Source organism: Miniopterus natalensis, chromosome 16 (genome assembly GCF_054644295.1).
Source record: "Miniopterus natalensis isolate mMinNat1 chromosome 16, mMinNat1.hap1, whole genome shotgun sequence".
In the NCBI taxonomy this organism is placed as follows: domain Eukaryota; kingdom Metazoa; phylum Chordata; class Mammalia; order Chiroptera; family Miniopteridae; genus Miniopterus; species Miniopterus natalensis.
The window spans coordinates 2,046,579-2,620,691 of NC_142096.1; the positions used below are offsets into that span (position 1 = coordinate 2,046,579).

General features: G+C 47.6%; 7 protein-coding genes and 1 long non-coding RNA gene across 14 annotated transcripts; 4 read left to right on the top strand and 4 right to left on the bottom strand.

The window, feature by feature from the left end:
- The first annotated feature begins 95,351 nt into the window (after positions 1-95,351).
- Positions 95,352-143,613, top strand: ST18 (ST18 C2H2C-type zinc finger transcription factor). Of its 4 annotated transcripts, XM_087825145.1 has the most exons (21): positions 95,352-95,406; positions 97,975-98,005; positions 104,143-104,339; positions 109,215-109,596; positions 109,684-110,006; positions 114,636-114,770; positions 116,307-116,397; positions 117,647-117,751; positions 118,342-118,535; positions 120,726-120,937; positions 128,418-128,663; positions 134,621-134,736; positions 135,508-135,570; positions 136,377-136,445; positions 137,306-137,368; positions 137,470-137,550; positions 138,254-138,475; positions 139,953-140,041; positions 140,507-140,610; positions 141,514-141,657; positions 143,473-143,613. In XM_087825145.1, the coding sequence occupies exons 1-21, from the start codon at positions 95,352-95,354 to the stop codon at positions 143,611-143,613; spliced, it is 3,063 nt and encodes a 1,020-aa protein (XP_087681271.1). The 4 variants fall into 4 exon arrangements, with proteins under 4 accessions (XP_087681271.1, XP_016054453.2, XP_087681272.1 ...); XM_016198967.2 differs by having other exon boundaries at positions 109,215-110,006; XM_087825146.1 differs by lacking the exon at positions 128,418-128,663 and having other exon boundaries at positions 109,215-110,006.
- A 19,974-nt stretch (positions 143,614-163,587) lies between these two features.
- SPIDR (scaffold protein involved in DNA repair) lies at positions 163,588-241,174 on the top strand. Its single transcript, XM_087825257.1, has 20 exons — positions 163,588-163,620; positions 165,128-165,283; positions 166,637-166,703; positions 168,568-168,645; positions 169,645-169,808; positions 183,367-183,617; positions 186,445-186,538; positions 197,942-198,162; positions 212,139-212,334; positions 214,014-214,258; positions 226,460-226,600; positions 229,716-229,803; positions 230,363-230,506; positions 230,595-230,654; positions 233,506-233,716; positions 234,362-234,514; positions 236,077-236,170; positions 237,387-237,501; positions 237,819-237,872; positions 240,703-241,174. The coding sequence occupies exons 1-20, from the start codon at positions 163,588-163,590 to the stop codon at positions 240,835-240,837; spliced, it is 2,700 nt and encodes an 899-aa protein (XP_087681383.1). The 3' UTR covers positions 240,838-241,174.
- A 1,259-nt stretch (positions 241,175-242,433) lies between these two features.
- CEBPD (CCAAT enhancer binding protein delta) lies at positions 242,434-243,237 on the bottom strand. Its single transcript, XM_087825258.1, has one exon. The coding sequence runs from the start codon at positions 243,235-243,237 to the stop codon at positions 242,446-242,448; it is 792 nt and encodes a 263-aa protein (XP_087681384.1). The 3' UTR covers positions 242,434-242,445.
- A 4,314-nt stretch (positions 243,238-247,551) lies between these two features.
- Positions 247,552-332,446, bottom strand: PRKDC (protein kinase, DNA-activated, catalytic subunit). The gene is made up of 86 exons (XM_087825259.1): positions 332,293-332,446; positions 330,292-330,368; positions 330,104-330,196; positions 329,350-329,424; positions 328,493-328,601; positions 327,979-328,091; positions 327,793-327,892; positions 326,663-326,718; positions 326,549-326,579; positions 325,830-325,987; positions 324,987-325,133; positions 324,310-324,474; positions 323,696-323,864; positions 323,307-323,356; positions 322,345-322,470; positions 320,731-320,883; positions 318,849-318,964; positions 318,348-318,507; positions 317,364-317,450; positions 316,836-316,955; positions 316,256-316,415; positions 314,888-314,994; positions 313,868-313,958; positions 312,910-313,073; positions 312,110-312,262; positions 310,971-311,078; positions 308,959-309,185; positions 308,072-308,166; positions 306,469-306,568; positions 305,217-305,350; positions 303,730-303,981; positions 303,028-303,251; positions 301,672-301,880; positions 301,124-301,256; positions 300,524-300,682; positions 299,547-299,750; positions 297,826-298,011; positions 297,409-297,513; positions 296,226-296,393; positions 294,427-294,554; positions 292,707-292,914; positions 290,848-291,026; positions 289,817-289,985; positions 289,538-289,603; positions 288,308-288,380; positions 287,125-287,273; positions 284,552-284,686; positions 283,943-284,062; positions 283,393-283,536; positions 281,529-281,680; positions 280,895-281,026; positions 280,231-280,342; positions 279,070-279,194; positions 278,845-278,994; positions 278,180-278,353; positions 277,308-277,406; positions 276,563-276,770; positions 276,036-276,225; positions 274,692-274,904; positions 274,310-274,422; positions 273,163-273,294; positions 272,080-272,259; positions 271,389-271,594; positions 270,188-270,326; positions 269,134-269,322; positions 268,211-268,435; positions 267,501-267,609; positions 265,170-265,281; positions 263,663-263,852; positions 262,692-262,866; positions 261,823-262,013; positions 261,010-261,190; positions 260,029-260,189; positions 258,123-258,334; positions 256,571-256,658; positions 256,323-256,466; positions 255,320-255,524; positions 254,067-254,134; positions 253,406-253,626; positions 252,790-252,882; positions 251,432-251,521; positions 251,148-251,219; positions 250,880-251,081; positions 249,756-249,944; positions 249,074-249,213; positions 247,552-248,654 (listed from the first exon to the last, which is right to left on the bottom strand). Exons 1-86 carry the CDS (start codon positions 332,444-332,446, stop codon positions 248,450-248,452), a joined length of 12,396 nt encoding a protein of 4,131 aa, XP_087681385.1. The 3' UTR covers positions 247,552-248,449.
- Positions 332,447-333,338: 892 nt separating this feature from the next.
- On the top strand, positions 333,339-344,497 carry MCM4 (minichromosome maintenance complex component 4). The gene is made up of 16 exons (XM_087825260.1): positions 333,339-333,444; positions 333,765-333,929; positions 334,375-334,538; positions 334,627-334,728; positions 334,976-335,071; positions 335,153-335,248; positions 336,010-336,148; positions 337,297-337,517; positions 338,080-338,200; positions 338,762-339,021; positions 339,559-339,924; positions 340,363-340,490; positions 341,316-341,523; positions 342,456-342,684; positions 342,837-342,970; positions 343,810-344,497. The coding sequence occupies exons 1-16, from the start codon at positions 333,375-333,377 to the stop codon at positions 343,900-343,902; spliced, it is 2,592 nt and encodes an 863-aa protein (XP_087681386.1). The 5' UTR covers positions 333,339-333,374; the 3' UTR covers positions 343,903-344,497.
- Positions 344,498-345,767: 1,270 nt separating this feature from the next.
- Positions 345,768-368,690, top strand: UBE2V2 (ubiquitin conjugating enzyme E2 V2). The gene is made up of 4 exons (XM_087825261.1): positions 345,768-345,798; positions 352,852-353,000; positions 357,231-357,356; positions 365,959-368,690. The coding sequence occupies exons 1-4, from the start codon at positions 345,783-345,785 to the stop codon at positions 366,103-366,105; spliced, it is 438 nt and encodes a 145-aa protein (XP_087681387.1). The 5' UTR covers positions 345,768-345,782; the 3' UTR covers positions 366,106-368,690.
- Positions 368,691-453,803: 85,113 nt separating this feature from the next.
- Positions 453,804-455,177, bottom strand: LOC107526497 (uncharacterized). The gene is made up of 2 exons (XR_001602186.2): positions 455,032-455,177; positions 453,804-454,068 (listed from the first exon to the last, which is right to left on the bottom strand). It is a non-coding gene; the product is annotated as an uncharacterized LOC107526497 (long non-coding RNA).
- Positions 455,178-535,641: 80,464 nt separating this feature from the next.
- Positions 535,642-544,589, bottom strand: CLXN (calaxin). Of its 4 annotated transcripts, none has more exons than XM_016198962.2 (7): positions 544,416-544,586; positions 542,063-542,221; positions 541,083-541,187; positions 539,838-539,989; positions 539,457-539,561; positions 539,102-539,187; positions 535,642-535,722 (listed from the first exon to the last, which is right to left on the bottom strand). In XM_016198962.2, exons 1-6 carry the CDS (start codon positions 544,471-544,473, stop codon positions 539,128-539,130), a joined length of 639 nt encoding a protein of 212 aa, XP_016054448.1. In that variant the 5' UTR covers positions 544,474-544,586; the 3' UTR covers positions 535,642-535,722; positions 539,102-539,127. The 4 variants fall into 4 exon arrangements, with proteins under 4 accessions (XP_016054448.1, XP_016054452.1, XP_016054447.1 ...); XM_016198961.2 differs by lacking the exon at positions 535,642-535,722 and adding an exon at positions 535,797-535,932; XM_016198964.2 differs by lacking the exon at positions 535,642-535,722 and adding an exon at positions 537,412-537,612 and having other exon boundaries at positions 544,416-544,587.
- Positions 544,590-574,113: the final 29,524 nt, after the last annotated feature.

Here is a 574,113-nt window from a genome sequence, read left to right on the forward strand (position 1 = left end):
GGCTCGTGGGAGCGACTGAGAACGTGCCCCAGTTCGCTGGGGTCGCTTTGAACTTCTTAAACGAGTGGCATGGGATCAGCCTAGGACCACAGCGCCTTTCGCTGTTTCTCTCATTACGTCGTCCCCGCATCTCCGTTAGGTAGACATAGGCTATTGCATCCACATGCATTTTTTTTTTTTTTTAAATATCTTTATTGATTCCAGAGAGGAAAGGAGGGGGAGAGAAACATCCATGATGAGAGGCATTGACCGGCTGCCTCCTGCTGGGGGTCGAACCCACAACCCGGGCCTGTGCCCTGACCGGGAGTTGAACTGCGACCTCCTGGTTCACAGGCTGAAGCTCAATCACTGAGCCGTGATGACCGGGCTACGGCCACATTTTTATAGGCGAGGAAACTGAAGAGCAAAACAGAGTTGGCAATATTTTCAGGGAAAAAATATTAAAAATTAAACTTTCAAAGATCATCGGGGGTGTTGACAGTAAGGTAAGAGAGTGAGGTACACAAAGTACAAAAACTAGGTTTTAACGTAAACCCAGAGGGAAGTTCTCACAGCACCAGGGCGTGGCTTTTAAACTCTGAGAGTGGCGACCGGGCAGGGAGATAAGAGCCCGTCTCACCGACGTCTGGGCGAGGCGAGGGTGGGAGTGAAGCCCGGCGTTTTATCACCGCTGCCCAGCTTGGCGAGAGGACGCACCGGCTCCCCACGCAGCAGGGGAAGGGCGCGGACGCCTCCTGGGAGCTGCCTCCGAGGCTGGAAAGAAAGAAGGAAACAGAAACACAAGGCGGCTCGTTAACGAGGCCACTGCTTCCAGGCCGCGGGCTTGGAACTTAGCTCTTAGCTGTTTCTCCGGGAGAACAAGGAGCTGGGTAAACAGAGAGACCAACTGCCGCTGCTGCGTTGCTCAAGCCTGAACGACCACATCGGTGGTCCTCGTGTGACGTTCAAACTGGGGAAAGGATGGTCAAGTGACCTCGGGGACGGCAGGGGGATTGGGCGTGTTCCGCGTGCGAGAGGAGAGAGGAGAGCTAAGTAGTGAACCCGAAGTCGAATTTCCATAGTCGATGAGCGAAGCTAACATGAATTCAAGCATATTGCTTGAAAATACGGGGTGTGTGTAAAGAAAGAGTTGACTAGAAGACAGTCAAGTGGCAGCATCTAGGAGGGGAAGGGTGGGTACAAGTCGCTTGAAAGGTGAAACCCTTTCTGACTCTCTACACTCCGTACATGGGTACTTTTGACATAAATAAAGATAATTTAAAATTTTTGAATAAAATAAGAGCGCTTAAATAGGCCGCTATTCAATGAAACAAGATATTAATCACGTTGATTAACAAACACACATAATTAATTTAACCAAAACAGAGTACGGTGTTAAGAAAACAGATTGAAGGCCTAAAAATACGGCCAAAGGACTGATAAAGACATTACAATAATCAGGAAGCAGGATAGCAATTTATTTAAAAAAAACACACACAAAACCCAAGTCAGCGACAGAGAAGGCATTCGAAACCATTCCTTTGAATGCAAAGGAAGAAGGGACGTGGGAGCGACCGGCCGGCCGAGTAAAATAAAAGTGGAGGGCAGGCCGTGCTGATGCAAAACGGGGGCGAAGCCACCCAGAAAAACGCAACGGGAGGAAAGGGTCCACAGCAAAGGGAGGACTGATGCGGACGCGAAGAAAGGTTACGCTGGCCTCAGGCTTCTTCGGAGCGCGGTGGGAGGGAAGGCAGGCGGGGGAGTTTCAGGGGAAAACCCAATTCAAGACTGAAAATACTTCGCCAAGTGGTTATTCGCATCGTGCCTGCAACCAATAAGCGGTTCGCCAACGTGCCCGCGCCGCTCAGCGCGTCCCCATCGCGGGCGCCGTGACCCTGAACACCCCGGCACCAGCACCACCTGCCCACCGGCGCCACCGCTTGCAGGAACCGCGCCGAGTTCCCCGCGCACGTGTTTCCCGGTGGCGACACAGCCCTTGAGGGACCCTCAGGGCCAGGCACAGAGCGTGGCCCGTGTAAGACCCCCAACAGTTTGCTCAGATCCTCAATAGCAGCAGGTAGGTGTCGGGGACATTTTAATTTCGCAGATGACGAAATAAGGGCTCAGAGAGGCTAATTAATTTTATGAGTTCCAACAGCCTTTGGTGGATCTGGAATTCAAACCACACGGACCTGCTGCCCCGCGCCTTCCCCCGCTCCCCGAACTCTCCGAACCCTGTGCCTTTGCGTCCCCCTTTCCTCCTTGTCGGGTCCTTTCTCCTCACGCGGCTCCTGGAAACCCTCCGGCCTTCCCGCGTCACGCCGCAGCTCCATCCCCCGCCCTGCGGCTTCCTCGTCCTGCCCGGTCCCATGGCCTCGTGGCCATCGCATTGCACGTCCCTTAGCTCACTACGAGTGTCTGCGTTCTGCTCACCTGTGCCTGCTCGAGTCCCTCGCTGGCATGTTTTGCAGTCCTTCCAACCTCTCACGTCTTGCTGGGCACAGCGATTTGCATTCTAGGCCACGGAGAAATATTTGCGGGATCAGGAGGCCGGGAGGAGGCTCAGACGGAGGGTGCGGCCGTAAGGCGGGGACCTGGCACCTGCTGGGAGAGAAAGGGAGCGGCAGGGCCCAGCTGGCCCCGGAGGGCACCGAAGGCAAACTTTGCGCAGTTCCCAATAGGCAGAAGGCCGGCCCTGGGCACACACGACATCTTTTATAAACAAAACTGTTTTATCCACGGCGAACCAGAGCGAGGAGGGAACAACAGGTGCTGGGGCTGAATAGCCGGGTGTCGGCCCATTTATGGGCCGGGAGCCAGTCCTAGGTCCCCCTTCCTCCTGCCCTATCAGGGGGCCTCTGTCTGGACGGAGTTTTCACTCTTCAGTGCGGCTGGCACCTGTGGCCTTTGGACCTGGTGTCTGTGACAGACGGGGCAGGCCGCGCCCCGCGCCGGTCGGTGGCTCGCTTTCCCGCACAGCGCGCCCGCCGCCTTCGCCGGGGCTGGGGCCCAGCGGGCACGTGCGCCGGGAAAGGCCCGGGCCGCGTCCGTGGTTCAGCTGCTGCCCTTGGAGTCCAGGGCTCCCAGTTGCGTCCACTTATTACCCGTCGTTTCTCTTTCCTGCCAGGCCGTTGTCCCTCAGAACGCAGGCGCCACGGCAAGCAGACGGCTGGGGGCGGGACATTTTCCTCCAGTGTCGGAATCGGGTACATTTCCACTGCTTTTTCAGTCTCTCTCTTTATAGCTTTTTGAAGATATTTTCTGGTTATTTATTTTTTAATCGTCACCCGAGGATATTTTTTCCTCTGTTTTTCAGGGAGAGTGGGAGGGGGCGGGGAGAGAGACGTCAAGACCCTTCAGTCCGCCGGCCGACGCTCTGACCACTGAGCCACCACGGCCAGGGCCAGGGTCACTTTTTGAGAAAGGCTTTCCCTGGCCGGCAAGTCTAGGTCTATCCCCCTTTTCTTTTCTCTCTTCGCCCCAACATCTTTCCTCCAAAACACTAATGACGGCAGTTAGTTATGTCCTAGTCCATTGTTCAGAGTCACCCCATCAACACCGCAGGGCTCAGGGTAGGAGGGGTCAGGGCAAAGCACCCAAAACTTTGTCAGTGACGCATTAAACAAGAAGAGTTGGATGCCTGGGGTTTGCGTGTCACGGGGAGGAAGGGGACTGGCGTGGGGGAAGCTGTGATGTTAGGTGTGGGCGGGGGTGGCTCGCAGCGCAGGCGGGCGCCGAGGGAGCTGGCCGACGGGCATCCAAGGTGTGTGGAGTCGCGTTGAGGTTTCCCAGCTGGCCCGGCTCAGCCGTGCGCAGGTTTCCTGTGTTCATCCAGCGTTTCTCGCAGATACTATCACACATAAGCAAAACGAAATTTGCCTTATGCGCCTTAGCTCGAGTTGCTCCCAAATATATCAGTCACGTTGGAACCGACTCATATCGTCAAAGCAGGTGTTGTAGCAAAGCAGACTGTACCTGTGACGATCCTGTTTATTTGAACTGTCTCATCTCTCTCCCCACGAGAGTGTTCCCCGCGCGAGGAACTGTCTCATCTCTCTCCCCACGAGAATGTTCCCCGCGCGAGGGCAGACCCGTGCTTCGTCAGGGTTGCACCTTCCAGAACCGCGCCTGGCAGGGGAGGGCCGACCGCTGCATGCCAGGCGGGCAGGGGGTGAGTGTCTTGTCAGCGTCGTCCAAGCTAATGAAAAACAGTCAGTTAGCTTTAGTCGCTAATAATGCCACTTTTCCTTAAAACTCTAGAAGGCATCTGTATTCACAAGGCTGTGTTTTTCTTTTTCAAGGATTATGTAAAATGTTTTAAGTTGTCAAAGCATCTACCTAAACATCTCTGGCAGGCAAGTCACTGTAATTATTTCTTTGCTTGTATCATGGTAACTTCTTGAAACATACTATTTTATTATTTTATTTTTTATCGCTGTTATAACACTAGCCTTGAGAAAAATCAGCCTTTTGTATATCCTTAATAAGTGGTGGAGCCCTGGCCTGTGTGGTTCAGTGGTTAGAGTGTCCGTGGGCACGTGGAAGGGTCTGGGGTTTGATTCCCAGTCGAGGGCAGGTACCTGGGTTGCAGGTTTGATTCCGGGCCTCTGTCGGGTGCATGCGGGAGGCAACCCATCGATGTCTCCCCCCCCCTTGCCTGTTTTCTTTCTAATATACTCACGGGAATGTGAAGGCTGCAGCCCGAGCGGGAGGCCCCCCTTGGCGCCGACCCTCCTTCCGAGTTTCAGAATACACAAGGCGACGCGCCTGCTCCTGGCTCAGGGGTCCAGCATGAGCGCGGGCGCCCCGCGGGGGCTTACGGGAGGCGGTACTTTGTGCTACCAGACGAGCGCGGAGGCAGGTGCACACCTGCCCCCTCCTCGGAAGCGGGCCCCTCAGTCACAGGATGTCCGTTTCCCAGGGTGTGTTCCCTTCCAGCCACCTCTCCTGATGGCTGCGTATTGTGACTCAGGGTCTGAGAATTTATAAGCTTTTCCTGCAGGCGTCTCATCCCTGCTCTGAAATTTCCTTGGAGGAAGTTCTCTTTCTTTTAAAAAAAAAAAATGTTTTATTGATTTCAGAGAGAGGAAGGGAGAGGGAGAGGGAGAGAGAAACATTAATGGTGAGAGAGAGTCATGGACCGGCTGCCTCCCGCACGCCCCCGACTGGGGACAGGCCCGCAGCCCCGGCCTGCGCCCTGACCGGGAACCGAACGGTGACCTCCTGGCTCCTAGGTGGACGCTCAGCCGCTGAGCCGCCGGCCGGGCAGGTTCCCTTCCTTCCTGTTCTCAGGACTAGGCAGTGACCGGACTTGTCGGATTGCTCCTGCTTTGCATGAAAATCCCCCCTTCTGCTTCTTTCCTTTCATCTCTGTTCCTCCTCTTAGTGTCTTTTGGACACGATGTTTTGTGTCTCAGTGATTCCAAGCAAACAAGCTGTTCTGCGATACAAAAAAAATAAAACTTAAAAAAAAAAATGCCTCGAAACAGTACAAAATGAATCACTTGCCTTCAAGATTAAGCTGAAATGTTTCCTTGAGCTTCGTGCTTCATGTCTGAACATCCCACCACTTACCTGGATGATAACAGAGCATTTTTGTTTGCTTTCTGCTGCTTTTTTGGGCAGTAAACCATATCTGTACAGAACCAGGGCCGCCGTTCAGTGAGGATGGAGCAGGAGGCCGCCCTCTGCCATCCAAACATGCCTCCAGCCCTATTTATTTATGAGGAGCTTTGTACTGGATACAGGCCCCCGGAACTGCCATCCAGCTTTGTGGGCGACATCACACGGCCCGGTAATCTGATAGAAGGCTTTAAACGCATGGGCGGCTCTGCCAGTGGTAGGTGCCAGAGTGTTTGGAGCTTTGAAAGAAAGAAACAACAAACAAACCCCAAATCAGAATCTCTAACCACGATGTAGTCGCAGCGGCCTAGGAAACATCCAGAGTTTGACCGGAGATGCCTGTTGCAGATGCATAACTTTTATTTTTTTGTATTTCTGTTTAAATGCAATGTGTAGCTTTCATCCTTATTTAGCATGCTCATCCTATATTTTTAAAAAATTTATATTTGTGATTTTTTTTTTTTTTCCCATGAAGAAGTCCGGATTAGTGAGTTCTTTTGGACACAACCCATTCGCATTGTTTGTAACGTGCTTCGAGTCTAGCGTTCCCGGTTTGGAAGGCAGTTAAGTAGGAGAAAGAATTACGGAAATGCTTACAGGCTGGCCTCAGATTGGAGGGTGCTAGTCCTGATTAGCAAGAACACATACTAATAACACTTGGTGCTTGATATTAATTGATTACGTTCCAGGATCTGGCGCAATCTGCCCAGCAGAGTCTGATAATTATTAACGGAAGGAGTTGTTATGGCTTAGTTATGAGCTGAGTCCAACTGCACATGACGCTGTGGCCGGTTTAGAACATGTCTAGGATGTTGCGTGGAAAGTAGGTGGCCTGACAGGCTGCTTTTCTAGAAACCAGTGAATTTGTAAATAGGTCTTTACTAGTTGTGAAGTGTTTGACACGTCCTGGGAGACAGATGATAAAAATCGAAATCCCTCCCTTCAGAAGTTTCTGTGTAATTCAGGAGGCAAAGCCACAAAGAACAAAGCAGTGAGAGGGGCCCCACACGTCAGCTCTCCGCCCCCGTGCCCCTGCCCGCGTCGGGGGACCCCGTCTGGAGTCGTCGGATGATTTCTGTCATTTCATAGGACCCATGGATAATGATATCGATTGAAAGTTTATTCCCTATTGAATGGTAAACCCCGAGAATCACGTTTATCTTATTTCCTCCTTTATGCCCCAGATTCTAACAGGCCTGTAGCAGGAAATCAGTTTTTGTTTTTTTTAAACAAATGAACCCAGGCCCTGGCATGTCCAGACTTGTCAGATTCGCCCGGCTGACTTTGGGTGGTACGTCATATAGGACGACATTTTCAGCTCCGAGATCGGGAACACCCCTACCGTCTTGCACAAACACAGGAAGAAAGGTCCAGGGAGCACTGGGGAGAGGAGGCGGGCGTGCTCTTGCTCTGCGGATCAGTGCGACGCCCGACGTCAGCCCCGAGTGCCATAGGGAACCGCTGACTGCGCCCCCGGGCGCCCGGGCTGATGATGGGCAAGCGGGTGCCCTGCCCTCCAGGAGCTTGGCATCTGGCGCAGGGAGACAACCCTCATTAATGGAATAATAAATGCCAAAGTCGCACAGTCTTGGAGGAGGTGATGAGGACCGTGGGGAAGAGAAAGAGTAGGTCGGTGAGGGAGTCGCGCGCCTTCGGGTGAATGAAAACTGGGCAGCGTCCAGTCGGAGCGCCGGAGTAGGGAGGGCGGGATCTGAACGCCGACTGAAGGCGGTGAGGGGCAGCCCAGCGGCTTTCCTGGAGACGGGAGCCTTAGGTAAAGAAAACAGCTGGAGCCAAAACCCGGTGCAGGGGTGTGAGCCCCGTGTGCTCAAGAAAGAAGCCCACTGTGTTGAGCTGCGCTCAGGGGTGGAGTGGTAGCTAAGAGCGAGGGCCCGAAAGGGAACCGCGACGGAGCGTGGTGCCTGGGGGTCCCCGCGGGAGCTCTGGCTCACCCTCCGGGGGGCACCGCGAGCCCTTGCGTTGTTGAGACCGTCGCGTTGTCGGCCGCAGGGGCAGGACGGGGGCAGAGATGACCTGCGATGGCTGTCGCCTCCTCGGGGGAGAGGTGGTGGCGTTGAACCCTGAGTGGTGGTGACAAAGGTGATATAAGTAGCGGAAGTTCTCGGAGTAGTCAAGGCCGGGCAGGCCGGGGCCTGGGGCGGTGGCCGTGGCTCCCCCTCGCCGCAGCTCCAGCCTCCCACCCTTTTTTCCCCTATCCCTGAGCGTGGTCACGCTGGTTCTTCATTTTACATGCTCTCGTACCCACCCGTGGAAATCCCTTTACCTGCTGCTGGGATTCCACGCCGGCCCTGGACACGGCAACCCCAGGTGTGCAGCCCAGGCGGGGCTTCTGTCTGCCCGCGGCGAGTGGCGATCACCGCGGCCTAGGAGGCCTGGAGTCCGCGGAGGCCTGAGGAGGTGAGTGCCCCTCTCCTGGCACGTGCTGGCCCGTGTTCCAGGGGAGGCAGAGAAGCCCTTCGGGCACCTCAGGCGGGTGTCTAGCCCCAGAAGCATTTCTCAGAGATAAGGGATGAATTTCGGCCCTTGAGCAGGGATGGTGATTATTTTTATGACTCTCTTCAATAGCCACACATTTAATGAAAAAGGCCGTTAATACCTCGTTCAGTTCTTGTTGTATGGCTGGAATCAACACATTTATATTTTCTATTTTTGGCCGAGTTCCTGTTTTTCACTCCCTTTTTATGACATTTTAAATGTTGAACTGGAGAGGCACAGAATTCCATATTGTTTGCCATATGTATTAATTATAGGGTTGGCATCTTTCATGGAGATGTATAAAAAACAGTGGCTTAAACAAGACAAAAGTGTATTGCTCTCTCATTTAACTTTCTGGGCATAAGCAGGTTGGTGTATCATCAAAATCCAGGCCCCTTGAATCTTTTTGTTCCGTGATGACCAAGGGTTTTGCTGCCATCAGTGTGGTCTCGGGTGGCTCCCCAGGTCATTTGCCTTGCCACAGTGCAGCTCGCAGGAAGGGAAATAAATGTAAAAGATGGAGCATCCCCTGCCCTCTAAGGGCATGAATCAGAAATACTGCACTCCACGCCTGTGCGGCTCCACTCCCATGCACCCCACTCCATGTACCCCACTCCATGTACCCCACTCCCATGCACCCCACTCCCATGCACCCCACTCCATGTACCCCACTCCATGTACCCCACTCCATGTACCCCACTCCCATGCACCCCACTCCCATGCACCCCACTCCATGTACCCCACTCCCATGCACCCCACTCCCATGCACCCCACTCCATGTACCCCACTCCCATGTACCCCACTCCCATGCACCCCGCTTCTGTGCTACTCCACTCCCATGCCACTCTGTTTGGCCAGAACTTAGTGACAGGATCACAGCTAAGTATAAGGGTCTTTAGTGTGAGTGACCATGTGCTTGGTTAACATTCAGAGGCCCTAATATAACAGAAAAAAGGGGCGGTTGATCTGAGGACAATTAGCAACCTTGGCCACATCATAGCAATAGAACTCACTTCGCTCAGACTCGGATGGATGCTAATATTAAACAGTGCATGTCTTTTACTATCTTTGCTGGAGATGGCTTTTGGTCACTAGAACTCATTTCCCCCTTTTTTTTTTTTTGGGAAATGAGTGTCCAGCCAAGGACTCCATTTACTCACCCTTTGTGCCGCGGGGTGGGGTTGAGTGGCTGTTTCTCGTAATGAAGTGTGAGAGGAGGAGGAGGGTGCCCTGCCCAGGCTCAGGCAGTGGGAGCGGTGGTGAGAACTCCAGCCTCGTTCTCCCTGGGTCATCTGAGTGCAGAGGCTCCTGACTCTAAGGCGTGGTGGCCGTGGTATGGAATCAGCCTGGATCTTTGAATTGCCGTGTGGCAGTGAGCTGTCCGTTGACAAAAAACCCTTCCTGACCGCCCGGCGTGGCTCCGTGGTTGAGCACCGGCCTATGAACCAGGAGGTCGCGGTTCGGTTCCCGGTCAGGGCACAGGCCCGGTTGTGGGCTCGATCCCCATGGGGGGCGTGTGGGAGGCAGCCGATCCATGACTCTCTCTCTCCCTTCCTCTCTCTGAAATCAAAAACGTATTTAAAGAACCAAAAAGGTCTTCCTTGGATTGTTACGTGAGTAGAAGCTGAGTGTTCAGCAGGATATGCTTTGGAGCCCTCTGGTTACTGTCGCTTGAGCCCACCCTCGTAACTAACACGCTCACGCTTTTCCGGCTCCCATGTCCTGTTGATTCCTGCCATCATTGTGCCGTGGAACCAAATGACTCACGAGAAACAAAAATTTTGATTCCCAAGCAGCTGGTGAACGTTTCCGGGTTGTAACATTTCTCCAAATTTTGTTGTTATTCACAAGTTCTCCATTTGTTTGTGAATTTTGTTCTCTGTCAAAACATTTAGGACTATTTTCCATCTTTTAGAAATTGAACAGCAGTTTTCCTGACACTGGTTTTCTGATGATAAATAGTTTTTTTCCCTTGTAATTTTGCAAGTTGGGATGCTAATGAAAAAAAAATTCAAAGTGTGCGCCGACAGGCAGGGATGCTATGTAGCATGTGCCATAGTATTTCCTGCAAGAGGCCGGCACTGGAACTTATTCGCAGAGAACAAAGGTCATGCACCTGGGAGGCCGGATTTAAATTCAGGGTGGAACATCTGATCGGAGCCTTGTCAAGTAAAGAGAGAGAGAAAAAAGGCAGCCTAGACCTTATCCTAACATTAAATCCCCAAGTGAAAACAGTGTCATAATTCTGCAGAAACACTAGCTCAGGTATCTTGCAAATAAGCTTTAGTAGGCTACTAATTTATACAAAGTCGATCAAAATATTTCTAAAGTCAGGAAAACATTTCAGTCATTCATGTCCCTGCTCCAGATCTGAGTCCTGAGATTAGGATCGAAGACTGGGAACATGGGAGCAATCAGTGGCTAATGGCTCATGCACCTTTTATATATATTTTAATATTTTTTTATTGATTTCAGAGAGAGGAAGGGAGAGGGAGAGAGAGAGAAACATCAATGAGAGAGTCATTGATCGGCTGCCTCCTGCACGCCTCCCATGGGAATCGAGCCCACAACCCGGGCCTGTGCCCTGACCGGGAATCGAACCGCGATCTCCTGGCTCATAGGTTGACGCTCAACCACTGAGCCATACAGGCCGGGCTAATACAGGGTTTTAAAAAGATCAGTTTCTGCTTATAAAAATCATTTGCTCTAAGGAAAGCTTCTGGTATAGATTATGTTTAGAATACTTTTAGTTATATAATTTTGGGGGAAATATTTTGCCGGGAGCACCTCTATTTCCTTTACTTCTATTTAGAGGCAGTTCCTAACTCTAACTCAATTCCTGGTGTTTATGGTAAGGAGATATATTTCCAGTTTGGGGTTGGCTTGCAGTGACTTCATGGAAGGAATTAAGCCGCATCACTCTGGTTCTTGCGCCAGCCTAAGGAAGCCACTTAGCTTTGTTGAAATTCAGATTTTATATCTGCAAAATATATGACACCGCTCAGTTAGACGTTGATAGATATGTACATCACACAAAACATTTTATAAATGTTGGGTGTTATTAGCTCGCGTTTGTTTTTCCATCGTATTTTTTTTGCATGTGTTTGAAAAAAAATGTCTGCAGGAACTTTCTGTGGGAGTAGATTATACTTGCAGGAACCTAACACTGCAGCTCTATGGGTGGAAGATGGCACCGGTTGTTCACGCCACTTGCTGACGATCACCTTCACCACCCCTGCGGCTGCCACGGTCCTGAGCAAGAAAAGATCATAAGCTCACTCACCAGCCATATGTCTGGTGATATCTCTCAACTTCGTAAAAAATACATGTTGGTGTCAGTAGATTTGGACATAATGATGACAGAACATTTGAAATGTCTTCATTTCCTCTGCATAAATCAATCTGTTATTTCTTTCGAATAGCGTCTGAAGTACTTATGCGCAAAATTAGCATCTCCAGGTTCCGCCCCGCAAGTGTGCCGACTGCACACGCCGGGTGGTCGCCAGCAGCCCTGGGGGGGGACTGCGAGGGCCGGAGATGCAGCAGGAAAGACGCTTATCCCCGGACTCGACTCCCGCTCCCCAGGGGCCAGAAGCCTTTCTCCTGGAGCTGGTCGTGTTAAATCTTCTTTGATTCCTCATATCAGTGCGTTTTTTCCAATATGGGCCAGTCTACTAGAGGGTGAAAGCACGAAAAGCGAAGGTTAGCAGGGAGATTAAATAAGAGAGGGTGTGTGCTGAGCCCGGGAGGCGACGAGGGGCCATCACCTAATCCCCAGTGAAACTGCCTCGGCCCTGACTTCACAAGCCCAGTGGAGAGTGTAAGCTGTGTAAAGCAGCCACTTAAAGACGGTCCGTGTGTCTGTGACGTCAGGACGGCGCCCACGGGGCTGTGAGGGCGTGAGAAGGAGTGAGGGCTCCACAGCCGGGCGGTGCTCTCTGATGCCACCCACCGCGCAGGTCAGGAGCATCCTGGAGAAAATGCCTGGCTTTCCCCTGTTCCCACTGAGCCACATGACCCTGCCCATGGTTTCTAGACTTCCTCACTTCCAGATACACGCTTAAAGCACCTAGAGTTAGCCCGGCTGGCGTGGCTCAGTGGTTGAGTGTCAACCCACATACCAAGAGGTCACGGTATGATTCCCGGTCAGGGCACGTGCCCGGGTTGCAGCCTCGATCCCCAGTTGGGGGCGTGCAGGAGGCAGCCGATCCATGACTCTCTCCCATCATCGATGTTTCTATCTCTCTCTCTCTCTCCCTTCCTCTCTCTGAAATCAATAAAAACATATAAAAAAATAAAGAAAGAACCTGGAATTAGGCCCCACCTTACTTTTATAAAACTGGGTCATGGTTGTCATAAAAGTTCTGAAATTATAAAAATACAAAAAACCTATACACACAAATAATATCCAACATAATAATATTCAGAATGAATAATAATATAACCCTAGGAAAACACACCCTTGAATTCTACTACGTGGGTGGGTTATAACCAGCTTGAGGCAGGAGAGCTCCTTACCTGTGTTTCTTACCTGGCTGAGACCCAGCACATACCATCTACTCAATAAATGTTGAATGTATGAATGAAAAGGGACTGCTAGCCGACATGTTATAAGTCGATTCTGGTAAAATTACCATAAGACACACTATTTTTCCAGTTTAACCATACAGAAATATAACAGCATACTTAAAACACGTAGCATGGAGGGCTCTATGGTGTGTATAATTCGAACAGAGCCCCTGATAGTAACCAATCTTACATGATTGCTTTGCTATTATTCATGAATGGACTGAGTACCAGACAAGAAAATCTAAAAAACTAAAATAGCCCTACCCAGTTTGGCTCAGTGGTTAGAGCGTCAGCCCGCAGATTGAAGCTTCCAGGGTTCGATTCCTGTCAAGGGCATGTGCCTGGGTTGCAGGCTCCATCACCACCCTGCTTGGGGCGTGTGCAGGAGGCAACCAGTCGACGTGTTTCTCTCCCATCGATGTTTCTCTCTCTCTCCCCGCCTTTCCACTCTCTCTAAAAAAAAAAATCAGTGGAAAAATATCCTCAGGTGAAGATTAACAACAACAAAAAAGACTAAAAGAAAGAGCTTGGAAGATACTTCCAACTCAAAGACGGGCTAGGACTAATTCACCAGAAAAATGTAAAACTGCTAAATGTTATAACATGAAATAGCCTCAAAATGTATGAAGCTAAAGATGGCAGAGAGTGAGGGTGACACAGACAAGTCTACAGAATCGACAGTCCTGTGGGAGGGTAAACACACCCACCTCTCCAGTACCCGACGGGGCCTGCGGGTGGGTCTCGGAAGAGGAGGGTGCCTGCTGCAGGGTGTGGGTCTTGGGTACCAAAGCCACCCAGTGCGGGCCTGAGTTTGCGGAGCAGTCCGTGCGCTGCGGGCTAGTCGTGCCGGGAGGAACAGCCCGAAACCTACCGAGCGCGTTAAGTCTGAGAAGCTTGTACCAAGGGCTGCTTAGGTTCCCAGCGAGGCAGGAGGAAGGTCACGGAAAAATTCAACTTGCAGAATCCCACGGGACCGTCTGTTACGTAATAACATCTAACAAGAATTGAATTCTTACTGCGTGTGCCAGGTATTCTATTAACTCATTTAATTCTCACAACGATCTTATGTTTACAGGTTGAGGTTTCACTGTGAGTATCTAAATGATAGGTGAGGAAACCTAGGCACACAGAAGGTAAATTTGCCCAATGCCACAAATTGATGAAAACAGCATTTGAATGGAGGCAGCCTGAGGCAGTGGCCACTCCTCTGGCTATGCTGCCCAGGACGGGTAGATGCCAGTTAGAGACAATATTTCTTGGTTTGATTTAATTTCTTGCAAACTTGCTCAATGACCCTGATTTTAAAAGTATTCCACTTTTAAAAATATGGTAGCTTACATTAAATAATATTTATGTGATATGCTTTTCATGCAAATATGGGGATATAATTCTTAAATATCTGAGAAATGACATCAAATTATTTGCAAAAGTGATCATCAGGGCAACTGTTGGCTGACTTGAGCTGATTGGGAATGTACCTCAAGTTCATACGACTCAATCAAATAGCATGAAATAAAAGCTGATTTTATAACCGTGCTTTTTGGGTGAATTAAAAGCTAAGTAATGTTTTTAAAATTCTGAACTAGAATGGTAAGAATATATATTATATCAATAACTTAAGCAACAGACTATCATATTTCAGAGGAAAGAGGGAAGGAGGTGGTGGAGGGTGGGAAGAGAGTAATCAAAGAAGTTATATGCATAACCCATGGACACAGACAATGATGGGGTGAAGGCCTGGGGAGGGGGTGGGAGCGAGGTGGAGGGGGTCATTTGGGGGAAAAAATGGGACACCTGTAATACTTTCAACAATGAAGATAAATTTTCTAATAAATTAACCAATCACACACACACACACACACACACACGCAAATAATAATAATTAACTTAAGATTGAAGCAAAACCTGGAGCAATATCACCTTCAGACATACTGGGTTTCATTCTGAAAGAAAAAAATTGAAGTGTGAAAGCAACAAATGCTTGGAATTAGAGAGATGAAATGGAGATCTGATCTTTAATCAGTTAAAACGATCGCTAGTAAATGAAATCTAGAAATAAAGTCCCATCTCTCAGCATGCTCCCAAATATCAGCTTGTTTTCATAATTAAATAATCTATTCATGAAGACGTTAACTCTTTCGTCTTCTCTGAGCCTCCTTGATATTTCTTAGCCCAGTTTAGCTGCATTGCAAAAGACAAAGATTTGAAATTAGGTGAAAAAAGTTTTAAAAAGGAATAGAAATATGCCAAGCAGTTCCCACTGCTTTATGAATTATAGAGAAGCCTAAAAAACATGAACAAAAGGAATTATTTAAATGTCATCCCATTTAAATGGTAAACGCTCCATGACATGTTTTTCGGTTTGTTGGCAGCGAGTGGACTGATTGACTCGGCCCCTTGTTTTCATGTCCCTTCTCTCCCTTCTCCCACTCCCAGTCTCCTTCCATGCCTTCCATATGTCTGGATCAATCTGTCGATTTTACTAATACTTTCCCAGCCCCCTTCAGGACTCCAGTGAATCATCTTAGCCTCTTTTGTATGATCAGAAATTAGGAATATTATTGATTATATGTTTTCTTTTTAATAAAGTTTTGATATATTTTTAAAAATATGTTTTTATTGATTTCAGAGGGAGGGAAGGAGGGAGAGAGAGAGAAACATCAATGATGAGAGAATCATCCATCGCCCCCGGCTGGGGATCGAGCCGGCAACCCGGGCACGAGCCCTGACCGGTACTGTGACCTCCTGGTTCATAGGTCGACGCTCAACCGCTGAGCCACACGAGCGGGGATATATTTTCTTTTTATATAAATATTTATCGGTCTACTTCTTGTTTCTACTTTGATTATTGAAGGTAGATTAATTTTAAGAGCAAATGACCAGGGACGATTGATTCTATGTCTAAAGAAAAGAAACTGCATAGAAATGTTGCCAGATAGGATTTCTGGGCAACTCTGCGAAAGCGAAATACACCGAGGCTGGGACTTGATAAAAACCATCCCAGCCTCATCTTCGATATGTGCCTTTTCAATTCAGGGAGTATTCGCTGGTAAGAGAAAACTCACAATGGAAAGCTTTACAGTTTTTCCTCTGAAATCCTCATGCACTTTAAGAAGATTGGAGAAAACACATTTCCGCAGCTTGGCAGCCGCTCAAATCTGTGTGCTCTAAGTTTAGAACCAAACTCAATCTGCCCCCCGCGCAAGTTCTGTTCGGTGCTGGCAAAACACCACCCGCTTGTTCCGAGCGAGAGGGGGCTTGTCAAGCTCGAAACTTGCTGTACATTAAATGCTCCTCAGCTCTCATATTATTCTCTGATGATGTAAAATGGGATTAAACACACATGGGTGACATTTTCTTTATAACACATGGATATAAGATAAGTAGAAAAATATTTAGAGTTTAGCAAAACTCAATAATGCTAAAAATTGCCTGCGTTTACTTGACTTTTCCAAGTGCTATGTAGGATTTCCTAACTCATGTCTCTTTCCCCATCATCATCTTATAATTTGAGGAAATGTGTGTTTAGGTATAATATATGTATTTTTTGCAGCAATTGAGATCCAAATATTGCAATATTGTGTTAAGATGCAAAAGCTGAAATGTGAAAAGATGTTCTGTAATCTATTTATATTTAATAATGTAGACTGAACTAACCACTCATGTAAATATTTAAAACATATATATACACACATATATATGCTCATAAAAAGCTCAACCTAAGTATTTATATAAATTTTCATTTTAAATTATTTTGCATAACAACTGTCTAAAATCTAATAAGAAGATCTATGTAGCTGTGGCTAAAATTTTTGTAGCTGTGAGTAAAATGTATTAAAAAGACTGAGAGTTTAAGATTTAGGGATGGAGGTATAAGCTTTAGCACATATTTACAAGTTATTCTCCGATATCTTTTCTTAGCTAAAGGAGGAGGAACTTAGACTTGTAGTATTTACATTTATTTCTTATACTCGTTTTATGTAAGTCAGTGATTCCAACAAGGAGTTTGAAAATGACTCGATTTTACGGTTAGTCATATTAATTTCACCTGGGCTTGGTTCTCTGCTTGTTGCTGTGTCCATTCTTGTCTTAAGTGACTGCAAGCCCAGCTGAGCATTCCAGGTTCTCTCAGAACCCTTCAGGGTGTTGGCTGTGTGCTTTTTTCAGTCTTAATGCGTATCAGCCAAAGAAACCATCAACAGAATGAAAAGGGAGCCCACTGTACAGGAGAACATATTTGCCAATAATACATCTGATAAGGGGTTAATATCCAAAATTTATAAAGAACTCATACAACTCAACACCAAGAAAACAAAAAATCCAATTAAACAATGGGCCAAGGACCTGAAAAGACACTTCTCCAAAGAGGACATACAGATAGATGGTCAACAGACACAGGAAAACATGCTCAGCATCACTGATCATCAGAGAGATGCAAATTAAAACCACAATGAGATGTCAGAATGGCTACTACGGTCAATAAATCAACAAACAAATGCTGGCGAGGGTGTGGAGAAAAGGGAACCCCGGTGCTCTGCTGGTGGGAATGCAGATGGTTCAGCCACTATGGAAAACTATGAGTTTCCTCAAGAAATTAAAAAGGAAACTGCCTTATGACCCAGCGATTCCGCTCCTGGGAGTATATCAGAAGAAACCGAAAACACTAATTCAAAAGAATATGTGCCCCCTACGATCCTTACAGCGTTATTTACAACAGCCAAGGTTTGGAAGCAGCCCAAGCGCCCATCAGTAGATGTTTGGATAAAATGCGGTGGCACATGCACACCATGGAATATTACTCGGCCATAAAAAAGAAGGAAACCTTACCCTTTGGGACAGCATGGGTGGACCTGGAGGGCATTATGCTAAGTGAAATCAATCGGTCAGAGAAAGACCAGGACCGTATGATTTCACTTATATGCAGAATGGGAAGAATAAAATAAACTGAGAAACAAAACCGAAACAGACTCACAGACACAGAGAACAGAACGACAGCTGTCATAGTGGAGCGGGGCTGGGGGCTGGGTGAAAAAGGTGGTGGGATTAAGCAAAGAACAAAAAAGACTCAAAGACACCCACAGCAGTACAGGGGTGACCAGAGGGAGGGCTGGTGGGGCAGGGAGAAGACGGTAAAGGGGAGGAAGTGGCGATGGAAGGAGACTGACCCGGGGTGGTGGACACACAATGCAATGCACAGTTGATGTGTGTAGAATCGTATGCGTGACACCTATATCATTTTATTAACCAGTGTCGCCCAAATAAATTAAACAAAAATTTAGAAAATAAATTATTTTAACAATCATCTACGACTTTAAAAAATGTTAAGAGTCTAATACTTCGTTACACAAACTCGGTGTTAGCTTTGGTGGAAAGCTAAGGTTTCTCTTATGATGGCTGGCTCTTTATTAATTGGCTCAGCTATTTAGAGTGCTTTGGGGGCAATTAAAATTGCACATAAAAGGAGTCTTAATAACTTTTTTGATAACAAAAGTTCTGACTAAATTAATTTCGTACCTTAGTATTAATGGCTGTGCTGCTATTATATGTCTATTAACGGTGATACAGTTATTATAATTACAGCTCTTGTAATAAGTGAGGGAATTATTTTACTGTTTAAACGTTACATTATTATGTGCATAAAACGGTAATTTTTTCTCTCCTTGAAAATATTAGCGTGTCCATACTGTGCGTTTATGTCAGGTAAGCAGAGAATACCTTCTCAATATACTATACTTCATTTAATGTAGCAAGAAATATGAAGACTTTCAAGTGAAAGTTAATTAACTACTTTAAATATACTTAAAAATATGTTGGGGATGTGGAGAGAGGATTTTAAAAGACATGTTTCTCCATCTGTCATTACGTAAGGTAACCTCGGTAGTGTAGGTAACTTCGCTTGCGGGACAGTGTCCACCTATCAGAAATGGCTGACTGATAGCCACCACCTAATCCTTTTATTACTCCTTTAGTTACAAATGTTTTTCTGTGAAAGGTCACAGCCACTGTGTCCCTCACGGTCAGCGACGGTTCCACCGTGCGTGTGGGATTTGGATGCGGGCCGTGGAGACGCTGCTCCTGGAGCTAATGATGGAACCTGTGCAGAGCCAGCCCGGGCCCTGCCGTCTGTTCTTAGGGGAGATTTTATAATCAGGCTTTAATGACGGCGGTGCCTGTGGCCGGCACATCCAAGGACATCCCTCCCAGCTCTGAGAGTAAAAGATGTGATCCCCTCGCATAAAGCGGGCGGGGAGAGGAGCGTGAGCCTGAACGGCGCACCTGGGAGCCGTTGGCGCGGCTCTGCGGCCGCAGCGGCTCCCGCCCCGGCGGGCGGTGACGGCCTGGCTCCTCTGCCCACGCAGGGCCTTCGCTTCCCCTTCGCTCCCGCCGCTGCCCTGGCTGAAGGGCTTGTCTTCCCCGGCCGGTGTGGCTCAGGGGTTGAGCGTCCACCCCTGAGCCAGGAGGTGTCGGTTTGATTCTGGTGGGGACACGTGCCCGGGTCGGGCTCGCTCTCATCGCTGACCTTTCTCTCTCTCTCCCTCTCCCTTCCTCTCTCTGAAATCAAAGGGCCACATTTTGCAGAAATTGTGTGATTTGGGCAGCAAGGGGACAGGTGAGAGAGGGAAGCAGGGCAGTGCTGGAGCAGCGGGTGCTGCTTGACAGTCGGCGGGAACGATTCATGTCTCCTGTTCACAGGCAGAAGCGGAGCCGTTGGCAAGGACAGACCTCAAGGGTATTAGACTACGCGGAATAAGTCAGGCGGAGGAAGGCAAGTACCGCAGGGTCTCACTTATACGCGGAATCTAGAGAACAAAATAAATGAACAAACAAAATAGAAACAGACTCTTAGGCACAGAGAAAAGACTGATGGTTGCCGGCGAGGAGGGCCGTGGGCACTGGGTGAAAAAGGCGAAGGGACTGAGAGTACAAATTGGCGGTTACAAAGGGTCGCAGGGTGTAAAGCACAGCATAGGGAACATAGTCAGTGATAGTGTCATAACTAAGCAGGGGGCCAGGCGAGAACTGAAAATATCAGGGGGACCACTTTGTAAAGTATAGGATCTTCTAACCACTGCGATGTACACCGGAAACTAATTCAAAATAATATTGAATGTAAACTGTAATTGAAAAATAAATTATTATTAAAGATGGAAAGCTAGGTTAAAACAAAAAGAAAAAAGAAAGAAAGCCTGTCCTGGTGATCTCAAAGGTCACAGACGTGATGAAAGAGGTGCATGTAGATCTGTCAACATAAAAATGTGGCCCTTGTCCACCCTGGTGACGTGGTCATAGAGCCACATCTCGTCTCTGCTTTTCCAGGATGGGGACCGTGCCCCCCATGGGCAAGCACCAAGAGAAAGAGTGAAGATTCCTCCCTTTATTCCTGTGAGGGAGAAATACATTCAAGCTTTAGAGCACTTCCAAAACACGCTGGTGGAATGTGCCAGGATCTGAAGAATTGTCATCCCGGGACTGATACAGTTCTTATGCTTTAGCCTCATGAAGAGTTTGAGAGAATTTCAATGTTGGAAAAATGTTCTAACTCTTTCTTAGCGTTGGTGGTCAGGGGCTACTTATGAAGTCATTTTTAACACCAGTTTTTGAGTTTTACGGAAGATTTTCAATATTAAATTGTCTCTACGTTGCGTGAGTAGCCGTAAGAAGGAATAAAACCTTAGATTTCAGGAGCTCTCCCGTCTCGTGTCTAAAATAACCAAACCCCATGCAACTTAACACTTCACAGCAAAAGTAATGCAGGGTTCAAGGCAAAGCAATGCAACGTGCAGAAATAACAGTGGTAAGACATTATTTGGCAAATTATCTAAAAGGTTTCTAATGCCAATATCAAAGGGTGAGAAAACTTAATAGGCGTGGGAAGAGAAGAGCAATTAAAGGTGTCAGAAGATCCACAAGAATGAGTAACATCCAAGAAACTAAAATAGAGCTGGAGAGGAGGCAGCCGAAGGAGGGCGAGATGACAGCCAGGAGCGCTGGCCGCGATCTGGCTGCGCGGACGGCCCTGCGCGGCCTGGCGCCGGGGGCAGGAGGCGACGGAGGAGTGAGCGGGGCCGCACCCAGGCCTCGGACCACCGAGCCCCAGCCCAGGCCGCCCTGCACTGAGCACCACTCAGGAGGGGAGCCAACAGGTAAATCTCCTTAGTAAACCTCAGTCCCTTGTGTGCAGGCGGGATTCTAATACGGCCCCCGCGCTGGCAGGCGCGGCTCGGTGGTGGAGCGTGGTCCCATGCGCCAGAAGGTCGCCGGTTCGATTCCCGGTCAGGGCACAGGCCCCGATTGCAGGCTCGATCCCCAGTGGGGGGCGTGCAGGAGGCAGCCGGTCAGTGATTCTCTCTCATCATGAACGTTTCTATCTCTCTCTCCCCTTCCTCTAAATAATAATAATGATATTAATATGGTCCCCACGTCTGTGTTCCCTGCTATCTGTGCCCTGCATGATCCCTGGGACCTTGGTGAGGATGGAGTTCACCGCGTGGTTGGGTTTTGTTATGTGGCACAGAGGACTTTGAGAAGGGAGTTGAGTGGGCCTGACCTGATCCCATGAGCCCTTTAAATTTGGGTGGAGAGAGCAGAGGAGGAAGTCATTCAGAGACTGGAAGCAGGAGAGGGTCCCATGGGGAGGAGATGTTCTGTTGTTGACCTTGAAGATGGTGGGAGCCTCAGCGTCAGGACTGAGAGTGGCCTCTCGCAGCTGAGAGTGTCCCTAGATGACAGCCAGCAAGAGAGCAGGGGCCCCCGGCCTACAACCACAGGAGCTGAATCCTGCCACAATTTGGATGCACCTGGAAGAGGCCCCCGGGCCCCAGCTGTGCTCAGATCCTGCCAAATCCTTGATTTCAGTCTTATGAGACTCTGAGCAGAGAACCCTGCCACTCTGAGCGTGAACTTCTGACATAAATAACTGAGAGTTAATAAACAGCATTGTTTTAAATTTGTAGTAATTTGTTATGTAGCTATAGAACACTAATACACTCTCTAAGGTAATTTTATAAAGAAATGATTCATTAATGGTACTCATGAAACCTTTTCTGAGTATTGCTGTGCTATGACTAATACATAAAATGTTTTAAATATAAATTATATAATTTTATTGTGCATTAGAAATCACCAGGAGATATGCCACTAAAAAAGAAAATTCCTTAAAATGATATAGCCATATTCCCTATATTATTTTTCACTTTCATTTTATTGTTGGTGTTATTACATATTTCCCAATCCCCCCACCCTTCGCCCGCCCCCACCCAGCCCCCACCACTCCTTCCCTCTGGTCAGCACCACACTGTTTTCTGGGTCTATGAGTTGTGCATAAATGTTCTTTGGCTCAATGAGTTTACCTTGAGAATGACATTTTCTTTTGGAAGACGCTGCGCAATTCATCCTGACGTTCTCTAGATACGGCACCGTATATGAGATGCGGAGTAAAGCTGTATGGCGATTTGACCTTAAAACTTGGGCCACAGAAGGAAAACCTGTTAGGCTATAGCTAGTTACACTTGATCACCTGGCTGTTGTCCAAAGACCAGTGCCGAGGGCATCGGGGTTTTGTCCGTCTGCAGCACCTGAGGCCGAGGTGCCCTGTGGTGCAAGCTAGCGAGGTCTTCACTGCGCATGGAGAAACTCTGGCATCTCTGGGAAGAGCTCACGCCATCAGAAATAAGGCTGACGGAGCAGCCTGAACAAACTGGTTCCCAGAGCACCTACGAATCAGCCTCCTGGGTTTCGCCTTGTGCTTGTCACACTGCTCATCAGAGGCTTCACCCTCCATGAGTATCTCAGACCCTAACTATCTAGGGAGTGAAGCTAAATGGATAAATAGCCCTTCTGGCTCTTTCGAGTGAGTAGCGGGTTTGTTTTCTTCTAAACCTGTGTTCAAAGCAGATTGGGCTCGTCCCTTCTTTCTAATTTTCCTGGGGGGGGAGAGACAGAAAGAGAACTTGCAGTTTCCAGGAGTAGACAGGCCTCATAATCATCAAGGAACATGGAACCGAAGCCAAAGCCTTTGCCAGACTCAAAGAAACAAATTGCTTGGGAAAAATCATCCCAGACTTACGGGCTGTTGCGGTGGCAGCTCTTGTTATTGTATTTCTCAGCCCCAGCTTTCTGTTTTCTTATGGCAAATGTCACACTGTTGACTTTCCGTCACGTAATGTCAAAAAGAAGGATCATTAAGCAACCTTTTGAAAAACAAACAGCTTTACTTGGTTTAGAAAGATCTGGAATAAAGGACTTTCTGAAACGACTCCCCCGTGTTTCGGTGGGGCGGGCCTGTAAAATGATAGGTCATTCTGAAAGCGCCGGTTGGCTCGTAAACTGGTCACAATGCCTTCTGGTCAGAATCGTAGAAAATGAAGGAATTTGAAAAGCAGGAAAAATATTTTATGCAGGACGGAGGATTGTGGCAGAGACTACGTAAGGGCGTAGCAGGCACCCCTCTGCCTCTCAGGGCTCAGAACCTCACCCAAGTTCACTATCCTCGAATGTCGGGTAACGTCCCAGTGCCTTTGTGTTTCCTTTCCCAGGAAATGTACATGTTTCATCGACACACCGGGGAGCAAGTTCCCTAGATCTGCCTCCTCTCCCCACCTCGCCCCCTTCACCCTGGGAACAGAGGACACACGTCCCAAGGCTCTTCCTAACTCTATTTTTTCAACTTAATGCTCATGTCATTGCTCTTATCCAGCTAATTACGCTCAACTTACCTTTCTTCCTGAATTCAGAGAATTCAGACCTGGCTCCTGAGGTGGCTCTGTGAATTTTGTTGTATTTTTTGCCCCAAATCATCCAAAAAGCAAGTGAAACCTTGATGAATTCTATCCACTGAATTTTTGTTTATTAGTGACTTGAGATAGGAGTTGACTAGATGAAGAGGGCTCGAGAAAGTATTCTCTGGGAGAGACGGACAGACAGTGGGACTGGAGACGGAGGTGGGGAGGGGGGCAAAATGGGAAATGGGGCAGGATTGATAACAGGGGCCAAACAGGCAGGACTTGGGAGAAGTGACTTATACATTTGCATGCTTTCCTTTGCAGTCAAAACGCACGTTTAAGAACTTATAAATCAGGTTAAATAATATTTTCCCTTTACATTTTAAAATCACATTATCCATGGGAACAAAGGAACATTAGAAAACAGAATTTGTCAAATGTGATGTTTCTTAGTGGAAATTTATTTATTTATATATTTATTAAGTCAGGGAATGAAGGAAGCCCATCAAGGTAAGCTAAATATTGTTAACAAAAGTGTGGAGGGAGGATTCGAATTATTTTAACTAAACTAGGTGTTCTGCAACGTCAAATACTTTGCAGATAATGTAAAAAAATAGAAATGTAAAGGTAACATAGACGTCTGTCTTTAGAGCCATCCCCGTACGTTTTTACTGCCCTACGAGAGAGAGCAAACGGCCTCTCTAGGAATATTTGAGTCACCGGGTAGCTGACAAGTGTTCCTCCTGGGTGGACTGATTCACTCTCCAAAAATAACTCCCTTTCACAGGCCCGGAGGCTCTTGGCTCTCTCGGGGGCCTCGGAGAATCTTGTCTCTTTGCCCTGATAAAAATGATAACTGATGCAATGATTAGTAATCAGTAAATCCAGGAGAAAGATATTCTGCTTCGTGAAGCCAAGTCTCAGTAGCGGGAGAATGACGCTTCCCCGGGACGGAGGGGCTCACGTGTGGGCTCAGTCGTTTTTGGTGAAAGTGAGCAGTTTCAAAGCTCATAGAAAATGAAGAAATAGAGGGTCCTTCCTCTTTTCCTTTCTGGAAGTTGTCTTTCTTGTCTTCAGCTTTCCGTTTCTTCCTCCCTCTAATTTCCTTTCCTTCCCTTTCCTTGGGCTTTATCTTTTCCTGTCACTTACCCTCTGCAGGAATCCCGTGGTTCTCGGCAGTCTTGTCTTTCAAATCATCTCCTCCGGTGTCTTTTCAACGGAAACTACAACCTATTCATTCAGCCCCGAGCGTCCCAGGTGAGAAGTGCCTGACTCACTGGCTAAATCTAGGCCCCCTGCTAAGCTGGGAGCTTTCTCCGAAGGTTCTCAGTGGGATTCTCTCAGCACTTTCTTTTCTATTTAACTTCTTTTTCCTGATGGAAAAAGCTATGCAAGTCTTGTTCTGCTGTGATGATTAGTTACACAGGAAAGTGCGGAAAACATTCCCTCGAGAAACAGTTAGGATTCCTTAGTTGGAGGGATTTCCTCTTTAATGCTTCAAATACGCATCTCATTTTACAGTGGGTCTGCCCTATGAGAACTATTTCTCTATAATACTTAATCCATTTTGATTACTGTGTAGGCCGCAGAGCATACCATTTAATATATCACATGTAAGAATGAGTGACTGTACTTTATAATAAAAAGCAGCTCATTTGGTTCTATTTGTCATGTATTTGTTACATATATATATATAAGCTTTTTAACCTAGAATGTGCGAGGAAGAACCCTCCCTTTTCTCCCCATCACCCACCCCCACGAAAGTACTTACTAAGCACTAGCTGCATACAGATTTGGCTACGGTGACTGTTATAAGTCATTGATACAACTATAAGCCAACTGCTCACCCACTCTCCATAAAATTATGACCCCAAGGTTGTGTTTCCCGGTGGCCATGCACCACAAGATGCACATTTGCCTCCCCAAGAAGGACCCATTAAACCATCTGGTCCGAGTGTCCGTAAACATAACAACGTGTTATCATTCATTCATTCACTCACTAAATGTACGATGTAGCTGTGATTTTTCAGCTGCTTAGCCAGGTTTTATACATGTAGATATAAATGTCCTGCCTAGAACTGTCAGACTTAGGCTTTCTCCCTCGCCGTTGCTCATGGCAGGCAGGGTGCGCATGTGTGAGCGTTTCGCTTCTTGTCTATGTGCGTGTGCGCACATGTCCGTGTGTAGAGGTCCACAGTGGCGAGGAAACGGCCTGTTAATGAATCAGTGTTGTATTCACATGGGACTTAGAGTGATCAGGAGGTATGTGTGTGTGATGTAGCACAAATATTACACACCATGATAAATAAGCCTGTAAGTACATTCTATAAATATAAGTAAACGCATACATTTATATATAAGTATATACAATATAAATAACCATATTTATATACATATATTTCAGAGCTTCGAGTGGATATAGGTTGAAATGATGTACAGTGAGCCCTCCATCCAAGGCTGAGGGCTCCTCAGATGGCCCGGCAGCCCAGAGGTTAATGGACGGGGCGGAGCAGGGAAAGTAAACAAAGTCAGTGAGTTGCGGGAAGCAGTTGCACAGCAACCGCAGCCAGGGAGACAGTTCAAGTACCAGCCAGTCAGGCCGGGAGGGTTCACCAGGAAGGGCCTGCTCCGACCCGCTCCCTCCCAAGGTCTCTCTTCCTCGGTCTCTGTGGCTCTTTTCTCTCTTTATCAGCTTCTCAATCGCTCGGCCTCGGCCTCTGCCTTTTTGCCTGTTTTCTCCACGTGCTCGCTAAGACGCCCCCACACCCTGGGTCGTAGAAGCCGACGAGGAAACCTTGGCCACTCATGGTCTTCAGCCCTTTGCCCGTTGCCTGGGCCCAGGGCTCATGCCAGGGCAAGTCGGGCTGCACACCTTTGCCCAGGCTTTACCTGCCAGGTGGGCACGGGCCAGCCCTGAGCGGGACAGCATGATCCGCGGAGGCTGCCTTGTATCAACACAAACTCTGACACAGCTATCAGGGCCCCTGACTTAGGGTACAGAATGGTACAGATGCCATGTGTTGTGACTGGGCCCAGCACTGGCTTTCCTTTCATCCCTCAGAATGAATTGTATATTACTCTTTGAAAAATGTACCAGATATCAGATTTCTGATTAGGTTTTTAATTTTATGGAAGAGATATGTTGGCCTGTAGCCTAGAAGACACATTTTATTTTATTTTACTTTATTATTTTATTTTATCTTATTTTATTTGTCTCTCAAAGCTGGACTGGCAGGGGATTTCTCAGTATTAATTAATTAACTCCAGTCTCTTTTGGCAAAATGCCTTGAAAGGGATGGTGTGTCCTGAGTGACCCTCGTGTGTCCTCTATGCCAGTGATCATTAAACTCACAAAATTGTCTCACCTGGTTCCTTAGGTCATTACATGAAGATAACAAGAATAATAAACTTGCATATTAACATAAAGGAAATATTTTAATCTACTAGACACATAAAGGAAATGATGTAAAATTCCTTCTGGGTCCTTGGGCAAATGCGTACTTTAAGATCATTTTTAATGTCTGCCATCTATGATTCAACAAGAGTCCTGAGATGAGCAGAGCTCTCTTACACTCAATCACTTACAAAACATGTAAACACATAAGACAAAGAGCCTTTGTAGCAGCCTGGGACATGCCACAGCACTACACAAACCTTCCCTAGTGAGGCAGCCCGCTGTTAGCTAGGACACCAGGCGGCTCATCCTTTTGTTTTTATTTTTAAAAAAAAATTTTAAGTATGTTTTTATTGATTTCAGAGAGAAGAAGAGAGAGGGAGAGAGAGATAGAAACATCAATGATGAGAGAATCGTCATTGATCGGCTGCCTCCTGCACGCCCCCTACTGGGGATTAAGCTCACATCCCTGGCAGGCGCCTGGACCAGGAATCTAACCGTGACCTCCAGGTTCACGGGTTGCCGCTCAACCACGGAGCCACGCGACGGGCTGGCTTCAACCCTTCTCATTTTCCTTAGAGAGTTCAGGGTTTCACAGACAGTGAACATTCCTAGAGAAGATCGTCTCCTGCTGTGAAAGCACATATTCAGATAAGCTGAAGGCTGTGTGATGTCTCCATGTGGCCTACACCCACAGGGAGTAAGGGCTCTATGAACACCTGTAACTCTGAAAGGCCAGGGTCAGCCATTTCTTACCATTCCCAATGAGCACACACACACACACACGCAGCACACACTTACACATAGAGACAAATACACAGAACAACACACATAAACATATAAACACACAGCGTTCCTCTAAAAACATTCTCTTAATTTTTAGTCATTGGAATACTCGTTGTGAGCGAAGAAAGCTAAAACAATACCAAAGAAAAAAAATGAAATAATTAGGGCATAACAGGTGCTGTTAAGGAAGCAACAATATGTGGGAAGGGAAAGTTCTGTTTTATGAAACAGTCAGATGACCAAGTTTCAGTGTGAATGACTAGAGCGCTTGGGGGAAGCCAAAACCACCAGAGAGACGTGGCACGTTCTTCACCCAGATGAAGGAAACCTCTCCTGTCCATCAGCAGTCGGTCTGGCACACTAGCATCCACATTCGGCCCGCCTCCCTAAAAATGCTGCTATATTTTATTTTATTTTTAATTTTTTAAATGTGTTTTTATTGATTTCAGAGAGAGGAAGGGAGAGGGAGAGAGAAACATCAATGATGAGAGAGTCATTGATCGGCTGCCTCCTGCAGGCCCCCAACTGGGGACCCACAACCCGGGCATGTGTCCTGACCCGGAATTGAACCATGACCTCCTGGTTCATAGGTTGACGCTCAACCGCTGAGCCACGCCAGCTGGGCAATGCTGCTATATTTTATTGGAAAAACTGAAATATAAGTTGTTTCTCAAAGGCTTGCATCTTTTTGATGATTTTGCTAGTTGATGTCATTCTTGGGACTATATGAAGTCACCTGCGCCAGGATATACGGCGCGATGGGCTGGAGGGCTCAGCGCTGGTGGGTGCATGCTTCAGGGAGCTACTCAGCCAGAGCTGGGGACAGGGAGAGCTAGTGTTCTAATTTAAAAATCGCGGGAGTTAGGTAAATTCTGGGCGCTGAATACCACATGCCACACTGTGGACATGAGCCATTGTGCATTTATTTTTCAATAGCAGTCAAGAGATGCCAGTTATTATTGTTATTGTCATTATTATTAATAGAGGGAGTGGGAGGTTATCTCGGGGAGAGAACCTCTATTGAGCACCTACTTTCTCTAAGCATCATAACCAGATGCTGAGGATGCTTGGTCTTATTAATGCCATTTTACAGAGAACAGGTTGTGTCGTTTGGTCAAGATCACACTTTTCATAAGTTCTCATTCTGTTCCTATTACTCTGGGTTGCCCAACATTAAATAGCTTAGATGATGGGAAATCATTGAGAATTAATTAGCATAGGTTTGTATGGGCTGTATGGCTTCCATGTACAATTCCAATTTAGTTATAAACCAAGAGTAGGGTAAATACTTAGAGATGGCTCTCCTTCCTGGGCCTGTTCTCTCACCTCGCTGAGGGTATAGGACACATGTTTGTTTTGTTTTCTTGAGCTAAGATGATTCTCACCTTCCTGAAAGAAAACATTACTCTTCTCACTTTTCAGATGGGATATGGGTACACACCTCCATTTCGGTTTTAAAACCAACTGCAAAAAACCAAGATCTTTGAACATGAATTAGTGATCACGGCCGAGTCTCCTACTGAGTTTCCCCACAGAGGCATTTCAGGGACCCAAATCACAGCTAAAACGGAGCTCCTTTGTGTGTGCTCTGCGAGACGGAGGTACTGCATTGAGGCAAGTGTTGGCCCAAGTTCATAACGAGAAACCTGGATACGGATGGGGCTCCGCTTTGATTGGATTCTGGAACTTCCTGCACTCAGCTGGGCGTAGTCCAGCAACTGGGTGGCACTGGCAGAGGGAGGCCTGCTTCTGCTACAATTACCGGTCAATTGCAAGTGATTATGATGGCATCGCATCTAAAACAATGTGGAGAAAATGCTGCCTGAAAAACACGAAGCAGTGGCGCTCCACAGCGAACGAGCAAGCCTCCGGGCACATCAAGGTAACAGGAGATTTGGGGCGTTTGAGTTGCTACTCTAAACCTCAGAGAGATGGCACTTAAAAAAAAAATCTCTGTGGCATACAGTCCCTTCCCCTTCTCCGGCGGGTAGAACAAAGCCCAGTAGGTTCCACCCGCACCGTCTCTCATGGTGGGTGGAGGTGACCGGGCAGAATTCAAGGAAGAGCAGGGCTGGCCAGTTTTGTCATATGAATCAACACAAGAGGTGGGAGGAACCGACAGCAAATGCCTCTGCACATCCACCCAAGGGAGGTGCCCCACTGGCATGGAAGAATGCAGATCCCCAGAAATGGCCTCCTGGGAAAACACTCTTGGGATGCTGATGAGTCAGTGCTGGGTCACCTTGACCAGTAATTGCTCTGATATTTGGGGATGGCAGAGTAGAGTCACTGTTTTTGCCTCCATGCCCTTCATTGCGTGTGTGTGATGTGGCCAGCGGAGGCTGGCATTGACTGTGGACCAGGCAGCCGTAACACAAAGCCCGCATGGAGGCGGCGGGGCTCCGTCCCCAGCAGCAGCCCTTGGTGAGGGATGGATGCGGCTTCCCCAGGAGCACTGCTTGGACTTGGCCTGGGTCAGTGGGCTCTCCGTGGGCTGTTGATTGACTGCTACCAGCCTCTGGGATGGTTTCCTCACTTCTGTGAAAACCGACATATTCATCCTTGGCAGTCACCATCTCAGGCGTTAAATCACAGACTTCCCGAGGTCTGACATGTGTAATGGGCTCGGTGGGGGATTTGCAATAATTCTTTTTTCAGTATTTATGAAATTGTGCAGCTCCCTATGGCTTCTGGGCCTTTCAGCTGCCTTTCAGATCTCCCTCCCATAAATTTCCCGTGATTATCACTTCCCAGCTTGAAATATACATCTTTATGTATTGTTTTTGGGACAAAGAGGCGCCATTGACATTGCCTTATGTTAACTGAATTTGTAAAATGTCGGTAGCCTCACCTGGCTAAATAAATAGATAGTTAGCTAATGGCAATTTTAATACAAAGTGAGCTTATGGCTCTGCATCTTTCATTATTGCAAATGGGAATCCTGTGGCTCTACTCGGCCACCTCCATGCACTAAACCAAAGGTCGCGCTAATGAATGTTTTCTGCGTGGTGGCACCTAGAGTTGCCAGAAAGTCTTGCTTTTACATTCTTTGCTCTGCCTGCAGCAAACCCCCTCGTTCCCGGTTCTCGCCGACTCCCCTTGTCCTTTCCCCGACCCACCGCTCTACCCTGAGTCCAGTTGCCACCACGTGGAAATGGGGACAGACAGGAAGATCGAGACTCACCGATCAAATGTCTGCCCCATTTTTGGAATTTATACGGCGCCGATAGAAATGTGAAGTTAGAAATACGTCCGTTGCATTTTGAGAAGTAGAAGGGGTTTTGGAAATTCTGTCTGTGCTTTGCATTTGTACACATATGACCCCAGGTAACTCAGGATGAGAGTCTGACGTCAGGCGAGGATTCAGCCTGAAAGTTTTACCACAAAGTGACCGAGCGTCCTTCACAGCCCTCTTGGGGGCGTGGGGGGGTTACCGATGCTCTCCTGACCCCCCGAAGAGCCGCATTCGAGAGAAGCTCGGGGTTTCTCGAGATTCCCGCAGGTGAGCGCCGCCTGGCCAGCTGCCGCTGAGCGTAATTAATGTACTTGGGAAGTTCAGCGGCCGGTGTGGACTTTTCTCTGGGGACCCTCGTCATCTTAAATGAGGATGGGTGACATTAGAAAAGGGAACAGCCACGCAGAATCCTGTCTGACAAGAGTCTGGGCAGCATTTTCTAACAAATGGTATCGAGAAACAGGGAAATTAGAGAACCATAGAGTTTAAGTCAAGATGCTGAAGACAAGAAAAGTCACTCTGAGCTTAACATACAAAGGGCGTTATTCTCTGTTCTCTTTTTATTGTTTTCTTTTTGAAAATTACATCACATTCATTAAATTAATTGCGCTGATTTATTAGTGTGGTGCAATAATGGTTATAACGACACACAGACACCTTGTTCTAATTAAGCGTTTAGGATGCATGACTGTCGTACTCACAGGTGCATGTCGTTCTTAGCTGGAGTGCACCAGAAATCAGCCGCTCTCGGGTCAGATCCAAGGCGGACCTATTCACTTCTGTTCTATTTTAAGCAGATCGGTATCTGGCACTTACAGGTTCTTTCATCGGGAAGGCAGAGCTAATTCTCTTTCAAACGATCTCCTCAGGACTTCTCTATTTCTGTCGTCGGTGCCATCATTTCCTCAGCGACCCAGGGTTGGGTCTACTTCCAATTAGTCGTTAAATGTTACAATGATTTACTGTATTCTTACTGTTCTTTATCATGTTCTTTCCATGGTCTTCACCCCCGCAACGGGCCCCTGCTATTGCCATCGTCTACGTTTCTCTGCCTCTCACTGCGTCTTCTCCTCAGTTTGTTCTGAACATTGCAGGCCGGTTAATACTTCATAAAGTGACGTTCAATCATGTACTGCTCCCTTTAACATCTCCACTAGTTCCCAATGGCTTAAAATCAAGTCCTGTGTCCTCAGACTGGCCTTCAAAACATGCACAAAAGTCACGTCCATCTTAATTTTTCAAACTCTTTTCTAGCCTAGATTGCTCTTCTGGGCTTTAAGTCCAGTTTTGTCGCAGATCAGTTTTCTTCCTTAGAACAAGCTGCATTATTTCTATAGTCTGTGCCATAAAAAAAAAGAGATGATGTAGCTTGTCTAAGTAAGAAAACTGCTATGTGTCAGAATTGCACTTAAAGTCCAGATCAAATGGAGTATCTGGTGGTTAAAGTAAGGGCAGGAGTCAAGACCTCCAGCTTCATGGCCTCTCCAGGCTTCATTTGAATATTTAAAAAAAAATCATCATTCTAGACACATTGCTGTGGCGTCTAGAGCCGAGCTCTTACCCTCCCATCCACAGAGTTACTGCATATGTCTCTGTTGATGAGCACTTATTTCTACGAATGCAAACAATATATTATTGCATCCTCGTAGCTCCCTTCTTGTGTAAGCTCTGAAGTTTTTTCTAGGCTGTGTCTCCAGCTGCTGGGTTGATAGGCCACTGGGCATGTATCTCATGAACTTTCACCAGGCGTCAGCAAATTGTTTCCAAAGATGCAGCAATTGACAGCGGCCTCTGAGCCCCTTTGTTTGGCACCCTCACAGTATTTGGTATTCTTGAAATCCTAAACTCTTAACAGGGTGGTGTCAGGAAGCAGGGCCTTTGGGAGATTATTAGGTTGTGAGGGTAGAGCCCTCTCGAATGGCATGGGTGCTCTTAGAAAAGGGACCTCAGAGAGCTCCCTCCCCACTCCCCCCCGTGAGGACACAGTGCGGACACCACTGTCCATTCCCCGGGAGGTGAGTCCTCACCAGAAACCCAATCTGCTGGGGCCTGGATCTTGCACATCCCAGCCTCTGGCATTGTGAGAGATGGACTTTTGTCTAAGCCACTTAGTCTATGGTATTTTGTTTTAACAGATTAAGACAAAGCAAAACACAAATATTATCCTAAATCTATCAATATGTATATAACTACTCATTTCACTTGTTTATGTTTTGATATGATAATATGATGAACATCATTTTGATGAGCTTCTCTCCTCCACCCCCATCTCTCTATATAACTATATCTTTTTGAGTAATATACAATACTTTATACCAGGTGAACTTCTAAAATTAGTATTTCTGTATGCGAAGATTTGGAAAACTCCATTTAACTGCTTAAATTAATAAAATTTATAATATATTTTAATTCTCAAATGTTAAGTTTCTGTTATCATTTTTTACTTTATAAGTGTATTTTTGTGTGTATGTATTTGCACACTGATTATTTCAGATTTACTTGGTTTGAAAAAAATCTTGTTGGCATTTTAATTAAAATTGCTTAAAATTTATACGATAATTTTATTTTAAATATGTAGATTGTTTCCATTTAGGGACATAGTATATTTCTTCATTTAACTTTATTGTGTATCCCTGAGATATTTCGTATCTTTATTTCTTTTTTATGCTAAACTGATTATTACTTCTAAATAATTTTAGGCTTACAGAAAAGGTGCATGAATAATACTAAGGACATTTTTTCTCCCAGAACTATTTTAGAGTAAGTTACCTACATAATTCCCCATCACCTCAAATACTTTAGTACTTCCTGCAAGTCAGGACATAATCGCAATATAGTGAATTACCACCCAAATCAGGCAATGAACTTGTTATTACTATCTGCCACACAATGGGGAAGACCATACTCAAGCACCGCCAATTGTCCCAATAATGTCTTTTGTAGGAAAATGAGTGTGTCCAGGATGAAGGGCTGTATTTAGCGATATATGTCTTTTCAGACTCCTTCACCTGGAATAGTTCCTAAGTCTTTTTTAACTTCCATGACCTTGACACTTTTAAATATTATAACCCGTTTTATAGAATGTCTGTCCACCTGAATTTCAGTTTCTTCTTGATTACATTCAGTTTATGAGTCTTTGGCAAGAGCAGCACAGAAGTGATGCTACATTCTTTTCATTGCGTCCTCAGAGGTGGCACATGGTTGCTGTTTGTCCCATTACTGATGTCCACTCTGATGTCTTGATTAAGGTGTATTGTGAGTTAAACTGTATTTCCAAAGAAGATATGCTGAGGTCTTAACTCCTGGTACTTATGAGTGTGACCTTATTCAGAAATAAGTTCTTTACAGATGCAATCAAGTTAAGCTGAGGTCCTGCTGGGTTAATATAGGCCCTACATCCAATTATTGGTGTGTGTTTTTAATCCTCACACGAGGATATAATTTTTTAATTGATTTTAGAGAGAGATGAAGGGGGGAGAGAGAGAAACATTGATGTGAGAGAGAAACATCGATTGGTTGCCTCCCCATCGCACCCAGACCAGGGATTGAACCTGCAACCTAGGTATGTGCCCTGACCAGTGATCGAACCCGCAACCTTTTGGTGTGTTGGATGATGCCCCAACCGACTGACCAACCTGACTAGGGCCAGTTATTGGTATTCTTATAAGAGGGAAGGAGGCCACATAATGACAGAAGCAGAGAATTAGAGTGACGTGTCTGTGAGCCCAGAAACAGCAGGAATTACCAGCCACCACGGGAATTGAGAAGCGGCAGGGAGTGACTCGCCTCTAAAGGGTTCAGAGGGAGCCTGGCCCCGCCAACACCTTGACTTTGGAAAACATGCTGAAAGATTCTCTTTCTAATTTATGCTTCAAGAGAGTTAAATAAACTAGAAATTATTGGATTTGAGGTGACTTGCTGGTAAGACATTAGCACACAAGGCCATTTTGAAGGGAAGAGACTCGTCTATCTCCACAGCAACTTTAACCATCCCTTCCATTGTCAGCAAGCTATGCAGGCATTCCCCCTCTTCCCGATTACATTTTAGTAATGCAATTCTGAAAATCTTGGTAATAAGTCTGAAATTAGTTAAAAATATTTATTATTTTAGCATTAAAAAAAGAAATAACATTTTAGTAATATGCATTTTCCTAGAAAATAATTTGTTTAATTGATATTTTAAAATTGATTTTCAAAGAGAGCTATAATGTTGCCTTTTGGGCGTGGCTCAGTGCTTGAGCATTGACCTATGAACAGGAGGCCATTCCCCATCAGGGCACATGCCCGGGTTGTGGGCTCCATACCCAATAAGGGGCGTGCAGGAGGCAGTCGATCGATGATTCTCTCTCATCATTGATGTTTCTCTCTCCCTCTCCCGTCCTCTCTCTGAAATGAATAAATACATAGTAAAAAAGAGAGAGAGCTCTAATGTTTGTATCCCTTTGTCTATGTTCCTTTTCGAATGTGTAGCTCTATTTCTCTCTCTTTCTCTCCCACATCTCTCTGTCCGGCAATTCCACCAGAGCTGTGTTTATTGCAGCACATTTCTCTGTGAAGGGCAGGGAGTGAATATATAGGCTTTCTGGGCCATACAGTCTCTGTCACAACTATTTAACTCCGCTCTTGTAGCATGAAAGTAGCCAGAAACAGGATGTAAATGAATGACGTGGCTGGATTCCAACAGACCTTTATTATAACACTGAAATTTGAATTTTATATAACTTTCATGTGTCATGAAATATTATTCTTTCTTTTCCCCCCAACTATTTAAAACTATAAAAACCATTTGAACTCGAATGTCATACAGAAACAGGTGGCGGGCAGGGTTTGGCCTGCAGTCCCTACTTGCCAACCTCTAGTCTCTTTCACAGATTTGAGCAAAAACAAACAGACAAACAAAAAAAACCACTTAAATTTGTTGATTATATCTATATTGAATCCTTTGTTCTCTAAGTTACTTAACATTTTCAGAATCTAGCCATTCCTGCCATCTACTTTTATTAATGTTGAATTTTCCCATCTTCTTGAACGTAATGCTGTTTTTATTGTCTCCATGAATATTCAAGTATACAACAATCTGTTTAATAATATAACAAGCAGCCATGTCCTCATCACCACATTTAATAAGTGAGAGATTCCAAATTGAGAAAAGCACTTCTGTGTTTGACAGCCTGGTGGACAAACTAACTTTCATAACTCCCCACTGGAAACCACTTTAAAAACCAAAAGAGCTGGGTTAATTGTGTTTTGAAATATATCACTGAGCTATATAAACAGAAGGAATCAACAGAAGGCTGAAAACAATTTAAAATCAGGAACCTCAGAGGGCTGATCAAAAAGTGTCAGAGGGCCCGCCTGGCGCGGCTCAGGGGTTGAGCACCGACCTTCAGCCTTGGCTCGTGTGCCGTCCAGCACCAGCTTCCCTCGGGTGGAGGGCGGTCTCCGTAGAGTCTAGGCCATACTTTCTTTACTGTACACACGTGTTTACATTAATTGAGGTGTGAGTTCTGTCCCATTTATCTCTCTGACTCATACACTATTATCTCACGATTAAAATTGTAGTAACGCTAAATGCCGTTCTACATGGAGCTCTTAGCATTTCCTCAAATTGCAGCTACGTTTTTCTTGGAATTTTCAATGACACCTTATTGATATTTTCTTTTCTAATTCATTCTTGGAAAGTTTTTATATTCTTTTTGTTTTATTTAATACTTACCTGCATACTTGTCTTGAGTCCTGCAGGTCTCTCTGAAGGACGTGAGGTGTTTACTTATAGCGCCGACACTGATTTCTTGCGGTTACTCAATAAACAGTTGCCTGATTTAATTCTTTTGAATTGGATCGTATGGATTGAATTCAGTTTAACACATATGATGGCAGTGCCTGCCACGTGCCAGGCTTTATTCTATGCCCCTCACTCGGTGGGGCAGAGCTGTCACTGCTGCGTTCCTGGGGGGAAGCGGGGGTGGGGAGTGGCCACCCAGCCAGCACCCGTCCGAGGGGGCAGAATTCAGGCCCGAGCAGCGGGCCCTGACCCCTCGCCCTGTGCTCCGGGGCGATGTGTGAAGCTCCTGCAGAGGCCGTGGCCCTGCATCGGGGGGATGGTAAGACGCCTCTGGACTGTGAGGAGCGAAAGCACTCTCGGCAGAAGAGACAGCTTCGCGATGTGGGAGAGGCCGAACCGTGTCGTTCGTGGGAATCAGCCAGACTTCGAAGGCAGATGTCTGTTGGGAAATCAAATAACTTTGGGGAGAAAATATGTTACCAACAGCCCACTGTCATTTTTTAAATAACTTTTGGTCCCTCCTTTATTGAATCTAAGCAACTTGAAATTCAGCTTCCCCCGAGCATTGTGCTATATATTTTTTTTTTACACACAATGTTAAAACAAAAAAGATGCCAAGCAGCAGAAGAATTTGCATGTTAAGTGTGGCTTGTGTTCTCCGGGAGGGGTTGTGTCAAGCTGGGGCTACGTTGCCTCAATTTTTTTTCTAATAAGGCATCTAGGAGATTGCCTGGCTGCTACCACTCATCCCATGCAGCTGCTCCCGGCTCTGTCTGTCCTGAGCTCCCTGAACCCCGCAGCAGTCGGGGGGATGAGGGCCGTGCTCGGGGCAGGCCCGGCTCCTACGAACGATGTTCCATCTCGCACGGCGCTGGAGCTTGTCTTCTTTAATTCAAAAGAAAAAGGAAACTTTTGGGGGAAAATTGTTTATCTTGAACTCAGAGAGAGGAGAGGAGAGGGAGCGAGAGAGAAACATCAATGATGAGAGTCATTGATCGGCTGCCTCCGGCAGGCCCCTTACTGGGGATCGAGCCTGCAGCCCGGGCATGTGCCCTGAGCGGGAATCGAACCCCGATCACCTGGATCCTGGGTCGGCTCAACCACTGAGCCACACCGGCCGGGTGGGGAAAAAAAATTCTTTCTGTTAGAGCCTCAAAATTGTCCCAAACCCCTTTACTTTTAAATGTTTGACCTTACTAAAGAGGTAGCCGTAACTGTTCTCTTTTTAAATGGTGGTAGTCGGAGAGATGTCAGAGAGAGAGAAAATGAAATTTTGTATCAGGCAAAAATCCTGCACAGGTATTTCAGAAGGATTCATAATTCTGTGACTGTATACAAATGATCCATTTTGTTAATCTGAATTTCTAGGGTCATTAAAATTTTTTTCTGTCTCCTCTGGAGTAGTTTATTACTTAGAGCGAGAGGTGGGGGGAAAGCCAGTTTAAAGCCAGGTAAGGGAAGAAAGCTGACAAAAACATAAATTAGAGGAAGAACTTAATTTAAAAAGTGTCAAAAAGGATAGATAGTCTTAGTTCAATAATAAAGCCTGGTTCCAGAGCCTTCTATCTTTAAATAAAGCATCCAAGCACTCTATTACCTGTATACAACCAATCTTTGATTTCCAATCTAAGTCTATTTTTGCTTCCCGTGATTAGCATACAAATGCGAAGGAAAGAAGAAGTGGTTACACGCGTGACGATTAGGACATGCCTTTGACTTGAATGTCAGTGGCTGTCAGGCTGGGGGTGATGGAGTGAACGGCTGCTCTGTGGGCTCCTTAGAGGTAAATCTTGTCCAAAAACGACTCCTATCCATCTCCTTCTATTTGCACTCTGTGTTCATCATAGAAACTGCAAGCGTATGAGCGTGTATTTGTTCTCAGAGGAGTAAAGCTCAGCCGCACACAGGCGCTCGCTGCTTTACGGGAGCAGGCGGTGAGCTGCGGTGCGAGCTCCGGGACACGCGTGCTCTCCACGCGGGAGCTTCCAGTCCAGGGATTTAGCCTAAAGATGCGGGGGTGCCGCCCTGTCAAGAATCATGTGCTGAAGACAAGAAATGAGAAGGGGAGATGTTCAGACAAGTATCACGTGGCCGCTGACTCAGTGCACAGGCGGGCCTGAGGCTGACGGCATCTTCTCTGAGTTTTATCTTTGAGGATGGTGTTGACAGGCCGACCTGTCCACGGGTTTCACGAAAATGGTACCTCATTTACTTTTTTTTTAAAGTTTTTAAAAAATATATGTTTTTTATTGCCCGGCCGGGCGTGGCTCAGCGGGTAAGCGTCGGCCTAGGATCCAGGCGATCAGGGTTCGATTCCTGGTCAGGGCACATGCCCGGTTGCGGGCTCGATCAGTGACTCTCTCCTCATTGATGTTTCTGTCTGTCTCTCTCCTTTCCTCTCTCTGAAATCAAGAGATATATTTAAAAAAATATGTATGTTTTTTATTGCTTTCAGAGAGAGAGAAACATTAATGATGAGAGAGAGTCATTGATGGGTGCCTCCTGCACGCCCACTCCTGGGGATGGAGCCTGGAACCTGGGCAGGTGCCCCGACCGGGAATCAAACTGTGACCTCCTGGTTCATGGGTCAGCGCTCAACCACTGAGCCACGCCGGCCGGGCTCTCACTCACTTTTGTATGAGCAGAGGGTAAGCCCGTGAAAGCTAAACTTTAAAACTCCCTAATACTATTGTTAGGGAGGGACCTATGCTGAGTCCCTGCCTACGAGAGTTTCCTCCGAGTCTCTGGAATCTTCTCTGCAGAGAGGGTCCCTGGTCTGGAGGGGCCCCGGCTGTTTCCCGGTGCCTGGGGCTGAATAGTGAGCTCCTCGGCGGACACCGGCCCCTGCATGAAGGGCCTTGCAGAAGTGGAGAGGCCCGACTGCACGTAGGTGCCTGCTGACGGATGGCCCCATTTACATCACAGGCAGTTATTATGCATGAAACTGCTCAAGCATCATTTGTTTCAGGGAGTTCAACGGGTCCATTTTTCAGTTCCGTTCGGATTCAGGGTCAGACAGGAATGAAGGATCTCAGGTTGGCTTCGTGTGGGGCCACTGCTCCTTGCCAGTTTACTTACAGCAAATTCGTTTAAAGAGTATCACACGTATAATATGTGAAAATACCCTTTTTTTTCCTCCCCCAAATGAGACAATCTTTTTTGTTGTTGTTGCTGTTTATTGATTTTTGGAGAGAGAGAGGAAGGGAGAGGGAGAGAGACAGAAACACCGATGAGAGAGAAACATCATCGATGGGCTGCCTCCTGGACGCCCCCTACTGGGGATCCGGCCTGCAACCCGGCCTGTGCCCTGACCGGGAATAATCGGACCGTGACCGCTTGGTTCCTGGGTGGACGGTCAACCACTGAGCCACGCCGGCCGGGCCCAAAGCCCTCGTTTTTAATTTAGCCTTTGAGCATGGAGCAGGTGAAAGGTGTGTTCACACTGAGCAAACGTGAAAGGACATATGTAACACTGAATACGTTCCGTGTGTTGCTCGTCGCTGCGGCATGTTGTTTGTATGACGTTGCCCTTGCTTGTCTCTTCGCCTTCACACAGTCGTCATGGCCGGCTCTGGTCCGGGCCCGCCGCGTGCAGGGGCAGAAGGAATTTCCCTTCTTCCCTCCTAGGTCCTTTGGCTGGTCTAATAATTAAATTGATATAAGACAGATAACCAGAAAAAAAACAAACAAATTTAATTACCTATGTACAGGAGCCCCATAAGGATGTGAAGACTTAAAGGGCAGCCATGTAATTGAGGATTTTATAACATCCTGCGCTAAGGAAAGGGTAGGGGTCTGGGGATAACACTGAGGGAAGGAAGGCCGTTTCTAGGAAGGGAGAGATGTTTGGAAAACAAACAGCGCCTTTTTATGCCGACAAGTTTCTTAGGTCAAAAGGTGTCTCTGGTAATAGCTCTCTAACTGGTACAGGCCCTTGTTAGGATGTAAATTTAAGCATCTGAAAGGAGGTAAAGAGCTTTTTTTTGAGTCTGGATTTTGACTGTCTTTCGTTCAAAATCATCCTTAAACCGAAAAAAGACGTATTTGGAGGTGGCGTGTTCTGCATCCCTTCAAGAACACAGCGTTAAGCTCTGTCTTCTGGCTCCGAATTTTATCTATTGCACTCTCCCTTATTGCCTTTTTAGTAACTCTCTAAGGGACCATGAAGTAAATGAAGAACTGAAACATTTCATATACGACATGGCAGAACTGAGGCTCCTGCTACCTCACAGAAGTGGCAGAACCACGCTGGGGAGGGGTGGGGCCTGTGCGGATGTAGAAATATCTACACACGGAATTCAAGGTCCAGGGGGAACGCGCATAGTTATTATGATTTATTAACTTCCAACCCCCTACAAATACAGCTGAAGCCATTAAGGAGGATATTTAATTGATAAGTTTCACGTGCTGATTTGTGTATAGGAAAGAGGCCAGAATAACTTCATTATTCACAGATCCCATATCTGAGATTTTCCTGCTTTATTCGAAGGGAGGAGACGGAGCTGATTGACAACCTAATTTCTAAGCATTAGTGTCTGGCTATTACAAAACCCAGGCTTTGTGTTTGTTTGCTCTGGGAAGAGGTTTTGTAGATGAGCCCCATCATTTCAAAACACTCAATTGTAAATCTGAATAAAAGTAAAAACAATTAAACTCAATAGACACACGCTGGAGTTAAATGCCTTTCCCGGTATCCCCAGTGACCGAGGGAGGCGACGCGGAGCCAAGACTTCTCCCCGAAGGACGGTGCGTCGGTGGCTTATGCCTTTCACGTTAATGACGGGCTCCAGCCCAGAGTGAGAGGATGCGGCTGGGCAGACACACACCTGAGGTTGCTTAAGGCATTAGGTGGATACACTTGTAAGAAATAATTTTTTCTGCTGTATCACATCTCCTAGCGGCCATTCCGTGCACACAGGATATATGTGATCCAACATTTCTCCGCCGAGCGAGACACCTACATGCACAAAACGGAACGGGTTCTACCCATCTTCGCCCTGTCCTAGGCTGTGGTGCCGTCCGGTCTCCAAACACCCGCGCCTCTCACACGAGTGCGTTCCGGTGTGTAAGTGACGCTGCTTTATTAAAACATAGGAATAGAACAGATACTTCTTAAGCAACGAGCAACGATAAACTTTTTTTTTTTTTTTTTCAGATTAATGCATAGAGTGCTTGAAGCGGTACCAGCGAGCATATTTCTAAATTTGCTAGTTAAATATTTTTCTGCGAGCAGAGTTAATATCTATTTCAATGATTTCCAGGAAATATTACCCGAGTTTATGTCTGTTTTCAGGCCCTGTATGAATACTATGTGAAAGAATGGAGAACATACCTGTTAATGAAACTGAAAACTGGGAAATAAAAAGGAGATGCAATGAAATAAGGGCCGTCTGTAAATCAAAAGATGAAAAACACAAGAATATACTTTGAACAAAAAGGAGCAGTTACAGATCTTTAAAAAAGAGAGAAGCTGGTTTATGGCTGTGATGGTGCATTTTTTACAGAGAATGATAATTCCTTGTTTCACTCTGTGAACAGACCACCCGGGGGCTTACTATTTCTTGAGACAGAATTCAATGACATTTGACTTCGGTGGCCAGAGTGGCAGGCCTTCTGAGAAGTGAGACATCCTAATTAAATTTGAGTATTATGGGCAAAGTTTTCCACGTCCTGAAGCCTATTTTATGTATATAATCATTACTAAGATGTAATGGAAAGACCCAGGCTTACATGTGAAGTTTTTCCCCAGAAGTTGACCTGGTTTTTGGCATCTGTAGGGAGGTGGCCTCCAAGATGCCTTCCGACCAGCCAGGGCTGGGCTTCCTTTCGTTCTCAGGGGAGACAGGCCGCCCCTGTTCAGCCTGTTTCACTGCAGTCGAGGGGCCAACAGGCGGGCTCCCTAACGGTGGCTCTGGCGCTCGTCTCGGACGACGGGGAAAGGCGCCGGGACCTCTCACCCACGGGCACGGCTCTGCCGCTGCGTGGGGAGCCGAGCTCTGGGCTGTAAAGGCCACACGCCCCCGTCCCTGCCGCCCACGGCGCCAGCTGCCTCACCTTCCTCCCTTTGGCCTGCTCCGTGAGAATTGTGTCTCAGGCTCTGCAGAATCTGCTCCGGCCAGTACTTTCGATGGCCTTTTGGCTGTTCTGAGAATTAATGATCATAATCTTTATTCTTCGAAACCTCCGTTGATATTAGTACCCCTAGTGGACAATGCTGAATGATAGTCGGTTTCTTTTAAAGATTTTTTCTCATCACGCCTTCTAGTGCCGGCCTCGCCTCTTCTCTCTTACTTCCGTCGACCTAAAGAGAAAAACAGCAACGGAGGAGCCAGTTGTTTCACCAGCAACATGGGTTTATGGGGGAGCCGCGAGAGAACTGCGGCCTGGGACTGCAAGTCAGGGGGGACCACGGGCAGTCGGAAGGACAGCGCAGAGGGCGGGCGTTTACAGGCACAAAGGAGGCGGAGGGGGCTGTTCCCAAGCATTCGGGGTGCTGGTGGCTTCTCGTCGGCTGGGCTGTAACCGGGAGCCCAGGCCTGAAGGAAGACAGCCAAAGAGGTTCAGGTGACAACTGCCGGCCGTAGAGGTGTTTTGCTGGCAAGAAGAAACCCTTCCTTCGCCTTCCTGTGGCACAACCTCTTGTTCTGGCCTGGGGGGCAGTGCCATGACCTCCTGTTCTGGCCTGGGGGGGCAGTGCCCTGCTCCCCGTCAGGGCTTCCCAACTCCATTTTTATTTTTTTTTTAAATCCTCACCTGAGGATATTTTTGCCATTACTTTTTAGAGAGAGCGGAAAGGAGGGAGGGGAAGAGAGAAAGAGAGAGACAGAGAGAAGCATGGATGTGAGAGAAAGACATTGATCGGTTGCCTCCTGCAAATGCCCCAACCAGACTCGGGACCAAAACCTTGACCAGGAATCAAACCCGTGACCCTTCGGTGCACAGGTGGACAGTCCAATCTCTGAGCCACACGGGCCAGAGCGTCCCTACTCTGTTTTAAATGAGGTTTCTTTTATTTACTTGTAAATAGATAAACAGATAAAAAACTCAAAAGAATAGTTGGATCCATATTGTTTCTGGTAGATGAACTAAGTCAAGGCTACCTGAGCAGATGGCCAGAGTTTTTTATTAAAAAAGACTCCTTTTAGCCCGGCCGGGTGTGGCTAGGATCCAAGCGATCGTGGTCCGATTCCTGGTCAGGGCACAGGCCCGGGCTGCGGGCTCCATCCCCAGTCGGGGGAGTGCAGGAGGCACCCGATCCATGACTCTGTCATCATTGATGTTTCTCTCTCTCTCTTGCTCCCTTCCTCTCTCTGAAATCAATAAAGACATATATATATATATTTTTTTTTAAAAAAAGATTCCATTTAGAGCCTTTAAAAAGGAGTAGAATGTTTTCCATTGTCTCTGAGAAGAGTGCTATGCTCTTTTCTTAAGGGGGCCCTTAAGTGGAACTATGAGGGGTCCTGTTTTCCAGCAGTTGTTCAAAACATCAGGGGTCATGGGCTCTTCCCCCTTTTGAACAGGATGGGTGATTTGCCAGAAATCTTCAACAAATACACACAGATACCAGAAAGCTAAACAGCCTCAGAAGGCCTAAGTTTAAAGGGGAAAGGTTTTGAAAAGATGTTGAGGGGTCATTGGATTCACCTGGTCAGCTGTTTGGTTGAATTGTCTCCCCTTTTGAGAGAAAGAAATGAGCAGGGCAAAGGAGCTCACAAGATCAGTTGGGGATTTTGCCCATAAGGAGGTGGCAGCTGCGAACGGTGACTGTAGGAAATCCTAATGGTTTCAGTGCTGCCGTATAGGGATCCATTCCCAAGCGGGAGAGTCGTTTCCCCGAGCCATTTGGGAAAAGCCACCATAGTTCCTTGGAGTCTGTAATTGGGAATGTAGATGACCGAAGACGTCTGGGGTGCTTGAGTTTGTGCAAAAATCCAGGAGGACGTTTGTTGTGTTGAGGGGCCTCCATTTATTGGAGTTGAAGATAAAGGATTTTCCTGGTCTTTCTTTTAGTAGCATCATCTAGGGTGCAGGCAAGCTAATTTGCTGAATTAACTAAATCTGGAGTAGACATGGCTTCTCATTCCATCCTGGTCCTTTTAAGTAGAAGGGAAAGATCCTGCTTCAGCCTGTTTAGAGTTAAAGGCTACCCCAGTGGATTCAACATAAATAGCAAGGCCAGAATTCTCCTTAAAACAATTTGGAGCTGGTGATAATAATTATACACAGGCTCACTAGGTGTCTGAGTACAAGTCTAAATCTTACTTCAACCAACAGGTTCGGAGAAAGCCCCCAGGGTTGCCTGGTGAAGCAGTTCAGCGGTTGCCTGATCTTGACAGATAGAGGGGGTTGCTATTCTATCTGTAGTTCTAGAGACTTTTCATGATCATCTCAATGAGCTGTTCCCATCCAGGGTTGGCCTTGGCCTTTGCCCACACGTGTGTGAACCAGCTGGTATAAATCTGAGAAAGCTGGCTGGCAAGTCTAGCTGACTATATTCAGTTCCTCGGCCAGTCTAGGAGGATCTTCGGTAACTAGGTGTGTCTCTGACTGTGGCTCTTAGTTCCGCCTTAGTCCAGGGGACATAGGAAATTGGGGGCTTAGCTCTAGGGTCCCCAGAGGGTCTAATTTTAAAGGAGCAGGTTCTAATGAGTTTGACTGAGGGAGAAGTCAGGAGAGGTTGAGAGAAGAAAGAAAGGTCAGGGCATTGAGGTGGGAGGTACAGAGGAGCCACGCAGCAGGGTGAGAGGAGGGGGCTGAACAGGCCTCCGATGCCTCTTCACTTTATTCAATACGATGAAATGAAACACAAGGAGAGAACGGAACTCGTTAATACACTAAACATTATCTAGACAATTTCACTGTAATCTTAGCATATAAAGTAATTATTTTAAAATGTTCAGCAGTCCTTGCAAAATGCTTTGTATTTTGTATAAATTGTATATATGTAGCCCTGGCTGGTGTTCTCAGTGGTTAGAGTGCGAGCCTGAGCACCGCACGGTCCGGGGTTCGATTCCCGATCAGGGGCATGTACCTGGGTTTTGGGGCATGTGCAGGAGGCTGCTAATCTATGGGTCTCTCTCTCTCTCACATCAATGTTTCTCTCTCTCTCTCCCTCCCTCTCTTCCACTCTCTCTCTCAAAAAGCCATGGAAAAAATATATCCTCAGGTGATGATTAAAAATAATAGTAAAAGAATTCACTTAAGAGAGTCGTGTCAATGGGTTGTAGAACTGCCGAACTCGTCTGAAGCATTGTGGAATAAAATGTTTGAGAAATAGACTATTCATAATTAAGATTTTTAATGAATTGCCTTGTTAATCCATAGACTGTATGCATGTTGCAACATTTTCTAGGCTTAATTAGTGCACTTGATGATTATGTTTATTTTCTGATGTACACACTGATTAAGCATTGTCCACACACTGGAGCTGGAAACAAGATCAGTCTGTAAAGTAGTACCTAGTCATCTAACAGGGGACTCGAAATGCAAATAGATCAACTTCTATAAAATTAAATTAGTTCTAATAGAACCCATTTTGCCCGAGCAGCTGGTGTCACGTTATAAACAGCGTTCTCTTGTTGTAAGAAATAAAGGGCTTCTGTGGACGGATCCTTATATCCTTTTAAGCTTCAGATGCTGAATGTGTGGGATGCTAGACATGAACTGCAACTCTTAGACCCAGGGAATCATGGAGTATTTTCATTTAACTCGTTCTATTGTGCGCTAGAAACGCGGCTCATTATGCCATTACGGGTTTGGGGGAGTGAGTGCCAGGTCTCAAAATGCTCTTCATCCAAACCTCCTGTTTTCAGTCACTTACAACTTTTGTGCACTTTCTTGTTACATTGAAATTCTCCAGATAGTCTTAGGGCCGAGATTCAAAATATTCATATAGTCAAAAAATTTTTGAATATTTTTCTGCCTTAATTTACAAATACTTTAGGCCCATTCTTTTTTACTCCTCTCCATTTGATGGCTAGATTTACAAAGTTCAGTTTAGCATTTAAGATGGTGATAGACTAAAAAAAATTTTAAGTTACTTGCAACACCATTAAGAAAGCATTCGTTCATTCATTTGTGCATCCCACAAACATTTTTTGAGTAGCTCCTGCTTTTCTATTTTACTATTGTTTTATTTTTCAATTACAGTTTACTTTCAATATTAGTTTGTATTGGTTTTAGGTATACAGCATAGTGGTTAGATAATCATATACTTTGCAAAGTATTTCCCCTGATATTTTCAGTACCACCTGGTACTATTACATGGTTATCGCAATATTATTGGCTACATTCCCTACGCTGTACTTTACATAACCGTGACTATTTTGAGTAGCTTCTGCTTGATGTCATACACTGTAGTCAGCATAGGATTTGTGTAAAAGATAGTTCCTATCCTCAGGGAGAGGATGACTTAATGGGAAATGTACGAGGAAGGAAGATAAATTACAAAATAGTAGGCTGAGTGTCATTTGGAGATATTCATAGTGCACTGGTGGAGAACAGAGAGCCTAAAAGGAAAATATTTTTGTAAACTGCATGAATAGTCATTTACATGACTTTTTAATGATTTGTTTCCTGCAAAAACTTTACATGTCACAAATCCATGAGCTTTGAGGGATCATAATACTGGGTATCAAACTATACTACAAAGCCACTGTAATCCAAACAGCCTGGCACTGGCACAAGAACAGGCAGATAGATCAATGGAACAGAACAGAGACCCCAGAAGTCTACCCAGGCCATTACGCTCAGTTACTATCTGACAAAGGAGGCAAGAACATACCATGGAGTAAAGACAGTCTCTTCAATAAATGGTGTTGGGAAAATTGGACAAGTACATGCCAAAAAATGAAACTAGACCACCAACTTACACCATACACAAAAGTAAACTCAAAATGGATAAAAGACTTAAGTGTAAGATGTGAAACCATAAAAATCCTAGAAGAAAAGGTAGGCAGCAAAATCTCAGGCATCTCTCGTAGCAGTATGTTCACTGATACATCTCCTAGGGCAAGAGAAACTAAGGAGAAAATAAACCAATGGGACTGCATCAAACTAAAAAGCTTCTGCACAGCAAAAGAAACCATCAACAAAATGAAAAGGGAACCCACTGTATGGGAGAACATATTTGCCAGTGATACATCTGATAAGGGGTTAATCTCCAAAATACAAAAAGAACTCATACAACTCAACAAAAAGAAGACAAACAATCCAATATAAATAACGGGCAAAGGACCTGAATAGACACTTCTCCAAAGAGGACAGACAGATGCCAAGAGACATTTGAAAAAATGCTCCACGTCGCTAATCATCAGAAAGATGCAGATTAAAACCACAATGAGATATCACCTCCCACCTGTCAGAATGGCTCCATCAACAAATCAACAAACAAGTGCCGGTGAGGGTGTGGAGAAAGGGGAACCTAGCGCACTGCTGGTGGGAATGCAGATGGTGCAGCCACCATGGAAAACGGTGTGGAGGTTCCTCAAAAACTTAAAAGTGGAGCTGCCGTTTGACCCAGTGATCCCACTTCTAGGAATGTGTCCTAAGAATCCTGAAACATCCATCGGATCAGGCAAAGACTCAGAGCACCCAGAGATCCACCGCTGCCTGCAGGCCAGTTGTCAGTCTCAGTTACTTAATGAGCCTCAGACTATAGAGCTTAGTGGGGTGTAAACTTCACAGGGTGGGGTGAGAGGGTTTCCAACGGGTGGGGCAATTGCTCTCCCCCACACCCCAGGCAAAAGCTGCATTGATCGGAAAGCTCTGCCCCAGAAAGTTAGCTTCTGCAGGACAGGGGAATGACTCAGCACAGGGATAGCTCAGCACGGGGGCCCCTGCGCTGTCCTCTCAGCTCTCTCCCCAGAGCCACCAACCTGGGACTCGCCCCACACCGTCCAGGCCACTCTGCCCTCCCTCCGCCCGGGCCCAAGGCGAGTGGCTGCACAGGGAACTTTGTGCTTTGGCTCTTTAAAGAGGTGCCTGCATTTCTAGCCGTCTCTCCCTGGCAGACAGAAACCCGGCTGCTTTTCAGGGCCAGATGTTTTGTGGGCACCTTTCCCAGTTTGGTGCTCTGGGCTGGGGAGCCCAGCTTGGGCTTTAGACCCCAGAGCCCTCAGTGGGGGCCCCCACAGCTGAGATCTCCCTCCAGACCTTCAGCTGCTGCCGGTGGGAGCCCAGCCAGGCCGCTGGTGTCTCCGGCCTTCCTACCCGTCTCCACGTGGCCTCCTCGGTACGTCCTTGGTGATGAGGGTGCCTCCAGCTGGTCTTCAGCTGGTCATTCAGGATGATTTTTCTACATTTTAGCTGTAATTCCAGTTTGGTCCTGGGAGAGTGTCGGTGCAGCTTCCACTTAATCCATCACCACCTTGGGATCCCCGATGCAGCATTTTTATTTCTGAGAATCTTTTCTGAATAAAAACCGTGAATAGGGGAAATACTCTCAAAAAGTGTTCGCCACAGCACAGTTTATAATGGAGAACCTCGGAAAAGCCTGTGTCGTACAACCGGGGGGGGGGGGGGTCGAGCACACATTGGATGACATTAAGATGGGTGACTCCATTCACCAAGATGGTTTTTACAAAGGCTTTAGAAAATTTAGAAGATGCTGTGATGCTCGGTGAAATTCGGGGGAGACAAAATTGTGTAAAGATATGTTTAAATGATATAAAAGAAGAAATAAATATTTTGTCGCCATGGGAAAAGTTCTGGAGGAAAATAAATTATTATTGTTCTTTCCTATTTGGGAACTTTTTCCAAATTTTCTCTAGGTGAACATTACATTTCTGAAAATACAGGTCAGCTACGATAGGCAAAAAGCGTGGTTTAATCATGATTAACAAGGTAAGTTTCTAGGAGCCTTCAGACTCCCTCGGTCTTCACCCCTGAACGGGTGAGAGTGAAGATTCCTGAAGGGAGGGCCAGCGTGAGAAAGCCCCAGATTTGGGGTCAGAGATTGAATCCATAATTCCGTAAACCTGGCCAAAACCAACTCCTGTCAAGTTCATCTGTAAAATGAAGGGCTTGTGCTAAGTGACTTCTAAGGGCCCTTAAACATCTCTCCCATTTTCTTTCCACGATCCCACCGTGAAATTGGCAGCGAAGAGAAAAGAGCTCCTCTCTTCTAACATGAAAAATACTGACGCTCCCGCTCCAGATGAAGGGCCACTCCAGGGAGTATCCACGCCGGGCCACAGTCCTCTCTAACGGGACCAGAGGCCCCTCGAAGACGGGGTCCCAGTGGCATCGACCGCACCCGCTCACACTGAACTCCACTAGCCCAGCTGCTTCGTGGCCCAAAGGGCAGCCTGTGTTTTCTCAGACACGCCCGTGGCAGAGATTCGGACGGTGCCTCTCTGTAGCTCTGATGTCCTGTTAGGCAACAGGAGGCCTTCGGGAGCTTGGGTCCCCGGCTGTGCTCACCTTAGGCCTTAGAGCAGGCCTTGGGTTAGGCCTGCCTTCACCGTTTTCCTGCAGAAAGTCCTCAGTCATTCTGAGTGACAATGCATTCGCCTGTTTACCTGAGCATCAGGGTTCTAGAGGTTCCCGGCGAGTAAACCCCCAGCTCACAGTCCAGTGGGGACCGCGGGTCATCTGTTCGGGTGCACAGCCCTGGTTAGGCTTCGGGTGTCCTCCAGAGTGCGGGCCTGTGTTTAACGGACAGAGTGCAGGGCTGCATCCCAGGAGGGAGCATCGGCAAGGCCAGCGTCGCCGACATGGGCCTAACTATTCTCTAATAGAAATACTATTTAGCCCTGGCCGGTGGGCCCGGTGGTTAGAGCGTTGGCCAGTCCACACGCCTGGGTTGCAGGTTTGATCTCCGGCCCGGTCGGGGAGCGTGCGGGAGGCAACCGGTCGATGTGCCTCTCGCATTGGCGTTTCTCTCTCTCTTCCTCCTCTCTCTCCTCCTCCCTCCCTTCCACTCTCTCTAAAAATCGATGGAAAAATATATCCTCAGGTGAAGATTAACAAAATAATAATAATATATTTAGTGATGTTGCTTGAAGGACGCTTACATAGTCTAAAAGGCATTCCCACCTTGAGTGCAGCTGCAGAACTGTCCAGTCTGGGCGCCAAGCCCTGTGCCTTGATGTCATCAGCCTCTCCTGAGGGACGGCATAAAAAGCCACTGTGTGTCCTTTGAGGATGTTGCTGAGCACACTGTCCATAGTGTTATGCAGGGTCTTCTTTTTTTAAAAAAATATGTTTTTATTGATTTCAGAGAGAGGAAAGGAGAGGGGGAGAGAGAGAGAAACATCCTTGATGAGAGAGCCACTGACCGGCTGCCTCCTGCCCGCCCCCAACCGGGGATCGAGCCCGCAACCCGGGCACGTGCCCCGACCGGGAATCGAACCGTAACCTGTTGGCTCATAGGTTGACGCTCAACCACTGAGCCACGCCGGCTGGGCCCCTGCTTCCTTTCAGTCTTACCCTTATCTCAGATGTCTATGCCCAGATGAATTAGCTGCCGAGATGAAAGGCGGGGACGAGACGGCAGTTGTGGGGATCCCAGAGAGGGCGCATCCAAGATAAGACCAGGGCCTGGCAGCCAGAGGCGGGTTCTGCTCTTTGCCGCTGAGCCTGGCAGCGGTGTGTCCCCTCGAGCTCCCAGGTGAAATGTGCTGAGGCGAGTTCGCTCCTTACAACTCGTATGCAGCAGGGGGAAGGTGTAACTCTGCTTTAAATCGGAGCCGCACGGTAATTATTCTGCCATTTTTTGTTAATTAATAATAGGTATATATTTCCTTTTACTCGATTACAGAGCTCCTAAGGACATGGATCTGCTAGTGCTCCATATCCTGAGGACACCATCGTCCCCGAATCCTTCCCGGGGGCAGGTTGGAATTTTATGGGCCTCCACCTCCAGCGAGCTTTCCTTTAACTCCCCCGGGGCTTATTCTCGAGTCACACCTGCTAGGTCGTCACCGATGCCTACGGTGTCCCAGGAGCTACCCTGGATCACGCAGGCCTCCCTGGTGACTCTCCGCTTTTCCGTGCCATCGAGACTGCCCTCGGCTCTCTTACCCCACCTTCTGCTGTGCCCACCTGCTCCCTCCAGCTCCGCACTGGCAGCCAAGCAGCTGAACAGCCCTGGAGAAGGGGGACTGCCTTGCGTGTCACTCTTCTGAAGCCCCCTTCCCTTTCCCAGTAATAGCGGCGTCCAGGAAGGGCCCAGCCCTCCCCCGCGGATTCGCTGCACACACCCTCCACTCGCGCAGTGGGCCTCACAGCCTTTCACTTCCCTAAGGGGATGCCCGTGGATTAGACATTCCAATATTGTAAAGACAATAATACTAACCAAAGCGACCTACGGATGCAACACGTCCCCCGTCAAAATCTCGGCTGGCTTCTTTGCAGAAATTGACAAACCGATCCCAAGTTTCCTATTGGGATTCGAGCGACCTGGAAGAGCCAAAACAACCTTGAGAAAGAACGAAGTTAGAGCACGCCCGCTGCCCACTGTCAAAACTTACTCCAAGTCCACAGAAATCAAGGTCGCGTGGCACAAGCAGGAAGAGAGGCACGTAGATTAATGCAGCAGAATTGAGAGCCCAGGAAGAAATCCCCACGTCTACGGTAAACTGATTTTCTATAAGGACCCCAAGGTAATTCAATGAGGGAAGAACATTTTTTCTCAATAAAGGCACTTGAACAACTGGATATTCATATGCAAGTGAATGCAGCTGGACCCTTGCTCATATCAAATACAAAAATTAACTCAAGGTGGATTAAGACCCAGATGTAAGAGCTAAAACTATAAAACTCTTAGAAGAAAACACAGATGGACTCTCTGTGAGCTGGAATCCGGCAGCTGCTTCTTAGATGTTGACAACAAAGCACAAGCAATGGAAGACACACGTGGACAAATCGGACGCCCTCCGAATTAAAAACCTTTGTGTTTTAAAGGACAAACCCAAGAAAGAAAAAAGACAAACAACACAGTGGGAGAAAAGTTTTGCAAATTATGTATCTGATAAGGGACTAGAATACACATATAAAGAATGCTTACAACTTAAGAATAAGTGACAGGTAACCCAATTTAAAAATGGGTAGAAGACCTGAATGGACAGTTCTCCAAGCAAGACATACAAATAACCAGTAAGCACGTGAAAATGCAAATCAAAACCAGGGGACGCTGCTTCACCTGCCCTAGGATGGCCGAAAGAAAAAAAGATAATAGCAAGTTTTGGCGAAAGTGTGGGGAAATTAGAACCCTCACACACTGCTGAAGGAGTTTAAAATGATGCAGTTGCTTTGGAAATCAACATGGAAAGTCCTCAAACAGTTAAACACAGGGCTACCGAATGACCAAGCAGTTCCACTCCTGGGTATTTACCCAAGAGAAGTAAAAACATATCTTCACACAAAAACTTGTATATTAATGTTTATAGCAGCATTATTCATAGATGTCCATCAGCTGATAAATGGGAAAATAGAATATGGAATATCAGAATAAGGAAATATCATTCAGTAGTAAAGAGACGTGTACTGAGCCTGGCCGGGAGTGGCTCAGTGGTTGAGCGTTGACCCCCCTGGGCCCGAAGGAGGGAGTTGGCCTGGAGGTCATGGTTTGATTCCTGGTCAGGGCACATGCCCCGGTTTCAGGCTCCATCCCCAGTAGGGGGCTTGCAGGAGGCAGCTGACGGATGACTGTCTCTCATCATTGATGTTTCTCTCTCTCTCCCTTCGTCTCTCTGAAATCAATAAAAAAAAATACTTTTAAAAAAGAGAGAGAGCCTGGCCGGGCATGGCTCAGCAGTTGAGCGTCGACCTAGGATCCAGGCGATCAGGGTTCGATTCCCGGTCAGGGCACATGCCCGGGTTGTGGGCTTGATCAATGACTCTCTCATCATTGATGTTTCTCTCTCTCTCTCCCTCTCCTTTCCTCTCTCTGAAATCAATAAAGATATATTTAAAAATAATAATAATAATAATAATAAATAAAAAAGAGAGAGAAATTCACTGACACATGCTACAACATGGATGAATCTTAAACCTTGAAAATATTATGCTAAGTGAAAGAGTAAGATGTTGTATGGTTATTATGAAATGTCCCCAATAGGCAAATTCATAGAGGCTGAAAGTCGATTAGTGGTGGCCTGGGCCCGAAGGAGGGAGTTGGCCTGGGGGAGGGGCGTGGGGGGGTCACTGAGGAGTGACCGCTAATGGTTATGGCATCTTTGGGAGGGAGTGATAAAAACGTTCTACGATTGTGGCAATGGCCATTCAACCCTACACTATAGTAAAAATCACTGAATTGTATATTTTGGGTAAATAATTTGGTCATTTATATTTTAGTAAAACTGTTACTTTTAAATTCCAAATATTAGCTTTATTTCAGTATTAATGTCGATTAAAGTCCCTGAAATTGGTGAGGTAACTGGCCCGTCAGTTAGAAATTCATATAGTTAGGACACTGTAACTGCGGCAACGGCATTTGCATCTCGTATGGATTTATTTGCATCCTGTACTGGTGTAGCTGATAGCTCAGTAAAGAGGCTCATTTAAAGAGCTGACTTTAAGTACTACACCCTCCCAGCGCGGGTGTTTTCAGATTGGACATTCACTGCTCCCAATTTCCCTCGCAGCGCAGTGTTACCTTTAAATAGCACGACGCTCTTTTGCACTGGGCAATTATTTTATTTACAAGGCATTGCAAAACACCGATGAATCGATAGCCCGCATGTTGAGAAGAAAGCGAGCCTGTACACCCTCTCACATGGGAAATGGCACTATTTTTTAAAGTGAGGTCGTAAAGCATTTAGTACTGTACCTGATTTTAGCAAGTAGAATACTCTGTTTAGATTAATTCAGACTTGGAGGCTAGAGGAATCCTACCCCTGAGCATGTGCTGCCAGGTCCTTGGAGGGAAGGTGCTAGGGAGGCAGGCTGGGGCCAACCAGAGAAAGGTGGGCAGGAGTCGGGGTGGGGAGTTAGGAAACCAGGAGTGGGGGGTCGGGGTGGGGGAGTTGGGGTGCCTCTCATAAAACTAATACACTGAGAGAACCATGGGGGGAAGGGTCTCAAACAATTTATTGAGGTCGTGCTGGAAGAAAAGACAGATCTTTTATCTCACCCGTCATTCTGAACAGAGCCCATCCCAGAGTCTGTGCTGAATGTTGAAAGGATATGAGAGGGTTTTAATTTTTTTTAAATTTGTTTTTATTGATTTTTAGAGAGGGAAAGGGAGAGGGAGAGAGAGAGAAACATCAATGATGAAAGTCATTGATCGGCTGCCTCCTGCACGCCCCCTAGTGGGGATCGAGCCCGCAACCCGGGCATGTGCCCCGACCGGGGATGGAACCAGGGGACCTCTTGGTTCCTGGGTTGATGCTCAACCACTGAGCCACACCAGCCGGGCGAGAAGGTTTCGATTTTTTTTAACAGCTCCCCTCTTCTAAGGCAATACGTTCTTATTAATGTCCCTCTGTCTCTCTTTTCTCTTATGGACACAGAGTCTAGTGTGCTCCTTTGAGATGACACTGCCATGGTGTTGTTTTAAAGCCATAAAAAATAAGTAGACTGAAGCTTTTAAGAAGGTTAATAAGTGGTTCAACTCTATAAACAAGCCAAAAATTAAATATTCTTTTTTTTTTATTGGTTAGCATGAAAATACTGCAAAGGGTGTTTTAGAATTAGTTTCCAGGAACAGATCTGGAGACAAGGTTTTTTGGTCCATTTTCCATCCATACTTGTTTCCCAGAAGCTCCCGCTCCTTTGACAGTCAGTCTTTTAAAAACGTAAAAAGAGGCGGCAGGTGAGCTCAGTGGTTAGAGCGTCAGCCCGAGGACCGAAGGGTCCTGGGTTCGATTCCGGCCAAGGGCACATACCTTGGTTGTCCTGCAGGAGGCGACCAATCAATGCCTCTCACATGGCTGTTTCTCTCTCCTGCTCCCTCCCTCCCTCCCTTCCATTCTCTCTGAAAAGCAATGGAAAAAATAAAAAATAAAAATTAAAAATGTAAAAACATAAAAATGGGGGCTTGTTGCCCATCCTTAAGAATTGTTTTTCCATGATTTATTTCATAGTCCTAGGAGTGAGAGCATATCGAATATCCGCTCGGTGTTAGGGATCAGAGTGGCCACGTGAGAAAATTCCCCCGAGAGCCCTGTGCCCTGGTGTCGGGCTGCGGCAGCCAGTGATGGAGACACAGGGCCGGGGCTCTGCGTGCGACTCCCAGGGAGTGGGGCGCCGGATACAGCTTCCCAAGCTCCGCCCAGAAGTGTGGTCGCCTTTGTCATTTTAATTGGCCCGTGTTTGTGAAGTGGGGCCTCTATTTACTTATAGCTCGGGGCTGGTGTTTACCAAGCCCGGTGGAGGCCAAGTGCCCGGCTCGGCGAGCTCCCCGCTGCATCTTGAGGCCCTTTCCTTTCAGAGTCTCTGCCTGTCTAATTCTCCAGCTTCTGGGGAGCACGCGCAGGAGGGGACGCGGCCTACAGGGAGGAATTACACCTAATTACTCAAATAATTGCTAGGCTGTTGCCTTCTTAGTCACTGAAAATAATTTCCAGGTCCCTGGCTTTTATAGATAGTCTTCCAGAGGCAGAAGGACACAGCCCCCTTTTTAACTCAACCCATTCACTCACAAAATCAGAACACTCGAGCCTGCAAAATTAATAAGCGCCACTTCCATTACATATATTTTAGGTTGTTGTTGCCGTGGCGATAAAGTCAGGGACATTGAATCTCCTCTGCTGAGCCTTTGTTATCACTCCTGGCCATCTGCTGCCGAGGAGTGATATTCCATCTCATTTGCATGATGACTGATATATGGGAGGTTTGGAAGGACATATGCCACCGCAATCATGTGATGAAAATTAAAGTGAAAGTTTTGGGCCCAGAGCCGAAAAAAAAATCTGTGTATGCGCAAGAGGCTGTTGATGTGCAAATGCGAGTTGCATGGAGAAGGTTGAATAGGGAGGTGTGACGTAAGGAGGGGACACAGCCCAGGTGCTTATCTCGAGCAGTCGGAGGCACTGCTTGTCATACCCTGGGAACTACCTTTCAAAGGAACGGCTCAGTGGCTCCGTCCAGCACACAGGGGAGGAGAGAGATCTAAGTTTTGGGAAGAAGCAAAAAAAGTAAGTTGGAAACTTTTGAACCCCCCGGGGCTTGCGCCGCTGTTCGAGTCGCTCGGGATTTCTGGTTAAGTTTTCGCGCCTTCTGTCATAACATTTTGTTCTGCGTCTGGGAAAGTGCGGCGTTGCCGAACGTGGAAGTTTGGAAGTGTGTCGACGGTCCTCCTGATGTGTGCTTTGGACTTCTGCTTCTGGTGCGGGCTGTGATGCGTGCGTGGTCATGATCTGAAATGCTATTTCTGTCTCTCTGTTTTGTTTGTGGAGATGGTTATTGTATCTGCTTTGAGAAGGATTTCAGGATAAAATGTCATGGTGCAATTGCATTTATGCTGCCTCGGTAACGTCTTTGTTCACATACAGATTTGAAATGGGCAGATTTGCAGCAGAGAACACTTGAGATGAGGTGAAACTTCGTACACTTTTCTTCTTTGTCACAAAGTAAAGTGGAAATAATTTCTGAAAATGCAAAAATTACCGGCGAGACCCCAAACCTGACATCTCGCTAGAACAGAGGAGATCTCTGGGGGCGGAGGGTTGTCAACACAATATCAGTTATTTATATAAATGACTAATCTATACCAGAAAGATGTGTCATATGTTATTTTTGAGAAGTAAAATTCTGGCCCTGGGCACACCTAGGGAAAGAGTTTGTGGCAAGTGGCAAAAAAAAAAAAAATTAAATTGAAAAGTACTGTAATTATAAGTGTTGTAATTGTAATCTTCTCTGTGAAGATTTAGAGAGTCGAATAAGGGCTGTCTCCTTAAAAATGACACAGTTCATCTTTGATAAATGCAGATGTCAGAAGATTCTTGAGCAAGTTAAAGAGGGATATTAGAAAAGACTGAGAACTGAGAAAGACCAAAGTTGAGCAACATTTTGCAGAAGGATGGATTCAATAAAACACTCCCAAAAGGCAGAGGAATTTTTCAAAGCCCTCGATAAGCAGCACTTTGCCTCATACCCCCTTCTTTCTAACCAGGCGTTTCTGGGACGCGCTGGCTCTGGTACACGTGGGGGTAATAGAGGAGGTCTCCTAAGTGGGGGTGCTGGGCTTTTACAAAGAACAAAGCAGCTATCAGGCAAAATATGTAAAATAACTTCTCCAACATTTATTATTTTTTTTTAAAGAACGTGCCTATTGTCAGGAAAAGTTTCACCAACTCTCATCTGATGCCATAACTAGCACTGCAAGATCCGATAAACTGGGAGAAAAGAAATGATTAAAAACCTCGAACATAATTGTGTACATTACCTTGATGTTAGGGGAAAAAAAATAAAGTTCCAGGGACTAATCAGATTCACAGTCTAAAATAAAACTGAAATTAGACGTTTCCTAACTTTTTTTTCCTTGCTAATCTCATCTGCATGTTACCTTACTTTTACGCGAGTAACTTAAGATTACCAGTTATCTCTTGTCTCCTTCTAAATATTCAATTACTCAGTGGTGATTGTTATGTGGTCTTCTTGGCTTACTCCAATATTAGATTAATATAGATTTCTTGTGCCAAATTAGCGGAAATCACTGTTGCACATAAGAGTGATTCACTCTTTTTTTTTTTTCCCTTTGGTTATATTTATATAATAGAAGCAGCAGCATGTTAGCTTAAAAGCTTTTATATTTTAAATCTGGATATACTGTACCTCGGAGAGCATCAGGTAGTTGTGTGTAAAACATTGCAAAGTACGTTGGAACTTTTATGAGGTTCTAAGTCAGTTATGTTTAAAGGGGTCCCCCCCATTTTTTCGAGGAGCATTACTATTCTGCTCTACAATTAACCAGCAGTGTGTGAAGTTTCCTGGCCCCTCAGGTTGACAACTGTAAGTGCAAATGAAGTAGAAGAGACGTGTTTGGCGCTGTCCATGGTAGTGTGCTCTCTAAAACGCTCACTGTTATAAAATGCATATCTACATAATCTGTGTAATTGACTTTATTACCATTTATAAAGGTCAGGATTAAATTCTTATTACGTAGATTAACCTTGTATATAGACAGCCGTCCTTTGCAGGTAATGTAACAATCTTACTCTTGTAAACTAGAGGACAAAACTTTAAATTTTCCATAACGTTAATGAATGTTCCTGGTTGCAGCTTTAAAGCATTTATGAGTAAATACACAAAAATCACAAGCTATTAAATGTATAATTCTTTAGGTTGACAATGTAAAAGCACAGTGCAAATAGTTTCCATGGTAGCAGGCCAATGTGAGCAAACACCAGAAAATGTAACTTGCATAACCATTGCTCTCGAAATTAATTCCTGTCCTTACGTGACCTGCCACGTCTGCTATGGAAATCCAAAATATCGTAATTGTTTGATACGAAATGCAGAAAAGAATCGTTAAATTGGAAGTTTGACATCATGAAATTCAAAATCCCAAGCGGTATATAAACATTAAAAGAAACTTTGGACTGCTAATCCTAGGAAATGAGTTTTATGGATTGAATTCAACAAGGCTTCCGAAATGGTTCCATCTGCTGCCTAGCAGCTGGTGAAAGGATAAATTTAATTCATTAATTCATTTGGAAAAAGGGATCCAAGTAGTAAAGACTCCGTTGCTCATGATGCATATAGGTGAAAACACAGACCGGAGTCTGGTCCCCTTGATCGTCCTGGGCAGCGAGCTGCGTTTTTGTCTTCCCCTTTCCAGCAAAGGTCTCAGTGATGGAGTCAATATGGTGTCGATTTTTATGACAATAACCAATCATTTCCAGTCATTTCAATAATTAAAAATAATCTCAGGGAAATTTGAACTAAGTCATGGCTTTTTAATCTAGGGAACTGTATGCTCTAGAAACTACGCCCCTGCTCATATTGTATTTGTGTATATGGGTGGCAGTGTGTGTATTTATGCTTTTCATATGTATATATGTGTGTGTGTGTGTGTATATATTCTGAATTCTGTATATCCTGCCTGAGCTATCTGGGCTCTCACAGCGAATCACATATATTCTGAGTCACGTCAATGAACTACTTACATGAAGTGATATTCTCCCATTGGTCGAGATATTCAAAATTATTTAGCATTCGAGATGCTAGACTTTAGATTCAAAATTCACATTTACTCCCCAAAGTTGCACGATTCCAAATGACGCTTGTTTTGTTTTCTCCCCTCTAATACTTCAAACCAGTTGCTCGGGCCTGTTTGCGCCCGCAGCCTGCGGAGTGACACGGGACGCAGTCTTCCCCCGGCCCCTCTGCTGTTAATCACTCTGACATAAGGACACGGGGGAAAGGTGGATGAGCGGGATCGCACGGGATTTTTAGTACTTTTACATAAAAACAGGGGAGGTTTGAAGCCCAGTGTGGGGATTGTTTAAAGATAACCAGTATCATAAGGTATTGGGAAAGTTACTGTGGAATTCCCTTTAACTTACAGCCACGTTGGTGGATTTCTAAATTTGCTAACATTTTAATGAGAGTGAGGTTGCCCTTAAACATGCAGAGGTCACTTTTTGGGCAAGGTCAAGGTCTCCCAGGTGCCAGCTGGTTGATTCATGGTACAGATAAGAGCGTCCCTGGGAGCCAGGCGGCCTCAGCAGCCAGCGTTCATTTTCAGCGATGATTTTTGGACAACGATTTCATGAATGGCTTCTGACTTCTCTCGCGCCGTGGCCCGTGGCTCAGGGGGGCGGGGGTGCTGGATTTGCTCTAAAGGTTCTGTCCGCACCCTGTGGGCTGGGTTAAGAACCAGGGTTTATGCATTTACTTGCACCGTCACATTGTTTACACAGCTTTGCTTTAGTTTTGATCTCTCTCTCTCTCTCTTTTTTTTTTTTTTGCCTTTGAGGCTCTTCCACAGTGTCAGCTGCTGACTGATAGTAGGAAACTGGCCTCGTGGTGGGAATGAAAGGGACCTAGCGGTTGGTAAACAGAGATAAGAAATAAATAGAGCGCAGGCGAGAGGAGATGGTTCTGCGGGGGCCCAGATTGCTGCCAGTCTGTTCAGGGGCGCTGCGGAGGCCGTCCCTCTCCCAGATTAAATTAGCGTGCGGGGTCTCCAGTGACCCGCTCCCCTTCCCCACACTCCTCAGCCACGCCGGGCAGCCTGGGCTGCAGAGCGTTCGTTTTACCCAGGGACGCGCCGGACAATGGAGCGCTCCCTGATACTTACGGACAGCTGTCGTCATTCACGCTGCTCTCAGCCTTTCATTTTTCATAGGAGTTAAAAGGGTTTTTACCTTGTAACGGAAAGGGGGCCCGCACGCAGCTCTGCCAGCTCCGAGGCAGCCGGGCAAGGCTGGGACGCGGGGGGGGGACTCCGGGGAGAGGGGAAACTGCTAAAAAAAAAAAAGGCAATTCTTATTTTGCTAATGTGATTAAACTAAGGCAGAAATTAAATTTCGGAAATGGGTTGCTTTCGAAGAGAAAACATCTTTGATTCGGAAAGTTTCCTGAAATTAAGGCCACCAGCACAAACTGGATAATCCGTCTCTGCCTGCCCTACCCTTGTTTGGGCTCAATCTGCACGCGTTTTATTACCTCTGAACAAGCCCCTGTAAACAGCCTGTAAGATACTCGGCCGGCCCATTTTTTTCTTTTCTTTTTCTTTCTTTCTTTCTTTTTTTTTTTTTTTTTTTTTAGTGATTTACTGCAAATATATTCAGCATTTGACTGATTAAATAGACCTTCGGCAACCTTGAGGGTCACTGTGTAGAGTATGTACATAGAAAATGCATCAGCCCATTGTACCCTGGCAGCTAATGAGATTGGTCGTTAAGTAAATGACACAAAGCCTACAAAAAAAGCTTAGCAGCTCACCAGAGTGTCACAGTGTCCCCGCACGCCACACAGCGACACAAACACCGGACCGACCTAGCCCACCCGGCTTCATCCTACGTCGCCGCCCCCCGAAGTCCCCGCAGAGCAGAACAAAGGCTGCCGGCGCCGGTAAGTGAGCGGAGCCCGGCCCGGGAGGGAGCGCAGCGGGCTCGGGCCGACCGCGGGCCAGGCGAGGGGCTCGGCGCCGGAACCGCCGCGTCCCCGCTCAGGGCTCGCTGCCCTTCCTGCCGTTTTGTTTTACCGGCTGCGTAAAAGTTTCTACATTTCAAAAGTGAGGCGTGCTCCGAAAGGCGGGTGAACTCGCCTGCGAGGGGCAGGCTGCTTGCTGGAGAGACGGGGCTTTCGGAGCCCCCCAGGGGTGTGCGGGTCTCAGAAACTTTCAGCCGCATGCGGCAACTTTGGTGCCACTTGGTCCGGCTGCTTGGAAAAGAAATGGGAAGCCTGGGGCGTGCGGCGTGCGGTCCAGTTTATTGGTGCCCGCGGACTCTTGTCCCATCTGCTGGTACATATGTAATATAATATAGAGGATGGCCATTTCCTTGATCAATCTCTTTAACAAATCTAATAACCGAACAGCCAGATAAACAAAATAAGGGCTCCTCTTTTCTCCCTGCGTTCTGTCTCTCCCGGATCTGCAAATAAAATCCCTGCAGCTCTGTCCTATTGAGTAGGATTGGTGGTCATGTGCTTGCTTTACTTGGGGGAAACCTCAGCTACGTGACACCGAGCGGCACTGGTTTACTATGTCCCTTGGAAAAACGCATCCGTCCTGAAGCGTAAGCCTGCAGGATGCTCCTAGAGAAATATGGCAACGGGAAGTTGCCAGAAAGTCTGTTGGCCTCACCGAAACGCCCGACTGCTCAGCCCTGTGCACTCAGAGGACGCGTAGTTCAGGAGAGGATGATATTGTTACAAGAGATGCAGGTAAACGAAATATTTTATCCTGAGAAACTGTCAGGGGATCGTCACGGGTCTGACAAACTCTGACAGTCTCACTGAAAATACGTGAAAAGTACTGTTAACGTAAGTGCGGTGCTTGGAAACAGACGGATGCGTCGTGTCGGTGTCGGGGTTCGGTTTTTAAAGACACTGTCACTTAACGTTAGGATGTCACGGCGTGGTCACCCGTCCATGGGTTAAAACTCCCCGTGTTGAAGAGGAATCAGTTGCTGACTTGCCTTCCTTGCACTGAGACGTGCCTGTTTACGTGAGATGCAGAATGTTGGGGTGCAGACCGAATCTCTGCTGTTGGCATGTGTGAGAGATTCGGGACAGAGGTGCCTGACGGGACCCGAGGGGTCAGAGGCCACCTGTCCTTTTTTTCTTTGCCTTAAAGTACTTTTCTCCTTCCGAATGTGTTTCCAACGTGCGTTTCATTTATGTATTTTGTTTAAGTCTGTGTGTGTATAGCATATAACACACATTACGTGTCACAAACGCTACTATTTTCATAGTAATCAGAATTGGAAGGAAACAGATTTTTGTAAAGAAAGTGGTATAAGAGTGTCTTGTTCGTTTCAAGGGACATATATCTAGGGAGCAGGTACTTCGATTGGACTAAATTCAGATTTTTTCCTAATGTGTCAAGTCATCATCACGCCTTCGATGGGGCAGGAATCCTGTGAGAAGCAGGCTCTCTGCCTGGCGCCAGTTGCTCCCCAACAGTTTTAGTTGAGGGCAGAGGGAGGCGCGTAGCCGTTCTCCCGGGCGTCCAGGTCACCGGGTCACCTGTCTGTACTGAGCGCTGGACGCGTGAATCCCACGTCTCAGAGTTTATTTCTCTCTAGTTACGGACGTTCATCATGTTAGTGTGGGAGTGAACTGTTCGGAAAGCACGCACTCATTTTGGGTGGCTGGAAACGCTTTACCCCTGCCCTCGCCAGTGTGGCACAGGGCGAGCCAACGGGGCTAAAATACGGCTAGACTGTGGATAGAGCCACGGAATCACTTTCACAGAAATGGGATTGTCATTCTTGGAAAAAATAGAGAGCTCTGTTGTAATAAAGACAAGAAGCACAGGTCACTACTTTTGGCTGATAGGAACTTGTTCCCACTAATGCTGGTCTTGAATTGGAGAGGTTTAAAAATTTTTTAAACTATGAAGATACAGTAGGAAAATGGTTTTACCCAGTGCATAACTTTCTGCTTTAAAGAAATTTGAGGGGCTTCGTTTTTGTCGACAGAAGGAAACTTCGCATTTCTGAACTTTTATTCCGATTCACTTATTTGACAAACGCGTGTGATTTTAGACAGCTCGGCTCAAAGGGTTGTATTAGGGGCTGTGGGTGCCATAGGTCCTCCTTGCCACCCCTGAGGATTCGTGGTCTTAGAAGAACTTGACGCGTTTCCTAGGTAATAAGGTAGTGACTGTCAGAGCCACACGAGTGACGTGAAGGGACCAGAGAACCTGCAGCACCCCCTTCTCACGTTCGTGCGTCTGAAGCCTGGTTCTTGCGTTTACTGTTGACTCTTCCGGCCTCAGTCTCCGGGTCTGTCAGATGGGGGCCAGGGGAGGTAAGTCTGGCCTTATGACCTTCCTGAAAATGAAATAAGATAACGGCCTGCAGCCCCTGGTGTACAGCAGTTGTTCAGAAAGTGTTGCTGTTGTTTTTAAACTTTCACCTGGCGTTTGAGACAGCAAGTGGCCGACAGTGTGTTTCCTGCGCCTGACGCGTTTGCTTCCACCGGAGTCTACAACTCTTTCTCCTGTTTTCACTTCCAGAGCCCTACATTTTGTGAGATTTCTTGAAGAACTGTAGAAATTCCACTTTGCGTGGCCGGGGGCTCATTTCAAGTCTAAGGTAACAAGTTAAAAGTCCTAGATGCACGTTCAGTATATGGGATCAAATTTACCTGTTTGATTTACGCAGAGTTTTATGATCAGAAATCTAAAGTGTTCAAATTTACGCGGAGTTTTATGATCAGAAATCTAAAGTGTTCATTAGAATTTTATTACATTTCAACTTACACTTTCCATAAGCAGAAATACTTAATTTCATCTAATTTCAGAATGGTTTATCTATAACTTAAGTATTTGATGATAGCAAAGGTCTTTATCTACTAAGATTATTTAAGTTTATTCCTTATTTTAAAAAAACACCTTAATTTTGCCCCTTTGGGATTTATTTCAAGCTCTGGCTTAGATTATTTTCTTTGATACTTTAGATTTGGTTAAAGAAACTTCCTCTTCAAGTAAAGTATTTTATTTGATCGCCTGTGTAAAGAAACTTGAACCTAGTTTTTTTGCTGAGTATTTTAAAATTTTACTCCGGCCAGTTCTAAGAGATACCTGAATTTCTTTACAAGTACTTGAATATTGTGTGTCAAGTGTTGCACCACGTTTATAAACTTTCAGGTGAGAATTGATTACATTCTTGATTTAACTCTTCTGATTTTTATTGGGGGAACATTTGTTCTATATCGTTTGGCCTGTACATTTCAGTTACAGCTTTGCAAGAGATTTGTTGCCGAGAAGACCTCCTGATCTCACAGTTTTTATATCCTCAGGTGAACTGCACTGGCCCACAAAACTGCCAATGCCTTCGAAGTCTTATGAGTAACTTATTTATACTATTAAGTAGCATCAATTACAAAAGTGTACTAGCTTTTTAGATCAGAACGTTTTAACTTATTTGATTAATATAGTATGAAAATGAAGATGCCAGAGATACCTGCACAAAATACATGTTCTCCAAATATTCCTACACATCTTATTTGCTGGTTTGTTGAAGTAAAATATACTTTCATTGCTATGCGCTTCCAATGAAGAGTGACACTTGGTGATTCCCTGAAAAACAATTACGTAAAAGATAAGTATGCAGCTTTTGAGTGGTACATTTTCTGCACCTTTTCCAAAATTTAAAAGTAACAGAGCCTGTTTAATTTAATTTTCTAAATGCTAAGGTTTATCGTCACGAAAGAAACATGGCTAAAGGTCGGCGTGTAAACCTCCCCCCATTCTTTTCATTAGGGGGCCCGTATATGTACCCAATTTCCAGAGTGAATTCTTGGCATGAGATGAAACTTAGTTCCCTCTGCTTGCCAGGGGATCCAGAACCAGATCAAAACAAACCGGTTAAATTTTTTAAATGGAATAAACAGTATTTTCATTGCTGAGACAGAGATGAAAGAGAGTGTGGAAACCAAAAATGAACAACTTTGTTACTGAAAACCTAGTTTGTGAGAGAACACCCTCAGCTGGAAAGACGCGCCCACTGTTTGCTTTTTCTGTTTCTACCGTATACTTGGTATAAATTAGGAGGAAGCCACACTCGCCTCTTCTAAATTTCCTTCTTTCAAATATCAGACAATGGTGGGGAATTATTTTTAACGTTTCTGTTCCGAAGGGTGAATGTGGGGCGAGCATGAGGTTATGCTCAAGAAGAAAATAAAATTGAGGCTGACGATATGACTGCTGCAGAGAGGGGCCGAAATGAGAGGGTCCGACCTATTGTGCCCAGAGCCCTTGGCCTTTCTGTGTGTGTGAAAGGGAGCAGTGTCTACCCAAAGGGTTAAAGAAAATGCATTCTGTTGCATCTGCTTACTAAATCCCTTACTTTAGTAGAAATTCAAATTTTGTAAAGATTATTCGTTTTATTGATGCATATAATTATAATCACAAGCCATCTGCTGATTTGGCAGGCCTGGTTAAAATTCTCTAACTCTCATAACCTTTCAAGTACAGTGCCCTTGGGACTCTATTTCACTTTTATATTTTGGAAAACACGTAGGGACAAATAAGGACGGTCATCTGCAGAATGTCAGAGCTCAGGAAGCGCAAGGATGGAGAGCGGGGTGGCTGTTGTGGTTGTTAATGGCCGGAGAAATGATTCTTTTCCATGTTTCTGACTTCCTGAGGATTAGTCTAGTTTCTATGATGTATTTGGGAATTTTTTTTTTCTCCTAGGGATTAAAGCTCTATCATTTTACTCCTGAAAGTCAGTTCTATGTCTAAACAAAACAAACAAATAAAAAAGCCCTTCCAAATGTCGCTTACATTAGTTTTTCACAGATAAATTGGATGTGTCCTCCTAGACTTTTTGAATGAGTAGAATACCCCACTGTTTTTATTTTTCTGAAACTCTCACACTCAGCTGAACAGCCTTCCAGCCGTGGGTTTCGGGCGGTGGAGGAGTGTGTGTTGTGATACAGACGTTTTGGTTTGAATAGTCAAACTCCCAAGGGTGGTGTTTTTTTGTGTGAAATTAGGTACTGACCGGATTTCCCACGGCAGGTATCTCCTCGTGGCCCTTCTCCGCTGCCACCAAACATCTGAAGTTTGGTGATGTTTCATACCCGATTTACTTACTTCCCTGGCAATGCTTCATCCGCAGTCAGCCTTGTCTACCTGGGGACCCCAGGGTCAGGTTGGCGGGTCAGAGCTGGTCTATGGGCCATCGCCCAGCAGACTGTGAGGAGGCCGAGGGGGCTCTGAGGAAGCCGCAGGATCCTAGGACTGGGCCTTGTCGGATGATGGAAACATGCGCGAATCCCTCTCTCTCTGTTTCCTTCACACACACACACACACACACACACACACACACACACACACACACGCAGGTCTTAAAATCTTTGTCCCAAGAATAATTTCTTAGAGTTTGGCAAATAACAAAAACGACTTCGGTATACACGCTGTGATACGTGTGACTGTAATAATCATCCGTAACATTTACCGTGTGCTGACGTTGTGCCAGGCACTGTGTTGCTTTTACATGGATTATATAAAGTAATACTCATAATATCTCCACTGAAGCCCCTTTTTTGCAGAGGAAGCAACAGGCTGAGAGACATTAAGGTGTTTTCCTTAGTTCACCAGCAGGGCGGAGGCTTGAACCCAAATCTAACTGTTCCCCAAACCCACACTTTTAATCTCTCCCTACACTACGTGGCCTCTTGGCACAAAATATAAGAGAAAGAAAAAAAAACAGTGTCCCAAGTACACCTGGGTTCTAGTCACAGGTGAATACCATGAAGTAGTTAAGTGATCCTGATGAGGTGACGTGGTGAGTTGCTCTATTCTCCTTATAGAAAACACCTGTCACATCCAGGGTTACACTGGGTAAGCCCTGGAGTCCTCCCTCCCCAAATTCTGAAGCTCTGTGAACTTTTTATGATTAAAACATCCCATGAATTTGAAAAATAATTCAGCGACAGCATACGCCTTTATTACACCTCTCGAAGGCATCGTAGTTAGCGTGCCAATGAACCTTGACATCAGAAGCAGGCATTCTGCCCTGGCCGCTGTGGCTCTGTGGTTAGGGGGTCGACCCATGGACGGAAGGGTCCTGGGTTCAGTTCCGGCCAAGGGCACGTATCTCCGTTGCAGGCTCGATCCCTGGCCCCGTAGGGGCGCGTGCAGGAGGCACCCAATGGATGTGTCTCCCTCCCATCGGTGTTTCTCCCCCCCCCCGCTTCCGCTCTCTCTGAAAAGCAATGGAAAAATATCCTCAGGTGAGGATTAAATAAATAGAAGCAGTCACCCTAAGAACAATCATATTCAAACTTAAACACTTGGCCAAACTAGCCCTGTGAACATAAACACAGATACTTAGGAACATCTGGTCATTGAATTCTCCCTCTGAGTGTTTTGGTGTAAAGCAGAAGTTTTTTCCAATAATAATAATTAATAATCATCATAATAATATAGCACTGACATAGGTCCAACTCTTCTGAGAACTTTACGTCTATGAGTTCTTTTATTTTTTTTTATTTTTTAAATATATCTTTATTGATTTCAGAGAGAGGAAAGGAGAGGGAGAGAGAGAGAGACAGAAACATCAATGATGAGAGAGTCATTGATCGAACCCACAACCAGGGCATGTGCCCTGACCGGGAATCGAACCCCGGTCGCCTGGATCCCAGGTCGACGCTCAACCGCTGAGCCACGCCCGGCCGGGCTGTGAGTTCTTTTAATTCTCACAACCACCACAACCAGAGCAGCAGATGAGAAGCCTGCAGGGCGAGGGGGCAGTGCCGCCTGTCGGATCCCCCACAGCTGCAGTGTCGGAGCCCTGCTGCCCCTCGGCACCGTGGCCTGGGGCAGTGTGCCCTGCCCACCGCACGCTTGGCCTCTGTGGGCTTGTGATTATTTCACTTTGCTTAAAAGAGTTTCTGGAAACACAGATCGCAGGTGAGGAAATGCTTAGACACGTTGTAGCACTTCCTTCCTTATTTTAGGTCTTAATTAGGCAGTTGTAATACTCACATAGTTTCCTTAAATTACTATAGATTAACCTGAAAACCTTTTAAAAAAAATATTTTGCAAGTACCATGTTGACAATATAAAACTAAGTAAAAAGAGTCAAGTTAATGAGGTCAGACCAAAATCCTTTAAAAGAAAACTGTACTTAAAATTACTTTATTCTCAGTGTCTAGCAGAGAAACTTTGAACGTATCGAGAAACACACAAGTGTTTGTCAAAAGGAAGAATCACTGTAGGAACGAAGAATTTCAGCCACAGTGGAACCCTTCCTGGGTTAACACCACATCAGGTTCACAGGAAATTAAGATGTTTTATTCCAGCTGGATATGATGTAAGATATGGTCGTGTTTTGTAGGCACTGAAGTTACCAACAGAGTGAAGTAAGAAAATGTAAATATCAGCTCTGGAAAACTGGAAAGAGGTTGTTTAGGTTCTGTACAGTGAGTGGACCAAGAAGCATTTATGTTCCTAGAAGGCCCCAGAAGTATAGAGAATGCATGTAGGACATGGCACCTTCCCCCAAGGACTTCATGAGCCAGGGCAGAGGCCCCAGGCCCTCCCAGCCTTGTCCACGTGATGGGGAGGCCTGTGCACCACCCAGGCCTGCGCAAAAAAGATAGGCTGTGGCCACGTGCACTTCCACTCCGCCACTCGGCCCGAACGTATGCAGAGCCACAGACTCTCACCAGGCGCAGTCAACTCTGTTTTTACTCTAGGTGAAAAAGTTATGGCCGAAAGGACAGAATGACCACCTTTCTTTAGAGGTAGCATCTGGAAAGACTTCAGAGAAGAGGCACTGAAAGATTCGTGGGTCCATTCATGTAACAAACTCGCTGAGAATCTCTCATGGTTGAGCACCTGTGTCAAGCAGTGAGGCTACAGGCACAAGTACTGTGTGATCTCACAGCAAAGCAGGTGACGCGGACAGACTGCCATTGGCAGTAGAGGGGGACTGTGCTGTGCGAAAGGCAGGCCCAGGACAATGATTTGAAAACTGGTCAAGACTCATAAGTGGCAGCCACCTGTCTTGGAGCGCAGGGTGGGTGGGTAACCGAGGCAGGCGATCCGGAGGGATGGGGTTATTTTAGAAGAAAAAGGTGATGCACATGCTGAATGCAAAACGCCCAGGCGATGCTGATGCTACAGCTGGTCGATGGATCTGAAACTCAAGAGTGAGATCTGGGTGGAAGGACGGACACTGGGTGTGTGGTTTCGAAGAAGACTCTGTGGAGCGAGAAAGGGAACAACATGAGGAAGCCCAGGGAGCACCGAGGTTGGATGGAGAGGCAGAGAAGGGGAACCAACAAAGAAGGGATTTGGAGAAGGCTGAGGAAAGTCAGGCGTGTCGGGGGGAAAAAATAAGAGACATAAAACGTTTCTCTAGGAAAGACTGAGCAATAGAGTTCACTGGTCAGAAAAGACACTGAAAACGCACCAGTAGGTTTACCAGATAGGAGGTGACAGATGATTTTAGCTGGAGAAAATTCAGTGGAATTGCAGGTGGGAGCAAAACGCCCAGGAGCTCCATCGGGAAGGTAGAGCAGAAAAAAATCTCTATGGGGAGTTCAAGAAGTTTGAAGACTAGAGATAGTGATATATGGAGAGGTGCTTATACACCAAAGGGGAGGAACCGCAAGAGATACAGAATTTGAGAAGTTTGAGGATGTGGAAGAAAAAGAAACGAAATGAGGTCTGAAGCAGATGTAATAGAGCCTGTGTTAGAACGAGGGGCCCTGCGGCTAAAACCAGAGCAAGGATGCAGGTAGAAACGCACCCGCGAGTGTAAAGGCGAGAGGCTTAAGGCCATTCCGAACTGAGAGCCTCAAATTTTTCTTTAAAATTAGGCTGCAAAATTCCATGTCAACTCCTTGTTGAAATGTTTTATTTTTTAAAAAACATATCTTTATTGATTTCAAAGAGAGGGAGGGAGAGGGAGAGAGAGAGATAGAAACATCCATGATGAGAGAGAGTCACTGATCGGCTGCCTCCTGCAAGCCCCCGACTGGGGATCGAGCCTCCAACCCGGGCCTGTGCCCTGACCGGGAATCGAACCCCGATCTCCAGGATCCTAGGTCGATGCTCAACCGCTGAGCCACGCCGGCCGGGCTGTGTTGAACTGTTTTGGACTGAAAGTGCCTTTAGCAGTGTTAGTTTTTATTAATTACTGCGTTTACATCATATTATTAAAAACAAAAGGTCCTACCTCGCTCCTGAATGTTATTTATAACTCACAGCGGCATAGAAACTGGGAGCACTAATGAGGACCAGGGGAGCGGGGCTCTTCTTGGGCTCGCACGCACCGGGAGGGTAGAGGGACGGGGGAGCGCCCTCCTTCCGGAGCCATATGGAGGGAGGCGTGCGGGGGGAGAGCGGGAGCTGGCTGCTGTCCACCGAGGACACATGTCAGAGAGTTGGGAGGGATGAGTTTGGATCCTGGCACGCAGCAGACACGTTTCTGCTCTTAGCCTCTCTTCCTTTTGTATTTTTCACTGTGTTATCCTGGAGACAGGATCCCAACTGTTAGCCTGCCTTTACTTTTGCCCCCTCCGCCCAGACGAGGCCACCTTCTCACTCCCCGATGGCCCCCAGGGCCCCCCGCTGAGTCCTCTGCTAACACTCCTCTGCTCAGAGCTGCCCAGGGCACCCATCCCACCCCAGATAAAAGGGCCCGGGCCCCGGCCAGTTTGGCTCAGTGGTCAGAGCGTCGGCCGCCCACGGACTGAAGGGTCCTGGGCTCCGTTCTGGTCAAAGGCAGGTACCTCGGTTGCAGGCTCAATCCCGGCCCCGGTGGAGGCAAAATCAATGTTTCTCTCACATCAATGTTCCTCTCTCTCCCTCCACTCTCTCTGAAAAGCAGTGGAAAAAAATATCCTCAGGTGAGGATTAAAAATATAAATTAAAAATAAAATGGCTCCACCTGTTTTGTGTTGTTTTTTGTTGTTTTTTTTTAAAAAAAAACACCCAGCTTTGCCCGGCCGGGTGTGGCTCAGTGGTTGAGCATCGACCTAGGATCCAGGAGGTCGGGGTTCGATTCCCGGTCAGGCACAGGCCCCGGGTTGCGGGCTTGATCCCCAGTGGAGATATATTTTTTTAAAAAAATAAAAATAAAAATAAAAAACCCCAGTTTTAATGGTGTATAATTTACAAAATGTACAATTTACTCACTTAAAGCCTACAGTTAGACAGTCTTTAGCAGATTCATAGTTACTCAGTCATCGCCACCGTGGTAGGATATTTTATTTCCCACAAAAGAAACTCTTATGCCCTTAACCACCGACTTCTAATCCCCCCTCTGCCCCAGGTTCTAGGAACCACTAATCTACTGTATGTTTCTGTAGATAAGCCTGTTGTGGAAATGCTACGTAAATGGAACCACACAATATGTGGTCTTTCATGGCTGGCTTCTTTTATTTATTATTTAGCATAATGTCTTTTACCTTAGTCCTTGATTCCTTTTTATTGCAGAATAATATTCCACTGACTGGTTAGACCACATTGTACTTACCCTCGTTAGTTGATGGACATTCCAGTAGTTTCCGCTCTTCGGCTGTTATGAATAATGCTACGAACATCCGTGTACAGTTTTTTGCATGTGTGGACCTGCATCTTCGTTTCTCTCGGGGGTGCCCCCAGGCGCTGAGTTGCGGGGCTCTTTGGAGCCCTACGTTGCGCCCCCTGGGGAGCTGCCAGCCTGCTTTCCGAGGCAGCCTCGCCGTTGGACGTTCCCCCCAACAGTGTGTAAGGTCCACTCTCTGCACCCCCACCAGCGCTTGCTCCTGCCTGCCTTTTCCCCACTCTAGCCACCCTCCTGGGTGTCAAGCGGTCTCTCGACGTGGCTTTGGTTGGTTTGCCTTTCCCTAGCGACTGATGATGTTAAGCAGCTTTTCACGCGCTTATTGGCCTTTCGCGTATCGTCTCTGGAGAAATGTCTACTCAAGCCCTTTGCCAGGTTTAGTTGGGTAACTTGTCTCTACTAGGGAGTTGCAATGGTTCTTTATATATTTTAGATACAAGGGCTCTGGTTGCAGCCTGGGCATGTGGCTCTTGTGCTCTTTCTTGAGTGAACAAAGACTATTCTTACCTCAAACTAAAATATACCCCCATCTCCCAGCCACCGTCATCTTTCCATAGTGCTGATCGCTGTTTTAAATTGCATCGCACGGTTACTGTTTTCTGGGTCTTTGGCTTGGCTCCCGCCCTGGAATGTCGTTTCTGTGTTGTCCATCCTTGCTCCTCCGTCACCTGTCTTGTACACTGAGACGCCGTTGAGATCAAACGCATGGACGTTGGAGCTAGAATCCAATTCGCCGCGTGGCTCCTCGTTAGCTGGGTGACCCTGGGCAAGTGCCTCTCCGTGTTTTAATCTCCTCGTTGGAAAGACGGGAATAATGAATAATCCGTGATTCACATAGTTGTTGTGCTGGTTGAGTTAATACATAACATATAGAAGTATTTATACTAGTATCTAGCGCAAAGAAATAATAAAGTTAAAATATTAACAAATGGTTTTGAATGAGTCCTTAGCAAAGTTTCCTGCTAACTCCATGTTTGCTTGAAGAAAATGAACCGTTTAATCACCCAGGATTTAATCAATCTCATCCACACGCGTCATTCCCATGACCACAAAGGGTTATAACTGGGTACTGCCTACCTGCGGGCTTCGCACCCGGCCTGACCTCTTTTGGGATCATAGAATTTTACAGAATTTGTACCGTGTGCAGTGTCTCTTACACATGACACCTGTGTCGCTCTCACAGCTCTAGGGTGAGGCTCCGTCACTGTCTTCCTTACAGACGAAGAACCTGAAGATGAGGGAGGGCAAATACTATTCTGAGGTCGCGGACCTGCTACATGTGAGAGTTGGGATTCACACGCAGGCTGGCGTTAGTCCGGAGACGGAGCCTGTCGTCTCTCTAAGCCTGATGCCTCGGGCCAGGGCTCACCGTCTTCCGTCATTAGCAAAGGATCTCCCAGGTCGTTTATCACTGTCTTCCCCCCACACACCGGATTTATGATTTTTATCCCATTTCAGTGTCTACCTTTTCTTAGCACATACTACTGATTTTCTAAAAATCCTGTCCAGTCTCCATCCAGACTCAATGCAGCACAGGAGTCCCTGTCCCTTGAGCTCCCACCCGATCTCTGTGCTTCATTCTGTGCTCTGCTCAGAGGGAGACACGTGGTCGTCAGTCTTCACACTGACGGTTTAGCCAGTTCTGCAGAGCGGGAGAAACACTGGCATCAGACGTGATTTTGAAAACTACTTCTCACCCACAGTGTGGCCTACGTTTGCTCAACCTAAAATGGGAATATTAATATCGACTTCCTTAGGTTGTTGTGAGACTTCAATAAGATAATATAACTATAAAATGCCCAGTCCAGTGCCTGAGTCAGCATTCATGCCCAATTTTTTTCTCTTTATTTTATTTTAATTTTTTTCCATCACCATTTATCCCCGCTGCACCCCCTCCACCTCCACCCGGCCCCCTACCCCCGCCATCACCACACTGTTGTCCATGAGCTTTTTCTCTGTTTTTTCTTTTTGCTCAATGATCCCCCCAGCCCTGTCTCCCCCCGCCCCAGAGCTGTCGGCCAGCTCTCCATCCATGAGCCTGTCTCTGTTTTGCTTAGTAGTTCAGCTTGCTCATTAGATTCCACCTATGAGTGAAATCAGATGGCACTTGTCTTTCTCTGGCTGGCTCGTTTCACTCAGCATAGTGCCCCCCGGGCCCACCCATGCTGCCCCCGGGGGTGAGCTTTCCTTCCTCTTATGGCCGAGTAGTATTCCACGGTGCAAATGCCCCGCAGCTGTTACCCACCCCTCTGCTGATGGGCACTCGGGCTGTTTCTAGACCTTGGCTATTGGAAATACGCTGCAATGAGCATAGGGGGGCATAGATTCTTTCAAATTAGTGGTTCGGGTTTTTTCAGATGAAAGACCCCGAACAGCAACAGCGATCTTGAGAAAGAAGAACAAACTTGGAGGACTCACCCTACGGGATATCAAAGCACACTGCAAGGCCGGAGCATCAAAGCCGCGTGGCGCGGGTGCAAAACCAGACGCGTAGATCAGTGGAACAGGACGAGCCCCGATCTGAGCCCCGCCTTTATAGTCCACATTTGACAAGGGAGGCAAAAACGGCAACGGGCTGGAGACAGTCTGTTCGGTAAAGCGTGCTGGGGAAATTGGACAGGTGGGCGCAGAAACAGGGAACTCGACCACCTCCTCAAGCGTAAACTCAGCACGGGTGAAAGGCTTACGTGTTAGACTCGAAACCTAAAAACCCTGGAAGGGACAGTGCACCGTCTCCGCGGCGGCAGACTCATCACAGTTCCCTGTGTTTTCACGGTCCGCAGACGCTCCGACAGTCAGCACGCTCACTGAGTCCCCCGTCCAGGAAAGGGAGGCAGAGGGGAGACGGCCTTGCCCCGCCGAACCTGCCGTCTGAAGCGGACGGTGGAGGTGTCGGCAGTTCTCCGAGGTGGGCCGTTGCTCCTATAGGAGCAGTGAGCATAGGATCCCATAGGCGTGGCTCCCTCTGGGACCGTGGAACTCGGATGTGGGGCAGGAGGGTTTCGCAAAATAAAAGGAAACCCGTCCAGGTGACTCTGAGGCAAAAATCCTCACTCCGTGAGCACTCTTGTACTTTACTTTGAAAACATTGTGCAAATCAGGTCTTTGAAAGAAAGAATCTGGAAGTTCTTCCAAGGCGTTTTCTTCTTGCGCACGTGTTTTGGGGGGAAAAGCTTAATGTAGCTAAAAAAAATATGTATTCTGTTACCTCTGACAGAAACCTAAGGTCAGACCCCCTCCGTCATCTGCTTACAGCTCATGAAATATTGTGATAGAGAAACCGACTGGCCAGCAAACATACCAGGCTGGAACTGGGTAAGCACGGGGCAGGCGCCTGGTGGGAACCGCACGACCGCCGGTTAATCACACGCGGCGACTGTAAAGCCAGGTGCTCAGACGAGCAAAGGCGCGTGCTCGGTCCCATGCGTCGTAACTCCTGAAATCACCCAGGGGGAGAGATCCGTCAGGGACCTCGACATTCGCACGAAGTCCCAGCCCACGAAGACAACGCGCGTTTCTCATCTAAATGTGTGTGGCGGCGAGTTCCTGACTCAGACCACGCTTTCTTCTTTTTTTTTTTTTTTTTTTTTAGAGAGAGAGAGAGAGAGAAAGATCGATGTGGGAGGGACACATCGACGGGCCGCCTCCCACACGCCCACACCGGGGCAGGGGACCGAGTCTGCAACCGGGGTACGAGCCCCTGGCCGAAATCGAACCCGGGACCCTTCAGTCCGCGGGCTGACGCTCTAGCCACTGCGCACGCTGTCCAGGGCTCTCTGGTCTCTGCAACGTCTGTACTATGAGAGTGACACACACGGCACTCGCTCCCCAGTGACCCAGGGCCCCCCTCGTCCCTGTCAACAGTGTCTCCGCTTCTCCAGCGCAGCGGGCGCTTGGTGAAGATTCCAGTCAATAAACTACGAGTTCGTTGAATGATACTGGTCTGCGCCAAAAGGGATGGCTACACAGATGCAAGCCAATCCCCTACGTGGGCGTTGTCTTCTTATATTCAGAGGACACGGGTGGTTTTAAAGTAGCTTTGTTCGTAAATATCGGCGGGGGAGCGCGGCCAAACGGAGCGGCGAGAGCTCAGAAGCGGCGTTTATTCCTGTAGAATCGCCCTCCTGTGCTTACTGATATTTCCTCCAGGAAGCCATGGTCTTCCAGCTCTACTGCAGCTGTTACTTTATTTTATTTTTTAAAAATATATCTTTATTGATTTCAGAGAGAGGAAGGGAGAGGGAGACAGAGAAACATCAACGATGAGAGTCATTGATCGGCTGCAGCCCACAACGCGGGCCTGGGCCCTGACCGGGAATCGAACCCCGATCGCCTGGATCCCAGGTGGACGCTCAGCCTCTGAGCCACGCCCGGCCGGGCTGCAGCCGCTATTTAATAAGTTCAGGCTTCAGGACAGTAAATGGTCCTCCTGCCCCGAGCAGACCAACGCAAGGGCCCCTAACTTCTGCTCAGGGGGGCGCCCGTTGTTTGGAAATGTTTCCGTCTGTAATTTATCTTATTGCCGGCTGGGTGCACGCTCCTCCTTCCGCATCGCAAAACGCCCTGGGAAGCGGGTTATCGCTGGGATAGGTACACGGACCGCAATGCAAATATCTCTTCAGGATTAGACTAAACGGCGTTTCATACTTCAAGAAGTTTTCGGGATAACGTTTCCTCCAAACAGCACCGGCGGCAAGAACACGCCCCACAGTGTGCGTGTAAGACACGCGCACCATTCAGGAGACGACCCGGGATTCGCGGGGCCCAGCGGCGCGCGTGCCTCCAGGAGCCGCGCGTCCTTGCTCGACGCTGACACTTGTTTTTATGATGTGATTTTCAGTCAGTTCCTGTGGGTGGTTTACCTGCCTTGGGCACGTGTGAGTTCCGTGCAGCCCGGGTTTGTAATGAAGGAGTGCGTCGCCGCTGGTTCGCTCTTGACGTCAGCGGCTTCGTCTGCGGGAGGGCTGAGCTCAGGAAACTGGAAAGTGCTTCGCAGAATGTACTCCGACGGCGGGCAGGACGTTCGCTTCTTACCTGCTCCTCTCTGTCATGAAGCATTAAAAACCAGCCGACCGAATAGCTGGAGAACCAATGGAGGCTCTGTTCCACGTGGACGTGGTTAGCCTCTGGGCACTGAGTTTTTTTTCAACGCACCGAATAGTAAATACCTAAGGCACCGATTCTCCAGGGTTGGTCCCCACACCGTCAGCACCTGCATCGTCTGAAAACCTGAAGAAAGGTACGTTCTCAGCCTCGTCGCACCAGTGGCCGGCGCCGTGACAAGCCCCCCAGGGGATTCTGACGCCAGCAGAAGTTTGAGAGCCGCTGCTCGCTGTCCAAAGCGTGGCCCTTGGGTCAGCGGGAACGCCTGGGCCCCCGTCAGCGTGGGGCCTGAGGGTGTGGGATGTGGGGCCTGCGTCGCAACAAGACCCCAGGTGATCCGAGAGCCGCTGACCCAAGGTTTACAGCAGGGACGTTTCCAGGGGGAGAGGATCCTCTGTTCTGCTCAGAGGCATCTTGGAGGTTCTCGAAGTGGAACTCAATGGATACTCCACTGATTTTATGTCCCTCTCAGGTCCCCCTGAAATGTTTTTAAAAAGGAGGGGGGTGGGGGAAAGAGATGTGTAAATCTCTCCTTTACAATATTAAAATAGATTTAAAGGCACACTGCCTGGAGATTATGAGATGGGGAGCAGAGCCATTATCTGGGTAACAGAGCTATTATCTGGGTGATAAATCAGGTGTGTACATATAGGACACACATATATTCCGTAATATCCCATGTAGATCACATATACATACATGTCACACAATGATCCGGGCATGTTAGGTGAAAGCACAGTGTTTAAGTCTACATTTTCCCAAAAACTCAATTTTCTAATTCACTTTGCACATGCAGATCGATCTCAGATCTGTTTTGTGTCTCTTCCCACTAGATTCTTTTCTACCTCTGACTTCACTTTTGCGCAGCGACTCTTTTCAGAAGAGCCTTTCTCGCCGGCGAAGCCCGTGGCCGCCGCTCAGGGCTGTGTCCCGGACGGAGGCGGCGTGGCCGCGATGCTGAGGAATTAGGGAAGGGCCGGTGATGAAGTCCCGCTGCGCGCTCAGCACCTGGCCTTTTACGTTTACTCCCGGTGAATCCAGCGGCCTGGGAGGAAACAAATAGCTGACCGAGTGAAATCTGATTTGCAGGAATATTTTTAGCACGAAAACACATGAGAATTAAAGGATTAAAAAACAAAAACAAAAAAAAAAACCCTTTTGAAATGTTTTGCACCACGCACAGCCCCGTATGTAAATGGGACCGTCGCCGGGTGTTTGTCCACAGCTAGGGCTCCAGATGAACCGGCGCAGAGCGGGCCGACGGGAACAGCTGACTCATTAGCAGACGGCAGTGAAAGGTAATTAACCCTGGGAAAAGTCCAGCTGCCGTGCGGGCTGTTCCTTTCTGTAGGATCTGATTAGAAATTAGTGTTAAACCACTGACTCTTTTAAAAAAAAAAAAAAAAAGAGAAGAAGAAGACTGTCATTGATAATTTTCACTTTCACTCTCAGGTGTGTCCCTGGAAGAGGTTCTCAACTGTACTTTTCTACAGAAGGGCTCTAATTTAAAAAGCATGTCCCGCTAACAGCGGGTTTTGCTCTTTCAAAGGCGCATTTTGTTTGACTGTTGAAGATGGGTCCTACCCCGGCCCATACATGAATAGTCAGCATGTAAATGAATTGAAAGGAGTGTTTTATATGGTCAGGAAGCTGTACCTAATTACCATTTAATTAAGTTTTTTTTTTTTTCTTTCCCCCCCTCTCGTCGGTAGCAATGGAAACTCTCCAGTTCAAATCCAATGGATATTAGTGAAGGTGAGTGAAGACCATTTAAAACTAAACTCCCCCCCCCAGAGAAGTAATCCCTAACTTCCCAGGTTCTTCACAACCTTGAGGCATTAAGGGACTTGTGTCTAGGGGACAACCAAAGGTCCTTGACTGTATTAATGTTGTATCATCATGGTCATTTGAGTTAGGTTCACATATTTTCTGAGGCCTGTGTACACCTGTTCATCTTGATTTATGACTTCACGCGTCTCATATAAGGAGCATTGGTACTTCGACGCAGTCGGAATTCACATAGGTAGCTAAGGAACATGGTAGGCAGGGTAACCCCTTCCCCAAAGAACGCCTGGGTCCTAATTCCCGAAACCTGTGAACATGTTACCTTACGAGCTGTGGGGCTCAGTTAAGAACGTCGAGATGGAGAGTTTATCCTGCATCACCCAGGCAGGCCCAACAAACCGTGTGGTTCTTAAGAAAAATGAGCCAGAGAGATGCAACTTGAGAAGGGCCACACTCAGCCCCCCGATTCTGGCTCCGGAGACGGCCCCCGGGAGCTGTGAGTCAAGGAGCGCAGAGGCCTCTAGGCCTCAACACAGCTCCCAACCGCCAGCCGGCCAAGAAGGAGGGGACCTCAGTCCTAGGATATCAAGAAGCTGGAGGCTGCCAACGGCCCAGATGAGCAAGGAGATGGATTCTCGCCTGCGGCCCCCGAGGAGGTCGTGGCCGGACTCGGGTTCCGCCTGGTCAGACTGTCCCAGGCTCTGGGCTTCCCAGAGCTGTACAGTAACCCTTTTTGAGTTTGTGAAAAGCTATTACCACAGCAAAAGGAAAACGGACTCAGAAGATAAATAGGCCCGACCAACCGACGGGGTGCGTTTTGCAACTGGCGATATATGTTCCGTGCAGAAGTTCCCGAGTTTGAAGGAAGAGGAGCATTTCCTGAGAGCCCACGACTGATAGTCCTTAGGAACTGGCGTGTGCGTCTCGGCGATTCTGAGGAGGGCCGTCACCAACCCTGAGGCCTCGCCCTTCCGCTTCGCTATAACCATAATTCTCCGCATGACACTTGTATAAACACAGTGCCTGTCCCCCGAGGCGGGCGAGTACAGGCTTTTATGGATCGCCTACCTGCCTGCGGGAGCAGCGGGGGAGGTGCTGAGCTCCCTGTTCATTTCTCCAAATGTGAAGTTGATGGCACCGTCCCCCTGGGCGGGCCCCGGTGACTAAGGAGAGAGGACATGTAGAGACGTACAGGGGCTCCTCCTCGAGAGTTTAGTAATGAGGAGCTACCCTTAGTTAGAAAATACTGTCATTTACTATTTCCATCAAAGGGATAGGTTACTTTTGTCTTTCCCCATGGTCAGTGCTATTTTTTTCTCCAGTACAGAAGTCATCAGTTTGGAGTATATTTGGCTGTGCCTTGCTTATCGTAGAATGTAAGAGCCTGATAGGACGGTCTGACCCATCATGGGAAAGGCAAGCGAGGTCCGAGAGCTGGGAGCCAGACAGAGTTTGAGTGAGTTGGAGATCTCTTTAGGTTGTTTTCTTACCGAATTTGGAAGAATAAGGCTACGTTTCTATTTTATCTTTGGCGTTTATTCCCACAAAAGGACCAAATTAAATCGTGAGCTGTAATTTTATGTGAATTAGATAAAAGTGGATGCCGGGTAACCTGGGACCATAAAACGGCCATCCCTGCTCTTCTTGGCGTTTGGGAGCCGGCATTGTCAATGTAAGGGAGCAAATTCTCTACTGCGGGCGTAGCAACGGAGCAGACTGACTCTGCAGAACCCCAGATGCTGTGTAGCCGGGATGTTTTGTATTGAAATACAGTTAATAACACAGTAATATCCCAAGCATCTGAAGTGGGTTACTCTTGGTTGATTTCGATTCAATCCAATAGCGATGTATCGAGCACAGACTCTGGTCGCCACATCGTGTTTCAGGAAAAGGTCAACAAGACAGCACCTCTCGCTTCCAGGGGCTCATGCTGGACAGAGAAGTAAGCAGACGGCAGTGGGCGCAGAGTCAGGCCCAGCGCAGTCACCAAGACGGAGGTGCCACCAGGACACGTTGGGGGCGCAGGGTTCTGGGGAACACCGTCTCTTGAGCCACAGCGTGAACGGTAACTCGCATGTCAGCAGGTAGATTTACAGGGACGCTGACGGGAAAAGTTTCCCTGAGAGTCACCAATGACACTGACAAATTCTCAACCTTTGATCGTCGACGTTTAACGCTGACCATCGGCCCTCCTTTCGGCCCGTCCGTCACGATGCGGCTTCACACAGTGTTTAACCAGGCCGAGTGCAATGCTGACTCTTGTATCTTTCCAGTTGGTCTTTTGGGGACATTTATTTGTTTTAAAGGCCTCTGCATCCCTCTAGGGATGAAGTCCTCAGGAACCGTCATGCTCCGGGGGCTTTTGCAGCCCGGCCCCGGCCTGCTCCCCCAGTTCCCCTCCGCCTCCCTCCGTGGCCTCACTCTCCCCACCTTGTTGGAAATCCTCAGTGTGCTGGTTTGTACTCATGGGGATGGGGTTGTGCTTTATATATCGTTTAATGCCCACTCTCGGGCACAGAGCAATCTATGCTAGATAAATGTGTATTGAGCTAAGAATAAGTAAATTTTTTTAGGAGAAAGGTACTTGTGTTAAAATAATTCGTATTAAATTAAACACTGGAGTGAGATTAAAATTCTGCAAAAGCCCAGTGTCCCGTTGTCCTCGACGATTGGGAATCGTGTCATTTTCTTTGTAAATTTCAGGAGGTTCTCCCATATTTCCTACCAGATAATGAAGATAAATGACTTTATTATTATTATTTTTTTATCTTAATGAAAAACAAACAGCTACTGTTAGGAAAACCAGCAGACTTGTTGGAAAAAATTCTTTAAAAAACCTCATCAAACGGATAAGGGAAACAGAAACTCACTGAGGGAGTCAGGCACGCTGTGTAACAATCCGTAAAACATAATCGCTTAAAGAGAGGATTCCCGCTCCATAATGAAAAGCCTCGTTTTTGAAGCAACAAGTGCTTTTTGAACTTGGTCTAAATGCTTTGACATTCTTCACATGTTTACTATAGATTTACTCAACATAGCACATTTAGTTGCAACACAAGCCTTGAAGTTAAGTGGTTGGTTTCATAAAACAGAGTTTCCATAGTTACCATAAAGCGCAGAAGATAACTTTTATTTCTTTGGAAGCCAGGAGGGGGTTTAGGGAAAGAGTGAGACCAGCAGGCCCGAGCAGGCTGGCGAGGTGTGGCCACAGCCGGCTGGCTCTTCAGAAGGGGAAACTCTTGATATTACAGGAAACTAACGTTTTTCCCCCCACTAAGAGCTATAGCAGCACGTTAGGAAGTCTGCGCCTTCTTTCCCTGGGCGTTTCCAGAGAGGCCGGGAGTCGGAGGGGAAGCCAGTTTCGTAAGACCCCTCGGAGAGATGCGCCTCTGCTCGCCGGGTTTAGTTAGTTAATAAACCACGTCCAAAGCAGCGGTCAGAGGGCCGCAGACGAGCCAGCAGGGCCTTGCTCTGCACCACACGTCGCGACGCGGCCTCAGGGCTGATTTCCTTGCCCTTGGCCTGCTTTTCGCGGCAGGGCCTGACGGAAGGAAGGGACGTGTCGCCCGCGCCGTTGGCCGAGTCTCCTTGCGCCAGGGCCATTGTCTCTCGGCGCAGCCTTGAGATGGGCTCTCTCGGCGTGCTCGGGGAGGTCACCCTCGGCTTTGTTTCTTGCTGTGTCTCATCCGAGGAGTTCCCGCCGAGAGAGAGAAGGATGTGCTTCCCAGCGTCTCACCTCCGCTCCCGGGCCTCCGAAGCCGCGGTGATTAACAGGACTTTCACAAAGTTTCTGTGTAGTTACAAGGACAGTTTCAATCTTCTGTCATTTTTTCGCATTAGCGGTGATGATGCTTTTACCACCAAAATGCATTTGTTTTAAAGGTAACAATGCCGACCAGGAGAATAGCTTATGTTCCGTCCGTATTTATCAGCGCTCACTGTACATTTGTGTCTTCATTACCAGGAAATATTAAGGGACATTGTGCCATCGATTCCTGTTTACAGTTTATTATGCGGAGATAGGAAACACTTAGCATGTAAAATGAATGTAGAAATTATTCCTGGATAGAAACACGGACATTTCCCACTCGTTGGCTCTTTCTCTTCCATCACTGGATCAGAGTGTAATTGTCAGTAATCAGGCCTGCTTGCTGCTGATAAAACCACTCTGAATGCTAGCAGCCTTCTTTGTGTGATGACTCAATTATTCCAGAAGTGCCTCATCAAATCTGCCCCATCAGCTGGGCTAATAAATAAGGAGACGAAACTGGCCCCCCAAAGCAAATTATAAATCCATTTGCATTAACCATTTCACTGGTCCGCGATCGAGGCAGAAATAAGCGTGGCAGATTGCGTTAAGCTTATTTGAATATGTTTATGATGTTTACAGCATGCAACTTTCTGGCCCCCCCCAAGGTGTTGGAATTATCAGTCATGAATGGCGTCGAAATGCAGTTATGTTAATTGCGGGGAGGCTTTAAGTATCTTCGCGGGCTATTCTGTTCCTTAAATCAGGTGAAAGTTGAATATTCTCGTGGTGAGAAACATGGGTCTCGCGCAAGTTATTGGCATGGCTGCAGAGTTGAAGGAGAAGAGGCCCGTGTTCTCTTTCTACAGGTGCCAGAAGGACTCATGCACATGCTAGGACGCCTGCTAGTGCACGTGCGGTTACTTCACATGCAGCGCCGTGGAGCCGGGGGCTGTTTGGATGCTGGGTGCTCCGTGTGACTCCAGCAATCTGCAAAACAAAAATTGCATTTTCTGGGAGATGGGAGTTGCCATAGCGCCTCTTGTACTCGAAATTCGTTGAAAAACTCTATAGGGCAGAGATTTCAAAAAACTAGGCAAATCGGTAAAAAAATGACTTAAATCCATCCGTGGAAATTTCATACATTGACAAATCTTATTTTTGTTCTTCTAAAATGACAAACTCTACTGAGGAACAGGAAGTATTATTTATATCTGAACTTCAGGGACCACTTGGGGAAGCAAAATGTGTCAGAATGGATCTTGAAAAGCAGTTTGGTTGCTAATATCAAAGACTTAATCATGTTGAATATGTAATGATTTAAAGTCCAAAGCGTCTTCACTGGCTCGCTCTACAGCGGGAGCCGTTTGTCCTGCAGACGGTCCCAGTTTTGATGGCTCTCTTTTTTCTACGCCTACTGTGACCAGGAGCCTCATTATGGGCCGGTAGTAAAGGGAAAGCTTGTGGCCCATAACGGTGGTTTCCTTTGCCTAAAACAACTTAAATGAAACTCACTCCTTCTTTTCATCTGCTCCAGCCAATGAAGCATGTCCCCCAATATCAACCTGGAGAGCTAAGGAAAACTTCCTCTCTGGTGGCATGAGCATAAAGTGGCAATAGGCTTACATAGTTTTAATGAATCAATTTCTAAATACCTCTTGCTATAATGGGAAAACCAATTCTATAGCTTATTGATTAGAAACTCCAAAATAAGGGGCTTACATTTCCATTAGAAATTTAACACAGCAAAACGGGGAATAGAAAACCGGAGAATTTGATTGTCCAGGCAAAGGTATCATTAAGGTTTATATGAAATTTAACTCTATCTTAAAATATCGTACTGATTAATATAAAAACAAACCTGGAAACTGAGAAGTGTTTGTTTTCATACTCACAAAAAATAAGCCGAGTGAGGACCCCACCCCCACCCCTCCCCCCTCCGTCATCCCCACGAATGAAAACTGGTAAAGACACTAAGGTTAGAAGAGCGATTGAGAGACTAAAACTGCTAGGAGTTGGGGAGGCCGGGCCTCGGGGGCAGCAATGCTAAGGCAAATGCTGGTGTTCTTCAGCTCTCATTTACTCCTTAAGAAACCAAATCTGAGCACGGTCTTTGGAGCTTGCATTAACTTTCCAAATTTCTGAGAGGACCTGCTGTGCATTTCCAACCCGGCTGTCCTGTTGGACAGCAAACTCCAAAGACAAATTGGTGGTTGCGGTGCGCTCATATTAGTTATATCACAGGGCTACAGGTGCCGCATACATTTCGTATGACTTTCACGTGCCTTCTCATCAAATGTTTTACTTTGAGTTTAGTCGAAGGATTTTTTTTTAATGTTGCAGTTTTGGTTTTTGTTTGTTTGTTTGTTTTGAAACACAGGTAAATCTATATATGATTCTCTGCTTTAAGGATACAGTTGACATATACATCATATCACTTTAGGTCACTCACTTCCCCCCAGTAAAATGGAATCTGATAGATACCTTTTTTCAAAATAGCGGAGCAGACTCGTTACATTGTATCACAGGTTTAAAAAGCTGTCTTCTTCAGAAGCAGCTGCAAAGGACCCAGGCCCATAATTATTGGCATGTAGCAAAGCCCAGGAATGGAGTACTTTGTGGCGACTCCATTACACAAGTAAAGCCCTGTCTTTTTGTTTTGTTTTGTTTTGTTAATCCTCTTGAGGATATTTTTTCCACCGATTTTTAGAGAGAGTGGAAGGGAGAGAGAGAGAGAAACATCGATGTGAGAGAGACGCATCGATTGGTTGCCTCCCGCGCACGATGGGGCCTGCAACCCAGGTACGTGCCCTTGACTGGAAATCCAACCCAAGACCCTTCGGTTCGCGGGCCGACGCTCTAACCACTGAGCACATGGGCCAGGGCGGTAAAGCCACGTTTTAATTAGAGAGCACACTTAAGGATTTGCAGCCCATTAGGTTACGAACACCTTGGCTGGCATGCAGTTTTATCTCTCCTCAAGATTGCTGTTTTATAAAAACACGAGCTGCAGTGCACAGATAGAACTGACTCTGTCGCCCGGTGTGGGAGCCTGACCAACATTCCAAGTCTTAGGTTAACTGTCTTCCACAATGTGTATTTCCTGTAAATATTTTTGCATGACCTTAAGTGTTATAAAGTGGTTGAAGATTAGCAAAAGAGATTAAAGTGTGGCAATGAATAAAAAGTGGGTTTTTAAAGGGATTGCCTTGCTAGACCACTAATGGGGCACAAGAAGCGGAGGGAGGGAACCGGTTTCGGTGGAAGGTTCCTTGTGGTATCGGCCAAGAGTGTGTTTCCCAGAAGAGGGTGGGTGGAGTCAGCTGATGACAGGCACCTGGATCCGGGAGCCTCTGCAGGCTGTGTTTTCCATATGTATTTTGGTGTACTCGGACCTTCTCGAGCCCGTGTGTGTCAAATCATGTCTCTAAAGTTGCATTTAGTGCGAGCCCTCGGCACACTTCCCCACGTCGATCCCAGCTGTGCAGCCTCAACTCTCCTCCCCGGGGAGGGGAGAGGCGGCAGATGGGGTCAGGGCAGAGGGCTGATGCGTCTGACAGCCAACGGCCGGGTGGTTGAGTGGAAGCTGCAAGCGTCAGGAAACTGCTTTTCCCCCGAGAGAACCACTCACCACCGAAGAAAGTTGAAAACGAGCCCTTGGAGAAACACTATTAAAAGTAGTAAAAAAAAAAAAAAAAAAAATTGCAGTTGTGCAGATGATATGCTGCTGGGTGCTTATTTGGATGCTAATGACTTTGACATTAGGGGACTCCGAGGGTTTGCAGCTACTCCCTTATGTGGTTCAGCCCTTTATTGGCGATCTTTGAGAAAATAAATGGAAAAATGTATCGCCAATAAATACATAACACGATAGGGCCTTAGACAAAAAGCCATTACTTTTAGGATTTGGAAAGAGCTCTGCTCGCCAGTGTGACTGTTTTCCAGGATCTTTTGTTTTAGGCTGGAGTCTGGCAGACAAAGGGGCGCGGGCAGGTGGGGAGCTTCGGGACTCGTTCTGAACCCAGGGCGAAGTAGAATGAACCGAACACATTTGTAGAGAAAGTCTTTTTATTTTATTTTATTATTATTATTTTTTTGGTTTCAATCAAACACAAACTAAGAATTCCCAAACCCCCATGCTACTCTTCAAGCCTTGCATCCTGTGCAGGAAGCTGCCGTCACTTGAGAGAGTCTTATTCCTGTCTTTCCAGGGGTCGCAGTTGCTGACCGGAGTTGAAGAGGCGCCTGCTTCATGTCTGGTCAGAGCTTGCCAGCACTAGAGAAATCTATGGTTAGGAAGCCGCCCACTCCAACCCACCGCGAAGGGGAAAACACGGGACGAGCGAAATCTTCTGCAAGGAAGGTTGGTGGTGTGTGTTGTGAATACCGGGACTGCCAGATGTAGGCATTTTAAGTCTGCGTTGATATACGTGGTATTTGTGTAAACGGTCCCTCTGGTGTGCTGAGTGTACTACACTGAATTTCAAAGTTTTCTCTCGAGGGCCAAATGGCCCGCAGACAGAGTCTGTTCTTAACCCCGGAACCAAACAGAAGGGAGACAGCTCTGAGTGTCATGTCTGAGTGCAGAGTATCCCAAGGGCAGATTGTTGCCGTGGAAAACAAGTTAAAACAGTGGCAGAAAGGATTAGTAGTGCCTGGCTGGCGTGGCTCAGTGGTTGAGCGTCAACCTATGAACCAGGAGGTCACGGTTCGAATCCAGGTGAGAGCACACGCCCGGGTTGCGGGCTCGATTTCCAGGATCCCCAGTAGGGGGCGTGCAGGAGGCGGCCGATCGATGTTTCTCTCTCTCTCCCTCTCCTTTCCTGTCTCTAAATCAGTAAAAACATATTTTTTAAAAAAAGAATTAGCAGCATTTTATGACAGGCTCATTAAAGAGAGTCCTAAATCACAACAGGATGAATTTTGAATCTGTCTTTTGTGACTTGAGTGTAGCACATTCTAAATCTTGTCTGAACTTTTTCTTTCGGTGGTTAAAAGTAAAATAATAGTACTAATAGAGTCTTTCTTACCCAGTTTCCCTGGAAAATTGAAGACATTTTATATATAAAAATATATAAATATATATATGTGTGTGTGTGTGTGTGTGTATATACATATATGACTTGGTAATAAAGACAAAACTGAATTTGCTTACCTTTTAAAAAAGTAAAAATATTTTTACACTGATATGTAGTATAAATTTTTTATTTTTTTATAATGGAGTCCAACCAAATTTTTTCAGTAAAAGTGTCAACACATCATTTATTGTTCACGTCAGTATTTATTATCGATCTTCTATTTAATTCGTCCTACCTGATATGCTTTCCTCTTTTTATTTTTTATCTTACTAGAATGAATTTTAGGATTTCTCACTGAAGTGGGCAAAGACATTTAGTCGCTCGATCGAAGCCGGGCAAACCGAGTTGGCACACACGTTACCTGGAGGAAAAGAGAGGTAAGGCGGCATTTTTATGAAAGAGTATAAGGTATTGGCAGGAAATGAACCCAATCGGAACGTTTCTACAAAGGCCGTCCTCTAGAGCTGCTTTACCTCTTTGGACTTGCTTTGAAAAAAATGTGTTAGTGCTAAATTTAGAATTGTGGTTTTTGTCAGAAACATGGTCGCTTTAATATTTAAAAATATTAAACAGGTACAGAAGTCCTCTGAGCCTAAAACCTTTTACATATTGATCGGCGTGTGTTATTTGTTCACAGATTTGCCTTCAAAGACAGGTTCAGCGTTAAAATCGTTTTTAAAATTCAATTTAGATTCATTTGTATTAGAAACGAATTACTAAAGAATTAAAAGTAATATATTTTTAAAGTGATATATTTTAAAAGCATGTTTTTAAAAGCATGTGTAGGGTTAATTCCTACAAACAATAAAAAATAAGGAATTGGGTTGTCCTTGGGGGAGGGGGGGGAATCTATTTAAAATAAGTTATCTGCATAAGAAGAAACTCCTTTGCTAACATTTATGTATTTTGAAACACGTGCATCTTAAAATATCAACAAGGAAGAAAATTTAAGGCCCTTTTAAGGTGTTACTAACTCTGAGTTATTTTTAAACAGGGCACACTAAAAAAATACCAAAAAAAAAAAAATTCTCCTAAAACATAAAGCCAGCAATTGCCCCCTCACCTTACAAAGCTGTAACTCATAGGCCCCCTTACTGCAAATAATAGAAAACCGTGGCCCAGGTCGGCTGCTAAGGGAATGACGGGACTATGCGCCTGAGTCGTTGGGCAAAAGGACACAGCAGATGGCTTTCGGGGTGCTCAGCGCCACCACGAGGGCAGGGACCACGGGAAGGAGGAGTGGGAATCAGAACAGACCGGCCCCCTTAGAAGGCAACCAGCTGGCCCGGGGTCTAAGGTTTCCTTAGTGCCGGGCGTTTGCAAGTGGCCCTGGAGAGTCGCCGCATCTCTGGGGAACATTCATGCGCGCGGCCTTAGGAAGGGCTCTTCCCAGAGAGCTGCGCTGGGCCTGATCTGACCGGCCCTGCTGCTTCCCTCGCGTAGGTGCTGGTGGGGGCGAGAGGGGCCAGTGGAGACCAGGAGAGGCAGCAGAGATGTAAAGGGTGGACTCTGCACAGCTCTTCTATCAGAGTCGGAGGCCGTACCATAGGAGACAGGTCGGCCCCGGCCAGCTGGGCTCAGTGGTTAGAGGGTCGGCCTGCGGACTGAGGGGTCTCGGGTTAGGTCCTGGTCAAGGGCACGTACCCGGGTTGCAGGTTCAATCCCCAGCCCTGGTCAGGGCACATGGGGCGGGCAAATAATCCACGTGTCTCTCTCACATCAATGTTTTTCTCTCTCTCTCTCCCCCTTCCACTCTCTCTGAAAAGCAATGGAAAAATATCCCCTGGTGAGGATTTTTTTTTTTAAAAAGAGAGAGACAGATAGGAACAGAGAGTTGAAACCGGGGACAGTGTGCCCTAAATAAAAGATTCAGAAAATATTTATTTTATTTAGGATAAAGGATTTAAAAAAAATTACCCATATGTTGTCACAAATCATATAAAAATCTCGTTTAATTAGTTCAGACTTTTTTGGATGCATATTTTCTGAATGACTCTTCCTGAGTCATTCATAGGTGACAAGAAGGCCAGGCCAGGAAGGAGAGGCCACGCCGAGGAAGAACACGCTTGAGCCTTCTGTGTTGCTGCTCCTCTCAGCAAGCCCGCTATTCTATTAGAATCCCGCTTGTTTCCCTCACCTTCGCCCTGCGTAACAGGGGAACAGACGTCTTTTGCTGTCTTTTCGGGCTGATCCCAAGCTATGTGTAAATAAAACGATGCCAGGATTATCCAAAGAAAGGGCCCTCGAGGGGGGGCTCTTTGTTTTTCAACCCAGCCAAGTTTTATTCCACGGCACTGGCATCACCTGGTTGTTTCATTTTGGGGAGTTTCGTCTTTTCCAACTTCCCGAGTTTCTCTTTGTCATTTTTTAAAAAATCGATCTTTGCAAAGGACGTGCGCGCCGAGGCTAGGGGCCCCTCCTCGAGAGGGCCCGGAGACCTCTCCTCGGCGGCCACCGCGCTTCCTCCCACCGTCGCAGCGGGACCCCCAGGACTGAAACGCCGGCGCACAAGACTCGTCGACGCAACATGCGGAGCCGCATCGCCGGTCGGAGCCACCGGGAGAGGAACCCAGGGCAAGTCTTGTTAAAGGTGGACATCGCTGCCAGTTGAGCGAATGCGACGGACTTTTCAAATGGAAAGCGGCTTCCTGCACACGACGATACATGCCCAGACAGTAGGAACTGTGTAAGGATTTTGAGGAAGAATCCTCAAATCCTTATGATCGCTGTGGCTTTTTAGGCGAATATTAAGAAACAAGACGACTTACAAACAAGTGGCGAGATGTCTGCTTCCAGAGTCCTAGTGAAGGAGACATGGAACTTAAGCATTGCCAAAAAGAATTGTTTTTATCCGGCTCTTAAGAAGTGATCCGGTAAAGCGGAGGAAATGGACTAATAGCGTGATAACCACGTATGGTGCCAGGCGCGGTACTGAAAGTACCGAGGGGAACGCTGCGTAAAGGATGCGATCCTCTGACCACCGAGCGGTAGGCCTGAAACAAACAGAATAAAAAACGGGAAGAAAATAAATAAATAAATTGGAGACGCAGAACATTTAAAAAATATATATATATATATATATATATATATATATATATATATATATATATATATATATATCTGGATTTTTTTTGTCATTGTTTTACCATTAGGTTAAAATAGGATTATGAATGAAAAATAAAATCAAACTAAATCTACTCCCGTAGCAGGAATTTACTTGTGTGGAGAAAAGCAGAACTGGGTTTATGAAATACGTGTCCTGCCCCTTGAATCTTATCACAAAGTGGTAATTCCGGGCAGGGGGGTCAAGGAAGGCACCAGGCCCGGGCGCTGGGGGCCTGGGGCAGGAGGTCAGGCGGTTGTCCCGACGGGAGCACCAAGCTCGGGTAAGGAGAGACGGTCAGCACAGCGGCTGGAAAGGCCTGCGTGCGCCTGTCTGTAGGTTTCCAAGGGCCTACGGAGGCCACGCGGGAGCTTTCCCAGCTCCGCTGAGAAGCTGCACCGTATTTTATGCTCACTCTTCTTGGTCGCCTGCCTCCGTGTCGCCCACGTCTGTTCTCGCGTGTCCTTCGCCCGAGTTCTGCTTCTCCGCCGCCTTTATTTGACAGTTTCCCTCTGCTCACTTCTCCTTGTACGAACTCCTCTCCCCAGGGAGCGGGGGAGCAAAGGGTTCTTACAGTTTTCCTCGCGCCTTTGTTGTGTATTGGATGCCAAGCAATGCCCCCCTTTTTCTCCTTTCTATATAAGTATTATATATAACATGCCCACGCTGATAGGGGAAATAAGCTTTTTTAAAAGGTAGTTTCGGGTCAGTAAGGGCAAGAGTGGCGCGGCCCCCCTCAACGGCCCCGCGCTGTTGAGAAGGGGGCAGCGGAGCCGGGAATCGCTGCGGGAATCTGGGAATGCCGGGGCTCGTTCCTGCACAGGCGTGAGCCTGACAAGGCCCAGGAAGCCGAGAGACGGGCAGCTTTGCAGAAAATCCCGTTTCTGTTTTGAAAGGAGAAGTGACTCGTTACGTTTTACAAAAGTAATTGCGGGCTTGCCGATAACGTTCGGGACTTAAGGAGAAAGACGATCGAGTCTCCTTTTCCAATGGGGGGGGGAGACAAACCCCAACGACAGCGTTCCCAGTGGGAAATGTCGGTTTCAAGAGCCAGCACCGCTATCGGGCCCTCGCCTCTCCTGTGCCTCCCCCGTAAGGCTGTGGCCAGGAGGCCGAGGTCCTTCCCTCGCCCCCGGGCGGGTCTCAGCACCTGCTCCGAGGCGCGTGTCCCCTTCTCCTTCACCAGCCTTCGCCCGAGCGAGGGGCCCCTGAATATGAGGTCTGATTTTACAAAAATTAACGCGACCCGTTGGCCATTTACTAAAGTTCCCGAGAATAGTTCAGATGAAGGCCCCGTAGGAAGTTTCACTCCCGCATTCAAGATTTTAGAGAACGAAGACTTACTTTCGAATTGAGATCTGTGGCGAGGGCGCCGGTTAAAGGCTCCCACCCGTCGCCCGGAGGAAGAGCCCGTGCGCCTCCGGCTTCTGATGTTTCTACCCCCTGGCAGGCGATGCGACCTGACCGGACACTGGCTTCCGCACCTTCAGCCCCCGTCAGCTGCGAGGGGGAGGAGGGGGCGCCACAGTCGGGCCGCATGGCGCGGCCTGGTCCGCTTCGTTCCTGCAACCCGGCCCACAGGTAACCCTGAACCCTTCGTTTTATGAACGAATACCAGCTCTCACAAGGCTGACGCAGGACACGTCACGCCTGCTGCGCCGTCAGGAGGACAGCAGCTCCACAAGACGCCACTAACTATAAAGCTGCGTTCCGAGCACAGCCAGGCAGAGGTCCGTGAACAGGTAGGCGTCCCGTTCGATGACGTCAACGGGGAGGCGGCTGCATGGGCCGGTGGCAGACCGGTCAGGTCCTTGGAAAGCCGAATTGCAAAACAGAACTAGTCCTAAAGCTGTTAGAAAGAAGGTTACACTGGCCCGGCCGGCGCGGCTCAGTGGTTGAACCAAGAGGTCGCCGGGTCAGGGCACAGGCCCAGGTTTGCGGGCTCCATCCCCAGTCGGGGGCGCGCAGGAGGCGGCCAATCGATGACTCTCTCATCATGGATGCTTCTATCTCTCTCTCCCTCTCCCTCTCTCTCTAAAATCAATAAAAATTTATTTTTAAAAAAAGAAATCAATTGCATTCCTGTACACCAACAATAATAAAATAGAATATGTAATTACAAAACCCCAGAAGGTTACATTTAAATCGGTTTCGGAAACTTTCACTTGTGCCGTTTGGCGCTCTTTGCGGCCTGGGCTGCATTTTCGGGAAAGAAGCTCCCAGAGTTCAACCTGCACTCGCCTCGTGGGGGAATTTTTCCGAGCGGTTGGGAGAGTGACTCCCCCGTGGGCGGAAGAGCCTTAGCCCCGAGTTGAGCCGATGCTCAGCTATGGCAGGAGCGTCCTCAAAAATAGGTGATGGCCCGGCCGGGCGTGGCTCAGCGGTTGAGCGTCGACCTGGGATCCAGGCGATCGGGGTTCGACTCCCGGTCGGGGCACAGGCCCGGGTTGTGGGCTCGATCCCCAGTCGGGGGCGCGCAGGAGGCAGCTGATCAATGACTCTCATCATTGATGTTTCTCTCTCTCTCTCCCTCTCCTTTCCTCTCTCTGAAATCAATAAAGATATATTTAAAAAAAAAAATAGTTGATGGTCCTCAGCATTTCCACCCTCCTGCTGCTGACCCCTCTTCCCCTAGTTACTGGTTTAGCGCGTGGAGGGGAGTTTGCAGGAGACGAGTCGCTTCCTCTGCAGCGGACGTGTCCGCAGAGGAGGAAGGTCTCACAGCCGCGCTTGCCGGCCTGCGCACGCCAGGCCCTTTAACCCTCGCTGGGGTCGCATCTGTCGCAAACTCACGCGGTTCTAAGAGAAGGAAAAGTCTACTGAGTGAAAGACTCGCCTTTTTTTTTATCATCCTTGCGTCTTACGTAATTTAAAGTAGTCATAAAAATGAACCCGTGTATTTAGACGAAAGCCACGGCTGTTCAGCGGAAGCTGCGAACACTCCTTGTTTGCTAATTTTAAAAAAACCACACACAACAGTTCGGTGATTGGCGCCGGCGTTTATTATGAGACAATGACAAAAGGGTGCTGGTGGTTTTAATAGTTTTAGCGGACGAGGGCCGCCGTTAATTTCGTCTGTAGTGCTGCAGGTGAAAAAATGCACAATGAGAAAGTCTGTATTGGTTTAACCGAACGTAATATATAGTGTGTGCGGGAGTTGTTTGTCTCAATAGACTGGAGTAATCAAAAGTAATGAACCTATTATGTGCAGGACCTTGGAGAGCGTCAAATGGCAGTAAAAGTGTGGCGCATAAAAGGTTTATTAAAGGAAATTAAAGTCCATCATTGCCACACCTGCTCCCCTATTATAAGTCTACGGCGGGTCAGTGCCTTCAATCACGGCTCAGCCGGGAGCAGGGCCGGGTCCCGGCTGCCGTTGCGGGCGCGCGTGTGGCTTCCACGCCGGGGTCGGGGCGCGAGGGCGGGGGCCGCGGAGGGCACCTTCTGCCTGCGCCTCGCTCTCAACAAGCAAAGCAACTTCTTCCTGTTGGAGAAGCCCTTCTGCCAGTGCGTAAAAGCGAACCAAACGGAGGCGCTGTCGGGGGGCCGGCTGACACGGACGGACGGGCCCGGGTCAGACTCTGCCCCACGGGGGCAGGGGCGATGGGCGTCTGAAGTTTCTGCGTCCCTCTGATAATGTATTACTCGAGTATATTTAAAATATTGGGGGGGGGTGTTTTAGGATATTTACTGACACACACGACCCTCAGATTTCACCTTCCTGACGGATGGGGATGGTTATGACCGATATTCGTCCTGGACTTCTTCGTAAACGTCTGTTGGTTTTGCTCACCAACATTTCCAATGGTGTTTTGGAATTAGGGCATTTTAGGGAGTTGCCTTCGTGGTGCTTTTTTCCATGGGGGAATTATTTTTTTCTGACTTGGCAAGAGGTATCTAGACCCTTGGCAGAGGGTCCAGAAATGCAAAGGAGTCGGGTTTGGGTAAATTAGCCTGAAACCTTTCGGTCTGGCATTCGAGGCTGTGTCTCCTTCATGACCACTGTGAATCAGACGACCCTTTTTTCTGTCCTTGTGAGGCCAGGAGCGTTTGAATCACCGGCAGACACTTATGGGCAAGGACATGTGCCCTCTTGTCACTGCTCCCTCTGGTTCCGGCATCTGTAGAAGTATCTCCAAACCTCGTGGAGCGGGAGGGAAGTCAGGGTCCTCTCCCCGCGGTCAGGATGCTGTCCACGAGCATGGACGTTTGCTCTGGTTTTCACAGTGGCCTGAAGGGCTCCTCATGATATGTTTTCCTGTTTTGGTCAGTGTCCAAGGAATGACCTCAGGACTTGTGTTCATGTTACAGATGGACGCGGAGGCCGAAGATAAAACGCTGCGTACCCGCTCGAAAGGGGCGGAGGGTGAGTGAGCTAGCGGGTTCCTGGACCCTGTGCCCGCGGCACCATGAAATGTGGGTTTCTCGTGCCCAGTCCCTGCTGTTAGACAGAATGAGCACAGCTTCCTCCGGGCTCTCTTTTTTTTTTTTTAAATTCTCACCCGAGGATATTCTTTCCATTGCTTTTCAGAGAAAATAGAAGGGAGAGAGAGAGAGAAACATCCGTGTGAGAGACACATCGATGGGCTGCCTCCCTCCCTCGCCCCGATCAGGGCAGGGGATCGAGCCTGCAACCCAGGTACGTGCCCTTGGCCGGAATCGAACCCAGGACCCTTCAGTCCGTGGGTCGATGTTCTAACCACTGAGCCAAACCGGCCAGGGCAGGGCTTCTTTTTTGTAAATCAGGCTAGAAGAGTGGACCATGGTGTTGAGAGGCGGAATGTTATGAACCAGGGCCCCAAGAACTCAGAAAAGCCCAAGCGACACCTGATGTTCATTTTTACAGAATTCAGTCATGAGTAGACTCGGGTATCGTGCAAAACAACATAAGGGTCAGCGAGGGGCGACTGCTTCACGGAGGCCTGCCCGTTGCTGAAGGGACCTTTAGTGGCCAAGGGAGAAGACCGAATTGCCAGTTTATTGCCAAAGTGGGTTTTACGTTGTCTGGCTTAGTGGCTCCCGGCCTAAACTTAGTTCAAGTGAGACGATGCTGTTTAGTTTTTGACCGTCCCTGCTGGGAATCTTCTGGCAGCTCCGCAAAGAAACGTTTGAAAGTTTACCTTGTCGGCTGTCCCTCTCTTGCTGTAGCCGACAGGCGGTAACGTAACACTGACGGACGAACAGGCCCTCGCTGACATAAACCTCCGGAAAACAGGGTTGACCAGCAATACCACACCTTAAGGAAAATCACTGTCATTGTAATCAGCTGTATTTTTGTGACCCTTCCTTTTAAATGGAAAACTGTAGGTTCCCCGGGGCCTCTGAAAACCCTCTGGGTAGCTGCTCCCCACCCAAGCTTCTCGCAGGCCCGCTGGCCGAGGAGGACTGAGTCGGGTGGCAACCGTGCGATATTTTGGGAGGGAGCATTTTTGAGATTTATAGCGGAAAGTGGCTAATCCGGTGGAATGCTTTGGCTAGCTCTGTTGATCTACATAGTCAAGGTCAATCATTCCTGTTTGAGTAAGGTTCAGAATCCCAAAGTTTTAGATGAATTCCAAGATGATTTTTTTTCCCAGTTGAAATGTAATTACAGTCATCATTAGCCGTGATAACCACGGTGCAGAATAATTCTACATGAGATGTGGGGCTTTTACCTAAACAGAAATTTTACACTGTATTGTTTTCCAGCTTTAGTTTAAGTTACTTTAAAAAAAAAAAAAAAGTGTTTTTATTGATTTCAGAGAGAGAAAGGGAGAGGGAGAGATAGAAACCTCAGTTATGAGAGAGTCACTGGGTCGGCTGCCTCCTGCACGCCCCCTGCTGAGGATTCATGTTCCCTGGCCGGGGATTGAAACGTGAGCTCCTGGTTCATGGGTCGACATTCAACCACGGAGCCACGCCGGCCCGGCTTAAGTTACTTTTAAAGTAATTGCATCATATAGTTTAATATTTAGAATGCAGGATTTCTAAACATTAAGTTTTTATGCAGCAAACTTCTCAATAAAATATAAGGTTGAGAAAAAGTGTTCGTATCAGTATTTAGGATGAGCTCATTTCCGCCATAAATATCAGAGCTCTAGCGATTGTATTGGGGTCTCGTGAATCTCTTGCTGAGGCTCCTAAAAACACACTGCTGTAGCCTCCTGGCAAATTGTGGCTGTTTAATTTGCGATGTTTTTGGACTTCCATTCCTTGGGCACATACACCTACCCACACCCTTAAATAGAGCCAGCACGTTCTTCGAGAAATGAAGCACCTGTTTCTTGTGTGGCAAGAGTAATCTTTAGGGCCACCCGTTGTCTCTCCCGGTATGTGCTGATCCTGGTGTAGGAAGGTATTTATAAACACGGATCCTTTAGTTCCCACCCTCTCAGTGAGAAAAGCCAAAGCTATTTTTTCCATGAATTGCTTAATTTTTAAAGCGATGTTGTTATCAACACGGCTGATGTTTACCCCCCTTCTGTACGTGTGGCATTCATGAAACAAATCTTGGGACATATCCTTTAGCAAATCTTTTGCCACTTTTATGCATATACTTGTTTAATGTCAATAAAAATGTAAATGGGGGTGTTTTTTGAAAATTTTCCTATAAACCATAAAATGGGTTCAACTGATTTTTTTAAAAAAATTCAAATCTTGGTGCCCCTGTGATTTTTGAATGTGTCTCTAAAGATGAGTATTTGGAAAGTCCAACCCATGACACCAAGTTCCCAGGGTCGCCTTAGGTACTAAACCTAGAATCGCCTCCGTCTGTTCTGGGCCATATACATTTGTCCCCTTGTCTCCAAAGAACCAGAACCAGAAGAAAATCAGTCCCCTCCGAGGGAAATTAAGTGGGGTCTATACTGACCATGGTCATTATGTCTAGGCAGGTGAAATATTTCAGCGATACAGTTTTCAAAATTAACTGTTTTTTTTTTTTTTTCCCCAACAGTGCCAATGAATTCTCTAATCCAGGAGCTCAGGTAAGATTTGTCTCACACCACTTTTGAAAACATCGGTTTGCTTTAATTATTAGAATGTTCTTGTGTTCAGAATCCCTGTTTTAGTATGAGAAGTAAGCCAGTGGGTTTATTTCACGTAGCCTCTGTCTCTACAACGAAGAAGGGGAAAAGTATTGATAATTAATCCAGAACTATCCGAACTGCTCTTGTGATAACAGAGCCCGCAGCGTTTTGCTATAACGTGAGTCCTTTTCCACTTCTCTCTGTAGAGCGCCTCCTGCCTCTGCGCACACCGCGGGTGTCGCTTGTGTTTACACCGGTGAGCTTGACTGACAGATAACCACGTCCTAAATTCTCTGCTTTTTTCTTAATACTCAGATAATTCTACCAGGTAACCACATGATTTTTTTTGATGTAGACATTTGAAGATGGTGTGACTGATGGTCTCCTTAGATACTATAAATGCACCTCAGGTAACATTCGGAAAAGCCCACCTTGATCGGTGGTGGTTGGTTTTGTTTTTTTTTAAATATATTTTTATTGATTTCAGAGAGAGGAAGGGAGAGGGAGAGGGAGAGAGAGAAACATCCATGATGGGAGAGTCATTGGTCGGCTGCCTCCTGGGGATCAAGCCTGCAACCCGGGCCTGTGCCCTGACCGGGAACTGAGCCGCAATCTCCTGGATTTTGGGTCGATGCTCAACCGCTCAGCCACGCTCGGCCTGGCTGCCTTGATAGGTTTTGCAGAATAAACTCCAATTAGATTTTCTTTCACAGTATCTGTGCAAGGTACAGGGCGTGTGTGTGTTGTTTTTGTGTGTTGTTTTTTAAGTAAATGTGTCTTGTTCTTTGAATTCCCTAAAAATTATTTTTTTATCAGATATTTAATTTTACCTAATTTGGCATTAGACCAGCTCAGAAAGCTGGTGATAATTGCTAGAAGAATTTATAAACAAAATTAATTCATCTGTTTTTCTTGACTAGGAACCAGCCTATAGAAAGTACTGGTTCCTGTTAATTTTATAATTGCTTGTTTCCCCCAGAGTGATGAACTTAGGCTGAGCAGGTCCCACGTTTCTTCTTCAGTGGTTTGAATTGACCCTGATCTAGATGCTAATTATCATTCTGTGCAAATTCTTGATAAATAGTTCCAATTTATATGTTAGGTTATGTTTTTAGTGTCTCTTTAATTTTGTAAAACTTCATTCGTTACAACTGCTCCCCCGGGTTTTTCCTCAAGTTTGTTGTGACCTGGAACCCGGAATTTGTTTCACGCCTGAAATTTGAGTATCTTCGGCAATGTCGCATATTTGCCTCAGTACAGAAGTTAAGGCTGTTTTGTAGAGAACATTTAGCTTTTCTTCTTAGAATGCGTTGGGCGTGCTCTTGCTCCTAGAGATGCCACTTACAAAAATATTAAACCGAAAGAAGCTAATTTAAATATACTGCGTAGTATTCGTGACGCTAATAAAAATTGATACTGACATTCTCCTGTTCTTAGCATACTCTGTGTCAGCTGCTATCATCACCATTAAAAAGGCAATTTATAACCACAGGCCCGCCTTTCACCGTATTTCTCATTAGCATTTCCCAGCCTTTCCTCCAGCACGGTTCAGGTTACAGGTGGTGCTGGGAAGGCTCTCGCGCATCTTTCTAAATCACGACCGTCGCTCTACCTTTGCTCTTTTCTTACTGTTATCCTCAATCGGATCCCCATTGTCCCACCTGCTCGTATCGGTGATTGTCTCATTCGTTGGAAACGTGTTTTGACGCCAACCCGGCCCCTCTGCTGTAAGAGGAAACGCGTTCGAGCTTCTGCAATGGCTTTGCCATGTGAGCGCGGGGGTGAGAGGGAGACACGGGGCACGCGCTGGCCGCAGGCGACCGGATTCTGCCTCTGGCTCAGTCACTGCGTCAAAAGCCGTGTTGAAAGCACTGAGCTTCCCGGAACGTGGCTCGCGGGCTGCACGGGGATGGCGCCCCTGTCCCGACTCCTATGAGCGCGTCGGACCCGACGGGACGCAGGCCGCGGGACAGCGGCCGCTCACGCCGCTCCTCGCTGTTCCCTGCAGGGCCACCTTTCCCTGCTGCCTCCAGGCCGCGCTCGGACGCGGAGCCAGCCCACTCGCCAAGCCCACCCCCTTCTCCCTTTGCGCCCGACGCTCAGGAGCCCTGCGTGCGGCCCGTGTGTGCCAGCTGAGCACGAGGCGCTGCCGCCGGGGGGTGGATGTCGTGGGGGGTCTCACCCGCAAGTTCCCTTCAGACTTGCTTCAGCCCAGTATGGGGCCTTTTGGTTTTTTAAAAAGGCATATTTTTATTGATTTCAGAGAGAGGAAGGGAGGGAGAGAGAGAGAAACATCAGCGATGAGAGAGTCATCAATCGGCTGCCTCCTGCTCGCTCCCTGCTGGGGACGGAGCCCGCGACCGGGCCTGTGCCCTGGCCGGGAATCGAACCGTGACCTCCAGGTTCGTGGGTCGACGTGAAGCTACGTTTTTAATGTGTCACATATTCTCCCGGCAACTTGCACGGAGAATGCATCACGGTGGAAAAGCCGCTGGAAAGCCGTTCTGGAGCCCAGTGCTGCTTAGCTCCCCAATCTGGTGCACTCCTTGCTGAACCCTGAAAAGCTAGTGAATTTGACTTCTGAACGTATTCCCAGCTCTGAATTTATCATTACTTGTATCTGACTATTGTTTTCCTCAGTTGTTTTTTGAATAACATTCCGGGCGCGCGTTGTCATGGAAGGAAACACCGTCTCGAATGAGAATTTGAGGCCTTTCGGTGGAAGCGTTTCTCAGATACGTAACCAAACGTTTCCCTCGGGTAAAAACTCAGATATTCTAACGATATTTTCATAAAACCAAAACCGCAGATTTGAAACGCGGCGCTGAAAGGTTTTTGGCGCATTGATCAGGTTCCCAGGAGGACCCGGGCTGTTTAACGCAACAGTCTGATTGAGTAGAACAATAGATGCAGGGGTGTTTTTTCTCTCTTTCTTTCTCATCTACTAGAAAAATATAGATAATAGAGCTCATTTATTTCCTTAACATTTCAGAGCTCTGCAGATGGGAAAACACAGCCCGGTGGAAATTATTTCTGGCAACCTTGAGGAGATGTGTTAGCATTTGGTGGCATTTCTTTCAGTGGCGTGTAGAGCACGGCTTTCCCTCACCGCAGTGTCACAGAAGTGTCACAATGCAGCCGGAATAGCGCGGCCTCAGGGGAAGCGGGGAGAGGGACCGTTTCCGCGCGCACACAAAGGGTAATATTTATTACAAAGCCTTTCACTGAAGCCCCACGCGCGGCCTGGGCCAGGGCTCCTTCGCCGCAGAGAAGTGCGCAGAGTGCGAGACTGAAACGCAAACGTGCTGTTACATCGAATGTAATTCCTGTAAATATAAATAATATGTAGAAAAGGGGGAAATGTGTGTGTGGGCCCACGAGCAGGCGTCGGTCCGCACGGTGAGTCGGGGGGAGAGTTTGCGATGCGGCGCCGGGGCGGCGTCCGCCTGATGCTGGCGGAGTCCGGGGAGCACTGGTCTGCGAGTCAGGACGGCTCTGTCTAGACCTAGTTTTGTCCTAACGGCACAGGTGTTACCTCCTTGATCTGCAAACACGTGATACAGAAATCGGTGTCCTTGTCTGATGGGTAAGGAATTTGGTGTCCCAAAGGGCTCGATTATTTGTTGCAGATTACGCAGCTAATGTTACCCCAGGAACTTCATGCACGGCGGAGTATCAAACACGGTAAATTTATTTTAAGCTCAATTGGTGCTTTTGATAAAACCTTGTATTTCCTCTCTGTCCTTGACGCGGTTATTATATCATCAAGCCCAAATGCCGAGCTTGATTTTTCTTGCCATTCGATATCGACTCGTTGCTTTCATTCTACTGCTCGTTCTGGGGTCTCCGTCACACGTTGCAGCTTGTTTTCGTCGCTGCGGGTCCGTCGCACCTCCAGAGTGAAGGAGCACGGCCTATACCTGCGGCCCTGGGGTCGCGGCTTCCTTCCCGCAGGGGGGTGGCTGGTGTCAGGCCCCCGGGTTCGTTGTTCGGATCTGGCTCGAGCAGGGGCCTCGGGCCGCAGGCTGGGAGTCACGTGTCAGCGCCACCGGCTACCGGATGTGTGACTTGGGGACTGTAATTCGTCTTTATAAGTCAATGTAGATAATAATGTCAACACGACAGAATTCGTGAGGGTCTTACAGGTAGTAGACGTGTCGTCTCATTCATCACCCCAACCGTCGAAGAAAAGAATGACATTTTCCTGGCGGCCGGGTCCTTTTAATCCCCCCCCACACACAGGTCTCCTGGATCCGTGTCTCCAGTGCTGATGAGTCTTCATCTTCATAAACTCGCTCAGCCTCTTCCCATTGTTCTGCTTAAATTGGTTTTTACAGTCCACTTTTCTTTTTCTGCTTTAACACCTGAACGACGTTTTTCAGGACTCACGTTCACGTTCTTCAGCCTTCTCCGCCTGAGGCAACGGTTTAGCCGCCTTACTTGTGTTTTTTCCGAGCACCTTCGATGGAAATTCACTTGCTTTAGGAGACTTTAGTTCAGGGAACTTCCCGAACTCTCTTCCTACACAGCTGGGAGACTCACCCCCCAGATACGTTCCTTCTGTCCCTCTTCCTTCAAAGGCCGATCAGTCTTGACAAAGAGGCGAGTGTGGGGAGGCCCCGTGTCCCTGCGCTCGCTCTCACGGTGGCACAGCCCCGCGACAGACGGTTCTCCTTGACGAGCCGGCGGGCTCAGGCCAAGGGAGTCCCTGTTTGCTGCCCCCTTATAGAGACGGACGTCTGCTCTCCTGGCCTCCTGACCTCCTGGCCCTGTTCTCTTTGGCTCCATCTCCTGTGCACGGTCATTTTAAATGTGGGCTCCTAAGAGAGACCGTACAAAAGCACATTAGCTCCTTTAGGAACTGCATGCTTCTCTTCCTCAGAATAATTTTAAATTCTTCTATTTTAATCTATTTTTGAGATTCCTAACCCTCTGGAATGATCTTTCTTTCCAGAATCTTCCCCCCACCCCCTCCAGAATAGTACTTTTTTCCCCTGAATTTTTTAATCTACTCTTCTAAATCCAAGGATTCACATATGACTGTAATCTAATCATCCTCTCGAAGGGGCCACCGTCTTCGCATTGACGTTTCCAAGAGAAGGACTCGGGGTCTTTGTCTAGTTAGTAGCGTTACGGAGCATTTCACCGCTTGTTAGTGATGGGGTCAGTGATAGCATGTCACCGTGAGTCTAGGATTCCCCCTTCTGGATATTTTCATCTAAAGCGGTTGCATTTTGCCCCGAGAGCATTTAATAAACTCTCTCTCATAGCCTCGTCGTTGGCTAAACCCTCTGGTCCTCCTGGATCTCGCCAAGAGGATGTTTGTCTTACCTTCAGTGCGTTGAGCGGCCTACATTAAACCTGAGCGAGCCCTAGGTGGGAAATCTGCTTGGAAAGGGCCACCCTCAGGAGCGGAGTAAAGACGAATCGCTGGCCGTTTTCATGGGACCCAATCTTATGTTCCCTCCTTGGATGCATTTGCTCTGTGTGCCAAAAGCGTGAGAATTTAAGAACAGAAGAATGCCAGGTAGCATCATTTTACTCTTTTGGGGGTGGGGTGTTTCTGGAGGTGGGTCGATTAAATGTTCATAGCTGTCCCCTCCCTTTATTTATGCTCCTTTCTCCCAAGTCCAAGCTCAGGATGTGGCGTCTCAAGTCTGACATGCAGCCGTGGCGGAGATAAGCAGTTTGGGTGGCAGACAGCTATTGAAAAACCTTGCGGCTCATGCACACTGGACATGGGTTTTTTTTTGTATCCGGTGGTGATTTTTCACGTTAGCTGTTTCTTGGGATTAGCAAACCAGTGCAAATCTCGTTTCATAGTTCCCTGGGCATTTAGTGTAGTGCCAGGCCCAGCACAGATTAACATATGTTTACCCAGATTAAGGATGAATTTTTTTTCTTTAACTCTTTTGATAGGCAGTAAAATAGAATCCACGGTCGATTCAATGGACGGGCTGTTTTCGTTCATGCCATCAAGAGACCCTAAACCCTCAGTCCCAGTCTGCACAGAGGCTGGGCGATACGCACGAACGTCAAAGGCAGGTAGCGGTAAGCCATCTAACCGTGCTCTTCCTGTGCCTCCGTTGCTCCAGCGCCGCGTGCGACTGCTCCATGGCGAAGAAGAGGAGAGCCGAGGAGCCGGCCCTGGGCGTCCCTGTCAACAAGAGGAAGTCCCTGCTGATGAAGCCCAGGCACTACAGCCCGAGCGCGGCCGGCAAGGAGGGGCGCGGCGCTCGGGCCGAGGAGGAGGGCCGCGGCCTCCTGGGGACCGCCGCGCACCCTGGCACAGGTAGCCGGGGGCCCCCAGCCCCACCTACCCCCAGGCGCCCGGTCTTAGCTCACGTAGAACACCGAGGCCTTGTGCGCGCGAGCCTGGAAGCAGCACTCGGTATTTCTCTCGCTCAGAACCCGGGTGCCGAGGCCCGTTTTTATCTGTAACTGGGGAACGTCCGAAGATAAGCACCGCAGAGGCCTGGCCCTGAGTCCATTTTCGAAGGCCAGGGTTGGACTGTGCCCCTTTTGGAAGCATATAAGAGCTACTAAGCCTGGAAGTTTAACACCTTGGCTCTCAATTAGGGTAGATGTCTAATGCCCGAAACAAAAGGACGGGTTTCAGGTTTAAGATACTTGAGACATGACTGACATGAATAATACGTTCATTTTTGTTTCGTAGACACATATAGTAGTATTTAGCCCTCAAAATATAACTGGCGATGACAACATGGACCAATGCAGGTGGAATGTGACCTTAATATCGTCAACATTTAAAAAATAAGTATTGAAAGCAGTTGATTAAGCAAAATAATTACTTCCCAGCAAACCATGCTTCGTCATCTGACTCTCCCCAAGCTCTGACTGCCTTCGCAAAGCAGGCCGGGCAAAGTTTCTGCGACATTAAACCAACATTTCCAGAAATGATAGGTCACAGATGCTCCTGCCTCTGGTCAGAAGCGCAAAACTCTCTAAGTTGTGTTCAGTCCTTGGAGTAAGTTGCCCCCCACCCGGAAGGAGAGAGCAAAGGTAGGGCCCGAGCCCAGGGTACGGCCTTTCGTCTGCTCTCGCTGACTCCTGGAGCTCCAGCGTCTTTACCTGGCCAGGTGTGTGCCCAGCTGTGTCTTCAGTGGGCAGCTCAGGTGCTGAAGAGGGGGTGGAGTGCTCATGAAAGTTCAGACAATGAGCTCGGATCCCTTTAATGGCAGAACTAGACCCAGTGCCCTCCACGGGCCGTCTTTCAAAGAGCCGCAGGTGGGCATGAGGGGCCACGGGCAAAGCCGTGCGGACACACCTTTACCGGAGCCAGGAGAAGGCTGCCCGTTGGTGGGACGAGCAGAGGCTCCCCCAATGCAGACAAGGAGAGGAACCCCCAGTTACAGCCACAAGCTCATGATCATTGCAGGCTTTTCTTCCCAGAAAAACTTACGTATAAAAGAGGCCTGGAAAGCCGATTTACCTATAATAGTAACTCGGTTATAGAAACAGAACAAAAATATAATAAAATCCAGTTATACTAATGGAGTCAAACTCCAAATAGGTTGTGATTTTCAGAGGATTTCTTTAAAAATTTTTTTTTTGGTAATCCTCACCTGAGGTTATTTTTTCCATTGCTTTTCAGAGAGAGTGGAGGGGGAAGAGAGAGAAACATCGCTGAGAGAGACACGTCGATTGGCTGCCTCCCACACGCACCCCGACCAGGGCCGGAGATCGAGCCTGCAACCGAGGCGCATGCCCTTGACCAGAACTGAACCCAAGACCCTTCAGTCCTTGGGCCGACGCTCTAACCCCCGAGCCAAACCCACCAGGGCCGTCCTGCTTTTAAACATAAGGACCCAGGACTCAGAAGACCTGGGCCTGCTCAAGGTCACACAGGCAGGTGGGGCAGAGCCAGCCACTTGCCCCTAGTCCCTGACCCGAAAGCCACAGGGGTTTCGCCTCTGCACTGTGCATTGCTCACAGACCCTCCAGCTTTCCAGGGCAGCTGGTGACCTTCGCCGCAGCATGTGTGGTGTGGGTGGTATCCCAGGTCGAGCCTCCTTAGCACTGCGGCTGAGCTCGATTGCACTACTTAACTCTAAAAATGAAAAACGAGGCCCACCTAACTTATGTGGAGGGCCCCCGGTGTCCTCTGCCGTTACTATCATCTAAAATAGTATCCAGGGAAGGGGGAGGGGAGCCATCATCACTGAGCACCTGTTGGGTGTCACCTGCTCTCCATGGAGCCCACGTGACGTCCACAGTGTGCCTCGCTGTGTCAGCGAGGACGCCAGGGTCAGAAAGGTTCAGGGACCTGTCGGAGTCTGAGCAGAGACCAGTGCCGGGCCCATAATCAAACCTCGGTCCCTCTGACTTTAAAGGCGGGAATCTTCGAGATGTGTCAGTGGCAAAAGCACAAAGTAAGTCACTTGGCCACCAGAGAGAATAGAAACGCACTGGCATAGAGAGGTAGGGCCCGGCCGGCGTGGCTCAGTGGTTGAGCGTCGACCTAGGATCCAGGAGGTCACAGTTCAATTCCAGGCCAGGGCACATGCCCGGGTTGCAGGCTCGATCCCCACTTGGGGGCGTGCAGGAGGCAGCCGATCAGTGACTCTCATCATTGATGTTTCTCTCTCTCCCTTCCTCTCTCTGAAATCAATAAAAACTTATATTTGTCTGTAAAAAAGAAGTAGGCAGCCCATTACAAAGTCAGGAGCAACAAGCGTCTCGTCCCAGATCTGCGGGTTCTAAAGCTCCCTCCACTTTTCCTTCCTTCCTTCCTTCCTTCCTTCCTTCCTTCCTTCCTTCCTTCCTTCCTTCCTTCCTTCCTTCCTTCCTTCCTTCCTCCCTCCCTCCCTCCCTCCCTCCCTCCCTCCCTCCCTCCCTCCCTTCCACAGCGAAAGCCAGGGAGAGCCGGACACGTGGAAGTTGGTTTGCGGGTTTGCAGACCGTCCCCGGAAACCCCCCTGTGCTGTGCGCACGGGCATGGCTACCGGCGGGGCTCCTCTTTTCCTAAAGAATAATTAATAAATATTTTCTTTTAGCATATAACAAACAGTTGAACCAAGCAATTATGTAAACTGGAAATGACCCAAAACGCTAGCGGTTGGCAGCGGCTCGGTGAAGTGCATTGTCGCACACATGTGTGTTTCTGCCCCTCCCGCCTCTCGGGTGATCTGCACTTAATAGGAATATTTTAAACTATGTAGCTAAGCAACAGAGGTAATTGTTGCTTTCTAGAGCTTTTGTTAGCACTCTACCACAGCCCAAATATGCATAATTAGGTATAATGTCTATAAATCATTATTGCACACATGTGGGTAGTTGAGGGGAGTGAGAGAATAGTTCAGTGAATCGAGCATATTCACTGAAAATGCTTTTTATTTGTTTTCTGTAGTTCATAATACTTTAAAATTACCATAACCCTTTACACTTTCTCTTAATCTCCCGCCTCGATGGGGAGGAAAAGTTCATTTGCATTTTAGACTATGTTTAATATATTATTTAAACCGGGAGCTCCCCTGATATGGATTCAGGGGAGGACTGGCCGTCCTACCGAATGCTGCGTGCTTGCTTATCCAGCCTCTTTCCTAGGAAGTAAAATGTTAAATTTTTCAGTTAATGTTGAATAGATCCCAACAAAAGACTGCACCCTATAATCAGCATTATTTAAAGGGGCTAGTGTTGTGACTAAATTCTTCCTGCATCCAAAAATGCTTTTAGTTACTATGGCAATATTTACTTGATCCTGGCAGTCCAGTGCTGATTTAGGGAGGTAATTACCAGAAAGGAAGGTGATGGAGATGAGTGTCCTTGTCAGAGACAATGTTTATAAAAAAAAAAAATTAAATGAGACCAGAAAAGGCCCATTGTCTTCCGCTCAGACGCCCTCTCCCGAAGCCCTCCCGCTGGGTGGCTCTGCTTTTCTTCCCCCCAGAGACGCTCATTAGCACAGAGTGCACGTCACTTGGTGTCTTTAGCAGACTTCAAGGGGGCTGGTTATTTCGTGTGGCCCATCTTCCTCCTCTGGCTCTTCCTCACCCCCTTCCTTTCTGTCACGTTGTTCACTAGAGGAGCATCGCTGGGCTGCCTGGGCTATGTCACAGCCTGGTGCGTGCTGGGTGCCCTGCTCCCCGGAGTCCACCACGAGCTGGGCAAGGGTCAGTTCACTAGAGAGTCTGGACCCTTAGTTGGTGTGTTTGCCTGAGACATACACACAAACACACATACACACAATCCTGTCACCCCAACTGGGCCGTTGCTGAGAATGAAAGGGGGCACCGGGACCCCAGAGAGCCAGTGGACCGCCCCAGACAGACCAGCACTGGGGACCTGCTCTCAGTCCTGGGGCTCCTTGACTGTCGGGACTCCAGCTGGCCCTGTACCGAGGACAACCCATTAACATTCAACGTCCTCCAACCATCCCCATCTCTTGTCTCATTTCCTTTTTAACAGAAATGCACCAGGTCCCAGACCAGAAAATGTGTTACTGTTTAAGGCATTACTTGACCATGCTAATTTCCCCATTTGCTTACATTTCGCTCCACGTGGAATTTTTGTGTGACAGTTATGAAAGTGGTCAGGAAATCTTGAAAGCTTCAGAGAGTTTTTAGTTATCACCATGTAGATGTATTTTAACTAAAATTCCATAAAATCTGAAAGTATGTTTAAAAAACTATGAAGTAGAAAACTTAAACCAACTAAGCTTTGAAAATACACTGAAATGCTAACAGACAAATCTGATGAGTATTTCCTTTGTAATGTATAGCATTGTGTACATTTTATTTCCTTCCAGGTGGCTAAGATTTGCAAATATAATGGGTACAGTAATGATAAAGTCACACCCAGCATTCTCTTACTGTTACGTGTCTACTTCAGTACCCTAGAAGCACCAGTTCCTAATATACTGAAAATTCTAATAGCTTATTTCTTTAAAGGTAATTCTCATAATATGAAGGTCTAAGTTTTGTTTTGTTTTAGGAAGATATATATTTTCTCCCTAATGTTTTTAAAATTGATAGAGCCTACCTATTCACATATCTCACATAGTATATATACATAGGTATGTATATATTATACCTGTTTCCTTAAAAATTTTGTAAAATATTTCTTAAAATAATTTCCTTAAACTATTTTTGTTCTCGTTTTTCAAATATTGGTGTGTGTGTGTGTGTGTGTGTGTGTTTCTCCACAGATGAAATCACGATACAACCTGTGGATGGGAATCTTCATTCAACCTCACAAGAAAACCCCAATGGGAAGGAAGACAGATACAGCTGCTACCAAGAGCTCGTGGTCAAATCTTTAATGCACTTGGGGAAACTTGAAAAAAATACATCTGTTCAGACTGTGAATGAAAACTTGAATGACAGTGGCATCCAGTCTCTGAAGGCTGAGAGTGATGACACAGACGAGTGCTTTATGGTTCATTCCGACGATGGAAAGGACAAAACCCAAGATGCCCAGCTAAGGTTCTGCTCCTCCGATGACAGTGAAAGTAACTCTGAAAGTGCGGAGAATGGTTGGGACAGTGGCTCCAACTTCTCAGAAGAAACCAAACCACATCACGTCCCAAAGTATATTTTAGTGGATAATAGGGAAGACATATTGGAAGTTACCGAAATAAAAACTGAAGGTGACAAATTCATCTCTTGTGAAAACGGGTGCGATTCTGAAACAGAGAGGAGGGCCCCACAGCACGCTCACACAGAACCGTCGGAGGGCAAAGCCCAGGCCTCGTTCCCCGGGGCCGAGGAAGATGATAACCAGTGCCTGGCGGTGGTGACGGAGGAGTCTGTCGACCTGGAGAAGGCGAAGGGGAACCTGAGTTTGCTGGAGCAGGCGATCGCTCTGCAGGCTGAGCGAGGGTGTGTTTTTCGTAACACCTACAAAGAGCTGGACAGGTTTCTCCTGGAGCACCTCGCCGGGGAAAGGAGACAAACCAAAGTTATCGACATGGGTGGAAGACAAATCTTTAACAATAAACGTAAGACACATTTTTGTCTTTATTTTAGAAGTAAAATTGCTTTAGGATTGGGGGGAAAAATTAGTAAGATTTGATTACTTCTTCCAGATAGCTTTTTTGACAACTTAACACAACTTAAAAACTAGTTTCTATTATGAAATAAACAATTTCTTTCTGTTTCCCTGCTCTCTAAACTGTTCTCAGATCAAGCTCGGTCAGTTCTGCACAATAGAAGGATCGTTGCCTCTATTTCTTTTAATTTTGTTGCTTTTTAAAAGTCTGTAGTGCTTTTTAAAAAGAACTTTATTGAACATTAGAAGTGCATCAGTCCTTATTGGATTTTAAATCACCATATTAATCAAATCAATTCTAGAATCTTTTTTTTCTTTCCCACCCTCTTTCTGGGATCATCTGACTTTAAGCTTCAAAATAATGTCAAGCTACTTGCAAGTCAGGCAGAATGATCTATGTGATCCTTCTTAGGATAAAACTGGCTGTAATGCTTTTATAAGCCCATGCTTTTTACAGGCTCTCTAACTCGGGATCCACAGAAATCTGGACCAAGCTTGAACGAGAGAGTAAATATGCTTAAAACTGTTCCTCAGACCTTAGGGAAACTATGTTTTCTCTCCTATAAAGATAATTCCCTCCCCTGCCCTCCCCTGGCCTTGCACTAGGTGGGCCTGGTGATGATTTTTACAGTTAAGTGGAGTTTCCCAAATGGTGGTGCTTTGGTGCCTAGAAAGCTTGTTTAGGATGGATATTTCCAGACTAGCGGCTCCAGAACTTGACTTTTTAAAGCAAGTTCATCGAATGGTTCTTAGACACCCTGAAGTCGGATAACCACAGAATCGGGGAAAACCTGAGTCAAGGTGGTGGCCTCAAGGTTGTGCTTATTCGAATATTTAGATGTTCTGGTTGCTGATATTTATGCAGAAATGAGTGATATGTTTTGTCATTTTAAGTCTGTTTTAGTACTCACCTGCAATCTTATCAGGCACTGCCTTGTGGCTCAGAGCTGAGAGAACAAAAAAGAATAAAATAATGTCCCGTAGTGAGTGAGGAATACGAGATTGCTATGCAAACCTATGGCCAGGGCTGGGGTGGGGATAGCACATTAGTGAACAGAGTGTGGTTTGGGACAGGACACTGTGTTTAGCTCTGTGTGCTCCACTAGTAGGCAAATGTTGGACTCACCTGCGTGTGTGTGTTCTTTTAGTTTTTTTGTGTTGTTGTTTTTTTTTAATAAACTAAAAAATCAGGAAAAAAATGAAATAATTTATTTCCAATTCCCCCAACCCATAGTATCTAATATACTATATTTCATTCATTCTAAGATACATAGTTTCCCCGTTCAATATCTCTGAAATCAAAGAATGTGCCATAATTTAATTCCAACAGTTGTTTTTTTTTTATTTCTTACCAAGACACAAAATGATGTTTCATCTTACCATTGATGAAACCTTCCAGTCAATGAAATCCAGCGTTTGAAGGAATTTTCATTAAGTGTGCTATAGCTTAAAATACTTGATGGTCCTTTGGTCAATTTTGTAGAACTCTTGAAACTATTTTTATTTTCAAAAGTTAACAAGGCGTTAGGCTCTGTGCTTATAGGCATGGGTCCTGTTGGAGATTTACTGAGTGACTGATGCTGCTGCTTGAGTCTGGGGTGTATCTCATTGCGTAGAGCATTGTGCCGCCTTGGGCTGGTAAAAGCCTCTGCAGGGAGATCCAGACCAGATTAGTATACAACAAGGGGGGGGGGGAGCAAAACTCACCTGGCCAGCGTGGCTCAGTGGTTGAGCTTTGACCCACGAACCAGGAGGTCACGGTTTGATTCCCGGTCAGGGCACAGGCCCCAGTTGCAGACTCGATGCCCAGTCAGGGGCCTGCAGGAGGCAGCCAGTCAATGACTCTCTCTCATCATGGATGTTTCTATCTCCCTCTCCCTCTCCCTTCCTCTCTCTGAAATCCATAAAAAAACATATATTTTTTTAAAAAAAGAAAGGAAACCCTGTAGTCCAGAGAATGCCTACGGAGTCCAAATTAAATATTCACTTTCCCGATCCTTTCCGAGATGTGGGAGCCAGCAGCTTAAGAGGCGTTTCTTTCTCTGGCATGAATTCCCTGCTTCGAAGACAACACTTTTCCCAAATGCTCTTCCAAACAGCAGCCTGATTTTTTGCAGACCGCGGGCGTGTGACTGCTGTGAGGTTGAGGACAGTAGGGTTTTGGAATATTGTTTTACCCGAGGCTTCAGGTGAGTCAGCAATTCTGAAATAAAAGAAGTTTGACTCTTCTGATGCTGCTACGCACCGAGTGAGACTTTAAGTCGCAGTATAAGTAGAGTCATCGCGTAGCTGATCGTACAGCCCTTTAGAGGGAAGGGGAGTGATGGGAACAACTGCAAGCAGGTGTGTCAGGTGTGACTAGCACGGTCCCAGAGGAGCCAGGACATCGGGTCGTGGGGAACATGGTCACCAGGCAGCATTTCACACAGAACGTAGGAGGGGCCAGGCCTGAGCGTCCCGGGGGCGCTGGCGCCTTATCTTGCGAACAGGTTCTGCCCTAGAGAGGGTTCCGTCGGCATCTTTGTCTCGCCCGCAGGGCAGAGGCTCGCAGACAAAGGTGCGTGATGGGCTGTCGGTGGCCCAGGCCTGGTCGGGTGCCAGCCCGGCCTTATCTCCCACACCCTCTCTGGCTTCCGGTCGCCCAGTCGTGTGGCAGCGAGGAGAGGCGCTGACGCCAAGCCTTTCAGTGTGGCTTAGAAATGTGGCCTCACCTGGATGGGGTCCAAGAGAAGACAGGCACCAAAATACACGCCGCTCCTCCTTTCTTTCTAATTCTCGCTCAGGCGGTGTCAGCCCTCCTAATTTCACCATCATCAGACTTCACGGGGTCTGACTAGCGGCCTGCAGGTAGCACAGGCCCGAGTCAACTTGAAATGGGGCAACGTTTCTGGATTAGGTAAAATCTGTATCCATAAAAAAATCACAGAACATGTCAGAGCTCTTTACATGCCCCTTTGTCTCTTACAGAGAACAGCATATTGTCCCCATCATGGCATTTAAATCCTGTCTCTCTCATCAAACAAAAATGCCCGCTGCTCAAGGCCCCCCTCTCTTTCCTCTGTTCACTCCTCACTTACAACTTAGAACTTTCTCTCTGCTCGACGCCCGTCCCGCCCCCCAGCCCCTGTGCGGGGCAACTTGGAAGATCCTCGGCTGCTCCCCTCTTTTGCTGAAACCCTGGTCCCCAAATAATTGCATTACCTACAGCCTGCTGTGCCCATCTGCCCAGGACCGCTTATAATCCAACAACTGGGGTGGCACACTGTCCCAGAGGCACGTGTGTCCTCGCAGGCCCCAGCCTGATCCGGCTGCCACATCCCGAGACCTTGGCCTGCTCCCTGGGCCGGGCGTGGAGCGAGCGGGAGCCTGGGGGCCCTGAGCATCCTCCGGGCGGGACTCGGCCCCCATTGCATCGCCCGCAGCTTATTTATTTTCATTAGCAGTTTTCATTCCGTGCTCGAGTCAGGGGGGCTGTTTGGGCTGTAAGAATGCTTTTCTGCTCTAAGTTCACCTGTCGTCTCAGCTGCGAATATGAGAATTCTAGAGAAGGGCCTCTCGGTAACTGTCCCCCGCTCAGCAGTCCCGTTGGCTCTCACTGATTTCATATATTTAGACAACCCTTCATCTCACCCTCAGCAGTGTGCGTGCCGGAACATTCCCAGCCCGGGGCTTCCCTTCTTTCCTCCCCCTTCAGGCAGCCGTCCCACGGCCGCCTGGCAGGATGAGTTGCAGGGTGTCCCTGATCTCCGCCTGGCTGTGCCCGTGACCCGCGCCCCCACCGCCACCGTGTCCTTGGCCGCGCGCACGCCCCAGGCCGCTCCAGGCGGCCTCCCCTCGCTGCTTCCGTTCTCTCCGACTCTCCTGCCAGAACGTTTCTTCGCCCTAAACCTCCACGTGGCCCGTTTTTATCTGCATTCAGAGCAGAATCAACCACCCTCTTCAGCAGCCTCTGCCTACGGGCCCCAAGCGGCAGGCCACTGGTGTTCGGAACCGTGGGACCCGCGGCACCGCCCGCCCGCGGGGTGGCTTCTGACCCCCGTCCTACGGCTCGCGGAGGCAGGTTCCACCCCCGCTGGCAGCAGCCGCTGGGCCACTGGGGCCACCTGCTTCGTGACAAGGCCAGAGGTGTCTTTCTCAGATACGGTGGCTCTCGGTTTTGTCCTTCTGAACCCGCTCGCTCCGGACTCCTTCAATAGGAGGTAGTTTATGGTTTAAATAAAGTCTTTCTCCTTTCTCACGTTTTTCTTCTTGTTTTCAGGAGCCTGTGCACCCCTTGGCGTGGAACCGCTTTTTCATAACGAGGCTGTCGCTACAATCTGTGGCCTGACAACTTTTTAAAGCCACCTTGTATTTTAACGTTCCCTTGCCCTGGGTCAGCCTCTGCTTAAGAAACCAAGAAAATTGAAAACGTTTTATGTTCCCACAGGTCTTAGTTGAGGGTCCTCTCCAAGGCAATGCGAGAAAGATGTTTACGGCCACGAAGCCGAGTAGCAGGCGGGCGTCACCCTGCAAGGCCACGCTGTTGAAAGGGACGGGAACAGCAATAACCAGACGCATCTCCCGCTTCGTTTCTCTGTAGATTCGCCGAGGCCTGAGAAGAGGGAGACCAAGTGCCCCATCCCCGGCTGCGACGGCACAGGACACGTGACAGGGCTCTACCCCCACCACCGCAGCCTTTCGGGGTGCCCCCACAAAGTGCGGGTCCCCCTCGAAAGTGAGTACCGCTGGCCCCGAAAAGAAGGCGGTGCCGCTTCGCACCCCGCAGGGCCTCACTGGTACCCTCCTCCTCCCCCACTTGGAACTGGGAATGGGGATACACAGTCGCTTTCGAAATTCCATCACGGTCATTCCCATCTAGCCTGGTGTTTAGGGTGCAGTGTGCTCGTGGGAAACGTGGGCACAGCCAGGCCAGTGGGCCCCGAGACGCCCGGTCCTGAGAAGGTAATTATTCCTCGTAGTCCCCGGGAGGAGGGGGCATCCTCACGGGGTGGGACCAGGGCCGGCGGGGGCGCGGAGAGAGGGGAACCGTGGGCTGAGCCTTTAGCGCGGCGTCCGTGGGAAGGAGCGGGGCGGGCAGGCTGAGGCCTGGCCCCGGGGATTTCCCGCCGGGCTCCGGCCCTGGGAGGTCAGGGCGGCTGGGCAGGGTCCTGTGATGCCCGAACTCGGTGGGAGAGGCAGTTAGGTGCGGCTCAGGTTGGTTGGTTTTCGTTTGCAAAGGGTTTACTGTCTCTAGGAATTAGGTAGCCCTGGGAGGGGCGGCCTCCCCGGGATTAGCAAGGCCCCCGAAGTCAGAGCATCAAAACCCAGAAAACAAAAGGCGCGGTGAACACCCTGTGCGACCGATGGCCCTGTCCCACGTGGAGGCCCACGGGGAGTGTTAGCCTCAGGGCGTCAGCTAAAGGTGGGATGGGCACCCGTCACCGGTGTCCCCCTCACCGGCCTCCGCACTTAGGGCCCCGCGGTGCCTGTGATGTTGCCCAGGACACCCCACAGCAGCTGAGGGCCCTGAGCGTGGTCCCCCCCACGTGCCCGCTGTGAGCCGGAAAACTCCGGGAAAGGAAAGGGCCACCTCCTGTTTCCCAGCGTCTCCGGGTCGTGTCCTCCGCTTTTCAAGCTACTAACTGGACCTCCGCTCAGGTCACACAAACCTCAGTGGTGGCAACGCCTCAACGTCACCCTTCGCAAAAGGATTTTTTTTGCAAATCACTGAATCTACTCAGCTCAACGCTGCCCCCCCGGATTAGCACTTTCTCGCCCTGATTGCCCCAACCGTGCTCTTCCACCAACCACTGAATGGCAGCGGGTGAGGAGGGAGGGGCAACGGGCAAAGAACCCAAATCACCTCTCTTAGGGAGTGAGGAAGACCGGGTTCAGGACGTCACACTGTGGGGAAAAGGTAGACAGAACCAGGGTTTGACAAACAGTGTTTTCCGTTCGCTCCAAGGAAAAGCATATAAATATAAAAGGGAGAGTGTGAGCTTTTCGGTTTAATAGAAGCAGAACCGTCTCATTTAAGCCTAGCGCTGGCCATAATACAAAGTTTAGGACACCTCAGACTCGGGCAAGCTTGTTCAATTTAATTTTCGAAGCCCTTAAGTGCTCATTTACTTCAACCCCAGCGTCGGCAGGGAGGGAGCATGGGGGGTTACGTAACTGAATTTGTTTGAATGCAAAACTGAGAAATCGGTGTGTCGGTTCGTCGTATTTATGGTCTGTTATTTTTCCCTCTTGTGTGATATTTTGTGCGTAGTTCTTGCCATGCATGAAAATGTGCTCAAGTGCCCCACCCCGGGATGCACAGGACGAGGGCATGTGAACAGCAACCGAAACACCCACAGGAGGTAATTGCGATGAGTCGCTAACTTTTACTTTATAAGAAGAAGTGAGAGCCCCGCTGCGGGGGGGGGGGGGGGGGGTCGGTGGTCGAGCAGCCACCCACGAACCTGGGGAGGTCTCAGGCTCGATTCCCCGTCAGGGCACAGGCCGGGGTCGCGGGCTCGATCCCCAGTCGGGGGCGTGCGGGAGGCGGCCGATCCATGGCTCGCTCATCACTGGTGTTTCTCTCTCTCTCCCTTCCTCTCTCTGAAATGAATAAAAACACACTTTTAAAAAAGAAAATAAGAAACTAGCATTGTGTTACCCAAATCACTGCATCAGTATCAGATACCTGACCCTTTGAAATAGATAAGTATTCTCAATTTGTGCAGAGTAAAAAAAAAAAATGACCTCATTATTTACTTTCCTAGAAATGTTCATTTACCAGTCAATGAGGCTGCTAACAAAAAATGTTAAATTTGAAGAGCAGGGTTACGCATTCACATTGTCATGCAAGTAGAACACGGTCTCTGTCTCTGGACCCTCTCCAAAGCTGCTTTGACATGAAAGAGAATTGTTTATGAGTTATCTTGAACCCAGTTCTATCAGCATTAAAAAGGCACCAAAAAGACTTCAGTATACTGCGGTTTTGACTATAGATCAGGGGGAGGCTAAACGTTACTACATTTCACGGAGATTCATCTCATGGAGACCTCAACTAACTTAAACCACACGTGCGCATTTATACACACATGGGTTGTGTGCGTGTAAATATTTTTGGTGACAATGCTTATTGTTTTATGTATGTTTTATGTGATGTATAGATTGTGTGATCTGAAGATGCTCTTTGATTCGTAAGCATATTACCAGAAACCTTCACATTCCATTTAAACTAAGACACCCAACGAAGTCGCTTACATTCCCCTAAAGATCCGAGATAGGTCCTGGCATTGTCATGCTAACATCTGTAGTGGATGCATTGCAACTGGAGTGAGCACATCCCACTTAAAATGTTGTGACGTTTCAGAATAATCCAGTTATTTCTTCCTTACGTAATATTTTTATTTTAAAAATGAGTTTGTTGTCTACCACCTCTGAGATGTGCTTGAGAGACAAATGTTGACACTACAGTTTGCAAACACCTTTGCTGGGCTAAGTGAACTATTAATATGATTTAATACTTAGTGTGTGCCAAGTATGATGTGAGGTACATGCCAAAGCAAAATATATTATCTTTATAACTCAAATCCTCACCCCCTTTTGTTTTTTTCACAGCCTTTCGGGTTGTCCAATTGCTGCAGCTGAAAAATTGGCAATGTCCCAGGACAAAAATCAGCTTGATTCTCCCCAAACGGGGCAGTGTTCTGACCAGGTTCACAGGTATGGCCCCCCCATGATGTCCCCGGTCTTCTAGTTACACCAGGCTCCTGCACGGTGGTTCTGTCACCCCTCGTGTGCTAGTTCACTGTGGCCTAATCTTCATTCTCGGCTACCAATGTCCACTGGAGAGGCTGGTCCAGTTGGTCATACTGTCGCTTAAATGAACTTATGGACTAGTGATAAGTTACAATCGTACCTTTTCACTGCTAGTCTAACAGTCCTAACAAGCAGAAGGTGCACGCCTTGTCAGTGCCTTAATAATAGTCACAGGGCACTTCTCTCTAAGGAGCTCAGAGAGCTGACATACGTCCAATGCTTCCTTCTTGCGGCATCTGCACAAGAAGAATGGACGACTACGTCTCTCTTTTACGGGTGGGAGACTCACACACAAAATGAAGCCTCACCTTCGCCACCCAGAGCCCGAAGTGCCTCCCTATCTCTCACTCGCTCGGTTGTGCTGTGACCACAGCTCTTTCCCGCAGTGCAGGGTCTCTAAGGGAACGGCCAGGCACGACACATCTGACCTGCTTTGAATTCTGATGCTAACATGCTCACCAGCAGTTTAACCGTATTTCTTTCAAACTCCCCAGGACAAGCCTGGTGAAACAAATAGAATTCAACTTCCGATCACAAGCCATCGCCTCTCCCAGAGCCACGGTGTCAAAAGAACAAGAGAAATTTGGGAAAGTGCCATTTGATTACGCCAGCTTCGATGCACAGGTTTTCGGTAAACGCCCCCTCATGCAAGCAGGTCAAGGCCAAAAAACACCACCGTTTCCTGAATGTAAGCTTTGAATTCTAATGCTTGTTCCAAAAAAAAAAATGCATATTGTGCGTGTGTGTGTGTTTGGGGTGGGAGGGTTATACTCAAAAACACTATTTACTGCTGGGAGGAGAGGAAATATATTGTACAGTGAAAGAGCATATACAATAACAAGTTGATCGGTGTTACTGATTTTACATGAAGTTACACGGAATATGGTGATTAATTAACAAATTAATTATTCTACAAATATGGTTACTATTATTGAGTCTAAACACAGTAATTCTAAAGAAAGACTTAATTCACATTTGGCTGGGATTGGGGTTGATACACTGAAAATGGCCATAGCTATTATAAGAAAGTAATTTTGATTGATAGTGAAATGATGGGAATTTAATAGGTAAAATATTGACACGCTACTTAAAACACTACTTAATTAGCAAAAGTGTTCAGACTGGAAGTAGGAGAAAAAGCACAAAGTCTAAGAAGAAACACAGTTTAGGAATCAAGATTTTATGGGGGGGAAATGTATGTGGCCATGGAGATATTTACTCATGAGTTTAAGAATTTATGTGGAGACACTTAAAATGTGTCAATACCCTGATGCTAACACACGTCCACACAGAGGACGTGTTCCTAACTGAAAGATGCTGTAACATATAGAACCCGGTGTTTGTACTGACACGTTATTGCTCAAGTGGTTTGGAGTTCTTGAGTATTTGAATGAAAAGGAGAGAAAGCGATGTTGGCTACGAAGCCAGGAATGATTTCTGCATCATAGTCACTTAGCCGCAGGGGAGGAAGCGAAGCAATGCCCCACGCTGAGTCCTGCGTGGACCGGGAGTTTTGGATGACACTCTGCATGGACCCTGTTCGTGTCCCCTCCCTGCCAGGGCCCGCCCTCACGGCACAGGGCCCCCTTCGTCCGCGAGATGACCTCCCCTCCCCAAGGCCTGGGTGCGGATGAAAACAGACCCGAAAGGGGCTGCCCGTCAACACAAAGTGGATTGTGCCCCAAGAGACGTTTTACGTATTCTTACCAAAAACAGGTCCCAGCCACCATGAATGACCACTGACAGCCTGTTAGAGTAAGGACGACACACAGGCACACACAGTGTGTCTCTCTCTAGCCCATTTTAGGTACAGTGTCACACAGTTTAATTAAAAACATACAAAATACACACACACATGTATAATTCTGGTAAAGCTAGTGAATGAGAGCAATCTATATGCTCATATGGTATCAATATTGGTTTGAAAATGTGAACTATTCAGTGACATTTTCGTGTTTTTATACGGTGATAACATCTGGTAATGTTTCAAATTTTGTTCCATAAACACTAATGAGAAAACATTTAAAATAAACACTACTTACAGCAGAATTAATAACTAAATGCTTTTTATACAATCCCACACTAAATCCTGGGTGTTTCTCCCGTAATCTTGAGTGATGTTTACCAACACCCAGAGTGAAGAGAAGCGTGTGCCCTTCTGTCTCTCAGCCACGTCCTGGTACCCGGGACACAACACGGAACAGAAGGTCAGCTGGACCTCTGAGTGGCCTTCCTCTTCCCCTTGAGAACGTCTTCCCGGCCCTTTCCTCACCCTGGGCTCCCTGACTGTGCAAAATGCCAGCTCGCTGAAGGCTCTGCCACCTATTCAGCTCCATCTATTTGGATGAAAAACAACTTCTACTGTTTTAAGTGCGAAGCAAACCTACGTATCAAATAATAAAAATGGGATTCCATATCCAAATATAACTTGTTATTGTGAAAACAAATACTGAAAGGATATTTTTTTTTTTCTCTAGTGGAATCACTGGTCCTCACAAGCCCTCTTTAGTCCCTGATGTGTTTTTGTCTGTGTGGTTTTTAATATACAATTTTTTGCCACAAATGCTGCCAGTGCACCTGGCCCATAACATTAGCAACAGAGTTTTTGTCATAAGAAGTATAAATACAAAAAAAAAATAAAAAAAAAATTAAGAGAATAGCCCCCCCCCCCCCCCCCCCCAGCAATCACATCATTTGATCTGTGAACTTCTGTGAAAACCAGTCTGAATAACCTTCATTTAATGTTCCCGGGCATAATGGATCATGTTTTAATTTATTCTTCCCATATTTTAATGCAAGAAGTTACATCTTTAAAACAAACCTATTTGATGACTAAGACCACGTACATGCAATTGCTAATCAAATCTCTTTTCAGCAGCGAAGCATTTTTCGAATCCAGGGAAATGTCCTAATCGCCTGCCTAGTGCAGGCGCCCACACACAGAGCCCGAGCCGTGCCAGCTCCTACAGCTACGGTCAGTGCAGCGAAGACACCCACCTAGCAGCAGCTGCTGCCATCCTGAACCTCTCCACCCGCTGCAGGGAGGCTGCCGGCATCCTCTCCAGCAGACCGCAGAGCCTGCATGCCAAGGTAGGCCGGGCCAAGGCCGGGGGCGCGTGGAAGGGAGGATGCCCTGCCTTTCCCGGCCCAGCACGGGCCCTGCCTCCCCGCTCCCCCCAGAGCTCGTCCCTCCCGTCTTAGGAGGGCCTCAGAGGAAACAGACAGGGGTGAGCTGGGTGGGTCCCAGGAGGGGCGAAAGGGTGGCTCTTCTGGAAGGTGATGCACCAAAGTCGGGGGAGAAGTGAGCTCCGGAGGCCGGCTGGGGAGACAGACGCACAGCTTTCAAACTTGGTTTTAGTCTGAGGAGCGCGGGGAGCGCCGGCCACGCCGGCCTGAACAGCGGAGCTGTTTGCTGTCTGCGAGTCAGAGCTGGTCAGAAATGTGCGATTAGACGGCGACCTGTGAAACGCTTGCAAAACTGACTCGTGACACGTTGCTGCTGCGCACGGGAGAGCTAGTCTGCGTAGCTGTAGGGTCCTCGAAGGACACGTCGTAAAACCTGGGCACACGACATCCACACGAGAGCGTCCAGGGGGACTTGAGGACTCAGGGCAGTCGAACCCGAAATCTAATTATGTGACGTTTCTGAGGATGCCGCAGTTCTCGCCCTGGCCAGTTTGGCTCAGTGATTAGAGCTCAGCCATTCGGCCTGCAGACCGAAGGGGGGTCTCAGGTTCGATTCCCAGTCAAGGGCCCGCACCTGGGTCACAGGTTCGATCCCCGCCCGGTCAGTTGGGGTTCGTGAGGGAGACAACCGATCGATGGGTCCCCATCACGTCGATGTTTCTTTCCCCCTCCCTTCCGCTCTCTCTAAAAACGAATGGAAAAAATATATCCTCGGGTGGGGATTTAAAAAAAAAAAAAGATGCCACAATTCTGAAGTTCATTGTGTTTCTCTAATAACCTCGCTTTCTGACCAACAACGATAAGTCCATCAGACCTTGATGGAAACGAGAAGCCGAGACCTCCCGCGTCCTGCCCTCGAGGAGGAGGGGCCAATGGCTGCCGGGGACAGTGACCCTCCCCAGAGGGAAGCAGGCCTGCGCCAGCCAGCAGCCGAGCAGTGAGTCCTGTCGACACAAAGGGCTCCGTCAAAAGAAGTCGTTTCCCTACCTGGATGGCTGAAGGCAGCTGGAGTCAAGCGCGCAGGCTTATTTGGGGAAGCGACTTTTGGCCCTGCTCTAACCAAGGGTACCTTGGGCTAAACCCCGACCCCGAGGACATAGCTCGCGTCTTCCCTGCAAGCGCAGCCCCAGCCCCGCCGTGGTCAGCTGCTCACGGGCGCCTGCCAGGCCTTCAGGAGAGCGGGGAACAGTGCTGCGCGGCATTTGACAGAAGAATCGGAATTAGCTTCTGGACAGATCTGAGCCAAGTAAACCCCAGGAAGAGTTGGTGGCCAAAAATCACTCAAAAACAATTTTCAAACAAATGAGATTCTTAAACAAAGGAAAACACATCCTGTAAAAAATATAGAGAAAATACCAAGTTATCCAAGTTCAAAGGGATCCAAGTCAGAAATTATTTACTTAAGTAAATGATCTAGAGTACTTTAAGATGCAACACTGGTTATTTTAAAATTTATTTTTAAACCTAATTTTTTTTTTTCTTTTTAAAGGGATATTCTGCTACGCAGCTAGTTGGAGAAATACTAAAATATATTCCCTCCTGGTGTTTTATTGTTTGTCTGCGTAGGCTGTTCTGTGAAAATAAAGTGCGAGTAGTATTATGATTAGTGCTGTTAAGTCACTTGACTAAATGAATCCGGGTTGAATGCTTCCCATTTGCACATGTAGATTTTTTGTTGTTGTTCCTCAGAATTCTGACTTTAACCTTAATATACCCCATGTTCTATTTTTGAAAATATGTTTTTGCTGATTTCAGAGAGAGGAAGGGAGAGGGAGAGGGAGCGAAACATCAATGATGAGAGTCATTGACCGGCTGCCTCCCGCACGCCCCCTGCTGGGGATCGAGCCCGAAACCAGGGCATGTGCCGCGATCAGGAATCGAACCCTGACCTCCTGGGTCGTAGGTTGACTCCACCACTGAGCCACGCCGGCCGGGCTACTCCGTGTTCTATTAATTGATGAAACCAAACAACGAGTCGGACAAAGACGGCTAACATCTGGGAGCATTTTCCCTCACCAATGTATGTTCTTCTCCTTTTAAAACACATTTCTGGTCAGAAAAGTGACTGTTTAAATTGGCTTATTTCAAACGTTCAAATGACCGACCTCCTGTGCGTGTTCTTATGCCCCACTGGGAGCGCCCCGTGTGCCAGCGCTGCCCCGGGGAGCAGACGCGCCTGCCAGGGGACAGGGCCTCCGCTGCGGGCCTCAGCCTCCCCGCCGCCAGCACGCCCGCCGCAGAAGCCAAACCACCGGTGCGGTGGTGAAGGTGGAAGAGACAAGGAGTGCGCAGATAGACTTTCCGCAGGAGTCGGTATTCTGGAAGCTTCCTAAACCATCTCCCCGTGGAAATGATCTTGTTTGACACAGTGGGTGGTGAAACGGGCTAGATAGGGCACCCGAGGGTGTCGCCCTGCCCAGAACCCGCCTTCCAGGCGCACGTTGGCACACAACGGTAACAGCTGGCAGAGTTCTGGGCTCGTCGGATCCCGTTTTCTGAATGAAGAAGAGAACCTCGTAAATTCCTGAAACCACAAAAAACAATTGTTGGAGAGAGAGAGAGAGGGGAGGGAAGGAGAGAGAGATGGAGCCAAAGTAATTAACCCTGAACAGTGGCCTCTGACGAAGCAGCGCCCAGGGCTTGCCTCCTGCCCCAGGAGACAGTGAGCGCGTCAGGGACACTCCCGGTCCCCCCTTCCTCCCCGCTGCTCCCCTCGCCTCGCAGCCCATCTTCATCCTGATCGCCTGCCGGGCTTGCCAAGCCCTCTGGTGTCTCTTTTGGTGTTTTCCCCACCTGCTGAAAACGGAGTGGCATATGCACAGTGCGCCTTGAAAGAAAACAAAAAACTGACACTTGCTTGAAATGTTTAAAGTTCGAAGTCTGTTTCGTGCTCCAGCGAGGCCTGGAGAGGACAGGGTGTCCGGTCGCCCTTCTTGCGGCCTGACATCAGCAGCAGCCTGGGCCCTCAGGATGGCGAGCGCCCCAGAGCCGCCTCTTCAGTAACCTTATGCCTTGCGCGGTGTGTGAAATGCTATAAGGGACCCCGGTCCAGGGACCAGTTAGTACCTGTGTAGGGAAAGTGGACCTTTGGTAACTGGCGCTTTAGCTCGTGGACAGCAGCAGAGAAACGGGTCTCTCCCGGATTCAAATACCCGATCAAATTATTATTCTTAGTTGTCACTTATTGAACACCTATTATGTACCAGGCACTTCGCCCGCATTAATCCTTAATATTTCTAGCAACCCCGTAGAGCAGATATTACCTCGTTTTGCGGGTGGGGAAGCAGTGGTTTGGGGCCGCGACTCGAACTCACGCCTGTCCCACTTCTTGTCTTTTGCGAGAGCTTGTCGCCGTGTGGCACTCAGACCGCGGGCCCGCCGGCCGTTTCCCCCGACCGTGACTCCCAGGCCCAGGCAAAGGTTTCTGGGGAATTCGGTTTTAATTTTATACCTTATGGCAGACACTTACTTCTCTGAATTCCATCATTCTGTTTATATTGGGTGCAGCCCACAAGTTCATACTCTTCATTTAGTGGTTTCGACACTCAGTATTTAGTCAGAGTCGGATATTTCCTCTTTTCCCCTCATTTTTGACAACCTGCCTGCTTGGAAAGCGTGTCTCGGGTAGCTCGCAACCCTGAGAAGTGGGCGTTGGTACGCTCCCCGGACACCCCGGAGCGAGAATGAAAGGACGCGGGTCAGGGGCGAAAACGAAGGGCTGGGCCGGGCTCCTCCTTCCGCAGGCCCTTTTTGCCAAGTCAGGAGGGGACAGGCGATGGTGACCCATTGTGCAGTAATAGAAAACCAGCCAAGTAAGGAAAACAGTGTCGTCTTATCCTACCCATATTTTTAATAATAATTCTCATAATCAGAACATCTAGAGTAAAAATTCTGGTTTTGCTTTTTTAACTCTATCACCATCTTTAATGTGTGATAAAAATTTTAATTTTCAAGACAATGCAATATTTTCATTTGCCTGGAAAATATGGGAGGAAATGGCCCCAGGCCCATCTTCTACATAGAAGTACCGTGATTTCTGTCATTTCCTGTTTTGTTCTTCCTCAGGGAACAAATCTCTACCTGCTTTTTTCCTACTTATAAGCGGAGCAGAAACGCTAGGTTGTTTCCTGCTTTCGGCGACAGGTGACATGCTTTTTTCCATGTTGCCACAAAGTCGTCATAATTATGATTTTACTGGTCGCGTAATGTGTCATTAAATAGATGTACCATAATTTCAGCAATCATTCCTCTGCTGGCGTACAACTGAGACGCTTCTTATTTTATAGAGCAGATAACAATTCTAATGAACAATTGTCTCACTTTTCAGCTTAATAATTTATAACATTTATTGCGTTATCTTTTACTACAGATTTTTTATGTGCGTAGAATAAGCTCCTTGGAGGCAGGAACAATATATTTTTTTCAATTTTCTTTCCCCCCAAATATAGTAGCTTGAAAACAACTGAATGAATGAATAAATAAATAAATCGCAAGGTACCATCTTTAACTTGAGAGTGCCTGGCATGGGTAGGCGGGCGTTGATATGCTCCTGAATTGGAAAGTCCATGAACAGTATTAGACCTATGCCTACCCTCAACCCCCCCCCTCCAAAAAAAAGCCACCATAAAATTTAAATGTAATGATGAAAATAAGGATCCCAAATAGACTTTGAGAAATTAGAGCATTAGGAGCCTGGGGGGGCCTCCACACCAGCTGAAGGGCTATTTTTTCCTGCTACTATTGCCTCCCCCTCCGACTCCCCTCAACCTGTTTTCATCCTGCCGTTTGGAGCTTCAAACACTGGAGAGAAGTGATGCCCATCGGTACCGCCCTGAATAAAAACCCACGCAGTCAGCGTGTGACCCACCCTCCGCCGGTCCCGCGCGTCGTGTCGACTGCACCTGCCCACTCACTCGAGGCCCATCTGCACCCTGTCACCCGGGCAAGCTCCCTGCCAGTCCAGTCAGGTGCTTGGGAGCAGCCGGCTGGAGCCCGGGCTGTAGAAAAGCACTTCTTTTAAACATAAGGAGTGTTTGTGGTTTTTTCCCCCCATGATTACTCAAGATGTGTACTCACAACGACTCCAATTTTTCCGTTAATTTACTACTTGGAACTTTTTTTCTGTGAAAACTAAAACATATACTAGTGTCGTCTTGGAATAGCTGATGTTTTTTTCAGCGAGATCAAATCTGCACTATTTATGGGTTTTGTACTATAAAACTCTGCAGCCCAGCCACGTGGCTGCTTTCCCTCAGCCATCTGTCACAGAGGTCTGGGATTTTATGCGAATGTTAGTTGTGCGGTCTTAGCCCAAGATGTTTTTTTTGGTTTTTTTGTGCGTGTTTTTTTTTTTTTTTTTTTTTTCATAAAAAGTGTCAGCAACTACGGTGTTGAGCACTTTACATTGGTTATTAAACGTGATTAGTCTGGACCTGTTTTATTGCGATGGTTAATGTCAGCCATGAAGCCAGTCGCGGTTTTGATGTGCTCACGACCGAACGCGTCCTTACATCACGGAGAGAGCACATGGCGCTGATACGGTTAATATCCCGGATTTTTGTAACTAAGGTTTATCGATGCTCGTATAAACACGTATTTGATATATACAGATGGCGTAGGATGCTGTGGTTACTAAGTTATTATCCCGGATAAGCTGTCCTGTCAAATTCAGGGCTTAAAACTATCACAGGAGATTAGACTATTTACTAAAAGGACAGAAAGATATGCCCAAAGCATCTTAGTAGAAACATATTAGAAGTGTATTTACCCCCCACAAATGCAATAAAGCGCATCCACCTCGTAGGCCGAGAGGTTGAAAGTGTGACCTTTGCGGGTAGAAACAAGCAAACGGAAGAGGCGCTTTTATCTTCTGAATCAGGGGCAAGCAGGGAGCCCAGCCACTGGGGCCGGAGTGAGGCTGTCGGGGAGGCGAGGGGAATGGGGGGTTGAAATAAATCCCTTTGCCCCCCCCATCTCCCACCCCGCCCCAGGCCTTCCCCTGTCTACTGTCTGCCTCCATGGGCTGTGCTTTTACGCATGTAAGTTCTTGGGTTCACCCCTTCCCGCCCTCCTTCCCGCCTTCCCTCCGAGATCCGTCCGTCTGTTCCATGCTCCCGTGTCTGTGGTCCTATCCTGCCCGTCAATTTATTTTGTTCCTTGGATTCCACGTGACACGTTCAAGGACTCCTGCTTTGCCAGCCTGAAGGGAAAGAGAGTGGAGAAGTTGTTCTGAAGCTGAACGTGAATTGATGAGCGACAGGTGAAAATGCCAGGAAGACACTCATTTGGTCCACTTAGGAAACTGACAAGCGTGTTCGTCCCCAGTCCTGGGAGCTACTGCCTGGCAATGCTCGCAGTGTGTGACGCCGTGAAAAACCAGCCTAGAGCATGTGCCTTGCAGAACATCCGAAACTCGTGGGCATGTGATCCCCAGAAACAAAACAGAAAAACCGTAGCCAAAGGTGCCCCAAAAGAAACGTCGTGAGATTAGTTTTTTTTAAAAATATGTCCTTATTGATTTCAGAGAGAGGAAAGGAGAGGGAGAGAGAAACATCAGTGATGAGAGTCATTGATCGGCTGCCTCCTGCACGCCCCCTGCTGGGGACTCATGTGCCCCGACCGGAAATCGAACAGCGACCTCCAGGTTCAAAGGCTGACGCTCAACCACTGAGCCGCGCCAGCCGGGCAGATTAGTTTTAAGTCTCTTACTAAGCATCCGGAAAATAATCACCTTTATTCTGAAGTCTTGACTGTAGGAACTGAGACCCTGAGCAGTCACCCTGGCAGCTGCGACCCCGAGCCCCCCAGAGTGAATTCTGGTTTGTACATCTGCCTCCCCAGCCCGCCCCCCACAATTGAACAGAGCGTTTCTGGTTCAAGCAACCCAGGGTAAAATGTTACTTTCCTATTAGTCTAGCATTCCAATAAAAATTCTCTTCCAGCTGGTTGTTTTTTCATATTTCTCACGTTAGATTAAATCGTGATCTGGGGGAGAGGGGGAGCGCTGTTGTGCTCTTTTTATAAAGCCAAGGGTTCATGCTTTAAACGATGAACTGGGAGTGATAATTCTGCAAACTGGGAAAGATGATTTAAAGCTAAACTTTAAAAAATATATACAGGCTTAGCCGATACAGTTGGTATTTGGAACGCCTTATTTATATCAGGCTTACTTTGTTTAAACCCAGAAACATGAAGCTCATTAATGGGACTGCTCTTAAAAGTCCACCTAAGAATTGAGCATTAACCGAAGCAAACCGGAGAGCTAGGTTTAAAATCAGGTATTCTTACGTGGAAGCTTGCACTTAAAGGGATCCCCTAGGAGCCCCACATGCTAGGCGCTAACTGCAAACTGCTGAGACTTTTTTCTGCTTGCTGTGCCCGCCAGGGAGCCGAGGTGGAAGTAGATGAAAATGGCACGTTGGACTTAAGCATGAAAAAGCATCGCGCCCCGGACAGAGCCGCGGCCCCGACGCCCTCCCACGCCTCGATGCCAGCGCCTTCCTCTTCCCCGTGCAAGGCCGGCAGCGTTTTGGTGAACGCGGCCTTCTACCGGGCCCTCTGCGACCGGGAGGGCTGGGACGCGCCCGTCAACTACAGCAGAGCTCCCGGGAAGGCGGAGGAGGGGCGACAGGTACCGTGTCTCTGTGGCGATAGGTTCAAGGTCGCGTGACCGGAGAGGCCCGTCGCCTTTTCTCCCCCCTAAATGATTTCTCACACTCCTGTTCAGAGAATACACCGCTCCCTCCCTTATTTTAGATTTCGGTGGCGTGATCCCTTTACATCTCAGAGGAAGTTCATAAATAAACCCAGCTTTTCCGGTCACTTGCCCAAAAGAATATGTTCTTTGCTGTGACTGTTATCCCCCTGTGGCTGCAGGTGGGCGCTCTGCCCTAGAGGTGGCATTACCTGTCCCTTCAGAGGCAGCGCCTGGAAGGGCCAAGGCGCCGCTCGAGATCCAAGGGCCAGCTTACTACGGACCCTTTCCGAACCTGGAAGGGGAAGGGGACATCCCGGCAGGGGCCAATCAGGGTCGTGCCGGCTGCATGTCCTCGGCCCCGTGAAGGCGCGGGGTCAGCGGGACGGCGCCGTCCGCCTTCTGTGGCCTCGGCTTTCGCACCCGCACACAACCAACTCCGGGCGGGAGGCCCCAGGCGGCGGGTACACTGCCACCGGGCCGCCATGCGCTGCGTAGTTAAACCTGCGGCGATCCACCTGCGCTGAACCCGTAGGGACAGTTCTCCTTCGTCACTGTTCCCTAAACGACACAGCATCACAACTCTTTGCGTTTTGCATTTGCCGGGTGCTAGGCCTCAGAAAGTGATCTAGAGGCGATTTCAAGCACGCAGGAGGATGCGTGTAGGTTATACGCAGATCCCTGCCGTTTTATAGCCATGTTATGCGGGGACTCGAGCGTCCGTGGGTGCTGGTATCTAAGGGGGTCCTAGGCCCATGCCCCGAAGATCCCGAGGGATCCCTGTGTAGAGCCCTTGCTGAGATGTGGGACCACAAATGCTGCGTGACTGGGTTGTCTCCACCCCAAAGCCGCGAAGGTGCCTTCACGCCTCTGGTTGTCTTGGAGGCACTGTCACTCCCGGGAGCCAGATGTCGTGACTGTCGGGGGTTCCTGCAGCCTTCATTCCACAGCCTGAGCCACCTGGCGTGGCCCCATTAGCATGACTTAGTGTCGTTCGGAGGAGTTCGCGGCCAGAGCCCTCTGTGGTTTAGACTCTATATCACCGCTAATGGGACCGTGGTTATTACAGTGAGCGACTCCCTTTTGCTTGTTTGTCAGGACAGTTATTGATACTTGCCAGGGCACATGTTTCAAGAACTGAAAGAGCTGTTCTCTTTGGCGGTGGGCACCACCTTTGTCAGGTTTTTGAAGTTCAGAGACGTTCGGGGAAGACTGATTTGATGTTAGCACAGGCTTTGACATCTCAGAGCATAAGTCAACATAACAGTAGTGATCACAGATTGGGTAGCAGCTCCCCTCGGCCCTCCCTCCCTCCCCTCTCCCTCCTTTCTTTCCTTCCTGGAGCAAACCTTCACTGGCAGTCATCTCTACGTCCAGGCAGTCAGATAGGTCCTGAGGATGCAGTAACATGTAGGACATCCCCCCACCATATATGTGCTCAGTCTAGTAGGAGGACTGACACATAACAAACCACACTGATAAGTGGGGCACGAGCAGACACGCAAAGTGGAGAGGAAGGAATGGCCAACTCCACGTGACGTGGTTGGAGACAGGCTCCTGGGAGCCCCCCAGGGCCCAGGCCTGCTCCATGTCACCAGCACACACGTCATCCCAGGAATGGAGAGGGAGCTTTATACAGCGTAACTCAAAAAAAGTCTGGATTCACCTTGGCAGCTTTACAAAGCCAACAGAAGTGTGCTCTCATCTAATGCTTATATATCTGTGGCCATGTTGTATTTTCTGGCAAATTCATGGGGGGGGGGAAATGAATTTATTTATATTGGATAGCTGCTGTTTTCAGAAGGGCTTGCTTACTTCAGGTCTCATAGTACAGACCTTTACTTCTACCGTTTGTAGTCTAAATAATCTAAAATCTGGAGTTTAGAAAGTCATTCTGGGAGTCAAAGTGCTTGCCCCAGGTTGGAGTTGACGAAATGTTTTTCAAGCTCGGTGCTTATGGTCACAGTTATCTGACGTGGGTGGCTCGTTGCTCAGGGGGCGACAGCCAGTGGGAACAGACACGAGAAAGGGAGCTTCTGATCCCTGTAACCCTGAGTCCATTCTCTCACCTCCCCTTCTTGTTCCTCCCTCCATGGCAAGGTAACCAACTAACAGAGTATTTTCCACATCCTGTTCTGAGTCTTGAAAGTGAGAAGCAGGATACTCGATCGGTGTTGCTTTGAAAACGCAGATTGCATTCGATGTCACGAAGGTATCAGAGGGACACCACGTTCAGTGAAAATAAAGATAAGGGCTCTTTATACTGAGAAGCACCATGATTACCAAGATTTTTAGAGGAGAAATTGAGGCTCAAGGAGGTACAGCTGTTGATCTGTGGTCATGTGGAAATTAAGTGATGGGCCTGGGCTTCCCTTAAGTGAAGGAAAGGGAGAAGAGAGAAAATAGAAACAAAAGAAAAAATGCAGCATCCGGGCTGGCGTGGCTCAGCGGTTGAGCGTCGACCTAGGATCCAGGAGGTCAGGGTTCAATTTCGGGTCAGGGCACAGGCCCGGGGTGCAGGCTCCTCGGTCCCCAGCAGGGGGCGTGCGGGAGACAGCTGATCAGTGACTCTCATCATTGATGTTTCTCTCGCTCTCCCTCCCCTTCCTCTCTCTGAAATCAATAAAAACACACTTTAAAAAAATATACAGCAAAAAATGGAGACAACTAGGGAGCAGTGGAAACAATTAGAAAGGAAAGGAAGAGAGAATGTGAAGACACTGTATGTGGCAAGGTTGGCGGAGGCCACAGTGGTCTCCAGTGCCCCTCGGAGTAGCGGGGTCCAGAACCACGGGTGCGGCCACGCGGGTTACGGGCCTGGCCCGCGTTGTCATCTCCAATGAGCTTTCCTGGGATGGCTGCCCACGGCCCAGGCGGTACAGCGAGGACTGGCTTGGGGTCTGTCCCTGCTCCCGCCCCCCATCCTTCCCGTTGGCACCTCCACTCCCTCCCCACCCCCACCCCACATGACACACACGCGTGGACACACATGCAACCAGAAACTGAGTGTTTCTAATTCATTGTTATCCAGCTCATATGCACAACAGTTGCTTAATTTCAGTGGTGATTTTCAGAAAATATTGTCTGTCTCTCTCAGTGAAATAGCCTGTCCAGATGCCCCCTAAAAAATTCCTAAATCTGGAAAAAACTCAAAATATCTCAGAAGGAAAGTGCTGAGAAATAACTACGGCTGTCAGTTTGATTCAACTGTCAGTTCTCCAAAGATTCCAGGGCTTAAAATGTTAAAAGTGCCAGATGCTATTATCTGTTATTCATGTTACCATTATGTTCTGGTCTTTACTGAAATCAATATAAACTTCCATCTGTACATTAAAGGAATTTCATTGCACCCATGCACTCTGTAAACTCACACATATGTGCCACATTCTTCCTTACAGAGCCATAGGATAAAAACATTATTTTCTAAATGATAATTTTGAAAATAACATTTTTATTTTATTTAACGATACCTTATATTTTGAAAAAAATTCTTCTAAATGATATATGAACTTTATTTTTATTTTTTTCCTTGGTGCTGTTTAAGAATTTATCCAATATAAAATGCTTCTGTAACAAAATTAAGAAGTTTCTTAGTGATGGCCATCTGTATTTTAGTACCTATGCTCTCTGCAAGCTTTTTAGGGGCAATATGCTGAGCAAAGAAAAGACCATTATTCCATAACGCAACTGCACACATAAGAGCCCATAGTTTTCAAAGGAAGTTATAAAATATTTGAAAAGTCATAGCCGATAAAATTGTCTTACTAAAGCATTACCACATATTACTCTACCAAATTAAATACCATGCATTCCGCAAGCATCGTTTTGTATGCTTTTTAGCCAAATAACTTACGCTTTCGTAACTGATCGTTTCTTTCTATACCGCACAGATTCAGCAAGCAACTGATACACTTTCCAAGTTCGTCTATGAGTTTACATGCTTCCTTAGAGATTCTTTGATCTTAACTTTATCGTAAGAAAATAATAAGCCCTGGCCGGTCTGGCTCAGTGGTTACAGCATCGGCCTTGGAACTGAAGGGCCCCGGGTTCATTCTGGCCAAGGGCACGCACCCCAGTTGCAGGCTCCGTCCCCAGCCCCCCGGGAGGCAACCAGCCGATGTGTCCCTCTCACATCGATGGTGTTTCTCTCTCTCTCTCTGAAAAGCAATGGAAAAAATATCCTCTGGTGAGGACGAAAGAAATAAATGAAATAAGAAGGCTCTTTCTACTTTAGGCCATTTTTGTGAAAACATTCAAACAGCTAAACAGAAAGACGAAGGGCGTTCCGCACTGAGACTTCACACTGGACTTAACATTTGTATCTACTTCCCAAAACCGAGACGTTTATAAACTATAGTAGAAAACATGAGCTAGGCTGACTCCAGGTAACAGCAAGCGGAGCGGGGGTGCAGCCGCTGGGCCTCCCCTGGGACCGGGGAGCGCGTCCCACAGCAGCTGAGAAGCGTGAGCCCCGCTCAGCCCTCCTGCTTCCGAGTCCACGGGGCGGCCGCTGAAACAGCGCTTCCCTGTGCATCCCAGCAGCAGGTGCTAGCAAGTACCGATTTCCCTTTATTTTAAAGGATATATTATTATCTGCTGCTGCTTTCAAGCAGTTATCAGCAAAGTAAGATGGAATACTCAGCACTATAAATAATATGGAGAAGAAAACTGTACCCACACAGGTTTTATTAATTTGTTCTGAAGACAGGATTACTTGAGATAGTTTACCATCGCATTTGCACGGGATAGCCTTGCGTAGAAGAACTCACTGGATTGTTATCCAGGTAATTAATGGAAGAAATTGCATTTGCCTTTATAACTGAGATCAAGGTTTAGTGTTTTTCTTTAGTTGGAAGAATTCAGGGATTTTGCTTTTCCATTGTTTTTTAATGTATAGACTCGGGTTGTTAAAGTTATATTTTGCCACTGCCCTTTTATATCTATTTGATTTAAATGAGATTTACCTTAAAAATTCAAAATAGTTTTATCACCTATTTACATCAGTACTTTTGAGAATTAAAATACAGTTTCTATATTAGTTAATCTGAATTCAATATTAAATCCAGAAAGTATTATATCTACCAGATGTAAACTAAATGATAAACTAATTATGTGATTAAGAAAAAACCATCATTAGTTTTCTGTAAGAACATATCAGATGGTAAATAAATGTTTTGAAAGGATTAATGAGCCATTCTAATGAAATAAAGATCAGTATTAAGCTTTAAAAAAGGCCATGAAAATTAGTGATAATCCAACAAGAAATTCCATTCACCAATTTAGAAAAATAAAAAGGTAACAAGAAAAACAATAATTAAAGCAATTATTGAGAAAAATCAAACTAAATACCTAAAAATTGTGGACTCAGTTATTATATATTTAAACAAATAATTTAAACCTTAGTTATTTGTATATTAGAAAGAACATCCTGTTAACCTAAATTTACTAACCCCTTTTCCATTTAAAAATGTTTGTGATTTACTTTTGCAATATTTCTTGTTTTACCAATGACTGCCGTGTACACGAAGGACTAGTCCTGTTGTCTCTAGGAAATGTCCATTATCCAATAAAAGCTGAACTATGTTAAAATAGTAACTTAATTATTTGGCTCAGGAAATGCATCTGTCATATTTTCCACAGTATGAAATTTTTAAAGGTATCCCCATGAATTATAATTTCTTATCCTTTGCTGGGGATAAATGTCCATAACAATCTGGATAAAAATAATACTCCCTGTCTTATTTTGTGGACAGTTCCTATGGGGAATCTCAGCTAAGTCTTTAAGCCGAAACTCAAATTTGACCCTGAGGACTTCACATACAGCTATCTTTCCAGGGTTCCCTAACGCCTTCGTGCTTCTGTTTTCTTTGCTTTTTGTTTTTTGTTTTCTCCAGAAAGACCCCATGAACTCTCTAGAAAATTTAGAGGAAAAAAAGTTTCCTGGAGAGGCCTCCTTGCCAAGCCCTAAACCCAAGCTTCACACGAGAGACCTCAAAAAAGAGCTAATCACGTAAGTGACCCAAAACGGCATATTCGGTGAGACTCTGGAAATAAGAAACTCAAGGTCATAATTTTGAGTAATATATAGTTGGCTTATATAGTTGACTTTACGGGTGTTTTAGGGCAATTTCAACCATTCATTAGTTAGATGTTCTATATGTACCCAAACTGTGCCCAGAACTAAGGGGATTGGGGGGTGGGGAGTTTACATGACATGATCTTGTGCTAAGAGAATTAAAAGTCTAACTGTTTAAAAAAGCAAGTAGAAATGTTTATGTTTTGATCAGAAATTCTTACTCTGAGATCCATTGTCTCCAGAAGACCCAAACCAGGGCTTCGGGCGTCTACAAACCTTTTCAAACTGAATGCACATTGCTCTTTATCTGGGTAAAGTAGTTCATGGTTTTCAGCACATTCTCGAGGGTCCTGGGACCCAGAAGAGTTTCAAGACCAGGGCACCCGACAGCAACAAGTACTGGTTAAAGCTGCCCCAGAGCTCTGGCCGGGGTGGCTCGGTTGACTGGGCGCTGTCCTGTGCACCGGAAAGTCCTGGGTTCGATTTCCGTCAGGGCCCACACCAGTGCGGAGCCTGAGGGACCCAGCTGATGGTTGTTTCTCTGCGCCATCAATTTCTCTCTACTTATCTCTCTCTCCCCCTCCCTTCCACTCTAAAAACTCAATGGAAAAAAATGTCCTCAGGTGAAGATTAACAAAACAAAATAAATAAAATAAAATAAAATAAAATGCACTTGACTCTAATTATGTATTTTGGTTGACCCAGCTGTCCGACGCCAGGATGTGATGGAAGTGGCCACGTCACGGGAAACTACGCGTCCCACCGCAGGTAGCCGGCAGCCTGGTGTGCAGTCGGGGTTTCATCGCCCGGTTCTAATTTAAATACAAATTCCCGCCCATTCTAGACAGATCTCTGGGGCAGGAATTGGAGAGTAACTTAGTTGGGCTTTTCTGTATGCACGTGGGTTTTCTGTGGGGTTTTTTAGTTTTTCGGAAATGAAGCTAAGGTAAATCCTTGGTCTTCTCACGTCCGGCGTGTAGAAATCATGATTTAGGTTCACAGCGGTTTTCGGATCCCTTGGCCCAGGTTGCAGAGTTAGAGGTCACGTCGGGGCTCTGGTTGTGTGGAGCTTCAGTGCCCAAGGGAAACAGAGGTTAGCAGGAGCGACGGGGGCTGAGGCCCGCCCTGCGCCCGCGTCCCAGCCCTGGGCCTGCAGCAGGTTGAGGTGCCAAAGAGCTTAACAGGGGCCAGAGGCTGCGTTTCCCTTCCCCTTCCCCCGTCACTGGCGTGACCTGCTTTCCCTCTGGGCACTGACCTAAACCTCTGGGACACCGCCCTTTGGTGAAGTGACCGGACGGGGCCCCTCGTCAGCAGCGCTTCTACCCCTGAATTCGAGAGTTGGGGAGTCCCGCTGGGTCAAAGCCCCCATTTGACACAGAGCAAACCCAGGTCTGTTAGAAGCAACCGAGGAGGCCCTGGGCCCAGATCGGCTGGAAAAACAAAGCCCGAGGCCAGCCGGCTGTTCTTCCCCAGCCACCAGTGCATTTAACAGACACTGACCCACGCGGGATGGCCTTTCAGTCGGCTCCTATACGTCAGCGTTCTCTGTTTTGTTTTTTTTCACCCCTCTTTAGTGTTTCCGGATGTCCCTTAGCAGATAAGACTCTGAAGTCCCTCATGGCTGCTAACTCTCAGGAGCTCAAGTAAGTCTGGGAAGCGCGACCCCCTTGCCCTGTGTCCGCTGTGTTGGGTGGGACGCTCCCCACTCAGGACCAGTGTGGTCACCAGCAAGCAGTAAACTGTGCCTCAGTAACTTATAACCAACACACCCTTAAAAAAACATCCAATGACTAAAACCAAATCACTGTGAATTAATTCGCTTGCTTGGGGAGTTTGGGGTTTTACAATAATTTTTAAAGCCATTGCTTATGATGTAATAGTTTTTAAAAACCCCTTTTTTCTCTGTTAACTTCAGGATTTGTATAATAAATCGGCCCTGAGGAGGTGTGGCACACTGTTCTCACCACCCAGTTTTAAGAAAGCTGCGTGATGTTTCCCTCGATGGGCATTTTGAATCATGCCTTTCGCTTTTGGGTGCTGGACACATTTGGCTCACTGTTCCCCAGTCTACAGAATCTCAGAGCCACGTGTATATTAACTTCTACTTATTGATTTTATTTTTCTCAGTCTTTTTTAATTTTTTATTGATTTAAGAGAGAGGGAGAGAGAGAGAAACATCACTGATGAGAGTCACTGATGGGCTGCCTCCCGCACGCCCCCTGCTGGGGATCGAGGGGCCTGCAGCCTGGGCCTGGGCCCTGACCGGGAATCGAACCCCGATCTCCTGGATCCTAGGCCGATGCTCAACTGCTGAGCCGCACCGGCCGGGCAGGAGTTACACAGCTTCACAAGTTTTTTAAATGGGTTCTTAGCCAAGAACTAATTCTATTTAAGCAACACAGGCCCCACCCGAAGCAAGTCGTTCTGTTTAGTTCTGTTTGTGCCATGACCCCCTCCCTCCACCACAGCCATGTGCCCGGTGCTCTGTCCCTGTGTTCTCCAGGTGTCCAACCCCAGGTTGTGATGGTTCAGGGCACGTGACCGGAAACTATGCCTCCCACAGAAGGTAGGAGTGGTCCCGTCTCTGAGAAATGAAACCAGAGTCAGCGGCAGTGGCCACGGAGATGACATGGTTTGGTTTTGTTCTCTGTTGGGTACACGCTGTAGTTTGTCCGGCTGCCCTCGTGCTAGGAAAGGTGGTGTCAAAATGACCACGACGAAGGAAGAAAAGGAAGACCCCGAGCTCAAGTAAGTGCTACGGCGGAGGCGGCCGCGGCCGGGCCCCGAGTGGCTCCTTGGTCGCGTGGACCGGCCGTGGTTGTGGCGCTTGGAGCGCGGAGTGCGTTTCGGGTCCGGAGGCCGGGAAGCACTGGCCGGTGTTCGGGCGGCTGAGAGAGTTTTCCCTTTCGTAGCTGTTCCCCCAGATCGTTGATCACGTAAAATTGGGAGGAGGGAGACCGTGCTTTCCCCGACTGTTTTAGAGCAGAGTAGCGCTGTGGACGTGCCACAGAACAACAGGCCGGCAGCATTTGCCCCCTGAAACTTTAATTCTGCTCCAGGTGAAATTTTACCTAAATTAAATTCCCTCCCCCTAAGACGTACGCCACCAAGATTAGGATGACAGATGAAAATCTAAATTGCTTGCTCGATAAGCCTCACTTCCCCACCTGTAAAATGGGAGAGCAACACCCTTTGCACAACAGATTTGCCGCGAAGGTCGCAGGAGGTAACGCGTGAAAATCGCTTAACCCGGAGCCCGTGGGCCGTGGCTTCTGCTGGCCCATCGCTGTTTGGCCGGTCGCCGTGGCCTCTTCTAAAACTCAACAGCGTCCCCCGTTTGCCTTCCGGAGAGCGTGGAACCGCCCCTCCCTTCTTTCTTGCTGGGTTACCACATGTCCCGTGAGGTCTCCCTTCTCCCCCAGCTGGTGACATCTCCGCTGTGTCTCTCTAGATGTCCTGTGATAGGGTGTGACGGCCAAGGTCACATATCAGGTAAATACACGTCCCATCGCACAGCTTCCGGCTGTCCCCTGGCTGCCAAGAGACAGAAGGAGAATCCTCTCCACGGGGGCCCCCTCTCCTGGAAACTGAACAAACAAGAGCTGCCACACTGCCCGCTGCCCGGCTGCAATGGGCTGGGCCACGTCAATAACGTTTTTGTCACCCACAGAAGGTAACCTCTGTTCTCTCCCTGTGGGTGTTGTTGCGATGATTTGTCACCTGGGTTGTCTTGTGGGCGGGGAGAGCCCTCCTCGGGGTCGTAAATTATAGCATTTAGGTGGGATGGCAGTGAGTCTTGTCCGGGGGGGTAGCTGACTCGTTCGAAGAATAAAACACATTTTCTCTATTTCTGAAAATTTACGACACAATTTGCAAGTGTTCTAGAAACGGGGCATTTGTCTCTTGTATTCTAAACTATTGCGTATGCGGTTACTTTTCAGTGGCTCTGTCTTTTAATGGTTCGCGTTCGTTCCAAGTGGTCACATCTACGCTATTGTGCTCTGTAGCTGTGAACTTTCGCTTGACGTGTTTACGCCGTTCCCTTCCTCTCCTGAGCTGGCTCAATTTCAGGCCAAATTGTAGTCGTTTTTCTGCTGGGAAGATGTGACTCATCCCCAGCAGCCAGAAAGAAAATAACATGTAGGACACGTTGCAACTTTGCTTCAGAAATATTTTTTTTTTTCCCCACTTGGCCAAGTGTCCTAATCCTTGGATTGAAAATAATAGTTTTGTACGTGAATTAGAATCACATTTCTGTGGGAAAGTATTTTAAATGACTGACTATGCTCATTTTAAATTTTATGTAAAAATCGCATCTCCAAAAATGCAACAGAATTACAAAAGAATTAATAGGTGCTTAACGGAACAAAACCATCTGAATCTGTACCAGGGAAAACAAGCTTTGTTCAATGTTACTGTTACAGTCTTGGTGCAACTTAAATACAACAGATACAGTAGCAAGAGCACAGCTGAGGAGTGAAACGTGTAAGGGGGTGTAAACCCGACTCGCTGCATCGCCCGGGCAGCGATTCTCTCTCAACACACTTACAGTGGTTCTTTTATTTTCCTTTCAAGGTAGAGCTTTTTTTAAAATGACAAATAATGTTTTAAAAGTTAAAGAATAAATTAGAAACTTTCCCATTCCCAAACTGCACGGGGAAGGAGGGTTATTATTTGGGGTTTGTGATCGTTTGAATCGCGCTGTGTAGATCAGACTATAGTGTGTACAAAGAAAGAACTAGATTCCGCTTTATTACTCATGGAATTTTGACTAATTTGGAACAATTCTGGTTAATAATATATATGCAATTTCATGTTTGCAGAAAATAAAGTAACCACTGCTAAAGAAAGGCACTCATATGAATGCAGAATAGAAATAATTTAATACAATTAAGTGCCATCAGCAGTAGCTATTTGTATTTTGATTTAAAAAAACACACAAAACAACCAACCACAAAACATTTTACATTATTTCAGGGCGTTTTGCTTTTGTTTTAATAGATATTGTTACTTTCTACAAAGGGACTGCGTGTTATAATGTAATTAGCAAGCAAGCAAACACTTAAATAGTAAGTAGTGAATAAAGAAATGGAAATTTTTATATGAAAGAATGCTTGTTTCATACATCAGTCTGATTCCTGTTTTTGCAGCTTATCGGGGTGCCCTTTAAACGCACAAGCTATCAAGAAGGGCAAGGTCTCGGAAGAACTGATGACCATCAAGCTCAAGGCCACTGGAGGTAGGAGCTCTGGGCCGGGGCCACCGTCTCCGCAGGGGTCCCGGGGGCAGTTCCTCGCGGGCTCGACGCCAGATGACACTCGGCTTGTGAACTGTAATTTTAGCCCGCCAAGAGGAAGATTTTCTCACGTTTGAACAAAAGCTATAATTTTTATCTCAAAACGATAGCTTGGTTTCCCCCCTTGCTTTTTAACAGGAATCTCCATCAGGGGAGATGACACTGAGCTTCCCGTGGGCTCCCAGGTGGGAGGGCCGGGGCGGAAAGGTGAAGGGGCTGCGAAGCGCAGGTCGGCGGTGACAGCACCGTCCCGGGCGTGTCGCCTTGAATGTAGATTTGGGTAAAAATCCAGCGTTTCCAACTCAAGTCTAATTTCCACTTCACGAGCCACAGACGGAAAGTAAAGCGATTGAGACCTGTGACAGTCTCGCGATTCGGTTTGAACCCGGGGCGCCTGGTCCTTTGCAGGTATAGAAAGTGACGACGAAATCAGGCATTTGGATGAAGAGATAAAGGAGCTGAACGAATCCAACCTTAAGATCGAAGCGGATATGATGAAGCTTCAGACGCAGGTAAAACCCACAAGGAAGCGACGGGCAGGTGTCTTCGTGCGAATCGCAGCCTTTAGTGGAGGCAAAGCATTGAACTGTCCCACCTGAGATAACAAAACACTCTGAGCCCGGCCGGTTTGGCTCAGGGGTTAGAGCGTCAGCCCCCAGACTGAAGGGTCCCGGGTTCGATTCCGGCCCAGGGCACGTTCCTCGGTTGTGGGCTGGATCCACGGCCCTGGTCGGGACACGCGCGGGAGGCGGCCCATCGAGGCTTCTCTCTCTGTCTGTCTCCTTTCCACTCTCTCTGAAAAACACCGAAAAAAACATCCTCGGGTAAGGATCCAAAAAATACAATTTATTTATTCTTTTAAAAAGAGAAACTTGTGTTGGTAGCTGTGTTGAAAATGGACCAAAAGAATAGCCTGTGGGGGGCAAAGCCGCCCTCGGGGCCACGCATGGGAAGGCGGGCAGTCGCCCCGGCGGCTGGGCCCGGGGGCAGCCGTGAAGGTGGGGCCCTCATCCCGTCCCGGGTGTTTCCAGGAGACGCCCGGTGGATCTGAAGTGAGAGAGGGGGAGCCGTCGGGGACGCCCGGGAGGCCTGAGCAGTGACCCAGCTGCCACCGCCTGGGAAGGGAAGGGCTCTAGTGTGCGCAGCGGGTTTGGGGAAACACACCGAGCCTGAGACGCCATCGCAGAGCCGCCTGGCGACGCCGTGGAACCTGCCGTTAGGGGGAAAGTCGGGGCTGAGGTTATCAGTTCGGGAATGTGGCTTCTAACGCTAGAGCCCGAGGACGGGTTCCTGTTTTGCAAAGAGAAGCCCCAGGGAAGGCGTTCCTCGGCGTTCGGGATCCGCTGTTGCACCCCCCTCAAAGGGAAACACTCCTGCACGCCTTTCAAACCCTGCTTCTTGCATTTCCATGTCAGATCACGTCTATGGAGAGCAACCTGAAGACGATAGAGGCGGAAAACAAACTCATAGAGCAGAACAATGAGAGCCTGCTGAAGGAGCTGGCGGGCCTCAGCCAAGCCCTCATCTCGAGCCTCGCCGACATCCAGCTCCCACAGATGGTAAGTCCAGGCCGAGGCCGGGCCGTGGCCGCGCATCCGGCGTGTCTGCAGAGTCTGTCGGTCACCAGCTGGGCTGCCAGACAGAAGTGCAAGCGTTTTTATTTTTATTTATTTTTATTTTATTTTTTATTTCATAGAGAGGAAGTGGGGGAGAGAGAGAGAAACATCAATGAGAAAGTCCTTGATCGGCTGCCTCCGGCACACCCCCCACTGGGGATGGAGCCCGCATCCCGGGCCTGAGCCCTGGTGGGTGACTGAACCGTGACCTGGTTCAGGGGCCGATGCTCGGCGGCTGAGCCACGCAGGCTGGGCCGGACCTTTGAGGAGGCCCGCCAGCGGTCACGGAGGCATCGTGCCCCCTCGTGTCTGACTTGCAATAACCTCCCTCGCTGGGAGATACGTACATTTTAATTACATTAAGCCAAGGGTTTTTGATACCAGAGGAGTCACTTAAAGAGGAAGGTTTGTTGGAAACTGTTTGATAATGTAATATGAAGGCCGGAGGCCAAAACTCCCCGGCTAAAATTTTTTTTCCAAATAGAAAGCTTACGTGGCTTACGGCCCCTGAGGCCCAGCCGCCTGCGTCACGCAGCCGGTTAAGGGTCGCAGAAAGGGTTTAGCCGGATGCTTTCTTCGTGCTGGGTGCGAAGGGGAACTTAGGTTCTCTTCGTACAGAATAAACAGCCCGGACGCGGGCGAGGCATTCTCATTTCCAAAATCTAAACATGTAGTTGAAGTATGGCAGCTACTTAAAATGTATAGAGAATTCATTTCCTTTACATTTTCATAAGTATAATAAACATTTAAAAGAGGGGCTGCATCGTCGAATGCTTTTAATTTCCTCGCTGTGTACATTTTCAGACCAAGTTTTCTAAAGCTGCAGATTTTAGAGAGAGAATGTTTTAAAGAAGCAGCAATTTAATAAAGAAATAGGATTGGTTTTCTGAAAACAGCAAGTCCCTCAATTTCCCCAGCTTCCCAGCATGGAGCTCTGGTCTTCACCAATTCCAGATCTATCTCTTGCAATAAAAAAAAGTCGATAATGTAACACTACAAAACACAAAGAAAAATAAATGTTACTTCGTGGCCAGTATTGAGGTAATTACTGAACATTATGTAATATTATTTGTTCATGTTTGTCTAAGTCAAACTTCAAATTTATATTCCTTAACGTTTTTTCCTTACCAGGGCCCCTAAAGTAATCATTGCCACACGAGATAACTTGTCCTTAGTGTAGTTACCGTATAAGCTACACTAGTGGTGACTTTTAGGGCTAATCACCCTAAACTTTCACAAAAGCATCGAGGACATTCCTGTTCTATAGTTGAACAAGTTCCACCAGGCAGCGGGTGGTGAGCGGCCTGCTCGGGCCTCGGGTTCCCTGACCCAGCCCAGCGCCGGCCCAGGAAGCCTCTGGGTCACACCGGCCTCTCCCCAGCCTCGCGGGCTCGCCCTCCCGCGGACGGCGGGCCTGTTCCACGCTGAGCACACGCAGCTGAAGCTGAGACCGCATCTCAGGCGTAGTAGGGCAGCTTTGAAGGGTCCATCTCAGCAGCCAGGCAGCTACCTCACGTGGCTCCACACTGGCCACGAAACACTGTACAATCCCATCAGTCCCAGACATCGAGTAAAGCTCGAGCAGACGGGTCCCAGTGCACTGAGTCTCTCTCCACCTCCCCAGACTCCAGCAGCCACACGCCCCCTCACCTCCCTTCCCAGACTCCGGGGTCCCTGAGATGCTTGGGGGTCCCTGGGGCCTCTCTTTGCCTCAGCCTGAATCCCTGCGATTGCTCCATGTGTTTTGTCTTCACTCAGGGGCCCATCAGTGAGCAGAACTTTGAAGCCTATGTAAATACACTCACAGACATGTACAGCAACCTGGAGCGGGACTATTCCCCGGAATGCAAAGCTCTGCTGGAAAGTATCAAACAGGCGGTGAAGGGCATCCACGTGTAGGACCAACGCGTTGCCGGGCGACAGAATCACCACCAGCAGCAGGACCAGCGCATCTGCTCGGGGCTCCTGTCCTGCCGAGGCACAGAGGTGGCCATATTTACAATTGCAACATTGCACTAATTTTCCCCGCAGCCGACATAAAAAGGAAAGGAAAAACTATAATAGACTCTTTGGATTAAAAGCAATGCTGTCAAATATTAGATTTTATTTATTTTCATATGTTTTCCTTTTATTTCTTCATTGCACTCTTTTGAATTTTTTTCTTTGTAAAGTATATGTAAATTAATGTGACATTTTAATATTTTATTCATTTCTAATCAAAGAGTTTTTTATCTTTTAACTGCATTTTGAAGTCTGCCATATTTTTACAAGCGTGTTTATTTTCCAATAGAATTTAAATAGAAATGCTATTCTCAAATCACATATCTTGCTGGGTTTCAATGAGAAAACAACAAAAAAGGAAAAAGTAGGAAGGAAATCTTTGTCTAAGGACTGCACTATGCTCCAGTTTGATTTTGATTGCACACTTTCCCCCTTTCACTAGCTTTTGTATTTATAAGTATTTATAAGGTGAGACGCGTGGAGGGAAGAAGATAAATGGCGCCCACTAGTGGGCAGTGCGCTCACGGACGCACAGGTGCGGAAAGAGCCTGCTCAGAATTTGTTAGCAATAATTTAAATATAGAAATCAGCAAAGTACTCGACTTGGCTGTATGGTTTTGGTAAACATGAATTATTTATTCGAAACGTTTTAAAGAAACCTACGCTTTTTTTAGTGGTGCAGATTTGTCTGTTTGTTTTTCAAGTCATATCAGATAGTTGGCAACTCTTAGAGATCCTGAGACGAGAAATGAGACTCGATGTGACCAGCCAGGCTTTCCTGCCATATGTTGGTACAATATACAAGTGACAATATTGATGTAGATTTGTACTTAGCAAATACAAACACATCCAAATGGAAAATTTTGTAGATACCATATCCCCTGAAATAGCATTTATCTTACTTGGTTGACTGGAAAGGAATGGGAAATACAGGAACACATACGGAAAAACGTTACTCGATCTGAGTCATTACCCTGAACACAGGTGACATCCTCTCACCATCTTTAGGCAACAGTAACACTTTCAATTTGACCAGTATCTTTCTGTAGAACTACAAGTGCTACAAAGTACACACACTCAGCACACAGGCCCACACCCACGTTCTACCCACTCACGTCCACTCAGACACGCCTAAAATTGAGCCCGAAAACCTTGAATTTCTGGATGGATCAGAGCTTAGTAGTTGCTATAGTAAAGGCAATGTCTATTTCAGGGATTGTAAAGTAGTTAAGCATTGTTTCAAAAGTTTTTTTATATTTATTTTTTTTAAGAAAAGGTATAGACAACCAGCTAAACTGCCTTTTTGGTGTGCACACACGACCGCGTGTGCAGTGTGCCTCCCTGTAAATGGACACTTGAACTTCGCGTGGGCTTGATTTCCTGTTCTGTAACAGAAGTGTTTATTTTCTATTAGCCTCATGGGTATGTAGATCGGATGTGATGGCACTCACAGGCTTGACGTAGTCCACTGTTATTACTGTTACCTGCACAAATTAAGAGTGATATCAACAGTAATTCCACTTCCATGCCACTGTGGTCCTTGTTATGTATTAAGTGGGGCTTATCTTTGGTTTGGGGTTCATTTGAACCCTTGAATTTAGTTTAGTGAAAATGAGATGTATGTTCTTAGGTAGAAATGGTGTTTATTTAAAAATCAATTTATAAAGAAGAGCTACCATATGTGCTGTCTATTATAAATGGGACACCAAACAAAATTTTCTATTAAAGTTATGTACTTGCCAACAGTTTGCTATAGAGTACTTGATAGATGCGTACAAATGGGTTCACTTATTACAAAGACAAGATTTTAATTTGCTAAATATTTTAACAACTTTGTTATATATTTTATTTAATTTAAGAGAAATTTCTTACCAACCTATGTATTTATTGCTATAATTTACTGTGACTTTGGGTTAATTTATTTGTGTTTGCATAGTTTGAGCGTATGTTTTATGAAGCATATTTGTATTTATTTGCCTCCTTTGTACTTGATGTGTTTTGTAACGTGCACTGAATTTGTTTCCTTTCAACTATGTTGATCGATACTGTAAATTGGGTCTTTTATAAACAACAAAGGAACAATGATGTATGCTTTTTTTTTAATTTCAAGTAGTTCATTTGTATACTGTTTCTTCAAACAATTAATATTTCTTACATCAAAGCAACAAAATTGTGTCCAGTGCTGTACCTTTGCTGTATGGTAGGAAATAAAAATTGATAATGAGTTTTGCTGTGATTGTTTTCAGGCTACGATAAAGAAACTATTTTCACTAACCCATGAAAAGTGTTGGGGCCTTTAGACACAAAACTAAAATACTTCCGTGATACGCAGTTAGACAGACAGGAGCAGAGCAAGGACGGTGGGCCAGGTACAGAAGGTCACCAGGGCAGAAAGCACCAGGTGCCTAACAAAGGACAGCTGTAGGGTGGGATGCCCGCCCCCCTCCCGTGGCCTTTCCTCCCCTAGCAGATCACTGGTCATGAGGCTTGGACCCTCCCCTGACCTTTCCTCCCTGCAGAGAACATCTAGGCCTCAGCTGTATCTCAGCTCCAGGCCCAGAAAACATCAAAACCAGCCACAGCTGCCCTCGGGACCAGCTGCACTGGATAGTGACCCCCCTGCCCTGGTGCTGACCCATCAATCAGTGGAGACCAGGGCCCTGAAAGGACACACCTGGAAAGCTGCTGAATATTATAATGAGACCTTTCCCTGGGGCCTCCCCTAAGATCTCCTCCCTTAAAACCATTAGGACAGGACCCAGAGCTCTGCCTCCTGGGAGCTCGCCCAGGACCTTCCCCCCCCCCAGGCAGGTCACCTTGACCTTCCTCACTCCCCAGCTCCAAGGGCCCTTCCTTTGCCTCTGTAACTTGTTCCTAAGCCCGTATCTTCTAGGAATCACTTCTTCCACCTCTGTGGTTTTATAAATAAATGTTCTCTTATAGCTGGAGTCTTGGCTCTGGATTCTTTCCCAGCCAGAACCCAAGTACAGAGGCTGCTGAACCCAGGTCCGGTCCGACCCCACGGGTCTAACACCCGGTGCCGATCCCGCCGCCCACAACATAATGGTGCCTCAACTCGGATTGTGACTCCGATCATTTCATCACCGGTAAGCGGCCGTCCTCGCCACCTTGGCTTGCAGGACCTGACTGACTGCCCTGCCCCTGTTCCTTCTGCCCTGGGGCTCTCTCTCCCTCTCTCCCCCCCTGTGGATTGCTGCACTGCGTGGGCGCCGGTCGAGCATTTAAAAATGGTTAGGGTGCCTGCTGCTAGACTTTTCCACTTAAATGTGTATTATCGCCTATAAACGTAGTCAGTCACTTTCCTTCTGGGTGGTTCCCTGCTGCCGTCTGAAATGAAATGCAGATTAGACGGGTGGGCTAGATGTTTGGAACTCAGAATGGCTCTTCCGGGGTCGGATGCCCTAATAATGTTTTTAAGAATCAAACTTTTAACCACTGGAAATGGTTGTAAATATTTATCCCCATAGTTACTTGAGATAATTTGCAAGTATTGTGCCTCAGCAAAACCCTGAGGACCACCCAGCTGGTGTGGCTCAGTGGTTGAGCATCAACTCATAAACCACAAGGTCGGGGCTCGATTCCCGGTCAGGGCCCAGGCTCGGGTTGTGGGCTCGATCCCCAGTCGGGGGCGTGCAGGAGGCAGCCGATCAATGCCTGTCTCTCATCGTTGATGTTTCTCTCTCTCTCTCTCCCTCTCCCCTCCTCTCTCTGAAATCAATAAAGACATATTTTGAAAAACAAACAAACCCACGAAACCCTGAGGACTGAAAGCCCCCATAGCCACCCCGCTGGCGGTGCCCAGGCCACAGTGTGCCGTCTCCTCTGACTGCCCTGACTCTCGGATGATTCCCATTAACATGAGTTTACTATTCCAGGAAATTCTTGCCCGGGAAGCAAAACTGAACCTACCTTCATCATTGGTTCCAGGAACTTTCTAATAGTACATTGATCTGAACTCCCAGGAATGACTCAATGTACTCTCGGAGCAAATGTCCCTCCTCGGGACCACGTGCTCTCAAACGATTGTTTTCTCTTAGAGACTCACTTTGAACCCCAAGCTGTGCTGTGTGCATCTCTCCTAAACTGTTATGTGGCGAACTTGCCTAATTCTAATCACGTTCGAAGGCCTCCTCAGGGCAGACCTCCCAGACCACAGGGGTGTCCCACCTTCGCCTGCCTCTCGCCCCAGACGTGGAGACCCTCTCAGGGTGAACTTAGTTCCCTGTATCAGCAAATTCCTGGGGCCGTGTTCTGTGGGGGCAGCAGCCGGCAGACCCGGGTAATTCCTGCACGCAGCTGTGAATATGTATCTGTATCCTCGGTTTTCAGTAAGCAGAAAGGCCTACTTCTGAATCATCGAAAACCCAGTAGCTTAACTCTGAATATTTCCAACAACCGTCTTGGATGCTTCTGTGAACATACAGCTCAGGAACCACAGTGCTTTTCTCCTCCTTGCTTTTTGAGGGAGAAATCCTCAAAATACGAGAACATCTGAGAACCACGTTTATGTTTATATGTTCAGATAAGGAAACAAAGCGGCTAATGACACGACAAGACCCATGAACATAGCAAAAATGCTTGCACAACCCTAAAATCTTCTCATTTTAGGGTTTTTTTGGTCTTTTATTTTTATAATTACCAACCTACAGAAACAAATTCTGTTTTAAAAGATTATTGTCATAGTTAGAATAATTTTTTTTAGTACATGATCCTGAAATCAAAGCTGAGAGAACCTCTTAGAAATTAGAAAACCAAACATATCACATAGATTTCCCTTCCTTTAAGCAACAGTGACTTTTGGTTGTCAGGGAAACCTCGGTTTGTTGTTATCATGGGAGGAGAGCATCGCTTCCTGAAGGGGAGAGGCAGTGGGGGGGTTACTTATGGTGGGTGAGCTCTGGTTTAAGACAGATGTTTCTATGGTGGTGCCCATGAGAACTGGGTGAGGTTGATTATACAACAGCTTACAACCGGTGGACATGGGTTAAGAGGCGACAGATCCGGAGGGAGTCTTGGGAGAGTAAACAGCTGTTCGGAGCTATCTATTGAAAGTTGACTGCTCTGATATTCATTCATGTGGAATTTGGGCAAGATCCTGAAATGAATGATAAAGTTATTTGCAGTCTTATCTTCCCAGGCAGGATTTTCTGGGATGATAAAGTCATATGGATAAAGACATTATAATAGTTAAGTCATCATATTAATTTATATGGTAGGCTGTGTGAGGTAAATCATGTCTCCTCTCTAAGGTAAGCTTGCAGAGATTTTACTGTGGACTTGAGGAATGCTGAGGCCTTTGAGCTGACAGGACTGGCTTCTGGAAAGACATGGGAACCAAGTAGCCAAGGTCAGCAGGAGTTCCTAGGCATGGGAACAGACCGCGCTCTCAAAACCTGGCAATAACAACAGCATCCGTGTGGACACCTCTATCAAAGGCTCCTTTACTGGGTGTGATGGGAAGGGGCCAATTAGGAAGCATACGCAATGTCCTTACCCTTAGCAGACAGACACCTGTTCTTTGAATGCAGCAAAATTGGTGAGTAGAGGGCTGGGGCATAAACCAAAGGGGAGATATCCAGTGTAAACCAAACACAGCCAAATGCTGAGCATGTGTGATCTTAAAAAAGTCTCTCACCACCAGGCTGATATTTATTTATTTATTTTAACTAAAGACTCAAAAAAGGTAAATAACTTGTCCAAGATCATCCAGCTGGCTAATGGAATAGCTAGAATTTAGTTTGTCTAAATCCAAATATCATGGTTCGCCTACTACTTTATACTGACCCTGATCCTCTATTGGAAAAATTCCAGACCTGGTGGGAGATGAGGTAGATGGTGGAGATGAAGTCAGGAAGACCAGCTGGGTGACTATTGCCAAGGCAGAAAAGATGGTGGGGGCCTGAACAAGGGAAATTGTATGGAAAACTAGGGGGAAGGCCAAGTTCAAGGGGACATTCAAAGAGTAGAATTATTAAACTTCTAGATTAGCTAAGAAAATTGACACCTTTGTTTCATTTGTACATTCAATATCCAGGATTTTTTTTTACCCCAAGTGAACAAAAACCCTGAAGTTTAGCTGACCATCTAATACTGGAGACGACTTCCACAGTGTGCTGAGCAGGCCACAGTGAGGCCCAGGGGTCAGCTCTATAATCTGCAAGAGATATGACAGCTTCAGAGGAATAGGAGGGAAACAAACTTGGCAAATGCTCCCTGTAGACAGGGAGCATATAAGTCTTCCCCATTGGCCAAGGTGGCATGGAAGGAGGTTCTTACGCTGCAAAATGAATGGACAGGGTCCCAGTTTGCCAAAAACTACCAAGATAATTGGATAGAGAGAAAAAAAGCCCTCCCCTTCCTATCACTGTAAGAATTGGGGGCTTGAGCAGGAAGGAGAGATGGTCTTGAGACCAGAGTCCACCATTCTCCCAGGTTGTGGCACCTGAATAAACCTCTTTCCTTTGGCACCAGCACCTGTTTCACGAAGTTGGTTTTCATTGCAGCAGGCAGCCAAATCTGCCTTTCGGTTATGAGATGTTTGGTATAGAACTAAAAACATCTGTGCATCTGTATAAATACAGTGTGTGTTTTGTGTGTGTGTGTGTGTGTGTGTGTGTGTGTTTCTAAACTTTCCATCTAAATGTTTTGGCACTAAGTAAACAGAGGCTGGAAAATATTACAGCCTGACTCATGTTAGCTAACATTATATAGGTTTAGAAAAGCAAATTGGCCAACACGCAGGTTTTCAAAACTGCTATTCAATAATCCAATGCTAATTCCTCCACTGCAAGTACATTTGGATCCGGCATTAAACGACAAGTAAATCAACTTTTCAATGGCCTTTGTTAGCCTCTTCCTGTGACTGAATTATACACACTTCCCACGATGCTCTTAATTTCAAAGCTCATTTCCTGTCACTGTGCATATCATTTTCCTGAACGATTCTGAGGCCGTTTCTGTGTTTGATTCCTCCGACACCTGATTTAGTTAGGGTGCACGGAGCGAGAAAAGCTTACATCACATACAGATAAAGTGATTTACTCTTTAGTAAAAGGGTTGCTTTACAAGACCCTTGGAGAAAGACTCATTAAAATGGGGTGGGATTTATATGTATTTCATAGACCGTGATGACAGTGACATAGTTTCATCACCTTTCAATAGCTCATTTTAATTTTGTTTTTCTTCTACTTCCCTTGCTCTAATAATTCTTCTCCAGCCAAGCCTACACAATGTTCTATTTGAAAATTAGTCCAATGTGTTCTCTGATATAATTTGGCCAAAAGCCTTAGTTAGTAGATTTATAATCAATTGATATCCACTCTATTTTGTAGACCCAAAACAATTTCTCTTAATAATGTCCTTTAATGGTTCTTAAAATGTTTAAAGGCTTTTTTCTAAAAATACCCATAATGAAATTTACTTTTATTAGCTTTGGGGAAATCCAAAGAAGTGATCAGACAAATATATAACCTACAGCCATAGTGTCCCGTTACTCCCAAGGATCACCAAACAAACATCGCCTCACCGTTCAGCTTCCTGGGGGACAATCGGGATGTCCTCTCCAGACGGAAGGAAGGGCCACTCCCCCTCTGTGCTCTCTCACCTGGAACTGTGGGGACAGCTCACCTGGTAGAGCTTTCGAGGGAAGCGTCACAGAGAGCCCGGTGGAAAGAACGAGTTCCAGGAAGCGGCTCACTCAGAAAACGCCTAACCCTGAATCCGCTGGGATGTGTTCTAATCAGTTTGTCCTGCTGGCTTTGGCACGTTCATCAGGAATTTTAAACATATTTTGGGTATAACACTGAAGACTCTATTACACTGATTTTCCACCTCTCCGACAGTCTGGGCTCCTTATCCTAGCCCAGCCCTGAGGGGCAGGGATGCTGGAAAATTCAGATGATGCCTGAGACAGAGAAGCCCCAGCTTCCAAGAAAAGTCTCAAAACTAGAGCCGGAGACCACCCAGAGGAAGGTCCGGATTCCAGAGAGGAGTGAGGACCAGGCGAAACCCGCCAGGCAGAAAGGCACAGATGAGCCAAAGGTGTATTAATCTATCATTAGCTTATTTTATAAACCTCCTATTTTTGTGTGCCTTGTTCTGAAGCATTTTTTCCTACAGGTAATTTATCCGCCAACGTTTTTCTGCCACACCTTCATTTCTTTGGCATGCTAGGCGATTTTTGCAAGAAAATATTAAATTAATAGAAAATGAATTGACTTAGAAAGGTGATGAAATATGTTAATGTGGATGATACATAATTCAAAAACCAACTCAGTATAATTCAATTTGATTTCTTAGCAAGCTATATTTATATTATTTCAAAATCTTAGTGTATTTCAAGGCTCAAGGTCATAAAGTCTGGGGAAAACTACTTTAAACTTTTTCCCAAATGTAAATACTTTCAGAGGACAAGATCACACACACACACACACACACAGAAAGAGAACCATGGTTCCATATATAGATATGTAGATGTGGAAAGAGAGAGACAGACAGAGACAGAGAGACAGAGACAGAGAGACAGAGAGAGGTGACGTTGATATCAAACAGGTTAGAAATAACACTGAATTAAATTCAGTTAATGTATATTCTAGTCTTGAGTCTGCAGCTAACATTGGATAAGCTACTTTCTCTGGCTTAACTCCCTACAACAATAAAATAAGAGGTTGGATTGGGTGATCTCGTGGGTATCTTTTTCTTCTAAAAACATTAAAATTCTCCTGAAACGGTTTCAACCCCTGCAGCCATCTAGTTGTTATCCTATGATCTCTTGTATTTTCCCCTGAGACACTCCTTTTTAACACGAACGCTGATAACAGAAGCCGATAGCACTGATAGCGGAAGTCGTCTGGTCCACGATACCGTTTATAATGGATACGTCGGATCAAAATGAAATTTAAAAGGCTAGAGTTTGCTTTCAAAAAACACCACATTGAAACGAAAGAAATTCCATGTTCATCAAGGAAAGTGTCCTGGAACTAGTAAATTTATTTAATCTAATAATTCCACATTAACATCATTTTCTACTTGGGGCTGAGCCACATGAACACTTATTAACGCAGAGCAGATCGAATCGGCGTCTTCGTTGTAGATTTTCAGCCACTTCTCTACGGTGCCCTGAGGGAAGTCACTGTGGCAACGACAGACCACGCTAGACTCCCCCCAAGAGGCTGTAAGCGCTTCAGAGACAGGACACTTGTGTCCTTGCTGCTGTGGTGCTGTTTCCCTCCACGGCCCGGTGCTCGGCGACCCGGCCACACGCTGCCTTTTGTTAGATGAATGGGCCAGCGAGGGACAGTGCCCTGGCGCCCGCCACGGGGCACAGGCCTTCCTTCGCTCCCGCTGTCCCTGCTCCGCGCTCCGCCAGCCAGGCTGGGCAGGAAGCCTGTCGCCACGCGCCGGGGAGGCCGGGCACTTCCCTTCGCCCCCTGGGCCCTCGCTCAGCCTGGCCCTCACCCGGCAAGGCCAAGGCCAAGGCCGCTATCTGCCTGGGGGCTGTTGTGAGATCAGGTAGCACCAGGGCTCCCCGAGGGCAGGGCTGGTGTCCTCAGCCCCCGAGGTGGGCACCTGTGGCCTCGGGAAATGTCGCTTCCCTCCCTCCCCTCCCTTCCAGCTCTGAGACTCAACCAGATTTCTAGATACACTTATTTGTAATGGAAAAGAGAAAAACCACGTTGCTTTACCAGCGTCTTAATTCAATTCCACGCATTTCTTACTCCCGGAACGTCTCGAATGGGAGAATGGGTCTGAAAGTCTTTCAGCGCTTCTCCAAACTGCCGTTCGGCGCCTGGGGAATTATTAGCGGCATCTAATTATAGGAGGACAGTCTGCTTGTAGATTTTTTCCTGGCAGTGGCTACGGTGATTTTAGTCCACTTTGTATCATTAAAAAAAAAAAAAAAAATGTTTCATCCTTGTATGCTATTGTCAAGCTGCTCAATTTCTTTTATAGTTAAAAAAAAACCTTTCAGTCGCATCATGGCAGAGACTTTGGGGCATTTTCTTTTTATCTTTACTCATTCACATAAGGAAGTCCCAATTTTTCTTTAATAATAATAAAAATTTGCATAATTTTCATGGAATTTTACAGATGCTTCGGCTCTTTTAGATTTTAGGGTGTTTTGTTTTTTTCGCCAATACATTTTGAACTTTTTTTTTTTTCTATAAACAGCATCAAAATAAAAAGCTGGGATTTCTGGCTTAAATATTGATGTGTGAATTTTTCTGTTTTTTTTGAAATTTTATTTTGTGGAATGAATAACAATTATGAAATTAACCACTAGCAATGAATTACAAAGGAGTAAAATAAGATTTTAAAATCAGAGATTGTGGTTCATCCTCTCAATCAAACATAATATTCCCGAAGTTGTTTTCTGGGATTTATGCCGCAAGGGCTCCCCGATGAGCTCCTCCCCGAGGAGGGTAAGCTCGTGCAGCGATTCCTACAGGTGGCGGCTGTGACAACTGCACTCCCACTCGTGTCCCCCCACCTCGCACTGTTACGGCATCTCATCCGCCCAGCACATAATTATAGTTATCAAACACCTGCTGCTTTATTCAGGCTCCAAGAGCATTAAATGTCACCTTTCGTTGACGTCTTCCAGATACACGCCTCTGGCTCTGACGGAAGCCTCAGCCTCAGCCTCAGCCTAGCACATGCCTGGTGCTTATACTTGACTAATGGGCACCTCAGACCCACAAATCCCAAGCACAGTCCTTATGCATAAGCCCCTGGAGCTATTGCCCCACCAGGTTTTCTCACTTCACCATGTGGCAGCTCCTTCCACTCAATTACTAAACCTAAAGCAAGGGAGAGCGTGAATGCCTGCCCGCCAGTCATGCCCACGTTCCGTCTAAACAGACATGGGGTCAGCCCACTTTTCTTCTTGGCTGGACAACTAAGGAGCTTCTGTTTTTGACGAACACACTCCATTCTCTCATGTCCAACATGATCGTGATAGAGCATAAATCAGGTCATTTCACCACTGAGCCTCGCAGTTCGAAAAAAATGAAGTTATTAATGTTGGGGTTTTTAAGTTATTTTTTATGTTTAAAAATATACCTTTATTGGTTTGAGAGAGAGGGAGGGAGAGGGAGAGAGAGAGAAACATCAGTGATGAGAGTCACTGATCGGCTGCCTCCTGCTCGCCCCCTGCTGGGGGTCAAGGAGCCTGCACCCCGGGCCTGTGCCCTGACTGGGAACCGAACCGCGATCTCCTGGTTCGTGGGTCGACGCTCAACCCCTGAGCCACGCCGCCGGGGCAAACAATAATTTTATAAAGCTGCAGCACAAGACCAGTTTCTTCAGGGCTGTTTTCCTCCCTCCGTGGACTCCTAGAGCTCATGATGCCTCTGCAGTGACATTCCCCACCTTCCAACACATTGTCGTCTCCGTGGCTTGTCTGCTCCTTGGCTCCAAGCAACGCGAAGCCAGGAACCTCACCCCCCCCCCCCCGCGTCCCTAGACAGTGCCCGGCAAAGGGCACTTGAGGCGAGTTTGTTCGGGGAGGGGAGTTTCCTCCAGCTGAGGGTTTAGGGAGCTGGGCCTCGCAGCCGCGGCCGTCCTGCGGGATTACTCCCGACCACCGACTGGGACGCTGGGAACTGCATTTCAGGCGAAAGCTTTTGATTCAAGCAGACCTCGCTGGCAAAACCCCTCCTGTCACCAGCTGCAAGTGTTGCCAGGGTGCAAAAACGAGCCAGGCCCCTTCCAGCTTTCAGAGTTCAGTAAACATCAGGACTCGCGTGTTTAAAACGGAAGCAAACTCCTTCAAACGGCCTTCAATTGCGCTGCAGTGAGGATGAAGGGGGCTGCTGATCCGAGCGCTGGCAGGGCACGCAGGATTTCTCGGCCCTTCGACCGGTACTTAAACGGGCCGAGGGCCCTACAATGGAAACGGCCACGTCGGTTATCCCGTCGCCATCCCTCCTTCCACAGGTGAGGAAACTGAGACTGCGGGAGGGCCGGTGATCAATGAATCCGCAGCTGGTCGGTGGGCGAGAGGGACCAGCACAAACACCCCCTCGGCTCCTGCTGAGACCGAGCCACGGCTGGCAGTGCAGAGACTCAGAGCTCGTCCAAGCCTGGCCGCTGAGAGAGCCACTAATAACCTGCGAGCACGAGATGCCATGATCCAAACTGCAGGAAGAATGGAGGTCATGCTCAAGGTCAAGCAGAGGCGGGAAAGCAGGGGGGTATGGAGACCGCTAGATAGACCCTGGGCCAAGAGGAGACCTAAGACGGACAACGGAGTGTTGTGTTTAGGGGACACGTGGGTAGACCGCCCGAGAGAGCATTTTATGGAAATTACTTGTTTGATAAACTGCTTTCTAAATAGGTTAAGGATTCGTAATCCTTGTTGTGCTTTGTTGCACTTATTCTGCAAGTCTCCTTCCCCGTTTCCCTCTGGGTAAGACATTAGAAGATGGTGGAGTTAGCGTGTTTGTCCCCAACAATCAGAGCCCCCGTTTCTCCCCCCAGCGGCGTGGCTCAGTGGTTGGGCATCGACCCATGAACCAGGAGGTCAGGGTTCGATTCCCGGTCAGGGCACAGGCCCGGGTTGCGGGCTCGATCCCCAGCAGGGGGCGTGCAGGGGGCAGCCGATCCATGACTCTCATCATTGATGTTTCTCTCTCGCTCCCTCTCCCTTCCTCTCTCTGAAATCAGTAAAAACATATTTTAAAAAAGGTGTGAGCCCTTCTATCTGCCTCAGAGAAGGTAGCAAAGAGACCTGAATACACCGGGTGGAGCACGTCCACCCTTGGGAGGACTGTGCAGCCGTGAAACACGGAGGTGGGGCTGCCCGGGGTGTGGCGTCGTCCCAAGAACACACCCGCTGCTCGGTGGAGAGCGGAAGGCAGGGACCGACCTGTGCCCACCCCTGTGCCCACGGACACAAACAGCTGCCGGGAACCTTCCCTAGAGGGGAGCGGGCACAGCCCTGTCGCCCACAGTCGGCTGCACTGTTCAGGTCTTGCCAACACAATGGATTTCTGTAATTTTCTGGTTAAAATCAAGTGTAAAAGCATGCTTCCTATACCAATTATTTTTGTATTACGGACAAAAAGTAAATCTCTACTGGATTTTCTTGACTTGTGGAGATAAAGTTAGAGCGAGATAACTTTGAGAAGATGTGCCTTTTATTTATTATTTATTTTTTTCAAACACTTCATTAAATTTATTGGGGCGACAGTGGTTAATAGGAACCTAGAGGTTTCAGGTGTGCGTTTCTGAGTTACAAGATCTGTATATCGCTCTGCGTGCCCTCCACCCAAAGCCGTATCTTCTCCTGTCTCCGTATATCAAGGCCCCCTTTGCCCCTTCCCCCACCCCTTCCCTCTGACGTGCCTTTTGAAGTGGGGAGACCCGCAGCCGCAGGAGCCCAGGCTGGCTGGGCCCTGGCGTGGGGAGCACACGGCGTCCCCCGAACAGCTCCCGGCTGCCGTCAGGCCAGGAGGCAGCGGGCCCAGCGATTCTCAGGTACGGTTCGTAACAGCGACTTTCAGCCCGTGTGTCCCGAGAATTTTTAAAACATGTGATGCCTGATTCTTTAGTCGGCGGCACTGACGCCTTTTCCCTTAGATTGTCCAATAAAAAAATGACAACAGCCGACCCAACAACAGCCGTCCAGTGTGAGTGAATCGAAATGATTCCCTTTTTTTCCCCTCTGTTGGATCGGCAAAAAAATATATTTTTTGGTGCCCTGAGGAATTTTAGTCATTAGCTTATGTGCCGTGAGATGAACAGGCTGAGAATGGCTGGTTTGTAAGAATTCGGCGCAGCTGCTGTGCCGTTTGATCCGCTAGGTCTGTGGCTGCTTCGCTTTCTTACATCCTATAGTCACGTCCTTCCTTCTATTCATTTGGCCTTAATAGGTCAGTAAGACAAACGGCAAGCAGACTTTTCCACCAAGGAGGAGTTGGAACGACATCAAAATTTTAACCTCAGTCTCCTTTCCCTTCATTCCTTCCTCTCCCCGCCCCCCACTTATCAAAATAATATGAGGTTTTACTGGTATATTTTGTTTTTGTTTTGAAAATTACTTAGGCTCCTGAAAAGAGTGATCTAGCAATTAAATAACTGATTATTTTAAAGATTAGTTGAGGACTGCTTGGGTACCATAATTTTATTGTAAACATATTATCCAAAATCTACAGGAAAAATCAGGAACGAACCTGAAGCGGCGGGAATGTTGTTACGAGAGATCTCCTAACGAAGGCCGAATGTGCCCCCTTTTAAAAGGAGAAAATAACCTTCAGCTCCTTTAAATGTAGAGTTTGGCATTTTACTAAATTTCATAGGGAGAAAATGTAATGAGTCGATAAACCCAATTTGGAGGCCGGTTATTGTCACATAAATTAATTTGCCTGCTAAGTGATCAGATGCACATCCACCTTTCCCCCACCATCTGCCTCACAACAAAGTTGGCATTGGGCTCCTGCGAGGGCCAACTGTAGAAATGCCATTACTTAAGGGCTTAATATCCACCAGGTCGTGCTAAGTCCCAATTTCCAAGGTACTGTACTTGCTGGCTGACCAGGTAAAAAACAGAGTTTGGAATTCCCTTTTTTTTTTCTTTCAAAAAATTATATGCAAAAAGTAGTATGCCTTGAGGCATTTCTTTTTCTTGGGCTTTTGTCCCAACGAGCAGCGTCACCGTGTGACCTTGGGCTCCTGCCTGGCAGGCCACCCCCATTCAGTGGGGAGATGGCAGGCCACGTCCGCATGGCTCGGTTTTGATTTGTCTCTCCAAACACTTGTGGTCTGTGAAATCTCCCCTGACTGTCACGCACTGAGCGGTCCCATCCCATTTCTCTGTGCAATCAGGCACCTGGCCGGCTCCGCCAAGCACAGTGCTGGGCAGGGAGGGGTGTGCCGGAGCCAGGGTTTCGCTCCAGCCAAGTTCCAAATGTGACCCTAATGCAATCCAAAGGCCAAGACAGTCCCGGTCAAGATCTTCACACAATCCTCGTTTGCATGGAGAAGGGAAAATATGCACAGTGGGGAAAACACAGCAGCTATAAAATAACTGTTTTTAATATTGAAAGGTTTTAAAAAGTCAGAGACCAAACACAGAGTCACAAGTAATGGCCTTTAAAAAGGAGCTAAGCTATAGCACCCAGTGGTAGGTACTGCTTTTCCTGGTTTTATTTTTCTTTGCGTTTTCATTCGAGCTGGAATCAGGATGGCACCGTGTAGCCGTCAGCCCGTCCTGCGCCATATAGCGTCTACCGTTTATGCGTCACTGTAACGATACGATGTTGGTTTCTTGTTGGATAAATCACTTTTTCTGGAAATACGTGACACGTAAATAATGGCAATTACTGAAAGAGCAGTTGATAATTACGTAACTTGAACAAATAGTGGGCAGTATATTTTGACCTCGGGTTTTCACAAATATGTTGTTAATCTGCTAGAAGTTTTGAGGGTGTATTACGTTAAATATGCAAAACCAGATACGATGTGGAGGGAGATGGTCCGTGTCCACGGGGCTTCGTGTCTAACTCTAGCAGAAAATTCAGACAAGTAGAAAATAATCTACTCCGGGGTGTGATCGAGGAAAATATTACATTAGGTACACGGGAGGGACAGGGTGAGGGCGTCGTGGGAGACCTCTCAGGGCCAGGGCCGGGATCTCCAAGCAGGAGGCCCGCGTGAGTGGAGGGCACCGCAGAGAGGCCCCGGGAGCCCCCGGCTCCAGCGAGGAACGTGACTCGTGAGCGTGCTGAGGACTGAGACTCATTCCCCAAGGGTTTCAGGCGTCAGGCAGAGGACTTTGGAACCTGTGTCGTGGGGAACCACGGAAGAATTTGGGCAGAAGAATAACATGATGGATCAGGTCTGAGTTTTATTTAGAAAACTCATATATTCCAACAACATTGCCCCAAATACATTGGCACGGGGTGAAACTGGAGGCGTGGAAACCAGACTGGGGGCTGCCGTGGGTTGATCCACGCAGGAGGGGAGAGGTCAGAACTAGGCGGCAACACCGGGAATAGAAAGAAGGGCGGGTTTAAGGCAATGAGTGGAGACGATCCACAGCAACTGGTGAAGACGACAGCGGTGAGGAACGGCGATGTCCAAGGCGAGCCCCGCGAGCCTGTAAACGGCAACTCGCTCCACCAGTGAGGCATGAACTCCATTCCCAGTACAAGCTGGGAACCGGCGAGAGGCGTTTATGCATCTTCCTGAGGGGCAGACGACGGACCGTACGGATGGGAAATAATGAGATTGTGCTGTTAGCGCAGCTCGGAGATGAAACAGAAGGAAAGTGACAGGAATCTTATCAAGTATTATTTATGGATCAGCCATCTGGAAAAACAGTTTGGGAAACAAGATAAAAAAAATTGCTTACGGGTGAGGGCATGAGGCGAGTGGGCTCAAGCTTTAGTTTTTTAATTGGGTTAAAAAGCAGCGAAAAGACAGGAGAAACGTTGAAACGGGCTAAACAGGCCTCCTCTTCGGGGCGGTGGCAGTGAGAGGGACCTGGGGGTTAGCTGGGAAAAGGATCCTAGTAAATTTTTACTAAAATAGGTGATCATTAGGCCTAATACAAATTCCCACTTTACTTCTGCAGTTTAAAATTAAGAACCTTGTTGGGCCAGTTCCCTCTTTTAATTTTGCTTCAGCTGTAATAATTAAGTGCATTGAAGGTGTCAGAGAGACCCAAGTGAAATTATTCAAAGAGGATATGTTTTAGTTTCAAAACTTTGGTTGATTTTTAATAGAAAGAAACATTAAATAAGTCAAATACAAATCAGAGGGTTGCCAAGTTTCACACTGTATTATTCTATCATATTCAGATATAATGCAGACACCTTGACAAACCTGATCCGCAGAAAGGAGCATTTGAGGCCATTTTCATAAGAGATTAATGCATAGCTTTGTCTCCCTTACATATATAAAAGTACTCTATTGTAAAATAAATTATCCATCTACCATCCCAGGTGGTCTTTTTAAAACAAACAAACAAAAAAAACCCCACAAATAACGGCATTCCTCTGTCCATGCCCTGGAACGGCTTCCCAGCTCCTCGGAATAACTGCCAAAGTTCCTAAAAACACAGCCCTGGTGACTGGTCCTCACAGAGGAGCCCAGGTGTCCTCTTGTTAATACAAATAATGTCACAGAACACTGACATCCGACAAGGCTATTCCCACGCGGTGGTCCATCAAGACAAGAACAAGACCCTTCACCAGCGGTCACCAGCACGTTCCCATCAACCCGTCAAACCACAAAGTGACCAAACACCACCCTCTCATGGCGAGGACAAGTAACTGCAGCGTTTTTGCTCCTGGTCCTGTAAGACAAGATTTATGGAGAGAGTCAGGGCACTGCCCCTGCTTCCTGACCGCATCCGTCCCCAGCGAAGCCCCACTTGTTTGAACCCGCCTCCAAAATCCTATAACACAAGCCCCGATCCTATCGTCTTTCTCCCCACAGCCTCTCACTGCGATGCCCATGATTTCCATGGCGTGCACCCCCCAGCGGCAAGGGGCTGCCCATCCAGCGTCCTCAGCCACAGGTGTGCTGTTTCCCCAATACAACGTGGGGCATACACCAGGCCGCAGGCCTAGTTCAGGGAGTCAAGGAAGCCACACATATCAGGCTGCCCTGCCCCAGTGTCATTCTGGCCAGGTGGCACCCCAGGCGCCACATGCACCTGCTCTGGCACAGCCAGCTGGCACATAGTCGATGCAGAGGCCACACCTGCACAAGACCACTTCGTCACGAATGGGAGACACAGCTACCTCCTCCAACTCACAGGAACACAGAAAATCAAACGGAGTGGGGAGACATTGAATAGGCCTCCAATGAAGGAACAAGTAAAAATCCCCAAGAAAAGCTCCAATGAAACAAATATAATTTCCTGAGAAAGAATGAAAAGAAATAGTCAAAAGGACTCTCAATAAAGAGTGGAATAGACAGACTCAGAACTTCAACAGAGTTAGAAGAGATAACAGTAAACAATCCGAGTGGAAGAAAACAATAACAGATGAAAAATACATTAGGAGGAATGGATCAGCACTCTAGAAGACAGAATAGTGGGAATCGCCTGCTCAGAGCAGCAAAATAAAAAAAAAGAAATTTAATACTACAAGGCCATAGGAATCAAAACAGCATGGCACTGGCATAAAAACAGGCATATAGAACAGAATAGAGAGCCCAGAAATAAACCAATGCCTTTAGAGTCAATATTTGACAAGAAAGGCAAAAACATACAATGGGGTAAAGATAGTGTATTCAATAAATCGTGTTGGGGAAATTGGACAGATATGTATACAAAAAATGAAACTAAACCACCTATTACATTACACACAAGAATAAACTCAAAATGTTTTAAAGACTTAAATGTTGGACTAAAAAAAAACCAAAAAAAAAAACAACCATACAAATCCTAGCAGAAAACATAGGCAGTAAAATCACAGACATTTCTTGTAGCAATGTGTTTTCTGATTTCTCTCCTCGGGCATGGGAAACAAAAGAAAAAATAAGTAAGTGGGACTACATCAAATTAAAAAGTTTTTGCACAGGAAAGGAAACAAACGAACAAAATGAAAACTCAGCCCACTGAACAGGAGAGTACATTTGCCAATACATCTGATAAGGGCTAAATACTTATAAAAACTTATAAAAATCACCACCAAAACAACAAACAATCCAATTAAAATATGGGCAAAGGACCTGAATAGACACTTCTCCAAAGAGGACACACAGATGCCAAGAGACGTATGAAAAGATCCTCAACGCCACTAATCATCAGAGAGATGAAAATAAAACCGCAGTGAGGAATCACCTCACACCTGTCAGAGTGGCTAAAATCAGTAAACCAGCAAACAACAAGTGTTGACAAGGACATGGGGAAAAGGGCACCCTCCTGCCCTGCTGGTGGGAATGCAGGATGGTGCAGCCACTGTGGAAACAGTGTGGAGGTTCCTCATCAGTTAGAAATGGAGCTGCCATTTATACTTTGGGGGGATTATTCTTTTGATATGAGAGGAATATGAAATACTCCTCCTATTGTGCCATTTGTCTTTTACTTTGCTTATTGCACTTTTGCCCCGCATAAATTAAGGATTTTATGTAGTCGATTTTATCAGTCTCTTCTCTTATGAGCCATGAATTTTGAGTCATAATTAAAAGATCCCCCCCACTCGAAGATTATAAATGGATTTGCCCAGGTTTTTACTCTAATACCTTCACAGTTTCATTTTTTTCACATTAAAACTGCGCATTCATTTGCAGCCCGGTGTACCCTTAACTGCTAGGCTAGGGAGGGATATTGAACTCGCAGCCTCCGCGGGCTTTCATTTTAATTTAATGTCAACTGCTGCCTAACAAAAGAGGCCAGGTACGTGCTTCATTTGAAAAACAACACTTGGGGGGCTGACCCACGGCGCCAGCCCAGCAATTCCCCCAGCAGGCGCCGGTGATGGCCGGGGCGGCCTGCCGAGGGCGCTCTGCAGGACCCCGGGCCCCGGGGAGGAAGCCGCGCCCGCCGCGCTGCACCCGCCAGGACCCGGCGCAGCTGCGCCCGCACCTGCCGCCCAGGGGCCCGCCCGGCCCACGTGGCCCACGTGGCCCACCTGTGCCCAGAGAACTGCCACCCACAGAGAAGCCCCGCCCCACGCCCAAGTACCCTCCAATCGCAGCGCACGCTAGGACGCGCAGGACCCGTTGGGGCGGTGCGTCCAGAGAAGCCCCGCCCCCGCCAGCCCGCCCGCCAATTGGACGGTGCGTCCAGAGAAGCCCCGCCCCCGACAGCCCGCCCGCCAATGGCAGCGCTCAGGGCGGCGCGCGGCGCAGGGAGGACGCGCGGGGATGCCCGGGGCCCGAGCGGCGCCCTCGGAGATGCCCGGCGGCGGCGGCGCTCGCGGCCCGAAGGTGAGGGATCCGGGGTCTCCCGCGGTCGCCCCGGGACCCCGCGGGCCCGCGAGTCCCGCTCGGCTTCCCGCCCTCCCTCGGGGCGCGCGGGGGGCCCGGACCGGGCGGGGCGAGTCGTGGGGGCCGCGCCGGTGGGGCCCGGGCGGGGGCGGCCCGGGGGAGCGGCGCCCACGCGGGGAGGCGGGGGCGGGGAGGTGCCCACGCGGGGAGGCGGGGGCGGGGAGGGGCCCGCGGGGCGCAGCCGCGGGGACGGAGGGGCGGGGCGGGGGCTTGGGTCCGGAGCGGCGCGGGAGGCGGACCTGCCTCGCGGGGACCGGGGGTGGACTTGTCCTTTTTCTTTGCCTCGCGTAACGCGCCAGGACTCGGCTTTCCGTCGGCGCTTTTTCCTTAAATATGTTTTTATTGATTTGAGAGGGAGCGGGAGAGAGAGAAGCATCAGTGACGAGCGCCGCGGGCCGGCCGCCTCCTGCGCGCCCCCTGCTGGCCATCGGCCCGCAGCCCGGCCTGTGTCCTGATCGGGATTCGAACCGGGGGCCGCTTGGTTCAGGGGCCACGTTCAACCGCTGAGCCCGGCCCGCAGGGCAGGAATAGAGTTTTTATTTCGTTTTGTTTTTATCTCTCATCCACATGGTAGTGAAATTATATATAATATTGAACCCAGCAGTGTTATTCGAAGACCTGTCCTAGGTTGCAGTTTTTTTCTGTTTTATGGGCGTGCGTTTGTGTGCCTGCTTTCTTTGTCTGTTGGAATGTTATTTTGCTCTTTTGTTTTTTTCCCCTAATAATAACAACTTTGTCCGGGATTTGGCTCTGATCTTTTTCTGTTAACTTATTTTACAGTTTTTGAGAATTTTGGGGAGGCAGGATTCGAGATAGCTTTTATAACTCCTGTTGCTCCCTGCAAGACTGTGGCCTCTTATTTGTTATGTAAATATTTCTTGGCTTTGCTTCCCTCCACCACTCAGTCTGGACTTTTTCTTAACGCCTGTCATCTCTGTGCTGCGGAGCAGACTCCCCTACCAGCAGTTCTCTCCTCCGTATTGGGCCCTTTTGGGGAAAGTGGTCCTAGCTGACTGGTTTTTGAGGATCCTAGACAGCCCCCACCCGTTTGGATCTTGGGTGCAGCCCTTGGTCTCACCCCCTTTCAGACGCCCTCCTCAGACGGCCTGCTGCACTTTCTGGTGACCGCCAGCTGTCTTGTGCTCGGGCCTTCTTTGCGCCTGGCCTCTCTCAGCTTCCTGCCTGTGAGAGATGACGCCCTGCATGAATTTGAGGGGTGGGTGGTTTATGCTCACCCGTTTGTCTTTCCGACTTTGTTGACTAGTTGCAATTGTTGTCTGCACACTCATAGTGTGGCTGTCTCTTGACTCCTCCTTCACGTGGGGATTCGGAGGCATTTGAAAACTATACCTTCCCCACTGCCATTCCTGGGTTTCCGTGTTGTTAACTGTCAACTTAACGTATACTTAATGAAGCTGATTTTTTTCTTTAAAAATTATCTCTGCAGAGAAAAAGAAACTTGGACACAGAATACCCGTCCTTTCCAGGAGAGCGCCCCCTGCAGTTCAGAAGAGCAGGTCACAGTTCGGTGGGGGCAGCTGCTTCCCTCTCAGAAGCCTGGCTCAGGTGTGCAGAAGGATTTCAGGATGCTCCTGGGACTCCGGTAAACTTCAGTGAAACCTCCTAATTCGGGCGAGGGGTTTCCCTTAAATCTGGAAGTTGTTATATAGTAAAGTAGGTTTTCCCTGTGCGTATGTTAAAAAATTGACAAATTAGTTTACCTGTTTTTTACTTATGTAGACATGTTTGTGTAATTAAAAGTATGTATGAAAAGTTTAATTTCATAGAAGAGTTTTCTGTAGGTATTACTGTAATTTTAAGTTTATACTGAATAGGTCTAGTAAATGCCTGAATTCACCAGTCACCTTGAGGAAACAGGTGCACATGGTGCAGGTGTGGCTTAGCACACTGAGGGCATTGGCCCCGGTGCCTGAAACTGCTGCAGGTAGTCATGCCCAGTGACAACAGAACCAGTTACCGTGGGCATGGGGTGTGATCGCGTGCTAATCGCTCTCAGAACATTGTTAACCAGCAGTGACTCTTGGATTTAAATATGTAGACTATAGTTGTAGATATGTAATATTTATTTATGTTGGCAAAATTACTACGGTGCTTTTTCCAACATATGGCTTATTCCCCAAAATTTGTTACAAATAACAGTGAATTAATAACAACAAAAATAACCTGTTAATTTAATTATAAGCAAATCTCGGTTTAAAGCATTTTAAAATTAACAGGGTATTAATTTTCACCTATGACATACAGACTGGAAATTTTGTCCATTAGATCCGAATTCTGTTAAATCAAGAACCTCGAAATCGAGGGTTTACTGTAGTCATAAAATTGTTTAGATCCTAGTGTTCAGGTCACTGTAATTATACTTCTTTGGAATTCCCATTCTTAATTTCTTTCAAGACACTGTCATCGGTATATACTTTTTCCCTCATCCTTGAATTCCTTTAATAATTATGGAAAGTTAGTATTCACCTCTTTATGCCATGCAGAATCTTTATACTCCTATTTTTATATACGAAGGATACCTACTGAGAATTTCTGAGAAGAATGTTCTCAGAAGAGCACTGAGCATCCTCTTTAGAGGAAGTGTGATGATGAAATGCTTATACATTCAGATACATAATGAGGTTTTCTGGTTAAATTTTGTAAATGCAACTCTGAAATACTTACAATATGGAGTAATACTATTACAGACTGAATGTTAGCTTTCTGTTTAGATGCAGGAAAAATATAAAAGTACTTTTGTAAGTACATGAGGAGTCTGTGCTTTGGGAATAATTATTGATGAATGTAAATAAAGGAAAACAGGAATATGTTAAGGAGGGTGTAGTTAAGGTTTTGAATATTTTACAAAGTATTGTTGGTTTTTAGCCGTTGTCACGTAAATTACTGCGTTGTTGTTGTTACTGTCATGTTTATTGTTATTGTTATCTACCTACAGTCATCAACAGCTGAAAAGGAGACTGTTACAGAAAAGCCCCTGGAGTTGTTTGCAAGTCCCAAGAAAGGTAATGTGTTGTTGATTTCTTAACAGAAAAGGTGGTAGGGTAATATGTCCTTCCTTGACTTATTTGCTTTCTTTTAAAATGTTACTTATGTAGTTTGGATAGACTATATATTCATGATTAAAAAACATCCCAACAATGTAATAAGGTATTTTTTTGACAAATCTGTCACCTTTGTTACTACCTGCCCCATTTTTCCTGCCTCTTATGGTTAATTATTAAAATTTTTTGTGTGCCCTCACTGGGTTTACTGTTATCAACAGAGCCCAGTAGGTTAGCTCAGGCTCATAGCTCCAAGGTTTTTAAAAAAGTCTGATTTGCGAAATAAAATCATGATCTATAATTTTTATACTTCAGGCCATGAAATTCTTACCTGGTGAATTAGTTAGGGACGGCTTTTAGTTACAGATAGTGTGAAATTATAGTAGAGTGCTTGAAGAAATGGGGTTGAATTTATCTCCTGCAACAAGAAGCGCAGGGAGCCAGGCCCTTCCTGAGCCCTGCTGCCGTAGTGTGGGCTTGTCCCTGTCGTCATGAGGTGGAAGCTGAATTCTCCAGGCCCAGTTCTCGGGCAGGATGGAGGGTCTGAGGATTGTCTCCAAGTGAGCTTTTCACCTGGGGAGGAATTCCCTCTCCAGGACCTCTCGTTTGGCCAGAACCAAAGGGACTTCAGTGGAATTAAGGGTTTTTAAACACGTAATTTGCTACTCGTCTGAATTGGGGTTAGGCTGGGAAGAGGAAGGGCTGAGAGTCAGGCAGGTCACTGGCTCTGCTGCCACGCTCAGCTCTGCTGTGGGTGGGCAGGAAGAGGGGCATCTCTTTCTGCCCCTGGTATCCTGTGTCCTGCTGTGTGATCTTGGGAAAGCAAGCGAAACCTGCTGAGCCTCAGTTTTTAAATCTGGAAAATGGGGAAAAGAACGTGTGCCTCACTGAATTATTGTAAGCTAAGAAAAAGTAATAAAAATGCTTAACTCAAATACTTACACTTAGTAGGTCTCAGGTGATGGCAGCAATTGCTGTTTTGTCTGATGGCAGAAAGAACTATGTGAAAACCTGCTCAAGGTTCTGTAGGTGGGAAAACTGCAGACACTAAACACTTTAGGCTATGCTGTTGTTTCACTGACATTTAAGACGGTCCTTTTATGCAAATGAAAAAATGTCTCAAATTTTTAAAAATTCCTAAAATTCTGTATTTTAAAATAAACTGGCACACGTTCTTTTTATAATACCAGAACATTGTAATACCAATCTTCTAAAGGATCAGTAATTGAAAAAAATCTAAAAATAAAAAATATATATAGGTAGCTTGTCCCTGGCTAAACCCCTGATCCTGTCCCCAACGCCCCCTTTTCTCTGACTCTCCAGTGAGCTGACAGCAGCCTCATCTTGGCTCACTTCTTTTCCATGTTTCTAGAGAGCCAAAGCAGCCCTGTCTAGTCTCTCTCCTGTGGCGCTTCGTTTCACTGGCCCCAGCTTTAATAAATGTACTCTCAAAATAAAAATAAAAATGTAATGTAACTTATCTCTCTGGGGATAGAATTTTTCTATATCTTAATGGTATTAGTGTCAACACAATTATTTCAAGGGTTTTTTTTTTGTATTTTCATTTGTGCTCCTGTAATTTTTCTTGTCTTTTTGTAACTTACTTTAATCAGTTCTACTTCTTTTTGCACTATGGTTTTCATTGAAAGGCTCTTCCCTAGGTTGTACAGAGAACATTAGGCAGGAAGGTCTGACATGAGACACTGTCCCTACTCGCATCAGAAGTTGGTGTGTTTGTAGCTTTGTCAAAGCAACATGCCTTAAACTTCATTCTGATAACTACATCAGCTGAGTGTTTTTTATACATTTTCTTTTTCTCTAACAGAAACTACTACGTCTAAGAGTATCAGTGGGCTCACAGACATAACTTGGAGTTCCAGTGGGAGTGATCGGTCAGATAGAGGTAAACCACCTTTTAAATCAAAGAGACAACAGACACGGTTCTAGAATAGATAGGTTTTGTAACAGGAATATTTTATGTCCAGAAGATGGGACCAGTGAAGGTAAATTGATAATTTTGTAAGAAATCCAGTTTCTATTATACATTGGATTCCATATTGGAAAAAAGTTACGTTCCTTTTCTACGTTTCTTAGCCTTGATTATATATGATCTTCCTGAGTCCCAACCTCTAGGCTAAGCCTTTTAGAAACATTTTCTCATTTAATATTTCTCATAATAGTTCTAAGAGGTAGTAGGTCTTACCAGTAGCGTTTTTACAGTTAACAACTTAAGCTTGAACCTGTGAGAATTGGTTAGGGTTCCGCTTTGGATTTCTTTCACGACAAAGCCAGTCCTCTCAACTAACTCCTTAATGCCACACCCTTATTGCCTCCTTGTTAACCTGTTTTGGGTAAAAACTGTGACAGCTAATGTGTGGTAGAAGTATTACTACCGCTAAGTTTCTGTTCTGATAGCATTTTGTAAAATATTCTGCTTTTGACAGTTAAAATGGGGTTTCTCGGTCTTGGCATATTGCCATCTGCAGCCAGTAATTCTCTGGGAGGTGAGCTTTCCAGTGCATGGGGCGTGTTTAGCAGTATCTCTGGTTTCTGTTCACTAGGGGGCAGCAGTGTTCCCAGGCCCAGATGTGACAACTGAGAAAGTCTAGAGGTTGTCACATGTCCCTGATAGTACAATTCACCCCCATTTGGGAACCACAGACTTAAAATTATGTAAATCGTGCTGTTTTCCTTATTTTAAAATATATAGCTCACATAAGAGTGTATAAAAGTTTAATGCTTTCAGAATAAGCTTTGACTTCTTTCCATAAGAGAAGAGTAGGAACATACCTGTCACTATATTTTAATATATACTTAAGTTATTGAGCAACATGGATCTTCTTTACTGAGAATAGAAAATAGATTTAAGAAATAAAATTGAGTTTGAAATTGTATTTTCTAGATGAGCTACAGTTTGTCGACTGGGAGAGTGACAGCGACAGGGAAGACACCAGTGAACACGATGAATTTGAAGACGGCGAGAGTGCCGTGGAGATATCAGACTGCGCTTCCTATGCCGGCAGCCAGTCCTCCGCAGGTGAAGAGGGGGTGTCGGAGCTTCCCAAGGTGAGAATGAACTGTTTCAAACGCTTTTATTCTGTTTATGGCATTTGTCAATCTACCCTTCCTCAAGGATAGCAGCTGTTGACTCCTAGTGGTTTCTTTTGCACTTTATCTGCTTATCTCTAACATGCTTGTGATGTGGTTCTAAACAGGGATAAATACATTGTTGTTGTTGTTGTTAATCCTCACTGAGGATATTTTTTCCATTGTTTTTTGGAGAGAGTGGAAGGGAGGGTGGGGGGGAGAGATGCCCCAAGTGGTAAATACCTCCCCCCATCTCCCCCCCACACACACACACTCTGTGGCTGACTCTGTGTTTACCAGGGTCCGTGGGAAAGGGAGAAACCACAAACTTGAGCTACGGGCTGCTCTTTGGAAAAGAAAGCGCTTCCTGCCGCCAGTGTGGTGAGTGACACGAGCAGGAGAAGACGCAGAGGTTAAGATTTCTGCCACAAGAGGGAGCAAGAAGAGTGGAACATGACCCGCGATAAACCTGGAAAACCCCAGAGAAGCAGCACCCAGGAACTGCACCCCATCTAAAGATAGCCAGTAAAGATACTTCAGATGTGAAAGCAGCAATACAAAAACACAGGGAACTTAAAAAATCGAGGAAATGTGCCATTACGAAAAGATATCAATGATTCTCCAACCGAGCCCAAAGCAGTGCTGCGATCTAGCTGATACAGACGTCAAGAGAGCTGCATGGAGACCTTCAGCCAGCTACAGGGAAACACAGAAAGGCCGTTCGGCGAGATTAAGGAAAAGATACATGAAGACAGTGAACTTTTTACGTAATAGATACAAACCGTAAAGAAGGACCCAGTGGAGATTCTGGAGGTGAGGGAGTCAGAGAGGAGAGAGCGGGTGCAACAGAAAGAACCTGCGGTGGAGCAGAGGGCTGGGAGGCTGAGTAGGCGAGTCAAGGATAAGAGGTGACAGAAACACAGAGCAGAACAGAGGAGGGAGTGGGAGGGAGCGGAGAAAGCCTGTGTGGCTCTGGGACTCATTCAGAAGGGAAACCCATTGAATAATCTGGGCTCCGGAAGGAGAAGAAAAGGAAAGGGGGCAGGAAATTAAATAATAGCTGAAAACTTCCCAAGCTGGGGGGAAGACGTAGACATTCAAGTTCAGAAACTATAAGTCCAACGTACTATCTCAGTGCCAAAAGATCTTCTCCAAGATATATCATAAAACTATCAAAAGATATTAAGAAGGAATGCTAAAGGCAGCCGGGGGAGGGGGAAAGAATTGGGAGAATTAATATTGTGAAAGTGTCCATGCCGTCCAAAGCCACCTAGATGTAGCACAACCCGTCAGAAGTCTAACGGCATTCTTTACAGAAATAGAAAAAGGAATCCCAAAATTTGAATGGAACCACTAAAGACCTCAAATAGTCAAAGCAGCCCTGAGATGGAAGAACCAAGTCAGAGGCACCAGACTTCATGATTTCAAACTATTCTAAGAACCTGTAGTAATTAAGAAACTGTGGGATTAGCATAGAAATAGGCACACACCAGTGGAACAGAATAGAGAGCCCAGAATTCAGTCCCCTCAGATAAAGCCAACTCATATTCAGCAAAGGAGCCAAGAACACCCTTTGGGAAAGGACAGTTTCTTTCATGCAAAAATGTGAAACTGGACCCGCATCTCGTACCCCTCGCAAAAATTAACTCAGACTGGATCAGAAACTAACACCATAAACCTTGAGGAAAATGGGAGGTTCTCAGCATTGGTCTTGGCAGTTACTTCTTGGATAAGACACCCTAACATAAGTGCTGATGCTACAGTGGCAACTATATGACAGTATATAAATGTATCAAATCGACATGTATATCTTAAGTTTATACAATGTTCTATGTTAAATATATTTCAATAAAATAAGCATATATACAAGTGTTAAGAATATACTCACAGCCCTACAGCCTCAATTCTAGGTACTCAGCCAGATGACCTGAAACTTAGGTTCTCACAAAAACTTAACCATGAAACTCCTCAGCAGCCTCCCCGAGCTGGAATCAACCCAGATGCCCGTCAGCTGCTGAGTGGATGTGCCCACACGATGGATACTCTCTATTCCTTTTATAGAGAAGCAAACTGTTTACCATGCAACAGTGTGAGCAAATCCTAAGTTCCTTTTGCTAAGTGAGAGAAGACAGAACCAAGTATGTGACAGTTCTGTCATCGTGGGAAAACGGTGGTGGACAGTGATTGGGCTAAGGGATTAACTACGAAGGGGCAACATGAGCTTTTAGAGTAAGGGAACCTTTTTACATTCGTCACAACGTGCAGACCTGTAGTCCCCAGAGTGAATTTTGCTCTGTACACATGTAAATAAATCAGATTGTCAGAGGGACCCAAGTTGGAATACAGAACGTGAATGATAAAACTCCATGGAAGGGTTTGGAGAAAAAGGAGCTGAATTAAGTAACTTGGAAACATGGCTGCACTGGGAAGTAAAGAGAAAAGCTGTTTTAGCTAACGGTGAGAGCGAACTGTTGTACCAAGGACGGCGTTCTCGAGGCCTGGATTTCGGAGGGGCATGAAGGGGGACGGCAGAAACCAAAGGAAAAGACCCACGTTCTCTCTGAAAGAAGTTGTACGGACTCTTGGCCAAATTCCCTTTTACTTGCCTTCCATTTGCATCTTCCCTTGAAGATGAATTAACATAACCTGCATGGGAGTCAGTTCACACCTCCTATCTGTTCTAACTGCCCACCTGAGAGAACTGAGCTGTGGCCCCTTTTTCTCTCTCACTTTCCATGGAAGTGAGTCAGTACATGAATCCTCGCTTCACTTGCCGCCTCCCTGAAATGCCAGCTCAGGTGTGTGGGGATTTTCCAGGTACATTGTTAGAGGAGGTACAGGAGAGCGGCGGGGTGCGGGTTCACGGTGCCTGGGGAGCGCCTCCTGTGGTTGCCCAGGGGAGGCTTGAAAGCGCCCCAGATGCAGTGAGCAGTTCATACTCCATTCAGAGCAGGGATAAGTGAAAGTTACCCGAAATAAATATATCAAACACTAAAAATCAGCTAACATATAAATGTCTTTTATCATTATATTTAAAAATGGACTTAAAATCTTAGCTGAGATTCTTTTTAGTGTAGATTTCAACACCTTTTCTTGAGCCTGTGCCAAGAACACAGTGTTCTGTTAAGTCATCCGGTGACGGCGATTGCTGGCCTGCCGCCAACCAGGGCCAAGTTCACTCGGATGCGTCTCCGTGTGATTCTCAACTGCGTGAGGAGAGCTCCTCCTGTCTGCCTGTTAGGTGGGCCTGGAGAATTCGTTGTTTTAAAGCAAGATGATTCATACTTTCAAGGCTTCATACACAAAAAGTGCTTTAATGCCGATAGCCCCTTTCTTTCTGTTTACTGACTTTCCACTCCTGAGTGGGTGAAACACCCACTCCCCTCACCTCTCGGATGAGTATGTAGTGTGTACCCGATGGGCTCTGCTGTCTCATTTAACACCTTGCTGACCAGTCACAAGTGTACTCGTGTTTCCCATCCCAAAGGTCCTTGACTGGTCACGAGATAACTCCTGTCTGCACTTACGTTAATTTAATTTTAAGATTTGAACACACTGTAGAGTTTTGAAAGAGCCCTCTAGACTGTTTCCTTAGTTATCTTTGTTTAGGCTCAGATTATAAGAGGGGCAAGGTCATGTTTCACAAAAAATAGTAAAAAAAAAATCCCACTAGGGTGTGTAAAGTATGTTCTTCTAAGGGAAAACATAGTGAAACTCGATATGTATGTAAAACTTGTTTAGCATCATTACATGTAGATACATGTTATAATACATTGCACTCAAAAAAAAATTGAAAATAAAATATAAAAATAAATAAAATGTTAAAAAATATTAAAATATATGCAATATGTTTAATTTCAATGTATGGTAATATAAATATAAGCTATGACAAAATAAAGTACATGTAAGTGTATTCAGAAGCTTTCATTTAATATTCAAGTGCAGAAAAGTAGCTGGCCGCATGGGCAAGTCTTGGCTCGAAATAGGCGGTCAGCCTGGTATTTAAGACCATCTTCTGTTCCGCTAAAGAAAACACATATCCAGGAGGCAGTAGGTTCCATTCTAGTCAGGGCACATCCTGGGTTGTGGGCTCAATCCTCAGTAGGGGGTGGGCAGGAGGCAGCTGATCAGTGACTCTCTCACCGTTGGTGTTTCTAGCTCTCCCTTTCCCGTCCCCTCTTTGAAATCAATAAAGACATTAAAAAAAAATTATTTAAAAAAACAAAAGAGCTATAATGTAAACTTTCTTTGGGGGATTTTTCTGCCTGGATTCCATTGGTTGGGCTTGCAGTTAAGCTTGTGTAGAAGAAACTTTGTTTTTTAAACACTTAAATCTTCCTTTAGCAAAAATACTCCTTTATTGCATTTCCAAGGACCTCTGAACAATGTTAAATATTTCTAATATAGGTTGAATATGCATGACATTCCCAGCAAACCTTAGAGTGTTAAATGCTGGGAGGAGTGTACTTCTGCCTTTCTCCATCCTCAAGAGGCTCGTTGTAGTTGTTTGTTGAAAGTTGGATCTGGGTGTCACATCACCGCAGCACTCTGCTCTCACGGGGCCCTTTGCCGGAGCTCCCAGCGCCAGTGCCTCGTTTGCCGTGCTCCCCGGCAGGCCTGCAGGTTTCTTCAGGGCCAGGATTGTTATGAACGAGGCTAGTAGAGGCAAGACATGCAGATGGATAGTGGCAGGGATTTTTTTAAAAACTGGAGGCAATCTGGCTGGTGTGGCTCAGCGGTTGAGCATTGACCTATGAATCTGGAGGTCACGGTTCGATTCCCGGTCAGGGCACATGCCTGGGTTGCGGGCTCCATCCCCAGTCGGGGGCATGCAGGAGGCAGCCCATCAATGACTCTCATCCATTTCTCTCTCTCTCCCCCTCTCCTCCTCTTTCTAAAAATCAATAAAGATATATTTTAAAAAAGACTTGTACAGTAATGACAGCTGCTATTTAGTGGGTTCCTGCCTAACATGTAGGGGTGCTGCAGAATATATTTTCTCACTTGGTTTGCACAGTAACCCTGTTGGAATGGGCATTCCTGTCTGCGGCCTGTGGGATAACTTGGCTGTTCTCAGGTTAAAAACTGCCCAGCCTTACTCTGCTGGTAAAGGGTAGGTGAGAACTGGTCTCCGAATGAGTTCTTAAGAGAAGAGTCGTCTTGTGTTCGGCTTGTCAGTTTGAGTACTCATGGAAAAGGTTTTGGTTCTTAAGTCGGTCGGGTGGTAAGGAAGAGGGGGAGTGTTCATGCATCAGCCAGGCTCATAGAGGGGCACGCTGAGCCTTCTGGACCAGCTCGCTGCTGCTCCTGTTTCACTCAGATTCTTCGTCCAAATTTCTGGGCCTGGAGCACTTTGGTGTTTGGATCCGAGGGAGGGAAATGATTTCCCCATATTTCTATTTCTCAGCACCCACTCCCTCGCTACCTGTTAGAACTCGACGTGTTTATCTTGCCTCTGGGGGAGCCTGTCAGCGCTGCTCGGCGCAGTGTCGATCTGGTGCTTTTTCACGGTGTCCTGCTGGGCCATTGGGCACCTGCCTGGAGAGGACCAGGTGGAGGGGTGCAGAAGGCCAAGGGGAGGAGGGAATGTACTTCAGTCAAACCTCCTTTGTTTATCTTATTTTTATTCCCTTACTTTGCTTTGGATACGGGTTGATTTTTATTTTTTTTTGATTTATTTTTTATGTGGCGTGACAGAGCAAGATATCATTTATTTTCCTTACCATGTGATTTCTGGTTCTTTTTATTGAGCCGAAACTTCTATGAGGGAAAACTGAATGAGCCTCAAGCTAATTTTCATAAATGTTTGCTTCAGTTTTGTTTTCTACTTAGAAAGAAATTCGAAGTCTTGAATTTGGAGTTCTGAAAAAAAGTGGGGAAGAAAAAGGAGAGAAATTATGGGAAAGAAAGGAGAGGGGATCTCCCCTGTGTTGAGCATGGGGTGGTTTGAAGCTGCGCAGAGGTCAGTAAGTGATCCTGGAGAGCGTTCAGTGCGCAGAAGCTTGACTCAGGCGCCCACGGCACGGAGACAGCTGCGTGCCTTTGATGAGCGGTCGGGCGGGGAAGCTGGGCATTCGCAGTGGACCGCGCCTCAGCCAGGGAAGGTGACACGTGCCCTCGGGACAGCGGATGGGTCGCGGGAACGTCGGGCTCAGGGGAATGAGCCGTGTGATTTCACTCGTGCGATATAAAACCGAAAGCAGCAAACGAACAGATAAGACAAACAAAAACATAATTACAGACAGCAGCGTGGTGGTTACCAGACGGGAAGGGGTGGGAGGTAGGAAGGCTCACAGGGGTCAGGTGGAAGGAGGCCGACGGGTGGTGGACACAGGTGATGTCTGGGAACTGGCCGTGCAACTTAGATAATTTCATTAACCGTTGTTGCCCAGTGAACAATAAAATTAGAATATATATACAGTGGAACCTCTGTTCTGAGCTTAATTCATTCTGGAAGGCTGTTCAAGAAGCAGTTTTTTTGAAAAAGGAATTATTTTTTCCCATTAAAAATAATGTAAATTGAATTAATCCGTCCCAGACGCCATGTTGTCCTCACAACTCCCGTTTTCATTTTGCTGCTGCTTAGGACCCGTGGTGACTTCCTGCATGTGTTTAATAGTAAACAGCAGCCGGCCTCCTCGGGGGCCACCACCCTGGTGCTCCAGCCGCCCCCTGCCAGAGGAGGGGTGCCCCCGAGCCTCAGGCCCCGAGCGCTGGGACGAGGGCTTCTGCGGCGTGGGCTGGGGTCGGGCTGCTGCGGCTCCCGAGTGGGGCCACGGGCCGTGTGTTTGTTGGTAGCACGCTAGGGGGCCAGTGTGTGCAGGGGCAGAAAGGAGAGAGGGGCCGGGGGTCAGGCGAGGACGCCAGTGGTTCCAGTGAGCCTGTTTGAGAGACAGACAGAGTGCTTGGTAACGAAGAGGGGGCGACTTAGGATTTATCGATGTTTTAGTTTCAGTTCAGTTTGATGTCAAAGAGATCACAGAGGTAAACACAAAATAACCACGCTAAGGCTGAGACTCTGGAGTGCTGGCTGCCTGGTGGTCGGAGAAAGGGTCCCTCTGAAGGTGGATGTTGCTAGTTGCGGCGTACCATATGAGCTTGAGTGAGATACTCGGATACAGACGTGTCTCAGTCATTTGTAAAGATGAGTGGATTAAGGATAAGAGGGCTGGGGGCGTAGATTTGAGAGTAGTCTATAATTTTTTGGTTATTGCAGTGTCAGGATTGAAAAATAAAATTACTATATTGAGAAAACCCACGGACTCTATTTGTAATTAATGCCATAAAATTGTTTCTTGATGCCAAGTATTATTTTTGTTATTGGAGAAATGTGTGGATGGTCTTTCTCCATTGCTCGTGGAAGTGGGGTCCATACAGTATCTTGAGAAGAGGGATTCTCTGAGATTCGCACAGGAGGACGAGTGAGTTTTATTTGCCTGGAATTAATCTCACGTTTGCACAGTCCCATGTTACTTAATCCAGTTGAAAGATGTGCATTGGGGGATTCAGTAGAGCTAAAAGCAAAGCCAGTGTCCAGAGTTTCTGTTCCATAGGGGGGCTGGGTCCAGTGCAGCATCAGGCTAGTTGCAGTCCATCAGTCTGTTGTGTGGGGTCCACACGGCCGTGGGCCCTGTGGGCAAATGCAGGCACGTGAGGGCCCTGCAAGCCAGAGAGATCCGAGAGTGAGAACTTGTTCAGGAGATTAAATATCTCCAGTTTCAATCCCTTGCAGTGGCGACGCCTGTCCTGGCCTGTGACCTGCTCCTAGGTGTGCCTGACAGACAGGGGCCTTCCGTTTCGCCCAGACCTTACTGGGCTTGCGTCTCTGTCTCTTCTCCCCCGTCCGGTGGCTCCCAGGGGAGTGTTGAGCTGCAGCTTCCTTCCCTCTGCTCCTTTCCAGTTACTCATAACTAGGTTAAATGACAATGGTTTCATTTTGATGCCACGTTTTTGTGTTTTCTTGATAAATTGTGGCAGATGGAATTCTAAATTGACTCCCAGCACCCTCACTCCCTGCTGGACCCTGCATAATACCTGATAATATCTAGAGACTTAAAGCGTTTGAGGGATGAATTTGTGTATGAAGAGTGCATTGCAGGACGTCGTGAAATGAAGACAATCTGACCAGGATTCTCTGGAGTGTAGGAAGGTACAGATGAGGAAGTGTTTTTCCTCTGTCCCTTTCAGCTGTTACCGTCATTACATGTTTTGCACAAAAGCTTTCTGCAAGGAATAGAGGGGAGAGGCAGCTCCTAACTGGAGGATGGTTCACGTTGACATGATTTGACCTTTGGGTGCGAGCTTGACCCCAGCCTGCATTGGCAGAGTTTCCAATTTATGACCCAAGTACCCTGCTTAGTATTTCAACCGTATTTGAGACTCCTCGGTATTTTCTTGTTCTTAGGACACCTGACTCCCTGGACTTCCCCTTCGTCTCAGAAACTGCAGTTTCCTCTGCAGGACCACTTCCTGCTGAGCCCCTCTCCCCGGCCACTTCTGTCTTGGATGCCCCGTGTGTTTACCTAAAGCCATAAGTGCGTTGCAACATGGGGCCATTTCACCATCCCGTGAATTGAGAAAGTCTAGCAGGAAGTCACGAGTTGACAGCTCCAAACACAGGCCTCACGTTTCTTGGTTGCTGTGTCACGATAGGCAGTTGGTGTTTTTAATGGCAGTTAGGAAGGGGACACTTCGTAGAAAAACTTCTTTTGTGGGGATACATTTGAGTCTAATAATCTGGAGACCAAAGTACATGTGGAAAAAAGCATTTTCACTATAGTCTAAAAAAGATGCTGTGGTCCATCCGGTGCTGTTTTCCCTTGTGGTCATGTTAAGTTCATTCATTGCCAACAGTGACTTTTTTGGTTTGTCTATTTGTTTTTGTTTTTAAGATGTTTTGTGTTCTTTTACCCCCTCACCCCCTTTTAGAGATGGAAATATATCTCCGTTTGTTTTATCTCCCATTCTCTCCTGTGTTCTGCACTGCAAATCTGTTCTATACTGTTGACCTCATCTTTTCTGTGCGTGAGCTCATATCATGATGATTATCTCCTGAAAAGATGGTTCCCTGGACATAACAATAGGTCAGAGCAGGTCAGCGGTGTCTGTAAATGTTTGTCGTCTCCAGGAGGGTCTTGTTATGTGGGGGACACCTCATGCGGACAGAAACCCGTCTGCTCCCCTCCCGAAGCAAAAGGGCCTTCTTCGCGCCTCCCCCGCAGCTGTAGCAGTGGGGCAACTGCATTCCCCTTCCTGCTGTGCAGACCAGCAGTTGCCCCCGGGGCTCCCAGCATGGAAAGGAGTGGTGTCTTCAATAAAAACAAAGCCTGGCTAATAACCAGAAACAACCTGTGTCTTGCCTCTGGTTTCATTTGCACAAATAAATATTCATTTTTAGAACACGCTGTCATTTTGCTTTCCCCTGTTAATTTTGGGTCCCAGTTAGGAGTGTAGGTTGAGCTGGATGGCCCTTCAGCCCCCAGCGGCCCGGGCACGAGGCGTGCTGCAGAGAGGCTCGGGCTGTGTCTTTCTCTGAACGTGTCTTTGTTTTTTTAAATATATATATATTTTTATTGATTTCATAGGAAGGGAGAGGGGGAGAGAGAGAGAAACATCCATGATGAGAGAGTCGTTGATCAGCCGCCTCCTGCACGCCCCTGACGGGATCAAGCCTGCAACCCGGGCCTGTGCCCTCACCGGGAATCGAACCATGATCTATCTCCTGGATCCTAGGTCGAAGCTCAGTCGTTGAGCCACACCAGCCAGGCTCTGAACATGTTTTGAAACAGAGAGAATGGCCAGACCGGCTTTTTCACAGACGACATCCGTATTCTACGCCACGCAGTTTTCCTTGGAGAAAGCGGTGCTTTTCTCTCGCGCCCGCCCGTCCCGGTCGCCGGCCGCGGGGACCCGGCCCTGGGCAGGTCGCCGTGGGCTCCTGGCCTCCCGCATGCTCTGCTCTTCTCTTCGGGGCCCAGCTGCTGCCTGGTGAGCTCTGAGCCAGGGGTTCCCTGTGATTCCTCCCTTTCCCGCCTCTTACGGCGCCTTTGCCAGGGCAGCTCCTCTCTCCCGGCTCCGCGCAGGGGCGCTGGCCGGTAGCAGGCGTCGGTGGAACTGGAGATCGGTGCTCCTCGGGCTCACCTGAGGCTGGAAATGTGTTGAGTAGGACCAGGCAGGCCAGGTGGCTTACAGAGGCGTAACCACGGGTGTGGCTTGTTAAACCTGTTTACCTCCGAAAAGGTGGGTGGTTTTGTTTTTTTTCTTCAATGTGTGAGAAAATCTATGGCTCTAATAGAAAATCTGTAGCCATCTGATTTTCACGAATAACATTTCAGTCACAAAAAGCACATGAAATCAACAGTGAAAGTATGTTTCCTATCAGCAGTTTAAGACTGTTGTCGAGAATTGTGTTGTTTTTATTGATTTTTAATCCCTGTAGAAAGTAAAGTTCTGTGAGCAGCTGGGGTCTGATGTACTCTCCGAACCTCGTGGTTTTCCTGCCCTTTCCCAGCCAGGGCAGCGCTTGGTGAACAGCCAGGGACGGGCCCCGTTCCTGAAGGGGGTGTGAGTGGTGATTCCGTGGCGTTTAAAGACTGTGTGAATAATTACTTTGGTATCCTGCCCCCCACTGCATCCGTCGCAGCTACAGCGATTCTTGATACATGCATAGCAGGCCCTTAATTGATTTGTTAGTAAATTCCATTTTAGAATTGGAAGTGGACATGAAGGCACCTGCTGATCGCTTTGTCGGCTACCAGCACTCATTCCCCTTCATTTTTTTTTTTTTTAAAATACATCTTCATTGATTTCAGAGAGAGGAAAGGAGAGGGAGAGACAGATAGAAACATCGATGATGAGAGAGTCATTGATCGAGCCCGCAGCCCGGGCACGTGCCCCGACCGGGAATCGAACCCCGATCACCTGGATCCCAGGTCGACGCTCAGCCACTGCGCCACGCCTGGCTGGGCCCCTTCATTTTCTTTAACACTCACCCGAGGACATGTTCTTTCTCGGTTGCTTTCCAGAGAGAGTGGAGAGGGAGAGAAACATGGATGTGACAGACACACATAGATGGGTCGCCTCCCACAGATGCCCCGACTGCGCTGGGGTTCGAGCCCGCAACCAAGGTACATGCCCTTGATCAGAGTCGAACCTGGGACCCTTTAGTCCAGGGGCCGATACTCTAACCACTGGGAAAAACTGTCCCGGGCTCATTCCCCTTAATTTTTAAGATCTGTCTTCGTTTGGTTATTTGACCTGCCACACCTGCCATGATGTATCTTTGGTAGGATTTTTTTTAAAAATACGTCTTTATTGATTTCAGAGAGAGGAAGGGAGAGGGGGAGAGAGAAATATCAGTGGTAAGCAAGTCATTGATGGGCTGCCTCCTGCACACCCCCTACTGGGGATTGATCCCACAACCCAGGCATATGCCCTGACCGGGAATCGAACTGCGACCTCCTGGATCCTAGATCGATGCTCAACCACTGAGCCAGGCCGGCCCGGCTTTGGTAGGATTTTTGCTATTGTCCCCACCTTCCAACCTCTTTGGATTTAAACGTTTCTAAGCAGGCAGGGCCTTGTAATTCTCTTGTTCTTTCCTTAAAATGCCACTGACCTCGTTAGTAGTGTGACTTTGAGAAAGGGAGGCTGAACCCATAGTTAACATGGTGAATTCAGCCCAGCCTGGCCCTTAGTGATCTCAGAAGATCCTACAGGGCAGGTCTCGGCCTCGTCGGTAATTGGATGGGAAGCCTCAGGGCAGGAACCAGTGTGCTGTGGGATGTGGCCTGGGGAGGCAGGCCTGGCCCGGGAGCCAGGGCACAGCCAGCACCTGGCCGCGCAGCACATGTGTGTTCACTGAGGCACCCACCGTCTCACCCTGGCTGCAACCAAGGTCTTGAGACTTGTTTCTGCATGAAATGTGAGTCCAGTGAGCTGTTTTGTGTCTTATAATTGTCTATTCCAAGGAGTGATTTTAGTTTGCTTTTTTTTTTTTACCATCTGGGTAAGTATTTAGTTACAAAGGTGTGACTTAAAAATAAGGAAGTGGCCCTGACCGGTTTGGCTCAGTGGTTAGAGTGTTGGCCTGCGGACCGAAGGGTCTCGGGTTCGATTCCAGGTCAAGGGCACGCACCTGGATTGCAAGCTCAATCCCTGGCCCTGGTCGGGGCCCCTGTGGGAGGCAACCAATCGATGTGTCTCTCTCCAATCGATGTGTCTCTCTCACATCCATGTCTCTCTCTCTCTCCCACTCTCTCTCTCTCTCCCTCTCTCTCCTCCCTCCACTCCACTCCAAGAAGAGTCAACGGAAAAAATATCCTCAGGTGAGGATTAATAAACAGAAAGTAATTATCTCTCTCACTAGAAACATGAGGAAAGTATATAAATACAGCTTATTTATACACTTTTTGGAGGCTCGGAGAGACAACAAACAAGTGCAAAGATGACAACCCTCTAAATAATCATGGAATGCAAATTTAAACAGGAATGAAATGCCATTTCATACCTGTCAGGTAAAAATTTAAAAGTGTAAAAAGACTGCTATAGACTGAATTGTGTCCCATCCACCCCCACTCCAAATCCGTGTGTTGAAGTCCAAACTCTCAGTGTGATAGTATTTGGGGATGGAGCCTTTGGGAAATGAATAGAGGTTGGGCCTCCTTGATGGGATTATTGACCTTATAAGAAGAGAGACGAGGGAGATCTCTCTCTGTCTCTCTCTCTGTCTCGTCTCTGTCTCTCTTTTGGACACAACAAGAAAGTGGCCATCTATGAGCCAGAGAGCTCTCACGAGGAACTGAGTTGACTGGCACCTTGATCTTGGACTTCCATCCTCCACAGAAATAACTGTCTGCTATTTAAGCCACCTAGTCTATGATTTTTTGTTATGGCAACTGGAGCAGACAACAGGCAGAAATTGGTTCTGAGAAGTGGGGTACTGCTGTAACAAATACCTTAAAATGACGTGGCTTTGGAACTGAGTAATGGGTAGAGGCTGGAAGAGTTTTCACGTGCATGGGAGCAAAAGCTGGGATGGCCATGAAGAGCTTGCAAATAAAAGAAATAATATTTTGATATATTTGGTTAAGTAAAATATGTTGTTATATTTCATTTCACCTCTTTTTATTTTCTTAATTTGGCTGCTATAAAATTTAAAGTTACATATGTTTCTTGCATTGGCAGCACTGAAATAGAGCTACATGTGTGCACATAAATAAATGTGAAAAACACTATCAATGAAAAACGTAGGTCATTCAGAGTTGTGTTGAGATGACACCATAATTTTATATAAAGTTTAAAAACTTACAAAGTAATACTGTACAATATTTGTGTGTGTGTGGTTAAAAAAATAAAAACAGGATGTGGTTCAGGAGAGAGTTTACCCCTAGGAAGGAGGAACATGGGAATAGGAAGAGATACGGGAAATTTCAACTGCATCATTAAAAAGATACTAAAGAAAATTTGCATCATGTATAAATATGTACTTGAATAAAGAGTTCTTCAAATTTAATTGCATTTCTCTTAATTTTTTCAGACAAGTTCTACCGAAATTTTGGAGTATTCATCAGATAGTGAAAGCGGAGATGACTCAGAGAATGTCCTGTTCATTGATCCAGAATCCTCTCACAAATACCACACGGACTTTGGATCAGATGGAAGACAGGTTATGGAAAGACGGATAAACCCGGGGGCGAAATCTACAGATAACATTTTGTATACGCCCCAGAAACAGACAAAGTTGCCCAGGACTCCTGAAAATTCAGCAAATAAGAAACAGCTTTCAAGGTTAAATTACACTTTTTAAAATATTTTTTAAAGCTTTCCTCTTTCTTTAACAACCCAAATACCTAAAATGTTCATTTAAAAATGCTTCCTTATTTACTTGGGAAGGACAGTTGAGAGAATGGAATTGTGATTTCTATAAGTAATTATGGAAGTCTTAAGTTCTTGAGGTGCTTTATGGAATTGCTCCTGCAGGTTGAGCTTTCAGTTTCAGTCCTAGCTAGTTTATGTGACTGTTTTCCTTAATGGAGATTGGCTGTTTGGGTTTATCAAATTTTATTGAGCATCAGTGTTTCAGGTGATGTCTTAGACAATTAAGACAAGTAAGTGACCGTTTTCAAGTAACTCATAGTCTAAAGAGGGAAAAAGTATAGACTGTTCAGACTAAGGGTCTCTTTGTGTTTTAAATTAGAACAAAACAATAAAGCCAAAAGCCCAGTGAAGGTGAGAAGGCAAATTTGTGGAAAGCAGTGCCACAAAAGAAAACTTAGCAGAGAGTTTCAAGGAAAAAGGATTTTCACTAGAAAGAATAAATGTAGCAGTGAAGAGCACGGTTTTGGAACCTGTTTAGGATATGTCTACATCAAGACGTGGCAAGATCGATGATGCACACTGAGGCTCCAGTGGTAATGTTAGTGGGCTGGTAGGAAAGAAGCCAGGGACCAGGGCTCAAGGAGTGCCCCAAACTCAAGGAGTGGAGATGCGTCATAATTAAAATGCCAGAGTATAAAAAAGGAGGGAATCTTAAAAGCAGCAAGAGAAAGGCAGTTAGTTACCTACAAGGAAGCTCCCATAAGACTGTCAGCTGATCTCTGAACAGGCTAGAAGGGACTGGCATAAAATATTCAAAGTGATTAAATGCAAGGATCTACAATCAAGACTATTCTGCACAGCAAGTGTATTATTTAAAAATGTAGGAGAAATAAGGAGTTTTCCAGACAAGAAAAAGCTAAACCAGTACTACAAGAAATGCAAAAGAGGCTGCTTTTTCATGCCTCTGCCCTTCCTGCCAGTCTCACTGTGGCTTCTTCTGTAAATCCTTGGTTATAAGACTCCTGTTCAGCTAGTCTTCAGTTGGTTGTTCAGGTTGACTGTTCTGTATTTTATTTGCAATTCCACATTGGTTCTGGGAGGAGGTGAGTGTAACATCCACCTAGTCTGCCACCATCTTGGATCTCTGACTTTTTTTTTTTTTAATACTAACAGATTTTTATTAAAATGATGACTGTTGATTAGAAATCATGGTGTTTACATTCCCAAGTTCCGGTTCATAGGAATTTCCTGCAGGAATTCCCTGGGCAGCTGGGAGCAGAGGCATTGTGTGAGGCACGGGGCAGCTCCTAATGACGGAAACCAGGTGCCAAGTGCTGGCTCTGCCGTGGGGCTCCAGACACTCCCACAGGCAGAGCGCGGTTCTTCATGCAGGCTTAGTCTCGCTTTTGCCCTGCAGCTCCTGCAGTGTATGTGTGAGATACAGGACTTGAGCCACATCCTCTCAGATTGTATTTTTGTCTTTTTTCTCCTCTCGAGTCATAGGTTTGAAAAAAGACACCATTTGAGAAATAATTGTCTAGATCATTGTGCAGAGAGCACAGTGATTTGTCTGTTGTTTATTAAGAGTACCTTTGTAAGCAGTGCTCTTTGAGCAGAAGGTATGTTATTGAGGCTAAGCTTGTGAACTCTCGGGCCAGCTGTCTGTCTGTGCCTGTAACTGCTGCACGTCAGATGTCTCCCCTTGTACGGTGCTTGATGCCTCGGGCCTCAGTTTACCGCCTGTAGAATGAGGGTAAGAGCAGTGCCTGCTTGGATAGTGGTGTTTGGGGGGAGTGTACGTGGATTACTTCACATAAGCTGATGTGTAGAGGTTCACGTAGGTTAAGTAGAAGCAGACATACGTAAAGTACAGGTTCTTTGGCATGTTTGTGATTATGAAAATTTTTTTTAAATTTGCTGTTACATATTGCAAATATTTAACACATTCAGAAACAATTAGTGCTTGTAGGAAAACAAAGTAGGTAGTGGTAATATATATAACGTGTATTAACAAAGATCTTCAAATCATTGTGGAAAGAGTATAGGGTGGAAGTAGAAATCATTTTTAAAACTTAGTAACACTAATGAAAAACATTTCTTAAATGCCAGGCAATGGGGTAAGTCCTTTCTGGTTTCAACAACCGTTTCCTCATCTTGCTGATTACGTAATATTGGTGAATTTCATTATCCTCTCTTTAAAGTCTGATAGATCATGTATGGGGTGGATGTTGATATCATTCTTCTTACCTCAAAGGGATATTATTAAAATAAAAAGATAATTTAGTGAGATGATCAATGAATTGGTTCGTAGTCATATAAAACGTTGCTATGTTGTGTGTAGTCATAATACTAATTAGCACCTAATCTCTATTTGTCTTGAGATCATAGCTGTGTTAAGAACTGCTGACTTCTCTGAATCAAAAATGTACACGTAATATATGTTTATATGCATTTAAACATGTATATCAGTGTACATGTAATATATATTTATATGTACTTAAAGAGGCATTGGTACTTGTTTGAGGAATACGTAAACTAAGAAAGAATGGCAGGAAGTCAGACTGATCTGAGAGGAGCCCATATCTTTAAGAATTAGAAAACAGCTTTCCTGAAATCTTTAAGAAGTGGGTTACTGACCTAGGAGGAATGGGCCTTTAGGAAAATAATGTAATGTCAAATAAGTTAAAATTTAAGTGTTTCATCTGTTTGTCTGTGGTTGGAGGGTAAAAAAAAAAAAGTAAATGTAACTATCCTGAAGCTTTTAAGTAAACTTAACATGTTATAACTCATTAAACAGAGGCGGGCTTGCAGAAAGACTCAATGGACTGCAGAATCGAGAGAGATCTGCCATTTCTTTGTGGAGACATCAGTGTGTTTCTTACCAAAAGACACTTTCAGGTAAGGATTGCACTGGCATCTGAGATTGTGGGTAAAAAATATGGTAGTTAAAAATATTTCCACATTAAAATATGTGAAGTCGATCATTACTGTTTTCATGACTTTATTTTTCTCTGGGTGTTGTATAGGTTTCAGAAATTGTTCCAAAAAATGAATCCATTCATCTCATGTCTTAATGATTCTTCCCCAGAGCTTCTCACATAGTTCAGCAGAAGTCCGGTCCTTAAAGATCTGACTTGGGGCATTCTGTCTTAGACCTTGCACTTGCCACGTCTAAGCCAGGAACTTTCAGACTTCTCTGACTGCGACCCATAGTAAGAAATACATCTTACATCATCTCCTGATTCACACAACATATACACACACACCCCTGAAACTAATAGGTCATACACAACCCTAACCTTAGTGTGGGTGATACACTCGGCATCCTTTTTTATTCTTGCCATATCCCTAGTTCTGTTAAATGGATGCAGGTCTTTCTAACGATTGGCAATGTGCAGTTCAAAAGTTGCTACTGCAAGCTAGTGACTGCAGCACTTGTTTCTTAACAAATTTTTTGATATTTAAAATATTTCACACACCAAGAAAAGCTCGCTGTCCTATGAGACAGTGTTCTATTTCATGGTTACTTCCTGGGCGGTCTCTCCATCTGGACCGGGGGAAGAGGTAAGTGGGCAGGGTCCTCTATCCTACATCTACTATTAATAGTTGTCTCTTCAAAGAAGGACACTGAATTACTATTGTATATTAGTACAAGATATGAAAGCCAACCTGAGTGACCATAAGTGGGTGATTGGATAAAGAAGGGATACATATATGCAATGGAATATTACTCAGTCTTAAAGAGGAATTAAATCTTGCCATTTGCAACAACATGGATGGACCTAGGGACATTATGCTAAGTGAAATAAGGCAGACAGAAAGACAAATACTATATGCTTTCATTTATATGTGGGATCTAAGAAACAAAATAAAACAGACACAAACTCATTGATACAGAGAAAAAACTGATAGTCGCCAGAAGGGAGGAGGGCTGAGTGGTCTGGGCGAAAGGGGTGAAGGGATTAAGAGATACACATGGACAGCCACCAAATATTCAGGGGGGATGTAAAGTACAGCATAGGGAATATAGCCAGTAATATTGTCATGACTAGGATGGTGCCAGGTGGACAGTAGACGTATTGTGGGGATCACATTATAAGGTATGTAAATGTCTAACCACTCTGCTATTCACCCGAAACTAGTATCGAAGGTCAACTATAATTAAAACGTTTTTTAAATTAATAAACAATTGTCTCTGCAGGGCAATACTTGGAATATACATTTGAATAGACTCACAGGTTATTTTTGCAGACGTTAGCGGGCAAGACAGAACTAGAGTGTTGGGTAGAACACTCAACTAGTGTGTTCTCAACTATCTCACATTCCTTTGGAAGACTGTTGAATTCTTATCTCCCTTATTACCTTAAAATCCTTTCCAGCTGTGTTTTAGCAACTGTCTTCTCTCTTTCACATACTTGTATTAGACTGTTGTGATATAGACACATGCTCCTGTGTCATCAGGATGACCTGATACGTAGGACCCTAGAACCATTTTTCTATTATACAAGTCCATGGATCAGCCTCTTGTTACATTTATTACTTTGTACCTTGTCATTTTTTTATATCAAGGATTATAATATTAAATATTCATCTTCCCGACTCATTTGATCAGTCAGAAAGCCAAGCATACATAAAGATTGCCTCCTTGTACTCGGGGGGTCATTAACACACTGGCTTAAGCACAAAAAGGAGTTGACTAGCACTCACGAGTTGAACGCCCCGGGAGAGTACTGTGCTTCAGCCGTGTTGGCTCTGAAAAGGTTGGTAGGTCTATCCATGTGGGAAGCCCCAGCTCAAAGTCTGATGAAAAGAGCGCTTTCTTTTATAATATTTTACTAGAAATCCTGAAACGATTTTCATTGGTCTGACTGAGACACGTACCCCTCCTTGAACTGGTTGCTGGGGGTCGAATACAGTCTATAGCACGGTGCTTGACACGTGGTCCTTTTCTTTTCAGACTTGTTTAACAGGCATCCTCACTGGGGTACTGAGAGAGGTTACCTGGAGGAGGAAGTGACTCTCCTGGTAAAAGGAAGTTAAAGGAGGAAACAGCTAGACCCCCAGCCCCCCGATCCTCAGTGTCGTGCACTTTCAGTGATGCCGCGCCCTCCCTAGTGAAAGCAAACTTTTCACTCCTTTCCCAGTTTTCTCTTGATAGCACCGTTGAGGAGTATCCAGACACACCACATGGGGCTTCATGTGTCCAGTGGGCATCTGTCCTGAATGTTGTTGACTTTATAGTCTCAAAAAATTGTAAGTACCCTTACGGTGAGAGCAAGACTTGGAAAAAGTTAATTCTGGACTATAAATTCCTAGGAAATAGAGAAAGCAGCCCTGGCTGTCCACTCATCCCAACATCCTCATAGTTGACCCGCCTTTGGAGGTGCTCTGTCTGGCAGGTGCAGGGCTGAGGGCTCACTGTATGAATCAGTTAGTATCCAAAGCGAGCCCCTGAGATAGAGTTGCTTTTCCTTATCCAGGTGAGGAAGTCATAGGTGAAGACGGGGTAGGTGAGGAAGTCCAGACCTGGCCTATCTCAGGTCCGTGCTCCTTTCGCTGGTCTGTACAGGCCTTCACGAGAGTGTCTGTTTGGGTGGGAGGAACTTAGGATAGAGAGGACAAGGAGGTAAGGGATCAGCAAAGTTAGAAATATTGATATAAACATGAGTTTTCTTTGGGAAAAATTAATTTTTCAATGTGTAGGTCTGTGCTGTGCACTTGAGACTGCGCTGATTGGAGTTGCAGAGGGCGTCAGGTTGCAAAGACCATGTTAGCTGTGGATCTGTGTGAGTAGGATGCCCTGAAATCTCATGACTTTTATAGGAAGATGGCAGATTGTCTTCTTAATTATTATTAATACATACTGGCAATCATTATACATGGTCGTCCTAGCTTCTCATTACAGTGAATTGACCACATACTCAAACACAGAGTTGAGAGAGTATTTTCTGGAGGTTGAGATAAAAAAATACCAAGTGTGACTGGGTGTCTGGAATGAAGAAGGGAAAGATGATCTTTTGTTTGGCTCAGAACCACCAAATAGCTTATTTGGAATCTTCCTTATAATTTCCTTTCTTAAATTTGGGGGTGGAGGGTATGTAATTATATCATGAGGAAGAGACAAAAGCAAAACAAAACAAAAAATCAGAGCCAAAAGTTAATCTGTTCATTTGATAGATGAATGTGAGTCTCCAATAGGTTTTTCTTAGATATGTGAAGGTTTTTGAAATTTGGATTTTAATTTTTTTAAATTTTAAAAATTTTGTCTTGAGTTAGAGTTGACATACAATATTATATTAATTTCAGGTGTACAACATAGTAAATCAACATTTCTATTGTGAGCTCTACATTTAATTTTGCCTATTTTTGGCAATATTTTGTGCCTTTTAAAATCTTGAGTGTCTGTGGGGACGTAGGGGATTTTTGACATAATATGAACTGTTTTTAAAATATGTGTGTTTATTTAAATTTACAAAATAGGAATGACCTGAGTGGAGGAAGTTCGTTAGTTTTGCAGTTCCGAGTCTTTAAAAAGTCATTTAAATTTTCCTAAACTCTCTGCTTCACCTTCATTTGCTGCCTTCCCGTGCTCGCAGCCCCCGCCTGGGGGGAGCCCTCGCTGCAGTTCCTGTTCTCAGCTTCCCCTTCCCTGGGGTCAGGGAGCCTCTCCGGGTCGCCGCCAGCTTCCCTCCAGCAGTAAAACCAGAAAGCCGCTCACAGCCTTGAGCTTTATTTTCCTTTCCTTTTACACCCTTAGCCCCATTGCAGTGCGACCGTAGTTTTTACCATGTTCCCTGTTGTCGCGAGCGAGAAGAATCCACGCGCATGTTCGTGGTGGGCTGTTCCCGTCGGGAGCCGGCTGTGGCCTTCCTCTGTCGGCTCTCGGAGCTGTGATTTCACGGCCCAGTGGCGACAGTTTCCGTGATCGGTTAAGTGGGAGTTAACCAAGGAGTAAAGAGTTCACATTTGACTTTCCCAGTGCCAAGTTATTTGATAATTTTTTGAAAATAATGACAGGACCTGGGAAATAGAGGAAGGGAAGATACTAAATACCAGACCCGACCCTCTGGCTAATGTGTGTGTCACACCTCAGGGCTTCGGTCTCACCTTTTCTACTTCATTCCTAGAAATAAATCATTGCTGTGAATTTTTCTCTATAAAAACCTGTGAAGTGAGCTTTGGTAATACAGAATTAGTGGTGCTTTCTCCATTTCTTTATACGTGGAATGAAAGATAGTTGTTACACAGTTTTAAGATTATTTTTACGTAGGCCTGAGGTTTAAACGGGTCTTTATTTTATTTTTTTAAATTTATTTTTATTGTTAGTGTTACAGATGTCCCCCATTTTCTCCCCTTTGCCCCCCCTCCACCCAGCTCCCACCCCAACCCTGGCCTTCTTTATTTATGTTTTCTATTGTAAATGATCCAAAAATAAGACTGCAGAGTTAGCCCATCCCAAATGAATTATAAAGTGGGTAAAACATATTTCCTGTTGAATTCCATCTGTGGCTTGATAAATAACAGTTCATTCATGTTTAATTGGAATCTCATTAATGACAAAAATTATCTGTATGTCAGGAATTTTTCTCAACACCTTTATTTTTCAGTTGATGTTACATTTATAAAAATAGAGATATTTAAATATTCCTGAATTTTCTCTTTACTTAGCTTTATGACCTTTTAAAAGCTGTTTTTTAGTGTGAATTTTGGACACCTTTTCCTGTTTTCTGAGCCAAAAATATTGCATCCAGTGCTCTGACATACAGTGTTTTAAGTGAGCAGCGTTTTCGATAAGGAAGATCTTGCTCTGTGGGTGCCCCGGTGGACGACGTCGCTGTGCTTGCTTGGCGGTCCTCCGTGCTCACGCCTGGGAAGCTGAGCCGGTGGCTCCTGTCGCAGTCAGCTTAGGCTCTCGTAGCGAAGCCGCACAGACGGCTGCCTTGAACAACAGCCATTTGTCCCTCACATCCAGAGGCTGGGGCTGAGGTTGGGATGCCAGCGTGGTCCAGTTTTGGAGAGAACGCTCTTCCTGACTCGTGGGCAGCTCCGTCTAGCTGTGTGCTCACGGGACCTCTGTGCGCAGGAGGAGAGCACGGTCTCTGGTGTCGCTGCTTGTAAGGACACAAATCCTTATGACCTCACTCTTAGTTACTTCCTTAGAAGCCCCATCTCTAAATACAACTACACTGGGGGTTAGGGCTTCAACATGAATTTAGGGGGGGACACAAACATTTAGTCTGTAACATTCCACCTCTGGCCCAAAATTCAAATCTTTCTCACATTCACACTACATTCATCCCATCACAACAGCCCCCAAAGCCCTAACTCGTTCCAGCATCAACTCTAACGTGTAAGTCGAAAGTCTGATCTAAATATCATCAAAATCAGATCTGGGGGACACAGCGGGTACTGTTCATCCTGTGGCAGAATTTCTCAGCAGCGTGAGCCTGTGAAACCAGACGAATTATGTGCTTCAGGGTACGGTGCCGGGACAGGTACTGAATAGACATTCCCATACAAAGCAAGCAGAAGGAAGGGGTGATGAATCCCAAGCAAGTCCCAAAGCTGCCAAAGCAATTGTTCTTGAATGAGAAGGCTCGGGAACAATCCTCTGGTTCAGTGCTCTGTGCGCCAGGTCCACTAGGGGTGGCGTGGTCACCCCTGTGCCTTTCACTCTTGTCGCTCTGGCTGTGTCCTCACATGGCCTTTCCTCTGCTCAGCAGAGAGAGGGGGAGCCTGTGGTGTCTCTTACAAGGGCACTAACCCTATCGGATCAGGGCCCCACCCTCACGACCTCGAGGATTCAGCCAGATTTCTTGGAGGCCCTGTCTCCAAATGCAGTCACCCTGAGGATAGAGCTTCAACATACGAATTTTGGGGGTGCACACATATTTAGTCTAGGGCACCCTTTCTTGTCCAGTTTTGTATAAACTTTGCCTTCCTGGTGCTTTTCCCTTGCTTGGATTTCTTAAACCTGGGGCCTCTGTGGCCCACTCCCCCTCTGCAGACTGCATGGCCCGCCCTGCGGAGCAGCTCCCGGGACGTGGGCAGCGCCGTGACCCTGCGACCCCGGGCTGGCAGGCCGCCTCGATTCTGATTGCCCTCATTTCTGTGGACTGCGATAAACGTTCCTGGTCGGCATTGTCTTGTCCTTTATTTTTGAGGGTTGGGTTTCAGATTTTTGTTTCATGCTTAGAATTATTGTGGCTTTTGGCAAAGAATATTTTAAACTGGGTGAAGGGCAAGAAAAAATGTGGATTCAAGAAGTGAGAGCACGATTGTTTACAGTGTGGTGAGCAGTGTGGTTAGAAATGTGTCTGCTCACCATTGCCAGATGACCGAAAGCCCGGGGGGGGGGGGGGGGGCGTGTGTTTTAAACAAAAGGTAGTTATGCTTTTTACAGTGTAAAGAAATGAGTGCTCCATAGTTTAGTTTTTCTGTATTATAATCTAGACCTAGAGTTAGAGCTGTGTGAATTTTATTGTGAAATTACATGAGATGAATTTGATGGCAGCTTAAAACATTTACTCAGAAACTAAAATTTTGATTTACCGCAAATCAATAGCAATGCAGTAATACAGTTAATAAGAGACTCACACATTGACTGTTCACTGGAACATAATATTGCTAGTATTTGGGAACCGTTGGTGAAACTTGGCATAGTTGTAACCTCTCAAAAGAAAAGAGTATAAATACGTACAAATAAATACAGTTTGCCTTTAGTGCACGTTAGAAACCGGTGTTACAACACAAACGGCGACCAGGCAAGACATCTCTCAGATTTGATTCAGGCGGGTATTGCTCCTGTGATTCTCCTTCGGAGCACCCCTTGAGTCACATTTAATGTGCACTCTCCAGGTACATGTCTAGCCCAGGTGAGGTGGGGAAGTAGATAAAACCATCCTTGTTTGCAGTGAAATCACGACCAGACAAATAGTCCCCCGAGTTCTTTACGTCAGTTTGCATTAGGGTCCATTAGGCGCATACGTATTTATTGGTACTGATGCAGGTAGCACAGCGTCCGTGGTTTAGTAGAGGAATTTATTTTTTCTTTGTGTTAAAATTTTTATAAAGAAGAGGTACGGTGATGGCATAAAGGAGTCATCTCTGCCTGATGGCAGAGGAGAGTCGTGCTCAGAGTTCCCCAGGGTGATGGTGACGAAACCCTTTCTTAAAGTATGGTCTCCTTTTCATCTCACTGTAGGGGTCATTTAAATTTATGTGAGTGGAGCTGTAGATGTGAGTTCAGAGCAGTGAGAAGTAGCAGGTAACAAAGGCATTTGTATACACTGCGAAGTAGTTTGGATTTTAGCCAGTGGATCGCCATTCAGGGGTTCACGTACAGGGTGGCCATCGTTAAATTCATCAAATTTACACCTGGAAAGATAACGCCGGTGGGCCTTATGAACAGTAGGTCAGAATGGTGAGGTATTTGAGGAGGTAAGTTAGGGCCAGGCCACTATAATAACTAAGAGGCATATTGATTTTAATATATCTGAAATGGATGTCTTGATGCCAGTATTTCCCCTGCCACCAGCCCCCTCCACATAAACAAAGACATCCACTCATCGAGAAGTTCCCATCTCGGTGAACATTAGCCCTGCTGTTCTACTTGCTCAGGTCAGAAATGCTGGAGTCACTCTTGACTCTTCTCTTACATCCTATGTACAGCCCATCAACAGGTATTGTCGGCTCTGTCCTAACAGTCTGTCTAGTTTCCAGCGTTTCTCACCGTCTCTGTCTCCACTGTCGGGGTCCAGGCTGTCATCTCTCCCCGATTGCCACACTGGTTGTCCAATGGTCTCCCTACTTCTTATCTTGAGCCTTTAGTCCATTCTCAACAGTGTAAATCATGTGCCTTCCCCGTTGTCTTCTCATTACGCTCGGAAGAAATTCACCAAGTCCACACAGCAGATGACCTGTCTTCTCCCAGCTTGTCACGTTCCCCACTGATCTCCTGTCAGCTGCCCCCAGACCCAGGCACACTGCATCTAATACTAACAAGAACGGGTGTGGACTTTTCTCTTAAAGAGTGGAATGAACTTTTGGGAAAAGCAAAGACTTATCATGGGAATGTTGAGACCACCAGAATACAGTCATATTTCCTTTGGTATTTGTGGGGGCCTAATTGAGCATAAGAATTATTATAGTCAAATCATTTGGCCTTGAGGTTAGGCATATCCCGAGGACTCCAGTCAGGCATTGAATTCTGTTTGTATAATTGTACTAATATAAATTCATTAATTATTTTTAACTCTTTGGCCAGAGAACAGATATATGGCATAGGTGATAGGACACGCTGAACATTAACCCTGACAATGAAAGTGGAATTAATTACGTGGAGTTAAAATTATGTGGCACAGTGGAAAGGAAGATGTAAAGTGTGTAAGCTCATTAGTTTACAGAGCTAGGAGTTCCCAGATGACTGTCAGAAGTTGGTAGAATAGAACATAGAGTTGATTAAAGATATTATTTAAAGTTTCACAAGCTGCTATCAGAATCACCCCAAATAAGACCACTTGGTACCAGATGCATAGATTATTTTCGGGCAGGGGAAGCTATAAAATACCTTTTTCAAAAGTACTGTGTGAAATGATTTTACCATGGTAGTTTGGAGTGAACGCAGCAATTATTAAGGACTGTGCTGCTGGTCACTCCTTAGTCACCAAGTGCTGCTGTTCACCCTGGAGTGACAGGACCATAAAGCATGTTTATTCTATAAGTTACTCAGTGCTAAGATCTTGAGCAGAATTTATAGTTACCGCACTATTGTCAGGATTTATCTTAAAAATCTTCAAAGAAACTGTAGTCAGTAGCACTCTGATTCATCTTAATAATACAGGTCTTTCTGTCGTGACACTGTTTATGTGTTTCTGCAGTGCCGGGCCTTCTGTCACATCTGTCAGGGTCTGTGGAACTGAGGGCTGGGGAAGACCACTGGAAACCTGCATCGCTCTTAGTCAGGGCTGCACAAGGGGATGGCCCCTGAGGTGAGAGCCTGCTGCTTGGGCAGGCAGCCGGGCCGGGCTGGGGCTGCACGGCCTCCGTGACAGCTGCTCCAGCACCGGGAGCCTGTGCTCAGCTGGCCACTCGGTTTCCAGGACAGGGTGACCCTCACGCTCTGGGCAGCAGCTGCTGCAGTGCGCGACTGGTGAGGTGGTGAGCCTGGTACACACTTGAGGATGAGGCCTGAGTTTTAAAAATTCTTAAGATATGTCCAGAAATGCCCCTGTGTCTAATGCAGCTCATAACCCAGGGCTCCCCCCTTTGCTGCTGAGGACTTGATGTCCCACCACTGCCCTGCCAGGTGGAGAGCGTGTGCGCCCAGGAGACCTCTGCTGCGCGGACCCCTTTTCCCCTTTGCCAGCTGAAGACGGGCTACGGCTTATGAAGGGAGGCCCTGCCGCGGGGGAGCGTTCATCCTGCTCCGCTCCCTCGTGCCTCTGCCCTCCCCCACGCTGGCTGGCGGGGCGTTGCGCGGGCCGGTCCGTTTCCTTCCTCATCTTAAGCTGTAGAAGCAGGGTGGGTGTAAGCCTCGGAGCCCAAGCCCGAGCCCTTGGGGAGGTGCGGGAGCCTTGCTTACTAAGGGGGCACATGCGGTAGAGGGGGCAGGGAATTGGGGTTGCGGGGAAATGACCCAAAAAACCTAGGGAAGAAAGAAATGGAAACAAAATTAAACTGTTATAACTAAACACTTGGTGGTATTTAAAAAGTTTTATTATTTAGCCCTAACCAGCTGGCTAAAGGGATAAAGAAACTCCTATTTTTGTCTGTTGTTAGCAAGACACTGTACTGGACACTTACCATTTTTAAAATCTCTTTTAATTCTATTTTTTTCTGGAACAAAGTTAAATTTCTGGTTTGGAGATTATGAACCACCCAAAGGCAAGAATCTCGTTGTGTTTATTTTCTTTATGCATCCAGGGGGGTAGATTGACTGGAGATGAGCAGTATTCTTCCCTCGCCCCCCACCCCCACCCCCGCTCTTGCACAGCGTCTGTGGTGGATTTTACTCTGTTAATTTACATCAGCCAGAACTGTTCTTTGCTGGAATTCAGCTCCCTGCATGGTTGGAGGTCAGTGTCCACAAGAGACGTTTTGAGAGATGGAAGCGAGGGAGCAGCAGCGATGCTCCTCCGCCCCAGAGCTGCTCCGACGCTGGGCCAGGTCACGTCTAACGCGTGAGGAGCCCCAGCATCCCTCAGACCGCCCGCTGTGGAAGGTGGAGGCTGCAGGCAGTAGGAGTGTGGGGTGTGGCAGGTCCAGACTCTCCTCCCACTACACACACCCTCCCTTTTCATTGGGGTGACACTGGTTAACAACATTATGCAGGTTTCAGGTGCACAGTTCCACAAAACCTCACCTGGACACTCTGTTCTGTGTTCACCGCCCAAGTCAAGTCTCCGTCCATCACCACTTGTCCCTCCTGCACCCTCCTCCACCTTCCTCCACTCCTCCTCCCCCAGCAGTCACCACACGGTTGTCATGTCCATGAGATTTCTCTCTCTCCCCTTTTTTGGCTATTTCCCTCCACTGCCCACATCCAGCTCCCACCCCTGACAGCTGTCAGCCTGCTTTCTGTCTGAGAGTCTGTCAGTACTTTGCTTGTTAGTTCATTCTGTTCATTAGATTCCACATATGGGTGGAATCATATGGTGCTTGCCCTGGCCAGCGTAGCTCAGTTGGTGGTGTAACCAAAGCTAAGGTTCAACTACCTGCTGCCACGGCAGCCAAACTCATGAGACAGGTGTGGGTGAAAAAAGGAAAGAGGTTTATTTGAGTGCTGGCATCTCGAGAAGATGGGGGACTATTATCCAAAGCTCATCTCAGAATCTCCGTGCAAGAGGCAGAGTGGAAGCAGAACAAAATCGGGAGGAGGCACCATGGACGTGCTGGCACTGCCCTCGCTGTCCCAGTATGGATCTTTAGGCAACCTATTGATGTTTCTCTCTCACGTGGATGTTTTTCTCTCTCTCTCTCCCCTTCTCCCTAAAAATCAATGAAAATGTCCTCAGGTGAGGATTAAAAATACTAATAATATGCTACTCGCCTTCCTTTGGCTTATTTCACTTAGCATAATGCTCTCCAGATTCACCCACGCAGTCACAGAGGGTATGGTTTTTTAATAAAGATGTTACAATTAGCACGTTACAGGCTGGGTTTACTCTGCAAAGTGTTCAGACCATCCTCTCCAGGTGAAGACAGCTGCCTGAGCATGATCCTTTTGTTCACGTCACTGTTCACATTGGACCACATCTTTCAGACTTTATTTTTCCTTCCGTTCTTGTCTTTACCTTTCAGGTAGCAGATCTGGTGTGTTAATTGTGAAAATTCTAGAGCTGCACGAAGAATGTGCCCTTCAAGTTGCCACTTGTGAGCAGTTAGTGGGACTACCGGCTGACAGCCCTTCCCAAGGGGAGGCCTCTGGGACTGGCCTGAAGGTTCTTTTCAGCAAGGAGACTGCTCGAGATCTCAGGGGATGTCCCCAAGATATCATCCAGATCTACCCACCCTGGTGAGTCTGTCTCAAGGCACTTGTCTCAGAAATGTTATCAGGAACCTTTTCGTCACTTTATTATAGAGAAATGCCAGGGGAAGGAAGCCAGGATGTTATGTAGATGTTATGTAACAGAAGCACTGAGTTGTCTCTGACGGCTTGCTTGTCGGGTTTGATCTAAGGAGCATAAATGGTCATTAGTGGATTAGAAAAATTATTTTTAGGATGCCATTTTTGCTCTCTTATGCACAGGATATTAATTTTTACCACACACAAATAAAGGAAGTCTTGCCTGGCTGGCATGGCTCAGTGGTTCAGCGTTGACTTATGAACCAGGAGATTGAGGTTCGATTCCTGGTTGGGGCGCGTGCCCAGGTTGCGGGCTCCTCGATCCCCAGCAGGGGGCGTGCAGGAGGGAGCTGATCCATGACTTTCTCTCGTCATTGATGTTTCTCTCTCTCCCTTGCTCTCTCTGAAATCAATAAAGACACTAAAAAAAAGAAAATCAAACTGTTTTGAGAGAACGAACCAGTAGCCTTGTTTAAAAAACTATTAACTTGATCAGCAATTTTTAAAAGTTTCTTTTGTCTTTTTACTGTGTCTGTGGCAAGTGATCATGAGTCTCTAGCTAAAGTCACCCATTAAGGCTGAGGGTATCAGAGGACAACTTGCTTTATTTTATTTTATTTGTACTTTAATTTTAATACATTTTTTTAAACATTACATACAGGACCATACACGGAGCATATATATACGTTTCAATGAATAATTACAAAGTGAATAGTAATTCCTGTCCAGTCCAAGAAGTAGCCTGCAGTGGTACCCGGGACCGCCCCCTTCCCTGCCCCTGCCACCCCCTCCCTCCCCCTGCCCCTCCAGGTGGCCATGATCCCAGCTTCTGGTGCAGTGGGCTCCTCTGAGTGTTTGATAATTTCACATAGGTGCAATCATGCAGGGTGCTCTCTCTCCCACTGGTCTACTTTCTCTCAACATTATGCCTGTGAGACTCATCAATTTTGTTGCATTTAGCTATTTGTTCATTTTCATTGCTATATAGTTTTCCATTATATTAGTTTATGCAATTAATTCATCTGTTCATTTGTTGACATAGTTAGGATATTGTGGGTAACGCTGTGATGACCAACTGCCATTCTGCAGCATACCAAAAAATATATTTTTTTGCCGATCTGACCAAAAAAAAAGGTATAATTTTGATTCACTCACATCGTATGGCTATTGTTGTGTTGGCTGTTGTTGTTTTATTTGACAGCCTCAGGGAAAAGAGGTCAGTGCCCCAGCTAATAGTCAGGTGTTGCAGGTTTTAACAATTCCTGCAGCTCACGGTGGAAAATCGCAGGCCTGGGTGATTGGTAAGCTGATGGTTGTTGGTAAATCATTTCTCCTTGTTTTCCTTCCAAGTAACAAACGAACAAAAAAGCAGTTTTGAAGATTAACAGTAAATACGCCTTAAAAAGCCCCCTCCTTTTTTTAAAATATCCATCTTTAAAGCATCACACTGGGGCGTCCTCAGTGTGACTTAGTGCAGGCTCGGCGGCCTCTGCTGAAGGGCCTGCTGGCGGCTGGGGTTTCCCGCTGCCGACCGCGGGGAGGAATGCGGCGCTGACGTCACAGCCGCTCCTGGGAATGTTTTACATTCCTCTTCCTGGCAGTGGTCAGGTGGCTTCCAGCAAGAGCGAAGACAACAGCTTCCAAAGCAGGAAGAGAGGAGGGAAAGAACAGTTTATAACCCAGCCCTGTGGAGGAGGCGCTTTTATTCTGAGCCAAACTGAAATTAGAGTCAGATGTCCTGCGTTCTGATACTGCACGAATGTTAAATACATCCATTAATGGCTGTAATAGCCGAGCTGCTTGGTTTTCTACTGAACCTAAATTTTGAAACTCTAAGGATTATGGAAAACAACTTGCAGCTGACATTTTTGCTCTGAAAAGCAGCTTTCTGAGTGTAAAACGAAGGAAAGGGACACTTATGCATAGATGCTCCAGTTAACGGGCAGGCTTTTGTTAAGGTCTGTGAATCTCCTAAAAATTCACTTCTGTCACCTAAAGTCTCTGTGGCCTGCTAATATATTTTGTGCTAATCAAATAACTTCATTAATTGAGGGGAAGCTTGACTTCAATGCAAGGTTTATGCAAATTAAACTGTTTGCCACCGAAGTTCTTTTTCTCAAAACAGTTCCATTTCTATTGTTACTTCTGCATGTTACATTACTGGCCAAGCCGAAGAGTTGAAACAAAACTTAGCAGACTCTTCGTATAATGAACACGGGTTTTGCCAAAGGCATGGGACTCTGCAACAGTGTGTGCTGCAGAAAGTTGGACAGTAACTGAATCAAACTTTAAACTCAATTTGTGTTTTCCTTCTGGCCACTGAAGTACCTTTAATCAGATTTATTATATTGGCTTAGCAAATCACGATTTATATGTTTGCGCATTTTTGAATAAAATATTTTACTCCGCCCTGGCCAGTGTGGCTCAGTGGTTACAGCGAAGGGTTGGATTTGACTCCCGGTCAAGGGCCCGTACCTGGGTTGCAGTTTGATCCCTTGCCCTGGTTGGGGCGTATGCAGGAGGCAACCAATCGCCGTGTGTCTCTCGCATCGATGTTTTTCTCTCCCTCCCTCCCTCTCCCCCTCTGGTGCACAGGGCGCCAGCCCACCAGCTGAGCCACACCGGCCACGGCTCCCTTCATCACCTTATAGGAGGAAGAGTCAGAGCTGATGTCTGCCGCCTGTCGGTATTCATTTGGTTCTCATGCAGAATTTCAGCCAGACGTTAACAAGACTCTTCTTTGCTGGTATTTAGAGAACATACAGTTAAAAAAACAGAGAGCAATACTCACATTCTGAAATATCAGTTTCATTCTGCTAATAATTCCTCATGAGCACCTTGCAACATAGGTCAAGGATTTCTTCTTCGTCTTTTAGAAAAAGACAACACTTGACAGGCAGGAAGGTTAAGTGACCCTGTGCTTGCTGGTGGAGAGCTTGCCAGGCGACCACGCCAGTGACTGGCTCAGGGGCAGGCTGAGCCTCGAGAGCGGGGCTCCGCTTCCCACCGCGGGGCTGTGTTGGGAGCAAGTTCCTGTGTTCTCCCTTTGCCGGCCTTCCAGAAAAACAGAAAGCAGTTTAAAATGGTGTTCTACCCTTCAGCTTTACCACTGCGCCTTCAAGGAGTGCTCCACGGATTATGGACACATATTCCTTGCTCTGGTCTTCAGCCCCTCCCTGCCTTTACACGGAGCAGCGCCCAGCCCTGGCCCGCACAGGCCCGCACAGAGCAGCGACTCATAGGTGCTTGTGAAGCCGACCGGTGCATACATTTGGAATATATCACCTTTATGAGACCAGAGATGTGTTTAGAAGGTGAACTTTTGTTATAGAAAGTCCCTCTCCTCCAAATCTAGCAATTGTTTCCATTCCAAATGAATGAAAAAGATCTCAATCGGTAGCGTCAGATTCAGGTGCTGTAACAAATGTAAAGTGCCCAGGACAGAACCAGGTGACCTAAAGGCATCACATCCTACTTTTCCTCTCAGCTCCCTCAGCTAATACTTAAAGTTTTTAGTAAATTGTTATTAGATTCAGGGACTTCTGATCATAGACATAAAAGATGTGATACCAGAGCCCCTTTCCTGGACGAGTCCTAAATACAGGCACCACCATGACTAACATGTCACAGAGCCCACAGCCGGCACCATCCCACAGGGCCCAGCGTGGGGCAGGAAGCAGAGGAGACAGCAGGTGACTCTAACAAAACGATCTGCTTCCCAAATTCTCACAGACTGTAGAAAACACGTTGACACCCCCCCAACTCTGGAACTTGTACCAACTTGAAAGCTGTTATCAAGGATCGAATCCCAAGCAATCTAATAGTCTCTCCTCCATCCCACCCTGCATCTAAAAATAAAACGGTACATTACAGCGGCTTATTCCGCCTGCTGCGGCCGAGGGCTCAGCCACCCCCTCAAGCCCACGTTCACCGCGACTCGGCCCCTCCCCAGTGCTCACCCCTCAGCGGCGGAGCCAGCTCCCCAGCTCGGCGGGCAACGGGCAGTGTCCACACACTGCCCTCGCCTCGAGAGCGGCAGGTGCTCAAACTGCTGTTATGTCAAAATGAGTAAAAAGCTACTGAAAGACACCTGTTAAAAAAAGGGAATATTTTTCCTCCTCACCTGAGGATCTTTTTCCAGCTAATCAATTTATCGTTTACTTCCCACTGAAAGGGGTACACGCACAGGGTGTTTAATGCGAATTGAACAAAACTTGAACTGTTGGATTTGATGCTTGTATCGTGCAAGCTCCAAGAAGCCTGGCTCAAGAATGTTTGGTTTGTTTATTTTAAAATTTAAGATCCAGAATATTTGTATCCTGGATTTTTACTTAGTCTCTTGGCTGCTTCCTACCTCTCTCAGTCTAATCTTTGGCAACCCAAGATAGTGTGTTAAAAGATGACATGAAAATTCTTAACTTGTTCCTTTAAAAAGGTGCTAATCATGTATATATATATATATATATATTTTAATGTTTTTTAATAATCTGATAGAGGAAGGGGGAGGGAGAAAGAGAAACATCGATGAGAGAGAAACTTCGTATCGATCGGCTGCTCCTGCAGGCCCCCTGTTGGGGATCGAGCCTGCAACCCGGGCCTGTGCCCTGGCCAGGAATCGAACCAGTGACCTCTGGTTCCTGGGTCGACGCTCAGCCACTGAGCCACACCGGCAGGGCAAAGCTCATCATATTTAATGTTTTGTGTAGGCATTTCATTTAATCTCTAACAGAAGCATAAGGGAGGCATTAATACCTTAAGTTTAGATAGGGACACTGAAGTCAGGGAGATTTAATAGTTTGCTAAATATCTCAGCACCAGTGGGATCACGGAGCTGTGTGACCCTGCACTTGTCTGACTCCAGGGTGATACTCTAGTTGCCTGGCTTCAGAGCGGGGTCCGAGCTTTGTCACGGGCTTGCTTTAGTGTTCAGCACACAGGTGAGTTGGGAATGCCGTGTCTTCTTGGCTCTGCAGTAGTCTCCTGGTCATCCTGAGGGAATTTAAACAAACTAGAGGGGGCTCAAAGGATTTTGCAGGGACCAGGCTGCAGAGCTGTGGCTTTGCTGTGTGGGCACAGCTTTACCTGTCCCGCAGGGCACTGCAGCTTCCATATAAACCTGGACGTGGCCTTGCTCTGAAGAAAAGTGAAAAGGCCTTACTTCTTCAGAAGAGAACCCATGGTTGGCATTTTAAGAATGAGTGTTGGGTCCTAGGTGTCTGCCAGCAGGGAGGCCTGTAACCAGAGGCAAACCGATAGAGTCCTCTTAGCCACCAGAAGCCGGCCTGTGTCTAGAAGGATGGCCCAAGGAAGGGTAGAGGGAACGCTGCTCAGTCTCACTGCAGAGATTTGACTGAAGTTGCTCTGACAAACTAATAGTAACTAGGTTTCACATCTCTTTCCTCACTACTTTCTCCTTAAAAACAAGTAATTAAAACCAGAAATTTCTGCCTCAAGTATTATGCAATGTGCGTTGCTGTAAATGGAGAAAATACAGAACCAGCAAGGAGGATTTTAGAAAAAAACACCCAAAACACCCAGGCGTTTTGTGTCCTTACAAAAGAGGTCCATTTCCTGTATGGACAGATTCCAGTCTGTTTTGTAGACGGAAATCTAATTGAATCAGCAAGATACAGCAATACTTTGTGTTCAAGGAGGGATGTTCCTAGTTCTTAGAACTATTTGAGCAGCAGCCCGGCAAGTGTTGCCCAGTGGTTGAGCGTCCACTCATGAACCAGGAGGTCACTGGTTGGATTCGGTCGGGGCACGTGCCTGGGTTGCAGGCTCCTCGATCCCCAGCGGGGGGCGTGCGGGAGGCAGCCAGTCAGTGACTCCTCATTGATGTTTCTCTCTCTCCCTCGCTCTCAAATCAGTTTTTAAAAGTGTCACTTTAATATTTGAGATGTTTAGAAATGACTCGGTATAGCCTCCAATTTAAATTACCCAGAATTTACATCAATACCAGCTGCCGTCCGGTGCTTCTGTCCTTGGCTTGGGTGCTAATGTCCCATGTTACTCAGTGATGCCGGTCACATTGGGTCCACGCTGTAAATACGATCGCACCTGGGTTTGCCACTCTCTCTTTCTCTTTATTACATGGTGATAGTGATAACAGCATGAGCAGCGCTGTCTCCCCAGCAGGCGCCGACTTCCTCGGAAACAGGAGCGTGCCACACAGCAGTACCTCACCCGCGTCTCCCGGTGAAATGTTCCTCTTCGAGAGCTGTTGTGAGGTCTGCACAGCACCGGGGGCCCCTCTGTGTCCCTGTCTCTGGGAGGAGATGGGCCTTGGTCTGCATCCCCTGAGGGAACAGCGATGCCTGCCCCGAGTGCCGCGGAGCCTCGGGCATGGCTCCCTGTACCGGTCTGGGTCACAGTCCTGGACTCCCAGCCCCGAAAAGTACCTTCTGGACCAGTTCATTGGAATCGACGCCTGAATAGAATTACCTCTATTTTACTTGGTAAATCGGGCAGCTCTGCACCTAAGAACTCATAAAATAATGTCATCGTGGGATGACCAGTGTTCCCTCTTTAGGAATCTCCCGAACCTCTAAAGTCAGGAAGACTTTACTTCATAATTATTTCTGCCGCGCTCTCCTCCCATCCATCCAAATTAAAATGTTTGCCATGGACACGTAGCTCACTGTTCCTGCTCCTGGCAGCACTCCCCGTGGGCTGCTGTCGTCCCAGTGCATGTTGGTGAGGCTCGGACACGGGCCAGGCCCTGACTTCTGAGCCCCTCTCCTCACCCTGCTCGCTCCCCACCCCCAGCGGCAACCACCGACTCAGGATGCGCATGTGTCCCTTCTCACGGATGTCCCTGGCAGCTAGCTGCAGGCACGTAAACCCTCTGGCACGGTTCAGGGGCGCTAGGGCCAGAGTGCGACTCTCCTGCGCCTCTCGGATCTCAGGGAGCTGTCCTTAAGTTCTTCAGGTGGCCCAGAGAAGAGGAGGGGGCTGGTGGCGCCCGATGTGAGAGGGGTCAGAGGCTGGAAGGGAGCAGGGAGAATTCAGTACTTTCAGTACCTTCTCAAACTTGAACAGTCAGAACCCAAAGAGAAAGTGCAGAGCTCAGGATTCCCACCAAGGGGGCGGCTGTGGGAACTCAGACATTTCTTCCACGGCGTTGCTGATTCCATTTAATAATGAAAGTTAGGAGTTTCTTGTGGACTTTTTACAGAAGGAAGCTTTCATTTCTGAAAGACCCAATTAAAGGTGTCAGGGCCGTGCTGTGAATTAGGGATGACACGCCCTGTTTTGAATTGGATTTCCTGCTAGTTCTGATCGGAGGCTTTCTTCCCGGACAAGGGTGAATTCAGCTCCAGCGTTTGCTTGTAAAACTGAATCCAGTCATTGTATTTGCAGCTTGGCTCGCTGCCTGGTGTTAAAGTACAGAGCAAACTGCAGCTCTCGCTGCCTGTGACTCTGCGTTCTCCGAACGAGCAGGGAAAGGAGAGGGGAAAACCCAGGGGGTGACTGAGTTCACTCGCTCACCCTGCCGGGGGCAGCTGTTTGCGGCCTTGTCATCACATGACTGGAGAATCCTGATATTCCAGTTACTGGAATCAGGGACAGCCTTAAAAAAAATAGACCTGTCTCTCTGTGTGGTTCTAGCTTTAGCACTAGCAGCTGAATAAGCCCACTTTGCTACCAAGTACAAGTTAAAAATGGGAGATTTTACGTTTCTCCCTTTTTTCTAAGTTTCGTGCATAAAGAAGGAACTTCTGTGAGGAGCGGTCACCGCGCGGGATGTGGCGCTGTTGGCTGGTGCAGCCTGGCTGTGCCCCTGATTGGTGCCCCGAGCCCGTCCTGCAGGCTGCCTGCTGGGCTTGCAGGTAAGAGCTGCAGGGCTCGCCCCTCTCCCTGGAGTAATAGAAGATGTGGTTCAGGTGCTCAGTGTGCCTCCAGGCACCCCCACGGGGACACCTGACGAAGCCTAGCAGGTGTGGATTAGGAAGGGTTGTGTCTTCATTAAATGTGAGGGGTCCAGGTGCATAGAATGGCGCCAGCCTGAGTTCCCTTAGGAGTAACGTATTCAACATGATTCCCCAGCCCTGCCGGTGTGGCTCAGTGGTTTGAGCATCGGCCCGTGGACTGAAAGGTCTTGGGTTCGATCCAGCCAAGGGCACGTACCTCGGTTGCAGGCTCAGTCCTCAGCCCTGGTCAGGGCGTGTGCGGGAGGCAACCGATCAATGTCTCTCCCACATCGATGTTTCTCCCTCTCTCCCCCACTCTCTGAAAAGCAATGGGAAAAATATCCCCTGGTGAGGGTTAAATTATAAAATAAAGTGATTCACCTAATTAGACTTGGAGTCTCTCACTTTGGAGAAGAGATGGAAAGGAGGCTGGCGGGCTGGCTGTACCCAGGGTCTGCGTGCGACACGGAACTGGAATAACCCTGAAATGAGGAGGCGCGTGGCAGTGACCGCCGAGGGCCGTGGCACCGTCCTGCCCTATTGCATGTGTACCTCTTGCTGCTGGTTCTGTTATTTAATCCTAATCTGGCCCATTGCATTAGTGCCAAGTTACCTTTACATTAGACTTGGTTTTATGTAACTGAAAGAAATTTGCACGTTTAGTTGAAAAAGTATCGGTAGATTTTGAGCCTATTATCAGCAAGGAACAAGGAGCCTGCTACTTGCTACTACTTGCTGGGTGCTAAAGGAAAAATCAGAACATTTAAGACAGATTTTGTTCACAGGGAAGTTACAGCCTTCCTTTGGATAGAAGCCTTAAAAAACAGCAAACTGTCATCTAACAACAGAACGTGAACAAGATAAAATCAGGCTCCTGCCTGCATGTCGTATGGAGATGGTACATTCAGCTGCCTAGTGCTCAGAGGAACCAAGTGTGCAGAGATGAAGAAACGGTTGGCAGGATTCCCACAGCTGGCCGTGGAGGACAGCAGGGATGGTGGCACCTGAGCATCCAGGGACCCTAACAGGACCGCACTTCAAGGGACGAGAGTGAAGCAATCACACCGGGCCCGCCTTCCAGTGTCTGGGCTGACAGATAAGGAGCTTGGGAGTCATCACTCCCGTTTCCACAAGAAAAAAAAGCAGAACAAACAAAACTCAGCCAATCTTTTAGAGTCAACGGAGCTTTGAGATCACAGGGCGCACCTCTGCCCCCCAAACTGGAGAGAAATACAGGAGGGTGCAGAGAACCTCAGCTTCCCAGAGTGGACGCCGAGGAGCGAGAACACCCACTGGAGCCAGGGCCGGGGTCGAAAACCTTCAGTTGTTGGAGGCTTAGTGTGGGCAAGCTGGGGAGTTAAAAACTACATGGGGGCCAGCCGGCGTGGCCAGTGGTTGAGCGTTGGCCTAGGATCCAGGAGATCGTGGTTTGATTCCCGGTCAGGGCACATGCCTGAGTTGCAGGCTCGATCCCCAGTAGGGGTTGTGCAGGAGGCAGCCGATCATTGACTGTCATCATTGATGTTTCAACTCTCTCCCCCTCTCCCTTCCTCTGTCTGAAGTCAATAAAGATATATTAAAAAATATATATGTGTAACAAGATTAAAAAAATAAAGATATAGAACAAAAAATTATCAGATTTTTATGGAACCATAAAACACCCCAAATAGCCAAAGCAATCCTGAGAAAAAAGAAGGAAGTCAGAGGTACCACACTCCCTGACTTCAAACTTTACTACAAAGTGACAGTAGTCAAAACAGCGTGGTCTTGGCAGGAAAGCGGACACAGACCAACGGAACAGAACTGAGAGCCCAGAAATAAAACCACGTGTGTTGGCAAATAATCTTCAACAAAGGAGCCAAAAACATACAATGGGGGGAAAAAAGCCTCTTCACTAAGTAGTGCTAATGAAAACGTATCTGCGGGCCTGGTGACCTCACTAGAGCAGCCGTGGATCAGAAGGTGGGGCGGCCTCCGCCGGGCCCCCAGCGGGCTGGGTGGGGGTGTTTTCCTGAGTCACTGGGGTAGCTTGCCATGACGACGGTCGCAGGCCGATTCCCAGCCTGCCTCCCCCTTCTCTTCTCGCTCCTTTGGCCTCGTTTCGGGGAGATGGTGGGTATGATCGCGCTCTGACTGCAGGAGGAGCAGCTCCACCTGAGCCAGAAGTGTCATCTGGGACCTGGACTCCAGGCGGAGAAATTCCTGCTTTTTGTTTTCTGGGACACGTGTATTATGGTAACATATCTGGCCTTTGTGTTACTTGAAGAATGAAGGGCTGTGGTTTGTCATAAACAAATGATGCCAAAACTATATGTTATCATTTAAACGTCTAGGTGAATGTTTTTTTTAAATCTTCACCTGAGGATATTTTTTCCATTCCTTTTCAGAGACAGTGGAAGGGAGAGAGAGATAGAAAGAAACATCGATGTGAGAGAGACACATCGATTGGTTGCCCCCCCACATGCGCCCCGACCAGGGCTGGGGATGGAGCCTTCAACCCAGGTACGTGCCCTTGGCCGGAATCGAACCTGGGACCCTTCAGTCCATGGGCTGACGCTCTAACCACTGAGCCAAACGGGCCAGGGGTAGGTGAACGTTTAGGACTAAATACTGTCACAGGTAATGTAGTAGTAGGAGTAAAGCTTAGTAACTTTAGATTAGATTGCATGTGCCAACCTTGCTGCTTTTTTACTTTCTGACCCCAAAGTGCGCACCTCTAAACTATGAGTGGGTTTTTCCCCAGAAGTTCCTTTCTTAGGTATACCCTGCATTTGCCCTAAGGACACGGATAGAAATCGCTGCTCCATTCCCAGGCCAGCTCCCAAAAGTCTGTTTCACACTCATGCACCCTACGAGCTTACTGATAATGGAGCTTCACTCGCCTTAACCGCATTTAACACAAGTCCGGGGCTGGTTGTACACTCTTTGATGATACATTTCTCATTTTTTCAAAATGCATTAAGCTGCCTCATTGTTACTACGTTAAGTTGTGAGTAACCAACGCACAGAAACGAGTTGGCCGAACTCGTCCTGTGTGGCCTGAAAGCCACGCTGCATGGCTCTGCTGTAAGACCTTATGTTTTTGACCAGCATTTTTATAGAGTTGTCTCAATTTGAACTTGATGAGCCTTCGGTGTTTTACTAAAGACACCCGAGACCTTTTTAGGTAGGGAACAGACGTTTTAAGTTATGTAATCGGCTCAAGGAAGCTGGGCTTACGCTCCGGTGCTGCTGTGGGGAGGAGCGCGGCTGTGTGCGCGGCTCTGCTGTCCTTAAAGCGGGCAGCACTCGCCGTAACTTCAATACGAGTGCGTCTGTGGCGCAAGTGTAGACAGTGTGTCCTCAGCTTTTACATACCTGCGGTTAAACACAAATGATCGCTCTGGCCAGTGTGCTCAGTGGTTAGAGCGTCGGCCTGTGGGCTGAAGGGTCTCAGGCTCCATTCCGGCCGAGGCCAAGGGCTCGCACCTCGGCTGCAGGACTGGTCCCTGGCCCCGGTTGGGGCAGCGGGAGGCGACCAGTCGATGTGTGTTTCTCACATCGATGTTTCCCTCTCTCTCCCTTCCTTCCACTGCCTCTGAAAACCAATGGAAAAAATATCCTCGGGCGAAGATTAAAAAAAAACAAAACAAATTATTTTCCCCTGAAGAGGAGATGTCCTGCAGTGTCTTAACTCCAGTAGCATACCAGTAGCTAATGGGCAAATCAGGGCCACACTCAGAGCTCCTGGGTGAGGCCTGTCTTCAGAAACCCGGTCTGAACCCCGCGTCAGCCCCGGAGGGGCCGGGAGGCGGGCGCCCGTGTGCCTCGTGCTGTGTCGGGCTCTTATCTACAGATTTTAGTATCTTCTGTGGTTGCTGCTGACGTGGTTTGTTGCCGTCTCTGAGGAATGTCTGCTCTTGTTTATTCCTCTCGTTTGTCACTAGTTTGTCGTGGAGTAGTCCTGTAAACAATTCGCTGTGTAAAACTAAAGAAAATTAGAAGCAGTTTGGGCTTAAGGGGTGAAAAAGATTCTTAGGCCCCAGCAGTTCTTCGGGACGTCCTCAAGTTAGCCGCTTCCAGTCCCACACGCGTGTCCCTGGGTGCCAGGCAGCCAAGCGTGTTCTTCCTCTGACTTGCTGCTGTCCTCTTACGTCCAGCAGTTCCCTCAGGATTCTCGGTTTCCTGAAAAGCCTCCGTTTCAGCCAAGTAGCTCAAGCTATATAGGCCATTTGCCGAAAATCTCCTGGGTTTGCTCAGGGACAAAATCCAAGAAACCCAATGGAACTGCGTTTACGTATTACCCCACGTTCATTATGGCCGTCTGCTCACTACTGATACACTTTTTCTTTTTTCTACTTTCCTCATTTTCACTAGTTATCCATAATGGCCATTTATGACTTTCATTGTCAGAAAATTTTATCTTTGCTGCACTCCGGTCCCTTTATATGTAATGCATCCTGAGGTGGTTGATCTGTTCGTAAACCCACAGCAACCCCAGCATGTTGCCGCTGTAAGAGTTAGTATCTGTGCGTTTTCCTCCAGAGAAGTAAGCGTTTTGCTTAAACAGCCCCTCTCGACTCAACTGCTGTAAAATTAAACTGAGCCCATTCTTTCGTGCCTAGCGGGTGTCCTTTCTAGTATCATATTAGGGAGCTTTGGGCAGAGTTAGATCCAACCCAGCTTCTCCATTCCTGGCTCTTATAATCTTGGTAAATAATTCTGTCTCCACGTCAGTCTCCTTAACTTTAAACTTGTGAAACTAGCCCGGCTGGTGTGCTCAGTGGTTGAGCATCGACCTGTATGATCCAGGAGGTCGCTGGTTCAGTTCCCCATCAGGGCACATGACCACGTTGCGGGCTCGATCCCCAGCAGGGGGCGTGCAAGAGGCAGCCGATAGAAACTCGTCAATGTTTCTCTCTCCCTCTCCCTTCCTCTCTCTGAAATCAATAAAAACATATTTTAAAAAACAAACTTGGGAAACACAGCACGTCCTTCGTAATATGGGCATAGTGGTGCACCGAGGCGCAGGCGCAGAGCGCCCGGCAGGATGCCTGGCGTGGGACAGGTGCGTCACAGAGTCTTTGCTGAGGTTTTAGTAATGGCTTGAACAGGACATGCATTCAAATCAAGGAGGCGTGTCCCCAGGTGACACAGCATTGACGGTCGCTACGGACCGGGGCGCTGTCTCAGAAATGCAGCTAGGTGATTTTGTCACTGTGCCAGCGCCGGAAAGTGTGCTCACCCAGACCCATCTTCCCGGAGGGGAAGCCACAGTTTTCCTTAGTGCCGGGCAGCACCGCCTGCTGTGTGGAGGCCTGAGCCTTAGCGTCTCCTCAGAGCAGACGTCTGGGAGGAGCCAGGACAGCAGGTCTGTTCTGTTCCCCGACTTCTCCACGGAAACGTGAGGCATCTCGGTGACTGTGGTCCATTTCAGTGCCTTCCTCCGACATTTGATGTTAAGTTATTGGAACGATTAGAGTTGTCAGAATGTATGAAAGTTTTATTTGTAAATAGCGTTTTATTTTATGTTTTTTTATCTTTACTGTTGAAAGTATTGCAGATGCCCCCTTTCCCCACTGGCCCCTTGCGGCCCCCTTCCCGCACACCTGGCCCTGCCCCAGGCCTTCCCCACACTGTCGTCTGTCCCTGGGTTGTGCCTTATGCGTATGAGTTCTTTGGTGATGAGCTTGATAGCACTTATTTTAATGGGTGGTCCTTTGAGCTGGTTGATGGTCTTTGCTCACCCCCTGAGGCTGCTGCGGGAGTGGGAGGCTCTGATCTGAGAGCTCAGGCCCAGGCACTTAGCTGCCTTCTTCCATTAGCCCCTCTCCTGACACAGAACTTTCACTGGAAAAGTAAAGGCAGATCCATCGACAGTCGCCCTGGCGTGTGCAGGGCAGCTGTCCTCGGGCTGGCTTGGCTTGATCTGTACCTAGCAGGCAGGTCCTTGTTGTTTGTGGTCCTGATTTAGCAAGAACATAGGGGAATCCAGCTTCGCAACTGAACCGCTGTATTTTTTCCCCTTTCCAGGCAGAAGCTTATTATCCCAAATGGAAGTTGCCCTGTTATCCTGAACACTTATTTCTGTCAGAAAGTTGTTGCCAAAGAAGATTCTAGAACAACACCTGAGGTGCGCTCCTGGGACACACCCCTTCCAAGAAGAAGCATCACTTTGGCCCAGACATTTAGATTCGAGAGCCTAACAGATAATTCACCTGAAAGCCAGGTAACTCTCTGGTTTGGATGCTTTATGCTTTGTAATCCTGTTTGGAAGGGTTATAATGGAAGATGTTAACTTTCGGTTTTCCTTCAACTATTCAGCAAATATATATGTGAGAGCATCTTGTATTATTGTTATTCCCAAAGAAATTACAGTTGTTCAATATTTAGTTGTGATATTTTTATAGTACTTATCTTTTAAATTTTGTGTTTTAATCTTTATTCTAATTTATTAATATATACAAGTGCTCATTTTTTTCTGTTCTTGTTTTATAATTGTCTAAGATTTTTTGTTTAAACCTTTTATTATCAAAAATACTGCATAAACTTGAGATTGGATACTGGAGAGCATTGTTTTGGAATTTAATTGGCCCTGAGCCACGATCATCTGCCGAGATGAATATAGGGAACCACTGAACTCACTTGCCGTGGGCACAGAGTTCACTCCCGGGACCCTCCACGCTAGGTGGCTCCCAGGGCACCTGCCTCAGGCGCCAGGTTACCCGATTCAGCCCTGGACGGGATGCTGAGGCTGACAGACAGCTGAGGGAACATAAGAAAGGGAAAGGAGACACGCTTTCATCCCGCTTTGTGTGTGTGATCAAGCAGCATCTTCAGAGGAGGGTCTGGAGCCCTAGCTGCTGTGGCTCAGTTGGTTGGACCATCAACCTGTGCACCAAAAGGCGGCAGGTTCGAGTCTAGTCCAGGCACATACCCAGGCTGCGGTCCGATCCCTGGTTGGGGAGACAACTGATGTTTCTCTCTCTCTCTCTCTCATATCTAAAATCAACTTTTAAAAAACACATAGGCAATAAACTTTTAAAAAAATGAGTTTCTGGAGGGAATTATGTGAAAAAGAGGACTCTAATCGATTTAATTTTACTGTATTTAGGGTATGGCCCAGTGTATCCCTGCTTCGGGGTCATGAGCTGTTTTCAGCAGCAGCGATGATGAGGCTGCCAGGGAGCAGAGTGAGGACTGTGGCCTTTGCAGCCAGGTCTTCTGGTCCCGTCCTGCCTCCCCCACTTTGCTGTAGGTGACCTTGGGCGAGATACTTCATTTCCCTGTCAGTGTTCTTACCTGTAAAATGGTAATAACGATATAATCACCTCCTTGGTTTGCTCTGAGGTTAAATCTGTTCTGTAAGCACGGCATGTTAGGAAAAGCCCCTGGACTCGAGGAAGTACTCTGGAAGTGCTCTTTTCTTCTCATGTCTAATATTGTTGTGAAGACTGTTGGGAGGCTACGAGCATGTAGAGTGCCCGGCCTAGTGGACTGCCCACAGCAAGTCCTTAATAATATGACTGACTTTTATTAAACCCTAGTCATTCTTTTATTTTGTTTTTTAGTTTGTCCTGTGGGGATTATTACCTCATAAAAGAAACATTTTCTAAATTGCCATGAGATATTTTAATAGCAGGACTTTGTACATGTTTTCAAAGTTGCAAGATGGTCTGTGTTTCCACCAGTAGGAAACACTGTCATTTCCATGTGACTCTTACTCACCTTGCCCTCCTGCCAGTACTGGTCACCTGGCAGACATGGAGGTCTTGCTTTTTTATATTTATAGGTTTGTTTTTTATATTTATTCTCCTTTCAGTGCCCTGCATTTACATCAGAGATTACCTGAGTAGGTGCCATCATGAGCCAGATCGACAGGTGTCCCTTTGTGTCTTTCTCGGCCAGGTTATGTGTGGTCTCACCCCCACGAGGACAGACTGGACCCACAAGCATGAAGAAGCCGCACGGCCCCTCTCACCTCATGCTCCCCTGAGGGATTCTCTCCTGGAGACGGTAGAAAGCCAAGGAGCTGGCCCGGGGTCGGGAGCCGGAGTCCCGGTGGTGGTGCAGAGAGTTTACTCTCTTCCCAGCAGGAGGCAGCAGGGAGGCGGCTCCGCTGGGGCACCCAGCTCAGACCCACCTGGCGCTCGGTGAGTGTGACCGGACTCGGGTGCCTAGAGTTGCTTAGAGAAACGAGGCTGCATTCACCGTATACGTGGGTTGGTTTTCTTTGGTTTTCTTGCATCAAAACTTGGTACCAGGGTGTGACAAAGGATTCTGCCTATTTATATACAGAGTCCTACTGAAATAATTTATTTTGTTGCGTTTACTTTTACCTTTAAGGGGTCGTGTTATTGCAAGTAATACAAATACAAGAAATACTGGAAGTGTTGTAGAAAAGCCACTTAGTGTATTATCTATCGAGTTTTATGTCTCTTAAAAACCTGAGTAAGGCCCTAGCTGGTTTGGCTCAGTGGTTGGAGTGCTGGCCGGCAGACTGAGGGGTCTCGGATTCGGTTCTGGTCAGGGGCATGTACCTCGGCTGCAGGCTCGATCCCCAGCCCCGGTCGGGGTGTCTGTGGGAGGCAACCAGTCGGTGTGTCTCTTTCACATCCATGTTTCTCTCTCTCCCGCTTACCACTCTTTCTGCAAAGCAATGGAAAAAATATCCATGAGTGAGGATTTAAATAAATAAGTAAGAACTCCGCATAAGTGAACGGCACTTAGTGAGCCTGGAGACGAGCCCTAGAGGACACTGCTGTAACCTCTACCAGTGTCGTGCGGCCTCGCAGGGCTCCTGCGAAGACGTCAGCGTTGGATGTCTGCTCCGTCCGGTGAGGTGGCCACTGACTACATATGCTTGTTGAGCACTTGGCTGGTGGGACCGAGGAATTATAAGTTTTATTTAATTTTAATTAACCTATTTTAAGTAGCTGCACGTGTGCCTGGTGGCTGCCTTGTGGACAGGGCAGCTAGGTGAACACATGTAAACACAGGCCAACATGGGGTTCAGAGAACTACGCTCATAGGAACTGAGTGTAGGATGCCATCTCTTCTACTCAGGTTTAGACCCTTCCCGGTTTTACATTTGCTCAAATAGCTTTCGACACACTGTTGACTGGAGAGTTTGTTTGTTTATGTCAGAGCCGTGGCGTAACCGTCTGAGGTTGTCTGTCTTTCTGTGTTAAGTTGCCTTGGAGTGATACGGACTTAAAACAGGAGAGAATTTAAAGAGTAGATGCCGGTTCGTCAGTCGTCGTTTCTACCTACTCTTAATAGGAGAACGTGGCAGATGTGATAATCAACAGCCCTGCTCCCTTAGCGGCGCCCGATGCTGTTGGGAAGGAGCGCCGGGAAGCGCCGTGTGGATTGCGAGTCCTCTTCGCACGCTGGCGCTCGGATGAAAGCACTGAATCCCAAACGTCCCCTTCAGTGTGGAGCTAGAGGACGTTTCTTTTGGGTTTTGGAAAAATGCTATTTCTGTCTGTGTGTGTGTGTGTGTGAAATCCATCATACCGGCTTTAAGGTTTTTACCATGGCCCGGGCTGTGGGCCTGTCTTGTACCCTTTGATGTGAATCTGTGAGTCTGCATAGAGTCGTCTGGGACAGTTATGGTTAGACAGCGGTTTCGTGTGCTTTCTGTGGTGTGTACCCAGTGTTCGGTTTTGGGGAAGGTACAGTGAGTAAGCCAGGCAGTGGGGATCCTGGTAAAGCTTTCCCAGACCAGCACACACAGCACATGCTCTGGGTTGATGGGGACACGGGGACTGAGTCACGAGGATGGGAAGGCAAGGTGAAACTGCCAGCGAGGTTCTTCCTGATGAGTCATCACGACCGCACGCACTCGAGGTGGTTCCTCCGGCTCCTTCAGTGGTCCTTGTTGTGCTTGCGGTACCTGTTGAGCAGGTGGATTGCTGTCAGGGTCCCCATCGTGGACACTTTGGACTCGCCCCTTAGAACACACCCTGGGACGTGGGACGGGACTGTGCTCGTGGTGGATTGAGGGAAGGCCAGGCATGAGCCTCAAAACGAGAAAATGGTCGTTACATGTAATGAAACCTATTGTGTGTGGTGTGTCTTTTGTTCAGGTGAGGTTGTGTGATGCTGGAGCCAGAGCCCCATTTTACAGATGAGCAAACTCAGCCTCAGAGAGGTTCTTATTTGCTGACAGTTACTTTGGTGGACAAAAAGGGAAACAGTGAGATATAGAATCCCAAAATGACAGGGCTGTAGGGAATGTTGATGCCACAAAGGGAGAAAATTGAGTTGGAACCAAGCTGTGTTTAGCGTAAGGCAGGCTCAGAAATCAAGTAATTCTGGGGCAGGAGAAGGGAAGGTGCCATCCATGGGAGAATTAAATGGACTGTGTAGGAAAATGAACTTTTGGACAGAGGGCCATAGCATTTGGCCTCGGGTTTGAGGACAAGGCCTCTGAGATACTTTTTGAGTACAAAAAATCCTACTGTGTAACTGATAAATAATATTTTCTGGCTTCATTTGCTACAATAAACATCAGGCTCTCCAGCTTACAAATCACATTAATATAGACGGAAAATTATACTTAACCCTCTACTAATTCTCTGCGAATGTAATATAAAGAAAAACATACTAAGTTAATGCCTTTGAGAATTACTTAACAATGTCTTCTAACGTAGACTTTTTATGCACACACATGTACTGTGCGTGTAAGAGAAACATCACTGGAAGTCTCAGGTACATGCCTTGGAAGATCACTTTCTTTTCTGCTTGCAGTTTCTATCTATAACTTCTGTTTTTAAATTTTTTTATTATTACTGATTTCAGACAGAGGAAGGGGGAGGGAGAGAGAGAGAGAGAAACATCGGTGATGAGAGTCATTGATCGGCTGCCCCTTCCGTACCCCCCACTGGGGATGGAGCCCGCAACCCGGGCCTGTGCCCCACCGGGAATCGAACTGTGACCTCCAGGTTCATAGGTTGATTCTCAGCCCCTGAGCCACACTGGCCAGGCTAAGGTGTTTTTCCCCTCTGCCTTCTTTCAGTATTTTTTCTTCTTTCTTTGGTAATTTGAAAATGATGTAGCTACATGTGGGTGTTTTGTGTTGTTTTGCTTTGTGCATTGGTTTTGCTTGTTCTCTGAGCTTCTGGATCTGTGGTTCGGTGTCTGACAGGACGTTGCTTGGAAGGTGGAGATGCAGATGGTGACAGGACCCCCGGGTGGATTGTTCGTTGCACAGGCAGGTGGAAGTCCAGGCCTGGAGCCCCGGGAGTGGTGGTGACGACACAGGAATTACCCCTGCACTGCAGTCGGTGTCTCAGCCAGAGTGTCAGCACTGCCTGTCAAGGCCGAACCTTTCAGACGGCCGAGCACCCGCAGCCTATTTAGCAGCCTGAGAAAATGCCAGAGTAAGTCCCTGCATTTTCAGCTGATGCTGCGAGTAACCTCATACATTACAAGGCTGAGCTAGATCAAAACTCACGATGTTATGAATAACGCAGGCACCCTGTTCCTTTCATTCTTGGTCATGTTCATTTAGCCACGTCCAGCACAAGACGGAGCAGAGAAACAGCTGTGGGACCAGAACACAGGTTCTTCACGCCACCCAGAAGTGTGGTCTGAGGCAGGCTAGGGCTCTCCGAGCTTCAGGGCATCACTTGTGAGATGAAAGGATGGGAGAAAATCACTGCGGTCTCTTCCAGCAGCGACTCAAAGTCTGAATGTTTTATGTAGCTGTGTAAAGAATTAAAATAGTGATCATTCCTTTATCAGAAGATTGCTTCATCTTAGAAAGTAAGTCACTCAATAAATTATTTACACTTAAGAATTTAGACTATCTGAATGTATTTATCTCAGAGGTAACGATACATTTTCATAACAGAAACCCAAGTACTCAGTGTGTGTGCCTGTGCGTGCGTAAGAAATTGCTGAAAGTATTCTAGCTGTGCTTTTGAAAATGTTCTCTGCTCCCTACTTGCTAGAGAACTAAATCCAAGACCGTCTGGAAAATTGGCCTCGTGGGCTGATGGATCATGCGATCCCTGCCCTCCCCCCTCGGTGCTCAGAGTCCCTGCACACTCTGTTCAGTAAACAACTTCTGAGAGCCGCCCGGTTCATTCACACTGTTTGGAAAGCGCCTTCGCTGTGTGGCTCTGACTTACTGGCTGGAGTGGAGAGGGAGCATTTCTGTTTTCATGGTTCTTTTTATAGCGTTGAACCAGCTGTAGCTGGTTAACGTGGACCTGGCGCCTGCTCGCGTGCAGGTCTCTAGCAGGGTGAAGGGCTCCTGGTGCAGGGCTGGTTCCTCCCAGCCGCTGCGGGTGGTGACCCAGATGGCTGCTGGAATGCGGGAGCCTCCTGGTGCCATTCCCGCCCGTCCTTGAAAACAGACAGGGACTCCAAAATATAGGCAGCTTTCCTTATTAAACTAGCCATCCTTGCAAAGAGAAAAAACACCAGCCATCCTTCCTGGCCCGTGCTCCCCTGGGTGACTCTTTCAGGGAGCGCTGTGATGCCTTCCCACCTGTGCGTTAAAACTCAGGAGGAGAAGCTGGTTTTCCTTCGGCCACAGCACAGACTCATCTCGTGGGGCAGCGATTCTCAACCGCGCGCCGCAAGCATTTCTAAATTTCTAAAACGTGCGGTACCTGTTTAGTCAGGGGCACTGACCTCTTTCCCCTGAGATTGTCAAATAGAGCAATGACGACAGCCACCAAAACAGTAGCCGGCCAACGTGAATCAAAATTACACCTTCTTGTGTGTGTGTCAGATCGGCAAAAAATATGTTTTTGGTGTGCCGCAGAAATTTAGTAATTAGTTTATGTGCCATGAGCTGGAAAAGGTTGAAAATCACCGTTGCAGGGGGTAGAAGTAACTCGCCCAACCATGTGTGAATCAGTTAAACAACTGTTGATATTGCTGTAGCGCTTCGTGGGTTGAACTCTGACTCAAGGCAAATTTAACTTTTTAAGAATCATGAATAGGTAGAAATGAATGTGTATTAGAAAAATGGAAACGGGAGATGAAGAGCATTTTGATTCATGGTTCGTGCTGTGTGTGCTCTTTTGCACCACATCAGGACCTACTTAACATCCAGTGGCCCATTTGTACTGGGATTTTTTGTTTGTTTGTTTTCAGCAGTTTATTAAATCTGTTGGGATGGCAGTGGTTGATATGAACATAGGTTTCAGGTGTGGGTTTCTGTAACAAGACCTGTATGTTGCTCTTTGGGCCCACCACCCAAAGTCATGTCTTAATTTGTACTGTTTTTTTGATGAGCTGATGTTTAGTGAAGTCTCATCAAGGCATTTAGATGATGTCAGCCTGAAACATCCATTATAAACTCCCTATCAAAATATTCATTTAAGTTTGGGTATAAAATAATTATTTTATTGGAGGTTATAAAAGAATGATTTTAAAAATTCTTATTTTCCTTATGGAATGAATCTTTCCCTCTTATGATAAAAATCTTGGTTTCTTTGAAGCACATACTGGGATAAACTGGAACAGAACTGGTGGCATCCATATCAGGCTTATAATAATATTTAACCAGGCCCGAGTGGCTCAGTGGTTGAGAGTTGACCTGTTAACCAGGAGGTCAGGGTTCGATTCCTGGTCCGGGCACATGCCCGGGTTGTGGGCTCGATCCCCAGCAGGGGGCGTGCAGGAGGCAGCCGATCAGTGACTCTCTCATCATTGATGTTTCTCTCTACCCCTCCCTCTCCCTTCCTCTCTCTGAAGTCAGTAATAAAACACACACGTATTTATATGGAACTTACACCGTGACAAACCAAGTCTTTCTAAATACAGAGTCTAGAATTCAGCCATTACCTTGGGATGATCTGACCGAACTGAAGGGCCAAATGTTTCATTGTTTTAGATTAGTTAAGTGGTGATAACATGAGCATTTACAGTATTATTTTAAAATTGGCCCTGTGAGGTTTTAAGGCAGAACTGAATGTACTGCCAGATATTTTGCAGGAGTCACAGATGTGAAAGAGAATTTTGCACACCCCCCCCACAGCACCCAAACGGAACATATTTTGAGTTAAACCCTTTGGAATGGACTATTTTTTTTTAATGGCAGGGGTGTAAGAAAGATTTTTTTCATTACATACCATAAAGTATTTACAGTTTAATTCAGATGTGACATGTCTTTTACTGTGATTGACTCTACTGATAGTGAAACACCAAATCGAACGACCATCCCATCTTTGTCAGACAGACAGCCAAGTTCTGCCTCCTTTAAAATGTGCGAGTTAACATCTGGTACCTAGCATGGGCCAGGCTTGGCAAAACTCAGAATCCAAGCAGCATTGCTCAGTGTTACTCTCTTTCACTATCTGTGCTCACAGCTCATCCTGTGCATCAAAAAATGTGACCATTTAAATGACAGCCTGGTTCATTAGTATTTTTAGTGTAATTTTAAATGATAAAAACAATATAGTGACATCTATAGAAAGTTTCAAAATTTGCACAAATAGAAAAGGTATTCTAATTCCACTCCTTATATAATCATTTTATATACTATCTTATAGGTTGTTTGTTTTTTTAAAATAATATTTCTTTGAAGTTGAAATCATGAAACATTTTGTTCTTAGCCCAGAGAATGTCCCTAAACTATAATATTCTTTACTCCCTCAGTCCACAGTTTCAGTTTGACTCAGGAAGAGAAAGAGGGGGACTTGGTGGGGAACCTAAGATGTGCCAGGTGTTTGTGTCTTTTGATTGTTTGAGGAATTAATGAATGAAAGCCTCCGTGCAGTGCCTGCCGGGCTCTCTGCATGCACAGCAGTGATGGGAAAGGCCAGCACCTGGAAGAGGGGGCTGTGCGTTTTCTCATTGCTGAGGTGGCAGGAGGCTGACCGTTCATCTCAGGCTGAGCTGGAACTAACTGGAAGCCCGGTTTGTCTGCCTCGGAGCATTTAAAGCCAACAACGGTGCAGGCACTTTGCTTTGATAAATGTTAGCGGCCAAGTTATTTGACATTCTGTGGCTCAGTAGAACAGTGACCAGTGAGCGCCACTGCTCATAGAGTAAGAATGGTTGTGCTCATTCACTAGTGGAACCTGCACTGCCACAGATAATAGTAAGGACACAAATAACATTTTCATGTGAAGCATGAGCAGTTACTGTCAGCATCACCTGTAAAGAACCCAGCTGTCGAAACAGGTGTCTTTAATCAGGTGTCTGGGAAGTTAATGACATTGTATCTTGATGTCTGAAACACATTTTTAACCAAAAAGTCATCTATTTGATAATCTGAAAATTGCTTAGACTCTTTGATGAAGAAAGGAAGCATTATTAAGTGTAAACAATAAAATGTGTATCTCCAGGACATGGGAATTCTTAACAAAAGGTCCTGTTAAAATGTGTCATTCATTTTCTGTTTTGTGAAAACATAATCAATTTCCTTTAAAATGTGTAAATAGCCCTGGCTGGTTGCTCAGTGATTAGAGCATGGGCCCGCGGACTGAAGGGTCCCGGGTTCAGTTCATACCTTGGTTGTAGGCTTGATCCCCAGCCCCTGGTCAAGGTGCGGGTGGGAGGCAACCAATCGGTGTGTGTCCCTCACATCGATGTCTCTCTCTCCCTCTCTCTCTCCCACTCTCTGTGAAAAGCAATGGAAAAAATATCCTCGGGTGAGGGTTAACAAAAAAATAAAAGCACCGGGAGAGGTCCTTTTGGCGATGGAACTGTTCGGTATCTTGACTGGGGGTGGTGATGGCTATGGACAGTGGTTTTCAACCTTCATCTTATGGCACATAAACTAATTGTGAAAATTCTGCGGTACACCAAAAAAAAAAAAAAAAAAATACTGTGTTTTTTGTTGATCTGACAAAAAATAGGTATAATTTTGACTCATTCACGCTAGACGGCTGTTGTGTTGGCTGTTATTTTTTTATTTGACAATTCAAGGGAAAAGAGGTCAGTGCCCCTGACTAAATAGGTATCACGTAGGTTTTAAAAATTCTTGCAGCACACCGGTTGAAAATCGTGGGCAGAGGATCCTACACAGGTGATACAACTTTACAGCGCTAAATAGGCGTGCGCGCCCACACGTACAAGTAAAACGAGAGAAATCTGAGTAATGGTGGTGGCTGTGTCCATTCAGCAGCCTGGCGGTGCTGCTGTGCTGTGTTCTGCTGGAACACAGTGCACAGTCCGGGGAGATGGGCAATGCGTACATAGGATCTCTGACATAGCTTACAGCTGTGCGTGAACCTCTCAGGATACTTTAATTATCTGTTATTCTCTCAGTAGATATTTCTATTAATAAAAATGGGTAATAACAGCTATCTTTGAAAACTTGTTCTACAGGCAAAGTTCCAGCAACATGTAAAATGCACTCTCCCTGCTCTCGGGCACAGGCTTAGCGTTGTCTTCCTGAGCAGTGACCGCAAGGCCCCGGATGGCACAGCTGTGTCAGCTCTTTCACTGCGTCTTCCTTCAAGACCAGCTCCAGCAGGGGGTTGTTTGGGTTTGGTTCGGTTAATTTCAGCAAAGTATTTTCCAGAAATAGAGAGGATGTATCTGTGTAGAAAAGGCCCGTCTCAGACTTCTTGAAATCCTTTTAGTTAAGTCACTTTTAAGCAAAGAGAGATTTCCTTATTTCTTCCGGTTCTCTGATATTACAAAGTTTACATGGCACACTTTTATTTTTAGCAAAGAGAAAGTATGATTTTTTAAATGAATAAAAAACACATTTCTGGGTAGTAGAGACAACCCTGTTAACATCCCGTCATGTTAAAAAGATAAACAGCGGGATTAACTGTTTACTTTAGGAGCTCAGTCGGCTGTTTTTCGGGAGAACGCAATGTCCTGCAGTATCGGTTTCCTGTCTGCCCCGTGGCCGGTGCAGTGGGAAGGCCTCCGCCCACTAGCCCTCCACGCTCCCCTCCCTCCCTCCTTCCTCTGAGCTTCTCCTCCCGCTTCATGGTCAGACTCCTCTTCTCCCTGCGCTCCCTCCCCTCCTTCGCTCTTGCTTTTCCCCTCACTTAATCTAATTTCTCCTGTTTCTTCCTTAAGCTGAGGCCCAGTCAGAGATTATAACCTGGAGCGAAAGCTCCGTGTTGATCTTTAGAGGCTGCTCAAGTTGACACTGACCTAGAATAAAACAGCCGGGACTGACTGATTCTGGGAATTCTTGGTGGACTGCTAAGAACTGCTCTCTTAGCTCGTGTAAACATCCCACGTGGTCACCGAGATCTCCTCTTCCAGTGTACACGCACACCCGCAGACACACACACAAACACACCCACAGACACACAAACACACAGACACACACGCAAACACACCCGCAGACACACACAGACACAAACACACGCAAACACCCACAGACACACACACACACGCAAACACACCCACAGACACAGAGACACACGTGCAAACACACATGCAGACACAGACACGCAGCCATACACACACCCACACACAGATACATACACACATGCACACAGACACACACATCGGTTGTTTCTCTTTCCTCGTGTATCTGTGAAATTGAGTTAGTGATTGAAAGGGGAAAATGAATATTCTTTTGAAAAGTTGGGGAGGAGCATTTAAAACTTCAAAGGAGTTAAAACTCCCTCCACAAATCAACAGCTTTCCTTTTCTTACTCCTTGCGCCCTGTCCTGTTGCTTTTACAGGTCCGTGTGTGTGCTTTTTGGATTTTTAAAGTACCCTGTGCTGAGCATGTGATAGAAGCTGGTAAGAGAGAGGAGAAAACACTCTTGAAGACAAATATTAACTCGTAGTGGACTTTTATACGTCCAGCGTGATATGACTGGCTGCACAGTGGACCCCTTATCTGTGTTATTTTATGTTGCTGGGAATGTGCTGAGGAATGTGGTTTCACTTGGCACAGATCTCACTCTGTTCTTCCAACGCGATGCAGGCCTCGCCCTCATGGCTCAGAAACGCGCAGAGTCCGAGGCCTGCCCAGTGTTTCCTAGCGGCTGAAGCAGAGGAGATTCTGCTACAATGCTGTGCCTTGAACCACTTTTGACGGCTGCCGTATTTTCCCAGCTGGGATGGGCAGAGCCTGGCTGCTGGGGGCGGGGCAAGCCGAAGACACTGGCTGTTTGAATGATTCCTTACTGCTTTACCCTACAAACAGCTGCGGTAGCTGGAAGATGAAGGCCGCATGGCGAGGCCGGCCACGGATTGGTTCCTGTGTGACCGTGCCGTTCCTGTGCGGGGTGTGCGCTGTGGAGCACCTCTCTAAGCCCCTCTAACCAAGCAGATCACCCTTTCCATAAAGGTGCGCACACCTGCTGGTAGACTCACCAGAGTCGGAGAAAATCACCTTTTTGTCATCTAATAACATTTGTAACAAAGTAAATTTTGCGCCCAGCTAGCATGGCTCAGTGGTTGAGGGTCGACCCATGAACCAGGAGGTCACGGTTTGATTCCCGGTCAGGGCACAGGCCCGGGTTTCGGGCTCGATCCCCGGCAGGGGCGTGCAGGAGGCAGCCGGTCAGTGACTCTCATCATGGATGTTTCCATCTCTCCCTCTCCCTGCCTCTCTCTGAAAGCAATAAAGATACATTTTTTAAAAAAAATATAAAGAACCTTGTGAAACCTATTCCGTGGGTCTGCAGCCCTCTGTGCCTCCCCACACCTGTTACACTTCCGTTACACGACTTGGTGATTTTGTACTTGTTTCATTTATTGTGTTCAAGCAAATTAAGACTTCTTTTAGCGGGGAAAAGAACAGCTCACACTTAAGTCTACAAATTTAGAATGGGAAGTTTTCAAATACTCTCGAAACTTACAAATAATGGCCAACAACCCGAGTCTTACACAGCACATGCTGAACACCCAGAAGGTCTTTATTCCTGATGGACGTAAACAGAAGAAACCAGTGGAAGACTGACTTCTGACAGCAGAGTGAGGGCAGACAGTAGGTCCTCTCCCGAAAAAAAATTTTAACTGGAGAACACTATAAAAAACACACACCACACAATCATTTGAATCCTCCAGAAATTGTCTTCAGGGCATATAGCAAATGGAGAAACATTCCCCCAGTGGAATTGAGAAAATCTACTAAATCTCAGTAAAAGCAACGCGCATGTGGCCCTGGAGCCGTGGCCCACTCCCCAGCCAACCAGACCGTCCTGTGGAGCCTGCTCGGGGCTCTCTCCACAAAGGGCCGTCCAGAAGATGGCCCCTCTTGCCTCCGCTCCCAGGCTCGGGTACAGACGCATCCTGGGAGGTCCGTCCACCAGCTTCTCTTCTTTCCCAGCCCATGTTGTAGAAGCTCTGCCCCACGTGTGGCAGGGCAAGAGTACAGGCATAGATGTCCTATCCCAGCTCACCCACGGCAGGGGCACAGCGCCGGAGAGGCACAGCACCACCCCAGTAGCAGCACTGGTTTCCCCGTGCTGGACACTGGAGAATTCGCAGTGTCCCCGAAGCAAGGTGCCCCTATTGCTGTTATGAGTAAATCCGGTGGTAGCTACTTTCTTCAGGTCCAGAGTTGCTGCGTGGTTCTGCCCCCCTGGGAAGTCATTTACGTTCCCTTGAATGTGGTGTGATCTGTGGGAAACACCTCTGCTGAGTCAGGAAAAACATGCTGGTCCTGGGCCCTTTTCTGCTCCGACCTGTCCCACCAGCACTGACTTTAGGAGATAGGATCTCCCGAGCAGGAAGCAGTGACAGGTGGGTGGGATTCTGGGAGCGCTGCTGATACGTTAACCTGTTGGGGCCACAGTTCCAATCCAGTGGAACCGGCGGGGACAGTGGCTGCCCCACAGGCCCGAGCCTGCGCCCACCTGAGGCTCAGCCCTGCGAGCAGGACAAGGCGGGGGAGCCTGTGCCTGGGCCTGAACAGGGGGAGGAGAGCAGTCACCGCTCACCTGCTGGGCGAAAGAAGAAACAGCGCCCCGGCTTTCGTTATTTGAGACAAAGGCAAATTTAAAAAGAAAATGCAAAGGAATTAGCCGATGCCCTCCTCTCCCTCCTCAGCACAAGCGACCAGATACTGTTTCTAGCTTTATAAAGCAGAGAGATTTTTATATTCATCCTGACTGTGTAGATACTGACCAACTAATGCTTACAGAACAGCGCGGGTGGGACGGATGCATCGACTTTGTCAAGCGGGTACTAACTGAACTGCATGGGGTGGGGTGGGGCCACCCTGCTTCTCCCCCTTGCAGGAAGGCCTAGGGCTTCCTCCTTGGGAAATGGACTCTGCTCCCCAAGCCTCTGCCTCACCCGCCTGGTTAGACGTGGAGCAGAGAGGTAGGTCAGGCTAGGGGGCAGCTGGGGGAGGGTGCGCCTTGAGGAAAACCAACCTCGGAGCACTTCCCCCATCTCTGTACTGAATCAGAAACTGCCCCCTAGAAGAACCAATGCCGATGCTCTTTTGCAGACTCTGCCTCCTCGTGCAAGACGCCTACGGGGTGTTCGGTGAAGTGCACTTGGAGGGCCCCGTCCTCAAGGACAGATGGCTGGAAGGGAGGCCCTGCCGCCTGGCAGGAATGAAGGCTCTGCAGAAGGCCACCCGAGGACGGTGAGGGGACTGGATCTTTATTAATCCTTTATCTCTTATTTTCAAAGACAATAAAGTGGGATCTTAGAGTTTGCCTGTAAAACAAGGCCAGGGGTGGAGGGGAGCCCATAGAGGACCTATGGGTGGGGAAAATGGTAATGACAACAGAAACAATTATGCAGGTTTAGCAATTCATAATTTTATTAAAATTAAGATTTAGACATGTTGAGTTATGTGTATTTTAACTCTCAAGATGTGTTTTCTGTATGTTTTCCCGGCTCTACCAGTAAGGCAGCTTTATATGAAGTCTGTTTATGTGAGTGAGATTTTGTGAGGTGGCATCTTAGAAGCTTTGAGCTAAACTCTCAGGTCATCACCTGTGGAGAGCTGGACCCCGCTGCAGGGAGCCTCCCTCCGCCTGCCTCCTGTGGACAGGCTTGCAGACAGACGGCCTTCCTATCGTTTGTGTTTCTCTGACACATTTTATGCTGACTGGGTAAAATAAGAAGAGTCAGAAAACTAGCCTGGACCTTAAGGAAAAAACTGCCGTTTTCAAAACAACCCCGAAGCACGCTCGCCAAGCAGGCTGCGGAGCGGCGCTGAGCTTCCCGCCGGAGCATCCCCGCTGTTTGCTCTGTGGCGTGTCCCTGACCTTTGTCCCCGCAGCAGTTCAGTAGGTCGGACAGCTGAAAGTCACATTTTGGTGTCATTCTGTATGTGAACTTTATCTTTTTAGTGCTGATTATTACATCTTTTATTTTTTATGATAAGGCAATACTGGGGGGGAAAGAAGCTTCCTGAAATATGTTAATCCTATAGATATGGAAAATACAGCTAGCAAAGTTTTTTGCAGAGGAGGGGCGCCTCTTTGGGTTCAAAATCCTAACAGGATGTATGTCTCAAACTTTTAGACGAAACTACTAATCTGTGTCTAAAATACTAGCTCCTAGGTGTTGTTTTGTGCAGATCTCCCGAATGGCCCTTTAAGAGCAGTGTCTTGGAGAGGACGTGGCTGCAGAGCCTGGTCCGTCCTCGCAGCGCAGCGGGCCCCAGCCGAGCCTGAGGGACAGGGAGGCAGGAGGTGCCGCCTTTGAATTGCATCCCTTAGAACAGAACCTAGACAGGCCCAGGGGTTCGAGCAGTTGGTGCTTTAAGGGCCTACGTCTTAGCTGGCTGACCTCAGAAGATTTCATGCAAGAAGTGAGTGAGAACAAATAAGGCCCTTGACCTGGCAGAAGGAAAAGTTCTCGTCAAACCCGCGCAGTGTCGCCTGTGGACACGTAGGAGTAGGATTAGGAAGGATGTGTGCGAAAGAGGAGGAAAGGGGGTTATTAAAAAGGCCATGCAGCCCTGGCCGCTTTGGCTCAGTGGTCGGAGCGTCTGAAGGGTCCTGGGTTCGATTCCAGTCAAGGGCATGTACCTCGGTTGCAGGTTCGATCCCGGCCCTGGTCTGGGGTGCATGGGGGAGGCAGCCAATCGATGTGTCTCTCTCACATCGATGTCTCTCTCTCTCCTTTCTCTGAAAAGCAATGGAGAAAATATCTGCAGGTGGGGATTAAATAAATAAGCGACTTACCCAGCAGTTCCAAGTGAGGTGCCCGGTGAAGAACCTGAAGCTGCAGCAGCTTGTCGACCCCCAGCTTTAAGAAGGAAACCAATCGCCGATTCCTAACCGCACGAGGAGGAACCGCCTCTGAAGATGAAACCGCAGCCAGGAAGTGATAAGCCGTTATCAAAAACAGCCCTAAAAATCAAAGGAAGCACAAAGCTAAGAAAGCCACAGAGCAGGAAACTAGAAGTGATGGGAGTTCAGATTTGACACCTACTCCCGCCCCCGGCGCTCAGCACAGAATACTCCCCTCAGCCGGCGGGGAGAACCCGAGAGACCAGAGAGAGGACTGGGAGAAGCGAGAGCAGGCCTTCCAGAAGAAAGGTGCTGAGGATCGCCTAGCTTTTCCCTGGCGCTCTCTTTTTTTTTCTTAAATGTTTTTATTGACTTTTTTTAAGAGAGAAAGAGGAAGGGAGAGGGCTAGAGAAACATCGATGAGAGAGAAACATCATTGGTTGGCTGCCTCCTGCACACCCCCCACTGGGAATCGAGCCTGAAACCCGGGCCTGTGCCCTGACCAGGAATTGAACTGTGACCCCCTGGTTCATAGGTCGATGCTCAACCACTGAGCCACACCCAGCCGGGCCCCCTGGCCTCTCTGCACCTTCCCCCCAGGCCTCACGCTGCTCACTGGGTCGCGGGTAAGCTTTCCAGTAGAGGTGACAGCATTACTGTTTGGTTGTAGGTCCCCAGCTTCTTGTTCCCTGGAAGCTCCGAGATGCAGGTGGGTGAGAGCTGTAGGAAACGGGGAAAAGGTAACGTTTGTAGCAAAGTCATTAAGCAGAGCTGAGGAAAGTGTAACACTGGCTACATTTAGTATCAGGGTGAGATGTCTCCTTGCTGGAGACCACTGTCATTTTTTTTAATAACAACTTTATTGAGATGTAACTTAACATTCCATAAAATATACCCCTTTAAAAGTATACTATTCATTGGTTTTTATATTCATAATGTTGCGCAAACATCACCATCTACTTCCAGACCATTTTTATGACCCCGTAAAGAAACCCCCAGCCCTTGAGCCCCTGACAGGCAAACCTGCTTTCTGTCTCATGGATTTGCATATAAACATTTCATGTAAATAGAGACACACAACCTGTGGCTTTCTGTGCCTGGCTTCTTCCACTCAGCACAGTGTTGTCAAGGTTCGTCTGTGTTGCGCAGGTGTCGGTACTTGATTACATTTCATGGCTGCCTGATACTGCATTACACCAGACTCACTTATCCATTCAGGGTAATACTGCTGGGAACAGTCATATACAATTTTTGCATGAACCATAACTTTTCTGTTTTCTTGGGTGGGACTGCTGGGTCCCTGCCAAACTTTTCCAAAGTGTCTGCCCCATTTACCACCTCACCAGCATAACGATATATTTTAATCCTTGACTATCTGATCTAATTAGGGTCTTACAGTTTCCATGCCTCCTATCAATTTGTTAGTGATCTCCAAGGGCATTTGGTAATGTCTGCTCTCCGAGACCAAATCTCATAGAAGGAAATGCATTTCAGCATCTTCTCTTTCCCCAGGACAGCGGGGCTCTTCAGCTTGATCGACACCATGTGGCCTCCAGCGGTGCCTCTAAAAGCACCTGGCCACGGCCGGGCCTGTGAAGAGGTGAGCTCAGCGTGGGAAGAACTCGCCCGTGGCTGCCACCTGCTCCGTGCCAAGGGCTGCAGCAAGCGCCACCTCCACAGCCCATGTCCCCGAGAAGTCCAGGTCCAGTGAGCATGAGCCAGGACAGACTCAGACCCGCTCACGTCCCTCCAAAGCCCAGGCCTTGGGGCTTCCCTTGCTATGCTGCAGGATATTCTTCCTGAGGTTAATTTATGATGGTGTTTTTAAACCACAGTTGTTAGGGTCGTGCCATTAGGGTCCACAGTTAGGGTCTTAGCCTCCTACTAAACAAGACAGCGCCCCCCTCCAGTCACTAGAAGTACCAACACTCAGTTGCCAATTAGAGTAGAAACCCATATAACCTAATAAATAAAATCCATGGGTACTCAGACAGCTGTCAGGTTAGCCAGGAATTTCCCAGAGATAAATAACATGATCTACTTATGCAGATATTTCTTACCAGCCTTTCAGAGACAGTATGTATCTGTGAATAAATACACATATATGAAGGACTAGATTATATATTAGTCTTCTCTGTGTTTGCCTTTATTTGAAACAGGTGAGAACTCCTCTGCCTCCTCCTAGCTTCTGTTATATTCTCACTGCTCATCCACATCTGGGGCAAATTGATATAATTGGAGAAGACCCTGTTTCTAAACTTTACCAGCCTCCCGCTCCTCGCTCCTTAAGAGAAATTCTCCAGGTAAGGTCTTGATTTCTAACAAGGCCTTCGGTTACATTGTGTGTGTGCATGTGTGCGATGTTACTAATCTCTTTCAATGCCTTTTCAGATGGCTGATCTCAGCACCCGTTGCAGTTTCTATGCCAGAGTGATTTATCAAAGACCATTGGTAATCTGTCCATCTCTCTCCCTTTCTCCCTCCTCATAATGTGTTATAATGCATAAGTTGTTATAGTTTATTAAAGGATCATTCATCCCCCTTAGAAATTAATGGAGTACCACAATAGAAAAGCATTTTTGAAATCGAGCTGTGGCTGCTCAGCACTGAGGAGGTGATGCGTCCATTCCTGGAGTGGGTGTGGACGGCCCACCCACTGTGCTGAGTACTGAGGCGGAAAACAGCTCAGGTGTAACCTGCCTGGGGAGATCCTCAGCCCGGTCATCGTAGTTCCTTCCTGACGCATGGGCAGGTTGTAGAAAAGAGGGATGCTGAAACCTCAGTGACGGGGTAAAAGCAGGAATCTCGGGACTGGGCTCAGCCACGTCTCAGAGCTAACTCTTCCACGTTCTGGGGGCCTGCGCAGTTGAAGGAGCCTGTGGCCCCTCTGAGGCCGGGGCACTTCTAGGGAGTGGCGGCCAAGAGGAGCTTGATATTGGCTTCCTTGCTGTTCAGCAGATGGGCTAAGAGCAGACAAGTAAAGAGGTGTTTTTGGCAAGTCCAACACAGGATGGAAGTTTCACCAGAAACCTCTGCTGGACCTTAACTAAGAGAGGAGCATCCGTGTCTCGGTCACCTGAGCAGTACAAGAACAGCCATTGTTCAGCCCTTGTTTTCCCTTCCCTGTCCACCCTCAGTCATCTGACAGCTCATTAGTGCTTCTGACGAATGAGAGTGACTAACATGGTCGTTCAGCCGTGCTCCAGGGGCCCATCCCTGCATCCGGGTCAGCAGGCAGGGACAGGCCTCCCGTGAGGACAAGGCCTGGTCGCCTGTTTGCCTTCTACACCCCGAGTCTGAGGCAGACTGAAGCCTGGCTGTGCACTCCTATGCCCATCGTCTGCAGGGTGCTCAGAGTGTTAAGACCTACCTGGCATCTTCCTGTTACCCTAAAGTGCACTCCAGGTCGTGGGGATGTGATGTCGGGCAGTGGCTTACAGCGCACTGCTCTCTGTGCTGCAGGTGGCACACTGTCCTCGGGGGTGGGAACATCAACCTCACGGCTGTCAGACCACGTGCTCCTGCCCACAGAGCCCAGTCTGCCCACAGCTCTGCAGCTGAGACCAGAGCTGGAGGGTAGACAGCGGGTGTCAAATGCTCACACCACAGCCAGATCCCAACCACCCACCGGGAGCCCTAGAGCAGAGAGAGACAAACTGCAGGCCATCTGGTCCCCTCCTGTTCTGAGTTTTCTGCCAAGAAATAGGCTCCCATCAGCTTAATATGGCCTTCCTGGGAGCATGCCTGTCAGGGGGAGGGTTTGATATGAAGGGATCGATGGTCCTTAGAAAATAGGCAAGGACTCAGAGCCCAGCCAGGCATCTTCCTCAGGTCACTCAAGTTCTCTATGCCTCTGTATTTTGCTTTTATGGGAAAGAGAGCCACCAAAAACATGCTTCCTTGGGAGGAAGTGAAATGATAAGTCCTGTGCCTACTCTGTGGTTAAGCTGACACTTTCTATAGTGACAGCTGACTGTTGGGAGAGGCAGTGAGCCACTGTGAGAACCTGGGTTAGCAGAGAAGGTTACGTTGTATTAACATTATGCTAATGACCAAGTCATGAAAGTGTATTTAACTTTTGTTTTGATCATTCAAAGGTTTCAGATTCACAGTCGTCATAGATTCACAGTAGATTGGAAGAAGTATAAGGATTTCCTGTGCCCCCTCCACGCCCCTTACCCCGCACCTGCCGTAACCACAGGCGTGCGTGGGAGGCAGCCAGTCACACCGATGTTTCTCTCTCCCTCCCTCTCTCTCCCTCCCTCTCTCTCTCTCTCTCACCTTCCTCTCTCCCTTCCACTATCTAAAAAAATAAAAATAAAAAAGTCAATGGAAAAAATATCCTCACTCCTGAGGTGAGGCTTAACAAAAGGAGCGAAGAAAGGGCAGAATGCCATTTTAATGAAGTTGAAAAGGTGTTACAACTTCTGCAGATGAAAAAAAAATATATAATGGAAGGATAGAAGAAAGAAAAAAGAGAAAATAGAAACAACTACTTTTGGATACCTGCTTCCTACCAGAATGAGGGCACCCAGGGTGCAGTTCCGCCACACTCGGTCTGGGCTTCTGGACAAGGCCCCACCGGCCGGGCGCTGCGCACAGCTCAGGAGCGCGGGAGGCTCCGCGGTCCCGCTCTGCGTGGGGCTCTCCCGGCTCAGAAGGACACCCGGTTCCCTCACAGCGCCGAGAGCAGAGGGAGCAGGCGCTCAGTCTGTTCTTACGAGGGCACGAATCCCATTATGAGGGCCCCACTCTGATGACCTAATTATCTGCCAAAGGCCCCGCCTTCCGTGACCATTACATTGGAGGTTAGGGCTTCAGCGTATTAATTTGGGAGTGGGCGGTTACAAACATTCAGTTATAACGTTTCCTAACCTTTGGGAAATTTACATGTAGCAAGGCAGGAGGATGCATATACTAAATACGAAACAGCACCATAGGTACACAAACGTGGGGTCCGGAGGCAAAGAGCAACCAATTCTTGCCAGTAGAGCCAGGAAAGGGCAGGTTGTATCCCAGCAAAGGAGCCCATTAGACAGGTACAGGGTCGGGGCTCACGGGGCACAGCCCTGTCTGTGGGGGCTAGTGACCAAGCCATGAAAGGTCTGTTGTTTGTTTTTAAATATTTGTTGAAGTGATGAGTGATGTTAATGTAAATATGTAACAGTGTTAATGTAAATGTAACGATGTTAATGTAAATATGTAATAATGTTACTGTAAATAGTCATCTAACATTGTTTTAAAGAATTATTTTGGACATAAGAGTAGCTATCAAGTTAATAGTCTTGCCTGTGTCTTGCAGCTGAACAGTTTGCTTCTTCTGGAGCCAAGGGAGATTTGGCTGACGGTGACGGATGTCACCCTGCAGATGCAGGATGAAAACAGCTCTGGTTTCCCCAAAACCTTGCCAGTCTGTGTGACGCCCTCGTGTGTGCTGGGCCGAGATGTCCTGGAAGTCCTCGCCAAGGCTGCCCCTTGTAGCTTCTTCTTCAGAGATGCCCTCCAAGACCAGGGTATGCCTTCTTCTCACCAGCTTCGATCCCGTGGTGACTTAGAGGTTCTGTAAGATGACTCGTGGCTCCTGGGTGCCTCTGTCTCACTCTGGACCTGCTGGGCCTTTCACCAAGCCCACCGCAGACAAGGCAGGTGGAGGGACAGTCCCATGGTGCCAGCCCAGGCTTTCCTTGACCCCTGGAGAGAACCGCAGGCCCTTGCAGTACTGACACGCCCTGTGAAGTACCATTGGCCACTCAAGGACTGTGCTGGTGGCAAGCTTTACAGGTGCAGGGGCCACGTGAAGCCATTGCCTGGGACACATTGTAAACATGTACTCTTGGGTCAGCTGGGCCTTTTTTCCAAGGAGCCCACCTCAACTGTATATGGATTTTATTTTATTGAGATATAATTTACACATCATAAAACTCACCTTTCTGAATTGCAAATGGATTTGGTATTTTGTGTTTTCTCAGCATGCTGGGCTTCAGGGCTTCCCTTCTGCACGGTGCATGTGTCACTGGACACGGTGCATGTGTCACCGGACCCCATGGTGTGCCCCTCGGCTCCCACGCCTCAGAGGAGGCTGGCAGAGGATGCTGTCTACTGGCAGGAAGATTACCTTTTCCCTTCAGGGGTTCAGTCTGCAATGTCTCTGTTGACAGGTCAGATTGTGTGTGTTGAACGGACTGTCCTCTTGCTTCCAATGCCCGTTTCAGAGGTGGCCTGTGGTGCTCACGCCTGTGAGCTGGCCAGCCCTGTGGAGCTCGACGAACTGGGTCCTGCTACTCAGGTCAACTCCATTTGCAGCGTTCAAGGTGGGTCATCGATCTTGTTGGAGATGGTGTTTATAGTTTCCTAAATGTCATACTTGTCAACAAGTAGCCGTCGAGTACCTGACACGTTCCAGATGTTGGATACAAGGAACAAGTCAGAGGAGGTGCTTCCCTCCCGGGTGTACAGTCCATACAGAGAGGCATAGTCAGCTGTGCACACAGCCAGATACAGAGCTGCAGCATCGTGAGCGCTCCAGGGCTTCTCACCTTGTTGGCGCCACTGAGGTCTCCAGGGACAGGAGCTCTGGGCTGGGATCTGAAGGGTGGGAGGGCGCTAGTTTGGTGACGGGCTGAGGTCAGGAAGAATATCTGGTGGGGAAAAAACAGGACTTGTAAAGGCTGCTGACAGGAGAGGGTGGGTGAGCACCAGAGTCGGGAAGGAGACCAAAAAGGCATCTGGATGGAGGGAGTGACCTGAGACAGGCCTGGAGGGGCCGGCGTGTGCAGGCAGGTGGGCACAGCTGTCGGGAGTGTGCCCCATCATCTTGACAGACGGTATGGTCCAGTTTCCCTCTCGCAGACCAGAGTGGAGGGGCTGGGGCCCTGGGTAGAGCCAGGTGGAGGGCAAGCACCAGTCCAAAGGGTGAGGTAGCCAGGAGAAGGCTCAGCCAGGAGGGAAGTTGACAGGTGGGTAACGAACCTGGTACAGGGGGAGCCCGGTGTCCATGGAGGGCAAGAATGTATGTGATGACCTCTGAGGTCCTGGCCTCGGTGACCCACCAGGCAGTGCCACTGCTGTTTCATGACGGGAGCCTGGTGTGAGAGGCCCGCTTTGCGGGCACAATCTTCATTCTGTCTCGAGAGTTGAGAAGGAGGTGTTTCAGGAGCCGGTGGGATATATGAGCCTGGAGTGGAAAGTAGCATTAATACTTTATTTTTTAACTATAAAAATTTTTGGTGAAAAGATAATGTCTATCGGCACATGTGAAATACGAATCAAGAGACAGGCGACCACCTCCCGCCACACGCTGAAGCTCCACCCTGCGCATGGAGCTCGCGTCGCCCCGCGGTGGGCGCGTGTGTGGCTGTGCAGAGTAGGACCGTTTGCTACATGTTACTCTGCCACCTGCTTTCCACGGGATACTCCAGCGGGGACGACTGTCAGGCAGTAGAGGATCTAACTCAGGATGTTAACAGTCACGTGACAGTCCCTTGTAGGAATGGGCTGTCCCTTCACGGGTGGACAGCCCGGGTTCTCTGTTTCGCAGTCTCGAGCAAGGCTGAGATGGCGTCTTCCCTGCCTCAGTCCCCACTGGTCTGTCAGGGTCTTAGGCGTCATGTATTTTTTAACCAACTTTGTTGAGACACAACTGGCAAAAATGAAAACTTGGCCAGGTTGTAATGTGGGTAGGTTTTAAAACTTATTTTTTATTGTTATAATTCTGTTTGTCCAATAAACAGAAATCATAAAAATCTTAGGCACATTTATATAAACTCACAAGTGCGAGAAATCTGAGGCACGTTGTCATCTGTGTCCTGGGAGCAAGGAGAAGTCGGGAGGGTGGACACCGTCTCTGAGACCAGCTTTGCTTCCCTTGGCCCAGGCACGGTGGTCGGCGTGGACGAGAGCACTGCCTTCTCCTGGCCCACGTGTGACCTGTGTGGCAACGAGAGATTGGAACAGAGCCCCGAAGACAGGTAAGGGGGCAGTGACTGGCCCGAAAGACCCTGGGGCAGCAGCCCGGTCCCAGGATCCCCAGCTGACCGCCTCGGGCCAGGTGCCCCTGCGCCAAGGGCCAGCAGGAGCCCCCAAAGCCGAGCTGCAAGGACGGGTCCGTGGCACGTGGTGCCTTCTCTGCGTAGCAGAGATTTGGGCTGTTCCTGTCTTGAAAAAGAGCCAGGTTTAGTCCTGTCTGTTATTAGGAGAAAAGAGAAAAACTTGGGGTAAACTTGGGTAAATAGGACGAACTTGGGGACGGCGTGGCCTGTCCTTTGCAGGGCCTCGGTTCTCCCAGAGACCAGTGAACAGACCTTCCCTTCCCTCGGGGGTGCAGCGCCCGCTCCCCAGGGCCAGGGTGGAGCTGGGTGGAGGTGCAGGTCTCCGATTGGCTCTCGGGCCTCCCAGGTTGACTTTGTCACGGGGCAGACAGAAAGGGGCTCATCACTGCCCTGGCTGGTGTGGATCAGTGGTTAGAGGGTCGGCCCTCAGACTGCAGAGTCCCGGGTTCGATTCCAGTCAAGGGCACGTGCCTCGGTTGCAGGCTCGATCCCTGGCCCTGGTCAGGGCAAGTGCAGGAGGCGACCAGTGGGTGCATCTCTCACGTCGATGTTTCTCTCTCTGTCTCTCTCTCTCTCTTCCCATCCCTTCCACTCTCTTTGAAAAGCAATGGGAAAGATATCCTCAGGTGAGGAATTTAAAAAAAGGAAGCCAAGAGCAGGTGTCTCCCTGACCCCGCCGGGTGGAAGCGCTGTGTATAAACCAGTCTCGCTGGGTCGTGCGTGGGAGACAAGAATGTGAATCGTAGGTTTACCTGATGGCAACAAGGAGCCATCCTGCTGGTTAGAGCAGGGCTTCCCGCTGGGCAGATAGGGAGCCCCCCCCACGCCCCGCCTTCCCCCCCTCGCCGGGCTCGGCCTCCCTCTGCGCCCGATGTTTGCCGCCTCCCTCGCCCCAGCCTGGCTGCAGCTTCCCCGCTGAGCATCCTCCCGGCTCCGTGCCCGCCGAGCCGCTGGCCGGGGTGGGGGGAGCGGGCGTTTCCCCGCGTCAGGCCGACCCCGCTGCCTAGGAACTTACCTTTGGAAGGTAGAGCCCCCCGATGTGAGCATTCACGTTCAGAAAAACTCCCGTCTACCCCACACTCTCTGATTTGTACGTTTTCTGGTCTTTTCTCCCCTGTGTGTTTACAAACGACAGAGGCGCCTTTTCCTGTGCGGACTGCTCCCGCGTGGTCACCGCTCCGCTCCTCAGAAGGCACCTTCAGGTCTTCCTGCACTGCCCCTCCCGACCCCAGGGCACCGTGAGGGTCAAGGTAGGAGCTGGCCCGGGAGCTCGTGTGTGTCCCGCGTCTACCTCATGGAGCTACTGTGACTCACTGGCTGGGACAGAGTTGCATCTGTCGCTCCTTCCCTGGGAAAAAAGCAAAGGGCTCACCCTCAGGAACACAATCTTTCCATGCCCGTGACTTAGAAAGTCACGTTTGACTTCAGGCTTTGAGATCAGAGCTACTAAAGAAAAGACCGGTGGTTCATATTTGATGTGCTAATTTTCAGGACATGCATGTTTTTAGCACCAGCACTTACTACAGTTGTGGGATTCTTAACCCAGCCCATTTTACTGTCCTTGCAGCTGGCACAGAGCAGCATCTCCTCCCTCCTGAGGTCCGCCGCCTGTGAGGATGGGGTAAGTACGGGGACACCCAGCCAGATGTGCTCGCTTACGCTCTGAAGCCCTGAGCCAGCAGGTCAGCCCACAGGAAGACCCCTGCCCTGCATACTTTTAGTGAGAACAGTCCGCAGTATAACTGCACACTGCTAAGGCTGGGCTGTACTGAGGCCTGGGTGAGTCTGACAGCTGCTACTCTCGGACAGGTGCCCATGTCTGCTAACAGGGTCTTTCCTTTGTGGACTCGAGGCTGTTTCCTGCTGAGCCTTACAGTGGATGCATGAATTTGTCCTCCTGGCTTTGGATTATGGAAAAACTGTGTTGAGATTTCAAGTTCTACTGCTTTGGTCTCACATTAATAGACCAGAATTAACTGAAAGATATGTGCTTTTTTTAAGTTGGAGTATCCCAGAGCCTCAGTAACTGGTAACACTTCTGACTTACCACAGTGTAACTTAATCAAGTGCACAGAGTAACTTAGCAGAGGGGTGTGCTCCTCCGAGAAACCACCACCTAAATATAACTTAGGGGCCAAAGACAGCTTTCTTCTCCATGAAGCTTGGCCCTCAGAAACAGGAGCAGCCTGTCCCTGAGATGCCACCCCTGTCTTGTCAAAGCCATTTAAAAGCGCCACAAGTGGCCCGTGGAGTTGCTGAACCCCAGAGAAGGGCACTGGGGAATGGCCGCGAGGTGGTGCCACGGCACAGTACCCCTGGCCACAAAAGGTACCTGTGACTAGTGCCAGGGTCCACATCCAGGTAGCAGACTCGGGCCAGCTCATGAGGTTATGGGGGAAAGGCGACCCTGATCATCCGCAGAACTTTCTGGTGGGTTCTCATGGCCAGATTCCAGCTCTGATTCCTGCCAGAATTTGAGGCTGACCCGATCCACCCGTGGAGGCTGTCCTCCCAGCCCCTTGCCATCCGCTGGCCTGCCCCGTCCTGCACCTCAGGAGGGGCTGGCGGCACCAGGCTGTGGAGCAGCCTTTTACGTTCTTTCACCTAAAGGGCAACCGCTCGATGTGTCTCTCACATTGATGTTTCTCTCTCTCTCTCTTCCTCCCTCTCTCTCTCCCCCTTCCACTCTCTCTGAAAAGCAATGGGAAAAAAATAGCCTTGGGTGCAGATTAAAAAACAAATTGCCGAGAGAAGCCTCCAGCTGTCCTGCCTCAGTCTTCTCAGCCCCGCACAGTGACCCGTCCTCTGCACCATCCTGCCCTCTCCCTTCAGACTGGAAGCCTTGCCGCTCTCTCCTGCTTCCTGCCATTTCTGCAGGGACAGGGCCTTTGTGGACTCATAACACACCCTCAGTGAATGACCAGGGGACGTCTGTGTCCCATAGATCCTGAGCTGTGGAAGGGCCTCAGCCCCTCAGCCACCACGGTCAGGCTGGAGCCTTTAGTTCCATTTCACCAGCAGCTCTCACTGCCCGTTAGACTGCTCGGTGACCTCACACTAACTTTTCACTAAGTGACAAAAACTCTACACTTAAATGTTCAGTGTCTGTGCCAGGCCTGTGTCACAGCAGGAAGGCAAGAGGATCACCGCGAGTGATCCTCCATTAGATCGGTGTCCACATCCCAGACTGATCTTGGTATTACTGCCTCAACACAAACTATCTCAAAGCTCAGTGGCTTCCACAGCGGTCCTGGACACATACCTGCAGTGTGGACAGGGTTCTGCCAGGACAGCCCTGCTCTGCTCCAGTGGGCATCAGCGGGCCCCCGTAGGCTGGGCTGGGGCCAGAGGCCCGTTAGTTCCCAGCTGGCTTTTGTGCTCCTGTTGGCTGGGACCTGCCCGTGCTCTGGGCAGATACCCACAGAGCCTGGATGCCCCACAGCACGTGTCTGGGTTCCAGAGAGGCAGGCAGAAGAAGCCGGCACCTTTCCTGGCCGAGCTTGGGACGTAACTCAGGGTCCTGTGCCCTGCACCCTGTGGTGAGCAGCCAGCCACTGAGCCCAGCTTAGACCAAGGGAGAGGGCGGCGATGTTCTCCTTCGAGGGGCGGGCACCGAGAGGCCGCCACGTGCCTGCTCTGTAACACACGCTGATCAAAGCTATGGTCACATTGGTCAAATGGGAGATACCCTGATGCTATGCAGGTGGCAGCAAAGGAGTTTCTGAGAGAACACGCGGCCTTCCAGGGCCTCCGTCTCAAATGAGGCCAGAGATGTCCTTTATTCCCGTGTATTTCAGCCTCTTCATTTTTAGCCCCACCCCCACCCCAGGAGGAACACGCCCTGAGGTTTGACCTAGAGACTGAGGGCACCCACACCTCCCTAGCCCGTGTTTTCATCTGGAGATGAAACTCGCCCAAGGTTAGCCAGTCACAAGGTGCTCAACGGAACGTGAATAAGAAGCTTTCTACAGCGTAGAGGCGTTTAACTCGGTCTAGCTCTAGAAGAAGTGGTGTCCCATTAAACAGGGAAGTTTGGGGCGAAGTACCAGAAAATCCTTTGACCAGAAGTGCTGCTAGATTGGGGAAGTGTCCCAAAGGAAGTGAGAGGCAGCTGCGAGCCCGACGCATGCCCGGCCCCTCCCCGCTAACACAGGCACATCCCCTCGGTAAGTCCTGCCCGGCCCCTCCTCTCCGAGGACAGCCAGCAGAGACGCTTGTCACCCTGCGCCCAGCAAGCAGCAGCGGGGTGTTTCCCATGTTCTTGTGTAAAAACAGTTCAGTTATCAGAACACCGGTCCCTTCACTCGCCACAATAATGGGCTTTTTATGGGCCTGTCTCCGTCCTTACCAATGTTCTCAGCCACGGGCATAGTCCTGCTCTTTGGTGTTTGTTGTTGGAAACCGAACGGGCAGGGCTGTTTGCTTTACCCGCGTGCCTCTTGTCACCGCAGAGCTACGAAGCGAGGAGTGTCATCGGCAAGGAGGTGGGGCTGCCGAGCTGTGTTGTCCTGTCCATAGCCACCCACCCAACACGCGGCGCTGGATTGGAGGAGATCGAGCTCCTGCGAGCAGGAAGCGCCTCTTAGGATCCCCAGGCTGCAGGAACCCGGGAAGTTGACCACGTGGCCCCGAGGGTGCTGCTGGGGTTTGGGTTGTTACTTGTTAACTGTGTGCATAGTGAATGTATTTTATCATCTTGAAATGGAACTTAAGGTTTTTCTGGGTCACATGTCAGTAAAATGGTTTTGTAAACTATAAATCAAAATACTGTTTTTCTGTGGTTATATATATTTTTATTACCTCTCTGCAAACTTAGGAACATAACTGTTAATAGTACATAAGCTTGAGTGAGGTCTTCATTTTGATTTACCTGAGGCAATAATATTGATATAGCAGGGAAAAAATGTTTGTTCAATTGCAAGTTTTAAGTGTTTTAATTTAAATTTACCGTGACTCAGCATGTCTTTTCTTGCAGTGTCTGTTTCAGTGTCCCACCAGAGCTTGCAGTGTTTCTGTTCTGCTGCAATAAATCTTAGCATTTGCACTTCAGGACTTTTCTTTGTTCGCTTGTTGTTTGTTTTTTGCACATTGGTATTTTTGGGGAAAGTATTTTGTGGAGCTTTGTCAGACGTGCAAACTTGCCCGTGAAGTGTAAGTAAGTAACCAGCTGGCCGCGGGCGGTTCACGTCGCTGCGCTGGCAGCGCTTTAAATGACAGCCGTGAAGTCATCACCTTTGGACGCTGAAGACCCCACGTCCCCCTGGACCCGCGCCGTCGCGGCAGCCCGGATGCTGTTACATAACCTGGACGCAGAGGCCGCCGCAAGAGGCGCCCGGCCCGCTCCGGGGCACCGGCGATGGACGGCTCCGCGGCTTGTCCCGGTTACGCTCCGGACGCCGGCCCGCCCGGGCTGTCCCCTGGCCGCGCCGTCCCCAGGCGCGCTCGGTCCGCTCGGAGCTGCCCGGCGGCCGGGAAAGTGAACGCAGGGTCCACGCACGGTCCACGCGGCCCGCGGGCCCGCCCGCCTCCGCAGCCACCGACCGGGGCCCTCGGCCGCTCCCGGGCCCTCCCCGCCTCCGGGCGCAGCGTCCGCGGCGCCTCCACCGCTGCGCGGTCCCGGGCGCGTCGGATGGGGCATTTGGAGGCGGCCTGGGCGGGGTTCGGAGCCAAGCGACCCCTCCCCAAGCAGCCTGGCTGCCCGGGGTGACGCGCCGGGTCCGCGCCCCCGGTGCCAGCTGCGCGCGGGTCCTGGGGCCTCCCGGGGTCCCCTCCCGCCCGCGCGCGGGAATCACGGCGAGTCGGGGGTCGGGCGGTTCCAGATACCCCTTTATTCTTACAAATACCGTAAAAATTCGTATAAAAAGTGGAGCATGCTCAGTCTCTTATCTACAATACGAAGGGCTGTCTTAAAGTCTTTATATATATATATATATATATATATAAACATGTACCTTAGCTGCTTCGGCAGGAGTAAGATGTAGAAAAGCTACCTTTATAAAAATAATTTAAGGGAATAAACACAGCTTCTCTGCAGGGTCGGGGGCGCCAGTCCGGCCGCGGCCCCGCGCCCCTGAGTCCCGGGGAGCGCAGCGCCGGGCCCGGCTCCCGCGGCGTCGGGCGTCGGGCGTCGGGCGCCGAGTCCGGCCCGGGGCTGAGGTATCGTCGCCGGGCCCCGCGCCCAGGCCCGGCCGGCGTCACCGGGAGTCCGCGGCGCCCGCGGCCGGCAGGAAGGGCGCGCCGGGCAGCTGCTTGAAGAACTGCCGCAGGCCGGCCAGGTCGCGCGTCAGCTGCTCCACGCGCCGCCGCAGCTGCTCGTTCTCGGCCGACAGCTCCACGAGCTTCTGCTGCATCTCCTGGTTGCGCCGCTTGGCCTTGTCGCGGCTCTTGCGCACGGCGATGTTGTTGCGCTCGCGCCGCTGCCGGTACTCGGGGCTGCCGCGGTCCGGGCCCCTCTTGCCCGCGCCCCTGTCCCGGGCCGGGCCGGGCGCGGGGCTGGGGCCGGGGCTGCCCCGCGGGGGCTCTGGCGACGTGGGCGGCGTGGGCTGCGCGGCGGCCGCCAGGCTGACCACCGTCTGCGCGCACGCGGCCACCTGCGCGGGCAGCAGCGAGCCCGCCGCGTCGCCGTCGCCCCAGTCGGGCTCGCGCTTCAGCGGGCGCGGGGCGGCGCCGGGGCCCGGGGCGCGCGCGGGGCCGCCGGGGGGCGCCGGCTCCGGGGCGCCCGGCGCGCCCGCCTTGTGGTTGCTGTTGAAGAGGTCGGCGAAGAGCTCGTCGTGGCACAGCTCCAGGGTGGGCACGGCGGCCATGGAGTCGATGTAGGCGCTGAAGTCGATGGCGCTCTCGTCCTCGTACATGGCGGGGGCGGCGGCGCCCGGCTCCAGCGCGCGGGCGGGCTTGCAGGTCCGGCCCGGCTCGTAGAAGGGCGCGGGGTCCGCGGGCCAGGGCGCGCCGCGCGCCGGGCCGTCCAGGCTGAAGAGCGCGGCGCTCATGGCGGCGTCGGGCTGGGCTCCGGGGAGCGCGGCTGTCCCCGCGGGGCCGCGCCGCCGCCTTTTCTAGCCCGGCTGACGCGGCGCAGGCCCCGCCCCGCTCCCCGCCCGGGGCGCCGGGGGCCGCGGGGAAGGGCCGCGGCGGGGCCCCGCCGCCCGAGCGCGCCCGCCCGCCCCCGCCCCCGCCGCGCCCCGGGGCTCCCCACCCCCGGGAGGGCAGAGGCGCGGCTTCCTCCCCGCCCCCGGCCTGGACCGGCCCGAGCGGTCCTGCTGGGAATGACCCTCCCCTGCCCGCACCCGGGCCTCTCCTTCCTGGACCCGGCGGAGGGGCCGCCCCGTCCTTCCCGCGGTGAAGTCAGACCCGCGCCGGTTCCCAGGGTCGGGAGGGGGGAGGCCGGGGAGGAGGACCCCGGGCGGGGGCAGAGCAGGGGCCCTCGGCAGCCCCGAGGTCCTCGGCGTCGCGGCCGGAGCTTCCGGACCCCGGGGAGGGCGGGGGGCGGGGGGCGCGGGGAGCGCCCGAGCCTGCGGGTCCCTGAGCGCCGTCGGCTGCAGCGCGCGGAGGCCGGGCCGGGCCCCCGGGAAGCTGCCGGCCCCGGGCCCCGCCCCGCCCCGCCCGCGCCCGGCCTCCCAGCGCCGCCTGGTGCCCGGCTCGTCCTTCGCGCGCGCTGGGGCCCGCGGCTCCCTCGCTCGGTCCGCGTGTCGGAAACAGCTGGTCGTTCCGATCCAAAGCCGTCGGGGCCTCGCTGGGGGGCGGGCGCGGCTTACCCGAGACCTGCCGGGCGTGGACTCGCCGGCGCCCCGAGCTTGGGGCGCGCATTCCCTTCTTTTCCCAGCCCTCGCCCGAGGATGTGCCCCCCGCGGCTCGGCGACAGCGGGAGGGACAGAGGGGGGGAGGGACAGAGGGGGGGAGGGACAGACAATCGATTGGCCACCTCCCTCCGGCGCCGGGACTGGGCCTGGATGGAGCCGGATGGAGACTGGACGGAGCCTGGACGGGGCCTGGACGGGGCCTGGATGGAGCCGGATGGGGCCTGGACGGGGCCTGGACGGAGCCTGAACGGGGCCTGAACGGGGCCTGGATGGAGCCGGATGGGGCCTGGACGGGGCCTGGATGGAGCCGGATGGGGCCTGGACGGGGCCTGGAAGGAGCCTGAACGGGGCCTGAACGGGGCCTGGATGGAGCCGGATGGGGCCTGGACGGGGCCTGGAAGGAGCCTGAACGGGGCCTGGACGGGGCCTGGATGGAGCCGGATGGAGCCTGGACGGAGCCTGGACGGGGCCTGGACAGAGCCAGCAAGCAGCCGGCAGCCAGAGCCGTGCCCCAGGCGCGCCTGAGCCCCGCGGGCAGGGCCGGGCCTTCCGACCCGTTCCGTCCCCTAAAGCGCGGCCGCCGCTCGAACCAGGGCCCCCTCCCGCCCCCTCGTCCTGCCTCAGGCCCCGGTCCCTGGCCCTCGGTTCCCGAGGCGCAGCAGCGCGGATGCCCCGGCCCCGGGCTGATTTCCAGACCCTGCGCCGCGCGCCCGTCTTTCCAGAAGGAGCGCGCGCTGCTGCGGGACTGGGCCGAGGGGCGCAGGGGCAGCTGCGGTGCTGTTATGACCTGTTGGGGGTAAAACGGGGGGTGGGGGCAGCCACCCTGCCCTGGCCGGGGCCTCAGCGGTTAGAGCCCCGGGCTGCGGACGGAAGGGTCTCGGGCTCTCCGCGGGAGGCACCCACTTGGCGTCTCTCCCGCGTGGACGCTTCCCTGCCCCCTTCCACTCCCTGAAAACCGATGGAAGGAAAACCCTCGAGTGACCGCCCGGCGGCCGGAGAGTAGCAGCGGGAGAGAACACTTGGTAAAGCCTGCGAGTAACCGCTGTGCTGCACACCTGAAAGTGATACAAAATAACATCGAATGTGAACTGTAACTGAAAAATAAAACTAATAAAAACAAATCCATTTAATAAAAAGAATTTTCTTTCCTTTTCCAGAAAGAGAGGAGAGATTGTAGATCTGCAATAATGGGTTTGTTGCGACATTTGAGGGCAAATTAAAGACTTTTTAAAAAATAAAACAATTTAAACTTTAGTTTTTGTGGCCGTTGTTCATAGTCATTTCTTGAATGTCTCCACTAATAATGTATTCAAGATAAATACCAAGTTGTTCTTAAAAATTCCTCGTTGTTAGGGATCTGTTTCAAATCATCGCTGGGCCTTCTCTTGGCTGCGGCCTTCCGAGTGGGGCTGTCAGGAGGAAGGAATCAAGTAAGACGCATTCCGGCTGGAAGCCGTGGGTCCCCCGGCTTAGGAGGACATTCCTCGGTTGAGCTCAGCTGAACTGTGCACGTGGGCTGTAAACACACCAGGCTTTAGAAATTCAAGCAGCTCAACGTGCCTAAAATGTGCTCTACCCCGTGGCTAAGCGCTATCAGGATGGGAAAAAGCACCTCAGGTGTTTTCCTGCTGACTCCCAGTGTGGAGTGACCCTAACTCAGTTCTAACGTGGGATCGTTTCTGGATGCTTCCTACGGGGCAAGACCAGGGCTCCAAGTTACAGTCTAGAACAATGAAAATGGTTTTGAGCAGTGCTGTCCAAAACAAAACCAAGCTTCCAGAGGAAAACTGTTGGCTTTAGTGCCCTCTTCTCAACTGCCAGGTTAGAGACTTTTGCCCGGCCGGCGTGGCTCAGGGGTTGAGCGTGGACCCATGAACCAGGGGGTCTCCGTTTCAGTCCCTGGTGAGGGCCCAGGCCCGGGTTGCGTGTTGTTGAAATGCCCACACCGCCCAAAGCACCTAAGGATCCAGTGCAACCCCCTCGACATGCCAGTGGCTTTTGCTTTTTAAAGGTCAATCCTGAAGTTTTCCACTTTTACAATGTTCACAGAGAAACGTCCAACCCTGACAGCTGTGCTTTCACGTCCATTCATAGGCAATATTCTGAAGTTCACAAATACACAGTTTAGCAGAAGTTACTGGTTGTTAATAAAGTTATTTCAAAATGTCTTGTAGGCCAACGAAGTGATTTTTCTCTTTGACCACCCTTCCTCCGTCATCTTATCCCGTGTGCTGTGTGCAGACACCGTCAGAGCTGAGACAGTGGTTATGGCATCGCCCTGATCTTAAAGGAACTGATGACGGACTTGGCTTTAGTTTGATAAAGTATTTAAATCAGTATTCATAAACACGGATTCACTCAAGTCTTTTTTGTTGAGTTTTTTAATATAAACATTCCCGGATTATTTGGGGGTTGAAAAGACAAAAGTTTGTTTCATATGCAATCAGAATATAATGTTAAAGTCTATTTACAATGTAAGTATTACCATTATGTTTGCAAAACTTAAATAATAGCTATGAATATGTATATATAAATAAATCCAATATTACACAGTGCATGTTTACTATTTTTTAAATGTTTTTTTTTATTGATTTCAGAGAGAGGGAAGGAGACAGAAATATCAATGATGAGTCATTGATCCGCTGCCTCCTGCATGCCCCCTACTGGGGACCGAGCCAGCAACCCAAGCCTGTGCCCTGACCGGGAATCGAGTCATGACCCCAACTTCATGGGTCAATGCTCAACCCCCGGGGCCACACCGACTGGGGAGTTTACTTACTATTTTTACTAGCCCCTCCCCGCTCAGGCGTCTCCTCTCCTCGGCACAGGGCACCGATAATGAAGTCCAGCACGCTGCTCCATCTCAAGATGCGGGAAGCAAATGGAGCAATCTGTCCTACTTCTGGAAAAATTCTTTGCTTGCCTTTAAGCTCACATTTCTGAAAGTGTATGTGGCTTCTGTCTTTAAAAAGTGCTTAATAACAAAATTTCTAATAAAAAATTCTTAATATTATTCCTATTTCCTTATAATCAGTAGAGATGTCTTACTTCCTGGTTTCCAAACCAGATATATTTTTCAATTAAATTTATTGGGGTGACGCTGGTTAATAACGTTGTCTGTCCAGTGCACAGCCCTACGATACACTATCGACACCACGCTGCACTGCATGGTTATCGCCGGAAGTCTGCTCTCTCGGTCGCCATGCATTTGACCCCTTTTACCCCCTCAAGCCCCCAGCGCTCTTCCCCTCTGCTAAGTGGCCTTCTGTTGATTATGAGCCAGATCAAATGCCTTTATTCAGCCAGAGTCACGGGGCTGGAGTGTGGACCACGGGGGCGAGCCAGACACGCAGCCCTACGTGTGCACCGAGGACGTCACTGTCCCGAGCAGCTGTTCGGGCGTCTGGCGAGCGCTCTACACTGTGACTGTCTCTTTTTTGTTCATGCTCATGGTTTCTGATGGAATTTCCAAGCAGTCAGCTTTGAAATCAGACTCACACACAGCCATCTGGTAACAATGAACTTTTATTGACATAAAAAGTAGTCATTAGAAAACAGTTTCCCATAATATGGGGGCCTAGTTAATGAATATATCCCACATTATCAGGAGTCAAGTGAGAACTGTGGTGAATCAGGAGGCTTTTTTGGTTGTTTTTATGCTACAGCAAAACATCTTTACCAGGTCGCGTGTACACTGGGTTTCCACATGCAGGACCGCTTATTTTCCTTAAAGATGAAGTTTCTTTGAATAAAGACTATTTGCTGAGAACATAAAGGTTTAGTGCCACAATGCATTCACCCTATAGTTAACAGAATAAATTTCTCAAGTAACATAACAACATACTTTATACAAGGTGAACATTTTGGTTTTGAAACTGCATAAAAGTTATACACTAATTTGGGAAAAAACTTTAATCTTCCATATTCTTAACATTATCATTTCTCAAAATCATACAAAAGTTTCCAAATACAAATGTTTGAAAGAAACAGTAATAAAAAGCTCAAGCCAACCTGAGAACAGTCCCAGGTGTGTGGAGGTTTTAGAGGAGGGGCCTGCGCCCTGCCTGGGAATCCAACGGTGACCTCCTGGTCCACAGGCGGACGCTCAGCCGCTGAGCCGCCCCGGCCGGGCCACACTCGCTCCATTAATTAGGACAGCTGGCTCGCCTGAGTCACAGCGCCCCGGACGCCTCTCACCGCACACGCGCGTGGCCCAGACATTCGCCCTCCCACTAAGCCTGCTACAGCCCTAAGCTAACTCCTTACTGCAGCCCAGTCATTCCTTCACCTCAATATTCCCTCGGTCGCCACGACCTTTTCTTCTCTTTAGAGCTTCGGGAAAGTGGGCTCAGGGGACGGGCAGGGTCTTGCTTTCCTATCTTCCGCCCGCGGGCTCCCCCAGACCTCACATCCAGGGCTCCCAGCCTCCCCACGTTCTGCCCAGGATGTTGGGGTCCGTCGCCTGGTCAATCAGGCAGTTCACCTGAGCCTCCTCCGAAAGTCCCCTCTCCGCTTCTTGGGCACGAAGGCTGTAGTCCTTGCTTCCTCGGGCCACTGCGATGTAGTCGGCAAAGGCGGGCACCGTCTCATGGCCCAGGCGTAGCTCGTCACTGGAAAGAGTAAACGGGTGCAAAACCGTAAACCAGCCACCGCTTCCCCGGGTCGCCCCGTTCCCAGCTAGCACGCCTGCCCCCCGTCGTTTATAGGGCTCGTCTGCGCTCATAACCTGGGGGTCAGGAGGTTCCGTTTGTAGACAAACAGAACGTGAGGGCCGCCGAGCGGACGCGCCCGACGGCGGCTCCACGGTTAACGCTCGGGAGCCGCCCCGTGTCCCCGCACCGCCCCGGGCCACGCTGCACTATGTCATCAGTGGGTGTGGAACGGTGTCTCTCTGAGCGATGCTGAGCGCTCGCTGTATGTACAGCGGGGGCAGTGGGGTAACATCCCAGGCCGCACGGAGAGTTCTCGGCGCCGAGGGGCCGTCCCGGCGGCGCCCGGGGTCCCGTCCGCTTCCCACAGGGCGTCTCACCAGGTAACAGCTGCCGGGTTGGCGCCCGCTAACTTCCTCGCGGCGTAGAACACTTTCTGCCGGGGGTACCAGTTTCTCTCTGATACGTTTATTTCTTGAATCCACGATCCTCCCTTTTTCAGCATTTTCTGCTCAAAATTCTAAAGGAAAAGACAACAGTGTACGGGGCCGAATTCAAACAGGTGGACGAGTGACGGCCGTAAGGAACCGGGGCTCTGCGGCCCCTACACGGGCTCTCAGGGCGGCGCGCACCGGCGAGGCCGATCCTGGGCCCCGCAGCTGCAGACGCCGCTCCCTCCGCGGGTGCCAGTGCTGAGCTCATTAAAGAACCCTGAGATTCAAGAAAGCGGTGCTGATCTTCGTGACCAAGAAAGACCCCCTGGGGAACAGGTTTTAAAATAAAAGTTGTCTCCGAGAGAAATCGAGCCCACCAGCAACGGGCCCCTCCTTCCTCCTCTAGTTAGAAACACACTCAATTGAAACAACAGTTTTGTCCAAATAAACGTTACGTTTCTTATCTGGTTTTCAGGCCAAATGATCCCGAATGTTAATTTTGAGAAATGCTCTACAAAACCATGTAAATATTTCAGTAAACACATCTGGATGCCTTTCCATCGTATAAAAGCGGACGGCAGGTTGATGATGCCGTGATAAATGTGACCGAGTTTAGAAGCAGCCCCACCTTCCAGTCGAAGGAAGGCTCCTTCACGAACACGTCCATGGTGGTGGTCAGCAGGTCAGGCTGTGCGCGGAAGGCCCTCAGGCTGTGCACCATGACGCTGTACATGACACCTGTCTCTCTCATGGGTAACATCAGGTTGATAAACTGGCGAGTCAGACGAAACGGCATCAGCTCAGGGACTGGCAGAAACTACAGAGAAAAACCCATGCAAGAAACAGAATATAGTAACTAGAAACCACAGAGGAATAGGCACAAACCATCTCCCCGTGGTCACTGTCCACATCTAGTGAGAACAGGAAAACTTCTTTTTATACGGATATGAATCTAGTGTGCCCAAGAATAATCAACAGCGTCATCCTGGCAATGCAAACCCCATGCGCACAGAGCCACACAGCCTACGGAGATTTAGAAGCACTATTTAAAACATCCAGGGGGCCCGGCCGGCGTGGCTCAGTGGTTGAGCATCAACCTAGGATCCAGTAGGTCGCGGGTTCGATTCCAGGTCAGGGCACATGCCCAGGTTGAGGGCTTGATTCCCCAGCCGGGGATGTGCAGAAGGCAGCCGATCAATGACACTCTCTCATTGATGTTTCTCTCTCCCTCTCCCTCTCTCTCTCTCTCTGAAAATCAACAAAGACATATTAAATACACACACACACACACACATATATGCCTTTATTGATTTCAGAGAGAGGAAGGGAGAGATAGAAACATAAATGAAGAAAAAGTCATTGATCGGCAGCCTCCTGCACGTCCCCAACTGGGGATCGAGGCCCTGACCAGGAATCGAACAGTGATCTCCTGGATCCTAAGTCGATGCTCAACTGCTGAGCCACGCAGGCCGGGCAAAAAAGGCATAGAACTTCCTACGGTCGTCTCTTTCTACAGGAACATGTTCTTCTCAGCTCTGGGGGAATAAGTTGCCATCACACCTGTGCGACCTGTCTGAACCATGACGAAATGAAGCTGAGAATATCCCTTTCCACCAGAATGTCGAATTTAGTAACGTTCCCGACAAAGCTGACCCAACCGACGTGCTGTTTCTTCCTTAGGAACTCTCCACTCCAGAGGGTGTCGCCAAGCCCCGAGACTAGCCGAGGACAGAGGGAGCCTGGCGGGCCTACCTGCGTGGCCGTCCCGAACGCGTGCCCGAAGTCAATCCCGATCACTCCGCCGGTCTCCGCGCTCACCATGAAGTTGTTCAGGTGCCTGTCCCCGATGCCCAGGATCCAGTGGCTAATGCACATCAGAGCGTGAGAGGTGGCGAAGTGGGTGCGCAGAGCCAGGAAGGCCTCGGGGCCGGTGCTCATCCTCAGGAAGGCTCGCCTGCGGAGGGACACGGGCTGTGGTCTCGGCCACGCACCGGCCGGTGGGTAAGGCAGCCATACTCACTTCAACAGATCGGGCGGCACTCTGCTCTCTCTTTTTCTGAAAGATGTGACTGTTTCGGTGCGACTAGCTCTCCTGTGATTTAATAACAGAAAAGGTCTGATTAGAACCTTTGTTCTTGTGACTGGAAATCTAAAATTCTTTATTTACACGGCAGCTCAAATATAAAATAACTAGATTTTGATGATCTCTCTGGGGTAAGTCTTTCTAAGGAACAAAAGTAAAGTATATATGCAACTTTGAGAAGCATGAACTAGTTATAAAGAGGAAAATCTAAACGGACTTACTTGTACATGAGCATGTAGGCGCTGGCGTCCTGTTTCCCAGTCGTCCTTGTCAGCCAGTCTCTATACTCAAATGGAGGGGCTCCGGGATCACTAGCAAACAGGGAAGAGGGAACCAGCATGAGGAAGGTATTCAGCATTAATTATGTGATTTCAGAGGCAGAGATCACCAAGAAGTCACCGAGAAACGGTAAAGAGATAAGCGAAATAAATACGACCTTGAGCATGTTTAATATTAACACTGAGCCAGGCTACTCTGGATCTAGGATTTCAACGCATCGTTCCTCATTCTCAATTTCTAAAGAAACCAAAGTTATTTCCTGTGCAAAAGTTCGGGCACAAAACAACTGGATACAACAATTTTCCCACTGCATAGAGAGAGAAAGGAGAGGACCCAAATAAAGGTGTCTGTGACCTCGGCGTATGGGTCTAGAAATCTCGTCCCAGAAAAGGCCGTGACCACAGGGCGACAGGCGGGGAACAGCGGGGAGCAGCCACGTCACCGCTCAGACAAACCACCCCAAGTTATTCGCTGAGGACGGAGGAGGTCTGTTTCTTCACCTAAAGCCCGGCCCTACTGGCTCTCACGGTGCCCAGCAGGCAGACACACGATCCCCAGGAAGGGAAGCAAAGTGCTCCCTTAGAGGACAATGGGTCTGAATGGGATTTGAAGAGCTGTTTTCGAGAGAACCTGACAGGCAAAGGCAGTAACTGGGCAGATGGAAACATGTGATGGTTGTAATGTTTGGCCACTTTGGGGTTTGTGTCAAAAGCTTTAACAAGTTTTCCTGAAAAATACCTAAAGATAGAACAATTTTGCGACATACGACTTAATAGCGCAATTAAGTTGAATATTTTTTGAGTTGCTACTAAGTTAATTTTGTAATCAGAACTCTGTTTTCAACTAAATTCTCTCCTAGTTTCAACTGGGATGAAAATCTTCAGTATGAAAAACTGCAACATGCAAAGAAAAAAATAGCGATGACTTTTAGTAACGGGGGTTGGAAGTGCCTTGTTTCAAAAAGATAGCGGGCCCTGGACGCGCTGGCTCGGTAGCCAGAGCGTCAGCCCGCAGACCGCAGGGTCGTGGGTTGGATTCCTGGTCAAGGGCACATACCTGGGCTGCGGGTTTGACCCCCGGCCCCGGCTGGGGCACGTGCGGGAGGCAAGCAGTCGCTGTGTTGGCTGGGCCGAGAGCACCCATGAAAAGGGGCCCTGAAATGTGACTGGAAACAGGGGGAGGAAGAGACTGATGGGAAACAAGTCTGCTCAGAGGCAGCAGAGTCCGTCTGGGAGGCAGCAGCCGGCTGGGGGGCACCGGGCGGGGCAGGCGAGGTGAAGCCAGTCCGACTCCACGTTACCTCGTATAAGCTGCTCTCTCCTCTTCCGACATGTTGCTCAAAAGAAGGTCCTTTAAGGTAAAAGTATTTTCAATCCATTCGATTAATCCTAATCTGTAAAAGCAGAATAAAAGGTTGTGAATATAAACCCCAAATGCTCTTTCTTTACTAGAGAGAAAGTTCTGTAGAATTAAAGCAGAATATTTAAGAAATGTATTTTTATTGATTTCAGAGGGAGGGGGAGAGAGAAACATCAATGATGAGAGTCACTGATCGGCTGCCTCCTGCACGCCCCCGACTGGGGATCGAGCCTGAAACCCGGGCCTGTGCCCCGACCGGGAATCGAACCCCGACCTCCTGGACCACAGGTCGGTGCTCAGCTACTGAGCCACGCTGGCCGGGCAAGCAGTAGACTTTCATGTCAATTCCTCACTTACTTTCTCCACATTAAGATGAAAACCACAGGCTTATGAGTGTTTATTAGTCTGGTTTGCTCTCTGTCTTCCTGAAATCGAAAACTCCAACCTGCCAAGCGACCTCCAACCCCGCCTCAGCCACGTTAAACAGGGACTTGGCCCAGGGCTGAGGTTTCCATTCCCGTAAGTCCACCCTCGGACGACAGTGCCCAGGCGGGTACCTGGAGGTCATGGGTATGACGCGGTAGGTCCTCAGCTGCATGTGTCTCTGGCTGCAGGCGGCGTCTCGGGAGAGGACGCCGTTCATGACCCCGAAGACCTGCTGGATGCGCTGGTCCTGCCGCAGGTCCTCGCCCCCCTTCACGAGGAAAGGGTAGTCCCTCTCGTCATGGCCGCGGACAACGATGCGCTTCGGCTTCCTGATAGAAGCCATTGTTTTCACCTGGGAGAGTTAAGGAAGCGTTTTAGGAGCAGCCAGCCCGCCAGCCACCAAGCGGGGAAAGCGAGGGGGGCGGGCACACGCCGCTCAGGGAGAGATCTCTCTGAAAACAGGTGAGGCAGAGGAGAGGGCCGAGGGCGGCGGGGTGTCCCTTCCCTGCTGGAGCACCTGCTCGCACGAGGGCGTCCGCACAGCAAGCAACGCACAACCTCCCGCAGCTGCTCCAATCGCATATATTCTGCAAGTTTATTACGTCCTGAAGTAGGACTGATAGTAAAGCACGGGAAAGATTAAGAAATTCAGTAAATAACAGGGTCAGAAAACTACATACATCTGAGAACAACACAGGGAGTTAACTGCAGGAAAAATACTCTCGTATCTGAAGACCCGCCTGCCACACACGACAACCCACCTGGGGCGACCGGGCCCCACAGGGCACCTACCCGCTCATCAAACCCCGCGATGCGGGCGTGGTATTCCGGCACCGGCTTTCCTTTCCCGTCATACTGACCTGCGACAAAACCAAAAGCCTCCTGTAGATAGTCTGTTACCGGACCCTGTGCGTTGAAAACACGGCTGCTGCGCTGGGCGGTGTTGCCCAGCGGCCGCGCGTCGGCCGGGGACCCGAAAGGCGCCAGCTCATCCCGCCCGGGCACCTGCCCGGCCTGTGGGCTTAGCCCCAGTAGGGGGCGTGCGGGAGGCAGTCAGTCAGTGTTCTGCTCTCACATTCATGTTTCTCTATCTCCCTTTCCCTTCCTCTCTCTCTAAAAAATAATAGCTATTGATCTAATTTATAAAAAAAGCTAATGTAACTTAATAAAAATTTTTTGCTGAAAGTTTTCATTTAAAGAAAACAGACTTCAAAAAATGCTATTAAAAGTAGGCTTACAGCTGTAATATAAATAAGTAATACAGTAATTAATAAATAATAACAAGAATAAACTGTTTGCATGCTGCCAGCTGTAGACCTACTATTGCCCGCCCCGTATTTCTCAACTTGACTAAGGCAAGAATTCCAAACAGCAGGAAAAACACGCTGAGCTACACCAGTGTCCTCTCAAGAATCAAGCTGACTTTCTTCAAACTGCCTGTTTGCGATGCACAGCTGTTAATAATAACAAAGAAAAGTATTTCTCCGAATGGTTTTTATATCCACTGGAATGAGTAACCATATTAAAGCATTTATTTGGGGGGGTTCTGGTGAATTCCAGGGTGAAGAACATGAAATGTACAAAAACTGTCTTTGAAAATGCTGGGTTCACATCTGACCAACCTGCCCTTACCCTCAATGTCACAATCCTTTCTCGGGAGGTAGGTCACCATTATCTCGTCACTATGAACGGGACCGGCACACAGCGCCTCCTGAGAGTGATCTGCACTTATACCTGCATTTTGTTTCTGAGGAAAAGTTACTCAGAAGCAGAGTGTGGGTATTTTTTAGAAGAAATTATGTTACTGCTATTATTAGACAGAAATCTGAACACTCGTCATAATCAGGAATATAAGGAAACGAAAATCCAATTAGACACTGAGTAAAGCACACTGATTCGAAGTAATTATAAATTTTCCTAATGATGAAAACATGGTGACATTTTAAAGTAACAACAACTACCAAGATCCTGGTAACATTTTAGAATCAGAAGCTGCAGCACTGCTCTCCTCAGAGTAGCTCCGTCACTTCCAAAGGCGAACTCACCAGGAACCTCCAGCTCATTTCTGAGGAACTCCACTCGGAAGTCGCTCATCCAGGGTGAGCACTCCTTCAGATTCCCAGGGGCCTTCGAGTCTTTGCACATTTTCAAAAACAGGGTGTTGGAAACGTCACTGAAGCCACGGAGCCCCATTCCGGGTAGTTTGGAACCATGTCTCCCGAAGTGCTTATCAAGCTCTTTCCCAAAAGCCTGAAATGAATAACAACTTCCCTTAAATACTAATGTTTAAGGTAAATTTGAACTCTGGAAAAGGTTCTAGTCTTCTGAATGTTTATAATAAATAAGTACTCAGTTAATTATATAGGGTTTTCCCTGTGCTTTCATGACTTAGAGTTTTGCTTTCCTTGAATGTTTCAGAATCTTAACACAGCACCTGAGGCCTGTCTTTGGTTGGTTTGTGCTCCTTTGGAAAGACAGGAAGAATATGGATGGTTCCAGACACAGATTTTAATAAAAGCTCTAAAAACTTGGGGAAGTCAGCCCTGGCCACTCTGGTTAGAGCGCCAGCCCGTGGACTGAGGGTCTTGGGTTCGACTGCTGGTCAAAGGCATGCACCTGGGTTGCAGGTCCAATCACTGCCCCCAATCGGGGTGCATGTGGGAGGCAACCAATTCATGTGTCTCTCTCACATCAATCCCTCCCTCTTCCCCCTCCCCCATCCCTTCCACTCTCTAAAAATCAATGGAAAAATATCCTCACCCCTTCTGTGAGACTTAAGAAAAAAATTAAACTGCATGTAACCTTCATATCTGGGAATCGGAGCATGAAGAACCAGACAGAATAAAACCCCCAAGATTTTACCTACTGCCCCACTTGCCACTATAAGACCTAAAAATATGCCATCGATACTTCAAAGAAGGCATCAGACCTAAAGAAGGTTACAAATTCAACAGACATTTTAAAACCAGAATTGCTAACAAATCAGCAAATACAGGTACTGACGTTCACAATGACTGTCACCATGAAGCAGGCGGCCAGCGCACATACCTTAATAAACTTCCTTCTGAAGGCCCCGATGCCTGGGGCCTGCGGGTCCCCCAAGGCCGCATACATTCTCTCGTACATCTTCTCAAGGGTTTTTTTATTTACAGGGTTCTTTGCTAATTCAACTTTGATGTCATCAGTCCAGTCCTGGGCGGGGGGAAAATTTTTAAAAAAAGGAGAGAAATCAAGCTAGATTGTAAGTAGGCCTTACCTAAGGCCTACGCTTTTTGGGCTAGAAGACGCAGGATTACCTTAAAGATCAGCTCGGGATTAGAGAGTTGCTCCAGGGCACCGATGAAACCTTGAATCTCTCCTCCTCGATCCAACTTCTGTTTAATCCTATAAAAATCACCAAGGTGAGGTGATCAACCACCTTCCACAGACCAAGGTGGTAATTATAATTATTTTTACTTACATATAAAACTATACATAACTAACTACAGTCTAGGGAAGAAGCAATTTAAAAATTCTATCTCATATTAGACAAGGGACAAAGTATGTCCGGACATCCCCTCTTATCCACGGTTTCTGTGGTGCCAGTTATCCACGGTTAACTGGTTCATTGTGGTCCAGAAATACTAAGTGGGGAGATCCAGGGATAAACCGCTCGTGAGTTTTAAACTGCAGGGCATTCCAGTGCCGAGATGGAACCTGGTGCTGCCCCACCTGGGACGGGAATTGCCTCTGCCCAGCAGGCCCAGCCCACTTTGTCTCATCACTTGGGCACCGTGTCATCTCACGTTACCACCAGAAAGGTGAGTGCAGAACAGTAACACGTCCGTGAGAGACCACGTCCATGTAACGTCCATCACAGTATGTTATAGTTGTTCCACTATTACTGCTGCCAATCTCTTACTGTGCCTAATTTATAAATTAAACTTTATCACTGGTATGTCTGTATAGGAAAAAACAAAGTACATATAGGGTTTGGCACACTCTGCATTTGCAGGCATCCGCTGGGGTCCTGGAGCATGTCCCCCGTGAATAAAGGACAGCTAAGTGCATTCCGCAGAGAGCGATTCTCAGGGAGGTAAGACAGAAGCAAATCTCCTCGCAAATAACGTCAACATTTTGATATATACGATTTGATAAACACAGTTCTGAAGTTACCGTATGAAAGAAAAGGCCACTTTCTCAACACATTTTTAAAACTGTTCCCTTTCTTTCTTTTAAACTGATCCCGCTGCAGTGGACCCGGCTGACAGGCCGTGACAACGGCTGGGCCCAAGTCTTTGTTGTCTTCTCAGAAACAAAACACTAAATAATACAGCAAATCAGCTCATAACAACAACAACACAGCTTCTGACAGAATGCCCGCTAGGACACCTCACATTTATCAAGTATTGTTGCAAAGTAAGACGCCACTGCCGGTTCTGTCTCCACGTTCATCAACTGGAGAAATGAGGAGTGGCGCCTCAGGCAGCCTACTGAACCCTAATTAAGAAGAGGGGCTCCCTGCATATTTTCAATTAAAGAAGAATTTCTCAAGAGCCGACTTCAAAAAGCATTTCATCCAGCCTGTTCTAACCAACAGGTTGCTATTCGCATAAGGGCAGAACATCTCATGAATAACATTCTAAGATGAAATGTAATTTAAAAAGGAAAGAAATTCTACAACAAATCACACACCCAGGGTAGATACATTTAACAAAGATATCTAAGATCTTTTGTGCTCCGGTGAAAGCTCTGATTAACTTGAAGACAAACCTAAGCTTCCACGTGTTTGCTTTTACCATACACATTTTTTATAAACTGCAGTATTTAACTACCGTAGAAATCAACCTAATTTCCCTGCAATATCACCTTGCCACAAACTCCTTATTCTTACGACCAGCGGAAGTGTCTTTGAAGGAATAGCTTTCACTGCTAATGATAAACGGGTAGACGATCGCCTGCGGGTAGTGGTCGGCGATCTCCTCCACGGTGTGCTGGACGGCCACCGCTTCCTCTTTGTCCAGTAAGGCCACCAAGTGGCTGATCCAGCCAATGAACTGCCAGCAAGGGATGGAAGAAATCTGAAACACAGAGACTGCGGCTTAGTAACGAGTAAAACGTTAAACATTGTTTTATTATAAAAGTAACTTGCCCAATATAAAAAGTATAGCCCGGCTGGGCGTGGCTCAGAGGTTGAGCATCGACCGAGGATCCAGGAGATCGGGGTTCGATTCCCAGTCAGGGCACATGCTGGGTTGCGGGCTCGATCCCCAGTGGGGGGCGTGCAGGAGGCAGCCGATCAATCATCATTGATGTTTCTCTCTCTCTCTCTCCCCCTCTCCCTTCCTCTCTCTGAAATCAATAAAGACATATTAAAAACAAACAAGCAAATACTTGCTGTGTACATAACAGAGGATTATGTCACTGTTTTTGAACTGCTGTATTATCAACTCAAAGTTGGCCTATTTTCCAGTGAAACATCTATAAATGTGATTAAGGAGCCTTCCAGATGGCTGTTCACTGTTTACAGACGTGGCCCAACTGTCGAAAAGGCAGCAGGAAGACAGAGCCTTGTGTGGGGTGAGCACAGCAGGGGCACAGGAGCTGGTGACAGGACACATGGGGGACTGCAGGCTGCTTCCATGTGCCTGCACACTAGCTGCTCGCTGTGAATTCATACACCTCAGGGTCCCTCCGAACATGGTGCCCCTGGCGGGCATTGCGGTCCCTGGGGTGGGGTGCTGCTGGCAGGCACTGCGGTCCCTGGGGTGGGGTGCTGCTGGCGGGCACTGTGATCCCTGGAGTGGGGTGCTGCTGGTGGGCACTGCGGTCCCTGGGGTGGGATGCTGCTGGCGGGCACTGTGATCCCTGGGGTGGGATGCTGCTGGCGGGCACTGCGGTCCCTGGGGTGGGATGCCCCTGGTGGGCACTGCGGTCCCTGGGGTGGGATGCCGCTGGCGGGCACTGCGGTCCCTGGGGTGGGATGCCCCTGGTGGGCACTGCGGTCCCTGGGGTGGGATGCTGCTGGCGGGCACTGCGGTCCCTGGGGTGGGATGCTGCTGGCGGGCACTGTGATCCCTGGGGTGGGGTGCTGCTGGCGGGCACTGCGGTCCTGGGGTGGGGTGCTGCTGGCGGGCACTGCGGTCCTGGGGTGGGATGCTGCTGGTGGGCACTGCGGTCCCTGGGGTGGGGTGCTGCTGGCGGGCACTGCGGTCCCTGGGGTGGGGTGCTGCTGGCGGGCACTGCGGTCCCTGGGGTGGGGTGCTGCTGGCGGGCACTGCGGTCCCTGGGGTGGGGTGCTGCTGGCGGGCACTGTGGTCCCTGGGGTGGGGTGCTGCTGGCGGGCACTGCGGTCCCTGGGGTGGGGTGCTGCTGGCGGGCACTGCGGTCCTGGGGCTGGGATGCCGCTGAGATGTACTTCTTCCTCCCTGGCCTAAGCAGTACACTGAGCATAGGCGTCAGCAGATGTTACAGACACAGCTCTGCCTTTACGGACAGTAAACTGCACCGCAGAGAAAATTCCCATCTCTGTCCCAAATATACCTCCTCCCCTATTCCTTGGGGTCCTTGTTCGGACACAGTGTAATCGCCATCCACTGAGGACAGTGGGCAAGGGTGATTCCTCCTCTGCACAGTTTTAAGTTACATGGTGGTCTTGGGAAGTAACACAATTCCGGGCCTATTGGGAAAAGCTGAAATACGTGCATCGTGCGTATTCAGGGGTCTGGATGCAAACAGGAGCACGTCCCTAAGTTCTGTGGACTGAAGACACTACCTCTCTTGTCATGAGGCTCAGGGTCTCCTCTGGAAACTGCTCTATGATCTGCAGGAGCCTGGGGAACCTCAGCCGGGCCTCCTCGGAGTGCAGCCTTAGAGCCTTCAGCATCCCGTCCACCACGAGGGCCGGGTACGTCTGCAGCTCCTCAGACTCGGTGACTGACACGGGAGGGATGGGAACAGTCAGTACATCCACGAACACAAATTATACATTTAACGCGCAATTCTAGGCTCCCCTTCTGGCTTATGTTTTGTGGAATGTCATTGTTTCTTGTTGGTTTTCCCTCTAACAACTACTTTAAATCAACAAACAGCAGAAGCAGTTTTGGACAATATGGAAAAGTTTCTATCTCGAAGCTGAGCTTTCCTGCTGAGTTACCCAACCTGCAGAGGCAGTTTGCTTTCTGGGCTGGGAACACAGGGCAGCCGCTGGCTACTGAAGTTATCCCAGGAGCAGGAGTCAGAATACAGAGCTGAGAACACCAAAGCCACCAGCAGAAAATGAGAGTGTAGCCTGGCTGGTGTGGCTCAGCGGTTGAGCACTGACCCATGAACCAGGAGATCACGGTTCGATTCCTGGTCAGGGCGCATGCCCGGGTTTCGGGCTCGATCCCCAGTAGGGGGCGTGCAGGAGGCAGCCGGTCACTGATGTTTCTATCTCTCCCTCTCCCTTCCTCTGTTTTTGAAATCAACAAAAACATATTTATAAAGAGAGAAAAAGACATACCAATCCCAATCCCACTCAGTATTTAAAAAAAAAGAAAGTGTAAAAGAAATGAATGGAAAGACAGAAGACAGCGTGGCTCCAGGCCAGAAGCTAAGCAGGCCGTGCTGCCTGGAGATGTCATTCCTTCTCAGAGAGGCAAGACTTTTCTCACTTAAAACCAACACACAAGTAGGAAACCAAGAGCGTGTACGGAATTCTCAACATTTCACATTCACATGAAGTGACGCAGCTTCTTTTTCTCTTGTGACTCACCTGACGCAGACTCTTCCTGCTTGCGCAGCTGCTGGTCACAGAAAACCACCAGCGTCATGTGGGCATCGGCCACCCCGGCTGCGGGCTGCTGGTCCCCACTGGAAGGCCCGGCTCCCCCCTCGGCTACCCGCACGGCCTCCGACAGGTAACAAAATGCTCTCTGGTACAGCCCCGCGGCCACCTGGAACGCAGAGGGCCCAGAACACCTGTCTGTGTGACCGAAGCTTTGGGAAAACTCTGTTTTCTACTTGTGATGATCCAGGAAGACGACCTGCGGTCCATTAGTCATAAAGTGACAGATGGAGAAAGCTGGCCATGTGGGAAGGGACAGTCTGCCCTGACTGTGATAGAGTGAGGTCCTGAGCGTATAAAATACAACCAACCAAAGACGAGTAAGCCAGGTGTGGGCCAGGCGGTCTGCGGTCACACAGAGCAGGCACCCAAGTCCCTGTGGGTCATGCAGCCTGTCGGGAACTTAGAGAGATGGGGGTTGGCGCCTCGGGGCCCGTGCCCTACGTAGGCGTTGGTGACACTGTGGGGGAAGAAGGCGAAGCTGCACAACTACAGGGAGGTGGGTCACGGCGAGATGACCAAAAGTGCTCCTTAGTGACAGGAATTCTGTTCAGCAAAGTTTCAGGTGGTTCAGATGATCCTTCTGTCACTGAGCTGTAATTACGATGTGACCATGGTGGGGGCAAGCCCACCGCCCTGACTCTGCCCTCTCCCCATCATTTCTCTCACGAAGCTGAAGGTTGCACATTAAGGATGCACAACATGCAGATGTGAAAAGCTCATGCTCGCAATAAACATTACCTTTTCCACATTCTCCGAGCTGGACCCAGAAAGTTCCAAGATTCTTCGGGCCTTGCTCTCCTCAATCTCAGCAAGGCAGCTCGGCTCGCTGCTGAGAGCGTTCGCCATGATGCGGTAAGTCGTGCCCAAGAGCACGTTGCGGTCACGGAGACCCAAAGGGTTAGTGCTTGAGTAGCTTGGTGTGTTCTCACCTGTTGGATTAAAACACAACAAAAACCACACACACAGGCTCACATGAGATTTCTTTCAGAAGTAAATGAATACCATAAATTAAAAAAAAAAAAAAAAAGAAAGAAATTCGCAGTGTCTAAGTTGTTTTCTATTAAGGAATTAACTAAAATAAATCTTGATGTGATAAGACACTACTTCAGACACTGGTCAGGGGTCTTGAACCAACACGAGCAGTGACCGTATCTGAACACACAGAGGCTGAACATTTAAAACACGGACTGACTTTCATTCAAGTGTCATCGTTCTGCGTTTCCTCCCTGAGTCTTAAAAGTTATACTGTTAGGAAAAGAGAAGACCTGAGGGAGAGAAAAGCTTTTTATGTCTTCATTTTTTTCACAAGGTAATTCTTATACGTAAACATAAACTTTTCAAAATAATTAAACTATTAGGCTCACTAACTACTAAAAAGAACTTTTACTTTCAATTCTACTTTGTAGACACAGAAACAAAAGCTCCCAGTGTCATGGTCAAGGGCAGCACTAAACTGCAAAGTATCTTTGGCCCCAACTAGCTAACAAAATCACCAAGGCTTAATTCCCAAATGCCAGATGAAGCAACACAAATAATCATTTCAGAAGACGCAGAGATATGACATGAACCAGCATTCTCAGGCCTGTATAGATAGAGGAGCCTCACACCCAGCAAGGAGACTGTCTTCAGCACGGTCAGGATCTGCTCGGGACAACGCTGGCTCTGGCTCCGGCCGTGGCTGAGCCGACAGTAGCTGTGAACCCATCGCGCCAGCCAGTCCGCTCTGGTCTTTGACTCTTTGTGCAGGTCCTTCAGGAGTTTCATGGCAAGGGAGAAATTGTTCTGTGTAACAGAAGACAGAAAGTAGTACAATGACATGAATGTAATTGTAGAAATAAAAGTGTCTTGCAAAAGTTTTTGGTTAATCAGCCTGGTTTCCTTTATGCATGACCCAATTCACCTTCGGGCAGCTAATCCATCTCCTTAGCTTAAATTAAATGTCTTTTTACTTACCATGTGGATATAATTCACATGTATTGTATGCAATTCAGTGTCTTTTATTTACTTATTTATTTATTAAATATGTTTTTATTGATTTCAGAGAGAGGAAGGGAGAGGGAGAGAGAGAGAGAAACATCAATGATGAGAGAGTCACGGATCGGCTGCCTCCTGCGGGCCCCCTACTGGGGATCGAGCCCGCAACCTGGGCATGTGCCCTGATCGGGAATCGAACCGGGGACCTCTCTGTTCCTCGGTCAGTGCTCAGCCCCTGAGCCACGCCGGCCGGGCAAGCATACTTACATATTAAGAAAGAATCTTACTATCAAATGACAGAACTCCACAAACTAACCCTAAATACAGTTTGTAACTAACTGGCAAGCCTTCATTTTGCTGAAGGGGATCAAACCTGATATTAATCTCATTTCCTTTTTCAATAACAGAAAATAATTACTTTGAAATGATTAGCAAGTATAGAAGTAAGAGTTTCTTTAGTTTATTTTCTTACAAAGAGAAACAACTGCTAACTACTGAATTACCTTTAAGATTCAGATTTTAAAGAAAAGCTAAAAAAAAAAAAAAAAAAGCTAATTTAAGAAAATTCTGCGACGCAGCAGAGGACATGACTGTGGGCACCGACCTGCTTTCGCGCGCTCTCGACCATCTTCATTTTCATGGCAAACTTGCAGCTCTTAACCAGGGAGCTGACGTCCTCCTGCGGCTCCCGCACCTCCACCTCCTCCCTGGGCTCTGCATCGCCATCCAAGCTCATACTAGAGTCATCTGGGCAAACAGTGAGCTTCTCCTCTATTTTGCTGAGGAAGAAACATCTACACAAAACAAGGAAAAATGAGAACGCCTCATGAAAGAAATCTTTGACATGAGGACACTACCAGGCCTAGTTTTGCCACGAGGGTAACAATAGTTGCGGGTGGTCAGCGGCCTGAGCGGCTAAGACTCTGACAGAAACTCTCTTGTACTGTGTGTGGAGAAGTGTGAAAGGAGCCTGGGCAGACCAAAGATTGCAAAGGGAATCCCGGAGGGGAGAGAGCCAGAGCTGGGAGCCTTCGGTCCTGGACGTGACGCCGCACAGGTCCCGGCCCACCCGGGAAGGACGCGTGTGCAGGGCTGGCTCCACACGCTGAAGGAAAGGCTTGAAAACTGAACTGAAATCGAACCAACAGACGAAGGCAAGAGAGTCTACTACCCAGATCCAAGTGGGATCCTATAATATACATTCTGCTGAGGTTTAGAGAAGAACTCAGAGTCTACACAAGATAATACTCGTAATTTCTAAGGCGCACTCTAAAATTAATTGATACACAAAGACCCAGGAAACTGTATCAGTGCTCAGTGGGAGACGGTCCAGGCGCCAACTTTAAAATGACCCAGGTGTTGGAACGATCATTCCGGGAAGGACTTTAAAGACGTCATTTTCACTATGGTACAAGAAATAAAGACAAATACACATGAAACAAATGAAAAGGTAGATATCTCAGTAGAGAGTATAAAATGAACCAAAAGGAAATTTTACAAATGAAAAAATACCTGAAATAAAACATTCACTAAACAAAATTTAAAGAGGAATGAAGATAACAGAGAAAATGACAGTGAACCTGAAGACAGATCAATAGTAATGAACCGACCTGAAGAAGAGAGAAAAAGACTTAATAAAAATGAGCAGAGCTTAAGGACTATGGGGGACAATGTTAAATATATATATATATATATATATATATATATAAAATTACATAATAGAGTTGGGAGGCAGGAGGCAAGATATAAAAACAGAATCCTAAAAAATCATTAAGCAGTGTTTCCTTTGCTGCTGTATCACCACCTAACATTCAGCCCTGGGACAGACGCACCTGGACGACTGCCCTGCGGCCCCCTTGCCCTCTCTCGCTGCCAGACCACCTCGCGCGAGGTGAATTCAAAGTGAGTGGGCAGCGTTTCCCCACAGGGGACAGGGGATATATTGCTGACGTGGTGAGTTTTGTTAGAACAACTTAAATGGAAAATTGGCAAGATAAGGAAACTTACACTAGATTCAAACCCACATTTTTCTAAACCACAGTCTCAGAGAAAAACAGTTCTGGCAATTTCAGAAAATAATTCATATTCAACTCAACAGGATCCCATCTTACCGATTTGTGATAATGTCATCCCAGATGTTCAAGGGGTCCATTTTAGCATCTGGATATCTGTTTGTCCAGGTTCTTAGAAGTCTCTTAAGGGGAACTAGAGATGATAAATTACCTAAAAACAATATCAGAGGACGGTTACATCCACAGCTCAATGACAAGACCAACGTACAATGCAGGGCTGTCATTACTACATGGAAACTTAATTTAAATGTATTGTCCAAATTAGAAAATTTTGTCTCTTCTTTCACAGCAGGAAGTTACCATACTAAACCTAATATATCCTGGCGTTAAAACTCAATTTCTTAAGAATATAAAGTGGGGAAATAAACATACAATTTTTTACTTTTAGCAAAGGTCTACTTCACCCACATTCCAAATCAAAACAGCACTGACAGCTAAAAAGGTTCTCACTGGGTTGCTACCAGACATCTTGGCAAAACCTGTTCTGAATTGGGACAGGGCTCCTTACAGTCTCTGTCTACGCCATTCATGAGAATATTCATCACTTAGGCTAGCGGTGCGTGGTTGTGCCTAATATGGAACACTGCCCCAGGCCCTGGTGCGCACAAGGCTAAATGATAATAATAATATCCAAAGCTATCTGACTTCAAGGTGTGGCAGGGCAGTAAGAAGCTAGAAAAATTCCTGGGCGAGTGGAATGGGGAAACTGAGGTAAGAAAATCAAACAAGGACAGTCTGGGCCGTTTGCAGCAGCTTGGGAATCGCCAAGATCTTATCTCCCCAACCAAGGTCACTTGAGAGCGAATGGTTTATACCCTCCTCCGTAACCAGAGAATGCTTAGCAAAATTCACCCTGGTCAGGGAGATAGAGAACAGAGACCCAATTAATGCCATTTGTGCCAACTAAACCCAAGACAAATAAAGCCTGGGGTCATTTGAATGGTATCACTTGGGGGATGTTAGGCAGGAAAGACAGCTGCTGGACGGAGGAGGGGGGGAAGAAGGGGAGTTTTTCTCACCCACTAAACAAAGAAGTCAGCTGCCTTAGGACTTGCCAAACAAGATGATCAGGTGTATGTACAAACATTCTGAGACAAGCCACAACAATGTAGAGGGAGACTTTGAAACTAGCCTGCTACCCAAGATACCCAGCAGGGGAATTTTGAAACCTATAGGGGAAGGGTATAAAACCCCTAGAACCCCACTGGGCAGTGCGCTCAGACTAGCTCAGCTGCCCACTTGAGCTTTATGCCAAAAGTACTCTTAATAAATTTGCTTGCTTTGCTTCAACACTGCTGTCTGTCACTCGTCTAAAATCTTTCTTGGGAGAGTGACAAGAACCGAGGAGAGGGCAGCCCCCCTCCGACTCAGGGGGCTATCCAGTAACAAAGAGTTTTGGAAAAGGGTTTCATAATAATTAATTATAAAATTGAAATTTCACATTGCTAATGTTTAAAGCTTTAGTTTTCTTTCTTTCTGTTGGTGGAAAGTAAGCGGTTAAGAACACAAGCTTAAATCAGACAGTTCTGGGTTCAAAATTGGATCTTTCACTTTAACAGTGCGGGAAAATTACTTAATCTTTAAGCCTCTATCAAACAAGGAGAAAGAATCTTCATCTCATAAAGCTGTTACAGAAACTAGATAATATAGAAAAAAGGGATTAACATAGCTCCTGGAAAATACAAATCACTTAATAAATTATTAGTACTCTGAAAAATGTCTTTAATATTATTTTTAATTATTTAGGACAAAAATTAAAATTCAGATTTACAAGGAATTAAGTACTCTTTCCTTTTGGCTCTGGGTGGCCTCCTATGGGCCCCAGGATAAAACCCACTTGGTGGTGGCAGAAAGACCACCTCTGAGCGCTACAGCCTCCCTCCCCTCGGGCCAGGACACACGGCAGCCGGTCACAGAGCATCCGGCACCTGGCGGGATGCTGCAGGCATTCAGTAGGGCAGGCCTTCTGCAAACCCCTATCCCATGTCCACAGGGAGCTCAGGCTCCTCCGCCAGTAGCCTTCTGCACCCCTCAGTCCAGGGCAGGTTCTGTCACCTGTGTTTCCCATGAGGCCCTGCGCATGCGTCTACCTCAGCAGGTATCATATCGGGCTGAAATTATTCCAGTTTTGAATGTTTCCTCAAGCTGGGCAGTCTGTTTTATTTGGCTGTGTCTCCCCAGTGCCTAGAATAGTGCTTGACCATTTTAAACATTCATTTCAATAATCTCAAAATGTAGAGGTGTGAAATGAACTCAAAGTAGTTTCTAACCCATACAGTAAAAAACATATACTTCCACTAAGCAAAAAAATCAGATAAAATGTTTCCATAATTATAAAATAAAAAAATAACTAGATTAAAAAAAAATTACCTTGTTTGCTTATGAAGCTGATGAATTCCTGAATTTCTATAAGAGTTTGTACAGACTGCAATTTGGTGAGTCTACTTCTGTGTAAAAGCACATCAATACTAGAATAGTTCTAGAAAAAAGGCATTTAGCATTGTTAACAAATCAACTTAAGACTTTAAGTTTTAGTATAGTTCTATAAAGTGTGAAATACAGCAACTACCATACAAACACATCACACAATGTAACTCAGTGTGGTTAATAATGAGATCATACAAGAAATTAACAAATAATTTAATTTTAAAAAATAATTTAGGTTTTCAACCACTTTTTGGCTCACTGCAATCAATAAAATCAATGCAAATGGCCCATCACTGCCTCTATTTGCCTACACTTTTTAAAAATCACAATATCCTCTAATGTAAATTGCTAAGTATAGGAGCTAATTCTTTCATCTTCAATAAACTTTCTCAAGCCCAGCTGGCGTGGCTCAGTTGGTCGGGCATCATCCCGTGCACCGAAAGGTTGCTGGTTCAATTCCCAGTCAGGGCACATACCCTGGTTGTGGGTTCGATCTCCAGTAGGGGGTGGGCAGGAGGCCACCTATCAGTGATGTTTCTCTCTCACTGATGTTTCTATCTCTCCCTCCCCTTCCTCTCTCTCTAAAAGTCAATAAAAAAAATAATAAAAATACCACAGGAATGGTACGTTTCAGATTGGTGTGCCTGTATTACCTGTATAAAAATCTGAATGCAATTTTCAATATAGTATTTGGCTCTGTCGATATCATTTTGTAAGATATAAAGAAGACTCAGTTCCTGACTGTAGTTCAGCTCGATGACGGCCTTCTGGAGCTCCTTGTTCACAGCCTCATCGATAAACGTCAGCAGAGACTGGTCCTCCTCTCCCTGAAGCAGCAACTTCAGCTTGCTGCGGATCATGTATGGCAGGTAGGTCTCCTGGGGACACAAGAATCCACTTGTCACTCCAGAATGCCAATTCGCGTACGCCTGAATACTTTATCACTATAATATGCTTTAGTGTACTTTTATAGGCCAAGATTTAGGGGCCAAAGGGATTACATTCAATACTGCAAACCTAAAAACTGTAATTTTTAAGACATGGTTCATCTAACATTGCTCACTATGTAACCACAAAATATATACAAACATGTTCTATAGAAAGTAGGAACTATGTACTTTTAGCTGAAACACAACTAGATGTTACAGAAAAAGTGAGGAATCTTTAAGCTTAGCCAACACAGCAGCAGTGTGAGGGGACCGGGAGAGCAGCCGTGTCCAGGAGTTGGGGTGACCTTGTGAGTGGGGGGGATCATCTGACTCCAGGAACTGGGGCTGGTCCATGTGCTGCCCATGACCAGTATGGAGACTATAGAAAATAGTCTTCCATGTCATCATAGCAGGGATGTTAATATTTATTTTTAAATGCATGCCACTTACTTGGAAAGGGTTAGCTGAAAGTGGTCAGAGATTTAGCAACACTATGGAGCTTGTGGGGGGAGACAGGTCATATAAATATCCTAATGCTGCACAGCTACTACCTTATTTCTGAAAAGTTTTAAGCAACTTCATTAATTAGAGAACGCCTGACCATCTAACGTATTTATTTCAGCAACTTCAAAAATAATCCTACCCACCTGATAAAACGATTCGCTCCACATTTTATTTAGATCCGGGGGATTCTTGCTGTCCACACTGACTGTGGAGCAATACGCCAGAGATCTCCACTCAGCGAGCTGGTTATAACAATCGAGGGACGCCAGCTCCCAAAAGTCCTTCTCGGCTTCGGAAGGCTCGCCGTCCTCCCACTCTTGTTTATTGAGAGCCTGGCAGAGAACAGTTCCTAAGATTATGTTACAAAGTTCCAAAGACTACAACTGAGGTATATTTGAAATAATGCAGGTAGTGCAGCATTCGTAGTAAGGACAACCATTTTCAGGTTCATGGTAGGGGAGAGAAAGGAAAATAGAGTAACGCTCAACGGGAGAGAAGCACACAAAGCGAGGTCAGAGTAACAAATAAACATAAAAACCCTAACAAAAGAAAAGCCATTTCTCGGAGGAGCTTACCAATGAAGCCGATTAATAAAACGGAGGCTTCAAATGACCCATAATTAGATTTAAATCAATACTGCAGGTTACTTACTAGTTATAAAGTTCTTAGAATGAAAATTAGAAAATAGGACCTGTACGGGAAACTGCAGAGAATTTTACAACCTGAATTGCTCTTGCAGGAGGCTCACAGGTCACAGGCCCTGAATTTCAAATATCTGCTAGACATCTACACGAGGGGTGGCCACTGGCTACTCAAAACAGAAAACGTATAAACTGAACTAAAGTCATCTTCCCAGAACTAGTCTCACTTACCTCTTCGCAAGTTTCCACTTGCCGGAAGAAGACAATCTACTCAAGCAGAAATTACATAACGCTAGCAGATACTAAAACACCTTATAGTTTTACAGTACTGGGTAATTTATGAAATGCTTTCTCCTTTATTCAATGATGTTTTCTTAAAACAAGAGAAACAGCGGTATTTCACAGTTTGGTCATTATGAGACCGTTCTCTGCTCTTCGTGGAAAATCTAAGGAGTGGAGCTGAAGCACCGCGAAGCCCCAGAACTGAAAACCAACGGTCTTCCCACCCAGGGGACGAAAGTGCCCCGTGAACGGCGTCGGCGGGAGACGGCCTCACCTGGTTGTACTGCCTGGCAGCCTCCGAATAGTCACTTCTGGCTTCCTCCAGCAGCGCGCTCCGCGTGGCCGGCTTGGTTCCGATCTCGCTGCTGAAAATGCCCCGGAGGACGTCATACTCCCCAATGGACCTGTACAGCCTGCAGACACGCGGGGGGCGCCCCGATCAAGGAGCGCCCCGGGGTTTTGAAAGCATTGATTGTGATAGCTATGGAGAACAGTTACGATATTCGTAGGCAAACACTACAGTAACTAATGAGTCGCAGGAGAGACTGTTTCGCACTCACAGCTGCAGCCTCCCTCCGCCCCACCCCGTGCACCTGAGAGGGGACAAAAGCCCAGGCGCGCCCCGAACTGTCCTAGGACTTCCCTGGCCCTCGGAGGCCTCACCGCCTCCGCTTCGTATTAAGGTTAGACGCGTGTGTAAGTACACACACCTCCGGCTGGGTGGCTAGTTTTGGGAGCCCGTGAGAAATGTCTACCTCATGTTTTAATTCTTCTCAGCACCGGCCACAATGCCTCGCTCACTCACGCACTCAGAGTCCCGAAGAAGAAAGAAAGAAACGACTGAAAACAGTGCACAAGCGCAAGGAGCCTGCACCCTGACCCTTCCTTCCTTTTCCCTCGAGCTTGAAGGTCTAGAGTCAGTGCCAGAAAACAGAAGTTCAAGCTAACGTTCAACCTAACGCAACAGACTTCTCAGAACCACGGCCCTTATGACAAAACCACGGGCACGGGAAAAATCAGACATGGTGCGAAACAGCGTAACTACAGGATGAAAAGTTCCCCCAAATGAACAAAACAATCGGACTAAACTGTCCCTAAAGGCTGGAATCCTGCTGAAAATGATAAACCACCCTCCCGTCAGCAGAGCAAAGCAGCAGAAACTGTGAAAATTCTAGGAACTGTAAGTTGCGGCCCCACTTCCCAGGAAATGAAACTCAGCGCGTGATGCCCCAGAAAGACCAGAGAGTGAAAGAAACGATCAGGTTTAGTTAACCTCTTTCCGTGGACTAGATAACCCTGGTCATGGCAACTATTCTTATCTCACGGAATGGTACTCAACCTGAGAGATTTTTCAAAAAACTTTATAACAGTGTCACCATCAACTTTGCTTGTTTTCTATCAAAAGGGAGTTGAGAATTTTCTGTATTGCTTTGGTGAAACTGTTCTCTCAACAGCGTCTGGGTCACAGAGCTTACTTAGCAAGTTCCATCCACCGGAGAACGTCGGGAGAGAGGCGGGGCGTCCCCCGGGCCCGCTTGGGCGGTGGCTCTGGAGGCGCCAGGTGCAGCAAGGCCTCCTCGAGGAGGCGGATGCCCACGGGCTGCTGCAGACTCGCCAGGCAGGTGGCACTGACCGACGCCGGGTCGAGGCTCAGCAAGTCCATGTGCCGGCAGCTGATCTCCTGCGAAACCACAAACGTGTATTAGCTGCTTAGCCTGCACATCTTCACAAGTGAATAATTCATTCTACGAAACATTAAAAAAAAAGGTTTTGGGTTTTAAAAATATGTCTTTATTGATTTCAGAGAGAGGAAGGGAGAGCGAGATAGAAACGTCAATGATGAGAGAGGGCCATCGATGGGCGGCCTCCTGCGCCCCCCAAGGTTGACTTCGATTATTCTGCCATCTATGTTTGTTTTTAAGTACAAATAAATGACATCTACCCATCTGGGAAGAGGTAACCAAACCAGAGTACACGTCCTCTGATAAACACCCTGTGTCTGAACTTGGGAAACAAATGAAGTGTCTATTTTTTAATTTAAATTTTTTATTGTTGACACTTTTGCAGATGTCTCCCATTTGCCCCCCGACAAATGAGGTTTTATGACATAGTCGTGCAGAGGCAACGTTAGGATAATGCACGTCCGAAGTCTGCACGGACTTTTACCTGGATACAGGAGACGAAGGGCGGAAAGCAGGAGGAAGTGCTGCTGAGAAGGTGGTTGAAGTCCCGGAGCAACGTCTGAGTAACGCTGTTTCTCTCAGACCTGGTCTTGTGCTTGTCCATCTCCTTTATAATCGCAGAGAACAGGCTGCCAAACAGCTGCTTGGCAATGATGGGGTCTCTCTGCAAAATATTCAAAACAAAAATAAATTAGGATCTGAAGCAAAAATGCTTTACTTTACCAACTATCAAAGCTTCATTTGAAAATACAAACTGTTGCAAACCTATCCACTCAAGTTCTCATTTCTGTTCAGAAAGTTTTAACCGACGGTGACAAGGGGAGCATTTGGAATTTAACCAAAGATACCTGGTATCAGTGTTAGCACTGGAAACTTGGGGACAATAAATTATAGAGCATTCTATTTCACTAACTAGCACACTATATACCATAAACTCTTTGATTTAAAAATCACTTCAATGAAAGTCAAAGGAATCTTCATCAGGCTTTTGGGGGATAAATATCCTGTTTCTGTCAAAGGACTCAGATAGAAAACTTCTACTTTGACATCCTGACGACTTAGAAAACACTCCCAGTGCTCGGCTATGAAGAGAATTACCGGGAAGGAAGACTGCTCAGCTCACCGGTTCGCTGATCCTCTCCTGAGGCCACGCTCCGGGAAAAGGGTGCTACGTGAGCCTTGATTTAAACGGCTCAGCACCTGACAGTTTACAATGACTTTTTACACATCGCTGCATTCTGACATCATCGGTAAGAAAACTAGGTTTTACTCTCTGGTGCCCCAGATGAAGACACTGTGGCTGGGAGCAGAGTCCTGACGAGGACCCGGCGGCGGGGCTACCCCCTGGCCGCTGCGCCGGAGCCTCGCCCTGTGGAAAGAAGCCTCAGCCTCAGGAGGTGGCAGAGCCGGCACCGGATCAAGGTCTCTGAACCAAGCCCACTGTCTGGGCGAAGCCGCACCTCACTCACGATACAGTGCGGCCTCAAACACGTTCCTTGCACAGGCCCCTGGAGCTGCTGTAACAGCTTCTATCCACCCACGGAAGATGCAGAGCTTGAGGACCAACCTGGGCCACAGCCTGCAGCGGGGCGATGAGGCTGCTGTGCTTAATCTGAATGTCGGGAAGGTCTCCGTGACGGTAGCTTCTGTACAGGGTGACCTGGGCTTCGTGCTTCACCTTTAACTCGCTCTGGATCTCCTATCGTCATCAGAACCAAAGAAGAAGATTTGAAATTCGGATTGTGGTTAAGAAAACCAGTCGGACATGAGCCCTGAAACTGAGAGCACCATCTGCCACACACAGGTGAATCGGTGACAATTTGTATCCAAAATGGTTTGGTCACCGTGTTTCACCAGCCGACGAGAGATGACAAATCCAAAAGAAAAATCACTGCGGCAGAGACGAGTGGTGAAAAGACTATTTAAATATTTACTACAAAGTAATCTGAATATTTATAAAACCAGAGAACCTGACTGAAAACTTTTCAAAGCTGTAAGAAAGACTGAAGCTATGGCTAAACAAATTATCTCACTATTTCCGCATTTTGAGAAATGTCTAACTATTCCTTCATGACGCACCTGGGCCTGAAATCACTGCTCTCAGCAGACAGCTCTGACCCGTCCGCCTAGCTGCCCACCCCCCCCGGGCCAACCACCCCTCCCATCCACGTACCTCCAGGAGTGGCTGGCGGAGACGTGGCCTCCCCCCCCGTCCCCCCACAATATAGTATTGGTCCCCAAATGGCCCCTGAGCCGAGGAGGGTCAAGACTCTCGCCTGAGGTAGAGCGGGAAATCCCTTCCCAGCAGCTACGGTTTTAACGTGTAAAACTCAGGAGTAACTGGTGCTCACGGCTCCTCCACACAGAGAAAGTCAATCTGTTCAGAGAACAATCCACCCTGGAGAGAGGCTGACAGAGGGGCAGAGACGGGGTCCTGCCGGGGCCTGGGAGCCAGGACCCACCGCCGATTCAGGGGTCACCCTGGGCGTTTCATTCCAAGATGCCACAACCTGACCAGTGAGTCACGAGTGCCCTTCACATCTGCACCGGTCAGAGGAGACTTGGGTTCATAAGTAACTTGTGTCACATGCTGCTTCTCTGATTCTGGTTTGTGGACCAACATTGGAACCGGTATCGAGCAGGAAGCCTGTCTCCTTAGGGTATGTACCTAAAACAGATCTCAGCCCAATCAACCCCCCGAGAAAGATACAGACCTCCTTTCGTTTTTGTTCAGCAATTCCTTTTCTCGCATAGATCAAACTGAGCTTTTCTCGGTCCTTTAAAAATCGCCTGCGCAATCTCAGTATTTCTGCCCGACTGTCTGGACCTGAAGGACAGAAAGCAGGCTTGTTACAGCTGGACAATTCAGCATTCGCAGCAACGAACGCACTGAGTTCAGTTTATCCAACAGCTTTTCTGGAACCCACACGACGATCTCAACATGGAACATGCCCAGGTGACCCTGAGTTGAATTCTACCGGCATCGATCACAGGTTACGCGGGTCTGTGGGCACGATCGGCAGCTCGCTTCCTACCCGGGCCTGTGCTGATTTGGCGCAGGGCCATTTCAAACACGTTTCCCTGACCACACTTTACCTTTGGCTCTGTCATCCACCGTGTCCCCTGGGAGGCTCAGCCTTTTCTTCCCAAAATCAGGTCCCACTGACTTTAAGGGCGCCGTCTTTCCTCTCTCACTCCTCTTGTGAGCGAGCAGCAAGGAAGGCGACAAGGAATCGGAGGGTGGGGAGGCCCCGTAGTCCAGCGGGGCGACGCTGCTTCCAGTGAGCCAGTTAAAGGAGCTCCGTCCATCTGCAAAGAGGCAGGACCAGCATCTCTCAGCTCAGAGCCGCGCGGCCCGCCGGGCCCACTCCCCACGGCCACCGTGTCCATCTGGCGGCTCCAACTGTCACAACACACTGTGAGGGAACAGTCGTCCCGGTGGCCCCTGCGACAGTGACCTGGAACAGCTCCCCCAGGGAGACCGTCACATTCCAGCAGAAGGACACGGGGCGGAAGCTGCGTGAGGTCAGGAGTGGACGGCCCCAGGCAGCTCGGGTGTTTGGGCCTCAGTGTCCTCATTTGTAAAGCAGAGAACATGTCACCTGCTCTCTGGAGCTGCTGTGATCATCACAGGGGTGACGTTTTGTGTCTACAATAAAGTATTAGGACCCTCTATTTCTGATCTCAGTGTCATAAATTTCCATTGTAATTATTCAGATTAGAACCAACAGAATGTTAAAAAATGAATAGAACAGAAAACTTGAAGCGTTTCTATGAAGTAATTTAGATATTTTTTTACTCTACAACTTGAGCTTTGATGATCAAAGGAAACAACTGAAGCATTTAAGAAAGAAAAGCTTAGTATACTCTAAGCACAGCAGATAAATTTGGTTTAGCTCCACTTTGCTTCTGAGATACGGGGGTTTACATTTGATGCACTAAGCAGACTTTTCTGGAAAAGAAAACAGAACATAATGTACTAAAACTTCCTCTTTTTTCCAGTCAGAAATAATCCATTTCCCCTTTTTAAAAAAAACTGTGGTAAAATATTTACACCATCAAATAGACTGTTTTAACCATGTGCAAGTCTAAAGTTCCGTGGCATCGAGTACATTTACATAGCGGGGCAGCCATCACCACCACCCACTGTCACCACCGTCTCCGGCTTTAGGGTCATTTCAACCTGAAGAGCCACACCCGGTAAACACGAACTCCGCACTGCCCTTCCCCAGCCCCAGACACACCCTTCCACTCTCCGTGTCTGCAAATATGACTATTCTGGGGACTCCAGTCCCTTCTCTCCTTTGACTGAGTATCTTTTTTTGTGGTTTTTATCACTTTTTCCTACTATCCTTTCACTTCTTACAGATGCTCAGTGCTCTTGCAGTCGAGGTAAGAGTGACTGGTGCCCAAGAGGTGGGCATTCAGATAGAAGGTTACCTGGGTTTTGTGTAGGTGTGAAATCGTACTGCTGCTGGGTGGCCCGTATCTGCCTGGCCACAGCCCCTTGGACAGCAAGGGATCCCTCTTGGGACAAGGTCTGCAGAGCACTCTGGGAAGTCTGAGTCTCAATAAACATGGGAGTGAGAACTGTACTCCGAAAACGCCAGTCAGAATCAATAGTGTATTCCTGCATGTGAGAGAGTTTCAAATAAAATAATGGTTCTTTAACAACATGGAAATACTTTAATTTAAAATCCAATGGTACTATCAGCAAGTACGTAAGTCCTCATTGCTAAGAAAAAAAAATTTGCGTTGTGATGGATGCTAAATAGACTCAGCGCGATCGTTCTGCAATGTATACAAATATCTACTTGTCATGTTGTACACCTGAAACTAATATGTTACATGTCAATTATACCTCAATTAAAAAAAAGAAAGCCAGTTTAGCACGATCAGAAAATGTCTGTTGACTGACAGGCAGGGAAAGCTTGTGATCTTTGTTATCACTGAGAGGAGCACTTCACCTGAAACTTGCATTCTGACAGCGGGTGCTCGAACAGAGGGCTGAGATAGTCCGGGCTCATGCTGGTCATTTCAAGGAGAAAATCTGTTGCTAAACTTAAGAAGTGTACTTCTATTTTTGGAGAATATAAGGAATTTAGTGCCAACAACCGGTCTAAGGTATTTGAAGGTAACCTGGTTTCATGGCTCCAGAAATTTCGAATAATTAATCTGAAAAAGAGAAGAAAAGCATCAGAATAGGAAATTAATTGACATACAGAATCATACAAAGGGTTTATGCCCTTTTCATATCGCTAGTACTTGATAAAACACTCTTATAACTGACTCAGGTAGGCTTTTTAGAGGATGACTGTCATTCATGTTTCCACGTATAATTAACATATAGTTTCCTCTTATTTCTAAGGTTTCAAACATTCTGTTTAATATTAATGTGCACTGTGTGATCTCAACTATTTGAGTTAAATGAAAAACACAGTGACTCATTCGATTTTCTTTCATTCTGAAATGCTTTCAGTCACTGCTCTCGCAGGGGCAGCTTTCTCCACACTTTTTCAAGAGTTTTGTATTCAAGTAACCTGTCAGGATTTTTAAGTCTAATGTGACTTAAAATACATTTTTATTTAACATTATGAATGCAAGAGGCAGAGAAAATGCTAATACTGCAAATAAAACTGCACTACGCTAGTCTAGGAAAAAGAGCCCTGAATGCACTTGTCCTGGGCCCGTTATTGCAGGAGGGGCACCCACTGAAGTCCAGGGTTCTCGTCCGTCAGTCCCTGAATCAGCACATCTTTTGCCAACTTAAATATTTCCCGGGAGTCATCATCTGCTTGACTTTCTGGATCCCTGAGAAAATAACAGAATGACAAAACATTAAAAAGCTCTTGTATCGCTTTTGTTCAAACCCAGTAACACTGTCCAAAGTTAAAGTAAAAAAATACATATAGATCTGGCGTTTTCCATGGAACTTAAATCCCAAAGTAACAGCGGAACCTATCTGCACACCTGTGCACCCCAACTTCCTCCCTTGCTGCCTCTGAGAGCCCACTGCAGTGACACCCCTCTCTCAGGTGCAGGAGGGGAGGGGCTGGTGGAAGAGGCAGGGCTTTGGGGGGCTCCCTGGGAACGCCGAGAGGTGGCCCAGGTCCCACGGGAAGGGCGTGAGGTCCTGCATGATGAAGACATCCCCGCGCCGTTCCTTCCTGTAATCTTGTCAGATCTTAGAGGGATAACTATGGAAACAAATTACACTTTTACCCCCTCCCCCCAAAAGAGAAAGAACTCACAGGACAACAGTGCGGTGACCGCGGGGCTTAGGGGGTGGGGTTGGAGGGGAAGAGGGTATATGGATAATAAATAGTGATGGGAAAAATAATAATAAAAAATGAAAACAATGTACACGTTTAACTCAACCAACAATTTCATGCTCCAAATATTTCCCACAGATATGTAATATGAGTTAAAATAAGGATACATTTCAATTTACAAAAATAAACTTGTTTTCATTATTAACTGTATGTTTAAAATGTTCGTATTACTTATTGTGATCTGTTCCAGGTTGCTGAAGGCACCCAAATTCCCCCTAAGAAGTGCGATACAAACATGAAGGTACAGCTTACCGGTAGTTGTCATGGACCCACATGAGGACACTGTACATCTGTTCCCTGCACACTGGAGAGGGGTGAGTGGTGAATTCCACAACAGGACTCAGGAGCTCTCGGAGTTCCGCTGGTTTCAGTTTTGCCATCATCTTATAAATTATGTCCAAACACACTTTCTGTCTTTCATCATCTCTATAATAAGAGGGATTTTTAAAAACACATAAATTTAACAGTTTTTAATATTATACTTTCAGGTAGGATAGGTTAACTTTTGTGATGTTCTATATTTCAAAATTTGTAATAATAGATAATACTACACTTACATAGAAATTACATTCTTAAAAATAATTATCATGGGCCAAATTATTAAAAATAAACAAATTAATTCAATGTGGAATCCTGGACTAGATCCTGGAATAGAAAAATTAGTGGGAAAGCTGGTGAAATCCAAATAAAATCTAGTTTAGATCACAGGAATGTACTGATGTGAATTCCTTAGTTTTCACAAATGCAACACAATATAGGATGGAAAAGTTGAGTGAAGGGTACTATGTGGGCTATCTTTTCTGTAAATATAATTATTCCACGAAACCCACAAGCTCTGTGCAAGCGGAAGGAAACAGCGGAGGAGACTGACATTTCCCGGGCCGGCTGATCGGAGGCGGGGGCTGGTCCCCGCTCACCTGTGCCTCATCACCTGCACGAAGTCCTTGCCCTTCAGCTGTAAGTACAGGTCTGCAACGGTCTCCGCGCGACACAGCACCACCTCCAGACAGAGCGTCTTCATCACACCGTGGAACTTCGGCAGCAGGTAGAACACAGTGCTCATGAACCTGCCAGGGGATGGGCCGTGGGTGGGGGCCGTGGCCACCACCTCCCGCTGGGACGCACCGCGGTCAACACCTCACCTGTCGGCGAGGGGAGGGAAGTTTTTCACCACTTTGCTCAGGCACACGATGAACTTGTCCTCCCTCGCGCTCTGATGCTGCTTCAGCTGCTTCACGATCAGCTCACACACCGGCTCCTCCAGCCCCTGAAAGGTTAAGTTTCTTTCCAATACCCAAAGGGGGAAACATGTTCAGTTTCTGAAAAGAGATTTATCTTGAATAGTTAAGTGTTGGGTGCTGTCACCCCCAACTGTTCATGGGGCGAAGCTGCAGGAGCACTCGCGGGTTTGCAGGAACCACTGAGCACCCAGAGGCTCTGGGACGGTACATCTGGGTGAGCCAGGCCACGGCCACGCCTGTGCTGCGGGCACTGGTGGGGTCCAGCTCACGTAACATGTCGGATCAATAAAGATTAGTGCTTCTCTGACAATGAAATGAAACACTGCCAACAAGTCATTTAAGAAGCAGAACTCGCCCTGGGTGGCTCAGTGGTTGAGCGTCGCCCTATGAACCAGGAGGTCACATGGTTCGATTCCCAGTCAGGGCACAGGCCCGGGTTGTGGGCTCGATCCCCAGTAGGGGGCATGTGGGAGGCAGCTGATCAATTACTCATCATTGATGTTTCTCTCTCTCTCTCTCTCTCTCTCTCCCCCTTCCTCTCTCTGAAATCAATAAAAACGTATTTAAAAAAATAAAGGGAAATGCTAGTTTTTAAAAAATTGAGTAAGGTTTCCTTGCAATGCAGTGAAGTGGGCAGGGCGCCCAGGTAGGAAAGGCTCCCAGGAAGCGCCTTCTCCTGGGTAACAGCTGTGTTATGTCGAAATGGGAAGCGGAGGATTTTCACAGGCTAACGGCCCTCACAGCAGCAGGCGTCTACCTGGGTAATTTTCTCCAAAAGGATCCCCGAGACCAGGTTCAGAGGGCTGAGGGCTGGCAAAATACTCATATCCTGACTTTTATAATAGAGAGTAAATACCGATCTTTAAATATCTAACAAATTCCCCAGTGTTTCAAAAAAATCACATGTGCTCTTTAAAGATGTTGAGAACTGTACTCAGTAGGAAAGGGGGTAAACTATTAACAAATGCGGAGCGACCACTCGGTTTCCCACAGAAGGGGGATTTAGGTCCCGAGTGTCATGAGCCAGAATGGAAAGAGCATTACTGAGAGCTGCGCACTCACGTGTCCCTTCTCGGTGACGTGACGGAGAACAAGCCCCAGCACCTCTGCTGCTGCTGCGTAAACCTCCTTGTATTTCACGAAGGACATGTTACTGACCAAAGCTTGAAAGTACCTGTAACAAACAGAGACGGTCGGCATGCACGAAAGCATCCGTTCTGCTGACGTAAAGTCAGAACATTTTACTCCTTGCTCCGTATCAGCAGCACAAACTGAGGGAACGTGAAACCTAAGGCACGGTCCGGATTATCTGGGTGAACACACATGAGGACGTATCTAAGGCGCTGTCCTCACATCGGGAAGGCGCACGGGAGTCGGTTCAGTTACACAGAACCTGCTGCAGTCACAGTGAAACGTATGCCCGAGGGCAGGCGACTACAGCTGAAGGGGACACGCAGAGCAAGGGCCCCCCGTTTCCCAGCACGGAAGCCAGTGGCCGAGAAACAGACGCTCTTCCAGGCGGACAACGGCCTCCCAATGCTCTGGGAGGGGGACCGACCGCATCCCGCACTGACTGACATCGCACCATGTCTAGGGGCCCGTCTACAGCCTGTTCCGCCTTCGCTGGGCTTCCTCCCCCATGAGAAGTGAGACCAAGAAGCCTGCACGACCTAAGGGATTACTTTAACCTAAAAAAAAAGAAAGAAAGTAAAACGATGACACTTACTTGTTACTCTCTATGCCGCACTTTGGGTCATAGGGAGGGAAGTTATTAGCCATTACAATGCCTAATAATTGAATTCCTACTGAATTGTCTTTAGAATTAGGATCTCTGCTGGAAAACTTTTCAAATATTAACCTGTAACAGAAGTATAAAGGTACAGATTATTATATAATAAAGAAGGAAGACAAATACAGGATTTTCTGCAGCGAGTGTTCAAGGTAAGACCCGCTTTTACTTTCCACACCTGCGCCCTTCTTGCTGACCTCTGTTCACATCCAGGTTACTCCAGCTTTGGAACACAGGCAGTTTCACATCTTCCTAGAATTATTTGCCCACATTCTCCAATGAAAACCTTTTGAAAGTCTGAGCTTACCTCAGGCGGTGCTAAAAGGAATCAAAGAAAAGTCCTACAGTCTGCGCCTGGGCTGTTACAGGGAAGAGCAAAGTGCGTCGGGTGCCAGACTCTGGAAGCTGGGATTTTACGAGTAGCAATATTATACCCCAATAAAAGGATTCTATTTCCAGTTACAGTGCTCCTGCATCGCTTCACGAGACTGAATTTCACTGTGATCACGTTTACAACATGCTACATCTTTCAAATTTCTAAACAACACTGCACAGTCCAGTACGCGTGTACCTGTAAGGGATGGATAAGCAATCCCTCCAGCATTCCACAAGGGTTTTTATGATTTCAAGGTTGTGACTGAACACGGCTCTTTTCTGGTGAAAGACGTGCTTCATCAGGAAGTGAAGCAATCGATTGGCTAAGACTTCATCTCTGGGAACCCCCTGAAATGGCATGAAAATTCTGTTTATATGTCGCATTCCATTCTGAAAAAGCATTTTTTAATCCAAAAGCCCATTTATAAAGGACACGTGGCATTCTACTGAGTCTGGCTCCTGGTTACGAACCGAAGTGGTTTCTCAGGCCCGACCACAGGCAGTTACAGAGGCTCCCCCTGGTCGCCTCGGGGAAGGCTGCCCACACTGCACCAGGCCCGGAGCGTCGCCAGCACACTGCAGTCTCAGAGGGTCGTGGGTCAGGCCCGCAGGCCCCGTCTGGTGGCTCTTCCACACACGCGCACTCCTGGCCCAGGTGCCCTCACCCCTAGGTCTCTGTCTTCTTCAGGGGCCTCCACGGAAACCTCCTTATAGAGGGAGCACGGGAAAGCCTGGAGACGCCTGCCCCACCGACTCAGGACCTAGCGCTCTTCAACTACTAGCCCTTCTCCCACACCCTCCTCCCACCTCCGGGGCCTACAAAACTGCTGGGGTCAGTTAGTGGCACCCGCAACGAGGAGATGACCCCCAGATCTGTGCTGATCCACCCGGCCCTTGACCAGGATGTCTGTGCCAGGGAGGGAATGCAGCGAGAGCCAGGCTTCCTCTGGTCTGAGCCACTGCAGTGTTCTGAGTCAAGGCGTCCTGTGCCTTTCACTTTGGCTCGCTGTTGCTTTTACCAGCTACTCTGACCCCTAAGCAATTCAGCTCTTTCAAAAGCAGCTAAATCAGTCTTTTCCAACAGTTTTTTAGTTAAATATTCTCTTAATTTTTTCATGTTAGTAAGCAGATTACATATTATTCCATCACATTAAAGCTAAGAAACCTAAAATTTAGCTTTCTTTGAAATGAGAGAGGCACATCCACACACAAGCACATATATAAGCTCCATGTACAATATTATATTGAGTAAGCGCTATTCCCAGGATAGCCTTACAGGGAAACTTACACATTAGGGCTAACGTTTCCAAACGAGCGGGCAGAGCTCCCCCCCACACGAGCCTATAGTGGCGAGTGCCACAGGCTCCAGCACAAAACAGTGCCCCCGGCCCTGCAGTCACTGCCGAGCATCTCAGCCGTTACAGGCCGGTCAATGCTGCGGACGCAGACAGGCTGGCAGAACAAATGCTGAGAAATGCAGGGACTTTAGTCACCGAAGAAGTCTACCGACATTTATTTCACATACTTTTTTTTTTTTTAACTGTGTCTTTTTTTTGGACAGTGCTTTTTTTTTTTTTTTTAATATGTTTGTATTGATTTTTTTTTTTAGAGAGAGAAAGGGAGAGGGTTAGAGAGAGAGAAACATCCATCGGCTGCCTCCTGCTCGCCCCCCGCTGGGGACGGAGCCACGACCCGGGCCTGTGCCCCGACCGGGAGTGCAACCGGCGACCTCTAGGTTCATGGGCCGCACTCCGCCGCTGAGCCACACTGGCTGGGCTATTTCTCATACTTTCAATAAACCGATTATCTCGTTTCCAAACTCCTTGCAGGTAAAAGCAACAAACGAAACAAAACAAACGTCTGATAGCTTAAAAATAAAGGGTGAGAGGAGTCATCACACACACAGAAGAAAAGAGAGCCAAAGCAGTGAGGCCGTCGTAACATCGACGCCAACGACGGCTCAGTCACTCAGAGGAGCCCGATTTATCTGTCACGTGCTCCAGTCAAAACATCAGCAAAGAACGGACGGACGGCCGCACAAAAGACGCATCCCTTCTTACCGCAGGAGCCGCTAATCCTGTCCAGGAAAGAACAGTCACCACGACCTCGACCACCATGTAGTGGATCCCTTCCCCTCCGTCGCTTTCCGAAACCACCAGCTGCAGCAAGGGGCTGAGCCAGTGCTTCGCATACGGGCGGAAGGCCTGGAAGAGGAGTTTCAAGGCAAGAGTCACCTTCTCTCCCCGCGACGAACGCCCTTCGTGCCGATACCCTCTTTGTCACATCCGTTATCCTAGCTTTAGAACAGAAGCTTTTTTAAAATGTTTATTTTTTAAAATACTTCTTATTGACTTTTAGAGAGAGAGGAAGGGACAGGGAAAGAGAGAAACACCGATGAGAGAGAAACACCCACGGGCTGCCTCCTGCACGGCCCCTCCTGGGACCCAGCCCACAACCAGGGCCTGTGCCCGGACCGGGGATTGAACCGGGACCTCTTGGTTCACGGGTCACGGCTCAACCACTGAGCCACACCGGCCAGGCTGTTGTAGGCTTTTTAACGGAGATGCATATAACTGCCAAAAATATTTAAAGGAGTGACAAATTACTCACTTCTTCTGTATTAACAATAAGCTTGGCTAAGAAGAGACGAACGTTTAATGGTGTCAACGGGTTTCCTAGTTTGTCATGAAGAAACTTCATCCAAGGAGGGAGACTTGTTGGCGCTGGACCCTGGAATGACACATTCAAAACCGCCTTGAAAAGGAGAGTAAAATAACCAAACTAACTTTGTATTTTGATTTTACTACACAAAAATGACAAAGTAAAAGGTGAACAGCAAACATCATGCTTGTTTGGTATGGGACGTGGTTTTAGTCTTTGATATTAAATGTTCATTCTTTACTTTTTAAGTCTTCACCCGAGGACATGCTTCTACTGATTTGAGAGAGAGAGAGGAAGGGAGGAGAAGGAGGGGGTGGGGGGAGAGAGAGAGAGAAATTGATGTGAGAGAGAACCATCAACTGGCTGCCTCCCATACATGCCCCAACCGGGGATCGAACCCGCAGCCTGGCTGTGTGCCCTGACTGGGAATCAATCCAGTGACTTTTCAGTGCACAGGATGACACTCAACCAATGGGGCCACCGGGCCAGGGCGAAACGTCCATTCCTATACGGTGTCAGTGAAGAGCGAGTGAGACAAGGTAAGAGCGGGAGAAGGACCTCTTCTCTAGGCAGGATCTGGTTCCTCTGCATGTGCCGAATCAGGGCCGTCATGGTTGCCATGCATTCGTGCTGATTGAGTTCATCCATCTCCAACTCCAGGACGTCATCCTGGCTAACGGGGTCTTTATGCTCCTACCGAAAGGCAGGAATCTGGTTATGCAGAGCACATTTAAAATTTCAGCATGCACAGCATTCTGATTTTGGGGGCAATATCAAGAAATACACATTTCGGTAACAACGGTAATTTGGTAATAATATCAAATACATTTGGTACACTTTCTTATTAAACAACTAAAATTAAATAGGGCCTCACGTCTTCCTTACATTCTGTCCACCCTGTCCCATGTCCATGTGGTCACTCCCCGGGGGTCACACGCAGGGCACAGCTCACACACAGACATGCCGCTGGGCAGGAACACCAAGCCTTCCTCAAATGTGAGAGCACCGGGGGCCCCAGGACCCTCAGCACCTGGAGAGCAACTGTCTAAGGACTCCTAGGTGCCACTCTACCGAGAAAGTGAAGCTGTTAATTATTAAAGTATCATATGATAGGATAAATGTTTATGTTTCTTTCCTCAATAAACCGAAAAAAAGTTTTTCTCAGAAAATCTTTGTAAAGTCCTTAATTTGCCTTGAAATTTTAGTCAACAGAATAAAACTTTTAAACCATCTTTTTTTTTTTAAATCCTCAGCCAAGGGTATATTTTTTTACTGACTTTAGAGAGAGGAAGGGAGAGAGAGAAACATTGACGTGAGAGAGAAGCCTCAAGAGCTGCCTCCCGTATGCTCGCCGGCCGGGGCACGGAACCTGCAACCTGGGATGTGCCCCGACCGGGAACAGAACCCGCAACCCCTGGTGTACGGATGTCGCTGCAACGGACCAGGCCACCCAGCCGGGGCTTAACCATTCCTGACGCTAAAATCTGCTCAGAAAGCACAGCAGTGATAGTCATTCTGTAAGTGTAATGATGAACCGAGGTTTCCACACACATTCAGAAAGTTTCACTCACACACACTCACTCTCACACACATTCACACTCACACCCCCCTCACTTACACACACACTCACACGCACTCGTGCACACACCCCCTCACACACACTCACACACATTCACACTCACACCCCCTCACTCACACACACACACACACGCACTCGTGCACACACCCCCTCACACACTCACACACCCCCTCACACACACACTCACACACTCACACACACACAGAGGTTCAACAATGCACTGGACGTCTTCCAGCACAGATCACTTCCAGGAAAACCAGACTTGAGAAATCCCAAGAGGAAATCTCTGGACAGCTGGAGGTCAGCTGGGGCTACTAAGTGCTGGCAGAGCCCGAACAGAAAGAGGAATACAAATGGTCCTTGATAAGCCCTGTCGTTCTGTCCGCCTGGTGGCAGGAACGACTCCAGAATGTCACTTTCCAAGAGAGGCGGTATTTGGAAATGTCCCCCCTTACAGACACTGTGCCCACCGTCTACTTCCCGAAGATAATGGATGATTTCTACAAACGGGGGGTTTGAGACACGACAGGAAGTCTATATTTTAGTAACAGGACTAAATGACACTGGGACAGAAAGCTTCATACACAATCGGGGTCACAAGACACAGGGAAGAAGCATATTCAGCGAGTCACAAGATCGGTCTCAGAAATCTGGGTGTCCGTTTCCACCTACCTGGAAAGTGTCAGAGGAGTTCACTGTGGCATCTGACTGACTCAGATCTAATCAACTATGTTTTTACTCAGAATCACTGTGTCTCGACACGCTGCTCACAAGGCCTGGGTGGCTCTAAAACTAGAGACTCGGGCCATGCAGTCAGAGGGCAGGAGGAGTGAGCCCAGGTGCCTCGAGGGAAATGACAACGCACCCGGAATAGAACTTTTTTTTTGAGACAGAGGAAGGGAGGGTCTTCTCTTTGAATGGATGGAAAGAGTGAGATTAATCAAAGCTTAAAACAACAACAAAACCCTCCCCCCAACCGTTGCACATGAGGTGCAGGTAACTTAGTAAGAATGGGAATGTTGTAAGTTGCTAGGACCAAAAAAGAAAAAACACTGAATTCTGCTTCTAAAAACACTGATCAAAATCATCCCTTACTCTACGCCCTTGTCACGAAGAGTTCACTCTAAGAGTTAAGCTGTCCCCCGCCAACACTGACGCGTCCAGCGGTCTTTGCTCGGTAACAGTAAACAACGGAAGAGCTTCTGCAGTCGCTCCAGAGACGGAGAGTCACACCGGCACCAACACCCGAGTCCCCAGGGCAGCTTTCGTTCTCACTGAAGATCCTTAAGTGTGGCTCTGATTTAAAACACTAACCTCAGGGCGACTGGCTAACGTGGGTCAGCCTTGGAGAGAGCCCTCCTCACCCTGCTGATGGGATCCGACTGCTGAGTCTGCAGGAAGATGGGCTGGGACTCAGATCCCAGGAAATTCTCCAAACGACTACTACTCTCGGAGGCCTACTGATGGGCAGCTGGCTTCCCATGTTAACAGCAAAGCCCCCCGTCCTTCACAGATTCTAACAATGTTGTTTAGATATGTAAGATGTGATCACCTGTCTTCGAAAATGACCAAGGGTAGATTTAGAGTCCTGGGAGCTGTATGAATAGCTCTGCACTCCAGTGGAGAAGTCAAACTGACTCATTTCCTCAGTCAGGCTGCTGTCTGCCAAGTATGACAAGGACGATATATAATGAGGACCACCTGGAACGTAAACAAAAAGAAATGCATTTATTCAAATGTAGTAGGAAATGAACTTCTCTAAGCTTAGTTGATATTCAAGGATGTTGCCACCCAAGGCTCCCGTCAGTCCTGACTCTCACTCGTTACCCAGATCAGCACAGCAAAAAGGAAATGGGCAAAGGACTCCTTTTATTCTTCTTGTTACTGACCGGTTATGCTCTACTGTCATGGACAAAGAAATTAGGTTAGAATGCATCCATTTTTAGATATGATATTAAGAGAATTTCTTCACCTTTAAAATTTAAACTATGTATATTTTGCCCATGAAGTGCAGCATAAATGTGGGGAAAGAAGCTACTGAAAAATAACTAATCCTGAATATGTAAGGGACTTGGAAAACTGGTCCAAATTTTACCCTCAAGTCAAGAAAACAAAGCTATGCAGAAAAAATTAAGCAGAAAAACTGAAACAAAGTGTATGTGGAGGGAGAGAGGGTTACTTTTAAATCGGGAGGCCAGGGAGAACCTCCTCCAGGGGCTGGCATCAAACAGGATGTCCGAATCCATGCTGATGCCTGGAGCCAAGGTCATTCTACCCCCTGCATGCAAATCCCGAGGCACGTGAGCCCCGTGCCCACAGCACGGGGGCCAGGCCGCTAGAAATGAATGAGCAGAAAGTACATCGGTGGGAGGTAGGTCAGGGGCTGGGGCGGCTCTGTCCTGAGGGAGGCAGAGCTAATGTGAGGTGCCGCAGGACGGAACTGGTATTTTACAGAGATTCTAAATGTACCTAAGTAATATAACCCACACTCAAAGAAATAAATACCAAGCTCATCCTGCACTGAAGTGTACCCGCGTCTGAGCCTCCCGAGGCCACTGGGAGATCTTTCCATGCAGTGCAAGTTTACCTAATTGCATTTATTTCCAGATAGAATTTCGTTCACCACTTAAAAACTTTTCCAACTGAATGCCCATGTTTTGGGGTATTTAAGGTGTTTTTCTATTAGGCAACACATACCAACCAGGGGCTCTTCCTCCTCGGGGAAGGCACCCTACCTGCGTCCCCCTGCGCGGCTCCCCTGGCGTCCTCTCTAATTTCAATGTACTTTTTTCTTCTTTCCATAGGAACCTATTAGCAGAATCAAACACACAACTTAAGACTTTTTAGAACTGTGGGCTACCTGTTTTCTATTTTAGTAGCAATCTAGCAAAATAACATAAATTTTAAACAACACTTTTATCAAATTTAAAAGTATTCAAAAATATCCACAAAGAAAGGCAGGTGAGTGTCCCTTAGGGAAAGCTTTTTCTACAGATTCCCACGGAGCCCCAGGGAAGCACGTGCCTTCTGGGCTCTGGGACAGTGTCTGCCAAGCCCTTAGAGCCACATGCCAGGGTCGCCAACAGTCCGTACATGGCTCGTGAGCCTCAGTTTCCTCAGCTGTGCGGTTATGGCACATCAGAGCACCTTACACGCAGTTAAGTTCATGAGTGATATACAGCAAGTGTCTGCTTAGTAAACCAGGGCGATTATTTTTTGTTTAGCTCTTGGGACATATGTCTAGAAAAAAGTTCCCAGTCTTGTTCCGAAAGGGCACGAGGCAGGAAGTAATCGTTGGCGTGGACCCGTGGACCCGAGACGTGGCAGTGGCCAGCAGCCGTGCGGAGGTGGGAGCGACGGCTCCCGGCCCGGCTCTGCTCTCCAGCACACGGTGCCTGAGCTCTGTCCTCGGCCAGCTTCACACTTGCAAAGGGCCGTGAACGACGGCAGCCACCAAGTGCTCCAGGTGGCACAGCAAGCTCAGCACGGCTAAAGTCTCGCCCTGCACGTTTGCCAGAGTGAGTTCTGTAATCACCCCCATGACTTCCCGTGGCCCCTCATCCTGCCAAATAACCCAGCAGGGCCAACGCGTCCTAATTCTGCATCCGGGTGGGTCTCAATCTCATCGACCAGAGGGATTTACTCAGAAAACGACTTCTGGGATATGTCCCAACAGCTGCTTTTAGTGGCACTGTCCTTCCTCTACAGGTCACTAAAGGGAAAGTCTCACTCTGCACATTTTCCAGGGCTCCTCAGAAGGGCGCCAGGCAGGGCACCGGGAGGGACACCCCTGATGAGCCTGCTTGTCGCCGCCTGGGACTGCGCCTCAGCTGAACCACCCGAAGGGCCAGCCGTGGTCCCGGCAGGTCTGAACGCTGGCAGCGTTTCCTGCCTGAGCATGCTCTCCTGTAAAGCACTCAGGAAGTCTTTGTAGCTTGGAAGCACCGCCGAAAGGTTTCGCTCACCTCGACTTCCACGGGAAACGCGTAGCAGCGCTTCAGGTCTATCAGGTTCTCGAAGATCAGCAAGTTCTGCGAAGAGAAGGATCGTAGGAAAACACCTGGGTGGCGGCGATGCTGCTGCTGCTGCTACTACAAAGTTCCCGGGGAAGCGCTCAGCTTTACGCGTGTGATGAAAGAGCTACACGCATGACATCAGGCTCGCGTGGTGGCAGAGCTCTAACTGACGGGCCGGCCCCTGAAACCCTGCGGTGCCGGCGGCGCCCAGCGCGCCCAAGGGCCTACCTTCTCCGGCTTCTCGCTGAACAGGAAGCCGTGGTAGAACTTCAGCTCGCTGAAGACTCGGCAGACGAGGGAGGCGGCGCAGTTGTACGCGGCGCAGTGGTAGAGCCGCCGCCTCTCCAGCAGCTGGGCCTCCCCCGCCATGTTCTCCGTAAACGCGTCGTAGCACAGCCTGCGGAGACCGGGCGAAGACGGGCTCGTGTAAGACGGAGGCGGCCGCGCCGGCCCCGCAGCGCCAGGCGGCCCCGCTGCTGAAGACGGGCCCCGGGCAGGGCGCCGGGCAGGGCAGCCGACCACCGGCACCGGGAGGGGCGCCCCAGGAGCAGGGCGCGCTCCGCGGGAGGCGACGCGGGGCCCACGGAAGAGCAGCGGGGGCCCCGACGGGCTCGGGGGCCAGAGAAACGAGGGCCCCGGTCTCGAGAACACCGAGGAGATGAAAGGGGCCTGCAGGGCGCGGAGGTGGAGACGAGGGAAGAATAAACTCCAACTCCCACGTCCCATTTACGAAGGAGACTCGGGGGGGCCTGCTGCAGACCAAGATAAAGGATGTTCGTTTTTAAATCTGCAAAACTAGCCATGTCAACCAATGTGGGTGCTCGGTCCTAACCAAGGAGGCTGGTTCTAAAGAAAATGAATTTGATTACCTTGTGTTTTATAGAATGCCTGAGGAAAAATATTTTAACGCTCCTTTAATTTCAAGTGCTGGGGAAAAAATATACCAAATTCCTTCTTACTGTACACGACATCACTAAAAAACTATAAAGCTACTGAGGGGGAAATGGCAGGGGCAGGAAAAAGGGTTTAAAAAAAAGAAAATTTTCATTCTTTATAAGAGAGAAGTACAGGATAAAATATGTTACTCAATAACTAACTAAAGTCCATTTAAGTAGTTTGTATATAAGAAAGGTAAGGAGAGTATAAAATCCAGTATTTAAACTTAAAACATTCAACCACATTACGTACATACATGAAAATACACTGTATATAGCAAAAATATTATATCAAGTACAACATAAAATTAACCAAAACCTTACTTAATAAGTGTCTTTGTAAGTTCATTTCCTTCTGTGACACAGGAGCCGTGAAACACTTGATTAATTTTGGATTCCTTCGAGTGGACGTCGTCTTTGGGAAGACGGGAGTACATCACCTCCAGCATTTTATAATAGCCTATCTTCTTGGTGATTTGAGTATCAAAGGTAGATTCGTTTAGCTAAGAAAAGGTAACAAATGATTATCTTTGATCTTACCAAAGATGAAAAATACTTTATAGGCTATCAAATTTAATACTTAATGACTTTAATGTAGAAAGTAGTTTTAGCAAAGATGTTAAATCACTTCAATAAGAGGCAGCCCAGGGTCTAAACGTGGATGTAGGTATTGATGTGTTATATTCAGGGCAGTGTGAAATAACGCACCGCGTCCAAACAGCGAGCTCAGGGTGCGGGTGTACGGCGTCTGCATAAAATCTACCGAAGGTGTAATTATAGCAGCTGAAAATTCAATTATTAAAAAAATAAAACTTTCAGCTACGTATACTGAAGTCCACATTAACCATTTGCCATTTGGGCATTTCCAGCATCCCCAACAGTATACTGCAGATGCCAAATGATGTCCCCAACCCCCCAAAGTTATCCACGCTCCCATCCCTGGAACCTGTGAACATAACGTCATAAAGCAGAAAGAGGAGTCCGCAGGTGTGGTCGAGTTAAGGATCTTAAGATGGGGAGGTCATTCTGGATTCTTCCTGTGGCACCGAAATAAAACCACATGTAGTAAGAGGGAATACAGAGGGAGTCAGACAGGCAGGAACAGGCAAAGTGACAACAGAGTCGCAAGTGAAGAAATGCCATCAGCCACCGGAAGCTGGGAGACCAGGAATGAACCCTCAGAGCAGCTGGGGCAAACGTGGCCCTTGCAACACCTGGATTTTGGGTCCGTGAAACTGACTGTGGACATCTGGCCTCTAAAACTATGAGGGAATAAATTTCTGCTCCTCTAAGCTTCCAAGTTCATGGTAACTTGTTACAGCAGATTCACGAAACTAACACACATTTTGATACCAAGAGCTGGGGGCTGCCGTAAAAAATGCCCAAAATACGAATGGGCCTTTGGGGTTGGGCGGTGGGTACAGGATGGAAGAATTTTGCCGTATGTGAGACAAAAAGCCGACAGTGCCTTGTACAGGTTGTTGGTAGAAATATCGACATTAAAGGCAGTGGGGTTGGGGCTCAAAGGACATGAAGGGCGTGGGAGAGAAGGCCCGTATTGCCTTAGAGGATATCTCCATCACGATAAACGTATTTTGGTAGAAATACGGACATTACGTAGCAGCTGGTGAGGTCTCAAAAGGAAATAAGAAACGTATTTTTGCAAACTGAAGGAAAAGAGATCCTTCTTATCTAGTGGCAGAGCACTTAGCTGAGTACTAGTCTCACTCAGCCACAATCCCTGCTGGCTTTCACAGCGAGACGTCATGGGGCGTCTCTTCCTGGCACTGGGACCCTGAGCTGGGGAGCCTGGCTGGGGCTGGGACCCACAGTTCCTCAGGGGGGACCTCCACAGCCGAGATACCCCTGCTGATGTTTAACCAGCGCGTGTAGACGTGGGACCTGCCGGTTCTGCGTCTCTACTCCTCCCACGAGCCTTGAGGAGGCTTACTCTGTATATCCCGTTACAGGTCCTGCTCAGCGGGATTTCAGGCAGTTCTCAATGTGGCTGTTCTGAAGGTCAGATTAATTCTGATGTGGCTGTGGGAGGACCTGAGGTCAGTCCACATTTACCTGCTCCACCATCCTGACCCGAAGCCCCCCGGGGGGCAGTTTCTACAGGCACTGACCAAGGAGATCTGTCAATTCTTACTAACATTTAATTAATAGTAGATGTACGATACCTTTATAAATCTGGACTTCAACACATCAATAGCATCCACCACAATTTTGCTAAAAAATTCTCTCAGAGCCTCCTGGCCGCAGTGCCCCAGCAGCGTGAGGAGGGAGCGGTCTACGAAGGCCTGGCGGGTGGTGCTGGACAGCAGGTCGTCCCTCCTGAACATTCTGTAGACACTTTCCAGAAGGCTGAGCTGTGTGGCGCATGGACTCCTAAGAAAAACAGAAAGTTATACAGACATTTATGCTTCGAACAAATACTTTGAGTGCCTAATACACGATACGCTAAGTAAATGCCAGTGATTACGAATTAGAAAAAAAATTTAAAGATGGTATATGTTAAACAAGCATGAAACGCCTATTCAGGTCCTCTGCCCACTTTTAAATTAGACTGCCTTTTTTCTGGTGTTGAGTTGTGTAAGTTCTTCATAAATTTTGGATGTTAACCTCTTACGGCACGTACCACTGGCGAATATCTTCTGCCATTTAGTAGGTTGTCTTTTCATTTTGCTGACGGTTTCCTTTACTGTGCAAAACCTTTTTAGTTTGACGTAGTCCCATCTGTTTATTTTTCCCCTTGCCCAAAGAGATATATCGGGGAAAACATTGCTAAGAGAAAGGTCAGTGACTTTCCTGCCTGTTTTCTTCTAGGAACTTCATGGCTTCGAGTCTTACACTTACGTCTTTCACCCATTTTGCGTTTATCCTTGTGTGTGGTGTGAGAATGTGGTCCAGTTCCACTTCTGCACGTATTACCCAGGCTGTCTTTAGCTCACTGTAAGTTCTTGCCTCCTCTCTCATATTTTAATCGACCACATAGGCGTGGGCTTATTTCTGGGCTTTCTACTCTGTTCCACTGATCCGTGCCTGTTCTTAGGCCAGTACCGTGCTGTTTCGACTACTGCGGCCTCGGAGTGCAGTTTACCGCCAGGCAGCGTGCCATCGCTAACTTTGTTCTCTCTCAAGGCTGCTTTGGCTCTTTATTCGGGGTTTTTTGTGATTCCACACAAATTTTTGGCTTATCTGTTCTACGTCTCTGAAAAAAGCCATAGGGAGCTGACAGTAACTGAACTGAATCTACCGACTGGGTTGGGTAGCATGGGGATTTTCACGTTAGATTTTCCTGCCCGTGAGCACGGCGTATGCTCCCATCTACTTGTATCTTCTTCAACTTCTGCCTTCAGTTGCTCGTTTCTGATGTAGCTTTCTTGTGGGTGAGGGAACATACTCTGTAAGATTTTAATATTTTAAACTTATTAAGACTTGTTTAATGGCCTACCATATGACGTGTCCTGAAGAATGTTCCCTAGGTGCTCAAAAAGAATGTGTCTTCTCCCGTGTTTGTGTGGAATGCTCTACAGTGGGTTAACTATGGCATTTTTTAAAAAAGGCAACAGAAAGGAACAAATTACTAATTCATGCTATATCGTGGGTGAATCTCAAAAACATGCTGATTAAAGAAGCCACGTGTAGAGGGGGTGATGGACTGGGAAATGCTGCTGCTTGTTTAATTTGGAGATTCATTCACAGTTTTACCTTCAACTCTGAGTATGTTTGAAATTTTCAAGACAAAAATTTTTTCTTACAAAAAACAAAATAAAATTTAGTTATAAGAGTTGAGTGCAACTGTCACTCAACTCTTTTTTTGAAACGGAGAAGATAAATTTCCCGAGGAAACACAATGTATGCAGTGCCTGGCCTCCCAGCTGGAATAGAATGACTTACTTTCTTGCAATCTTTTTGAAAGTGGATTGAAACACATCTTCCATGATGTGGCGCTGTTCTCGACAAAGAATTTCTGTCATCAACTGCAACAACATGGGGCTCTGAGATAATTCCAATGCGTCTAGAAACTGAAAAAACACACAAAGGCAAATATAAGAATAATAACGGTAATAATAATTTTGTTGGAGTTTCATTTTTGTTTTGTATTTAACGGTTCTAATAAAAATAGAGACGTTATAACAGAATTTCACAGAGAATTAAGAAATGCTAACATTTTAGTAATTTTTTACAGATAAAATAAATGCCCAGCGTAAGTAATTTTGTTAAATATTTAAGTTTTGATTTTTAGGTTTTGCAGACAGTTTTCTCTCTAACAGCTTTTAGGATTTTCTCTTTATTCTCAGGTTCTAAAGTCCCATAATTACGGGCCTTCACCGAGGTGGTTTTCCTTCACACTCCAGGTACTCTGTGCCTAGACTCTGCGGAGTCCTATTCTGGAGATGTGTCTTTTCAACAGCATCTTACGTGTGCCGATGTCTAGGCTGCTCATGTAACATTCTCATCTTGACTCTCCCGATTTCCATCTCGATGTCTGTTCTACTTCCTAAGCGATATACTCAATTTTATCTTCTGCTCAACAGAGAAATGAGGCGTCACCACCTTAACCAGGACACAAGACGCGAGGTCGCTAACAGTGGGACAGGGACCCTTCTGGCCCCCTGATGCGCCACTGCTGCCGAAACGATTAGCCTGAATCTCAGGACCAGGCTTGAAGCCTCGCTCCAGCTTAGAGGAAATACAGGGGATTAGGGACCAGTTGAAGAGCACCCCAAGGACGCAGTGAGACAAATATGGGACAACATCCAAGAGCAGTACTCTGGTTTCTTCCAAAAATTGAGTGTCATGAAAAATAAAAGGAGCAGGGTGAAGTGGTTCTAGGTGAAATGACGTGAGAGACATGACAATTCAGTGCGACCGTGAACTGGGTCCTGGTCTGAAAGAACACAGCTAAGCGTGGGGGCCTCTGATGGAACGTGAACATGGACCGCACGACAGATACTGGGGAGTGTTGATTTGCGTGGGTATAACAACAGCATCGTGGCTCATCCACAGGACGTGCACGCTGACGCCTTTAGGAAGGAAGCGGCGTGAGGTCTGAAACTAACGTGCAAATGTTTCAGCAAAAACACACAACGAAACGGGCAAATATGCCAAGATGTTAGCTGCTCAATAGAGGAGGTGGTAATACGGATGCTTGTTACGCTGTTCTTTCAATTTTTCTGTATGTTTGGGGAAAAAGTTTCATAAAGAGAATGGGGAAGAGAGAATCTGTGTGGATGGGTGGTTGTGCACTGGTCTTCCCATGAGGCCACGTGGCCTCCTCACGCAGTGGTGCCTGGGTCCCACAAAGAGGGGTCCCCAGAAATGAGAGAGAGGGGGAGCTGTAAGCCTCTTCTCACTAGTGTTGGACGTCACGCAGGGCTGCCTCCCCTGCATTCTTCTGCTGAGTCCTCAAGGCCACCAACCCATCCCCAATGGGGGGAATCAGACTTTGTCTTTCAATGGAAAAGCCACATGAAGTATTTCACAATTTAAAATTAGGGGGAAAAAGCGAATTCCAAAGGATTTAGATACGCATCTGCCTCCATAGTTACCCAGCTTTCAAAACGAATTAAACTGAATTCTTAAAGTTAGAACATTTATCTAATTCTGAATATTTCACTTCATCACAAAATGTAATAGAAAAAAACAAACAAAAATCAATGTTTTAATTTTACTTGGTACTACTAAAAACTAACCTTTTTCATGAAGTCCACATAATTATTGTACCGCAGAGTTCCCGGGGGGAATTCTTCAGACTTCATAGGGAAGTTAGAAACGATGATCTTCTCGAGAACACGCTTAAGGTCCTCGAGGTTGTCCCCAGTGAGGCCGGTGAGGAACGGAAGGATGATTATAGCTTGGCCCTGGGGAGCAACATGGACATGTGAGACTGCGCTAGTCGTGGCTACAGAGCCTACAGGATAAATAAAATGCTTCTAAAGAGTTTGCAAATAAATCTTTATGCAGATTCCAAAAAAGACTTCAGATACCTTCTAGATGACATAAAACACCAATCGAATGCAAAGCTGTGTCACAACTTCTACCCTAGAGGGAAGTGAGCCAACTCGGGGCTAATACATGTAAATAAAAGGACTCTGTATGATGATTTTGTGCGTCATTTCTCCTAAAAATATAGACTCTGCTAGAAATATACCAGATAAGCTCTGATTGGAAAGAACATCTTGAATAACCTATGGGGTAATTTACAACTATTCCTTGCAGAACTAACTCCAAACCTCACACCAAGCTTCAAAGAAACTAGGTGTTCCCTACATCCCCCATGTGGCAGGGAAGTTCCCAGACTCCCTCCTACTGAGAAAATAGAAACTTGATTAATCCCGTAGACCGAACCTTCCAAAGAAACCTTCACGGTCCAGTAAAAAGATGGTTTTCATTAGGGCCACATTTTATTAGAGTGTAAAATCTAATTATTAAAGATCTTTAAAATGAAAGTATGTTCTTGACACTAAGAATTACCAAGGTATTTTATATTACTCAGTAGAAAAATGATTAATATTTAAATTCTGTTGTTCACTAATAAAGCAATTCTCAGAAAAGCCAATTTAAATCATTTCCACCCAAAGACAAGTGTTAATTCTCCTAAGTATGGTAATCTCTTCATGGTTACACTTATCTTTTTTTTTAATCCTTGCCTGAGTACATTTTTTCTATTGCTTTTCAGAGAGAGTGGAAGGGGAGAGAGAGAGAGAAACATCGATGTGAGAGACGCGTCAGTTGGTTGCCTCCCACCCCGACTAGGGTCAGGGTTGAACCTGCAACCAAGGTCGTGCCCTTGGCCGGAATCAAACCCGAGGCTCTTCAGTCCTTGGGCCGACGCTCCAACCACTGAGCCAAACCGGCCAGGGCTTTACCACTTACCTTTAAATGTAGACCCAACTCGGAATCAGCAAGGATGCTAGTGTATGTCGTAAAGACTTCAGGGAATGCACTGTGGCTCGTATTAAAAAATACAGACGAATCAATCTAAAGGAGGGGAAATGAAAGCACGATACGTTACTATGCCACATCTCTAATTTCCTTTAACACAGCTTTCGAATTTTTAAATTTCAGAAATGGCCTGTAAATTTGTTCCTCGGCTTCAACAACATTTCAGCAACTTTGTTCTAAAATATTTAAGCTGTCTGACACGACAGTGCACGTAAAGGCAGGCTGAAAAGATAAAGCGTGAGACATGGCGGTGAGTGTAAAAGGTGACGCAGTAAAAGAACAGAAGTACAGTGTGAGGTGATCGCCAACTTCAGTCCCACGACTGTATTTCTAGGCCTCTCAAAGTACCTGCAGAATCTTTGCCAGCAGGGTCAGCATGGCCACTTTACTTTCGGGAGTGGCGTCTCTGGCCCACCACGAGCTGCACTTGCTCCAGTTCTGCAGAATCGCAGTCGCGAGCTTCAGGCCCTGCTGTTTCTGACGCGCCCGATCCCTGAAGCTCTGATCTAACAGGCCGTTCAAGACCGTGCTCACCTGGAACAGTTGGGTGGTGACGGAGAAAAACTCTTAACATCAAGACCAACATCTATAGCAAAACGCACCTTCATTTCAAAGATGGAAAACAAGGGTGCTAACTTTATAACAGCCGATCGCGTCGCAACTCCTCAAACTGGGGAAGAGCAGCGAAGCAGGTAACCTTCCCGTGAAGCGTGAGGGTCTCCTCTAGGGAACCAAGCTCACGCTGCCATTTCTCCGTTTCCTAGTTGGGGGCACTCTCGACGGGAGGACTAGCTCTCCTTTCACCGTGCCCGCCACGTGGGCGTGTGCACCTGTGCTCGCACATCCACCCCGCCCGTGAGCAGAGCCCGCAAGCTGGGCACGTGCCCTGACCGGGAAGCGAACCTCGACCTCCTGCTTCACAGGTCGATGCTCAACCGCTGAGCCATGCCAGCCGGGCACTAAAGGTCTTTCTTAAAAAAAAAAAAGAAGTATCCTCCACTTAAACCACGTCCAGGGTTCTCCCAGTCCCTCTGTCCAGAGATACTTATTCTGTCCAGAGACTCCCCAGGCTCCTCGGTGGGGAAGGGTGGTCCCCTGACCACAGGGACGGCTGACCTTCGGGCAGGTCCCCTCTCAGTTTCTCCCTCTGTCCTGCTTTCTCCGGAAGCCCGGGGCCGCCACCGCCTGACCCGAGTCCGGCAGCACAGTGGGCTGTGGTCGGTCACACTGCCGCTTTCCCGGACCCTGAAGTCCGAACGGCAGTCTGTGCTCTTGCCCTCCAGCTTCTAAAGTGCTGTCACTCCTGTCCTTCCCTCTCCTCTGTGCCCTTTAGCACTGTCCTTTTCTTAAAATCCCTGTTCCTGTCACTTCAGAGGCATTTGAGGCGGAGGCACATGCATATGGTTTCTATCCATCATCAGCGTAAGTCTTAGTAGTTTAAAAAGCTCAAATTGTTGTATTTTCTGAGTGCTGTGAGTCTACTATAATTTTATTTCTAACTTTAAAAAATACAAATTCTTAGTGTAGGAAATTCCACATACTTCCCTTAAAATGTTTGTCCTAACAGTTAACAGTTTCTGCTTCTCTATAGACCAGGTTAAATTGCAAAGTTTTGTAAGTTTAGCAAACCAGAGTCCACTGTATATTCAATACTGATCTCCAAGGGTTCGATGTGAGGAGACCAGGGGGGTACAGCAGGAACCTGCAGGAAATGACACCTGAGTGCTCAGGACCAGCTGGGGCGGGAGGAGAAGCGAAGGCAGGCTTGGCCTGGGGACAGGTTCATGAGCTCCACTGCCAAACCCTGACAACGGTCACTATCCTTCATAGCTGGGCCTTATAAAATGAGGTCCAGAGATTCTGGGGGAGTGAGAAATTAGAAAAAATAACCAACATCCCAGCATCCATGATTATTCATAAAGGTTCTGTTTCCTTTGGTTTTGGCTTTAAGCATTGGCAAGAGCTCGACACCTTCCAGGAAGAGACCTTGGTTTGTTTTCTATTGTATATTTCAGGAGGACAAGTGTTACATAAGGAGACATACTTTACTTAAGGCAAAACTTCGTTACCATTTTGGGGTTGTCCATAGACGACTTCATAAGCTCCAAGACAGTGAGATCTGGATTCTTCAACAATTCTGCGTTGACTGTTTCTGGGAACAGGCTATAAAAGTACTCTCCGTGGTAGAAGCTGACAATGCTCCTCTGGGAGCCTCCTGAGGACGGCACTGAGAGCACCGCCGTGTCCAGGAGAAGCCGGACGAGGCACTCACACTGCGGGGAAAGAGGAGGGCAGGACAGGAACACACACCTCAGGTGTCAGACACACTGCCTGTGTGTCACTCAAGCAGAAAGTGGGAAGTCACAGGAGAGCCTGGTATTTACTCTGAATTGTATACATTTCAATGAGTCTCCATTTCTAAGTTTCAATCTGGAAAAGAGCTCTTCCCTGGCTCCTGTTTCCCCCCAGTTTCTAGATATCTTACTGCTGCACAGAGGTGCGTATTTTTTAGACGATGTAAGCATGCGACTCATTTACGTCAAGTTCGAATGAAGGAGCGAAGGGGTTTCTGCAGAAGAGAAGTGGGCGCAGAAGGGGCATCCGCAGGGCTGGCTGGCAGGGCTCAACTGCAGCAGAGACTGCTGGAGGCCAGCCCTGCACAGGTCAAACAGCATGAAGACATTTCTGCGGGGTACCCTGGAATTATCCCTCAGGGGCTCCCCTAAATCAGCCACCTTAAGAATTACCAAGGACGGGGGAAGAAGAGGTCACTGTGACAACATAGTTCAGCTTTATAGTCACAAAATGTTCTCTGCCTCAAGTCCTCTTGGAAACAGAGAGGGACAGACAAAAGCTGAGATTTAAAAGAATGTTGTTCTATTTCTTTCATTAAAAAAAAGAAAAAAACCTTCCGGAAAGTCACCTCATGTAAATTAAAGTACCTGTGTAGCCAAAAACTTATGGAACTACATTCCCGTTTTTAAAGACACAGTGCACGTGGCGAGTTACGCTGCTAGGACGGTGTGCCGCGTAGCTGTTTTCCTACCAGTCCTCCAAAGGCGAAGGCCAACTCCAGAAGCCCGCTGGCCAGTCGCTTGCAGCTGGGGTCGAGCGCAGGGAGGCACTGTTGCTCATGTCCAGGCGCGATGCTTTTATAAACCAGGGAAAGGAGTTTCGTGCCAATATAGTGATGCTGATCTACGGACTAAAATAAAAACCAACAGTAAACTATCCAGCAATGAAATATTAAAAGAACAAACACAAAAAATACAATTTCACACCTTTTAATAATTAAAAGTTCCGCGTTAGCTAACACTGACGACTGCCTTCCAATCGTAAGGAAGTTCACTCAACGCTGCACCAGAATTCTCATCCAAGTCACCTGGCCTCCGAAGCTCGGCAGCAGTCAGTCCCTAATGTCTTTCAGAAGGCTGCTGGAAATACTCAAATACCCTTTGTCCTGTTTTCATTTTATACTTACAAATTTTTCTATTTACTTTCACATTTATATTCCTGGTGACACCTACATGCCTAGAGCAAGTATGTCTATAATTCCCATTGAAGCACGCATAAAGGATGCTTAAAAAAGGAATATAAATAAACAGACTAGTTAGCTTAATGAAGCTAAGGAAAAACATGTGGTTACCTGGGATGGTAAGACAACCTGCAGAAACCCGGCTCTGTGGAGCTGTTTACACGCTGACACGACAGAAGACAACTGGGCCCGATCCGCGTATGCCTCGGGGCCGTATAGGTCGATGGCACAGAGCTCCTCGATGCTGCCAAGTGAGAAAAGCAAGAGGAAGACCAGATGAGTGCTGAGCTCGTTAAATAACCAGGATGTATGGAAGAATGAGTGTGTTCTGTTATAAATGCGTTTACTAACTCCTGGCACGCAGATTCATGACACAGCCCTGGGCAACGACACAGGCCAGCAAGAAACAAGAGGCCCGAGCACCGATCCAGCCGCGGAAACTCAGGGCTAAGCCCCGTGCAAGGCCTGCATACCAGGGGGCAGGGAAGGCATTTGCTAAGCAGATGGTTTTCAGACAACTGATGAGACCTCCGCACCACACACCCCACTGATGAGGTTTTCACTTGAGGAGAGGGAGCCGGAGCAGCACCCACGGAGCTCAGGGCACACTGCAGCCTTATATTCCTCCACACGCTGGCGAGCGCGACCCGAGTGCCCACCTCTGCGCTGTGATTCTTTCCCTGAGGTGCGTCTCCAGGATGTCCTTGTACGAGGACCTCTTCAGTGCCTTCATCAGGTTCACACAGACATCGGGAAGGTGGTCCATAATGTAGACGTCGCCGACGTTGAAACCAACGCTTGAGGGCTCACAGACGGTCTTCACCAAGAGTTTCATGAGGTTGGAGTTACATAAATTGTCTTCAAGAAGCTGTAAAAGACAGATTTAAATAAAACACATCTATCAGTCAGGATTTCGATTTTCACTGCAGTGTGAGGTCCGTGACGTTGGGAATTTTTGCCTGGGGAGGGCGAGGGTTGGGAAACTTTCCCTGTAAAGGGTTGGACAATGAATTTATTTGGCTCTATGGGTCACACGGTCTCTGCTGCAACTTCTTAACTCACTGCCTTGATAGTGTGAGAGCCACCGTGAACAAATGTGAGGAAATGAACCTGGATGTGTCCCAATAAAACCTTCTTTTAAAAAATCTTTATTTACTGGCTTCAGAGAGAGAGGGGATAGGAGAGAGAGAGACATCGGTTTGTTGTTCCACTGATTCCTGCATCATTGGTTGCTTCCTGTATGTGCCCTGACCGGGGATGGAACCCACAACCTTGGTGCACTGGGACGACTCTTTAATCAACCGAGCTACCCAGTGAGGGCTGAAGCCTTCTTTAGAAGCACAAGCAGCAGGTGGGAAGTGCCAAAGGGACCACAGTTTCCCAGCCCGTGGGTTAGGTCAACGCTGTGTCCCCAGGACGGAACCCGGCACAGCAGGTGCTAGTGCATGTTAACTAGATGGACTGACTGGAGTTTGTTTATATAATGAGCCTGACAGGTACATTTATAAATATATGCTAACTCATGTTTCCTAAGGTAGATGTTTGATTATAGCATAAAACGCAGTATCTAATAAAAATTTAGAAAAACTGCCCACTGGCTTGGCTCAGAGGTTGAGCATCGACCTACACAGTCCAGGAGATGGCAGTTCAATTCCTGGTCAGGGCACATGCCCAGGTTTCTGGCTTGATCCCCAGCAAGGGGCATGCAGAAGGCAGCCAATCAATGACTCTCTCTCATCACTGATGTTTCCATCTCTCTCCCCCTCTCCCTTCCTCTCTCTAAAATCAATATATTTTTAAAAAATCAGAACTATTCTGTATTTTATTCACACAATAAGCAGCTGAAGTCCCTGCAAAGTTTTATTATTTTCAAGAACAGGTAATGCCTACAGCAGTGACCAGGTAATTTCTTACAGCAGTAAGAAAGCCAGAATCACTTCGAATAGGTCCTTTGCATGTGGTTTCCCAGGGCCGAGTTCTGTCGTCAAATCACCAGGGCAGCGGGTGACCCCTACCTTCCAGCCTCCCGGGTGGACGTTCAGCAGCGTCGTGGTGAACTCCATAACCCGAACGACAATGGTGCACTTGCTGTAATTGTACATCTCCTCCTCCTGTGGGCTGGGGCTGTTATCTGCTGCCCCACCGCCAAAGCTCTTTTCAGCTGCCGTAACATCATGCGGAGCAATGTTTTCTAAAAAGAAAGCCACCGCTTTCCAAAGTGAAGACTGCGTTTCAGTGCCTAGAAAAAAATTGCATCAAAATATCAACACTTGTTTTCCTCTAACTCAAGTGAGGTTAATGTAAAAATTCTTCTTTAAATATAGGCATGACGTAGTCAAAATTAAAAGATGTTCAATAAAAGCTGAATAAACTGGCACTCATTTCTTCTCGTTTCAGAATTTCAGAATGAAGACCGCCCAAGAGCCTGGCCGACGTGGCTCAGTGGCTGAGCCTCCAGCCATGAACCAAGAGGTTCCGGTTCGAGTCCCGGTCAGGGCACAGGCCCGGATTTCTGGCTCGGTCCCCGGCAGGGGGCGAGCAGGAGGCAGCCGATGGATGACTCTTACCATTGATGTTTCTCTCTCTCTCTCACTCTCCCTTCCTCTCTTTGAAATCAATGAAAAAAACAAACAAAAAAAACCCAACCCACCGGTCTTTTCCCCAGAGAGATCCGGGCAGAACTGCACAACGCTGGCTTAGGGCTAAGTCTCACCCACCCAGCACCTCGGACGCGTCAACGGTGCCCTCCCCGAGGAACGTGTTGTAGCACTCCAGCGCGGCCAGCAGCATGTCCATCCACTGCAGGGCGGCGCGCAGGCGGAAGGGCCCCTGCACGTGGGCGAGGGTCGGCTGCGCAAGGATGCCCGACTGCTGGCCACAGCCGCCGCCCCCCTCGAAGGTGTTTATGAGGAAGGAAGCGTCTTGTTTCTTGATAGTATCTTTCATCCACAGAGAAGGGGATTTGTTGCCTTAAAAAAGAAACATGATTAAACACACATCTAAACAACTGTCACGTAATTAACATTTCATGTAATCACTGTTCCTAATTAGGAATAGCATCCCTCAATAATAAACCATGAAAGTAAGTCTTTCAAGTTAAAAAATGTAATCAGAACACAATATGAAATAGTAACAAACAATTTTCTAAATTAAAAACATAAGCATACATTTCTACTACACAAACACAATTATAGGATACTAGGTGAAGACATATTTTGTATATCAGCTATGATACAGAGAACGAATACGATCATATATAGTATATAAAGTACAGGAGGTAACATTACAACACATTCCATACTACAAAAGACACAGGATCCTTCTAAGCTTTAGAGCTACAAGAAGCAATTTTCGTCTCCTCATCCATGAAGAACAGCCCCAGTGTAGTGAGTCCTCCCCTCTTTCCTAAAGATCCCCGGCTCCTGCAACCCGCAGGGCACTGCCCTTCTCTCCCAGAGGCACACGCCGGAGCCTGCGCTCACCCTAGGCTAGTACCCAGGGCGCCAAGTGGGTAATCGAGGGCCTGGGTCCGTCCTGAGGCACAGCTTTCCATGCCAAAGCTACCAGGCCTGGGGTGGAATCACTGGAGGAAACAGAGCAGTAGGTTTATTCCTGAGAAGCTGAGTGATTATTTTAAGTCTGTAAGTACAGTTTAATGGTTTGGTGCAATAATTACTGAGAAGCAGAGGTTCCCTTCCTCGCTTTAAGATCACAACGACCTGAGATTATTCAGACTTAGGGGTCTAGCAGTTTCTTATTAATTACACATTGAAATAAAGCAACTGTATTATTTCATTAGCTATTAATAAGATTTTAAAATCTTAATCGAATATCATGTTAACAACTACGATGGGAATCCAGCTTTTCTCTTTTTTTAAATGGGGTAGAAAAGCAAAAATGTAGGGGAATATAAAACGATGCTGGGGATTCTAAATTTACTTCCTCGGTACCACCTGACTAACATCAAAATAGCATTTTTTCTTCCCTTCTCTAAATCTTTAAGAAATGTACCGCCATAACTTATCACTTGTCATACAACTGACCTGTAATGATTACTAAACATACCTAATTTTATATTTATTAGAAACATACGGTTTGTGACGTTCACCTAAAGAACGGCAAGAACACGTTTTTAATAAGGACACGTCTCCAAGCCACTGGGAAAGCGAAACCCATCACCTGCAGGGCGCCACGCTCACCGTACCTGGCAGTAACGGAACAAACTTATAAAACAGCTCCATGGATTTGTGCCGGAATTCCGTCTGGGGCCGCCCGCAGTTGGCCAACAGCCACAGGACCACATCCGACAAGCACAGCGAGGCCGCGAGGGGGAACCCGCTGTGGAGAGAACGCAGGGCCCGCACCATGCAGCCTGGCAGCTGGCGTTTAACTCACCCCGCAGTCCAGAGGCAAAAACGCCAGTCCGCCACAGGGATGCCACAGAAACCTCATTAAAAGGCACTCAGTTATTTTTAATGTATTATTACCCGAATACAATAAAAAGTCCCAGGTTAAACAGGCCCTAAAGGCTGCTTACCTTCATTTGTTTTTTCAGGGAAAAATTAAAAAATGTTTTTTAAAAAAACAGCACCATGTCTGCTCATGTATCCTTTACACTGTACTTGAAAACAAAACAGTGTTTAATATCTAAAGCAGCGCTCCTCAAACTGGGGTCCCTGGCCCAGCTGCCTCAGAAATGTGGCAGAAACGCAAATTCTCGGCCCGGCCCCGCCTCAGACCTGCGGAAACAGATTCTGCAGGCAGCGTCCAGCTACCCGTTTTAATAAACCTCCAGATAATTCCGATGCACACTCAGGTCTGCGAGCCCGTGATTTAAAGAGATATAAGCTAAGGGTAGAACCTGGAAGAATAAATTTTAAAATAGAGGACATCTTACTATCCGGTCTACAGGGGCCGATGGTTTCACAGAGGAGCTGCCGTCAGCAGACACTGAGTCCCCTGCACAGGCGCAGAGGGGCTGATGCAGGGCCCCCTCCTGCCTGAGAATGAGACTCGCGGGGATGGAAACGAGAGGAGAGGCTGGAAACCACCCAACCACCCAGCCTTGGCTGTGAGCAGTTTCATCCCATAATTCTATCACCCCACGTCTGTCAAAATCCTACTGTTCCAGTATTTCGGTTCTTCTACTTCAAATTTACTCCCAAGTAGTTCAAAATTATCCTAGTCTAATAATTCCACATCAAACTGGTATTCAAATAGGCGCAGGTAAAATAAATTCTGTTGCAAAACTAACTTTCAAATTGTACCCACCCACCCAAGCGAGATCAAACGTACACCGGCAGCCAAGCAATTCCAAACACGAAGCTCTTCAGTGTCCTCGGAAAACTGACTCTTCACACTCCCACACATCCTCGTTTAGAGACCAGTTCTTCCCATTTCCACACATCCCTCCCAGAGTCTCCTTCATTAACCGAGGGTTAGGCAACGCCCCCTACCGTGGCCAACGTCGTTTCTTTGCCTCGTTTAGAGAAACGTGCTTCTTTTCAACGATGCGCCGCAGGTGGTCGAGGGCATCGTGACACTGTTGAATTGTACCTATTCAAGCACAGAAAGCACAGAGACACGTTTCCAAGAAGGCACGTGCTGGCTGGTCGTAAGTAAATGGGCATTATAGATTTATCGGTGTAGTTTTTAATTAGAGGTAATTTTACAATAAAGTATCCTTTCATCCCTCAGAATATAGACTTTAAGTAAAAGACTTACTTTGCATGTCCAAAACCAAAGCCAAAACCCACGTTTAAGAACGCGAGCCAGCAGGGCGCCCTCACACACAGCAACTCCGCAGCGCCGTAGAAACCCGCCCCCGCCCCAGCGCCGAGGGCGGCCGCCCGTGGTGGATCTGAGACGCAAGAGGCTTTGGACGGCCTACGAAACCCACACCACGCAAGGGCCTGTGCATCTGTTTCAAGGCTTCATGGGAGAGGTAAAACTTGACTCCCCTCCTTGTTATGTAGGTTGAACTATAGGACAGCGTCATAGCACGGCCACCGCAGGGCAGAGATGAAACAGTAGAACCATCCCCAGGTGTCCCGAGTCATTCAGGAGAAGAGCCTTACAGGCCTTATTCTACCCTTTACCAAGAAGATGTTTCCTTTCTATGCTTTCTAAATTCAGCGGAGATTTTTAAAAGAGTGAAGTTTCACTTGTTGAAAAATATATGTATATATAAGATATAAAGATAAACAAAGCAATAGTAAATTATATTATGGCAAGGACTGAATTTTAAGCATTTCTGCCCACAGCAGGCTGTCAATATAAAGGGTAACAGAACTCAACCTGCCTTTAAAAAAAATAAACAGAAACCAAAATCTGGAAAAACGAAAGAGAGGTTCTGCCCCCGTGCAGCTATGTGACCGAGATCAGGGCTTCCCTCCGGACCCCGGCCCTGGCTGGAGCGGAGACTGAAGGGGGGCGTCTCCAAGAAGTCTTCCAGCTCGAAAATTCCACGAAGCTCCTAACAGCTTCTGTACAAGATTGAACTGCAAATACTATCATTTGTTACTCTCTTAGCTACGTTAGCCGATTCCAGACCTAATTTCTTTATTTCTTAATTGTGGTCAGAAAAGCCTGATCGCAATGTTGTAATGAGACCTGTTCTACCTCCTAAATCGCCATCACTGAGTCAGAGGCACCGGCCGCACCTCCGCGGTCATTACGTCCGGTTTCCTCCACGTTGCACAATCCGCACACTTTCACGTTGTGTGTCACCACAGCAACTGGTTGGCTTCATCGAACTCACGATGAAATCGTCCCACCTGCCCTGTGCGGGATCCCTGCGCAATCAGGGGTCAACCTCGGAGCCACAAGGGGTGCGGGGTGAGTCTGGGGAGGAGGGCGGGCGCGGCAGACTCTTTTACAAACTGGAATGGAGGCCCCCGAGGCTGTATGTCCCCTTCACACGTATCACCCCAAATGGGAGACGTGAGGAAAGCACACCACTTTGTGACAGAAGGAGCTGAGGCTTAACCGGAGAGGAAAAGCTCTTAGGACGCGTAAGGCAAACAGGACGGGTGCGCCGAGGGGCTCGGGGAGACCCACCTAGGGACCTGTCGTCCGTATGCGCTAAGGCCAGGCTCTCCATGTACGTAACCAAGGACTCGAACACGAACTGCTCCACCAGGAGCTCTTCCTCCCTGCAAGACAAAGAACCGACCCTCACGCAAGGAAGCAGGAGCAGCGATGGGGACAGGAAGGGACGCTACTGGACAGTGCAGATGCGCTTCTATGTTTAACTTCTGGGGAACCGCCGCACCGTTTCCCACAGCGGACGCACCGGTTCGCGTTCCCCAGAACAGGGCGCAGGCCCTTTCCTCAGGGCCCTTCTCTCTGGTGACGGCCACGCTCACAGGCGTGCAGTGATGGTCAGTGTGGTGTCCATCCGCACGGCCAGTGACGCCGACCACCTTGCACGTACCTGCCGGCCTTCATCTAGCGTGTCTTCTCTGGAAATACGTCCATGCAAACATTTTAATTAGGTTGCTTGTTTTATCGCTCTTGAGCTGTATAAGTTCACTACATATTTTGGGTATTAGCCCCCTTGCTGAATATATAATTAGCAAGTATTTCTTCAGGACGCTTTTTCATTTTGTCGAACGGCTCCTTTGCTATGGAGAAGCTTTCGGTTTAATGTAATCTCACGTGTTCACTTTTGCTCTTAGAATCAGATCCAAAAAAATCACTTCCAAGACTGATGCCAAGCAGCTTATCACCTGTTTTCTTTTGGGGTTTTATGGTTTACAGTCTTACGTTCAAGTATTTAACCCATTTGCAGTAAGTTTTTGTGTACAGAAAAAATAGCACGGCCTCCAGCACACACTAATACCTGATACATGAACACGTGGACACACAGACGCTAAGTCCCTTTTCCAAATCACTGTGGTAACTTGACGTTACCTTTTGCACTCTCGGGCCATGTGCGTACTCACCTGAATTCCCTGTAGATGTGATTGAAAGCCAGCGACGCTCCCAGCCTCTTGAAAGCATTCGGGTGAAGAGCCAAGCTGTACAGCCGCTTGAAAAGAGACTTGGTGTTTACTGCACTCCTCTCCTGCTGCTGTGGGGTTGTCTGTTTAATGGACCACTTGAGGAATTCTCGAATGCACCGGCCACAAAAATCTCTCAAAGTGCTGTCAGTGGGGTCCACGATTCCATCCTAAAACGGAGCATAAATGACAACCGCACACCCTGGTCTTCCTCTGAGCACAACCAGAGCATGTGATAAAAGTTAATTTACAGCACTATCCAAGAACAAAATAAACACTGGGGATACCAATCTATCTAGAATCCAGACTCCAATAATTTCCATCTGACATAATAACAACACTTTCTTTCAAACGAATCCAGATACTGAAAAAGCGATTTAAAAAAAGGAATACTTTAATCAGTAACAACACAGCAGTCTCTCCTTCCCTGAAGAAACACGAGGGCCATATCCTGGGAATTTGTGTTGTTGATCTGACCTGACAACAGAGTCTGAGATGCTTTATTTACTGGGGTTAACGAGAGCAAGACCCTTGCAAGTTCCCGCGCACTTGTACCGCTACGTAAGGAAAGGTCGCACGGAGATGTGGCTCTGGAAACAACTTTCCGTGGGAGCCGTCTCCACGGAGGCACAGTCTCCAAACACCCGAAGAAACAGCTACGGACGTTTGGATGTTTTTGTTTCCCTCTGGGCATCGTTTCCCCTCAGATCCATGTAGAAAAAGTTTAACTTGAAAAAGTACATTGAACCCTGAAACAGGAGCACTTCCTGCCTCTTTGCCACATGCAGAATCTCTGATTACGGTGTTAATGAGAATTCAAGAAGGCAGTAATAATAACTTAATGTGTTTATGTTATAGGAGGATTCACTGGCAGATGCTGCAGAGAAATGAACCAGAGACACAGTGATGCCGCCCGGCAAGTAAAGATGTTCAGTAGCTACCTCCCTACTCCCCACAACATGGATCTACCCATCGGGGTCACGCCAGGAGTGAAAGGAATACTATTAATAATTACCTGCACGACAGGCGTGCCTGGGACTGTCCTGGGCAAACCGGGACGTGTGGTCACCCTACCCACAACGTCCTGCTATTCTGCCCCAGCACACATTCCCAGCCCAGCCGGCTGATTTCAAACTTAACAGAAAGCAGCAGGCAGATCCAAACTGGGATCAATTCACAAAACCAGGCAACGATGGGACTTTGTCTGGACAAACCCGCTACGTGTTTCACTGGGACTTTTGATTCCAAAGTTGATATATGGCAAAACTAAAATTTTAGGCTAAAATAACAGGTAAAGTCAAATAACATTCAGTGGGTCAAATGTGAAGTTATTTGTACAAGTTCAGAAAATTATAATAAAATACGTGTCAAAAGACACTAAAGCTTTGGTTAACCTCGTTTCTCTGCCTTCAGCAAACCTGTGACCAGATGCTAACAATTCTGCCTCTACGGTCTCAGGATGGTCTTATATAAATGGTGAGCTATTGTTTCTAGGGTCCTTTAGTTGATGAATCTGAATGCAGGAGAAAACTTGGTAAGCTTGAAAAAATCCTTTTACTCTAAAGTTAATTGCTACGCTAGAGGTATTTTTAAAAATGGGGTGCTGCGATTCTGAGAAAATAACATTTTTATTCACTTCTTCCACCCTCAACCCCCCACCACAGCCTTAATATAGATCAACTTTGCCAAATTTATAATCACTCGCCCCAAAATCAGAAAACTAATTAAAATGTGAGTATTTGCTTGTAGGTATTTAAAAGTATCACTTAAGCAAATAAATATGGCATCCTAATGATTAAAATGGCAATTCACCAATTCTCTCAGAAAAAAGGAAAAGACAATGCAATCTAGCTAAAGGCTATATTTTGGTATCTTGACAAGTAACTTAAAGAACTAAATATACATCAAATATAAGGAGCCAATGGGAACAGCAGGAAGAGTCGACCATCACTTACCAATATCGTCTCTAGTAAGGCCACCGTGTCCTGACTTTCGAATTTCTTATTGTTGGTGAACCAGTGAATCAGCTGCATAACCAGGGGCTCGAACAGTTGCCTGGTTACCTGGAGAAAAAAATACCACTAGTTTATTTTCTTCCTGTTGAAGTAATTTTATCCTGGGAAAGACTCCATTTAAATGGCAGAGGCCAAATTAAGTGATACTACTACACGGTCTTATTAGTTCCCTTTTCCAGTTAAATTCTATAATGAACAGGTTCTTCCTATTTTCTCCTTCATAAAAGTCCAGCAAAGAAAAATATACACCCAGCCCGGCCGACGTGGCTCAGTGGTTGAGTGTCCAGCCATGTGCCAAGAGGTCCCGGTTTGATTCCGGGTCAGGCACATGCCCGGGGTGCGGGCTCGACCCCCAGTCGGGGGCGTGCAGGAGGCAGCTGATCCATGACTCTCTCATCACTGATGTTTCTCTCTCTCTCTCTCTCTCTCCCTTCCTTGCTCTGAAATCAATAAAGACATATTTAAAAAAGGAAAAATACACCCACTAAAACTCATTGCTCCTCTAATTAAGAGGGCGGTTTAGGGTACATGTTGGTGGTTTTACAATATTCATCTTCATTAACTGATCCTGAATGTGCGCTTGAGGTGTCGTGGAGCAGAGAGAGTATCATTATTCAACTGAAAGGAAACACTGACAAAGAGGACGCCAGACTTCAGAGCGCCAGTCACCGGGGAGGACAGCTGCCCCCTCCATTGCTGCCAAGGGGAGGGAGGGACACCTGGCCTCCCTGGAAGTGGTGAGGACGCCGAGCTCTCACTCTGAACGTCAGAGCGCAAGTAAATCTCTCCAGGGGCCGCACAGCCCTGTGGGTCTCTGGTTTTCACAATCCAGGGTGTCTCCCAGCCTGAGCTCTCCCTTCTGAAAGGAAACACTCGGGAAAACAGTGCCCATCTTACTGGAACCCTGGGAGCTTCACCTAGTGGCCCAGGTGGGACCATGGGATCATCCTGGAGAGATGGGAGAAGTTTTACCATCCCTTAGGGTCAGAGCACTGACCTAGACAAATGGTTATGGACCTAACCCTCATTGTACGAGCCTTGGCCGGTGTGGCTCAGTGGGTAGAGCACTGATCACCTACCTGATCGACATCACAGGCCAGCTGAAGCAGCACAGGAAAGGTTCGCTTGTAGAGCTGGTACAGAGGTGGGGAGCCCTGGCTCCCCTCGGGGATCTGAGTGGCTTTTCCCAACATAAACATAACCATGCTGTGCAGAAGTTCACAAGCGGCAACCTGAAGTAGGCCGGGGTTCAAAACAGTGTTACGTTTCCATGTGAACAAGAGAAGATCTTGAAATGAAACTCAAGTCAGCCCTTTTTAAAGAAACCATCATGCCCAACTATAAATTAACTGCCTTTCTTGTTAAATAAAATGAATGTGTCTCTGTTCACTTAGATCTTTAACCAAGTGTTAAGAACTGACATTTAAAAGCTTTAGACACTGGGATTAATACATTCATAAGAAATACGTTTCCATGCTGCCATATTGTGGAACTTCTATTTGTTAGAACGTTTTCAATGATCACTATGACAATGACTATCTGAAGCATCCTCAAAATTTACAAGTTAATAGAAAAGCCTGAGATTATGTGTTTCCCATCTCCCAGGTTCAGAAGATAATCACTTTTAAGTGTCCTTTGTACACAGTTTTGGGTATATTAATGTTTTGTCAGGTTATTATCTATTAAGATGACTTACGTGTAGCTTTCATTTATCAATGACATCTAATTCTGATAATTAAGTAGTTTTCTAATGACTACACTACAGAACATATAAAATTAATAATATTGAAATGGCTGAAATATATTATCTATTACTAAAAAATGTACGTCTTAGAAACAATAGACTCCAACTAATCGGTGAAATGAAGAATAAAAGTACTTTGGTTTGTCTGTCGCTGGCCGACAGAGCGAGCTCCGTAACCCGAGGCAAGAACGTGTCCAAGTAAATGACAGGCTTCATATCTACAAATGGAACTGCAAAGCTGAGTCTTTTCTCTCGATCCCATGCGACGTATTTCTTCATCATGTCACCTGAGGATGGAGCTGTTAAAGAGATTGAGAAGAGCGTGTCGTTTTTTCATTCAAGATCCCTCTCCTACCCGCTGCTCCACAGCTCGTGAGTGACCCTCAGCAACTCATTTTACTTTCAGGTGAAGCAGGTTGCTCATCGTTCCTTTTTTTTGTTATTTCACACGTGTAGCTACTGGAAATCACTGGTGCACTGTTTCTAAATTTAATTTAAAATAATATTATTTTTAAACAAGTCTAACAGTCCAGGATGTTGAATTTTCACTTTCAGTAAAGACTTAAGGTAGTCTGTGAAAAAATGATAAACAATATCCTTATTAAAAATCTCTTTATAACACTTATTTTCCCAATATACGCCACAACTTCCTAAATAACTAAGTCACTAGTATAAATGAAATTTCAAATGTAAAAAGAAAGATGAATTTTTACTAAGCAACAATGTTAATTCTCATTAAAAACACTCTAAAAATAACCAAATATTAAGAATATCAGGTTTAAAAAATACTGACTTTGAATTTCTGAAACAATATTTAATACAGAAAAGAATGTCAAATTGGATTCTGTTCCAAAAAGAAAAATATGCTTAATAACCAAACTAAAACATTTCCCCTGGGAATGTGCCACCTTCTTCAGGTTCCTGCGTACAACCAAACCCCGTCATTAGGAAATCATGCTTTGTCCTCTTAACTGAAAATATGCAAATCACATACAGGAGTAAATGTGGGAATATACCATGACCTGGACGCATCTAAATTAAGGGACAAATATATCTACAGAGGGTAATTGACTTTAATGAAAGGTTGACTCACCTGTCACAAGGTTTCTGCTTACTTGCCCGCCGAGGGTGCCAAGCATCCGCACCACTCTAACCCGGACCTCTTCTGCGGACAGCGCTTCCCTCTGCAACCGAACGACTGTGTTACACGTGATGCCCACCGAGTTAAAAATTGAAGACAATCGCACGAGGAGAGAAACACTATTTTACAACCCTCTCTGTTGTTAAGGTCTCCCAAAGGCTCATTATATCCTGCGCAGTACTGCTGTTAATTTTATTGCTAATTCAGGGAAGGAAGAAACATCTCTCTCAATTTTGCCGTTCATGTCCATTTCCTAGGCCAGCAGTTCCAAAGTTTTAGCAGAAGGAAACGGGGTGGAGGGAGGGTGGCCAAGGGCAAAGAAGGTCAAATGCATGGTGACAGAGAGAGCCCACTGTGGGCGGTGAACACACCATGCAGCACACAGAAGATGTGGCACAGAATTCTACACCTGAAACCCAGGTAGTCTCATTAACCAGTGTCCCCCCAATAAATGTAATTTAAAAAGGTTTTTCTAAAGTTTTTCAAATCTTAATTTTCACTTTCTACCTAAAAGTTATTTTCTCTATACTAATACAATTTTCTCTATTTACCTCATTTTTTCTAATTACATTATATGTCACATCTGAAAAATACGGTCAACAGACTACAGAAAAAAAAATACTGACATGGCTTGAACTTGACAAAATGATACATTTAAAACCCAATCAGTAAATAAGGCATCTTATATAATATCAGTATTCCCACTGTTTACTGAATATGAACTAATTACTTTGTATGATCCACTAACTGTACTTAAAGATGGAGACAAACTGGGAAACAAGATCAAGACAATAAACTAAATAGTTAATTTAGCTACATTTTTATTGCTAAAAATATGCTGAGATGATTTCTCTACTGCATTCTAATTTATATGTAAGACCAACCTTTAAAATAAAGAGTCTTAGTTTTCACAAGCGTTAGAGCCTGATCTTTGCCTTACTTAAGGTAAAGAAACTACGAGGGATTTCTTACTGATGAAACTTTCTTCGTCCGTTTCAGATGCTTCAACACAGCTCTGTTAAATCCTTGCTGGGCCGCCCGGGAAAGTGCCGACTCCTCCCAGCTGCTCCTGTTCTCATCTGTCAACAGAAAACAAAAGCCAACTCTGAACAGCACTCGCTCACTCACTTGATTAATAATGGGGTGAACACACTATGGCTACCAAACCAAGACATTACAATCCTAACTTTAATTACGATAAAAAATTAAGTTTCTAGAATGAAAATATGTTAATAGTGGTCTTGGTTTTAAGTATCGTTGTCTACACAAAGAAACAGGATTCCTTGAAGAAGTGGCTAAGTCCAGGGACTGGGCAGGAAACGCACCAAAGTAGTAATCTGAGGTGGTGGGGCTTCAGGAAAGGAAAGTTTTACACTGTGCACCCAAATTTTATATAAGTTTCTGATTATTAAAGAAAACTATTTCTCTACGTAACCACCACACAACCATCCAAGTCAGGACGCGGCCCTTGATACATGACCCACATTAATAATTTGCCCCATTCAGGCTCCAAAACTGGGACCCACTCTTCATGAGCTCTGCAGATATATTGAGGTCTCACAAAACCAGACACAGTGAATGAAACCTGTCACTTAATGTTTCCAGACCAACAATATTTAAGTTGAATAATAAAATAATCACTAACATAGACGGAATTTTATAAAATAACACTTGATTTTCTGCTTTGATGATATAGTAAAGTGTAAATTCTTACCAATATGTGTGTTTCTCTGAACGGAATCTGTGCTTCCTGTGATCACAGTGTCCCTTTCCATCCTGGCTGGAGGAAATCTGTCCCTTAGGCTATAAGTACTACTTTTCTGGGCAGGGAAAAGATTTGCCTGGGATTTTTTCTCTGAACCTTTTCCCAAACCTGTTTCTCCTATAACGATTCTTCTTAACTTGTTAGCATTAGAGCTTCATCAGTTATAGTTGGAAAACCAATGAAAATTGAATGAGATTAGGTCTAAATATAAAATTTCTGTTCAAATTTCTCCAAGTTTTAATTCCTGTTTGATTCAACAAACATTTTTTACAAGGCAGTCACCCAAAAGCTATAAGGAGTTCAAGATACTTGAGGTAAGTTCTTACCCTCAAAGACTTTATAAAGTTGAGGGGACATAAGTGAACAAAATGAACAACAGATTTAATGCCTTGTTCGGTTCCTGTGTCCCAATTACACGTAAAGGAACTGGGGAGATGATGAAAATACCAACCAAATATGTTTTGAATATGTTGGGCGCATGTTTCAGAAACTGCAGAACTATCAATAGCGGTCCGATTATAATTATTAACACTGTCCTTTTACTTGCTACACATCGTGATTCTTTTAAACCTCACCTGACAAGGCTGAAGTTTTCAGATACCCGTCCAGGCTCGGCAGGATGTCCTTGTAATGGGGCTGAAGCGCTCGCTTGCTGACGTGAGCTGCCCACTCCTCCAGGGCACGCAGGCCTACGTCCGCCAGCGGGGGGTAGCTCAGGCCCAGCTTAAAAGCCATCTACGTGTTAACACAAACGTGGTAAACTGAAACGCGGTCGTTTAAGATTTAAAGAGAAAAACACTACCATTTAGTTATGATTTCTAATAAATAAGCCTTCCTACTGCTTATTTTTATGCCAGACACTGCGGGAGGCATGAAGGTACATCCCAGGTCATTATTAGATAAACAAGCACTGCTAGTCTACATGGCTGGGGACCCACTGCAGACTTGCAACACATCCACCTGTAAGAGAAGCTCAGCGAGGTCACGCCAAGTGTCCCAAGTCCCAAAACTACTAACCAGCAAAAGTAGAACCTAAACCAGGGGTGTCTGGTTGGTGAGCACCTACCGTGACTGCCGCGGAAAGACCTGCCATTTCCGTGTTTTCTAGGAATTCATACGCGTATGAAATGGATCTGCTCAAGACAAAGCACCTACCTGCAATGCGGGGACGTAGGCTCTGACATCCAGCTCAATGATGTCATGTGGCAGGGACAGAATCAAGGTCAAACAAGAGGCCAGGAGTTCGTCTTTGTATTGCTTCATTTTAACCGATACCTTAAGAAAGAACAGAAAGACAGCGCTCACACCTGAACAGAGCCTACGCTTCGAAGATCGACCAGGAAATGTTTATCGTATTCTTAAATGCAAAAATGCTCACGTAGCCTCTACCTGGCATGGCCATGTCCATTTTCAAACTAAACACTGGCCTCCAGGGAAGGTTCACTTCAAGTACTTAAATCCTATGACATGGAGAAGCTAAAGAATCTTAATTTTCAGTTTTCATCACACAAATTATTTGGAGAAAACTCAAGAGGCTTTTGAAGTATTTTTTAATCCCTGGATCTGGATAGAACAAACCAACTTTTAAGTAATTAGATGATTTATGAACACTATGATTTTTTTGGACATACATTCATTTTTAAATAGCCCACGGTAACACTGGATAAATCATTTAAAAATTACCTCTTTACCAAATTTTGCAAATAAAGCAAAGCAAGATTTCTTTTCTGGGTTCTCAGGAGACTCTTTCTGACTCTTAGGACCAACTCCCTGTTGAGTAAAACGGTAAATTAGTACAGTGAAGAGTAATCAGGTAACTGTGCCCTAAAACCGGCAGTTTTCAGCCTTTCTTCTGGGGGGGGATGAATCCATTCACTCTGCCAAGGTTTCGTGCAGAGGGGAAGGAAAAGCTAGTTCTGAAAACGTTTCAGGCAGAGGCCAGTGAGAAACAGCTGAGCCGGGAGGCGGGTGGCTGGTCAAGAGCTGCAGGCCTGCCAGGCCCACCCTCCCCATCTCGCTGCACACACACTGTGAGCACTGAGACCTGCTCGTCCGGCGTTAACCAGTCAGACTGCTCACGATGGACCTACGCCTCAGGTACACTAGTCCAGTTACTCTCAAACTTCTCCAGCCCCCGAGTGTCCTGTGGTGTCCTGAGTAATGCTGGTGCTGCCGGTAGGCCCGCATTTTAGGAACCTCTGCTATGCCTGGCCAGTGTGGCTCAGTGGGTTGAGCATCACCCCAAAAGGTCACTGGTTTGATTCCCAGGCAGGGCAAATGCCCAGGTTTTCAGGTTGGATCCCCAGTTGGGGTGCGTGCAGGAAACAATCGATATTTCTCTCTGCCCCCCTTGCCTTTCCTCTCTCTCTTAAAAAAAACCAACATATTAAAATAAAATATAAAAACTTAAAAAAATCTTTATAAAAAGAACCTCTGTTAATCTAACATAATTAGCCAGGTGCTTGTAAATCAGAACAGAAAATGCTATTAACTTTTTTAAGAGTGTCATCCGATTGTCATTCCTTTTATTAGTTTTTAAAAAGACACATAATAAAATTAGATTTTAAAAGGCAATATGCTATAATCTCATCTTTTTATAACGTTCATACAGATTCATGCAATCTAAAATAGCCCAGGCATATTCAATGTCCTCCAAAAAACACTTACCTCAAAATACTTTATTTTCTTGGCATTACTCACGGCAACCGAAAGCAACTTGTAGAAACCGCTAATGAGTGGCAGCCGTGTACACTGAAAAACCAGCTCATACGCAAATGGGTACACCCATGGCCCAAACAATTCTACATGCTTCTCAGGCAGGATCTCTCTGTAAAGACAAATTAGAAGTTTAACGTAGAAATTTTTATCATACTATTTTTATTCCGCTTTGAAATTATAAGGCATGTAATTAAAAGGTCTATGATTCCACTACACAACATTTTTAGGTATATCTATAGTCCTTTTTGTTTTCGACCTGAGGATCTTTTCAATATAAAAACACTAATTCTAAGCTGGTGTATTTAGATATGTTTTAATGATTCATATAAGCAATTTAAATGGTAAGTCTCCTGCTATCTTATTTCTTATAGCTACGTAACGATTTTTCTTATATTATAGCTCAAAACTGATCATTTTCACTCTTAAATAATTAGAGTTTTAAAAAAATACCTGCAAAATTCCACCAGGTTAATGAAAGCTGAAAAGTCTTGAGGTCTGGCCGGATGCAGGTTAGCTGCCGGGTCTGAAGTGGGGATCACCCAAACACTAGCAGGCTCCTTTCCACCCTGAAAAACGGTACGAAAGAGACATTACACCCGCCAATCACAGGTCCATCCAGCAAGCACCCGACTGACTGACTTCGCGCCAAGGCCGGGTGCTGGGAGGAAGGCATGCAAGTGAGGACGTACAGGCGGGTCCTCAGAGCTCATGGCCCGAGAAAAGTGACAGGACGCACAGAAAACGCCCCGTCTTCTCTAACAGGGTGCATGGGAGACAGAGAAAACTGAGACAGGTACAAAAACACAAAGGGAGGAGCATCATTCCTTCAAGGCCCAGCAGCGAGGCCACGGCAGAGGGAGGACCTCAGAACTGGCGGTTCCTGGACAGGACCCACACTGAGCCAGAAGCTTCGCACTGAGAAGCAGCCTAGTTAACAGCGTTAAGCAGCCGCAGCTCACTGCTGAGTTACACGAGGTCTATGCGATGGACCCAGGGGAAGCGCTGGATGATGCACGGGGGGACTGAGGCTGGGGGGCGCTTTCCCTGGGAAGCGCTCACCTGGGCGACGGTTGGCCTGCTGGAGCGAGCGGGAAGGGAGGGAAAGCGGGAGCAGACAGGGAGGGAAAGCGGGAGCAGAAAGGGAGGGAAAAGCGGGAGCAGAGAGGGAGGGAAAGCGGGAGCAGAGAGGGAGGGAAAGCGGGAGCATACAGGGAGGGAAAGTGGGAGCAGAGAGGGAGGGAAAGCGGGAGCAGAGAGGGAGGGAAAGCCGGAGCAGACAGGGAGGGAAAGTGGGAGCAGAGAGGGAGGGAAAGCGGGAGCAGAGAGGGAGGGAAAGCGGGAGCAGAGAGGGAGGGAAAGCGGGAGCAGAGAGGGAGGGAAAGCGGGAGCAGACAGGGAGGGAAAGTGGGAGCAGAGAGGGAGGGAAAGCAGGAGCAGAGAGGGAGGGCAAGTGGGAGCAGAAAGGGAGGGAAAGCGAGTGCAAGGGGAACCCCGGACGCAGGGACGCGGCAGGCCCGCTCTGAACAGCAGGTGTGTTGGCCGACACAGCTCCGCAAAAGGCCTTCTGGCAAGTTTTTTAATAAAATTATTTTCAACATACACAAAGCATAAAAAGCGATAAAACACACACTGGTGTGCCCATCAACCGGCACACAAATTTGAGCATTACGAATGCAATGAGGTCCCTGTGACAGACAAACGGCCTTTCCCTGCCTCCTGGACTATCCTCTGCATACCCACCCCGTTGCCTCGTGTCTAACTTCACGGTACCACACACAGGCACTAACTCTAGCAAGCAAAATCTAGCCCCCAGGCCCCCCTAAAATCACCGGGCCCACCAGTGCTTTGTTTAAAACACCTCAGCTAAGAGCAGAGCAGCTCCCAGCAAGCAGCCTAAAGCCATGAAAACTGGGTCCTTTTCTGCCTATTGTCTATATTCTACTCTCTCAAGAGCACATTTAATACTGTGCACCCCGAGCTCAGTGTTTCCTGAGCTGCAAGCAAGAGGAATCCCTGGTCTCCTTGTCCTACTACAAAGCCACCTCTGCACAAAATAGGATGTGACTCTTGACTGCTGCCAAGAAATTAATAAACAAGCCTGTATACAATTTTTCACAAAAAAATTATTTCAACATATTAAACCTTTTGAAACCTTTGCCTTTTGAAAAACCTAGTGGGACCATTTTATACACATTAGGCTATTAGAAAAGTGTCAGCAACACAGATGAATGCAGAAGAAACCAATTTCCTGCAACACCCTACAAACGGGCTGTATCTACGCAAAGAGCTGGTATAAAAATGCTGCAAAATCATTAGTGACAAAAATTCTAACCTCTTGTTCCCCAACATTTTGTTTTATTAGCGTAAGATCCAATTTGTCAACAATCTTCAGAATAGATTTTATAAACTCATCATACAGCAAACGATTCAGTCTTTGAAGGGAGGAATCCCCAAAGGAAAGAGCTTCATCTAGTGAAAGACAATCCTTTAAAAAAAAACACAAACAAGATTTTGTGCATAAATGTATCAAAATGAGTACTAAGCAAGCATTAAAACACACAGAGGTGTACATGCATATTCAGGTATTATGAAAAATGCTGTGCAAACCGTTAACAGGTATATCTGGAAGTTTACAAGCTCAAATTGTACTCACCTTCCTAAATTACGGGGACAGTACCAATTTGGTCAGATAATACTACTTATCCGGTCATATCACAAACACTAAGTGCATAGTAGTGAGAAGATTTAGGCCAATCCTGATCGAAGCATTTCCCCCAATTAATTTGTGTGTGTGTGTGTATACAGATGTATACTATATGCACACAACATATGTACACTCACACGTACATACATCTAGATAAATATCTAGATAAATACGTACCTATCCTCAGGATGGATTCAGAAGCATAATCTATCATTTCTTTAAAAGTGAAACTATTTACAGTTCCAAAAACATAAGCCAGTTACTTGGCCTTTACTTGGTCAAATATTCTATGAACTTATCCTCAAAATACCGGGCTATCTATCATCATATAAGAAAGAAATGGTTTAGGTAAAATGACTAACACTGCCATTTTACCTCAATAAGAAAACAACTGAAAACTCCTGAGATTCTTCACAGGATAGAAATCATCTACGGACAAAACCTGCTTAAAAACACCTGCTAGAAACACACCAGGCAGGAGGCATTACTCCAACCAGAGGTGACAGAAACAGTAGCTGTGCACCAATCTCCTTCAGAGTTATTAAATCAATTGGATTTTCTTCACCTTTAACAGATAAGAGAACAGCTCTTCACGGAGATAATACTGTTATGCTTTTGGTTGGCTCTATTGGGAAAACAGCATCAACCATACTACACTAAAATGTGGGCTCAGTAAATAATTTTAAATGAGTCCTCTAATTTAGTTTTTTTTTTTTTTTTTTTTTTAAGAGCAGGAACACCTCTGCTTTTATTCTTTCTTTACGGCCTCAGCTTCCAGGTGACCCTGTTGTGGGGTGGAGGCGGCACCGGCAGTGCTGGCTGGTCGGGGACCAACGCTGCAAGGGGGAGCCTGTCTCACAGGGAAACTGAGGACATTCACACCGGTTTTCTTCCCCTCTGTCCTCTTACCACTTGACCCGGGGGGCAAAGGCAGCCCCTTCTTCCTCGGGCCTTTCATTCGCAGAGGAGTTATAAGCTTTCCATCACTTTTTTTTTTTTCTGAAATATTCCTCCGCTACACTGACCACCAATAATTCTGTTCCTTTTAATTTACCTTTTCCTAGTTTCACTTTATCCTAACTTACACTGATTTGATTTTGTATTACTTGCGGTACTTTTTAAATAAACGACTGAAAGTCAGTAAAATATATTTCTGAAATAAACTAAGTCTTAAGTGTATAAACTATGCAGGCTAATAAAGAGGAACAAGGGTATTTAAGGGCTTTAAAATCGTCACTTTACCATCATCTGGTCACAGCTCAGAAGACTTCTAAAAAGATCCAGATAGTCTTTGTATGTGGGCACTTTCCACTTGCCGGTCCTCACCTCCCCCGATGCACGATACTCTTCTGATTCAGACTCAGCACCCTGGACAGGAGACAGCAATCGTACCTGTACTTTCTAATGAAGCCGCAAAACAAGCCTGGCTGCCAGAACGCTCTGATTTTCAGGACTTTCTAAGCTGAAACAGCTACCAGTGGGAGACTATAACACGACTGAAGAAGGCCATATATCATGCGAGCATAATAAAAAGGGAAGCTGGGCCCGGCTGGTGTGGCTCAGTTGGTTGAGCGTCGACCCAGGATCCAAGAGGTTGCGGGTTCGATTCCCAGACAGGGCACATGCCTGGGTTTCAGGCTTGATCCCCATTGGGGGGCAGCTGATCAATGACTCTCTCTCATCGTTGACGTTTCTCTCTCTCTCTCTCCCTCCCTCTCTCTAAAATCAATTAAATACATTTTTAAAAAAAAAAAAAAAAAAAGGCAAGCTAAAAATAGTCATGATTCTGCTACCTGGGACTAACATAGTGATGTGCTAATATCCCTGGGACGTGTTATAAGGCAGTCACCTCACTTTCTTAGACACGTCTATTGCTGTTCACGCTCTTTCCTGTAACCAGGTAATAAGCTACGGGTCCCGTAATATATCTAAGTATTTTGTCCTAAAATTTCAAGAGAGAAAACGTCCTCTTTTTGTAAAAATGTGTACATGAGAGTAAATTTATGTTTAAGGAGTTTCACAGCTTAGGAGTTTATTTGCCTGAAGAAATACAGAGGTACTTCCTCCGACACTTCCCAAACTGTGAGGTGCGGCCAGCGACAAAAAGGGCCACTGATACGTATCTACAGACCACAGGCCCTGGCAACATGTCCAACTTCCAGTGACAAAGGACCGATTTCCAAAACATTCGATTCAGAACTTACCGTTTGAAGGACCACTGCTTTGGAACATATTCTGATTAAACTCTGATACACTGAAAAAAGAAAACGGAAACAAAAATGAAGGAAACAATGAAAGATACAACCAAACACTCAGCAGAAAGGACAGCCACTGCTTTTTTTAACATAACTTTACTTCTCAATTTTTTTCTCTCAGTCTGTTAAAATCTCTCATTTTAAAATCTGGACTAAGATTCAGAAGGACAAGGAAGAGGAATTAAAAAAAAAAAAGATTCAAAAAAAGCACAGAAAAAGGAGACTTTGGTCCACCAAAATATTAGGATTTCTCCGAGAGGCATCCAAAGATACAAAAACACCTGGTGGCCGGAAGTTCTTCATCTACATTGTATAACACGTCAGGCATCATAACTCACCCACGGTGCTAATGCAATTCCAGAGAACAGGCCCTTTCTCTGCCAGGGCGAGGAAAACTTTCACGACGGCTCTGGAGCACACCGCCTGCATTTTTGGACTATACTGTGGGAAGCTGTCTATCTGCACCACCAAGAGGTGCTCCAGGACTGAAGTATACACCTCAGGCACCTGCCAGAAACAGAGAGCAAACTACAGGTTAGGGGAGAAAATAAATAAATACGGGAATATAAATATTCAAAGTAAACGCAGCCCAGTCAGACACCTACTAGACCAATGAAAAACTCGGTTTGTTATCTCCATCTACTGATAAATTTAACAATTAGTATTGTGATCACATTTCTAAAAATCAGAGAAAAACTGTCCGGATGATGCTAAAGATGAAATTTTATCCCGAGCAGCAGTCTTAACTGTTTAGAAAAGCAGAAAGAGCAACAGATCATTTTCCCTGAAGTTTCATGACTATAATCCTGTTGGCACAAAATGCTAATTAAAAACGTCACCTTGATCATAATGAGGCCTGTACCGAGTGCATACAATCCACACGACTCCATCGAGTTCCTGCAGAGCTGAGAGTAAGCAAATCATGCTCAGTTTAATGGATTGCTCCACTTACTGCATCAAGGTAAAGCAAGACGCTGGCAATGGACTGCAGGAAGCTGGGCATCTGGTACACATGGTCGTCGTCGGCGCCCACCTGGGTGAGGAACAGCTGCTTGCAGCGCTGGATGAGCTCCACGTACATGAGGTCGACGTCTTTTGCGTTTATAACCTTGCAAGACTGTAGGAAAGGAAAATGTAAACCTTTATCCATGTCATCAGTATTGAAATAGTGATATTCAAGGTGTCTTATTAAGCCGTGGTTACAAACTAAATACCGAAAAGCTTTCTAATGGAGAATTGATGGAAATATGGTGCATCTATACATTCTAAACATTCATTCATACACAAAACGTCTAGGTTTTCAACTGTATTCTAAGCTATTTAGAGAGTAGGTGTCGAGGACGGATAACATGTTGTCCCAGCCCCGTGAGGCCAGTCAGCCAGGACAGGAGACTGAGCACTAAATCCAAAGCTGGAAGACTCCTGGAAGCTCGGAGGGGAGGCAGGAGGGCGTTAGATAACACAGACACAGAATCCTAGTAACAGCAGACACTGAAAATACAAGTTAACGGTAAAGCAAATGGCAAGAGAATTGTCACAAGTATGAGATGCTTTAAAAATGCAACACATTATATTCCTTTAGACACCCAAAGGAAACCAAGCTGGAGAGAGCAAGCGAAGGAGCCATACTCCTGCGAACAGCCCGTATCCGCGAATGGCGATGGACAGGTCCTTGGGGCTCGCGTCCGCGTTCCTGATGATGCCGTAGAACTGCTCCATGAAGTACTGCAGCTTGCTTTTATGCCTGTCCGCGTCTTTTGCCACCAAAAGAGAAACCTGCAATTGCATAATGCTTACTTTTAAAAGATTTATGGTGGCAAAACAAAGCATTCTACGCCAATGAGAAAGGCTAGAATAGTTTAATTAGAAATCGTTACTGTGTTTTAGTTCCATACAACCACTTACTCATAAAGAACCACCAGTTCAATTCGCGTAGTCTCCATCAAGCTCAGAGAAGGCACTCCCTTAAATAAGGCTCTGTTATATGTGCTGTGTTTTTCTCTGAAAATGGAACTGGAAGGGACCAGGGAAATACCGGAAGACATATGTACAAAACCCCCCAAAAAAGTTCTGAATGAAGTCTCCCTGAGTTCGTCTTTAGAACTCATCTGGGACACACAGGACCACAGAGCTGTGCCCACCCAGCAGCCAGCAAGCTCAGAAATCAACAGACTGAGAGCCTCATTAGCAACACAAAATAGAGTTGAGAACTAATAATCAGAAAGACAAGGCATCTCATTTAAAAAAAAAAAGGCCACAAACTGTATTTATGAACATACTATGGCGTTTATAAATTTAAAATGTTTCTAATTTTTTATTTTTGTACTTTCGACATACTTTGTATGCATTATTTCCAAGTGTTATATTTATAGTAGCAAAAATGTCTTTATTTTTCAAATGTGCATGCACAAGAATGGAATTTAATTTTTTACCTGGAAAGAATATTTTTAAATGGAAGTTAAATCTTAGTACCTGTTTCAGAAAAGATTCCAGAGCGGGAAGCGCAGTTTTTTTCACTTCTACGTTCGTGTGGCTACACCACCTTGACAGTACTTCAAATACAGAGCCGTAGTCATCCAGAAGGCAGGTGCTAAACTGAGACGCGTGCAGCGTGAACAGGCACAAGCCGGCTGCAAGTGCAAATACCACTGTATTAGAACAGGACCACGAAAGGCACCACAGGGAACTAAGAAAGCCTCAGCATGTGTCGAAATTAAAACTGGGTTCACGAAGGCCCGCCGTCATCACACTGCAGTGGCCTAAGGGGCCTGAGGATCTCATCACACCAAGGGGCCTGACCGGAGTCTGACCACCACCCTGCACTGAATCAACAGGCCCTCGATGCAGCCGGTTACCCCAAAACAAAGTTCAGGCATAGGAGCAAACCATCTGTATGCCCTAAAATATGCTCTGAAGTAATTTTTTACATCTTGTAATCTAGGTGTGACCATCTCAACCATAATGTGTATGCTAAACACCAAGCCTCCAAAAACTTCCCCTCGTCTCCCCTCCTCCCCTCCCCACCCCGCCCCCTTAGACCAGCTGCTTATTGTGAGTCAGCCTCATGCTCAGGGTATCCAGGTATCAGCCCTAGGGCCACATTTATTTTCATTTGTAACTTAAGTAAGTAAAAGTTTACTAAAGACATTAATAACCTGAAATATTCTACCTCATTAAATATAGAATCTTACCTACAGGCACTGCGTATCTCTTCAGATCAATCTATTAAAAAAAAAAAAATTTACCGTCAATGTTTGACAATCACAAGTCCCATTGTAAAAGAATCTGAATAATATTAATCCTACCTGAGGATGAATGGCCTTTAATGCAAAATCAAAAATCTCCTTTGAAGTCTTGGGATCTGGGGAAGGGAAAAAAAGAAGACTGTTACAAATTACAAATTATACTGTTTGTCGGTATCATCTGACAAACCTCACAAATGACGTCACAGGTAACAACTTTATTTCAGACAGCTTGGCATCTGTATGAACCCCCCCAGTCTCCGTAAACCCAGGAGTGACACCTTCTATTATCAAACTCAGCTAGAGAGCTGCAAGTTACTATTACTGCTGCACGATTATTACTTCAGTAAAGTAAGAAGAAAACCTGGAATAATAAAGACGTAAACTTATATTTCAACTCACTTACCACCTGTTAGAAAATCTCTGAGCCTCAGTTTTCTCATCTGCAAAAGGGGCGCTATCTGCCTTCTTTTAGAGTTGCAGAGGATTAAAAAAGGCCACACGTCACTATTTCCCCAACACTCCCAAGCACTTATTCTACACATAGTATATGCCAACTAACATACGACTCAATGAGACCCAGACAATCCAATTAAAAAATAGGCAAAACGCCCTGGCCGGCTTGGCTCGGTGGTTGGAGCGTTGGCCCTCAGACCAAAAGGGTCTCGGGTTTGATTCCCGGTCAAAGCACATGCCCAGGTTGCGGGCTCCATCCCCAGTGGGGGGCATGCAGGAGGCAGCAGATGGGTGATTCTCTCTCATCACTGACGTTTCTGTCTCTCTCTCCCTCTCCTTTCCTCTCTTTGAAATAAATAAAAACACAAAAAAATAAAAAAGGTTAGCAGGAAGGATCCGTGGGGTGATGGACTGTTTGGTATCTTGACTGTGGGGGCGCATACACAAATGTACACAGGATAAAACTGCACAGAACTGAGTGCAGACACACAAATGTGTGCACAGAAAACTGGTGAAATCTGAACAAGGTCGGTAGGTTCATCGACGTCAACATGCTGGTTGTGCTGCTGCATCACTACCCGAAACTGGGTGAGAACCTACAGAATCTCTCTGCATTGTTTTTCACAACTGTCTGGGAATCCGAAACTGGTTTAAAAGTTCCAAAAGCAAACGGGTAACTTATTGTAGACCTTTAATTTTTGAATAAAGAAGGACAATCGAGTGAAGTCAAGCAATACCTTCCTCCATGGATTTAGTGAAGTTACACATAAGCGATGACAATCCCTTCAAACATCCTGCCACGACAGCCAGTTTGGGCTCTCTTACTGTTGATGTCATCTAAAAAGAAAGTTTTAAGGAGATACCATTAAAAGATAGAAATACAACCGAATCTAAGGAAACCGAGTATTGTAACGTTTACGCACCTGGGTCTTAAGCTCACCAAGAAAAGCCCGGAACAGTTTTTCCGAATTATTTATCATCTCACTAGGATGAACTTCCCCTAATACTCCTAGGAGCTCATATATTTTCTCTAAAACTGAAACATAAATTTTAGATAAATAAGGATCTAAAGTAACATTTAAATAAGTAACAAAAATGTACAAATAAGAAAACGAGATTTAGTTCAAAAGTAAAACATACAAAATATCTAGTTTTATGTACTAGAATCTTTCCTAGTAACTCTTAAACTAAATCACATTTGACATGTATAATGAGATTTATATTTAAAGAAGTAATTTTGTAAAGATTAAGATTTTTATAAGCAGAAGTCTTCACACATCGTTTGTTTCCATTTTGGTTCACTTTCAGCAAAAAGGATTCATCTGTAAAACATATAACTGTTTGTCTCCTTGGCAGAGACAAACCTAAGTTTTATATTAATAATGCCTAATGTTAACTTGTTAAAATCTTTTAAAGTAACATTTAAATGCATCTCACCTGTATCTGGTATTTTTGTTTTCAATGCAAGTTCTCCATAGAATTTGTTAAATAATTCCCCAACTCTAAATTCATCCATGAGTCTAGAACTTCTCAAAGTCTGAAGTAACTAAAAAAAAATGCAAACAAGCGTTGGCTCGAGAGGAAAATAATAAAAAGGCATCAACTACCTAAGTAAGTCTGCATACAGCAAAGTTCCAGAATCATGCATCTCAAGGGGGTTAAGCCTGGCCTCTCCGGACTCACCTGAGGGCCAGATGACTGGGCAGGTAGGGGCTCGGGTGGGTGATGGAAGAACAGAGGGGGTGGCAGAGGGGAAGACGGTGTAAACTTAATTTCACTTTCTGAGAAACTAGTAACAGGACTAGAACCATTCTCTTGGAGGCACTGAAGGACGAGCAGAACCCAAAGGGATTCTAAAATAGAGATGCAAAAAGAGAGATCCCCCGAGAGAGAGACAGGGAGACTGAGTCCCAGCGACGGCTTAACTACAACATACAGACCCATTCTCCTGGTAAGGTTTTAGGAAAAGACTCGAAAACACAATGAGGTGAATTTTGGCAATTCTTAGTAATTTTAAGAGCAAGGGTAATGAAACTAGTGGAGAAGCAGTACATTTCTTAGTTATTTTTCCCCTTCAGTCTCCTCAAAACCCCAAATACTTCTTTTGCTACCCAGAAGAGTCTGAGAACAAAATGCCAAGGTATCGGTGGGTGACGGCTGGCCACGTGCACCGTATCCACACACCGGTGTGACTCGAGCCTGTCCTCCAACATCTCTCACCCAAAGCTCCAGTTTCCAGTTTTTTAAGTTATTTGTTTAACATAAAATACATGCACTTAGAAATATAAAATTACCTTAATAAGAAGGTCGAGGGCTGGGATTTTACACTTAGCAGCTTTATCTTTCGTATAAACGCTGGTACAAGTATTCTAGGTTTTAAAAGGAGACATACCAACAAACAAAAAATCAATAAAATCCCAAACTACATCTCTGGAGAGGAACAATACCAACATATGACATAGCACAATTTTAATATTTAGCTGTTTAAAATAACACTAGAGTATACAAACATACAGGATGAGAATTACTGAGAGCACTGCCGCAATGTGCAACGGCAATGATATCAACAATCGCCAAAAACACCCCCACAAAGTCCATGGAGACCTCAGCAGGATTAAAAAAACAAAAGGAAAAGCTATTCCTCCTTCTATACGTCCCACAGCACTGCTGGCCCGTATCAAGAAAGAAAGAAGAAAGGACAAGAAGGGGAACTACAGCAATCCAGAGAAAAGCTGGGGCTCGACCCCGGAGCGGCCCGGGCAATGGAGGAGGAGGGGCTGCGACCCGGCGGCCAGTTCTAAGGCTGGGTGAGTTTCTTAACCTGCTAACCTCACCCGTAAACCAGGGAGATGAAGAACACCGCACGGAGGTTTGGTAACAATAAAATGACACGCTGCACGTTAAAGAACTCGGTAAACTTTGTAAATTTGTACTCTACAAATGCTACTCCTACCCTTGAGACAAAATAAAATAAAAATCCAACTTGAACGTACGCCGCAAACTAAAGCGAACGCTGGCGCATAAGGCGGTATGCCTGCCCCTCCTTACCTTAATATCGAGAGAATACGGTGCGATCTTCTGGCCAAGTTTTTCTAAGAAAACACATAAAAATTTTAGGGCTTCTTCTCGACAATCACGAAACTGTAATAATAAAAGAAAGACGCATTGTAGCAAGTAGGAGTAAGATTTCAGCCAAGGAACATGCCAGGAAGGCAAAAGGAAAATTCTCAACTTACTTCATCAAGGCTAAGCGACTTCCGAACAAATACGAGCACGCCGAAATCCTTGGAGAAAACTAAGGAAGTCTGTAATGCTGGAGGGAAAACACACACAAGGTAAGAGAGCTACTACCAAGGAGCACTCCCTAAACCCACCCTAAAGGGAGTGCAGGTTTCTCAGTTCAGCTTTTTTAAGTGACAATAGGCTAACCCACGGCTGCTGTATGTAGACAGGAGAACAGGAAATTCTAGATGGTGCTCCACCGGGATGGGATGGGTGGGTACGTCACTCCCGTAAATTTGCCAACTCTACAAGGCCAAGGGAAATTTAGGTTGCAAATGGATTTAAGGTTGTTAATCTGCTGACGTTAAAATGGGGAGAGTATCCTGGATCATCTGGTGGGCCCAGTGCAATCACAGGAATGAGCCCCCACCGGTGAGGGGAGGAAGAAGAGACGCGAGAAGACGAAGAGCAGGAGAGATCCCAAGAGGAGAGTTACTTGACCTCTATCACAGGCTTTAAGGATGGAGGAAGGGGGCCAGTGGTAGAAGAAATGTGGGTGGCTTCTAGGAGCAAGGAATGTCAGCAAGAAAAAAGGGACCTCAGTCCCAGAAGGTCAGGGACCTGAATTCTGCTTAAAAACCTGAATGGAAAATAAATTCTCCCCCAAAGCCTTCGGGAACTAAAGTGGCTCTGCCCGGCACCGTGGGTTTAGCCTGGTGAGACCTGGGGTTAGCCTGATTACAGAACCGTATGGATAACCTGTGCGGTTTCAAACCACTCAATTTGACAGCAGCAGAAGAAAACTAATACGCGCCTCTCTAACCTCTCAGGTGAAAGGACATACACTGATTGTTGAGAGTAAACTTGGACCTGCGTTGCAAACAAGTTACTAAAGGAACAGTAAAGAATTCTAACTTAGAGCCCGGCCAGCGAGGCTCAGTGGTGCGGCCTGACCTGTGAACCAGGAGGTCAAGGTTCATTCATTCCCATTCAGGGCCCAGGCCCAGATTGTGGGCTCTTCCCCAATGGGGGGGGGGGTGCAGGAGGCAGCTGATCAATGACTCTCATCATCGATGTTTCTCTCTCTCCGTTTCCCTTCCTCACTCTGAAATCAATAAATCATATTTTAAAAAAAGAGTTTTAACCCTGTAGGTAGAAAGCTAGTTTTTAAATTCCCCTCCCATTGCTATATCCTTGACAATATGCACATACTATGTAGCATCTTGTTTAAGGTGCTGTTTACAGTATTTCTCCGCTACATTCAGCAACGACCTCTTAGGGAGAAAATCTCACCAATCTTTTAACTAAGAGGACACACCATGTTGAAGTTCTGCTTTTTTTTTTAAAGGAATATCATAGACGTTTCCGAGCAGTGATCTATTTTAAAAGTGCTAACAACCACAAAGGCACTTTTACTACAAAGAGAAAGAAGTTCTCACCCAGGCATTGCTAAAAAGTTAAAAGAACAGCACGACTTTGCAGATACATGTCTGCGGTGGTTCTCAAAAGCGGGAACCGCGAATACAGGGTCTGGCAGCGGCGGAGCGCCGGCCCGGTCACGGCGAGGACACGCCTGCGCCCCTTCCTCCCCCACTTCGGGGGGCAGCGGGTGACAGACCGAGGGCACTCTCACAAACCAGCGTTTAGGACGTTTCCTCCGGAGTGAAGAGCAGTGGGACTAGCCACACTGAACTAAGTTAATTTATTTAAAGCTCGTTCTTACTGATCTCAGGGAGGGAGAGAGAAACCTCATGGAGAGAACCACCCGCCGGCTGCCCCCCGCACGCCCCCTGCTGCGACCAGCCCGCAGCCCGGGCCTGCGCCCCGCCGGGGGGGGGGTCCCACGGCGACCCCCAGGTTCCCGGGCGGAGGCTCCCCGCGGGGCCACAGCGGCGGGGCCTCATCACGGCCGCAGGAACCGGGACGACCCGCGGCCAGACGTCCGGACCCCGCACGCGGCGGGAGAACCGCGGGGCTGGGAGCCCCGGCCCCGGCGCGCGCCGGCAGTTACGCACCCAGCACGGCGGGCCCCGCGCTCAGCACGCACTCCTGCCCCAGCGCCCGCAGCAGCTGGCAGCCGGCCATCGCGGCGCCGCAGCGGTCGGCGGCCGACAGGCACTCGTGCAGCCGCAGCAGGGAGCCCTGCACGCCACCCCCGGGCGCGGCCATGACGCCCAGCCCCGCGCGCGGTGCGCTCGGCCTGCCCGGCCCGGAAATGGAGCGGGGCTAGGAGGCGGGCACGCGGGGCGGGGGGCGGGGCGGGGCCGAGGGCGCGGGGCGGGGCGCGCAGCGGCGGGGACACCGGTCCCTGCGGGGATCGCCCGCTTGCACGGGGCCTGAGCGCCAGCGCCAGCTCGGGAGCGGGTCGCTCGCCGTGCGCTGAGCGTGGTCACACCGACACGGAGGGACACGGGGACCCCACGGCGTGGCCCGGGGACAGGCGGGGGGACGGCTGGGCACTGGAGCTGGCCTGCTGGGGGCAGGAGAAGGGCGAGGGGCTCCGGCCGAGATCTACGGCTGACCCCTTGACCAGGGGTGAAAGTGCATTTGCATCGTCTCTGGGAAGGAAGCGCAGAAGGGGACCGAGACGCGTGTTCAGCTCGGCCCGCGCTCCAGCGAACAGCGAGCCCGGGGGGAACGCCCTCTGATTGGTCCCCAGGGCGCTCCAGGGAACGGCAAGTGCGGGGGGCACGCGCTCTGATTGGTCCCCAGGTTTCCCGCGAAACTGCGGGGCGGTGCTGGGCCAGACCACCTGCGAGGAGGGGGGCCCCGAGCGCGGTCCGAGCCGGCGTCGCAGGAGGCGCCGCCGGAGGTCGCTCAGTCCCCCCCCGGCGCCCGGCAGTGGCGCCTCCCAGGGGCGGAGCCGGGCTGCAGCGCCGCTGTGATTGGCGGAGCGCCGCCCAGGACGGTGACGTCGGTGGCGCCGGCGGGAAACCCAGGACTCGGCTGGAGAGGGCTGAGCGCCGAGTGCGACCCGGGGCCCAGCGTGCGCCGGGAGCCGCGGGGAGAGCGCGCAGGAGGCCGGGCGCGGGCGCGGCACGACCGTGCGTGTGTGTGTGTGTGTGTGTGTGTGTGTCGCGCAGGTCTCCCCAGCACTATGTCGTCCCCCGCGTCGACCCCCAGCCGCCGCAGCAGCCGCCGCGGCCGAGCCACGCCCGCGCAGACGCGTAAGTTCGCCCTGCCCCCCTGCCCCCCGCGCCTGCGGGCCTTTCCCGCCGCCTGCGGGGCGCCTGGGCCTGCGGGGCCCCTGGGCGCCGGGTCCGGGTCCCGCGAGGAGCCAGGTGCGGGAGGGCGAGCACTGGGCCCCGCCGGCCCCCGCGCGCGGACCGGCCCCGGCGCCGACGGCCGAGACCCGCCCGCGCCCTCTGGCTGCCGCTCCGTTTGCTTCGCGTCTGTTGGGTGACGAGCTAACCGCCCGGCGAGCCGGCCGCCGCTGGAGACGGGCGTGGGAACTGACGGTCCTCTCTTCCGTCCCGGGCGCCAGCAGCGCGCAGCGAGGATGCCCGGTCGTCCCCGTCGCAGAGGCGCAGAGGCGAGGACTCCACCTCCACGGGCGAGCTGCAGCCGCTGCCCACCTCCCCCGGCGCCGACCTGCAGAGCCCCGCCGCGCCCGACGCCTTCTTTTCCAGCCCTCCCCAGATGCATCCTTCAGGTGCGTTTCCAGCACCTGGGAGGGACGCCGGGGCTCGTGCGCCGACAGTACAGGGATGGCCCGCCTTAGGGCTTGGGGAGCAGAGACAGAAACTGGGTGCTGTTTGTAGAGCGTTAAGCAGACCTCAGCATCTTAACCACCGGAGGTTACGACCAGCAGTGAGCTGGCTGCTGCTCTCGGGTGACTTAGATCGGGGGTGGGGAACTTCCGGCCCTTTGGTCTGGCCCTGCCAAGGCAGCTACAGGCAGGACTCTAATAAGTCTAGGAGGGTTTTTTTCATGGCTGATTTTTAAGTTGACAATTTTGCATGGCCTCAAATGATGTTATAAATATCCAACAAAAAAAGATTCCCCACCCCTGACTTTGATCAACAGAATCTGTTATATTTTCCAGTTTGATAAGCTACCAGAATTTCACTGTAAACTTTCAAATTTTGTTTTTATAGCTCTTCCCCTTGACTTTGATGTTAGTTCACCACTGACATATGGCACTCCCAGCTCTCGAGTAGAGGGGACCCCAAGGAGTGGTGTTAGGGGCACACCCCTGAGACAGAGGCCTGACCTGGGGTCTGCCCGGAAGGGCCTGCAGGTGGATTTGCATTCCGATGGGGTGAGTACACAGCACAGTCTTCTGATGGCTTTATTTGGGGAACATAAAACCTCTCATTAACGTGGTTCTGTCATATTTGTCTGTGTAGCCAGCAGCAGAAGATGCAGTAGCGAGTGAGCAGTCTCTAGGCCAAAAACTTGTGATTTGGGGAACAGATGTAAATGTGGCAACATGCAAAGAAAATTTTCAGGTGAGCTATACGTGTTCAGATTCATACTCTTAGGTCTGAGAACGCTGGGAGAAAGTGTTAACAACCTGTACCTGAGTAGCCGAATACCTGGTGGTGGGTTTTTACGTGGCTTAGAATTGTTGATGCTTTTCTACTTTCTAACAGTGACGTACTGGCTCCTAATAGTCACATTCTCATAGCTTTGTATTTTGAATACTTGCTTATCCCTCAGTGCATTAAGCTTAATTATTTTTCTCTCCACATCAAGAGATTTCTTCAGCGTTTTGTTGACCCTCTGGCTAAAGAAGAAGAAAATATTGGTGTAGATGTTACTGAACCTCTGTACATGCAGCAACTTGGGGAGGTAATTACTTATTTTTACTTATAAATTCAAATTATGCATTTCAAAATAGTTAGAATATAACTTGTTCGTTTGATCTTACAGATTAACGTTACTGGGGAGCCGTTTTTAAATGTAAACTGTGAACACATAAAATCGTTTGACAAAAATCTATACAGACAGCTCATCTGCTACCCACAGGTAAGAATGTGGCTTTGACCTGGATGAATTACAGTAAACATCTAGAACATCTTAAGAGTTTCTGAATAGCTGGATTTCCTTGGCTGACACAGGAACTATGCCTCCAACGCGAAAACTTCTTTAGAAAGCCAGGCTTGATTTCCTTTAAGATACACATTTCTCACACTTAACTTTTCTGAAATTGGGGTGTGTATTACTGTCAGTGACACATTGTAGTTTAATTGGCAATATATTAGTTACATGGATTATAGCTATAGGTATTGAAGGCAGGCAGACTTGGTTTTAAATCTTAATTTTTCTGCTTAATAGCTTTGTAACCTGGTTAAAGTTGTTTAGGCTCTTCTCCCCCCAAAGGCTGTTTCCCGATCTGCAGAATGGGGAACAAATGTTAACAAATTTGAATAAAATAATTATGATTTAATTTATTTGTATCATTTCACTGTGGAGCAAAAGAAAGACATAAAAGTAGGTGCTCAAAATTCATTTTGTTACTAACTAAAGGCCTTAAGATATGCCAGTACATACTGAAAGCACTTTTCATACATAATCAGATTTAACCCCAGTGAGAGAGTGCAGACGTAAGACAGCTGAGTGTGCCCAAGATTTAGAAATGGTATGTGTGTGACTGTGCAGAGTAATGCTTTCAGATTGTGCCATGTGCTTTTGGTTTTACTCTTTGCTAATATGAAGTGCTTTATTTGTATTTAACCATAAGATGGGAATACAAACACAGCTTGGTCTCCTCACTTGTTTTTTTATAGGAGGTTATCCCAACTTTTGACATGGCTGTCAATGAGATCTTTTTTGACCGTTACCCTGACTCAATCTTAGAACATCAGATTCAAGTTAGACCATTCAATCCATTGAAGACTAAGAATATGAGAAACCTGAATCCAGAAGGTAATTAAAAAAATTTTTTTTAATTGATTTGAAAGAGAAAATCGATCTGTTGTTCCACCTATTTATGCATTCCTTGGTTGATTCTTGTGTGTGCCCTGACCCGGGATCAAACTTGCAACTTTGGTGTATCAGGATGATGCCCTAACCAACTAAGCTACCTCACCAGGGCCAGAAGGTGATATTTTTAATAGCAGGAAAATACCTTACATGAAAATAAGCAAAACTTTATTTTATCGGGGAACTTTAAAACAATTGGTGGTGGTAGACTGCAAATTGACAAAATAAGACCCTATTCAGTTACCCTATATGATTATGAACCCACTATACCTTTTTTAACTTAACTGAAATTACACAAAAGGTTTTGTAACTATTCTGTATCTTAAGGTGAACTTATCCAAATATCATAATTTACACTTGCTCAGAATCATTGTAGAAAACAAGTACAAATGTGATCCCTGCCCTAGAGCTTAAAAAATAAATCTAGTTGGGAAAGTAAATAAAAGAAGCAGAGTAACTGGAGAAGCAGTACAGGAGCTTTCTCAGCCCAGGGAGAGAAGGTGAGCGCTGGGCCCAAGTGGGGAGAATTCTTGGTGAAATAGAAATTGGGATTATAGCAAGGATTTGGAAAGCAGACATGAAGGAATTTTCTCTAGACAGCAAAAGGGATGTAGCCAGAAACACGGAAGCAAAACAGCGATGTGTGGATGGTAAGCGATGGCTCAAGCAGGGATTGTGGGTGGCACATGAGTGAGGCTGTGGGACGAGGTAGGCAAAAGCATAGTTTCTCATCTGAAACTAGAAAGTGGAGCCAGATAGGAGACAGCTGGGAAGAAGGTGGGGGATGCATACTGCATAGGGGGCCTCAGGAAGAAGTGCCAGAGGTTCACTGGGGTTGAGAGGAAACAGACTGGACACAGGAAGGGTGCTCTAGGCCAGACTTGAAGGTACCCAGTGAGATGTTCGTGCCATGACTACAGTGCCACCTGTGACCCCAGCCATCACCAGGTACCTCTGCAGCTTCAGGTATGGTTCTTCTGGGCTGGACAGCAAACCCAAACCTACCTTGGCAGGAATCAATTCAGGGAAATACCACATCTGACTAAGCTCAGGGCAGTGGCTAATGGACATGCCGACCTCTCTCCTCGCAGACATTGACCAGCTCATCGCCATCAGCGGCATGGTGATCAGGACATCCCAGCTGATTCCAGAGATGCAGGAGGCCTTCTTCCAGTGCCAGGTGTGCGCCCACACAACCCAGGTGGAGATGGACCGCGGCCGCATCGCCGAGCCCTGCGTGTGCGAGCGCTGCCACACCACCCACAGCATGGCGCTGATCCACAACCGCTCCGTGTTCTCCGACAAGCAGATGGTGGGTGGCCTTCCCTCTGGTGTGGTTTGCCTTCTGTTTCGATCTGGATCCTCAAAAACCCAGTATAACTTGTCCACTTGGGGAGGCTGAAAACCCTACCTATAGATGGTGTTTAGCTACTTCATTTCTTCCGACTTGGACTTGCGGGTTTGTTATCGGGCTGTGGGCTGGATACATTTTTATATACTTCACATAAGATACTTTATAAAAAGAGATAGAGGGCATTCTTCTACTGTACACATCTTAAGTTTAATGACATGAAAGGTCATATTAGCCTCTTGATTTATTAAATCAAGTTTAACTTGAGATGTTTCTATGGGAACTATTTAAGATTATAAATTTTTAGTATTTCAAGAGTATGTAAAATATTTAAGATCAGTAAAAATTATTTGGTGGTTTTTTTGCTAAAATATTTTTCTAAAGTTTTTCTCAGATTTCATTGTATAGGAAGTAAAGATGCTAGGCATCAAAAATAGTTCTAAGCGGTACAAAGACTTGTGGGTTTTGTCTCATTATGTTTTCTTCACTTCCTGAGTTTCTGTTTCTACTGCACTTTTTTCAGATCAAACTTCAAGAGTCTCCTGAAGATATGCCCGCAGGGCAGACTCCTCACACTGTCATCCTTTTTGCTCACAATGATCTCGTAGACAAGGTTCAACCTGGGGACAGAGTAAACGTTACAGGTAAGAAGAATGTAGGTTGTATTAATACGATGAGCCTGCCTGTGAAATAGTGAGTGATTTTTAAAAGACTTGAGCTTTCTTTCCAAGTTCTTGGTATAGGATTTTAGTAATATTTTGTTCCGGTCAAATAATTACTAAGTAGATTTTCAACTTAAGGGAAATGAAAATACTATTTCAAAATACTATTTGTTGACACAGCCATGAGCCAAGCATTGTTCCAGAAGCAAAGTAATTTCATTTAAATGTCAGAAAGATTATATGTAGTGTGGTTGTGTTCATATAGGTGCCCAAGGCCAAAGAGCTAACAAGTGGTCACAGATGAACACATTTTTAGGTCTGCCTTTTTCAGAAACCTACATTCTTTCCAACTTGGTCCTGTCCCTTTTGGTGGAGAGCTTTGCAGTGTAATCCTGAGCCCTCCCCATGGGCGCTCCATGAAGGCAGTGTGCGTGGGCGCTCACCTCTCCAGGGCCAGCTCTCAGCTCTCTGTCCTATGCCGTCTGCACTGCTTCACTGAGCCCTCAGTGAAGGTGACACCATGTCTCGTGATTTTGCCCTCAGGCATCTATCGAGCTGTGCCTATTCGAGTCAATCCAAGAGTGAGCAACGTGAAGTCTGTCTACAAAACCCACATTGATGTCATTCATTATCGAAAAACTGACGCGAAACGTCTGCATGGCCTTGACGAGGAAGCGGAGCAGAAGCTCTTCTCCGAGAAGCGTGTGGAACTGCTTAAGGAACTTTCCAGAAAACCAGACATCTACGAGAGGCTTGCTTCAGCCTTGGCACCAAGCATTTATGAACATGAAGATATAAAGAAGGTAAGTGGATTTTAAAAATATGTTTTTTTAGTGATTTTTAATAGAGGGAGAGGGAGGTAGAAACATTGATGTGAGAGTGAAACATCGATCGGCTGCCTCCTGCACATCCTCTGCTGGGGATCGAGCCCACAACCCAGGCATGTGCTCTGACCCGGAATCAAACCAGTGACCTTTTGGTGCACAGGACAGTAAAGGATAAGAGCTGTTGCCTGTTGGGCAGAGTAAGGAGCTCACAGCCTGACTTGGTTGTAGGTTGAGGAGAATCATCATCGTTGTCTAGTTCTTTCTCTCTACACCAAACTCCATGTTAGCATGTATGAGAAAAGGCGGAAGAGGGGTTTACAGGGCCCCCATTCTGATGTGACGGTGTGTGCTGATGTATGCGTTGATTAGTGATGACAGTGGTTGTAAGGCAGTGTCATATGCCTTGGTTTATACCTTTACTTAAATTCCTTCATTGTAATTCATAGAGTAGAATTTAAACTGCATCTCAGTTACTCTGTAGTAAATGAATGCTGGGACATGTTTCTTTGTCAGGGAATCTTGCTTCAGCTCTTTGGTGGAACGAGAAAGGATTTCAGTCACACGGGAAGGGGCAAGTTTCGTGCTGAGATCAACATTCTGCTGTGCGGCGACCCTGGGACCAGCAAGTCCCAGCTCCTGCAGTATGTGTACCACCTGGTCCCCAGAGGCCAGTACACGTCAGGGAAGGGCTCCAGTGCAGTTGGCCTCACTGCGTATGTCATGAAGGACCCCGAGACCAGGCAGCTGGTGCTGCAGACGGGCGCCCTTGTCCTCAGCGACAACGGCATCTGCTGCATCGACGAGTTTGACAAGATGAGTGAGGGCACTAGGTCGGTGCTGCACGAGGTCATGGAGCAGCAGACTCTGTCCATCGCAAAGGTGCGTCACGTGCTCTGCACGCGGACACATGCAGAGGATGGCTCTGGAAACAGAGCATCTCTGCGACCGCAGTGTTAGCCTTGGTTCTGAATTTGGGGAAACTGGTAAAGACTACTAGATTGCAGCTAAATCTCTCGAGTATTTTTTACAGGATCCTCTTTCATTATTTTTGCTGTACTAACCCACTAATGATTTGTCTTGAAGCTCATGCAAGGGATTTAGTTTCTGAAAAAGATGCAGTTATAGCGTATACAGTTATCTAGAGCTCAGTCCTTTACCTGAATCCAAGGACAGGGTGTTGTCCCAGGTGGAACCACTGGAGTCACCTTTAGGAGGTGACTTTGGAGACATGGTAGAGGCCATGCCAGGCATATATGTCTCTCACAGTCCCTACCCTCATCCAGGTGAGACATCTCACTGCGCTGTTTTCTCCAACAGGCTGGGATTATCTGCCAGCTTAATGCACGCACCTCTATCCTGGCAGCAGCAAATCCTATCGAGTCTCAATGGAATCCTAAAAAAACTACCATTGAAAATATCCAGCTACCTCACACATTATTATCAAGGTATGAAAACATTTTTATTTAGCAGATGTTTGTTCTTATTTGTAGAATTTTCAGAGTGGGATTAATACTAATATTCAACAACTGCTAATATCACAAACTTTGGCACAGAAGTTTTCTAATTTGGTTGGTGAAGGGTTTTCATGACAAGGACTGTGTGTTTCTCTACTCAGCTATGGGCAGCACCTCAACTTGCATTTGTTTTTTTAAGCAATTAGGACATTTCACCCTGACATCTATTTCCGAAGCCCCTCACTCACTATCCTTACCTCAGTCTTTTGTCCACTACTGAGAATTAACTACTATACTCTCTTCTACAGAGAACAGCTTCACGTGGTAGATAAGGGTCTGAAAAGTTAAATGTATTGAAGCATAACCGTAAAATCCACAGATTTGCTCAGTCCACCACTACAAACACTCATGTAGTTCATAAAATTGTTAGATTTTGACTTTTTAACCAAATAGTTGTTTTTTCCCAAAGCAATCGAATGTATTTTTACTCATATATTCTAGTCTTTATAAAGTTATAGTAACATTTCCCTCATGGAAATCTTAATTTTTTGAATCAACTATTTGATGACCAGCTGTTTTCCGTACAGACCTGAGGGCCAAGAAAAACAGTCCCTTGCTGGGGACAGAGCCTGTGGATTGGGTTATCTGAAGGCTCTGCGGGCCACCTGGATAGGTGTGGGGAGAATCCTCAGCAGCCCCGACTGAACCCCGTGCTCACTGTACATGCCTGGGTGGCCCAAGAGCAGTTTTAAAATTATGCTTGTAGGTATGTTGGTGTCCCAACTATGAAAACATTGTTTTTACGTATTTTCTCAGGTTTGATTTGATCTTCCTCATGCTGGATCCTCAGGATGAAGCCTATGACAGGCGTCTGGCTCACCACCTGGTCGCTCTTTACTACCAGAGCGAGGAGCAGGTGGAGGAGGAGTTCATGGACATGGCCGTGCTGAAGGACTACATTGCCTATGCCCACAGCACAGTCATGCCGCGGCTGAGCCAGGAGGCCAGCCAGGCCCTCATCGAGGTAACACATGTCCCTTGTTAAAGCTGGAGCCTCTAACCCAAAGCCCCTTAAAAGAGTAATTATTTTTTTAAGAATAGCATACTATTTTTTGTAACTTTTTTTCACCTCTGTTGCAAAATGACTTTTCCAAACAAAAAAGTGGAAAGGATTTCATTTATATAGGCTGTACACACACTGTTGACATTTAAATACTAAGTATAGTTCAGGATACAGGAGTTGAGATGTAGGTGATGCTACTTAGTAACTTTGTAACTCTGGACAAGTCAACCAATTTCTCTGAGCTTCCATTTTCTTGTTTCTGAAAAACAAGTTGGATTAAAGTATTTTATGTTCAGTGTTCTCTTCCATGGGCAGCAGGGCGGGATGCCCTGTACGAGGCTATTCAAACGTTGTGATAGGGAGAGGACTTTGATGGGCTTTACACCCTAATGAAGCTCCCCAAAATGCTCAGCTGAAAGCTGCAAATGATATGTAATATTCCATGGGTATTATTCTTGAGGGTTGCTCAAAAAGAAAATTATGTCACCTATATATAAGTTTAATACAACTCACCTTTGTAACATCCCAGTAATCCTTTGTGTGCCTTATATAATGGATCCTCAGCAGGTGTATAAACTGGAGTCAGTGCCTGAGGACTTTTCCAGGTGAGCACCGATTGGCCTCTGCCCTCACTGCAGCTGGTCCCCGAGTCCTTTGAGTCCTGGGCCTCGCACCTTCATTTCCCAGTCCCCTTCTCTGTTCCTCAAAGCTACATCAGGTACCACCTTGGCTTTGAGGCACAAAGCTTGATCTCACTTCATTTCCCTCAGTACCTGCATGTGGCAGCCAGGCAGTTTTGTTTATTTAATGGAATCCTAAAGGTAAGGTTCAGCCACAAAACTGAGGTTATTGTTAACAAGGAATTTTGGTGTGTTTTTTTGCACCCACACTAGGCTTATGTGGACATGAGGAAGATTGGTAGTAGCCGGGGAATGGTCTCTGCATACCCTCGGCAGCTGGAATCTTTGATTCGCTTGGCGGAAGCCCATGCTAAGGTCCGGTTTTCCAACAAAGTTGAAGCAATTGATGTCGAAGAGGCAAAACGCCTGCATCGGGAGGCTCTAAAGCAGTCTGCCACGGACCCCCGGACTGGCATTGTGGACATCTCTATTCTTACTACAGGTTTGCGCTCTGCATTAAGCATAAAAACACATGAAAATTAATATATAACTCATTTATGTTATTTTAGCATTCAGCCACTATCCCTTAACCTCTGGGACTTTAAGACATTTCACTTTCTTATAGAAGAAATAATTTTAATTTCTTTTAATTAGGAATGAGTGCTACCTCTCGTAAACGGAAAGAAGAGTTAGCTGAAGCATTGAGAAAACTTATTTTATCTAAAGGAAAAACACCAGCTCTAAAATACCAGCAACTTTTTGAAGATATTCGAGGACAATCTGACATAGTAAGTGTTCATATACACTTTATATGTGATAGTTTTTTCTCCTAATACTGCTTTTTTTCTCTCATTTTCTTCACTTATTGTTCAAGTAGTTAAGTGTTGAGGATAATGAAGAAAAGTAGTATCACCCATAAACCCATCATCAAGAAATAATCACAATTAAAATTTTGTTTGCTCCTTTTATAACTTTTCTATGTGTTCTTTTGAATAAAGGAACATAGTCAATTATATTTATGCCTTTTTGTAACTTGCTGTTTCTTTTTAAATTAATGATTAAGTTAATATTAACGCCATCTGTGAAGGTTAGTATATTTCACAACATTAATCACACTGGTTGGTATCAGTCTTTTGTATACATATTTCATCATTTACTAAACCAGTTGCTGCACATTTAGGGTGTTTGCAGTTTTTTATTTTAAATTACATTTTTATTTAATAACTATCAAATGTATTATATAAATTTGTTTTGGGGATGAAATACTCAGGTGTCCTTTTGTAAGTAGAGTTGTTGAGTGAAAAGAACTCTGATGGCCACAGCCAGCCCTCTGCCTGCTATCAAAGTGCCCCTTCACTCATGTATTATCTGTAGCTGCATTGGCACATGGGGCAGAGCTGAGTAGTTAACAACAGGTGCCAAGCCTATGTATTTATTATCATCTGGCCCGTTACAGGAAATGTTTGGCACTCCTGAGTTGGAATATAAGACATGTATATAACTACCAAAAAAGAAAGAGTGGTGGTTCATTGTATCTGTAATGATACAAAGAGTGAAATCATTGTATCTGTAATAGGTGAAGGAGTACTTGATATGTGTAAAACATTTGTTTCTCTCTTCTCTAAAGGCAATTACCAAAGATATGTTTGAGGAAGCATTGCGTGCCTTGGCGGATGATGACTTCTTGACGGTAACTGGGAAAACTGTCCGTCTACTCTGAAGTACTCATGAGCAGGGCTGTGTGCTCTGCTTGTCTGCACCTGCTTGCATATGGGTGTGGCCTATGGGCCAGCCAGTGCCACTGCTGTTACTGGAAATAGATTCTTAAAGTCATTATTAGGCTCCACAAAATTTTCCTAACCTGGGTTCGAATTTTGTAGTGAAATGTGTTTTCATTCTTTTAACATTTTAAGGAGAAATACTATGCCAATTTACAGTAGAGATTATTTTCTTGAAGTGCCATTTCTTCAATACTGGGACTTTAATCTGTATTTATATTCAGATAGCAGGATGGCAGTCTTCTGAAGATGGCAGTCTGGGTCATGGTTTTTGTGCTAGACATTCTAATGGCAGTCACCCACATGCTCGAGGGTTTTGTAGTATGAGAGATGACTTAGCCAGGGCATATCATTCTGAGTGAGGTAATAAAAGAAAGAGCCTTTCTCCCTGATGCTACTGTCAGGTGTAATTACTTCTAGTGGCCCGTTCTCATGGCTAATATAAGATCAAAAATGGATGGTTGCAAAGGACTGGGTTCTAAGTTAACTTTTACTACTTTATCCTAATGTGTAAAACTTTTTCCTAAATAAATGATAAGACTAAATACTTGTTTATCTGGCATTTTTAATTAAGAAAAAAGCTCTAATGACTACATTCATGGAAATTCATGACAGTAAGTACTTTATAAATCATCAAAGAAACTAATATAAAGAATTTTATTCTATTCAAAGACTGTTCAATTCCAGCAGTCATTATTCTAATAAAACCATCATCACTTGAAATCTTATATGGAAATACTATAATTAATCCCTGAAACATTTAAGTCATTTTATGAGTTAGGCCTATTTAAGTTGACTCAACTTTCATTAAACTACCCATAGAAATGATGTATTTAATTGAATAAATGGTATTAAAATGTTAACATTGGAATGATAGAGGTCACCTGATCAAACTCTTACACTTTTATGGGTCGTCATTCTTTGCTGTCCTTGCCAGCCTGCAAAAACGCCTTATGTTTTGGAGGAGGCAGTCGTTAGGTTGGGGTGGCATCAAGCGGCGTAACCAGTGAGGTTTCCTCCGTGGACTCCCTGCACAGGAGATGCTGTTCCATCCTTGCGACCCTCAGCCAGGCCGTGGGGCCGGCTCTCCTTTCTCCAGACGAGGCGGGACGGTTCACCTGCCTGGAGACCCACCCGCAAGACATGAAACAGTTGAGCCCGCCGACTTGAGGGCTTAACCACGCTCTGCTCAGGCTACAGCCCAGGTTTCGGCTCCGCTCCTGGCTTGGGGCGCTGGGGGCGCCTCCAGGGCCCTGCAGGGGTTCCCGGGCGCCGCGTCCCGGTGCCCTGCGGGTCACCCCTCCGCGGACCCTCGCGGACCCGGAGGCCCCGCCCGGCAGCATCCCTCCCACGGGGCACACCACGCCAGGCCGCCCACGCTGTCCCCCCTCCCCCCGTCCTGGCTGCGCAGCGCGCGGGTGGAAACATTCTTCCTGCGGCGCCTGAGGAGTGGACACCTGTCCTCGCCCTTGGGCGCTTCCTCTCGCGCTCCGCAGGGCAGGTGCAGGGGCCGCCCGGGGCCGCGCGCGCCACCTACACGTGCTCCCGCCCCCCTGCCGGCGCCGGGTCACTGACTCAACTCTCCCCGTCTCCCCGGAAACAACGCCTTCCGCGTCTCGCTTTGAATTCCCCGCAGGAGGCCGCCCGCGCGGCCGCGCAGCCCCGAGGCCCCGCCCCCGCGCCCCGACGCCGGCGCCGCAGTGGGCGGGGCCTCGGTTACGCGCGCGAGAAGAGGCGCCGCGCGGCGGGCCGGCCGCGGGCTCCCGGCGTGACGCACGACGTCGCCGTGCGTGCAGACGGCCGCGTCGGGGTGCAGAGGAAGATGGCGGTCTCCACAGGTCGGTTCTCGGGCCGGGCTGTAGGCTTTCGCACTTGGAACCCGGCTCTGCCACTCCGTCTGCTGCTGGCAGCTGGGCGCGGACCATGTGGGTGAAGCCAGAGTGCGCCTTCTCGGACGCCGGGCGCCTCGCGGGGCGAAGCCCGGGGCCGCGGAGGGGCCGGGCGGGACCAGCGCCGAGGGCCCGGGGCGGCCGTCGGGGGCGACCGGTCGTGCTCGCGCGTCGGCCGCGCGCTCGCGGGCTGGGGCGGGGTGGCGGGCGCGCGGGGAGGGCCTGGCCGGGGCCTGCGGGGTGGCGGGCGGAAGGCGGGTGGGAGGAGGCGAGGAGGCCCCGGGGGGCGCGGGCCGAGGGGCGAGGACCGTCCTTCCCTTCGCGGCGGCCGCGTCCCCCGCGTCCATTCGCTGGCGGGCGGGGGTGCGAGGAAAGCGGCCCGGGACGCGGTGGGAGCGGCGGGCGGAAACGCGGCGCCCAGGTCCCCGCTCCGCTCCCGCCGCCCTGGGCGCGCCGTCCGGCTTCCCGCGAGCGCGGGCTCTGGGGTGATGGTGACGCTGAGGCTTCAGAAATGTGACCGTTTAGAACATGTTAAATGCCGCAGGCTTTTCATCTTGGTGTTCCTGGAAACGCAGAAGTGTTATATTTTGATAAAAACCCGAGTCCGGTTTAGTTGATTCCTGCTTTGATAGAATGCTTGGTCCTGGTTTATGGTGTGTAGTCAGTGGCTTTCTGTTTTAAGAGCATCACGTTGACATCATTAAGGGCATCACGTTGACATCATTAGGGGCATCACGTTGACATTAAGAGCATCACATTGGCATCATTAAGGGCATCACGTTGACATTAAGAGCATCATGTTGCCCGGCCAGGAGTGGCTCTGCGGTTGAGCGTGGACCTGGGATCCAGGTCTGGGTTCTATTCCCGGTCAGGCCCATGCCCGGGTTGTGGGCTTGATCAATGACACGCTCATCATTGATGTTTCTCTCTCTCCCCTCTCCTTTCCTCTCTCTGAAATCAAAGATATAGTGAGGGGAAAAAAAAAAGCATCATGTTGACATTATTAAGAGCATCCTGTTGACGCTGTGTGGGACCGGTGGCGTCACGTGCCTGCCACGTGACGGGGCGGGGCCTGCGCGCCTGGGTGTGAGGTCCCGCCTTAGGGTGAAAGGTGTCGTGCAGCCGGATGTCAGGCATGCTCGCAGCAGGTGATGCTTTGTAAGGACTATAATTGTGCCGTAGGTTCTTCAGTCAGGGGACAGCAAAACGTTCCCGAGAAGGGCAGGCGGTGCACTGGCTGGTGCGCTCTTTGTTCTTCAGGCTCGTGTCACCTGCCGCCCAAATGATCAGTTTTGGTTTACTCAGCAGTAGCGATGTAAGTCGTTATTTCCTAACAGGAAATACTTAAGTTATTGAAAAAGTCTTTAATTTTCCGAAATGCTTACGTTGCACGTGGTGATTTGGAGGGATATTGACTTGTTTTGGTTAATAGGGTTTTCCGACTGTGGAAGCGAACTGCAGCTTGCAGGAGGACCTGGAGGGGAGCAGTCCACTCCTTTAGGGGACCCTGTCAGCATCTTTTAGCGTGTGTGCCGCTCGTTTTACTTAAAAATTCATGCCACCGAGGAACCAGAGTGCACCGTGGCTTAACCCAGTTTTCATCCGGTCCCTGATTTGTTCCAAGGGAATCGGCCCTTCTTAGTTCTGAAATACGCGGTGTTAGCTGCTTCTCTGGAGAATGTTAAATAACTTGTGTTTTCCCTTGATCAGTGTGGTATCTATAGTGTACCCGAGCAAAAGCTTCTGCTGCCGTTGATTGCGTTGTAGTGCAGCGTATCTGCTTACATTGTATTCACTGATGAGAGAAAGGGAGAGAGAAACATTAGTTTGTTCCACTTATTTATGCATTCACTGGGTGATTCTTTTTCTTTTTTCTTTTTTTAATTTTGTTGGTTTATTCTTGTATATGCCCCAACCGGGGATCGAACCCCCAACCTTGGCATATCGGGATAACACTTTAATCAACTGAGTTACCCAGCCAGGGCTAAGATGTACAGCATTTGGTTTGAATTTTGAATGTTCAGATATATTTTTATCTACCATGTTTCATCAGTCCTAAGACATTTTAATATCTGAAATGGATAGGTGTTGTATAGTTTAATTGGTAGTATTTTTTAATTTCATCAAATAATGGTCTATCATATAGTTTATACCATCTTAGATTTGACTAAAGACAATATTTAGAAATGTGTTAAAAAGTATTCAGTGAGGTGAATATATACCAGATTTTAAAACATCGGGTTCTACAAACATATTAATATGTATTCTCGTTTAATAATTGAATACTAAGCAGTTGTTGTAAATTTAAACTTAAATGTATTTTGGTGAAATAATTTTTAATCTCATGCAATATTTTGAAATATTTATATTAGACAAAAATAAAATTGCTTTACCTGATAAACCTTCATTTAAGCAGAAGAATATTATCTTCTGATTTTTTTCCTGTGAATTATGTAAAAATAATTTTATTTAAAAATATTTGTGTAATTTCACATTATCTGAGGATATAATTCAGTTCAAAAATTTTGTAAATGTACATCATATGACTTGATATCAGTAAGTGTGTATTCTTGACATTTTTTTATATCATTCCTGCTGATGGTATTTACAGTAGAATTGTAACTACTGTTTTTGAAATAGCCACAGAGGGTGGGGAGGGCAGTATGGATCCGTTTAGGATTAAGGGACAAGATATTTTGAGTGAATAACTGTGATAGGGGATTAATGAGTCATCAGATTCGTTTCTTTACCGAATGAGTGTTTGTTCAGATGACAGGAATTCCACTGATGATGCCCGGAGCAGAGCAAGTGCATATAGTCCAGAACAGAGCGTAGTAAAATAACTGCATAGAATTACTTCATTTACTTTTGGAAGACTTTTCTTATGTTACTATTCTAAAGTATTATGCTACTAATAACTTTATAAGGTAACAAAGCCCAGGGAATTTAAAGCATCAGTTGTAGGCTGTCTTTGGATCCCTACTGATGTACCTTTGAAAGCTTTTGATAATTACAGTCAGTGCATGTGTGTTGATATTAATTCTGTGTTTTCACGTATACACAGTTAATATCATTCATGTACTTAAAAATAACTTTATATAATGTTTTAAATATGTGATATAGTTTACCCTAATATATGACAATTAGCCTCTTTCAAGTTTTTGCCTGCTAAACTTTTTTTCCAGGTTACTTTTCCACCTGTCTTTCTCCCCTTCAGTTGCCTGTTTTTATGTAACAAATCATCTCAAAACTAAATGGCTGCAAACATTGATTTATTCTTTCTCATGATTTCAGTGTTGACTGGATGGTTCTGCTGGTCTCACTTGACCTGGTGATGGGCTGGGCCTGTTGCTCAGGCGCGTTGGTTTCACTACTTACGGCCACTCTGGTGGCCTGTTTGGATTTCCTCACTTCCTGGTAGTTATCAGGGTGGTCAGACTTACATGGTGGTTGACTCCAAGAAGACTAAACAGAGACCATGAGGCCTCTGAAAAGGCTAGCATTACCAATACCTTCCAAGTACTAGGCCCCTCTCTGTTTGTCCAGAGGTGATCACTATCCTGATTTTGGTGTGTGTTCCACAAATACCTTTGTACTTTCACTACAAATGTGGGTACGTACTCATGAACAGTATGAAGTCTGTTTATATACAGTCATGCACCACTTAGTGATGGGGTTATGTTATGAGATATGCATTAGGCAATTTGTTGTCACGCAAACATAGCTTGTACTTACACAAACCGAGATGGTATATAGTCAACCACTAATTTTATGTGCCATATTTTTTATATAACTGGCAGTGGAGTGTGTTTACACCAGCATCACCACAAACACGTGAGTAATGCATTTCACCGTTAGGTTACGATGGCTACGACCTCACTAGGTGTTAAGCTTCATTATAATCTTGGGGACCACCGTCATTATATGCACAGTCTGTCGTTGACAAAAATGTGCCTATGTGGTACATGACTGGGAAGCTTTTTCAGTTTATTTTTTCTTTATAGTTATGATAAAATATATATAACCTAAAATTTACCATCTTAAATGCCTTTAACGGTACAGTTCAGTAATGTTAAGTGTATCCACATTGTTGGGCAACCAATCTCCAGAAATTTTTCAATTTACAAAACTGAAACTATGTACAGATGAAACAGTACCGTTCTTAAAATTTTAGCACTGATTGATACTTGCAGCTCTACCTCTTTCATTTTAATTGCAACAGTATTCTGTCATTGATTATACCATGTTATGTTTAAGTTCCTAAAATTTTACTATTAGAAATAGTGATTAGTGAGCATTCTCGTTTCTGCCTCCCTGTGAACACTCCCATGAGTTTCTCTAGCTTTATGCCTGGATCTCTGTAATTATTACCAGTTTCCTCACCAAAGTAGTTTTACCAGTTTATCTGTCCCCAGGAGTGAGTGAGTTTTTATTCCATACATTCTCGTTAAACCAAGCATCGTCATACTTAGTATTTGTCAGTCTGGTGGATGGCAACTGTGGCTTTAACTCCTGTGTCTCTGATTGTTCACCCGTTTCCTCTGGTGTGAATGTCTTTATTCGCAATTGTCTTTCCCTTGTTGATTCATAGGGTGAATTCTCTCTACATTCTGGATGCTAACATTTTGCCTGCTGTGTTACTCATATCACCTTTTGGTCTGTGGCACTCTTCATTTGTCTTTTGTTGAACTTGTTTTTATTTTACTTTTGGTTTGTGCTTTTAAAAATTTTATTTAAGAAATCCTTTCTTGTATCCAAGGTAAAAAGATATTTTATCCCGTTTTCATATATTCATGTATCTGTTTCGAGGCTTTTATTTTCATTAGTCTGTTGATTCCTGAGCTAATTTCACATTATCTTAATTAATTTCTTTGGCTGGTGGTGATAATATCTAGGGAAAGTATCCCCTTTATTTTCTTTTTCTTTAAAAATTTTCTCCAAACTCTTGCCTCTTAAGTCTTCCATCAGAATATTAGTCAAGTTCCAGGACTTGCTATTGGAATTTCAGTTTAAATGGAAAGAATCTATAGATTAATTTGAGAACTTAACATCTTTGCAGTGAGTTTGTCTGGTAGCTAGATTGCTGTACGTATTTTGTTTTTCATGTTCTCCCTGACATCTTACATATTTTCACCTGGATGATTTCTGCCAAGTGGGAAGTAGAACTGGGAACTGAACCTGGGCAGCCTGACTCCTAGATCTGTGCCATGATATGCTGCTTGTGTTGCTTTTAGTACTGTGTAACTGAAGGGTTAAAAGAGTGACTTTGGTCTAAAAACTGGCAAGTCACGTAACTTCTTTAAACCTGAGTTTCTACAACTGTAGAATGGATGCTTTTAGGATTAAAATGGGATAATTTAAAATATCACACAGTGTATGCTAAACAAATAGTTATTATAATCACAGTAGTTATAATAATTACTACTATTGTTTTTGTGATTTATAACAGCTCCATATTTCTGTGGCCCAAGATTTCCAAGCATTTTTTGTGTAACACAGTATATGAAGTGGCTAGTGTTTTAAGTTACAGTACTTATTAGTTTTTGATTATATGTCTAGAAGGATTACTGTGAAAGAGATATTTTGGTTTCAGCAAGAGACAGAATTGTACAAAATGACAGTTGCTTTAAAGAAGATACGACTTCTTTCTCTGTGCTTCATAATTGCTTGTGTGTGTGCACAAGAGAGAGAGTGTGTGAGGACGTGCTCCCTCCCGCCAGAGCCAGAGAAAAGGTTCTGCAGGCATTGACCTAATTTTTTCAGGATTTGTGCAGTGGGGCTGGAGGGTGTTTCATGTTAGATGCTGTTGTGAACAGAGAAAACCACAGGGTCCATTTTTTTGGAGAGGTTAGGCCAGTTATCCTGGAAAAGTTTGTGATAAATTGGAAGAACCAGGGTTTGATTCCAGGGATTAGAGGTCAAAATGATGGCAAAGACCAGGTTTCGCGAAAATGAGGGAGCGGGAAACAAAGGCTAGGAGAGTCTGGACAGAGAGAAGATAATCTGTGTTAAGATTCTATTTATTTATTTTTATTATTTTTTTTAATATATCTTTGTTGATTTCAGAGAGAGGAAAGGAGAGGGACAGAGAGAAACATCAATGATGAGAGAGTCATTGATCGGCTGCCTCTTGCACGCCCCTGACTAGGGATTAAGCCCCCAACCCAGGCATGTGCCCTGACCGGAAATCGAACCTGGATCCCCTGGATCCTAGGTGGACGCTCAACTGCTGAGCCACGCCCGGCCAGGCATCTGTGTTAAGATTTTAGAAATAAAGTAAGGAGGGATGAAGTTAAAGGCTAGAGAAATGGAGGTATGAGAAGGGTTTGTGTAAAATTTGCCAGAGTTTGGGCAGAGAGGCGAAGGGCGTGTCCTAGGAAATTGTTATATCCATAAGGAATTTTTTTTTAATCGTGTAACTGCCCCAAGTGAGGATTAGTAATTACATACTGGTGCTGACCTGGGAGAGAGAAGACCCCACTGATCAAGGATGAGAACAGGAAAAAGACTAATTGGGGGCTGTAGGTGGGGGATGCTTTTAAGCACTTTAGGAAATAGTACCTTTCAGTACATTTTTAAAAGATGGACATAATTCTCTTCTTCAGAAATCATTAGAGGGTATATGTTAATGAAATTGAACTTCTGTGAACTTTCTGGTCTTGTCCATTTATTCGATGCAGTGTTCTTGGCTAGGAACAAAAATTTCAACTATTTACTTTATAATGATTTCCTCATGATTAATTTGTGTCAGTGTGAAATTAATTAGGAATTTATATACATGTTCCATACTGTTGTTAATATTTGGTACAGTGCTTTCTTTAGCGTTTTCATTTTGAGAGGTTATTAGATTCAACATTTTCTGGAGCAGAATATTTCTTTAGAGGCAATTTTGTTTCGGGGAAAATAATTTATAAAGGCTAATTTGGAAAATGCTGAAATTGAATATGTATAGCTCTTACAACTGTGAGCTTTTTGCATTTACACTGACATTCTTTTGTGTAGGAGTCAAAGTTCCTCGTAACTTTCGCTTGTTGGAAGAACTTGAAGAAGGACAGAAAGGAGTGGGCGATGGTACGGTTAGTTGGGGCCTCGAAGACGACGAAGACATGACACTCACCAGGTGGACAGGCATGATTATTGGGCCACCGAGGGTCAGTGCGATAAGTGATACATTTTCCTTTTAATATTTATTTTCACTTTACAGTGAGCATTTTATTTTACAATATTGATATTAAAATAATTATAACTTCTAATGGAAACAATTACTCCCTTTTTGTATATATTTATTGATGCTTCCCTGTGCACAATCTAATACTTGATTTTCTGGAGTTGGGGGGAAAGGTTGATATGGTCATTGCCAGCAAAGTGTTTGCAGTTTATAGGAGAGAAGAAAAAATAAATACAAATAACAGACTCTAAATGTGGCAGAGAAAGTTCACTACGGGACTTTAGAATATGTTTCTTCTAGCCGGAATAATTGAGGAAGGCTGAACAGTGGAGGAAGTTGCCTTTGGAATGAGCCTTAAAGAACTGACTGGTAGGATTTCAGAAGGTGGTGATGGGGATGGAGAACATTCCAGATAGAGAGGAGACAAGGTGAGGCAATGAGGGTGATGGGGAAGAGCAAACAGTGTGTCTTGAACGTAACGTTACTAACCCATCATGTGTGACCAGTGATTTCTCAGTTGGTCTCTGTTGAGTGCACATTGCTATTTGCTTTGTGATGCTTGACTTGTCATATAAATGTTATAGGCCCCAGTTTCTTCATTTATAAAATATATGAAAAAGTCTATGATTCTTGATTCTTGAATATTTTCTAGCGATGTTAGGAACAGGCCCATTATGTTTTATTCTTGGGTCTTTGTGAAGTTTTATTTTTACTCAGAATTTTTTCACATTGGGAATTTTTTTTCTACATTGTGTTCTTACTCAAAGGTCCCATCTCTTGCACCCCTGAAGTGAGTCTTTGAAATACATATTGTATAATATTTTGACTTGTTGGAAAAAAACACAAATTTGAAGGGTTTTTTTGTTTCACTCTGGTTTTTTGTATACTGTTTGCTACCTATGATGAGAACATTTCACCTGTTTTCCTGTTGGGTAGCGTTTAGATATCCTGTTGATTATTACAAAAGAAAAATGGATCAGGTAATCAGCAATGTTAACTTTAAAGAATTAATGTATGTTTTATATTTTCTGGTATTCTTTTGCAAAATTTGTGCATACTACTAAACTAACAAATGCCCCCATTTCCCCCTCTGATTTTTCCATAAGACTTTTAAAGAAGGAAATACAGTATTGATGATCAGAATTTTTGATGTTTTTTGTAAGTTGGTACTTATAATGAAAACTTTGATTTTCACTGCCTATGAACATTATTACCATAGTCCATTTGGTTAAAAAAAAGTGCTTATAACTTATGAACATTTTTACTTAATGAATAGTTTGAACGTTGGACTGTCTGAACTTGAGTATAAACTTCAGATTATTTAGATTTGTTTTTTCCCCCAGCCACTACCTCCAGTGGATTTTAAGAATGTTTGGAGCTTATGTATAAGTTCCTCAGCGATTTTTGTGGGCCGTTTCCAAGCACAGTTCCCAAATATGGAAGACCAGCCCCTGCATGATCTCTGGCACAGTGGTGGCCGCCAGCAGGCCTCTCCAGGCTGGCTGCCTTTCCTGGTGTCACAGAGCCGCAGGAAGCCCCCACGTCTAGGCTGTGCCCAGAGAGGGGCAAATGCTCTTCTACCTTGTGGGGTAGGTAGAGCCAGCTCAGCAAAGGGGGCACGTAGACTAGTGCTGCTGACTGCCAGACCAGGCTTCTCTCCCAGTGGGCCCTCTGTTTCCCATGGGGGGCAGTCTTGGAGCACCCTCTCACTCTCGGGTGCCAGGAAGAGGCAGGAGGGGAGTACCGTGCAATGGCCCAGTACTCTTCCTAAGCCAGACTGCTCACACAACAGTTTCCTGCCTTGCGTCCTCTCTCCACTTGTCTCCCTCATGTGCCTATGGGACTGTGTGATGAGTGGTCACAGCACTCATTTGCCATTTAATAAAACCTGCTGGGGTTGGTGTCTCATCTTAGTTGTTTTCTGTTTTGAAGGTGCCATATTTAGAGCAATTTTGTCCCCACCTTTAGCTCTCCACATTCAGCCAGGGAAATAGGAAAAGTCTTACCTTAACATACTGTAACTTGGTTAGCTGGTGTTTTGTTTGTTTTATTGCTACTGCTGAAGATTACTGTTTTTTGTGTTATTCCAGTGTCTGGGTTTATATGGTTAGCACTTTTGTTTTTCCATGTTTGTGTGTAAGATTTTCTGAAGCAATATTTTTTAGCATTAGAGGTTCAGTTACTTTTCCTTGTATGTTTCTTTATATGTAAATGGAGGTTCTGTATCCATCTTTAGAAGCTTTGAGAATTGAATTAATAATTAGACAATAGGAGAGTATCTGACTCTAGTATAGTCTTAATAATTATTAGTTCCTTTTACTACTGTCTTCTATTTTATTTTATTCTTTTGTTAGATAATAGAAAGATTTGGCTGTTAATTTAAAATTTAGCAGTGAAGAGAAAAATTAACCCAGGGTATCAAAAGTTAGTATGATGTTTACTCTGAGCACTGTATTAGATCAATAGGCTAGCTTATAGTTATTTTAACTTTAAGAAAACTTGAGGTATAATATACATGCATAGATCTTACCGTTAGTTTTGACAAACGTTACCTTGTTACCCACATACTTTTCGAGATAGAGAACAATTCCGTCACCCTAGGAAGTTCCCTGTGCCCCTTCCATGCCATCCCCACCTACTCCCTGCTCTGTGCACCCGGAGTGGTTTTCACTGTTATAGCACTTTGTGTAAGTGAGATCGTGCAGTGTGTTCACTTACCAGTTTTGACTCAGCGTAATGTCTCAGAGAGTCATCCGTGGTGTTCCATGTAGTAGTAGTGTTTCTTTTTATTACTGAGCAGTATTTCACTTTATGGATATACCATAGTATGTTTAATAGTGCTCCTGATCATGGGTATTTGGATCTTATCTACTTTCTGGCCATTACAAATAAAGCTTCTGTGAGCATTTTTACGTGTCTTTTTGTGAACATATGTCTGTCCGTTTCTCTTGGTTAGAATGCATGGGCATGGAATCCTAACCTAAGGTAGGTGTTTGCTCACTTAACCTTTATAGGAAAATGCCAAATGGCTTATAGCCAGCAGAGTGTGGGAGTTCTGGTGGTTTCCACATACTTTGAGTATCTTTAACATTATGAATTTTGGGGGATTATTATTATCATTATTTTTAAAATGCAAGTTTTCTAAAGAGGCTGATATGCATCCAGATTGGAGAACCACAGACTAGATGATTTGCTTGAGATCTGTCTGGTTTTAGTTATTTTTATACATAGCAGAAGTGTGGGTCATATTATTAATATTTCTGCCATTAAACTGTGATGAGTTTTATACAGCTGTTTCTTTTTTAAAATACTGAAATATTTACTATCTCTACAAGATCGTTATGCCCATTTATTGTAGACATCAAAGACATTACCTCTGTCCCTTTATTTTTTACTTTTCTATTTTAATTGTATACCAGTAAGTTAACCAAGTGAACAAGTCATGAAGATAAAGAAGAGTTAATTATAGGCATGAAAATAAGCCATGAATAATCTAGAACCATTTGGTCTGGTAGCTTTTACAGTGGCTTTTTTATGGAATGGTTATGTTAAACTTCTCTATTAAGAAATCCTACTTTAAAATGATGTGGAAACAAAGTTTGCTGTTTTATCTCTGAATTCGGGTAATTGAATTAGGCACAAAATTAATGAAGTAGTAATATAAATATCACTGATGACACATGAAGTAATTGTTTTCTTGCTGTAAAATGGTATAATACAATGTTTTTCCTTTTGCCTGAAGTTATTGATTGCCCTATAGTGGGATAACCATGTAACTTATTTTCCAATCAGATACTTTTGAGAATGAAAAGAACCATTATTAATATTAATACTGGAGCAATAGGATTAAACAGAATTATCCTGGGCAAATGGGAACTTCTGTATGTGCGTGACAGTCAAGTAGTCCCTCCCCCACAATGTAAACTTTTTAGTAAAACCTGAACTTAAGTGGTTTGCTCTTTTCTTTTAATTTGTTATAGGCGTTGTTTGTATCACAAAAAGCAAGTTCTGATCCTTTTGATATGACTATAGAATTATTTTATAAAATCTCTCCTTTTAAGTATACTTGCAGTTTTTTCTAACCATATAGGTCAAATAAATTTGAATGTAGAAAAGTAAATTGGTTACATACACAATATCACGTACTTTCAAATTGTACTTTTCCTCTTTGTTAGCACTTGAATATTATTTTTATTATTTTTTTGCCTTCCAGACAAATTATGAAAACAGAATATATAGCCTGAAAGTAGAATGTGGACCTAAATACCCAGAAGCTCCTCCATCAGTTAGATTTGTAACCAAAATTAATATGAATGGAATAAATAATTCCAGTGGAATGGTAAGTTAAAGTAGTCATTTTATTCTTATATAACCTATAATATTTAGCCAGGAGGAAGTAAAAAAAAAAAAAAAAAGGCACCTTTGTTTAGATGAAAGTCTAAAGCAGCTTATGTTGTTTTTCTTTTATGAATCAACCCATCCTTACAACCCCCATGTACCAGCCTATTTAGATGTGATAGCAACACTTCTCTTAGGGTTTTATGAATTGCTTCAGCAGTCATATTTCATTGAATCCTTATTTGATGAAAAGATGACCATTGTTTTAAATGTATTTTTCTTTAAATAATAGGGTTAAGTTCTATTTGGTGAAATTAAAATGATGACTATCCATGAAGAAAGGGTTTTTCTTTGAGGATCCAAGTATGTCTGTATTGGAACAAGTAGTCATAGTTGAGCATTTGTTTATTTAAAGCAAATAAACCAAAATGATACACACTACCTGACTCACACAAGAAAGTTAGTGGAAATAGCTAAATTTCCAATATAAGGAGATTGTTAGGTTCAGACTTCAAAGTTTAGGCTCTTGAGGCAAAATGCATGTTAGGAATCATAATAATGTAATAATAAAATGAACTTCACCTTAGGAAATAGAATGTTGTCAATATTCTTAACTCCTGTGTGCTCCTCCTTACCCCATCCCTGTGTTTTCTTTCTCTACCAGTGAGTGGAAACTAACATCTTGAAAACTTTCTTTCAGATTTATTTTTCTGTATAGTTTTACATAATGTATCACACATGTACACCTGTTCTTCCTCACTCCCTCTTTCCTTCCTGTCTACCTTTTTTAAATCATGAATTTGTACTTACACCTGAGGTATGGGGCTCACCTTCAGCTTGGTTGAATATTGCCAAGCTGCGTTCCACAGGGCTGTGTCCAGGTCTGTCCCACTAGCTTATGTGTAAGAGTACCCTGTGAAGGCACATTCCCACCAGTACTTCATAATGTCAAGCTGGAATGGGAATTCGAAAACAGAAGGTAGAGTGGATATATTGGGCATGAGTTTCATTCTTGATTGATATCTAAGAATTTAAATTATTACTTTTATAACTATAATTAGGAAATTTCACATTGACCATCGGTGCTTGTGCCAGGATAATTTTATATATTTTGAGGTTATTTAAGTACCGGATGAATTATGAATGTTGCTTTAGTCATTTTGATTTAAATATACTTAATACAACCAGTCAGAATTACTTTTTGTGGGTGGTTGGCACTAAAGCATAAATGACTGTGCTTTATGATGTGAGGCCTCACGTTTTGGGGTTATTGTAAAGACTGATAAGGCGCAGGTTTGCTCTGACATGTTTGTTTTCCCTTTTCTCCTCCCTTTTCATTAATTTTTGTCCCCAAATTTTGATGCATTCTGTTGGTATTTTACAGGATTTGCAATCACCTATGTTTATTTAACCATCTTTTAACTTTACAGCTGGAAGTGTTTGTTTCTGCATTGAAAAGAACTTGGTATTCTCTCGATTTATTTTATAAACGTGTTTACTTATGGAGTCTATTTAAAATAGGCTAATGGAGTTGCTACTCTTAAGTTAAAATATTAGAGAAAGCATTTTAAATACATCTTAACATTGCTTCAATTATGTGTCAGAAATTATAAAAATTATTTTTCTTTCCTATTTTTAAAGAGTTTTATTCTATAATTCACATACCATACAATTCACTCATTTAACGGATAATTCAATACTTTTTAGTGTTCACAGGGTTGTTGGACCAATTACCAAATCCAATTTTAGAACATTTGTGTCTTTCCCAAAGCCAAACCCCTTACCCATTAGTTAATCACTTTCCACCTCACCTCCTCCACACTAAATAACCACTAAATTACTGTCTTTATAGATTTGCCTATTCTGAACTTTTTGTATAAATGGAATCATAAAATATATGCTCTTTTGTGACTAGCTTCTTTCACTTAGCATATTTTCAAGGTTTGTTGATGCTGGAGCATTTATCAGTACTTTATTTCTTTTTATTGCTGAATACTATTCTATTATATGGATATATCACATTTTGTTTATACATTTATTATTTGGTGGACATTGGGTTTTCCACCTGTGGCTCTCGTGAATAATGCTGCTGTGAACATTTGTGCATAAGTTTTTGTGGGGGCAAATATTTTGATTTTTTGAGTGTATACCTAGGAGTGGAATTTCTGGATCCTATGGTAACTCAATGTTTAACATTTTGAGGGACTGCCAGACTGTTTTTCAAAACATATCATTTTACATTCCCACCAGCAGTATATATGGAGGTTCCAACCTTTCCACATCTTGTCAACACTTGTTACTGTCTGTGTCTTTTTATTATAGCCATCTTACTGAGTGTATGGTAGTATTTCATTGTGGTTTTGATTTGCAATGCCCAGATTAGGCTAATGATGTTGAGCACAGTTTCAAATGCTTATTGGCTATTTGTGTATCCTCTTTGGAGAAATGTCTATTCAGATTCTATGTCAGTTTTTTTGAAGCAGTTTAAAACAACGATTTATTATCTCAGTTTCTGTGGGCCAGGAATGTAGGTGCAGCTCCACTGGGTCCTATGGCTTAGGATTTCTCACAAGGCAACAATCAAGATGTTGGCCTGTGCTGTGGTCTCATCTCAATGCTCGACTGAGGAATGTTCGTTCCATTTGCAACCCCAGTGTTTTGGTTGTTGGCAGATTCAGTGCTTTGTGGATTTTTGAACTGAAGGCATCAGTTTCTTGCACACTGTTGCCCAGAGATCACTCAGTTCCTTGCCAGATAAGCCTTTCTTTAGGGCAGTTCACAGCATGGCAGCTGACGTCCCTCTGAGAAGCAAGGAGTGCAGGCAGGAAAGGGTAAGACAGAAGCCGGGATATTTTTGTAACTTACTATCGGAAATGACGTCCAGTCGTTTATTCATTAGAGGCCAGCCACTAGGTGCAGCCTTCCTTGGAAGGAGGGATTCCATTAGGCATGAATTCAGGAGTCGAAGATCTCTGGGAGCCATTTTGAAGCTGTTGTCTTAGTTTGGGCTGCTGTAACAAAAATGCCATAGACTAGGTGGTTTAAATAACAGAAACTTACTTCTCACAGTTCTGGACCCTGGGAGTTCAAGATCAGGGTGCTGTCATGGTTGCATTTTGGTGAGAATTCTCACCCTTGATTGTAGGTGACCGACTTCTTGTCCTCACCTGGAGGTGAGAGCTAGCTCTCTAGTCTCTTTCTCTTCTTGAAAGGATTCAGATCCCATCCTGGGGGCTCTACCTTTATGACCTCATCTAAACCTAATTACTTCCCAAACACCTCAGCTCCTAATACCATCCCTGTGGGGGTTAGGGTTTTAAAAACAGATTTTGAGGGGAACACAAACACGCAGTCCATAAAAACTGCCTACCACAGTCTGCCTCTGCCCATGTTTTAATTGAGGTACATGGCCTTTTGTTACTGAGTTCTAAGAGTTCTTTACATACTGAACAAGAGCCCCTGATCAAATACATGATTTGCAAATATTTTTCCCACTCCATGGTTTGCCTCTTTGCTTTCTGATGGTGTGGTTTGCAACACAAATATTTTACATTTTGATGTAGCGATTTTATCTTTTTTTTGGGGGGGGGGGGTCAAACATACTTTGTGTTATATCTTAAAAAAAACATTACAAAATCCAGGGTCAGGAAGATTTACTCCTGTTTTCTTCTAAGAGTTTTATGGCTTTCACTCTTAATTTAGGTCTGTGATCCATTTTGAGTACAACTTCATTCCTTTGCATGTGGATATCCAGTTTTCCCAACACCACTAATTGAAGAAACTAGTCTTTCCTTATTTGTATTCTTGTCAAAGATCAGTTCACTGTGTAAGTATGATGCATGGGTTTATTTTTGGGTTCTCAATTATATTCCATTGATAGGTATATCCATCCTTATGTAAGCACTACCTTCTTGATTACTGTAGCTTTGTAGTAACTTTTGAAATTGGAAGAACCTGGTTCTTTTTCTTTATTTTTTTAAAATTTGTGTTATTGTTGAGAGTATTACAGATGTCCCCCACTCTGCTCTCCTTTGCCCCCCTCTACCCCCACTGGAGGCCTTCACCTCTCTATTGTCTGTGTTCATGGGTTATGCATATATGCTTTTAGGTTCTTTGGTTAATCTGTCCTTCCTGCCTTCCCTCTGAGATCCATCTGTCTGTTTCATGTTCCATGTCCATGGTCCTATCTTGTTCGCCTATTTATTTTGTTCCTTCAATTCCACATATAAGTGAGATCATGTGATGTTTGTCTTTCCCTGACTAGCTTATTTCACTTAGCATGATACTCTTCAGGTCCCTCCATGCTGTCCCAAAGGGTAAGAGACCCTTCTTTTTTATAGCTGCATAGTATTCCATGGAGTAAATGTCCCACAGCTTTTTTATCCACTCATCTGCTGATGGGCGCTTGGGCTGTTTCCAGATCTTAGCTTTTGTAAATAATGCTGCTGTGAACATAGGGGTGCATGTATTCTTTCTGATTAGCGTTTCAGGATTCTTAGGACACATTCCTAGAAGTGGGATCATTGGGTCAAAAGGCAGTCTCCATTTTTAATTTTTTTGAGGAACCTCCACACTGTTTTCCATAGTGGCTGCACCAGTCTGCATTCCCACCAGCAGTGCGCTAGGTTCCCCTTTCTCCACACCCTCACCGGCACTTGTTTGTTGATTTGTTGATGGAGCCATTCTGACAGGTGTGAGGTGATATCTCATTGTGGTTTTAATTTGCATCTTTCTGATGATTAATGACGTCGGGCATAGTTTCAAATGTCTCTTGGCATCTGTATGTCCTCTTTGGAGAAGTGTCTATTCAGGTCCTTTGCCCATTTTTTAATTGGGTTGTTTGTCTTCCTCATATTGAGTTGTATGAGTTCTTTGTATATTTTGGAGATTAACCCCTTATCAGATGTATCATTGGTATATATGTTCTCCCCTACCATGAGTTGCCTTTTCATTTTGATGCTGGTTTCTTTTACTGTGCAGAAGCTTTTTGGTTTGATGCAGTCCCATTTGTTTATTTTTCCTTTGTTTCTCTTGCCCTAGGAGATGTATTGGTGAAAATTCTGCTATGAGAGATGTCTGAGATTTGCTGCCTATGTTTTCTTCTAGAATTTTTATAGTTTCACGTCTTAAATTTAAGTCTTTTATCGGTTTTGAGTTTATTCTTGTGTATGGTTTGTGTTGGTGGTCTAGTTTCATTTTTTTGCATGTACCAACACCATTTATTGAAGAGACTCTTTATTTGACCATAGTGGCGTGGTTTGATTTCTGGGGTCTCTGTTTTGATCCATTGATTGATATGCCTGTTCTTGTGCCAGTACCAGGCTGTTTTGATTACAGTCGCTTTGTAGTATAACTTAATATCCAGTATTGTGATCCCTCCAACTTTATTCCTCCTTCTTAAGATTGCTGCGGCTATTTGGGGCCTTTTTTGGTTCCATATAAATTTTTGTAGTATTTGTCCTTGTTCTGTTAAATATGCTGTTGGCATTTTAATAGGAATTGTGTTGAATCTATAGATTGCTTTGGGTAGTATGGACATTTTAATGATATTAATTCTTCCAGTTGTTGAACATGGTATATTCTTCCACTTGTTTATATCTTCCTCTATTTGTTTTTTCAGTGTCCTCTAGTTTTTCGAGTACAGGTCTTTTTACCTCTGCGGTTTATTCCCAGGTATCTTAAATGGGATTGTTTTCTGAGTCTCTCATTCATTACTACTCTGATCTTTATTGTTTCCTACTTTCTCTGGGCTTTCTTGTTGTTCTCTAATTCTTTTAGTTGTAGGGTTAGATTGTTTACTTGAGCTTTTTCTTGTTTTTTGAGGTAGGCCTGTAGTGCTGTGAACTTTCCTGAGGACTGCTTTCGCTGTGTCCCATAGATTTTGGGTTGTTTTGTGTTCATTTTCATTTTTTTCCAGGAAGCCTTTGATTTCCTCCTTGATCTCATCAATAACCCACTCATTGTGTAATATGCTATTTAGCCTACATGTGTTTGAATGTTTTTGAGTGTCTATCTTTGAGAATGTTCCGTGCATACTTTAGAAGAATGGATATTGTGCTGCTTGGGATGAAATGTTCTGTAAGTGTCAGGTCCATCTGATCTAGTGTCATTTAAGGTCTCTGTTTCCCTGTTGATTTTTTGTCTGGATGATCTATCCAATGATAGTGGGGTGTTAAAGTCCCCTACTATGACTGTATTGCTGTCAATCTCACCCTTAAAATCCACCAAGAAATCTTTTATATATTTAGGTGCTCCTATATTGGGTGCATATATATTTATAAGGGTTATTTCCTCCTGTTGGATTGATCCCTTTAGTATTATGTAGTGTCCTCCTTTGTCTCTTCTTATGGTCTTTGTTTTGAAGTCTATTTTGTCAGAAATAAGTATTGCTACTCCAGCTCTTTTTTGTTCCATTTGCATGGAATATTTTTTCCTTCCCTTCACCCTCATCCTGTGTGAGTCCTTTGCTCTGAGGTGTGTCTCTTGTAGACAGCATATGTATGGGCCATGTCTTCTTATCCATTCAGCTACCCTCTGTCTTTTGATTGGAGCATTTGTTCCATTTACATTTAAGGTTTTATTCATATATACTCATTTAATGCCATTTTTCCTTCTATATGCCGATGTACTTTTCACTCTCTATTTATTTTTTGTCTTAAAGCAGTCCTTTTTGCATTTCTTGCAATACTAGTTCCATGGTACTGAACTTCTTTAGCCTTTTTTTGTCTAGGAAGCTCTTTATTTCGCCTTCAATTTTAAATGATAGCCTTGCTGGATAGAGTAGTCTTAGTTGCAGGTCCTTGCTTTTCATTACGTTTAATACTTCATGCTAATCCCTCCTGGCCTGAAGTGTTTCTGCTGAGAAATTTGTTGACAGCCTTATGGGGGCTCCCTTCTAGGTAACAAACTGTCTCTCTCTTGCTGCCTTTAAGATTCTCTCTTTGTCTTTAGCCTTGGCCATTTTCATTGTGATGTGTCTTGGTGTGGGTCTCTTTGGATTCTTCTCGGTTGGGACTCTCTGTGCTTCCTGGACTTGGGTAGCTTTTTCTTTGACCAGGTTAGAAAGGTTTAGTTTTTGGTGTACAGGTTTCACACTTTTGTTAAATTTATACCTATGTATTTTATTCTCTTATCCCTACTGTAATTGGCATTATTTTCTTACCGTGATTTTCCGATTGTTCTTTGCAGGAATATAGACACAAAGCTGCTTTTTGTATGTTGATCCTTTATCCTGCAGCCTCGCTGTACTTGTTTATTAGCTCTAATAGTGTTTTTAATGCATACCTTAGGATTTTTTGTTGAAAAGATCATGTCAGCTGCAAATAGAGATAGTTTTACTTCTTTCATTTTTATCTGGATGCATTTTATTTCATTTTCTTGCCTGATTGCCTAGTTAGAACCTCTGATAAAGCCTTGATGAGACTGGAAATCCTTGTCTTATTCCTGGTATCAGGAGGGGAAAGTAGTCTTTCTCCATAAAGTATGATGCTAGCTGTATATTTTTATAGATGCCCTTTATTAGGTTGAGGCAGTTCCTTTCTGTTCTTAGAGTGTTTTTATTACAGAAGATTATATTGGATTCTGTCAGATCCTTTTTTGTGTCTGTTGAGATAATCATGTTTTTTGTTTTCTGTTTTACTATCCTGTATTACATTGATTGACTTTTAAAATATTGAGCCAACCTTGCATTTCTGGGATGAATCCCACTTGATTATGGTACATAATCTTTTTTTGTATGTTGCTCAAGGCCAGCCATGGGGCAGAGTTTATGGCCTTCTCAGGTCTTTCATGAACGTGTGCACAACCCTATGCATGTGTGGTCTTCTAGATTTACAGGCATACATTAGAACTTTTCAGGGTCCCTATGGACGCCTGTAGATGTCCTCTGGACTATTTGCTTACTTTCCTGTTTGCTCTCTGTTATTGCCTCCCTAGGCAGTAGAGATGTTAAACACTCGATGCTGCTTTCAGTGCTAGGGATGGGGTGGCGGTGGGTGGGTGGCAGAATAGGCAGTACCCAGTGGGTGAATTCTGAAGTCAGATAAAGGCCCTGTGAATAGCATTTTCCAGGGTGAACTGTCACGTGATGGCAGTTACCTGGGGATGAGACTTTGAAGGAGCTCCAACCCCACTCTCTCAGTCTTCCGCAGGGAAGATTAATTTAGATGGTGCACGGAACACATTGGAGAGGAAAAAATCAGTTCACAGTTCTTTACAAATCCCAATGGAGGTAATTGCTCCGATTTTTGGTAGTGGTATTGGAACCGGAGAGGAACCTTCCAACCTTATTTCATCAAGAAGGAATTGGCAAATATATTTACAGTGTAGTTATTTAATACAGCCTTTTGTTTTCTGATGGCTAAAGTTCACCGCATGTTTATCTGTAAAATATAGAAAAGCCTATACACACACAAAAGACATACCTTTTTTGGAAACACATGTTAAAGAAGGAATATTTTCCCTAAATATTATATGAAAATGTTAACTTTTGTGAAAATAGAGCCCGGCTATGAGTTTTTAAAAGGACTTATTAAAATGTTTAATAAATTGATCCCACAGTACTTTAAACGTGTTAGTTAATTTCATTCATTTTCCCTTTCCAGGTAGATGCTCGGAGCATACCAGTGTTAGCAAAGTGGCAAAACTCACATAGCATTAGAGTTGTGCTTCAGGAACTAAGACGGCTCATGATGTCCAAAGAAAACATGAAGCTCCCACAGCCGCCGGAAGGACAGACATACAGCAATTAATTTCAGTGGATCTCACACTTGTCTTAAATCAACAATCTTCTACTCATGTTAATGTCTTGATTAAATATCACAATGCAAACTACCCGCACATTAAGTCAAAGAATGCCGGCTGGTAAACATGACCTGGACGTTTGTAGGAATATATTTAATATATGTATACACGTGATGTTTTCAGGTAACAGGAGGAAAACGCAGCACCGTTTTTTTTAAGGCACTATCATTTAAACATAGACCCGGAGATGCAGGTATGGTGAGAAGGGTCAGGCAGCTGTGGGAGCATGTGCTTCTAGAAAGGAAAGATCTCGAGAAGAGAGAAATGGCATGCCGTGCCCATCCGGCTTAGTGAGAGCTGCAGTTCAGATTGTCTAAAGTAGCAAGTACAATGAATATTGTCACAGATTGTTTTACTTTTTGAAGTGGTGTGGGTGCTGACTACCAACAGTATCAAAAATATGTTCAGGATTGTTTTGATACCTGTATTTATAATAAAAAAAATGTCGGGGAAGGTCGATGAATTTCTGTTAAAAGCTGTTTCCGTGTGTCACATGTAACAGATGTGGTAAATATTTGTTTACAGTCTTTGTTTGACAAATGATGCATTTACGTTTAAGTGAAACCAGCAAAAAGGAAATAGGTAAATAGATATGTGATTTTTGAGATTAAAGTTAGTCTTAAAATGTAAATAAAATGTGGATCGTGTTCTCAGACACTGTGCCATTTCTGTTACATTGATGTAAAGTACCTGCTGAGGTAGCAAAAATTGAATTGTTGTAGCTTTTCATCCATACAAACTTTTATTGTTTATTCTGTTTGTATACTTCCTGTGAGTTGGAATTTGCAGAGTATTTTAGAGAACAAATTAGTTTAATTTTTTCTTTGGAGAAGAAGGAATCCCAAGTATTATATTTTGACTTTGATTTCACCAGAAACACATTAAAAAGATTTTAATTATAGATTGTAAATTATCCAAATATGCACTCTATTTTTGATTCATAACATCTTTTTATTTTGGTGCCATTTTTTCTCCCAGTGCGTTTAACGGGGTGGGGTAATTTTGTCCATTCCACTTGCCTTTCACTTTGGCATCTGCAGTTCTGAACAAAGTGATGAGAGGCCTTAAGTCGCTGTTTTTTATTGTGAGGCACTAAGTATAAGTACTACTTTGTTAAAAATACTCTTTTCTTATGGAGATCGCCGCACAGGATAGAAAGGTGGTCGGGTGGCAAGGACACATTCCTTAAACGTGCCCTGGCATGTTTGTCAGATCCATTCAGATCTAAGTCTTGGAGCTACCTTTTCTTGGTCATTAATATATTAAAGTTAGTGATAGTTTGTCTAAACTTTTAATTTCAACATGGCTATTCTATTTTAATTATCAAAGATGTTTAAAATGACAGAATATATAGGTACAAATTAGTGCATGTGTAATTTATTAAAATAGGTTTGAAATGAATTGTCATCTTGGAACACACTCTTAAAAGTTTTAAATTGTTAGGGGAGATTAAGTTTTCACTGATGTCACGTGCAGCATCTGATGGTCTGCTTGTCTTCCGAGAGCTGCTTTTCCGCTTTGAAAATGTGTCCTGTCGTACGTGGGTGCTAGTGGCCATTGGAAGCTGTCCAGTCGCTCACCTGCGGGTGGCCTGAGAACCCGGGTACCTTTATCTCACGTGCTCGTTCTTTTTCCCGAATCCACGATTGCAGGGGTTTTTGTTGTTTTCCCCTCTCAGCACAGGCTGTTTGAGTTGGCCCTGTGGTCTTTCTTTCCCCCCTTTTGTTTGGGGACTGTGGATCTCTGCTGAAATCTGCATGCGAAAGCGAGGTCTGTCTTGCATGTCACAATCAGTATGTACATGGCAATCTCGCCGCACTGGGTGATGGCAGGAGTTCATACAGAACCACTCTTGAGTGCAGTAACTTTCTAAAACTGCAGTTCTGAAGTGATTTTTCCTTTGCTTTGTAAAGTGGCTACGGTTGTGGGAGTGTGCGGCATTCAATCAACTGTAAAATTGCCTTTGAAGCTTGTTTAAAAAGCAAGCAGGTGAGCCCTAGGGGATGATCTTATGTTAATAAAGATTTCAAAAATAAAATCTGTGTCCTGATAGGTCAGTGTTATGCTTTAATGGTTTTAATTATTTTCTAATTTTCAGAATTTTTTAAAGTATTTTAAAGTAATGGCATTTGTTACGGAGTTTTTAGAATTTTGGACATAAACATTTGTAAAGATAGTCAATGGTATTTAAGTCTTTTATGTGTAAAATACCAAAATTTATCATTTTAAATTATCCTTTTAAAAGAATTTATCACACTTCAGATTTGGATAAATAATTAGAGTGAATTAGTTTGAATACCATATAATTTATTAGTCTGGATTGCTTAATACCAATTTATTGACTTATATATTTCCCACTAAATATATATTGCTGTTGATAAATACATACAAAATTCTTTCTTTTTTTTTTTTGAAACTTTAGAGGACACAGATGGAAAATATTAATGCATTTTCCTTAATAGATTTGGTGTGCGTGGCTTTGGGTGGTGCTGGTAGATGCATCATGAAATTAAAGACTTTGGTCAAAACTGCATTAACTGTTTTTTGGGGTTTTTTTTAAGTTGGTGTTCCAAATTCATTGGTTGATTCTTGTTTGGAACCTGCAACCTTGGTGTATCGAGACGATGCTCTAACCAAGTGAGCTACCCGGCCATGGCAAAACTGTGTTAATTCTCAATGAGCACATTGACTCTGTGCTTATACATTATAAGGACTATAAGTACTAATGGTAAATTGTTGTATCATGAATAATGGGCTTGGGAAGGTACTTAAGGAATTTTTTTTTCCAGATTTCTTTTTACAAATGTATTTTTTGACAGGTGTGTAGAATCATTGTATCGTTTATTGCCAGTAAGAATCTAACAGGCACTGGTTTTACTTTTTTGTAAGTGCCAATATAATTTTCCAGTACCAATTTCATTGACGTTTGGTTATTTTCACAAAAGGATTCCAACTCAGTATTTTGGAATATGTGTATATTTTGTTTATAAAATGGAATTGAGTGGGTGCACTGTGTTACGGACTTGATTAGAGCATTAGCAGTAAATTCCCACCCAGTATGGTGTTTACTGAAAAGCAGGAAATGCGTGGGAATAGAATTTGTTTCATGCTAAAATTAATATGCCTTACAGAAGTTATAAAGGGTAGGTGGAGATCCTGTGGTTCATACTGAAAATTTTGGCTATTTAAAAAGTATTGTGGAACCTTGAAAATAAAACACCATCAGCATTTTCTGAAGAGAAAATTAGTGAAGGTATTTGATGACACTGGAAAGAAGTCAAAACCACCCTCTTGTCAGTAGGGAGTTTGGGGAGCTCATGGAGTGAGTACGTGATAAAAACGGTAATGGGTGTGGAAAGGTTTCGTGGCCTCTAAGTCCTTGGTAGGGTGTCCACACCCAGAAAAGCCCCTAAGGCTGTGCTGCATTTCGTTTTTACATGTGGTCCATAAGATCGATCCAGAAAAATGTTTGGCAAGTTCATTTATGAAATTAATGATAAAAGCCAGATAGATTTCACTTCCTTAATTTAGAGGGATTCCAGGAATCCTCCTTCCTCAAAGGAGCAACCGACCGATACTGCGTGAGGGTTGTGCAGCGACCCTGCCGCCAGGCGTAGGCGGGTGAGACGCCCTGTGCGTTCCCTTGTTCAGGGAGCGGCTGCCGAAAGTAACTGTTCTGTCAGCGAAGGAGACTGATAGTTGGCACTAAGAAACCAACGGTAACCAGAAACCTGCCGTCAGAAAGAAAGCAAATCATGAGCTGTTGGAGAGCAAAGACTTCTAGCGACTTGTTCAGTGCAGTAGTTGACTGACTTAAAACTATTCAAAGACTGGAAGGGAGCACTGTGAGCAGTGCACTCCTCCATCTAATATGACAGCTTTAAAAAAACAGGCCTCAGCAGTGGGTAACGTACAAAGGAATCTGCAAAGTTTACATATAATGTGTGAGATTTTAACAGGACAGCCTCATAATAAAGGAGTAAACTTTATTACAATCTCTCTCACATTTGGGGGTGAAAAGACTCATCCTTTCACAGTCAGCAAGCCCAGCGATTATAAATGCTTTATTAAACGGGTGGGGTTTTACAGCCTTCACAGTTTATCAGCCCTTAATTTGAGGAAAAACAGATTTTCTTCACAGTTGATAAGTGACAAAATAGAAATGTATTGTGCCCCTTCTCAAGCTATTTTGGCCATAAGTAAGGTAGTCAGACGACCAGATTGCATCCATTATTGTAAATTATCTTTCTATTGCTATAACTTTTTTAAAAACCTGGATAACTGTAATGGCTTTACAAACATTTAAAATGGGTAGTGGACTTTTTCTTCTATTATCTTAATTCTTAATATTCCAGTGAAAATATTCAGTTCACAGGAAAAGTAAAATATCTAATTGCCTGAGTTTCTTAATCTTGAGTGGTATATGGATTTTTTTAAGGAGAAAAAATTCTTGTGGATTCAGTATTGTTTGGATTATTTTTGTTAAAACATTGTTTAATGCATAAAACTGTATTAATGCAAATGTATACACTTACGCTTTTATCCCTTATGAAATTAAAAGGTAGATTACATACCACACAGTAATTAAAATGTAAAATAATTTAAGATGGAGGGTGTTTTATTGAATTAATTTCTGCTTGAACTGCACATACTGGTGTTGCCTCTTGGCTTTTTTTTGTTGTTCTGTCTAGACTCTGATCTGGCGCTGGACCTCGCATTTTCTTACCTTTTTTCTCTTGGGCTTTTTCATGTCTCTGATCTTCATTTGGTACAAATACAGTTAGGCTGTAAGTTCACCTCTGGTCTTTTTTATTAGCCAGAGGCAGTATCTGCAGAGAACTGAACCCCGGAGTCTTGATTCCACGTTGAGGTCACAATTGTTTTCAACCTCTGTGAAGAACTGAGTGGTATTGACTCATTTTGCTGTGGTCCTGGCCCTGTGTAGGAATAAAAATTCCCTAATGGTGATGGTAGAGAAGTTGATAGATTAATAACATATTTTAAAGTAGGGTAACCGTTTGGTGATGCTGTAAAACTGAATGGGGTCATGCCCCAAGCTCGGCAGTGAGGAGGGGCAGCAGCGCGCCGGGGCCTCGGTATGGGAGGCTGGCACGGGCCCCAGAATGCCGGGCCTTTTCTCCCTTGAGGCGTTCCATGCAGTGGGCTCCCGCCAAGCTCTGCTGGGTCAGGGTGAGCGGAGGGAGCACCGGGTACCTGCCCCGTGCCGTGACCCGCCGCTCGGTTTATCTCCTGCCGTGTCCGGAAGCCCGCACGGGCACAGCCTGCTGCTCCCCTGGGCACTTTCTTCTGCCCAGAACACTTCTTGTGAGAACATGTGGTGTCTGCTAAGTGCAGGGAGGGCGGGAGAAAGGCCAAAGCCTAAGGACCCTTTCCTGACGTTGACTGGGTCCCCACAGTGTTCAGACGCGGCACTGCCTGTCCCAGCAGGCGGGCGCGAGCAGGTGGCAGGAGCATCTCGACGCGCTCCAGCCCGAGCCGCTGCGCGACCTGCTCGTCGCTCGGGGCAGGCTGCCCTCGTGCCCGACCCTGGGTCACGTGGTGGTGGGTCCCACCGGGCCCCGACTCGTCCTGTGACGGCTTCGGCCCCAGCGGTGTGGACCCACCTTGCTGAGCTGTGCGCTGGGACAGCGAGTCGCGGCTCACGGATGAAGGAAGGCGAACAGCTGTTCCCAGTAACAGTAATGACGCGATTGCCGGACAAACATCTCCGCGGTGATGCATGGGGACGCCGAACCCAAACCGCACTGTTTAGCTTTGCCGCCAGTCGGGGGCAGCGCCACAGCCCCTAAAGTAAATGGGAGAGATCATAGTTTAGAAAACACGACAGCGCTGAAAGCTTAAAGCTGTGTCTCACGGTAACATCTTTCAGAAGAAAACTGTACGCAGGGGACTGTATACATATTTCCACGGCGCTTTATTAGCTTGGAGTTGCCCTAGGCCAGAAATGGAGCCCAGTGGCCATGGGTCAGGCGGCCGCAGGCAGGACAGGAGATGGGACACTGCAGCAGCCACCGTGGGAAAGACACGTTGACAGACGAGGTATGCATCCGACCCTAGGAGCCCATTTTGGTGTGTGATCCTCACCTGAGGATATTTTTCCATTGTTTTTTAGAGAGTGGAAGGGGGAGTAGAGAGAGAAACATCATAGGTTGACACTCAACCACTGAGCCACACCGGCTGGCCAGCCTCGTGTGCTTACAGCTTTGTGGCGTGGTTTGGACATAGTGCCCTCTGTCTAACCCTAACCCTCCCGATAGGCTTGTAGGTGGTTTCTGGCCCCTCTGCGTGAACAGTGCCGCTGTGAACAGCACTGTGTGTGTGTGCGTGTGTGTGTCTGCACATGTGTGAGATTTCCCCATCGCTTTCTGAATCAGAATTAGGGCCCAGGGTCAGAAGAGCCTTGTGAAACGGCTTCGGTTCTAAGTGCCCTGGGACGGTGCTCAGCTGGCCGAGGTCCTGGGGCCGTAGAGCACGCCCGGTGGCTGTGTGGCCCCAGGTGCCGCCCAACTTCATCAGGCCGGCTGGCTTCCCGGGGTGGACCTCGGCTGCTTCCTCCACGGGGGATGCGAGGCTTTGGGCCGTGTCCTGCGGGTGGGCCACCGGGTGGGGGCCTCCCTGGCCTGCTGGTGGGAATGGCCCAGGACGCAGTACAGCACAGATTCGTAATATTAGCGACTCTTCATCAATCTGGCCGGACCAAAGCCAGCTCTCCAAACAAACATTTCCTGCGTGAGCCCCGCGTCTGCTGTGCTCCCCTCTGTTTATGATGACCGTGTCAGCCGCACTGATCTACATAAACACTGCCAAGCCGGGATGCTGCACTCTCCACAGAAGTAGCTGAGTGCAAACAGCATTCCTCAGCTTTAATTCATATTTTCTAAACATTGACGATGTTGATAAAACGAGCCAACAGGAAAATGCAACAGAGACCACCCTTTCAAGGGGGGATCTTGATTAAAATGCGTTCCAGATTGACGAAATGTTATGATATTAATGAAGTGAATCCCTTCATGTCCTCTTTGGCTCCTGCAGGACCGTCAAGCAGGCTGGACTCGAGCGTTTGCAGATCACGGACCCTGCGTGTACGAGATGGTGGCATACGCATGTGTGATGGGCCAGGTCTGTTGTCCTTGCGCATCCATCGCTTACTAAGTTTATTTCTGCAGACGCTGTCGTGCTGTGTCGCAGCCCTAACCGTGGCCATCGTGTTGGGGACAAGGGTGGCCTTTGCCGTCCCTGTGAGTCACGCTGGTCCGTGAGACGGCCCAGCGCTGGGACAGTCTCGCGTCCCCCCCCCCCCCCATGGGCCAAATGACGACTTTGGAACCTCTCACTACCGTAATTCTGAGAATCGGGTGTTACAGCCCAAGGAGGTGTGATTGCAAGTGAACCCACAGTAAGCGATTCCTTAAACTGTATATCAGCTACCAGGGTGTTGGCCAGATCTCACCATTGAGTCATTTAAAATCAGATTACAGTGAGCAGTGGGGTTAAAACCCTCCGCGATAAGGGACGTCATGATCTACTCGGAATGTTAACGACACTTTGACCGTACGCGTCACAGAAAGAAAGAAAACGGAAAGTTGCGTTTTTGCTTTAAATGGACACTTGGATTCAAAGAGTCCTTGGAATTAGCTGCGGATCCCGTGGGGCCCAGAGTGGCTCGGCTGGTGCCCCTGGGGTGGGAAACCCGCCTAGAGCCGGTCCTGCCCTTCCTGGGCTGCATCAGCATCCCTGGGGGTTTGATCCAAGAGCTACGGGTAACGAGCTGAACCTCAGCACAAGCACAGTAGGCGGGGACTCGGCCTGCCTTCAGCGAGGTCAGGGCGGGCGGTCAAGGGTTCGAGAAAGGCCTCTGCTCCCTGGACCGGCTGCCTTTGAATCCTGTGTTCCGACGTGGCTTCCAGCTGGGAGTAGGCTGACCGGTTGGGTCTTTGTGTATAGATTTGAAATGGGAATATTAGTGTTTATTACATTAGATTGGTTTTAAAAATTAAACTCTATAAAGCTCTTAAAACAGCTCATCACATAATAAAACCCTGTAAATGGCAGCTATCGTCGTTGCTGCATTTGTTTTTGTTTTTAGCTCATCAGCTCTATTTCTCACAAAAGGCCACTTAGATCACTCTCAGGGAAGTACCAGAAACAGGATGCCAGGTGCAGGCCGCCCCTCCTGCGCCACGGGTGCTCCCATCCACGACATGGATTTGTAATCAGGGCCGAGTGAGAGCAGAGACAGCCACAGTACAAAACCCCTGATGAACTGCCAAAGGGAAGCTACAAGATGAAAACCAAGGTTTTCCCACAGACAATGGACTTACCACACATTTCACGGTAGAATCATGTTACGAAATACACCACTGCGGGCAGATACACGGTGACGTACTCTGTGTGTGAGCCCCAAAGGCTGTTTTCTGGAGGGGTTAGAAATACAAGTTCTGTAGCGACATGAGTTGGGGAGATGTTGGGTTAAGCAGGTTAAAGAAATTCTTTTTTAAAAAAAATTTTATTGATTTTTAGAGAGGAAGGGAGATAGAAACATCAATGAGAGAGAGACATCACTGACCAGCTGCCTCCTGCACGCCCCCTACTGGGGATGGAGCCCGCAACCCGGGCATGTGCTCTGACCGGGAATTGAACCGGTGACCTCCTGGTTCATGGGTCAACGCTCAACCACTGAGCCACACCGGCCAGGCCACTTCACCAGTCTTGACACTCTTGGTAATGTTGTGTTTGGTTGATTTTCATAAAAATTATTTGTTAAGGATTTATTTCTGTGGTACTGTATCCTTGGTGGAACCCTAGCATCCTCATTAACCAGCAGAGGGAGCCCACACTGGTTAATTGGCTCAGGCTTGTGTTCCTGGCTAATTAATTAGCTTAGGTACGGCAGAGCATCTCACAGACAAAGTCTACTTACAGTTATCTTGCTGCTCACAATAGGTAGGAGAAAGTGTTGGGCATGAAACAGTTTATTTACTTGGGCTTCAGGGCATAAATGTAAAAATACTACATTTTCCAAGGGGATCTCTCAGGAAGGAAGAGGCTAGGGCAGGTGCATTACCAACGCGGAAGCTGCTGAAAGCAGTATTTTCTCCAAAAAGGATTATTCCAGAGCTGATGGCACGGGACTTTATGAAAGGAAAGGTCCCGAATATAATAAAATATTTATCTTTGGAGCTACTGAACTTTCTCTTTCCTTTACATCATGTATGTTATTAAATAAGTTCATGCTTAGCCGGCGTGGCTCAGTGGTTGAGTGTCCACCTATGAACCAGGAGGTCACGGTTCAATTCCCAGTCAGGGCCCAGGCCCGGGTGGGGGCTCAGTCCCCAGGAGGGGGCGTGCAGGAGGCAGGCAATTGCTGTTTCTCTCATCCATGTTTCTATCTCTCCCCCTTTCTCTCTCTCTAAAAATCAATAAAAACATAATTAAAAAAAGAATGTCCTAACTCAAAAATTATCTGACATTTACTATAAAAACTTGTTGTAAGCACGTAAGTGAATGCACGTGCGGGTCTTTTACACTCTGCTTTGACATCTTTGCGTTTGTACTTTTACTCATCAAAATTTCAGGTGCACACGGGCACGTCCAGAGTTGACCATCTGCCTGAGGCCGGGTCCATTTCCCTCAACAAGTTTCAGCATCAGCACCTGACAGTCTCAGAACCTTCTGTTTATAAAGGGAAGCTTCTCCGGGGAGAAGCACTAAAGAAACACATTTACTAAAATAAAAGAGAAAATATTAAGAATAATTTAAAATTGTATTTAAAAATTACCACAAGAAGAGGAACCAAAGAGAATGTCATTAACGATAAGGATGGTGACCATGACAGGTATTCAGATAGCATCTCGTGTTCCTTGAACTTTGTTCTGAAGCTTGAGCGTAACGTAGATTGTAGAGCGATGCTACTGGTTTTTCACCTCTGCCTCCCTACCTGTGTGTGTTTTCATTGCATCGTTGGCTTTAATTTTCTTTTCTCTTATCATTGTTACTATCTTGCTTAGAAATACTTCGGAGAACTTAAATGGTAGGAAAAATAAGAGTATTAAGGAAAAGAAATGGTTGTTCAAATATAGTCAGTCTTTTATAATATATATATATATATGTCTTTATTGATGTCAGAGAGATGGAGAGGGGGGAGAGAGAAACATCAATGATGAGAGTCATTGATCGGCTGCCTCCTGCACGCCCCCTGCTGGGGATCGAGCCCACAACAAAGGCAGGGGCCCTGGCGGGGAATCGAACCGCAATCTCCAGGTTCATAGGTCAAGGCTCAACCACTGAGCCACGCCGGCCACCTCAGCTTGAAGAGGCAGGTATAGCTGCCGTCCTGGACTTTCAACTCAGTGTCCGCTGCTCGATTCTGCCCACTATGTGCCCCGTGAGCTAAGCACTTCCACTTCCTTTTGGGCACCCTGGTGAGTTCAAGTTCATTGAGATTAGATTTTTTTTCTCTCTCCACCTCTTTGCCTTAACAATTTCTGACATATTTCAGTCTTCCTACTTTCGTGGCCCCAAAACACGTTTCTGTGAAAGCGGTAACTGTGTATCGGAAATTTGGCTTTTGTATTTTATATTTTATCTCTAGTGACTTTCCGTCAAACACATACGCAAAATGTTGCGACATGCATTTTCTGAATTTAAGTTGCATGACACAGGGATCAGGAGAATTTTTCCCCCAGTCTGTACATGTAGCCCGGCTCCGGAAGCAGTTATATAACTCGCATGGCGTCTGAATTCCTGCTTTGGCACTTTGAGATCGGAATTGGGTCGGTCCAGAGACAGGAGGGTGGGCTGGCTATCACGGCACATGCTGGGGAGGGGCTTGGGAGGCCTCTCCGAGCGGACTCAGCCACCCCGACTGTGCTGACCCATAAACAACACGTCAGGTACCACAGAGTCCTATTCATGAGCTCGTGTTTTTGGAAGAAAGGTCCAGAGACTCTGAAAACGAGCAGCGAGACAGTGACATCATAATGGTATTTATTATTTCAGGTTAGACTGTCACCTACTAAATCACCAAGGCCACAGGTAGGTTTTTCCACTGGAGGGAAGTCTTCTTTTTTCCACCTAAGGCTGGATGACTGGCAGGCGTTCTCCAGGAGGGCCGACGGGGGGGAAATAAAGGCTTGAGTGACTCATTTCATTTTATGTTCCCACGTCACCCTCCCTAAAGCGTGAGTTAACTGTGTGGGACACCGCCTGGGCCACGCTCACCCGCAGGCCGTCCCCACGGCCGCCTCCACCGCATGGTCTTAACGTGGGGACCGTCTCCGGCCATCCGGCCCTCAAGTGCCTCCTTTGGGCCTGACACTCCCTGTTTCTTTTTAAATGTGTTTTTATTGATTTCAGAGAGAGGAAGGGAGAGGGAGAGGGAGGGAGAGAAACATCAATGATGAGAGAGTCATCCATCGGGGCCTCCTGCACACCCCTGGGGATGGAGCCCACATCCCCGGCATGTGCCCTGACGGGCAATCGAAGAGCCAGTGACCTCCTGGTTCACAGGCCGACTCTCAGCCACGGAGCCACCCTGGCCGGGCTCTTTCTTCTTTCTTTAGAGGTAGACGCCACGGGCCCCATTCCTGTGCCTGAACTTACCCCATGGACCTGCTCCTGGGCGGACACCCGGCTGCCGGAGCAGGAGGCTCAGTGCTTCCTGCGAAGCTATTTTGCAAGTGAGGCGTTGGGTCAACAAGTGCCAGACGGAACCGAACCCGTCCCTCCAGCGGGGGAGGCAAAAGCCGGGGCAGGGGCCTCAGCCGGCGCTTCCTAAACCCTCTCGCGACACCGCCTCCTGCGGCCACGAGGTGTCGCTGCCTCCGGCCTGTTCCGCGCCCGCCGCCCGCCGAGCTGCCCGGCGCCCGCGCGGACTCGGGCGGGAGGGAGCCTGCGGGGGGCGCTGTGCGGGGGGCGCCCCGGGAGCCCGCGGACTCGGGCGGGAGGGAGCCTGCGTGGGGCGCTGTGCGGGGGGCGCCCCGGGAGCCCGCGGACTCGGGCGGGAGGGGAGCCTGCGGGGGGCGCTGTGCGGGGGGCGCCCCGGCAACCCGCGCGGACTCGGGCGGGAGGGGAGCCTGCGGGGGGCGCTGTGCGGGGGGCGCCCCGGGAGCCCGCGCGGACTCGGGCGGGAGGGAGCCTGCGGGGGGCGCTGTGCGGGGGGCGCCCCGGGAGCGCGCGGCGGGAGCCCTGCAGGTGGCCCCTGGCCAGGTGGGAGCGGGAGCAGGTGCGGGGCGGGCCCAGGAGCCCCACCTGCGGGGCGGGAGGCCGGCCGGGGGGGTGGGGGGTGGGGGGGGTGTCAGGGGCGCAGTGGCTGCGGGCGGGGTGCCCCAGGCCCCGGGGCGCGCGCTGGGCCAGGGAAGCCTCAGGCCGCGCCTCCCGACCACAGGGGGCGCCTGGCCCCAGGGAGCCCTGGCAGGAGTGACCTGGGATGACCAGATATTTGGAAAGGGTTCCCCTGGGGCGAAGATCACCCTTCAGGGGAAGGGTTTGTTTGCAAAGGGTGGCAGGGCCAGGGCTAGAATTTTTTTTTCTGATAGTATTTTTAAGTTCCGTGATGAAAGGATTCGTTTTTCTTTCCGCAGCGTCACCCAATTTTCGGTCTGCGGGCCGATGCTCGAACCCCTGAGCCAACCCAGCTAGGTAGGGCCTGTGTCAGTCACACAATTTTAATATTCATTTCTATGTACATAAACAAACCCATCTGCAGATTGTCCTAGAAGGGACAGTTTGTGCAGGGGAGGGAACACCCCACATTAGCCCATCTCAGCCCAGCCACAGCTGGGAGGCTCAGGGTGTCCTAGGGTTCCAGAAAAAAAAGGGGGTAACGAAGTAGCGGCTTCTGCATTTTTATTCGTATGGATAGGCCCAGGAGCACGGGTCCCTGAGGCCGACCGTCCCTGTGTTTGGGATCTGAGGGCCTCGGTTTCCTTTCTGAACTTCAGGCGGCGGGGGAATGCCTGTCGGCCTGGCACTGGGCAGAGTGCGGCGACTGCCCTTGGGACCCAGGCTCTCTGCTGAGGAGGAAGACGGTCGCTCTCTTCTGCCAGCCCTGCCGGGGAAGGCAGCCCCCTGGGCTAGTGAGAATTCCTTCTCCGAGGAGCACCTTTGGACAGATTCCATTTTTCTCGGCTCCTGCTTGAAGGAGCAAGTTGCTAGACAGGATTCCAAGGCTTTATCCGCAGCAGGTGTTTGGGCCGTGGCTGAGATGTTTGTAGGTGGAGCAGGGCCGAGAGGGCCCCGCAGGTGTAAAGGCGGGCCTCAGCTGGGCCCCCCCCGGAACAAGGTAGCTGGAGGACCACGTGCTGGAGTATTTCACAAAGTGGGGAGGGGCCCAAAGAGGAGAAGGGCGTGGGAAACAAAAGCCTTGTTTACCAGACACTCAAACCAAGTCTAGGGTTCACCTGATCAGTGAGTGTGGAGCGTTGACCCTGTGCCACAAGCTGCTCTAGGCTGGGGGTACCTCAGTGAATGAAACAGAAGCCGAGCGCCTCTGTGGAATGTGTCTTCTAGCGGGAAGGCGCACGCTTTAGGTGAAAGAAATCAGCTGCACAGTATGTGAATGCAATAGGAGTGCCAGTTGTCATTGGCCTGTCAGGTTTTCTGATTCTTCCTGATTGAGTTTTACATGACCTCACTCACCTGTGGAATCTAATGAACAAAATAAACCAATGAACAAAATAGATCCAGAGACCTGTGTCTGAAACAGACTGAGGGATCTGGGCTCAGAGGGAAGGCGGGGGTGGGTGGGGGGGTGGGCAGAGATTAACCAAAGAACTTACATGCACATGGGCATAACCCACGGACACAGACAATAGTGTGGGGAAGGCCTGGGGGGGCAGGGGGGAGCAGGGGGGAGGGGATCAATGGGGGAAAGAGAGGGACATCCATAATACTTTCAACAATAAAGATGAATTTTTAAAAAGAAGTGCCCAAGAGAAAAGAAAGCAGAGAAGGGGGGTTGGGAGTGTAGGGCGGGTGGTGTGGGAAGGTCTCCCTGAGAAGGTGGCTTTTGAGCAAATGTTTGCAGGATGTGCTGGAGTTAGTAACAGAGATGGCAGGGGGACTGGCGGTGCCCAGCCCCTGCGGCGGGAGCCTGCGGGTGTGCGTGAGGAACACCCGGGTGGGGGGAGGGCGTGCTGCTGGAGGAAGAGACCAGGGAGGGCGCCGAGATGGCCTGAGGGGTCAGGCACAGGGCGCTGGGAGCCTGCAGGTCGGTGCGAGCAAAGGCCAGCCGTGCTCTCACTTCCGTTTCCAAAGGCTGAAGATGTATTGAGAATAGACAAGAGGAGGCAACGGCTGGAAGGAGGCTGCGGAGATGGTGCTGCAACGATCCCGGTAAGGGGGTTCCACCTGGGAGGTGGCGGGGGGCACTGAGAAACAGTCACCATCTGGGTATGTTTGGACTGAATGTGGCAGCGACACAGTCCTGTGCTGAACTGTCAGGAACTGTCCCCCGATGGTTAAACCCCCGGTGGCTTGAAATAGGCCCTGGGGGGAGTTATTTACACTATGGAAATGACCCAACTCTACAAAGCAAGGCTCTTGTCTTTTGAAAAGCCCGTTTCTCAGCACATCACGGGATGGTGAGGGGCGGGAGGATGACCTTCAGGCACTGGAGGGAGACGTTGTACTAGCTCACAGGCCTGGGGCTGCTGCTCCATTTCCGCTTGGCTATCCAATCCATGTGTCTCTTCAGAAGGAAATAGGTACGCAAAGTACCCTATGGTTAAAAGTTACCACATTTTTCAGGTCCATATTCTTTCTTAAAATGATGAGGTCTGGTAATAGTTCTATACAGTCATGTCAGAGGAGCCTGAATCTGTTGGCCCACTGGGGGATGTTTCTATGAACTGTTTTGGATGAAAACATGTCCATCAAATCTTCTTTTTTATTGCTGCGTAGTATTCCAGTGTGTGCATGTACCATCCACCCATATGAGGGTGGGCACTTGGGCTGTTTCCAAATCTTGGCTCTTTGTAAACAATGCTGCAGTGAACGTAGGGGGCAGGTTTCAGGTTTCAGGTTTCTTTGGATATATTCCTAGAAGTGGAATCGCTGTGTCATAAGGCAGCTCCATTTTTTAATTTTTGAGGAAACTCCATACTGCTTCCCACAGTGGCTGCACCATCTGCATTCCCACCAGCAGTGCCCGGGGCTCCCTTTTCTCCACACCCTCACCACTTGTTGTTTGTTGATTTGTTGATGGAGCCATTCTGACAGGTGTGAGGTGGTATCTCATTGTGGTTTTAATTTGCATCTCTCTGATGATCAGTGACATTGAACATTCTTTCATATGTCTCTTGGCCGTCTGGATGTGCTCTTTGGAGAAGTGTATTCAGGTCCTTTGCCCATTTCTTAATTGAATTGTGTGGTTTTTTTGGTGCGGGAGGGGCTAGCGCATGGGAATTTGTATGTACACATCTGGATTCAGAGATGTCTTGGATGAGAGATTTAAACTGGGAGCCTATTTTTTAAAATGAATTTCTTTTCCAATCACAGTTGAAATACAATATCATACTGATCTCAGGTGTACAATATAGTGATTAGACCCAGAATACTGATGATGATTGAGAGCAGAAGATAATCCCTAGCAAGAAGGGCCATGGGCTTTGAATCAAGAACAGAGGTGCTCTGTGCGTCAGGGAAAGGAGACTGGAGGAGCTGAGAAGGGTGGCTGCAGAGCATGGGGTGGCAGGACCCCAGGGAAGTGAGCGCTTCAGGAAGGGGGGGGTCGCCCTATGTCGCCCTGTGTGTGATTCCAAGTACACCCACTGTGGAGACTGACATGGAGGTAGTTTAATATCATTGCAAGAACTGTTTTGGTCGGTGGTGGGGGTAGAAGCTAGACTCACGTGCTAAAAACACACAAACATGGCAGGTGAGAAAGTGGAAAAGCAAATGTGAGCAATTTTTTTTTTTTCCAAGAAGTTATATTATGAGGGAGAAAAAAGGGATAGAGCCATAGGGTTTGGGAGAATTCAAACAGGTTTTTAAATGTGAGGGGGTAGGTAGGAAAGAGTTAAGTTCTAAAGCTTATACAACTTCGCTTATTTTTTGAATCATTAATCCCAAAAGAACAAATGTGGAAGGCGCAGGATTCTGAATAATGTTGCTGCGTTCAATGACCTTGTCGGACAACTTCGAACACTTAAAACATAAGTGATCCTACAGAGATTGCCATTGTGTTGACGGGAGAGTGGCCACCGTCACCAATGAGAGTGACGCGGGCGAGCGGTGGCTCAGCGGTTGAGCGCCGGCCTCTGAACTAGGTCAGGGCACAGGCCCGGGTTTGGGGCTCGACCCCCAGCAGGGGGCGTGCAGGAGGCAGCCGATCGGTGACTCGCACCATTGATGTTTCTGTCTCTCCCTCTCCCTTCCTCTCTATGAAATCAGTAAAAAAAAAAAAAAAAAAAAAAAAATTTAAAATGAGAATTAGGACTTTAAGAGCATGAGACCCAGAACTTAAAGGAAAAAAAGCCTTAATTCTCCCGGCCAGGTAGGGGTGGGACACGCGGTCCTCTCCGAAATTCTTAAATCCCTTCTCTAGCGTGTGCGGACGGCCCCTGGCCGCCTCCTCTCCACGCGCCCACTGCTGTTCGCGCCATCGCTTAGAAGCGCACGTCTCACGCTCAGCCACTGCCTCGGAACAAAGGTCCTGTTTCTGTCTTTGGACACACCCTGGGCCATAACAGAGACAATTTGAACCCGGTCCCCTCCCTGCCTCTTCTCCTCTCCAAATAATCCCCAGAAAGGCACCCCGTCAGACGACACCTCCTCCGGGGCCAGGCCCCGCCAGCCAGGCAGCCAGGAGCTCGGCGGTGCCAGCGGCCGCGGGCTCTGCCTCTGCGAGGGAAGGGACCGGGCTCCAGGGCTCAGCGTGGGAAGAGCCTGCGCCTGGCAAAGGCATCAAGCGCCAGGCGCCTGTGTGCCAAACGCCCCGCTTAGCCATGTTTTCCAGGGCCGGTGCCTACGGAGGTGGGATGAGAAAACACTCAGAGCGTTTCTCTCCCCGAGAACCGAGAAGGCTCACTTTCTCCAAAAAACTGGGATCTGTGAGATTTTTAGACCTCAGGAGTTAACTGTGTATTGTGCATCCAAATGTAGTGAGTTTATTTTTATTTCACTTCATACTACAAAGAACATTCTCTGCTTCCCAGGGAGTCTAGCCATCAGATCCAGGTAAGCAGATAGTTTGCGTAGTATAATTAAAGAGTAAAATAATTAAAAAAGAAAATCTACCTATTGTCTGAATGGGTGTGGGGATGCGGCTGGTCTTCCCCTGACTCCCTGTTGCTAATTGCTCATCTCCGGCAACCTTCCCCAGTCAAGCGTGCGCGCGGGTAGACAGCCCCATGGACCCCATGCAGGCTTGTTCACACCTGCTGATGAACCTGCCTGACTGCCCTCACCTGGTACAGTAAGTGGGTCCATAGCTGCCAAGCTCTGGACAGACGTGCTTTGTGGAGACACCTCCTCTTCATTGAGATGCTGAGTTGATGATTAAAGCAGCTGCTGATCATGAGCCCAAACGTCAACAGGAGAGGAGTGACGAAAGGACAGGTTAGATGAGAGAAAGGAGACTCTTCTAGGGTATCATAGGGAGGCGTAGGGCCACGTGTATAAGAATCTAATTTTGGTTCTTAGAATTTGGGCATTGCAGATATTTGGTTCTCATTTTTTAAAAAATATGTTTTTATTGATTTCAGAGAAAGGAAGGGAGAGGCAGAGAGAGAAACATCAAAGTTGAGAGAGTCATGGATCAGCTGCCTCCTGCGAGCCCCCCACTGGGATGGAGCCCGAAACCCAGGCATGTGCCCTGACCGGGACTCGAACCAGTGACCTTCTCGTTCATGGGCCGATGCTCAACCACTGAGCTACACTGGTCGGGCATGGTTCTCATTTTTAATGCTCCCATTATGATTGACCACTGTGGTGCCTCCTAAATGTAGTTGGACATCCCTGGTTTGGTCTCCTGAGTGCCCTTCCAGGTAGGAGAAACTCTGCCTCTGGAGAGCGCAGCAGGGAGTGTGTGGGGCTGGGACGCTGCAGGAACTACAGCACTGGCCAAGGAGAAGACTGACGTCAATATCCAGAAGGATCTGACCTGACGGGCAGGCCATGGGCGGTGGCAGAAGCCTTCAGTAGTGACCCCCCTTGAGGCCAGAAGTGATGACGCCTTAGTGGAGGGTGGTCCCTGTGAGGGAGCCTGGCTGGCAGCTGGGCGTGTGGTAGTCGGTGTCTAAATGAGAGGCAGGCACTCAGCTGTTGCTTCGCCTCAGGGGAGAGCCGGATAATTAACAGTTCTGCTGGGACTGCCAGGTAGCTGCTCCGACAGCTTGGGAATTAGAGACCGTACAGCTTGGGGACCTCAGCTCCCAGAAATTGCAACCCCAGAAGATACGTGTGTTGAAGTCCCAACCTGCAATGTGACTGTATTTGAAGAGAGGGTTTTTAGGAGGTAATTAAGGTTAAATAAAGTCACAGAGGTCAGGCCCTAATTGGTGGCCGTCTATGAAGAGGAAGAGAGAGACCTGTCTGCCTCCACAGGCTCCGAGGAGAGGCCCTGTGAGGACACAGCCAGGAAGAGAGCAGCGGCCGGCGATCCGATTCGCAGGCCGGCACCTTAGTCTCGGCCTTCCCAGCCTCCAGAAGTGAGAGCCAAATGCCTGTTGTGTAAGCCCCGTCGGTGGTGGGGTTCTGTTATAGCGGCCCCCTGACTCCTAGCGTGAGGTTTAACTGGGACCTTCAGGCAGGGCGCCCGCCGTGACGTTGGTGTCCTCTAACGTCACGGCGGGCGCTGCGAGCGTGACCTAGCTCTGCTCGGGTAAATGAAGATCGGGTACTGCCTCAGAATGCTCCGAGTAAGAAATCTTCATGCACACTCATATGAAAGGAACTGTAGAAGGTGTTGGAGACACTGGTGATTAGACAACTTTGGGAAAGCAAATGTCTCTTTCTTTTGCCAGTAAATGCTGGCCTCTGATACAGAGAGAGGCGTGACTCTACTAAGTCAAGGATCTTCAATGAGAAGAGAAACTACATTCTTTACAAACAAGGGTCCGACAGGAAGATGTGGGTCTGACTTCCTCCTAGTGAATGCTTTCAACACCCGTAGTCTTCTGATGAAGTTATTGTTAAAGGGGTCATTGTGGAAAGAGCTAGTGTCGCGTTGCCCCCTACGGGCTGGTCAGAAGCAACAGTGGGGAGCCGGCAGGGTGTGTGCTCTGTGTGTTCCCGGCCATTTCGGAAGCTCTCCCTTCGGGCGCCCCGTCCCCTTTGGCTACTCTCTTCCTTCCCTCTGGCGCCTTAGCCAATCCAATGAACAAACCGTCCTTAAATGGTGGATTTAAATCTAACTGTATCAACAATAGTGTTAAATGTGAGTGAATCAATCCACCTCATCAATGAAACAATCGGAAAGACTGAGACTGTTGTACTGAATAAAAATCACCGGTGGTTAAGGAGGTGGCCCTTCCCTCTGGGGAGGTTCCATTTTCACAAGCAGTGCACACGTAAGAAAACAAAAACCCTCAGATTACAATGTCAATCGTCAGCCCTCAATAGGGGCAGCTGTCACTCAGGATGGCAGGAGATGGCACCTGTTCATGGACGACGACCACCTATGCTGTACACCTGAAAGTAAAAAAATATTAAAGGTCACCTGTATTCAAAGCTTCCACTTTATGATTGGAGATAAAAACCTGACAATGCAAATGCCTGGAGAGTTACTACGCTGACTTGAAAGGGTTTGAGTTCCAGAATGAATATGTTACTTGACTTTAGAAAGGGCTCGGGAAGCGGGAAGCCCTGAGAGACAGGAGAGCGTGAGAGGGAGATGCCTTTCAGGAGAGGAGGGAAGTGGGATTGGGCCCAAGGTCAAGAGTCCCAGTTCTGTCTCAGGTCTCTGCTCTCCTGGATCTGTCCTGGGCCCATGGGAATCATTGGGGAAACATCCGTGACTTGGAGAAAAGGAGCTGGTTGAAGCAATGCACGGCCTTGTAGGGAAAGACTGCAGTGGAAAGACCGGCCAGAGCATAGGAGACCAGGATGAGAGCAGAACCACTCTCTCTGTGCCTGGAGCATCCTGGTGGTGCCAGAGGACGGTCTGCACCCCAGCCAAGCCCACGCCAGTCAACCTGCAGTGAACTTGCTGGGAACACGGGAGAGATGAGAGCCAAATTATAAGCTCCTAAGAAGCCCAGGGAAACAAACACAAACATTCCTAATTTACTGTCCTCTAATCAGGGCCATAGCAATATAATAGAATTACTGACTTTGGGATTAGGCTGATTACTGTGGGTGGCAACACCCCCCCTCCCCCAAAATCTAAAGACAGATGGCTTGCTCTGAATCATAATTTTTTCTCAGATAATAGTTAATGTCAAAGAAAGTATAGAAAAAAAAATTAGGACTCAGTCCGGCTGGCGTGGCTTAGTGGCTGAGCGTGGACCCATGAACCAGGGGGTCCTGGTTCTACTCCCAGTCAGTGCACATGGGCTTGATCCCCAGTAGGGGGCGTGCAGGAGGCAGCCGATCAATGACTCTCTCTCATCATTGAAGCTTCTCTCTCTCTCTCTCTCTCTCCCCCTTCCTCTCTCTGAAATTAAAAAAATAAATTAATTAAAAATTAGGACCCAGATAGTCTGATGGAGCACATTCTCTTCTCATGATTGTTTCGGTTTCTTAGGTTTCACTTGGGAGGCTGTTCTTATTTGGAACAGGATACTAAATGCTGTCATTTAAGACACATTTCACAAGAAAGCACTGTTCCTGACTCAGGGAAAATGCTGGCCTCTCTGGAAAGCTCTCAGAGCCATCTTATCCAACCTCTCCCAATACAGGGTAACATGTATTTCTCATCAACTTTTACATATTTATCAAATATGTCAATTAAAAAATAAGTGCCATATTCATTGATGCAGTCTACAAATATGTATCAAATGTTTTGAATCTGACAGAGAACTTATCTTCACCCGAAAGAGGTGGACGCTGGTCCGCACACCAGGACCCTCCATCTGGAGCGGGCAGTTCTGTTCTTGGCCCAGCTACGGATGAGGGAATCGGCCGCCTCCTCCTGGCTCCTTCTCAGTGGGCAGAGACGTACACGTCACCCAACCATGGGAGCCTGGAAGCTCATCTGGTGCACGTTTCTTCCGTGCGGCCCTTGAGTAGTTAGGACATGAGTCGATTTAGATCAGATTGTGGCAGGGGGTGGGGGTGGGCCTGCGTTCTCTGCTGAAACCTTCATTCCCACCCCAAGGATACACACACCTCCTACCTAGTCACACCGTTAGTTAGGCTGTTGGGATGGCTGAAAATATTGCTTGAGATGAATTACAGTTTATTTAGCAATCAGTTAGAAATATTACAGGGCCTGTGTTGTTCATAAATAATCACATAATTGTGTACATCTCCTAATTAATTCCAACTGTCTACTGCGGCGGAGGATTTTCTTCCCCGTGTGTAACGCAGCCCCTGCCCCGCCCGGTCTAGCTGACAGCCCTCTTTCCTTATAAAACCATCCGTGACGGCCCCTCCCAGTGCCGGGAGCTTCCTTAGCATGTGATCACTGTACACCCTCTCACTTACCTCTCGGAGTGAGAGAGTAATGAGCTCCTAGTTAGCATTCAACATGCCACTTACGGTCCCAAATGCTTTTCAGTGTTAACTCGTTCCACGTGCACAAGGCTTTACAAAGGGATACTATCATCGTTCCCTGTTTGCAAATTAGGAAAGTGAAGCCCTGAGAGGTCACTGGTTTCTGCAGGTCACAGGGCTCTTTAAAATCAGAAACAAAGCCAAACTCTGAGCCATCTGGCCCAGGCCCTCCCTGCAGGCACCAAGTCAAGGGTGACCTCCAGGGAAGGCTCAGGTAGGAGGACATGCCTTGCCAGTGGCTCCTGGGTAGTGTCCAGTGATCTGGGGAGCCCTTTACAACGCAAAGGGTCCTGGGCTTCTGGCTCAGAGTCTCTGATTTAGGGCTTTTGAAAGGGAAGCCAATATGGGAACCGTATTCCCTGCAGCACGATCTTAGGTGCACAGTAGGTATGTCAGGAGTGTGTGTGTGTGTGTGTGTGTGTGTGTGTGTGCAAATTGCCTGCAGGGGCCTCCACGTCAGAAGCCTCAGGCGCATGTGAGTCTGTAGTTCGAACGCCAAGATGAAAGCTGCCACTGATCTTATCATACATGGAAAATGTTGACAATGGCGGATGGCTGATTTTAGGAGAATTCATTGTAGCTGAAAATCAAAACTTCTAACTGGAAGACAAATTTCTTCCAAAGTTTATGCTTCCAGTTTTGTCACTTGCTTAGTTACTGGACTCCACCAGCCCGTCAGAACGGGCCCGGCTGTCCTGGGGGGTTATGCCGATGCCGACGCTTCAGAGGGGCAGGAGAGCGACAAGGATGGGCACAGAGCTTGGAAAGGGGAGCTGATCGCTCTCCCTTGGAGAGATGCGGCCTCAGCTTCAATGAAATCAGCTGCTTCACTGCGTGTCAAAGTCAGTTTCACACACTCTTTAGAAAGTGCAGCCCCTTGTTTGTGGCCCTGCGCTGACTGATGTTGTTTGGCCTGTAAGATGGACAGTCCTCTCCGCAGGACTGGCCTAGATCGGTGTGTAAGGGTCCCCCTGCCCTTCCTCACCCGCTTCCCCTGTCAGAAGGGAGACATTTCAATATATTGTTATTGATTTTTTTAGCGAGAGGAAGGGAGAGGGAGAGAGAGAGAGAAACATTGATGAGAAACATCAATCGGCTGCCTCCTGCACGCCCCCTACTGGGGATAGAGCCGAAACCCAGGCCTGTGCCCTGACCGGGAATCGAACTGCGACCTCCTGGTTCATAGGCGGACGCTCCACTGAGCCACGCCGGCCAGGCTGAAGGAAGACATTTTCATATATATTCCTGCTCTCTGCAGGTCTCCAAAGTTCACAGCTTTCTCTCTACCTTAGAGCAGCTATCCAGGGCTCATTCCCCTTTCTTTGGGCCCTCCTCTCCCCCTCTAAGGGTTAAGTGTGTGGGGGAAGAATTACTAGACTTCTTGTCTGTTCTCGGTGGGAACTATTAAATTACGGCTGGATGTTTTTGATTATACCACACATCGGTGCCCGAGCGCCGCGGCCCTGGAAGCCACATGTGCCTCCCTGGCCTGGCCCGAGCCTGTGCCCGCTCCCCCCTCCCCGGCCCCATGCGCGCTGGCGGAGCCCCCTCCGTGGCACCAAAGCGGCACACGGATGGGAGCTGGTGCTGGCTAAGCAAAAGGAAACGGGCAATAAAACCGAGAGCTGAGCGGCTTACTGGAGCCGGGACTCTGGGGTCTGCTTAATTGCTCCGAAATGAAAAGGATTCAGGGGTTTTCATGAAATCCCGCGGGTACACTTGCCAAGCCTCAAATATTCGATTGAATTACAGTTTCTAATCCCTCCCCTTCCCCCCCAGGCCGTGCCTTATTTCTTCTGGAGGTTTGTCCCCAGCTTCGGGCCCGGAGAGAGAGAGGTTAACGGGACTGGTGGCCAGGCTCTCCGAGGTCTCAGGGACACTCCACTGCTGGGCATCGGGCGTCCACCAGCGCCCAGGGCAACAGGAATGCCTAGAACAAAGGCGCTCCCCCCCCCCCCCCCCCCCCCCCCCGGGCCCCGGAATGGGCGGCGCTCTGAGGCTGACCAGGAGCACAGGAACGGTTCTCCGGGGCAGAATCCATAGCTTTCCTCAGTCTCAAAGGCGTCTTAAAAATTAAGCAGCACGACTAGAGAATACAGAAGTGTAACACGTGAGGGATTTTCCTGGGGGCCAAGATAATTTTAAGGAATGAGCGAAGGAAGGACTGGGAAAGCCGACTAGGCTGCTGGAAGCCAGAGGGGTGGTGTGACAGGAGGATCCACACGCGGGTGGGGAGCAGAGGGGACGAGGTCCCTGCTCTGGCCTCACTCGCTGGGAGTGTCTCTGAGTCACGGAGGGAAGGGAACCTGGCCCAGGGTAGGAAGGACGCGGCGTGAAGACTGGCCCAGATGAGCCAGGCAGGGCGATCGCTGGCTTATGATAAGTGCGCGGATTTGTCAGGCGGGAGAAGCGCGGAGCGCAGAGTGGGGCGGGCGGAGGTAAGGGCCCGCTCGCTCTCCAGGCGCGGGGCCGGCTGCCCCTCAGCCCGCTCGGCGTCACGCGGTCCAGGCCAGGCGCCGCGGGGAAGGGCGGTGCGGCCTCTCGGGAGGCGCTCAGAGGCCGAGCCCTTTCTTCAGGCAGGTTTATCTTCCCTGGGGTCTCCGGCTGATTCCTTTCCTTCGTCCCGCAAACCGTTGGGCTCCTTTGCATGTCTCATGGAACAGATGTAGTGGGGTGGTTCTGGAAGGCAGAGGCTTCGGGGGGGGGGGAGCAGGCTCCAAAAGGAGCTTTCCTTCTGCGTGATGAAAACTCTTCCCATTTTCAAAGCATTCTTAGAAAAGAAAAAAAGACACGGAGATCTGTCTGGAGGAAATCTGCAAGGACAGTAATAGGAAGACTGAGAATAACAGTGGCACGGTGGGACATCGGGGGGAACTGGGAAGCCATCCAGGCTGAGATGGAAGGAAAACCGGGCAAGTGCACGTGACCATGAGCTGCTGCCGTCATTGTCGTGACTGAAGAGGTCCTTGACTCCAGCTCCCGGTTTCCTGAGCACGTGGCTTGTAGACAATGAATCTGGAGATTCACTTCTTTCCCACACTAACCAAGTTCTTAGTGTCACCTGAGGCAGGATATTTACTGTTACCTAGAGGTGGAGCCCCTGCCCGGGAATCGAGCCACGACCTCCTGGTTCATAGGTCGTCGCTCAAACACTGAGCCAGCCAACCGGCCGGGCATTTTCCTTTCTCATTGCGCAACGCTGGTGACCAACAGCCTTATCTTACTTTTAAAATTTTTGTTTTGTTTTCCATTTTTGTTTTTTTTGGTTTGTGGTATTATTTTTCTTGAGCTTGCTATTGTAAAAGTGCAATAACTTTGGCTCCTTTAGAGGATAACATGGAAAACCCTCAGCTGCTTAGACAGGAAAAATCGAGCTGCCCGTGTGAGGCTGCAATGCCGTTAGATCTCCACCCGGACTGCGGCCGGTCGACACACCGCCCAGAGCCCAGAGGGAGGGCCTCTTCCTGTCTCCAAATTCTACCCCTCCTCGCCCCCCATCTTCTCTCAAACCATTCGAGCTTTAATAGAATCCCTAGTAGCTAAGGGACCAAGCCTTGAAAGCTTGACATGGGACATGGGGATAAAGCTTGGGTGCTCTGGGGAAGGCTTTGGGCACACTCAGAATAGGGCAGGAAGCAAGACCCAGCTTTACACTATATATATGAAACTTTCTTTTCCATAAACCTAATGGTAACCACGCACACAAAAAAAACACTTAGACACATAGCTTTAAAAGAGAGAGGAAAGAAGTATGGAACACCACCAAATAAAACAGCAGATGGAAACACAAAGAAGACCCACCAATGGAGGCACAGAGCCACCAGAAAACAAAAGATAAAGTGGCTGTAGGAAATCCTTATACATCAATAATTACCCTGAATGTAAATGGACTGAATTCACCAATAAAGAGGCACAGAGGAGCAGGTTAAATAAGAAAACAAAACCCACCCATACGCTGCCTTCAGGAAACACATCTAAGCTGCAACGACAAAGGTAGATTCAAAATGAAAGAGTGGGAAATGATTCTCCAAGTGAATAACATCCATAGAAAAGCAGGTGTAGCCACACTTATATCTGGCAAAATAGATTTTAAGATAACAAGAGACAAAGATGGACATTTTATAATGATAAAGGGGACACTACATCAAGTAGACGTAACACTTCTTAATATATTTGCACCCAACCAGGGAGCACCGAACTATATAAGGCAACTACTCACAGAACTACAGGGAGAAACTGACAAAAACACAGTCATAGTTGGGGACCTTAGTACTCCACTGACAGCTCTACACAGATCAACCGAACAGAAAATCAATAAAGAAATATTGCCTTAAATGAAACACTAGACCAAATGGACATATTGACATTCACAGAGCTTTCATCTGAGAACATCAATTATACACTTTCTCCAGGGCACATGGAACCTTCTCAAGGACAGACCATATGCTGGGTCACAGAACCTGCATCAACAAATTCAAGAAGACTGAAATCATACCGAGCATATTCTCTGACCACGATGCCTTGAAATTAGAAATCAACTGCAAAAAGGAAGTAAAGAAACCCACAAATACATGCAGATTAAACAACATACTACTAAAAATTGACTGGGTCAAAGAAGAAATAAAAGATGAGATCAAAACATATAGAGAGACAAATGAGAGTGACAATATGACATATCAAAACTTCTGGGAGGCAGCCAAAGCAGTAATAAGAGGGAAGTTTGTATCATTACAGGCCTATCTCAAGAAACAAGAGAAACCCCAAGTAAACAACCCAACATCACATCTTAACTAGGAAAAGAATAACAAAAGCAACCCAAAGTCAGCAGAAGAAAGGCTATGATGTAAATTAGAGTAGAACGGAATGAAATAGAGAACAAAAGGACTATACAGAAATTAATACAACAAAGAGCTGGTTCTTTGAAAAGATTAATATAATTGACACACCCCTGGCTAGACTCACTAAGGAAAAAAGGGAAAAGACCCATATAAACAAAATCAGAAACGAGAGAGGAGAAGTCACCATAGACGTCACAGATACACAAAGGATCATACTAGAATATTATGAAAGACTATATGCCACCAAATTCAATAACCTAGAAGAAATGGATACGTTCCTGGAATGAACCTTCTTAGACTGAATCATGAATAATTGGGAAATTTAAATAGGCTGATCAACAGTGAGAAAATTGAAGCAACCACCAAAAATTTCCCCAAATATAAAACACCAGGACCAGGTGGCTTCATCTCTCCAGGTGTCTTCCTCCTATGAACAGTTCTGAACGTGTAAAACTCGAGCACAGTCTTATCAGTTGTGTATAGAGAAAACACCAGAGGCTCTCGTCAGAGCTGGCTCTCTCGGGGGCGCTGTCAGGGTAGATGTCACCAAGCTGTCACTGGGCAGCCTAAGAGGGTCCTTGCAGGCTGCCTGTGTGCCCAGGTCAGTGCTCACTGTGAACTGGGATACAATTGTAGGGAACTCGGCCCTGTTCCAGCCGAGTTCAGATGCTCCATCATAACTCTTCAGAGTTAGGCCCAGTTAGTACAAATATAATTTTGTTTACCTGACCTAGTTACACAGCTTGTTTGTTTTTTTTTTAAAACAAGAAACCGAATTCATAGCTTTTTTTCACCCTGTAATTACTGCACAGAGGACTGGAATGGAGACTGCTAGTTCTCAATGACTTCATTCTGTGGAGGAGTCATGCACCATCCGGGCCAAAGCCCAGGCTGCGAGGCTGCAGCCGGGGCTCTGAGTCTCAGGTCTTCCCTGTGTGAGGCACAGACGCTTCTGAGCTCTCAGCGTCTTCCTTTCTGAAAAGGAAACGATACCACTCTCCCCAAGATTGCTCTGAGGATGACAGGAGGGGGCCCTGTGGGGGGCACGGTGCTGTTACCAGCTGTGGGGATGATCACCAGCCTCCATGGGTTTGCGGCCCTGTCTGTGTTTAGAATAACAGGCAGGGATCCAATGCAAAGCAGGTGGCCTGTGCCCCCGGCCCCAGCACTGGTCCCTCTGCTGTGCGCCCTGGAATAGGCCCTGCGCGTATGTGCTGCGCCAGTGACGGGCACGCTCTTAATATTGCTGCTTTATGCTACTAGCCTCGCCCCCAGTGAGGCCCCACCACCTTTCCGGCCCTGGGGAGGCGCTGGGCTTCAGAGGGCAAGGTCACCGAGGTCGCCTGTGTAGGAGCCACTGCGCACCCCCGCCCTCCACAGGGTCCTGGTGCGTCCCGCCCCACCTCCCCTGACCTGGGTCCCCGGGTGCGGCCCTCACCGAGTCCCCCCAGTGTCTGCGCTCCCATTCCCAGACCCCCCACCTCCCACCCCGGCCATCTGCCCCAGCCCGCCCCTCCCCCGTGCGGCGCTGGCGCCAGGGCTGGATGGGTCTTGCACTTTGATTATTTGTGTTAACAGTTAATTTAGCACCTTGGCCGCGTGGGCCAAGGTTGCCCCCACTTCCTCCTGCCTCCCAACAAATGGCAGTTTTATGAGGTCCTTACAGAGAGGCTCCCAGGCCGCCTCCTGCCTCCACGGCCTAGGCCTCCCTGACGCCCTTCCCCTCGCCCTCCCTCCACCGAGGGCACCGGCTCTCGCAGGCCGTCGCAGCTGCGTTTCGCAGGAGGGGAGCTGTTCGTGGCCACTCGGTCGCCCTCCACGCCTCCCCAGCAGGCCTAATGGAAAGGTGTAGAGCTGCCCTGTGCAGGCCTCAGCGCCGTCCTGTCCGTGGTGAGCACCTGGAAGTTAGAAAATCTGTGATGTCATAGCACATGGCTGGCAGCTATAGGGACGTACTTGGCAGACTTTTTTTTTTTCTTCTTTTCACGATAATTTCAATAAGATGTTGGAACACAGAGGATATTTCAGATCCTTTTCAACTCATCTAACAGGCCATGCATCCCTCAGATCTGATTTCTGGTCGGCCTCCTCTCCCGAGATGGCTCTTTGTACAGACGGACACCGCTTTGGATGTCCTGAAACATGTTTTGCTTTTTAATCCCTTAAATTCTGCAACTGGGAGAGGGAGATGTCTCTCCCAAGGTATTACAAAGAGCATATTCATTTATTTGTTTGTTCAAATAATGTTGAGAGCCTAGTAGTCTGTGTTTTTGGTGTTGGGGATCCAGTAGGGGGGAAAAACAGTCCAGCCTCTGCCCCGGTGGGAGTGAGAACCTACCAGAAGCCAAGTTCCAAGCACCTGGGACTGCCAGGCTCACTCCTCTCCCGAAATCACACCCTTAGAGTCGGTTTACGTTTCCCTTCATGTTTTTTATTTTTATTTTTTAAGTGTTATGTAAGGGCTATGTTTTCTCAACGCCCATACCATCCTCTGGCTCTGGACCTGCCGTCATTTACAGCGATGATCGTGACATTAACTTTCTTAGTGAGCAATGGTGCAAAATCGGAGCGAGAGGAAATGACTGTTGTGAGCACAGCTGGCGTGGTGTCTGCACGATTCATTTGTATCCTGCCAGGACACCAGGTGGCTTGGCGCAGGAGCCAGAACAGAGTACCCGTTCTCTAAGCCGGTGTGCACAGCTGGCCCTTGGTCTTCCGTGCAGGTGCTTCTCCACGAGTCGCTATCGAGTGGAAAACCTACTGTGCGCTCTGTGCTTGTGGGGGGGGGACTCCCGATCCCTAGCTTGGTAGCAAGGCCTTGCTTGGCCAGAGGCACCCCCAGATGCTTCCCTCTCCAGCGGCGGGAGAACCTGTTGCAGACACAGAAGCCTAACTCGAGGGAGGAGCTGGAACCCGGGTTCCGTTTTCCCCAGAGCTAAATCTTCCCTGTGTTCTCACCCGGGCCCGAGGAGCCCTTATGCCTCCTTGTTGTCAAAAACGAAACCTTGCTCTTCTCAGGGAGGGTCCTCATGCGTTGCCATTGAGGATCACAATGAGAAAACGCAGCATATCGGGATGTAGGGAACTTCGAAACCCTTTTCAAAACTGAATTTACTACAGAGAAAAAGCAAGGGAAGAAAGAGAAATGACAACGTCCCCCTTTCTCCGGCCCCCCCGTCCTCCGCACGCAGAGCTGCGAGCACCGGTGGGACTGCTCCCTGAGCAAGCAAAGCTGCTGAGAAAGCACATGGAAGCCAGGGGGTGAAGTCATGCAGATGCTATGCTCCCAGAGGCCACAGGCATTGTGGGAAGATTTGTCTAAATATCTCATGCATTCTTGTAATCTAAGGTTTATGGAAATCAAAACCACAATTGAAACGCCAGCGCCACATTGGCCCCTCCTTTTTCCTCGCCTCCTTTAGAATAAATTCAGAGGACATTTTAGGAAGCAGCCAAGAGAGTCAGTTGTTTCAATTTTATCACCCAAAAGACACCGGCCAAGGGGACACAGCAAGGGCGAACCAGGCCAAGCAGGATCCGCGCGGGAGAACGACCGGCAGCCGCCGCCGGTGTCCCCGCCGTTCTGGGAGCCAGAGCCCCGAGGCGGGAGGACGGGGCGCCAGCCTCGTGTCACCCCATTTCCAGATGGCAGTGGTAGGGCTGGGAGCACAGAGTTGGCTCAAGCCTTCTCTTACCCCAGGGAGCTCCGAGCTTCCCTTTCTCACCTCTCCTTTTTAATTTTGTGTTGAGTCTTAGAGTGGGAGGGTCTCGCCTACGTAGAGCAAATCCCAGACGCTGAGCTTGCTGGCGCTCCCCTGGCCAAGGGGAAAGACGCCCCCGAGGGCACGCGGTTTCCCACGCACTGCCTGGGCCTGCAGGCCCTCCCGGGCGCCCAGCGAGGTCTCCTGGAGCCCCCCTGCCTGGGCCACTTCACAGGCCCGAGGGCGAGGGGGCTCTGCCTGGAGAGGAGCCTGGGGTTCTACAGGCCGGTGCTCACACCTCCCCTCACACCTGGCACAACACGGCGGGGAGGCAATGCTACGAGGACACGTCAACTCTTGTCTTTTAATGCACTCGTGTGTGACGCTAATGTTTTAATTTAATTTTTGCCCCAATGTTTTCCTTTGTTTTATAAAATAGAGCAACGGATTAAGTCTGTTTGAATCTGACTTCCTGCCTTCCCCGGCCCTATTTCTGCCACTCATCTTCTAATTATGTGTCATCCGTATATCGAATGAACTTGGCTCGGGAACATACAGAGCAGGAAACAGCGCTGTTCCTAATTAACCCAGTGGGAGCTTCCTTCATTGTCCTTGGATGAGATCTTGAGCAGAGCCCGTCGCTTTCTTGTTCCACTTTCGGGCATTAAAAGTTCAGCTTCAGTGAAATAAAAACTTTAATCGCTCATCCGCTTTGAAGCATGTTCCATTCCCTGCCCTAACACCATCTCAGTCCTGGTCCAGGCTCGGGACCGGGCGCTGGGGAAGGAGAACATCGATCTGTTCTTTCCTCCTCGGGGTTAAGTCTGGGAAGAGGAAGGGCCACGAGGGCCCTGGGAGGATGTTGAGTTGAGGAGCATTTTGTTGATCCGAGGAGGCAAAAAAATGGGTCTGGAACTCAGAGGAGAAACCTGGTAGAAGCCACAAATTTGCGTAGTAGTTGAAACCCCGAGAATGGATCTGTTCGCTCAGGATCGAGTCGAGTGTAGGGGTTGGCAAATGCAGGCCCACAGGCCAAATCTAGCCAGCCACCTGCTTCTGCAAATAAAGTTTTATTGGCACACTGTCCTGTTTGTGAGTTTCTGGACCGTCTCTGGCTGCTTTTGTGCTGCATGGGGAGAGTCCAGCAGCTGCAACATTAACCCTAACGGGCTACAAAACCTACAGTATTAACGGTCCGACTTTTAATAGTAAACTTGGTTGACCCCTGGTAGATAAAGTGAGGAAAAAAGTGGGCCTGGGGCCAATCCGTCTAGAAATCCCACAGAGCCCAGTGAGGGGTTGTCAGAGAGTGAGGAGGGACACATGCCAAGAGAAAGGAGCGATTGGAGAAGAAAGGTGTGGTCAGCAGTGGGGAGTCTTTGGGACGGCCGAGGGAGATGAGGGCAGAGCCACCACCCACGGGGCTCAGGGCTGGGGGTCACTGGACAGCGCGATGGGAGTTGTCCCACCAGAAGGAAGGGAGAAGGTACTTGGTGTTGGGGGTTGAAGGAGGCAGAGAGGAGAGAATTAGGGGCACTCAGAAGAAGACACTGAATCCCGTGGCCCAGTGGCAGAAGGAACATAAACACATAAGACTAAAGGGAATTTTAAAGTTCTGCATTGACTCTCTGTGAGCCCCATCCACAGCTCCAGACTCCTCGATGAAACCTTCCGTCGCTGCTGTGTGTGTAGGGATGTGGACTGTCTGAAGAACAGTCCTTGGTTAAAAACACACACCGGGAAATGTAATAAGATAAACTGCATCACTCATTTACGTGAAACTAGAACACACGTGCATAAAACTACAAAATGCACGTGTAAGAACATCTTGACTAAGAAGAAATATATTTAAAGGCATTGCCTTGAAGGGGACAGGAGTGGAGGGGGGTCTGGGATTCAAGAAAATCTAATCGTTTTAGGGGCTCGCAGTGAACATGTGCTAAGAACTGGGGAGTACGATTAACTCAACCCTCCGCATCGGAAGTTTAAAGAAGTATTTCAAAGCTTTTCTCTTGAGAAGCCTGATTCTTAGAGCAGGTGCTGGCACGGGGTGGAGAAGTTGGACTCCCTGTGCCCTGTCGGTGAGGAGGCAGAACCAGGCAGCTGCGAGGGAAAGAGGCGTGGCCGTTCCACAGAAAGTGCAAAGTGAGCACACTCCTGGGTACGCACCCAGGAAAACGCAAGCACCGTCGGGAAGGGGTGTCTGTGCGCCTGTGTTCATAGCTGCACATCCACAATCGCCAAAACGTTGAAGCAACTCACGTGTCATCACAGAAGAATGAATGAGCAAAATGTATACGTACAATGAAATCTTATTTTTTTAAAATATGTTTTTATTGATTTCAGAGAGAGGAGGGAGAGGGAGAGAGAGAGAAACATCAATGATGAGAGTCATTGATCAGCTGCCTCCTGCACGCCCCCTGCTGGGGATCGAGCCACAACCTGGGCCTGGGCCCTGACCGGGACTCAAACCGAGACCTCCTGGATCCTAGGTCGATGCTCAACCACCGAGTGACGCTGGCTGGGCCAGTGATATATTGTTGAGACTTAACAAGGAGAGATATTCTGACATATGCCACACCATGGATGCACCCTGGCAGAATGTTAAATGAAACAAATGTTAAGTGAAGCAAATTCTGTATGTTATGCTCCACTTATACCAAGTGCGTCGTGTGGTCAAAATCACAAAGTCAGAAGGCGGGCTAGTGGTTGGCCATGGTTGGGGGCGGGGTGTGGGGAGTTGTTTAATGGGTATATAGAGGTTCAGCTTTGCAAGATGAAAAGAACTCTGGAAATAAATGTTGGTGACAGTCCCACAACAATGTGAATGTACTTGACACGTATGAACTATACACTTAAAACGTTTAAAATAGTAAATGTCATATTGAGTGTATTGTATCACAATAAAAAACAACAACAAAAAACTGGGGGGAAAAAGTCTCCTTGGCATGGCCTCATAGCTGGGTGAGCAGTCGGTCACTGCTCCCTTCTGCAGAGTAAACTCCCCACAGCAATCTCCTCTCTCCACCGCCCACCCCCTCTCTGTACCAGGCCCCGGAAAATGACTGGCGGAGTGTCTTCGCCTAAAATACTGTTCGGCCCCTGCCAGGTAGCTCGGTTGGTTATAGCTTCCCCTAGATATGCCAGTGTTGCAGGTTCGATCCCTGGTCAGGGCACATATAAGAATCTACCGATGACTGTATAGATAAGTGGAACAGCAAATCGATGTTCCTCTCTTTCCCTTCCTCTCTCTCTCTCTCAAATCAATATATTAAAAACTAATTGTAGCCCTGGCCGGTTTGGCACAGTGGTTAGAGCGTTGGCCTGTGCACGGAAGGGTCTTGGGTTTGATTCAGGTCAAGGGCACGTGCCTCTGTTGCAGGTTCAGTCCCCGGCCCCGCTTGGGGTGGGAGGCAACCAATCAATGTTTCTCTCTCTCCCTCTCTCTCCCTCTGTCTTCCATTCTCTGTAAAAAAATCAATGAAAAAAATATCCTCAGGTGAGGGTAACCCAAAAAAATAATTGTAATCATGACCTGGGTAACTCATTCAGATCTCAGCGTCGACTGTGCTTCCCTGCGAGCCTGCCTTGTTCCCTAATTTGAGTGATTTCTCTCCTCAGCTCTTCGAACCCCCTTCTCCCTGTGGGGCGTGCCGACAGCCCCCCAGCCTCTCCACTGTGCACAGACCCCAGCCCCTGGCACCCAGAGCAGAACTCACGGGGGAGCCGGTAGGTGTCCTTCATCCAGAGAACATCCTGTGTTCTGAGTAAGCCCACGCTTTCAGCTGCTTAGGATAATGATAATCTTGTTTCCTGATAAATCCTCAGGGGGAAAAGCAATTTGGGCTATTTCTCTTTTCTTGAGAACCAGCCTCGTTCGCTGGCCTCGCTGCCCTGCCCGCCCTGGCACCCTCCGTGGTGAGAACCACTCTGTGCCTGTCGTGCTCTGTGCTGGCTTCCACTCCACGGGGACGGGTGATTTTTAACGGACAGCCCCAGCCCCCCGGGGCCTCCTCCACGGGCGTCTCCATAGGAGAGAGGCCTGTTTCCCTGCAAACCACAAGCACACCCAGCCTCTCACTTCAGATTTGGGCCGAGCCCTGAGTCAGGACTGTCTTTGAAAGAAAAATAAAGGCAGTTAAAAGGAAGCCAAGAGTTGAATTAAGCAAATGCCCCGTCTGCCATCCCTTATCTCTCTCTGGTCACTGCCTCTGGCCCTGCTGTGGGGTCCACGTCTGGTTCTGTGTGCACATGGGGGCCGGAGGGGGGGGTGTGGATGGAAACCGGGGACAGGAGGCCTGTGCCTCACCCATGCTCTGAAGGGCTCCTGGTTCTATGGTGCTGCTCTGACGTCCCTGTTTCGGGGTCTCTCTGGGTGCATTTGTTCCCATGTCCGTATCTCTGGGTGAATTTTCAGACACACAAGCTTTTCTTCTGCAGGGCTGGGGGTGGGGGTGGGGCGCCACTGGGAAAGCTCTGTGTCACTGTCCCTTGCTTTAAGGTACCACGTCGGGCAGCGTCCAGCCACGGCTGTGTTCTCTTCTCCTTCCCTCCACCTTGTGCAGCGTCTGAGAGGTGAGGACAGAAGCCACTGCCTGCTCTGCCTGGTGTCTCCCGTCACCTCGGGAGGACACCCGGTGACCCTGGGAATCCGGAATCCAGGCCGCAGCTCTGGTCTAGGACTTGGGTCTGCCCCTCAGGGGCGAGGGCAGGCAGGGCCTGGACAGGTGCCCTCTCTACTCCCCCGCGGCTCTGTAGCCAAGTGGAGCTGGGACAGGCCCCGTCCCCCCCGGGGAAGGTCTCCAGCCTCAACTGCAGCTAATCGGTGTCCTTCTCCGAACACACGTCGCCAGGCCTGGCAGTTTTTGAAAGGAGGCTTTCTTTCCATCTTGGCAACATCTCTCTTTAAAGACACTGCAATCTTTTTATTGGATGGGAAATAATTTCACAAATAACACACTTACCCTAGTAAGAAGACGCCACCTCGTTTCCCTACCCTCTACCTCTCAATAGACTTTCTCTCTTATCTCTTGTTCCCTTGGCCTCTGGTGTTAATTGTCCTCAGGTCAAAGTATCAACTCTCCAGGGGACCCCAGCGTTGTAAGGATTTGACTGAAGGTCAGAAACAAATTGCAGCGAAGTAAAAACATCGGGGCCACAGCATCCAAAAGCTGTGAACTTCCCCAAGGGCTGCCATCTGGGCCGCGCCGGGCCTCCCGTTGGCGCCGGAGCCGGCTGGGCTTGGCAGTCTCTTACTCAATGTCTGTTTTCCTTGGGGGCTGAGAGGGGGTGGGAGGAAGGTAGAGGGTGGATCGGGGAGGAGGGAGGAGAGAGCTGAGGGAGTTAAGTTGCCCTTTTGCCTCATGATTTATATTTGGTGAGAGTAGCCCTGTTCCGTTTTCTTCTGGCTGGAATGTGTCTTAGACATGTTGTTTCAATATGAGGCAGTCAGCTGGGCCCTCTGTGGAATGTCCCCGGAGACTGGGAACGACTTCCCAGTGGGGTCATTTGTTCAGCAGAATTCTAAGGCAGAGTCCCGAACATCTGCCTTTTATTAATACCTTCGGAATATTTCCATCGGATCTGTGGGATCAGAAGATGTGTTGAGAGATGTTCAGCACCAGATTCGGGGTATTTCTAATTCCCCTTCCTCATGATTATTTTGTGTTTCGTAGGAACAGCCTTTACCTGTCCCTTTTCGTTCGCCAGCATGCAGGTGGGTGGTCACGTCCATCCAGTGACACCCCAGGGGGAGGCAGAGTTTGTTGGGTGGACTGATTGGTCTAGGGTGGCCCATGGTAGAAGGTAAATATGTGCGCAGGAGGGATGGATGCGGGCAGAGCAGGGCTGACGTGCCGGCTGCCTCTGCTGGAGGCCGGTGAGAAGAAAGGCCGAGCTGGGAGGGGCTCTGGTGCAACGGCACAGAAATGGCTTCCAGGTTCACATGGGCCTCACCTGGGACGGCCTGCCCTGTTCTATCCTTAAAGAGCACTAAGGCGTGGGGGGAAGGAAGGAAGGAAGGAAGGAAGGAAGGAAGGAAGGAAGGAAGGAAGGAAGGAAGGAAGGAAGGAAGGAAGGAAGGAAGGAAGGAAGGAAGGAAGGAAGGAAGGAAGGAAGGAAGGAAGAAAAGTTTTGAAGAGAGAGGTGCCATGAAGCAATGGAAGTAAGGGAGCATTTCTTTAAAGAAAAGCTATTTGTGCCCGACCGGTGTGGCTCAGTGGTTGAGCATTGACCTGTGATCCAGGAGATCAGGGTTCGATTCCCAGTCAGGGCACGTGCCTGGGTTGCGGGCTCGATTCCCAACAGGCGGCATGCAGGAGGCAGCCGATCAATGACTCTCTCATCATTGATGTTTCTATCTCTCTATCTCCCTTCCTCTCCCTGAAATCAATAAAGACATGGCATCCCGATCAAGTGAAAATGAAACTCGCGTTGGTAGAGCTCGTGCTGACGAGCGTGGTTCTCTGAGACGCGGCTTGAATCTGTCACAGGTGCCGCCTGCAGGGAAGGAGGCCTCCGACGCTCGGTCTCGGAGGAATTATACACACAGGAGACCTCCAGGGAAGGTCATGAGGTGCGGGGTTCCTTGGTTGGAAAGACGAGGGGGAGAAGAGCGAACCTGCAGATCCTACAGGCGTACATTCCACTCACTCAGTGGAGCGCTCCATGGATATGCACTCGGTGTAAACACAGTGTCTACGCCGCAAGGCGGGCGTTGAGGCGAGAGGAGACGTGATCAGAAGGAGACCTGACACACTGGGGACGGCTTCCAGAGACCCCGAGGAGACACAGCTTGTGGCTCTGCCCTTCACCCAGCAGACCAGGGTCTGTGGGTGGGCCTGGCCCCTCTGGGAGGCTCGGCCACGCACCTGCTGAGGCGAGGACACACCTGTCCGGGTGCAGAAGCGCGTCGCCTAACCCTGCATCGCAGCCGCTGCCAAAACGCTGTTTCCAAAAAGCCATTTGATATCTAAAAAGGGATTAAAAAAGAAGTTCCTGCCTCTAAAAAGTACTGGAGACATATTTTACCCAATAGGTACCTCATTGCTTCAAATTCCAATATGCAGGATTAGATGGATTAATTCTAAGTCTTGTTAAAAACAAACAAACCACAAACGGAGTTTTCTTGGAAATGCAGAGATGTGCCGGACTCTGATAAGGCCTCTGATAGGGAGAAATTGCTCCCCAGCTCTGTGGCTCTGAGAGAACTCCCCTTCCCTGGCCCAGGGCAGGCTGTTGCCGCAGGAAAACCCACCCTGGACCTGGACCCGAGGGACCCGTCCGCGGGCCAGCTCCCTCCGTGCCCGCAGAGCAGCCGCCTCTGCCCTCGGGAAGGGCCCCTCAGACAGCCCTGCCCCTGCCTGTGCCCGCTGGCCCACGTGGCAAGTCCTGAATTCTAGGCTGGGACCCCTTTGCCGAGGGTCACAGGAGTGCCCTGTGAGCAAAAGCTTAAAAAAACAACAACAGTCATATACATTTTGGGTTTATGTCTTTTTTCTCTTTGTTCAAATTAAGCAAAATCAACTGGGGGAAAAAATAAACTGATAGAGCAAATAGCTGGAGTCAGATCTTTGGCTGGGGCCTCTCTCCAGCTCCCGCGTCTGCTGGGAAGGGGTTGCCACCGCCTCGCTGTTAGTTTTTATCTCTCCCACAGGATGTACTCCTACACCCTCTTCCAGGGTCCTCCGCTTCCTGTCTGCATTCCCACCGCGGCCCAGGGCGACGGCTTTCGTGCACACTCGGAGGCGTGTGAGCTTAGGGTCCTCGCCGTCAGTTTGAGCTGGTGGCTCCCCCCAAAAGTGTGACAGATGTTCGGCATCAGCATCAAAACCGAGCTTTTACACCACACGACTTGACACCCCCCCCCCCCCCCCCCCCCCCGTCCTGCTCATTTCCTCTCGGCAGGACATGGAACAATTCCCTCAACTGCTGCTCACTCTGTGGGATTTTACAATAATGCTTAGATTCCTCCCGAATCTCTTCCAAGAAGTTAAAAAAGAAGTGTTCATTCAATCACAGGCTCGTTCCAGTTGAGGAGGGAGCTGGTTTTGGGCGATCTGCAGGTGAGATCCAGGAGTAAATGAAGGGAACTGACTGTCTCGTGGGGTTTCCCGAGACTTGGCGTTCAAAGAATGACCTTGACTAGCTCAGGGGTCCTTGGAATTCTAGAGAAAACATAACAGATCTATAAGATTAAAGGAAAAAATAACAAGGCATTTATGTTCATTTGCAAACTGGGCAGATTCTAAGCAAAATTACTGCAGTCGTGTGTTAGTAGAGAAGAGACTGTGGTGGGAGCCAGAGAACTGGGGCACTGCCTCTCGCAATATACTCAGTATGGGACCGGTGTCCAGTGACACTATTTGGAAAATATGCCTGCTGCAACGGCTTCCTTCTGGATTCCCAGGCTGTGCAAGTTCCCTTGGCTTAAACTCTGTGTTTTTCTCTTACATTAGCAACTGGGAAGGCAAACGAACATTCGCAGTAACTCACTAGGGACCAGTCACTTTGGAGGTCGTCCCATTTGATTCTCACAACACTGCGAAAGGAGGAGCGTCTTGCCTGTTTTACTGATGAGTAAACTGAGGGTCAAAAAGATGATGTCATCTTCTCGAAGGTCAACTGGTAGCAGGTACAGTTTGGATTCAAAATAAGATCTCTAAGATTACAAAGCTGTGCTCTTCACTGCCCTGAATTGGTTGGATTGTGTGTCTATAGCTCTCCAAAGCACTGGCTAGGAAAAGAGTCACATAGGAATTCAGATTTATTTTTTTTTATTTATTTTGCATTTTACCATTTGAGAGAAATGGGCTGTTTTTCAAGCACTCTCATTGTTTTAGAATATATATTTTCTTATTGATTTTAGAGAGAGGAAGGGAGACAGAGAGATACAAACATCAATGATGAGAGAGAGTCGTTGATCAGCTGCCCCCAACTGGGGGTCGAGCCCCAAACCCAGGCATGTACCCTGACCGGGAATGGACCCCTGACCTCCTGGTTCATAGGTCGACACAGCAGCCGGGCTCAAGCCCTCTCATTTTTTGCTGCCTGATTGTCTCTCTGTCCCACTCACACGTTGGGTTCCACAGATGCTGTCCCAAGGGCGCATGGCTCATCGACGGCATCGACACTCTAGGTGTCAGTAAATGTTGCTGAAGGGAACCGAAGCGTTCATTCACGTTGTTTGTTCAAAGGCAGACCTGGATCAGAAAACTCCTAAATCAGCATCTTTGCTCCTTGCCCAGGACTTGAGCCTGGAGAGTTGGCCTCAGAATCCCTCGGTGGGGGGTGGGGGTGGGGGCTGATTGGCTACTAATCACTAACTTAAGTGAACCATTTTACTGGCTTTAAGGTTCCAGGGTGTGTAAGTCCTGCTGGTCCTTTAAAAATTACTTTTCACCATCTCTGCTAAACTGCAGTGGATTCCTTTATCTTGGCCATAAGCTTTCAGTTTTCTCTTTTAGTTCAAATGGCCACAGACTAGCTCATGGCTGTTTGGCCATAGACTCGGGGCTGAAACAGGATTGCTGACTCTCTTTGCATTACTCAGGCAAGTCAATGAGACGGTTTTCTTTCCATGCCCGGCCTAGAAGCCCTGGAGTTCTGTGTCACCTCCGGGGAGTGCTGCTGGGCGGGACTCGGTGCCCGCAGCCCAGCTCAGCGTGGCAGTGTTCCTGCGGGAACCTATTAATAGCCTTCATTTCCAGTCCGCCCCGTAAAGTCAGGCCTCATTTTTAGTAGCTCTCTGTTACTCACAATTCTAGGAAAAGTTCCCCTTGAATGTCTTCCTGCCAGAGGACTGTTCAACTCTCTTTGCCCGCTCAGGGAGCCGAGAAACGAGCCCAGGGATAGACAGTGGGTGGTACATTCCTCACAGGAGCTGCTCTTACCCAGACCCCGGCTAGAGACAGGACTATCTTTGTTTAGAGTCACCTTGATAAACCCCCTGGCGAGGAGGGGGCTATGCCGAGCGGGTGAGGTTGCGGCTGCCCAGAGCTGAAGTCACGCCTGACTCATCTCTTCCACTCACTCCCACACCCAGTTCATCGCACAGTCTCCGGGCTTCACCTTCAAGATACACCAAGAAACCAGCCTTTCCCTCTGTTTCTCACTCCGCCTGGTAGCCCCAGCTGCCCTCGGTTTTCACCAGGCCCCCTGCAAAGCCACCTGCCCGGCGTCCAACCCAGACTCTCCCCCTCACCTGTCACGCCCCGCTCCCCTTCTGAACCCAACCCCAGTCTCTTGCTATCGCCGCTGATCTTGCCTCAGTGTCTTGCACATGCGATTCCCTCCCCCTGGAGTGTCCTTCCTCCAGGTCACCGTCATCTTCCTGGAGTCTGAGCAGACGCCCCCTTTTCAGGGAGCCTCCAGCACCACCTTGAACAAATAGCAACCTCAGCCCTGGCGACCCCTGTGCCCCGTGTCGTTTGGCTTCCCTGCGTTGCCTTCGTCGCTGTCTGCTGGGCTGTGGGCTTGCTCGGTGCTGGCTTCCCCACTGGAAGACACGCCCCACGGGGGCAAACAGGTGGGTCCCGCGGTACCCCCGGAGCACAGGGCAGCGCCCTCCAGGAGTAAGCGCTCACTGAACATGTGATGAAGGAATCGCTGTGGCTCGAAGGCGACACGTCAGGGCCAAACTGCTCTGCCTGCCTGGGCGGGTACAGGAGGCCGTGAGGGAGAGGGGGGCCGACGCCTGCGGGGGTCGTGACAAAGGTGTAGGCGTGCCGCTGGCCTTCGGAAACAGGACTCCCCAGGGCAGAGCCCTCCGATGTTGACTTTCATTGGTGTGATTCCCTTCACTCCTCACCTGGATATGTCTTTGGTTTTTGTCTTGATGGGCACTAATTAAAGGAAAAGACTGGCCCTGGCCCGTGTGGTCCAGTGGTTAGAGCTTCGGCCCTCACACCAAAGGGTAATGGGTCTGACACCCAGTCAAGGGCAGGTACCTGGGTTGCAGGTTTCCTCCCTGTCCTGGTCGGGGCCTGTGCAGGAAGGAGCCAGTCATGAGACAACCGGTCTATGTGTCTCTCTCACATTGATGTTTCTCTCTCCCCCCCCTCCCTCCAGAGGGCAGGAGACTAAAGCATCCAGCCCCTGGGGATTCTCTGAAATCTTACTGAAGGCATCAGTCATTCATAAAGCATAGAGCTAGATACAGATCAATCTTATATGAATGTTAGAGGGTGGTGACCCTGGTATGAATGTTAGAGGGTGGTGACCCTGGTAAATATTTTCTCGGGGGCCTGGGTTATCGTTTGGTAGAAAAGCCACAGCTGACTCTCAGGCTGACAGGACAGAAGGAAGTGTGGAGTCAGTAACGTATGTTCCTGTTGGAGGAATATCAGATAGTGAGGCAGCCATGCTTATCAGCATCCTTAACTGCCAAACCATAGAATTTAAAATGGAAGGAAACCTAACTGTTAGTTTGCCATCTCCTCCTCTAGCCTGAGCTCCCTGAAGCTGCCTCTCTGTATTTATCTGGTCCTTAGGCAAGAGTGATGGAAGCTCCGTGGTCTTCCCTGGACGGAAAGGTGAGGGAGGCCAATGGAATTGGTGAATTAATCTTCCCCATAACAAAGTCGGTCAGCTTCTCGTTGAACTTCTGAAGAAGAGAAGTGATTTTTCTACCAGTTTCTTCTTTCAGGCAGATGAAAAATTATTGACATTAGGACTTCTTAAAAAATACGAAATCAAAGTCTTAGTACTTCTGTTGTGGGCGGCGGGAACGGCACTGGGTGTTAGGCCCCTGGGGTCAGACAGGACCTGGGTTCAGCAACCTCGGTACTTGGGTTCTGGCTGGGAAAGAATCCAGAGCCAAGTCCTGAACTATAAGAGGACATTTATTTCGTTAATCACAGAGGTGGAAGAAGTAATTCCTAGAAGAAATGGGCTTACGAAACAAGTTACAGAGGCAAAGGAAGGGCCCTAGGAGCGTGGGAGCCAGGAAGCTAATGCTAGCATGCCTGGGGGAGGGGGGGAGGGAGAGGGTAAGGCGTGGGTGGTTCCAGGGGAGGGAGAGCACTGGGTCTTCCATCCTAAGGGTTTTAAGCCTGGAGATCTTAAGGGAGGTCCCAGGGAAAGATCTCTTTATAATATTCAGAGGCTTTCCAGGTGTGTCCTTTCAGGGCCCTGGTCTCAACTGATTGATTGGTCAGCACCAGGGCAGGGGTCATTATCCAATGCAGCTGGTCCCGAGGGCAGCTGTGGCTGGTTTTGTTGCTTTTCTGGGCCTGGAGCTGAAATACAACTGAGGCCTAGATGTTATCTTTAGGGAGTAAAAAGTCAGGGGAGGGTCCAAGCCACAGAACCAGCGATATGCTAGAGGAAGAAAGGCCACCCTGGGGGTGAGGTCCCACCCTGCAATTGTCCTTTGCTAGGCATCCAGGGCTTTCCACCCTGATGACCTCCTGTACCTGGCCCATGGTCCTTGCTCTGCTCCTGTCTGTCTAACTGCCCATCACACTCCTGCTCACTGCTTCTCTTTTTTCTCGGTTAGTGAAAAACAAGTTTGTTTTCTCTTTACCAATATTTTGTTGAAAATTTGTTGGACCAGCTCAAAATCCTTCTGTCAGTAGGACGTATTACTATTACATTATAACAATAAATATTAAGAAATCTATAGTGGGGAGGTGTGACATCCTGTGGGCAAGCATGACACCTTTTTTTATACTTAAAAAAAAATGTTTTTATTGATTTCAGAGAGAGGAAGGGAGAGGGAGAGAGATAGAGACATCAATGATGAGTCATTGATCGGCTGCCTCCTGCACGCCCCCAACTGGGGATGGAGCCCAAAACCCAGGCATGTGCCCTGACTGGGAATCGAACCGTGACCTCCTGGTTTATGGGTTGATGCTCAGCCACTGAGCACAATGGCTGGGTGACACTCACCATTGAAGATTGGTGCCTTCTAAGGTTGGCTCCCCTTCAGCTGGAGAAGGCTCTGAGACTGCCCAAGATGGTTTGCCCAACTTTAAAAAGGGACCAGTCTGGGAAAAATACCTGAGTATTGTCCAAGCACTAGCACAGCCCCAAATATGGAAGAAGGAGACCCTCCCTGGCAAACACAGTGCCGGGTAGTGGGAGGGCACTGCATCGGAAGTCCGGGAGGCTGGCATTCTTGTCTCCACTTATATCTTACCTGCCTGAAGCCAGGTGACCATGAAGAGCCATCTCAGCTTCTCTGTGAAAGAGTCAATGCTGGTGGCCCCGGCACAGAGTCCAGGGAAAGGCTTTGGTCTCGCAGGTGGTGCTATGCCATCCTTGGCTCCTGCACTGCCCAAGGGTGTTGAGGCCCCAAAGAGCTTTGCACGCAGTTCTGATCTACCTCTGCCTTTCTCTCCATCTGACTCCAGCAGTGCTGCTCGTGCCCTCCAAGGTAAACCTCATAAACGTCAGCAGCTCGACCGGCTCTGCCTGTGCCCTGGGGACAGGCGTGCGTGGAGCCCTGGGGACCAGGGCCTCTTTCCCAGAACCCAAGGACTTTCTGGCTGGATCACCATTAGTTTAGCGGTGAAATAATGAGTTTCACATGGTGAAGAACAATAGGAAAAGGGCCGTTCAATGCCCCTCTTTCAACTCCTTCCCCCCTTTTTTCCTCCCTTCTTTCCAGAAACAAACAAAAACTAGAAATAGCTGAGGGCCCAAATGTAAATTCCTATAGGAGCAGCTCCCCGGGCTGGAACTGCGTCTGCGCAGGGGAGTCCCGGAGAGCTAGAGTAGTGTCTGCAAGGGTCTGATGAAAATGGCCTGTGCTCCTGGCGGGGCCCATGGCTTCTGCGTTTTCTCCCCTGCTGGGAGCACGCCACTTCTGTCCACACATCTGCAGCGGTTGGTGCCCAGAGCTCGAAAAAGCCCACCCCGGAGATCTCCGAGAGACAGACCCCTGGCCTGAACCCCGAGGCTCCTCCAACCCCAGTGGCTCTCGGCTACAAGCTGAGTTGAGCGTTCGTCACTGATGTGGTGACTTCTGTCTGCCGGTCGAGTGGCCACAGGGCCTCCTCGCCTGGAAATTCATGATCGGAACGCTGCCTGGTGAGACTGCCAGGCTCTGCTGAGACCTTCACGAGCTCTTGACCTGACTTCACAGGAGATGATTTTAGGATGGCACCGGAGGGGTCTCTTCTTCTGAAAAAACGCTGTTCTTGACTGAAGGGACCCAAAGCTGTTGCTCAGTCAGGCTCCGGTTGCAATGACCTCTGTTAATACCGCTTTAAATGGATGTCAGAATGCCAGCTGAGGAAAAAATCGCTCAGGATTTGGTGCTGTTGCCAACTGGCCTTTTTCGTCAGAGCCGATTCCTTGACAGGTTATCTAAGCCTCGAGGTTTGCTTTCCTTGCTTTTGCACTTTCTTCTAGCGGTTGAGGACTTGGCTCTGGAGCTCAACGAACATGGCTTTGGTCCTTGTTTGGCTTTGGATCATTTAATTCACCTCCCAAGCCTCAGATTCCTCGCTAACCATTGGGAGCAACACCAGTACCCCCTCTGTCCCCATGGCATTGTTCTGAGGACCGTGAGCTAATTTCTGTAAAATGTTTAGCACAGTCCAGGCACACAGTAGGTATTCAACAAATGTTGGCTCTCGCCTATTTTTGGAACCTGAACCTAAATCCACTTTGAAAAGTCTTAGAAACGATAGAGAAGTTTTGGGGTTACAAAGAAAGATTATGGTTTAGAATTTATCAGTTATTCCTCATTTTAGAAAAAAGTAAAGAAGTTGCCAAATAAAATGCCAGATAAAATCATAATGAATAACTCTTTTAGGAAAGTGATTTTTTTTTTGGATGGTAGAAATTTTAATCCTTTATTATTTAAATTTGAACAGTTTTTTGTGTGACCATTATTTTGAAATATACCGCCCAATTTCCTGCCTTCTTACACAAAGTTTCCAGGACATAATTTATCCGTTTCCTTCTGTCCTGGGTTGTCATCATCAACATCAATTTTATTGCGCTGTGTTTCAGATGGTGATGGTGAGGGAAGCAGGGTCCGCTGTGAGCACGACTCGTTTCCCTGCTTTTCTGTGGAGCGAAGGCCTCCTGTTCTGCCCTGAGCTGAGCTGCAGGGGAAGGGGGTGGCCTATGACTGTGTCTCCACTCCCCTCTCACCCTTCTTCTGAAAGATGCATTCGTGCCCCTGGCCTGCTCCCCACATCCGTGACACACACAGAAAGATGGGGTGCTATGTGTGTCTGCAGAGTCAGGAGGCCTATGTAGATCTTCTGGAGCCCTTCTTCTGGTCTCGGGAATATTGCAGACATCGGGGGATATTGGGAAGGACACAGGTCTCTGGGTCACTGAGCTCATACTCTCTTCTCTTGCCTCATTGTTAAATTTGTATTTCCCAGTTTCATTTTACTTTTTTATATCTCTTTTCACAAACATTTGGGTGGGACTAAACCTTCGCTAACTGATCTCTGTTCTTTGTGGATCTTGGTGTCTTTGAATGTTTCTTTCCCAACGTTAGGAAAATTTCCAGCCGTTATTTTTTTTTAATAAGCTTTCTGCCCATTGCTCTCTCTTCTTCTAGGAACCTACAGTGCATACATTGCCCACTTAATAATGCGTCTCCTCAGTCCCGTCAGCTACATTTATGGCTTTTCACTCTGTTTTCTTTCCTTTCTGAGCAGATGAGTTCCACTGCTCTGTCTTCTAGTTCACCGATCCTCTTTTCTATGCGATCTAGTCTACTATTGAAACAATCTTGAATTTTCAGTACGATAATTATTTTCTTCAGTTCTACTATTCCTGTTTTGTTCATTTTTAAAATGTTTTTCTATTTGCTTGAAATTCTTACTTTGCACACACATTGGTATTCTGACTTTGGTGAGCACCTTTATGATGTTATTTTGAACATGCTATCAGGAAAACCATTTATCTCCATCTCATTAAAATCTGTTTCTGAATATTTATCTTGTTCTTTTGTTTGGAATATATACCTCTCTTTCTTCATTTTCTTGGACTTTTATGTGCTGGTTTCTGCACATTAAGTAAAGTAGCCACCTCTCCCAGTCTTGACAGAGTGGTCTTGTGTAGAATTGAACTTTGTCAGTCATCCCAGGTTGAGCTCTTGATTGCCTCTCAAACCTTTGTGACTGCCCATGCCACCTTCTTTGCTCTTAGTGGCTCCCAATAGTTGAGGGTGTGCCCAAATCCATTAGTGTCCCGAAGGGGAGGACCACAGGCAGCTATGAAGGTAGAAAGAACTGGCAAATTTCAGACATAATTTGTAGAACCAATAACTTTGGTTGGGTAGAAAGAATGGATTGAAAATAAAAAGTGAAGGGAAGACGTGACTCAATGATGCTGGCCAGACATTTTCTAGAAAGGGTCATTGGCTGGTGTTGTTAGAAACAGGTGGTGAGTGTGGTTTGGGCCATGTGAGGGTGGAGATCAAATATACATATTTTCTGGTGACTGGCTTGGCTCAGCGGTTGAGCATCGATCTATGATCCATGAAATTGTGGTTCAATTCCCGGTCAGGGCACATGCCCAGGTTGCGGTCTTGATCCCCAGTGGGTGGGGGTGGGGGGGCATGCAGGAGGCAGCCAATCAATGACTCTCTCTCATCATTGATTTTCCATCTCTCTCTCTCCCTCTCCCTTCCTCTCTCTGAAATCAATAAAGATATATTTAAATATATATATACATATTTTTCTGTTGGAATGGGATTGTATGGCTGGACACCATTTTGGGCAGGAGCAATATCTGTCCAGGATGGCATGAGATTGCAGGGTGCTGATGGGAATTGGGGTCATCGCCATCTGATCACAAGCAGCCTGCCCTTCTATGAGTCCTGAAAGCCTGATGCTCTAGGTCCCAACTTCCTGAGCCATGCAAGCCCCATTGATCATTTCTCCACCTCCTGTCTGAGGATCACTCTGTCCTTGTTATCTCAGTCCTGTATCTAGGTCATCTACTTACCTTCTCCTGGTGCTCTTGAGTCCTACTCAGCATGTTAGAGTGAATTAATACGTGAGTGATGCTTGGACCATGTTAATGTCACCACAGTCGAGCCAGGAGCTACCTGAACGCTTTGTTGACCACCTGACTCCCATGAGGACTGCCTGCTCTAGGAGCTAGATGACTAAGTTTTCATGTGGAATGATTTCTTGTGTGTTTGACTTAGGGACTCTTTCCCTCTGCATTTGAGTATTTGTAAAGAAACATAAGCCTTATGGGCCCTTTATATTTCAATCGTGCAAGCAGCTGAGACAGAAGAGCTGCAGCTGAGAAGCAGCAGATGAAAACGTATAAACACAAAGTGGAATAAATGGCCAAGTTCCTTTTTTATAATTTCCCAAGTTAAGTAATGAATGGAAGATAAACAAACAGTGGTACAAATAGTGAAAACCAAATTAGATTTGAGGTTTCTCCCCCCTCTGATTTAATAATGAGTAATCCAAATAGTTATCATTTCGGGGAGCAGGGAAGTGATACTATAAAAATAAATGCCTTTCCTCGGCCGGTGTCCTTTGTCCCCGTGTGTTGTTGCAGAGAGAGAAGGGCTTGCTACCCGAGGCCCCCACTGCAGGGCTTGGCGCGCTCTGCGAAATGACTCCCCGAGAAGCCAGGAAACATTAGTGAAATGAGCAGGGAGAGAGTTTCAGTCCCAGCGTCCCCCGTGAGGAAGGAAAACGGGAAGTTAAGATACTCTGTGTTCCTAGAAGCAGGGAATCGGTGTCCAAAACCACCCCCACGTCTTTCACTTATTTATTTTAGCTCTTTGAAAGGGAGGAATACATTTGTTTTTATTTTTCACTTATTTTTTTTGGTCTATGAAAATGACTTTTTAAGATGGAGATCCCATGTTAGAGCAATTACCCGTGAAATTCCACGGAGTGGCATGCCGGTAGTAAAACCCAGGGGGAGACCCAGGAGGGGACCCAGGGGGGGACCCAGGAGACTCAGGCAGCTCTGAAAGGCAAAAAGCCTTTGGATTCGGGTTCTGCTTTCGCCCCTCTGTCTCCTGCTCCTCAGCTCAGCGGCCAGGCCAGGAAATAGCTTCAGTGGCTCCCGGGCTCGTCACGCCAGACGGCAGCCCCAGGGATTCGCAGGCCTCCCGGGAGAGCGGGGCCCGCTGCAGGCTCGGTGCTGTTAATCCGACGCAGCTTGGTCGGTCCCCAGTCACAGAAGAAAAAGTGAGCAGAATTCCTTTCCCAGTGGTTTCTCCAAAGCAGTCCTGGGAAAATAAAACATTGACCGCTTTCACCTTGAGAAATAATTATCTCTGCTTCTCACCAATAAAACGCAACCCCCACAATTGTGCTGTTAGAATTGTAGTTAAGTAAATAGTCTGTATCTAAAATCCTTAAAACCTATTTCTTCTTTATATACCTTTTCCCCTGTGGCAGGGCACAGTGCTACTATGGCATTTTTCCCCCCAGTAGGGATAGTTGACTAAATTAATGAATCCAATTTCATTAAGGATAGCAGGCATTGCCTGGCCGGTGTGGCTCAGTGGTTGAGCATTGGCCTCTGAATCAGGAGGTCACAGTTTGATTTCTGGTCTGGGCACAGGCCCAGGTTGCGGGCTCAATCCCCAGTAGGGGGCATGCAGGAGGCAGCCGATCAATGACTCTCTCATCATTGATGTTTCTCTCTCCCCCGCTCCCTTCCTCTCTCTAAAGTCAATAAAGATATCTATATTTTTAAAAAAGGTAGCAGGCATAATTTGCAGATGACATTAACAGATGCCATTTAAACTGGCTGAGCCTTTACATACAAAACCCACAGTGTACAGACAGAAACTGAGATTCAGACTGAGCTGCCAAATTAGGAAGCTGCAGAAGTGGGATTTGAACCCAGCTCCACTCCAGCTGAAGCCCGTTGCTTACTCACAAAACAATGTCTGGCAGCAGATGTTCAACGGGACTAAAAACAAACAGAGAAGGAGAGAGAGAGAGAGAGAGAGAGAGAAGGCGACGTGGCCAAGCTTGGCCTCAGCGCAGGTTTGTCCTGGGCCAGAGCAGGCCCCTCCTCTGAGCCTGGTTCCGCAGGGAGCCCCTTTCCTGGCTCACTCCCCCGTGGAAGGAGCACTGTGGGAACCTCTCGGCAGGAGCAGGCTCCAGCCGACCCTCTCCAGGCTGCTTGGACCCTCAGGTGCGGTGACCTCCTCAAGGAGCCTCCCTGTTCACCTGCCTTTGCGACGAGATAAACGGCCTTTGGTTAAGATGCAGGGATGAGGGTTTCGTTTAAAGGTGCTTTGTGTGAAATAAATGTTCGGTTTTCTCGTGAATGTCTGTCCGTGTCGCAGGACGTGCTCAGTTGCGCAGAGGAGGGTCCTGAAGCACAAGTCACAGTCACCGTCATTAAAATAAGTTAACCTTGGGTCAAAATACGTAAATAAATACCCAGGGCCGGGGACCAGACCCAAACCTGATGAGACTGAATTACATATAAAGACCTCATTGAGGCCTGTGGAAAGGAGATTGCAAAACCCTGCCCTGTGCCGAGCAGCTAAGGGGATCCAGTAAACAAAGGGGAGGGGTGGGCGCAGGGGGCCCCCCGGCTTCAACTCGCTTCCCAGGCACTGCTCCCAGCTCGCTCCCAGCTGACACCCATATCCAGGACTTAGGACAAGGCTTTTGGGAGGCGAATGAAAAAGTAATGATTATAATAGTATTGGGATCACAAACCCCTTTCCAAGGGGAGGCCAAAGTGGTGTACTGCTACTTATTGAGTCAGATATCTGTGTAAGAATTACTCAGAAGGGCCCTGGCCGGGCTTCTCAGTGGTTAGAGCATCGGTCCATGCACCCAAGGGTGAAGCGTTCGATTCCTGGTCAAGGGCACGTACCTGGGTTGCATGCTCCCCACCCCGGTCGGGGTGCGTGTGGGAGGCAACCAGTTGATGTATCTCTCACATCCATGTCTCTCTCTCTCCCTTCCCCTCCTCCCTTCCGCTCTCTCTAGAATCAGTGGAAAAAATATCCTTGGGTGAGAATTTTAAAAAAAGAATTACTCAGAGGGAAATGCTGCTCACTTGGCCTGTCCTGAGGCCAAGGGGATGTCCAGTTGTCCAGCCATCCACTGATCCACGTCGTTGGGGTCCCAGGGTTGGAATCTGGGCATCCGTGTGCACCGCCCATCGGCTCTGGTCTTTGGCTTATGATTCCCCTCGAAGTTGTCATCCAGTTGAGCTGCTTTGCTGGAGAGATTCCTTCCTGACCATCCACCCTCTGAGCAGGCCTTTCACAGATCCTTACAGGCTTCATGGAAATATAAACATGAGGAGCAGAAATTCAAGGATAGGGCAGCAGAGAGAGTAAAAACAAAGATTTCAGAAGTATCTTTGTAAGAGGGATAGGCTTAGTATTTTGGGGTCATGTTATTCACTCCTTTTGTTCCTTCGGGTTAATCATGAGAATAATTAACATGATGCGTTTGTTTACCAAAATGTTCTGAGGTGCTGGTCAGGATTGAATGTCCCAGAAATAATTTCTTTAAGAGGTTGACCGGCTAGGAAAGAGATGGTTCTGAGAAAAAGATCTATAAATGGTTCTGTAACTGGACATAAAACATGTGTGTGAATCATCTAGGAATGTGTAGGGAACCCTCCTGGGCTCCGACCCACTTCTGGGGCCTCTTTGTGAAATTTGGGTCCCCAACTCACCTACAAAACCGTCCCTGTGCTGCTCCAAGAGCCAAAGGACACCGGGACGCCCAGTGGGACTGCAGCTCAGTCCTCAAGCACCGACCTTAACGCACTGCAGAAACCAGCTCCGCTCCCTGGGAGAGCAGGAGGGAGGAGAGCGCCCGGGGAGCTGGCGACATCAACAGCTGAGGGTCACATGCGGAAAATGACGTTAGTAAGAGAATTAAGGATTTTCTGATACATTTTTTTAAAAATTCAAGATGATCTTTTCAGATGTCCACAGAAGCCTTGCCATTGCTTACTGGGAGTCACTCTTCTTGAAGGTTGCAACTCAGAGCTTGTTGAACCACCGCCCTTTGCAGTTCTGATTTGCTGCTCAGCAGATGCAGGAAAGCCGTCCTGGGGACAAACTAAACCGATGCGAAGTATGGAAGAGTCTGCATTTGCGTCCAAAGGTTTTTGAGGTTCTTAGATGGAAGTTATACCTGCAAGTTGTCATATATGTGTTTCTGATGTCATGTACATATATATTTAACTGAAATTGAAAGCATTATCAATCGATTTATTGATCTATTGCTCTATCATCTATCTCATGTGTACACTCAAACACATCTGCGAGGTATAATTTTTGTCCATTTAAATTTTTAAAATGTTATCAGTCATAGGCAGAAATGAGAAGAAACAAGATTTTTAAAAAAAATAAACTTTTGAATTTAGAAAAAATCTGAACTTACAGAAATGTTGCAAGAATAGTACCAAAACCCTACTCGGGTTTCTCCAGGTGTCAGAATAATAAACTTTATAGAAAAGGACCTGACCCAGAATCTCAGGTGGCTCCTTCCTGTCACATTTCTCCAGCCTTCTTTGACCTGGACAGTCTCTCTCTGTTTCCTTGACTGTCCTGACTGATGCTTACAAACATGACTGGGTAATAATTTTGTGGAATATCCTTCCAGTTAGGACGATCCAAAAGTTCCTTAGGATTGGACCTGGTTTGTACATATTTGGACCAGAATATCAAAGAAACGAGGTTGTGCTATTCTCATTGCATCTTTGTTTTCACTTACAGTTTATAGTCGACATTATTTTGTGTTAGCTTCGGGTAAGCAGCATGGTGACTGGACGGTCACATGCCTGACAAAGTGTCCCCCCGAGATCTCTCTGCATCCTATCAACTGGCAAATCCATGTTCATTTTTCTTGTTACTTGTGACTTTAGGTTTGATCTCATAATGAAATACTATACGCTAGGCTTCTCCACCATAAAGGTACCTTTGATTCTTTGTGTAAACGATGTGTTTTTTAAATCTTATTTCTTATTCATCGACATTTCTTGCCAGAAGAATAGATTACTGCCCCCAACTGATTTTTTAATGCTTCCTGCGTTTATTAGTTGGCATTGTGCTATAAGGAAGACCTCGCTGTATGTATGCAGGTCTTTTTATTGTTATTAAGACGGGTTCTCGCGGAACCCCGTTTGGCCAGTGGACTGTAACTCGCTGCTCTCACTGTTTGTTTCGACGCTCTCACTGCCCTACACGTGGCCTCGGGGAGTCCCCACGCCGTGGCGCCTGTGGCCTTTCCACACGTTCCCGTTATTCCCTGAGCGTGTCCTCGCTTCCTGCGTAACAAGATGTTTCGGGCCCATCTTGTATTTTCCCTGCTTTTGCCCTGAATCTCTGCCATTTACCAAAAAAATCCCTGTTTTGAAGGGGGAGGCGGAAGCGGGAAGAGATTAATCAAAGGACGTCCAGGCGTAGGGGCCTAACCCGCGGTCATGGGCGATAGTGGGGTGAAGGCCTGAGGCGGGCGGGGGGGGTCAGTGGGGGAAAAGGGAACATCTGTAACACTTTCAACAATAAAGATAAAAAAAATTACATTTGGAAGCCAAGATCCAGGAGTTAGGTCTGTCCCTAGGCCCTTCCTGTGGACAGCGTCCGGGGTACATGCTATGTGTCTGTCTCTCCACGCCCGCATACTGAGATACACCTTTACATCTCTACTTTTCATATCTACAAATTCATATTGGAAACCACGAAAGTCTCTGATAGCTCACACTTCAGGCCCATACCATGCATTTGTTCTAACGCCCCTTTTCTGTATTCGTCAGTCGTCTCCTGACGGTGGAAACCCGGCTCCCTCATCATATATTTATTTATCATTTGCTCGGCCTTCCTCTCTGGAGCTCAGCTCCCGCCTGCTGGGTAGCCATCTGCTCAGACCCCCGTGCGGGGCCCGGGACTCCGCCCGGAGGCCTCACACCCCTGTTCCCTATTTTCTGTTTGTTCTCTTTTTAAATGTGGGAACTATAAGAAATAGGAAATATTTCAACAGGAAAATAAATATTTTTCCGCATTATAAAACCTCAAAAGGACAGAATAAGAATGTCAGGAACAGAATATTAAGTAAGAAGGAAGATAAATCTGAAAAATAAGAAGGTATTTGTATTTCTCTATCAAAGATGCATAATACACATACAGCCTGTAGAAAATTCAGCAGTTAATTGTGCCACCTAGAGCGACTCGCAGGTCCACTTATATGTTCTTTATTATAGTTTGAAAAGTGATATTTATGCTTTGTACAAATAGTTCCATTAGCAAAGTCAGATTAATGCTAGTTCTGTCCTAAATCTTATGGATTCTTTGTTTAATTGATGGTTGCTGAACCCACTGGGATCTGGTAGCAATTAAAATAGTATTTACTTGTTGAGTTAAATAAAGCTGATGTACTGTGTTTGTTTCAATTCATTTTTTGCTTATTTATTACCCTGTAAAACACAGTTCCACTGTGTTCTGAAGACAGTCACAGGTGCCTGAGTTGGGGTTGCCATGTTGTCCGGAATTTAAGGTCCTTCCCTGGTCTGGGCTCTGCTGGAAACTGGTGCTTGAATAGCTGCCTGGGAAGACAACACACAGGATACTCTTTTAAAATGTGTTTTTATTGATTTTTAGAGAGAGGAACAGAAAGGGAAATAGAAACATCAATGAGAGAAGACCATCACATCGACCTGCTGCTTCCTGCACACCCCCTACTGGGGATTAAGCCCACAACTGGGGCATGTGCCCCGACCAGGAATCGAACCAGCGACCCCTTGGTGCAGGGGTTGACTCTCAACCACTGAACCACACCGGCTGGGCAGGATACTCTTTTTAAATACAGTCGGGAAACCTAAAGTAATGTCTAACACATGCTATTGTCCCTCAGGGGAAGAAGGGAAACAGATGAATGGCAGCAAGGACCTGAAGGCCACCCCTCATGCGGCCCACTGAGAGCCCCCTGGTCACAGCCTCCCTGAGTTACCCTCCAGCAGCCTTGCTGTCTTGGCCCCGCAGGGAAGGCTGGCCGGAGCCAGCTGCAGCCTCTTACATAGGAATGCAGCCAGGATTAAACACTGACAGAGAGGCTCCTGGTGAGAGGCAAATGAGTGTCTTGCAGCTTTACAATTAAGAGACCTTCCAAAGAAGGCCTGAAAGGGAGGCCTGCAATGAAGAGCTGATGGCTCTGGGTTGTTGGGTTGGTTTGAGCTGCCCAGCCCCTCGGGAGCCATAGCTAGAGGCCTCTTATAGAGGCCAGACTCCTGGGGTCCTGGCACCGGCCTGCTGCAGGCCTGGTGAGCTGCTGGGAACACATGGGTGTCCAGAAGCATCAGGGGACAGGTGTCCTTGTCACAGCTCTGACACTAAGCTGCCATCTCTATCAGCGGGTGGAAGCGAATAGAGTACCTGGGGCCGGGAAATTGTGCCTCAGCGCAGCATTTGAATTTGCTGCTCAGGGAACACTGCTTGTGGGCCTCAAATACCGTGGAAGGTCAACTGTAATGGACACTCCTATTTTTCCTTTTCATATATCTTTCTTAGCATTACTTTTCACTTAGATTCTTCATTTTTTTTTTTTTCTTTTAATTTTCTCTTATCTTTCTGTCTTTTAACAACGCATTTTTCCTTCTTCTGACTTGTTTTCAGAGGAAGGCCAGGAAGATAGCAAGTGTCAAGCACCAAACCTTGGATTCTGGAGAATTTTGTTTTCTTTCTTCCCTAAAAATTTCTTGGGAGAGCAACAGCAGAGCTGATGAGCCATTAGAAGAGTATGCACAGGTCTGGGCGAAGGGCGCCCTGGTTTTCTGTTTGATGGAACTGGGGTGACGGGCTGCAGAGGAGAATGTTTTGTTAGTAACTGAGAGTCCGAGTGAAAGAGCCGAACTGATCTCAGGGAAATCTAACTTCATTTTCCCTGCTCCCCACCCCCCACGAGGAGTTTATTCATTATAGAACCTCTTTGTAAAGTGATCTTTGTGTTCTTTTGAGCTTGAAATTATACTTGAATGTTCTGGGAATGTTTTCATTTTCATTTAAAATAATAAATTTATTGACTCTCTGGAACTAAATTAAATTAGGCGACATGGCCAGGAAGGAGGGAGAGAAGCTGGGCACCACTCCTGCCCTAGGGTTGTTGCCAGTTATAACCACTCACGCTTTGGCCAGTGAGGCCTGGATAAGCTACAGTGTGCTTTTTTTTTTTTTTTTAATAGGTTGTTTTTGATTTCAGAGAGAGGAAGGGAATGGGAGAAAGAGAAATGGAAACATCAATGATGGGAGTCATCGATGGGCTGCCTCCTGCACGCCCCCTACTGGGGGTCGAGCCCACAACCCGGGCCTGTGCCCTGGCTGGGAATCGAACCGGGACCTCCTGGCCCATTGGTTGACGCTCAACCACTGAGCCACGCCGGCCAGGCTGCAGTTTGCTTTTTAACCGTACTCTGGTGCCATTCCCTGCCAACTGTGATCTTGGGCAAGTCCCTTTACCTCTTGAAGCATTAGTATTTTTTAATCAGTGAAATGGGGTGTAATAATAATATCTAACCCACGGGCTTGCTGGGAAGGTTAGATGTGAAAGCGTACAATAACCGCCTGGATACAAGGAGGGCTCGGAAGTCGGGCCGCTGTTATTACAGTGGGAGGCCTCACACCCAGTTCCCGCAGGAGCAGAACCTGCCGGGCGGGAACTTGCTGCCGGAGAACCATCCCATTTTGTCCACATGCTGTTTCCCAGAGGCCGCGGCCTAGGTGAGATGCGGGCTTTCGGTCAGGAGAAGGCGGGAGACAGCCTGCGGGTGAAGGGAGGGCCTGCCTTCTACGCAGCAGCCTGGCTGGCCCAGAGGATGGGCACGTCCCCCTGGGTAAAGCCGGGTGCCCTAACTCACGGCTGGCGCCTGAGGTTGGAGTCGAGCGGCAGGGCCGGTGTGTCCGCTCCTGAGTCGCTGTGGCCCGGGCTGACCCCGCGTCCTTTTGTCTGTGGATGTGCATGTGTTGGGTGAACTGGAAACTCCAGTTTGCTGCGTCACTTCCTGAGCGGTCCGTAGGTTCCAGGGTAAGGGATGAATCTATTTTAATTCACCCTTCAGTGTATATAAAGAAGATTAAACAGTCCACAGGACATACACAGAGACTTTTCAGCTAAAATCAGTTTTAATATTTAGAATATTTGTCATGAAGATTAGGATATGGGAATATTAAGGAAGTCAATGCTACACATCTTCATCGGCTCCTGTGCACCTTTACGAATAGAGCATTGGGACAAGCTAATCAGCTTTACAGCGGTTCCCATACCCTGCTCCTCACCTCGAGATAATCTCTCTGTACTTTAGAAATGTGTTATTTGCCTTGGAGCTAGGCGCCCTTTGGCTGACCTATTCATGCGCTAGGCTGGCTCTTGGGTAACTGTGATGTAATTTCAGGTCCCCATCCTCAGGATCTTACAGCCTGAGATGACAGGTAAGTAAACCTAAGTGACAAAAGGCAAGCTGGGCTGGGGAAATGATAAAAATCATAGAGCGGAAGTCGCCAGGAGGGTGTGCCCTGAGCCTGGCGGCAGGTGTTCGGGGAGGAGAGGGGAGCAGGTGGAGGGAATGGAGGTGTCCGCCCATCTCTCCACTCACATCTGCCTCACTTACACGAAACACGTCAATAACCGGTTCGCACCCACGTGGATCCAGGACACAGGAAGGGACCCTGCCGTGCCCTGTTCTCTTCCCACCGCGCTGCTCTTCGTGGCTGGGCTGCTCAGCTCGGACGCCCACCTGCTGTCTCGTGAAAGGCAGAAGGCCAGGCCCCACCGCCACTCAGGCTGCACGAAAAAGCCGGGCTTGAGATGGAGGCAGCGTTTCCTGCCTGGAGCCTCACACAGCCTAATATCTGTTACGCTCTCAAGACCATGCACCCACCACGTGTCATCAATATAGTTAAATATAACATATAAGTGATCACATTCTTGACGTCAGCTATCACAGCGATGTCTCATCGACACGGAGACCATGTCGCACGAATGGACAAAATCTTTGATTTCCCCAGAGCGTTCCAGAGAAGCTGGCAGATGTTAGCTGGTATTCATCTAATTTTTCAAAGAATTATTTCCCGGAATAAGTCCCTGTGGCTTCACCAAGGGCCTTATATGGTGGGAAAGAAAGCCCTGGGTTCATTCTGAAGGCTGCTGGCCTTCACGGCTCATTGCACATTGAGCAACACTGACGAATCCATAGGCCAAGCACGGCGGACGTCACGCCTGAGATGTTTTTCCTGCGGGAATCTCTTGCTTGTCTGCTGATGACGGGGATGCTCAGCCGCGGCAGCGGCAAACTCTCGTTCTTGGTACTCACTTGACCTCAGGGTCACAGAATCACCTGGACTCCGGCCGGAAGTGCAGCTGGGTGGCTCTGCAACGGGCTGGACAGAGCCAAAGCCCCGACCTAGGAAGAGCCAGCTCTGGGGCTGAGAGCTGAGTCAGCGAGGGGACTGTTCGTAGCCTCACATTTTACTGATTAGCGAGACATTGACTGAGCAAAATGCACATGTCCTTGGAATGTGATGCAGAGACATCAGGTGTGAAGTCGTGAAGAGCCTGCCGAACTCGAAGACTTACTTTGCCTTCCAGCTGTTACTATTTCTCAGTCTCCCTTTACGCAGTCCCCAGAGTTCCCCGTGGTGATGAGCTGGAGGGCGAATGGAAAGGCTGAGGGGAAGGACGCCGCAGGGATGGCTCTGGGCGTGTAGGAAAGGCTCCAGGCTGGAGCTGGGGGCCCGCGGGTGTCCTGGAGGAGCAGCTCGGGCAGGGCTGCCTCATCTCTAAACCCAGCGGAAGAGACGTCAGAATTCAAGATCCCGGGTGCCCCAGGTGTGACCCAGCAAGAAGCTTCGGTGCTTTTCTGGGCACTTCTGTGTTTGCAAAGCCACCGTCTGAGGCAAACTATTGGCCAGAGGCTGGAAGGGATGGCAGATGTGAGTGGCCCCTGTGGCTGGGGCCAGGGTGGGTTTACAGAGGGCCATCGGGCATTTGATGGTCACCCAGAGAGTAAACTGCACTTTCTCTGGAGGAGGTGGGCTAACGTAAGAGTAATGTGCTTGTTTCCACTTTCCTGCACTCATGAAATCACTTCAGTAGTCAGCGCTCACTCTCAGAACTGAACCAGGAGCTCCAGCCTTGGAGTCGCCAGGTTTAACAAATGAAAAAACACTGACCACCAGTTCAATTTGAATTTCAGATAAACAACAAATAATATTTTTAATGTAACTATGTTCCAACATGGGACATTCTTATATTAAAAAAATCATTCAGCCTGGATAGTGTGGCTCAGTGGTTGAGCGTTGACGCATGAACCAGGGGGTAGCCGGTTAGACTCCCATTCAGGGCACACGCCCAGGCTGTGGGCTCGATCCCCAGGAGGGGGCGTGCAGGAGGCAGCCAATCGATGTTTCTAGCTCTCTATCTCCTCCTTTCCTCTCTCTGAAATCAATAAAAACATATTTTTAAAAATCATTCATGTTTATATTATTCTGAAATTCTAATTGAACTGGAACTCCTGTGTTTTCTCTGGCCACCCTATCCACGAGGGATATTTACCTTAATGCTAATTACTTCATTGGTATTTTTTGCTCTGTATAAATTTTTCTAGCTTTTATGGTCAACCTTTCTTTGTGATTGTGTTTTAGATATAGGTATCTCATGTAAAATAGCATGGTGCCTTATGTAAGGATCTTTTTTAATGGGAAAATTGAAATAAATTGCCCATATGTATATGTATTTTATGTTACTACCAACTTATCTCCCATATGCCGTCGAATATGCTTCATCTGTTGGTCTTTTCTCTTTTTCTGTTTCCTAGTGAATGCATTGTTTTCTTTATATCTTTTCCCTTGTCTATGGAAAATAAGTTATGTAACTTTGCTTATTGTTTTGAATGTTACAGGAGTAACATGCATTTCCGTTAACAAAGGCTATAAAGTTAATTAATCTCCCTAATTCTCCCTACTGACAGCAGAGAGAACAAATTTAATTCTGATCATCTCTTTCCATCTTCCACGTTATGTTGGTCTTTTAATTCCACCAAATTGGTTCATTATTCTTATGTTTATGTTATAGTCAATACTTATTGCTGTTTTTCAAGACGTTTAGCACAACCCTGTGCTCACGATTGCTCCTTTCATGCCTTTGGGTGAGTTTCCTGCTTGTAAAGTGCATGATGTAATGGCTGTGGTGGGTGAAATGATAACCCCCACGTTGTGCGCATCTCAATTAACCTCCAGAGCCTGGGTATCAGCTGTTACACGTCAGAGGGCTGTCGGATTTCGGGTGAAGGTCGCAGAATTGAAGTTCTCATCAGCTAAAGGACACTCACCTGGGTTTTCCAGGTGGCCCCAATATCACCACAGGGGGCCTTTGATGTGGAAATAGAGGCAGAGAGGATGCTGGGATCAGAGCGAGGTTTGGAGATGCTCCTCTGCGGCTTTGAGGACGGAGGAGGGGACGCGGGCCAAGGAACATGGTAGCGTTTCGACAGCGAAAAAGGCCAAGTACAGGTCCTGCCCTAGAACCTCCAAAGAGGAACGGCCCTGCTGAAACCGTGAGTTTGGCCCCGTGAAACCCCTTTTGAACTTCTGACCTCCAAAGCGGTCAGGGGATGAAGTATGTGTTGTTTTAAGCCACTAAGCCTGTGGCCGTTTCTCACAGCGGAAACTGAAAATGAATGGGGAAGTCCTGTCGTCGCAAGTCAGGGGGTGGTTCATTTTATTGTACATTTCACCCTCGCTTTGCGAACTCGGGAAACCATTTAGCCTCTCTGAATTCCCTGCCTCCTCATCAGCAAAACAGGCACCCTGGCTCCTCACAGCTGCCTCCTGCCTGCTCGGCAGAGCTGTGAGGGAGCGAAGAGGTTGGGTTTACTCGAGCTCTTTGCAGAGTGTCGACCATACACACCCACTAGTGACTGTCGACTTCGGTACTTCAGGAAAGCTTACCGATTCTATTATAACTAAGCTTCTATTATAACTTGAAGCCATCCATTTCAGACATATACCAACTTAATGTCGATGTAACACAAAAACTTTGCTCCAATATAGCTCCCTTTCTTCCACTCACCTTTGTGCTATTACTGCCACGCAAATTACATCTTGTATATTATTAGCCCATCAACATAGTTTAATAATTATAGCTTCATACAATTACCTTTTAAATCAGCTGGAGAAGAAAAGAGTTACAAAGAAAAGTATGTATACACTGTCTTTTATTTTACCTGTGTAGCTGCCTCTTCATGAGCTCCTTATTTCTTCACGTGCATTTGAATTGCTGTCTCAGGTCTTTCATTTCAGCTTGAAAAACTCCTCTTAGTATTTCCTTTAAGGGAGACCTGCTAGTGACAAGTTCTTTCAGTTTGCCTCTCTGGGAATGTATTAATTTTTTTTCTTTTGTCTTTTTGTATCCTCACCTAAGGATCTGTTCATTGATTTTAGGGAGAGAGGGAGGGAAGGAGAGAGAGGAAGAGAGAGAGAGAGAGGGAGAGAGAGAGAGAGAGAGAAACATCATGTGAGAGAGAAACATTGATAGGTTACTTCCCATACATTACCTGACCAGGGATCAAATCTGCAGCCTAGGTATGTTTCCTGAATGGGAATTGAACCCACAACTTTTTTTGGTATAAGGGACGAGATTCCAACCAACTGAGCCACCTGGCCAGGGTCTGTTTGTTTTTTCTTTTTTGATGCGTAAGTTTTCTGGTTATAGAATTCTTGGTTGCATTTACTATCTTTCAGCGCTTTGAATTTACCCTGTCTTCTGGCCTTCATATGTTCTGATGAGATGTCATTTATAATCTTATTGATAACCCCCTTCTATGTGATGAGCTGTTTTTCACTTACTGCTTTCAAGATTCTCTCTTTGTCTTTTGCTTTTGACAGTTTGAAAATAATTTGTCTAGGTTTGGAGTTCTTTGAGTTCGTCCCATTTGGAGTTTGTTGAGTTTCTTGGATGTGTAGATTAATATTTTTCATCAAATTTAGGAAGTTTTTATTCCTCAGAATGGATATCCTCGGTTGACCTGTTTTAAAGTTTACTGATTTTTTTTTTTGATCACATAAAATTTTATCCTGAGCCCTTCTGATGAATTTTTTACTTTATTGACCATACCTTTCAATTCAAGAGGTAATTAGTTTATTTATTTATGTATTAATAATTTCTACTTCTCTTGATATTCCTTATTTGGTGAGATGTCATTTTCATATTTTATTTTAATTCTTTAGATATAGTTTCCTTCAATCTTTAGTGTATACAAGGTGGAGAGAAACTAGGTTTACAGGTTCGTATGGAAAATAATATAACAATTAATGGTATAAATTGTGTCTTGTGTGCTCACAACTGAAATATATATATTTATTATATCTATTTATAGTTTATAGTATTGCTGAAGTCTTTTATTATCTTGTTGATATTCCATCTGAGATTATATATATATTTGTTTGTTTGTTTGTTTGTTTTTTAAGCTTTTTTTCCTAAGTCCAACATCTGGGCTTTGTGAGAGGAAAATTTCTATTGACACATTTTTTGTTCTTGTTTATAGGTTATACTTTTCTGTTTCTTTGTGTGTTGTGTGTTATTTTGTTGTTGAAAATTGCATATTTTTTATGTGGCCACCTTGGAAATCAGAACCCCATTTCCTTCTGTCCACCCCAGGATTTCTTGTTGCTGTTTAGTTACTTTCCTGAGATAATTATGTAAATTGTGCGTTTTTTGTCATGTATGGCCACTGAAGTCTGCTCATTTGGCTTAGTAGTCAGCTCATGATTGGACAGAGATTTTCTTAAATGCCCTAAATCAGTAAGTCTCTTTTCATTAGTTGAGGGGCTTTGTGTGGATATTGGCGTATACTTTCAATAACCTGGCAGGTTATAACTCTGCGTGAGTCTTCACCTCCTATTTGCACAGGCCTTTAAGTTACTCACAGTTGAGAGAGTAGGGACTACTCATGTTTTTCCTGAGCAATCACACAGCCTTGCGCGTGCCCAGAGCCTTCTCATTTCTCAGTGATATGTCAAAACTTTTCAAAACTGCTCATAGACATCCCATCCCTCAGATCTTCCTTTTCAGGTTTATGGCCAGTCTGTTGTTTGCCCCAGTTGGTACCACTGTCTGGAAGCTGCAATGTTAAATATTGCTATTGGTTATTTTCTACAAATACCCTCGGCATAGGATGGACTGTTTGCCTAGAGTGAGGACTATGTCAGGACAAATAAAGACAAGCCCTGAGAATGGAGTTTTTCCGAGAACTGCCAGATAGGTTAAATAGTGACACCATTGCTGACGGTGGAAATTTGTTTTTATTTTATTTGCCCCAGTGGGGTCTGGTGCGTGCTGAGATCACCCTTTGGCTGTGCTGTTTATGGGACCAATCGGGCGGTGCTTTGTTTAAAATTTTTATATTTGAAAATGTATTTTAAATGTAAACTGTTTAGTTTTTAATCTGAGGCTTGGAAACCTAGATTGTAGCTCTTCGTAAAAAAGATAATTTATTGAGCGCTGAATTTAAGATTTGATATGATTTTGTTGTAATGCATGTGTTAGCAGAAATAATAGAGGTTGATTAATTGTTTTAAAAATATTAAACCTGTTTGTTTTACTCTAAAAGACTTAGGATGATATTTAAATGTGGCTTAAAATCATCTGCACTTTAATCATAGCTTTAGTGTTACTATTTTACTTACTTGTTTATTCATAAAGAGCAACATGCTGATTATACAAACTGGATACACCAAGCTTTGAAATTTCTGGAAAAATAAAATTAGATGACGACTGAAAATGGATGTATGACATCGTTGTTAGCAGCTTCTTATACTCTTGCCTGGGTGGGCGCTGGCGCTAACCCCTCGGACACTTTGCCTGCACATGGGCCGCAACCCAAACAGCCGGCTGTGGCATCCACGTGCACAGTGCGCTCAGCATTTTCCCACATCGCATGGGAATCCCCTAGGAAAACATCTCCAGCCTGCAGATCCTTTTATGAATCATCCTGTCATCTGAGTTCCACCACACCCCCAAGATATCTTGCTGTTAGCAAAGTGTAATATTGCACAAAAACAGAAAGGCAGCTTGACCTCCCCTGGACGGATGGGTCCAAGTCAAACCGAGCCTCCCAGCTGTGCCCTTTAGTCCTGAGCCCAGTCTGCATTGTGGGACTTTGAAAGGGGCCCAACTTGGCAGGTGGTCACTGTGGAAAGAAGACTCTGACGGTAAAAGGCACGGGCGCTGTGTTTGTGGGAGCTGGAGTGTGTAAGGCGCATTCAGGGTGTCCCCTCTCAGGCATGCTCCTTTGCTGGTGGAGGTGGTCCTGTCTGAACAGGTCCCAGGAGCCGCTTGTTCACACAAAAGTCCCCTGGCAATCAATTTACTTCAGGTTTGGGGAAGGGAACAAATGAAATTGCTCAATTAATTTTTCCCATCAGAGCCTTTTTCCCCCCAGCTTTCTAAAAATGATATTTTTGTATTATTTTCAGGTATAAACATAGTGGTTAGAAAATCACATACTTTACAGAGTGTTCCCAGTACCCACCTGACACTACACCCAGTTATGGAAATACTGACTGGGTTCCCTATGCTGTACTTTATTTACATCTCCAGGACTATTTTGAAACTATCCATTTGTACTTCTTAATTCCTTCGCCTTCAGAAATTATATTTAAAAGTGTTATGGAAACCAACCTAAATTTATGTCTCTTTAAATAACATATACTATGCATGCATATATAAACATATAATGTATATAATAATATAATATTTATATATTTCCCTTCTGAAAAAAGCACACTATGCAGGAATAGAAAGAAAGATCACAGTGGCATCAATATCGAGTAGTCCTGCTGCCTGCTTTCTTTCATCTCCATACTTTTTGGTTGGGGCTTGCTTTAAAAAAAAAATCTGACTGGATAATTTAGTTCCTTTAAAGACTGTTAACAAGGTTTAGGTTCCCAGACCCTATGCTCCTACTTTTCAACAAAAATTAAAATGTTCTAAAGAAAATAGGATGGTCTAACGCTCATGTTTTTGTGGTGTTTCCGTGTACTTTTTTGTTTTTAAAAACAGTGTTAAATGTATGTTGCTTTTATGCATTGCAATTAATCAGGCCAGAACCCCCGTAAATGTCATTTCCTGGAATGGATTTAGGCTGCAAGGGCTGTGCCAGGTTCCCATCCTATCAACAGCCTGAGAAAATTTCCCAGGTGTTCCACGGGCTGGGAAGAGGCGGGAGCGCAAACCTGTTGTGTGGCTTTGTCACCTGGCCACTGGCTGGGCCCATCCCTCGCAGCCCAGCACCGCGGGCCTCCCTCGCCCAGCCCTGGCCGTGGGCAGCTTTCCCACGTGTGGCTCCCGGCGGGGCTTCCTGGAGATTGCGAAACCTGTTTACTGGCCGTGTTTCACAGCACGCCGTGGACGGTGCGTTTCCCACCAGGCCCCGCCCTTTCTGAGGGTGGATAATTAGTTCACAGGGTTTAATCCTGCCGGGTGACCTGCCCTGCCCAGGCTTTGAACGCCCTTCCTTTCCGAGGGGGCTGCTGGCGGTCTGAAGGATTCGAAGGCAGCCTCGGAGGCCGCTGTTCCTCTCGGGAATCGAGGCAGCTTGTGCGCTCCTCGGGTGTGACTGCACTTAACGAACCCGAGAATGAAAACAAGTGTGCCTCACGCTTTACAAAATCAACCTGCTTAAGATCGAAAATGAGAATAAAACCAATGCCGCTGGCTCTCACCAGAGATCGCTCCCTCTCCTTGTCTGTCTTTCAGACCTGCCCGTGGTGCTTGGAGAGACGGAGCTCTTGCTCCTGGAGGTCAGAGCCCTGGGCTTGGTGCGGGGCCGTCCTTGCTCATCTCACTTCATTGTGGCTCTGGGTGCAATTCTTTGGTATGTCAAATGCATAAGAATTTGTGGGAAAAGCTCTACTTGGGGAATATATATAATTTATTTCAGGGAGAGGAAGGAAGGGGAAAGAGAGATAGAAACATCAATGATGAGTCATTGATCAGAAATCACTGTCCTGGTTGGTTGAGATGGAGCTGCTCTGATTGATCAGTGAAGATGCTCATGAAGAGATAGGATTGCAGCTCTGACTGGACAGGGAAAGCCTCTGTCCTGCTGGGTGCAGTGCGACCCCAGGGGCTCCTGTATAGGACTGGCTCAGCCGGCAGAAACGCGGCGCAGCGGGCAGTTCAGTGCAGGCTTCTCCCTGGAGCAGGGGTGGGCCTCAGGCCCCGGGTCAGGAATAGCTGCCGGCTCTGTGTGTTTTGTTGTTGTTGTTTTGAGCCCAATTAATCACCGAGAGTCCTTCTTGGTAGGTATTTTCTATCTTGGGGTCAACAAGATGCATTCCGATGGCCAGTGTGATTGGGAACCACTGTTGGAAACGCAGGGCCTTCTCTGTCCATATGTCAGCTCCACTCTGGCTTGGAGACTGCACTTGCCCTTTCCGCTGAAGGGTGCGCCTGGCCGCCTGGTTTCCCTGGTTGGAGCTGTAACGGGCTGAGCAGCGGCCTAGGGGAGCCGTCTGGGTGGATCAGAAGGGACAGGACTGGAATGGACCCGACTGGAGCAGAGCAAAGCTGTGTGGTCTGAGGATCCCTTCGTAGCCATTGGTCACGGCTGTGCTATAGCACAATTGAGCTGTTTGCACTGAATAGTCTCCTCCTTCACCATATCCCAAATTGGGGATTCCTGTTGGCATTGAATGGGTGCCAATGATGGTAGGTTGACAATCTCAAGCATGTTAAAATGCAAATTCCATTTCTCACCAACACACCCGATCCTACTCCCTGGGGAGGGGCTGGTAATCTGTACTTTTTATAAAATATTCATTGGTGATTTTGAAAACACTGGTCTGGGACTATGGGTGCAGGATATGTTTTCTGAGCTGGCTTAGGGGCGCTTACTCATGGTCATTCTATGAATCCTGTAGAATTAACCAGGAGCCGTGGTATGTGTAGTGGACAGAGCCCTCAACTTTCTGCAATCAGAAAGCCCATATCTGAAACTTGGCTGGATTAGTCATTAGCTATCTGACTCTTGGCAAGATATTTAATCTACCTGAATTTACGTTTCCTCACCTGTTAAGTGGGGATAAAATACTTACTAGGAGGGCTGTCATAATAACATAATATGAAAGTATTGTGAAAGTGGCAATTGTCAGCGCCTACGGTAACTGTTGCAATATTATTGTTACTAATCAAATCTGGCCTTATTTCCGAAGAACCATCCTCATGATCTTGGGGTTAGATCCAGACAACAAACTTGGTGGAATCAAACCAAATTTAGGTGCAGTCACAGGAGAGGAACAGGTTGTTGAAAGGAAACATTTTTACTCGCTCCGCCTTCCCACTTTCATGACTTATCACAACCCGAGAGGGCTCTTAGCAAATCTAACTTGGTGACACTTAGTATAGTTTTGCCAATCCTTCAGGGCTCAACCGAAACACTTTCTTGTTCAGATTTCACTTTTCCTATTAAATTTTCATGGATAAGAAACCAAACCAAACGTATAGAAAAATCAGACTATTTGAAATCCTTGTGGCTCTGAACTGCCTTTGTTCTCAAAAAATGAAGGTGTTTCTAGACCATTGGTTCGTAACCACAGGACCTTTTTGAGTATTTTGAACAGTTTGAAGGAAATCAGCCCCATACATTTAGTTTCCCTCAATAAAACAGATTTGCTAACTCAGTTTTCCATGTAAACCTGTTCCCACCAGAGCTAATATCTTATTTCCCCCTAACGCCAGAAATGCTATGGCTAAACTAAAAATGAGATCTTGACCTTTGAGTTAGGTTATCAGTGTCCATGAGAGAATGAACTCCTTCGTTTGGGGGTTTTAAACCTGGGGCGCAATGAGCGCGCACCCCCTGCCCGGCGGGCGCGGGGGTCCCCGGGAGGAGGCGGGTCCCCCTCGCCGGCGTTTGAAGGGCTGCGCGGGGTCTGCGGGAGCTCGCCCGTGGTCGCAGGGCCGGTGCCGCCGCAGCCCCTCTGGGGTCCCCAGGAACAGCCCAGGGCGCCCCCAAGACAGACTTCTACAGTCCTGGCAGCCTTGGTGACCCAGTTACAGGGATCCTGAGTCCCAGTTGCAGTGGTTAGAAAGCAAAGCACATCCCACCGTCTGCCCTGCGCTCGGAGCCCCTCCCGGGAGGACCTCAGGGCCGCTAGCACCCTGGGGTGCCCGCCTGGTCTTTGTCTCCGCATCCGGGCTCCTCTGGCGACCCGTGGACCAGGTCACAGCTGATTCCCGTCGGGGCACCTGCCGGCTGCGGCTCCGCCCAGCGGGAGGCCTGGGGGCGGCGGGGCCGCTGCGGCGTCTCCATCCCGTTTCTAACTGTCCCTCAACCTCCCGCCCTCCCTCCAAAAATCAATTTTTTTTTTTAAAGATAGTGCGGAGGTTTTCTTCCAGCGGCTCTTTCCCGGTGAGCGCGTCTGGCAGGCGCGCATCCCCCGCGGGCACGGGCTCCCCCCGGGCTCTTCCGGGCCCGCGCAGTCCCAGGGGCGCGCCCAGGGGCCTCCGGGGTCCCAGGGGGTCACTGCCCTGGCCGCCCCGCGCCCGCTGCAGGGGCAGGTGATCGGCGCTGCCCGGGGCGGGAAGAGCTGCGGGAGGGGCCAGTCTCTGGAGGGGGCACCGGGCAGGGGGGGGGGGCCTCTGACTTCGGGGTGCACCGATGGGTGGCTCTGCGCCCCGCCGGGGGGCTCCAGGGCCGCCCCCTCGTGCGCCCCGCGGGTGGGCCGTGCGCGCGTCTCCCCACCGGCTCTGGGGACGGGCTCTGTGGACGGACTCTGGGGATCCGCTCCTGCTCAGCGTCTCCCCACGACGGCGCTTCCCCGCCCCGCGCGCCCTCCCCAGGCTCCTACAGTTAATTGAAAACAGTTGATGGAAAAAGTCCGCGCGGAGGCCCCCAGGAGAGGTTTCTCTCCGCCCAGGAGCGATTCCCCGCCTGGCGCCGCTTCCCGAGGCCCCTCCGGGGCCCTGGGGGTCCGGGGTGAGGGAGGAGGGCGCGGAGGATGGGGCGCAGATGCTGGCCGGGCGCCTCCCCACCGGCCTCCCCGCGCCTGTTTTCCTGCGCTCGGGGCTTAGGCCGGTTCTCCCTCCGCCCCCCCGGTTGCTCCCACCGCTCCCAGGAAGGACGGGAAACGGGTTTAACCTGCGGCCTGGACGGGGGATGGACAGGAGCGCCCGGAGGTTGGGGCCCCCGGGGGACGCCAAGGGCGCAGTGGACCTGGGGGCCGTGGTCAGGCTGCCTGTCCGTGGAGCCCCCCGGTGACTGCTTTTCCACAGCGTCCCCGGGGCTCGTGCATCCCCGCAGCCTCCACGCTCCGCAGGGGCGCGAAGCCCGGCTCCACTTGGCCCCGGTTGCTATCAATGCGCACCTTTGAATGGACGGCCCGCAGCGCAAACATTTCTCAAAGGAAGGGCTGTTCCCAGCTGGCCGTCGGTGCCCCGCGCCCCGACGGAAAGGAGGCACAGTGCGCTGCTTGTGAGGGGAAACACGGGGCCTTTATGCGGAGTTCGGGAGGTTAAGAGGGCTGAGACTGATGGAAACAAGTAAGGTTTAAAAGGAGACCCCTTGGCCTGGCTGCAGGTGCAGGGACAGGAGGGGCCTCCGCCCTGTGGGGCTGGGAGACCTGCCCCCTGGAAGCGGGTGTCAGCTCATGTCCCCTTCTGCAGGGCCTCCTCCTGCCCTCCTGGGTTGGCATCAGGACGCAGGGAGGAGGCCAGGGCTCCACTTGGAAAGGGCCCGCTTGCCGTCCAGAAACTAGGCTGGGAAACGGAGCGTCTGAAGGGTCCTAGGACTCGGGACAAGCCCTGAAGTGTGATATTACCGATTGCAGCAGTGTCTGGGATTCACTTTTCTGGAACTCGGTGTCCCCCCGGTGTCTCGGGTTCATCATAAGAGAGGCAGTTTGGTGCCGCGGCACCAGATGACTGTGCCCAGAGCTGCTGGGGGAAGCGATTCAATCTCTCCCAGCTGGGCTTTGAGTCAGACTGCTGGAGATTTCAACGCTAGCATCAGGTTTGCTGTCCTGAGTGGGGTATCTAACCTTTCTGCCCCTCGGTTTCTTGCCTATAAAACGGGCATCGTAAACGGCCTACTTCATTTGGGTGCGATTAGGGTTAACTGAGAAAAATGCACGTGTTTTAGCTAGAATGCTGATTGCGAGAAACACAGGTGACTTCTGGCTAATTGGAGCAGGGAAAGAGCTTATGAGGAGGCTGCCACGGCCCAGGAACCCTCAGTAGAAGCTGGTTATTACAGTGATTCTGATACTGTTTAGTTAATTAACCTAGTTAATAATAGCAGGAAAGGAGCAAAGGGAAGGCCAAGTAGTAGAGGCCAGCCATGTGGGCAGCTTTGCCAGGAAGCTGCAGTTTAACGCTCCCCAGGTGGCCACCAGTCTGTTCCCCACAGATCGCTGGGGGCGGGGACCTGACAGAGGAGATAGACGCCAGCCCAGTACAATCTCTGTGAAATAGGGAAGGTGCTTGTGTGTCAGTCACACCTGGGAACAGGTCCTTGGCCGGAGTAGGAGTGGCCACTGCAAGCCTGGGAAGAGGTGGGATGTTTAATCCCCCAAACAAAGGAGTTCGCTCTCCTGGCTCCTGGCCCTCTGGGCTCTCGCTCTCTTGGTTGCTCCCATGCTCCTGCTCTCTTGCATTTGCCCACATGGCTCACAGCCTTGTGGACCCCACACAACAGACTAAGGGACTGCAACTCGCCTGGTGCTGCACCGGGCCCAGTTCCACCAGGAATGGAAAGGCCGGACACTGGCTTTGCTTTTAGCATTACTGGGTTCTCGGCTGAACTCCTTCCAGGGCTGGATTAAGGGAAATGGGACTTGGAAACCCAGGGATGTAATTCTGTGCAAATAAAAATCATTCATCCTCCCGTGTGAATCTCACAAACTCTTTTGCTCAAGGTATCGGAAGGATCCCATATCCAGCACCCAGTGGGGAAAGGGTACCCCACTTCCACATTCCTTTTCACATTCTGTGAAACAGCGTAACACTACCTGCCTAAAAAGGCACAAACATATCAAAGACCAAGTCTAGTACTTGGGACATGGTAATACATACTCAACACATGCCAGCTGGTCCTATTATGAGAAGGGCTTAGATAGATAACATTCATCGATAAATTAAAGTATTTTAGTCTGATCAGCATCTTCAATGTCTTTCCTCATAAGTCATTTTAAAAATCACTATAAAAGAGCAAATTGGCCAAGTGTCCTCTCCTTGGTTTACTTTTCTACCTCAACATTGACACCTTGTGCCATCCCCACTTCATAGGGAGAAAACGTTTGCTGAAAGCTGAGTTTTCTCTGAAAATCAATTTCTAATGAAAAATGTGCATAGAAAGCCACATTTGTTTATTTCCACTTTAGTTTCTAAATCTTGGGGAAAAGGCTTATTTTTAATTCAGGGGAATGTATACTGTCTTGGGAAAAAATCTAAATGATGTCACTGCAGCATTTTTCATAAGAGTGTATTTGTGTGTGTTCACAGTTCCTTAGGGTTTTAGATGAGAGCAACTTAACAAAGAGTGTAGGTATTTTATATCTTTCTTCAGCATCCCATTGAAAATACAACCTGTTACAGTCGGGGATCATGAGCCAGAGGAGGGAATGGGACTGCTGGGCACTTCCCCTTGTCTCTAGTTTCTATATAAGGAAACTACGTGGTTGGTAAGGTGTCACTGTTACACGTTTCCACAGTAACCTGTCCTTTCTATTCCTCCTGCAATTATTTAACACACGACGAGCATTTGTTTCATCTCTGCATTGTCCCTTGTAAGATCCACCAGGGTGGGATCTGGTGATATTTTGTGTCCTCTGGGCCTCGCTGTGGCTTAGCACTCTGACTTTTGAGCTGGATGACCTGGCGAAAGCACCGAATTTGCCATTTCCTTGCCGTGTGACCCATGCAAGTGACTTCAACACTCTGTGTCAGTTTCCTCATCTGTAACATTGGAGGTAATAATGTCACCTACTTAATAGCATCCTGTAAAGGTACCTTTAGGAGGTGACACCTGCAAACTGCCTGGGACACCCTAAGACCCGAAAGAAGCGCCAACCGTGAGCTAGCGGGAGACGCGCTCCGAAGAAGAGCTCATTGACCGACAGAGTTGCAGGTAGCCTGTCTTGCAGTAGATGGATCTGCCCACTTCTAAGATTGAGAACTTGAAAGCCACCTGGGACCAACAGAAATATGAAGATCATTTGCAAACGGCTTATTAGAGACACAAGTGTGGAAGGCTCGGGATTCGGGATGCGTCTGGGGAAGAACACAATGGCAAACGTGAGGAGGGCCTGCAGACTGGCTTAACGATGAATTAGAAAAGCTGACTTCGCGAGCACTTTCCGCTCAGGGCAGGAGTTTACCCATAGCGCTCACCTGGAGGCCAGCCGGCAATTCCAGTGGTTTTGCATGACCCGAAACGCTGAAGCGCACGTGGGAAGGGGTTTCTGCCTGGCGGCTGGAACGTGGCGAGGTGGAGGGTGACGCTATTAAACAGAGAAAACTGGTATCCGTTGCTCTGCCTTGGCACCTGCGCCCAGAGCGAGGTGGCTGCTGTGTGGTGCCTGCTGCTTTCCCAGACGGAGCGAAATTAAGACAAACGCACCATTAGGGAATGGAGGCTTCGCTGTGCTCACCAGCCCCCTTGTAACGGTGCTGTAACAACGTGAAGACCTAACTGAGGTTTTGTAAGATAAAAGGTGGCAGTCTACCGGTTAACCGAGGTCCCTGTGTTCGGATTTGGATTTCTCAGCTGCAGGGCCCTCCCCGGGTTCCTTTTAAATATGTATGTGTTTTTCATCGCACTCAAAGCTGCTGAGAGAACTAGACAGGTGGACCGGAGCCTCAGTTATACAGCTTTACCCGCAACCAATACATGTTAAACTGCAGTGAAGCGCAGGTGGAAGTCGGCCGACCATGCTGGAGGCTTCCTAGTCCGTGAGCCCGCTGGGCCGCCCACCCGTGCTCGGCGCACAAAGGGTCCATCTGCACCCATCGTTTTCACAGACGATTCGCGGGTTTGGTCCGTCCGAGAGTCTGGGTCTCCCATCTTCCTGCCACTTGCTCCTATAACTCTGAGCATTGTTGGCCTGGAGAAATGAAATCCTCCACAGCTGTTTTCGTTCCAATATTTCCCACTAATTTTTGCATTGTGAGGACAAGGAGAAGTGGGCTGCGGGCCTCCGAGTGCCCCTGCTGGAAGCAAACCTGTTCACCGACCTGTGTTTATAAGTAGTCTAATAGCTAGGAGTGTGCTATGGAAAAGTCTTTTAGGGGAAGAGAGAAGTTGGCAATAAGTCGGCGACATTAAAAAGGGTAATTTCATGGAACAAACATCTAGGAGGAAACCACAGTATTGACCACAATGGGCTGGACCACAGACCACAGACCAAGAACGGACAGGCAACTGCTTCCTGAACACAGCAGCTTTGTTTGCTGGGGCCACGGGGGAAGCCGCCATGAGCCAAAGTGCAGGGTTCACCTGGGCTTTTGCTCCTACAGGATGCTGAGGACCGAGGCTAACACCTGGGTCTCAGATTTCCCTTGGGAGCAGCTGCTCGCAGATGACAGGAAAGAAGACAGGAGGGCCCACACTGTACAGGTTCTAACCCAGGACAGAAGTAGGCAGCCAGAGGAGATAGAAAGAAACCTCAAATTAGTTTTTCTTTGTCATGAAAACGTGTCTTATTTATACTCCATTTTAATCATAAATTAGTGTATAGAATACAGATGCGGATCTATTTACATATGTATTAACTGAGCTTTGCACACTCTTGAGAGTCTCACTCATTTATGGCCTTAGAAAAGCATTCATTGTTTATAAAAATATATATTTTTTATTTCGGAGAGAGGAAGGGAGAGGGAGAGAGAGAGAGAAACATCAGTGATGAGAGAGAGTCATTGATCGGCCGCCTCCTCCTGCCTACTGGGGATCCAGCCGAAAAACTGGGCATGTGGCCTGACCCCAACTGAACCACGACCTCCTGGTTCATAGGTCGGGGCTCAACCACTGAGCTGCGCCGGCCGGGCTGAAAGCATTCCTTATCGATGATCATGGAGGCGCTAATCTAGTGTCTCTCTGCAATTAGATTCGGCTTAAAATGAGGATTCATTTCTCAGCAGGCTTGCCCTGTGAATTACTTTATTGTCCCTTTGTTCCCTTAAGGCGGCCTTTTCTGACCTGCGCAAGGGAAGTGCCACCGCAGGCCAGTGACAGCCCTGAGGACCAGGAAGCGGCTGGTGGTGTCCATGGGCCACGGGCCTGTTTCCTTTCCTGCTGTTTGGCGGCAGAGAAGAGTCAAGAATGAAACTTTCAACCGGTTTTCTTTTAAATAAAGGGCACCCCAAAATACCCTGGCTGTAAAAATGCGTGCTCAGCAGCAGCCGCTTCCTTCCGCATTGAAAGGCTGAGCATCGGCTGCTCAAGCTCCACGGGGCATTTCCCGCCGCTGGGAGGGTTGGGGCCCGAGCATTCCTTTCCCGTGAGTCAGGGGTCACTGTTCCGCAGACAGCTGCGGTTTGCAAACACCTGCTCACCCTCCCTCGCCCTGCGTGCAGGTACAAGTACGTTCCTCAGCAAGCACAGGTCTATTTCCCAATTACCCCAACAGGTAAAAACTGGCACAATTTCTTGGCATCACCCACACTGTAATTGTCCCTCTAGCTGATACCTGTTCAGAGCTGCTTCAAGTGGATATATTATAGAGCCCTCCTATGATCATCCAAACTCTGGAGCCTTCCCATGGGCTTGCTTTTAAAACTCCGTGGCTGCCCAGACCATACAGAAGGAACATGAGGGTCCCGAAGTTGGGAGAAGCATCACGTGGCTGCTGTCGGCGTCCCAGGCGCGCTGGGCAGAACAGGTGTATGTGAGGGTGGGCCTCCGCCCAGCAGACAGCGCCCTGGGGAGCGGCAGGTCTCGGCGTGCGGAGAGGTTTTCAGGAGTGAGGTGTAAAATTCCAAAGGTGTTGGTTCAGCTCAGGTTAGCATCCGCCTGTTTGGGTCTTCAGTAGAAACGTGTCTGAAATGTCTCAAACAGTCTCAGAGAGTGAGCTGGGCTGGAAGTCTTGCAGGAACTCCATCTCTCCTAAGGTTCTGGAGACTTCCTGTGAAAGTCAGCCCAGAATAGCCTTTGCGTGCCTGAGCCAAAGACGGAAAAGTGACCAACAGCCTTCTCGCTTTCTATTGTTTTACGTTAAGACAGTGCGCTTGTTTTTGGTGGCTGTGAGTGCTTTAAACGGAGGTGAGGTAATAGAGGAGTTCAGGCCTCTAGGCCCCTGTTTGGTTGGGGAAGTCTGCAGGAGCAGTGTTGGGAGTGGATTCTCAATTTAGGCAGAAGCTTTGCCCACATCCAGCCCCTTCCCTGTAGGTGGTTATTTTTATTCTGAGTAAGAGAAACAGCAGCAGGACTGTATAGCGGACCCAGATTTGCGCTGGAGACAGACCTGCATTTCCAGGAGTTGATGGAATGGCCACACTAACCAGTCACTCGGGTTGGGAGTTGATTTCCTGGAGACTCTGCCCCTCCTGGAAGCACAGACAGGGAGGCCCTTCACCTGTGAGAGCCATTGGGTGGGTGTTACACGCTGGGCCCAGCAGGACCCCAGGATTTCTCCAAATCACACCCTGCCCTTGAGTGTTATGGAAGGGACTGGGTTAGGTCTTTCCTTGCCGCAGAAGCGAATGAGCAGCTACGTTCCGATGACGATGCCTGGCCAGTGTCCTTGCTCTTGGTGAGAAGTGTGACACTTTGTTCCTTGGCAGTGGATCTAAAACATTGCCACACAATTGCTTCCCTATCAGTTCCTCCTCCTGACCGTAGGAGGCGGTGCTGTGAAGGGCGGGTGGCTTGGCCCACGCCTCTCTTGGCATCTGCTCCGCCTGAGGTGAGAGCCGAGCTGCCTGGGGAAGCCTGGAGGGCAGCACCCCTGGGTGCTGGCTGCTGAGCTGGTTGGGCTGTGGCTTCGAGTCAGACACAGGAGGCTCCACCCACATCCTGTGGGGGACACACGCTTACCTGCAGTCCCGGGTCCTCTGGATGTGGAGAGGCCAAGCGGAGAAGCGTCTGCTAACTGTAGAGACGTGCTCTGCTGTCTAAAGCCAAATGACAGGGAACATACTCTAGGTCACTATGTACAGCACACCCACTGAACACACTCAGGCAGCAACCCCAAGAGCAGGTCTCCCAGAAATCCTGGTCCTTCCTCTCTCTGGGATCCCGGCTTTAAACTATGGGTTATTTTTTGAACACTGTATTATTTTTCTAAGTTGTATTTCAGAAGTTTGCATGTATTTTAAATTTAGCGAGTCTCCCTTTCCTTCTGAGGGGCCTGGGGAAGCCAGGTTATCCCCACCAGCCAGACTGCGGCATGCTAGGGGGTTGGTGCAGGTGCGAGAGAAGACCCAGCACCCTTGCTTCCCAAGGCCCCCCTCGGAGCGCAGCCATGGCCGTGCCCTTTTTGGGGAGCAGTGTAGTTCACCTGGTGTTCCGCGCCCCTTTCCACCCGACCGTTCTCAGATTTTGAGTCTCTGGATGAAAAGTGGACCCAGCCTTTGTCCATTGCCCTCCAGTTCCCACACCGCTGTAGGTTCGCATGGGTGGAGGGCAGCCCCTGAGGCCTGTGGAATGCTCTCGTCCCCACAGGCTTTCTGAAGCTCTCGTTTGTTTACCCTTCACACATGGGTCTGCTGCGAGGCGGCCAGAGTGGGGCTCTGACTCTTTTTCTTCTGCTGTGTGAAAAGCGCAGACATTTTATGTTTATTATTGTTGAAATTTTCTCAGCTAAGCTAAAGAGATATACTGACGAGATGGCTTATTCTCAGGGGACCGAGTTCAGGCATCTCACAACCTGTCAATAATGGTCTTTAACACAAGCCACTTCTCCTATGTCTTCTTCATTTATGAAGAATTTCCCTTATTTAATGTAAATAAGACGACCAATGCACAGTGAGTGGGCTCGGGGTCTAATCCTACATTCTTGGCCTGATCTCGTGTATCGTCAGTGCTGAGAAGATTCCCCGTGATGTGGCAATAAAACCTTGGCTGAGCCCATTGCTTGCCTACTGTACGCTGAAGGAGGTGCTGGGGTGTGACTCTGGTCAAGACAAAGAGCAATGACGTCCACTTTGGGTTCAGTCACAGGACACTCTTTCTTTTTGGTCCAAAATGAATTTGTATAACAACCATTTGAATACGTAACTTGAATTTAAAACTCAAAGGGGCCTTAATAAATCATAAAGCCATCAATTAATTTCTCCTAGAGAACCTGAATTGTAGATCTTTTTAAAACTCACTGGCCAGTGAATCTCTGATTTGCAGCTTCTATTGGTTTTCCAAGCATAATACATCATATTTTCTAGAAAAGTTTGCGTGCAATGGCTGCTTGGATCTCCCAGAGTCCAGCATCTCAAAATGCCCAGAGGCAGGTCTGAACCAGAATTTGTACAGAAGGATCGTTTCCTGTTAGAGGCAGACTGGCTCCCCTAAAATTTACATGTTCTCCTGAAGACATGTGGTATCTGTGTGAATCAGTAATTTGGCAAAAGTCTTGATTTAATTTAACAGTGTTGATTTTGGTTGGCCTGACCACGCATCGCGAACACATTCTGAGCTCTAAACTAAAATCAGAGGTTATTTCCTCTTAATCTTATTTCCATGACATTTCAGGCTCAGATTTGGCACAAAGATGAATGTGCCAAAACGTAAAACTTTTCGGACACAAGAAAACCCAGGAGGCACTATTAAGCATTTAGCGTCTAAAGGTTCCACATTTTAATCCAACATTATTTTAAGAAGCTCTGGAGCCAGGCAGACTTGGACTTGAATCTCACTGTTGCCACCTTCTACTCATGTTACTGAGCAAGTTCCTTCCTCATCCCGGTGTCGTCCTGGTAACACGGAGCGAATGGGCACCTACCTCACAGTGCTGTGTCCACAGCCTGTGGCCCGCGGTGGGTGCTCTGCGAGGTCGAACATGACCACCTGTGCCCTTTTTTGCTCTGTTCCTGTCTTCCCTCCATGTGCTGTGCCAAATTTAAGAAATCTGATTTTTACAGGTATATATAAATTCCAATGTGTTCACAGCAGTGGGTGTTTTTATCTCCTAAAAAAGAGTGGGAGAAGGGGGATATGTTGGACATTACGGGTGTGGAATAATGATAGGAGAGTTGGAGCAGGCCAAGTTTACTGATGTGGGCTCACTGAGCAGAGATTGTGCATTTCATGCTGCAGCGTGGTGAGTGAGAGGGTTCTGACAGTTTGGTTGGTTGGCTGAAACGTGGACCGAAAGATGGCCCACGAGTGAGCACATTGAAAATGCTGAACAACAGTGTGGTGGTCACCAGAGGGAAAGGGGGGGGGGGCAGTAAAGGGTAAAGAGGGTCAAATATATGGTGATGGGGGAAAACTAGACTGTGGATGTTGAGCACACAATGAAATATACAGATGATGGATTACAGAATTGTACACTCACTTGAAGCTAATATGATGTTATTAACCAATGTCACCCCAATAGATTTAATTTAAAAAGAAAGGAATCATCTTGTCACTGCCCAGGAACCACAAAATCAATGTGTAATGCTACATCTCTCAAAGTAGTGTTCTGCTCATGACCACTGGGGAAGCTGGTCCAAATGTAAGTGATGACACATGTGCGTGGTGGGAGGCCACAGTGACTTCTGGGAGCCATTGGTTCATTCTAAATAAAGCAGATTCAGTCAAGGCAAAAAAATGAGCTGCAACTGCGGAAAATATTCCCGAACACATGATTATTGTATTAAGTTTCCCTGAACCACGAGCTCTTGTTACACGAATCCTTTGCCCATGTGTGGAACTCTATCTTGTGGTCAAAAAGGGGAAAATTCTGTTAAAGCTTTGAGGATCTATATTGCACAGAGAGAGAAAGAGACCAATTTCTTAAAAAATGTCTCAAATAACTTAAAAAATAGCTCTCCTTGTCACTCTCAGAAAGACAGGACCGAAATTGCCCGATGGCTTTGACTAACAACCCCCTCTTTTGTGTGGGCTCCATTCTCAACCACATGGCTCTAAGGTTGTGAAGTGGGTGTAGGTTATAAATACCCAAATTACAGCAGCGAGTCTGCATGAATGATTTTTTCCCCTTTGTAATAATAATGTCAGGGCTGTTATTACACTTGGCTCCCTCCGTGGGGGGATTGGAAGGGTTTCTCCGAAGGGAAGTGCTTCCAGCTCCATGGCTCTTTCAAGGGCTCCATTCCCATGTACTTGCTGGAAACTTTCAGGAAACCACATTACTTTTCACATCCCCATTTAGCAATGTGATCTCTCCCAGCCAGAATGTTTCCCAGACCACCTCATCAGTCAGCCTGGGAGTGGAATGTGACCACGAGGGGCGAACACGTTGGGGTTTAGGTCTTGTTTCCATGTTGTGTTTGTGAGTAAGAGAGACAAGCAATGATTTTTTTTTTTCTCCTGAGAATATTTAGTCAACCCCCAGCATAGTATTTCAAAGGATTCAAAGTCTCTAATAAATCAAAGGATTCAAAGTCTGTAATCTGGCGATTGAGTGGAAATGGAACTGGAAGGACAGTGGTACAATTCTGCTCAACGTGGCTGGAGTTGGCCTGGACTTTTAGGTCAGGAGACAGTTGACAAGTCTCAGAAAAATCCATAGGAATCTAAGAGGTAATTTTCTGTAACTTCTGTTGCAAATAAACAGACCAAAGGAAATTAACTGTAAGAATAGTGAGATGATAGTCTTTTGTTTTAAAATTCAATGAGAAAAAAAAAAATAGAGAGGGAGGGATTAAAAAAAAAGAACAATCAGTTTTTGAAAAATAAGGTAGGGATTTTAAATATCAGATGATTTTGGATGATTTACTTTATTTTTAAAAAACCAAAGCAACTATTAACACAGAGCAAGAACATCCAACTAAGTATTACACACCACCCCATCCCATGCCACCAGCAGACGATGCCATGGAAATCTTAGACCATAAAGCAGTTTCTTACTTACCACAGGCACAACCGTCTTAGTGGTTTGACCCTTTGGTTTTGTTTCATTTTTTATTTTATTGTGCATGCATATGTGGTGGGGTTAATAAACTGGGAGATTAGATGGTGGGGGTAATAGTGTCCAAAGGGGTGGCATATTAAATGTCAGCTATAGCCCAGGCTTTATTTTTTAGGTGTTTATTTGATCCAACTACTTATTAATCTCCATAGTACACAATTAAAGCTTATTTCCTCCCTGACTAAAATTTGTAAACTGGGATGTTAGTTGTCGAAGATTCCTAGGTACTCCATTTCATTCTCTCAGGGCCACTTCTGTGTTGTCTTCTCTCTCTCTCTCTCTCTGTCTCTCTCTCTCTGTCTCTCTCTCTGTCTTTAGATCCTGGGTGACTTCCTCAGATACACATTCTGGTTCACTAATTCTTTTTCCGCCCATGTCTCATGTGGTATTCAAATCAATTATGAGTGCTTAATTTTAATGACTGTATATTTTTTCTAACAGTTCTATTTTTTCACAGGTATCTATTCATTATTTAACCTATCTGATTTCTGTATGGATTCTCTTTTTTCTTTTATCTTTTTAATAATTTAAAAATATTTATCTTATAATTCACTTGACAGTATTTTTCTGTTGTTGATGTTCCCATGTTTTGCTATGTCTGCTGACTCATTTGTAATGAATACTTTCTTGTGTGTCATAAAATTTTTGATGATGAGATTCTCTCGAGAGGGATTTTTTTCTCCTGCAATCCTGTGTGGTCTTGATTGAAAGAATGTGTCTCTCAGAGCAGCTCTGTGCTTGCTTTTCCAGGCCCTCGGGGGTTCCTGAACCCTGAGAATATCAAACCATGCAAGGAACTATCATAACTTTCTGTTTCTCATGTGGGCCCCTTTCTATAACCCAAGTCCAAGCAGTGGATGTTAAGGCTGATTTGCAGCTTGTTTTGGTCCCACCTGTTTTGGGGCTTTGGTGCCCAGTTGTCTCTGCCCCTGCACAGTGATCGGCTCTCCATGCCACCCCAAGGCCTGGCAGGAAGGGACAACACAGCAGAGCTAGGAGCTACCTGATGCACAGCTCACAGCTCTGCAGAGACTGGGAGGCTCTCAGAGAGAGAAGTGTCATAACAACATTAACCCAGAGAAATATTCTTGAGGCTACAGTAAAGATGAGAAACTAAAAACTACAAACCAGAGGTAATTCAAGACATCGCCTTGTTTTGTTCTTATTTTTTAATCCTGACCTGAAGATATTTTTTCTATTGCTTTTCAGAGAGAGTGGAGGGGGCGAGAGAGAGAGAGAGAAGCATTGATGTGAGAGAGACACATTGATCGGTTGCCTCCTGCACTTGCCCAGGGTCAGGGATCGAGCCTGCAACTGAGGTTTGTGCCCTTGGCCAGAATCAAACCTGGGCCGACGCCCTAACCCCTGAGCAAAACTGACTAGGGCCTTGTTTAGTTCTTAAACTCAGGACTGCAGGTCTCTAAACTGCCTGTGACAGTCTTAGAGGTTTGTCACTTGGGAAGCACAGGTAAGAATTAATGTGGGGAAAATGAAAATGATTAAAAGTCTCATTGATGTAGCTGTCTGTGGCCTTTTGAAAGTCTGATGCATTCGTGCACCTTCTGTCCTGGTCAGCAGGAGCGAAGGAGACAGAGCTTTGGTTCTTAAGCGTGGAGGAAAATACACACACCGATGACTATAATGTGATGTACAAATACACCTATAAGACGAAGGGACACGGAGAGGGGGGCGGCTCAGCTCTCAGAGAGCGTGTTGTGAGGAAGCAGCGCTTGGGCTAGGCCTTGGAGGACCAGCAGAGTTCTCATTGGTGAATAAGGCATTCAGTTAAGTTATGAATACAGGAGCAGATTTCTTTTTCCAAAAAAAAAAAAAAAATTAATGGTTTCAGTTTTCAATATGGTCATTGCGAGTGCTTACAGAGCACCCAGCAGACAGGTGGAGTTTTACAATTCTGGAAATAGAAAGGATGGGAATTAGAGAACCGGTCTGGGAATCACTGGTGTACGGAGTGAACTGATGGGCCCTGAACCAGGCTGTGGGGAGAGAGAGGGAGCCGGGGGGGGGGGGGGGGGGGGCGGGGAGGAGGGAAGGGGAGAGGGGAGAGAGGGGAGAACACATAAGGCACTGAGAGCCAGATGGGGAGAGACAGTGGGAGGACCCGGGCTGCTCCACAGCGAGGAGAGGAGCCTTGTCAACAGGCACATGGGCTGTCAGTACCCGATGCTGCAAAGAAATCACGCAGGAAGAAAACCGAAGAGTCCACGGAAGCCTCAGTAAGAACACAAGTAACTGCAAACATTTCTCCGTTTCCAGGAGCACCGCAAGGGAAAGAAGCGAGGTTGCTCACGGCGAGGGGAGGCAGAGCGCAGGCAGGGCCGGGCGTCGGGCCCCGGAGCGTCCCGCTCGAAGGCCCCGAGGTGGACGCTCAGGCCTCGGAGCAGTTCACTGTCCCCGGGCTCGCCTGCCACCCGTCGCAGGATGTGTGAAGAGCACCCCGCAGGCCACGTGCAAGCTTTCCCACAGCGTTTGCTCCCTCTCACCTGCGTTTGCACAGAAGTTCCTGGAGTAAGGCCGAAAGGATTAGCCTGGGAGGGAGAACCAGATCCCCTCTCCCCATCTCCATGCCACCTCCCCCTTGCATCCCATCTTGCTGTGCTCTCCCAGTCTCATCAGCATCTGGCCACTGCCGAACTGCCTTCTGTTCCTCTCCCACCTCAGGGCCTTTGCACAACCTGTCTTTGCTGTCTGGCTGCTCTGCCCTTTAACTTGACCCGGTCAACTCCTTCCCCTCACTCTGGTTTCAGCTCTAATGTCCCCTCCGTGGAGTGGTCGCCCCAACAAGCTGTTTTAGAGAAGTTCCCATCATTCCCTATCACAGGAGTCCGCTTAGTTCACTTTGTAACACTTCCCCCTGGCGTTTCGTGTTTGCTTATTAACTTATTGTGTATGGCCATCGCCCCACAAGACCGTAAGGCTCACCACAGTAGAAGCTTCTTGGTCCAAATCACTGTGGTATGCACAAAACAGAGAAATATCTAGCCCTTGATGGCATGCTTGGGTTCCCAAGGTGGGGGCACAGAGTAAGCCCCCTGTTGGGCTCTCATCTGGGGCCGCCCCGGTGCCCAGGAGTGGCGCGTATGGCTGGCCGTCGGGCTCCCTCACGGCTGGTCCGCAGCCTCCCGACCAGCCTGTCCCAGTCTTCAACTTAGCTACGTGCCAGTCAGGATTTTTTTAATCGGCCCCCACCCCCACCCCTGGTATTTTTTGTCTGTTTTTTTTTTGTTTGCTTTTTTATAATAGAAAGGAGATAAACAATATTTTCTTTCAATTTTCACACAAATATCCACAGAGTTTATTTTTCATATCTGTCTTGAATTCCTCAGAAAGGAAGGGAGCTGAGCAGCTGGAGTCACCTCTAGCCTTTCTGGGTCGTGTTATCAAGACTGGTTTGTGTCATCAAAGGAAACTCTATGTGGATCAGATGGTGTCCTCTCTACATTGTATTACGCAGATGTGGAATCACCTTAAAGTTGAAAGATGAAAGAAACAAACCAACAATGAAAGGGGAAAACGCATCTCAAGTTCAAGACGGCCCATGCCTTCACCCCTCCGTGTCCCCGTAAATTCATCCAGTAACTCTAACAAGTAAGCGATGATGCTTAGGATTTATCATGACTTCTTTGAAGAAACAAAGTGACCGTATCACTTTTCAGGTTTCCCTTCACCCCAGTAGGAGCAATCGGCAGGGTACGGGGTCAGCAGGTTTAGCCTGAGGTGCACACGGAAGGTTCTGCGGATGCCAGCGTAGCCCAGGTCCTGGAGCTCCTGCTGACACAGACCCTGTGCATTACTGGGAAGGGGACAGTGTGTTTTCTCTCCGCGCATCTTCCAGAGCAGCTGCATGTATACGACAGTGGGAGAGAGAGGTTTGTATTAGAAAATGTAAACTAGGCTCGAAGAAGCTTCACAATAGTACAACGTGGGTAGTGTCTTTAACCGGCTTCCCGGCTTCTTTTATTAATTAATTGATTAATTAATTTATTTACTTCATTGATTTCAGAGAGAGGAAAGGAGAGGGAGAGACAGAAATGTCGATGATGAGAGAGAGTCATTGGTCGGCTGCCTCTTGCACTTCCCCTATTAAGGACGGAGCCCGCAACCCGGGCCTGCGCCCTGACTGGGAATCGAACCGTGACCTCCCTGATCCTAGGTCGATGCCCAGCCCCTGAGCCAGGCCTGCCTGGCACTTCTCAGCTTCTGCCCCTGGGAAAGCCCTGGGGGCAGCAGGGGCGCCCGTGGAATCAGGCGCTCGGCCTGGCTGTGCGGCCGGACGTGTGGATAGCAGCAGCCCACTGAGGTCAGGCGGCCCCGCAGAAAGCCTTTCAAAGAAAGAGGTTTCCACCCTGGCCCCTCGGCTCCGTGGTGAGAGCGTTGGCCACGCACTGAAGGGGCGAGGGTTCGATTCCAGGTCGAGGGCACATACCTGGGTTGCAGGTTTGATCCCCGGCCGCAGCCAAGGCCCATGTGTGTCTCTCACATGGATGTTTCTCTATCTCCCCCTCCCTCCCCCCCACTCTCTCTAAGAAACTCAATGGAAAAAATATCCCCGGGCGAGGCGCCACACACACACACACACACACACACACACACACACACACACACACACACACACATTTCCGCTGTCTTCAGAAGGGAGCGTCTTCTTGCTCTTTCCAGGAGGTCACGTGTCCAGCCGGCCTCCTCCAGAGCTGGAGACATTCCTCAGGAGCTCCCCTGAATCGGGCTTCTGTTCTGTATCAGGCCACAAGTGGCCGGGCGCACTGTTTACAAGATCTCCCGCAGCTTCTCGGGGTGACCTGGTTTCAGAGAGCGGGTCCCGGGTGACACTTGAAAGCCGCCCGGCTCCCCAGACGGCGAGCAGCATCCGCCTGCGAGGCGCAGGCTCTGCGATGTGGAGAGGGCCAGGCGCTCTGCGGAAGGGGCTGCCCTCGGAGCTCTCGGGTTCCTGAAGGAGCCTGGTGGAGCTGGTGGTTAATTTGTGCAGGCCCACAAGGCTCCATTAGGCCTCTGCCTGATTAAAAACAACAACAACAAACGAAAAAGGGAAAAACACACACCTTCGAATCACAAGATCCCAGAAAAGAGAGAAGCAAAACTGTAGATGGCCTTTGCTCCCAGGGGAACATAAAATCCAACACATTACTTTTTTGTTTTCTGGTATCTTCCCCCCACCCCCCCCCCAGGTCATCCGGAGGCGGTGTTGCTGTTGGAGGGGACGAGCAGCCGGCTGAGGACGCTGGGAAGCTGTGCGAACGCAGGAGAGCCGGGCTGCTTTTCTTCATTAAAATGTACGCAGACAGGTTTCACGGCGGTTCTTTTCTGTTCGTCTCCTCCCCAGCTGTCCAACAGCCCAATTCTTTTTAAGGGGAATTTTATGAACGCGCGAAGACAGGTTTTCCTTTGGATCCCGCTGAAGGATGAGCGTCTCCTCCAGTCAGTCCCGGGGGCCCGGGGCAGAGCTTTCTCAGACGCACGCTCTTCGGATGGGCTGAGGACGCGACAAGAAAACATGGGGCGTGCGATCTGCCCAGAGGTCTGGAAGAATTCACGCTCTCCGCTCCGGGCCTGGTGGGAGATGTGGAAACCCAGCTCCCTGGGAGGATCACATGATGATATAAGGGAAATCCGTAGCGTGGGCGGGAGATGGAGATGAAAGGGAAACAGGGAACTTGGGGGAGGGGGGGGAAGCTCCGCTCCCAGCCCCACTCAGGGAGACACCAGGGCTGGTGAGAGCGCGGGGCCCACTTTATCCCGTCGGCGCGGGCCAGGCACCAGCTTTCTCCAGGGAGCCGGAGGAGCCTAGCGAACGGCCCCCGCAAGCCCGTGGCTGCCGACCCGCAACGTGCGGCCTGTAGGAGCGCTTGTGAATCGCTCATAAAGCCGTTTCTCCCTCATTAAGTATTTTCATTCCGTGGTCCTTGAAAATGAAGCACATTTTAATATCATTCTAAGCCTCGCATTCAACAGATACGTTCTCAGCGAACAATGAGAGGACCGGCTTCTCCGCGAAGCGGGGTGTGGACAGCAAGCCTTCGCCCGCACCTTCCAGCATATTCCTTCTCTGCCCCGAAGGGAGCCGGTTGGTGCACGCACGGCTCGCAGGGACTCACGCGGGTTGTCTTGGTTTACCGCAGGTTTAAAGAGCTCAGAAGTGCCACGTTGAACCCAAAGAAAGAAGTGGCAACACTACTATCCCTTTGGAAGGTCTTTTACACGCCGCTCGACCTAGTCCAACTGCTCTTCTCAGGCTCCCCGAGGAGCTGTGATTTTATTCTAAACGGGGCGCGGGACAGAGAAAGACCGACAGGACCCACCTGAGGTCACGCACTCGCCCTCGGGGATGGAGCTCTGCCACTAGGATATCCGGTTTTATTTTATCTGTTTCAGCAAGCTGAGAGAAAGCCACAATTCCCCCAGCTTCGCTGTGTCCCTCTGACACATGATATTGTAAAATAAGGTTTGTCTATGAGCGAAAGTCTTTAGGATTTTTCTTTAAGTTTTTGATTTCTGTACTTTTGTTACCACACAACACGTACTAAAGATCAGTGGGCAGTATTTTTTTTTTAATGCATCTTTATTGATTTCAGAGAGCGGAAGGGAGAGAGGGAAAGAGAGAGAAACATCAATGATGAGAGTCACGGATCGGCGGCCTCCTGCAGGCCCCCCACTGGGGATCGAGCCCGCAACCCGGGCCTGTGCCCTGACCGGGAATCGAACTGTGACCTCCTGGTTCGTGGGTTGACGCTCAACCACTGAGCCACACCAGCCAGACCATTGGACAGTATGTTTTCAAAAGTTTTGGTGGCCACTCTCTATGGAGCACGGGGTACCTTTCCCCACCCCTTACCCTCAGGTGTGTTTTCCTCGCCTCTCTCTTTCTCCTAAGCTCCAAGAGACCTTCTTTTGCCCTTGCAACTTGTTTCCTGAGCCCATTTCTTTTACAGCTCAATTCTTCTACCTCTGTGACTTTTAAAATAAACTTATGCTTGTATTTGAAAAAACACACAAAACAAAGTATTGGTGACAAGAAGCCTGATTTTGACGGCATGGCATCATTTATACCTAATTATCTGCAATGACACAGCTCCACATATGGTCCATGACACAAGCCTTCACACCCTCCATAGGCTTGGGCTGACATCACAGAGCTTGTGTGTGTGTATATACACGTCCACACCTCTAAGGTTAAGATGGTCCGGGTTTTTAGGAAGCTGTCCTTTTGCCATTTATGAGAACACGGTGTGTCATCAGGATAGCCCCAGGAGGCTATGACATCACAATGCAATTCTGGGAGAAGTTCCACAAGGCCAAGTGCCTCAGGCACATTGGGAGCATGCTCGGGGGTAGGGACGTGGCCTCGGGCGCCTCTGATGCTGGTGTACTTGGTGCCTCTGGGCTTCTCCTTTGACGGATCTCAGCCTTTATCTCCTCATGTGTAAAACGAGGAGCTGGAATTAGACGTGTACAGGGTTTAATGCCAACGCCCTTTTGTCTCAAAGAGGTCATTACAGGAGGGGAGGAGGGCGAGGCAGGCTGATGCCTGGCGGAAAGTGAGTCCCGGTGGGTCAGGTTCCAGCAGGCCCCGTGGCCAGCCTGTCCCGTGGAGTGGGCAGGATGGCGGGTGGATAAATCTAGCCACAAGGAGGGATGCTGGAGAAGCCAGGGGTTGCCCAGGCACTGTGGAGATGGGCCCTAAATCTCTAATTCGCAGTTCAAGTTCTAGTGCTGGTGGGGTGGGGGTGGGGGGCTGTTAGGAAGCAGTGTGGTGTTTTGGAAAGAGCTTGGGCTTTGGACTTTGGCAAGGAGAAGATTCTACTTTAAATCTAGTGCCTGTCCCAGGGATCCAACCTCTCGGCTTCTCATCTGTAAATGGGATAATAATACTGACCCCACAGATTGCTCTGAAAAATGAAGTAGCTATGGGGGAAGCCTTTTTAACACGCAGCAAGTATCCTGTGAATATCGGTTCCATGGCAGTGCTGGGGGATTTGGTCTGCCAAGGGCTTGGAGGGTGTCTTAGGGACTTGGGGAGCACCGTCCAGCATGGTTGGCAATTCATGAAGAACTACACGGAGGAATACTATAAGCATCGCCTCATTTCTTTCTCCCACGAACCGACTTGACAGTAGAGAGTGACTGCTAAGACACAAAGGCCTGCATTACAATCCTATCTCCCTTCACCTCTGTGACCTGGGCAGTTATTTAACTACCGTGAGCCTCAGTTTCTTCATCTGTGACATGCCCGGTCATCACAGGGCTCTGGCGATATTTACGTTAGGTTGATGTTCGTAAGCTGCCGAGAGGATGCTCAGCACATAGCAATTAGTTAATCACTGCTAACTGCTGTATTGATACCAGCCCCATTTTACAGGCAAGGAAACTGAGGCCCAGGAAATAAAACAACTTACTCAAAATTACACAACCAGGCAGCCAAACCACCAGTTTCTTAAACAAGATTTGTCCAAAACTCACAACAAAATCTGAACCAGAGGAGACACTCCACAGAAAGCCCCGTCTTCCGCTGAGGATGGCACTTTTCCCTCTTTTGCTTTTGTCCTGTACCAAGGCCCTGCGCACTCACGTCCGGGGAAAGACGTGGGTTTTATGAGGAAAATCCCGATGGTTGCCATTTTCCAAAGCTGTCATTTACTCTGACATCAGTTTGGAAGTCTTCGCATCCTACACAAAGAAATCAATCACAGACCTCAAATGAACAACGCTAAATGGGTAAAATGCTTTCCTCCACCCTCCCCCCTTACAAAACTCACCCAGATAAAAGTTTCCTTGAAATCATGTGCTTGTGATTCTCACTAACTACTTGGCAGAGGTGACCGTGGTCTGAGGTAACACTGATGGTTATTCCAACTTATCTTTGCGAGGGGTTTGGGCCGTCCCCCCGCCCCAGTACGCAGCGCGCACTACGTTAACTTCTAGTTCTGGTTAGCAGACCAAATTATTAGGTTTTTTAGCCAAGCCGTTGTGGATTCCACGCTGGCTGGCCGTTGCCTTGCAGCTAAGGGAACATGGTGTGAGAGCAGACAGGACGATGGGAGGGTTGCTTGGAGATGCCCTCCTGGTGGGGGGAGAGGCAGGCTTACGTGTTAGATCGCGATTTCTTGCCCCCCGGCACCACTGACATTTTGAACAAGGTTATTTTGTATTTGGGGAGAGGGGACTGTCCTGTGCACTGTAGAATGTTTAGCAGCATCTCTGGTCTCGGCCCAATAGATGCCAGTCGCACCCTAAAACCCCAGTCATGACAACTCATAATGTCACCAAACATTGCTAAATACCCCCTGGGCAGGGGTGGGGTGTTAAAAGTGTGGCATTCTTGCATTCTTGGCTTTTCTAGGGAGATCAGAGACGGACCAGCACCCAGCCTGGATATGCACTGAGTAGGGAAGGAGACAGGCATCCACTAATAGGATTACATGGGTATTAAAACACGCACTGAATAAATCTGATGGCTATATTGGCTGTGTAACTATTCACTTTGAGGCATATCTGGATAACTTGCCTTTGTTAATGGTTAATTTAGTCGTTCTGTAATGATCTTGTACATCCATAAGCATGTTGGGTTGTTTCCCACTGTTTAAAAAAAAAGACCTGTTATGTGTAAATCCTTATACATATCACCCCTACCTCTTTAGAAAAGAAATTCCACAAAAGGAGAGGAAATGTTGGAATAGGTAGAATATGTCAGCTGCCACACCAGGACTGCTGTGTACTTTCCATTTCTTCTGCCCTGGCTTCTCCAAAGCCCAGAGCATGTCTGCAGGCTGGTCTAAGCCTTTACTCCTATGGGACAGAATTAAGACAACAGGAATATTAAGAAGGAAGAAGACAGAGAGAGGAGGTTCTCCATGGCAGAACCAAAGTGCCGCCCAGGGTCCCTGTGTCTCTCCCAGACACTGCCGCTGTGTCTTGGGGTATGTGTTTCTGCATGCGTGCATGTGCGTGCTTGTCTCTTTGTGTGTCTGTGTCTCTTTGTGCGTGTTTGCTTGTGTGTGTATACGTGTGAGTATATGTGTGTGTGGTTTGGACTTTGGTCTGTTAGTCCCAGGCCGGCCTTCCAATCCCCTTTGCAACCTAGACCAGAAAAAGGGCAGTCAGGAGACCTACTTAACGGCTTCTGGGAAGATAGAGCTGCTTTGTGGAGCTCATTTCAAATGGGTGTTGTTTTGAATCTTCAAGTTCATTCAAATCCAATACGAAGCAAAATTCATAGATTGTGATGTCATGCAATTGAAACCAAAAAAGAGCTGTATTTCTGCCAGAATTTACTCTCGGCTTCAGGAAACTCCCCCACTCACCAGCCTCCTCCCCCCCTCCCCTTCTTTGCTCTCTGAGCCAGGACTTCAGGGCTGTGCCCTACAAGCCTCATTTTCCTTCGCAGACCTTTCTTTTTCCAGCAGCCCTGTGCCTAAGGCGTGCCATTTGTGCTACTATTTCTTTGCACTTATATCACTACTTTATGTTCACATTAAAAAGGGAATAGAGCTTTCCAATTGTATAGGCTCCAATTTTGTCTGGGGCGGGGGAGTAACGAGAACTGTTAGCAACCAGGTTCACCTGTTTCTTGTCTTACAGCTGAGTTGAGGAGGCTTTCTCAGTCCACAGGGAAGTTCCCATTGCGCGGTGGCCCTCACAGTTGTGCAATCCCTATGACCTGACACAGACATCCCCCGACCTCGTGGCCGACTGGTCATGTCACCCTTTCCATCGCTGTGTGGTGGAACTGGATCTTAGTCAACCAGGGTTGTCATTGAGGATAACTTAAGGAAGGGCTATGTTTGAAGTATGTTTAAGAGAAGGGGTGCACTCCGGGCCTTAGGCAACTGTGTTGAAGGAAGGGGAAGGTTGAACCCCAAGGACACAGAAGGACAGAGAACTGGGGCATGTATGTGCCTCTCACCCTCTGTGTCCATGGAACTAGGAACACTGTGCGGGCACCCCAGCACTGTCGGTCCAGCCCAGCCCAGTGTCCTCACTCGGATCCGTGGTAGGAACTAGACTCATTGTCTCAAGGTTGCATTAGAGCTAGATCACATCTTTCTTCCTGTGCTGAGTGCTTTCTAGCTGAGAAAATCCAAATCGCCTCCTCCTGATGTAATTCCGGAATGGTACAAAAGTGTGTGTTAGTTCAAACTCTCAGCCATGGGGAGTGGAATATTAGTGATCCAATTGATGAATAAAGGGAGTGGCTTAGTGTTACCGGCTGGGACCTCGGTTCTTCTCGAGGGTGCAGAGAAGATTTTAAGGCCAATGAAAGTGAGAGTAAAGCAAAGTGGGATTTATTGAAAGTACACTCCAAGTGAGGAGCAGGCCAATCCAGAGAGACAATGGCCCCGAACTCCTGGGTTATGAGGTTTAAATGAGGGATTTTCTGGGTGGAGACTTTCATTTGCACCCAGGGATGATTGACAGAAAAGGGTTATATAACTATATTTCTTCTGCACATGCCCTTACCCATAACGCACACAGAAAAACCCATGGGGTCGGGGGAGAAGGGGCGGGTCAAAACCCCAATGCAAACTTCATTGTAATTATAGTCCGAGGCCCTAGTAAGGTCGCCTTAAGGTCATGCTCTCTTCCTATGCTATGTGTCACGAGTTGTGCTGGGCCTGAGATCCTAAAATTACGTGATATCAGAGTTCTGTATAAGACGCAAGAGTCCTCCTGGCGGAAAGCATCCTCAAGTTGGGGAGTTTGAGGGGAGGATAATGAAGGGACCGTGTACAGAGCTGTGGGCAAGTGGCGAGCTTTGTTCAGAGAGAAGCTACAGAGAAATAATAGTAGCTGGACAAGGCCTGCTGGCAAAACCATGAAATTATTTATCTCTGAGTCAGCAGTTCAAAGGAGTTAATCTGCTGTTGGCCTTCCCATTGGTAAAACTGGCCGGTCAATGTGAGTGGACCCAGTTCACCATGGTCTTCCGATTAGTTTCTGGTTTTAACCTTTCCCTTGAACGACTTCAAAACTGTATGTTACGAAGGTAAAATCCTTTGAGATAAAGAAGTTTTACTATTTTGGTTTCTGTCTCTGAAAAAGGCCCAGATGTAATGAATTCAGTGCCTTTCACTTTAGGCACGGTGGCTAGGAACTCTTCCTGAGTGCAACATGTGAGGCTGTTCGACGATTCTACAAGAATTCTTCATCTTTTGTCTGCGTTAATGTTAGTTTAAAATAGTGTGTGTGGTTAAATCATGTTTTGAGATCTTGCTACTAGATTAAAAAAAAATCTGTAGTCAAAAACAAAATTAATTCGCTCAAATAATTGTTTTTAAAATAGATCGTATGCCATGAATTTCATACCGGCAACGCTGAGCTCTATGCCTCTGCTGGTTTGAGCCCAGAGACGGAGAAGGACCCTCCAGAAGAGCCCTAGCTGATTAGCTAAGCTGTACCCTAGCCAGGGACTGGGTCTGAGGCCCATGTGGCTGTCCTCATGACTCAGAGGGGGTGGGGACTGAAATCCTGTGGGCTGAAGCAGTCTGGCTGGGGGCAGACGCCTCATACTGCTGAGATAAGCAGTTCCTCTCCCACCAGCAATATTTGCTCCCTGGGGAGCAGGCCCCAGCTTCCTCTCCAGCACCGCCCCCTCCTCCCACCCGCTTCCTGCAGGGCAGGAGCTGAGCCTTCCCTGGCAGCCTGAGCGTCCAGCCAGGCCCTGCCCCTGAAGGTTCCAGGGTCCCTAAAGTTACTGCCCAGGGACTGGGGGACGGGGGTCACCCAGGTTCATTGCAGCTTATGAAGTTACACCTCCTTGTATTCTTGCAAGCAGGAATTAAAAGAGAAAAGTTAAATTAAAAAAAAAGATTCCAGGCAGAATTACCCATCCTATTAAAAAGTTTCCAGCCAGCAAGGCCTCAGTCTTGCTTGAGGTCTGTGGCTGGGGTTTGTTAAAGAAATGGTTCTTGTCTTTTTGGTGGTGGTTGTTTTTGTTTTTTTTAATTATTAATTATTTAATTATTATTACAAACTCTGCTTAGCAACGACCCAGGAGGTGGCAGGCGATCAGAAATAAATGTGTAACTTGGATTTTGCAAAATTGGGTCCTGCTCCAAAGCACGCTCCCCGCCCACGAGGCCGGCTTGGGTTTCACAGGGGCGGCGGCTAGGCCTGGGGGGGAGACCTCGGGGTCCCTTCTGGGGCCGCGGGGGGATGTGCCGTGAGCGGGTCACCCCGTTAGACGGCTGCCAGCTGTCCTGCTTCCCTTTCTATTTCCAGGAACACCCCCCCACACCCACCCACCCCCGCACACACAAAACCCAAAACACCCCAATTCTGGTTTCTTGACTTTTTATTTCCTGGGGCATTTTCTTCTTTTATCCCCCCGCCCCCCTCCCCGCTCTTTTACAGCCTCCGCGTAATGACTAATTGGCAGCGTTTCCCAGCGTTTTTATGTTCCTCGTGCTCTGGTTACAAGTCGTGCTAACCCGGGAGGATCCGCAGGGACCCATAGACAGCGCGCGTTTCCCAGTGATATACAGCCTTCCCCTTTCTTTTCGAGCATAAAACGTTTACAAGGAAATGTACTAATGGCTCGGGAACACGTCCCGGGTCGGTCATTAGCGCCGGCCGCCCCGCACCCAGGCGCGCCCCGCGCGCTCCCCTCCCGCGGCCCGTTTCCGCGCGCCAGCGGGGCCGCCCGCCCGCCGCGGGACCGCAATTGCTCTGGCCCCCGATTGACGAGCCTCCGATGCCCATTTACTGCGCGCGGCAGCCACTCTGGAGCCGCCGCACATCTGGATGGAGTCAGCGCCCAGCGCCAGGGGCCAGCGCGCCGGAGCCAGCCCAGCGCGGCGGCGAGCGCGAGGGAGGCCGGCGCCCGCCCGCCTGCGCCCCGCCCGCGCCCCGCGCCCCCGCCCGCGAGCGCCCGCCTGCGCCCCGCCCGCGCCCCGCGCCCCGCGCCCGTGCCCCCACCCGCTAGCGCCCGCCGGCGCCCCGCCCGCCCACGCGCCCCCCGCGTCCGCGCCCCCGCCCTCGTGCGCCCCGCCCGCGCGCCCCCCGCGCCCCGCCCCGGCCCGCGCGCCGCCGGGTTTCCTGCTGTAAACACAGCGGCCCGAGAGCGCGCGGCGCGGCCCGGGGTGTCCCTGGCGGTGCTTTATCTGCTCGGGGTCAGAGGAGCGACCTGGAAAAACAGGAGCGTCGCTTTGAATGGAAACAGCGCCTGGGCGCCGCCGACTCGGACCCGCGCGGGGGGAGGGGCGCCGCACGCCCGGCTCAGCCCCCCGCCCCCCCACCCCCGGGTGTTCGCTCGCTGGGCGCGAGGGTAACCTGGGGGCGCAGGTCACCGCCGCAGCCGCTTCTGTGGATGTCTTGCCGCGGGTGGCGGGGCCCAGCCTCCCTCCAGCGCCCAGGGAAGAGTGTTGAGACTTGGACTGTCCCCGGGGTGCGGGTGCGGGTGCGGGTGCGGGTGGGGGTGTCCGCTGCCCCGTTTCCGGGAGAGAGAGTGGCTCTCTGTCACCGAGGGCCAGCCAGGGGTGTACCTTCCTTCCTGGGTTCCCAGAGGAGCTCCAAGGACGGCTTATGTGTCCCGCGTCCCGGGGTGCGCTTCCCTGCCCATCTTCCAAGGCGTGGGGACAGTTGTCACCCGGCTGTCTGCTCTGTCTGCTCCGGTGTGTCCTGCTGGGACCACTGCCTTTCCCCATGTGACTGTGTTGCTTCCTCCTCTCCTCTGGCTGGGGGTGACATAGGAAGGATTTGGGGATTCTGAATATCGGTTAAGTGAAAACCCAGCCAACCGTAGACTGTGACAAAGCCATTCTGAAGTAGTGGCAGAGAGGGAAAGCGCAAGGTGGTGGCAGAGCTGGGGGTGCTCACCAGTCATGAGAATGAAGCCTGGATGTTTCCAGGCCTAGAGAACTTCAGCGGGCCAGTCATCCTGAGATACCCGGGAGCTCTAACCCTCAGGCAGGGCCCGGCTTTGCGGAGTCTGCAGGTGGAGGTCAGGAGGGGCCACGGGGCAGAGCTGAGGGCAGAATTCGGCCAACAGGCAGGGTCTGAGCAGGCCGGGAGAAGCCCGGGGCTGCGGGGCACGAGTTCAGTGAGGCAGCTTCAGTGAAGATCGGTGGGAACGCGGGGGTCGTGTCGCTGGTCGGTACTTGGCCATCAGGAGCACTTGCGTGCTGAGAGGACCTGGGTATCCGCACCCCTGAACTTTGGGCAGGCTAATAGAGGGCTCCTTGTCTAACCACAGGCTGTATTTGGATGAACTTGCCAGAAGGTGGGCAGAGACTGCGACAGAACCAAGGTCTAATTGGGCAAACTGGCTGTTAGCAGCTGTGCCTGGTGGTTTGACAGAGAGATGGGGCAAAACCCGCACTTAACACGCGGCTTGCTCAGAGCAGTCCCGATACCTCCTCCGAAGGCAAATGCAGCGTTGGCCGTCCCTGTGCTCCTTTCACGTGTCAAAAGGCTGAGAGAGGGGAATCTCCCCTGGCCGCTGTGGTCACCACAGTGGCCCAGCTCGCGGAGAACCGTAGGAATGCAGGAGGAGTCTTTTGTTCAAAACAGTGGTCTTTACTTTTTCACATTATCGGGTTTTTACATAAGTGCTGTGTGAACAGGCAACGGGTTCTCAATATTTAATTCTTAATTTGCTGCAGGAGAGACAAGCACGGTTCCCTGGTTACTTAGCTATTCTAACCCCAGTTTGCCCGTCCCCGACATGCGGAGAGCGATAGCTACTTCTCCAGGTTACTGGGAGTTAAATTACGATCTAGTTTAGATCAGTATCTGTTACATAGGAGTTAATAGACACATGCTGGCAGTGGAAGGTTTTCTATCCCACAGTTTGATTTTTTTTGGTATTTTTTAAAGATATCTTTAATGATTTCAGAGAGACGAAAGGAGAGGGAGAGAGAGAGAAACATCAGTAATGAGAGTGTCATGGATCGGCTGCCTCCTGCGCGCCCCTGACTGGGGATCGAGCCGGCAACCCGGGCCTGTGCCCCGACCGGGAATCGAACCCCAGTTGCCTGGATCCTAGGTCAACGCTCAACCGCTGAGCCACACCGGCTGGGCTGTTTTTGTATTTTTCCTTCCCATCTATTAGAGACACAAAGAATATGAAGACATTTTGAAGCCTTGAAGTTGTTGCCTACGTCAGGAGTGTGATCCATGTTATTGCTGCACAATATTCCGTAGGATCGCTGAGTGGATAGGTTTTTACTCGTGAACCTGCCGAAGGACGTCTGGGCTGACTCTAGTCTTCGGCTCTTAGAAATAAATATGCTGTGACATTTGTGTACATGTTTTTGTGTGACAAAAAGTTTTTTCTGGGATAAATGTCCAAAAGTACCATTTCTACATCATATGGTAGTTTAATGTGTAATTTTATTTAAAAAACTGCCAAATTATGTTAAAAAAAGGCTGTGTCATTTTATATTCACAGAGCAATGTATGAATGACCCACTTTCTCTGCATCGTCACCAACATTTGGTGCTGTCACTTTTTTTTTTCATTTTAGCCATTCTGGTAAATGTGTAGTGATCTCAATGTGGTTTAAATTTTCATTTCCCCAGCAGTGTTGACTATCTTTTCATGTGCTTATTTGTCATGTGAATATCCTCTTCAGTGAATGTCTCTTCATTCTAATTGAATTATTAGATTTTCTAATTGAATGATTGGATTTTCTAATTGAATTATTATTATTATCACTATTGAGTTTTGAGGGATCTTTATATATTCTGGGTCCTAATCTTTTGTCAGATTCGTGGTCTGCCAATGTTTTCTCCCTGCCTGTAGCTTGTCTTCTCACTCTCTTCACGGGAATTTTCACAAAGCAAAAGCTTTTAATTTTGATGAGGTCCAATTTATCAGTTTTTCCTTTCCATGGATGTGCTTTTGGTGTCAAGTCCATTTGCTTAACCTTAGATCCTGAAGATTTCTCTCCTGTGTCTTTTTCTAAAAGTTTTATAGTTGTGCATTTTATACTGAAGTCTGTGATCCATTTGAATTAATTTTTTTATAAGAGGTACAGTTTGGTGTTCATTCCCTCTCCCTGCTCCGACATTCAGCTTCACCAGTACCAGTTCTTGAGAAGGCTAGCTTTCCTTCATTGAGTTACTTTTGCACCTTTGTTAAAAATCAGTTGAAAATATTTATTTAGGCCTATTTCTGTGTTCTCTGCTCTGTTCCATTGATCTCATGTTTGTCCCTCTGCCAGTACCGCATTCCCTTGATTACTGTAGCTATAATTAACTGAAAATGGATTAAAGACGTAAATGTTAGACTCAAAACCATAAAAATCCTAGAAGAAAACACAGGCCGTCGATCTCAGACATTTCCTGTAGCAATATTTTTTTTTTCTGATTTCTCTCCTCAGGCAAGGGAAACAAAAGAGAAAGTAAACAAGTGGGACTACATCAAACTAAAGAGTTTTTGCACCGCAAAAGAAACCATCAACAAAATGGAAAGACAACCCGCGGAATGGGAGAACATATTCACCATACATCTGATAAGGGCGTAATATCCAAAATTTATAAGGAGCTTAAAAATCTCAGCACCAAAAAACCCCCAAACAATCCAATGAAATGGGCAAAGGACCTGAATAGACACATCTCCAAAGAGGACATCCAGACGGCCAACAGATATATGAAAGAATGCTCAATGTCACTGATCATCAGAGAAAAGCAAATTAAAACCGCAATGAGATACCACCTCACACGTGTCAGAATGGTTACCATCAATAAATTAACAAACAAGTGCTGGCGAGGGTGTGGAGCAAAGGGAACCCCGGGCACTGCTTGTGGGAATGCAGATGGTGCGGCCACTGTGGAAGGCAATATGGAGTTTCCTCAAAAAATTAAAAATGGAGCTGCCTTATGGCCCAGCAGTTCCACTTCTGGGAATATATCCAAAGAAACCTGAAACCCTAATTGGAAAAAGACATAAACATCCATGTGTTCACTGCAGCGTTCTTTACAATAGCCAAGCTATGGAAGCAGCCCACGCGCTCGTGAAGAGAGGAGAGGGTAAGAAGAGCTGGTACGCATACGACGGAATGCAGCTCAGTCATGAAGAAGGAAACCTCTGTTCCGCAGCAACAGGGATGGACCTGGAAGGCATTGTGCGGAGTGGAGTAAGTCCGACAGGAAGAGGCAGGAAAAGACAAACTGGCTTTTCCATAGGAACAGTGGAGTATACTGAAATTCTACAAAGCAGGACACATTTGTACATTCATTCTTTCCTGCCGTTTGCAGAGGCGCAAAACAGCTTGCTAGCAGTGAACAAGGTAAAAACCAGGCCGCGGTATAGAAAATGCATCATTTTTCATTGAAGTACAACATTTATTTTTTTATCTTGTCTCTATGTTTATCCACCTCCCCCCCCCCCCCAAAAAAAGTGAATGAAATCAGAAAAGGGAGCTAGAGACAAAAAAACCACACTGTGCTTGTGCAAGCCTTCAGCCTGTGGGAACAAACCAAACACATGAATATACAGTTCCCAAGTCACTTGAGGAGAGCAGAGTTGAGTTATCATGAGCACGGGCTTTTTCGTGGTAGTGACACCATCATATTGCTCTTCTAGCAGCACATTGGGGCCGTTACACTGCCCTGAAGTCCCGAGTGACTGAAGTAATACTGCTTCCTGCAAAAAGATCAGAAACAACAAATCAGAAAGTAAGCGTTTCATAGAAATAGTGGGAGATTAGATAAAAGAGTGACAGCTTCACGTTCTGCATAAGAAACGTATTGACTCTGTATCTTTTCACGTGTGTTCTGAGTCGTCAGTGCCCCCACCCCCCGCATTTTCTGTTCTCAAAGGGACCCTGCACCGACCTGGGTGCCACGTCCCGCTCCGGGCCTGCGAATAGTTTGGGTGGCAGTCACAACCACTCTGACCTTGACGCAACCATGAAGAACAGGAGGGTGGGAGGAAAGAATTTGGACATTTATTTCACTTTTCCAACCCTTTCCTCACCAGCTGCTTCAGCGTACGGTGGAGGGTTTTGAGGGCAACCTGAGAGGTCAAAACAGTTTCAAACTCTCTCAAGAATTTAGCATTAAGTCAGCTTCTGGGAAGCAGAGAAGTAGGGGAAAAAAAGTGTTGACTAATTTTCCTTTTTGGAAAGAAAAACATGAGCAGACTAAATCGGACAACAGAATATAAGGAAGTTTGAATTGTGTACAAGGGCAAATTCTTTTTTTTAAAAAAAAAAAAATGTTTTTATTGATTTTAGAGGAAGGGAGAGGGAAACAGAGATAGAAACATCAATGGGAGAGAACCATCGATTGGCTGCCTCCTGCACGACCCCTGCTGGGGATCGAGCCCGTGACCTCTTGGTCCCTGGATTGATGCTCAGCCACTGGGCCGCATGGGACGGGCAAGGGCAAGTTCTCATGAAGGAAATGAGCCAGCTGAGGGTTAGACCTGCCCACTGTTCTACTTTTTCAAGACTGGATAGTGGCTAAAAGTCACTTGGATATTTGTCCTATCACCAAACGCACTGAATCCTGGTTTAATGACCCATTTAATGAAAATAATAATAGTTACCTTATAGGGTTGTAAAATAAAACAAAGTGCCAAAGAGCAAAAGAAGCACCCACACGCGCCACTGATTCGGGAGGTGGGCGCTCTGTTCGGGGCTGCTGTACACGGGCGTCGTTGCCCGCAGTGGCCCTGCCCGCTGCGTGCCACACCCACGCCAGGTTGGGCGCCTTGACTGGGGAGCAGGGCGGACGGCAGCCTGGCACGGGGAAGGGCATGGGCCGTGGGCAGAGTGCAACTGCAACCCCTGGCTTTGCCATCAACGAGCTGGGCGTGTGGGCACTTGGCAGCGCACTGACGGTGCTGCAGATGCGTTGTATCTGAGGTGGGGGTGATTTTGTAAAAATGTAGTATTTATTTAGTAAGTATTTAGTAAGAACTAAATGAGGTCACAGACTTGAAGCTCTTGGTATGTGACGCTCAGTAAATGGTGTATCATCGTTATTGTGGCTCTTCTTGGTGACTCAGCGACTTCCTACGAGGCCTGCGGTCAGCCCATGAGCTCAGCCTCGCCGTCTCTGGCCCGTCCCTGGCATCTGTGGAGATCCAGCGGAGACAGCCGCTCTCTTTCGAGGCCTGGCCTGTCCCTCCTTCGGGAGCCGCACATCCCTCATTGCAGGCACTTGTGCAGCGGGCACTGAGCAGGAGACGAAGAAGGACTGTTAGTGTCCCAGAGGTCTGTCTGTCTGACCGTCTAGTGAAGGGAGAAGCTACAGTGCCCTCTCTGGGAGCAAAGCCTTGGGAAAGCTGCTCTGGAAGTCTGAGAGGTAGGGGCCATACGCTCACGTCATCAAATCCGGAGAGCTCAGAGACTTTATATTCTTCGGAGGGAACCCGGCCCCGAGCATGGGAACAATGAGAGCTTATGAACAAGTGTCCTGGACGATCCCAGCTTCTACACGTGTTTCCCCCACACATCTCAGGGCAGAGTGTGCTCAGATGTGTCTTCAGGGCGGCTCTAATAAGCATGGATCAGGCCCTTCCTGGCTGAGAACAGGCACATTCTGTCATCAGTGGGGCCTGGATCAGACACATACGGAAAACTCAGAAGACAAAAAATGCAGCTCTCATTGACGGCTTTTCCTCGGGGTGTCCCGAAACCACCCAGACCTGGCCAGCACCCCTCTCCCCTTCATTCTCAGAGGGTTCCCGGGAGGTCGATTCCAAGAAGGAAGTGCTTTTCCCAGTCCCGCTGTAACCTAATCCACTGCTGGAAACGCGAGTCGCGGTGTGGGAAATGTGCGAGCCAAGCGGTTCAGCCGACCCCAGGGCCCTCCGAGGACAGGAGGGGACTTTCATCTCCCCACGACGCCTGCATCTGCATGGCTGGAGGAGAGCAGAGAGGCCAGGAGCAGGGGCGGTGGCCGGGGGGCACTAATTCCTGAAATATGACGCATTAGCAAGACAGAGAGGGAAAGAGGGCTTAAAATGGGGCGATAAACGATGATTCCGGGAGACTTCTGGGCATGGTTGTCCCTTTGGATTGAGCGTTTTTCCTTTTGCTTCCTAGTTTCCTGGGGTTTGGGGGCAGTCACAATGTAGTGACATAGTGTCGGGCTTGGAACCCAGAATCTCAGGTTTAGATTGAGGCTCTATCACTTTCTAATTGTAGGACCTCAGACAGCTTATTTTAACCTCTAGGGTGCTCGGCAGTCTCAGCTGCCAAAAATGAGGATAATAATATTTATGACACTCTATTGGGATGGTGAATAAATGTGAAAATTTGTGGAACTTTGATACTGTGCAAATGCTCGATAAAAATTCAGTAATTTTTTTTTTTTACTGTGCCAATTCCAGGGTTGACATGAATTTTCCTGGAAGTTTATTTTTGAATTTCTATGAAGTCACCGTTTATCTTTATTATTTATTAAATTATTATTTATGGATGTTTATGATATTTTCCTACTTGAATATCTTTACTCCACTTTCTGCCTAGACGCTGAAAACCGGCACCACACTGCCTACGTTAGCCTGACTGCGTGCTATCCCCCTGCCTCGTTAGGCTAACTTTATTTTCCCATAAATCTCTTGCTGGGGCAAATGGCCTGGTTTTACATTACAGGTACTTCCTAAAAGACACATCAGCTCCTCCATGGAAAGCCTCAACCGTTTATGCTCTAATATTCAAAGGGATCCCTCATCTCAAAGACCCCGGTTGCTTTTTCCTCCCGTTCTGGACTATTGTGTCACGATCCTTACCTGATCCTAAATGAACCCTGCTTTAAATAAACGCCCAATTCTCAGTCAATTTTCCCCTTCCCGTCCCACCTCTGAGGTGCTGTCAGAGCTTTATAATACGGTAAAAACTGCTTACCACAGTAAGTAATAAAGGGAACTTGGTCTTGTCAACAGGTTGTTTTGCTGATGTTTGGAGATTCAGACGTTTTGATGTTTAGTGGTCCCACTGAGACCTAGTCAAGATTGAGACTTTCCAGCTGCATCATTTGCCTGGGAAACAGTCAACTCCTGGGAGGCCTCTGGAGCCCCCTGCAAAGCGTGGGGGCTTCCTGACCACCACGCTGAAGTAAGCGGGTCTCACGTTAGTTAGAACACCTATCTCTTAATGAGGTCCCAGAAGCTGAGTCTACTTTGTTTACAAGGAATAAGGAATACTCTTGAGATACCCTTTGGCTGCCTGGTCAGATTTGAGAAATGCTTACCTCGCTGCAAACCTACCTGGTTACTGACACGACTGTTAGTCTCTGTCCCTGAGGTTTTACTGTCCCTCATGAAGAGGAACCTTGAAATGAGCCCGTTCCTCAAGGCTGTCTGGGGACTAGGAAGTTCTGAAGGTCTACGACTGACATCCTTTGGACAAAGTTTGCCATAGGTTACTCATCAAAGCCATTTGAGAACTTTCCCCAGTCTCGTCTTCTTTTATCCAGGAGAACCTGGTCCTGGGAAATAGCTCCCCTGCAAACCAGTCCATCTTCTAGGGCCACAAACCTTGTCTGGGGTGTAGCTGGATGGTCTACCTGGTAGCTGGGAAGGCGGAGACAAGAGATATGTAAACAACATTCTTCTGGGATAAGATGTTCCCAGATTTTCCTGGATTTGACTCAGTCTAAAGTTAAGTCTGTGCCGCCTCTTCCTGGCTGGACTCCTGCTTCCCGAATAACGTGCTTACATTGTAATCCAAATTTTTGTATGTATCTTACTAAATGGAGTATGTTAACCAGGAACATTTATGGAGATTCTGATACGACTAAGATTGTTTATTTGAGAAGTATATTATGAAAAAAGTGGAGCAAAACTTCAAACTTCTAATAGTTCTCATTGTTTTAATGAGTTTGAGAAAGCCTCAAAACTTACTTCTGTTTAAAAAAAAATCTCTTCCTTAAGATATTTATTAGCTAAGGCAAAAGAAAAATGTAGAAAACTTACAACTGTCCCTTCTAGATCCCCTTAAATCTCTACTTGAACCTAACAGCCGTTATCCTACAGCTTCCTCGCCTACCCTACGCTCCACTTTCTTCTGCCCCGCATCTCCCTCCGATCCACTCCCTTCCCTCCTGACCAGTCAAATCCCCTAAGATTCAGTTGCTTCTTAAAATTAAACCTCTCTCAAGATAGGGAGTCCTTTTCCATTGATGTCAGGCCCTGTTTTTTCTCTGTACCTAGAGCCATTGCTAAACTTTCCAAAGATCCATCAAGATAGGGAGACATTTGCAGAAGGACTTAGAATAATCTTAGGAATGTATAATCCAGGACTCCCTAGTACATACCGATTGATTCATTGTCATCAGGAATATAAAAAACATAATGGGAAGCTGTGAAGATGATTTAAAAGACCTCGAGTTTTATAGGAAACCGGAGGGACTTAGAGAAGCTGTGAGCGTTGGACGATGTCTTTTGGAGACATCCCCAGAGTCTCCTCTGGGAAAACAGGCTAGAGCGTAACGCGGTCCTGCAGAGAACGAACAGAGGTCGGAGACCTCAGGATCGAGCTCCTCGGTACCAGCGGACAGAGCCCGGGCGCAGTTCTCCAAGCACGTGGGACTCCAGCTCTTGCCTCAGTTTCCCCAAAGGGCGTTAAGGCAGAAATTGGGCATCGATACACAAGCACAGACTAGAACAGGAAATAACCCTCGCCAGAAACCCAGCACCTGCTGAGTGTTTTAAAAGTACCTTAGAATGAAAGCAAAGTAGAATCCCGAATAAATCTATGGCTTTACAGATGGGACAACTAGATGCTTCTCTCAGGGCGTAGCCACTGTAACAGAAAGGGAGTTGGAATTAGAAAATTGCCTTGTAATACGATGGATCCGTCAGAGGGAATCTGCAAGGACAATATGATCTAAGATCCGTCGGTCGGTTCCATGTCTCCAGGCCTCTGGTTCTATTTTATTCATCAGTTTATTGTGTTCGTTAGATTCCACATATAAGTGCAATCATCTGGTATTTGTCTTACTTCGCTTAGCATAATCATCTCCAGGTTCCTCCATGCTGTCTCCAGGGTGATGGATCCTTCTTTACAGCTGCATAGTCCTCCACGGTGTAAATGTCCCACAGCCTTTTACCCACTCAGCTACTGATGGGCACTTGGGCTGTTTCCAGATCTCAGCTATTGTAAATTGTGCTGCTATGAACATAGTGGTGCATAAGTTCTTTCTGATTGGCATTTCGGGTTTCTTAGGATATATTCCTAGAAGTGGGATCACTGGTTCAGATGGCAGTTCTGTTTTTAATTTTTTGAGGAACCTCCACTCTGTTTGCCATAGTGGCTGCACCACCTGCATTCCCACCAATAGTGCACCAGGGTTCCCCTTTCTCCACACCCTCACCTGCACTTATCTTACGTTGACTTGTTGATGGAGCCATTCTGACAGGTGTGAGGTATCTCATTGTGGTTTTAATTTGCATCTTTCTGATGATTAGTGACATGGAGCATTTTTTCCTGTGTTTCTTGGCATCTGTATATCCTCTTTGGAAAAGTGTCTATTCAGGTCCTTTGCCCATTTTTTAATTGGATTGTTTGTCTTCCTTTTGTTGAGTCGTAAGATGAAAATTAGCCCCTTATCAGATGTATCATTGGCAAATATGTTCTCCCATACAGGTGGCTCCCTTTCCTTTTTTTTTGATGGTTTCTTTTGCTGTGCAGAAGCTTTTTGGTTTGATGCAGTCCCATCTGTTTATTTTCTCCTTCGTTTCTCTTGCCCTAGACGATGTATCAGTGAAAATTCTGCTATGAGAGATGTCTGAGATTTTGCTGCCTACATTTTCTTCTAGGATTTTTATGGTTTCACGTCTTACATTTAAGCCTTTGATCCATTTTGAGTTTATTTTTGTGTATGGTGTACGTTGGTGGTCTAGTTTCTTTTTTTGGCATGTACCTGTCCAATGTTCCCAACACCATTTATTGAAGGGATTGTCTTTACTCCATTGTATGCTCTTGCCTCCTTTGTCAAATATTAATTGAGCATAATGGCATCGGTCAATTTCTGGTTTCTCTGTTCTGTTCCCCTGATCTATATGCCTATTTTTGTGCCAATACCAGGCTGTTTTGATTACAGTGGCTTTGTAGGATAACTTGATATCTGATATTGTGATCCCTCCAACTCTGTTCTTAAGATTGCTGCCACTCTTTCTTAGAAAAATGAAAGTGTTCATATTGTCTCTCCTCCCTCCTCTCTTCTCTCTTCCTTCCAGCTCCCCTTTCCTTTTTCTCTCTTTCTCTCTCACTTTCTCTCTTGCTTTCTCCCAACCCCCTCCCTGTCATTTTCTGTATTTTCCTGAATAATGTACCATCAGGTAGCTATTAGGAAATCTGCTTGAGGATATTTGAGTTTTAGGAGAGCAGGTACTTCTCAATTGTTGTAAAGTTAATTTGGGTTACATAACTTTTAGTTGGTCTGTGGCCAAAGAACACTTTTATGGGGAATAAGTCATTACTACTAAGTACTGCATTCCTCATTCTTTTGGACATTTAAGAATCTTTATCAGAAGCAAGTAGGACACCAGTAAACGTTGGTCCTTCCCAAATAAAATAACTTTGTTGAATTATAGCAAGGATTTATTTGTTATGACAAATTTTAATTGTATTATTTACAATTCACTTATTTGTCTCTTAGAAGAAATGATGCCCCAGGAGGAAGTTTAACTAAATCAGATGTGGGAAACTTTTCCACATTTCAGGACACAGAAAAGCCAGTGCAGGGCTTCTCTGAGGCTGGTGCCCTTTATTAGTGATGAACTATAGGGAGCAGAACCACGGTGGAAATTTGGAGATGGGGATGGGGATTTGGAGATGGGGATAAGATCAGGCAGGTCCCCCCTGGGCTCCAAAGGATGCAAACAAGGGGTTGTGTGACTAAATCAACAGTGACTGTGACATGAAAAACAATGCATCCACTCAACTAAGACAGAATTTTTATTTTTTTTTTGGAAACATCATTATGTTCTAGAAGTCCTATGACATTGAAAAAAAAATAAAAAGTATTTTAAAAATGTAAAGGGAAATGTTTTTCTTCCAAATAATATCTTACATGATATCATGGAAGCATTTTGAATTGGGTTATTTTTTTCTGTGGTGGAGTTAATTTTACTTTTTAAAATGTATAGTTTACCTCTAGACCCCTTTCTGCCGGTTTTGGTACTTTTTACCCCCGGGTGATGCAGGCCATTCGACAGAATAAGAATCTTCTGTTCAGATGACAGAAGTTCTGGTTTTGATGTTGTAAAGTGACTTCACAGGAAAACAAAATGGCTTTCAATCGATTTTTTTAAATCCAGGATTCATAAAAAATTCTTTATAATCATAAATACATTCTTACTAATTTGAATTAAATGGCTACAACTCCAATAGTCATGGACAGAGAATCTAGAGAAAGCAGATAGTCCGGGGGTAAGTTGTGTCTGGGGGTCACTCCTTCAGTATAGAGTCAGGGGCCTTAGGAGCCAGAAGTATGTTTCTTTTGATGGAACAATAAGGATGTTAACCCCCCATTTACCTCCCCTCCTGCCCCTACTCCCACTTCTACCAACGAAAAAGATTTGGTGGCTGGCCAAATCCTTGGCTAAATTAACAACAGAGAACTTGCACTCGCCTTTTAATGTACAGTCATCCCAGAAACTGTACACTGAGTTCTGTTAATATCAGACACTAGGTATATTGTTGAGAGCAAACTTTGTCTTATCAGCAAATGCGTGATGTCAGAGCCATTTCTCAGCTGCTTTTAACAAACAGTAGTTGCTTCAAAGGCAGCGTAACCGAATAACATTAAAATGTGTAGCTGAAAATTGCCTAATTAGAAGTATGGAAATACTGTTTACCAACGTATGGTGTTTGTTCAGATGCATTTGGATTGCTCCGTGCTAATTTCCAGTCACCGTCAGACAGGATTTCACCAAAGGCCTCCTTGTCTTACTTCATTTACCAGCCTCTTGTGGGCAGAAGCTGAACATTCCTGGATCTTGCTCCAGACGGCAAAAAATGCCACGTTCCCGGCCCCGACGAAGGCTTTGAGACGCGGTACACGCTCAGCCGTGCTCCCGCGGACGCACTTCGAGGTCAACATGGAAAGAAGCTCTGCACCTGAGCAGAACCCGGCAATTCCCGCTGGAGGAAGAGTCGCACAAAGCAGCAGCGCCCTGCGGAAGCACAGCCTGCTGGCAGCGCCCTCTGTGCCCGGAGGACTCTGGGGCCCGTCCCCTGCCAGCACAGCTCCATCGGGAGGTGCCACTTTGACGGGCCCTGCCAGCTTCCTGGGCGGGGCACGGGCTCCTCGCGGCTGCGTGGCCTCTCCGAGGGCCGCAGGTGGGTGTTCGTGGGAGCTCTCCAGGGACCGAGGACCGGTTTAGAGAGGTGTCTAGTGTGCTCACTGTCCCCCCGAGATAGGGGAAGAAAGCATGCAGGGCTCCAGGCCTGGTTCGGCTCATGTCCACTGTTTTCCCTCGCTGGCTGCAACCGTGACCATTTCGGGCCGGGTTTCGAAAGGGCCTGGTGTGGGCCCGCAGCGGAGGGTGGGTGCGGCCAGCTGTGACTTCTGTCTGCGAGGACGTCGCCCAAGTGGGACGGACGTTTGGCAGAGCAGAGGGAGAGAAGAGCGTGGAGGGGTTAACTCTTGGGGGGGATGCATGTAGCACCCATTCGAAACCCCCGACGTTGCCCCTTCAAGGCTGAACTTGGCACTAACAAGCCCTCCATTGTGAGGGAGTTTGGATGAAGCCGCCGTGGGCAGCCTGGTTGGCTTTGGGGATTTGGAAATGGCAGTTTCCACCTCCTCCACACTAGCCTTTTCAGGCGCTTGCCAAGTATAATGGGGAAAAAAACCTCTTCGTTCTGGTCAGGAGTGTTTCAAATGTTACATAAAGAGCAGTTTGGCCGGTGAACTGCCTTCTGAGCCAGCTCGGCTTCAGGGAGCGCCGGAGCAGGCTCTGCGGGATCGCCCTGCTAGTAGCCTCGGGAGTTAAGGCCCCTCCGCGCACAGACCCCGGCAGACCTGCCCCGCCGCCTCCTTACACCGCCGGGAACACCACTTGTCGGAATATTTCGGTCTATGTTTGAAAACATGCAATACATTCTAACTTGAAAAATAAAATCATCTCAAGAAACTGTCTCTGTGCCCATGTTTTAGGTTTTGCGCTTTGGCCTTCAAATGAAATTCAGAATCAGACGGGCCCATGGTAAAGCCAGAACCCCCGTGCAACTGAACACTCCCAGTAAAAAAATAGAAACTGTTTTCGTTTATCGATGAACTGAGGCAATGCTGTGCCATTGATAATATTTGACTCTCTAAATGTTATCATTAGCTAAATTTAGTTGTAATTTATTATTATTATTTTTCTCCATATTTGTAGATGCGGAGAGCCAAAACAAAGTCCACTCTGGACTGACCATTGAGAGAGGAGTGTTGGGTATTTAGGCTGTAAAAATAGCTTTCAGTTTAACCCGGTAGTTGCAATTGGTAGGAACAAATTGTGGGCCCTGTTCTGGTCAATTCAGTGGCTGCCGCAGTGGTTGGTCTCAGTGCTCTGCAGATGGAAACAGAATTTCACGCGTAGACCTAGAGTGCAAGTGGGAAAAGTTCTTCTGGGCTCCAGGGTGGTCACGGGACAGAGCTCTGCGTGGCCGCCTCACGCCACAGGGGAGCTCACCAGGCACTTGAGTGAACAAGGTGACGTGGGCGGGATTCTCTTCAGCTACTGGCCCTTCGTCTTTGATATGCAGAACTTGCTCCCACGTGCGTGGGTGACCGTGTGCCGGGATCCAGTTCTTCCTGAGATGGCAGATGCGGTGGGAGCTGCGATGTTATGCACAGGGCACCTGTCACCAGCAATGCTCTCTCTCCAGGAAACGTCCAGCATCTCCCAGGGATGCGCCTCTGGAACTAACCATCCTTGAGAGGGGAGCTGATTTCACCCAGTGACTCTATGGGGCTGGAATGCAAGCTGCTCCTCAGTCCCAGGCTCAGACTCACCCCCGCCCTCCCCGGCCCCTCTGCCTCCAGGCCCCCATCCATACCCAGTCACGAGTTTATTCCCTCTAACTCATTCTGTGGCTCTTTGGTTTAAAGCATGTTTTGTTTTCTTAAGAATTTTTTATATAATACTTGGAGCTTTGCAGATTAAAAACCTCAGTAAGTGATTGCTATGTAGAAAAATTAGTGAGGGTAATTAAAGAGGTACAAATTTGAGTGCTTTAGATTCCCAGCGTTTTGCTGTGAAGCAAAATCCCAAGGGTGACCGTATATAGGGTGTCCGGGAAAAAAATATACATGCACTTTGAATAATTATAAAGGCAGCGTTTACTGAAATACATTTCATTTTCAAAACGGAGCTCTCGGCTGTTAAAGTGTGGATACATTTGGGGGGACGCCCTGCATGTTTAACCACAGTGGCTTTCTGAGTCGGGGATGGACAGACGGAGGACCCAGGCACTGGCATCTCTGTCGGCTCAGATAAATCACATAGTCCTGCTCCTAGGTCCCCAATCTTCAAAGCTGGAGTGTCTGGTTACATTTTATAAGTGGAAAGTCAGATTCAAAAGACTCCCAGAAGATAATCTAGTCTTAACAGGGAGACGCTTTAAAATGTACTTTTTGACAGTTACGTGTTTCGTTTCCACAGGCGCTTCCCTCCGCCTTCCCGTAGGGGGTCGGAGCTTTAAACCTGCGAGAGCCGCCGGTCCAGCCGCAAAGCCAGGCCGGTTCTGGCCGGGCTCTCGTCTCCGGGGACCCTCCTGCCCCCTCGGGGCTGGTTCGGGATCCCAGGTCTAACTGGAGTGTCTCCTGTGTGCACCCCCGCAGGGGCAGTTATGTCTGGAGCCCACCGGTGGGGCGCTTGTGACAGCTCCAGGACAGTGTGACTTGTTGGTTCCCTCTCGCACAAATCTGCTGCGGGGTTTCCCAATCACTGCAGGGCTGGCTGGTAACATTCCACGTTTAACTAGAGGCATCTGGTGCCTTCGCTGCTGTTTACCAAAGCCCCGCGTCTCCCTTCGTAAAACAGTTGGCCGGTCGTCGGGGCTGGTCTTCGTCGGGATGACTCCCAGGCCTCTCCCCTGGGAGCCGAAGATGACTCTGGGGTAGAGCAGGCCTCCTCGGGAGACCCCTTCTGTGCATTTTGACGGATTCAGATACTCCGTCCTCAGGACTCTGGCCTGTTTCTCTCCACTGGAATCCCTGAATCTCTTAACGGGGTTTAAGCATATTGGCCAGTCCTCTTCCGGAGAGTCCTTAGGGATTTCCAGAATGCTTGCTCAAGAGGAGTGACACCATCTGCTCATGGGCAGGACACAGTCGGGAGGGCTGCATGGGAACCGTGGAGGGGCCGGAAGGGCCTGAGGAGGCGGCCGGGAGCCCGAGTCAGGAGTCAGGGAGTGAGTGAGGGACCATCTCCCTCCTGGTCCCCTGAGCTGGGAGGACAGTGCTGCCGGGCAGCCCTGATGGGGGGGGGTGCACTGCAGGCCCTTTCTCCTCAGTGGGTTTAGCTGGGCCCACCGACGGGCCCCTGAGCATTCCCTATCGCTGTCTCCTCTGGGTCCCAGCCAGGCCCTGGTTTCTGGCTGGGGGCATGTCCCCAGGGGCCTGCGTCTCCTCCTTTCTGTGCCGCTCCACCGCTTTCTTTCGCAGCCTGCCCTGGCCCCTCTCCACCTCCAGCTCGCCGCCTCCGCTAAGGAAATCACTACCTTTCCTCTGCATGCCGCGGCCTCCCCCTCCTTCGCTGGAACCTTTGGAAATCTGTCGGAGGTGACTGTGGCAGATGGAGTGGAGAGCTGTAAGGGGAAGAAAAAGTTAAGTGTCAAGGAATTCATTGTCTGCGCTCCACCTGTTGTTATTCTGGTCCCAATCAACCTGCTCGCCAGGCTGGAGCCAGCAGCCATCTGGAAACAGTGCTCTGTTTATAAACTTGGCATGAAGCAGCACTCCGGAGCCCTGACCTCCCACACAAATCTGGAAACAATTAGAGCAGGATGATGGGCAGGCAGGGAACTACTCCAGGGAGAGGCGGGGAGAGCAGCCTGCGGGGGGGCCGAGCAGGCTGGAGCCCAGGGAGGCCTGGGCCTGGGTGGGGGCCTGGGTGGGGGTGGGGAAGCGGGGGTCCTCGGGGTGAGGAGCCAGGCCCCCAGTGGGAGGCCTGTGTGGGGGAAGGGGAACCAGATGTAGGAGGACCTGGAAGTGAGGGTGCCCGGGGGTGGGAGATTTGGGGGTGCAGGGTGGGGGAGGTGAGGAAGCCAGGGGTCTGATAGGGGAGTGGGGTATGGAGGGAGCGGGGTGTCTAGGAGCATCCCAGGGAAGCCTGGATCTAAGGGGGTCTGGGTCGGAGCCAGGGGTGGAGGACTGTGGCGGGGGGGGGAGTTTGGGGGTCAGTGGGGGTATGAGGACCAGAAGAGGGGCGCCAGCCGTGCCTGGGATGGTGCCGTTTTGGGCGCACACCACGTGCCCTGCAGCCTCAGCCTCACATGTGACCCTCCAGTCTCCTGGGATCGCTCAAGAAACAACACAAGCTGGGGAGGCAAAGAAAATACCACTGTCTGCCCTTCTCGGTGACACTGGGCATCAAGTCCTTTCTGATCCCTGGAAGAAAAACACTGTACAGTCTCGAGTCATTTTTTTTAGTTGCGAAAACACATTCTTAAAGAGCACTTTTTCACCCAAGTAAATTTAAGCCGTGTTCCACTTTTCTACAGAAAAACCAAGAGATACTTGAACTGCAGGGGGGCATTTCCCTAAAAGGAACGACACTTGTAGACCCACACTCCCGGGCCTGTCTAGGCCGCGGCCATGCTTTTATGTGTCGGGAGCCGATTCAACTATTAACAAGATGAATGAATCTCTTCCTCCTCACTCAAGAAACACGTTTGCCCTCTCTTCTTCCTGAAGTTTTGAAATGTGATTCTGAATTCGGAGCTGGTGCTCTCTTCACGCTCAGCTGGGCTTCTAACTTCTAAAATATTAATCTGTGGGAGTTGCTGGCAAACCAAAAATTGGCACCAGTGAACAGACTCCCGGTTGGCCAAGTGATGCTTGAACAGGGAGGTTCACCCTGTGCTGGTCTCCTTGGCTCCCGGGGGCTCAGGCGGACCCTCCCCGGTCTCCTGTCCTGCTTCTGAAAGGCACAGAATCCCATGACCTCAGCCGGGAACATCGGCCCCAAGTGCACTTGCTTAAAAGGGTTGTCATCGCCCAACCCAAATCCTAGAGTCCTTTCTGGGTGTGAATTCACCGACTGGGTCGCCCCATGCCTTGTTCTCACCATGGACTTCCCATGCGTTTTCTTTTGGTCTAAAAATACTCTTTCATGCTCACAGCGACCGATTCCCTGGCTGCTAAAACCCAGCCCACGGATGTTTAGGGCTCCAGAGGAGGCAACACACAGTTCTGTGCAAAAATAATCACGTCGGATCCACAAGGCCCTCAGTACAGTCCGGAGGGCAGGGCAGGGCTGGGACTGCAGCTTCCCAGGGCTTTTGCTGCCCAGCGGCTGCATCTCAGAGAGATGTTTGCGAAAGTCCCTGGGGATAGTCAATCTAGTAAGCCAAGTTTAGACTCTGGGACTTGTCGCAAGTGGATTCATAAAATCCTGTGCTTATTTAACCCTTGTAAGCTGATGTCCGTTGTCTTTGTGAACTGGCTGGGCTGCTAAGGACCCACATTCCTTCCACAGTTAATAAAACTTCATATTTTTCTCTGTATTCATAAATTTAATCATACCCAGGCCCATTTAATCTACATCAGTTTTTCAAGCTTTACCTAGATTAAAACACACACGCACGAACCATGCAACATAATTATCATCTTTAGATTAAAAGACATAAGTTGAAAAGTCCCTTTGCCAGGCTGTCCTCAGGAAACCATCTTGTGTCTTTCCGATTTTCTATCCTGGAGATAGGAGGGATGTAGATGGACTTGGCTACAATTCTCCCCAAGATAATAGGTTTACACTTTAAGTGCCTACATTCAACCCTTTTAAAACAAAATGAACAGCACCCCCCCCCCCGATCCCCCCAACACACACACACAAAGTCAAATCTAATTTACTTCATGCCAGACTCTGTGAGTTCTTTAACACACTCGGCATGTACTTGGGATTTATGCATATTCTCAGAAAAGCAAGGTTAGCTGCTGGGTGGTGCCCCCCACCCGGACGAATCTAGGTGCCCAGGGATCAGCAGTGCTTCCTCCTGCTTCCTCGGCCTCTCCCAGGGTGGTTTGTTAAAATTAATGACATTTCTGTAAAGTGTTGTGCTCTTGTTGAGAGATGGAAATGCATCCAGTCACCCTGTGTCCGGGCCCCCACCTTGGAGGTTAGACCTGGAGTGTCCTAGCTCACGTCTGGGGCTTCTTCTCTTGTGTCCCTCTCCTTCTGTTCCCAAGCTCAGGGGGCTCGCCAGTTAAGGCTCTCTGCCCAAAAATAAGACGTGATTGTCGCAAGGTAGGTTTATTTACTTGAATCAGGTAAAGGAGACGGGGTTCGTGTCCAAGGCTCTGCCTGCTGATTTCTTCTTTCCGTTGGCTCCTGTCGTCTGGTCGAGTTCGTCTCAGCTCGTCCCGTTTACAGCTGCATCTACAAAATACTGTGTTATATTTTAACATGTAACAAGAAAATCCATTTAGAACTGCCCAGACCTTGAGACCCTTGTCCTGTATAACACTTCTCTCGAATCTTCTCTAAATAACATCTATTTGAATGTGCTTTAAAACCATCTTCCTGTGTTTATTACGAGCCCCACAGCCTCCTAATTAAAACTTTTATCTTCATTTTCAAAGTCTGGCATTCTCCTTACCTATCAGCTGTCTTTAGTGAGCTCTTTAATCCCCTCTCTAGACAGACTCTTATCTGCCAACACTTCCTCCCCTCTGCATGTCTTTTTGCCACCATTTGGCTTTGCCCTTCTTTGATTTGCAATAGCAGTCTTGGTTCTCACCGAAAGAAAAACAAAAGCAAACAAACAAACAAAAAACCCTCAAAACAAAACACTAAAATGAAACTTGGATGTGTCCTAGAAAATAACTTTTTTCCTCCTATGCGACTATTTCTTGAAACTTCATAATATATTCTTACAGTAACACTTGTTTTAACTGTTTGGTCCCGGGAGGACTTGAGAGATGAGGGAGCCGGTGGAGCTTCCTCACTGCGACTCAGCTGGTGTTCAAGCGTTAGGCGAGGGAAGAGCCGTGGCTTTGTTTTCTGTCCCCCTCTAAGGCACAGGCCGCCAGAGAGCAGGCGCTCTGAGGTGTTCTCTCGTTACGAGAATGCGCAGGTGAGCCGTGTGGGTTAAAATCCCCAAACGCGTGACCAAGCGTTCGTGTTGCAAAAGGCCAACACTCTTGCCTCAATCTTGTTCCTGTAGAGGCTTTGCCTGGGAGAAGGGTCCGCGACATTTCCAGTGCCGCCTTGAGTCCCGTTCGCGAGCACAACCGGCTGTTTCGCGACGGGATGATTTAAGAGAGCGGCTTTTAAGGCGACTGGTGATGTCGTGCGCGGTCCACTCTGTAGCTCAGAGGGGTGACTCATGGCCCCTGGACGCGTGCGGGATGGAGCGCTGCCCCTCCTTAGCTGTGATGTAAAGGCGGGGACGGGCGCCAGCCGGCGGGCCGGGCATTTCCAGGGTTGGTCACCCAGGCTCTGGTCGATGGGAGCGTGCCCGGGGCGTTGGCGCGAGGACGGGTGCAGCTGGTGGACCCCTTCAGGGCGAGCCCAGAGCATGACGTGACCCTGTGGCTGTTGCAGGAAGTGCTCAAAACGCGGCGTCAGCCGAGCTGCGCGGGACGTGCTGACAGGCCCGTTCGTGTCTCTCTCTTTCCGTGTTTGCCCTTCTAGGTGCTACACTTCATGCCTGCCTTTTGGCCACTCTGCCTCCCATCCCTGGCACATTGCATTTAGTAAATGAGTGGATGCACGAATGGGAAGGGGCGTTTTTGCAATTGGGGTTATTTTGTGCAAAAATAACCGAGAAAACCAAGTTCAAATAATATCTTTTCCACCTCCCACCCCTCCTCACTAAGGAGGCTCTGCCCCTGAGGCAGATTTATTATTGTTACTGTTCTTACGAGCAGTGCCAGTAGTAGGGGTTTTTGTGATGCGGACACATTTTACAGATGTGCTGTCCTATCTTAGTCTCCTTTTGTCCTGGGGATTTTACACCATGGAAGGCACTGGATTTTTATTCTGCAGGGAAAGAGCAGACGCCTACTGAACAACAAAGAGATTTTTTATTTTTGACCGTCAAATCCAATTTTTATTTGGCAACTTAATATGCTTGAAAGCAATGCTTTGCAGAGCCCGGGAGAGGGAGGTGCAGAGGGGATGGGGGCGGGGGAGAGGGATCACATTATTTCTAAATTCCCTAGCTTATCAGGTATGGTCGGAGCACGGAGTACTGACCACAAGGTGGAGAAAGTCATGGCCTTGTTGCTCTGAGGAAAAAGAGCGATGTGACCAAGAGGTCAGGAATCCCGGGGCCCTACCTTTTATTAGCACAGAGGGTTTACGGGCAGAAGGGAGAGGCATTAGAGGGTCATATGTAATGACCATTCTTTGCAAAAGTTTAGGGCCTCCCTCAAGTCGCTTGCTTCAGAGACATTCAAATTAGCATGGGGAACCTGACGGAGGGGGGGCTAGGTGTCTCCCCCCCCTCCTGCAGCCACACAGCCACTTCAGCATCCACAGGGACGTGGGTGCCCCCAGCACCCTCAGCCGAGCCTTCCTGAAAACACGAGGAAGAGAGGACAGGGCGAAATCAGAAAAAAACAAGCCTTCGTCCAAGGAGTCTCCGTCATCTGAATGGGACACTGACCATTGAACAAAACACGTCTGAATTGGATGAGTCCTCTTACACGCAGATTTTTTTCAAAATACACACAGTCGCCCTCTGTATCCCTGGGTGATGCATCAGGTGTCCTTGATCCTATGCTCTATGGTTTTTGCATCCATCTGGCAATGGCTCTCTATTACTTTCAAGAAGATAAAGTCCAAAATTCTTAGCATGCCTCTACCAAGGCCTTTGTTTAGTTTTCCACGCTCCTCTCTCACCGCCATGCCCTTCGACCCACGCGTTTACCTAAACGCGTCACGCTCTCCTTCGCCCTGAGGCTTCACATTTGTTGTTCCCTCAGCTGAAGTGCTCTTTCCACGTTTCACCCCGATAACTTGTGCTATCACTTCAGGCCCGATCTATGACCCATTCTAATAACTCTGGGCCCCGAGTGAAGAGCCACCTCGGGGCTCCAAGGTAGTTCTGTGCTGGCCCCAATCATAGGACTGTGGTCAATGTGCTTAATCCCTTCTCACCAGCAGGCTCCGAGCTGTTTCAGCCTGATGTGCTCAGCATTGCATCCTAAAGGCATAAATGGGAGCTTCTCACTGAGTCATGAGAAAAACCATTTGGTGAGTGTGTGCATCAATGAGCTTTGTAGGGTTTGGGGGAACAAGCGTGCATGAAATCTAAAAATCAGACGCAAAGTTCAATAACTAGTAGTTAATGAGGAAGCCAACCAGAAAAAATGATGTTGAAGATTATCTGTACTCGGTTCTCCGACAATTACTAGACTGTACAGTCACAGGTATAGAAGAGACTTCTTTCAAATAGTGTTTCCTCCTGTTATCATTCGTGATGAAAACTGGATTCATTTCAATGCAGAATTTGACGTTGTTTTTATGGGAACACAACTGCTCTGTTAAACCTCAAGCATTTTCTTCTATTATAATTGGCAGATGAAGGGTTATATAAACTTATGGCCAACTGAGAAGTTCCCAAAACAATGCTATTGAAGTCGAAGGAACAAAGGGCCTAGCACGGGGGTCTGAATTCCTTCTTCAGGGTGTTTGCATCTGCTTTCTATTAGGGTGCTGCTCTTTAACAGCAAGACTAGCTCAGGCACCGGGAGGTTCAGCGTGCGGCCCGAGGTCACCCAACGACTTGGGCTTGGTACCGCACCTGAAAGCAGGTGTAGGTGTCTCACTCTAGGAGCCCACGCTGGCTCCCTGTGCTCCTGCACGTGGCCACGAATGAAGAACTTCTGTCCGCTCAAAGCGATAAGCCTGGCGAAGCTGATGGCCCGTGACTGCGAGCCTGCGTGGGGAGGGGGCTCCCGAGTGAGGCTTCTGGCCTCATGTGCTCCCGTTAAACTCACGGAGGGTATCGTCCTGGCGCTTGCTTTCACTGTCGAGCTTGGGTTCTGTGACCCTGTCCCGCGTGTGCTCTGCCTGCCCTGATTCCTGATCCCGTGAGGAGTGTACAGGGGACCGTAGAAAGGGTCCAGGCCATCTTGCTATCATCTGGCTGCGGCTGATGCTGATGAAAGAAGCTAAGATTGACTGAGTGCCCTGCATGTTTCCACCTCTTCCCCTGCACGGCCTCATTTAATTCTTCATCGGCATCCCCAGGGAGGCGCTGTGGCTATTCTCAGCTCTCAGGCAAGGACACCGAGGAGAGAAGGGCTCCAGGGCTGTCCCCACAGCGGTGCCCTCCCACTCCTTTCAGGGTGCTTGCCACTGGGTGGGCTCTACCCACGGAGCCAGGTGTCGATCCCCAAGGAGGGCCTGTGGCCAGGGCTCCTTCCCGTGGGTCTCCTGGGATCCTGCCTACAGCACGAATCCTCTTTAACCTTCCCTTCCTGGGCCTTCTCGCCCACTCCCTGATTGTTGCTGCCTGCTTCAGAAGAAGGATTTCTTACATCCCGAAGTGAGGGCAAGTCAACTTGAATATGCAAAGAAAGACGGTGGAACGATCACATGTGGAGTAAACGAAAACATCCTCATGATGACAAACATTTGCTTGTATTTAATAGATTTGCTATCCACCGAAATTCTTCACCTTATATTTTCGTGTTTATTTAAATGTGTTGGTCACAGACAGCCAAGGACAACAAAAGCTGGAAGAGGCTCCCCTCCGATGACACCCATCTCGTCACGGTGAGTGTATGACTCCCTCGTGACTAAACCTTCCCACACACGGCTGTGCAATACTCAGCCCGCACATCCTGCTGCGAGTCAGCTCAGGTCCTGCAGAATGTTCCCTCTATTTCTCAGCAGCGAGGAGGCCAAGACCTGCCCATCTGTGCGCAGCGCTTGGAAGGGCCCGAGCTGCTCTTCTGCAGAGTGGGGAGGAAACCCTGCCCGGTCCTCAGAGCTCCCCCAGGCTCCGGAGGTTAGTCAGCAGCCCGCGGCCTGCTCTCACCCCACCAGTCTTCCCCCACGGACTGTGTCTGGTCTGGGTTCCCCAGGGCCATCCCCTCCGATGATCTTACTTGCGTCCTAAGACAGGGTGAGTGTGCAGGTGGCAGAGTCAAGGGAAGTGAGCCTGAGACATGCTGTGACTCACCTGAGAGCCTGAGAGGGCTCAGGCACACATCCCCTTCGACGGCTTAGTCGTCACCAAGATTGCACAACCGGCTCCATCGCAGCCTGTGAGCGCCCAGGACGGGCCGGCTGTGGTTACAGACTTAACAACAGCCTTTGCTTGCTGACTAATATGTTCTCACACACAAAGAGCTTCAGTGCTGTCTCCGGGACTTCTCCCTCGTTGCTGTCGTCTGAGTCAAAGTTTGAGATTTTCCTATGGAACAGGCTGATCTCTGCCTGCACGGAGCTCATATGCGTGTGTGTGTGTGTGTGTGTGTGTGTGTTGGGTGGGGGACATACCATCAGCACAATCAGTACGTCATCTTCGTATTATGTTAAAAATGGCCATAGCTTAGGAAATAAAGCAAAAAGTGAGTTTTATTTCAGGAATGAGAAGATGATTCGATATTAAAAGAGCCAATCAATGTCATCTGCTTTATTAGTAGAAAAGTCACAATATAATATGACGTGATCATAGAAAACATTTTACATCATTTAGCACTGGTTCATGATAAAAACACCCAGAGAACTAGAAACAGAGGGGAATTGCCTCAGCCTCATAGGAGCATGCACAGGAGGCCTACGGCTAACGTTCCACTGGATGGTGCGATGTAAGACTGGGTACAAACAAGGTGTTCCCACTCAACACTTCCATTCAGCACAGCGTTGGGAGTTCTACCCATACGACCTACCGCTTGCATTCCTGGCATTTGTCTTAGAGAAACGAAGACTTATATTCACGCAAAAACCCTATGGACGCACGTTCATAGCAGCCTTGTTTGTAGCAGCCACAAACTTCAAACACTCCAGATGAGCGTTTCAGCGAGTGAACAGTTAACTGCGGCACGTTAGTACCGGGAGGTACTACTCAGTAATAAAAAAGAAACCCCACTGTGCCCAAACCTTTGCTTCTCAGATAAATGGGCATTAATGACTCTGCACCACGAGTGGTTTGGGGTGGGAAAGTGCAAAACTGCCGCCCGCCCGGCCAAGCCTGGCCCAGATGCTTGGCGGCTGTCACCGATAGAGAGCTTTCCTTCAGCCGTCCGATGAAGGTGTCTGGGAAAACTTACGTGGCTTTTGCCCTCACATAGAATCTCTTTGGAGAAAATAACGGCCTTGGAACGAGAACATAATTCTGAGGCATGAGAAAAGCGAACCACTGTTCGAGGACTTGGCAGATCTGCTTTCTGCATTTTCTCGTTTGTATATTTTAGTTTAAGTAAGCTAGGGTGAGGAGTATGTCTCCCGGCCCGAGGGCATGTCCTAATCAAGCGGGCACACACTGCCTCGGTCCTGATGGAGCCCGGGTCACACGTAATTGGGGGCTGCCCGACACGAAGGACTCTCAGAGTGCAGGATGTCGATGTTGAGCTTGGGATCACCGCAGTGTTTCGTGGTTGCACCCTGATACTAGGTTGTGAGCTTCATTGCTAACAGGTCGTTTATAGTCCCCATAGAAGAGGCTTGTAATGACCACTGGCGCCAGATTCAAATGCGGCGGTGGACACTCAGGGAAAGCGGCAGCAAGCGTGGCCAATGGCACCCGGGTTTCCTGCTCCCCAGGAACAGCTTGTGGGGAGGAGGCTTTCCCGGGGTGACCGGCTTGGCGCTGGAGCAGCTGCGGTAGGTTTCCTGAGGGAGCCTGATGGCTGCTGTAATTTATAGGCTTAATGTCTGCCTGGATTTTTGACCACGATTAGCAAGTGAATTTGATGTTCACGGTGCAAAAACAACTTCCCGAGTCAAAACTAATTTGTACTTTTTTGTTAACTGCCGTGTGGGAAAGGCCATCAGTGTCCCTTCTGAGAGTTTGCAAATGAGAATTAGAGTTGATCTGGGACAAGCAACGAGACCTGTGTCCCTGGGGGTCAGGCTGAATTTTCTCCTGCGAGGCGGCAGGTTTCGAATGACTCTAAGTTCAGTTGATGTCGTTTTCGCCGGGCGTTATGTCCCGTGGTCATGAAGCATCCAAGGACAATGACGTCGATGGGGGAATCGACACGCCGGCCTCCGCCTGCCACAGGTACGCTCACAGGCGAGAGGGCTGCAGTTGTGGAAAAGAGGTTCAAGTGGCAGGAATGGAGTTTTGAAGTCATTCCAGACGATCGCTGCCGGGGAGTTTAAACTTTCAGTAGAAGCTTATTTCATGGGCAGATGCTACTGTGGAAGCAGAGGTGATTTCGGTCTGAAAAATTGGCCTTGTTCTAACACTGGTTACCGTGGATGATTTCAGAGTTAAGAACCCACGGCCACGTCGGACAAAGCCTATCAGTTTGGGATCTGTTACGGCCTTTCCTTCCCATTGCAGAAGAATGATTCGGTAGTTATGCTTCCATGAGATGCGTGTGCAAAGAGGTCCAAGTGCACTTGGCCTTTTTTCACTCCGTTTGGATCGCCTGCTGGTTTGCTGAGAAAACCAGTAAGTAAAACTACTGTCTCTCTAAGGATGCCTGAGTACAGCTCCTGTCCAACAACCCCTCCAGGGTGGTGTGGGGGACCCATGACAAGAGATAGAAGAGGTTTCTGGGGTGATGTGCCACCATGGCATACAATCAAATCATTAGACAGCACTGCAAGCAGTGTTTTGGACACATATCTCCTCTGTTAGGAGAAGTTGGCATTAATCTACATTCTCCAATGAGCAGCTCAGCGGTCCCTGGGCAGCGGTCTCCTCCAGGCTGATGTGGGGCACGGGCCTCATGTGGGCAAATGGGAGGAGCCCTTGAAAGATAAACTCAGAGCATCTCTAGGACTGTTGGCCTCGCCAGGCCATCAGCAAGTGCATCAGCAGCCTGCGCTGGGGTGAATTTTCATTTACCCTGGGCTCAGGCGGTGACACACACCTTCTATCTATTTAACACGGTTCCGTATTCTAGAGAAAGGGGAGATAGGCTGAAGTTGATCAGTTCTTTTTAAAAAATCTTTACTGTTGAGAGTATTACGGATGCCCCCCCTTTTCCTCCATTGCCCCCCTCCACCCGGTTCCTGCCCCACCACAGGCCTTCACCACACTATTGTCTGCGTCCATAGCATGTAAATCCTTTAGTTAATCTCTTCCCGCCGGCCCCCCTCTGAGATTCGTTAGCCTGTTCCACGCTGATGTGCTTACATGAGCCTGCCTCTGCCACACGGCTTTTTGGGAAAAACTCCAGGTATTGCCGCAGAGGCGGCAAATTAACCACCTCTGCGAAAGCGCTGCACCCCGGACGTTAGTTAACGCGAGCCTGTGGCACACTCTTGAGCGAGCACGCATCCAAGAGCGATTATGGAAATTATGCTGGTAAATCCCAATTACTTCCACATTCTCTGGCTCTGCTTCAAGACCACGCTCCTTCCCAGGCCTCCCTGTCATGCTTTTCTTTTCATGTCCCATCTCCACGCAGCTCCAACAGGCGGCAAAGGGCACAGATATGAGATGTGGCATTGGCATTTCCCCCTAATTACCTCTCAGCAATCAGACGCTATTTGAGCAAAACTCCTTGGTTTGGAGAGGGAGCTCGTGACTGTCTCCATACAGGTCAGTCTTTTTCCTGTCGCCGTAAAGGACAGCACTTTACACACGCCCGCTGTTCTTTTAGCACCGCTTCCCCCTGAAAGATAGTTTTAAGCCTCTAATCTTTTAAATCTAAGAAAAAGAACATTAATTTTTTTTTCCAGTTTGTAAAACTTAGTTTATGTTAAAGTTGTGGAAGTTTCCATTCCAAACGTTTTGTTCTGGGAATAATCATTCACATCTTCTAGATAAGCACTCGCTTGCCTTTTGTTACCTTTAAACGTTGATGTATTGGCTCGACATTGGTTGATGACAGTATGTAAGTTTCGAGTGTCCACTCCTGTGATACATCATCCACACAGGGCCCTGCGCGCTCGCCACCCAAAGGCTGGCCTTGCTGGGCCACCATGTATTTGGCCCCTTAACCCTCCCCTGCCCCCCTCCTCGGCTTCCCCTCGGGCCCCCTTTTTTTAATCCTACCATCCCTTGAGGGACACCTAGATTGTTTCCGTGCCTTGGGGCGATCACAGTCTTAGACCTCTCCCATCAGCACAGTCCATCTGCCTTGGGACAATATTTAGTTCAGGGATGGGCGTAAGGCCTAAGTGTGGCCAGTACGTGTCCGCCCCGGGCATCTGCTCCGGCGGTTGGGGGAGAGGCCTTTTTTGTCGCTGGCACTGCTAGCTCTAAGGGTCGTGGCAGTGTGGAGACATCGCTGACACCCCCCTGGTGGGAGCCAGCTGGTCTGAGTTTGGGTTCTGTTGCCTCCAATATAAAGCATGTTGTCTGAGCCCTGGGACCCGTGCTCTCTGGAGTTGTCATAATACAATAGGTACAGGGAAGCACGTAGAAAGCAGAGAAGTTAAAAATCTTGGGTTTGCAACTTGGGGCAGTTTTCTCAACTCTGAGACTCAGTTTCCTCATCTTGAAACCAGGAATAATCAAAGAACCTGCCTCACGGGCTCTTTGTAGGACTTAAATGAGCCAATAGATATAAAACAGCATAGGACTGGGCCCACAGGTGTCCACTAAACCTTACCTGTGATGGTGATGACGCGATTCTGATAATACCTTTTAGGGTTTCTGAAGCCCCACAAATTGTGTGGCTCAAGGTGAAAAGTTTTCAAGAATCAGACATTTCTGTTGTAGGTTTTTGTCCCCAAGTCCCCTCTCTATGCCATGTCTCCTAGCAGATGACCCACCTGCACAAAGGCCGGGAAGCTCACCCGCATCATGGATCAACAGCCAGGTCATGAGCCTGTGTTTAAAAACTTCCTACGATGATTCCCTCTGCAAAATTCAAGCCCAGAGACATATCTCTGTCATGTGGGGCACCTTCCTAAGGCACTGTGCTGATGCCTCACAAGTGGTTTCGGCCTTTTCCACGAAGGGTTGGTGTCCATACGGCAGTGCGGATCGTGGGGCCGTGGAGTCCAGGCCTTCTTCTTTTATAGCCACTATCCTGAAGAGCCAGTTGTCCCCTGCCTGCAGGTGCTCGGAAAATGGGTGACACCCTCTTTGTCTAAGCTTTCAGAAGTAGTGGGAGTTTGTGGATTATCGAGAAATAAAGAACAGTTTTCATTTCAAATCTTCCATAATTAACTAGACAACTAATGCCCAAATACAGTGCTTTTCATTCTGATGGAAGCCCAGTGATGAGGGGACTGTTTGTGGGCTCACTGCAATCAAATGCGCCTTTTTAAAAAAATATGTTTTTTTAATTGATTTCAGAGAGAGGAAGGGAGAGGGAGAGAGAGAGAGAAACATCGATGATGAGAGAGTTATGGATCGGCTGCCTCCTGCACGCCCCTGACTGGGGATGGAGCCCACAACCCTGGGCATGTGCCCTGACCGGGGATCGAACCGTGACCTCCTGGTTCATGGGTTGATGCTCAACCACTGACCCACACCGGCCGGGCCAAACGTGCCTTTTGAGGAGAGTGAATTGCTATATCATCGCTGCAGACAGCAACCCGAAAGAAAACCGTGGAAACCACTCGGGTTTAAGAGACAGCAACATCCTTTCCTAAGAGGCTGAACCAGCCCCTTGTATGGATGACATCCATCTTGACAAGCTAAGCAGGAGGCAGACCCGTCCAGGTTTTCTTGCTTTTATCTTTCAAGTGGTTGGGAATGTTCTGCTGTGCGGTGGGAATGTGTCTGCGTGTCCGGCCCTAGGAAGGCTCTGAGAAGCTTCTCCTCTCCCTTATCTCCCTGGGAAACGTCAGCTGGATTTCTTCGGGCTCTGGGATCCTTCACTGTCCAGCTGGGCACGGGGTGGAATGTCCAGCGCTGCAGCCTCGAGTGGATCTGTTCTTAATCCCACCAGGCCAGGGGTGCGGTGCAGACAGAGACGCCGGCCCTGAGGAGCTGTGATAGCATTTGATGTGGCTCTGGGTAGTTCCTGATATTTTAACTGGAATAAAGCTGAAAGAATCTTCTCCTGCAACCTCCTCACTCGTAGATAAGAAGACGAAGATGCAGAGAGCCCTCCCGTTTGCCGAGGACGCCCCGCGCCGCGTCTCTTTGTAGTTGATAGCGATGAGTAACATTCGAAGTGGATCTTCACACACGATCAAAGCACAGGGCTTTTTTGAACAGGGGAGGTAGGTTTAGGCTTCAAGGTCCCTATGTTAGCCTGCAAAGGATAGTGGACTGATAAGGCCTTTTCCGTCTTTGATGGTTTTCCAGGCAAGTGCTGCACTTAGCAAGGACAAGAACCCAGCCCACTGGGTCACACACCTCCCAGGTGGGGTCTGTGCCCCACCATTCGTTCACAGGGGTAGGACTTTATGGGTGCCCCTCTGCGCACACCCTGTGGGCCTTGGGGAGAGGGCCAGGGATGCTTGCTGATGTCGTCTCCCCTCTCGGGTATGAATGGCCTGTGTCCTGGCCTCCAACGCTGGGCCTGGGGCAGGGGAGTGGAAGAAGCAGTGAGGACTACTTTCCATGTTTATATAGAAATAATTTCCAAGCTGTGTCAAGATGGAGAGTCATCTTGCTTATAGACTGAACAGGGACACGTCAGGGGCTTAATGACCACATTTCCTTCGGGTCTTCTGGCTCCAAAAAGCTCAATTCCAACTGATATCCGAAGAGGCAGTTAGGAGGAAACAAAAATAATAAGAGAATGCACGCTTCTCACCTGTCTGTCCCAAGAGACCTTATTTGATATATTTTATTTTATTATTATTTTTAAGCATGGAATCCCAGAAGTATAGCCACAAAAAAAACCCAGAAACAGTTTTGAGAGTCCTTGTATGGTCAATGATATTTCTTTCAGGGTAGCATGTCTGCTTGCTTGGGCATTGTTGGGGATCTTTTCTTTCTTACTGGGGAAGGGGTGAGGGACCTGTGCCTGCTGGACTGTGTCTCCCTGTCTGTCTTTCCCGTGACAATTAGCCCTGTGGTTGGTTGCAAGTTGCATAAGCTGCTTTCCTTTACCAAACACTTAGAGATTAAAAGTCAGGTCATGTGAGGTGCTGGGTCTTAAATCCACTTGCATAAAACCAGTGAAATCTCCAGCGTGTGGAGGACAGTGGTTATCTGACCTTTCTGATACCAAGGAAGAATTATAGGGAGTGGAGGGTCCGCCAGATGCAGCTCAGGGCCCATCTGAACCGCTCTGAACAATAGCGGTGGCGGCTATGGTCAGGTGTGCTGCTGCGATCGTTTATTCTATACAAAATCAAAATATTTACAGACACAAGCCTTGCTTGGGTGACCCCTGTGAACTGAAATGAATCTTTTAAAAATCACAGATTTTTAAAATTAAATTTCTATGTAATTTTAAAATTTGAATTACTGCATTTGTGGCAGCCTGTTACAGCCCTAGGAATTCAGGAAAGAATTTATATTTTGAAAGTTCTCAGGTGTTATTTCATACCTTCAAATTGGTGTGTGACATGAGATGCACCAGAGGCAGGAAAAAATACAGGTTACAGGTTTCTTTTTTCCTCCCTGCCCCTCCCTCACAGCCAGGCACTGAGTCGCTGGGAAGCAGTGACGGCCGTCGAGCCTGAGAGGCTCTGGGGGGCTGTGCGAGCGGCAGTGACTGGCAGGTGATGTCTGTCTGTCTTTCTTTCGTTCCTAGTTTGCCAAAAGGCGTCCCAGGCAATGTGAGCCACGCGTAACGGAGAGACTGAGAGCAATGTGGCAGGACGGGAGCATGGGGTCCCCGAGGCCCGTGCAGTGTCTCAGGAGACGACGGACCCTGCGCAGCGCCCCGGGGGGCGTGGGCTCGGCCCCCAGGGCTGTGGGAGCCGTGGGCACCCTCCAGTCTCGCCATGCCCAGTGCGCAGCCATCGCTGCCAGCTTGGCGTGGGGCACGGGCCTCGGGCCTCGGCTGCTGTAGCAGGTGCGCAGGAGGATGGGGGCCGGAGCCCGGGCAGCGGCCGGGGATACAGGGAAGGGGCCGCAGCCGAGAAGGAGAGAGGAATTAGTGACCGAGTGTGTTTGCAGAGGGCCGATGAGATGCAGGTAACTCGGGGCTCAGGCCTGGGAGAGGAGGTGGGTGGTGGGTGGTTCACAGGGGTGGAGCGCTCAAGAGTAGCCTGTTTGAAGTGACGGGTCAAGGAAAATTGTCAACTTAGGGAGCCATTCGAGGTGTCTGTGCAATTTCAGCGGCCCCTGCATGTATGGATTTGAAGTTCAGGAGGAAGACCTGAGCCTGAGGCGGAAGAGTTAAGGTGATGCCCGGGAGTAACCCAGACGGAGGGAACAGTGGGAGGCGTCTGAGGAACATGGAAGGACCTCCAAGTGCTGAGGAGAGCGGGGGGTCTGCACACGGGATGAGAGGTCAGGCCCCAGGCCTGGGTGGTAGACAGAAGGCCTGCTGAGCGTGGCCTCTTGTCCATGAGGAAAGGAGGGATCGTGAAACGACGGCACGTCCGCCCGGTCAGGGAAGTTGGGTTCTGGCTTTGAGATGGGAGCTGCTTATTGGTCATCCTGAGCATGGAACTGAAGTCCAGCTGCTCAGTGGGGGGGGGGGGGGGTGCAACACACATGAGCTGTGTTAGATTTTGTGCAGGTTACATAACCCTAAGCCTCAACGTCCTCATTTCTACAGTGAGCATTAAAATAGAATTGGCAGGAAGCGATTCAACGAGAAAAATGCAGGCGTAGCGTGGAGTTGAAAATGCAGCAAATGGTCAGCGTTCAATTCGGAATCATTGTCATGGAGGTTACAACTGTTAGTTAGCATTTCTATGTGGAGGGGAAAGTTGGGGCGAGGTCCCTGGTGCAGGGGGAAGGACATGCTTGGAGTGGGCACAGCAGTTGGTCTTGGCAACTGGGGGCACCTCTTCTTCAGCGACGTGAGAAGCAGAGAACAGAAGCAGAGGACTTCTAATTCCTCCCACTCGCTCTGACCAGTGGCGCTCAGTGGCCTGTGGAACCTACTCATGAACACGGGTGTTACTGAGTGAGCTGTTTCTCCGCTTTTCTTTTAATTCGTCCAAAGTTTCCCTTCTCCATCCCTTTGGAACCACCATGCATCTCCTTGTGCCACAAACCCTCTGTAATAAAATAAAAAGAGAGGATTTCGGTGGGCATTCTGGCTTCAGAAAGACCCTGGGCATGCTCTGGACCGCACCTGGGTGAGTGCGATGTGCCCCTGCGCGTATGCGCACTGGTGCGTGTGTGCGTAGAGGCCACACGGACGAGAGGGAACCCTGCAAAGCCACTGAGTTGGTTTTTCACTTATTTCTGCGCTCTTCACTTTCCTTCCAGCTTCTCGGAAGTTCATTCATGCTCTGGCACAGGTATCCCCCTGCCCCAGGGGGACTGTGACTCACTGGAGCTGCACGTCAGGTTTTCTTCTTGACATTTCCTGAGCCGTGTCTGGCTCTGCCGGTGGCGCTCGGTGGCCTGTGGCACCTACTCATGAACACGGGCGTTACGGAGCGAGCTGTTCCTCCGCTTTTCTTTCCATCAGAGCTGGCATGTCTGCCACATGTGTGATTCAGAAAGCAAAACCCTTCTCTGTAAACACCCTGACATGTGGCGCACATTTCCACACAGAATTCCCACAAAGGCCTGGCCGGGAAGGGAAGGCTTCTTGTTCTGCAGTTGCTTGGCCCTGGTTGCGTGTCAGGCTGCTTCCTGCACGTCCATTTTTATACTTAGAAGGCGACTTCGTATTTGCAATGTCCTTTTGCAGTAGCTGCAGTGGTAATAAAACAGTTTCGCTTTGTGTTTCAATAAGAAGAGGTGGGTAGTTCTTAGTCTGGGTGTCAAGAGAAAGGGGCAAATGCCTTGTGGCCGCGAGGAAGCGCTCGCCGTGACCGCCTCCTGCTCCCCTGTCCCCTGGGAGACACCTCGGCTCCGCGCTGATTTCCTTCCACCTTCAACGTTCTTGCTGGTCTCAGGTGTCAGTAGCAGATTTGCTACTTGCCGGGTGCCTCCATTCCAAAACCAGCTGGGTTTGGGCCGCCCGATGTATGTGTCTTTCCATAGCAAAAATGCACGCAAGGGGTGCAATTCCAGTGCCAGCCCAGTTTGGCTTATTCAGACTTTAGAACTCATTAAAAACTTTAAAATAACATAAAAAAAGAATGCTCATTATAAAAGCCTGTTAGGTGTTAATATTTGTTCAAGCAGGAAGGGTTTTCCTAAGAATAACATAGAGCCGGCTTACAGCAAAGGAGATAAATCCAATGGTAGCTGTTACTTTTGGCATTTCATTTAATTTTTTATGCGTGAGTCTGTGGGTGAAGGTTCTGGATTGTTTTGTGTTCTCGAGAACAGACACAGTGTACTAGGACTTGTGTTTTACTATTGAGCGTTTTGTGTGTTTTTTTAACATGGGAAATTAGGACTCTGTGTTGACTATTAAACTTATAAAATTACAAACTGTGATATTCTGAAGGTGGGGATTATGACCTTTCTTCATCCTTTAGAGGAAATTTCACAACCTGTGATGATTCATATGTCTGGGGTCCTTAGCGCTGAATATAAGGGACGTTGCCCAACCTGAAGCTCCTCTCTAGCCTCAAAGCCATGGCCCAGAAGTGGGAGAGTGTGGGGCCAGATGTCGGCTTTCATCCCCAAAGCGCACCAAGCAGGTGGCTTGAATTCTCCTGACAAGTGTTATCTACTTCCTGTGTCAAGGACAGCAGGCTTTCTCCCTCTTGCACAAGTAACGGGACCAAAATGTTTCTTTTTAAGGAAACCTTTCCAAGTCAGGAAGATTTATTCTGGTCGCAATCTGGAGGCTCATTCCCTGTGTGATGCCTGCTACAGCCCTAATTACACTGTATTAAAAACGCTAGCTCTGCACCTCGCAATGTGCCTGTGGAATCGCTTGATTTGTTTTGGCTCAGCTCTTCTCATTTGCTCAGAATCTGGATCTTGGCAAAGAAACGGGAGCCAGAGTCCAAGCCCGTATGACTTGGAGTTTGCAACGCCAGGTCTGTGTGTGTGTGTGTGTGTGTGTGTGTGTGTGTGTGTGTGTGTGTGCGCGTGTGGTGGGGCGGGTGCTGTTTCCCTACCCACTTACTGCCTTTGAAACAGTTCTGGAAATTGGGTTAGAAAAATGTTTACCTTGAATATCTTCGGGGGGAAATGGGAGGGGACATGATGTTGAATGGCCAGGTATCTCTGTTGGCCTGCACACAGTGCTTGCTGAGGCCGCAGCGGGCAGGGACCCTCCCAGCTTGCAGGTCCCCAGCCAGCAGGTCCCCAGCAGGTCCAGCCTTGAGAGGCAGGGCCGAGAGGTTTGAGGACAGAGAAGAGTCAACACCCTCTGGTGTCCTCCTTCACTTTTGTCATCAGCTCTTTGAAGCTCTTGCCTGTCACCGGCTGAGCCCTGTGGCCTGTTTGATGCTGATAGGAACACGATTGCCACCGACCCTGGCTAGAGTGGTTCCATGAGAGCAGCGGATAAGGGCCACCAGATTCCAGAAGATGACAGGCAGCTCCAGATGGACCCTGGGGTTGTGTTTACTTCTTGGGGTAGAATGTCAGGGACATTCACACATTCTTGAGGGTCAATGACCCGGACAGACTCAGATGTAGAGGCTGTGCAGTGAAGATATTGATGAAAAGTTGTCACGTGTGAGAATTATGATGGGTTTTTCTCTTTAGTGATTCAAGTTATCAAAAAATTCTATTATCTGAGCTGTACGCACATTCAAAAATAGGTGTCAGGGGGTGAAAGAACCTCTGAAGTACCAAGGTTTGGTCCCCAAAGGGGAAAATGCGTGGTGATTATTTAGAAAGCAGTCCTGTAGCGACTGGTTTTATAAACTACTATTGACCAGGAAGAAACAAGTATACATAAATCCCAATGATCGGTTCATTGTTTTGAAATAATTTATGGTTTCCATACCTATCTCTAAAATGTATCCAAAGGCAGGAAACAACGCGGAACAGCTCAAGGAGGGGTTTCCTAAATACGCGTGGGTCAGTCAGTCACGCAGGTCAGAGAGTCACGTGAACAGTGAGATGACTAATATTTGGACTGTGCTTTAAAGTTTCAAAAGTCTTTAACATGCACATGAACTTGGATATAGAAATCAAATTTAAATGACAGATAAACTTTTCTGCAACAATTTTTGATGGAGATTATTTTTTTCTTAATTTAAAGGTAACACACTGTTGAAAGTTTAGGAAAAGAAGCATAAAACATTCAACATCACTTCGAGATTTTGAGAAAATAGATTATTATTAACATTTGGGGTCATTTGCTTACACACACACGTCCATGCTTTGGCACAGACACGTATAAGAGATACAGCCACAGATAAAATGTGTGTGTGTAATTACAAAATAGGAATTATAAGGTTCTATATTGTTATTTTTGTTGTTGTTATTAACCCTCACCTGAGGATATGTTTTCCATTGATTTTTAGAGAGAGTAGGAGAGAAGGAGAGAGAGAGAAACATCGACGTGAGACACATTGCACATGGGATCGAACCTGCAACCTGGGAACATGCCCTTGACCAGGAATCGAACCCGAGACACTGAGTCAAACTGGTCAGGGCCTGCACTGTTCTTTTTTCCATTTACATCGTGGTGTAAGCATTTTTCCCATGTCATTAGACTTTGTTTACAAATCGTGAGTGGAAGGCAGAGAGAAATTCAGGACCCTGGGTCCATAATCAAAAAATAAAGCATGAGCTTCAACCCTTTCAGCTACCAGCTGCGTTCCCCTCCCTCCTTCCCCGTGCCCTTGGTTAAAATGCTATGCTGAAGGATACGACCTTTCTCATGTGGTGGTTTTGAAGATTCACTGTGTTAATTGGTATAAAAGACTTGCTACAGACTGGCCGGTGTGGCTCAGTGGTTGAGTGTCAGCTTATGAACCAGGAGATCACGGTTCGATTCCCGGTCAGGGCACAGGCCCGGGTTGTGGCTCGATCCCCAATAGGGGGCGTGCAGGAGGCAGCAGATTGATGTTTCTCTCTCTCTCTCTCCCTTCCCCTCTTTCTCTAAAAATCAATAAAAATATATTTTTTATAAAGGCTTGCTACATACTGAGTGTAGTCAGCTACTATTATAGAGTTGAAGTATTGCATAGTGTTTCATCACATTAAATGTGCCACAATTTATTTATTCTTTAAACCTTCTTTCTGTTTCTGTTACTTTTCACTTAAATAAACAACACATAACACGTAAAACCCTGTGGACATCTCTTGTTTTCTTTATTGACGCAGAATGGACTCTTGGAAGTGCAATTGTTGCATTAAGATATATGACGATTTTAATGGCTCTGCATTTTTATAAATAAATAATTTTCCAGAAAGTTTCCCCTTTCACAATAATTGTCTCATTATGCTGCGAAGGCAATTATGTGATTGTTTGATTCTGTGGATATAAAACTGTGCAGAGAATAGAGCTTGCGTCTGTCTTGGTTGGCACTGTGTCCCTGGACCTAGTATTGTCGTGAGCACTCAGTACAATGTTTGTTCATTCAATGAGTGGAATCACCAGGTCATCCTAAATGAAATGGTTTAAATGTTCCGGAAAAAGGTTTTTTCCGGAACATTTAGAAATAAATTTATTCAGAAATAGACCTAGTTATTAATTACCTCTTTGCTAGTCAGACACCCTTCTGCTTCTTTGCTGTTCCCTTAGTGTCACCTCCCCTTGTCTCATTCCCACCTGGGTCTTTTTCATTCTGCTGGGGCACCAAGACCCGCTTTGTGCAGCGCAATAGCCAGAGAAAGATATTCACAATTTGAGTTTCTCGGTCATGCTGGTCTCACTCCTTGGGCTTGGTGACCACGTGTGGCTGATGGCCACCACCTCAGATAATGCTGACAAAGTTGCCGTCCGGGCAGAGAGTCTAACTCGACAGGGCTGTGGTGTGGAGAGTCACAGCGACATTTTGAATGTCACCTCCTCTAGGAAGCCTGCCACAGGTCCAGTCCTTTCACAGCTCTCTGCGTTTCCCCTTATGATATTTATAACAATTGAAATTCATTATCTATCTGATCTTTTCGTTTTTCATTCCGTCTCTAAAATTTAAGTCTCAAGTTCTGGGATTATATTAATTTTATTTGTGGCTCACCTGGTACCCAGTACATAGTAAATCCTCAATGTTTAGGGAAGGAAAGGAGGGAGGGAGGGAGGGAGGGAGGGAGGGAGGGAGGGAGGGAGGGAGGGAGGGAAGGGGGGCAGGAAGACATGTGGAGGCAGAGCCAGCTGTTGGCGCAGGCCCCGTGCTGCAGTTGGCTCTCCTCGAATGAGGCTCGTCCTCCTGGTGTGTAGGTGTTGATGTGGGGCCTACATCAGGGCATGGCCGGCAGGTGATCAGGAAGGAAGGAGCAGATGCCCAGCTTGCTTCCTTTTTCATCTCCCCAAGTTGCTGAAACCTGAACTGAAGCAGGAAACCAGAGAGATTTGAGTTGTATAGAAATCTCTGTTCTCTGAATAATTTAACTTGAACCCCTTTATCTTTCGAGGTGTCATGCAGAAACAAGCATACTTACTAGTACATATTTTTTCCTAAGCTCTGACACCCCTAAACACAGATAGGAGCTATTTTCTAAGCACTGACAGGCTAGTATTTTCTAAATGCAGGCAGTGCCTTAAGCTATCAATAGTGGAGTTGAGAATGCTCTTCCTTCCTTAACTGAAACTCTGCACGGTTGGGTGGGCTGTGGGGAGTGGGGAGTGTACCTTTAACTGGGGAAATTCTGATGAAATTTGGAAGGTGGACACACCCTTTCTCCAGCTCCGCCTTCTCAGTCAGTTCTCACTCCTGAGCACGGAGCAGCAACCTCTCAGTCGCCCCTGTGATTCGGTGGGTGGGCTGTAAAACTCAGTGTGGCAACCGGGCAGCCCTCATGCCTGCATCCCTGGCCCTCAAGCTAGAGTGTGTTGGAGTCGGGGCGGCATTCTTATTACCCATTGCACAATGAAAAGGCCAACAAATGTTTATCTTTTGAAGGCAAATTGCAGAAATAGACATTTGAAAGAAAGAAGAAAACAACTCGCTATTAATGGTCAAAGGCCACTTGGAATTATGAGGAGCTCTATCTATAGCCACCTAAGATAGCGACAAAACACTTGTCTTATTTCTCTTTGGATCTTGGTTCCACCAGTGACAAAGGAGATGGGAATTTGTTTACATTATGCTCGTGGGTCAGTGCAGATTGCTCATCTCTCCTGTGTGTCACCCTGTGAATGCCCCTCTCTGATAGCAACAATACACAGGGGACTTCATGAAAAGCCCACTGAGAGAGAGAGTCCCACCTCTCCCTTCTACACTTGGCTCTAGCCATGGAGAGAAGTGAATCAGCACAGTTCTTGGGGTCTACAATCCAGGGCAGGTGTGATGTTTTGGCACCAACATGTTCTAGGAGACCAAGTGTCCCTGTGATAGCAAAGGGAAGGGAAGAAGAGTTATTTGGTGAGTTTAACGATGCAGTTTAATTAAATCAATTTGCAGCAAGCTTGGAGAGAAAGAACATTATAAGCAGACCAGGTGAACAAGTTTGAAATGGCTTTGTCAATAACCAACAAACCTGGCAGAGTGAAATGGTGGCAATCGTTGCTCAAACAAGTCCTTCTTTCCCTCCAAGAAATGACGTGTGGAGTATAGAACCCATTGTAGCTAATTGTAAACAGGTGCATCTTAAACCCTTGATGCCAACCTGCTCAAACATGTTGGGACCCTTAGCTTAAGCAGCAGCTAATTACCTGTGCATTCTGATTGGTGAGGGGACCTGCAGCTGGTATTGGAGGCAGGTGGAGTTATTACAGGAGGCACTTGCACTCATGTTTAGACCTGTGAGTGGTTGAGGAACAAGCCTTTGATGGAGTTGTGCATTTCTTCATTTCCCCTCAACTACCAAGGCTGTACCTGACAACCCGAGATGCTTAATGAGAATATAAAGTATGACAGCCAGCCTCAGCATGCATTGTATCTCCTGCCAAGCAAACCCAAGTTCAGCACAAGCAGTGACGAGCCTCAACTTGCATTGTAACTTCCACAAGGTGGTCTGAAACTTGGCATAAGTGGCAGCCAGTCTTGTCCTGCAATGTAGCTCCAACTAAGTGGCCGCAAGCTGGACACAAGAGGAAACAGGCCTCATCTTGCACTATTGCACACACTAAAGGATCCCAAGCCCAGAAAACTTGGCAGTCAGACTTGGCTTGCAGTGTAGCCTCTCCCAAGTGGCCCCAAATCCAGGAAAAGTGGAGGTTAATCTTGGTCTGCACCAGACCCCTTCCCAAGAGGCTCCAGATTCAGTAGCCAGCTTCAGACTACATCAGAATTCCATAATGGACACACCCAATGGGCAGCCTCAGCTGACACCAGAGCCCCACTAAGGCAACTCCCAGTCCGTGGAGTCAATTCCTCACAAGAGCTCATTCAATGGAGTCATGACCAACTGTCATAGCCAGTCAAGCTGAAAGACAATCCAACCCACTGATGTGTCATAGGTATTAAGACTCAATTACAATAGGAGGCCACACACAACCTATATAAGGGACATCACTGGAGCACTTTCCTCAGGTGACCATTGAGACTGTGCCACTGGGCCCCACAGGGAACCTTCTACATAAAGCCACTCTTTCAAGATTGGGAGAGGTAGCAGATCTACCTAACCAATAGAAGCAAACACAGAGAGTCAGCCAAAATGAGGAGACAAAGAAATATGTCTCAAATGGAAGAATAGGACAAAACTCCAGAAAATATAACTAAATAAAACAGAGACAAGCAATCTACTAGGTAAAGAGTTAAAATACTGGCTATGATCAATTAACTTGGGAGAAGGTCAGGTTAACTCAACAAAGAGACAGAAAACATAAAAAACTGAAATGAACAATAGCTGAAATGAAGAAAACTTTGGAGGGAACCAACAGCAGATTAGATGAAGCAGGTTATCAAGTAAGCAATCTGGAAGACAAGACAGCAGAAAACACCCAATCATAACAGCAAAAGAAAAAAAAATTAGGATAATTTAAGGGACCTCAGGGACAACACGAACATACCAACACTTATGTCATAGGAGTACCAGAAGTAGAAGAGAGGAAGAAAGAAATAGAAAATCCATTTGAGGAAATAATGACAAAAAACTTCCCTAACCTGGTAAAGGAAATAGACATACAAGTCCAGGAAGCCCAGAGAGCCCCAAATAAGATGAACCTGAAGAGGCCCACACCAAGAAACATCATAATTAAACTGCCAAAATTTAAAGACAAAGGGAGAATCTTAATAGTAGCAAGAGAAAAATAGCAAGTAATAGACAAGGGAGAACCCATTAGACTATAATCTAATTTTTCAGCAGAAACGTTGCAGGCTGGAGGGGAATGGCATGAAATATTCAAAATAATGAAAGACAAAAATCGACACCCAAGATTACTCTATCCAGGAAAGTTAACATTTAGAATTGAAGGAGAGCTAAAGAGTTTCCCAGACAAGCAAAAGCTACAGGGAGTTCATCACCCTAAATCACCAAGAAATGTTAGGGTGACCAGATGGAGCGGAGTTGGGGAATAGGTGAAGAAGATTTAGAAGTTTGAATGGGCAATTATAAATAGTCATGAGGCTATAAATTACAGCATAGGGAATGTAGTCAATAATATGGTAACGATGACGTTTGGTGCCAGATTGGTACTAAACTTAACAGGGTGATCACTTCATAAGGTACATAAATGTCTAATCACTATGTTGTATATCTGAAACTAATATAATGTAGACAAATAATTTTTTTTCAATGTTGGATTTTGAACCTCTAACATCCAGACTATGATCTCTAGCCCTGGCCGGGCAGCTCAGTTGGTTAGAATGGGATCCTAATATGACAAGTTTGGGGGTTCAATTCCTGGTCAGGGCACATACAGACTGTGATCTCTAAATATTATTCCCTAATAAGAGAGACAAGAGCTTCTTAGAGAATCAGCTAATTCTGGGTCTGCAGCAGGAAGTGCACAAGATAAGCCCAGAATATATTGTCATCCAGGAAACCAAGAAAACTCTCAAAGTCTACTGGGATTGTGTCCAAAGGACTCAGGAGCCAACTTAAAGAGGCCACACATGGAATAATGCATGGATATGTATTAAAACATATCAACTATTGCTCAGTCACCTTCCCTGATACCCTTGACTTTTTATAAGTCCTACCTGTCCGTGCACAGAATAAAAATATATACTGAAATCGCTATACTGAAAGGAAAAGTTTGAAGGGCTCTGAGGATTTTAAAAGGCCAGGTAACCAGAAGAACAGGAGAAACAGTCTTTTCTCTGCAGAAAAATTCACACATGCACATGTAAAACACAGACACAGTTTTCCCTAGGATCACAGAAGATTCAGGGTTCGCCGTAATCTGTCAATATCAGGGTTCCACCAACTCTATTTTCATAAAATAAGACTTCATGACTTCATGTGTGTCAGGAGCCATTGTTCTCTGATCAGGCTAACAGCTTGGGGGTTTTTGTTTTTTTTAATTGCGGAAAGAGAAAGTATGCTTGGCGCTGAATAATTTATGGTGTGATTAGATAGCATATCATAAACTGTTACACTTTAACTTATGTAGTCCGCAAAGTTTATTATACTTATCTTCGATGAATGGTTGAAAACTTGGACTCTGTTTAGGTAACAAAAAAACCCAATTATCTAGTATCTTAATTTTTTTTCAGTAAGATTTACCGTAATTAAGCCTAAACTTAAAATCTGAATGATTATCCAGAAAGTTTTAGAATTTCTTTTTTAATCATCACCCAAGGATATGTTCTTTTTCTTATTGATTCTTAGAGAGAGAGAGAGAGAAACATGCATGTGAGAGAGAAACATTGATCGGTTGCCTCCCTTACGCGCCCCGACTGGGAATCAAACCCGCAACCTTTTCGGTGTACAGGTCGATGTTCCAACCTCCTGAGCACCCCGCCACGGCAGTTTTAGCAGTTTTTAGAGAGGTTGTTTTTTATTAAGCTACAAAATGATCATATGTTATGTATATTTGCAGCCAGCTTTTCAATCAACACTTAGAGGGTGTATGTACTACGAGCCAATAAGCAAAACATATCCATTTGCTCAAAACACACCCCGTTCCTGTTCTTCCCCCTACATCTTGCTCAGCTTCTTTTCAGCCTATCCTTTTGCCTTCTATGGTTTATTGCTTAATTTTGATCTTGAAATGTGTTCCTGTATCTTATAGCTGACTCTTTCCATGTGGGAAGTCAGAAGCGCGTCTCATTGCCAGGCTTGTACTCACATAACTCCATCGACACACTCGGGGCTGTTAACGGCTGTGGCAGTGACATCAGAGAGAATGTACTTTCATTCACATCCCAAAGACTCGAAGCCGGATGACCCTCTGGGTGTCTATATATTACCCCAGCAGCTGGCGCCCCTTGGGTTTACATTTCATTTACATCAAAGGAACATCAAAACACATCATGATGTCCTCTGCAGTAGACAGTCGTCCTCGGGTAAGTGCGTGTGTGATGTGTCCCGATGCTCCCTGGCCTCGTGTCCGTGGCCATTATAAACAAAACTTAGGGTTACAATGCGGTTTTCTGTAAGGAAAATGACATTGGGATATTAAAGAAAGCATTTCAAAATTACGTTAGGATATAATGACTTTTTTTTTTTTTCGTGAAAACCAGTAAGTGCTTTGGAGTGGCCCTTACTCCAAGCAGAGGTGCTGTTTCCATGGCTCTGATTTATTATGTAACAATATACCTTGATCCACTCACTGTTCAGCTCATCTTGCTTATTTCTCTGTTACAGGGTCAGCTTATAAATATTCCCAGGAACATGTACACTGAAGGGTCCCAGTGTTGAAGGGGACAATTTAGAAGGGAGGTGTATCGGGAGAATGACTTCAAATTGCTCTTATTCCCCCCCCCCCCTTGGGGAAGGGACTATTAAATTAGGAAAGCACACAACCGATTTCTAAGGTTGCTCTGGCTGTTGCAGAGAAGAAAGCCTAGATGAGCTATCCAAGCGACGGGGCGTTTATTTCCATGGCTATTTGTTTGTTCGCTTGTCCGACAACGGGTCAGGTTCTGGGAAGGGTGTGAGCGGGCAGAGGGGCCTTGGGCCAAGCTACCAAACCCACGATGAGGAACCCGCGGCCTGCGCAGCCCTCAGCCTGCGGGCCTCAGGGCCTCAGCAGAGCGTCCGACCCAGCTGGCGCCCATCACCGAGCGCTGCTCCTCGGCAATCAGCGAGGAGCTTCCAGCCAGAAAGCAATCAGTGCGTTTTTCTAACAACAGCAGCGAAAGGCAAGAGGAGAACATTCTATTGTTTCACTAATTGCTATAAATCAGGAACATTCTTGTGTCACAGCAGGATACACACACACGAAAATTACGCAGCGATGCCCAGCCCTGCCCCCAAGGGATGGCCTCTCGTCGCCGCATTAGGCAGCGGGCCGTAGGCGACCCGGCCACCTCGCCGTACCTAGGTTCCCTTGGAGCAGAACGATGCATCTGTAAATGTGAAAATGATGACGGAGCTATTTATGATCGGAAGGGAATCCAAAGTTTCGAAAAAGGGAGAGGAAATAGAAATAGCAGATAAGACGCTAGAGGGTGTTGGCTGGCTCTGCCCCGCGTCCAGCTGGGGAGGTGGCCCCACAATGTTGCTCCTTCCCGGGTCTGAGTTGATGAGAGAAGCGTTGTGAGGCCAGACCTGGGGACATCGGGGGGCTTCTGCCTCTGGGTCTCCTCCTTCCTTCCTCACCGTTACGTCTGTGAAAGCTACATTCACATCTATTTATGACACGGCCCTGGCCCACCATATTTTCGGTTCTAGTTTTGTTTTGTTTTTTAACTTTTCCTTAAACAAAAGACATAAATACGTGGATAAAGTACTTTCAGACCCCACTGTTTTCAGGACGCTGAGACCACACTCAGCGCTAGGCTCACGAGCTGCGTCCTAAGCCACAGTTCGGTCCCCACTGAGCTGCGCCCCGGTCGCCAGGCCGCTGCCCACGCCTCTGAGTTTCGCGGGGCCCTTTCTGGCCGAGGAGGTGGCGGGCTCTCGTCTTCTCCGCCCCGCGGATCTAACTGGGTTCGGGAGTTTATTTTCTTTCCTTTCCCTCCGCCTCCCACTGGTTCACTCGGGCTCTTAAAGACAAACTCTGAATGTGATTAATGATGGCAGAGATTAGGAACATAAAGTTCATGCGCGGAATTGTTTATTTGTTTAAGAGAGTTGTTTTCTGGCTGTTTCTTTATGTGGCCACATGCTCGCTCACGGGCCTGACCGCGCTGCGGGCCGGGAGAGGGCCGCCCGAGCGCGTTAGAAAGGCCGTCGGAGGGATTCGCTTTTCTCGGTGGACCCTGCCCACCTTTGAGATAATTCTCCTTTCATCCGGTCGGGGAGGGAGAGGCATCTTTTGTGGAGTTTATATCAATTTTAGCAAATCTTCCAGAGGCTGAAATCTGATTGCTGGGTTGACACATGGAATTGCATCAGCAGGGGTTCTCAGTGGAGCTGCAAGGAGGTGAATGCCGACCTGTCCGGAGAGGGATTTGGAAGGCGAGGGCCTGGGGCGCTCAGTGTTTACATCCAAATTGTGTTTCAGTGGGCATCTCATCCCCCACATGAGAATGATGGTCCCCGCGACAGACGCAATGCGGTTCTCCAGAGAGAGACTCAGGTTAGGAGGCCAGTGCTGTTCTTTTCTCACCGAAGGAAAAAGTGATTTTCTCCAGGGGTGACTCACCCAACACCCCCTGCTTTCTGACAGAGGCCAGGCAGCCCATACAAGTTAAAGCTGGGGAACACCGCAGAGCGGGAAAGGCCAGATGGGGACATCAGCGTTTCCTTCTGGATGGGGGACCTCTGTGGTAGGGTAACACACGTTTCCCTGTGGTCCTGGGAGGCAGAGAAGTTCAGTTGTTGCAGCTCGAGTTCCACTAGCGAGAGTGGGGTCAGGACATCCCCTAAATGGTTTACTTGGCTTCAGGAAAAACGGGCTTTATATATAATACGTGTTGGGGTTGGATATATCCAAATTTGAAATGGACAGGATTTTCTTTCTTTCTTTATTAAAAAAATATATATGTTTTTATTGATTTTAGAGAAAGAGGAAGGGAGAGAGAGCGAGACAGAAACATCGATGAGAGAGAGACATCGATCTGAGCCTGAAACCTGGGCGTGTGTCCCGGCCGGGAATGGAACCAGGGACCCCTTGGTTCACGGGCTGATGCTCGGCCACGGAGCCAGGCCACCGGGCAGAATGCACAGGATGTCACCCGGTGGTGTCTTCAGTTCACCGCTGTGGCCTGCCTCTTTCTGAGCAGCCTCGGCCGACTGCTGAGGGAGGCGGCCCCCGCGGAAGAGCCGGCCCTGGAGCAGGCAGGCATTTCCAGCTCATCAGGAGCCCCCTTCGTTCGGGGGTGGGGTCCCTGGAAGAAGCGCCTCCGCACCTCATTAGTTCTCTGTCACGTTATAGTGACATTTTCAGGGGAAAGGGAATAACATTCTCTACATTATTCTAATTTTTTCTCATGTTCAACATGACAAAAACTGTATTAGCTTTCGTGTGCCTTTGCAAAGAGACCCTTTCTGTTTTACTTCATTGAAAACCTGTTCCAATGGGATACAGAGCCATTTCTCATGTCAGCTTTCTCCCGAGAAGGGGGGCTGTGGAATTTTTCAGTTATTTATTTGCTTAGGCAACTTTAAATCTTTGCCTTTCTCCTTATGTCTTCCACAGTGAATGCTGACAACCTGCAGGAGGAAAAAAAAAAAATCTCAAAACTCTTAACATTCAATTTCTGAGTTTTTTCCCTACACTGAAAAGTTCTAGGATTGCTATTCCTCGGGGGCTGATTGCCTAATAGTTATTTAAAATTCTAGCATTGGCTTCCTGTTTTCAAGGGTTATCTGGAATCAACCACTCAAAACAACGGCGCTTAAATTAGACCGTGTGGGGGTGGCAGTGCCAGTCTTGCCCCGGGGAAGGTGTCGTGTCTCATTCACGCAAATACGCTGCCCCGACCGCAGTAGGGTCCAGGCTTGTGCAAACATCCACACCCATGTCCACGGGCCCCAGGTCCACCCCCGCTTCGTGTCCCTGCCGCGTGGCTCTGACATCTTCCGGCTGCTTCCCCGTGAGGTCCGGCGTGTTCCTGGAAGGTGGGTGATTTCCCCACTTCCTTTATGCTGTCGTTTTCTCCTGGTGCAAAGGAAGGGAAAAAAGCAGATGTTTCTTCCCTGTGTTTCTTTTGACGCATCTGTAAGCATCCCCTCCAGGCTGCATTTTCTGGAGGAGCCACCCAATTGTATTCCTGTCACTTCTGCTTTCCAGTTGCCAGGGGGGCATCTTTTGTTTTTCATTAAAAGTGCTCTCCTGGCCCAGTCTCAGTAATTGCACCGAATATAATAGCAGAATCAGTTTGTTGGGCTGCCAGCGCCAGGGACTTGGGGTAAGAAGCAGCAGCAGTAGGCGGCGGGTACTGGAGCGTATGGTTCCCTGGGCAGTAAGGGGCCGTGAAGCTGCCGTGTGTGAATCTCTCTTAATCGCGAAGTACTGAAATGCCCGCCAGCTAACTTCCCATTATTCAACGACGAAAACACGAACGTGATGTTGACGGTGTGCCCGTCAGTACAGCCAGGGTCCCCTCGTCTGATCGCAGAGCCGTGGGTCATGCTTCCCCGGCAGCGCCAGCGCACACATCGCTGGTCACCGGCGGCCACTATTACTGCCTGTGAGCAGGTGGGATGCATCCGGCCGGGGGCGAGTCTGGCGGCTCCTTGTTGATCGGCTCCCAAAGCTCTGAGGCTGCACTTGGAGGACAGTGTGCCCAGACTGCGCTCAGCAAGCTCTTCACACAGGTGCCACCCTCCTGCCCGTCGGTCAGGTGAGGTGCTCAGCAGGCTGAACTGCTGGCTGGCGTTTTGTATGAGTCAGCTACGGGTCACCTGCTTGGACGCCTTGCTCTAGAGGAGCGTCTGTTGAGGGCTTCGCCTGTATCCCTACATATTCCACGGGGCTGTGCATCGTCACGATGAGCCATCAACATCGGGGGCTCTGTGTCACTTTGAGAAATGACATTCGGCTGGACGATGTTAGCGTGGCCATGCCTGACGGCCCACAGGGGTGCCCCTCGGGCGCTAAGGGACCTGACGGGTCAGCTCGATGGTGCAGCCTTCACTTATTTTCATGACCCGGGAATCTAGCGGTGACGTTCTTGTGTACACACTTTTCATTCACATTCCTGAATTATTCCTGGCCAGAAGTCTTAGGTCATGAGGCCGCCACCCATAAACTCACACCTGTATTCTGCGGGCTGGGCCCCGCAGCCGGGGCGGCCTTTAGGAGTCACAGCAGCACTGTTCCGTATTCCAGCTTGGGGGGGGATGCCCAGTGACCTGGGTCGTGATGAGGAGCTGTCTCCCACCATATGCCTGTCCTGAAGGAAGATGCATTTCCTCTCGTTTGTCTCACCTGCGGGCCATACCTGCTGTCACACAGATCAGTAGCTCGGCATGACTGTGTGCCCAGACACAATTACTGGGAGGTTTGCATAGAAGAGTTAGGAAATCCTTGTCATTCCTCATCACTATTAAGCAATCAATTTCCCAGGAAACCTACTTATGTTGGAGCAGATAAGCTGTCAGCACTCTGAGTGGCTTTTCAATGAGGTGCACGGTCTAGGCCCTTGTTTACTTAGGACCTGCCTCATGGTCAGAATCTGTCAGACCCGGTGGGCTCACAGGTTGTCTCCAACACACCAGTGAGTTCTCCCGCAGGTACATTCTTTAAAAAAATAATTATGAGAAAAAACTAAATCTGTATGTGCAGACCGACTGAACTCCTACAGCCGAAAGTGAGAAAAGTGGTGTGTGTGCCGCAGAGCACTGTGGTTGTGGGACGCTCAGTGGGGGAGGCTCTGTGGCTTGGCCCTGGGGCTGGCTGTCTTCTAACAGATAGAGATGGAAAGCAATTAGAGTCTGAAAGTATAAGCAAGCCAATCTATTGTGTTTACACAGCGAGGTTCCCCTGAAGTGAGGCAAAAGCAGAGACGCAGTAATGAATACATGTGTTTGGAAAAAGTGTAAGTTACTTATAAATATTATAGTGGCATCGCTACAGTTAAAGGCCCGGCAGCATTTCCATTATAAACTCTCATTGTCTGGGGCTTGAAACTCTGCTGTAAAAATTCCAGTCTGCAGCTTGGCATCCAGGATACGCTGGGGAACAAGCTTTGATCCTTGACTCCTGTGGGTTTCTCATGGTCTTCCCAGGTAGCCTGCTCAAGTCTCTGCCCTGGGATCCTGTTTGCATCTACAAGGGGAGCAGGGGGGCAGGTCTAGACCTCATCTGGCAGGGTAAGGTCTCCCTCTCTCTCTCTTTTTTTTAAAACATGTTTTTTATTGATTTCAGAGAGAGGAAGGGAAAGGGAGAGAGAGAGAGAGAAACATCACTGATGAGAGTCATCGATCGGCTGCCTCCTGCACACCCCCGACTGGGGATGGAGCCCACAACCCGGGCATGTGCTCCTACCAGGAACCAAACCGTGACCTCCTGGTTCATAGGTCCACACTCAACCACTGTGCCATGCCGGCCAGGCGGTTTTAAGTCTTTATTTAGAATTATGCATAAGGAACATTCTAGAGGTGTCATTCGTTTATTTATTCAGCAGGTGATGGTCTCTGTTGAACTCTCCAGTGTCATCTTTTACTGCTCTTCTGTACTACTCTTCAGAATGATTGGAATACCGAGCTACTGGCAATTCTTGGTGCCAATTTTCTGATGTGCAGGCCGTCACATGCCCGCTGCTTCTCCCTCCCGAGAAAACCGCCTCTCCAGTCTTTCTCTAGCAGGCTTGCCAGCCCAGCCCATCTCGACTTGGAAGCTATTTCCTCTAGGCCTCTCCTGACCCTTCAGTCTGGGGTCAATTTTCCCTTCACAAGCTCCCATAACACCTTATGTTTAGTCCTAAAACACAGATACCAGTGACAAGGACATAGACCAGCTACAAAGGAAGCCTCCCAATATGCCTGTGCCAGCTCTTGCGCCTGCCCAGCTCTTCTCCATCCAGGATTAATTGCTCCATTATGTTAGCCTCAGGGTCACTCTTAAGCACACTTTCAGCATTCCTGGGAAAACGTTCCTGCCACCTGTTTACAAACCAGTTGACAGCAATGAATTAACATCCTATACAGGAAGTGTATAGTTTATTGTAATCACGAGTGTATAAATAGCTTAGAATTTAGAATTAATATGCAAATGTGTTGAAAACTATTGAGGAAAAATGCAGTATTCTCATTGGGGGTGGATGCTGTACGGTAGTAATAGAATGAAACTCTCTTCATAGGCCTGGCAGTGGCCTCCAGTATCAAGCTGCTAGGCCGAGTAATTCCCCAATTCTAGGGCATGAAAAAATGTAGGTGACATTTATAGGTCAGCAAATTATATCCACTGACTCCCCTGAGTGTCCTGGTTCCAGAAGGTTCTAGAAAGAAACATAAGTTAAGCAGAGCCCAGCGAATGCAGGAACAGGGCAAGGACCCATCCCGAGACGCGGGGTCTTATTTCTGAGGCTCCGCGGACTGTGGATGCTCTTTCCCAGCCTCCATAAGCGTGCAGTGCAGCCAATTCTGCAACCATAGCGGGGGCTTCACGGGCGTTACGTAGGAGTTGGTGCCGTCATATAATGTGAATGAACTCGGAGTCCTCGCAGGATGAAAAGCTATAAAAATTCAAGGTATTTCTGTAATTACACGGCCTCCTGTTAAATTGAGGCTCTACAGCTGCCTCCCAGTATTTCTTCTCGGGGAGTTAATAGGCTGCTTTAAACTAAAGGAATCGGGAAAAGACAGAGCGCGCAGCACATGTTCCTGAGGAGTGACTTAGAAGGAATATCATGTACCTAGAGAAAAGCTTGCTGTTTAATACAAATATTTTTTATTTAGGCTCAATGACTTTACAGAATTACCTTTCCTGCCGAGGCCTTTGAATCCATGCAGCCGGTTCCCTCATTTGCCAGTGACCTGAAGTCAGAACGACGGCCTGGTTTTAGGGACAAGTACCTTGTTCCTTGCTCCCCCCACTCCATTCATTCTTTTCTGAAAGCCAAACTCCCGAACAGATGTTATTCGGATTTCTCCAAAATGTAAGTAAGTGACCCCCGGAGAAAGAGAAGCTTCCAGCATGGAAAGTTTTCAGGGAAAAGGCCTTTGTTTCGGGCGTGCACACGCGAAGGAAGGTGAGTGCGTGGGAGAGCGATGAGCCGATTTAGGCAGCTCCCCCGCACGTCCCGCTCGTTCCAGAGTCACCCGCCTGTGCAGCTGAGGATCCTGCTTTTGTGATGCTGCTCATCAGAAACGACACTACGAACTCATTGGTGCCTGGTGCGAACCCCTGCTTTGCTTTGTATTTTTTAAACATTTAAACCCCTTTCTTCACACTCTGTCCCTGTATCCATGACTACATGAGGTGATTTTTTCTAAAAAAAGTATCAGTGTTTCTGAAAGCTGTAAAGTGTTTTAAATTACACACCTAGGGAGCAATTATAATTATTGTTTCAAGATGATCTGAAGCTTAAACTACTTAATATTTGGAAGTAGATTTTAAAATCTAACAATTCCTTGAAAGACTTAGGATTTATGTTCTCAATCCCGAACATATATAATTTTAAACTTCAGTCAAAACCGTATACTCTATAACCTGTGCAAGATAACAGCTTGTAAAAAACTTCCAAGGAAAATAGGAATATAGAAAGGTAAGTAGTGTTGAGGGAACATTTGACTAATTGGTACCAAAACGACTCAGGTGATTTGAATGAACATGCTTGTGACCCACCTGTTTTCACCGAGCGCCAGTCCAGAAAGACACTAAGATAGCGGGGTGTCATTTAGAAGCAGGAGTTCAGGAAAACGAGCTCCTGAAAACGGGCTGGTCCTTCTGGCCTCCCTCTGTTTTCCAACATGTGTTTTGGGACAATTATAAAATATGTGCTAGGGAGGTAAGGTTGGAGGGACGGGAGGGAAGGAAAAGAAAGGTAGAGACACAAGAAAGGGAGGAACTAGCACAGATAAGAAAAATGAACCAGCCAGTTTTAGATCAAGCTGATTGTTCTGGGTCTCATTGACCTTGGCGATTCTCAGAGGGTCATATTTTATATAGATGAGCTGTCTTCAATTTCTCCTGCAACCTTGGGACACACAAATGGTTTTTTTCTCGGTGCTTTATTACTACATTCCTTATATTCCTCAAAGTTTTATTATATTAAAAATGTTTTTCAGTGTATTTATTTGAATCCATCTTGACATTGTAGTTTTCATTCTTAAAAAAAAATGCATCGTCTTGTTTTGCCTGAACTTTTGAACCTCTGGCTTATAGTACGATACTGAAACTTTCCTGACGTATTCCCCAACCCCACTATACTTGAGAAATAGAATAACATAATTAATTGAGTTTATGAGACATATGAAGTCACCCTCTTTAAATATCGCTGTTAACCACGATGGAGCACCCTCAATGCCATGTCATTGGCGAATTCTAATTTGGGGTCATCCTGGTGGGTTAGTCCCAGGCAAGCATTGCAAGTGATGTCATTTTCTTGACTTCATTTTCCCATTCTTTGAGAGTTTTATTAGTTTAGAAAAATACCCTCAGATGTAGTTGCAGATAAAGCAGGAGGATGGAAACACATTCTGCTTGGAGCTTGTCTCAGTCATTTCCGAGGAGAGGTGAGGCGGCTCCTGAGCAAGTTCAGACGTCCGCGGGCTCCCTGGCCGCCAGCCCCGCGGCCCCGGCGCGGCAGGTGGCGGGACGTCCCGCGAGTGAGACCCTGCTCGAGGCTCGAGCTGTGTGTGACCACAGCACTTCGCCTCACCGTGAGCTCTCCCAGATGCAATGCGTGTTTTCAGAGCTTGGACCGCTGCTTTTCATATCTTTAAGATCTTTGACATTAGGGCAAGACTCATTGAGCTGCAAGTAAGAGGAAACTCTCACAATAAAGAAATTTATGATTTCACAAAAAACAAGTCCAGAAATAAGACACATTTCCGGCTGGTTGATTTAACAGCTCCCGGGTGTCTTCAGAACCAGGCTGATCCCGTCTTTTCCTTCTGCCTGCTGTGTTGGCCTCATCTTCAGGCTCTGAGAACACGATGGTTGTAGATCTTCCAGGTTATTACTTCCAGACCAAGAATGTCCAAAGGTGAGGAATGGGCCATTTATTTCCAGAGTCTCTTTCCTAGAAGCATAAAAACTTTTCTTAGAAACCTCCCAGAAGGTTTCCTTTTACATTATATTGGTCAAAAAAGGATCACTTGCCTAACTGAACCACTGGTATGGTAAATATGACTGTTATTATCGACTTAAACAGATCACCATGTATACCCAGATTTGGGTAGAGGGTAAATAAACATACCCGTATTGGTTGACATTCGAATTAAATCGGATGCTGCCTTCTGAGAAGAAATGAAAAGGTAGACAACCAGGGGTGTCTGCTACACCCTCAAACCGTTTTGAGAAACATTTCAAAGAGAAATTGGTTTTCTAAACCCCAAAATTGAAACCACAGAAGGAACATAATATTGAAAAATAACATTCTGCCCTGCTTTTTTCTATGTTGCTTATAAATGATGATTGCGCTTTATAGGTACCCACTGAGATTTCAGCCTTTTCGTGTACAAAACCACTCAGTGTCAATTAGCAATGACGTATCTGAATGGAAAAGAAGCTATGCGCCTCTCACTTACAAAACCAGATTTATTTCTCATAAATTTCTATGACATAGATATTAAGCCATTTTCTAGGCAGACGAATCGAAGCCAAAAGAGGAGAAAGTGTTAAAGGTCAGGAGACCGGTAGGAATTCGAATTCCATTGCTAGGTATTTTGAAGGTCTTAATTGAAATGAGTTAATGAGATCTTGGGTTCAAGTTTTCGTATAATATACTGCTCTCAAACCGAATTCCAGGAGAAAGTTACACTGGTCGGCTTTATCAGTCAGTTAAGATTGAAGATAGTTCTAGTTCCACCTTCTCATGGAACAGTATCTTCTATGCTAAGAGCTTATAAAGTTGGGCTTTACGCTTCCTCCTGCACGTGATAATATGTGGCTATCCTTTTAAGCAATTGTGGGTATTTTAGAGTAGCTCTAGAGTACTCCAGAATTTCCTACAATAATTAGATTAATGGGTGATTTCAAATTTTACTAGTGAAAAAATACTGGTACAAACTAGGCTGGATACTCAACAGACACCTCTGAGGGGCCAGATGGAAGTTGTAGATTTCTTAGCACTGTAATTAAGATATGTAAAAAAAACAGAAAAAGATATGCATAGGAGTCGTCATGCTATGTGCTGAATGCCTCGGTAATAATAGAGAAAACTTATAATGGTGTAGGACTTTAGAATTTAAAGCCCTTCAATAAAATTCTTCCATCCTTATGACCACCTCATGGAGGTTCTAGGACAGCTGTTATTACTCATTTCCCAGATGAGAAAACTCAGGTTCCAAGAATGAGTGATTTACATGGCTTCGTAGCTATTTGAAACTGGGACATGAGCCACATCTTCCAGCACCTAGTCCAGAGTTTTTTCCATTCCGTAATGCTGCTGGGCCTGGAGTGGCAGAGCTTAGAGTGTCAGTGGTGGCCGGAACCACTCGCCCCAGCTCTGCAGAGCTCAGCGGGGCTCTCTCCCAGTGTCCTGATCAGTAACTTCAGCCCCTGTGAGTGTTTACACAACAGAAATGGGTAGAGGCTCCAACCCAGAGACTCACCTTTCCTCTGTTCCTCAAAAGCTTTTTGCTGCGCTGGCCTGTTGGCTCCGTTGGTTGGGTGCCCTCCCACGCACTGAAAGGTTGCTGGTCCCATTCCTGGGTCGGGTCACATGCCTGGGTTGAGGGCTGGGTCCCCGGTGGGGGGCGTGCAGGAGGCAGCCGACTGGTGTTGTGTTCTCACATCGATGTTTCTCTCTTCTCCCTTCCTCTTTCTCTAAAAATCAACAAACTATTAAAAAGCAAAAAACCTTATTGTTAAACATTTACCAGAGTACCACTGGTTAAAACTATGTCTGTGTGTGTTTGCTGGTTCAGCTGGTTGGACATAAGTAATCCATTTCCTCTTTACTGATCAATATTCTTTTGTGGGTTGAGCTTTGTATGTGGGTAGAAAATAAAATTCCCAATGTTTCGAATTGACCTCTCTTGGAGGTGTGTTAGTAATTTCCACAAGTGGGCACATGGGCCGTGCATGAAGTATCCATCTTCATTTTATCAGTTGGTTGTATAGTCATGTTTTATTTAAAGAGCATGTTTCCTCTGATCAGATTCAAACAACCCTTGGATTTTATTCCTGTCAATACTTTTATGATAAGTGACTCCTAACAAGATCAGTTGCTTACATTCCTTTCCTAGAATTACCTTTGAAACTTATAATGAATGTGGTGACTTTTATTGAGATCTATCAAAATAGGTATATACGTATTGCCATAGTGAGCCAGTTAATTAACCTAAGTATTAATAGTAGATATTGTGAAATGTATATTGGCATAAAACACAGATTGTAAATTTCATGGGTGTTGGGCCGGGTCTAAGTTCTCATACAATAACATGGATTATTCTTGGCAATTTGTATCTAAGATTATTATAGTCTGTCGTTATGATAATGTGTCATCCAGATTTAAACCACTTAATACAGTGAACTAATCACGAGGTTAATATATTAAGAACTTGAACTCAAGTAGCAATTATCGAATAAATACCAAAGTCAATGGGTAAATATAGATATGAGTACAAATAAAGAAAATATTATCTTAATGTGAAATCTTTGGGTCTGTAGGTTACTTTTAAATTTTTTCTAGGGGATTTTCTAATTATTTGAGGAAAATTAACACACAATCTTTCTTTAAATATCCACTTCTTTTTGTCCCACTCTCTTATAAGATGTTTACTACTTAATTGTGAATTAAGATGACATGTGTGTGTCTGTGTGCAGAAGCCCCCAGTGCATGTCATTGCTGATTTTCACACTTATGTGTGACTTTCCAGAAATAGGAAATAAAGAGCGAATGAATCAATAGCATATGAAGGAGACTAGTCCCAATAGCTGTTGAGGGAGGGTAGACAAAGGGGAACCCCATCTCTGGGATAGAGACTTCCCCACAAATTGGACAGGCTTTTCACACATTTCTTCTGGGACCGGGGAAGGTGTGGGTGGGGCCACAGGAGCCATCATCACCCCGGGGAGCAGCTCCTCAGCTGGTGCCCGGGGCAAGGGTCGGGGTGGGGGCGTAACTGCTCACAACCTGGCCACATCCAGTAATCTGTACAGGTGTCCTCCGCAGTCAGATTTAAATATTTATCTTACTTTTTAAAAAAAAAAAGTAAATATTTTTCTCCCTAATTTAAATCGCATTTCCCCTGGGTGAGCTATTGGATTTAACCTCGCCAGTAGGGTAGATGCACTGCTTAAGTTTCCCCGGGGCTGGTTGGTGGGTTAGGAAGGGCTGGACCCCAGGAGTTGGGCTCTAGCAGAGTTCTTTTAGGACCTGAAGGAGCAGGGACAACTGCTCTGCAGCCGAGGCGCAGTCATTCATACTTTAGGATCCCAGGCCTCAGAGACACAGGTTGGCTATATGTACAATAAACATAATTAATGAATTTGTGGGGAGACCGGGCCCATCCCTCCTTGGCATTGTTAAACATGCAGCTTCAATCGCTGTGAACAGCCTGATTGCTCGGTTCCCATGCCAGAAGAGCGGTTCCCAGGTTCAGTCTACCACAGTGAGTCCTGCAATCTCCTTTCATTGGTCTGTATAGATGAATAATACATATTGCAGTTATTATAACAGGAGGGATGACACCTGGAACCTTTTGTAGGAACAGGGTCTAATTTCAGAGCAAGTGACTCTTGGAAAATGGTCCTGATGGCTAACCTCCCCACACTCCTTTCCCCCCAGCCCGAAATAAAACACACCGTAAAAACAAAATAACCACACGCCAACATTGGCACTGAGGATGCAAGCACTGCGATTTTGGAGGACTCATTTCACAGGGCACCTGCCACATCTCAGCACATGTCATGCAACGACTGAAATTATTTTTACCTTAGTTATAATACAAATAAGAGCTAATGCTAGATCCTGTTCTAAGTACCTACCATACTAATTTTACTCATTTGCTTCTCAAAACAATCCTAGCACGTCCATACTATGTTTCCCAAGTCAGAGATCTGAGGGTCCGTAGCCACAGGGAGGGCGAGATGTGTGTTGTGCTCTGGGGCATTGTCACACAGAGTCTGGAGACATGGCAGCTGACAGCCTCAGCTGACTTCTGCATGTAAGAGAGTAAGGAGGGCCCAGGCACCTTTCAGGTGCAGGAGGAGAGGCGAGAGGAAGGGCCCGGGGAGAGCAGGTGGGCCCAGGCTCCCAGTTCCCTGGACGGCAGAGGGAGTGCGAGCAGTTGTCTCTCCTTATGTTTATCTTTTTCTTTATTGTGAGAAGAACAAATAGCATGAGATCTACCCTCTTAACGAATTTTCAGCTGTACAGTATTGTGAACTATAAACACAATGCTGTACAGCAGATCTCTAGAAATCACTCATTTCACGTAACTGAAATTTTATACTCATTTAAAAAACTCCCTATTTCCCCTCCCCACAACCTAGGGCAACCACCATTCTGCTTTCTGTTTCTACGAGTCTGGCTACTTTTGACATCTCATATAAATGGACTCACGAAATATTTTTCATTTTGTGACGGGCTTATTTCACTTAGTGCAATGTGCTCAAGAGCCATCCATCCATGTTGATGCATACGATGGGGCTGTCTTTTTTAAGGGTGAATAATATTCCGCTGTATGTATACACCACGACTTCTCTATCTGTTGATGGGTATTTGGTTGTTTCCACAATTAAAAATAGAATTGCGACGGGATCCAGCAATTTCACCCCTGGGTATTTATTCAAAAGAACTGATAGGATCTTGAGAAGATAAGGCCTCTCTATGTTCACTGCAGCTTTTGCGCGTGCATTTTGGGAAGGAAGGAGATTAGACTCCTCAGTGTCTTGCAAAGTGCTTGGCCACAAGAGCTGCCACAAATAGCTCGGAGTGTTTGTCATTTCAAAGCATCAGGCTAGAACTCTGACACACACGCAGATGTGTGAAAGCTAAGGGGACTTGGCCAAGGCTTTAGGGCTGGGGTTTTAGGGCAGGATTATCTGCTACATCATTTAGAGGCATCTCCCGTGTCTGGGCCTCGCCCGAGGCCATGAGCCCTACAGCGCAGCGCCAGGAGCCAGCGCTGAGCGTGAACTCCAGCTCTCATTTAGGGCTGCGTCGGGCAAACGTTCCTGCGTCGTGAAAGCCGGTGACAGGGAAATGCGACATCAGCACTGTCCGTAGGGCTCGTCCCCTGAAGACACCCACGGCATGACTGCATTTTTTCGAGAGAATAAAATGCCTCAGGCAAAATATCTCCCTGAGCTCACCTGGCCTTGGATTCCTTTCTCTGGTGACTCTTTTCCTTGGTAAACAGTATACGGTCCTGTGTCTCATTTTCAACTGTTCACTCTTAAAGGGCTGGGGGCTGGAAGTCATTCTATGAGGCCTCAGCTTCCTGCTGCACACAGTAGGTCTGAGACTCGTCCGAAGGCCCTTTTCCCTTATCTGTGTATATTGGGGGAGGGGTGGCATGGCAGAGGGGTGTGTGGTCCACAGAGTGGGGGGGGACAAAGACCAGGGATGGGGAGGGGCTTGCACCTCCAGGATGGCACTGGGACTAGACTCTATGGCCCAGGGGGAGGGTGGCGGTGGGGTGGGGTGGGGTGGGCCAGGACATGCCTAGGTCCTGATGCAGATCATGAGGGCCGGGTGTGGGTGGCAGCTGCCTCCTGGCTCCTCCGAAGAGCCGTGCGTCTGGGCCTCTGACTCCGGCAGGCAGGGAGCAACACGCCCAGACTCGCTCAGGTAATCGCCTCCGAGAGTAATGACGGCGTTCCTGACAGTCGGGGCCGCCTCTGAACCCCGACTCCCCAGGCACAGGTGAGCAGGTGCATGGGCTGGTGAACGTGCTTCCTGGTGACCCCGGGGCCCAGGAGGCATGTGCCCCTCTCAGGTTCCATTTCAAACGCCCCGTGACAGCCGGTGCTGGCCGTTAGACACCACTCGGAAGATGTAGAAAACAAAATCAAAATCGAGTCCTGAATACCCTGTATTTATCTGTCTCTGAGAGCATATCCTCGGATTTATTTATTACTTGAGTACCTCATGAGAAAAGCACTATAAAATATAAAATAATGAAGTGTTGATGTCCTATAAAACAAGTGTATCCAATGCAGTTTATTAAAAATATGATTCTACACAGATATCTTCGTATTTGGAAATCACAGTTTCGCTCTTAGCCTGTCCCTTGGCATTTCTGTATAATGCAGAATCATCCAAGTGGCTCCCTGCAAACTCTCAAGGCCTTCGGTAGTTTGAAATGGATGGCCTAACTCCCAAACCCCTCGGGAGCCAGGTGTCCTTCCTCAGGGTGGCAGACCACAGTCTGTGGCTACAAAACCAGATGGCACCATACAGTGCCTTTCTTTACCCACGTGTACTTTTTATGCCAAAATTTAGATCACTCAAGCTCCTTACTGAGTTTTTAACCATAGGGTGTACAGACACAACCTATTTTAACATAACTGCTTTAAAATTTTTTTTATTTATTTAATTTTGTGCATTTCTAACATTTTTATGAGAAGGAAATTTATAGGCCTCACAGAGGCCAAAGCAACTCACTCACAAAGACAGGCTGAGGACCCCCAGGCAGAGTGCTGTCCGTGACTGACACCAAGCACCACCATCCCTTGGGTCACTGCCTCCTCGCTGCCTTCACCTCCTCCCCAACCCAGGCAACCTCAGTGCCGACGCCCGGCCCCACAGAGGGGGACACGCTCTCCCACTTCAGTGCACCCTGAGACCGCCTCTTTCTGTGAAGAGCGACTGCGGGAAATGTTCCTTTCCGTCCAGGGAACCCCGTGTTCCATGCAGGAACGCGGGTTGGTCTTTGGTCCTAATGAGCTCTTGTGTGGTTATCTGGGGCACACTTCCTGGGGGCTGAGCAAACTTGAAGAATAGCACCGGTTGTCCGGCCGGCGTGGCTCAGCGGTTGAGCATTGACCTAGGATCCAGGAGCTCTCGGTTTGATTCCCGGTCAGGGCGCAGGCCCAGGTTGCAGGCTCGATCCCCAGTAGGAGGCGTGCAGGAGGCGGCCGATCAATGACTCAGCATTGATGTTTCTCTCTCTCTCTCCCTCTCCCTTCTTCTCTCTGAAATCAATGAAAACATATTTATACATTAAAAAAAAAATAGAGCCAGTTGAGCTCACACAGCCAGCCTGGGCCGAGTCGGACAGTTGGCATCTTTTTACAGCCTTTCTTTGCTGGCGTCTTAAGGAATCCGTAGCCCAGTCTCACCCATGGCCATACAGCTGCCTGAGGAAGGCTAAGCCGCCTTGTTCTGGCTTTAGCATTTTGGGTGTGGAAGGTGAAAAGACAAATGTAGAAGGCAGCATTCATTCAGAAGAAACGTGTCAGGAAAATCAAGTAATAATTTACCTTGTAGGGTAGAATTGGGGATTTGAGGTTTCCTTTGCACACAGGGCACCCCCCCAAATAGTGGCCTTTCCCACCCACAGCCCTGCCCCTGGACTCCCAGCTCTGCCACAGGGCATAGACCTTGACCAGGATGAGAGAGGAAGGCCAGTTGCTGGAGCAGTTTGCCAATGTCGATTCAAGACTTAAACAGTTTCACGGGTCCGTCTCCCACTTGTGCATCCAGACCCGAGGCCACTGTTTTATGGAGAAGTTTGAGCGGTGGGTCTGAGGACAGAAGCTGGGAGCCAGGGCTCTTCTGTGCTCTTTATTTGCCAAATTACCCTAGACCCATTACTGGCCCCAGCTCCTTTATCTGTAAAATGGGGTAATAACAGAATTCCCCCCCCACACACCAGCCGGCTGCAAGGCCTGCGAGCCGCCTGGGCCCCGCTTTCATGTTCACAGGTGAACCTCTGGTCTCTGCCGTCTCACCCAGCTGACCTTACAAGGTGGCGCTTAGCGAGTTCTCGGCGTTCCGGTATCAAATCATAGACTGAATGCTGTTTCAGGTCCTCTTCAGATGCGTAAAATTCTCTCCATTCTTAGTGCAGGGCTAGGATGGCGCCTCTGCCTGGGCTGGTACGGAGCCAGTTACGCCAGTGCGCTCACCGCTCCTCCTCACTGTTAGCATCTTGACTGTTATTTAAGATCTTTAACTGTGTTTGCTTTTCTTTTTTTTCTTAACTGATATAATGCCTGAGCCCTCTTGAGCTGTGTAGGCCTTTCTGAGGTTCACGTTCTCCTTCCTGAGCTAAGAAGCAAGTTCTTTGACTTCATTCCTACCTAGATCCTCTCTCACATCCTCACGTGGAAGAAAAGAGCGCCGCGCTGATCCTGGGGATCCCTCGCCAACAGGTTTTTAACAGCAGGCGCAGTGGAGGGGGCGGCCCACGGGGGCTCGGCTTGTTCTTGGTCTTCTTCCACTCGCTCCGACGTCTCCTCCTGACGGCAGTTCTGGGCTCTGTGCAAATGGAGGCCGTGCCAGCGGGAAGGACGTGTGGTTTTCCTCGTTATTACGGGAGTGTTTTTACCACTTGATATTTTTTCTTTCACCAAGAGCCCTTCAAACTGCAAATATTATGGGAGATAGTCTTTCTGTGGTTTGGTGGAAGGGAACAGAGAAGACAGAGGAAACCGTGACTTGAGAACAAAGTGGCAAAAACCTTTGTCAAGGGGAGTCTTTCCTTACTCCTGTTTTCTCTCCAGGCCTCTTCCCAGGCAGGTTGCTTAGGAAAGGTACTGGTGTGTGTGTGTGTGTGTGTGTGCGCGTGCTCGTGCATTCACACAGGTGCACACGTATGCACAGGGAACAAAGAAACTGAAGCCTCCAGGGATCCACTTTCAGGGAATCTCCTCGTCGCGGTTGGTGCAGAGAAAAAAAAACCAAAACTGATCATCTCTCAATCTGTGTGTTTTTTTCGTTTGCAGAAGCCTAAATATTCAGCAGTTTGTTGGTGATAATGATGTAGTCACTTTTTTTTTTTTTTAATTCTTTGAACTTTTTAAAAGCCTTTGTGTTTTCCTGACTTACTCATAAGGCTGGGAGAGGAAAAATGCAGGCAGGCTGGTGCCTGCTTCTGGGCACTCAAGTTTGAGCAATAGTATAGCACACAAATTCAGCTAGTGTTATATATATATTTTCCTGGTAGCGGTGGCAAGAAGTTGGACAGGTTTTTTTCCTGGGTACATCTTGTACTCCAGTCAAGCAAATTATTTCCTTTCAGCCTCGTAAGTTTGAAATGAGCTCCTGACACAGGCTCTGTCCCGGTGGGAGCTGCTTGTCCGCGTGAGAGCCGCCGGCAGGGCCCAGGGCTCCAGGCGGCCCGGCTCACTCTGCTCCAGGCGGGTCCCCTGCCGCCTCCTCCGCCCAGAAGCTGTGATAAAAGGGCTGTCCCGCCACAGGGACTGTCTTCCTCCAGGCCTACTGTGGGCTCTGATGTCTCAGGACGTGTGCGATGCTCTGGGCAGAGCTGCTGCTACTTTTGGAGTGTCCCGTGGCCTGGCTTGGTGGCGCATGGCCAGGAGATGCAGTCTCTGTACCTGCTGCGATCACCTCCGCAGCGTGGGAACTAATTAAAGGCCGCCCCGGAATAATTAGGACTTTGGCCGCAGCCCGGCAGGAGCGCGCTCTGCTCCGTCACGACAGACGTGACTCTTGCACTGCCCTTCCCTGAGGCCCCTTTATCGCTTGGGGAGCTGCAGCCTCTGGGAAGGTCTGCGGGCGAAGCGCGTGCTCGGGCCCCGTGGAACCGGCCCTCCTCGGGCGAGGGCCTCTCCTGGGCTGGAGGGGGTGCCGGGGCAGTCGCACTGCGTGTCCTCCCCTGAGTCCCGCAGCGCCTTGGTCAGACCTCTGGGTCAGCATCCGTTCCCTCTTCTGTTTGGCGGCACATGAATGTGTTTATCCTAAGCTGCTGGACTTCCCTGGGCCAGCATCGTAATCTCGCCCACAGTCATTTCTCGAATGCAGACTTGGGAACAAAAGTCTCCTGATCTCTCTGTGCCTCGGTTTATCCACCATTCATTAGCACATCTGCCCCCATCTGATTCCAGGATGTCGGTAAAAAGTAAAGGAAGTCACGGATATAAAAGTGACTGTAAAGTATTGAAATGACACACAAGTAGTAAAAATCCCCTCAGTGACCTGGGTTAGGGCATGAATACTGTTTAACTAGATCTGCCAACCATTTGGTTCAGTACGTGACTCTTCAAAAAAAAGTGACTGCATCATTATCACCACCAAACTGCTGAATATTTAGACTTCTGTAAATTAAATACTTTTGAGAAATGGGTTTTGTTTTCGTGGTAGCCAGGATAGCTCTAAAGAATGACAGTCCTGTTTACTAGAAGCTCCGGCCTTCAGCTTCCTGGGAGATCTTTCCTTTTGATCCGTAATCAGTGTGTTCTTTATATAAATCAAATAGTCAGTATTTATGGAACACCTGTAACCTGCCAGTTGATGCTAAAATATGAACATGTATGGGGGAGTGGTGAATGCCACTTCAGCCTTTCAAATCTCTTAAATCTACAAAACTGTGCCAAATTGATGTCAGACAAATATGGCATCAGGGACTCAAAAAGATGGAGAAGAGAATTCTTGCATACCTCTCTCATTTTCAATTTTTGTATTTTATTGAAGAATATAGGGTTGGGGATATGCCGCTAAAGTATGATTTGACGTACACCTTCAAGAATAGATAGCCTCTTAGCTGACAGAGGAAAGGTGCATGGACTCCTGAGATAATTCGTTGAGAGTACTGATGTGAATCATATTTTGGTATTTGCCTACAGATTCCCAACCAGCTATTGCTTCCCCCTGTGGCTGTGCACCCCACAGTGCACATGAAGAGTATTTACTCTGACTGCCATTTGCAGGAGTACCCGAGATTAACCTGGGATAGAGTCTTTAAGGCCCTGGTGGCTGCACTGCACTGTGGGAGGTGAATTCTTCACCTATGTCAGCTCCTCAATGAAGTGTTTTGTGCTCCCATTTAGGATTTTAAACTTGTAGAGAAGGACCTAACCTCCCAGTGACCCAGACAAGTTTCTTTATTCTTTAAAGAAATACGATTTGAGAGAGAGAGGGAGAGAGAGAAACCTCAAGGTGAGACAGAAACATGGATCAGCTCCCTCCTGCATGCTTCCTGGGGATGGAGCCCATAACCTGGGCATGTACCTTGATGAGGAATCGCAGCTGGTGACTTTTTGGTGCATAGAACGATGCTGAACCAACTGAGACACACCAGCCAGGGCCAGACAACTTTCTACCCTCTGCAAATCCCACAGATCTACAGACCCTGCCCAGGCTGCTTATAGAATCTTTGCACACAGGGAGAGATTCGCAGCCATTTATTGACATAGGATTGGTGTTGAATAATGTAGATTTTTGTCCTTGAGGAGCTCATCTTCTGAAGAGATACACCAACAGGAAATTGTGCTATAAAGGACTGCACAGCAATGGAGTGGCAGGGGAGTGTGCTAACATCTCCCCAAGGACCCCCCGAGAGAGTGTCTTGAAAGAGACAAGGCCAGAGCAAGTCTGGTGTATGAGTGGGAGTTACTCAGACGAAAAATGAAAAAACGAAACAGGGGATGCCAGGAAGAGGCGACAGGGTCCGGTCCATGCAAGGTGATGATTTGGGAGAAAATGGAGGGATTTCGGTAGTGGCAGTGTTTATGACATGAAAGAGAAAGTGAAATGAGACTGGGGTTTGAGAGGCAGAAATTTAGGAGATTGTGTTAAAAGTTTAAAATAGTCAAGATGAAGATTTGGCAGGAGAATGTGTCCCTGTGATGGCCAGGTCTGCGGTGTGGCTTGTTGACTGGTGAGGGACCAGAAACTAGCATAGGATGCATTGTCCACACAGACACTTATTATCCACGAGGACAGGGGATCTTAATTCTGAGACCTTTTGGGAAAATTTGACAGCCCGTGAGTCTGGTCTGAGGACTTCATGTGCCTGTCACTTTAATGGGGGTTATTATAGCCAGACAAGGCACCGAAATGAATGCGGGTCCCTGGTCTCAGTGAAATCAAATTGAGAAATGAGCGCCGTGCCGTAGGACGCTGCGAGAGGCCGGACGGCGGGCCCGGGGCCAGCCGCCTGGCAGAGAAGCTGGGCATTTAGAGTGGAGGCGAATCTGATGTGACGGGAGAGGATGCGTCAGGCAGGGAAGCGAGAGGAGGCCTGAGAGGGGCGGGGGGCGGGAGAGGCCTGGGCAGCCAGGTACGGAGCGGAGCGGCCCGGGGCCTGGAGGGTCTCCAGAAGGCCTCATCTTATTAAGATGCCCGAGTCCGCTCTCAGAATCTAGGCCAACTTTCAGAAGCACCCAAAGTGCCATAACTGCCACCTGACATAGACATTGTCCATCTCCAAGGATGTCGCGGATACCTGCGAGGAAACGAAACTTTTCTCAGTCAGTGTAACCTTACGAGACAATGTCCCATCCTGTTGACCTGCTTTGAAATTCAAGATTTTGTGGCCAGCCATGTGCTAAATACCTATGAGTTCTGAAGCCCTCAGCATTGGTACTTTACCCAGGGTCTGAAGATCAAGAGAAGCATGGGGGGGGGATAGTCTTAGAAAGCAAAATATATATATAATGATTTGATTTTTAAGTTTCACAATGATGTTAGTTGCTTAACAGATGGTCGTAGCTTGTTCTAGAGTTATCAATGGCATAATCCCTCTCTAAAGGAAACCAGACTTACTGTACCTGTCAGGTGGAGTCTGCCTGTGTTCCATTTTGGGGGTGTATTCCGTGTAATAAACTCATGTAAAGGCATTGAATAGGCTCTTGCTCTTCTGTAGGCAGAGAAATACCTACCGCAATAACTACTCCAGGTTGCAGGTGTCCATGGTTAACTTCGTTGTGTTCTCCAAGGGGCCATTTTCCATTTTGTTTGGTGACCAATGAACGGGATGCGACTGAATCAGCCCATGAAACGATGGGCAGAATGAAATCACTGACTCTTGCACTTGATTTCGTAGAATAGGTCATAGCCCATTCGGGCTGCAGTAGACGTTGGGGAGGTAACTCAGCCCCTCACTTTATCTTCTTGACACAAAATGAAGTCACAGTGACTTTCTGAAAAGCATTCCCCTGAATACACTAACTCTTCTCAGATCCGACACAAAAAGAGGTTTCCCTAGAATGCCTTGGGATTCACACATTCGGAAAGTCTTTATTAAGTGTCTACTGTGTGCAAGGCCAGGGAAGGCATGCGGAATAAGACTGGCAGGGTCTTATGCATTCATGAATTTGCAATTTGGTAGAAGGGAAAAAAAGCATTAAACACGTAGCAATTTTTAAAAAAGCATAGCAACAGCAGGGTGATGCGAGACTGTCAACCACATTGACAGCCCTCCCTCTGTAGATGAGCATCGCCAGCCCCCCTTCTCTTCATTGGCACGGAGATGGTTTAATAGGACACATTGCGATGGTGGTGGCATTGCTGAACCTGACATACATCGTCTGCAGCCTTCACAGGTTAACTGAATCCTATGTCTCCCACTTTCTCACAGAAAAACTGATAGTAATATTAATACTGTTTGAGAATTGAAGCCTCCTGGAGAAAGCGGAGGGTTGGATTAAAATGTGTGTTAGAAGTGGGGGTCCTAGTCTAAGTTGTCGACGTCACGTAGATATCAGAAGAGAGGAGGAGAGGAAATACCTCCCAGAGGGGCTGAAAGGTCCTTCGGCAGAGAACCACTGAGCACTGAGTGTGTGTGAACCTGTGTTGAGTCCGGGATGCGCCAGGAGAGTGCAAGTAGCATTTGGGAGTCCTGGGGACTGGAGCACTGAGGTGGGACGCTCACCTAGTCACTCATGAGGCCCAGGGAGGGCTGAGGTCGGAGCAAAGAGATGTCCAGAGTGGAGGGCAGGAGGGCAGGGCTGAGCTGGAACCAGAAAACTCCCCGTGTCCACCGTGGCCTCTGGAGAGAGGAGAGCCCTCCCGGGTCGGGGGCTGCACGGGGCCACTGGGGCAGGTCCCCACCATCACTCTCTCACCTCCTCTGGCCGACTGCCGCTCACTTGTGCAGCAGCTGGCATGTGTCATCAAAGCCCCAGAGCTGGAGACTCCACCAAGCCACTCCCTCTCTCATCCCCTGCTGCTGAAAACCGTAATCTTGCAGGCAGACAATGAAGCTAGGACAACTATTCAGAAAAACGCGTGGCTTTGGAGACTCAGGGCATGTCCCAACTGCACCTGCAGGTTTTCTCTTCCCGAGGCCGATGGGCACTGGCTGCGCTGCACCTGCCGCAGGCCAGCTCCTTGCCTCTCAGCCACATACCTGAGCCGGCGGCAGGCCCTGGCCTGCTCCACATCCTGCTCTGCCCGCGATGGTATCTTCTGCCCTCCACTGACTTCTCAACAGGCCCGCGGAGCCAGGCTGTGGCTCTTACCCCGCCATTTGATTTTCTGTAATTATGTGACTATGAAAAGAGAAAGACGCCCCAGCGTCCCTCCCTCCGCGCCCTGAACAGTCCGTGATGAGACGTTGCTTGCCCCTGTCCAATCCGCTGCTTGTCAGTTTCTTTCCTCATTTTCCTAATGATGGTTTTTAAAGAATCAAACTTATCTGATATATGTGGGCTCAAGCGGTGTGTGATCTTGGATGAGGAATGAAACCGATCATGTTTGGAAAGAGGAATCTGTGACGATTAGAAATCCTTCAGGGAGTGGCCAGTTCTTGTCTAACAAAAGCATCACAGACCTTTTGTAAAACCAAATGCTATTTGCTGTTTTACCTTGAGCATTTAAATATATATTTTTTTAAGATCTAAAAGACATCTACAGCCCAGCCGGCATGGGTCAGTGGTTGAATGTTGACCTAGGAACCAGGAGGTCAGGGTTCAATTCCCGGTCAGGGCACATGCCCGGGTTTCAGGCTCCATCCCCAGTGTGGAAGGGGGGGGGTGCAGAAGGCAGCTGATCAATGACTCTCTCTTATCATTGATGTTTCTCCCTCTCCCTTCCTCTCTCTGAAATAAATAAAAACATATTAAAAAAAAAAAAAAAAAAGACATCTACAGGATGGGTTTGCTCCGAAAGACAAGAGATAGACTAAGAAGTAAGTAGCAGCCCAAACTCACAAGCGGTGGGCACAGCCGGGGGAAGGAGCAGGGAGTGTCTTCTAAGGCACAGACGGGCTACCGCCTTTGAGCTCTGTTCACTATCTGACTCACTAACTAGGGCTTGACCCGATGGTTGTTGTTTTTTAAAATATGTTTTTATTGATTTCAGAGAGAGGAAGGGAGAGGGAGAGAGAGAGAGAGAAACATCAATAATGAGAGAGTCATCGAGAGCCCCCGACTGGGGATGGAGCCCGCAACCCCGAGCATGTGCCCTGACTGGGACTCGAACCTCGATCTCCTGGATCCTAGGTCATTGCTGAACCGCTGAGCCACACCAGCCGGGCTGACCTGATGGTTTTCACATTGCTACTGCGACTTGCTATTCGGTGCTGTGACAATGAGGAGATACCGCTGTTCACGATTAAGCACTTGAATGCCACCAACTTCTCTGACCAAAACAGTGATTGAAACACTCCACATCTTCTTCAATGGCAGGAGTTTAAAATCTTGTTTCCTGCTTTACTGGAATTTTTCACTTAGCTGTATTTGCTTTCAGCTCCATTCAGTGCAGGACTGAAAGACAGCTGTCCCCTGCAGGGGTCACTGGCAGTTGGGGACTGTCCACGGAGGTCGGCGGTGCAGGGAGGGGGGGCTGTGAAAGTGCAGTTCAGGTGAAGGGGAAGGAGGAAGAGCCCGCATTTTGCCCGTTTATTCAAATGCCCTCTCTCCTGACCACCTCTCACCCAGGGGCCTGAGTGTGTGTGTGGCTGGGCCACATAACAGGGGCGCTGTGGGCTGGCCCGGCGGGAGGGGTGAAAACAAACAAGGGAATGTGTGTCTTTGGGGGAGAGATATTTTCTTTAGAGATTAAATCAAGGCGTGGGTACCCAGCAAGCCACCAAGAACCGAGGCTGAGGGCCACACTGCTTGGCACCCAAAGGATGTCAGTGACCGTGTGGACATAGTGACATACCAATGGGACTTCTGGCACGTCTTGGGCGCCCCCCATGTTGCTCCTGAGGTTTCCATGACTGTGCCCATGTATGTAAATGGAAGGCAGCTAGGAACACCTCATCATTTTAAGTGCATATGGGGGCGAAATCTCTTTTAAATATTAATTAGATTTACCGGCAGGCCCTTATGACATTGTCGGTTCCATCCCTTCCCAGTCTACAAGCCCTTGGTCTCCTCAACAGCCCCGGACTGCTGTTTCTTGGGCTGTCTCCACACATCCCAGTGAGGAAAATGATGCCCCCTATTGGCAGACTTGCTGTCTAGCAAGACCTTTTCCTTTTCAGCTTTTACCACATTATTTCTGGCTGCGATAAAGACCATTTCCAATCTTCTAAAACCTTTCTCTCTGGGTATGGGCACAATTAGGTTCCCATTTACATGAAAACAGCTTCCCTTTTTGTTGTTGTTGTTATTTTTCTTGTAGGACTGAGGGCAATTCAATCAAACCCTCGTTTTCGTTTCTTCGGGTCAGTTAAGTGATTCTTTGGCAACGTGGGATGTATTTGTGAAGTTTTTGCTACACTCCGAGAGTCATGGTTTGTTGGTGTCCAGAGCGTCTAAAGCCGGGTTTCTCACAAGCACCTGTGTGGCTGTAGGATGTGGTGAACTTAGGGTCCTGATCCAGCGGGGCTGGGGGGCTCGAGACTCCGCACTCTCACCAGCCCCCCGAGGACAGGTGCTGCTCTGGGCGGTGCAAGGTGGCAGCTGCTCCACGGCCAGGTGAGCCACCGGCACGTCTGGCTCACCTTCCAGAGGAAAGGGGGCTGACTGGAAGCAGGGGCCCTCCGTCCGGGGGCACCCCATCCTGAAGCTGAGGAGCGGCCTCCGCGCTCTTCTATCAGCCTGCTCTCCAGCAAGGAGAGGCCGAGCCCAAACCAGGCAACCCATTCCCAGGGGCTCTTTCTCACCCCCCCCTTCCCTGGGGTTTATCAAGCTGGGCCAGGTGCCATTAGAATGGGCTGCGCTGGGACCCCGCTGTGAGCTCCCTGCCGAGCCCCGAGCCTGGTTTGTTTGTAATTCCTGGGGCCTGTGCTCAGCTGTGGCCCGTCCTGTCCATCAGGAGCAGTGTTTTCCTAAAGCGGAGGTAAAGCACATCTCGCTTTTGTTTTGCTGAGCCCAGCACCTGGCAGGACCTAGCGAAGGGTGAGGCTCCACTGTTCTTCCTCTTTTCTCACCATCTGACTTCCCCTCCTGCTTCTCCGCTGCTTCCCTCTCTTCTCTTTACCGTTTCCCTCTTTGCTCCCCTCAGTCACCCAGCTCGGCGGTCTCCGTGAAAGGACAGCTGTGGGGGCTTCTCCACGCGATTACAGTGGGGTCCGTACCGTAGCGGGACGTTCAGTTTATTGTTTCAAGGTGATGGTTTCTTCTAAGCGGGGAGATGCAAGGAACCACGTGGACCTTGCGTGGCCAAGTCCTCTCAGCTGTTGGCTTGAGGCCGGTGGTTGGCTCACTTGCACCTGCAGCCTTTGCTCATGGGAGCGGAGCCGCTTTGCTGATTAAGGACCCAGTGGGTGCTCAGGGGCAGCCTTTGGCCTATAAGTTGGGGTCCAGGTCCCCAGAGGCATATATCCCAAGACTGTGTCCAGCTCACTGTTATTATCTGAGCCCCACGTGGGGTCCCTAGGCCTCTGTGAAGTAATTAGAAATGGTCAACAACGTAAGGGCTCATCTGCTTCAGGCAGGAGTGGAAACCGTATGCACGTATCTGGAGACTCATATGCAAAACTGCAAGGAAGTGTGAAAGCAGGTGGGGCTGAGGAGTGAGGACAAGAGATGCAGAGAAAGTCCCCCTGGGTGCAAGTCTGGGTTCGTGTGGGTGCACACACACACACACACACACACACACACACACACACAGAACCACAGCTTACATTAGGACCAGACCAGGCCAAAAATGCTTTAAAACTCATGTAGCAATTGATTGCAACTTGGTGGTTAGGTATAGGTGTAGGAAGGGGTCCCCTCGAAGTGGCCTGTGTGCTCCTAGCTCACTCTTTTCGGAAGGAGAAGGCCCCTCGATGCTCAACCATTGGGGATTTGGATTTGAGCAAGAGTCAGCGTGCTGTGAAAGTGAACCGTTTCATTCCCGGCTGAGCGTGTTTGCAGGGAAGGCATTTTGCCTGGGTTAACGAGGACTCTCAATCACCTCCTCCCGGCAGCTGCACTGCACCTGTCTTGGCTCCTTCCAGGAGGACCCACCTAGGACGCTGCTCCCTGGAGGAATTCCAGGTCCGCTCAGGAGCTGCAGCAGATGGCAGCCAGTGGTGGCACTGAGCGCCACTGAGTGCTGCGAGGGAGCACAGTTTTCCAGCTCTTCTTGAGAAGGTGACGCCGAAGGGCAAGGAGGTCCCAAGTCCAGAAATGCAGCCAAAGCACTCAGGTCTTTATAGGACAAATCAGCTGCATGGAATCAGGAGGCATGTTGACATCTATTGAGCATCCATATGTGCTAGGCGCCCTTCTAAGTGCTTACAGTCTAGTCGCTTAGGTCTTCGCAGCTTTATGTGGTAGATTTTCTGAGGACCCCAGCACCCCAGTTGCGTAAAGTGAGGCCCAGAGTGGTCAAGACACCTGCCGGGGCCACACAGGGAGGTGGAGAGGCCAGAGCACCCGTGCCGCCTGGCTGCAGAGCCCACTGCTACCCAAGGCTTGCGGGGTGCGGCTGTCCGTGGGCCCCAGCAGGGTGCCGAGGGGCTCCTCCCAGTGAGCTTATGGGGACATGCCTGCGACCGGCCCCGATGGATGCAGCCGCGAGGGCTGGGGCTGGGCAAAGCAAAAGCCTGGGCGACCCTCCAGCTCAGAAAGGCAGTGGCAGCCTTGCTGGGGGGGCGACGGGGCAAGGGCACGGGGGGGCATCTGCTGCTCCTACCCACCCGGAGCTGGGAGGCAGAAGAATTCACGACCACTGGCGGCCTCAGTTCACGGAACAGAAAGACGCCACAGCCCCCACTCTCTCTGGGTTTATACTATAACTTTCCACAACCCCGCACCCCGGCACCCCGCAAAGCAGGGCCCTCCCCTCTCGGCGTCTGGAGGGACTTAATATTCCTGCATTTTTTTCTCCGCGAGGCAACAGGTCCTGACAGGGCGTGCGGCTGAGCAGCCGCCTGCGTGCCTCAGGCAGACTGAGGCAGGCCAGGAATGAAGGGGGCGGCCCGGGCGGCCAGCATCCGTCACCTGAGAAAGGAGGAATTCAACCGGAGTAATCCTCGCCCCCCCCCCCGCACGGGCACCTCTCCCCTCCCCGCCCAGGTGCCCCCCCAGCTCCAGCCGCCTGAATGTCCCAGGAGAGATCCGAGCGAATATGTAGACCTCCCGCAGCACGTGGCCTCACAGGACACCTGGGCCTGGCGACAAGCTTGGGCAGCCCCATCTCCTCTTGCCCGGGAGCTGGCCCTCAGCACCCCCCTCCGGGCTGCGCCCTCCCCGGCGGGCTCTGGGCTCCTGCTCTGAAGGGCTCAGCGCGGTCCCGCTGTCTCCTCCGGCTTCTGTTTCCGAGCCCTCTTCACGCCCTGGGCTTCCTTTTCTGGCTCACGACATCTTTCCTTGGCCCACCGTCCATCACAGCGCCACCCTCACCCTGATGTCCCTTCCTCTTTGTTCCCCTAGCCACTACCATAACCTTGAGCTAAATAGGCTAGAAAATATCGCCCTGGTTCCCACGGCCTGACCCCTCCATTCTCTAATAGCCTTTTTCCGAAGGGGGTGGGGGCAGTTCCCCTTGACCAAGTATCGGGAGCTTGCAAAAGACACGTGGACCCATCTCTCCCCTGCTTCCAGCTGACCATGACACTTGCTTATTTGCAAAACTTCCTCTGATGTCAGGTCATGAGAGGGACCAAGAGATCCTTCGGCAGAGAACCACTGAGCACTGAGTGTGTGTGAACCTGTGTTGAGTCCGGGATGCCCCAGGAGAGTGCAAGTAGCATTTGGGAGTCCTGGGGACTGGAGCACTGAGGTGGGACGCTCACCTAGTCACTCATGGGGCCCAGGGAGGGCTGAGGTCGGAGCAAAGAGATGTCCAGAGTGGAGGGCAGGAGGGCAGGGCTGAGCTGGAACCAGAAAACTCCCCGTGTCCACCGTGGCCTCTGGAGAGAGGAGAGCCCTCCCGGGTCGGGGGCTGCACGGGGCCGCTGGGGCAGGTCCCCACCATCACTCTCTCACCTCCTCTGGCCGACTGCCGCTCACTTGTGCAGCAGCTGGCATGTGTCATCAAAGCCCCAGAGCTGGAGACTCCACCAAGCCACTCCCTCTCTCATCCCCTGCTGCTGAAAACCGTAATCTTGCAGGCAGACAATGAAGCTAGGACAACTATTCAGAAAAACGCGTGGCTTTGGAGACTCAGGGCATGTCCCAACTGCACCTGCAGGTTTTCTCTTCCCGAGGCCGATGGGCACTGGCTGCGCTGCACCTGCCGCAGGCCAGCTCCTTGCCTCTCAGCCACATACCTGAGCCGGCGGCAGGCCCTGGCCTGCTCCACATCCTGCTCTGCCCGCGATGGTATCTTCTGCCCTCCACTGACTTCTCAACAGGCCCGCGGAGCCAGGCTGTGGCTCTTACCCCCGCCATTTGATTTTCTGTAATTATACGTAAAGAGAGGGGAAAGCACCCCACCCTTAACTCTCCTGCTTAGCTGTTTTCTTTTTTAAAAAAATATGTTTTTACTGATTTCAGAGAGAAACATCAATGATGAGAGAAACACTGATCCATAGCCTTCTGCACACCCCCTGCTGGGGATCGAGACTGCAACCCGGGCATGTGCCCTGACCGGGAATGGAACTGGCGACCTCTGGGACATGGGCAGGTGCTCAATCAACTGAGCCACACTGGCCAGGGCTTAACTCTGTCCTTTAAAAAATGCATGCCATAAAACTTTGCCTCTACTCAGTTTTCTTTTTATCTCACATCCTCTTGACCTTTTCTCTCTGGTCTTCCTCCTGCTGCTCCCTACCCAAGACAACAGCAAATCTGGGGTCTTAGGCTGTGCTCCCCGAGTGTAGGGACAACCCCACATGACATAATCCTGATGTAATTATCAGCAACAACTTCCTCTCCATGTTATGGCAGTTCAGATGACAGACACCATGGTCCCTACCAGTCTATAAATCACCCTTCACTTGTGCGAGGCCTTCAAGTTCATGCAGTCTGTGCAAGGCAATGTCATCCCATGACAGTGAGACAGTCGGAGCTACAACCTGGTTAAGGGCCTGGCCTGCAAGTCGAAGGTCCGGCTCTACTAGTTGTACACCCTTAGGCTAATTACTGTCCCTTAATGGGTGCCATGTGGTCATTTCTTGTGTTTGCTGCTTGACCACATGGCTTATCACCGTTGGCATCTTCTTGCTTGGATAGGAGCATTTCTCCGACACCGCCCAAGCTGCCCAAACAAACAGTCCTTCTCCTCCCTCACTGAAGGCGTCCAGCCCTTTTCCTCCGTCCCGGGTGACTTCTGCCATTGTCCTCATAGACCAGCAGTGGTCTCAGCTTCCGTCACTGGTCAACACACATCTCACTTTCGCTCCTGTGCTGACCTTGGAGTCATAGAGCCTGACAGCTGGCTACTAGTCACAAATATCTGGGCTCCTGGCAAGGCACGGGCCCGGCCTAAGGTTCAGAGTGATATTGGTACCAAACACGGACGCTTTTACTTCCAAACTGGAAACTTCAACTAAAGAAAGGAAATTCCAGAATTCCCGGGTGCGTCAGATGAGAAGAGTGCCCCGCAGAGAGCTGTCAAGGGTCCCACCCCCGTACACGGGAATCACACAGTGCCTCCAGGGAGGCCCGAAGGGGCGGTTTGAAGGCCCTTCAGGAACCGGGAGCTCTAAGTCACTCCGCGCTCGGGGGGCCCTATGCTGAGAGGAGTGAACATGCTTTAGAGACAGGTCTCTAACGTGGGAACCAGACCAGGCCGGAGTCTCGGCTTTGCTCTTTACCGGTGTGCGACACTGAGGGAGTTTCTTGATTTTCCCAAACTTCAATTTTCTCCATCTGTTGGATGAAACTGTTAAGTAGTAGTTATGTTAACCTCTCAGGATAGTTGTGAGAAATAAGTGATAATGGGTGTAGTGTTTAGATAATCCCTGGAACAAACGTGTTCGGTGGATTATTGTACAATGTATTGTAGGGATTAGGGGGGCTGCTTTGTTCCCCATACTCTACTTTATGACTCTTTCTGAAGGACTCATTAAAGGAAACTTGAGTGGTTTTAATTCATCTCCTGGACTGCCCTGTGCTGCAGGGCTAATTCCTTCTACCAGGAGGTGGTGACTCGAGTTCCAGATGCCACTTGCAGAGGGAACTTGTAAGTTCCCCTGCCAAAGGGCATGTCATGCTCCATCTCCAGGCTCCCCGCTGCCTGGCTCTGAGATGTGGTGTCCCTCGGGCCACACCATGACTCGAGAGATGGGGACAGGAGACAGGAAGGTGCAGCTCAGGTTAAAGGCAGAAGGACTGTGCTTCACCCAGCTTATTCAAATGCCCTCCAAGTTGACACACTTTCCGCCCCGGGAACTCTGTGAGTCTGGCTGGGCCACATAATAGGGGCAGTGTGGGATGGCCAGGTGGGAGGAGGTGCAGATAAACAAGAGGATGTGTGTCTCCGGGGAAGAAACACATTCCCGACAGATTAGGAAGGAGGCATGAGGAACGCAGAAAGCCACAGCTGACCAGTGATGGGACTGCGGGCAGTAACTGCTGCCGAAGGTGACGGCACTCGGAGAGACATTTCCAATGAAGAAGCACGCTCTGTTTCACACACACTGTCCCCTGCCAGGCTTCCTTCCTTCCCTGCTCCCCCAGGGAACCGAGCAGGCTTCCTCCCGACACGTCTCCTGCGAGGAGCTTCGATCTGCTTGGCTGTGCTCAGGCGGCCCCTCCTTCAGCGGCACCTGAGACCGAAGGAAACACTTGGAGGATCGTTTGCTTTGCTCTAGCAGAAGGGCGGCTGCAATGCCAGAAAAGACAAGCATTTTACTTCCAACTCGTTCTGGACGATTCCCAACCAAGCCCCACAATTTGATAAACCGTAATTAACATGGGTATGGGTCAAAGTTTTATTTTATTATGCATATTTCATAGCCCCACCCTTTCTTTGCCACACTTGGTGAGGATTCGTCGTCGGTTCTGGGCGACTCTCGGGGAGCTCGGCGTGATTCTGGGAGAAAATGGACACAGTTGGATAAAATGCTCCAGGAAAAACGGACGCGCTAAGGAGCAGCTCGGAGAAACCTCTCACAGACACTGCCGTCTTTCTAGGGTCAAAGCATATTTAATTACCTTTAATAATATCCTTTAATTAAAAATTATATAATGTTTTGGGGGGGCGGGGAGAAGAAGGCAGGAGGGGGACTGTCACAGTGAATCTGAACAGTGCTGAGTGATGACAGAGCGGTCACGCGCGTGGAGTCCTCAGTGTGCGACGCGAACAAGCTGAGGGCAGGGCAGCTGACCCAAAGCAGCGTAACCCTCACGGCTCAGCACAGGGCAGGCCCTGGGGAATGCTTCGGATGACTTTATCACGCAAGCAATTGCTGGCTTGGCTCCTTACAAGTGCAATCTTGCACCCAAAGACATTTACAGGTTAAGAATGCGGGACTGCCAGTTTGCAGTGGCAGCTTTCAAATCCTGTCGTTAAAAAAAAAGCCCTTGATTGTTTCCCAAACAGAATCTGTCCATGCTGCCTGCCGGCGGTGCGCCCCTCTCCCCAGTGGGCCCGCCCCGCTTGCCGCTGGTCTTTGCAGAGCCCCGGGAGGGGAAGGGAAGGGGAAGCCAGTTGGAAGAAGTCAGTGAGAGGAAGGCTATGCTCAGCCTTCCAAATTATAGTTGTTCATCCATAGTCCTAACCTCACCAGCCCAAAGGCAGGCAAACACAGGGCTGAGCGACCCTGGCTGTGCCTCGAGGGCGGGCTCGGGACAAGCCTGGCGGCAGGAGGCGAGGGGCGGCAGAGCTTGGAGCGAGAGGGAAGGAATCTCGTCCTCAAAGGTACTCTGTACTCAGATGACCCTGCTATTAAGCTGAGTAAACTTTCAGTGTTAAAATCACTTATGAGTTGCTACAGTAGTGAAATTAAGAGAATCCAGAGATCTAGATATACTAGCAAAGGAAAATGATTGGGGCAGATTCTGATGAGGAATGGCCAAGGGGTGTGTTCTGTAATATACAGGAAAGCTTGTGAACAGAGCCCAGGAGATCTCATGGCCAAGTACTGACATCGTCTTAAGTTTCACTTAAATTATTTAGAATTTTTTAAGAAGATTTTTTTAGTTTTAAATAATATCATGTAATAAAACAGGGTTATTCACATGGAAGACAATTTTTAATCAAACTACAATAGAATGTCTAGGTACAGATGTATATGATTAGTTCTTTAAATGTTGATTAAACTCATGGTCAATGATGGTCCATGACATTAGCAAAGAAGTTAAAGGAATGTGCACCATATGGAAAAAATCGGCGTGCTCATGCGCCGGGCACAGCAGGCCTTCCTGGAGGGCCATCTGGTACCATGTGCTAGAAACCTCAACATTACACTGGCCTCTAACCCAACATTCCCACATTTATACACTTACCCCAAGTAAATAACCAGTGGTGCATGTGGAAAGATTTATCTATAAGGATAGTTCACTTTGGAAATTATTTATCATAGCAAAAAACGTGGGCACAACCACAATGTCAATGGCAGGGAAGTGGTTTAATGAGGTCTGTGGTGATGGGACACCAGGCAGCCACGATGAGTGAGGCTGTAGACAAATGTCTGATGACCTGAGAAAATGTTCGCGAGATAGTGGTACCCAAAACAAGCAGCTTACAAAAGAGCATTTCCAATGTGATCACCTAAAAATATATAGAATGCCTTCAGAAAACCTGAAAGAGCCTATACCAGAATATTGATGAATAATTTAATTTCATTTGTTTAATTTCCTAAACTTCTGAAGTATTCTTCAGTGAATCTCTATTACTTTGTAATCAGAAAAATACAATGAAAAAATGAAAGACATTGTGTATTTCATTCTTTACACACACTCAAGGTAGAAAAATTGTGTCAAAGTCCATCTAAATAACAATCTAAAATTTTAAGAAAATACTTGGACAGTAAAATATCTTTATTTCTTAGAATTGCTTATTCCACTTATTTGTAACTATCTGTTTTTAAATACCATGTACTCTTTTGCTTTATCTTAGTAATATATATGTAGTGAAAGGTATTTAATATCCAAGTAGCTGGTAAATATCTATATTTTGACAGGAATGATATCCAGTACTTGCCCATGTTTACTGAAGAGATGAACAGTAACTCACAGAACATAACTAGGCCCCGTCTTTTCATGCTTCCATCCAATGCCCACAGGCACCTGCTGGATAGTGGAAGGCAGAGGGGAAGCCAGGTCCCCTTATAAGAGAGTACACACGGGGCATCCCTGGCGGTGAGGGGATGCCACCTAAGTACACCCTTTTATGGAGACAAAGAGTGGAGTTGGGGGAGAGAAACAGAGGGAGCCAGAGCAGGTTTGCCAGCTGAGTGCAACGGCAGGGAGGGGGCGGCCAGGATGACTCCAGGGATAAACAGAAAGCTGTGCCCAAGCAGCATTCATTAAACTCAAGAAACAGTACTTTCTCCTACCTCTGCTTGCCTAGAGTCTGGATTTATCTTGTGCTTTGTGCTTTTCGATCCACGGTACTTATTGAGAGCCCGTTCTGTGCAGAGGGCTGTGCTAACTGCTACATGATATACAGATGGGTACGATGGCTGTCAATGCCCTCAGACACTTACAGTCTGGTCAGGTGGAATGGCAAAGCCTCAAACAATAATATAGATCATAGTAAAATAGGTTATGTGTTTCTTAATCTCTCTAAATCTCCATCAATGCCGAGCAGAAAGGTATTTAGTTGTGAAATGCCAGTATCATTTGATGCCATCTTAATTATTTACTGCTCCAAAAGGCATTCAGCAGTTTCAATGATTTTTAATTTTATTATACCCAGCATTTTTCTGACATGAACAACATTTGACTTAATTGCCTTGTGTAACTCAAGATTATATACTCTCGCTATTCATTTCATTAATACACACATTTTACGACAGTGATGTGCCTCCACAAATGTCTAGGTATAAAATACCTCTAGTGATGTTGAACCCAAACCCAACAACATCTAATAAGAAACTTGTCTTCCATCCAATTTCCTCAGTCTTTACGCCAAAGTTGAATGATATATGTAAGTGAACAACACCATTCCCCACCCCAAACACACAATCCAACGTCATCTTTCTGAGCCAAGTAGAAAAAAGCAGACACTACATATGCAACTCCCTTTTCGTACTCACTTGAGATGACAGGGACATTTAGCTCTTCAGATTTCACTGTATTCATTTGGATCTTTGAATACATGGGCTTCGAATTCCATATGGCTCTGTGAAATAGAAATGCTCAAATTAGCACAGACTTCCAAAAAAGGTGGAGCAAACCAAATACTCCGTCTCCTCTGAAGAGACACAAGAGAACACAGGAAGCCTGGGGATCAAGTCCTGATGCCCACGCGTTTTTAATTCATGTAGAGATGGTGCCAGTGCAGACTCTATTCCAGGCACAGTACTCGGTATGGGCTTACAGAGATGAGCAAGACTACACGACCCAGCTCTCCAGGAGCCACCCGGCCAGGGCAGTCATATCTTTGTTTACCTTCGGGTCAGGTAGACATGGTCCAAAGGCTTCCAGTAGAAGGGTCTCTTCTCTCACAGCTTGTTCATAGTCTGAGAAGGACAATTTCCCATCATGGTCATGATCCTAGTGGTGACCAGCCATACGTTAGTCAATGTGTGAAATACTTATCGCCAATACAACTGTCTTTTCACAGTCAAGTGTTAATGGAAAAAAGGTATTAGAGAAATGAGACTAAATAGTGAAATTGACAAGAACTATCAATACTATAATAAAAGAGCACAATCCAAATGTTTGATGTCCCCAAGCAGGAAACTGATAGTTGCTATAATCTGAGTTATTAGCTTTATCCCACACCAGCCTGTAAATTTTAATATAAAACTCTAAATTATACATAGTTACCATTTTCTTAAGTGTTATTTCAACCAAATCTTTGATTCCTTCATCGGGGTCTTCTTCCGATGGCTGCTTGAGGAGGCTGTTCTTCAGCATGTGGAACATTTCCTCCTTGGAAATGAATCCATCGCCATTCAGATCAAACACTTCAAAGCAATCTTTAAAAAAAATAGCCAGTTACGATGTGATGCTATCCTTAAGGTAACATTTGCTCTGATAACATTTTCAAGGCCAAGGTCTATACTGATGTTCTTATCAATGCCACAGGCCTTAGCACAATCTAATTTCCATAATAAATGCTTAATGCTCCCTTGTTGAATATATGCAACAATCCTTAGAAAAAGTTGCATTGCACTCAGCTATGGAAAAGCATGACAAGAAACAATAAGTTGGCATAATACTCTCCAGATATTGTGCTAAGTGAAATAAGCCAGTCAGAGAAAGACAAGCATCACATGATCTCACTCATATGTGGGGCCTAATGAACAAAATATACTGATGAGCAAAATAGATTCAGAGACATGGAAGCATGGAACAGACTGAAGGGGGTGGGGTGGTGGGAAGAGATTAACCAAAGAACTCATATGCATATATGCATAACACAGGCAATAGTGGTGAGGGCCTTAGGAGGTGTGCATTGTGGAGGGAGTCAAGGGGGAAGTAGAGGGGGCATCTGTAATACTTTCAACAATAAAGATAAATTTTTTTTAATGAATAAAATTAAGATTAAAAAAAGCAGTAAGTTGAAAATTTTCATCTTAAAACTCTTGGAAAACTGATTGAAATATAATTCTTTATTTTAATTTTTTTATTAAACATTTTTAATGTGATGTAATTCTTAAACAGAGTTCATCAATATTAAGAATCAACTAAGAATCAGAACACTAGATTCAATATTCCCTACTTTTATGGTTACAATTCAAGTAAATATGAAAAACACTTAATACCTTTAATTTAAATGCATATGAGCTTGATTAGCATGTATAGCATGAGCCTATGCAGTCTTGGTTGACAGGAACTACTTTTCAGAATCTCTTAATTTTCCTTTTAATTAATTTTTTTCAACCTTTACCATTGACTTGAATTTGCTCCGTAAAAGAGGCAAATGGGAATTCAACCCAACCAACCAACCAACCAACCAACCAACCAACCGACAACCTCCTCCACTGGCTGGGTTGGAGGAAATGGACTTAATGTGTTTGGATATGTTCATCGTGATGTGCAGACCAGTAGGGTAACCTGAAATCTTACATTTCATTTTTTCTTCCAAGGTTCCTCGAAGGAACAGCGATAATCCACATACCCACTCTGATACGTTTACACAACCGTCGTTGTCTTTATCGAAACCTCGGAATACTAAAAAGAAAAAGCAGTGAATAGAGTACGTGTGCTGCCTTTTTCATCTCAGTGCTGTGTCTACATTGGTACTAGTCACTGTTAAACTTGAAACAAAACTTCAGGGTCATAGGACCCAACATTCTCATTTGACAAAGGAAGGAACTAAGGCATTTTTTATTTAAACTTTCATATTTTCTCCTCATATTTTGTGGGCACAAAGTAAATTCTGAATATCTAAATATATTAATCATTAACTATTAACATATAAATATGTTGCTATATTAACATAAAACATATAATTTTATACTTTTGTTACTCAATAAATGCAATGCTTTATTAAGTGATAGGACTGTATCTTAATTCTTAGTGAAATACTTTTCAATTCTGTAAAAAAACTCAAATGTCCTTTTAAAACTATTCTTACTATATTTACTAACTAAAAATAGAAATACTTCAGGTTTTGTGGTATAAAGTAAGGGAAACCTAATTATTCAAGCTGACTTTGTCCATTTCTTAAATACACAAAATAGAGTAGATATTATTTCCATCCCTATGATCTTTCTCTTTTTTTTAAACTGAATTTATTGGGGTGACATTGGTTAATAAAATTATATAGGGTTAAGGTACATAATTCTAAAATACACCATCTGTATATTGTATTGTGTTCACCCCCCCAAGTCATGTCTTTTTCCATCACCATTTATGCTCCCTTTACCCTCTCCTGCCCCCCTCACTCCCATTTCCCTCTCTTATGATCTTTTTCTTGAATATAAAAATTTAAATTTTATATTCAAGTGAAATCAGGAATGCAGAACATTAAGCTTTTCACAAACACTACACCCAAACTCCAAACTTTTCCCCCCAGTTATGATTGGATTTGTGTTCCCTCTTACCTCTGTCCATAATCATGTCATCTGTCATTCCAAATGTTACATGCAAGATGTTCCGAAATGCATTACGATCCAGCCCAATGGCCACACCTTGCCGCTCTGTTCCATCTCCCACCAAGTTATAGAAAAGATTGATAAGACATTTCACTTCAAATTTATTAACTGTGAAAGAACAAAGTTAAGATATAACAAAACAAAAAAAGTATTTTCATCTTTAATTTCTAACTCAAATTTTGCATTAATGAATTTATAGACAAACACTAGCAAAACCTTAAATATGTAGTTGTAAACAACCCTGTGTGTTTTTTAAATCCGCGCCTGAGGATATGTTTTTATTAATTTTTAGAGAGAGAGGGAGAAAGAGTGAGAGGTCAATTGTCTCCACTACCCCCCCCCCCCCGGGACCCAACTGCAACCTAGGTACCTGCCCTGCCCTGGGATCAACCTCCTCGTGTCTGGGGGGGCACTCCAACCAACGGAGCCGCCCGGCCAGGGCAGACGACAATTCTGTTTTGAGCTTCATGATCCTTAAGTGAATAGAGAATGGCTACTACAGAGGATTCTCCACTAAAGTGAGAGGAAAAGCCTCCCCTCCAATATTAAACAGACGCAGGTTCAGCCACACTTAGGGAAAAAGAAGATAGTATCGGCCGAGTTACCTGAATAATGATTGTGGGGTCAGATCCTAAACTTTATAAGGCAGTAGAGACATAACTCAAAGTAGGATGATAATGCTTAAGAACGGTAACTTTCCCCCACATTTTGATTATAGGCGTTCGTGAGATTTGTAACTTAACATTTCCCTGGAAATAGATACCAGGCTCCTGAAAGTCAGGAAACAATTTTTATTTCATATCAGCCTTAGTAAATGCATAAGTCAGATATTGGAAATAAAAACCACCTATTTTCCAATTAAAAAAAAAAAAAGTGTTTAAGCATGTTTTAGCACTCCTGTGGTTCTTGTTGCAGCTGATGTGAAAATTAACATGCAACTGTTCAGTAGTACTTTGGATGAAGGCAGTTTTTATTAAAAGGATAAACACATATTCATATTTGCCCACACACATATAAAGGGTAGTGTTTTTAAAGACTGAGCTAATTATTTGTGTTCCAGTCCCCATTTGAGATATGCAAGTGGGAGGGTTATTGCCTAGCATTAAGAACATAAAAGTGAGCTTAAATATGAATTATAGGTAGAAAATGGGGATGGCTTTATTTCAAAACAAGACAAAGTCTTTTTTAAAACAAAACCTAGGTGCATGCAAAAGAAGATGGAACATAGAGAAGTCACATCTAATCCTCCAGGCTTGAGTGTGATTTCTGGGTGGGGTACCAGACTGTAGGGGGAATATTGAAGACCTTGAAAAACAAATAGGTTTGGTAAATAAATTAAATAGACAAGAGCATAATGATTATCATTTTTTAAAGAGCTATTAGTTGCAGTAGAAAATGGTGTATCAGTTCATCAAGGAAAAAAATTAAACACAGAAATGTTGTGTAATCCAGGGATTTCACTTCTGGGTATAGACCCCAAAGAACTGAAAGCAGTCCTAAGCCCATAGCCTGAGCTTCCTGGCCCAAGTAGAGTTCTGTTTTTCAGCCTGAATACAATTCTGAAGTTACTCTGAAATTCTAGAACCACCTTTTAGAATGCGCAATTGGAGCAGATGCCTTTAAGAAGGACTCAGCCTAGTCACCTGCCAAGTGCCCTTTACCTTTCCATCCTGCCCGCAGCTGGAAAATGGAAAAGTCTAGAGTCGGGTACAGATTCTTGACCATGTGTTTAGCTTTGGTGAGCTCTGTGGTTCCACTTTCCTCCTGGCTCTGACACAGGTGTCTCACCTAGGGGCGTCCAGTCCTTGGTCGCATTCCCCCTTATGGACAGATATCCCGGGAAGCATCCAGAATTGGACCCTGCCAGTTCAGTTGCTCTGGGGAGCTAGGATGCAGGCGGATGTTGGCTGTACTACTTTTCTCCAGTCCCTGGTTTTTAGAACTCACTTTACACTATGTCTGAGGCTAGAACCACATGTGCCTCCGGGGTATATGAATCACGTTCTATAATGTAAAGGTAAATGAAGAAGAGCGCTTGAGAGGCAAGCAAGTGTACTTGGGGGGGTGGGGGTCCTAGACGCCGGGACACCCTTAAGATAATTGGCAGGCGCGGGAGCCTGCTCCAAAGAGCTAGCAGCCAGGTATTTTCTTCCAGGCTTCTCTTTCGGGCTGCTGGTGGAGGGCACTCCAAGGCCCCAAGGCTGGCATTTGGAAAGCAGGTTGGGCACAACCTTTTAGCCCCCGTAGGGCACGAGACCTGGACCGGGAGCCTCTGCCAATCCGGCGCTTGGTTCTTACTTACAATGCTTGGAATTCTTCGTTAAGGTGTCCGTCAGCTTCTGCAGCTTCTTGCGGTTCATGCCGGGCGCTCGGGAAACCGGGCGGAGGCGGGTGTCTAGGGGCGCGAGGCTGCAGGGACCCTCGCCAGCCCTGGTCCCGGGAAAGGCGCCCGCGGCTCCATCGCCCGGTACCTGCGCGGCTCCCAACACGCGGAGTGGCCATGGCAACGCCCGCGCGGCCGCTGATTGGTTCCCCGGCGCGCGCGGCGTGCGCGCCCCGCCCTCTCACACACAATGTAGCCATGGCAACGGCTGGGCGGGCCGCCGATGCGCTCCCGGGGCTGGGTGCGCGGTCCCGCCGGGAGTCCGGCCAGGCCCGGGGCGGCCTGTGCTCTGATGGACGTGGGAACCCTAATTCTGATTTTTCAGTCGTTGCAGCCTTTGGGGTTCACGCCCCTTTGATGGACTGCACTGTGACTCATCAAGGCCTAAAACGCGCCGTGCGCGCCCTGCGAAGGGTGCTTGGGGCGGTGAGTGTCGCCCCAGGGAGATTTAAGAGCTTCAGGGAGCTTTGGGGAACGTGGAGCTGCGAGAATCAGCAGGTGTGGTATCCAGACGATTGTTTCCTGGGGTACGGAAGGGCGAGAAGAACTTGGAATAGGGTTTTCCTCTCCCCCTCTCCCCATTTATTCTTGGGGTTGCGGGCGCCGCTGTCGGGGGAATCTGGGAGAAACCACAGGCAATTTTTAAGCTGGTTAAAGAGGCAGCCTTCCTAATAACCAGACTGACAACTGCCGCCTGTCCGTGGGGGACAGCCCAACCCTGCTTTTCTGGAAAGTACCCCTTTTAGTAAAACCGATCCTTTATTTATTTGAAATACAGGTCCTGTGGCTGCAAACAAAGAATAGCTCTTAGGTCTTCACCAGGGGAGGACTTTGTGCTCTTCTTATCCAAGATGGGACACCCCCTTTGAATTAGGGGAACAGTAAAATGGGCTAGCGCAGCCAGAAGTACAAAACCTACGGTATTTGCTAATGTATCTACTTGTTTAACTTCAGAAGGGAGAACACCTTTGAATACAAATTATTTTATAGTGCACATATTGCCATTGTTATGCTGAAAACAAATTCTGCCAACCATGAGTAACCATCCAAAATAAAATAGTTTCAGAGTTGCAGCCTCTAATTTTTCTTTCCTTGTTTCATTTGTTTACTGAATAAAGAATTGGGATGCTGTTTGACCCCAGAGTCAAGGATGCTTGAGAGAATTTCTTGAGAACAGTTAACCAAGATAAAATGATAGTGATTATGAGTTCCCAACAGTTTTCTGGTTAAATAGTGTTTCTATATGTCTTCTTGTCTAGCAGCTGTGGCATTTCTAGTGAGATTGTAGAGAACACTGGGGAGGACTGGTCATAGTCTAATTACACTCACCTGTGAAACCACAGTGGCTTTTGCTAGATTACAGAATTACAGCAAATATTTAATTCATGGAGGCTGTTCAGTGCTCATTTCAAAAGACACGGAGCCGAAAGAGTGGTTATCAGTTGTTAATGAGAGAAGCCGTGCGCCCCACATGTTCCTGCTAGTGGGTCTATTTAGAACCTTCTACTAGGTTTTCTGAAGGGACCCCTGCTGGCACATCTTGGGGAGCAGGACTCCACTGGTGGGGTCACATTGATGGGCCCACTCAGGCATCTCTGCAGATACTCTGGGAGCCTGATGGGGAACACCAATGGATGAACGAAACAGTTCTCAATCCACAAGCTTCAGGCCTAGGGGCCATCAACTATGTTCCCTTGGAGCAGAAAAACTGAAGTAAGGACACCACCACAGAAGTTGAAATTAAGAATCACATCTATCCTGGCTGGTGTGGCTCAGTTGGTTGGGCGCCATCCATGCACCAAAGAGTTGCTGGTTCGATTCCCCTTCAGGGTGTGTAGAGGAGGCAACCAATTGATGTTTCTCTCCCTCTCCTTTCCTCAGTCTCTAAATTAATAAAAATATATTTTTAAAAAAATAACCAAATCTGTCCTATCAAGAAAAATTACTTAACCTGCTAAGAAAACTTCCCATATTTTTTCTACCATGCTATTCTTTTAGCAGAAAATTTCCAAATGCATCGTTATGTAAAACTCACTTCTCTGAGAGAGTAGCCTACAGAATTCACCTTCCTATGAGGTCCTGAAAATCCTCAGGGAAAGCAAGATATTTATTAGGGGCATGTTTTGTCAGCATATTCTTAAACTTCTGAGCTTTCCTTACATTTTTGTGAAGTTTTTGAACTTAGTATTTTCCGACTTTAGAAACAAGTGGTAGGCCTGGTTGAGTCAGCTAATCACATTTCAAGGCAAACTGAAATTTCTATTTGTAGTCCTGGTTGCTTGTGTTGAGTAGACATAGGATTGCTTTCCCCTAAGGGCTTTTTCAGAGTAAGGCAATTAAGTCAGAACAGTTACCTCATATCAAATCAATCAGCAATGGAATAATAAAAACTGTGTTTAATTTGTACTGTACACAGATTTTACTGTGCATGAAATGATCATAGGACTTCCCCAAATTCAAGCAACTTTGAGATGGATACTTTTGTAAATGAAAAGTACATAAAAGTGACTATTAATGCTATAAACGTTTCCTTTAATTCTGCGTGCAAAACAATCTTCCCTTTGACTCACAATTAATTGGAATTTTGCCATGATAAATAGTATGGACCTTGAATTGATGAAAGTGTTTTATTGAATGTGGACTCTTTATGATAAAGGCATTTGGAAGCTGTTTAGGAAATGACATCATAGAATTGATTTCCAAGTATATTACAAACCTACTATGAAGTTACTTTATAGAAGAAAACTATAAAGGTTAGTTATCTATGTAATTTAGATTCAGTTTTACCCATTTTATTTTGGAGATAGTGATGAGAAATTATGAGGTGATTTTAGCCAATTATTTGGGTGGTTGAATCTCCACTGCTCTCTTACCACTCTTCCTTTGGGCTGCTATGCCCAAGTGACCATCTGCTTTGGTACCTCCAACCACCCAGCGGTCTCACCCCGGGGCCTTCTGCATGTTCTTCACTCACCCCCACAGGAAACTCTTCTAAGAGTTTTTTGTGTGTTTTTTAAATCCTCAGTGGAGGGTATTTTTTCCATTGCTTTTCAGAGAGAGTGGAAAGGGGAGAGAGAGAGAGAGAGAGAGAGATCGATTGGTTGCCTCCCATACAAACCCTACCAGAATAGAACCCAGGGTCCTGGGTCTCTAACCACGAGGCCAAACTGGCAGGGCAAGCACAACTATTTTTTTTCATCTTTAAAATATTCTCATTAAGGTAATTAAAATTTGGAAAGTACTATGTTGAATATTCACAGCTTGGAATATTTTTTTAAAAAATTATAAATATTTTTCCATTATAGTCTACACATTTATTTTAAATTATATCAGTGATCATGCTACCATGAGTTTATATTTTAAATCACAGTACACAGTTCAAGTTCCCTCTTCAAGAATTAATTTGTAATCTCACAAATCAAATGATCTTTCTAATGAATACATTTATTTCTTTGGGGCAAGGCTCTTTCAGATCCGACTAAATTATTGCTGACTGTACATCGTATTATTGATGGGAGAGCTTGACAGGGAAGGGGGAGGGGGCAGCTCTGCCATTTTCCTGTTGGCTTGTGCCCCTGTGTTAGTATCGCCCTGAATCCAGGTTTTCTGTGAAGGAATGATTGTAACCTATTTGTCTTTTTTTTTTTTTTTCCAGGGCTAGCTTAGTAAAACCAGATAATTTAATCTATAAATCCGCTTAACCGGGCACATAATAACTGCATTGCCCGTGACATTCTGAAAGCAAATAAACAAATGAAGGGCCGCCCTCCCCTCGGCCACTCTCTCAGAATCCTGATCTCAGGACATTTGCAGGGCCATCCCATGAACAAGAGAACGCAATATGTTATTTTGAGAGCCCGCCTTAGAACAAGCTCCCTAACAAAAACAGAACAAAAAACCCTCCTTCTAACTTCATCACTCGCAGTGGGGAAATCTTGAACCTTGGTAATTTGTGAGACCTATTGCTGAATTTGTTTGTTCGTCATAGTATTCCATAGTTGTCACCCTGAGCCTGTAGCCTGGTCAAAATGCAGGTCATCTTACGATGCTTCTCAATACTCACCTGTCTTCCTCCTCCCCTGAGCAGCCCCATCTACACCCCCCCACCTTCTGTTTCAGAGGAAGAGGTGCTTTCTCCCTGACAAAATGAATTTTAATAATGTTTCCAAAAAGTACACCAAATTCTCTCTAGTTTTTAGCTACTATTCAAGTGAACTCTTTCATCAATGTCCTTGAGGCTCTGGAAATCAATTCTCTTATTTTTTTAAATGCTATTGTTTTTGGGAATCTGCCTGCCTTGAACTGTATTGTATTCTGTTAGGTGATATCATGTCCTGTGCTAAAGAGATATACTGTTAAACAATAAAAAGTCCCAACTAGACCTTTAGTTATAATGACATCATTTGACATGCCTAAATTTGGTTTAAATTTGTAGATAATTAATTTCCTACAATTTTATGACTGTTTGTCATCTACTCTTTTAAAAAAAATTGTCTTTATTGTTGAAAGTATTACAGATGTTCCCTTTCCCCCCCCAATGACTCCCTCCCCCCCACCCCCCCACCCCCAGGCCTACATGACTAATGTCTGTGTCCTTGGGTTATGTGTATATGCATATAAGTTCTTTGGTTAATCTCTTCTGGCTCCCTCCTCCCCCTTTCCCTCTGAGACCCCTCAGTCTGTTCCATGCTTCCTTGTCTCTGAATCTATTTTGTTCATTAGTTTATTTTGTTCATTAGATTCCACAAAGAAGTGAGATCATGTGACACTTGCCTTTCTCTGACGGGCTTATTTCACGTAGCATAAGGAGCAGGATACAAAATTATCATCCAGGAATCAATGGCATTTTTATACACCAATGAGAGACCTTAAGGAGAATCAGATATATTTTTCTTCTTAATTCATCCTTGGTGAAATCGGTTACTGATGAAGGTCGAGTTTTTCCTTTGTGGACACATGACTGTCCAAGAGTCAGCTTAGAAAATGGGTCAGGGTGCGGTGCACAGGCTGGTGTCATCTCTGCTCTTCCCCAAGGTATCCAGTGGGTTAGAAATTGTCTCTGTTGCTTCTGTGTCTGTGAAACTTCGTGACTGATCTCTCTTTTTGGATTCCCCTGAAGCAGGATCATTCAGTTCAGACCTAGGGACCTACGAAACAGAGTGTGACTAATACTGGTTTTAGAGAACATGGTTAGCAAGATGACTGCTATCGATGATTTGGGGGAGAAAGGCTAAATTACCGACTAAGCAGCATTGTTTTATAATCACTCTGGCATTAGCTGTTTGGTTTTCTGAAGATGGCGATGATGCAGAAAGAAGCTGGCTACTGTGGCTGGGAATGTGAGTGTCACTAGGATTAAGAAGTGTAATGGGCCCCACCAGCGTGGCTCAGCGGTTGAGCGTCAACCCATGAACCAGGAGGTCACAGTTCGATTCCCGGTCAGGGCACAGGCCCGGGTTGCGGGCTCGATCCCCAGTAGGGGGCGTGCAGGAGGCAGCTGATCAATGACTCTCATCATTGACGTTTCTCTCTCTCTCTCCCTCTCCCTTCCTGTCTCTGAAATCAATAAAAACATATTTAAAAAAAAAAAAGTGTAATAGGACTAGCAGGTCCTTGGGAAATTAGAGGACACCAGTAAATCTCAGTAGAGTGATTCAATTTAAGGTCTAGTTGAATTAATAAAAGGCTAATCAGTAAGGTGGCTCTCAGTGCTAGGCCGGTGCTGTGGTAAGTTCAATGGGGAATCCTGTCCTTTCAAATTCAATGCACGAACTTAAACATCTTCCCTTTTAGTGGTCAGAAAACCTTGTATTTAAAGAAAATGTAGCCCAGTGTCGTAGAGCCTTTTATGAGTAATTCTCAAGTGTTCCTTCTTGTTCTGGATTTCAAGTTTTTAAATGTCTGTTTCAGAGTCTTTTGTTTGAACTGTTTACGTGTACCGTGCACACATCAATGCTTAGTTTATCATTGTTTGTTTATATATCAGCGCAAGCAGGTAATAGATCATCAAGTCATTCCTTATTTAGATTTTAAAAATGGTTCATTTCAATGTTTCCATCTTACTAGCAAAACTCTGGAGAGTGGACAAGAGCAGCACAAAGGGAGACTTATAAAGAAGCCCTCGCGACGCCAGGAGCGGCAGTGCCTGGTGAAAGCACCCTCATTCCCCACTTTGGGCTTCGCACAAGACCTTTTGTGAGGCTTCACTTTAAAAATAACGCCAGCTTTAGTAGTAGAATTGTGGGTTTCATATCCACAAATATATTTTGAAACATTTACAGGACTATTTTCTTAACAGTTGCTGAAAAATTGTTATTTAATGCAAACCTCCAAGGGCCATCCAAACGTCCATGAAGGGGGCTCCACCCCCAGCTGGCGTCCTTCTTGTGCCATCTCCGATTTGTTGGGCCTTGTTTTGGACAGGACCGCTTGGATATATTCTTTGTTCCTTTTTCCCCCCCTGAGGCTCATAGACTTCTAAGCATGTCTGGCCTTCATGAGTGCAGCAAGTAAATGCAGTGCCTGTGTTTACATTTACAGAAGCATTGGAGAGAAAAAAGCTGCAAAAGAACCAAATTTTTTACCTCTAAGATGGTCACAGAAAGCCTCCATGTATTTTCCTCCTTACGACCAAGTAGTAGGAGGTATGACTGTAGTTATCAGAAGAGAATTTGCTAATGTAGAGAAATACAAATTTCCCAGACACCAACTATGCCCCCAGGATGTTTGCTTGGTGCCTCCCTTCATCTGGTCCAGCTCATAGCCAACATTTCCACAGCCTTCTGGTCTCCAGTCTGCTGTTACAGTCATTATTTTATTTCATACTCACACATACTTTCTGAAAGTACTTCCTGATTTTCTAGGGCGAGAAGCTGGTGACCAGAATGATGAATCGTTTAGTGTGCAAACCAGCCAATCACAGGCAGAGCTGGACTTGATCCAGGAGTGGTGGCTTCCCATACGTTGCACGCTCCCCAGACGCATCGCTCCCTGTCACCCTGACTTCCTGCTGAACGTGAGACCGAATGATTTTTATCTCTCTGCTGACGCGCGGCCAGCCCTTGCTGCGTGGCTGTGGATCCCACCACCAATCCGTCATGTCTCTCAGCTGAGCATGAGGATGCTCTGAAAAAGTGGTGCATACGTGTCATTTATTTCTTCTTATTGTTTTTTTATTGTTAATTGAAATTTGTTATTTTGGTACAAGCTCCTTCAGAACAATTCCTGGGAAAGCTGTCCACTTCTGATGGAATGGTGGCCAAGTCTATTGCTGGTACTCGAAGTTTAGTATTTACCTCCACATGGCAATAGATTTGTAGTTGGGCACAAGGCTGCCCAGACAGACCCTAGCCTCCACTTCCCACGTGGGTAGCAACGGCTGTGCAAACAAAAGAGATTTGTACCACCTTGGGGTCTGTGACTTAAGATATCCAAGCAGGTTTACTTTGCCCTTCCTTTGAGTTGGGTTAGAGGGGTTTCCTGCCACCGAGACTCCACTATGCAGGGGATGGTAGAGAATTCAGAGGCAGGCACTCAAATCTAGTCTCTGTAGGGTCTCACGGAACAGGGCCACCTACTGGCCTGGAAGGCTCACCTTAGATCTGAGAGAAATAACTAACTTGTTTTACGCCACTAGATTAGTATTGGGTCTCTTTTATTACAGCAGCCGAACTTACCCAAGCTACTCTAGCTTGCTGTGCTCGGTGGTGCTCTAGGACCAAACCAATGAAAACTGCCCTCGCGGAGCTCTCGTTCTACCGCAGGAGACAGGTAGCGATGTTAGGGAACCTCTAAAAATTGTCAGAGGTAGACGGCCTGAATGAATATCGTGACCAGCGTGCGGCAGGAAACGGACCGCCAGCCAGGCACAACACCACCACTACGACACTCCTGCTAAGCATATGGATGAACCTGCATTGGCACTGCATTGGCTAAGACCTTTTATTCATTCTGTCACTTAATGAAGAACAGCAGTGCATGGTGTGGACACCAATGCCCAGAGAGGATAAGTTTCTTTCCCAAGATGGCACAAGATACCTATGCCCATCAAAACATAAGAGTTGGAGCCCAGCCAGCGTGGCTCAGTGGTTGAGCGTCGGCCTATGAATCTGCCAGGTCACGGTTGGATTCCCCGTCAGGGCACAGGCCTGGGCTGCGGGCTCGATCCCCAGCGGGGGGCGTGCAGGAGGCAGCCCATCAATGACTCTCTCATCATTGATGTTTCTCCCTCTCTGTCCCTCTCCCTTCCTCTCTCTGAAATCAATAAAGCATATTTTTTTAAAAAAAACAAGAGTCTGAGCCTTCCACGGTGACCTTCTGCGGCCACTGGGACCCTGGCCTGGCTCAGAGCTGCCAGGAGCCGGGAGGTCAGGGGCATGGCCCTGGGAGCACTCTCCGCTTCCTCGCTGTTCACAGCTTGCTGGGGAGAAAGGAACTACAAAAATAACCAGGAGAGAGGTGCTGGAGGAAGAGCCCGAGAGGCACTTCCCCGGTGTTTTTTACTAATATGGACTTTCTTGGTCTTGAGGAAGTACTTTGTTTCAAAAATAGCTGATGCTTTTCCAAGAGGAGACTGGGAGCTGGGAGCCGTCCACCCCGGGCCTGAGCTGCATTCATGCTCCGGCCGGAGGGAGGCGGCCACCCCCGGAGCCTGCAGGAGGCAGATAGCCCGCCGCTCTCCGGAACCGCCGGCGCAGGGCTTCCTCATTCCTGCTGGTGCCCAGATATTTATGCCTGGGGGGGAGAGGACAAGAGATCAGTAGGAAGGGAGGGTTTCCCCTCTTTGTTTCCTTAAGTTGGAATTGCTGGAGTTGAGCAAGCATCTGAAAACACAGCTGAGGTGACTGAACAAGTTGGTTAAGGGAGAAAGATTTGTCCTAAGAACACATTTTGAGCTTTCCTAATTGGAATTTACCAGCATTTATAATCGGAGGTGCTTGTTTAAACAGGTACAATTTGGAGGTGGAGGGTAGACGCCAGAAAGGTGGCAATGAAAAAACCCACTTCTTGTTTTTTCAGAATGAGCTGAAGTTGCTGTACGCTGGACTCTGCTCTCACACGGAGCAAAGCCTCTGACCCGACGCGATCCCCGTGAATCAGGCAATGTTATGTTCTCTCTCTTGTATTTGAGGAAACTGAGGCTCAGGGAGGTTAGATAAATTGCTCGGTGTTGTAAGCAAAAAGGTAGAGTTCAGCCTAGGCGGTTCTGCTCAGTGGTTAGAGCGCCAGCCCGAGGACTGAAGGGTCCTGGGTTCGATTCCAGCCAAGGGCACAGCCTCCGTTGCAGGCTCCACCCCTGGCCCCAGTTCGGGTGCGTTCAGGAGGCAACCAACCGATGTGTCCCTTTCGCATCAATGTTTCTCTCCCTCTCTCCCTCCCTCCCACTCTCTCTGAAAAGCAATGGAAAAAATATCCTCGGGTGAGGGTTAGAAAGAAAAAAGGCAGAGTTCCACATTAGAGGGGCTCAGTTTCCTTTCCAAATGGCCTGTGGATTGTTTCTGTACCACGTGCGTGTGCACGTGTACGTGTGCTTGTGCGTGCATTGGTGTGGACATGTCTGCATGTGTCTGCGCGCACGCGTGTGCGTGTGTGTGTGTGTGCGTGCCTGTGTGTGTGTGATGCTTGGCGGATACGCACTGGCTGCACAGCTCTTGTCCAAATGTAACCGGCTTTCCCAGCCTCAGGGGGCGGCTTATCCTTTGACACCAGAGCTTCATTTATCACTCGCCGTGTCTTATCAGCCCGCAGTCCCTGGAAAGCCATTTCTCTGGGAAGATGGATGTGGACGGTGCTTTTTGGGGAAGGAGCATGTTCTGTTTTCACAGGCCCACGGCTGAGTGTTTTCAGCAGACAGGGACATGTGATTTAAGCGCCAGGTCCTGCTCCGAGTCTGCTCTGCAGGCGGCTTGGACTTCTCGTCTCTGGGGCGGGTTTAGTTTATATTATTATACGCATTAGCAAGCAGACTTCCTTCTGGGGAGAGAAGTTAAAGATGAAGAGTGGAATCTGGGTGCCCGATGAATAAGCCTGTATCACGCACACGGGCGAATGTGAGCTGACCGAAACGCGGCATACTTCATCAGAGCATATCACGGATTAGGATTGACCTCACGTGGTAGCCAGAAATCACTTTTTAAAAACAGATCAAAAAATCATTTGTGTTTATAGCAAAACCTCAAGTCAGACTCCACCATATGAAATATCTTAGCTTAGCCACGATTAAAATTTGCAATATGCATGAAGAATCGTTTGCTTAAAATTAATAACACAAGCAGGGCTTGGGGCTTACATAGAGCATGTTAAAGAGAATGTCTCTGGTTCTTCAGTATATAACATATGCAAATTGATGTTAATTACAGTCTAGAACTGGTTATTCATTAGCATCTTCTAACGCTTTAACATTTCAACATTTCAGATGAGTAGATGTGAAATTACTCAAAAGAACTGATGCTGAAGTTGTTTAAAATTTATTATAAACCAAAATGTTTCCTAGTCCCAAACTTTCCCTACCTACTGTGTCCCCATTAGTATTGTTTATATACTCACTTCGAAATGCTTATCAGAGCATATATTTCTTAGATTTCTCTCCATCTGTCTTTCTCAACAAACACTGAATTAGTTTTCAGTTATTCGAGAGGCCTAGCCTAGGACTTCCTGAAGCTGAGAGATTCGGAGGGAACTGTGTCTCCACCGCCCCTGGCACTTGTTCAAGCTTTTGCCGTTCCTCCTGCCTGGGGACAACTTGGAGCTTCTGGTTTCTAGAATAGATTTTATACAGTTAGTGTTCATTGTTCTCTCAAGGTTTGGTAGCATTCTCCATGGAAACGGCCTGTGCCTGGAGATTACCTCGTTCAAATGCTCTAGGTACAAATTGGATTTCCTTTCATAGTTAAAAGGCTGTTCAAATTGCATATTTTATAACGGGCAGGTTGTGGTCGTCTGTGCTCATCAAGGAATTTTTCTATTTCAACTAAGTTGAAAAACTGCTGTGTGTGTACTTGTTCATTTTACTCCCATATCATCACTTTGATATCTGCAGGGTCTGTAGTGATAACCCCCGTTTCCCTCCTGATATTGGGCATTGTGGCCTTTCCCTTTTTCTTCTATTAAGTCTTGATAGATGTTTGTCAGTTTTCTTGACTTTTTTCCCCCCAAAGAAAAAGCTTTTTGTTTCATTAACTTTTCTCTATTGTTTTTGTGCTTTTAATCTCAGCGGTTTCTATTCTTTTCTAATGTTGTCCTTGCTCGGGTTCCTTCGTCTTTACTTTTCTGGTTTCTCAGGGTGAGTCCTCAGATCTCCGACTTGAACACTTCCCCCTTTTCTGATATAAACACTAAGTGCTGTAACTTTCCCTCCGAGCACTTTAACCAAGTCCCACAAATTTTTATACGTTGTATTTTCATTTTTATTAGGTTCGATGTATATTATTTTATTATCCCGAGACTTCCTCTTTAGCCAATGGAATATTTAAAAGTGCATTGGTTAGTTTCCAACTGTTTGGGGATATATTTCTGTTTTTTTATTTCTAATTTGATTCCTTTGAGGGCAGCAAACACATTCTGTATTACCTCAATTCTTTTAAATGTGTCGGTTTTGTTTTCTGACCCAGAATACAGTCTCTCGTAGGTGTATGTCTCCTGTTGGTTAATAGTGTCGCTCGCTGGGTTCTTCCATATTCTCTTGGTGGTTTTCTAATTGTGCTATAAAGAACAGAGAGAGGGGTCAAGTCTCCAAATGTAATGTGGGTTTTTATTTCTCTTTTCAGTTACACCAGGTTTTACTTTACATATTCTGCAGCCCTGTTGTTCGGCACATGTGCATTTGAGATCGTATGTCTTCTTGGTGGCTGGACCCTACAATTGTTATGAACTATTACTTAATACTCTGACACGGACATCTACTTCATAAGATATTAATATAGCTTTTCCTCCTCTCTCTCTTTTCTTAATGTATCTTTATTGATTTCAGAGAGGTAGGGAGAGGGAGAGAGACAAAAACATCAATGATGAGAGAGAGTCATTGATCGGCTGCCTCCTGCACACCCCCGACTGGGGATTGAGCCACAACCTGGGCCTGTGCCCTGACCGGGAATTGAACCGAGATCTTCTGGATCCTAGGTCGACGCTCAACCTCTGAGCCACACCCGGCCGGGCTCCTCCTCTCTTTTAATTAATGTTTGAATGACATACCTTTTCCTGTCCTTTTTCTTTCTACTTACCTATGTCATCACATTTGAAATGAGTTTGTTGTAGACAATATACAGTTGTGTCATGATAGTCAACCAACTTTGCCAATCTTTGTCATTTAAGTAATCTATTTAGACCATTTAATGTAATGTAATTTTGAGTTGTTAAGGTTTAAGTGTATCGTTTTATTTTTCTTTTATATTTAATCCCTGTTTTTCATTTTTCTGTTCTTAAGGATTTCTGTGGGTTATTTGAAATTATTTTAGTTTCATTTTGATTTATGTCTGTGTTTTTTAATGCATCTCTTAAAATCAGTCCATTGGTGTCAATATATTCTAGTCTGACCAACGATTAGAACTTTACCTTCCTTTATATCCTATTTTTTACCTTGTTAAAAATATAATTGTCTTAAATATTTCCTCTACATACTTTTGGAGCCGCATCAGGAGGTGTTATCATTTTTATTTCAACCATCAAGTGTAATTTGGAAAACTCAATAGGAGAAAGGAAAGTGTATTATCTATATATGTATTTTTACTCTTTCCATTGTTCCTATTTCCGGATGCTCCACGTTTCCTGCTTTGAGCATTTCCTTTTTTTTTTTTTTTTTTTTTCTCCCATCTGAATGTATTGAGTTCTCTTCATTGAGGACTGTTCTATAAATTAGGATTCTGGGTTGATAGTTTATTTTATAAATTAGGATTCTGGGTTGATAGTTTCTTTCGACACTTAAAAATATTGTGGACACTAATTTCTGAAGACAGTTTCACTCTCACTCAAATTGTCTTTCCTTTGAGAAAAGGTATTTTTTTTAATTGCTATTTTCAAGATTTTTTCCCTCTGTCTTTCCCTTTTGTTAGTGGGATGATGAATCTTTTGGTGTGGATTTCTTTGGGTTTATCCTGTTTGGAATCGGCCCCACTCCCTGCATCTTTAAGATTATGTCTTTTTGCTAAATCTGGAGATTTTTCAGCCATTATTTCATTGACTAGTTTTTAAAATTCAGTCTAATTCTCCTTTCAGGGCTTCATGCCATAAATGTTAGATTCTTTTTGGTTGGTTTGTTTGTATGTTCAGTAGCCTCTGAGGCTATTCATTTTGTTCATTTCCTTTCGTTGTCTCTGTCTTTTTCTTTGGACTATTCAGATTGGGTAGTTTCTGTTTTTCTGTTATTAGTTCACTGATTGTCCTCTGTCTTCTTCATGCTGTTGTTGTTAGTCCATCTCTTACATATATAGCAAATTGATACACCAACAAATACGTTTTGTTGCTTAAACAATCGACGTCTGATATCTCATTGTTCTGGAGGCTGGATGTCTGAAATAAAGGGGTCGGCAGCGTTGGTTTCTTCCACGGTCCTCTCCGTGGCTTGTAGATGACCCTCTTCACGTGGTCTTCCCTCGTACCTGTGTGTGTGTGTGTCCTAACCCCTCTTCTCATAAGGACACATTTATATTGTGTTAAGGCCCACTCCAATGACCTCATTTCACCTCCATCACCTCTCTAAGACCCTATCTCCAAATATAGTCACCTTCTGAAGTACAGGGAACGTCAACATAGGGATTTGTAGGGGACTCAATTCAGCCCGTAACAGAAGCCCGAGGCGTGGCCACTGCTGTTGGGGAGCTTGCCGTTCAGTGAGTGGCAGAGCAGGCCACGTCCGCAGAGAGAAGAGCAACTGCATTTGCCTGCGGACTGCACCTGGGCTCAGCGGAGGCGGCCAGGCCTGGCTGCGCACAGACGCTCCCAACAGAAGTAGATGTGGTGCTGGGTGTCCAAGGAGGGCAAGGCCCGACTTCAGGAAGGGACAGCTTCGAAGCTACAAAAGGCCTCTTATTCGTGCTTTGTTCCACCTCCTGCTATAAACAAATGAATTTTATTTGCACAAAGGGGAACCTTGCAGCAGGAGCACATCTCCTTGTGCACACTGATAACGATATGTTCCTTACAGTCCACATTGTCCAATCATACTCACAAAGATAGCTCATAATTTTATTTTTTATTTTTTATTTTTTTTTAAATATATCTTTATTGATTTCAGAGAGAGAAAAGGAGAGGGAGAGAGAGATAGAAACATCAATGATGAGAGAGTCATTGATCAGCTGCAGCCCAAAACCCGGGCATGTGCCCTGACCGGGAATCCAACCCCGATCGCCTGGATCCTAGGGTCGACGCTCAACCGCTGAGCCACGCCCGGCCGGGCTCATAATTTTTTTAAAAGATTAATTTATTTACACATTTTTAAGGAAATTGATTCTTATATTTTCACAGAATAGAAAATAAATGACACATTTTAACAGAACCTTTTACTAAGGATTCACATGTCCTGGGGATATACATTTTATTATTTTTGTTTGCATTTAATATAACAAATGCACTTAGATTTATCGATTGAATTTTCTTTGACTTCAAAAGCCCATGTGAACTGAGGGTCCAAGCATGAACTCGTTTGTTTATTTATTTATTATTTATTGCCTCCCACCTCAAACAAATACACATTTTGTAGTAGATTCAAACAGCCTAACGCCGTCTCTGAGCAGCAGTTGGTGGAGGGGGACGTCCTCCTCCTTCCAGACGTGTTTAGCAAATGCTTTCTTATTTTAATCTTTCTTCGTGATTTATTGAAGTATCCAGAGTTCGTCCCAGCAACCCGTCCCCACAACCCCGGCCGATGGAGATAAATATCCTTGCTGACTCTTAGCTGCATTTGGCAATTTATTCATGGCTAATTTTTACTGCGCCCCTAAGGAAATAAGAGCACTGTGTATTCTAGGGAAAAAAAACATTCCTTTCAAATGCTTCATTTTCCGAGGCTGCGTGTGTGTGCTGTGTGAGCGTTACTTGGTGGCAGGGAACACACTGGCTTTCTGTGGAGCGGCGGCCCCCGTCTCCGGCAGCAGACTCGCTGTCTGCGTGGGGAATTCCTGCCCCGGCCCCAGCCCACAGGCCCTCGCCCCAGCCCAGCCAGGCGGCGGCCGCGCACACACCCTCCTTTTCTCGCCTGGATAAGAATCTGTGCTCTGGAGACTCGGCCACAGGGCCCAGAAAGGGGGCAAAAAGAAAGACGCTTTCATTTCAAATTCAAATTGGTCTTTTTAAGTCAAACTTTCTACTGGATCTTTCTACAAGGCAGAAGACACAGATGAAAAAGCGATCTAGCCGCCCCCACAGTTCTGGAGAACCAGGCAGCTGTGGCGACCGTAATTCAAAATTCTTGTTGCCGGCTCTGGGAGGGCTGTTCTCCTACCATGATTCACACCTTCCCGGCTCCTCGGGGTCTTATCTGAGCGGCCGGACAGAGTGACCCTGTTCTCTACAGCTGGCTGAGACTCTACAGCCAAGAGGACTCCGTCACTTCAGATTTAAACCAATCCTCCCAGGAAACGTGGTTTCCAGAGCTGCGTACTCATGTCACAGAAATATGTCGCTCTGCAAAGTTACGGGCTTTGAACCTAACTGTACCCTGACGTCTTTAACCGCTTCATGGCTTGTGTGTAAAACACCCCGGTCTCCCTCTACTTCTTGTCTCTGGGATCTGATCACTCGCCTCCAACAGGCCGTATGTCCTGAGCCACAGGGGCCAGGCGTACGTTGAAAAGAACACTGGCCATCAGGATAATGCGAATTAAAACCCTAAGGAAATGAAGGTATCGCTATTTACCTATAAGAATGGTTAACATTTAAAAATAGTGACAATACCAAATTCTGGCAAGGACAAGAGAAACAGAGTCACTAATATATGGCAAGTAGGAATCTCCAATGGCTAACAGTTGGGCAGCTGCTTAAAAGAGCAAAACAATAAACGAACAAAACCCCTAAACATGCAACTGCCATTCGGCTGAGCTATTGCCACCCTGAGCACGTATCTGGGATAAACGAAACCCATGTTCACGCAAAAGCCTGTACACAAATAGTCCGAACAGCTGTCAAAAAAACAAAAAACACCTAGAAACAGCCCAGATGTCCTTTAACACGTGAATGGGTCACAAACCCTGGCATACCCACACCATGGGACTGCACTCAGCCATCAAAGGGGAGGAGTTACCGAAACCAGCAAAACCTGCGCTGAGTATCCAGACGGACACGCCGAGCAACGAGGAGGCCAGTCCCAGAGGGCATGTGATCCCGTTTCTACCACGTCCCGAACATGAAAAGCTGCAGTGATGGGCTGTGGATCCGGGCTTGCCGGGGGTCTGGGGTGGGATCGGGAGGAGGGGAGTGGACCCGGCGAGAGCGATGCCCGGGGGGGGCCACCTCGATGGACGTTCTGTGTCTTGGCCACGTCAGTGTCCGTGTCCCGGGGGTTATACTGTTCTGCTACCCTCGGAGGAACTAAATAGGGGTTCAAGGCGTCTCTCAGTGTCGTTTCTCGTCACTGCATGTGCATCTGATCATATGTAAAACTGAATGTTTCACTGAGTTTCAAAGCCGGTGTTCGGACCAGGCGCAGATCCTTCCCGCTCTGCCTGGTGGAGGAAGCCTGGGACGCCGCCCCCGGAGCCCGGGGAACCTGCTAAGGACGCCCGCCCTTCGAAGCTGAGGACAGGGCCCGGCCCTGCGCTGCTGTGCCGGCTTCGGGGTGCTGCGTGTCTCCAGCAGCAGGGGTCCCCAGCCTTCAGAGGTCTCTGTTCCCATCATTTTGGAACCTGGGAAGAGGAGAGGGGAGGCGGGTCTCTACGAACCTGCCTCACCTGTGCTCCAGACCCTCCAAGTCGACTCCATTCGGTTGAACGAAGCTTTTAGGACCCTTAAAACAGTGTCACCTATTCCCTCTACCCTCTGCCCCACACAGACATGATATGTTTTCCGAGTCATTCAGGGCACTTTTGCCCACAAGTCGATGGGACCCTCGATGCTCCCGAGTCAGGATTCAGGTTCCTTCTCGCTGCTGCGTCTTTCGTAGTATTCAGGGAACAATGCTCATCCTCACTGTCAAATCAGGCACCAGGCCCAGAGGGAGACAGACCTGGGAAGAGGTTCCCTTCGTCTTTATTTTAAGAGACAAACAACAACCTGTTTCCAAAAGCTACCGACCGACCGCCTCTAGCAATTTCCCCCTCCTGGTCTCCTGGGCCGAGATCAGGCCGCCTGCCCGCTAGCTGACCCCCGAGGCAGATGGGTGGTGCGTGGAGGAGGTCGGGTCTGTTCCTGTGCCCGAGGGCGAGGAGGCCTGTGAGGCTGGGAAGGCCCCGCTCCCCACCCCGTACCAGGCCCCTGGTGAGCGCTCGCAGCTGCCCTCCGACGGCCCCAGGAACTTGGTGGGTCGGATGCCCAGCTTAGGGAGGAAAGTGAGTCCCACAGCGGGCAGCCTGCGTGGCCTCGCCCCACTAGTGAGTCGCCAGGCTAGGACCCGAAGAGAGGTGGAAAACAGGACTGCCTGCCTTCTTAAGAAAAGCCCCGCCTTTTTTCATTTTTCTTTTTCTGTTGATCCACCCCTGAGGATATTTCTCCCACTGACTTTTAGAGAGTAGAGGGGAGGGAGGGAAGGAGAGAGAGAGGGAGAGAAACATTGATGTGAGAGAGACACAGCGCTTGGTTGCCTCCCACACTCGCCCTGGCAGGGCCGGGGATCGAAACTACAACCCAGGTACGTGCCCTTGACCCAGAATTGAACCCTCAAGCCTTCGATGTCCGGGCTGATGGTCTAACCACTGAGCAACGCTGGCCAGGGGGAAAGCCTCACTTTTGACAGTGGTTATTTTGTGGATTTACACTGTCTAAATAACTTTTGATTATATTAATTAGTTAGTTTGTTAATTATTTTTGACAACCGTTATAGCTATCAGCCAGCGTGACTACTTGCTCTGGATGTTGGCAGATGGAGCTCAGGTGCCCGGCAGAGTTTGGGGACTGCTCAGACACTCTCCAACCTGGGGTTCACCCTTTTGATTTTGAACAGTGTGGGCAGGATTGACACAAATGTAGAGGGAGCCTGGAAATGAACATTACATTCTGGCCAAAGTGACCCATTTTTTTATGCTGACTTTTCATTTCTCTTGTGGGTACCAGAGTGGTACAGTTTCCAGTTCTGTCTACTGATCATTCACTGTCTTTGGGGGTTTACGGATGGGGGCACTGACCTTCCACGGAGCCCCACACAAAGTTCCTTCCTGGCCAAGTAGCTAATTATTTAAAACTTGTCATAGGTTTCTCAAAGAAGTGTGCCAAGCTCTAGGACCTCCTTCTGTCAGAGAGAAAGGAAACTTGAAAGCGCAGACAACATGGAAAATTCCCATTTCCTTACACTGGCATTTTTGACGTAAGCAGAATATCGCTTCTTATCCCAACCGTCACCCCGAGCGCTCCCGCTCTAGAGCTCCCCGAGGGGTTCCTGTCGTTCGCTTGCATGTGGCATAGAGCAGGCGCTCGGGGAGCGCTGACCAGCCTCTGGCGGGCCTGGCGTTTCTCCGACAGCACCTCGCTGTTACGACGATTCAGAAGTGCAGATAGTCCAGATTAATGATCGCTTAAAAGCAGCAAAACCCAAAGTTAACCCAGTTTTTTTCTCATTATGATCTTCAAAGCAGCTTTGGCGTGGCTTGAGCATCTGCTATGGGAGACTGTTTCTATCAAGTTGTATTTTATCTGTGATTCTCCCTCACCTTAGGTTTGCAGGCGGAGGCCCCGGGCCTCGTGGGCATCCCTTCCAGCCCAGACTAAACGGTGCCGATCGCAGGCCTGAAACACGCACCAGGGCTTAATAAACGGGAGAAGCAGGAGAGGCACTTTTAAATTCTCATGCATGTTCAAATATGTTTAAGTTCCTTAAAAGTAAACATAGTGTGTGCTGAGGATCCACCTTCGCCAGGTCACATACGCGCTATGCGCCTGTACCCGAGGTAGCGGTGGGAAGGCGCGGCCCTGGAGACCCTGTAATTGGATTCAGGTCCCCATTCTGTATAACTGCTTGTTAAAATATTATAGCCCTAGCCATAGGGTGAATACTCAGCTAAGTTTCACAGTAGTTCCTTTCTGAAAGGTTTCATACAAGAAAAAGGTGGTGTTTTTTTTTTTTTAAAGACTGAGCCAGCTTGCTCAGCAATATGATGTATTTATTGAATTTTATTTATTTATTGTTTATTTAATAGCTCCTGGGACTTTAGGCATCAGGACCAATTCATAAAAAGGCTCCCTGTGTTTCTCTGAAGTTTATTTTACAGTGAGAGAGTATTATCAATAAATTATGGGCTCCGTGAAATGTTTATGTTGTGTGTGGACATTGAATATTATTTCCACTCCCCTTGGATGATTCTCACATCCAAACGTGTTTTTCAAGTTTAAAAGCACAGGCCAGGCGCGATTATTCACTCTGCCGTGTTTCTCACTCTGCTTCTCACCTTTAAGTAACAAGTGGCGGTTCTAGCCCCTCTTCTCACCCCTGATTATTTAAATGAGAAGCAGCAGTGCCATCCGGAAGGGACTTTTGAAGGATGCCACAGAAAAGGCAAAAGAAACACATCGGGGTGGTGGCCTAGGTCTAATTTTATACAAAAAAATTCTATTCAAATAACAGGAAAAGTATATATATATTTTTTCAGACACTGGATATTTTTAATATATGCAAAATAAATTTTAAACTAAAATAGGAGAGTAGTGCCTTTTACACTTAAAGAATATGGTCAGTATGATATTATGAGCCTGTATACGATCAAGCATGAGACTAAAGTTTCAGTCGTAAGGGGCTACCACCTACAAATGTGCCCACCCTCCCGAACTTCCCTGCGGGTGCCGTGCCAGGATCGCCGCTCCCTTCCGCGTGCGACCCTGCTGTGTAAAATAGCAATGCCTTCCTTTTGTCCTAAGAATGACCATTTTTACCATAGGAGCAGGCAATGAAATGGTCCATATCGAACCCAGAATGCAGACTTAGACGCCTGAACAAGCTGAGCCGCAGATCCTGTCAAGTCCAGGCGACAGGCCTCTGACGCAGGCCCCCCCCGAGCGGTGACCCGCTCACTTCCTGCAGCACCAAAGCCCCTGCCCTCGGACCCGGCCTGCACTGGGCACAGGGGTGCATAGGGTCTTTCCCATCGGTGTCTTGGGATTCTCAGGATATTTTCCCAGAAGTGGGGTCGCTGGGTCAAACGGCAGCTCCGTGTCTAATGTTTCGAGCAACCTCCACTCTGTTTGCCACAGTGGCTGCCCCATCTGCATTCCCACCGCAGGGCACCGGGTGCCCTTTTCCCGGCTTCCTCGCCGGCCCTTGTTGCTTGTTGATTTGTTGACGGTGGCCATTAATTTACTTTCGAATTGTAAGTGAGAACATGCCCCCGGAGGGATTTTACACCGAAAAGCAGCAGTGTGGGGACACAGGCCCTCCATGCCTGAATGTTCGTCAGGGTGGGCAAGTGGCGCCGGGGAGCTGAGGTGGGCAGAGTATTGGGGGCGACGGGGGCCTCTAGGGTAATCCACCAGAGAAAACAGTCTGGAAATGGTAACTTGACTTTGAGAAGATCAGTTTGTTACCACAGGTCAACTGGGAAAGACGCTGGTTGTACTGGAGGAAACAAGGGCGTGAGAGCCAGGTTCAAATCCTGATTCCACCACTTATAATACAATGCAATGTTTATATTATTATAATGCAATTTTAGTCGCTGGGTTACATTTACCAGCCCATCCCAAATTTACAGGGTTTAAAATATCAAATAAAGGCTGACTATTACAAAAACACACACACACAGAACAACTAAAGTCGGAGTGGTGTATTATTAGTAAACAGAACTTTCTATTTTATTAACAATATAAAGTCTCTAAACATAACTGCTTCTCGTAGATACTTTGTCTCCAAACAGCCCTTTAATTTGTTTGCCTCTCATGGATTCATTTCCTTCCCTTTTAAGACTTGAGTTTATCATAAAAGCTGAGAGGGTAAAAGTGGTTGCGGGAAGCGGGAGAGTAGGAGAAACAGGGAGAGGCTGCTCAAAGGGAATAAATTTTCGGCTCTAAGATAAAGAGGGTCTGAGGATCTAGTGTATAACGGGCCGGCGGCAGCTGATCATATGTCATGTAGGACTGAAATTTGCTAAGAGAGTAGAACTTAACTGTTTTCGCCGAAACAAAAAAAGATAAAAATGTGAGGTGATGGAGGTGTTAAAGTGAGGGGAACCCTCTTACAATGTCCACATATAGCAAATGACTACAATGTACACTTTAAATATCTTACTGTTTTATTTGTCAACTATTACTCAATAAAGCTGAAATAAAAATAAAAAAAAAGACTAGTTTAAACATGAAACGAGAGACGAGCAATACCAAGAATTTTTCAAAGCATCTATATTCTAGGAGAAATCAGCCCTTGACAGACTGTCTTATAAACATCAACCAAAGTATGAGGCTTCTCTTAATTATTCTAAAATTGTCCTCTTTATTATATTTTCTTTCGAAGTTTTGTTTTCTGTGGACAGAGCCAAAGTAACAGTCGCTAAGGAACAGGCCGGCACTGGTGGCCAGAGGAGGCCTTTCTCAGGCCACCACTCGGTCCAAACACCACAGAAAACTCTCTTCCTTTGCCACCTTTGGGGCGCTCTGTGTTCAGCTCCGTGGTATATACTTTCAACCTGCGCGCTTTCTTCTTCAACTCAAGACACTTTCAGCATCTGCTACCTTCCCCGCTTCTTTCTCTGCTGACCTTCGTCTCCTGGACTCAGTAACAAGAGTTTAGGAAATAACAAGGAGCCCCGCCGGCGTGGCTCGGGTTGAGCGTCGACCTAGGAGCCAGGAGATCGCGGTTCGATTCCCGGTCAGGGCCCAGGCCCGGGTTGCGGGCTCGATCCCCTGTCAGGGGGGCGTGCAGGAGGCAGCCGATCAGTGACTCATCATTGATGTTTCTATCTCTGTCTCCATCTCCCTTCCTCTCTCTGAAATCAATAAAGACATATTTAATAGTAATATAAAAACACAGACTCAAAGACTCCTGCGTGCATGTGGACCTCCTTCCCGGCGCTCTAGCAGGCCCTATCTTTTCTCATCAATTGCTGAATGGTTTTCTTGAGTCTTACCGATCACCAAGGGCATGGAGGCCGGGAGTGGCCAGAAGTGAGAGGCTCAGCCAGGAAAAGTCTGAGTCACGGGCTGGAAGGAGCCTGGAGCGCGCCTGGGGTGTTCACCTGACTGATTGCCAAGACAGAGGTGGGCAGCCGGGCGCACGCAGGCCTGGTCACAGCAGGTTAGCATGAACCGTGTCATCCCGCACACCGGGCCATTTCCTTCGTGAGTCACTTTTCAGCTCAGAATGAAACCCCACCCTCTTTTTTTCCGTGGCCCAAGTGAGAGGAAGACAGTTTCTCCCTGGAGAGAGCATTTGAGCTGGAGCTTCCTGAGTACGCAGCCTTGGCCTCCGTGGTCGAGGACCTGCAGGAGAGCCCCCGGTCCCTGTGTGATGCGACTCCCTCCAGGAGCAGGGCTGGGAGCAGAGATCCTCCCAGGTCCCGGGGCTGGAGGGGCTGAGGCTGGGAAACGAGAGGCCCAGCAAGTCCATTTGCTAAGAGTGATGCACTTTCCTTTTCGCGTTGGGTTTTTCTAATTTACCTTTGAACTGCTTTCTAGTTATTTCCATTCCGCCTCTCCTTTTACCCGTTTTTGAAATTCTAACCATTTTCTCCAAAGACCATCTGCTTTACACAACTGTCCCCCGTCACTGAAGTCAATATAAATCTCCTATTTATTTATTTCCCTGGCTTTGCCGTGGTTACAGCATCTCATACCTGCCCCCCAGTCACAGTCATTTGAGGGCAGGCCTTGATGCAGGCGCCTTGGTATAAGGCCGGGCACAGGAACAGGCCTCCGTAAACCAGCATCGAGATGTTGGCTCAGGTTGCCGTATCGGTCCCAAAGACTGACCTAAGAAACGGCCAGATTTTAATTGTTGAGCAGAAGCTCAGAGGCAAAACGGACCTCAGGGCGCTGATAGAAGGGCCCGAGTGGGTGGGGCGGCAGGGCGCCGTCTTCCTCCCCCAGACGCGGGCCGGGACTCGGGGAACGCAAGAGGACTCGCAGGCGAGTCCACACACGACTGTCCCGGGCTGCTTCGCAGAAAGTGAAGACGCTGCCGCCGTTGTTCAGGTGCCACTCAGAGCGCCAGCGTTAGAGAAGGTCTGCCTGGCAACCTCCGCACGGCCCAGGGGCACCGCCTTGCTGATCCAACGTTCACTTGCTTTCAGAAGAACAGAATTTCAACAGCTGGAGCGCACTGTGGAGATGATCTTGTCCATGTCCCCAGCCAGCCCAGGGATCTCACGATCCCTTCATTCCCCCAGGGCCCAGGCCCCGGTCTCTGCAGGGGGGCCTCTTCTGGGGAAGGGCCATAGTCATAGGCAACACGGCTAGTGCCCCTCAGCAGCCCTCGCACCCGGGCCTTGCACAGAGGGCGAAGGGAGCTTTCCCGGCTGAAGCCCTGGGAGAGGCATGGAAAGGTCCCGCAACTTGGTAAAGACACTCCAGCTCCATCCCTGCACCCGTCTGTGTACTTGTTCCTAAGAAATGTCTAAAATGCTGGGAACCATCCATCCAGACTCAGAAATGCCTGGAAAAGGAAAGCAGAGTGACTTGTGTCATCATTCCAGGAAGTGTGGGGACCTTGCAGTCTGCTCACGGTGAGCCGTGGGTTAGTGATTTTCAGTCAAACGGGAGGTCACCACATCCGGTGGACCACCAGTAGAGGTTTAAGCCAAATGCAAGGACATTGAGAATGTAAAGTGTTAACTCACGACGGTTCCACATCCGACTGAGACTTTTTCACAGAGGAGGGTTGATGAAGAAAGATCTTTGCAATGAGAGGGTGACCCCAGCGCATCCCACGTTATGCTTTGGAGGTGGGTCATCGGGAGTGTGCTGTAAGTGGAGTTTTCACATGTTCTTGTCTGAGGAGGCCTGAGCGCTGTTTACAGTTCCTTAGGAAGGAAGGAGGTTGTTGTGATGAACTTTTGGACTATGGGATCCTTACTCTGTCTCCTACATCCTGGGACCAGATACCAGCGCAGACACCTTGCATCTGAGACTCCTCGCAGACTCCCCCAAGCCCTTGAGGCTGGCTGTTAATTGCCTCTTCAGTCAGGTTGCCAAGAACTCTCCTGATAAAGCTCACCAAAAAAAATAAATAAAAAAAATCAAAGCTAAGCACACGCCCACAAGCTCCAAACCACAGGGCACGCTCACGCACGCACACACGCACACTGGTGGGGGGGTGGGCACACGGCTACCAAGCCTCCTCGGTCGGCTCTGAAACGAGGCAGGCGGAGGTGTGATTGTCTGGGGAGGACACATGTTGAGCTGAGCAGCCACTGCTGCCTGAGACCTGTGAGCTTCCATTTGCCTGGAAAGGGGCAACGAGAAGGAGGCCCGAGGCCCTGAACCTCTGCAAGACCCCAAACAGCAGGGGCATTGGGCGGAACAAAGCGCCTCCTGGCACCTGGGAGGATTGGGTTTTCCAAGGAGGTATCAGGTTCTGGCCACAGCACGATAGACAAATGCCAGAGCAGATGAAGAGACACGATCTGCTCAGCGTGACCAGGCTGCACCTGGATCATGTGATGGGAGCAGATGCGGAAGCAATAGGGGTGCAGGTGCAGGGAAAAGGGGGACAAGCCTAGACGCTCAAGCAAAGGGCGACAGAAGTTCAGAGCCTCCAGGGGAGGTAAAGACGTCCACTCAATAACTGTAGTTGTGAAAATTGGACAGATACCTGAGAAAAAATAAAACTAGTCTACCTTCTTCCACCATATATAAGAATAAGTTTAAATGGATTGAAGACTGAAATGTAAGACTCAAAGCCATAAAACTTCTAGAAGCAAATATAGGCAGTACATCTCCGACACTTCTCTTAGCAATAGTTTTTTGACAAATCTTCTCAGGCAAGGAAAACAAGGAAAAATAAACAGAGGAGCATCCATTAAACTCAAAAGTTTTTACACCGCAAAGGAAACCACCCACAAAATGAAAAGACAACCGACTGAATGAGAGAAGATATCTGCTAATGACACATCTGATGAGGGGTTAATATCCAAAATTTATAAAGAACTCATACAACTCAACCCCAAGCAAGCAAGCAATTCAATTAAAAATGGGCAGAGGACCTGAATAGACACTTCTCCAAAGAGAACCTACAGATGGTCAACAGACGTATGAAAAGATGTTCAGTGTCGCTAAGCATCAGAGATGCAAATTAAAACCACAATGAGAGGTCACCTCACACCCGTCAGAATGGCTCCATCAACAAATCAATAAACAACAAGTGCTGGCGAGGGTGTGGAGAAAAGGGAGCCCCGGGCACTGTTGGTGGGAATGCAGATGGTGCAGCCACCATGGAAAACAGTACAGAGTTTCCTCAAAAATTAAAAATGGAGCTGCCTTATGACCCAGTGATCCCACTTCTGAGAATATATCTGAAGAAACCCAAAACAGTGATTCAAAAGAATAAATGCACCCCTATTTCATTGCAGCATTACTTACGATAGCCAAGCTATAGAAGCAGCCCAAGTGCCCATCAGTAGACAAGCGGACAAAAAAAGCTGTGGTATGTGTATGCAAATGGAATATTACTCGGCCATAAAAAGCACAAAATATTACCATTTTTAACAGCATGGGTGGACTTAGAATATGCTAAGTGAAATAAGTCAGCCAGAGAAAGACAAAGACCATATGATTTCACTCCTATGTGGAATCTAAAGGTCAATATAAATGAACAGATGAAACAGAAACAGACTCATAGATACAGAGAACAGGCTGATGGTGGCCAGAGGGGAAGGGTGGGGGACTGGGTGAAAAAGGTGAAGGGACTGGGAGTACAGGTTGGTGGTTACGGAACAGTCGGGGCTGTGAAGTGCAGCACAAGCACCATAGTCACGATATTGTAATAACTGCGGCGCCGGCTGGCCCCTGGAAATACCGGGGGGACACTGTAAAGCGCGTGCTTGTCTAAGCACAACGCTGTCCACCTGAAACCAATACAAAATAATACTGAATGTCAACTGTAACTGAAGGAAATTCAAAACATTAAGAAAATAAAAAGTTAACAAACGCAGGGAAATAAAAGCGGAAAGCACGTCTCTCCGACGCGTTGAGAAGGCAGCGTGAAACTGCGCGCGGCGGGAACCTTCAAGGCGGGTCAGCCACGCGCAGGGCAGGAACCGCCTCCCCACTTACGGGCTCGGTGGCCTTGTGCCGGCTCCCAGGCCCCGTCAGCTTCCAGTGACGGCGACCAGCGCGTGTGACAGGACTGGGACGGGAACCGGGAGGGCATGTGCCAGCCACTGTTGTCATCCGGGCCGTTGTCGCTTCGCGATGTGCGAAGACGGGGTGGTCTTCCACCTTTGTACCTAAGCAAAGGGATCTTCTTTTACATTTCTTTCCGCGATATTACTGATCTTGAAGCTTTAGCGTTTTTATCTAATTCTGATTTTGTCCCATCTTTCGGTAGATCTGTCATTTTAAATATTGGTTGCATATTTTTGACCTTTTAAGCTTAGCCTTGTATTTAATGGCTCTTGTACTGGAAATAGAAACATGAGCTAGGGGATGGTAAAGTATATCGGTCAGTTTAGAGACTGACTTTCGACTACATTACTCTGGTATAATTTCATATTTTCTCAAGACACATAATACTTCCATTTTATAGGCGATTATAAGAAAAAAAATGTGCTTTTCACTCAGCTAGCCTCACGTATTCTCTTGTGCAAGCTTAATAGTTTACGGGCGTGTAGCGCTGTCTGTCATTTCTCCGTTACGTTTCACAGATGGAGATGGAGATTTGCCGCCATTCAGGGAAAACTCATCAGGCCCATCAAGGGGTGAGAAATGGGTGGGGAAGGTGAGGACCTGAAATCCTTTATTTTTATAACAGAATATAATTTCTCATGGTGCATTACAATACATACCCATCCTGGAATGAATTTAAATTCTGCTGTTTGCGGACCAGAGGAGAGATCATTGTGGCCAGCCCGTAATGTTTCCCTGTTCTCCAGGCAAATCTGCGATCGCCGGCTTTGGCGGGAATGTGGTTTGTCTTCCCTTGAACTGTGTCCTGAGGAAACAATAAAGACTGTGGTGTGGTCTTGATTCACGCTCTATCATTCGAGATTGTGATGGGGATTTCCTTCCTTCTCTGTACCACTTCTGTGGAGATGGTGCAAGAAGAAATTCTGACCAGTCAGCTGCTGGTTTGAAAAACTTGACTAATCAGAACTGTTGATGGAGAGAGAGTGGCCCGTCGCTCTGAGCAACGAAACTCCTAGACCGAGGACCACAGGTGACGCACACTGGTAGGTGACATATATTTGCTCCGTGGATGAATATATATATATATATATGTACTGAGTTTAAGCACCAGGTATGGTGTTAGATGCTGGGGTTGAAAAGACGCGGGAGACTCATTTTCTTCCTATATTTCCTCAAGAAATAGAAATGAATTAGAGTGAAATTGTAATCTAGAGACCAAGGCCATGGTAGTCCTCTCGAAGAAGCTCATACATTTATTAGAAATATGGTACTAATGTGATTTGTTTAGAGCATAATCACTGAACAATGGCTTGAGATGTTTAAGATTTAAAACCTTAAGTCCTTAGCACAGACAAAGGCGTTGCGTGGAGTTGAGGTGCCGACTGGCCAAGTCCACTCCAGGCAGACACCCGCCTCCTTAGGTACGTCCCCGAGTAAAGGCTCCAGGAAAGAATGCGGCTCCCGGAGGGAAAACGGGCAGGGTAGGCTGAACGGCCCACAGCCCTCTCTCCGCTCCTGTGACCCCCTTGACTTGCCTGAAACAAAGAAGTGGTGTCTGGGGTGGGGAAGCCGTCGTGATACCACAGAAAGGAGGCCAGTGAGCCACTGACCGTGAGTGAAGGAAGCTCGGAGTGGTGGCCTCGCCGAGCCAGCCCCAGGCCACCTCTATGTGATAAACAAGTTCCTGTTTGCACGAGCCACCTCTCCTAGGTATTCTCCCCCTTACAGCCAAACACCTTTCTCGGGGACGCGGGGGTCCTGCCTAACCTGGTCCTGGCTCCCTTGCCCGCCCTGTTCTCACTTAGCTCTGCTCCGCTGCAGGGGGCTGTGCAGGGCGCCGCTCCCGGTGTAGACGTGTGGCCTGTGCGGAGCCTGAGCCAGGGCGCCTGCCAGCCCCACCCGCCGCGCCCGCCTTGGCTCTGGGCCTGTTTGCAGGCCCGTCTCTGGGTCTCTGTAATGTGCCTCTGTCCTCTTGAGAAGTGTCCTTCCTTCCCACCTCACCCTCGACCCCAGGCTGCTTCTCCTCCGCCTGTCTCAGTCTAAATGCCGCTGTTCAGCGAACCCTTCACAGACCCCCCAATGCCAAGGGTGGAGCCTCTCAGAAAAACCCTTATTTTTCTTCAAAATAGCCACCAGCGTTGTACGGAAACAATCATTCGGGTCATGAAGAAGTGATCCCCACCCCTCGCTTGATTACAAGAGACCAGGTCCGTGTGTTTGTCCCAGCCCCTGGGGATGCGCATGGCAAGTGATAGGAGCTGAACAAATGCCCGTTAAAGGAACACACAAAAGAAAGCATGGATGAGCTCATTTTTGATGAACTCAGGCATATATTCCTAAGTGCAGAGGACGGGGAGGTGGACCTCAGAGCAGGAAGTCACGGTGATTTATGAGAGCTGTGGGATCCTTAGTCTGCGCACCAACAATGGGCAGCGACCTCACCAGGAGGCCAGCAGCCTGGGTGTGTCCAGACAGTGGGACTCGGGCCAGCAGGCGAGGACAGGATGAGCACCGAGCACAGGAGGAGCACCCAGCACAGGGTGAGCACCCAGCGCAGGAGGAGCACCCAGCGCAGGAGGAGCACCCAGCACGGGGTGAGCACCCAGCACAGGGTGAGCACCCAGCACAGGGTGAGCACCCAGCGCAGGAGGAGCACCCAGCACAGGGTGAGCACCCAGCACAGGAGGAGCACCCAGCACAGGAGGAGCACCCAGCACAGGGTGAGCACCCAGCACAGGGTGAGCACCCAGCGCAGGAGGAGCACCCAGCGCAGGGTGAGCACCCAGCACGGGGTGAGCACCCAGCGCAGGAGGCCCGTCCGCGCAGTCGGGGCGGGGAGGCTCCCTGACGCCAGGCCGCAGACGCTCTGCTTCTGAGATGGCCCCGTCTTATCTGACGCCTGTCACTGCCGCCCCACCGCCAGCCTGGGCCTGCCCCCCAGCTTCCTCCTGGCAGAGGAGGGAGAGCCCCCGCCCCAGGCTGGGGACGGAGCTCGGAGGGGAGCGCTCCGGGCCGTGTGAAGCTGACCAGCACGGCTGACCACCGCAGTGCCATTTGTTTTCATCTTCGGGGGGCGGGGAATGGGATATGATGAGACCTAGAGAAACAGTATTTCTCAAAGGCGGATTCCGTTTCTTTCACCATTTATAAATCTCGACACTAAATGATGACTATTTGGGGTTGGTGTTATGTTTCAATGACTTTTGCAGCTGTTCCCTCT

Coding starts and splice junctions, on each gene's coding strand:
- ST18 (XM_016198967.2), top strand. CDS start 95,352: ATGGACGCGGAGGCCGAAGATAAAACGCTGCGTACCCGCTCGAAAGGG. Junction 118,536..120,725: donor AACACCACCGTTTCCTGAAT/GTAAGCTTTGAA, acceptor TCTTTTCAGCAG/CGAAGCATTTTTCGAATCCA. Junction 128,664..134,620: donor AGGCGGAGGAGGGGCGACAG/GTACCGTGTCTC, acceptor TGTTTTCTCCAG/AAAGACCCCATGAACTCTCT.
- SPIDR (XM_087825257.1), top strand. CDS start 163,588: ATGCCCGGCGGCGGCGGCGCTCGCGGCCCGAAG. Junction 226,601..229,715: donor CAGAAGGCCACCCGAGGACG/GTGAGGGGACTG, acceptor CTCTTTCCCCAG/GACAGCGGGGCTCTTCAGCT. Junction 237,873..240,702: donor CCGCCGCCTGTGAGGATGGG/GTAAGTACGGGG, acceptor TTGTCACCGCAG/AGCTACGAAGCGAGGAGTGT.
- CEBPD (XM_087825258.1), bottom strand. CDS start 243,237: ATGAGCGCCGCGCTCTTCAGCCTGGACGGCCCGGCGCGCGGCGCGCCC.
- PRKDC (XM_087825259.1), bottom strand. CDS start 332,446: ATGGCCGCGCCCGGGGGTGGCGTGCAGGGCTCCCTGCTGCGGCTGCAC. Junction 316,416..316,835: donor CCTACGTCCCCGCATTGCAG/GTAGGTGCTTTG, acceptor GTTAACACGTAG/ATGGCTTTTAAGCTGGGCCT. Junction 297,514..297,825: donor TGCTGGCAAAGATTCTGCAG/GTACTTTGAGAG, acceptor CCCCTCCTTTAG/ATTGATTCGTCTGTATTTTT.
- MCM4 (XM_087825260.1), top strand. CDS start 333,375: ATGTCGTCCCCCGCGTCGACCCCCAGCCGCCGCAGCAGCCGCCGCGGC. Junction 340,491..341,315: donor CCTCACACATTATTATCAAG/GTATGAAAACAT, acceptor GTATTTTCTCAG/GTTTGATTTGATCTTCCTCA. Junction 342,971..343,809: donor TTCGAGGACAATCTGACATA/GTAAGTGTTCAT, acceptor TCTTCTCTAAAG/GCAATTACCAAAGATATGTT.
- UBE2V2 (XM_087825261.1), top strand. Junction 353,001..357,230: donor TGATTATTGGGCCACCGAGG/GTCAGTGCGATA, acceptor TTTGCCTTCCAG/ACAAATTATGAAAACAGAAT. Junction 357,357..365,958: donor TAAATAATTCCAGTGGAATG/GTAAGTTAAAGT, acceptor TTCCCTTTCCAG/GTAGATGCTCGGAGCATACC.
- CLXN (XM_016198962.2), bottom strand. CDS start 544,473: ATGAACCGCAAGAAGCTGCAGAAGCTGACGGACACCTTAACGAAGAAT. Junction 539,562..539,837: donor AAATAACACTTAAGAAAATG/GTAACTATGTAT, acceptor GGTCACCACTAG/GATCATGACCATGATGGGAA. Junction 539,188..539,456: donor CATGTCTACCTGACCCGAAG/GTAAACAAAGAT, acceptor TCTATTTCACAG/AGCCATATGGAATTCGAAGC.